General features: G+C 34.5%; 24 protein-coding genes and 3 long non-coding RNA genes across 67 annotated transcripts; 14 read left to right on the top strand and 13 right to left on the bottom strand.

The window, feature by feature from the left end:
• Positions 1–87,545: 87,545 nt before the first annotated feature.
• Positions 87,546–225,667, top strand: LOC122399983 (serine/threonine-protein kinase MARK2-like). 18 transcript variants are annotated; one of them, XM_043401120.1, is made up of 17 exons: positions 87,546–89,010; positions 172,143–172,903; positions 173,791–174,097; positions 189,253–189,468; positions 193,327–193,705; positions 193,814–194,034; positions 194,149–194,248; positions 197,607–197,719; positions 197,823–198,030; positions 198,448–198,645; positions 200,326–200,530; positions 202,347–202,514; positions 206,959–207,079; positions 208,489–208,577; positions 217,171–217,212; positions 219,982–220,093; positions 222,824–225,667. In XM_043401120.1, the coding sequence occupies exons 2-17, from the start codon at positions 172,293–172,295 to the stop codon at positions 223,040–223,042; spliced, it is 3,309 nt and encodes a 1,102-aa protein (XP_043257055.1). In that variant the 5' UTR covers positions 87,546–89,010; positions 172,143–172,292; the 3' UTR covers positions 223,043–225,667. The 18 variants fall into 18 exon arrangements, with proteins under 18 accessions (XP_043257055.1, XP_043257052.1, XP_043257051.1 ...); XM_043401117.1 differs by having other exon boundaries at positions 194,149–194,260; XM_043401116.1 differs by having other exon boundaries at positions 193,814–194,049.
• A 3,790-nt stretch (positions 225,668–229,457) lies between these two features.
• LOC122399812 (bis(5'-nucleosyl)-tetraphosphatase [asymmetrical]) lies at positions 229,458–230,493 on the top strand. 2 transcript variants are annotated; one of them, XM_043400783.1, is made up of 3 exons: positions 229,458–229,539; positions 229,678–229,959; positions 230,131–230,493. In XM_043400783.1, exons 2-3 carry the CDS (start codon positions 229,854–229,856, stop codon positions 230,445–230,447), a joined length of 423 nt encoding a protein of 140 aa, XP_043256718.1. In that variant the 5' UTR covers positions 229,458–229,539; positions 229,678–229,853; the 3' UTR covers positions 230,448–230,493. The 2 variants fall into 2 exon arrangements, with proteins under 2 accessions (XP_043256718.1, XP_043256719.1); XM_043400784.1 differs by lacking the exon at positions 229,458–229,539 and having other exon boundaries at positions 229,647–229,959.
• Positions 230,494–236,533: 6,040 nt separating this feature from the next.
• On the bottom strand, positions 236,534–239,579 carry LOC122399801. Its single transcript, XM_043400767.1, has 6 exons — positions 239,236–239,579; positions 238,428–239,060; positions 237,944–238,257; positions 237,644–237,883; positions 237,304–237,570; positions 236,534–237,233 (listed from the first exon to the last, which is right to left on the bottom strand). Exons 2-6 carry the CDS (start codon positions 238,897–238,899, stop codon positions 236,898–236,900), a joined length of 1,629 nt encoding a protein of 542 aa, XP_043256702.1. The 5' UTR covers positions 238,900–239,060; positions 239,236–239,579; the 3' UTR covers positions 236,534–236,897.
• A 161-nt stretch (positions 239,580–239,740) lies between these two features.
• LOC122399803 (pyroglutamyl-peptidase 1) lies at positions 239,741–240,860 on the top strand. 2 transcript variants are annotated; one of them, XM_043400770.1, is made up of 3 exons: positions 239,741–240,052; positions 240,124–240,317; positions 240,379–240,860. In XM_043400770.1, exons 1-3 carry the CDS (start codon positions 240,031–240,033, stop codon positions 240,766–240,768), a joined length of 606 nt encoding a protein of 201 aa, XP_043256705.1. In that variant the 5' UTR covers positions 239,741–240,030; the 3' UTR covers positions 240,769–240,860. The 2 variants fall into 2 exon arrangements, with proteins under 2 accessions (XP_043256705.1, XP_043256704.1); XM_043400769.1 differs by having other exon boundaries at positions 239,742–240,317.
• On the bottom strand, positions 240,825–243,072 carry LOC122399802 (integrator complex subunit 14). The gene is made up of 6 exons (XM_043400768.1): positions 242,679–243,072; positions 242,273–242,597; positions 241,973–242,184; positions 241,646–241,900; positions 241,244–241,573; positions 240,825–241,179 (listed from the first exon to the last, which is right to left on the bottom strand). Exons 1-6 carry the CDS (start codon positions 242,853–242,855, stop codon positions 240,952–240,954), a joined length of 1,527 nt encoding a protein of 508 aa, XP_043256703.1. The 5' UTR covers positions 242,856–243,072; the 3' UTR covers positions 240,825–240,951.
• A 2,295-nt stretch (positions 243,073–245,367) lies between these two features.
• On the bottom strand, positions 245,368–247,807 carry LOC122399716 (phospholipase A2 group XV-like). Its single transcript, XM_043400609.1, has 8 exons — positions 247,689–247,807; positions 247,206–247,512; positions 246,984–247,126; positions 246,675–246,909; positions 246,366–246,593; positions 246,123–246,294; positions 245,935–246,057; positions 245,368–245,854 (listed from the first exon to the last, which is right to left on the bottom strand). Exons 2-8 carry the CDS (start codon positions 247,306–247,308, stop codon positions 245,635–245,637), a joined length of 1,224 nt encoding a protein of 407 aa, XP_043256544.1. The 5' UTR covers positions 247,309–247,512; positions 247,689–247,807; the 3' UTR covers positions 245,368–245,634.
• A 6,046-nt stretch (positions 247,808–253,853) lies between these two features.
• LOC122399736 (AMP deaminase 2) lies at positions 253,854–295,598 on the top strand. 9 transcript variants are annotated; one of them, XM_043400645.1, is made up of 15 exons: positions 259,543–259,878; positions 263,348–263,406; positions 263,472–263,586; positions 263,835–264,012; positions 271,614–271,718; positions 280,747–280,900; positions 283,767–283,953; positions 286,265–286,614; positions 286,709–286,906; positions 287,334–287,629; positions 287,809–287,935; positions 288,002–288,165; positions 290,978–291,272; positions 293,741–293,851; positions 294,219–295,598. In XM_043400645.1, exons 1-15 carry the CDS (start codon positions 259,872–259,874, stop codon positions 294,387–294,389), a joined length of 2,517 nt encoding a protein of 838 aa, XP_043256580.1. In that variant the 5' UTR covers positions 259,543–259,871; the 3' UTR covers positions 294,390–295,598. The 9 variants fall into 9 exon arrangements, with proteins under 9 accessions (XP_043256583.1, XP_043256582.1, XP_043256581.1 ...); XM_043400647.1 differs by lacking the exons at positions 259,543–259,878; positions 263,348–263,406 and adding an exon at positions 259,314–259,513; XM_043400646.1 differs by lacking the exons at positions 259,543–259,878; positions 263,348–263,406 and adding an exon at positions 259,314–259,516.
• On the bottom strand, positions 255,579–257,238 carry LOC122399738. Its single transcript, XR_006259285.1, has 3 exons — positions 257,109–257,238; positions 255,849–256,014; positions 255,579–255,687 (listed from the first exon to the last, which is right to left on the bottom strand). It is a non-coding gene; the product is annotated as an uncharacterized LOC122399738 (long non-coding RNA).
• LOC122399739 lies at positions 274,707–279,027 on the bottom strand. The gene is made up of 4 exons (XR_006259286.1): positions 278,664–279,027; positions 278,432–278,542; positions 276,126–276,678; positions 274,707–274,851 (listed from the first exon to the last, which is right to left on the bottom strand). It is a non-coding gene; the product is annotated as an uncharacterized LOC122399739 (long non-coding RNA).
• Positions 295,599–298,078: 2,480 nt separating the features above from the next.
• Positions 298,079–299,735, bottom strand: LOC122399735 (isopentenyl-diphosphate Delta-isomerase 1). Its single transcript, XM_043400643.1, has 2 exons — positions 299,139–299,735; positions 298,079–299,058 (listed from the first exon to the last, which is right to left on the bottom strand). Exons 1-2 carry the CDS (start codon positions 299,415–299,417, stop codon positions 298,600–298,602), a joined length of 738 nt encoding a protein of 245 aa, XP_043256578.1. The 5' UTR covers positions 299,418–299,735; the 3' UTR covers positions 298,079–298,599.
• Positions 299,736–307,244: 7,509 nt separating this feature from the next.
• On the bottom strand, positions 307,245–313,275 carry LOC122399708 (ski oncogene). The gene is made up of 3 exons (XM_043400591.1): positions 310,499–313,275; positions 310,100–310,332; positions 307,245–310,006 (listed from the first exon to the last, which is right to left on the bottom strand). The coding sequence occupies exons 1-3, from the start codon at positions 311,591–311,593 to the stop codon at positions 309,202–309,204; spliced, it is 2,133 nt and encodes a 710-aa protein (XP_043256526.1). The 5' UTR covers positions 311,594–313,275; the 3' UTR covers positions 307,245–309,201.
• Positions 313,276–313,737: 462 nt separating this feature from the next.
• On the bottom strand, positions 313,738–315,588 carry LOC122399811. Of its 3 annotated transcripts, none has more exons than XR_006259292.1 (5): positions 315,455–315,588; positions 315,039–315,122; positions 314,260–314,954; positions 313,951–314,156; positions 313,738–313,870 (listed from the first exon to the last, which is right to left on the bottom strand). It is a non-coding gene; the product is annotated as an uncharacterized LOC122399811 (long non-coding RNA). The 3 variants fall into 3 exon arrangements; XR_006259293.1 differs by having other exon boundaries at positions 313,951–314,371; positions 314,454–314,954; XR_006259291.1 differs by having other exon boundaries at positions 313,951–314,954.
• A 2,425-nt stretch (positions 315,589–318,013) lies between these two features.
• Positions 318,014–318,895, top strand: LOC122399884 (trichohyalin-like). Its single transcript, XM_043400941.1, has one exon. It carries the CDS (start codon positions 318,014–318,016, stop codon positions 318,893–318,895), a length of 882 nt encoding a protein of 293 aa, XP_043256876.1.
• A 1,982-nt stretch (positions 318,896–320,877) lies between these two features.
• LOC122399711 (basic salivary proline-rich protein 2-like) lies at positions 320,878–328,753 on the top strand. Its single transcript, XM_043400597.1, has 7 exons — positions 320,878–321,101; positions 325,089–325,230; positions 325,533–325,959; positions 326,519–326,778; positions 326,838–327,057; positions 327,370–327,638; positions 327,725–328,753. Exons 2-7 carry the CDS (start codon positions 325,204–325,206, stop codon positions 327,893–327,895), a joined length of 1,374 nt encoding a protein of 457 aa, XP_043256532.1. The 5' UTR covers positions 320,878–321,101; positions 325,089–325,203; the 3' UTR covers positions 327,896–328,753.
• A 2,191-nt stretch (positions 328,754–330,944) lies between these two features.
• LOC122399746 (DDB1- and CUL4-associated factor 5) lies at positions 330,945–341,132 on the bottom strand. 5 transcript variants are annotated; one of them, XM_043400666.1, is made up of 8 exons: positions 341,085–341,132; positions 334,922–335,198; positions 334,555–334,735; positions 334,221–334,478; positions 333,918–334,144; positions 333,511–333,725; positions 333,179–333,443; positions 330,945–333,073 (listed from the first exon to the last, which is right to left on the bottom strand). In XM_043400666.1, the coding sequence occupies exons 2-8, from the start codon at positions 335,115–335,117 to the stop codon at positions 332,097–332,099; spliced, it is 2,319 nt and encodes a 772-aa protein (XP_043256601.1). In that variant the 5' UTR covers positions 335,118–335,198; positions 341,085–341,132; the 3' UTR covers positions 330,945–332,096. The 5 variants fall into 5 exon arrangements, with proteins under 5 accessions (XP_043256601.1, XP_043256599.1, XP_043256598.1 ...); XM_043400664.1 differs by having other exon boundaries at positions 340,971–341,091; XM_043400663.1 differs by lacking the exon at positions 341,085–341,132 and adding an exon at positions 340,875–341,014.
• On the top strand, positions 340,573–342,149 carry LOC122399748 (nucleoside-triphosphatase THEP1). Of its 2 annotated transcripts, XM_043400670.1 has the most exons (5): positions 340,573–340,667; positions 341,115–341,202; positions 341,444–341,615; positions 341,687–341,792; positions 341,868–342,149. In XM_043400670.1, exons 2-5 carry the CDS (start codon positions 341,121–341,123, stop codon positions 342,120–342,122), a joined length of 615 nt encoding a protein of 204 aa, XP_043256605.1. In that variant the 5' UTR covers positions 340,573–340,667; positions 341,115–341,120; the 3' UTR covers positions 342,123–342,149. The 2 variants fall into 2 exon arrangements, with proteins under 2 accessions (XP_043256605.1, XP_043256604.1); XM_043400669.1 differs by lacking the exon at positions 340,573–340,667 and having other exon boundaries at positions 341,093–341,202.
• Positions 342,150–342,597: 448 nt separating this feature from the next.
• Positions 342,598–347,416, bottom strand: LOC122399747 (serine/threonine-protein phosphatase 5). The gene is made up of 9 exons (XM_043400668.1): positions 347,160–347,416; positions 345,962–346,351; positions 345,594–345,880; positions 345,406–345,511; positions 345,194–345,336; positions 344,818–345,125; positions 343,026–343,107; positions 342,824–342,954; positions 342,598–342,739 (listed from the first exon to the last, which is right to left on the bottom strand). The coding sequence occupies exons 1-8, from the start codon at positions 347,251–347,253 to the stop codon at positions 342,895–342,897; spliced, it is 1,470 nt and encodes a 489-aa protein (XP_043256603.1). The 5' UTR covers positions 347,254–347,416; the 3' UTR covers positions 342,598–342,739; positions 342,824–342,894.
• Positions 347,417–348,565: 1,149 nt separating this feature from the next.
• LOC122400049 (ribosome biogenesis protein BOP1 homolog) lies at positions 348,566–358,009 on the top strand. Of its 2 annotated transcripts, none has more exons than XM_043401251.1 (8): positions 348,566–348,745; positions 348,989–349,894; positions 349,961–350,639; positions 350,713–350,922; positions 351,168–351,445; positions 351,517–351,616; positions 351,700–351,895; positions 357,822–358,009. In XM_043401251.1, exons 1-8 carry the CDS (start codon positions 348,635–348,637, stop codon positions 357,889–357,891), a joined length of 2,550 nt encoding a protein of 849 aa, XP_043257186.1. In that variant the 5' UTR covers positions 348,566–348,634; the 3' UTR covers positions 357,892–358,009. The 2 variants fall into 2 exon arrangements, with proteins under 2 accessions (XP_043257186.1, XP_043257185.1); XM_043401250.1 differs by lacking the exon at positions 357,822–358,009 and adding an exon at positions 351,967–352,321.
• LOC122400050 (tRNA (adenine(37)-N6)-methyltransferase) lies at positions 355,050–357,804 on the bottom strand. Its single transcript, XM_043401252.1, has 3 exons — positions 357,656–357,804; positions 356,908–357,231; positions 355,050–356,818 (listed from the first exon to the last, which is right to left on the bottom strand). The coding sequence occupies exons 1-3, from the start codon at positions 357,742–357,744 to the stop codon at positions 355,348–355,350; spliced, it is 1,884 nt and encodes a 627-aa protein (XP_043257187.1). The 5' UTR covers positions 357,745–357,804; the 3' UTR covers positions 355,050–355,347.
• A 4,490-nt stretch (positions 358,010–362,499) lies between the features above and the next one.
• LOC122400054 (RAB6A-GEF complex partner protein 2) lies at positions 362,500–364,740 on the top strand. Its single transcript, XM_043401255.1, has 7 exons — positions 362,500–362,719; positions 362,904–363,029; positions 363,095–363,216; positions 363,315–363,422; positions 363,495–363,644; positions 363,708–363,820; positions 363,893–364,740. The coding sequence occupies exons 2-7, from the start codon at positions 362,908–362,910 to the stop codon at positions 364,421–364,423; spliced, it is 1,146 nt and encodes a 381-aa protein (XP_043257190.1). The 5' UTR covers positions 362,500–362,719; positions 362,904–362,907; the 3' UTR covers positions 364,424–364,740.
• LOC122400053 (nucleolar GTP-binding protein 2) lies at positions 364,335–367,692 on the top strand. The gene is made up of 2 exons (XM_043401254.1): positions 364,335–364,404; positions 364,937–367,692. Exon 2 carries the CDS (start codon positions 365,468–365,470, stop codon positions 367,592–367,594), a length of 2,127 nt encoding a protein of 708 aa, XP_043257189.1. The 5' UTR covers positions 364,335–364,404; positions 364,937–365,467; the 3' UTR covers positions 367,595–367,692.
• An 8,142-nt stretch (positions 367,693–375,834) lies between these two features.
• Positions 375,835–400,929, top strand: LOC122399749 (atypical protein kinase C). Its single transcript, XM_043400671.1, has 8 exons — positions 375,835–376,612; positions 393,612–393,662; positions 398,213–398,298; positions 399,037–399,322; positions 399,410–399,862; positions 399,981–400,453; positions 400,517–400,632; positions 400,705–400,929. The coding sequence occupies exons 1-8, from the start codon at positions 375,835–375,837 to the stop codon at positions 400,790–400,792; spliced, it is 2,331 nt and encodes a 776-aa protein (XP_043256606.1). The 3' UTR covers positions 400,793–400,929.
• Positions 400,930–405,997: 5,068 nt separating this feature from the next.
• LOC122399724 (gastric triacylglycerol lipase-like) lies at positions 405,998–419,803 on the bottom strand. Its single transcript, XM_043400618.1, has 8 exons — positions 419,679–419,803; positions 419,383–419,590; positions 419,179–419,293; positions 418,873–419,116; positions 418,445–418,603; positions 406,491–406,578; positions 406,285–406,430; positions 405,998–406,159 (listed from the first exon to the last, which is right to left on the bottom strand). The coding sequence occupies exons 1-8, from the start codon at positions 419,781–419,783 to the stop codon at positions 406,004–406,006; spliced, it is 1,221 nt and encodes a 406-aa protein (XP_043256553.1). The 5' UTR covers positions 419,784–419,803; the 3' UTR covers positions 405,998–406,003.
• A 319-nt stretch (positions 419,804–420,122) lies between these two features.
• On the top strand, positions 420,123–427,262 carry LOC122399710. 2 transcript variants are annotated; one of them, XM_043400596.1, is made up of 6 exons: positions 420,123–420,474; positions 421,015–421,117; positions 425,017–425,187; positions 426,506–426,674; positions 426,756–426,935; positions 427,010–427,262. In XM_043400596.1, the coding sequence occupies exons 3-6, from the start codon at positions 425,138–425,140 to the stop codon at positions 427,238–427,240; spliced, it is 630 nt and encodes a 209-aa protein (XP_043256531.1). In that variant the 5' UTR covers positions 420,123–420,474; positions 421,015–421,117; positions 425,017–425,137; the 3' UTR covers positions 427,241–427,262. The 2 variants fall into 2 exon arrangements, with proteins under 2 accessions (XP_043256531.1, XP_043256530.1); XM_043400595.1 differs by lacking the exon at positions 420,123–420,474 and having other exon boundaries at positions 420,955–421,117.
• LOC122399709 (pre-mRNA-splicing factor CWC22 homolog) lies at positions 421,914–424,545 on the bottom strand. 3 transcript variants are annotated; one of them, XM_043400592.1, is made up of 2 exons: positions 424,357–424,545; positions 421,914–424,256 (listed from the first exon to the last, which is right to left on the bottom strand). In XM_043400592.1, the coding sequence occupies exon 2, from the start codon at positions 424,240–424,242 to the stop codon at positions 422,098–422,100; it is 2,145 nt and encodes a 714-aa protein (XP_043256527.1). In that variant the 5' UTR covers positions 424,243–424,256; positions 424,357–424,545; the 3' UTR covers positions 421,914–422,097. The 3 variants fall into 3 exon arrangements, with proteins under 3 accessions (XP_043256527.1, XP_043256528.1, XP_043256529.1); XM_043400593.1 differs by having other exon boundaries at positions 421,914–424,249; XM_043400594.1 differs by having other exon boundaries at positions 421,914–424,249; positions 424,361–424,545.
• Positions 427,263–429,626: 2,364 nt separating the features above from the next.
• LOC122399765 (uncharacterized protein KIAA2013 homolog) lies at positions 429,627–433,430 on the top strand. Of its 3 annotated transcripts, XM_043400704.1 has the most exons (10): positions 429,963–430,076; positions 430,490–430,714; positions 430,810–431,027; positions 431,114–431,585; positions 431,655–431,892; positions 431,954–432,192; positions 432,258–432,485; positions 432,648–432,922; positions 432,986–433,152; positions 433,321–433,430. In XM_043400704.1, the coding sequence occupies exons 4-10, from the start codon at positions 431,131–431,133 to the stop codon at positions 433,351–433,353; spliced, it is 1,635 nt and encodes a 544-aa protein (XP_043256639.1). In that variant the 5' UTR covers positions 429,963–430,076; positions 430,490–430,714; positions 430,810–431,027; positions 431,114–431,130; the 3' UTR covers positions 433,354–433,430. The 3 variants fall into 3 exon arrangements, with proteins under 3 accessions (XP_043256637.1, XP_043256638.1, XP_043256639.1); XM_043400702.1 differs by lacking the exons at positions 430,490–430,714; positions 430,810–431,027 and having other exon boundaries at positions 429,627–430,076; XM_043400703.1 differs by lacking the exons at positions 430,490–430,714; positions 430,810–431,027; positions 433,321–433,430 and having other exon boundaries at positions 429,627–430,076; positions 432,986–433,173.
• Positions 433,431–445,989: 12,559 nt separating this feature from the next.
• Positions 445,990–472,700, top strand: LOC122399753 (muscle, skeletal receptor tyrosine protein kinase-like). The gene is made up of 9 exons (XM_043400677.1): positions 445,990–446,605; positions 464,558–464,773; positions 468,092–468,180; positions 468,271–468,411; positions 468,685–468,847; positions 469,535–469,815; positions 470,034–470,207; positions 470,285–470,443; positions 470,943–472,700. Exons 1-9 carry the CDS (start codon positions 446,551–446,553, stop codon positions 471,243–471,245), a joined length of 1,581 nt encoding a protein of 526 aa, XP_043256612.1. The 5' UTR covers positions 445,990–446,550; the 3' UTR covers positions 471,246–472,700.
• The last annotated feature ends 3,877 nt before the right edge of the window (positions 472,701–476,577 follow it).

The following is a 476,577-nucleotide window of genomic DNA, read 5'->3' as shown; positions in this document are numbered from 1 at the left end:
CTTTTGGCGCCATTTTAGTACAGAAACAAGTCTGAGTTTAATAGATACTGTTAATCTCGATCATTTTTGTAGCTCTCCACGGTATTTGAGATATTACAATTATTTCAAGCGAGACGCGAGGATTTATATTTAATTTATACAGAAAATAATATTACGCAATGGTGTTTGTTAGGATTAATCTCTATCACAAATCGCTTCGAGGGAGAATGGAAATGTATTCGAATATTATTCTCTACACGTGTTAGGTCTTATGTCCATTATAATTAAATGTATAATTATTAAAAATTAAAAACTATTTATAGGATTATAATTCATCGAAAACACGCCTACGAAGTTTTCATTCCGGAAGCATAATCGCGTCTATGATAAATTTTAATAATAATGACTTCCGGGACATGGAACTTCGAAATAAATTATTAGAAAATATTAAATTGCGTCCAAGTTTTGCTGGTTGGACTCATTAGTGAAGCTCCAGCAAATCTTGTCAGAGCCTGCCAAATCGAGGCAAGGTTTCCTGGACGACATTTTATTTTTGTTATAATTTATTTCAAAATTCGAGACTCATATGTATATTCTTACAAAAATGCAATGGCGTCTCGTTTAAGTATTACTCATAAATTCGCTAGTAAGATATAGTTCTCAATATTTATAGGTGTATTTCAAATTTCAAAACTCTTGTTTACTTTTAGAAATTCAAATTTAAAAATTCTTATTCACTTTTAAAAATTCAAAATTCAAAATTCAAAATTTACTTTTAGAAACTCAAAATTCAAAATTCTCATTTACTTTTAGTAATTGAAAATTCAAAATTCTTATTTACTTTTAAAAATTCAAAATTCAAAATTCAAAATTTACTTTTAGAAACACAAAATTCAAAATTCTCATTTCCTTTTAGTAATTGAAAATTCAAAATTCTCATTTACTTTTAAAAATTCAAATTCAAAATTTTTATTTACTTTTAGAAATTCAAAATTCAAAATTGTCATTTACTTTTAGAAATTCAAAAATCAACATTCTCATTTATTTTTAGTAATTCAAAATTCAAAATTCAAAATTCCTATTTACTTTTAGAAATTCGGTTATAAAATTAAATATTTCACAATGGCAGATAAAAATTTGATTTTCAGACTGAATGAATTGATGTGTGTTGGTTTCATTGGTCATTAGTTTGGGAGCCCCAGGTGAAGGGCCTAACTTTGCACAAGGGGGGGTAGCTCAGTTTCGACTGGCAACAGTTTTGGCTTAGGAAACAGTTTCTACTCGCACCTGTAAATACCTTAACGAACGGCGTGTCCACGACGCTCTTGGCCGCAGCCACAGGTGGCTCGAACTTTGGGACACGGTGACGCGCACGCCTACTCACCCCCCACCTCCACCCACGCCAAATTCGCGAGTAAACTTTTACTAGCGCAAAACTCTGAACTCGACAGACCCACCGGTAGCGACAGGATTAGACATATTATAAAATTCTTAATCCAAATTATTAAATTATTAAATTTCATGGAAAACATATTTATTTTAATTTTCTTATAGCATCTTTTATCTGTTTATGTGATTAGAAAATAATTTAGCCTTCAAATCTCTAAGTTTTATTTATAGTTGTCCCCAAATTTTAAATTATTAAATTTCATGGAAAAAATATTTATTTCAATTTTCTTGTAGCATTTTTTATCCATTTATGTGATTAGAAAATAATTTAGGCTTCAAATCTCTAAATTTTATTTATAGTCGTCCCCAAAATCTAAATTATTAAATTTCATGGAAAAAATATTTATTTTTGTTTTCTTATAGCATCTTTTATCTATTTACGTGATTAGAAAATAATTTAGCCTTCAAATCTCTAAGTTTTATTTATAGTCTTCCACAAATTCCAAATTTTCAAATTTCATGGGAAAAATATTTATTTTATTTTTCCTACAGCATTTTTTATTTATTTATGTGATTAGAAAATAATTCATTATTGAAATCTCTAGGTCTCATCTATAGTTACTTATCTCAGTTTACCACTTTGCCGACACTGTATAGTCATTTCGTTCGCTCATGATTGGATTATGGTTATATTATCTGGTCCCAGTATTACGAGACACGTAAGACCATGATCGGGGAGAGCGCAGTAGAGATTTCTTGGGTTTGTTTCTTACCGTACCGACACACCTGTGTCTGCTTAATGCCATAATTATGATCTCATACGGTCAGGTTATTGACTCTTGGACAACCATATACGATGATCGTAGCTTACTGATTTTTTTTTTTATAAAAACATTAAAGCAATTTTGATAGAAATATTTTTGTAAAAATTGCTCTTTCAGAAATTCTGTTTCCCATTTAAAACAATATTTTTTGTTTGAACTATAAAAATATGATCACAATTTCATTTTATTTTAGAATTTATAATCATCCCCTACAGGGTTGTTCAATTCTAGATAAATCTATGTATTTAAAATATAGTAATATACTGAAGTGGCCATTACAAATTAAAACAATATTTTTTGTTTTAATAGTAAAAATATGATCACGTGAATTTTCGTGTTATTTTAGTATGTATAATCATCCCCTAAAGGGTTGTCCACCCGTAGGTAAATCTGCATATTTAAAATATATGTGTATACTGTGGTATCCAGCACAAATAAAAACAATATTTTTTGTTTGAATAGTAAAAACACGATCACGTGAATTTTCACACAATTTGACACCCTGTATGTGTCAAAACAAAATGAAGTTGCACGTGATCAAGTGTTTACTGTTGAAACAAAAAATATTGTTTTAATTCATGGTTGATACCTCAGTATACTTATACCTAAGAAAAATTTTAATGGGGGATTCTAGAGGCCAAAATAAGACGAAAATCAAGAATACAAATTTGTTGTTGGAGGCTTTGTTAAAAAGTTATTAATGTTTAAAGTTACTCCCGTGAGACGCCAGCGCACGCAGCTATGCGCAGGTTGCCTATCTACAGACGAAAATATTAATAACTTTTTAACGAAGCCTCAAATAACAAATTGCTATTCTTGATTTTCGTCTTATTTTTGCCTCTAGAATCCCCCATTAAAATTTTTCCCAGGGTTGTCGAACACCCTATATAATCATCCCCTAAAGTGTGTCCACTTGTAAGTGAAACTATTATATATATTTCAAATACATAAATATACTGAGATATCAACCATAAATTAAAACAATATTTCTAGTTTCTAAACAATTGATCACGTTCATTTTTATTTTATTTTGTCACATTTAATCATCCCCTAAAGGGTTGTGAACCCAATAAACAATCCTACATATTTAAAATAATTGAATGGTGAACGCCATAATCGTGCAAGAATTAGGATCGTCTGCCCTTCGTTTCGCATCGAGGAATTCGTCGCGCGTAAATAAATCGAATTCAAATTCAAATTTAAACAGTCTATTGTTCGCAGACACCGACGCGCACCAGCGATTCTCGAGCGATTCGCGCGCTCGCGTTCGTTGCTATAATTAGTCGACGATGTCTCGCAGGTGCCCGTCGAACGAAAGCGTATTCGAAACACCTGTTTCTCGAGCGGATGAAACCGCGTCACCGGTCGTTCTCGCTTCGATCGCTATTATCGTCGCGGAACAATCGCGATTATGATAAACATTGTTTTGGTAGTCGTTCTGGCCACGAAGTTGCGCCAGACGCGACCTTACGAACCACTTCGAGTCTTTGCTTGCCAAATTAGCTACTTTTGAAGTTACATTTGAAACTTGGATAGTTTGCATTCTACGTATCCAAGGATATTTAACCCTTTGCACTTTGAGAAGCTTCCAAGAATTTTAAAATGTTTTTAGTTTTTGGGGGAAATTGGGAAATGTTTGTGATTTACATTTTATTTTGGAAAATTACAGTTTTGGTAGCCATTTTTTTTTCCATTTATAGCCTAGAATGTGACGAATTAATTCTTTGTATTTTAAGAAGCTTTCAAGAATTTTAAAATGTTTTTAGTTTTTGGGGGAAATTGAGAAGTGTTTGTGATTTACATTTTATTTTGGAAATTACAGTTTTGATAGATTTTTTTTTTCATTTGCAGCCTAGAATGAGATGAATTAATTCTTTGTATTTTGAGAAGCTTCCAAGAATTCTAAAATATTTGTATCTTTGGGGAAAAATTGAGAAATGTTTGTGATTTACATTTTATTTTGGAAAATTACAGGTTTGGTAGCCATTTTCTTTTTCATTGGTATCCTAGAATGAGGTGAATTAATTCTTTGTATGTTGAGAAGCTTTCAAGAATCCTAAAATATTTTTTTTTTTTTATGAAAAAAATTGAGAAATGTGTGATTTAAATTTTATTTTGGAAATTACAGTTTTGGTAGCCATTTTTTTTTTTTCATTTTTACCCTAGAATGAGATGAATTGATGAGACGAATTAATCTCTTGCACTATGAGAAGCTTCCAAGAACTAAAATATTTCTATTTATTGGGAAAAATTGAGAAATGTTTGTGATCCAAATTTTATTTTGGAAATCACAGTTTTGGTAGCCATTTTTTGTTTCTTTCTACTCAAGAATGAGACGAATTAATTTTTTGTACTTTGAGAAGCTTCCAAGAATTGTAAAATATCTTTACTTTTTGAGAAAAATTGAGAAATCTTTGTGATTTTAAATTTATTTTAAATATTACAATTTTGGTAGCCATTTTTCCCCCCCTTTGGACTCTAGAATGAGACGAATTAGTCCTTTACTATTTGAGAAACTACTAAGAACTTCAAAATAATATTTTTTTTTTGTGAAAAATTGAGAAATGTTTGTGATTTAAATTTTATTTTGGAAATCACAGTTTTGGTAGTCAATTTTATTCCTATGTACTCTAGAATGAGACGAATTAGTCCTTTACTATTTGAGAAACTACTAAGAACTTCAAAATAATATTTTTTTTTATGAAAAATTGAGAAATGTTTGTGATTTAAATTTTATTTTGGAAATCACAGTTTTGGTAGCCAATTTTGATCCTATGTACTCAAGAATGAAACGAATTAATTCTTTCTGCTTTGAGAAGCTTCCAAGAATTCTAAAATATTTTTATTTTGAGAAAAAAATTGAGAAACGTTTGTGATTTAAATTTTATTTTAGAGACCACAGTTTTGGTCACATTTTGTTTACTTTGTACTCGAGAATGAGACAAATTAAAGCTGTTTGCTTTGAGAAGCTTCCAAGAATTCTAAAATATTTTTATTTTGAGGGGAAAATTGAGAAATGTGTATGATATAAATTTTATTTTGGAAAATTACAGTTTGGTATTCATTTTTTTTTTTCATTTGTAGCCTAGAATGAGACGAATTAATTTTTTGTATTTTGAGAAGCTTCCAAAAATCCTAAAATATTTTTATTTCCCCCAAAAAATTGAGGAGCATCTTTTATTCAAATTTTATTTTAGAATTTACAGTTTGGTAGCCATTTTTCCCCCTTTATACTCTAGAATGAGACGAATTTGCACTTTGGGAAGCTACAAAAATCTCTAAAATATTTTTATTTCCCCCAAAAAATTGAGAAACGTTTCGTAATTTAAATTTTATTATAGAAATCACAGTTTTGGTCATATTTTTTTTACTTTGTACTCGGGAATGAGACGAAGGACCCGTTTCCATGGGGCCAGACGACCGAGTTTCTCCTTGTGTCTTTAATATTTTCTATCGCCGACCAGTCTGTGGCTTTTGTGTTGCAAGGCGGCCGACCAAAGGCGGAAGTGTGTCGATCCTCTCACTTTATGCCTTCGTGCCCTGGCAAAGGGGTGTGCGTTTCTGTTCCACTCATAAGAAAATTACGAGGAGGCGTATTGTCGAGACTCGAGAACGTTTCGTTGAATCCACTTATCTGAACGTAAATTTTAAAACATCAATAAAACCTGAAAATTAACAAATATATAATTCTATGGATTCTTTATTGAAAAACTGGTATAATTGGCGTTCTATTATATTTAGATTTGGATATTTTATATTTTTGAATATTTTAATATTTTACAATAATTAACACATTTGTTTATCTTAATATTCCAAAAATTTATTCGTTTCAGGAATATTTATTTACACTGTTATTCTATTATTATTATTGTCATCAGGATTGTCGTTTTTAATTAATATTTATCGCGCTCTTAATACCGTATAACCGTTTCGTTACTCCACAATTGGATTACATTATCTAGTGTCCGTATTATGACACATAAAACCACGATCGTGAGAGCGCCAGCACAGATTTCCTGCCACATGTACCTGTGTCTGTTTAATGCCATAATTATGATCTCATGCACTCGTAATAAAGTTAGGCAAAAATTCTAAAAGTGTGCAATTGGATAAGCTAGAATTTTTAGGATGAATTTATAACATGATACAAAATTTTACTACCCTTATATTTATATTAAGATAATAATGAAAAATATTAGACCTGACAAATATCTAATAAAATTAATTAGACAACAATTCAAAAACTATGCAATTAGATAAGCTAGAATTTTTTAGATCAAATTTACGTGATAGTACAAAATTTTAATACCCTTATATTTATTAAGATAATAATGAAAAATGTTGGAACTGAAAAATACCTAATAAAATTAGATAAAAATTCTAAAAGTATATAGTTAGGTAATTTAGAATTTTTTAGGACGAATTTACATCATCGTACAAAATGTTACTACCCTTATATTTATTAAGATAATAATAAAAAATATTGAACCTGAAACCTACCTAATAAAATCAGATCTAATTCTAAAAGTATGCAGTTAGATAAGCTAGAATTTTGAGAACGAATTTATATCATAGTATAAAATTTTACTACCCTTATATTTACTGAAATAATAATGAAAAATATTGGGCCTGACAAATATCTAATAAAATTGAATAAAAATTCTAAAAGCATGGGATTTGATAATCTAGAATTTTTAGGATGAATTTATAACATGATACAAAATTTTACTACCCTTATATTCATTAAGATAATAATGAAAAATGTTGGATCTGAAAAATACCTAATAAAATTAGATAAAAGTTCTAAAAGTATCCAGTTAGGTAATTTAGAATTTTTTAGGACGAATTTGCAACATAGTACAACATTTGTCTACCCTTATATTTATATTAAGATAATAATGAAAAATATTAGACCTGACAAATATCTAATAAAATTAATTAGACAACAATTCAAAAACTATGCAATTAGATAAGCTAGAATTTTTTAGATCAAATTTACGTGATAGTACAAAATTTTAATACCCTTATATTTATTAAGATAATAATGAAAAATGTTGGAACTGAAAAATACCTAATAAAATTAGATAAAAATTCTAAAAGTATATAGTTAGGTAATTTAGAATTTTTTAGGACGAATTTACATCATCGTACAAAATGTTACTACCCTTATATTTATTAAGATAATAATAAAAAATATTGAACCTGAAACCTACCTAATAAAATCAGATCTAATTCTAAAAGTATGCAGTTAGATAAGCTAGAATTTTGAGAACGAATTTATATCATAGTATAAAATTTTACTACCCTTATATTTACTGAAATAATAATGAAAAATATTGGGCCTGACAAATATCTAATAAAATTGAATAAACATTCTAAAAGTATGCAATTTGATAATCTAGAATTTTTAGGATGAATTTATAACATGATACAAAATTTTACTATCCTTATATTCATTAAGATAATAATGAAAAATGTTGGATCTGAAAAATACCTAATAAAATTAGATAAAAGTTCTAAAAGTATCCAGTTAGGTAATTTAGAATTTTTTAGGACGAATTTGCAACATAGTACAACATTTGTCTACCCTTATATTCATTAAGATAATAATGAAAAATTTTGGATCTGAAAAATACCTAATAAAACTAGATAAAAATTCTAAAATTATGAAGTTAGGTAATTTAACCTTGAATTTAATAAATTTTCAAAAATCTAATGGTGGAAATTTTTTACGATTTTTATTAAAAATTACGAATCTAATGTTAAATTGCCTTATTAATTATATGTCCAAGACAATATTGTATAAAACTTTTTCTAATATAGAATTTAATAAGAATTTTCAAAATTTCAATCGAGAAAATTTTTCACGATTTTTATTCAAAATTACAAATAGATAATTTCATCCATTTCGATAGTTCTAGTATTAAATATCTTATACATTTTCAAAATTTGAATCGAGAAAATTTTTCACGATTTTTATTAAAAATTACAAATAGATAATTTCATCCATTTCGATAGTTCTAGTATTAAATATCTTATACATTTTCAAAATTTGAATCGAGAAAATTTTTCACGATTTTTATTAAAAATTACAGATAGGTAATTTTGACTACTTCGATGGTTCTAGTATTAAATATCTTATAAATTATACGTTTTAGACAATATCGTCTAAAACTTGTTCCAGTACAGAGTTTAGTGAGAATTTAATAAATTTTCAAAAATCTAATGGAGGAAATTTTTTACGATTTTTATTCAAAATTACGAATCTAATGTTAAATGTCTTAGTAATTATACATCGAACGCAATATTGTCTAAAACTTTTTCTAATACAGAATTTAATAAGAATTTTCAAAATTTCAGAATTTGAAATTATCAAAAATTCAATTGGGAAAATTTTTCACGATTTTTATTCAAAATTACAAATTGGTAAATTTGACCATTTCGCTAGTTCTAGTATTAAATATCTTATACATTTTCAAAATTTGAATCGAGAAAATTTTTCACGATTTTTATTAAAAATTACAGATAGGTAATTTTGACTACTTCGATGGTTCTAGGATTAAATATCTTATAAATTATACGTTCAAGTTAATATTGTTTAAAAGTTCCTTCAGTACAGAGTTTAATAAAAGTTTAGCAAATTTTCAAAATTTCACGCAATTTTGATTAAAAATTACAAATAGGTAATTTTGACCATTTCCCTCGCGACCAAGAAATAATTTTTTGATTCCCATCGAAGTAGCAAAGGAGAAGCCAGTTATCGACTCAGCTCCCGTAAAATAAAAAAAAAAAAAAATACAACTCCCGGAAGCAGTGGTGTTTCCGGTGTATTAATTAAACATCGTAGATTTGCGAAAGTGCGTAGGTAACTGACTTCGACCGTAATCGCGAAATCTTCTTTGCTGCGTAAATCGTTTCTAGCCGGTTCCACCGTGTTCTTTTTTCAAACGCCACGGAAACGAGTTTTTTTTCCCTCCCCCCCCTTAGATCGATCACGTGTCGACGCCGTAATATTGTGCGCAGGACTTCCGTAAAACAGTGACACGCGTATAAATCTAGTACTTTTCTACGTTTAGAAAAAGTTTTATCAGTGTAAATAGAAAAACAATCTTTTCAATATTAAATGAAATATAAATAATCACAAACTTCATCAGAGTAAATAGACGAAATAGTTTTTTCAATATTAAATAAAATATAAACAATTATAAGCATTTTTAGAGTAAATAGAAAAATAGTTTCTTTAATATTAAATAAAATATAAACAATCACAAACTTCATTAGAGTAAATAGACAAAATAGTTTTTTCAATATTAAGTAAAATATAAATAATCACAAACTTCATCAGAGTAAATAGACAAAATTGTTTTCTCAATACTAAATAAAATATAAATAATCACAAACTTTATTAGAGTAAATAGACAAAAAAGTTTTTTCAATATTAAATAAAATATAAACAATTTAAGTAAAATGTAGATAATAAAATAAATATATGCATAATGGTCTGCATTGAAAAATTTTCTTAGATAAATTGGGGCTTCAAATTATATAAAATTTAAATATTATATAATATTAAATAATTCACTTGTTTAAACCCTATAGTTTGATATAAATTAAATTACTTACCACCTGAAAAATTTTTATCAAAATCGGATAGAAATTGTACGATTTACAAGGGAATCACAAACACACAGATTTTAAATGTAAATGGGGAATTTTCAGCACAGAATATTTGAAATTATACATTCTTACGAAGGTCTGCATTAAAAAATTTTCTTAGATAAATTGGGGCTTCAAATTATATAAAATTTAAATATTATATAATAATAAATAATTCACTCGTTTAAACATTGTAACCTGATATAAATTAAATTACTTACCACCTGAAGAAAATTTTATCAAAATCGGATAGAAATTGTACGATTTATAAGGGAATCACAAACACACAGATTTTAAATGTAAACGGGGAATTTTCAGCGTAGAATATTTGAAATTATACATTCTTATTAAGGTGCTTTAATTTATAGTCCGTCATTAGTATAATACCTTCGTTCGAGTTTCATACGATGTTTCTTTTTTTTTTCGCAGTTACTCTCGCGATAAGTGGGAAAAAATAATTGCGTACGTTTCATGGTCATTGCAACGGTGTGTTTTCCACGCGTGAAAGTAAATCCTCGACCAAGCGAATTATCGCGAGAGATGAGAGCGCGAACGTTCTACGCGTTGAAATTTAAACTCGAAATAAAAAGTAGAATCTGACCTTTTTTTCGTCGGTTTTTGGTTTCGTCGTTTTGAAAATGGATTGTGGTTCAAGCACGAATTTTTGTACGTCTTAAAAAAAATTAAAGTTACAAAACTCCACAGAAATGTGGTCGACCAAATATTTCAGATTATAACAAATAAAAATTTAGATTAGGACAAATGAAACCTCAGATTAGAACAAATGAAACCTCAAATTATAACAAATAAAAATTCAGATTAGAACAAATGAAACCTCAGATTATAACAAATAAAAATTTAGATTAGAACAAATGAAACCTCTGATTAGAACAAATGAAACCTCAGATTAGAACAAATGAAACCTAAGATTAGAACAAATGAAACCTCAGATTAGAACAAATGAAACCTCAGATTAGAACAAATGAAACCTCAGATTATAACAAATAAAAATTCAGATTAGAACAAATGAAACCTCAGATTATAACAAATAAAAATTTAGATTAGAACAAATGAAACCTCAGATTAGAACAAATATAAATTCAGATTAGAACAAATGAAACCTAAGATTAGAACAAATGAAACCTCAGATTAGAACAAATGAAACCTCAGATTATAACAAATGAAACCTCAGATTATAACAAATAAAAATTCAGATTAGAACAAATGAAACCTCAGATTATAACAAATAAAAATTTAGATTAGAACAAATGAAACCTCAGATTAGAACAAATGAAACCTCAGATTAGAACAAATATAAATTCAGATTAGAACAAATGAAACCTCAGATTAGAGCAAATAAAAATGTTCAACTACTCTGACCTTCCATTTCTGTGGAATTTTTTTAAATACTATAAAAGATTTTAAGTTACGTTTTTATTTTGTTCAAAAAGAAAATTTTTGGTGTCGTAATAAAAATTTCACTGATTTTACTACCCCCATATTTACTGAGATAATAATGAAAAATATTAGACCTGACAAATACGTAATGAAATTAGACTAAAATTCTAAAAGTATGCAATTTGATAAGCTATAATTTTTAGGATGAATTTATATCAAATTATAACATTTGACTACCCCCATATTTATTAAGTCAAAAATGACAAATATTGAGTCTGGAAAATACGTAATAAAATTAAATAAAAATTCTAAAAGTGTACAATTTGCTAAACCAGAATTTTTTAGGACGAATTTATTACCTTTAAATATTCAAATTTCAAAATTCTTTTTTAATTTTTGAAAATTCAAAATTCAATACTATTATTGATTTTTCAAAAATTCAAAATTCAAAATTCAAAAATTTCATTTACTTTTAGACATTTTAAATTCAAAATCATAAATTCTTGTTTAGTTTTAGAGATTCAAAATTCTTATATTTTTTTAGAAAATGAATAAAAATTCTAAAAATGTTCAATTTGGTAAGCTAGAACTTTTTTAGGACGAATTTGTTATCTTTAGATATTCGAAATTAAAAATTCAAAACTATTGATTTCAAAACTATTATTGATTTTTTAGAAATTCAAAATTCTAGTTACCATTTAGAAATTTAAAATTCAAAATTCTTTACTTTTAGAAATTCAAAATTCAAAATTCTTATTTACTTTTAAAAATTCAAAATTCTTATTTGCTTTTAAAAATTCAAAATTCTTATTTGTTTTTAAAAAATCAAAGTTCAAAATTTTTATCTACTTTTAGAAATTCAAAATTGAAAATTCTTATTTACTTTTAGAAAATGAATAAAAACTCTAAAAGTGTTCAATTTTCTAAGCTACAATTTTTAACACGAATTTTTATCATAGTACAAAATTTTACTACCCTTACATTTACTGAAATAATAATAATAAACATTAGACCTGACAAATACCTAATAAAATTAGTTATACAACAATTTCATATGAAACAAAAATTTCAAAAGTGTGCAATTTGGTGAGTCATAATTTTTTAGATGAATTTATATGATAGTACAAAATTTTATCAGAGAACAGTTGAGATCCGATGTAGAAAATTATTGATAGCGATTTGGTTCTCGAAGGCTCCTCGTCCCGTCACGCAGCAGGGATAATACCCATCGAGATTAATAATCTCTCAATGCCGAGGGACGACTTTCGCCAACCTTGTTTCGTTCGGTCGATTCGAGGTGGAAACGCGGCGCGAGAGAGAGCGCGACGCCGACACGTAACTCGACGTAGCGTCGGTACCAGTCCGCGTATTCTCGTTTTCTTTATCGTTCCTTTCGTTCGTATCCGCGGCTTCCCGTTTCACGCGATTGGGTCGAAACCTGAGCAAAAACCGAAGCGAGAGTGTCGCAGAGCCGTCGATTGTCCGCCAAGAAGTATCATTACCTTTCCTCTCTAATTCACAGCGAATTTATATCGGGTTTATTTCCACGAAACGTTCGAAATTTTATTTCGAGATGATAGTGGCTTCTTTGCGTTCGAAAACGCCCGAAACTGTTAGGTATGCGCCAAATATTTTGGCTGTACAAGGTCATCGTGTACCAAATTCTATACAAAATTGTGGTAGGAAAAATAAAAGCAAATTACAACTTGTAGTTTGAGTAATTTTGTTCTTTATTCGAAGATAGTTGCGACTGTTAGGTATGCGCCAAATAGTTTGGCTGCACAAGGACATCGTGTATCGAATTCTATGCAAAATTGTGGTAGGAAAAATAAAAACAAATTATAATTTGTAGTTTGAGTCATTTTGTTCTTCATTCGAAGATAGTTTCGACTGTTAGGTATACGCCAAATAGTTTGGCTGCACAAGGACATCGTGTATCGAATTCTATGCAAAATTGTGGTAGGAAAAATAAAAACAAATTATAATTTGTAGTTTGAGTCATTTTGTTTTTCATTCGAAGATAGTTGAGATGTCTGGTTTGCGCCAAATAATTTAGCCGTTCAAGGTCATCGTTTAGTGTAGTGAATTCATACATCTGATGTAAAATTGTGGTAGAAAAAACAAAGTCAAATTGAAGCTTATATTTTGTGTTATCTAACTTTCCATTCAAAGTTAGTTGAGAATATCAGGTTTGCGCCAAATATTTTGGCCGTTCAAGGTCATCGTTTGGTGTAGTGACTTCATATATCTAATGTAAATTTGTGGTAGAAAAAACAAAGTCAAATTGAAGCTTATATTTTGAGCCGTCTAAGTTTCCATTCGAAGACACTCGAAAGCCTCAGGTCTATGCCAATTATTTTGGCTGCACAAGGTTATCATGTACCAAATCCAATGTAAAATTGTAGTAGGAAGAACAAAGTCAAATTGCAACTTATAGTTAGAGTCATCTTGTTCCCCATTTAAAGATAGTAGAGACCATTAGGTTTGCGCCAAATGTTTTGGTCACTCAAGGTCGTCGTTTAGTGTAGTGAATTCATATATCTGATGTAAAATTGTGGTAGAAAAAACAAAATCAAACTGAAGCTTATATTTTGAATCATTTAACTTTCCATTCCAAAACATTAGAACCGTCAGGTCTGTGCCAAATATTTTGGCTGCTCAAGGTCATTGTTTAGTATAGTGAATCCATGTATCTAATATAAAATTGTGGTTGGAAAAACAGTCAAATTGAAGCTTATATTTTGAGTCATCTAACTTTCCATCCCAAAGCATTCCGAAATCGTCAGTTCTACGCCAAATATTTTGGCCACTCAAGGTCATAATTTAGTGTAATGAATCTATATGCCTAATGTAAAATTGTGGTAGGAAAAATAAAGTAAAATTGAAGCTTATATTTTGAATCATTTAACTTTCCATTCGAAAACACTCGAAATCCTCAGACCTACGCCAAATATTTTGGCCGCTCAAGGTCATCATTCAGTGTAATGAATCCACATGTCTAATGTAAAATTGTGGTAGAAAAAAACAAAGTCAAATTATAACTTATATTTTCAATAATCAAACTTTCCATTTCCAAACACTCGAAACCATCAAGACTGCGCCAAATATTTTGGCTGCTTAAGGTCATAGTTTAGTATAGTGAATCCATGTATTTAGTGTAAAATTATGGTAGGGAAAACAAAGTAAAATTACAGCTTATATTTTGAGTCATCTAGCTCCCCATTCGAAGTCACTCAAAACCATCAGGTCTGTGCCAATTATTTTGGCCGCCCAAGGTCATAGATTAGTATAGTGAATCCATGTATCTAATGTAAAATTATGGTTCCAAAATCAAAAACAAATTGTAGCTTATATTTTGAGTCATCTAAGTTTCCATTCGAAAGCACTCGAAACCATCAAGTGCATGCCAAATATTTTGACCGCTGAAGGTCATCGTATATTGAATCCAGTTATGGTAGGAAAAGTAACGAAAGAAAATGTAGCCTATAGTTTGAGTCATCTAGCTTCCCATTCGAAGTCACTCGAAACCATCAGGTCTGCGCCAAATATTTTGGCCGTCCAAGGTCACCATTCAGTATATCTTCTCCCACATATCTAATACACAATTCTGATAGAAAAAAACAAAGACAATTTATAGTGTGTCTCATCTTGAATACTAACAAAAATTATACTATATTATAAAAACACGAAACAATTATTTCTACTCCAAAATACTAAAATTCAAAAAAATTCTAACATACCTAAATGAAAGTCACATTAAGGGGTTATCCTCATGTAAATGGCCTGTTTTTTCAAGAATTTTTTTTGAAAAATCCAATGCACAGATTCATTTAAAATTTGAAGTATCATTTATTAACGTTATAACGTAAAGAAAAATATTTTTTATAGATTTTAATTGTTAATAACAATGGTGCAATGGTGGCTTGAAAATGGCATCCTGTAAATTCGCCGTGCAGCGTACAATGCACAAAAATGATCTGAAACAAAAAAATCAAAATAGAATAGTTAGTTTATGCAAAAACGCTCAGCGTGACATTCTTCTTTTGTTAAAATTTTCAAAATTGCAAAAATGGCGAAGGTTTGAAGAAATAACCGGATTTTTTATTATGAACAATTGTTAATAACAAGGTTTTAAGTAAAAAATAAAAAAATCGGGGCTCGTCATGCCGAGGCCAATTATTTATAGAATATATATGCCAAGTTTCATAAAGATCGAGTAATTAGTTTTTGAGCTGATTACCTGAGCCGCTCCGCCCAATACAACCGTTCACTTTATTTTGAAAATAATGTACAAGGAAATCTCTGATCACTTTCTAACTTTTTTATCGTATTCCCGAGGAAATTTCCTACCAATTTAAGCAAAAAAAAAAAATGCTCAAAAATTTCATTTTACACGAGGTTCCCCCCTTAAGTCAGACTACGAATGAAAATATTTTCGACGTGACTCACCCAGCGGCCAAAATATTTGGCGGCTACTTTGCTCGCGCTTTCCCCCGTTTCTATATTCGCGAGCGTTAAAAATAGAGGCGCGATGTACAAATTACGGAGAGTTTTATCGAGGTACGGACAAACGAGAGTCGAAGTTGGCCCGGTGTTGCATTCCGACGTATGGTCGGCTGCAAGGTATGATTCACTCTCGCCTACCTGTACAAGTTCGGCGGCTGGACCGTTTTCGATGGCTGACCTAATGCAACAGGGTCCGCGTGTCCTCCTTTGTGCCCGATCGTAAACTATCCTGTCCCGAAATCGACTCGAATTCATCGTCTTTTGCACGCTCGGCGCAATTTCGAGCCTTAAATTTCTTCCTTAAATCACCTTTTTTCTTTTTTTATTCCTCTTTAACGACTCTGGTCGCCATAACGGGGGGGGGGATAAAAAAATGAAATTCAAGCACACGGGTAAACAAATAAAAATGTACAATTTGGTAAACCAGAATTTTTTAGGATGAATTTATTACTTTTAGTTATTCAGAATTCAAAATTCTTTTTTCATTTTTGAAAATTCAAAATTCAAAATTCAAAATTCTTATTCACATTTAGAGATTTAAAATTCAAAATTCTCATTTATATTTAGAAATTCAAAATTTAAAATTGTTGTTTACATTTAAAAATTTTAAATTCAGAATTCTTATTTACTTTTATAAAATGACTAAAAATTCTAAAAGTGTCCAATTTGGTAAGCTAGAATTTCTTTAGGACGAATTTATTACATTTAGAAATTCTCAATTGAAAATTCTTTTTTAATTTTTGAAAAATCAAAATTTAAAACTCTTATTTGCTTTTAAAAATTCAAAATTCAAAATTTTTATTAATTTTTAGAAATTTTAAATTAAATATTCTTATTTATATTCAAAAATTCAAAATTTTTAATTCTTGTTTACTTCTAGGGATTCAAAATCTAAAATTCTTATTTACTTTTAGAAAATGTATAAAAATTCTAAAAGTGTCCAATTTGGTAACCTAGAATTTTTTAGGACGAATTTATGACTTTTAGAAAATCAGAATTCCAAATCCTTTTTCAATTTTTGAAAATTCAAAATTCAAAACTGTTATTGATTTTTTAAAAATTAAAAATTCAAAATTCTTGCTCCCATTTAGAAATTTAAAATTCAAAATTCTCATTTACTTTTAGAAATTCAAAATTTAAAATTCTTGTTTACATTTGAAAATTTAAAATTCAGAATTCTTATTTACTTTTAGAAAATGACTAAAAATTCTAAAAGTGTCCAATTTGGTAACCTAGAATTTTTTAGGATGAATTTATTACATTTAGAAATTCAGAATTCCAAATCTTTTTTTAATTTTTGAAAATTTAAAATTCAAAACTGTTATTTATTTTTCAAAAATTCAAAATTCAAAATTCTTGTTCCCACTTAGAAATTCGTAATTCAAAATTCTTATTTACTTTTAGAGATTCAAAATTCAAAATTCTTATTTACTTTTAGAAAATGAATAAAGATTCAAATTATAGAAATATTGACTTTTCTTTACAAAATGGAATTGTTACGTTCTATGCATTAATTTCGAAGTTATAGTCATTCGAAGTTATGATTCGTCTTTCGTAGCATCGTCAACTTCGACCACATTTTTCACGACTTTTCCATCACATTTGTTATGAACAATTGTGCACAATTCGAAGTGTAGAATCCGTAGAATGATGCCTTATAGTTATTTTAGATCACGCGCACGTGACAATGGCCGACTTGTGCTGGTTTGCAAAGTCACGTATACGTGACAGCGGCCGTCAAAGTGTTAAGTACTTCATAGGCGTTCACCGCACGTGTCGATTGGTCAAACATCTACGAGCACGTATAGCATTTCAGGAGTGTTTTATCGTGTTTGATTAATGTATTTTTAAAGACAGAGTGTTCCTAGAATTTTCTATTGGGCTGTGGTTCGGTTTCAATTGATGATTTTGAGGTGTGAGAGTGTACGCAGTAAACGTCTGTTTTCCCCATTACGTCGACCGCGCCAATGTTCACAAACTGCATCGATTTTCCAACTGTGCAAATTATAAAACATCGTTACATAATTGACAAAAGGCAGGTGTAAAAATTGAGAAAAAATCAGGTTCATATTTAAAAAAAAAAAAGAATAAAAAGATTTAACAGATTTGTATAAAATCTAAAGTTGGGGGCACTGTATAAAATATTGAACTAGGTTAGAATTTAGTGCAAAAATTTTCTGAAGGCTCTGGAAAATTAATTTGACATTCTTCTATTTGAAACACACGCTACGATATATGCAAATAATTTGTATACTGTGGATTAATGTAATTTATAAAAAAAAAATATTTATTGTAATGAATAAAATTACCAAGTGATAGAGTACAAATTTTAGAGTGTCTAAAAATTAATTTGAAATTAAAATTAACATTCTTTCATTTAAAACAAATACCATGAAATACCCAAATAATTTTTATACTTCATATTAATGTGATTTATAAAAAAAAATTGTTTAATATGATGAATAAAATTACAAAGTGATAAAGTCCAAATTCTCGAGTGTCTAAAATTTAATTTGACATTCAAATTAACATTCTTTTATTTATAACAAATACCACGACAAACACAAATAATTTTTATACCCCATATTAGTGTGATTTATAAAAAAAAAATTGTTTGTATCATGAAAGAAATTATAAAATGATAAACTCAAAATTCTAGAGTGTTTAAAATTAATTTGACATTAAAATTAACATTCTTTTATTCAAAACAAATACTACAACGTATGCAAACAATTTTTATAATTTATACTGATGTAATATATACCAATAAAATATTTATTATCATGAATAAAATTATCAGCGTGTTAAAGTAAAAATTCTCTAGCCAACTAATTTTTCTGTACAAAAATAAATGTAATATTAAAGTTAGAAATTCTTTCATTCAAAATTAGTATTTATTAATTCCATAATGGGGGGATCCAATAACGTCTCAAACTGTTAAAATAAAGAAACTTGACCCGGTTTCGCGTTGCACGAGCAGTCTTAAAATCGATTAGGGATTTCCTGGCCCAGCATTCCAATTTCGAAGATTGCATAAAACAAATGAAGGATCCGCTTATTAGCCACGCTTAAACGCAAAGAGGCCGACGCCGCGCGTCGGTGTAGTTTCATGGTTTGGCGCCACCGTCGAGCACACGTACCGAGGATGCCACTCTTCTAATTGAACGCACGGTTCACTGCGCATACCAATTAATAGAGAGCACTCGGGCGATCGTCGATGGGACCAGATGCACCGTTATCGCGCGCGACATCCGATAAGTTGCTTTTTGCCTTCGACGCCGCAACGGGGAAAAAGTGAACGCTGCGTGGAACGGACGCTGGCCGATTTCTCGACTGGCGCGTCGATCGTTTCGGTACGCGCGCGGGAAAATTCGAACGCGCGTGTAACCGTTAACGGTACAGTGGAAACTTTTTGACACATTCTTATTTTTATAGCGATAGAAGTAGTCAAAAAAATACATAGTTTAGCGGAATAATTCCTTTTGCAGCTTTTGAAGACCAACGATGAGGTGTTTAAAATTTTTAAATAATTTACTACTTCTAAAAGTTTTCTAAGAGACCCTTGTATGTAATTTCATAGTACTACGACATTTTTGGGATTAAATTTTTTCGGGGAATTCCCAAGGAATGCAAAGTTTTGACAAAAGAATTCTTCGAATTGAAATTGTATATTGTTCTAATTAGTTTTATATAAAATTGTCTAGTCGACAACGGACCATTGCAGCTGTAACTTCCAAATTTATTGTTCAATAGTTATATATATATAAAATTTAATTTATTTGATGTTAACTTGTTTATTGCAAATCTAAGGGTAAACCGAAAAAATTTTGAGAAAGCATCTTATTTTAAAATTCTAGCTTTTTTTAACCCAATAAATTTAAGACAAAATAAAGAATTAAGTGAAGAGATGTGTTAAAGAATAACATAAATTTTTAAGTTATTTGTTATTTCATGAATTTATCATTATTTTTTCATTATTTTTCTGAGCTTTGAATGATCATTATTCTTACATTTTTTTACTATTATAGATTTGGGGAAATAATAAACTATGAATTACAAAAATTTAAAAAATATTAAAATTTTTATTCTCAACTGTTTTAGTACGATTTCAAATGATATATAATATCCCGTTAATTGTTAATCGAAGAGCACAGGCTTTTGCAAATTCTTTGATAAAAATAAATCTTGCAAATTAAAACACAATAACGGTTGGTCCGTTTAACGATGATTTTAATTAATCGAGAATACTGTTATTATGTATTATATTAATTGAAATCACACTTTATTAGACGACGTGTTGTGGTGATTTGAAATAAACACGCGTTGAATAATCATTTGGTATTTATTAAAATTCGAAAGTCGATATGCGTGGCTCTTGGGAATAATTTTTGCAAATATTATAGATAAACTAATAGAATTTCAAAGTAAGATGGTAAATAGGAGTAACTGTAATAAATATGAAACTGTTTAAAAAACGGTTTTAACCAATGAATAATTATTATTTCTTTACGTTTAAAAACACTGAATTTTTTTTTTTAATTTAGAGGAATTATTTTGGAAAGGGCACAAATTTTTGAATAACGAATTAATTTTGATTATTTTGAAAAGAGACCGAATTTTTTAATAAGTTTATTAATACGAGTTTTATATTCTCACCAAAATAGTTTTTGAGAAATTATTTTGAAAGTGTTCCGAATTTTTTAATAAGAGCTTTAATACGAGTTCTATGTATATTCTCGCCAAAATGGTTTTCGAGAAATTATTTTGAAAAGGGCACGAATTTTTTAATAAGAGTTTTAATACGAGTTTTATGTCACAAAAATGGTTTTCGAAAAGTTGTTTTCCAGGAATTATTTTGAGAAGAATCATTTTGAAAAGGACCCGAATTTTTTAATACGAGTTTTATATTGACGCTAAAAAGGTTTTCGAAAAGTTCTCGACAATTTATTTTGAATAGAATTATTTTGAAAAATGCCTGAATTTTCAATAAGTGTGTTAATACGAGTTCTATTTTGCAAATTAACGCAAAAATGTTTTTTGAAAAGTTATTTTCGAGGAATTATTTTGAAGAGATCCCAAATTTTAATAAGCGTTTTCAAATACGAGTTTTATTGTGTCGCCAAAACAGTTTTTGAAAAGTTGTTTTCAAGGAATTATTTTGAGAAGAATTATTTTGAAAGGAGCCCTAATTTTTTAATAAGATTTTTAATACGAATTTTATATTATCGTTAAAATGGTTTTCTTAAAATTGTTTTCGTGAAATTATTTTGAAGGAAGACCAGATTTATTTGAGAAGTTATTTTTGATGAATTATTTTGAAGAGGGACCGAATTTCTTAATAAACTTTTTAATACGAGTTTTATTTTGTCGCCAAAATATTTTTTGAAAAGTTAATTTCGAAGAATTATTTTAAACACATCCCAAATTTTAATAAGCGTTTTAATACGAGTTTTATATAGTCGCTAAAAAGGTTTTCGAAATGTTCTCGACATTTTATTTTGAATACAATTATTTTGAAAAATGCCTGAATTTTCAATAAGTGTGTTAATACGAGTTTTATTTTGTCATTTTATCGACAAAATGATTTTCGAAAAGTTGTTTTCTAGGAATTATTTTGTAGAGATCCCAAAATTTTAGGAAACGTTGTAATACCAGTTTTGTATTGTTGCTAAAAAGATTTTCGAAAAATAATTTTCGAGAAATTAATTTGAATAAAATTATTTTAAAAAATGCCTGAATTTTCTATAATCGTTTTAATACGAGTTTTATTTTATCATTTTATCGCTAAAAAGGTTTTCGAAAAGTAGTCTTCGAGAATTTAATTTGAATAGAATTATTTTGAAAAATCCCTGATTTTTGATGAAGCGTTTTAGTACGAGTTTTATTTTGTCATTTTATCGCCAAAATGTTTTTCGAAAAGCTGTTTTCGAGGAATTATTTCGAAGTGATCCCAAAATTTTAATAAACATTTTAATACCAGTTTTATATTGTTGCTAAAAAAAAGGTTTTCGAAAAGTCGTTTTCGAGAAATTAATTTGAAAAAAATTACTTCGAAAAATGCCTCAACATTCAATAAGCGTTTTAATACGAGTTTTATTTTGTCATTTTATCGCCAAAATGTTTTTCGAAAAGTAGTTTTCGAGAAATTAATTTGAAAAAAATTATTTCGAAAAATGCCTCAACTTTCAATGAGCGTTATAATACGAGTTTTATTTTACCATTTTATCGCCAAAATGTTTTTCAAAAAGTTGTTTTCCCCTAGTTTTAATCGTCCATGTGCATGTTGTTGCAGGCGTAGGGGAAGAGGGTGCATCGTCAAAGCGTCGGAGGGTTTGAGGCAGTGAAACTGGCTGGCCTACAATGTCCGCTAGTATGCGGAGCACTCTGCAAACCGTTCCAGAATCAGTGCCGGCCGACCACGTCACGAACTCCAAAGTAAGTCCCAGCAATTCGGCGAAAGCCAACGTACAGTTATGCTCGTTTACTCGTAGCTCTTACTCAACGACGAAACGGCCACGGTACGCGTCGAGCGCGATAAAAATTCTACAGAGCGTGTAAAAAAAAATATTTACAAACTTTACGGGCACTCGGTACCCGTTAAACCGAGCAATAAATAACGCTACGCGGATATTTTTATTTGGTACCTTTTCTTTTCTTTTTAGGAAATATTTCTTTCGTCATTATTGTTTGTATATTCATGGTAGCAAAGTTTCACTTTGGTTAAGTTTTTTAATGGGGGGATCTTCATGCAAATTTATGTTTCTATTAATAGAATTAATTGTATGTTAGTTTAAATGATTTTTATATTTTTGTATGTCGAGTGCATTTTATAATATTTTGGAAATTAAAAATGATTATAAATGCATAAATATTTAAGGTTTATTTATGATAGTGTTATTAGTTTGGAGAGGGGGTTGTATAGAATATCTTATGCAAGTAAAATATTTTTTATTAATATCAAATTGTGAAAAATTGATTTTGTCAGAGTTGGTTATTTTCGAGTCTGGTACATGAGTTATTTGGGTCGTAAATAGTAATAATTTCAGAAACTACAATATATATTGTGTTTAATTTACAAAATTAAATAAGTCAAAAATATTTAAAAAAATGCAGACATTTTTTGAAGATCAGGAATAATAAATTTCCTTTAACCCTCTTTTTCATTAGTAAAAAAATAACAATTATAGTATGAGTCAAAAAATTAATGTTTCTTGAGTGCTTTTTTGGTTCTAAATATATCATTTTTAAATCTAGAGTTATCTAGCCATCTTTTTCATTGGTTAAAAAATAATAATTATGGTATGAGTCGAAAAATTAATATTTCTTGAGATTTTTGTCGATTCCAAATATATCATTTTTAAATTTAGAGTTATCTAGCCATGTTTTTCAGTAGTCAAAAAATAGTAAATATAGTATAAGTCGAAAAATTAATATTTTTTGAGTTTTCCTTCGATTCCATATACAGGGTGTTCCGTCACACCTGGGAAAAATTTTAATGGGGTATTCTAGAGGCCAAAACAAGACAAAAATCAAGAATACGAATTTGTTGATGGAGGCTTCCTTAAATAGTTATTAACAATATAATTCAAAAATTTCAAATCGTTCTGGAAAAATTATTTTCGGTTGCGAGGGTCAATTACAATCATTTTTGGTCATTACACATATCCCCGAAATCCTACGCACTTTTGAGAAAAAAATTCGAGAATGTGTGAAATTATTCGACGAAAAAAAAAATTTCAAATCGTTTTGGAAAAATTATTTTCGGTTGCGGGGCTCAATTACAATCATTTTTGGTCATTACACATATCCCCGAAATCCTACGCACTTTTGAGAAAAAAATTCGAGAATGTGTGAAATTATTCGACGAAAAAAAAAATTTCAAATCGTTTTGGAAAAATTATTTTCGGTTGCGAGGGTCAATTACAATCATTTTTGGTGAATAGACAAAACCCCGAAATCCTGCGCATTTTCGAGAAAAAAATTCAATAAGAACGGAACTTTAAACGTTAATAATTTTTTAACGAAGCCTCCATCAACAAATTGGTATCCTTGATTTTCGTCTTATTATAGGCTCTAGAATCCCCCGTTAAAATTTTCCCCAGGGTTAGCCGAACACACTGTATGTTATTTTTAAATCTATAATTATCTAAACATTTTTTTTCATCAGTCAAGGAATAATAAATATAATACGAGGCGAAAAATCAATATTTTTGCATTTTTCCACTGCAAAAACGCTGTGTTTCATTTTTTTACAGTGGTCTTATCTCTTAATAAGACGCATGACGAAAGTTGTAGAGGCGTCAAGGTGTAAAAACGACGCTTTATTCCCAACCATTTCTCGACCTTTGAACATTCTTACACCGGGGGTTGAAAATGTCACGGGTGAACCAGTGCTGGATCCACGGCTGACCCTGTGATCGATCATGCGCGCTGTAACGTAATGTCACGGTTCGTCTAGTTAGCAAATCCAATCGCATCTGTCTGGTAAATCGTGGAACATAGACGCCATGTTTTTTTTTTTATTATCTAGTAACTTTTTTTTTTATGAAATTCTTATTTTGATAATTTTCAACTGACCGATGAAAATTAATCTGATTAATTTTTTTTTTAGATTAAATTACTAAAATTCTTTCAGTACAGAGTTTAATAAGAATTTGGTAAATTATAAAAAATCCAATCGATTAAATTTTTTACAATTTTCATTAGAAATTACGAATCATTTTGAATATAATCACGTATACGTGACTGCGGCCGTTAACTACTGGTTTGCAAACTGTCATAGCACAACAATATTCCCTTTCCATTACTAGAAAACACAACCAATTTACAACTCTTCGCCACAGTTAATTTCCAATTATTTATTCGAACACTTTCGCTAATTAATTTTTTGTTTACTCGCTAACCTATAATTTGTCTGTTTTCATGCACCAAATAACACGTAATTATGTACATTTGCATAATCTGACGAAATCGTGGTTATTAAATCGTCCATTTGCTCGATCAAATGTTTTCGAATACTTGAGCACCCGTTGGACCAGATACTCGCTAATTGAAATACATTTATGCTCGTGTGTTTGACTAGAAGTGAAATATAGTTTTCGACCATAGATCGAAATCACGCTCGGGGCCACCGTCGCCGTTTCGTCGTTCGATAATGTGCCTCGTCACGCAACACGTGTTAAAAGGGTATGGTTGAACGATTACACTCGGAAAAAGGGTTACGATTGCGGTAACCGGGGCAGAGCTCGATTCTGTAACGGGACGAAACGTCCGCGAAACACGGACGGGAAAAAACTGGCTGCGTAAACGAAGGCCAGATCGAACGATTTGCAAGAATTGTTCGGTTACCGCAAACGCGGTCCATCGAGCGTAAACGCAATGGCTGCTGCACGAGACTTCGAAACGTTCTTCGATCTTCATAGGGACGAAGCTTTACTCTCGTATTGGTACGCTCGTTTCGTTGCAAGCGTTACTATTTGGCGCGAAATTCAAATAGGGATACACTTGGATACAAATAAAATAGAGCATTTCGTAAATATTTTGAAAAATCGGTTTATTTTCGGTTGTATAGCTGATGTGAAATTAAATGATATTATGTGTGGGTCAATTTTATTATTATAAAAATAATAAATTTTTATATTTTTTTATAATATATTTTAAATTTATGCAACGTTGAATTTGTTTGAAATATGTGTATAATGGTATTTGTATTAGTTTTTTGGGTCAAAGAAGCATGTTTGAAAAAGTTACTATTTGGCGCGAAATTCAAATAGGGATACACTAGGATTCAAATAAAATAGAACATTTGATAAATATTATGTAAAATCGGTTTATTTTCGATAGCATAGCTTATGTAAAATTAAATAATATTTTGTGTGGGTCAATTTTATTGTTATAAATAATAAATTTTTATTGTTTTTTATTATATATTTTAAATTTATGTAACGTTGAATTTGTTTGAAATAGTATTTGTATTAGTTTTTTTGGTCAAAGAAGCATGTTTGAAAGCGTTACTATTTGGCGCGAAATTCAAATAGGGATACACTAGGATTTAAATAAAATAGAGCATTTTATAAATATTATATAAAATCGGTTTGTTTTCGGTTGCGTAACATATATAAAATTAAATAATATTTTGTGTAGACCAACTTTATTATTATAAATAATAAATTTTTATATTTAAATTTTTATTTTTTTTTATAATATATTCTAAATTGATGTAACGTTGAATTTGTTTGAAATAGTATTTGTATTAGTTTTTTTGGTCAAGGAAGCATGTTTGGAAGAGTTACTATTTGGCGCGAAATTCAAACAAGGATACACTAGGATTCGAATAAAATAGAGCATTTCATAAATATTATGTAAAATTGGTTTATTTTCGGTCCCATAACACGAAGCTTTTCTCTTATATTGGTACGCTCGTTTCATTGCAAGCGTTACTATTTGGCGCGAAATTCAAATAGGAATACACTAAAATTCAAATAAAATAGAACATTTGATAAATATTGTGTAAAATCCGTTTATTTTCGGTTGCATAGCTTATGTAAAATTAAATAATATTTTGTGTGGATCAATTTTTTAATATAATACATTTTATGTTAATGCAACGTTGAATTTATTTGAAATAGTATTTAATAAAGTTTTTTGAGGTCAAAGAAGCATTTAGTAATTGAAATTTTTTTTTACTTTTCTTAAAACTCGTAAAATGGATAGTTGCATAACTCATACAAAATTAAACAATATATTGTGCGGATGAAAAATTTTGAAAATAATTTAATTTTTACAAATAACATATTTTGAGCTAACGTAACGTTGTATTTGTTGAGATTCTTTGGGTCAAAAAAGCACGTGACATATTTCATTCTGTAATTGAAATTTTTATTTTTTATCAAATATATTTTTTTTTTGTCTCGTTTTGAAACTCATAGAATGGTATAGTTGCATAACTCATATAAAATTACATAATATTTTGTATCAGTCAAACATTTTAAAAATAAAATTTGAAAATCATTTAATTTTTAAAAATAGTATATTTTAAGTTAACGTAATGTTGAATTTATTTGAAATAGTATTTCTTAATAGTTAAGATCCTTTGGGTGAAAGAAGCATATGTGGAATATTTCACTTTGTAATAGCAACTTTTATTTTTATTTTTTTTCTGAAACTCGTAGAACGCATCGTATGCACTTTGTCCCCGCCATTTTGATCCTTTAAGAGCTTACGACGCTCTGACAATATGTATTAAACTATGACATCATACGATAGCAACTATGCACATCCTTCGTGTAAACCCGTTTATGTGCTGTGCATGACGAATATCAAAGTGCACGAGTCATTGGAAACTTTCCATGGAAAAACGAAAGAACTTTCGCCCAACAAGTAATATTTTCAAGAAAACGTTCGCGCCTATAATTCTCTCTCGTAATTGTTCTGCTATCTAAACAATTTTAACACAGACATACATACTATAATTTAGATACGTTCTAACATACAATTCACAATGAGACACATAGTTCATATTTTTCAAAATTCTCATCAATTTTAAAAATTTTTAATAAGAGTCGAAATATATACCTAATATAAGTCTAAATTATATAAAATTAATTAAATTCCAAGTCTAAATTATATAAAATTATTTCCAATGGTATTTCTGTTTTGAGTATTACTGTTTATCTAAATTCTGTCATTTCTTGATGAGTATACCTAACTAATGAGTAGACCTACAATTGCATACATACTATAATTCAGATTCGTTCTAACTTACAATTTATAATAAGACACATAGTTCATATTTTTCAAAATTCTCTGCAATTTTAAAAAACTTAATACAACCTACAATTTTGCCAAATCAAAATTGTATAAAATTATTCCTATTACCGTTTCTATTTTGAGTCTTATTATAGGTCAAAATTCTGTTATATTTTAATAAGTACACATACTTTATTATAAATAATTATTTACATCCATAAAATCAAACATGAATATATTCAAAATTACTTTTTATAAAATTTTTCTCCAATCACAAAATCACTCATTTCTGCATAAATTTTAAAAAATTCCATTTCAAAACTGACCCATCCAAAATATCAAAAAAAAAAAAAACTTTCAAAAAAATTGACTAACATCGATATTCACAATTACTATAAAATAAATTAACATAACATTTTCTCCAATCACACAGTCACTCGATCGTTCAAAAATTTAAAAAAAGTCCATTTCAAAATTGACCCACCCAAAATATTAAAAAAAAAAACTTTAAAAAAAAGTTTTGTAGCATCGATTTGTTTGTATAAAACGGGAATGTACAATTTTATACATAGTATAATTTAGATGTATTGTAATATACAATTCATAATAAGACACAGTTCATATTTTTCAAAATTCTCTGCAATTTAAAAAAACTTAACTATATCAAATAAATTAACATACTCTATTTATAAAAATTATCTTCAATCACACAATCATTCATTCGTTCAAAAATTTAAAAAAAATTCCATTTCAAAATTGACCCACCCAAAATGTTAAAAAAACAACATTCAAAAAAATTTACTAGCATTGATATTCACAATTACCATCAAATAAATTAATATAATATTTTCTCCAATCACACAATCACTCAATCGTTCAAAAATTTAAAAAAAATTCCATTTCAAAATTGAACCACCCAGAGCATTAAAAAAAAAATTTTCTAGCATCGATTCGTTTGTATAAAACGCAAATATACAGTTGCGTGCATACTATAATATTGATACGTTCTAACATACAATTTACAATAAGACACATAGTTCATATTTTTCAAAATTCTCTGCAATTTAAAAATACTTAACTATGTCAAATAAATTAACATACTCTATTTATAAAAATTATCTTCAATCACACAATCATTCATTCGTTCAAAAATTTAAAAAAAATTCCATTTCAAAATTGACCCACCCAAAATGTTAAAAAAACAACATTCAAAAAAATTTACTAGCATTGATATTCACAATTACCATCAAATAAATTAATATAATATTTTCTCCAATCACACAATCACTCAATCGTTCAAAAATTTTAAAAAAATTCCATTTCAAAATTGAACCACCCAGAGCATTAAAAAAAAAATTTTCTAGCATCGATTCGTTTGTATAAAACGCAAATATACAGTTGCGTGCATACTATAATATTGATACGTTCTAACATACAATTTACAATAAGACACATAGTTCATATTTTTCAAAATTCTCTGCAATTTAAAAATACTTAACTATGTCAAATAAATTAACATACTCTATTTATAAAAATTATCTTCAATCACACAATCATTCATTCGTTCAAAAATTTAAAAAAAATTCCATTTCAAAATTGACCCACCCAAAATGTTAAAAAAACAACATTCAAAAAAATTTACTAGCATTGATATTCACAATTACCATCAAATAAATTAATATAATATTTTCTCCAATCACACAATCACTCAATCGTTCAAAAATTTTAAAAAAATTCCATTTCAAAATTGAACCACCCAGAGCATTAAAAAAAAAATTTTCTAGCATCGATTCGTTTGTATAAAACGCAAATATACAGTTGCGTGCATACTATAATATTGATACGTTCTAACATACAATTTACAATAAGACACATAGTTCATATTTTTCAAAATTCTCTGCAATTTAAAAATACTTAACTATGTCAAATAAATTAACATACTCTATTTATAAAAATTGTCTCCAATCACACAATCATTCATTCGTTCAAAAATTGAAAAAAATTTCATTTCAAAATTGACCCATTCAAAATGTTAAAAAAACAACATTCAAAAAAATTTACTAGCATTGATATTCACAAAAAAAATTCCATTTCAAAGTCGATCCATCCAGATTATTAAAAAAAAATTGCAAAAAAAAAAAAAGGAATTTTTTAGAATCGATTCGTTCGTTTGTAGGATCGAAGGGCGTTCAAAGTCGTTCGCGCGCCAGTGTACGTATTCGAAAGTGTTGTCCTGTCGCGCCGACCGCGCGATTGGTGCTTCGTGACGTCTTTGGTTAACGGATCAGGGTTGTCGCTAGTGTACTAACGCAATGCTTGTCGGGTAGGAAACGATCCGTGATCGGAAACGGACGAGAGCGTTGTTCCGTTCGCGGCGATCGCTCGACTGTCGTCGCAAAAATCACGGAAAACGCACGAGCGTCGGGAACATAACGCAACGGAACCGCTGGTGCATTTTTTGCTCGGCGCGACCAGGCGCAGGCTCCGTTTTACGGTTCGGGAACGAGTCGTGTCCCGATGACTCGGCCGAACAGGTTTTCACGACTGGTTGCTTTCGAATTTTCTCCCGGCTGTACGACCGCGCGTTCGTACTTTATCGCGTGTAACTCGAGCTTTCACGTTTTCATACTTAAATTGTCAACTGTATACTCCGAATTGGACGCTTTTTATACTGATGTCCGATTTTCTCGAAATTTGAACCACTAGCGGTTCTTAGTGTCATCTAATTGTACATTGAAGGATTTTTAAAAATTTTAGAAATTTTTGAATTTACTTTTATTTTATATTTTATTTATTCAATAAATAGGAAGCTCCATTAGGGAACATAATAATATTAGCAAGTTAATTTTAATTTTAATGTTAAAAATGTAAAAAAAAAAATTGAAATTTAAGAATTTGAAAAATCCAAGGTGGTACAATAAGATCAACCATTAAATTGTCAACTGTTTAGTTGATTAATTGTCGACTATTTTCGATTTTCATGAAATTTAAACGCCCAGGCTTGTTCTTAGTGACATCTAATTGTACAGTGAAGGATTTTGAAAAATTTTAGAAATTTTTGAATTTACTTTTATTTTATATTTTAGTTATTCAATAAATAGGAAGCTTCATTAGGGTATAAAGTAATGGAACATGATGAATTTAGAAAGGTAATTTTAATTTAAATGTAAAACTATAAAAAATGTTTAAATCCACAATTTTTTAATTATACAATAGTATCAGTATAAAAATCCAAGATGATAGAATAAAACTTAACACACCAAATCTGTAAATAAAAAGTAATTAACAATCGAGACCACTGAATATTGTCGCTAATCGAATGGTATAAAAATTTGCACAGCTGCATTGCATAAGTTCAAATATTATTACTGACGGCTATAATATATTTAAATGTCACGGACGTAGTTGAAAATTGGTCGACGTCCAAATCGAATTAGCATCGGGGCAATCCTTTCTGAAGAGATGCTCGAAATCGGGAGAAAGAATAAATCGGGATCAAGGTGTTCCTCCTTCGTGATAAGTGAGTGAACAGGAACACCTTGATCTCCGTTTATTTTCCACCCGATCTTTAACATCTCAACTAAACGGGCATCGTAACACTTTGACTGCACACGTCATCCATATATGGACCACAGAACTTGTAACTGTAAAACTAAGATAATTTTCAAGTTGAAATGTTTTTAAAAAAAAAAAAAAAATATGAATAGGCTTCATAAATTTCATTTACGAAAGCGAGTACTGAGACAAATTTTCATTCAAGTTCAGTGTTTCTTACTTTCGAGGATAATGGAAATAAAAATTATCAATTTTCTGTTATTGGAAATAAAATGTATCAATTTTCTATTATTAGAAATAAAAATTATCAATTTTCTATTATTAGAAATACAAATGATCAATTTTCTATTATTAGAAATAAAAAAGTATCAATTTTCTATCATTAGAAACAAAAAGTATCAATTTTCTATTATTACAAATAACAATTATCAATTTTCTATTATTACAAATAACAATTATCAATTTTCTATTATTACAAATAAAAAGTATCAATTTTCTAATATTAGAAATACAAATGATCAATTTTCTATTATTATAAATGAAAAAGTATCAATTTTCTATCATTAGAAACAAAAAGTATCAGTTTTCTACTGTTAGATATAAAAATTAACAATTTTCTACTATTAGAAATAAAAAAGTATGAATTTTCTATCATAAAAAATAAAAAGTATCAATTTTCTATTATTAGATATAAAAATTATTAATTTTTTATTATTAGCTATGAAAATTATCAGTTTTCTATTATTACAAATAACAATGATCATTTTTCTATTATTAGGAATAAAAAGTATCAATTTTCTATTATTAGAAATACAAATGATCAATTTTCTATTATTAGAAATAAAAAAGTATCAATTTTCTATCATTAGAAACAAAAAGTATCAATTTTCTATTATTACAAATAACAATTATCAATTTTCTATTATTACAAATAACAATTATCAATTTTCTATTATTACAAATAAAAAGTATCAATTTTCTAATATTAGAAATACAAATGATCAATTTTCTATTATTATAAATGAAAAAGTATCAATTTTCTATCATTAGAAACAAAAAGTATCAGTTTTCTACTGTTAGATATAAAAATTAACAATTTTCTACTATTAGAAATAAAAAAGTATGAATATTCTATCATAAAAAATAAAAAGTATCAATTTTCTATTATTAGATATAAAAATTATTAATTTTTTATTATTAGCTATGAAAATTATCAGTTTTCTATTATTACAAATAACAATGATCATTTTTCTATTATTAGGAATAAAAAGTATCAATTTTCTCTTATTAGAAATAAAAAGTATCAATTTTCTATTATTAGAAATGCAGATGAATCAATTTTCTGTTATTAGAAATAAAAAAGTATCAATTTTCTATCATTAGAAACAAAAAGTATCAGTTTTCTATTATTAGAGATGCAAATGACCAATTTCAGAAAACTGATACTTTTTGTTTCTAATGATAGAAAATTGATACTTTTTGTTTCTAATGATAGAAAATTGATACCTTTTATTTCTAATAATAGAAAATTGATACTTTTTATTTCTAATGAAAGAAAATTGATACTTTTTTATTTCTAATAATAGAAAATTGGTCATTTGCATTTCTAATAATAGAAAATTGTTCATTTGCATCTCTAATGCTAGAAAATTGATACCTTTTATTTCTAGTAATAGAAAATTGATACTTTTTATTTCTAATGATAGAAAATTGATCCTTTTTTATTTCTAATAATAGAAAATTGGTCATTTGCATTTCTAATAATAGAAAATTGTTAATTTTTATTTCTAATAATAAAAAAATGTTCATTTGCATCTCTAATGATAGAAAATTGATACCTTTTATTTCTAATAGTAGAAAATTGTTAATTTTTATATCTAATAGTACAAAACTGATACTTTTTGTTTCTAATGATAGAAAATTGATACTTTTTCATTTATAATAATAGAAAATTGATCATTTGTATTTCTAATATTAGAAAATTGATACTTTTTATTTGTAATAATAGAAAATTGATAATTGTTATTTGTAATAATAGAAAATTGATCCTTTTTTATTTCTAATAATAGAAAATTGGTCATTTGCATTTCTAATAATAGAAAATTGTTAATTTTTATTTCTAATAATAGAAAAATGTTCATTTGCATCTCTAATGATAGAAAATTGATACCTTTTATTTCTAGTAATAGAAAATTGATACTTTTTTATTTCTAATGATAGAAAATTGATACTTTTTATTTTTGATGATAGAAAATTGATACTTTTTTATTTCTAATAATAGAAAATTGATCATTTGCATTTCTAGTAATAGAAAATTGATACTTTTTATTTCTATTAATAGAAAATTGATACTTTTTATTTCTAATAATAGAAAATTGATAATTTTTATTTCTATTATTCTCGAAAGTAAGAAACACTGAACTTGAATGAAAATGTATCTTACTACTCACTTTCGTAAGTAAAATTTGTGGTGCCTATTCAAATTTCTTTTAAACAAATTTCAAGTTGAGTAGTTTGTAATTTTTAAAAATCAAAGTTTTTTGGTCTCATAATCAATATTTACGAGTTCTTTAACATTTATAATCTCTAAAATAAACATAGTTTTTTCTATTTCACACACAGAACATAACAAATAAAAATTGAAATAAACATAATTTTTTCTGTCTGAAATAAAAATAATTTTCTCTATTTCAAACTCAGTGTCTTTTACATTTGAGTTTAATAAAAATAAAAATTATCAATTTTTTAGTACCTCCCTCGATAATGTTTGCTATCCAACGACCCTTAACGAGGGATCCACTGTACTAACACAAATTTTCTATAATCTACAATTCTCAAAAATCAATGTTTCAATCTCACAAACAATTCCCCACTTTTGACCTGGCAGTTGGCATATTCCAATTTAGTTATCCCTCAAATAACATTTACCTAAAAAAAATTAAACAAACCGAAGCTATTCTTACTCTCCTCGACTACAGAAAGTAGGATTGCACCGATGCAACCGATGCAACTTGGATTCCATCCAGCCCCGACTTTCGTGCGTTTTATTATTTAGAGCAAACAAGACGGTTAGGGTGTCGTAAAGTTTGATAAAATTTCAACGAAATTCGAAGCGTCAGCGAGTTTGTTGCCCACCACAAGAAGATCGAGAGAGAATAAATTTAAGATCTACCTCTTGATCAAAAAGTACCCAGAATTTGTCAATAAAAGGAAAGGTTCAATTATTCATCGATATTTATTTCATTCAAAGTAATCACCAACGCAAGCAATACACACATTTCAACGCTTCTTCCAATTTTGGAATCGCTTTCAGCTTCTTCTGTGAATTCATCATCGTCTCAAACGTCTGAAAACGCTTTCCATTACGATGATTGTTGGTTCGTTTCGATGTCATATTGATAGACCCATGTCTCATCAGCGATAAGAATCCTTTGATAACATTTTGGACCAAAGAAAACACTTCCCTAGCGACAGCAACGCGATGATCCTTCTGCAAAACGTTCAACACTCTAGGTACAAGAGCTTCAACTCGTCTTGTTGAGCTCATCGCGATGTGGGAAGGTGCAGATTGTGAGCTACCACGATTGTTAGCACCTAGACACATTTATTCTTGGCGATGCTTAGTGTACCCACCACGTCTCATGCCCAAAACATCGTCCATAACGCTCTGCACCGACCCTAACTAGGCACCAATATCAACTGCTGCCTCCCTGATGCTCACACAGACATTTTCGAGCACAATTTTCTTAACTTTTTCAATGTTTAACGTTCTACACTCTAGGTACATGAGCTTTAACTCGTCTTGTTGGGCTCATCGTGCTATGGGAAGGTGCAGATTGTGAGCTACCATGATTGTTAGCACCTAGATACACTTATTCTTGGCGATACTTAGTGTACCCACCACGTCTCATGCCCAAAACATCGTCCATAACGCTCTGCACCGACCCTAACGAGGCATCAATATTGGCTACTGTCTCCCTGACCAACACCTGTCTCCCTGACATCCACTTTCGAGCACAATTTTCTTAACTTTTTCAGTGTTCTCGTCAGTCACAGAGATTGACGACCCTAACGAGGCAAATCATCCACATTATGACCCTCTTTTTGCACCACTAGCATGCTTGTGCTTTGGACACTGTCTCCACAGGCTACCACTAACATTTTCAACGCTTCCACGCATGATATTTTGTTAGAAACACAAAATTTCTGGCAGACTCTATGCTCAACTAGCTCGACACAGTGAAAGAGTACACTGAACTGTTGGATTCCAGTAGAATTGACACTTTATTTAAGAAGAGAAACTCATACAACTATTAGGTCGACTAAGTCCTAGACTCTTTCTGCTAGTTCTTCAATATTGCAAGCTTTCATATACTATTGCTGAGGATAGGTAGAGCTAGGGACGATGGTCAAGGGACAGTGTGACTCAGAAAAAGTGTTCAGGATGACTGAGGATTAGAAATCACCACTAGGATGTTTGGATGAGCAATGTTTGTGATGTGACTGAGTTAGATATTTCGAAAGAACAACTCTACTCAGTCCCGGTTCTGGGGTGCCAAGAGATCAAGCTTAGTCCTCTCACCAGAAGGCACCCTTGCCTTCCCCACTCCGTGGCCAGATCCTCAAGGAACAGAGTTCCTATTCTTTAAAGAAAGACAATGTCGGGTCGCTTGCCTTTTTCTAACATACCTACGTTTCCTTTCAACAAGCAATCCTATGACGCCCGATAGTAGCATGACGTCGAGTCACCAGCCACCGATGGTCATTTGGATCGTGTCCTTGCAACCATCCCTCTTGGGCCCCATGCAGGCTAAGTCGAGCTAATTGCCCTCGACGTCCCTTAAAAATAAGCTGTCTCTAACAACTGAGTGGTGTTTGCATGGTCGTGTTGGTCATCCAACAAAACAATCACCTGTTTACAAGGCTATTATACACAAACTATCTGACAAATTATGCTTAAGAGTGACATCTAAACAACTGACGGGTGTACCAACTTAGGGTAACAATGATTTTGACAATATCTCAAGTTCGTTTAAATGAGAAATTCCGGGTACTTTTTGATCAGAAGGTAGATTGATGATGATCAACCACAGTACTCTTTTAACTTTTGCACCACTGGTTTGCTTGTGTATTCGACATTGTCTCCGTAGGCTACCGTTTTTCTCTTTCTAGTTGCACAAGAATATTTCTAGACTTGTGGAGAGTTGACTCGAGGTTTTAAGGCTAGATCAAACTAATCTAATCCCAGAAGCTAGTGATACATTTAACCTGAACTCGACTCTATCTACCAAGATGACGAAAACCTGTAGCACTAACCTGGACACTGGACAGCAGGGTGGAATGTTGCAAAAGGCAAGAAACACCCTACCAAGATGACGACTTGGTCAATCCAATCTTCCAAGTCGTCATCTTGGTAGGGTGTTTCCTGCCTTTTGCAACATTCCATTCATCTGTCCAGTGTCCAGGTACTACACAACCATGACTTGATGGCTAGGCACTCCGATTGGTCGTAGCTCAATAGCAACGCCTGCTCTCACACGCATTGTCATCACTGGCTGAGGTAGAACCACGCTCACAACTACAATTCCATCGCGAACGAAACGTATAGGAACAGAGTAGCATAGAACAAGACTTGAGAGACATTGGCGCAACCTAACGCTCAAAATACTAGCCATAAATAGAACAAAAGTGTATCTCTCGTGGTTGGGAAGACCCTACTACTATCAGAGCAGGCCTCTATGGTGGAAACAAGACGGCATGTAGACCTTCTCTCCTTGCCCTTGCCCCGTTTAGCTTGTTAGTGCCTAGTCAACAAGTCAGCTCTGGATAGTACATCATGCAAGGGTGAGCAAGAGCCCCTTTTTAAATTAACATTTTGGGGATAGAGCCTCCAAGACCCAGGTGCTCTGCAGCTATGAGCTACCATGAGCTTACGATACGTCAATCGCTATTGAGGCAAGGAAGATCTCCAATGATTCTGTTGGATCCCGGCGAGATTAAGAACAACACCTCTACTAAAGAGACTGGTGGGTTGTTGGAGTCCAAGGAAGAACACGAGTTAGTGCCTTGGACTTGTTTAATCTCGACGAGCTTACAGATTCGACTGAGTACAAGAAGGCCCTTTTTCGCGGTTTTGTCCCTATTTATCGGATTGTACAAGAGGGGAAGGGGAGCCGGATGACTATTCCAGTAGCACACGGCTGAGTCCTAGTGTTGATGAGTAAGACCGTGTCCTAGTGTTTACAATCTAGGGTACACTGACTTTGCACAGCCTTACTCAGCGATGTGACTCAAGGGGAAAAATACTATGATTCATGCGTGTCATCCGACAAGGTTTATTAGATCGTTACGGCAAGTTCAGAGATCTGACCTGAGTCCAAAAATGTGCGTCGTTTACATATTTGAGGGTAGCAATGGTGGCGTACGGAATGAGTAGCCGGGTACAGGGGGCTAGAAAGGCTGGAATTTGGAAGCTATGACTAGGATGATTCTGATGAGGTATCTATGTTGGCTTATGAGTTAGTCATACAATTCCAAGTCCAGTGTGGAGTTTGGAGGGCCCTTAAGGTTCCTTTAGAATCCTTGACAATATGGTAAAAACAATGATCGAAGTTGCATTAGACAGTTCTACCTACAGATTATTTCAGCTTTTTCTGACCTGGTAGAGGTGTCCAGTGTGGAGTTTGGAGGTTCCTTAGTGTCTGGTTCCTTAAGGTTCCTTTAGAATCCTTAACAATATGGAAAAAACAATGATCAAAGTTGCATCAGACGGTTCTACCTACACATTATTTCACTTTTTTCTGACCTGGTAGAGGTGTCCAGTGTGGAGTTTGGAGGTTCCTCAGTGACTGGTTCCTTAAGGTTCCTTTAGAATCCTTAACAATATGGAAAAAACAATGATCGAAGTTGCATTAGATGGTTCTGCCTACAGATTATTTCACTTTTTTCTGACCTGGTAGAGGTGTCCAGTGTGGAGTTTGGAGGTTCCTCAGTGACTGGTTCCTTAAGGTTCCTTTAGAATCCTTAACAATATGGAAAAAACAATGATCGAAGTTGCATTAGATGGTTCTGCCTACAGATTATTTCACTTTTTTCTGACCTGGTAGAGGTGTCCAATGTGGAGTTTGGAGGTTCCTTAGTGACTAGTTCCTGAAGGTTCCTTTAGAATCCTTAACAATATGGAAAAACAATGATCCAAGTTGCATTAGATGGTTCTACCTACAGATTATTTCAACTTTTTCTGACCTGGTAGAGGTGTTCAAGTACTCTTGTAGGTGGTAGTGTATGACCAATGTGGTAGTCGAAGTGTTAAATGAAAAATTCGGGATACTTTTTGATCGCAAGGTACGTCGACTGTTGGACGGTTTGACGACCGGTAGACCTTGGATAGGACCTCGCTGGCCGAATATGGTTTCGGTAGTACGGTCGATGACATCGAACGATCTTCGTGGCGGCCGCTTATCGGGCGATTAAATGGCCAAAGCCCGCGCGTCCGGTGTTGATCCGACTGGCGCGAGTCTCCGACACACGTTACCGGATGGGGAAACGATAATAATTATTGATATCGAGGCGGAATGTTTCTATTTCGTTCGGTCGTCGTCCAACGGCCGGTGGAAGATCGTCAACTCGATGGTGGAGAGTCGAGTTACGTATGATACCTCAATAACATCTGATGGGGCAATGAAATTTACTTTATTATATTATTTTTTGAATTAGGTAATCGATATTCATGAATTTACATCCAAATTTATTGTTTTTGACAAATTTTCTTTTTGAAAATTAAAATTGCTAATTTTTTTTTTTTATTTAAAAATTCTCAACATTTTTTTGTTGTTGAAATGGGAGATGTCTTAATATCCACTGAACGATAAATGTACAAAAGTTGGTTTCTTTATATATAGAAAAAAGTCATTTTGAAAATTGAAAAAAAAAATATGTTGAGTAGAAAATTGTGTCACCCTTGGGCAGGGTGAACTGTGTAATTTGATCAGATTAATTTATTCTATCACTGGTGGTCAATTTGAAATGTTTTTTATTTTATATATGGTTTTGAAATGAGTATATTAAATTTTTTGTTAATTTTTATAAAATTTTCAAAGTTTTCGTTCACCCTTACAGAGGGTGAACTGTGTAATTTGAACAACTTAATTTATTCTGTTGCTGATGGCTCGTTAAAAATGTTTTTTGTCTTATGTATGATATGAAGAGAGCTTCAAAAAGAGTATACTAAATTTTTTGGTAATTTTTGTCAAAGTTTTTTGCCACCCTTACACAGGGTGAACCTTGTAATTTTATCAGTTTAATTTATTCTATTACTAGTGGTTCGTTCGAAATATTTTTGGTCTTGTATATGCTTTAGAATCAGTTTTATGTATACTAAATTTGTTTGCTTATTGTTTTTCAAAATTCTCTGTCACCCTTACACAGGGTGAACCTTGTAAATTGACCAGATTAATTTATTCTATTAAAAGTGATTCGTTCAAAATATTTTTTGCCTTGTATATGGTTTAGGAATAACTTAAAGTATATTAAATTTTTTTGATAATTTTTTTTAAATTTTCAATATGGTGTTTTTTTTTTTATACAGGGTGTTCGATCACTCCTGGAAAAAATTTTAGTGGGGGATTCTAGAGGCCAAAATAAGACGAAAATGAAGAATACCAATTTGTTGATGGAGGCTTTGTTAAAAAGTTATTAACGTTTAAAGTTCCGGCCTTACTGAATTTTTTTCTCGAAAATGCGCAGGATTTCGGGGGTATGTCTATTCAGCAGAAATGATAGTAATTGTCCCCCGCAACTGAAAATAATTTTTCCAGAACGATTTGAAATTTTTTTTTTCCATCGAAAAATTCCATACCTTCTCGAATTTTTTTCTAAAAAGTGGGTAGGATTTCGAGGGTATGTCTATTCACCAAAAATGATTGTAATTCACCCCCGCAACCGAAAATAATTTTTCCAGAACGATTTGAAATTTTTGAATTTAATTGTTAATAACATTTTAACGAAGCCTCCATCAACAAATTGGTATTCTCATTAAAATTTTCCCAGGGGTGGCCGAACACTCTGTACAGGGAATCGAAGAAAAACAAAAAATATTACTTTTTCCTCTCATAGTATATTTACTATATTTACTTATTTTTGTACACTTATCGTTCAATGAATATTAAGACAAATCCCATAAGAAGCATAATAAATACATCTATTTCTATTTCAACAACAAATAAAAATGCTAACAATTCACAAAATAGAAAAAAAAATTCAGTTATATAACTTCCCAGAAATTAAACACATACCTCCCACGCATTCAGAGTAAAAGTATTCGAAGTACCATTGAATAACTAGATATCTATCCACTGAGTCACAGGATCATCGAATGGGTATAAACTGTGATTACTCGACTGCAAAGAGAAATAAATTTTATCAGTTCGTAACTGACTAGTTTCAACAGAATTTTATCGAAAACTGGACTTGCAACGCTTTCACAAAAACCGGATCGTTTAATACTTTTCTCCTCAAGGTTATTGTACGCTTCAGACGTTTCGAATAATTCATAAGGGAAGACTTTTCAAATTTTCCAAACTTTCGGAAATGGTTCTGTTTCGGTGATTCCAAACGGTTCAAAGTCAACGAATCCAAAATATTTAAAAAAACCACACATTTCAAAACTAATCAATATTTTGAAAATTGTATTAAAATTTGTAACAAATTTCTCAGACTCGAAACGACAGTTTATTTCGTCTTAATTCCAAGTCTAAATTATATAAAATTGTTTCCAAAACCATTTCTGTTTTGAGTGTTATTGTTTATCTAAATTCTGCTATTTCTTGATAAGTATATCTAACCCAGACTTACAATTGCATACAAACTATAATTTAGATATGTTCTAACATACAATTCGCAATAAGACACATAGTTCATATTTATCAAAATTTTTTGCAATTTTAAAAAATTTAATACAACCTGTAATTTAACCCATTCGTTACAAAATCTAAATTATATAAAATTATTCCTATTGATAAAAAATATTCAAAAAACTAATGCTACAAATTCTAAAATTAATCAATATTTTGAAAATCTACCAAATCTGAATTAAATAAAATTATTCGTATTGATCAAAAATATTCAAAAAACCTACGCCACAAATTCTAAAACTGATCAATATTTTGAAAATCTACCAAATCTAAATTAAATAAAATTATTCATATTGATCAAAAATATTCAAAAAACCAATGCTACAAATTCTAAAATTAATTAATATTTTGAAATTCTACCAAATCTAAATTAAATAAAATTATTCCTATTCATCAAAAATATTCAAAAAACCAATGCTACAAATTCTAAAATTAATCAATATTTTGAAAATCTACCAAATCTAAATTAAATAAAATTATTCGTATTAATCAAAAATATTCAAAAAACCTACACTACAAATTCTAAAACTGATCAATATTTTGAAAATCTACCAAATTTGAATTAAATAAAATTATTCCTCTTGATCAAAAATATTCAAAAAACCAATGCTACAAATTCTAAAATTAATCAATATTTTGAAAATCTACCAAATCTAAATTAAATAAAATTATTCGTATTAATCAAAAATATTCAAAAAACCTACACTACAAATTCTAAAACTGATCAATATTTTGAAAATCTACCAAATTTGAATTAAATAAAATTATTCCTCTTGATCAAAAATATTCAAAAAACCTACGCCACAAATTCTAAAACTGATCAATATTTTGATAATTGTATACTCCCGAAACAATTTATGAAAATTCACGCCAGATGTCGCTGACTCGAAGCGACAGTTTACGTAGCAAATTCGAAATATGAAATTTGTGTCACGGGAGACCCCGATTAATAAACTTCGATACGAAATTTATGTCACAGACTATTCCGCCTGTCTGGGGCCCCCCCAACTAATAAGATTCGTAATTGACGTCACGGATTCTAAGCTAATCGATCTAGTTTGGAGTCCCTGGATAACGTACGAAACTAACGTTAGGGATTTAATGGATAAGATTACTATAAAAACCTGAAATAAAGCTAATAAAATTTTCTGCAATTTTTTTTTTTGAATTCATAATGATATTCAAGAATGTTATTAACCACGTCGTTAAGTGTTAAATAAATTCAAAAACAGTGCAAAATGACAACAGTGGAATCATTCTCGTGAAGCATGTTTTGAATTTGAGGCGCTCTAATGCAAATTTGAATCTGAAAAAAAAAAAATTTCTGTTAATTTACATGAGTATAGCTATAGAAATAGATAGGGGATTTTTGAAACATTAATTTTTGTGTGATTGGCGAGTATTTGAAGTAGAAAGTTCAATTTTCAATAAAAAATGGGGCAATCAATTGTTAATAAATAATGCTAAAATTAACTTATCGAAGATTCTCTATGTATTTCTCTAGCTAATGTGGACGGTGTTTTATGCTTGTACAACGAAAAAAAGAACCATTTTTTACCACTTTTTGGCGTTTTTTTGTTTTGACTCCTGAAGGGGAGTCATTTTTAATTTTATATTATAAATTGACTATAGCAATATCTTGAAATGATATACAATAAAATTCTTAGAGGGTCAGGGGGTCGAGGGGGTAATATTTAAGGGCCCACAGGGTCACAACAGTGCTTCTTACACTCAAATAGTCTAGAATAAGTAGGTAGTCTGGAATGAGGCGTGTGGCGTTGCTTCCCATGCTCGCCACCAGAGGGCGTCGCTTTCCATGCTCGCCACCAGAGGGCGTCGCGCTCTCACCGACTCCTCGGTTGCTATATCTACATTCCTCGAACGACTTCCCAATATTCCAGAGCTAAAAAGCCTCACTGATGAGTCCACTAGCAGTCCCGGACGAAACTCCACCCCCTCCTTTCCATTTCACGCCTCCAACGACAGCAAGCAGCGCCACAGGCGCACTATTATTGACTTTTGACCCCCCACGTATCTCGAAAACTGTTCAATTTACAATCTTGGGCCCATTTGAACTTTTCATCAAGACTTCATGAACTATATCATAGCAAAATTTCAGCTAATTTATTCGGAGACCATTTTCCATAATATCTGTCTGGGGTTAGAGTGCCTCAAATTCAAAACTTTCCTCTCAAGAATGCCTCCAGCGTCGCCATTTTGCACAATTTTTGAATAAATATTTTTTTTTCAATACTTAACGACATGGTTAATAATATTCTTGAATATTATTATCTTACTTTTTCATAAAAAAAAAAAAATAATACACTTTATTTCAGGTTTTTACAGTGGTCATTTTTAAATATCACTATAGTCAATTTTTACTATACAATTAAAAACTAATTATTCTTATTATTAAATAACTTTTTTTTATACCATAACCCATTAAAACGACCAAACAAAATTCGAAACGATTCGATCCGTGGTGAGCTCGTCGTCGAATACAGGTCAGCGTCGTATCAACGACAGGACGTTCGCTGAAATCAGTCGATTGCATTTTTCATCGCGTGGCTAGACATAGCTGTCCAATAGTTCCTATCGTTGGTAAAGTCACGGGAAAACAGTCGCGACGGATTGTACTACTTCTAACTTCGATCATAATTCTCCAAAGTCTCTTCACGAGCGAATGGTTTGCACTGTTTTAGAGATCAGAATAATGAAAAATTTATTTTATTTCATTTTTTTTAATTTTTGTGTGTTTTTATTCTCGTTGCACGAACTTTAAAGCGTTCACACACCAAACCTCGAAAATTGTTCATGGAAGTGAAACTTTGTTTTTAGATAATTGGAAATCAGTTTGCACAATTTTTTATAGTATTTAGTATTATTCAAATTTATTTTGTTTAATATCACTGACCAAACCACTCAAATTGTTTATGAAAACGAAATTCTGTTTTTGGAAAATTGGAAACCAGCATATCTATTGAATTGTTATAGTATTTATTTTTTTAGCATCGTTAAAATTCGAGAGTATTATTTAAATTTATTTTATTTAACATCACAGATGATTCATAAAATTGTAAAAATTTTTATTTCAGAAATCAACTAATTTTTCATATAATAATTATTTAGTGTTTTTTTTTTTTTTTAAATCATACCATTTTATCTGACTCGTGGAATCAGTGCAAATAAATTAAAATTAATGTAAAATTGACAATTTAAAAAGAAAATTAATATTAGACACTTTTATTTCAATTAATTATTATTTAATGATGTTTTTAAAAATTGATATTTTTTTTAAAATGCGTTGATAGAATTTGCATCAGTTGCTCAATAGAACGGGAATTAATTTATTTGAACATTTTCTCCGGGTCAATGCTCGTTCGTACACTTTGGAGAATTAATATTTCTTATATGTTGCTAAATAGATTGTGTAACTAGGTTCGTAATCTCGCTAATTAATAAAATGTAATAAATTTCAAACCGGTTTTCGGCTTCGTGCTGGTTTAAAAGCAGTGCAAATAAAATTTGTAGACTCGTTAATGGTTTCAAAATGTTTAACGCGTTTATTGCCACGGCGGTCGCAGGTGACCGACACTTTGAATTTATGTGTTGCAATATTATTTACAATGAAAGAACTCTAAAATTGTAAATAACGGTACTTTGATTTGGAATATTATAAAATAACAAATTTAACATTTTAAAATACATGATTGCCACGGTGGTCACCGGTGACCATCACTTTGAATTTACAATATATTGCTATATATATTATTTACAAAAGAAAAATCCTAAAATTGGAAATAACGTTTCTTTAATTTTCAATATTATAAAATAACGAATTTAACATTTTACAATAACACGTTGATTGTCACGGTGGTCACCGGTGACCGTCACTTTAAATTTACAATATATTGCAATATTATTTGCAAAAGAAAAATCCTGATATTGAAAATAACGTTACTTTAATTTTGAATACTATTAAATAACAAATTTAACATTTTAAAATAACACATGATTGACACGGTGGTCACCGGTGGCCGTCACCTTAAATTTACAATATATTGCAATATTATTTACAAAAAGAAAAATCCTAAAACTGCAAATAACGACGCTACATTGATTTTGAATATTGTAATATTGTTTGTTGCTACGGTGGTCACCGGTGACCGTCACTTTGAATTTACAGAATATTGCAATATTATTTTGACTGAAAGAACCCTATAATTTTAAATAACGCTACTTTAAATTGGAATATTGCAAAATAACAAATTTATCATTTTGAAATAACACATGATTGCCATGGTGGTCACCGGTGACCGTCACTTTAAATTTACAATATATTGCAAATATTTTTTATATTGGAAAAATCCTAAAATTGAAAATAACGTTTCTTTAATTTTGAATATCATAAAATAACAAATTTAACATTTTACAATAACACGTTGGTTGTCGCGGTGGTCACCGGTGACCGTCACTTTAAATTTACAATATATTGCAATATTATTTGCAAAAGAAAAATCCTGATATTGAAAATAACGTTACTTTAATTTTGAATACTATTAAATAACAAATTTAACATTTTAAAATAACACATGATTGACACGGTGGTCACCGGTGGCCGTCACCTTAAATTTACAATATATTGCAATATTATTTACAAAAGAAAAATCCTAAAACTGCAAATAACGACGCTACATTGATTTCGAATATTGTAATATTGTTTGTTGCTACGGTGGTCACCGGTGACCGTCACTTTGAATTTACAGAATATTGCAATATTATTTTGACTGAAAGAACCCTATAATTTTAAATAACGCTACTTTAAATTGGAATATTGCAAAATAACAAATTTATCATTTTGAAATAACACATGATTGCCATGGTGGTCACCGGTGACCGTCACTTTAAATTTACAATATATTGCAAATATTTTTTATATTGGAAAAATCCTAAAATTGAAAATAACGTTTCTTTAATTTTGAATATCATAAAATAACAAATTTAACATTTTACAATAACACGTTGGTTGTCACGGTGGTCACCGGTGACCGTCACTTTAAATTTACAATATATTGCAATATTATTTGCAAAAGAAAAATCCTGATATTGAAAATAACGTTACTTTAATTTTGAATACTATTAAATAACAAATTTAACATTTTAAAATAACACATGATTGACACGGTGGTCACCGGTGGCCGTCACCTTAAATTTACAATATATTGCAATATTATTTACAAAAAGAAAAATCCTAAAACTGCAAATAACGACGCTACATTGATTTTGAATATTGTAATATTGTTTGTTGCTACGGTGGTCACCGGTGACCGTCACTTTGAATTTACAGAATATTGCAATATTATTTTGACTGAAAGAACCCTATAATTTTAAATAACGCTACTTTAAATTGGAATATTGCAAAATAACAAATTTATCATTTTGAAATAACACATGATTGCCATGGTGGTCACCGGTGACCGTCACTTTAAATTTACAATATATTGCAAATATTTTTTATATTGGAAAAATCCTAAAATTGAAAATAACGTTTCTTTAATTTTCAATATTATAAAATAACGAATTTAACATTTTACAATAACACGTTGATTGTCACGGTGGTCACCGGTGACCGTCACTTTAAATTTACAATATATTGCAATATTATTTGCAAAAGAAAAATCCTGATATTGAAAATAACGTTACTTTAATTTTGAATACTATTAAATAACAAATTTAACATTTTAAAATAACACATGATTGACACGGTGGTCACCGGTGGCCGTCACCTTAAATTTACAATATATTGCAATATTATTTACAAAAAGAAAAATCCTAAAACTGCAAATAACGACGCTACATTGATTTCGAATATTGTAATATTGTTTGTTGCTACGGTGGTCACCGGTGACCGTCACTTTGAATTTACAGAATATTGCAATATTATTTTGACTGAAAGAACCCTATAATTTTAAATAACGCTACTTTAAATTGGAATATTGCAAAATAACAAATTTATCATTTTGAAATAACACATGATTGCCATGGTGGTCACCGGTGACCGTCACTTTAAATTTACAATATATTGCAAATATTTTTTATATTGGAAAAATCCTAAAATTGAAAATAACGTTTCTTTAATTTTGAATATCATAAAATAACAAATTTAACATTTTACAATAACACGTTGGTTGTCGCGGTGGTCACCGGTGACCGTCACTTTAAATTTACAATATATTGCAATATTATTTGCAAAAGAAAAATCCTGATATTGAAAATAACGTTACTTTAATTTTGAATACTATTAAATAACAAATTTAACATTTTAAAATAACACATGATTGACACGGTGGTCACCGGTGGCCGTCACCTTAAATTTACAATATATTGCAATATTATTTACAAAAAGAAAAATCCTAAAACTGCAAATAACGACGCTACATTGATTTCGAATATTGTAATATTGTTTGTTGCTACGGTGGTCACCGGTGACCGTCACTTTGAATTTACAGAATATTGCAATATTATTTTGACTGAAAGAACCCTATAATTTTAAATAACGCTACTTTGATTTGGAGTGTTGCAAAATAATAAATTCACCATTTTAAAATAACACATGATTGCCATGGTGGTCACCGGTGACCGTCACTTTAAATTTACAATATATTGCAAATATTTTTTATATTGGAAAAATCCTAAAATTGAAAATAACGTTTCTTTAATTTTGAATATCATAAAATAACAAATTTAACATTTTACAATAACACGTTGATTGTCACGGTGGTCACCGGTGACCGTCACTTTAAATTTACAATATATTGCAATATTATTTGCAAAAGAAAAATCCTGATATTGAAAATAACGTTACTTTAATTTTGAATACTATTAAATATCAAATTTAACATTTTAAAATAACACATGATTGACACGGTGGTCACCGGTGACCGTCACCTTTTTACAATATATTGCAATATTATTTACAAAAAGAAAAATCTTAAAACTGTAAATAACGACGCTACATTGATTTTGAATATTGTAATATTGTTTGTTGCTACGGTGGTCACCGGTGACCGTCACTTTGAATTTACAGTATATAGCAATATTATTTTAACTGAAAGAACCCTGTAATTTTAAATAACGCTACTTTAAATTGGAATATTGCAAAATAACAAATTTATCATTTTGAAATAACACATGATTGCCATGGTGGTCACCGGTGACCGTCACTTTAAATTTACAATATATTGCAAATATTTTTTATATTGGAAAAATCCTACAATTGAAAATAACGTTTCTTTAATTTTGAATATCATAAAATAACAAATTTAACATTTTACAATAACACGTTGGTTGTCGCGGTGGTCACCGGTGACCGTCACTTTAAATTTACAATATATTGCAATATTATTTGCAAAAGAAAAATCCTGATATTGAAAATAACGTTACTTTAATTTTGAATACTATTAAATAACAAATTTAACATTTTAAAATAACACATGATTGACACGGTGGTCACCGGTGGCCGTCACCTTAAATTTACAATATATTGCAATATTATTTACAAAAAGAAAAATCCTAAAACTGCAAATAACGACGCTACATTGATTTCGAATATTGTAATATTGTTTGTTGCTACGGTGGTCACCGGTGACCGTCACTTTGAATTTACAGAATATTGCAATATTATTTTGACTGAAAGAACCCTATAATTTTAAATAACGCTACTTTAAATTGGAATATTGCAAAATAACAAATTTATCATTTTGAAATAACACATGATTGCCATGGTGGTCACCGGTGACCGTCACTTTAAATTTACAATATATTGCAAATATTTTTTATATTGGAAAAATCCTAAAATTGAAAATAACGTTTCTTTAATTTTCAATATTATAAAATAACGAATTTAACATTTTACAATAACACGTTGATTGTCACGGTGGTCACCGGTGACCGTCACTTTAAATTTACAATATATTGCAATATTATTTGCAAAAGAAAAATCCTGATATTGAAAATAACGTTACTTTAATTTTGAATACTATTAAATAACAAATTTAACATTTTAAAATAACACATGATTGACACGGTGGTCACCGGTGGCCGTCACCTTAAATTTACAATATATTGCAATATTATTTACAAAAAGAAAAATCCTAAAACTGCAAATAACGACGCTACATTGATTTTGAATATTGTAATATTGTTTGTTGCTACGGTGGTCACCGGTGACCGTCACTTTGAATTTACAGAATATTGCAATATTATTTTGACTGAAAGAACCCTATAATTTTAAATAACGCTACTTTAAATTGGAATATTGCAAAATAACAAATTTATCATTTTGAAATAACACATGATTGCCATGGTGGTCACCGGTGACCGTCACTTTAAATTTACAATATATTGCAAATATTTTTTATATTGGAAAAATCCTAAAATTGAAAATAACGTTTCTTTAATTTTGAATATCATAAAATAACAAATTTAACATTTTACAATAACACGTTGATTGTCACGGTGGTCACCGGTGACCGTCACTTTAAATTTACAATATATTGCAATATTATTTGCAAAAGAAAAATCCTGATATTGAAAATAACGTTACTTTAATTTTGAATACTATTAAATAACAAATTTAACATTTTAAAATAACACATGATTAACACGGTGGTCACCGGTGGCCGTCACCTTAAATTTACAATATATTGCAATATTATTTACAAAAAGAAAAATCCTAAAACTGCAAATAACGACGCTACATTGATTTTGAATATTGTAATATTGTTTGTTGCTACGGTGGTCACCGGTGACCGTCACTTTGAATTTACAGTATATAGCAATATTATTTTAACTGAAAGAACCCTATAATTTTAAATAACGCTAATTTAAATTGGAATATTGCAAAATAACAAATTTATCATTTTGAAATAACACATGATTGCCATGGTGGTCACCGGTGACCGTCACTTTAAATTTACAATATATTGCAAATATTTTTTATATTGGAAAAATCCTAAAATTGAAAATAACGTTACTTTAATTTTCAATATTATAAAATAACGAATTTAACATTTAAAAATAACATGTTAATTGTCACGGTGGTCACCGGTGACCGTCACTTCGAATTTACAATATATTGCAATATTATTTACAATAGAAAAATCCCAAAACTGTAAAGAAAGCTACATTAACTTTGAATATCATGAAATAACAAATTTAACATTTTAAAATAACACGTTGGTTGTCGCGGTGGTCACCGGTGACCGTCACTTCGAATTTACAATATATTGCTATATTATTTACAATGGAAAAATTCTAAAATTGTAAATAACGCTATTTTAAATTGGAATATTGTAAAATAACATATTTAACATTTTGAAATAACAAGTTCACCATTTTAAAATAACACTTGATTGCCACGGTGGTCACCGGTGACCGTCACTTCGAATTTACAATATATTCCAATATTATTTACAATAGAAAAATCCCAAAACTGTAAATAACGCGTTGATTGTCGTGTCGGGCACCGGTGACCGTCACTTCAAATTTACAATATATTCCAATATCAGTTACAACAGAAAAATTCTAAAATGGTAAAAAAACTATTTTAACCTAAAATATTATAAAATAACAAATGCCCCAAATGTATAGCAGATCTCGTATTATAAAGTGTTTCGAATCTTTCAAATACCAAGATTTAATACCAATTCGTGTAATGGTCATCGATGCCAAAGAAAACGACTCCGATACGAGCCTGCAACTCGATAACGCAACGGCGTCGTTTCTCGGATAAGCCGATTATCGAGAAGCGAACGTTGCACGTTGACCTTGAACAATGTAACGGTACCTGTGGACGATAACGTTAATTAGCATCGGCGGACTATCAATGCGTACCACGAGAAGGATTAATCACTGCGATTCCGTTCCATCGGTGGTTCTCTGATCATTCGGACGCGAGATAAATATACCTCGACGAGTTCTCAACCCTATACTGGCGGCCATTTTGAAGTTTAACAGTCAGGAAAACGTAGGAAAATAACATTTGGGAAGGTTGGACAAAATGGGGTAGGATTTGACTATCCTGAGCTATATTCACTTATTGAACTTAAATTTTTCATTTAATTACATATAATAATGTGTAAAATAGTTTTTTTATAATAGTTATTTACTGTTTTTATTTTTTTTAGAAATTACTCCATTTTGTCTGACTGATAGGATCAGTACAAATGAATTACAAATCAATGTAAAATTGACAATTTAAAAGGGACACAAATATTAGACACTTTTTTTTGAGCTAATTATTGTTTATTGTTATTATATGTTTAAAATTTTAAGATCAGTAAAAATAAACTAAAATCAATATAAATTTCACAATTTAAATAGGACACAAATATTAGACACTTTTATCTCAACTAAATAATTATTTATTTTCATTGTATTTTTAAGAACAATAATCACAAATAAATATGCCATCTTTAAAACACACTACTTACATTTAATAAAACATGAGAAAATCGACGTCCCAACCTTTTACAAACGACTTTCTACCACAAATCCGCCATATTGAATCTACTGTTCACAATCGCCCCCAATATATCTGAACTTCCCATAAAAAGCGATTATACTCCAAAAAAACAAGCCAGATACAGCGTATCTCCAACCTTCCCCTACATCTAAAAGTTACTTCACAGAATCCATAAATATCGTAGATATTGGCGATCCCATTTACGTGGTTCACCCATACAGACTCCCACAACTGGTCTCTCTATTCGCGTCTCTTGTTTGGTCATGTAGAAAAAAAGTTGTAGAAGAGAAAGTCGAATAAGAGGATCTACCTTCCTCCGCGACCTCGCTTTTTTCCCGTCTCTCTCGAGAAAGCTCAGAAAAAAAAAACACACAAATAAATTTTCTCCCAACGATAAGAACTGCCTTGGCTGGGAGTCGTATATTCGGTCGAAAACAAGCAAATTAATTCGATTTGATTTGTTTAACTGCCGGAGTCTACGCGCGTGTCGCGTTACCGGTTCGTCCTCGTGACTTGTCACGAGTCCCTAATCGCGACGAATTAATCGCCAGGCAGAACTGTATGGGCGCTGAGTCGTTTACGGAACGTCTCCGTACGACGAATCGAGTTTAACTCAACTCCCCCCCCCCAACGGTCGACACCTCTTCCGTCTTTGTTCCCACGCAGTCCTCCTGGTTTTCTCTCTTTCCGTCGTCGTGCCACGCGACACCGACGCGCTTAATCGTCGCGATCGTAATTGTTCGTTGAGCTCAATTCCAGCCGTGGACGGGACGATCTTCAGCGGCCAGTGGCGGCACACGTTCGCTTCGTCCGATTTACCTTGTTCCACGCGACGCTCGAGGAAACGCACGCCCCGTGGCTTTTAGGTCGCGTCGATGAAAAGCGCCGCGGCGCTTCCGATCGATCACGACGCTTATTTGCGGCGTACGAATCGCTGGGGAACCCATCCGTCGCTCGATGCGACATCGCGAACGTTTCGATCCGGGGAACACCCGATACCGAACAGCCCGTCCACGGTGGTTGGAAGTAGGTTTATCGACGCCCGTCGAGTGTCGATCCAGTTTTTCGTGACTTTCCATCCATGCAGAATGCTGCACCGGCCTTCTAGAGTTATTCTTAACAGTTGCTCCAGTTCCAGTAGGCACCGTTTGTGCGAAATTGTTTCTACCCGGTTATCTGAAATCGTCTTTCCCCGGTTAAGTGAAACGAGTCATTCAATGGAATAGTTCAATAGAGTTGTATTTTGTAGTATTCGTAATGGCAATGACATTATTAAAAAAATATATATATATCAGTATTAAGGTTTATTTATTCTAAGAATTTTGAAAACACATTGTAGGATTGAGTTTTTCTTGACTTTCCATTCATGCAGAATGCTGCTCCAGCCTTCTGTAGTTATTCTCAACATTAACTCCAGTTTCAGTAGCTCCCATTTGTATGAAATTGTTTCTACCCGGTTATTTGGAATCGCCCTTCCCCGGTTAAGTGAAACGAGCCTGGGCTAGGTCATGTGAAATAATTTTTTAAATTATTCCACATTCAATGTAATTGTTATTTTGTAGCATTCCTAATTTTAATGTAATTATTCAAAAATTTGCAAGTATCAAGGTTCATTTATTATCAGATTTTTAATAATGCGATGTAAGATTCAGTTTTTCGTGACGTTCTATCCGTGCAGAATGCTGCACTGGCCTTTTAGAGTTATTCTTAACAGTTGCTCCAGTTTCAATAGCCCCTATGTATGTGAAATTGTTTCTACCCGGTTATCTGAAATCGACTTTCTCCGGTTAAGTGAAAGGAGTCTTTCAATGGAGTAGTTCGATGAAGTACTTATTTTGTAGTATTCCTAATGGCAATGATATTATTAAAAAAATATATATTGTATAAGTATTAAGGTTCATTTATTGTAAGAATTTTAAAAATACGGTGTATCATTCAATTTTTTGAAACTTTCCATCCATGCAGAATGCTGCACTGGAATTCTAGAGTTATTCTTAAGAGTTGCTCCAGTTCCAGTAGCCTCCATTAGCACGAAATTGTTTCTACTCGGTTATCTGAAATCACCTTTGCCCGGTTAACTGAAATAAATCTTCTTCTGATCACGCGAATGAATTCTGTTCAGTGGTTGTTACAGACATGGAGTACATGAAAGTAATGGGGTACATGAAAAGAAAAATTATAATTTGTATAATTTTTGAAATCATGTTAACGAAGAAATTCACCATTATTATAATTTGTATATGTGTTGGTTATCATTTAAGTAAAATTATTTCTACCCAATTATTTAAAATCATCTTTCCCCGGTTATCTGAAATGAGTCTTTCTCCAATCGTTTCAAGTAATTTTGTTCATTGGTGATTCGAAAAATACTACCTCCATCTCTTGTTGGTCACCTTTTACATGAAATTATTTCTACCCGGTTATCTGAAATCATCTCCCCCCGGTTAACTGAAATAAGCCTTTTTCTGGATGTGTAAAGTAACATAGTTCTGTGGTTATTCAAGAATTGGGACCTCCACTTTTCCCAGTTGCGCTAACAGTGACAGGAGAGTTTGAATTGTATATTTTTGAATTATGTTATCGAAGAAATTCACGAGTATTATGACAATTACGTAATGTGAGTATTGCGAGAATGTGTCGGTTATCGTTTACGTAAAATTATTTCTGCCCGGTTATCTGAAATCACCTCCCCCCGGTTAACTGAAATAAGTCCTTTTCTGAACGTGCGAAATAATTTAGTTCTTTGGTTATTCAGGAATTGGGACCTCCACCTTTTCCAGTTGCGCTAAAAGAGACATCAGAGTTCGAATTATTTTTTGAATCATGTTAACGAGGAAGTTCACGTTTATTACGGTTTAAGGATGTGTCGGTCACCGGTTGTTTCCACGGTGCCCCGATCGCGTTAAAGTCGAGGTACGGAGGAAGTTTGCTCTAGGAAAAAAGAAAAGCACGCCTTTGGCGCGGCTCAATTGCGGTGGCAGTTATAGTAATCGTCCCGAGTTCACTGGTGCGCGAATGGATAAAAATAATTGACGCAACCGATCATTCGGGTTCCACGCGACGGTTCGGATATCGATTAATGATATTGCCCCGGGTAAGAGAAGGGAAAAAGGTTCTCGGGTCGACGAAGATTTACCTTCAGGGTCGTTTGCAAGAATATTTTATTTATTCGACCCAAGTCTTTGGTATAAGGACAAATTGCGATAGAGTTTATTTTTAACAAAGCCTCACCGGAACCTTCCTCTATCAATTTATTTTCTATCGTCGTTTATCGTGGAAATTACGAACCAAAAGCCGTTTTCTGTTCAAAACTCTACCCGTCGATTTTGATAGATTGAATATTTTCGAACATAGAAGGTTACTTAAAGATAGCCTGTGACCGATTTAAATGTTTGCGAAACGCTCCCACTAATAAATAAATTATACTTTCCACGCTGCACGATTCGAAACAATAGCCCAAGGCAGAAAATCAGAAATTTCAAAATTAGGGCATTTATTAAGCGCTTTCATCGAGGATAGGATTTAGGCGAACGTGTATTTATTAAGTTATTTTAGGTTCTACGAAACGAGGATAACCGCTACAATCGCGAATAAATATTTATAATTAGATTTCCCAATGATATAACAAGGCAATAGCGTCACTAGTTCTATAGATGCCATCGGTCAATATCAGTTAGAATTTTAATTTACTTTATACGAAGCCATTCGTCCCTGAAGGGGTCAAAATGATACAAGATAAATATACTTCTGCAGTTTTTTCACTCCGGGATCAATCGCTTAATTGCATTTTTTTTTCAGTTTAAAAATGCAATCAATATGAAAACTACCCTTGAAAAAAGACGTCAACCCTCCCATGCATTTTTCCACGAGGAAACATTTTTTTGTTAAATTAAAAAAATTAAAAAATTAATATAAAATCAACCCTTAAAAAAAAAGTTAACCCTCCCATGCATTTTTCTACGAGGAAACATTTTAATTAGAAAAATTAGAGAAACAGTGTGGGGGTTGCAAAGAATAAATTAAGAAATACACAATTTTCTAATTTAAATAAATTCAAAAATGCAACACATAGAGTGTGGGGGATGACAAAAAATAAATTAATAAATACACCATTTTTTAAATTCAAAAAATTCAAAATTTAACACATAGAGTGTGGGGGGATGCAAAGAATAAATACACATGGGTGTTGTGTAGATTATTTTTTACTTTTTTTTAAATTAAAGAAATTAGAAAAACAGTGTGGGGGGTGCAAAGAATAAATTAATAAATACACAATTTTCTAAATTAAATAAATTCAAAAATGCAACACATAGAGTGTGGGGGATGACAAAAAATAAATTAATAAATACACCATTTTTTAAATTCAAAAAATTCAAAATTTAACACATAGAGTGTGGGGGGATGCAAAGAATAAATACACATGGGCGTTGTGTAGATTATTTTTTACTTTTTTTTAAATTAAAGAAATTAGAAAAACAGTGTGGGGGGTGCAAAGAATAAATTAATAAATACACAATTTTCTAAATTAAATAAATTCAAAAATGCAACACATAGAGTGTGGGGGTTGTAAACAATAAATTGATAAATACACAAATTTTTCAATTGAAAAAATTCAAAAATGTAACACATACGTTTAGTGTGGGGGATGCAAAGAATAAATGAATAAATACACATAGGTGTCATGTAAATTATTTTTTATTTTTTTTAATTTAAGAAAATTCAAAATTGTAACAAATAAAGTGTAAATGATGCAAAGAATGAATTAATAAATACATCATATCAACCCTCCCATGCATTTTTCTACGGGGAAACAATTTTTTTTTAAACTAAAAAAATTGAAAAATATAACACATGGAGTATGTGGGACGCAAAGAATAAATTAATAAATACACAATTTTTTAAATTCAAAAAATTCAAAAATGTAACACATACATATAATGTAGGGGATACAAAGAGTAAATTAAAAAATACACAATTTTTAAAATTAAATAAATCCAAAAATGTAACACATAGAGTGTGGGGGTTGCAAAAAATAAATTAACAAATACACAATTTTTTAGATTCAAAAATATAATACATATAATGTGGGGTATGCAAAGAATAAATTAAAAAATAAACAATTATTTAAATTCAAAAAATTCAAAAATGTAAAACATACATATAGTGTAGGGGATACAAAGAGTAAATTAAAAAATACACAATTTTTAAAATTAAATAAATTCAAAAATGTAACACATAGAGTGGTGGAGAATGCAAAGAATAAATTAATAAATACACATCGTGAGTTATGTAAATTATTTTTTATTTTTTTTTTAAATTAAAAAAAAAAATTCAAAAATACGTATATAAAGTGTGAGGGATGCAAAGAACAAGTTAATAGACACACATCGTGTAAATTATGCTTAGGATGACAACCCCCTCGAGACACTAAGTATCACACTGAGCATTTACATAACTGGATCTTGCCATAAGTTGTTCGATGGGTTTCAACCTATACTATACACACCTATATACAATCTGTTAGTGTCAAACTAATTAACTGCAGAGTTTCGGTTACTCAATTTTGGCCGCTACACGTTCCATTATCCTCTATAATTGTAAATGGGAAACTTTATAACCCGATTGTGGATAATAGATAACGGATCACGACCATAACTTTTCTACAGAAATTAGAGCAACACCGATACTTCGAACGCGTCCACGGTTCGATGGGATTATCGACCAGCCTCGTGTCGCGCTAATCCGATTGACCGCGAACTTCGCTGGCCCTAGCTGACGCCTAAGTTTAGCCATTTTCTTAACGTCGTTTATAATTTGTGAATTTAGTCCACGGCATTCCGCCAATTCGCCGGACCCTGGCGAGTTTGTCGCTCGCCGGGCCACGGACCTTTCGAGGGAATTGACGCGGATCCACGAAATTTCACGATCCACGTTTCCCGCCAATTATGCGATCTCGGATGAAATTACGCCCGCTCCAACGAATTTTACCCAATTTTTTCCCCCATTCCAGTGACAAATTGAAATTGCATTCTTCCCTCAAATTTAATTCCCCCACGAACGTTTCGCGAATTAAATTTTTATTCAGTCAAAATTTTCAGTATTTAATTTTTTTCGCAAGGTCCGTTAGAAAAAAAAGAAATTAATTCTCAGTTCAGGAATTTTCTCTTTTTTTTTATCGTGGAATATTTTTCGAAGCATTTTGGAACCACTGATTTAGTCGAATGTAGTAAAAAATAGCATGGATCAATATTAGCTAAAATTTCGATTTATTTTATTCCCGGTTAAAAAAAATCTAATAACTAATATTCATCGCTTCAAAAAAAAAAAAAAAAACCAATTTCCAGATGCTCTCAATAAACGCTCCGTCGATAAAAAAAAGTGATAAATTCCTTCATTATCGACAGTGTTTTACCTTGGTTAGCGAAGGTAACGCCAGATGGCGGTGGCAGTCGATTCGCCGGTGATTCGAATAACTCGGTGCATTTTACGTAGACAGTTCGCAATAAAGTTAGTATCGTTTACGGTATTATAGAATTTTTATCGAACGTAAACTCGAATCAAATTCGTACGAGCGTCGGAATTTATTTCGTTTCCGCGAAGTATCTCGTTCGGTCGAGGTTTACGTCGTTCCGGATTGTTTGACAGAGGTCGCTCGTAAACGAGCGTCAGTGACTCGTTCCGCGAACGAAAACAAACAGAGAGAGCTAATGGGAACGTAAAACGGTGAAACGAAGATAAACCGAGGAGAGCGACCTCTTCGAATCGAGTCTGTCTCGAGAGTATGAAACCACTGACGATCACTGTGTATCAAATTAGATACGAAACATTCGAGGCTGAAAGTTTGAAACGCTTTGAAGTCGTTATTCGACATCTAGTAGTGAAAGTCTTGAAAGTCTCGATGGATCTCGAGAGTCTTAAAAGTTTTGTTTTTATACGTCTTGAAACTTTTAACGAGTCCCGGGAATATTTTATACAAATAAATAAATGAATTTATGGATTCATGATGCTCGTTAATAGTTTTTGACAGAGAAACTTTTTCAAGTAAATATTATTAATATAAAATACAAAGTCGTAGTTTTCTTATAATTGTTGCTGCTTTTGTTCAAGTCAGGTGAAATATTTGTTAAATAATATCAAACTATCGATCTTAACCTCTTCAGGGACGATTTTTTTTTTTTCTTCTTTTTTTGGGTTTATTTATTATCGACAGTGACTATAATTATATAAAAAAAAAACCAAAACAGCGTTTTCTCGACGCCAAACGGCCAGGTGGCGTGATAGTTCCCCATTATTGGCGCTAGAGGGCGCCACGAAATTCTATACCGGCATTGCAGATACCTATTCGCGTTAAAAAAAATCTGTGTGTTTGTGATTTCATTATAACTCCTGCTATTCTTGTCCAATCACGATAGAAATTTGTGTAGTTGTTGCAAATTTATAGTTTCTTCGTTTAATACGATTTCTCGAGTTTGCTCGTGTCGTCGGTAATTCGAGGAGAAATACTCTTCCTTTCTAAGCCGATTTTACTTACATTGAGGTTACTTTTCGTCCGTTTTTGTTGGCGGACGTTCGACAAGGTGTTTCTACCTGTCGAATCGTGGAGTTTCTGTGAACTGCAGCACAGCTGCTGAAGAGAACGGGGACGAACGACGGACGCCATAAATGGCAGCGTAAACGTGCATCGAGAATCAATTGTCTCGGTTCCCCAGCAGGTTTTCGATGCCCTGGTTCTCGGCCCGGGTCAATTGTTTTCACGTCGATTTCCACCTACGAGAATCCTTCGTCGCCATCAGCGTGGCTGGCCACGCCGCTTGATCCACTGGAAAACGAGATCCTTTCTACCACACAATCGTATTTTTCTTCCTTCGAGTTTTGCTAGCTATTCAGGGAGAAATTTTTCTAAACACTTTCGATTTTTTATTTATTAATTTATGATTTTTTAGTCAACTGGTTGCATTTTATATTTTTTGAATATAGTATCCTAGAAATATAATTGGATTAATATTTTAAGTGAGACGAAATTTTATAATTTTTTTTTTTAAACAGTGTTTGGGATAGAATTTTTTGGAAGGTTCAAATTTTATACTTTTTTGTAAATTAATATTTGGGGCAGAATCTTTTGGTAGGTTTAAATTTTATACTTTTTTCTAAAACAGTATTTTGGGACAGAATTATTTGGTAATTTTAAATTTTATGCATTTTGATAAATCAGTATTTGGAACAGGATTATTTGATGGTTTTCAATTTTTTATTATTGTTCTAAATCATTATTTGGAACAGAATTATTTATCAGTATTTAAATAAAAATTTAAATTATTTTAATTCATTTAAATAAATTATTATTATAATCAGTATTTAGAACAGAATTATTAGGAAATTTTAAATTTATATTTTGTTCTAAATCAATATTTAGGGCAGAATTTTTTAGTAGTTTCAAATTTTATACTTTTTTCTAAATCAGTATTTGGGACAGAATTTTTTGGTTATTTTAAATTTTATGCTTTTTCTAAATCAGTATTTGGAACAGAATTTTTTGATGGTATTATATTTTATATTTTTGTTCTAAATCAGTATTTGGACATTAGAATTATTTGATAGTTGTAAATTTTATACTTTTTTCTAAATCGATATTTGGAACAGAATCTTTTGATGGTTTTAAATTTTATATTTTGTTCTAAATGAATATATAGGACAGAATTTATTAGTAGTATCAAATTTTATTGTTTTTTTCTAAATCTGTATTTGAGAATTTTTTGGTAGGTTCAAATTTTAGACTTTTTTTTAAATCAGTATTTAGAACAGAATTTTTTGATGGTTTTAAATTTTATATTTTTGTTCTAAATCAGTATTTGGGACATTAGAATTATTTGATAGTTTCAAATTTTATACTTTTTTCTAAATCGATATTTGGAACAGAATTATTTGATTGTTTTAAATTTTATATTTTGTTCTAAATCAATATTTAGGGCAGAATTGTTTAGTAGTTTCAAATTCTATTCTTTTTTCTAAATCGATATTTGGAATAGAATTTTTTGATAATTTTAAAATTTGTTTTTTTCTAAATCAATGTTTGGAATAGAATTATTTAGTAGATTTAAATTCTATACTTTTTTCTAAATCGATATTTGGAACAGAATTTTTTGATAATTTTAAATTTTATGCTTTTTTCTAAATCAATGTTTGGGATAGAATTTTTTGGTTGGGTTAAATTTTGTGCTTTTCTCTAAATCAATGTTTTGAACAGAATTTATTGATAGTTTTAAATTTTGCATTTTCATCTAAATCCATATTTTGGAAATGAATTATTTGGTAGATTTAAATTTTATACTTTTTTCTAAATCTGTAATTGGGGTAAAATTATTTGGTAGTTTAAAATTCTATACTTTTTTCTAAATCAATGTTTGGAGTAGAATTTTTTGGTACATTTAAATTTTATGCTTTTCTCTAAATCAATGTTTTGAACAGAATTTGTTGGTAGTTTTAAATTTTGTATTTTCTTCTAAATCAATGTTTGGATTAGAATTATTTTAATTATTTGGTAGATTTAAATTTTATATTTTTTTCTAAATCAGTATTTGGGACAGAATTTTTTGGTAATTTAAAATTATATACTTTTTTCTAAATCAATGTTTACAACAGAATTTGTTAGTAATTTCAAATTTTATGCTTTTTTCTAAATCAATTTTTGGAACAGAATTTTGTGGCAGGTTTAAATTTTATACTTTTTTCGAAATCAATATTAAGACCATAATTTTCTGCTAATTCTAAATTTTATATTTTTTTTCTAAATCAATTTTTAGAACAGAATTTTTCATAACTTTATCTCGAACCCTTCCATACCACCTTCCATAAAATCTCGTGACCTCGATCTAAATACTCCCAAAATGATATATCTAGGTTCTTCAATACCAAAATTAATCAAAAAAATTTTCACATAAATAATACCATTATACCAATATTAATTCCTCCATTATAAGTGAAAAAATTCCCAATAAAAGAATAATTTTAACCTTCTCACTCCTTGTTTCTGAACTTCAGCAGTACATGTTTACACTATGTGCTCGCATCGAGTTCCCTAGAACCGAGCCTCCAGTGTTGTAAGCTGCTTTTATGACTGGTTTGCGGAGGAGCTCCCAGACCACAATACGAACGCGATTTATAGACCCCGCGAGTTTCTCCGATAAATATTTACCTGTCGATGGTCTTGCAACTGTCGATTAAGCGCGCGCAAGACTCTAGGGAAAAGTGGAATTCGAATTATCATATTCCCTCCTCGTTGAGCGTGTCGCAACAAACTGGTCTCGATAACTGAAACAAGCAACAGAAGTTCTACAAGAACCGCATAGAAAACTTTTTTCTGGTTAACAACAGAAAGGATAAGATAACTGGTATCACAAATAACAGACAAGAGTATCGAGAACATGGTCCATTTGTCCACCATTTTCTCCTAACTCCTTGCCTCACGATTTAATTCCCAACTGTGCGTGTCAAAAGCGACACCAAGCTTTGGCCTGGTAGACCTATCACCTCTCTGAGACATCTTAATCATCTTTGGCCTGGTAGACCTATCACCTCTCTAAGACGTCATTGTAACCTAAGGAGCTAAACACCTTAGTTCTGTTGCAAACAAATAAAATAGCAAATGCTCCATATACTGTTCTTGCTATCAACTGTTACGAGCACGAGATCCTGGATTCGGTAGAGGATGATACTCGGTGGTTTTAGGTATGGTTAGGGAAGAGAAAGGAGTTCCGGACGAACCAGGGGCTCTATACCCCGGGAGCCGTAGGAGGAGGTTACGTGGACGAACCAGGGGCTCTATACCCTGGGAGCCACGGGGTTAGATTTATGAGGAAAATGTATGGTTTCACGGATGAACCAGGGGCTCTGCACCCTGGGAACCGCTGGAAGGAGTGGACGAACCAGGGGCTTTATACCCTGGGAGCCACGTAGGTTTTTAGGATGTTTTTAGGATCTTGCTCTGTCGTGATGGTACACCTCGAGCGGTGAAGGTGTACCGGGTTCGTGAGATGCCCCTAGTCTTACTGTTAATAGGGTTCAGGGTTGTATTAAGTGAATAATGCAGGTGAGGATAGCTACTTGAATATATTCTAGTCGATGCTCAGGTACAATGGTCGATTAACAGAACTAGTGCTATTGCTGGGTTGCCTTGACGGCGAAAGTTCTGTGTCGACTTTTACGCGGCGCGTTCGCGGGAGCTACTTCTCGATTAGTCTAATGAACACTCACTGATAAAACCGCTAAGGTAGGTAGGTTGCTTGATGGGGATTGTAGCCTGATTTTGCCTCGAGTGACAAAGTAACGTTGTGTCGAGAGTTTTAGAAAAACTGAGCTCCTCGAGTGAGAAAACGCGGCCTTTATATACTAGAAATTGGGCCCTTACAGTGGCGGGGCATTACCATATAAGGTAATGAAAATTGGGCCGGGTGCTCACATATGGCATGAGTCAACCCCGTTCGAGGGGTTGTACGCTGGATGATGGGGCCAACGCACAAGCCACCCAACGTTTCGGTCCCATACATGAGTAATATGTAACACAATGTTTAGATATGTAGATAATAATTTACTATTTTGGAAAGTGTTATTTCTCTTTGGTGGAAATTGTTGAATTAATTCTCACAGGTTGGTCTTTTATTTATTTATTTACTGGCAAAACAACCTATACATTTACAGAAATTATTCATCCTGTAAATTACAAAATGATAAAATTTGTCAAAAGATACATTACAAAAAATTTAATAGGTACAGAGTATTTAGTAACAACCCTGAATTAAGAAAATGAAACGTGCAGTGAATTTTGGTAATTTTGTTCTTTTGTTTATTGTTTGGGGATATTTTCGATACTTATTTTGTAGTATTCCTAATGGCAATGACATTATTACAAAAATATATATATATAAGTATTAAAGTTCATTTATTCTAAGAATTTTGAAAACACATTGTAGAATTCAGTTTTTCGTGACTTTCTATCCATGCAGAGTTATTCTAGAGTTATTCTTAACAGTTGTTCTATTCCCATAGCCCCCATTTGTGTGAAATTACTTCAACCCGGTTATCTGAAATCGTCCTTCCCCGGTTAAGTGAAATGTGTCTTTCAATGGAGTAGGTTTGATGAAGTACTTATTTTGTAGTATTCCTAATGGCATTGACATTATTCAAAAAAATATATATAAGTATTAAAGTTCATTTATTCTAAGAATTTTGAAAACGCATTTTAGGATTGAGTTTTTCTTGACTTTCCATCCATGCAGAATGCTGCACAGGCCTTCTAGAGTTATTCTTAACATTAACTCTAGTTCCAGTATTCCCCATTTGTGTGAAATTACTTCTACCCGGTTATCTGAAATCGTCTTTCCCCGGTTAAGTGAAACGTGTCTTTCAATGGAGTAGGTTCGATGAAGTACTTATTTTGTAATATTCCTAATGGCAATGACATTATTAAAAAAAATATATATAAGTATTAAAGTTCATTTATTCTAAGAATTTTGAAAACACATTGTAGGTTTCAGTTTTTCTTGACTTTCCATCCATGCAGATTCTTAACATTAACTCTAGTTCCAGTAGCCCCCATTTGTGTGAAATTACTTCCACCCGGTTATCTGAAATCGTCTTTCCCCGGTTAAATGAAACGAGTCTTTTTCTGGTATAATTTTTTAAATTGTAGCATAACATAGTTCAATATGGTACTTGTTATTTTATAGCATTCCTAATTATAACGTAATTATTCAAAAATTTGCAAGTATCAAGGTTCATTTATTGTCAACGTTTTAAAAACACGTTGTAGGATTTAATTTTTCGTGTCGTTATTCTTAACAGTAGCTCCAGTTCAAGTAGCCTCCATTTGTATGAAATTACTTCCACCCGGTTATCTGAAATCGTCTTTCCCCGGTTAAATGAAACGAGTCTTTTTCTGGTATAATTTTTTAAATTGTAGCATAACATAGTTCAATATGGTACTTGTTATTTTGAAACATTCCTAATGTTAACGTAATTATTAAAAAATTTGCAAATATCAAGGTTCATTTACTGTCAGCGTTTTAAAAACACGTTGTAGGATTTAGTTTTTCGTGTCGTTATTCTTAACAGTAGCTCCAGTTCAAGTAGCCCCCATTTGTGTGAAATTACTTCTACCCGGTTATCTGAAATCGTCTTTCCCCGGTTAAGTGAAACGAGTTTTTCTCTGGTCGTGCAAAATAATTTTTTAAATTCTAGCATAACAAATCAATAGTTCAATGGGGTATCTGTTATTTTTTAGTAATTCTAATGACAATAAAACATTATTAAAAAATATATATAAGTATTAAGGTTCATTTATTGTCAATGTTTTAAAAACATGTTGTAGAATTGTAGTGCCGGTCAGCAGTGACCGTCATGTCAGGCAACGTGTAAAATATTCGTTCAAACGTGTTAAATATTTTTCTATATTTTGTTTAAATTATAGGATAACAAATAGAAATATTCAGTAGTTTAATGGAATACTTATTTCGTAGTATTCCTGATGGCAATGAAATTATTTATTTATTTATTTGCCTGCTAAACACCCTTTATGAAGAAATAAAAAATTAACAATTATTCCTATTTATTAATATCAACTAATCATTAAAAAATACATTTAAAAACATTTAAAAACATTTTGTAGAATTGAGGCGCCGGTCACCGGTGACCGTCGCATCAGTCAACGCGTCACTCGAACGTAATTTGGCCATCTTTGTCCGTGATCGACCCAGACGAAACTGGCTTATTCCTCGGGTCGATCGGCTCCCGAGCGAAGTCGATGCGTTTTGAAAGACTAGTCGGTCAGCTCGGTCGTAAAATTTCCTCTCGGTTTCGCAAGCAGGCAATCTCGAGCCACGACCGCAGAAACCCGGCCGGGGATGAAGTTTTGCAACGTTAAATCTATCCGGGGGAACGACACACGGATGCACGATCGAAAACACGCAAGAATTCTCCGTCGCGAAAGTACACCGCGGCGCCACTGATCGAAATGGAAAACGTTTTCCCTTGAGCGGAACAAAGCATCACGAATTTCGACTTTCATCGCGAACAAAAGTGTAACGGAGGTTATAGCATTTATTAATGAAGTACAGGAGTTGAACAGGTTACCGCGGTAACATTTTTAGAAGAAAACTGTATTCCGATACATCTTCTCTCTCACGTGTCGCAAGACGTACTGACTAAAATCAGCTTGCACTATGGTGGCGCCCTCATCGATCGACTACGTGGCGCTCTCGATCTACAATTGATATCAGTAGTTAAGCAGTGTAAAAAAATTATTTTTCTATAATTTAATGATGCCTCATTGTACAGCAAAAATAATTAATTCCAAAAGAACTGTAGTATTTATAAAAAAAAATTGTATAATGCGATGAAAGGCAACATAGAAACCACTGACCATATTATAGTCTTAATTATAGAAAAATAATATGTTAAGCAGTGTAGAATAATTATTTTTCTATATTTTAATGATGCCTCCTTGTACAGCAAAAATAATTAATTCCAAAAGAACTCTAGTATTTATAAAAAAAAATTGTATAATGCGATGAAAGGCAACATAGAAACCACTGACGATATTATAGTCTTAATTATAAAAAAAATAATATGTTAATGTTGATGAAGTACGTGGCAACTAACCCAGACCTAACCTAACCTAACATTTTTATAAGAAAACTGTATTTCAATACGTCTTCTCTCTCACGTGTCGCAAGACGAACTGACTAATCAAGATGGCGTATCCGCTTGAACTATGGTGGCGCCCTCACCGATCGACTAGGTGGCGCTGTTGATCTACAATCGACTTCAATAGGATTAGACAATAAATCGACGCATATACTTTGTAGGTTATGTTTTAACATTGCACGAATCGTTGCATACATAGTACTGTTCTTCAACTGTCATACTCGAACAATAGATGGCGTGCATGTTTGCCAATATGAGAAAAATAAATATTTCCAACACGTGCATGTCTGCCAACATGGAAATGTGAAACGTTTCTAACAAGAAGAAAACTTGGTGATTTCACTGACGGAAAGGAAACGTTATCCGGACTCTCTCGACTTATTTATTTATTGTATTCGGTTATGAACCGGATCGAACCCGCGCGACAATAAAGTTAATACGGTTGACCCTATGCGATCCCATGGCGACGTCACGGCGATTCGTGTTTTATTTATAGTTGCACACGCGCTGTAAGAATTATGTAACCGAGTGGTACATAAATTTCGAGAATTTATTCGGTTTTGTACGAGGGGAGGAAATTGTTTGATAAAATATAACTCGAAGGTCTATTTTGTTTTTATTTAAGCGAGAAAATATGTGGCTGATGTTTTTGGGATTTAAAATTCTAATATTACAATTTTAAGATTTTTAAATATTTATCAAACTGGATAAACATAAATTGGAGACGATTTTTTTAAAAAGTAGATTCATAAAACAAATTTAAAAAAATTTATTTCTTTTATTTATTAATTCATACGTTGACTATCATGCTTGTTTTTCATTTATAAAAATGTATTCGATGTTTGTTTAAATATTAATCTCAAAAGCAGAAAAATTCAATAGTTCTAGTGTGTAATTGCAATTTTATACAATTCTTAAAATATTAATATTATTTATAAATTTGTAAATATTAGGGATCATTTACTATAAGTGTCTGGAAGAACGTATTAAAATATAGAATTTATATTTCTGTAAAAATTCTGTTATTGAAACAAAATATTATATATTTTTAACGTTAAAATCGAATATTAGGAATTAACACATTGACTACTAGGGATATTTCTCTGTCCAGGGATATCTTTAATATTTTTTCAAATTATAGCACAACAAATAGAAATATTCAATAGTTCACTTAGGTACTTGTTATTTTGTAGCATTCCTAATTATAACGTAATTATTCAAAAATTTGCAAGTATCAAGATTCATTTATTATAAGAGTTTTAAAAACACGTTGTAGGATTCAGTTTTTTCAGCCTTTCTATTCATGCAGAATGCTGCACTGGCCTTCAAGAGTTATTCTTAACAGTTGCTCTAGTTCCCATAGCCCCCATTTGTGTGAAATTACTTTCACCCGGTTATCTGAAATCGTCCTTCCCCGGTTAAGTGAAACGTGTCTTATTTTGTAGTATTCCTAATGCCAAAGATATTATTAAAAAAATATATATTGTGTAAGTATTAAGGTTCATTTATGGTAAGAGTTTTAAAAACACGTTGTAAGATTCGGTTTTTCGTGACATTCTATTCATGCAGAATGCTGCACTGGTCTTCTAGAATTACTGTTAACAGTTGTTTTAATTCCCATAGCCCCTGTTTGTGTGAAATTATTTTTACCCGGTTATCTGAAATCATCTTTCCCCGGTTAAGTGAAACGTGAGATCTTTTTCTGGTCGTGCAAAGTAATTCTTTAAATTGTAGCATAACAAATCAATAGTTTACTGGAGTATTTGTTATTTTATAGTATTCCTAATAGCAATAACATTAATAAAAAATATTTATTAGTAATAAGGTTCATTTATTCTAAAAATTTTAAAAACAGCACTAGCCTTCTAGAGTTATTCTTAACAGTTGTTACACTTCCAGTAGCCCCGATTTGTGTGAAATTATTTCTACCCGGTTATCTGAAATTGTCCTTCCCCGGTTAAGTGAAACGTGAGATCTTTTTCTGGTCGTGCAAAATAATTCTTTAAATTGTAGCATATCAAATCAATAGTTTAAGGGAGCATTTGTTATTTTATAGTATTCTTAATGGCAATAACATTAATAAAAAATATATGTAAGTAATAAGGTTCATTTAGTCTAAGAATTTTAAAAACAGCACTGGCCTTCTAGAGTTATTCCTAACAGTTGCTCTAGTTCCCATAGCCCCCGTTTGTGTGAAATTATTTGTACCCGGTTATCTGAAATCGTCTTCCCCCGGTTAAGTGAAACGAGTCTTTCTCTGGTATAATTTTTTAAATTGTAGCATAACAAATAGATAGAATCAATAGTACTTGTTATTTTGTAATATTCCTAATGTCAATAACATTATTAAAAATAAGTATATTAAGAGTCAATTATTGGATTTTGAAAACACGTTGTAGGATTGAAGCGCCGGTCACCGGCGACCGCTGTGTCAGTGAACGCGATAAACAGTTTTCGATTGTGGAGAGTTCAGGGTCACGTTGGATTCGAAAAGATAAGATCGCGTCGCTTCAGCCTCCGACGAAAATTCTCGAGCTCTCTCGAGAATCGATCTCTCGAGATATCGTCGAGATATCCGGGGCGTCCTTTGGCGAATCGATCAACCACGCGTGTTGGATTTAACCCGACACGGTTCGTGTTCTTACATGGCTCGAGAGCAATCTTTGCTACGAAAGCAGCTGGCATCCACAGCCTGCAGTCGCTCCAGATATCGCCCGCCCGTCTGTCGATTGTCGTCTGCTTCCGCTATACTCTGACGCGCGTGAAATGTCGTCTTTCGATCGAAATTTTTTGACCTCCTCGAGGACTGGTTTGGACCAGACAGAAAGAAATCTATAACTAATATGGTGCTTTATGATGATTTTTATGCTCAATTTTACCGGTAGTTTCAATATTTTAAATATTAGAAAAATTAAATGTATTGTACGAAGAAGAAAAAAATCAACCCAAGATCAATTAGTTGAAAATGTATTGTTTGGTCCAAACGAAAAGAAATCTGTAATAGATGTAGTGCTTTACGATGAGATTTATTTTCAATTTTAGCAGTAGTTTAATATTTAAAATAATGGAAAAATTAAATGTATTGTTTTTCATTTGGTCCAAACAAAAATAAATCTGTGACAGATGTGGTGTTTTATGATGATTTTTATTTTCAACTTTTGTGGTAGTTTCAATATTTTGAATAATATAAAAATAAAATGTATTATACGAAGAAGAAAAAATCAGTCCAAGGCTAATCCGTTCAAAATTGAATGTATTTTTGATTTGATCCAATCGAAATGAAATCTGTAACAGATGTAGTGCTTTACGATTATATTTATTATCAATTTTACTGGTAGATTCAATATTTTAAATAATTGAATAATTAAATATGTTGTTTTTAGTTTGGTTCAAACAAGAAATTACTTGTAACAAATGTGGTGGTTTATGGCAATATTTATTCCCACTTTTAGCAGTAGTTTCAATATTTAAAATAATATAAAAATTAAATGTATTGCACGAAGAAGAAAAAATCAGTCCAAGATCAATTCGTTGAAAATTGAATGTATTTTTGGTTTGATCCAATCGAAAAAAAATCTATTACATATGTAGTGCTTTATAATGATATTTATTCTCAATTTTAGCGGTAATTTCAATATTTAAAATAATATAAAACTTAAATGTATTGTACGAAGAAGAAAAAATCAATCCAAGATTAATCCGTTCAGAAACTTTTTCTAGTTATTTTTGTTTTGAAATAATTGTTAAAATAAAAAAAATATTAGATAGATAGGATTGTGAAAATGAATAACTAATTAAAAATATATATTGCAAAAAAGAATCGAGCTTGAATGTTGATTTGAAACTAAAAATAAAATGAATATTTCAGTGTTTTCTACATATTTCCATCCGATGCAAGCTTCCAATTTCACCGATATCTTGTTTAAAGAGCTGCAATAATGCAATTGGAGACCCGCTGCAAGCAGAAACGACTTAAGTTGCCAAACGTCTATTCATATCATATCTTGAGACGTTAACGGTGTCAAATGAAATCACAGGCAAGTTTATATTCAAATTTATGGGGGCTCGACAAGAAAGGCTGACTGAATAACTATAGTCCTGTAGTATAGTATCTCCCAGTATATCTGAGGAGGCTGAAATTTTATTCCTGGCATTCTTGAAATGATCCCATACACATGACTCAATACTACGATGACTTAATAATACTAATCATTGAATACTGCACAATAGAAGGAAAATCACACATATTATTTTTGCAAGTAAACTAATCAAATATCATATTTCATCAAGAATTATTCAATTATTTCCCCTGTATCAAAATATTTTCTGTATGTACTATAAAAATATCACGACATTTGGATCCCAAAATTGTATAAATAACATAATTACTCATGCAAATTTTGCACACATAAAATAACAGATATGATTGAATAGTCATCAGAAAGTCTAAAAAATTATCCTTATAATGCATTGTGAATTATATTACTAAAGTTATATAAACGACAATATTGTCCATACAGGGTGTTCGACAACCCTGGGAAAAATTTTAATGGGGGATTCTAGAGGCCAAAATAAGACGAAAATCAAGAATACCAATTTGTCGATTGAGGCTTCGTTAAAAAGTTATTAACGTTTAAAGTTACGCCTGTGAGACGCTGGCGCACACAGGTTGAATATCTACAGGCGGAACTTTAAACGTTAATATCTTTTTAATGAAGCCTCCATCAACAAATTGGTATTCTTGATTTTCGTCTTATTTTGGCCTCTAGAATCCCTCATTAAAATTTTTAATAATTTTTCCAAAACAATTTGAAATTTTTGTTTACCGTCGAAAAATTTCACACCTTCCCGAATTTTTTTCTAGAAACTGGGTAAGATTTCGGGGGTATGTCTATCCACCAAAAATGATTGTAATTAACCCCTGCAACTGAAAATAATTTTTCCAGAACGATTCGAAATTTTTGAATTTAATTGTTAATAACTTTTTAACGAAGCCTCGATCAACAAATTGATATTCTTCATTTTCGTCTTATTTTGGCCTCTAGAATCTTTCATTAAAATTTTTCCCAAAGGGTGGGGGGGAAGACCCTGTACCATCTATATTTTGTTATTCCTTAGTTAAATAATACAATTTTGTGTTAAAAAGGATTTTTCACCTCGTTAATAAATGATTTCCGTTCGATGCAAAAAAAGGGGAAGTGGAATAAATTCTTTGAGGTTTGCAGCGACCTGAAATGTTCGTCGGTGAATGCGTTTCCTGTCCGCGAAAGACAGTCGTTGCGTCGTCATCGTTGACGTCGGCGTCCCCTTTAAAACTCGGTGAATGCGCCCTTCCTCAACCATAGCGCGCGGGACCGTTTAACGCTGATCCGTCAGAAAGCACGAACAATACCCTCGAAAGTGTCTCGCGCATGTTCCGCGTCCCTCGAAACCTGGCTCCCGGTTCCGCACCGTCGAGGGTGCGGACTTTTTTGCAGATCAATCGAATATTAACGAGATCGAGGCACACGCGCTCCACCTTCAACCTTTCCTCATTTGTATTCTCGATATACTGTTGTTAAAAAAAAATTTTTTTTTTTTTTTTATACCTCTTCACGCCCTTGGCCACATATATGGATGTTTAATTTTTTATAATAATAGTTACTGTCAATAATAAATAAACCAAAATTTTGACTATAGATTATAAAAAAAAAAATCGTCCCTGAAGAGGTTGAGACACTTTTACATTTAATATTGCAATATTTCGAGTTTCTATTTTTGGAAGTTATTTTTGGAAATCGATACCGTGACATCATATTTTCGCATGTCGTGATCTCACCGCGACGGGGGAGAACGTAGTCGAGCGCGGTTACGTAATTGCGCGGGGGACGACGTATACCGCAGGAAAAGAGAGGTTTTCTAAGGCGCGGTTTCCCCTTAACGAGCCACTCGCGCGGTACGAACGAAACGGGGAGCAGAGATCGCGACTGGTCGCTCCGGGTGACGCGACTGATCGCTCCGGGTGACGGATCTCCATTTCCAGTTGGCTCGCCGCACGCGGCGGACTTTGTTTTCAACGAGGACCATTTCCCGCCGTTTCTGACTAAAACGTTCCTCGTCGAGTTTTCTCTGGGAACTCTAACTATGGGATTTAATCGAACTGTTGGATCTGGAAAATAACTCGTCATAAGATCGTTGCATCAAGTTTCGTAACAATGAGGTCACACTCGAGATGAAGTGTATGTTAAAATTAGTATTATTTGCAAAATGAGTCTGTTCCTTTTTGTGTAGGTGTATGGACAAATTTAACATTAGAATTATCGAAGTGGTAATTTCTAATTATTATTGTTATTGAATAATAGATTTTAATGGGCAATGATTCTTTTTCACAAACTTATACAGGTAAAATAGAATGCAAAATACTAAAATAATATATAGCTTTAATGAGTTTCAAACAGTGCACTTAGATTGTTATTATTATTATTTATTTATTTATTTACGGGTAAAAGATGAGCCTTTTGGCAATTTTAGAGGTTTTCAAAAATTGTTGAAGATCCTTACCAGGGGAAAAAAATTATTATTATTATTATTATTAATGAATGATACATTTTAATGGGCAATATCCTCTTTACGAAATTGTACAACTAAAATAGAATACAAAATACTAAAATAATATATATCATTTTAAGAATTATTCTAAGAAAAAAGTCAGGTAATCTGAGATGACCTTGAGCAGCCAAACTATTTGGCGTCCACCAGAAGGGTCTTCCTCGAGACGCGAATGTCCGGGTTACGCGTCTCGAAAGAAATTCAATCGACCGTGAGGAACGGGCGGTCCTTCGAGGAATCGATAACGCTACGAAAATATTCCCCGGCGTCGAATTAATCGCCCAAACAACGAGCGGTTGTTTTCGTTTCCCGCCCCGTATCTCGCTGGGCTGTCTTCTCCACGACTGAAAGACGAGCGTCGCCCGATAATAGAGACGAAAATAACATCGCGTCTCGGACACCGGGGGAAGGTTTCGCGAAGACCCTTGTACTTCGCGGAAGATTAACCGATTTTCGTGCGATCCTCGTGCGACGCTGATATTATTATTAGTCCACGCACGCGTGGACGTCTGCACGACCTTCGATTTATCGACTATCCAAACCCGTATAATCGGCGCGAAGTGGGTGGGTGTACCGCGTCCTTGGCATTGTATTAAGAATAGAAGCGCTGCCGAAAGAATCGCCTCGCGAGAAATCGGAAAAAAAAACAGTTCCGATGTCGGGGGTTCGCGAGAACGAGAACGAGAACGAGAACGAATTGTCGGTCTGGTTGCTGTGACAATTTGAGAGACACGGTACATACGTGAACTTACATCGAAGCTTTATAACAGAGTGATCGATCATTACTGGGAAAAAATTTTAATGAGAGATTCTAGAGGCCAAAATAAGACGAAAATGAAGAATATCAATTTGTTGATGGAGGTTTCGTTAATAAGTTATTAACAATTAAATTCAAAAATTTCGAATCGTTCTGGAAAAATTATTTTCAGTTGCAGGGGTTAATGACAATCATTTTTGGTGAATAGACATACCCCCGAAATCTTACCCACTTTCTAGAAAAAAATTCGAGAAGGTGTGAAATTTTTCGACGGGGAAAAAAATTTCAAATTGTTTTGGAAAAATTCTTAAAAATTTTAATGGGGGATTCTGGAGGCCAAAATAAGACGAAAATAAAGAATACCAATTTGTTGATGGAGGCTTCGTTAAAAAGATATTAACGTTTAAAGTTCCGCCTGTAGATATTCAACCTGCGCATAGCTGCGTGCGCCAGCGTCTCACAGGCGTAACTTTAAACGTTAATAACTTTTTAACGAAGCCTCAATCAAAAAATTGCTATTCTTGATTTTCGTCTTATTTTGGCCTCTAGAATTCCCCATTAAAATTTTTCCCAGGGGTGATCGAACACCCAGTATATCTAAAATAAAAAAAAATAATTATAGAGATCAGTAACAATTTCATTCTGTATAAGTTCTGTATAACTTCATTGGATTATTCATAGGATGTCTCATAAAATTCAATATTAATTCAAATGTTTTTGTGCATATTATGCAATACATATGTAAAATACTAGATATAGACACTAAACACTTTTTAAGATATAGGGTGTTCGGCCACTGCTGGGAAAAATTGTAATGGGAGATTCTAGAGACCAAAATAAGACGAAAATCAAGAATATAAATTTCTTGACTGAAGCTTCGTTAAAAAGTTATTAAAAAGTTAAATTAAAAAATTTCGAATCGTTCTGGAAAAATTATTTTCAGTTGCAGGGGTTAATTACAATCATTTTTGGTGAATAAACATATCCCCGAAATTCTACGTACTTTCGAGAAAAAAAATTCTTTAGTGAAAATATAATGTATGACCAGAATTATCAATCCAAAATTACTTGCGTATCTTTAAAACGTCATAACTTCTGAACGGATTGGAGGATTTTAATGTTTCAATCGGCAAAAAACGCATATTTTGGTCAAGAATATGTAGAAACTCTAACAATGTTCTAAAAGTTGTTCCTTAACCCCATTAAGCGAGAAAACCCCCATAAAAGTGGTCCAATTTTCAAACGACCATAACTCTTACAATAGTGAATGGATTTGATTGAAATTTATTTGTGAAGTAGAACTCATAGGTACCCACAAAAAAGTATTAAACAATATTTCCGTAAAGCGTCAAACATATTTATTAAAAATCAAAAACGAATTTTTAAGAAAAAAAAAATTTCAAATTGTTTTGGAAAAATTATTAAATATTTTAATGGGGGATTCTAGAGGCAAAAATAAGACGAAAATCAAGAATACCAATTTGTTGATGGAGGCTTCGTTAAAAAGATATTAACGTTTAAAGTTCCGCCTGTAAATATTCAACCTGCGTACAGCTGCGCGCGCCAGCGTCTCACAGGCGTAACTTTGAACGTTAATAACTTTTTAACGAAGCCTCAATCAACAAATTGCTATTCTTCATTTTTGTCTTATTTTTGCCTCTAGAATCCCTCATTAAAATTTTTCCCAGGGGTGATCGAACACCCAGTATATCTAAAATAAAAAAAAATAATTATAGAGATCAGTAACAATTTCATTCTGTATAAGTTCTGTATAACTTCATTGGATTATTCATAGGATGTCTCATAAAATTCAATATTAATTCAAATGTTTTTGTGCATATTATGCAATACATATGTAAAATACTAGATATAGACACTAAACACTTTTTAAGATATAGGGTGTTCGGCCACTGCTGGGAAAAATTGTAATGGGAGATTCTAGAGACCAAAATAAGACGAAAATCAAGAATATAAATTTCTTGATTGAAGCTTCGTTAAAAAGTTATTAAAAAGTTAAATTAAAAAATTTCGAATCGTTTTGGAAAAATTATTTTCAGTTGCAGGGGTCAATTACAATCATTTTTGGTGAATAAACATATCCCCGAAATTCTACGTACTTTCGAGAAAAAAAATTCTTTAGTGAAAATATAATGTATGACCAGAATTATCAATCCAAAATTACTTGCGTATCTTTAAAACGTCATAACTTCTGAACGGATTGGAGGATTTTAATGTTTCAATCGGCAAAAAACGCGTATTTTGGTCAAGAATATGTAGAAACTCTAACAATGTTGAAAAAGTTGTTCCTTAACCCCATTAAGCGAGAATACCCCCATAAAAGTGGTCCAATTTTCAAACGATCATAACTCCTACAATAGTGAATGGATTTGATTGAAATTTATTTGTGAAGTAGAACTCATAGGTACCCACAAAAAAGTATTAAACAATATTTCCGTAAAGCGTCAAACATATTTATTAAAAATCAAAAACGAATTTTTAAGAAAAAAAAAATTTCAAATTGTTTTGGAAAAATTATTAAATATTTTAATGGGGGATTCTGGAGGCCAAAATAAGACGAAAATCAAGAATACCAATTTGTTGATGGAGGCTTCGTTAAAAAGATATTAACGTTTAAAGTTCCGCCTGTAAATATTCAACCTGCGTACAGCTGCGCGCGCCAGCGTCTCACAGGCGTAACTTTGAACGTTAATAACTTTTTAACGAAGCCTCAATCAACAAATTGCTATTCTTCATTTTTGTCTTATTTTTGCCTCTAGAATCCCTCATTAAAATTTTTCCCAGGTGTGTCACACACTCGTAAGAATAGATTTCTGCTTCGTCGGTGAAATCGATTCGTGGTTCAAGAAACTCGGAAAAACAAATTTACCTTTTATTCTCGTAGCCCCCAGAGTCGACGTTCCATTCAGTTGTGCTATAAACCACGCTGTCTGTATTTAGAATAAAGCGCCCCTGAAGTGCCATCCACTCAGACAGTTCGTAACGATAAAGAAAATCGATGTAATATCGCCAACGAGCGTTTACCTAGTCGCGAGCGTTTCACGAATTGGTAATATTGTTTCCGCGTGTGTGTCAATGGCACTGGAGACGAGTATTTCAGGCGGCCATTTTTATCGAAACCACTTTCATTATCGTTGGAGAATAAAATAATCGTTGGACTTTGCCAAGTAGAGTCTTTTCTATTTATGTAAACGATTTTATCACGGAAAAGGGGAAACTTTAAATAGTAAATTACTCGATCAATATTTACTGTACAAAGTCCATATATGGGTAGATTCATGTTTTAGTCTGTTGTTTTGATTTTAAACGAATCATGCGATGACGTCGTGGTTAGCGATGACGTTGTCGACAAATGCAGTCCGAACGTCACGTTTGCCCTTTGAACTTGGAGAGAAAAGTGACATCGAGACGAGTAAAATAGCCGACGGATGAATTATACAATGAATCGCGAGCTAAATCGTGAGCCATTCTTGTCTCTCTATTGTTGTTCAGAAAGTATTGTGTAGAGTATAGAAGTAACGCATTTGGCGAAATCAGACAAGATTTCTGGCATTCTCATTTTAATTTATTTTGAGATATAATGTTGCAATTATACCAGTAGTATTAAATTTGTAAAGTAGTGAACAAATGTGACTAAATTATTTTTAAACTTGACTAAATACTAAATACTTTTAAACAACACTTTTTGACATTCTTATTTTAGTCTGTTTTTAAAAAATAACATTGCAATTATTAGTATTCAACAATTGAGGAAGATATAGAATAGTCATTGTTTACAAAATTTCCAATTGTAATTTTTACTTTCAAACAGTTTTAAACAGAACTTTGGACCATTTTGTTTTCCTCTACTTTCAAAAATAGAATTACTATTATAAAAGTAGTATTTATCAAATATATGAAGTATCAAACAAACGTGACTAACACTTTACAAAACAATTTTAAACAAGACTATGGGCATACCTATTTTAGCCTATTTTTAAAAAATAACATTGCAATTATATGAGTCAGAAATTTTGTTTGAAACTGTTTGAAAATAAAAATCACAGTGAAAGATGAATATATTGATCTCTATTATTCTATGTTTTCACCAATTGTTAAATATTAATTATATAATTTGGAATGTTATTTTTTATTTTTAAAATTGATGCAAATCAGAATGTTAGTAGTCTTGTTTGAAACCGTTTGAAAATTGAAATAACAATGATCCAGTAATCTATGTCTTTATCAATTACTAAATGTTAATCATATTATTTGCAATGTTATTTTTTAAAATGATCACGACAGAGTGGAAAACGTTTGCATCAATTTCGAGCCCTTTGGACGCCAAATGTTTCGGTATGCAATGGATTTCCAAACAACCGGAGAGATAAATCCCGCGTAACCCGCTTGAAAGCGTAATTCCCCGATGGCGTGTGGATCAGGCAAGATAAAGGGAACGGAACTATCGATCCTCGAGTCAGCGTACACATCCTTGACACCTTCCCTTTGCGCGTATAAAGATCAACCTAGTTAATGGTCGGCTTACGGTTTCCCACGGCGAGCTAATAACAAGAGGCGGCGATTTGCTTCGTAAGGAAAACTATAACGCGGAAAAACCGCGCTGCAAGAAACCGGAGCGTGAACGGTGCGCTGGAAAATCGTCCTTTGGATCGTGCGTGCACGTCAGTCTCTGGGAAAATACGTTCTAAGGGCTTGGAGCCTGGAAACTGGGTCGGGCTATAATTCTGTTCTAATTGAAGATAAAAGATAAACGACAGTGGAAGACTTTACTAGTTGTTCAATGATTTATTGTTTTATGTTTTTGTTAATTTTTTTTTTTCAAATAGCTGGGTTTTGAAATTTAGGAAAATGAAGGTGTCAAAAGTCTGGTTTCAGAGTGTTTGAAAATTAAAATAACAGTGGAAGATTTTGTTTATAATGACCTCTATTGATTATGTGTCATTGTTAATTGATAAATATTAGTCATGTAACTGCAATGTTATTTTTTAAGATAGACAAGAATTAGAGTGTCAAAAGTCATGTTTGACACGGTTTGAAAATATAAATAACAATAGGAAATTTTGTATACATATTTCATAAATATTATTCATAAAATTGCAATGTTATTTTTTAAAATACACAAAAATTAGAATGTTAAGTCTGTTTGAAAATGAAAATAACAATGGAAGATTTTGTGTATAATGACCTCTATTATTCTGTGTTTATGTCGATTGATAAAAACTAATCATATAATGTCAATGTTATTTTTTAAAAATACTTTAAAATGAAAATGTCAGAAATCTTGTTTAAAACTGTTTGACCACATACATTTGTTCAAAATTGCAATGTTACTTTTTAGAATAGACGAAAATTCGAATTTCAAATCTTGTTTGAGATTGTTTGAAAATGAAAATAACAATGGAAAATTTTGAGTCTAATGACTTACATTATTCTCTGTCTTCGTCAATTGATAAATATTAGTCATGAAATTGCAATGTTATTCTTTAAAATAGACAAGAATTAGAATGTCAAAAGTCATGTTTGACACGGTTTGAAAATATAAATAACAATAGAAAATTTTGTATACACATTTCATAAATATTAATGATATAATTCCAATGTTATTATTTAGAATAGATAAGAATTAGAATGTCAAAAGTCATGTTTGACACGTTTTCAAATAATAAATATCAATAGAAGATTTTGTATGCACATTTCATTAATATTAATCATACAATGGCAATGTTATTTTTTAAAATAGATAAAAATTAGAATGTTAAAAGACATGTTTGACACGGTTTGAAAATATAAATAACAATAGAAGATTTTGTATGCACATTTTATAAATATTAATGATATAATTCCAATGTTATTATTTAGAATAGATAAGAATTAGAATGTCAAAAGTCATGTTTGACACGTTTTCAAATAATAAATATCAATAGAAGATTTTGTATGCACATTTCATTAATATTAATCATACAATGGCAATGTTATTTTTTAAAATAGATAAAAATTAGAATGTTAAAAGACATGTTTGACACGGTTTGAAAATATAAATAACAATAGAAGATTTTGTATGCACATTTTATAAATATTAATGATATAATTCCAATGTTATTATTTAGAATAGATAAATATTAGAGTGTCAAAGGACATGTTTGACACGGTTTGAAAATATAAATAACAATAGAAGATTTTGTATACACATTTCATAAATTTTAATCATATAATTTCAATGTTATTTTTTAAAATTGACAAAAATTAGAATGTTAAGTCTTGTTTGACACGGTTTGAAAATATAAATAACAATAGAAGACTTTGTATACACATTTCATAAATATTATTCATAAAATTGCAATGTTATTTTTTAAAATAGACAAAAATTAGAATGTTAAGTCTTGTTTGAGACTGATGGAAAATGAAAATAACAATGGAAAATTTTGTGTCTAATGACTTCCATTATTCTCTGTCTTTGTCAATTGATAAATATTAGTCATGTAACTGCAATGTTATTTTTTATAATAGACGAAAATGTGAATGTCAAGTCTTCTTTGAAAATTACAATAACATGGAAGATTCTGTATATAGTGATCTACTATTTTAGGTTTTCATCAATTGATAAATATTAATTATAACTTCATAGGTATAATTCATAGTATAACTTCAATGTTATTTTTTAAAATACATGAAAATAGGGATCTCAAAAGTCTTGTTAGAAAGTGTTTGTCTAGATATGTAGATCATTGTACACAAAATCTTCTATTGTTATTTTTAGTCCAAACAGTTTAAAAGAAGACTTTTGTCATTCTTTTATTCGTCAATTTTAAAAATTTACTATTTTCAAAAATAACATTGCAATTATATATATGATTAATATTTATCAAATGTGTTAAGTATCAAACAAACGTAACTGATCAAACAGTTTCAAACATGACTTTTTTCAGGACATATTCGTTTTTGCCTATTTCAAAAAATAACATTGCAATTGTATGATTAACATTTTTCAAATGTGTTCATAAAATCTTCTATTGTTATTTTTATTTTCAAATCGTGTCACACATGACATTTGATATTCAAATTTTTGTCTATATCCAAAAATAACATTGAAACTATGTAATTAATATTTATCAGTTGATGAAGACATAGAATAATACAGGAAATTAGACACATCTTTTACTGTGATTTTAATTTTCAAACAGTTTCAAACTAGACTTTTGACATTCTAATTTTCGTCAATTTTAAAAATCAACTATTTTCAAAAATAACATTGCAATTATATATATGATTAATATTTATCAAATGTGTAACGTATCAAACAAATGTAACTGATCAAACAGTTTCAAACATGACTTTTTTCAGGACATATTCGTTTTTGCCTATTTCAAAAAATAACATTGCAATTGTATGATTAACATTTTTCAAATGTGTTCACAAAATCTTCTATTGTTATTTTTATTTTCAAATCGTGTCACACATGACATTTGATATTCAAATTTTTGTCTATATCCAAAAATAACATTGAAACTATGTAATTAATATTTATCAGTTGATGAAGACATAGAATAATACAGGAAATTAGACACATCTTTTACTGTGATTTTAATTTTCAAACAGTTTCAAACTAGACTTTTGACATTCTAATTTTCGTCAATTTTAAAAATTAACTATTTTCAAAAATAACATTGCAATTCTATATATGATTAATATTTATCAAATGTGTAACGTATCAAACAAACGTAACTGATCAAACAGTTTCAAACATGACTTTTTTCAGGACATATTCGTTTTTGCCTATTTCAAAAAATAACATTGCAATTGTATGATTAACATTTTTCAAATGTGTTCACAAAATCTTCTATTGTTATTTTTATTTTCAAATCGTGTCACACATGACATTTGATATTCAAATTTTTGTCTATATCCAAAAATAACATTGAAACTATGTAATTAATATTTATCAGTTGATGAAGACATAGAATAATACAGGAAATTAGACACATCTTTTACTGTGATTTTAATTTTCAAACAGTTTCAAACTAGACTTTTGACATTCTAATTTTCGTCAATTTTAAAAATTAACTATTTTCAAAAATAACATTGCAATTATATATATGATTAATATTTATCAAATGTGTTAAGTATCAAACAAACGTAACTGATCAAACAGTTTCAAACATGACTTTTTTCAGGACATATTCGTTTTTGCCTATTTCAAAAAATAACATTGCAATTGTATGATTAACATTTTTCAAATGTGTTCACAAAATCTTCTATTGTTATTTTTATTTTCAAATCGTGTCACACATGACATTTGATATTCAAATTTTTGTCTATATCCAAAAATAACATTGAAACTATGTAATTAATATTTATCAGTTGATGAAGACATAGAATAATACAGGAAATTAGACACATCTTTTACTGTGATTTTAATTTTCAAACAGTTTCAAACTAGACTTTTGACATTCTAATTTTCGTCAATTTTAAAAATTTACTATTTTCAAAAATAACATTGCAATTATATATATGATTAATATTTATCAAATGTGTTAAGTATCAAACAAACGTAACTGATCAAACAGTTTCAAACATGACTTTTTTCAGGACATATTCGTTTTTGCCTATTTCAAAAAATAACATTGCAATTGTATGATTAACATTTTTCAAATGTGTTCACAAAATCTTCTATTGTTATTTTTATTTTCAAATCGTGTCACACATGACATTTGATATTCAAATTTTTGTCTATATCCAAAAATAACATTGAAACTATGTAATTAATATTTATCAGTTGATGAAGACATAGAATAATACAGGAAATTAGACACATCTTTTACTGTGATTTTAATTTTCAAACAGTTTCAAACTAGACTTTTGACATTCTAATTTTCGTCAATTTTAAAAATTAACTATTTTCAAAAATAACATTGCAATTATATATATGATTAATATTTATCAAATGTGTTAAGTATCAAACAAACGTAACTGATCAAACAGTTTCAAACATGACTTTTTTCAGGACATATTCGTTTTTGCCTATTTCAAAAAATAACATTGCAATTGTATGATTAACATTTTTCAAATGTGTTCACAAAATCTTCTATTGTTATTTTTATTTTCAAATCGTGTCACACATGACATTTGATATTCAAATTTTTGTCTATATCCAAAAATAACATTGAAACTATGTAATTAATATTTATCAGTTGATGAAGACATAGAATAATACAGGAAATTAGACACATCTTTTACTGTGATTTTAATTTTCAAACAGTTTCAAACTAGACTTTTGACATTCTAATTTTCGTCAATTTTAAAAATTAACTATTTTCAAAAATAACATTGCAATTCTATATATGATTAATATTTATCAAATGTGTAACGTATCAAACAAATGTAACTGGTCAAACATTTTCAAACATGACTTTTGACATTCTTATTTTCATCAATTTTAAAAAATAACATTGCAATTGTATGATTAATATTAATTAATTATTGACGACATAGAATAGTAGACATTATCTTAATTTTCAAACAGTTTCAAACACAACTTTTGACATTCTAATTTTCGTCAATTTTAAAAATTATCTATTTTAAAAAATAACATTGAAATTATATATATGATTAATATTTATCAAATGTGTTAAGTGTGAAACATTTGCAAACATGACTTTCGACATTTTCATCTTCATCAATTTTAAAAAATAACATTGCAATTGTATGATGAATATTAATTAATTATTGACGACATAGAATAATAGACATTATCTTAATTTTCAAACAGTTTCAAACACAACTTTTTACATTCTCATATTCGTCAATTTTAAAAATCAACTATTTTCAAAAATAACATTGCAATTATATATATGATTAATATTTATCAAATGTGTAAAGTGTTAAACAAACGTAACTGATCAAACAGTTTCAAACATGACTTTTTTAGGACATATTCATTTTTGCCTATTTCAAAAAATAACATTGCAATTCTATGTATGATTAATATTTATCAAATGTGTAAAGTGTTAAACAACCGTAACTGATCAAACATTTGCAAACATGACTTTCGACATTCTCATTTTCGTCAATTTCAAACACCAACTATTTTAAAAAATAACATTGCAATTATATGAGTAATATTTATCAAATGTATAAAATGTTAAACAAACGTAACTCGCTAAACAGTTTCAACCATGACTTTTGATATTTTCATTTTCATCAATTTTAAAAATTAACTATTTTACAAAATAAAAAATAACATTCCAATTATATAATTAATATTTATCAATTGATGAAAACATAGAATAATGGAGATCATTATATACATCTTTCACTATGATTTTTATTTTCAAACAGTTTCAAACAAGACGTTTGACATTCCCATTTTGGTCAATTTTAAAAAATAACATTGCAATATTATTATATGACTAACATTTATCAGATATGCAAAGTGTCGTGCAAACGTGACTTGCCAAACAGTGTCAAACTGTCGACACTCTCATTTCCATCCATTTCAAAAACCAACATTGCAATTACATAATTAGTATTTTATCAATCATCCAAAATGTTGGGAAATCCGTTTCCTATCCAAACATTCCCCAGCGTAGGGCTCGAAAATCGATTCAAAAGTGTTGCTTCTCTATCGTAAGACGCTAAGGACTTCGGCCACGGAGTTCCTAGAAAGTTTCCAATCACCGGAGACTTCGAGACCCCAAACTTTCCACTCCGGGGGAACCCCTTTCGACGATCGATCGATCCTCCCGCGTCGAGAGGACGTCGAAAAACCATATCACCCGTCACGATTCCCTCAGCTATTCTCGCAAGTCTCATTGAATAAACCATGTCGATACTCGATCGAAACGAGAACGAAAGGTGCCTGCCTGCTTAACCCTTCCTTTCTCGAGCTATTTCCAGCCTATGGAAAAACTGTTCACCGATATATTCCATTTTTTTTTTTATCTCGCGAAAATATTTCCCCGCTGACACGTGTCTGACATTTGCCACGAACTTCTTTACCGACGCAGGGTAATTTGCATCGAACAGGAAAATTTAAATGTCTTTTCAAAAACGTTGGAATTTTCTCATCGATGTCACGATAAATTAATACTTCCTGGCTTTTAATTAATATTTGTTGTATACAAAATCTTCCATTGTTATTTTAATTTTCAATGGAGACTTGATATTTTCATCTATTTCAAAAAATAACATTTGAAGTTACATAATTAATTGATAAAGGCGTAGAATAGTAGATGATTATACACAAAATCTTCAATTTCCATTTACAAACACTCTTGAAACTCAAAAACTTAAGAATTTTTTAATCAATAAAATTGCAATAAATTAATTCTTCATGGGTGGTATTAAGTTTAAAAAATAATTTTCTCGCGTCTTGAAAGCATCCAAAGGACGAGTTTACCTTGACATTAAATATTTTTAGTGGTGTAATTGGTCTCGCGAGAGACTCGTGCCCAATGTCAATTAATTTAATGGACCCTTCTCTCTCTAGCGATATTAGAGTCTTCTGCGTTGGAAAATTTCGCTGGTCTCTTTTTCTCATCAATGGTTGCACAACTGAACGTCTCTAGGCGCGGTTGGCGTCGTTTAATTTCTATTCAACCGACGACGCACGCAGAAATGCATGCACGCTGAACGGTGCTATAAGCGAGAGGAGTGAAACGGACGACGGGCACAAAGGAGAGGAGTAAAACGCACACCTAGTGACCTCATCGTATCGACTGGGACGACGAAAAGCGCGGGTAACATTCGCGCGATCTACGGACTCGTGTCCATCAACGTTCATTGAAATCGCTCGAATGCCACGGAGACGCGACCTTCCAGCGGAAGAACCGTCGCAACGTGGTTTAAAATAGTCACCCGACCGCGAGAAAAATAAATGTGCGAATCGGACGGGTCAAATATATTTTTTAAACAGCGGGCCAATTTGTATATTTGAGGTTACGTTATATTATGGCGGCTGAAAATAGCCTTTCAAATTATGTATTTCGATAGCAAAAATTTTTGAGGTTAAGATTTTAAGATTATATAATTGATAAGGATAATCGTAATTTTATTGATGGATCAAATTCACCTATTTAATAGGTGAAAATTTTTCTCGATTTTTGTTTTAAAATTGTTGACAAAACAAAAATTTAATAATGAAGGTGTTAAATAAAAAAATAATTGTGCGAATTGGACGAGTCAAATATTTTTTTTAAACAGCTGGCCAATTTGTATATTTGAGGTTACGTTATTTTATGGCGGCTGAAAATAGCCTTTCAAATTATGTATTTCGATAGCAAAAATTTTTGAGGTTAAGATTTTAAGATTATATAATTGATAAGGATAATCGTAATTTTATTGATGGATCAAATTCACCTATTTAATAGGTGAAAATTTTTCTCGATTTTTGTTTTAAAATTGTTGACAAAACAAGAATTTAATAAGGAAGGTATTAAATTATAAAATTTATCTGAATAACACCGGTTCAAGATTGCATATAAAATTTTAATAAAAATTAAATCATTCTATCCTGTGAAAAACAGAAACATTTCTAAATGACATGATGATTTAATTTATATTAAAATTTTATTTAGAATCTCAAAATCAGTGTTATTTAAATAAATTATTTAAATAAATATATCTATAAAATTCATCTAAATAGCACTGGTTCAAAATTGCATATAAAACTTAAGTATAAATTAAATCATGTCATTTAAAAAGAAAAAAATTTTCAAATGTATCGATGATTTAATTTATATTAAAATTTCATATACAGTCTTGAATCAGTGTTATTCAGTGTTTTTTTATATATTTGGAATTAGAAAAAAAAAAAATAATTATTGAAAGTAAATAAATAATATTTTCTGTAAACATTATCTGATTAGAACACGCGATATAATTATCTGAACACCAACGACCGATAATAAATCGACAGGAAAAAAACTAATCCGCTATTTTTATATTCCACGTGGGTTTAAACTGCGTCAACTAGATAGTTATTAACAATTTATTGGCGGGGAAAAAAATATTTTGAACATCTTAACAAAAATCGAATAAAAAAAAAAAAACAATGATTTATCGTAATATAGTAATAAAATAATAACAAATTTTTAAAAACATTTTATTTCTTCGCTTTAAGAGCAACAATTACGACGTTTTTAAAAACTCGAGCCAGTTGAAGTCGAAGGTACTTTAACGAGGGATGATCTGGGGATTTTCTGCGCCAATTTGCCACTCGTAGATTCTCCTATAGAAAAGCACACGCGCCTGAGAATCGCGTTTAAGGTGGTATCTCGAGCTGTTGTAGGAAACCGTGAGCGAGAAACGATTAGTGCCCGAGGGGCAAAAATCATTCCAACTCGACAGGTTTCACTGCACTACGCAGAACCCAGTATGACTCATGCCATTTGTATGAAATGGTGTGATTGTGTGTGTTTGTACCTTTCAAGAAAAACAGGCAAGAATTCTGAAATCTCTTTCTCCAACCTGGAAAACCGTGGTCCACAAATAATCTTTTATTTTTTTTCAAAAAATACCAGGGAAATAATTTCAACGAGAATTGTATGCTGTGATTTTTATTTTTCCTTTGGAAATGCATAGAAATTTTCTCGATTCAAAATAATAAAAATTGTGGGAATTATAGAATAAATAATATTTTATACTTTTTTTTTTTTCAAAAAATACCAGGGAAGTTGTATCAACGAGAATTGTATGCTCATATTTTTATTTTTCCTATGGAAATATATAGAAATTTTTTCGATACAAAATAATAAAAATTGTGGAAAATTATATAATAAATATAGGACGAAAAAATAAGACGAAAATCAAGAATACCAATTTGTTGATAGAAGCTTCGTTAAAAAGTTATTAACGTTTAAAGTTACGCCTGTGAGACGCCTGCGCACGCAGTTGTGCGCAGGTTGCCTATCTACAGGCGCAAATGTTAATAACTTTTAAACGAAGCCTCCATCAACAAATTGGTATTCTTCATTTTCGTCTTATTTTGGCCTCTAGAATTTGCCATTAAAATTTTTCTCAGATGTGGTCGAACACCCTGTATAATTAAACACAAAGAGTCATAAAAAAAATTAGCCAGAAAAGAACAAGAAAACAAAAAATCGAAATTCAATTCCATTATTTCAAGTTTCATCTAGTTCATCCTTGTCTCAAATCGTTTATTCAAACCAACTATTTATACAGTTCCAATCGACTACATTTACATTACATAACACAACACGAAGCGTCATGAAAAAAGTAAACAAAAAATCACGTGAAAATAAAACAGTTCCATTCACTTCCATTGTTTGAAGCCTCATCTGGTTCACCCTAGTATCATCTCGTTTGTTTAAACCAAGTATTCGCACAATTCCAATCGACTATATTTATATTATATAATTCAACACAAAGCGCCATAAAAAAAATTAGCTATAAAGCAACAGGAAAACAAAAGATTGAAATTCGATTCCATTATTTCTAGTCTCATCTAGTTCATCCTAGTGTTGAATTGTTTATTCAAACCAAGTATTTGTACAGTCTCAATCGACAATATTAATATTACATAACGCAACACAAAGCATCAAAGAAAAGAACAAGAAAACAAAAAATAGAAATGCAATTCATGTATTTATATTATATAACACATAACCTAACAGAAGTACAGTGTCGTGGAAGAAGTAAATAAAAACTCACTTCCATTGTCTCGACTCTCCCCTGGTCCACTCCAGTATCAGATCGTTTGTGCAAAGTGTCGGATTCACTATTTTGTCAGGTGCAGACGTTGATTCCAGATTCGTGTTTCCAAAGAATCCCCCCGCCTCCATCTCGTCGCTCTTTTCAACGCAGCGACACCTATGTTGCGTCGCGAAGTCGCGTTGTGCGTGCGTGCTCACGCGTTAGACGCTACTCGACTCCGCTCGACGCGTACGCGAGACGGAGACGGAGAGAGAGACAGAGTCGAGTCGCGTTGTGTGTGCGTGCTCACGCGTCAGACGCTACTCGACTACGCTCGCCGCGTACGCGAGACAGAGACGAAGACAGAGTCAGTCGCGGAGAGAACGAGGAAGGAGGAGTGTCGGAGAGCGTATCGGCGGTAAGATCCAGTAACGAAAGAGCTCGGCTCGGAGCTCGCGTGTCCCCGTCGCTCGTACCGCGTTCAGTTAGCACGAGACTCGCGATCGAGCAGCACACTCGCGCGAACCGTTCGAACCGATCCCAGCGAGTCTTTTTTTCCACGATCCAGCGACGATCGGCTAGACACCACGGTAAACGAAGCGGAAAACCACGTGGCAGCGCGACGCTCCTGTTAAACACTCGACGAACGATCGCGAGGCGGATATACGATCGATACCTGTGGATTTACGCGGAACGCGAGTGTGTCAGCGGTTTGTGAACGATTCTGTGCCCCCGGAGATATTTACCTCGCGGTCCTCTGTTCGGGATAAGCGTCTCGGGAGAAGGCGAACGAGAACGAGAACGTTCAAGGTACCCAACGCATTTAGGCTTCCGGGAAACGTGGAAAATCTGTCCTGAATTTTGAAATTTTTGTGTCTATGTGGCATTCTTTTTGGGAGGGACTGGAATTTTGATTTTTGGAGATTAGTGGAGATTTTAGGTAAATTGTGTGAGTTCGTGTTTGTTGTTTTAAATTGTGGGATTTTTATTTCGAGGTGGGTGTTTTTGGGAGACCCAAACTTTGATTTTAGAGGATAGCGGGAATTTTGAATGAGATTTTAGACAAAGTATTGTAACTTGAAATTTGTTCTTTTAAATTTTGAAATTTTTATCTCGAGGTAGATGTTTTTGGGATACCCAAACTTTGATTTTAGGGAATAGTGAGAATTCCTGAATGAGATTCTAGACAAAGTATGTAACTTAAAATTTGTTCTTTTAAATTCTGAAATTTTCATCTCAACATAACCATTTTTAAAAGACCAAAATTTTCAATCTAGACAATAGTGAACTATATGATATACAATTTGTCCATCTAAAAACCTTGAAATTTTCATCTCAATATAACAATTTTTAGAAGACCAAAATTTTGATTCTAGACAATAGTGAACTATATATAACTTAAAATTTGTCCATCTAAACCTTGAAATTTTCATTTCAATATAACAATTTTTAAAAGAACCAAAATTTTGATTCTGAACAATAGTGAACCATAAATATAACTTAAAAATTCCCCCTAAACTCTGTCAGTATTGAACGAAATTTTCATCTTAACAATTTAATTTTTCATAACAAACTAAAAATTTGACTCAGTATTTATTTATACAATCTTTGTAAAGATTCATAATTTTCGTAATCAAATCTATTTCCTTTGGCATTTCGATTCAGGAATGAATTATCTCAACGATAGTCTCGTTGAAGTGTTAAAATAAGCATTCTATTCGTTGTTTGTTTTTGAGAAGTTGAGATAGCACGATCGATTTACATAGAATAACTTGTTGGATTCAATGAAGGTTGAGAATCGTCTGTCAGAGTGAAATTCTTCCTCTGAAGCTGCGTGTGGAATAGCGAAGGCTTTGTTCCTCCTCAGTGGGAAAGAATGGAAAGTTTTGTTCGGGAGTTCCGATATTGGGAAGGATTATCGCGAGGATTGGACGTCTCCATTTTGTGGAATTCGATCGCGCGTATCGCGCGATATTTGAATCTTCGCCGAGGAATCGTTTAATCTGCAACACAGATTCAGTCTAAATGCAACTTGCTATTATTAAATTGATTTTTCAAAGTTAGGAACAAAGAAAATTTTCTGTGTCCCTAGACCTCCATTTTCAAAATTCAATTCTACTGTTTTTTCGAATAAAATTGTTTGATATTTTTACATAGGTCGATTCCTTGGTCCATTCTATGTATAAAAGATGTGGAATATAATCATCGATAACTCCATACTTTAAGAGATATTTTACATTTTTTTTTATGAAATTTTTTGAAAAATAAAATAAAATGTCTTCTTAATAATTGAGTTTTCGATTATGTTCTATCTTTTGCAAAATGATCCAAGGAATACAGTAAACAAAAATCATATACTTGTATTTTTTTTTTAAATGTATTATACGCACTATAATACTAAAAAACTTTTAAAAATGAAATATCTCCTTAAAAATTGAGTTTTCGATAATGTCGTATCTCTCACAAAATGATCCAAGGTATCCAAGGAATCCAGTAAACAAAAATCAAATAGTCCTTTTTTTTTTTTTAAATGTATTGATTCACTCGAAAATAAAGTCCGGCAGTAATAGAGGTTCTCAACCCACATATTAATTTTCTTCGACACTTTTCTCTCTCCCCTCGCTCAGAGCATAGTTATAGTTTGTCCCAGTTGCTAGAATCACTCATTGTAGGAGATAATTCTCGATACGATAGGAACATTTCATCCACGCGGTTACAGATCTCCCATGAAATGCATATCACGGAGGATTGGCACGCGATAGGACGCCGAATCGAGAGAATTAATTGCACCGACGGGATTACAATCCGATCTTTCCATTGGCAAACGCAGGATGCAGGCGCGATAAGGTCAATTCGACGAATTACAGTCTATCCAGACCGCATTGAAACCATTTAGTAATAAATCTCACGTGAATAACTAGCTTCATATTAAGGGGGTCATCTATAGTAAAACACCTATTTTTATGTTCTCTTTGATATTTTTTTACAAAGAAACTATACAAATTCTTGCATCGACGTTTTTCCATATATATTTAGTACTCTTCCAGTGATATTCTCAAATTTTTACAAAGAGAAATAGTCAAAATTAGTGGCAGTACAGCAATATCAATATGAGTCACAAATGACTCCGGCACAGTCTTCAAAATTTAAAACATCAAAGATTTAAGAAAATAGGATAAACCATCTATTATAGAGAAAAAATTCATTAGACTTTTCTATTTCTTTTGTTAAAATTGTAAATTTGAACTTGAAAATTCCACATTTATTTATGGTTTGATAATAGACACATTTGGCCAGGATTATTTTCCCCATAAGAAACACGCTGTATTAGTGAAGTATTGCTATGAGTCACAAATGACTCCGGCACAGTCTTCAAAATTTAAAACATCAAAGATTTAAGAAAATAGGATAAACCATCTATTATAGAGAAAAAATTCATTAGGTTTTCATATTTCTATGCCTATTCATAACAATTCTAGATATATCAATAGGTAAATCGATCGACATTCCTGTAGAAAATTTATTGTGCGATTCATACTGCAACAGGTGTGTGTGTGTTGCCCGCGAAGTGGCGTTAAATCATTCTAAAAATAAACACAATCTTGTTGACAAAATAATATATTTGTCACTAAAGATTAAAACCTGAAGCTTTAAAATGGATTTTTCATGTTAAAATGACAATTTGAAGTTGTGCAATTATTTTTTCTAACGCTTGATATCAATCAATTTCGTAATGATTCATTCAGATATTAATTGAAAATACTCTGTTTTTGAAGTTTATAAAATTCTATAAAAAAATTCTGTAAAATTTGAAAAACATTTTCATGAACATAGACACAATTATTTTATAATTCCCTGAGTCGTAAACAAAAGACAAAACGATCCCCAAGGTATTATTAAAATATTTTACACGCGCGATTATTTATTATTTTATGATGCAAGCCAACAAAAAAATTCAGGATTTTTATTTTTGATTACTGTGTTTTCGCTTCGATCTTTGAACTCTGACGACATTTGTATCGATATATATCGATCAAATCATTGAAACCATACTTAGGCAACGAGATCGAAGTCGAAGTAGCAATCGATTTGAACGATTCGCGATTTCTACGGTCGACGACATTTTATTTAGTTATTTGAAGATTTCTCGACAGGTTAAATGGTTCATACAATTTTATTTATGCGTGTTTCGAGGATATTCAAAATTTTAGAAAGAGTACAAAAATAAATTTTCTTAGATTTTTCTCTATATTCCAAATTTTTTTAAATTTTCGAAAAAAAATTTCCTATATTAAGATTGATTCAAAATTTTATATTCAAAATTTTAGAAAGAATACAAAAATAAATGTTCATTGATTTTCTGCTATTTTCAACCACTTAAACATTTTTTTAAATTTTCAAAAAAAATTTCATGTATATTAAGATCGATTCAAAATTTCATATTCAAAATTTTAGAAAGAATACAAAAATAAATGTTCATTGATTTTCTGCTATTTTCAACCACTTTTTTAAATTTTTTCATCATTTTTTTTAATTTTCAAAGAAAATTTCGTGTACATTAAAATCGATTCAAAATTTCAGAAAAAATACAAAAATAGATGTTCATACATTTTTTCACTATTTTCAACCACTTAAACATTTTTCTAAATTTAAAAAAAAAAATTTCGTATGAACTAAGATTGATTCGAAACACATAAACGAGGCAATTATTCATGAAAATGTTTGAACCCTCGAAGAAACTGTTTCAACGCAAGCATCGACTCGTATTTATTTATTTACGTCTGCAATGATCCATCAGTATACTCAGAGTGATAAATGTTACAATAATGTTAACGTTAGAAGCTTGCTCAGAATCCAATTGAATCTGTGAATAATAGATCCGAAGGAAGTGAGATATCCATCAAAGAAATCTATCTTGCAGCAATAGCTATTCGCATGATCACATACTCTGTCGATGAGATCACCCATGCTGTAGCATAGAAGTAGAAAGCAAATGTTTGAACAACGGAAAATGTTTAACTTTTTCGTCTAACACTCTCAAACATATTTTACTACGGTCAAACTAACGAAATTGTTATAAAAAAATTTTCTCAAAAAAATTGTTTTATTCAACGACGGTGTGTTAATTATTATTTATGATTTCATGGACTAATTTATGAGAATGTTATGCTTAATGGCGAAAATATCGAACAGCATGAGTGGAGAAGTACAGAGTTGGACACGTGCGACCCACGCGACAGGAAATGCGTTAATCTGCATTATTACGAAAGTCGTTCAATAAATAAAGAGACAAACAACTCGTTACTTTAATGTGATTTAATCAATTTCACGATTGACTTAATTACTTGTTACAATTACACATTTGCATCGATTTACTTTGTTAATACAAAATATTGTCAGTATTTTTAAATACAAAAGAACATGTAAATTATTTTACAAGGTATTAACCATTTGACGTATAATTTAATTGCTAACAATTTTTCAAAAAATTTTTATTCTAGATAATAGTGAACTATATAATATAAAATTTGTCCCCCCCTAAAATCCTGAAATTTTCATTTCGATATAAAAGTTTTTGAAAAACCAAAATTTTGATTCTAAACAATAGTGACGATTCTAGATAAAATTCTAGACAAACTGTATAACTTAAAATTTGTCCTCCTAAATCCTAAAATTTTTATTTCAATGTAACAGTTTTTAGGAAATCAAAATTTTGATTTTAGACAATAGTGAACTATATAACTTACCAACATTAAGCTTACACTATTTCTAGTAATAGATATAATAAATATTAATTTAGATACGTTATATATGTTATGGGGACAGATATTCAATAATTTTTGAAATAGTAATGATAGAAGTTTCATTATTACATATAAATGCACTTTTAATTTATGAAGTATCAGTTACCACCATGGGGCGTGATGGTAAAATCAGAGACCTCCTACCCAGTTGGCCCCGATTTCGATTCCCGATGACCACATAAGTTTTTTTCTCTTAATGTAAATAAGTTTTAATAATGAAATTCATACGCACAAATGTTTAACTAGCTTTTAAATAAAGTGTCTTTGTAGTTATTAAAATTTACAATCATATATAAAAATATAAAAATGGTGGTAATTGACAATATAAAATTATATTTGTAGATAATAACGAAACTTTAATAATCATTAATATCTCAAGAATAATTGAGTATCTATAATGTTCATATATGTTCTTAAACCTAATAAATAAATCTACAACGTACAACGTACAAAGTTTCAACAGAATCTTCGTTAGGTTCAGAGTTTTCATTAAAACACGTTCACTGTCCAATCTTTTAACGGCGTATCCAAAAGCATAGCGCTGTGACCCATATATGGGTCATGGGCAGTGAACCTGTTGACAGTTGAAAATCGTTTAACGCGTTCACTGTCCGGTCTCTCAGCGTCGTAACCAAAAGCATAGCGCTGTGACCCATATATGGGTCATGGGCAGTGAACCTGTTGACAGTTGAAAATCGTTTAACGCGTTCACTGTCCGGTCTCTCAGCGTCGTAACCAAAAGCATAGCGCTGTGGCCCATATATGGGTCATGGGCAGTGAACCTGTTGACAGTTGAAAATCGTTTAACGCGTTCACTGTCCGGTCTCTCAGCGTCGTATCCAAAAGCATAGCTCTGTGACCCATATATGGGTCATGGACAGTGAACGCGTTGTTGTAACTCTCACACTGAAAATTAAATTCTCCCCTTAACTTTCCGTGAAATACAGTTACAAAAAATGAGAAATATTTCAAACAAGGCTACTTCTTTTATCCAGTAGAATCCAGATAAATAGAAATAAAACTCTAATTTACAAGTGTGTGGAAAGTTTCAACAAAATCGGTGAACCTCTCCTTGTAAGTATGCTTCTCGAGGAAAAGTTAGATTCTCCTATTCGCTACACTGGCTTACCCAATGGGCAAGATTTACGCCCCTGTTCGCGACAAACTAGCAGCTTTATCAATTGCACCGGCAGCGAGTGTCGCAAACGAGGAGGCGAGTCGACGCGTGACGCGAGTAACGATATCTGACATTGCGTTGGACGTCCCTGTGTACTTACGTGTGCGCGCTTGGTCGTCGCTTTTTAATTTGCGTACCGTAGATGCAACAGGTTCCCCGACGACCATAGACCCGCGTATCGCTCGAAGCTGCATTCGTCAGTTGGAAGATATCTCACTTGCTGTTCGGTTTCATCGATTTCTCTAGAAAGTCAAACAGCATGGCACTCACGAGCGAAGGATACGAAATATACGACTTTAATGCTCTTTTGTAGAATGACAGTAAACAGATTTGGTCTATGAAAAATATTAGGTGTAAATACTCAACACCCTGTATATATGTATAATTAAAGTGGGACAATTATAAGTTACTATAACGCCATCTATTCACAGAATGTTTTATAAAATTTAATTTTAATTTGTTTTGATGTATTCTTGTATTGAAAGAAAATATGTTCTGAAAAATTCGCCTAATTACTGCAGTATTGTAACATCAATAAACTCGTATTTGGTACAGGTTTTCTTCCACTACAAAAATACACAGAAACTTATGAACTAAATTAATATTCAGTTTTACAAAATGTTCTGTAAATAGATTATGAAGCGCCATTTGCTTCTGCGCCATCTAGAGTTCTTCTGACTTACTACTATTGTACCGTGTGTCTTTTGCCTGTAACGAAGCCTCGTGCTGATTAAATTTGTGTTGCTCAGAGGAAGTCGAGTTTTGCTTATTTGAATCCCCAAATTTCCACAATATAAAACACGTAATTGTTCAACTTTAATTATTTATATTTTAGAAAGTATCGAATATTTACATTTAATATTTTATATACACCGAAAAGGATCACTTTTGTTTTCATTTCTTTCTGCGTCGTCAAGATTAGATATTTATTTTTTGAAAGAGCGTAGCATCGAGCGATAACCTCTCGCTGCCCGGATTGTTGTTATCCTCCAAACTGCACGATCGATGAAAGATAGTCATGGCGGCAGATACTAAAAATCGTGTGATCTTCTCGAGTCTAAAGAATATTTTTGGTGGCGATTTTGTTCGTTTTAGCAAAAATGTGAATTTAGTAGATTTTTTTGAGGCTATTACTGGGGGTTTTTAAAGCGATTTTTTCATTATTATTAATGCTAGATTTAGATTTAGGACAGCGATGGGACGAATTTTTGTTAAAATTTTTCACCTTGATGAGATTTTGTTTAAATATAGGATTTGTTTTAATATACATACTACGATCAATTTCAGTATAAATTGCTGATAAATATGTTTATAGGTTATGTAATTTTAAGCATAAAGCTTGAAACCTTTCAAATTGATCTATCCATTACCTGTTATGCATACTTGCACATAGTGTATACAGGGTGTTCGACCACATTTGGGAAAAATTTTAATGGGGGATTCTAGAGGCCAAAATAAGACGAAAATCAAGAATACAAATTTGTTGATTGAGGCTTCGTTAAAAAGTTATTAACATTTGCGCCTGTAGATAGGCAACCTGCGTACAGCTGCGTGCGCTAGCGTCTCACAGGCATAACTTTAAACGTTAATAACTTTTTAACGGAGCCTCCATCAACAAATTTGTATTCTTGATTTTCGTCTTATTTTGGCCTCTAGAATCCCTCATTAAAATTTTTCCCAGGGTTGGCCGAACACCCTGTATATGCATCGACGTTAAGGTTACATTAAAATGATGTTTTTCTTTAAATATGCATCGAACAAATTCAACATAAATTGCTAACAAAATTACTAAATTCCATAACTTCAAATATAGAATGTCAAACCTCTCGAATTGATCTGTCCATTATTCGTTATGTATACTTGCATGCGTTATGCATACTTGCAATATGTCCATATTCATCGACGTTAAGGTTACATTAAAATGCTGTTTTCTCTTTAAATATACATCGATCAAATTCAACGTAAATTGCTAAGAAAACTATAAAATTCTATAAGTTCTAGTATAGAATGTAAAATCCCTCGAATTGATCTGTCTATTATTCAGTATTTATACTTGCACGCAATGTCCTCTATCGACATCGATACGCTATTACTTATTCCAAGGGAGTCTAACTATTAAAAAGACAGTAAGCCTAAACGAATACTACCACGCAACAATCAATTATTAAGAACTCCCACGCAAGTAGAAATAACCACTACTGGTCTGGCATGTTCGCCAAGTTGAACAGAATCACGCACGCGCCTCGTGAATCATTCAAATCTTTTCGAAAACAAAACATTCTGTGGGAAAAATTATATTCTACATTTTCAAATTCAATGCCTCACGCAGAATAATCGAGAAAATCAAAAATTTAAATAGACGTGTAAACAATTGTAAAAGTCAAAATGTGAAGAAACGTGTAAACTTAATTAAAGAATTTTTATCTTTTTTTAAAAATTTGTTTCTTTCGTTTTAGTTTGTCAGTTCGTAATAGATTTATCGCGTTTCGCAGAATAATAGTAAAAATCAAAATTTAAATAAACTTACAAACTTTTTCGAAATTTTATCTTTTAGAAATTTGTCAAATTTCGTTGTAGTTTGTCAGCTGTTCATAAATTATGGTATCTCGTAGTATATCCATAATAAATTAAAATTAAAATAAACATGTAAACTCAATTTAGAAATTTTATTTTTTTTAGATTTCTCACTTTTTCCTCCAGTTCGTCAGTTGTTCATACTAAATTTATCGTCTCATGCAAAATAATCATAAAAATCAAAATTTCTATAAACGTGCAAATTTTTTTGAAATTTATCCTTTAAAAACGAAAATTTAAATAAACGTCTAAACCTAATTCAAAATTTTATCCTTTAAAATTTCCCATTTTTTGCTTTAGTTCGTCACTTGTTCATAATAAACACATAGTCTTCTGCAAAATACCCATAAAAATCAACATTTGAGTAAACTTGAAAATCAAAATTTGAATAAATACGTAAACTTTTTCAAAATTTCTCACTTTTCGTTTCAATTCGTCAGATATTCTTAACAGACTTATAATTTCACGCAAAATAATCGTAAAAATCAAAATTTAAATAAACGTGTGAATTTTTTCGAAATTTCGTTTTTTTTAAAATTTCTTACTTTTCTACGTCGGTTGTTCATACTAAATTTATCGTCTCACGCAAAATACTCATAAAAATCAAAATTTGAATGAACTTGAAAATCAAAATTTAAATAAATATGTAAACTTTTTCGAAATTTCATTCGATTTTCGAATTTCTTGCTTTTCGTTTCAGTATGTCAGCTGTTCGTAATAGACTTATCGTTTCATGCAGAATAATCTTAAAAATCAAAATTCAAATAAAAATTTAAACTTTTTCGAAATTGTATCCTTCAAAAATGAAAATTTGAATAAACGTATAATTTTATTTAAAAAATTTCTCACTTTTTGTTTCAATTCGTCAAGACGTTCCTAACAGACTTATCGTCTCACGCAAAATATTTTTTCAAAATTTCATTTTTTTTTCTCGAAATGTCTCACTTTTCATTTCAATTCGTCAGACGTTCATAATAGATTTATTGTTTCTCGCAAAATACCCATAAAAATAAAAATTTGAATAAACTTGAAAATCAAAGTTTGGGTAAAAATTTAAACTTTTTCGAAATTTCTCACTTTTTGTTTCAATTCGTAAGACATTCCTAACACACTTATCGTCTCACGCAAAATAATCCTAAAAATCAAAATTTAAGAAAACGTGTAAACTTTTTCGAAATTTCATTTTTTTTTTTTTTTCGAAATTTCTCACTTTTCGCTTCGGTTCGTCAGCTGTTCATAATAGATTTATTGTCTCTCTCAAAATACCCATAAAAATCAAAATTTGAGGAAACGTATACTTATTTCAAAATTTCATTTTTTTTTTCAAATTTCTCACTTTTCTACGTCAGTTGAACAACTAAATGCTAAATTTATCGTCTTACGCACAATAATCATAAAAATCAAAATTTATATAAACCTGCAAATTTTTTCAAAATTTTATCCCTTAAAAATGAAAATTTGAAAAAACGTGTAATTTTACGATATTTAAAAATTTTAAAAATTTCTCACTTTTCGTTTCGATTCCCCGGATGTTCCCGACAGACTTACCGTCTCCGTTTCAATTTTCCCTCGCAAAACACGTTTACACGAATCGGCTTTGCGGTCAGTCGTTCCGATAGAAGCAACGTGACAATCCATAAATTACGCAGCGAACGTGTCGCGACCGGCCGGTGAAATATCGAGCATACTCGCGGGCTAAACCGTCGCGCATAGTCGCGACGCAATCCCCCGTTTCGCTATATGGTCTAAGGTTACGTGCTTGTCCGCGGATCGGAGTACTGGCCTAATTCGTTTAACTTAACGACATTAGGAAGTCGCGCGCGCGGATCCACACTGTGTGGCATCGTTTCTGGCGAAGCGCGTCCGCGACGCGTTTTTGCTCGCGAAAAAAAAAAAAGTCATCGAAATAATCGCGATCTCGATCTTCGTGGATGGAAACGGTTCTCGGTTCGATGAGTACGGTGGCTGTCGACGATGTGCGCTCCAGATTCGACGCGATACGTCGATCTTGATGAAGAAATTGCACGCGAGTTGGCGAAACGTAAGGCGAACGCGCACGATTTGCAAACCCGCCGTGAATAATACGATCTTTCGCGGGTGGTGAAACGATCATGGACTCCGACGGGTAAATATGCTTATGGAAGTCGCATTTTGGAGATAAAGTATCTTCAAATCGTCGGATTAAATGCGAATGTGAGGGAAATTGGACGAGAAATTAAGTTTATGAGGGGAGTTTTTTTACCTCGAACGATATTGTTTTGTTTTTGGTTTTTGGAGTTGTGGAATTTGTAAATCTGTGTGGTGTTTCTCAAAGTTTTCACGTTTGGTGGATCATTGAGATGGTTTTGACAGTTCTGAGACGAAAATTAATTGGAATTTTTTAGTCGAAAATATTTCATTTTTATTTTCATTTTTATTTTTATTTTTATTTTACTTATTCAAGAAACAAGAATCCCCATTAGTGTTCGAAGTAGTAGAATATAATAATCGTAATGAGGTTGAGAAAGTTTGAATACACAGTTTTTGAATGATGCAATAATAGTAATCAAAATTTTTCGAATATAAAATTGTTAGACTTGATCAAAACATTTTTTTAAATAGCACTAATTTTCATGATAAATTTTCTATAATCATGGTACAGTTAAAAAATTAACTGCATCTTTTCAGTCGAAGATAATTTATTTTATTTATTTAATAATAAAAATAAGGTATCAAAGACAATTTTTAATGCAAATTAGATAACTGATATATAAACAAAATATTCAAAAAGTGTAAATACACAGTTTTTAAATGATGCAATAGTAGTAAAAAAAATATTATAAAATTGTTACACTTAATCAAAATATTTGTTTATAAATACCACTAATATTATTGATTAACTGCAACCTTTTAGTCGAAAATATTTGATTTTTATTTTATTTTATTATTATTCAATAATCGAAGCAAAGTTACAAAGGTAATTTTGTAATGTGAATTAGTTAAACAATATAAGGATAAAATATTTATGAAGTTGAAATAGACAAGGTTTGAATGATACAATACTAGTATAAAAATTTCTCGAAATGAAAATATTTTATTAAAAAATTGTTAGAATCGGTCAAAATATTTTTTTAAAATAGCACTAATATTCGTGGTGTTTTTGTAACGGTGGTACACCCTGGGGACTACGTGGAAAACTAAGTCGAAAGTGTAGAATGTAATTTCTTCGTTCGAGGAAATCGACTTAGACGTTAGAAGTAGAAATAGCGTGTAATGGACAGACGCGTCGAGCAAACTCTATTTCATCCCGTGTACGACAAATTTTCAAATTCAATCCTCTCGAAAACGAAGCATTGCTCGACTAAATTTCATTTCTGATTTTCCAGTACACCTCTATTTATTCACCATCGTCAAATCTATGAAATTTATACTTCTCAATTAAGACAAATAACAACAAAATTTTGCTTGTAAAAGAAATTATTTATTAAGTACTTGTGAAAAATTAAATTTTATTTCTGATTTTCCAATACATCAAATCTTTAATTTTTAAATTTGATTTTTGTTTATTCACGATCGTCAAGTTTATAAAATTTAAATTTCTCAATTTGGATGAATAACAACAAAATTTTGCTTCTAAAAAAACTGACTATTAAATACTTGTTAAAAATTAAATTTTAATTCCAATTTTCCAATACATCATATCTTCAATTTTTAAATTTGATTTTTGTTTATTCACCATCGACAAATCTATGATATTTATACTTCTTAATTAAGACAAATAACAACAAAATTTTGCTTGTAAAAGAAATTATTTATTAAGTACTAGTGAAAAATTAAATTTTATTTCTGATTTTTCAGTACACTTTTACTTTTTAAATTTCATTTATATTTATTCAAAATCGTCTATTCTATGAAATTTAAACTTCTCAATTAGGACGAACAACAACAACATTTTTTTTTCATCAAATGCTTGTAAAAAATAAATTTTATTTCTGATGTTCCAAGTATTATTAAATTTCCCAATCAGGCCAAATAACAACAAAATCCGTTTTCCTTCAAACTCTTTACTAAATGCTTCCAAAAAAATAAATTTTATTTACCATATTTTAACCATACAATTTTCTCCACAATTGTCTCAGTGTCGTTGCATTTGTATTTATAAACATTACCAACCTCTCTATCTTTTCTATCTTACACCTAATAAATATTAATATCGCAAAAAAAAAGTTCCGTAAACACTTGCAATTAGTGGCTTAATGGACGTCTATGAAAACGTTTCGATAATCGTTGCCTCCTTTCGAGACTCTCGAAGCGTCGTTTCTCGTCGAGATATCGACTCGTGGCTCGAGATTTCTCCAGTCACTTCTCGTCGCTGTCGATTTGGAGCAGAAACGACCAATTGTTGCGCGACTATAGACGCGATAGCAGCGACAGGGAGAAAAATTTATCGCAGTCGATCGTTTCCGTGTATCTTCTTTCTCTGTATGTAGTTTCAACCCGGATATCCTTTATGGCTGTTCGAAAAGTATGACTGCAACGTGGATAAACATCTGCAACAATGATGCAAGGAAAAAACGTTGGACAAAAGAAATATGAAATGGCCATAAAATTTATTTATATTGTGTTTTTTTTTCTTCCTTTTTTTGTTTGTCCTAAACTCGATAGAGGAAGTTTAGATTCGATCAGTGTTTAGATCATCGATGACAAGTGGTTTGCTAAGTGGTTTTGCCTTTCTTTTCTCGACGCAAAGTCCCCTGTTAATCGAAGTGATTGGCTCCGGATCAAATCCGTTACGTAATCTTTGATAAAACGATGGCTAAGTAATAAGGTAAAGCACGGATTGAAGGATTATCGGGCGCTTCGAGAATCTTGCGTCATAGATCGATCCTCTTAATCGGTTCTTCCGTGGATCTTTACTTAGAGAAAACATTGTTAATGTTTCGATGTTAAATTAGTTATTTAGTCGAACGATCTTCTGAATCCATTTAGTAATTTCCAACAATGGAGGAATAAAACATTATTAAAAAGCAAACTCGTTTATTATTGGTTATACAATTTTTTTTTTTTTTTTTTTAAATTTTTATTTAATTTTTATTGTTGCCCTTAGGTTAACCCGTCAGGTTAATTATAATTGTTGTACAATTCTATTTTTAAAATTCTATCTATAAATTTTATATTTTGCACTGACTGATCATTTGAATATTCTAAATTTTCCCGCGAAAAAGATCGCAACAAATTGGAGGTTAGAAACGTACGCCCTTAGAATTCAAAGATCGTTCTAATTAAATTTTGCAGTATAATACATATATTCACGCGTATTCAAATAATTCTAAATTTTATATTTTGCACCAGCCCCTTTCCCCTTCGATTATTCTCAACGCGTTTCATTAAAAATATTTTTGAATATTTCTTATTTCCCCGCGAAAACGATCGCAAGAAAATGGAGGTCAACGTGTTCCTTGCACAACGTCGTCCAGAGTACTTGAAATTCAAAGCTGGTACGCGTCGATGTAAGAATTATTAATGTTGGTAAACAAAGTCGTTGGTGTTAATTTTATTCGTCGATTCTCGGTTGCACGTTACGTAGGATCGACTAGGAAAGACGCGTTTCGATCGATAGCGCGCGCATAACCTTCGACTGATCGTGCCTCTCGTAGAAAGTGTTCGCGAGGCACGGCTGCGCGCGACCAAACGAACGAAAATGGCGTCTCCTGGCGGTGACGTCCGTAGGTCGACGATCCTCCTCGCGGAGCAACGTGTTTTCGACCGGATTTTTCGTTAACGTTCGGTTCGCGAGTACACAAATTCCACCTTTATCGCGCGTGTGCGTAAACGAGAATAGCTTAAAAATGTGTTCTCTATTCTCGATCGTGGGGGGGATCCCGTTTTGAGCGCCACTGCTCCCCGAGCTACGTATACAGAGACGGTCGTCACGGTCGTTAAAGCGGATTATCTAAACATAATCGTAACCGCGATGATCGTACGGTCGGGACTCGTTGAATAACATCGTTTCGTACGCAGCTGCGTTTAACAGTGGCCTCGACGACCGGGTCCTAGCGCCGTCGTAAATTCTTATCGCCAGCTCGTATTTCTTCGAATCGATCTCCTGGGGACCACCTGACCTTCGAACACGGGGGACTCGAACCGCCCGAAAACACGGTGAATCAGAGATGGGCAGAAATTTTCGTTAGGAAAGATAACGAAGATCGTACGATATAAGAATTTATTTGTAAGGTTAGGTTAGCCTCGTTTAAGGTTAGGTCGAGAGACCTTGCGATTTATTTTTATATGGAATTATATGTATATTGTATCCCCGTGAACAATAAAGACGTTCATCTTAATGATATACACGGGGTGTCCAAAAAGATTGGCAACAAATTTAAACTAAGTGTTACTGAGGTGAAGTAGGTTAAACAGGTTTGTGTAAACTTATGTTCGAAAATGTTTTATTGTGGCAAGAAATCTTCGAAAATTTCTTTTTTCGAAGATTTTTAATTCGTCGAATTGGTGATTGTGGAACTCTTTTGATGATTCTGTCTGTTTTGGAAGTAATAGTAAATGCTTTTTGATACATTTTTGTAGCAGAGGTTATAGGATTAGACGATAAAATACAACGCACGTGCTTTTTAGGTTATGTTTAACTGTTACTGTTATTAAAATATTTCCAACACGTGCATGTTTGCCAACCTGGGACTGAGAAACATTTCCAACAATTTTCTTACAACTGAATGAATCATAGATATCTTTAAAAGCTTATATCTTTTCAATGACTCATTTTCGAACATAAGTTTATGTGAACTTTTTTTGTATATTTGACCTGAGTAACGAGTATAAGTTTGGTTCCAACGTTTTTGGATATTATGTATAGTAGAGTGTTCGAGTCAACATTTTTTATTTTTATTTTTCATAACCATAGCAAATTTTCTATGTTTGCAGTGAATTTAGAGAACCAATGGTAACCTTCAATTTTTTTAATGATATGCTACACATTTTGTTATTCATTCGCAAGCGTGCGAACCCAAATTACCATTTGCGATACCGCGAAACAAGCAAAATCGCCTCCAAAACTGTAAACTAAAAGCTTCGTGCAAATACTGCTCGTTTTCTATTTTTTTTTTTTTTTAATTTTTTTTATGTTACTCTGCAACTCGATATTTTCTTATTTGGCTTCGTTTTTATTGTGCACATTTCGTCATTTATAGATCCATTTTAATTTTGCCCAAAAATATTTCTCTAAAATCGAAAAAATCATGTCCAGAATTGAAAAACTAAAAACTTCGCACAAATATTCCCCATTTTCTATTTTTCCATTCGACTCAAATTTTTTTTATATCATTCTGCTTGCTACTGGATATTTTCTTATTTGACTTAGTTTTTATTGTGCACATTTCGTCATTTATGGATCCACAAATTTAATTTTGCCCAAAAATATTTCTCTAAAATCGAAAAAATCATGTCCAGAATTGAAAAACTAAAAACTTCGCACAAATATTCCCCATTTTCTATTTTTCCATTCGACTCAAATTTTTTTTATATCATTCTGCTTGCTACTGGATATTTTCTTATTTGACTTAGTTTTTATTGTGAACATTTCGTCATTTATGGATCCACAAATTTAATTTTACCCAAAAATATTTCTCCAAAATCAACAAAAAAAAAAAAAATCCACGAGTTTTGCATTTCATGGAACAGAAACAAAAATACATTGTTGCTTTATTTTATTCGAAAAATAAATAAACTCTCTGTAACGATTTATTTGCAACGTTCATTAACGAAAGACAGAATATTGAACTTTTTAACGAGCACACGTCGAATTAAAAATTGTTTACCATTTGTTCGTTAATATTTCGCGAATTTTGCCCAGCTTTGTAAAATTGGACGACCGTTAAAATTCACGGAAACGTTCATCGAGTACGTCGACCTGAAATTATTCCGCTCGCGATGACGTGTATTGTTAGTCGTTTTCCACTGTGGAACGATAAGAATTCTGACTAGGCTCACAATTATCGTCCATGCGTTCGATCGTACGGAAAATTTTCACGTTTCTTATTTGACTATCTTCCTATACAGGATGTTCGACCACCCGTGGGAAAAATTTTAATGGAAGATTCCAGAGGTCAAAATAAGACGAAAATCAAGAATAATAATTTGTTGATGGAGGTTTCGTTAAAAAGTTATTAACGTTCAAAGTTCCGCCCTTACTGAATTTTTTTCTCGAAAATGCGCAGGATTTCGAGGTTATGTCCACTCACCAAAAATGATTGTAATTGACCCCCGCAACCGAAAATAATTTTTCCAGAACAATTTGAAATTTTTTTTTTTCGTCGAAAAATTTAGGCACATAATTAGATTTTCTTTAAGGAATTTTTTTCTCGAAAGTGCGTAGGATTTCGGGGGTATGTGTATTCACCAAAAATGATTGTAATTAACCCCCGCAAACGAAAATAATTTTTCCAGAACAATTTGAAATTTAAAATTTAATTGTTAATAACTTTTTAACAAAGCCTCCATCAACAAATTAGTATTCTTGATTTTCGTCTTATTTTGGCCTCTAGAATCCCTCATTAAAATTTTTCCCAGGTGTAGCCGATCACCCTGTAGATCCATTGTTTACTTATTTAAGTAAACACTATGATCCATGATTTCCTTATTTACATAGTTCTTCAATTTTTATTTTTATGGAAATTATATTGGTCAATATATTTTAGCTCAGTTTTTAATTTATTTGAGTAAACACAAATGTTTTATAATTACTCAATTTGCGTTTTTATGGAAATTAAATCAGTCAATACAGTAATTTTACTTGGGATATTATTGAATATTGAATTTAACGATTATGTTAAGAATTTTCATGTAAAATTACTATATTGATTAATTTAATTTCTATAAAAATAAAAATTGAAAAACTAAATTAAGAAATTGTAGAACATTCCTTGTGTTTATTCGAATAAACACTTTCAAGTAAAATCACTATATTGACTAATTTAATTTCTATAAAAATAAGAACTGAATAACTAATTTGGAAAATTATTAAACATTCCTTGTGTTTATTCAAATAACTCAAGAATTTTCAAGTAAAATTACTGTATTGACTAATTTAATTTCCATAAAAACCAAAATTGAAAAATTATTTTGGAAAATTATTGAACATTTCTTGGGTTTATTCAAATAACTCAAAAATTTTCAAGTAAAATTACTGTATCGACTAATTCAATTTTAATTTCCCAAGTAAACACAAGGAATATATGTAATTTTCCAAATGAGATTTTCAATTTTAATTATTATGGAAATTATTTAGTCGATATAGTAATTTTACATGAAAGTATCTTATTATTATTCGAGTAAGCACAAGGAATGTATATAATTTTCCAAATTGGTTTTTAAATTTTTGCTTTTATGGAAATTAAATTAGTCATCATACTTTTTTATTTGAAAATTTTTAACTTATTCGAGTAAACATTAAGACTGTTTCATAATGTCTCAAATTAGTTTTTCAATTTTTATTTTTATAGAAATGAAATTAGTCAATATAGTAATATTTACTTAAAAGTTCTTAACTTATTCGAGTAATCACAAAGAATTTCCCATAATTTCCAAATGGAGTTTTTCAATTTGTGTTTTTATGGAAATTAAATCAGTCAATACAGTAATTTTGCTTGAAAATTCTTAACTTATTTGAATAAACCCAAGAAATGTTCTATAATTTCCCAAGTTAGTTTTTCAATTTTTATTTTTATAGAAATTGAATAAATCAATATAGTAATTTTACTTGAGAGTTCTCAAATTATTTAAGTAAACACAAATGTTTCATACTTTCCCAATTTAGTTCTTTAATTTTTGTCATTATGGAAATTACTCAGTCGATATAGTAATTTCCTTTACAATTTTATTTTACTTTTTATAGATTTATTTTCATCAATAATTTCTTAATATGCAGTTATAACCAGAAAATAACTGTACTCTCTTAATTATTCTTATCATTTTGTTTCAAACAAGTAGTCCAATTTAGCCCCGAACTCCCATATAGCAGGAAATTATTACCTATAAAATGCCATGCACGAGGCATATATTATCAAAACTAAAAGTGTCAAGAAGCCCGCAAACGTCGCCATATTGTTTTTTTATTTCGGCAGTAAAATACAAAGTTCTCGTTACGACCAGCAGAATCCTCGCCTTCCACCTGCCGCAGAAACACCTGCGTCCCCGCAGATTTACCTGCTCCACCTGTCGCAACTCCATTCGAAAACAAACAAAAAGAAAAACAGCTCAAATATAAAAAACACACTCCCGGAACGTCGCGCTGCCACTCGAAAATTCATCGTCTCGTCGCTCTAGCCTCACGATTCTGTTTCACCCCCCCTCCACAGATACACAGATCGCGACACGGTTTTAACGACCACGTTTCAGTGAACGGGCGAGAAAAAGACTGCGTATACGTTCCACCCTGATAACTGCGCGCTCGAACGAACAGTTACGCGGGAAGAGCAAATGAGTGGGACGCGTCGTCTCGAAGAATCAGAACGCTTGCTGCGAGCCAGAAGATACGGTGAAAATTTCCGCTTCATCGGTGTATCGTTCGGGATACTCGACGACAAGTGAAGAAAGTTCGCTGGTATCCCCCTGGAGGGCGGAGAAGTTTAGAAAGTTGTATTATGCGCGAAGGGGCGTAGAAGTTCTCGATACGACCCTGACACGTGATAAAAGGGCAGCCCCCCTCGGGAAGATCGCCTGCAAAGGGTAGCACGACCTTTTCGGACCCCCAAAAGGTGAAGAAACAGTCGCCAGTATTGCGCCGCACGTAGAAACGGTGGCTGCCATGTACGTGACGGAGACGGGCGGCCACAGGGTGGCTCCTGTACCCGCCAAGACCAGAATGGTCGAGTACAAAACGATGAACGAGACCAGCGAGGGGCGGGGCGGCGGTGGCGGCACGCATCTGGCCGCCACCGTCAAGAACACGGTCCGTCGTCTGCTGCGACGTACCAAAAGTCACCGTGACGCGCCGCAGGTGAACGTTACCGCCGCGACGCAGACACAGAACGGGAATCACGCGAACCACACGGCGGTCACCGTGAGGGCGAAGCCAAACAACGCGAACGACACGGCGCAGAGAAGGTCGCAGCCGCCGTTGCCGCCGTCGTCCTTCGAGCAGCACTCGAGCAGAAACAGCTACGTCAGGCGAGTCTCCAGACCACGCGTGAAACTTCAGGTAAGAGAACGCGGTGAAATATCCGCGAGGAGATTGAGTTTATCAGCTGCTTTTGGCGGGGCGGGAGCAGCTGCGAGATACATGCAACGCCGGTACTTAATTAAGATGTCGATTGCCCCCGGAGGGGAAGTTTGTTCGTGGAAGTGGGAGTTGTTGTTTTTAGTTGGAGGGGCGAAGTTTGATGCGACCTTTTCAGGTGCATCTGTATGCAAAGCTTTTTATTAGGATGTGCTGGGTTTTATTGTGGGATTTCTTAATGTTATTTATCGCAAAATAGTTTGTAATAATTTTTAACATTGTCTTTGAAATTTCGAGTATTTTATTGAACAATTTTTTAAATTTATTTGTTTTTTCTTATATATTAGTTTAATACAATTTATATATAATATATAATATTTATATAAAAAATATTTTTTAGATTTTTTATTGCATAATAATGTATAATGTTTTGTAACATCAATTCTGAAACTTTTGAATATTTTATTGAACGATTTTTTTAATTTACTCATTTTGACATATATATTGAAATTCGTTAAAGTCGTTCCTTAAAATTTGTAATATTTTATTGAACGATTTCTTAAATTTGTTTATTGTTACTTAAATATTAATCTAATACAATTTGTATAAGGATTATATTAATTAAAAGTTTGAAAAATTTGTTAAAATGATACCTTAAAATTTTTAATATTTTATTCAACGATTTTTTAAATTTATTTTGTCTGGGTTAGGTATTTGTTTATAAGTTTAAAAACTCTTAACAAATTGTATTAGACTAATATATAAGTTAGGCTAAATAAATTTAAAAAATCGTTGAATAAAATATTTGAAATTTTAAGGAATCACTCCAACAAATTTTTCAAACTTTTAATTAATATAGTTTCTCTGAAAATACGAAATAACTCGAAAGCTTTAATTTCGTCTGTTTAGATTTAATTACAAATATTAAATAATTTTTGATATATTAATGGTTAATGTTTCATTTTTATCTAGAAATATAATTTTAATCTATTAAGTGCTAGTTACCACCATGGGTTGTGATGGTAGAGTAAGAGACTCCTGCCCAGTTGGTCAGGGTTCGATTCCCAATGACCACATCAGATTTTTCTCTTAATATAATTAAGTTTTAATAATGAAATTCATACATAAAAATGCTAATTAGCTTTTAAATAAAGTGTCCTTGTAATTATTAAAATTTACAACGTATATAAAAATATAAAATGTATTCATACCATGGTGGTAATTGACAATATAAAATTATATTTGTAAAAAATAATGAAACTTTAATCGTTAATATCTCAAAAATAATTGAATATCTGGCTTATAATGTTATTATATCCTGAAACCTGATAATTAAATCTACAAGTGTGCAAATTTTCAACAGAATCTCGATTAGGTTCAGAGTTTTCATTAACACGTTCACTGTCTGGTCTCTCAGCGTCGTATCCAAAAGCATGACTTTATGACCCGTATATGGGTCATGGACAGTGAACGTGTTGTAACTCTCACACTGAAAATTAAATTCTCCCCTCGAGTATCTATTACCTTAATCATGCTCTGGAAAGTCTAAATAAAATAATTATAGCTTTTCGACGTTGCTTAATCGAACAATAAGCAACACTATTATTATGCATTGCGATATATTAAATTTTATATTCAGTGGTAGTTGCGTCGTTTATGTCCGGGCTCGAAGCACGAAACGTTTCTAGAGTGTAGCTCCTTTGTCGTCAATCACAAAGACGGTCACGTTTTCCGTTCGTTTTGCTCATTGTTTATTCCCTTTTATCGATTCACGTTTACGTAACCATAATTTAGCATCTGCAGCATAAATGACCAATTTATCCCGGACAATTCCCAGAACGACACTTATGCAACGGACCGTCATTTTCGCGCGAAAAATATCGAGACGTATTCGTGAAAGCGACCGCCATATTTGGGACCAGTTTCGATGCTTCGACGCAATTAATACGGAAAATTACTCGAACGAGTGAATCATCGGTGCGGAGAACGTATATGAAACCTTAAGATGTGCTTTCTGAGGCATTTATGAATTTTACGAACTTCGAAATTTCAAAATAAATCGTAGATTTAAAAATTTTTAAATAGTAAATATAATGAGATAAGGTTTGCTAGGAAACGTGTTTCCTATCTCTACTATCTTCGATTTTTCAATTTAATTTTCACCTAACACAGATTAGGCTTCTCACCAAATCTGGTAATAGATATGACGAGAAAGATAAGACTTTTATATAACGAATACTAATATAGAAACGATTACGCTTGCAGATTTAATTATCAGGTTTAAAAATATATAAGATTATGGGGACAGATATTCAATCATTTTTAAAATATTAATGGTTTCATTTTTATCTATAAATATAATTCTAATGTATGAAGTGTCATGTACCACCATGGGATATGATGGTAAAGTAAGTGACTCCTACCCAGTTGGTCCGAGTTCGATTCCAAATGACCACACAAGTTTTTCTCTTAATATAAATAAGTTTTAATAATGAAATTCATACATACAAATGCTAATTAGCTTTTAAAGAAAATGTATTTATAGTTATTAAAATTTACAACGTATATAAAAATATACAAAATGTGGTATTGATCCATGGTGGTAATTGACAGTATAAAATTATATTTGTAGATAATAATGAAACTTTAATCATTAATATCTCAAAAATTATTGAGTATCTGCCCTATGATGTTTCATATATATTTAAATCTAATAAATAAATCTAAAAGTGTTCAAAATTTTAACAGAATTTTCGTTAAGTTCAGAGTAGTTTTCATTAAAACACGTTCACTGTCTGATCTTTTAACAGCGTATCCAAAAGCATAGTGCGGTGGCCCATATATGGGTCATGGACAGTGAACGCGTTATAACTCTCACATTGAAAATTAAATCCTCTCCTTGCTTTTGTGAAATACAGTTACAGAAAATGGGAAATATAGTAAGTTTTAATAATGAAATTCATACATCAAAATGGTAGTTAACATTGCAAATAATGTATCTTTCTATATATTAAAATTTATAACGTATACAACACTATAAAAATTTGGTATTAATATTACAGTGGTAATTGACAATATAAACATGACATACAATATTAACATAATATTAAATATATAATGTTTGTATATTTTTAAACCTGATAATTAAATCTACAAGTGTTCAAAGTTTCAACAGAGTCTTCGTTGGATTCAGAGTTTCGATTAACACGTTCACTGTCCGGTCTCTTAGCGTCGTATCCAAAAGCATGGCGCTATGACCCATATACGGGTCATAGACAGTGAACGTGTTGACGGTTGAAAAATCGTTTAACGCGTTCACTGTCCGGTCTCTTAGCGTCGTATTCAAAAACATGGCGTTATGACCCATATACGGGTCATGGGCAGCGAACGCTAGGTGTTAACTCTAATACTGAAAATTAAATTCTCCCCTTGACATGGGAAATATTTCAAACGAGGCTACTTTCAAGAGTAAAATTCTTATCCGGGAAAATCCATATAAGAAACAAAAATCCAATTAGAGAACGAAATAAAAGTTCGATCGGCCAACGTGAAATTGCTATCCGGGGTTATTGCTTATCTATTATTCCGCCCGTCTCTGGTTTTCATGGGATAAATCCTTCCCCCCGTTGGTACACGTAAGACGATCGAAACGTTTCGAGGAACTCCACTCGTGGATCCTACTCGAGTCGATCCGCGAAACGACTGGTCGTTAACAGTATAATTGACCTCGTAAAAACTCGCCGTACGAGCTTAATTGCTCGTCGAATATATCCGTGTGGCTCCGTCGTACGATGTCGGGAAGACGGATCTCGCCGTAACGACTGATTTATTCGAGTAAACACAAAGAATGTTCCAGAAGGTCCAAAATTAGTTTTCCAATTTTTATTTTTGTAGAAATTAAATTAGTATAGTTATTTTAGTTGGAAGTTGTTAACTTTTTTGAAATAAACATAATGTTCCATAATTTCTTAATTGAGTTTCGAATAAACACAATCGAATATTCTACATATAATTTCCCAAATTAGATTTTCAATTTTTATTTTTCAATTTTCCAAAATAGTTTTTCAATTTATTGTTTTTATGGAAATTAAATTAGTCAATATAGTAATATTTACTTAAAAGTCCTTAACTTATTCGAGTGGACACAAACAATGTTTCATAATGTCTAAAATTAGTTTTTCACTTTTATTTTTATAGAAATTAAATTAGTCGATACAGTAATATTTGCTTAAAAATTCTTAACTTATTCGAGTAAACACAAAGAATATTCCATAATTTTTCAAATTAATTTTTCACAATTTCTCAATGGAGTTTTTCAATTTCAGATTTATCGTCGGTCGATTCTAGATAATTCTAGACGGGTTTCGAAAATTTCCGCGAAGCTCCTCTCGCGTCCTCAGCCTCCGCGATAATTACTTCCTCCGTGTCGAAACAATGGATTCTTGTGGATACACGCCGTGCTCGTTGAAACGCTTCTTTGTTCGACGAGTAACACTTGTTCGTTCGCTGGCAGAATATACAGTCGTTTTAAAAGGACCTATCGTTGCCCGATGGAATTCGATCGATTGTTTCTCGCTAGACACACGACTATGGCGCGTGTTCGCTCGTTCCTTGTACGGAGAACACTTGGCGACGAGGTGCGTTTCCAGCTATCTAATCTATCGCCAGGAAGTTGCATTTTTCCAGTCTGCCGGCGTTCGATGTGGCGCTGCGCTAATTCGCGTCGGCATAAATCAAAGCAACGCGTGTCGAGCGGTATCGCGCTAGGGAATTTCGTCTGGGCTATTCTAGGGACTTTTAATCGATTTCTGTAGTCCCGTTTCCCGACGATATTTTTCGCTGGCTTTTGAGGAGTATTTAAATGGTTGAAAATGGGAGGGAAAATTTATATTAAACAATTGCATATAAGTAACATTGGCAATTTTAAATAGTGTACTATTTTCTGAATTTTAATGTTACTTTTATACAATTGTTTAATATAATTTGTTCTTGTCTTTTTTTTTAAATTTAATCCTCTTCATGTTGGTATGTAAATCTGAACTTTAATATTAGTTTCATGCAATTGTCTAATATAATTTTTTTCCCATTTTTCAATAAAAACTTACACTGTTCTTGTCGAAATATAAATTATGGAGAAACATTCTTATCTTTTCATGAAATTAAAAATTATAAAAGACTGACAATTTTAAATATTTTCTGAATTTTAATCTTTTATGATTATTATTATACAGAAAGTAGTTCACTGTTTACAATTGTCTCTTATAATTATTATTGGATAAAGAATGATCGTTCGTAATTTATATTTCGACAAGAAGAGTATAAATTTTTATTGAAAAATGGGAAAAGAATTATATTAGACAATTGCATAAAACTAACCTCAAAATTAAAAAAATAATACACTGTTTAAAATTTTCAATTTTTTTATTATTATTATTAAATAAAAATATAATCAATGAAGTCAACCATAAATTATTAACGAATATTCTTTTATTACGTTAAAAATATAAATTATTAACGAATATTCTTTTATTACGTTTAAAATATAAATTATTAACGAATATTCTTTTATTATGTTAAAAATATAAATTATTAACGAATATTCTTTTATTACATTTTTACGAGAACAGAATAAATTTATAAGGAGAATTTATTAATGTCCTGGGAATGAACAATTCTCCGAAGGAAACAATCGCTAGTGTCGAATCACGTTTCTTGGTTATCGATACTGTACCGGTGTGCCGTATTCCCGCGTTGGTTTCCTTTCACCGATCAAATATGCGTACACATTGTGGCTCAGGGTAATAACAGGTCGCCATTGCCACCTGCGCAGGTGCAGCGCTCTCTGTCCACGATGAATCGCGATTGTGGTCGTCGTGCGTCCACCTGGCAGGGCTGCTGCAATCAGCTATAAAGAATGCTCCGAGCATAGTTCACCGTACGACTGGAATCTGTAATTTCTTCAATAAATTGCACGATTTGTTTAACGATTTCGTTTGTCACCAATTGTTTACACAATACACTGTTTTAAAATTTTAATGGGTGATTCTAGAGGCCAAAATAAGACGAAAATCAAGAATACCAATTTGTTGATGGTGGCTTTGTTAAAAAGTTATTAACGTTTAAAGTTCCGCCCTTACTGAATTTTTTTCGCGAAAATGCGCAGGATTTCGTGGGTATGTCTATTCACCAAAAATTATTGTAATTGACCCCCGCAACCGAAAATAATTTTTGCAGAACGATTTGAAATTTTTTTTTTCGAAAAATTTAGGCACCTAATCATATTTTCAGTAATGAATTTTTTTCTCGTAAATGGGTAGGATTTCGAGGACATGTCTATTCACAAAAAATAATTGTAATTGATCCCTGCAACCAAAAATAATTTTTTCAGAATGATTTGAAACTTTTCAATTTTCAGGGTTATGGTCAGACATTATATTTTCAGTAATTAATTTTTGTCTCGAAAATACGTAGGATTAATATTGTTTGAAATATTACTCTAATATAGTTGCTTAATACAGTATTTATAGTATTTCGTTTAATAATAATTGTATTATAAAAGACTCGCTTAATATAGTCTTTCGAATCAAGATGGCGTCGTTTAACCTCTAATACGATTACAAGCAATTTCTCAAAAGTACACTATTCAATTTTGTTCAAATTTATTCATAAAAGCTCACAAAAGAACTAATTTATTTCACAGATATTTTGCAAACATTGAAACTTGTTCAAGAAAATTTGTAGTTGCAAAAAAATAGATAGAATTATTAAAGTTCCATATGGAGACATGTAGTTAATGAAAGCGTAATAAAATCTATGTTTTGATCGTATATTTCCGAAAGAAAGTGATTTCGATAAGAATCGTACGTAATCCAGATAGAGGAAGAGTGGAAACGTTGCCACGGAGATAGCTTGTGGGAGGGGGAGGGGGGGCAGTTACGAAACGCAACCTTGATAGATCGTGAACTCGACGGTCGATTTTATCGCGCCATTGGGTTAGTGGAACGAAACGAATTTATTTGTTAGGCATGTGACTAATGTTACCCGTAGATCCGGCCGCCAGTTTCGCAATGCACGCTGCAACGTGCTGCATCGCGAACAGGTGACAGAACCCTACATATGTAGATGGAGTTCCAGGTTGCACGCTACGCTTCCTGGTGCCACCGTACGGAACTAATCGACTCGTGACAGCAACGAGACATTTCTTTTTAATCGAGCCTTTGCGCTACGGCGAAACCTCCTTAACGCGTACGTTAGATCAATACTCGTAGACTTCTCCACGAGGCAGACATTTTGCTTTTGAGCAAATATTAAAATTCGAAGATACGTCGAGATTTATCAAATCCAACAAGATATTTTTTAACGTTCTATCTTGAGAATTTTTATTTTAACAGTGAAATACCCATGTATATGATAGATTATTATCAGAATTAATTTTGTTATTTTATTAATACTTTTTTTTTTATAAAAATTGTACCATTTAAAATGAATTAAACTACGTGAAATAATTGTTGGTTAAGTTTGAGTATTAACAACCAAATAATGAAGTATATTTATTTTAAACTAATTGTATATATCATCATAAATTCATTCAATTCAAATAGATTTTTTTTAACGTTCCGTCTTGAAAACTCATTTTTATTTTAACTTATGGAGAATCATCAATGTATAATATATTACTATAATATTTGAATTTAATTTTTTTATTCTATTATTCTGTAACTTTTGTTACAGAAATTAAACCACTTAATAATAATTAAACTATGTAAAATAATTATTGGTTAAATATTGACAACAAAATAATACAATTTAATTATTCAAAATTAACTGTATATCACTCCATATTACGAACATAATCTTTTTTTTTTATCTTAACAAAATATTCAATAAAAAATAATTAAATCTTCAAAAAACACTAACAATAACCGAAATACTCACTTTTCTAAGGTTAGTTGTTGCTACGACGTACTCTTTAAATCAAGTTATGAATGATTTTCGAAATTCGTATATCGCGTCGTAAACACAAGTTGCATTGCTTAATTAGGCGTGTCTCGTACGCGAGGAACTGCTGAACGATAACGTTCGATTCGATTTCCCCAATTACGGAGTACCTTGTGTAATTCCAGCCGCTCCCATACTTATCGAAGATATGCGAAAGTGTTGCCGTAGCTTTTGTCGGTAAACAGAATGACGTGAAATTATGAAAATGCTCTCAATTCGTGTTATCGTCCTTTTTACGCGTTATCGGGAGGTCAGAGGTACCCGCGAAGAACGAAATGTTATTATTGTCGTTCTCGTACAGATGTCACCGTTCTTCTTTGACGTTTCGTTCAAATTTGCTGATTTCGTTCTTTCTTGTTTTCGCATTCAAAGATTTATCGTCCATCATTGTCTCCAATTATACGCCTCTTTCTATATTAATACGTTTATCGTCTCGGATTTAACAACAGTAGAAACGTATTTTTCTTGCATTATTTGCCAAGAAAAGTTACGTAAATAAATCACTCGGATTTTCAGAGCTTTTTGTATCATGTTGACACGTTCACTGCCCGTGACCCGTATGTGGGTCATGGCGCCATGCTTTTGGATATGCCACTAAGAGACCGGACAGTGAACGCGTTAAACGATTTTTCAACCGTCAACTCAGTTCACTGTCTATGACCCGTATATGGGTCATGGCGTCATGCTTTTGGATATGTCGCTAAGAAACCGGACAGTGAACGCGTTAAACGATTTTTCAACCGTCAACTCAGTTCACTGCCTATGACCCGTATGTGGGTCATGGCGTCATGCTTTTGGATATGTCGCTAAGAAACCGGACAGTGAACGCGTTAAACGATTTTTCGACCGTCAACACAGTTCACTGCCCATGACCCGTATATGGGTCATGGCACCATGCTTTTGGATATGGCGCTAAGAAACCGGACAGTGAATGCGTTAAACGTTTTTGAACCGTCAACGCAGTTCACTGTCTATGACCCGTATATGGGCCATGGCGCCATGCTTTTGGATATGCCACTAAGAAACCGGACAGTGAACGCGTTAAACGATTTTTCGACCGTCAACACAGTTCACTGTCCATGACCCGTATACGGGTCATGGCACCATGCTTTTGGATATGCCGCTAAGAGACCGGACAGTGAACACGATAGTAAATTTAATTTGGTCCAGAGACTCTTTCAAATAATTTTTTAAACATAACCAGACATTTTTTTATTTATTTATTTATAACGTGGGAAGAAAACTTTCGATTTTACGATTATTTGCATTGGCATGCATTTTGACGAAATTATTTGTTTGCAGAGGAACGTGTAAATAAATTCCTCTTCTTCGCGAGGAATAAATTTCGTTTTGAAGCTCCGCAGAATGTCTGCGTTTAGCGCGGAATAGGCGCATAATTTCGCGTTGAAAAAACAGAGGCTCGTGTTTTTGTAAATTAACCGTCGGATCGAAGCGAGTCTATAAATATTGGTGGTTGCGATATGAAACGGTGTTTGCCTGGCGAGATAGAAGGGGGGGATTACCTTATCAAGTACGCGGTAAAAAAATAAATTTTCGACGCGTGAAAAAAATGCTGCTCATTTCGCTTTCGAGCCAGACTGGAGTGTTACGAATTTTATAATTGAACTTGGGGGATTTTTTTACGACCCACCGTGTATACTAACAAATATAAAAAAAATATCAACAACGAAATATCGTTACGAGAAAATGTTATATTAGTTGCAATTTAATTATAACGTCTCCAATTTCATCTTATAATAATATTTTTATCGTTTCTGGAGGAAAACGATTTTAATCAGTTTTCAACGTCATACTCTCGCCTAAAGGTTAAGAACTCGCGTATGGTTCTTTATTTATGCAAGCTCTATACTTGCGTTACTTCACTACCGGGTATCTTTACTATACCAAGGTTAGGTTAATAGCAGCGTAAAACTGTGCGTCGTCTTTGTGCCTCGTGTATGCCCCTGTTTACCGTTTCTTTTTTTAACTCAACTCTAATAGTGTATACAGGTTGGATTTTACAAGGGTGTATTATTATTATATTTTATTTAACTTGTTTAATTCTGTGGGGGTCACCGGTGTCCGGCACTCAATTTGACTGGTAGCGACGTGGGGCCCACCGGTGACCGGCGACCTTTTTATAATTCAATTCTAATTTCTACGTGCTTACAAAGGTCTCACAAGGAGCTATTATTAATTTATTGTAATTAACACGTTTAATTTCGTGGTGGTCACCGGTGACCGGCACTCGATTTGACTGATAGCATCGTGGGGCCCACCGGTGACCGGCGACACCAACATTATTAAAAATACATAATTAGAATAAATGTGAATACTCATAAATTTTTCAATACTACCATCGTTACTACAATAGTGTGCAAAAATTAATGCACTATAGAACATATATAAATAGTAGTATATTATTTTGAACATTGCATGCACTCCAGACAAAGAAAAGATAAACCAGTACTTCACAATATGTCACGACATTTTTAGTACACTCTTTTGCAATTAAACTATCTAATTTCTTTGAATTTTTTTTATAAAATATTTTGCAAAATCATTTTTTAAAACCCATGACGTGATTTTCTCAGCAAGCTTTCACTATCGTCAGATAAATTACTCAACGCATAATCTTCTTTTAAAGCCATATTAATTTCAAGGATTGACTATAAATTAAATAGAAAATATGAAATGCAAAAATTTGTTTAGCTTATAAAAGTGTAATAGCTTTTATAATAAACAAGTGAAACAGTTGCTTAACAATTTGAACAAACAATCTGAGACAGCTGATAATCGCAAAAAATAAAAAAAATCGAAGAAATACATTTCAACGTCACGGAGGTCACCGGTGACCCCCAGTGAGATAAATTCACGAAACATAATTATAAACCTCAATTTATCCGTTAAAAATAATATTTCACTATATATCACACAATAAAAAATTCATGTTGGCTCCATAAACAATTAAACAATAAATTCAATTATCGCTCGAGATTAAATCTTACAAATTATTAACTGTTCATCGAGTTCACGACAGGTTAATTACATGGGACGTTACCCCTCCGTGAAACGATTAGGAACCCTAATCGTGGAAAAATTCCAATCTGCCTAATTTCAACGTACAATATCGCTTTCTGATCGCTGGTCGATTAACGCGAAGCACATTCAAAGAGTTCGCTGCTCGTTGAGGGCAAATAATTCTTTGTCCACGCCGGTTAACAACGGCTCAAATGTACTTTAAACGATTCACTTCCGCGATAACTATCGGGGGGGGGCCCGACCATAAGCGCAGGCAACGTTCGAGACGAATATTGGATGGGAGTTCCACGAAGGTCGTTTCCATCTAACGACTGGGGCTCCCCTAGAGGGGACAATCGTATTGAAAATTATTTTATACCTAGCATAACGCCAGCTCTGGCACCGAAAAATTCCAGGACGTGCGCCATCTCGCGTTGCGCATTTTAACTACCGTATTTTAATCGTCAGTGAACCTACCAGGAATCAGTAAACGAAATAAAGAATTACAGCCACTCGTATTCGTGCACTATAAATGAAAAAAAAAAAAAAATTGTTTTCGAAGCTGGTATAATAACTTGTTCATTCATGCATTGAGATATGTGTGGGTTTATGTATGAATATATTAAAAATAGTAGTTGTCAACACTCGTGATAGATTGGATGTTTGGTTCTCGTCCCGATCGTCGACGTTCAGCTGCAATCCTGCACTTTGGGATGGGTGACCGCTCGAGGAAAAAAAACGGTATTTATTAGAATTTATTATTGTCGTATACTGTTTATATTATAGCTCTTTATCGGGGTTGTAAAATTGGATGTTACTTGCCCCTTTAATAGTTAAAAAAAAAAGCAGAAGAAAAGTACTTCATAAATAGAAATATAACACAATTGTAGTATAAATAATAATATTTGACAAAAATTAAATGGAAAGAAATATAAGAATCAAGTAAAATCACCATATTATGAAATACGAATACGAGTGGAATTAAGTTTGGTATGTCATTCAAGTAAAATTATATGAATTATATGAATAATTGTAGTATAAATAATATTTGGTAAAAATTATATTAATTTTGATATAAGTCATTCAAGTAACATTATATGGATTATATGAATAATTGTAGTATAAATAATATTTGGTAAAAATTATATTAATTTTGGTATAAGTCATTCAAGTAACATTATATGAATAAATTAAAAATAGTACTTGTGAACAGTTGTGGTGCATTGGAGACGCTAATCCTCGTCCGGTCGTTGACGTTCAGCTGCATTTGGACGCGCTCGAATCCTGCACTTTAGGATGGGTGACCGCTTGGGGGGAAAAATGTATTCTTGGCATTTGTTATCGTTGTATAATGTTTGTAATTATATTTCTCTATCAGTCTTTGCAATTAGGAGGCAGTATTTGCTTAGTTAATAATAATAATAATAATAATAAAGACAAAAAAGAACAGAAAAAAAACTACTTCGTAAATTTAGAAGCATATAACACAGTTTGTAACAAATAAATAATATTAGGTAAAAATTAAATGGCAGAAAATTTGAGAAATAAGCGGCGAATCCACCAAATATATAGTGTGTTCGAATACGACTAGGATTGGTATTATTTCATTCAAGTAAAATTACATGAATAAATTAAAAATAATACTTGCCAACAATATTAGATAAAAAATAAATCCACAAAAAATATAACAACCAAGTGTTATGGTGTACGGAATACATGTGAGATGAAGTGTTGTACATTCAACTAAAATTTCCCCAAAGTATCTAACACAGTGTGTTTAGAATTTTCACGTGCAACGGGATGCACATGCAAAAGTTTCCGGTGTGGTGCTTTTCTAGTCTCGACGCGGAGATGGAAAACACAGATGAATTTTGAATAACATAGAATTAAACTATAACGAGGCAGATTATAATGAGCTAGAAAGCAGAGAAATAGAAATATTTAGTTCATCGCTAGATAATTTTCTCTCTATACGATTGCCAGGTAAATAATTGTCCCGGAAACTTTCGCGCGCCACCGTGCATTAGAAAACCCGTTTTTCCGGCGAACGAACGTTTCGAAAAATGTTACGAAAATTAGTCTCGAGACGTTAAAAAAAAAAAAAAATACACGCTCTTTCTGTTCGTTTATCTGTTCGTGTAACCGGGTCCGAAATCGCCTCTCACTTCCGTCATCGACTGTTTCTATGCTTGTCTCTGGCGTTTATCCACCGTACGATCGATCTGCAACAGTTACGAACCGGCTCCAACCGGTAATTGCCAGCGAAACTAGGAAGTTGGGGAGATAAACGTTCCTACGTAAGTTCACGAAAATTCCCCCGCGAAAGTTATCGATCATGCGATGCGGAACGAACGGGAAATTCGACGATACATCGTCGATGCTCGCTGAAGCGCGAAGAGGTCTCGATGGTTTTGCTGGACGGACGCGGGTCGCAGCACCATCGTCGAGATCGCCATTGCGCGATTCGAGCTAACTCGACGCTTCTTCGAATTGACGCGTTCGAAAAATCGTAACTTCTGAAGTAGTTAATTCTCGACCCTAGACCCCTAATACTTTTTTAAAGAGAATCGAAAAATGCATCAAATGTTGCATAAAAATATATACGGTTTCCTAAAAAAAAGTGAAACGATCTTAAATTTTTGTATGAAATAAAAAATTGTTGTCAGTTGCAACTATTGTACTTTTTTTGGAAGTGATTACTGACTAACTTTTGTTTGAGACATTTTTTTATTGGATCGACGGAAATGTCTGAAAAATAATTTATAAAAATCAAGTCAGTTGGATGAGAATTTGGCAAATGGTACATTTCCTTGAAAATGTATACAAAAATTGCCATCAATTTTGAAGTAATTTTGAACAATATTTATTTATTCAATTGTTTACTAGCTAAATTTTCAAAATTAATTTTTCACATATTGGTAGATGTTTGTTAATATTAAGCAACATAATTAATTAACAATAATTAACAATAATTAATTTTTAGTGTTCGATAAAATAAATTAATTTTTATAAATCTGTTGATGCATCGTTAGAATCAAAATGGCGATGAAATAAAAATTGAAATGGTTCGTTTCACGTTTCTAACAAAATAACATAAACAATGGCATACGAACAGCTTTTCCAGTCTGTGTTGACGTTATTGTACTTTCTAATTCGCAAATGAATTTCTACAATTATTCCGGTAATTAAACTCGCAGGGTTCTGCATCGATCATTTGTTTGATACTAAACTACGACGATGAAAAATAGTTTCAACAATTACGAAAGAGTGTTTCGATAGAAGGTATAAAATGGAGTAAATAGAGTGTAAAATAGAACAGTAAATTCAAAGCAGTGGAATAATGAAGGTTTCGGTAAAAAATTTTTAATGTAAATAGAAAGTAAGGAATCGGAGAATTTTTCTCATGGGAAAAATTTTAATGGGGGATTCTGGAGTCCAAAATAAGACGAAAATAATTTTTTCAAAACGATTTGAAATTTTTTTTTTCCGTCGAAAAATTGTACACATTCTCGAATTTTTTTCTAGAAAGTGGGTAGGATTTAGGGGGTATGTCTATTCACCAAAAATGATTGTAATTGACCCCCTCAACCGAACATAATTTTTCCAGAACGATTTGAAATTTTTGAATTTAATTGTTAATATCGTTTTAATGAAGCCTCCATCAACAAATTGGTATTCTTGATTTTCGTCTTATTTTGGCCTCCAGAATCAAATAAACTGATTTCTACCATAATTTATATTTATTAAAATTTTCCTTCGAATTTATGTTATTATTTTTCTTCAGCAGCCAAGTGTTATTCAAATTATAGGGTTGGAACCCTTTCTACTCTAAGTATCAATAATTCTGATGCTTTAAAAGTTTATAAAAATTGAAATTTAATACATTCACATATCTACATCCTTATCGCACCAATATAAATTCTTAATGAGTGTAAGGCAATGTTTTCGGAGAATCTGGGAATTTGTGACGCCATTTTGGTACCGCTGAAAGTAGGAATTGAAGACCATATTGAAAAAATCGGCATTTAAAATTTTTCTTACGTAAAGAAAAATCGATCTTTGTTGTATTCTATTATTCAATGAGTCGTTGGTGGTCACTGGTGACCGACACTTAATGTTTTTTTAAATCTTAATAATTTCTGGAAAATTTGAAAAAATCTGGATTCTAAATTTTTCTTGCGTAAATAAACCACAATTTTTGTTGTGTTTTATTATTCAACAATGGTGGTCACCGGTGACCGGCACTTAACGTAACTGAATCTCAATATTTTTTAGAAAAATTTAGAAAAATCTGAGTCCTGAATTTTTGCTGTGTTCTTATATTATGTATTATTATATTATTTTTATATTATGCCGTATTATTTTAACATTTTTTTAAATAATCTCACTGAAATTGGAAATATTGTAAACTAACAAGTACATCATTGAATTATCGAGTACAAATTGTCGCTTTATAAATTTAAAAATGCTTGAACCTAGCTTGTTAAAGTGTGATAAATATTCTCGAAAAAATTTAACCAGAAAAATCAGAAAGTTTCAGTTAAAATTATAAAGGCGGTCCACATTCCATACGATCCGAGCCAACGCGATAAAATTTAATAAAATTCCACACATTTCTATTTAATTAACTACTATAAAGAACATTTTCACTCAAATTCAAATACCCTGCATTAATTTAAAATTTCCATCCAAAAAGGAAAAATACAGTCCCGGATCTAACGATATCGATGAGCCAAAGAAGGAGTCGTTTCTATTTAAATTGCAATTATTCCGTGTTAACGAGTTACGTTAAAGTCCACAACATTGCGATGTATAACAGGTCTGGAAGAATTGTAGGAGGAGAAAAAAAAATTAAAAAAAAGTGGCGTCGAATCGAGATAAAAAAAAAAAAACAGAAAAAAAAAATGAACGCTCGAGCGATTCGCGTTGGCCACGAAGATAACCCGTGGTATCTGAACGAATCAGGAAACAACTGCGCGATTAAATGTTTATTGTGCACACACGTGTCCAAAGCGATCAAGCCCCGTGCAGCTTTCATGTACTTACACGAGCTTCGCGAGTGCAATGGTGGCTGGTTTACATAATTCCGCGTCGCTGGCTGCGTACGCAGTTGCCGGAGTTAAGATCGCGATGGTGGCTCGTGACACGTGTCAGAACCGTTTCGCGCCCGGCTGTTTGTGCACGCGTCACCGTTTATGCTGCGTCTGATGATGTAAATCTTGCGGTATCCGGGTATATTTGTTGATACATCGTCGCGTACGATTCGGTGTAACGACTATTGGTCGACAATTCGTATTTTCGACACCTAAATGGCATTACAAAATGTAAACCTAACCTAACCTAACTCAGATTCGCGAAGAATATTAGTTTATGCTTTTATTAAGAATTTATATTCCTCGTTTGGTTTGAGATAGAAATGTCAATTTACTAAATTTGAATCATTACACATGTAAACTTAACCTAACCTAACCCAGATTTACGAAGAATATTATTTTACGCTATTATTGAGAATTTATATTACTCGTTTGATGTGAGAAAGAAATGACAATTTAATAAATTTTAATTCTTATGAATTTGAATCATTACAAATGTAAACCTAACCTAACCTAATCAAAATTTGCGAAGAATATTATTTTATGCTTTTACTAAGAATTTATATTACTCGTTTGGTGTGAGAAGGAAATGTCAATTTAATAAATTTAGTTTTTATAAAGGGTATAGCCGAATAAGGGGGTCAAATGTGCCCTTGAACCAAATTTGACATACGATGGATCCATCGATAGAGCATCAAAAAAAAACATTCTGTACCAAATTTGAACCCTCTATCATGTTCGGAAGGGTAGTTATTGGAAAAATTCGGATTAGCGAATTTGTGCCTATTTCCCCTATTTAATCGAGTATGAAAATTATGAAAAAAATCTGGTGCATTGCTACTATTGAGATACGTGTTTGAGAATTTTTTCCGTTTTTTCGATTTCAAATCCTAGGTGTGAAAAATTAAAAACGCAAAAAAACGCAGAAAAATACCGATTTCGTATTGAAGCTTTCGAGACACTAGATTTATATAGTTACTGTAAATGCATATTGTCATTGGTTATGTCCCTGAATTTTTTCAGATTTTTTGGCAGGGTGCGCCGTAGTAGCAAAAATGAAAAACCGATTTTTTCGGCGTTTTTCGCGTAAAAAAGCAACATATACTTTGAATTTTTGTATTCCCTTTAATAGATAACTATATTCTGTGGTTCTAAACATTTCCATGTTGAGTAAAACAGTGTATACAAGAAGAAAAGCAAAAATAAGTCAAGAAAAAAAACGTGCTATGCGCGTTGTATTCAGAAGTATCAGCATTATTTCCAAGAGCTGCGATGGTGCAGTGAGTAAGATGCTTGGCTGCGAGACTGCTGCAAACTTTTTGACGCGCGTTCGCGCCTTGCTATAGTACATTTTTTTTTATTATATTAATTTTTTTTTTTTCAATTTCTAACTAAACGACAATGAAAAACTATTAGTTTATTAATATTTAAAAAATATTTTTACCTAAAATATACGCAAAAACAATTATGGAGCAGTTTCTATTCCATCATTTCTCTAGTCGTATATTTGCTTAAATACCCTACTGTTTCATTTTTTCTACGTTAAATGAATATACGTACTTAGTTTTAAAATCGCATACCTTTAATAACTGAATAGTGGAAGAAGATTTCTTCAATAAAAAGAATATTAGCAGTCTTTGCATATAGTTACGGATATCATGATGACAAGATTTATGATGTGCAAGGTTTATGAATGTTTACGTCTATTGGCAGTCTAAATTACTTATTTTAGACGAGAAATTGTTCTCTTATTATCCATTTCCGTTACACATGTCCACATTTCAACAAAGGCGAATATATGTACCGTCAAAAATAAGTGCTAACTGGTCTGTTATATTATATAACTGTTTAGCAATAATGGACGTTTCATTTTCTATTAAATGTTGACGAGAAAAAGCCGCGACTCCGAAATGATATGGTAAAATATCTTTTTCAAACGAGTTCCTAACTGCTTTACAAAAATCGGATACCTGTTGTTCGCGCTCTAGCCCAAAAATTGAAGCTATCATACTATTCGAATTTCCAGTACGCAATTTAAATAAAAAGACAACAATAGCCTGTGTCACAGCTCGTTTTTCCGTATTTCTCATGGACTTCATCATTTCTCTAAGTTGAATTAGATTTTCCCAAGTTAATCCCGTGAATATTTTAAGACGTTCTTCTGATAATGTAAAATCACCTATTTTATCTTTAATACTAGAATCACTACTAACTGCAAGGTATTCGAGTAAGAGAAATAAGTAATTTAGACTGCCAATAGACGTAAACATTCATAAACCTTGCACATCATAAATCTTGTCATCATAAATCTTGTCATCATGATATCCGTAACTACATATATGCAAAGACTGCTAATATTCTTTTTATTGAAGAAATCTTCTTCCACTATTCAAAGTTATTAAAGGTATGCGATTTTAAAACTAAGTACGTATATTCATTTAACGTAGAAAAAATGAAACAGTAGGGTATTTAAGCAAATATACGACTAGAGAAATGATGGAATAGAAACTGCTCCATAATTGTTTTTGCGTATATTTTAGGTAAAAATATTTTTTAAATATTAATAAACTAATAGTTTTTCATTGTCGTTTAGTTAGAAATTGAAAAAAAAAAATTAATATAATAAAAAAAAATGTACCATAGCAGGGCGCGAACGCGCGTCAAAAAGTTTGCAGCAGTCTCGCAACCAAGCATCTTACTCACTGCACCATCGCAGCTCTTGGAAATAATGCTGATACTTCTGAATACAACGCGCATAGCACGTTTTTTTTCTTGACTTATTTTTGCTTTTCTTCTTGTATACACTGTTTTACTCAACATGGAAATGTTTAGAACCACAGAATATAGTTATCTATTAAAGGGAATACAAAAATTCAAAGTATAAGTTGCTTTTTCACGCGAAAAACGCCGAAAAAATCGGTTTTTCATTTTTGCTACTACGGCGCACCCTGCCAAAAAATCTGAAAAAATTCAGGGACATAACCAATGACAATATGCATTTACAGTAATTATATAAATCTAGTGTCTCGAAAGCTTCAATACGAAATCGGTATTTTTCTGCGTTTTTTTGCGTTTTTAATTTTTCACACCTAGGATTTGAAATCGAAAAATCGGAAAAAAATTCTCAAACACGTATCTCGATAACCATAATGTACCAGATTTTTTTCATAATTTTTGTACTCGATTAAATAGGGGAAATAGGCAGAAACTCGTTAATCCGAATTTTCTCAATAACTACCCTTCCAAACAAGATAGAGGGTTAGAATTTGGCACAGAACGTTTTTTCTTGATGCTCTATCGATGGATCCATCGTATGTCACATTTCGTTCAAGGGCACATTTGACCCCCTTATTCGGCTATACCCTTTGAATCATATCTGACTTTTGGGGGAAAATGATAATATAGTAGTTTACATGTTTACTTTATCTATTTTTATCAATTTCTAATTGTCAGTGATTTCTTAACCTTAATCATTATTTATTGTATGTTTTATAACCTAGAAAATTTATATCACTTGTATTAAAATTTGCATTACTTGTTTGGTGTGAGAAGGAAATATGAATTTATTAAATTTTAATTTTTATAGATGTTTACAATGAGAGAATTATTGATACTTTTAGTAGAAAGCGTTCAAGCCTTAAAAATTGAATTATATTTGGCTGGTGGTGAAATATGATAATCTAGTAAACTGTAATTTTTAAAACCTCGATTTTTTTCAAATTTTTCAAAAAAATATTAAGTGTCGGTCACCGGTGACCACCATCGTTGCATAATAAAATACAACAAAAATCAATTTTTGTTAAACATAAGAAAGATGCAGGACCTAGATTTTTTCAAATTTCTCAGAAAATATTACGATTTAAAAAAATAGTAAGTGTCGGTCACCGGTGACCACCATCGACTCATTGAATAATAAAATACAACAAAAGTCAATTTTATTTACACGGGAGAAATTTAGAACCCAGATTTTTTCCAAATTTTTCAAAAAAATATGAAGATTAATTTACGTTATTTGTCGGTCACCGGTGACCACCATCAACTCGTCCGATAATAGAATACAACAAAAGTCAAATTTATTTACAAAGGAAAAATTCAGGACCTAGATTTTTTCAAATTTTTCAAAAAATATGATTTAAACAAATATTTAGTGTCGGTCACCGGTGACCACCATCGACTCATTGGATAATAAGATACAACAAAGATCGATTTTTGTTTACGCAAGAAAAATTTGGAACCCTGATTTTTTTCAAATTTTTCAAAAAAATATTAAGTGTCGGTCACCGGTGACCACCATCGTTGCATAATAAAACACAGCAAAAATCAATTTTTGTTAACGCAAGAATGACTCAGGACCACCTAGATTTTTTCAAATTTTTTAAGAAATTGTGTCGGTCACCGGTGACCACCATATCGACTCGTTGAAAAATAGAATAATTTGGAAAAACTTGGAACCCAGATTTTTTTCAAATTTTTCAAAAAAATATTAAGCGCCGGTCGCCGGTGACCACCATCGTTGCATAATAAAACACAGCAAAAATCAATTTTTGTTAACACAAAAAAAAATTAGGCTCCAGATTTTTGAAAATTTTTCAAAAAAATATGAAGATTAATTTACTTTATTTGTCGGTCACCGGTGACCACCGTCGAACAACAATCCAAAAATCGATTTTTGTTAACGCAAAAACAATAGAAGCCCCCAAAACGTTAAAAGTAGAACTCGAAAAAGAATAATATTTACACCAAATTCGCGGAAAGCGTAAATCGCGAATTTCGTTGAACCGGTTTGCTTTTTCTCGAAACGTCCAAACTTTTCTCCCGAAGGCAGTAGAAAACAATGCGGTACGTTATCTGTGGCTTTATTGTGACTGTCGTTGCGTGAAAGGCTTGGCAAATATTAGGCGCCGTTGCTTTAAACCGAAAGGCGCCAAACTGTTCGCTCTAGCGCGGGTCTATGGTAGTCGTTTTCCACCAAATCCTTGGCCAAACTAGCTCGTGGCGGGACGGGCGGATCGCGCGACGAACGTACAGCTGTTCGCGCGGCGCCGTTAATATTTTTAGACACTCGGGAAAATTGGCGATAAACGATCCACGGGCGATAATAACGAAATGCTTGTTTACCAAAACGTCTTCGATCCGTCGCGTGGGAAGCTTGGGGGATCACAATTGACAATTGAACACGACATCTTCTGTTTGCGCTCGAGATCAAAGTGATACGTGTACTTTCCGTTTTTAGTAATTAAGAGCAACACTAATTTAGAGCTGAGATAGGGGAAATTTTATGCAAACTGCAGATAAGCAAAACCAACGTATTTGTTCTAGTAGGTTGACTTAGATTTTTAAAATATAATTTAAACAAATGCATTTTTTACTAATTTGTTAGTTTTTTATAAGCAAAACCAACCTATTTATTCTAGTAGGTTGACGTAAGCTCGATTTTTTAAATATAATTTAAACAAATTTTTTACTAATTTGTTAGTTTTTTTTTTACTAAACACCGTTTGGATGGGATTCGATATTTTTAATAGTTTGTGACGTGTTGTAAGAAATACGTTTTACTTTACTTTGAGGATGCATTTTACCCCTTCAATATGGACGATAAAAAAGAAAGAAGAGAAAAGGATTTCCTTTGGTTAGAACTAAAGCGCCATTTGTTTCTGCGCCACCTAGAGTTCTTCTGACGTACTGCTATTGTACCGAGTGTCTTTTGTCTGTAACGAAGCCTCGTGCTCATTAAATGTGTGTTACTGAGAGGAAGTCGAGTTTTGCTCATTTTCTTTTCGTATTAATGCAACAAGATGTAACACTATAACACAAAAAACGACTTGCATTTCACTGCACGTGTACTTCACACTTTTTAACGTAGTTTATAATGCCCCTGGGCACATAATCTGTGGGAATTTGGGGGTTCAAATGAGCAAAACTCGACTTCCTATCTCAGTAACACACATTTAGTGAGCACGAGGCTTCGTTACTGACAAAAAACACGGTACAATAGTAGTAACTCGGAAGAACTGTAGGTGGCGCAGGAACAAATGGCGCTTTCTTTCTAACACCTTTTTTAGGAATTTGTATATATGTATATGCAAATATATTGGAAAAGAATAAATAAATTGTTAACGTAAATTTGAATCTCCATAAATTAATTTGGAAACCAATTTTATAAAATATAGATAGTTTAGTAATATTTATTTTAGTAAAATATTCATATTTTAGTAACATTTATATTTTATACTATTATAAATATTCGTATAAAATATATAAACTATATACATATATATGTACAAAATTGGTTTCTAAATTAACTATGAAAATTTAAATATTTTTAATTTACCAGTGTGTGAAATTAATGATTGACGTTTGATATGTTGTTTTTTAAGTGTATTTTATTTCTCCATTTTGAAAATTGTAAATCTCTCTGATTTGGAGAATCGAAATAGGTTAGGAGATTTGTAATAGAAGAATATGAAAGTTTCTCTGAATTTATTATTAGGCCTGGATAATTGTTAACGAAGACTGACACAGTAATAGAATTATTAATCTTTTCCTTGCCTCGCACGTGGTACAGTTTTATTGTCAAGACTTTGTGAAACAGCGAGATAAATATGCTTCCTAGGCGCCACTTTCCCGTTATTCTCGGAAAACTGTAATTACTGAACACTTATTATAAATTTGTAAGAACTAAAAATTGTTATCAGCTTCCGAATATTTGGAATATTATTACAAGAAACTATAAATATTGATACCGTAACGAACGCGTGACGCAAGTCTGAGACCTAAACAAAATTAATAAGTTGAGCAAGTGATGACATAACGATTGGAAGTGAACGTCATAATATGTGTATGTATATGTACGTAAGCGAGCTATTTCAAGTTCGTGATTCGCTCCTTTTCAACATCGATCTTTCCATAATTGATACATCTATAGTTTTCATATTAATGGAAATTTTACATAACAAATTAATAATGATAATAAACTTATGTTTATTATGTTTATAAATTTAGTTTTATAACTTTTAAATTTAATAAATTTAATTTTATAACTTTTAAATTTAATAAATTTAATTTTAATTTTGAATTTATAAAATTAATTATAAATTTATGTCTATTATATTTATAAATTGAATAAATTTAATTTTAATTTTGAATTTATAAAATTAATTATAAATTTATGTTTATAAATTGATATTTCTATAATTCTCCTATTAATAGAAATTCTACATAACAAATTAATAATAATAAATTTATTTTTAATTTTAATTTTAAATTTAATAAATTTAATTTTAATTTTAAATTTAATAAATTTAATTTTAATTTTAAATTTAATAAATTTAATTTTAATTTTAAATTTAATAAATTTAATTTTAATTTTAAACTTTAATAAATTTACTTTTAATTTTACATTTCATACATTTACTTTCAAATTTTGACTTTATCACATTAATTATCAAATTTCTCTTTCTTCTCTTTCTCACTTGACTCACTTTCATTTTACTTTTGACTTTATCAAACTTACTTCTACATTTCATGTTTATCAAATTGATATTTCTATAATTCTCCTCTTCATAGCAAATTCTACATAACAAATTACTAATAATAAATTTATTTTTAATTTTAATTTTCAAATTTAATAAACTTTTACTTTTACTTTTCACTTTCATCACTTTCATTTTCCTCTTTACTTTCTACCCCATTCATTTTCATTTTGACTTTCCTACATTTCACTTTTACTTTTACCCCATTTCTCACATTACCTATAAATTTATGTTTATAAATTGATACTTCTATGATTCTCCTATTAATAGAAATTCTACATAACAAATTAATAATAATAATAAATTTATATTAATGTCATGTTAAACAGAGATGTGTTCAATTTGGATTAGGGCAATTAGGAATATAAAACCAAGCTATACTAATATCACACTTTGTCTGATATATATTTATATAAATAAACGTGTAAGCAAATATTACATGATGCGAAATCAGACAGTTTTGGTTATGACATAAGAAAAGAGAAAAAACTAAATGGATAAAAGTATATACAAGAATTATATTGGTTTCCAAATTAATTTATAGATTTTTAAAAATATTATAAATGTACTTACTAAAAATAGTAAAAATCTCCATGAATTAATTTGAAGACCAATTTATACACTTTTTTTTTATAAATTTGAACCAATTTTTATAAATTTATAATCTCCATAAATTAATTTGGAAAGCAATTTATAAAAATTGGTTAAATTTTATAAAGAAAATTTAATAAATTAGTTATCAAATTAATTTATGGTGACTTTTAGTATTTTTATACTATTTTTGTAATATTTGAAAAAAATCTCCGTAAATTAATTTGGAATTCAATATAATTAGTATACATCTAATTTATGTCGAATTTTAGGATTTTTTTTAGTGTTTTTATAGTATTTTCAAAAACATGGAGATTTTAAATCTTTATATATATTATATTTATATTTATATAAAGACTAAAAATATTAAGAACCTCCATAAATTAATATTAGATCAATTTATACAAATTTATTAAAATTTTTTTAAATCTTCATAAATTAATTTGGAATCCAATATAATTAGTACACATATAAAAATGCTGATTTATACAAATTGGTTTCCAAATTAATTTATGACGAATTTTAGTATTTTTGTAGTGTTTTTATAGTATTTTCAAAAATATGGACATTTTAAATCCTTATATATATTATATTTATATTTACATAAATACTAAAAATACTAAAAAACATCATAAATTAAATTGAAAACTAGTTTATTAAATTTTCTTTATAAATTTGAGCCAATTTTTATAAATTTGAAATCTCCAGAAATTAATTTGAAAAACAATTTATAAAAATTGGTGAAAATTTAATAAACTAGTTTTCAATTTAATTTACGATGATTTTTAGTACTCTTCTAGCTTTTTCCTACTATTTTAAAAAATGTGGAGATTTTTTATATTTATTTTACATTTACATTTGTATAAGGACTAAAAATACTGAAAATCTCCATAAATTAAATTAATTTGGAAACAATATTTTTCGAGATCTTCCAATTTTTTCTATCGCAACATCCGATGACAGAGGAACGCACACAATGGCGTCACGAACGAACGAAATTCGAATCCTACGAGAGTCCGAAAATAATTCCGTGACTCAGTGCCCAGCCTTTGTCGGAAATCCGAGTCCTAACGGGACAGATTGTCGTCCGATAACAACATTCTTTCCTCGATCGAGCTTGTAAACCGGTATCGATCAAAGGGATTATTTATTTTGAACGCGCGTAATCCGCACGCTCTACTTAACGCGTTCTCTCTCGATGGACGCCTCGGAAATAGGTTAGAATCCTTTACGCGTGGCCTTCGCGACGTACAAAATTATTAAACCGTCATCACTTAAATCGATTGATCCGTTTATTCTGCAACGCATGACAATTTGGGGGTTAGAATGAGCAAAACTCGACTTCCTCTCAATATATAAATAACTAGCATGCCCCGTCACGGCTTCGCCCGACCTTGTACAAAAGCAATTTATGACCAAACGATCGTCCCTGACATGTATATCCGCGATAATGCAATTCTCTCGCGAGAAAGCGCTCGAGAAGCTTCGCCACCTGGCGGTAACATCGCAGTACTGCTACGGGCGAGGTATCGCGCGGGCCGAATATGCGCATGCGCGCCCAAGTAGACCGTCGTATACAGGGGTCACGTGGTCTGCCAAACAGTCGTACACATGAAATCTTTGCATATAAATTACATGTTAATAACGCGCTTCTGAGACATGCTACATAGCCTATGTCCGTCCTAGAGTATGCAGGAATAACGTGTCAAAATTTGAGGAAGATCGGTTCAATAGGTCTTGAGTTTTGCACGAACAAAGAAAAAAAATACATTTTATATAGGGGAAACACACCATCATAAAAGTGCGCGTATAACGCATATTCGTAGAAATTTTTCGATGTTTTTTTATTTATAAACCATCAGTGAAAGTAGACCTTTCCAACGCATGTACTCGTTTGAAAATCGGTTGAGTGGTTCTCGAGTTATAAAATCACGAACATAGGACAACTTATTTTTATATATATAGATTATACCCAAACCCATAAATAATTATACAGCTTATTTTAGCCTCTAGAATCCCCCATTAAAATTTTTCCCAGGGATGGCCGAACACACTGTATATTATCAGACTCTTAATATATTTTAATATGAATTTCAAGATTAATAGATTTATATAGTTATTATTTGTCAGTAACTCACATTTAATGAGCACGAGGCTTCGTTGCAGACAAAAGACACACGGTGCAATAGTAGTAAGTCAGAAGAACTCTAGGTGGCGCAGAAGCAAATGGCGCTTTATTTCTAACGCAACGTGCAAACTGATACGTTTCGAAACCAAGCCGGATCTATGGATTTCCGATTCTAGTTTCGTTTTTTCACTGTGTTGTTGCACGACGATAAAAAGAATTCTGTCCTTCGTTCGACGCCATTTTAATATAATGTTTGGGGAGTCTTCCCGCGGAAATTTAAATCTAATTCGCTGGAGCGTGACTGGAATTTAGTTCCAAGACGCTTTGGGAGTTTATTGCCAGTAAATATTTATTAAATACGAAACTATGATAGAATATTTTGGAAAGAAATTGAAATTTAATTTGTTTGAGAGCGAATAGAATTTAAATATCGAATTTACTGGAAGATAGATATTTATTTTATTTTTGCTAAGGAGTAATCTTATAAAATAAGAAAAATAAATTATAAATTTTATAATTTTCCTCCTTAATTCTATGATAGAATATTTTGAGAAGAAATTTAAATTAAATTTGTTTGAAAGTGAGTAAAATTTATTGGGCGATAAATATTTAATATTATATAAAATTTTAAATGTTTAGAAATAATTGTTGCAAAATCGAAAACGTTTAAATTGAATATTAGAATTGTTGACATAATTCGTTTCCATTGAAATGGGAACATGTTACACGCATCTTATTTTGAATTACAATAGTGGAACTTGGTTCACGAAGCGGAAATAAATTTGCAAACAATTAAGTGCACTTTGAATATGCAGTGCTTACGAAATATGTGATTCACTATAGTTCGTGGAAAAACCTACCTTTGGTTGACCTTATTGTCGAACAATATACTGTAAAATACTTACAATTTTGTAATTTTAAATTAATCTGAAAATATTTAAATTAATCTGGAAATATTCGAGATCGAAAAAGTCAAATTTTTTTTCATCGATATGTTATTTAAAAAATATTGGAAATAAATAGTGTGTTTTTGGTTTAAATTTCGCGCCTTAAAAATAATAATAATAAATGTTAATGTTGGTAAGGAAATGTCTTCTGAATGGGGCACCAGCACTTATTGGATTAAATAAATTGTACGCCGGAAGTTACGCAAGACAAAGTGAACGAATTTCCATCAGGGACTTTCTTTCCGGCTTTGCATAACAAGAAACATCGTTGAAGATTGAAAAGAGATTGAATTTGTTTGTTTTTAGACCGTAAAAACAGTCCACGGGGTTCGTGGGAAACGATCGTTCGCAATCTCATTCGAAGAAATCGTATTTATACCTAAAATCAACATTTCGGGAAAAATGCCAATACGCATTGTTCGAATTTTTTGAGATTAAAATTTGTTTTCACAGCGTCTTATTATACATCAATATTATAAATATCAAAGATAGAAATTAATACAAAATTTGTTCAACATCCTTGAAAAATTCCTGGTGCTTACAAATTTCAAAATTAAATTTCTGTATCGTGTCAAATTTTTGAAAATTATTATTAAAAATTTGGTTTCAAAACTTAGTTTAAAACTAAAATTGGATCGAGATATTTTTCGAATAATTTAATTACTTTTGTAAATTTTTAAGAAAGATTTTGGAAATTTGAAACAAAAAATTTGTCATATTTGCAAAATCTATATAGTAATTAAGACCAAAATTATTTTCAAATTTCTTTATCATGTCAAATTTTTGAAAATTATTATTAAAAATTTAGTTTCAAAACTTAGTTTTAAAAAATTTTAATTACAATATGAAGATATATAAAAAAAGTTTCCAAGCCCTAAATTTGGATCGAGATATTTTTGGAATAATTTAATTACTTTTGTAAATTTTTAAGAAAGATTTTGGAAATTTGAAACAAAAAATTTGTCAAATTTGCAAAATCTATAAAGTAATTAAGACCAAAATTATTTTCAAATTTCTTTATCATGTCAAATTTTTGAAAATTATTATTAAAAATTTAGTTTCAAAACTTAGTTTTAAAAAATTTTAATTACAATATGAAGATATATAAAAAAAGTTTCCAAGCCCTAAATTTGGATCGAGATATTTTTGGAATAATTTAATTACTTTTGTAAATTTTTAAGAAAGATTTTGGAAATTTGAAAAGAAAAATTTGTCAAATTTGCAAAATCTATAAAGTAATTCCAAAATTATTTTCAAATTTCTTTACCATGTCAAATTTTTGAAAACTACTAAAAATTTAATTTCAAAATTTAGTTCAAGAAATTTTAATTACAGTTTGAAGATATAAAAACAGTTTCCAAATACAGAAATTGTATCGAAATACTTCTAAAAGAATTTAATTACTTTTGTAAATTTGTAAGAAAGATTTTGAAAATTTCAAATGAAAAGAAATTTCAAAATTAATTTTTTTAGCTCCTTGTAATGTCAATATTGGTCCTCAAATTGTTCACGAAAACGAAAATTATATTTTTGGAATAATTTCATTACTTTTTTAAATTTGTCAGAAAGATTTTGAAAATTTCAAAATTTGTCAAACTTGTGAAATTTACAAAAAAAATTTAATCAAGCTCCGTGAAAAATGTCTGATGATTATAAATTTCAAAATTAAATTCCTTTATCATGTCAAATTTTTGAAAACTACTAAAAATTTAATTTCAAAATTTAGTTCAAAAAATTTTAATTACAGTTCGAAGATATAATAAGAGTTTCCAAATACAGAAGTTGTATTCAAATACTTTTGGAATAATTTAATTATTTTTGTGAATTTGTAAGAAAGATTTTGAAAATTTGAAAAGAAAAATTTGTCAAACTTGCAAAATCTACAAGGTAAGTAAGATCAAAATTGTTTTCAAATTTCTTTATCGTGTCAAATTTTTGAAAACTTCTAAAAATTTAATTTCAAAATTTAGTTCAAAAAATTTTAATTACTGTTCGAAGATATAAAAAGAGTTTCCAAATCCAGAAATTGTATCCAAATACTTCTGGAATACTTTAATTACTTTTATAAATTTGCAAGAAAGATTTCGAAAATTTCAAAATAAAAATTTGGCAAACTTGCAAAATCTACAAACTAAGTAAGATCAAAATTGTTTTCAAATTTCTTTATCGTGTCAAATTTGAGAAAACTATTAAAAATTTAGTTTCAGAACTTAGTTTAAAAAATTTAAATTTCTAGTAATAATTGAATTTTATATTGTAATACTTTAATTACTTTAATAAATTTGTAATATAAATTTTGAAAATTTCAAAATTTGTCAAAGTTGTGAAATCTACGAAGTGTAGTTTAATTTAGAATTTTGGCGTCTAATGGAGTTATAACGAAATTTAGCTCGTTTATGACACAAACGTGCTTTTCTCGGAGCCACGATTTTCTTATCTTTATTTTTCTCGGGCGTAGTCGACTTCGGGGAACCGAAACGACTGTTTTCGGCCGCGCTGACGCGTGCCACGAAACTACTTGTCGACACACAGTACCACTACTAGCCCCCCACGATGAGTCACTTCAAGTCATCGTTCACCAGAAGAAAGAAAAAGGAGCAAAGCATTTGCTAACGGTAATCTATTATGGCCAACGACCATCGGAGTCCATTATTTTTCTAAGCGTTTTGTCCCTTTTACAACGCGCAAATAGAGAGTCTAGATATGGTTCCTGATAATTGCCCAGATAAAACGTGCGTGCACGAGTTTCAATTCGATTTAATAACGCGAGAAAGGCTCGTTTGAGCGACGTCGTTGAACGCTGCTGGGAAATCACGCGTTGGTTTATGTTTGAAAAAAAAACATCAATTTATATCTGTCTTGCAATGCACTACTTATATTCAAATAATAGTAAAAAGTTAAATTAGAACACTTCACTATGGAAAACAATTAATTCTCAAGTTGAAATGTTAAAGAAAATCAATTTTAGTGAGGTTATGAAACCATTATTAAGGGAAATTTTAAGTTCTATAGTTTATAATTATCTAAAAAGTAAAAATATATTCTATTTCCCACAAAAAATTTATGAATACCATTATAAAAAATAAATTAAGATTCTAAATTTATATTCTATTCATAAATGAAACTTCGAATCGAGATAGGGTAGGGTTAGGACGCCATTTTTTTTTTTTCGAAGAGAAACGATAAAAAATATTATTTACAAGTTCCTCAACATTTGGAATTTGTAAAAATTTGAATAGTGATTGATTGAAATCACACATAATCAATATTTCTTACTTTTTCGAGCCTGATAGAAATAATAATTATCGAAAAATTTTGTGTAGTTTACAATTGTCGAAAATCAAAGTTCTGGCCCAATAAAAAATTGTACAATTCTGATCTGGCAAATTAAATTAATTAAATTAATATAATTATAATATAATATATATAATATTAATTATAATATAAATTAATTAAAATATAATTATAATATAATATGTATAATACTAATTGTAATATAAATTAATTAAAATATAATTATAATATAATATGTATAATATTAATTATAATTTAAATTAAATATAATTCTTTAGTAGTAGCAGTTATATTCCAGTAATATAATTAACAATTCTAACAAATGTTTTTAAAATTCTTCTCAACCTTAAAAAAAGTATTTCTTGTATAATACTTATGGTTGTGAATTCTGTGAGCATTCCAAGGGGAATTGCAATTTTCACAAAAATTTTCTAAATATATTCTCACTGTTTGGGACTCATCCTCGAAGATGGATGTAGAAATATGGCGGAGGAAAGTTTCAGAGCATGAAGGTCGCGGTTATTTCGTGACTGGTGGCAACTACGATTGAAAAGGGAAAAAGAAAAAGCGAAAAGCCGATCGCGGCGGCCCAGTGCATCGCGCGGAGCTCGTGCAAACGTCCTCGTGCGTGATTCGACCCTAATTTAAACGCACGGGCTGTTTTCACCGACCACCATTTGTTTTCTCTCGCTGGAACGTCGACGATTATGCACCGTTTCTGTCGATTTCAAACTTAACGTTCAGAGGGTAGACAAAATTAAAATAAAACGTGAAAAAATTCGGATTTAAATGCTCTTAATTAGTGACTTTTAATGGACGCCATATTGGTTTCCCGAAAAGTCACTAAAATGAACAATCTGGGGGAAATATATGTGGGGATTTTATCATTTTTAAAATTATATAACCGACGAATCATTATATTTGTGAAGAAGGTAGACAAAATTAAAATAAAACGTTAAAAAATTCGAATTTAAATGGTGTAAATTAGTGACTTTTAATGGACGCCATATTGGTTTTCCGAAAAGTCACTAAAACGACGACGAATCATAATATTCGTGAAGAAGGTAGTCAAAATTAAAATAAAACGTTAAAAAATTCGAATTTAAGTGATCTTAATTAGTGACTTTTAATGGACGACATATTAGTTTTCCGAAAAGTCACTACAATGAACAATCTGGGGAAAATATCTGTGTGGATTTTATCATTTTTAAATTATATAACGCGACGAATCATAATATTAGTGAAGAAGGTAGTCAAAATTAAAATAAAACGGTAAAAAATTCGGATTTAAATGGTCTAAATTAGTGACTTGTAATGGACGCCATATTGGTTTTCCGAAAAGTCACTAAAACGACGACGAATCATAATATTCGTGAAGAAGGTAGTCAAAATTAAAATAAAACGTTAAAAAATTCGGATTTAAATGGTCTAAATTAGTGACTTTTAATGGACGCCATATTGGTTTTCCGAAAAGTTACTAAAATGAACAATCTGGGGAAAATATATGTGGGGATTTTATCATTTTTAAATTATATAACGCGACGAATCATAATATTTGTGAAGAAGGTAGACAAAATTGAAATAAAACGTTAAAAAATTCGGATTTAAATGCTCTTAATTAGTGACTTTTAATGGACGCCATTTTGGTTTTCCGAAGAGTCACTAAAACGAAAAGTCTGGGAAAAATATCTGTGTGGATTTTATTATTTTTAAATTATATAACGCGACGAATCATAATATTCGTGAAGAAGGTAGATAAAATTAAAATAAAACGTTAAAAAATTCGGATTTAAATGGTCTAAACTAGTGACTTTTAATGGACGCCATATTGGTTTTCTGAAAAGTCACTAAAATGAAAAATCTGGGGAAAATAACCCCTTTTTTCACCTCTTTCACTCGCACCATTCACTCAACCGTCTCTACACTTTCACACCGGAAATGGAAGTCCATCTGGGGAAAATATCTGTGTGGATTTTATCATTTTTTAAATTATATAACCGACGAATCATTATATTTGTGACGAAGGTAGACAAAATTAAAATAAAACGTTAAAAAATTCGGATTTAAATGCTCTTAATTAGTGACTTTTAATGGACGCCATATTGGTTTTCCAAAAAGTCACTAAAATGAAAGATCTGGGGAAAATATCTGTGTGGATTTTATCATTTTTAAATTGTATAACCTGACAAATAATAATATTCGTCCTTAAATTGTTCACAAAAACAAAAATTTGTTTTTAAACAATTGAAAACTAGTATACCACAATTTGTTATAGAACTTATTTTTACAAATGAATTAAAATTCAAAAATTCTGTCTAAATCTGTTTTCGTTAACATTTAATTTTGTAGATTAATTTTTTTTGGCTCCTTATAATAATAATATTCGTCCTCAAATTGTTCACAAAAACGAAAATTTGTTTTTGAATAATTGAAAACTAGCATACCCACAATTTTTTCATAAAACTTAATTTTACAGCCTAAATTAATGATTTTTAGTGGACGCCATATTGGTTTTCCAAAAAGTCACTAAAACGAAAAATCTGGGGAAAATATCTGTGTGGATTTTATCATTTTTAAATTATATAACGCGACGAATCATAATATTTGTCCTTAAATTGTTCACAAAAACAAAAATTTGTTTTTATCCAATTGAAATCTAACATATCACAATTTGTTATGCAACTTATTTTTATAATCGAATTAAAATTCAAAAATTCTATCTAAATCTATTTTCTTTAACATTTAATTTTGAAAATTAATTTTTTTTGGCTCCTTATAATAATAATATTTGTCCCCAAATTGTTCACAAAAACAAAAATTTGTTTTTATCCAATTGAAATCTAGCATATCACAATTTGTTATGCAACTTATTTTTATAATCGAATTAAAATTCAAAAATTCTATCGAAATCTATTTTCTTTAACATTTAATTTTGAAAATTAATTTTTTTAGCTCCTTATAATAATAATATTTATCCTCAAATTGTTCACAAAAACAAAAATTTGTTTTTAAACAATTGAAATCTAACATATCACAATTTGTTATGCAACTTATTTTTACAATCCAATTAAAATTCAAAAATTCTATCTATATCTATTTTCCTTAACATTTAATTTTGAAAATTAATTTTTTTAGCTCCCCAGTGAAAAATGATGTCATCCACATATGTCAAAATGTTAATTAATGCGAAAATTCTAAGCTTAGATCCAAATAGACAGTCTCAGCCACTTGAACATTTATCGAGGCCATACTCCGTTCCAATAGGGGTTTCATTATACGCAACAAACATTACAGTTACACCGAACTGCACGGTATCTTCGTTTAAGGACCGATTATACGTGCAATCGCGCATACAATTTACGTTCTCGGTCGATAAACGGTTGTTCTATTAGAAGAATATACTATAATAGTTCCTGTAACGATTTAATAATTAAATTTCGAATCTCCAGTCACGCACCAATTTTTATTCGAATAATAGATAACGAATAAAATCAATATATTAAATAATATATGTTAATTTTAACAGTGGAACTAAAACAATTAATTCTCAAGTTGAAATGTAAAAGAAAATAATTTTTAATGGGTTTCATAAATTTTAGCGAGGTTATGAAAGTAACAAGTACAAGTTATAGGTTATGTAGTTTACAATCGTCTAAAATCAAAGTTCTGGTCTCGTGAATAATTGTTCTGTTTTAGACTGGCAATAAACGTGCTAAATAATGTATTTTAATAATAAATAATATATTTTAATTATATCGCTTATTTCTTGTTCGAAGTTCGTAAGAATTTCGTTCGTTACGAAACATTTCGTATCGCCGATAAAATTCCGTAACTTTTATTCCACGGTCGATGAATAAAACGGTTGTTTATCTTTCGCTCGCTATTCGAAACTTTTATCCAGATAAGAATTTTCTCCGTTTCTCTGGTACGCGGCAGCGATTACGTTTCCGCGATGTCGTAACCTCCGTTAAACTGCGTAACGTTTTTGGCTTCGTAAATCTTCGCCCATACGATAAAGCCGGGGATCGTATTATAGTAATAATCCCGCGTTAAAAATAGGCATTGCGAACGGTGCAGTAACTGAGTCCAGTCTCGCGCGATCGTGCACGCCCGTAACAATAATTAAATCGTTTAAAATATTTTAAACGCTGTCGTTACACGATAGTCAAAATAAAATGATATTTTAAGCGGTTTCGTAGCGGAGGTTACACGATTGGGCAATAAAAAATGACGCATATACTTTCCAGGTTATGTTTAATATGGCACGAACCATTGTATACATGGTTACTACTCTTTAACTGTTATACTCGAACGAAAGATGGCGTGCACGTTTGCCAATATGGAAATGAGAAACATTTCCAACAGGTTTATTAGAAAATTTTATTAATCAATAGTATTTAATCGGGGAATTTTAAATGTTGGGTTTTTTTTACATTTGTACAGGGTATTGATATAAATATATATATTTGGCATTTGTAGGTTAAAAATTTAAGGAGTGGTTATGGGGGCCAGAATAAGATGAAAATCAAGAATAGCAATTTGTTAATTGAGGCTTCGTTTAAACGTTATTAAAATTATTATAACATAGTAACATTAAAACGAAATCTCGATTAACAAATTCTTGATTTTCGTTTTAACAATAATTATGTCGTTTAATATGAAATAGGCGTAAATCTAGTAACGTGAATATTCTCGTGTTCCTGTAACAACAACCTTCCGTCGTTGGACCTACAACGTCGACAAAATATAAGAAAAAATAATAAATAAATAAAAAATTTTAAACGCTGTTTTACACGATAGTCTAAATAAAATAATATTTTGAACGGTTTATTACAAAATTTTATTTTGGTTCTCGAAATCTGTTCCTGATTTGTTGTGATTTTTTCGATAGTATTTAATTGGAAATTTTACATGTGTTTTTTTTTAAAATATTTGTAAATATATCTATTCGGCATCTGAATGTCAAAAATTTAAGGGGTGGTTATGTTAGGCCAGAATAAGATGAAAATCAAGAATAGTAATTTGTTAATTGAGGCTTCGTTTAAATGTTATTAACATTATTTTAACATAGTAACATTAAAACGAAGTTTCTATCAACAAATTACTATTTTTGATTTACGTTTTATTTTGGCTTCTAGAATCATCCCTTAAATTTTCAAAAATGGTATTTTATGTTAACAAAGAATAGTAATGTTATTAACATTTAAACGAGGCCTCAATTAACAAATTACTATTCTTTATTTTCGTCATATTTTGGCCTTTGGAATCATCCCTTAAATTTTCAAAAATGGTATTTTATGTTAACAAAGAATAGTAATGTTATTAACATTTAAACGAGGCCTCAATTAACAAATTACTATTCTTTATTTTCGTCATATTTTGGCCTTTGGAATCATCCCTTAAATTTTCAAAAATGGTATTTTATGTTAACAAAGAATAGTAATGTTATTAACATTTAAACGAGGCCTCAATTAACAAATTACTATTTTTTATTTTCGTCTCATTTTGGCTTCTATAATCACCCCCTAAATTTTCAAAAATAGTCATTTGTGTTAGTAAAAAATTATAATGTTAATAACTTTTAAACTAAGCTTCAATTAACAAATTACTATTCTTGATTTTTGTCTTATTTTGATCTCTAAAATCCCCCCCTAAATGTTCAAGAATAGTGATTTCTGTTAGAATAGTAATGTTATTAACATTTAAACGAAGTCTCAATTAACAAATTACAATTCTTGACTTTTGACTTATTTTGGTCTCTAAAATCGTCCCTTAAATTTTTGACATACAGATACCGAACACCCTATATGTACAATTGCTCCCACTCAAATTTGTACATTTATAATATTTTAATATAAATGGAACAAAAAACTTGTTTCTCACAAAGTGAACCGTTGTATTTAAAACTAGTACAAATAGAATAAATTAAAAAGAAAATATGTCAACGGTCATGGCACTCGGATACATTGATTCCCAGTTCGATCATCGACGTTCAGCTGCATTCGCCGCGGTCAAATCCAGTACTTTGGGATGGGTGACCGCTTGGGGGAAAAAAACCCACATTATATTGATGATTTGTTTTGTTGTTAGCGTTTCCATATACTGTTTATGTTTCACTTCTCCGACAGTTTTATAATAAAACAACTTTACCCGTTTAATAATTCAAACAACAACAAAAAATTTCGTTAATAGAAATAACACATTTGTTATAAATATTTGGTGGTATATTATAAAAATATATTTCAAGCACCTCTAACAGTGAAACAAATGAAGCTTTCCTCGTCAGTTAATAATTAAAAGGAAAAATACAAAAAAAGCTTACTTCGTAAATAACTAGAAGTATAACACATTATAATAAACATTTGATATATTATAAATATACAGGGTGTTCAGTCACCTCTGGGAAAAATTTTAATGGGGGATTTTAGAGGCCAAAATAAAACGAAAATCAAGAATACCAATTTGTTGATGGAGGCTTCGTTAAAAAGTTATTAACAGTTGCGCCTGTACGCAAGTTGCCTATGTAAAGGCAATAAAAAAAAATAAAGAAACAATAAAAAAAGAACTTCGTTAAAAGAAATAACACACACAGTTGTAATAAACAAATTTACTATATTATAAACATATTTGAAGCGCCTATTAGCGGGAACGCAAATACGGTTTGAAGCTGATGTCAGAGTCTATTTTCATAAACAAAGCACGGGATCTAAATTCTAAAGATGAATGGGAGTACGCCGCAACTTTCACGGCGAACGGTTGAATTGTTTCCGCGGAAACCACGTTCCTCGGTGTAGCGATGTTAATCGTGCCTCATGATGCGCGAGAGGCTCTCTTGTTCTTGTTGCACCCCGGTTTTTGTCGCGGATAAAGAACGTTATTATTCGAAATTACACTATCCAACGCCGCCACGAACAACGAATCCGTTACGCGGCTACCGGGAGACCCGATTCGTTCGAGAAGAAAAAGGAAACGGTTCCAATAGCGATCGCCGTTAACTGTTACCTTCCGTTCCGCGTCGGTTCATCGACTTCTATCTCCGTTCACGGCTGAACGACCGTTGGCTCTCTCGTTGCTCCGCAGCATTGCTAGAAAGAAAAAAAATAGTTTACGCCAGAGTTGTGTTTCCCCTCCGTCCCTTTCGATTGCTCGCCCGTTAAGTATGACGAGCGGCCTGAGCGAAGCAGCGTCCTCGTTACGATCGCGACACGAATGGTTTCACAAGCGGACATAACCTAGCGCGCGCGACGTTCACTTTTGTAGCGTTTGGGTAAACCGGCGGCCATATTGGTTTATTGCGGAATTGGGTGGAACGCGTTCGAAACGACCGATAGGAATTATTTTTAAATTGATACTTTGATAATTTATTATATGTGCAACGAAAAATATGAATTTTTATTTAATATTAGAATTATTGATAATTATAGTGTGTTTATTTGTACCAAAGAAATTAATACGAGCGGACATAACCTAACGCGCGACGTTCACTTGTGTAGCGTTTGGGTAAACCGGCGGCCATATTGGTTTATTGCGGAATTGGGTGGAACGCGTTCGAAACGACCGATAGGAATTATTTTTAAATTGATACTTTGATAATTTATTACGTGTGCAACGAAAAATATGAATTCTTATTTAATATTAGAATTATTGATAATTATAGTGTGTTTATTTGTACCAAAGAAATTAAAACGATAGGTGACGAAATGTATAATGCAATGGAAATGAGTGTTTATTGATTCTGTTATGGAGAATTAAATTTTCAAAAATTCTGTCGAGTAAATTTTGTACAAGTTTTATTAGAAATTGATAATGGGTCATTTTGCCTACATTGGTAGTTGAAATGTGTGAAAAATAATGCAACTGTTAATTGCAAATGTAAATTTTCAAAAATTCGAGTAAACTTTTTACAAGTTTTATTAGAAATTACTAATGGGTCATTTTAGTTGCTTTGTTAGTTCTAATATTTAAAAAACGATACAATTGTTAATTGCATATGCACTGTTGCACTAAAAAAAAAAAATTGTTAAGGCCTACAGATATAATACTCTTCCATTTACTATTTTTATTTGGTATTTTTCCGTAAATGCATTAATAACGAAGGTGTGATCTGAAAGAATTGCTAGGACCACCATATATGTGAATATAATATTCCAGAATAAGGGTTGGAAACATATTCCATATCTAATGATTTATTTCCTACAATTATGTAAAGAATATAACTATTCATTGACATACATGTTATTGTACAAGTATTAAGTATCTTTCACTGTAAAAAAATTTGCATAGCGCCTGTTTGAAGTGCCGGTCACCGGTGACCACCAGCTGCCACTTCTTAGAAAATTGAAAATAAAATAAATTCTCTCATTTTTTAAGCTCCTAACATACCTAAAATCAACAAATATTGCGTTGCATCTAGTTATCTCGAGTTTTAATACACTCAATGGATGTTTGAACTGCCGGTCACCGGTGACCACCAGCTGCCACTTCTTAGAAGATTGAAAATAAAATAAACTCTCTAATTTTCAAAGCTCCTAACATACCTACAATCGACAAAAATTGCGTTGTATCTAGTTATCTCGAGTATTAATTCATTTAATGGTTGTTTGAAGTGCCGGTCACCGGTGACCACCAGCTGCCACTTCTTAGAAAATTGAAAATAAAATAAATTCTCTCATTTTTTAAGCTCCTAACATACCTAAAATCAACAAATATTGCGTTGCATCTAGTTATCTCGAGTTTTAATACACTCAATGGATGTTTGAACTGCCGGTCACCGGTGACCACCAGCTGCCACTTCTTAGAAGATTGAAAATAAAATAAACTCTCTAATTTTCAAAGCTCCTAACATACCTACTATCGACAAAAATTGCGTTGTATCTAGTTATCTCGAGTATTAATGCATTTAATGCCTGTTTGAAGTGACGGTCACCGGTGACCACCAGCTGCCACTCCTTAGAAAATTGAAAATAAAATAAATTCTCTGAATTTGAAAACTTTTAACATACCTAAAATCAACAAAAATTGTGTTGCAACTAGTTATCTCGAGTATTGATTCATTTAATGGTTGTTTGAAGTGACGGTCACCGGTGACCACCAACTGCCACTTCTTAGAAGATTGAAAATAAAATAAATTCTCTCATTTTTTAAGATCCTAACATACCTAAAATCAACAAAAATTGCGTTGTATCTAGTTATCACGAGATTTAATTCATTCAATGCCTGTTTGAAGTGACGGTCACCGGTGACCACCAACTGCCACTTCTTAGAAGATTGAAAATAAAATAAATTCTCTGATTTTTTGAGCTCCTAATATACCTAAAATCAACAAAAATTGCGCCGTATCTATTTATCCCGAATTTTAATTAATTCGGTGGCTAATTATCAATATTCATGAGCAATTACGATTAATTCGGTCGTTAATCGTCACGCGTGATTAATTTAATCGTCGGTCGTCGCAGGCAATTTGCAGTTACCGTAGTCCTAGATCGTAAATCGTTTCCAGTCGTAATCGATAATCGTTACTTTGATTTAATTTTGCCCAACGTATATTATACAACCTATACTATATTCTGCTTCTAAGCTCAACTTCGATATCATCAGCTGACGTGCTCCGAGCACTATCAGCGTGCAAATATCGATTAAAAAACGAACGTCGCGATTGGGTACGTTTTCTTGCCACGGACAGGTCGTCCACTCTTCTTGTTCGCGATTCTCTGCAGACTCAGATCTCTGCAAAAGCGACCCACGCCGATCTTGCGCCGCGCGGAGAAATAAGAAGTCGCTCCACGAGCGTAGGACGACTCGTTTACCGCCCACCTGTTCCTAGAGTCGAGACTTCCACGACGATGCAATCTCGGAGCGATCGTTCGCGAGTAAAATCTCAGTCTGGGCTTCGTCGTCGAAAGCAGAGGCGGTCGATCGTGTTTATTGAATAGTATAATTGAAATAAAATAATATTTTAATAATATTTTTTAAGCAAACAAATTTTACAAATTAATAAGTTTTTCTTTCTGTTTACGGTATATACTCTTATTTAATTTTAAACTAATAATTTGTAATATAATATAAATATAAGTATAATATCAAATATAATAATTTATGTCGTATTTAATTTAATACGCAATTCTAATATTAATTTTTAAATATTTAAGTGTATTTTTATTCGTATATTCTATTATTGAAAAAGCGACGATATATGCATATACTAATTATAAATATTTGTACATAATATATATGTATAAAAAAGATATATATAAAACAATTTAAATTAAAAAATTTAAATTTATTTAAATATATATTATGTACAAATATTTATAATTAGTATTTGATCTTGTGCAAATATAATATCATCGTTCATTTAAATATTTAAATATATACATATATATATTTAAATAATTTCAAATTTTTTAATCTAAAAATTTTTTTTAAATTATATATATTTAGATAAGTATTTTAAAATTAATATTAGAATTAGATGTTAAATATATATGTATAATAACAATATTGATATATATACAATTTTTATTTAATTTTTGAGAATATTCATCTCCCAACGAATCATAAACTTTAATCTCGATATAAATTCTAAAAAAATTTATTGATCGTATATGTGACTTTTCACAGTCAACGAATTGAAAGAAACGTCAATATACAGGGTAATCGAAAAGTACTTGATACTCGATACCTAAATAAAGAAACCCAATAAAATTCAAAACAGTTTGTTTTCTTTATTTTAAAATAACTTCCTATGGTTTATTTTGGCTAACTCGTTATGCGTGAAACAGAGTTGACTTTTAGATTTTAATACTTGATTTCAACTCCATCTTACGGGCTAATATAAATTCGACGATCCAGATCGACCAGTTTACTCGTCCAATGCCTTAAAGCTGCATTTTCAACGACGCAGTCCTTCGATAAGGAACAGGAAGTCGACCGTTAGGTTGGATAAAATATTTTTTCCGACGATTTATTCGCGAAACTTGTTTCTACGATGAGAATAGACGCAAAATGTGACTGACACGAGCACAGGCTGGCTCGCGATATACAGGGTGCTCGGCCACGAAATTTTTCCGAACACCCTGTATATTATTTTTTTTTTTTTTTTGTGTATTTGTTTTGAATTCGTCTATCTGAAACTTCATGATCAATTTTTAACGATAAATTCATAAAATAACAGTGAAAATTGTTCGAAGTGGGGGAAAATATTTCGAAGATTAATTTGCAATTCGTGTATTGTGTAAAAATAAAAAAAAATGGTAAAAAAAGTTAAAAATTTTGTATAGATTTAATACTTGCAATTTATTACTGATAATTTATTGTAAACCTGTATATTTGCATATTTCTAAGATTAATTTGCAATACGTTCACTATGTATAAATAAAAGAAAATTAAGAAAAAAACGTTTAAAAATTTTGCATGGATTTAATATTTGCAATTTATTACTGATAATTTTTTGTGAAGAAAATTATTTTTTTTCAAATTTATTGTAAACCTGTATATTTACAATTTTTTTTATTCGTCATGTATTATTTGCAATTTTGTGCAGTAATATTTCAGTCTTCTCGTATTTAAAACAGAGAATCGATGGCGTGGTATCATCGTTCGTGATCCTAGCAATTATCTAGAAGCTGTAGAACCTCCATAGTTGCACAGGAAGCACATTCCTTGGAAAGAATCGACGTTCGGTTAGACTTTAGTTGGGCACAGATCCAACTTTTAGTTGCGCGCTATAAATATTAGCTAAAAGCATTATCTGTATTGATACATTCGAAATATCGATTCACGTTTGGAGATAGACTCTTGTCGTTTCAATAATAATTATTAAATAATAATTAAAGATTATGTTCTCCGATAATCTAGGAATTTGTGACGTCATTTTGGTTCCATTTAAAATAAGAATTGTCGACCATTAGTCATAATACCAAATCATACGCGATGATGTATTAACAAATACATCAAATCTCACCACAAACATATTAAACGACGTAATAAAAGTCATCCTAACCCTACTAAATAAGAATTAAATAAATTATAATAATAATGATAAATTTCAGTGATCGTATTTCCGGGACACTCGATGATCCCTCAACCAATGTTGATTTACATTTACTAATTTGGCAAAAGTCAACATTAAATAAAATAAATCAGTCGAGATTTAGAGTCTACTTAAGTGTTAATTTGGAGTCGATGCCAAAGGAAAGATCGGACGTTCCTCAAATATTTAACTCGTGTCGCGTTAGACGAGAAAGCAAATAGCGATAGAAGGAAGGACTCGAAGGTCGCGATCATGGCAGTCTCACGAGATACGAGCGTGTCTTAACGCGAACACGAGTTTCTACCTCCGGATCGGTGTTCCCCGAGACACGGACCTTGAGGCCCGCGGGCGATCCGCGGTCGGAACGAGTTCTCTTCGTCTCCTTTGAATCGCGGTTTACACAGATCGAGTTCAAGGACGTCGTCGATCCTCAAAAATTCCTACGCGTAGATACACGCGACCGGAAGCTGGGCGCGTTGATCTCCGTCCTTTCCCACGCACGGACAGTGTAGGGTTCGCGATTGCTCGATGATCATCTTTCGAGGTTTCGGTAATATTTTAGTTGGTTCTTCGTTTGCATCAAATAGATAGATAGAAAAGAAACGTAGACAGTGTAGGGTTCGCGATTGCTCGATGAACATCTTTCGAGGTTTCGGTAATATATTAGTTGATTCTCCATTTACATCGAATAGATACATAGAGAAGAAATGGAGACAGTGCAGGGATCGCGATTGCTCGATGAACATCTTTCGAGGTTTCGGTAATATATTAGTTGATTCTCCGTTTGTATCGAATAGATACATGGAAAAGAAATGGAGACAGTGCAGAGATCGCGATTGCTCGATGAACATCTTTCGAGGTTTCGGTAATATTTTAGTTGGTTCTCCGTTTGCATCGAATAGATACATGGAAAAGAAACGGAGACAGTGCAGGGATCGCGATTGCTCGATGAACATCTTTCGAGGTTTCGGTAATATTTTAGTTGGTTCTTCGTTTACATCGAATAGATAGATAGAAAAGAAACGGAGACAATGTAGGGCCCGCGATTGCTCGATGAACATCTTTCGAGGTTTCGGTAATATTTTAGTTGGTTCTCCATTTACATCGAATAGATAGATAGAAAAGAAACGGAGACAGTGCAGGGATCGCGATTGGTCGATGAACGTCTTTCGAGGTTTCGGTAATATATTAGTTGGTTTTCCATTTGCATAGAATAGATAAATAGAAAAGAAATGTAAATACAATAATTAATGTCTATTTATTAATGAATCTATCTCATTTTATATGAAAAAAAATATTAGGGTACAATGTTGCAAAAATTAATATTTTATCAGTATACAATGTTAGAAAAATTAATATTTTACGTACGTGTTGAATTCTGTACATTATTACGTACACATTCGATAATAATTCGCGAACAAGCAAGAACCAAACCGGAAGTACAAGGTGAAATATCGCAAGTGGCACGATTTTGGCTACTTTCCTTCGCTTACGTTTACATTTCGTTATACGTAAGAATGCACGCGACTCCTCTTTCTTTCTGCCTTTGCAAATGTTGCATTTTGGCTCGTCGCCCGTAAGGTTGGCGACCCCCGATGCATTCTGTTAGCACATTATCCGCCACGGGGTCACGGAACAGTTCGTGTTTTTAATAAATTACCGTAAACAAGAACCGCGGTGTATTTCCAGCGAGAATCTAGTTTAATCCAACGACGCGTTGAGCTAATAAAAAAAATGATAAAATAAAAAAGTGACCTCATTTTTTGTCGAACGCTGATTTGCTCCCGTGTCGATAACTGGGACAAATATCGTCTCGACGAGGCGTCGATGAACCATGTTTACCAAGTTTTCTATTAATTTACATGCTAGATAATAACAAAAAAATAAAATATTCCCGCGAAAATTTAAACATTTACAAGATACAACTGTAATTAAATTTACAAATTATTTTACAACTTAGCGATAAAAAAGGTTTATATAGGGTGGGAGAGATTTATTCTTATTTTTATATTAATTATATTTTGAATATATAAAAAACCCAATTTTTGCATGTCTTATTTTTTTTCTATTACAATTAAAAATTTGTACAATGAACAATTCTAATCTACTCTGTACAAAACTCGAATTTTTCTTTATTTCAATACAGCTTTATTCTAATTAAACACAGTTCCTAAATTATTTTGCAACTTCGACAATGATAAAAAAAATTTTGGCTACTATGGAGTGGTTTATTCTTATTTTTACATTAATTATCCTTTAATGCATATAAATCCCAAGTTTTGCATCTCAGATATTTTCTCAATTACAATTAAAAATTCGTACAATGTACCAGTTCTAATCTATTTTGTACTCGAATTTTTCTTAGCTTCGAAATGCAAAATTATGAATTATAAATATACTTAATATTCGCTGGGCCATGTTGGGTGCCCTCGTCCAACGAAATATCGTTTTTCCGTGGCACCCGTAACGCGTGTCGCTGGATTATCGGCCGATTGGCCAGGATCTCGAGGTTGCTCAGCGGCTCGAGGCGTTTCAAAGCGTTCCCTGCGGTCGGCGCGCTTTACGGACTTTCATTTTTATCCGACGATTAAGCGTGGGCGGCGAAGCGTGTATCTCTCGTGCGCCGGAGATACATTATGCGCGGAAGGTTAGGCACTTTCTAAGCGCGTGGCACGCAGTACGCTCCCGACGCACCTGGCCGGAGGATCGCCGGGAACTCGCGTCCGAGTTTTCCTCGAATCGAATTACGTGCAGAAAATGCGTTAGTGGTGAGCGCCAGTGATCGTGCCTTTTACCAAATTTTTGCCTTTCTTTAGATTTGTAAATCACCACATTCTTCATTTTATTTAACGCGTTCACTGTCTGTGACCCGTATATGGGTCATATCCCTACGCTATTGGATACGCCGCCCAGGAACCCGGACAGTGAACGCGTTAAACGATTTTTCAACCGTCAACACAGTTCACTGTCTGTGACCCGTATATGGGTCATACACTACGCTATTGGATACGCCACCTAGAGACTAAACAGTGAACTCGTTAAACGATTTTTCAATCATCAACACAGTTCACTGTCTATGACCCGTATATGGGTCATATCACCACGCTATTAGATACGCCGTTGAGAGACTGGACAGTGAAATCGTTAAACGATTTTTCAACCGTCAACACAGTTCACTGTCTATGACCCGTGTATGGGTCATATCACCACGCTATTAGATACGCTGCTGAGAGACAGGACAGTGAACTCGTTAAACGATTTTTCAACCGTCAACACAGTTCACTGTCTATGAACCGTATATGGGTCATATCACCACGCTATTAGATACGCCGCTGAGAGACTGGACAGTGAACGCGTTGATACTTCTCGAAAATTCTTAAACCTTCGCAAATTAAAACATTCTTACTTTTATCATAGTCATGAACACCCGAAACCCTTAAAACTATCCATCGTACACAAAATTGCACAAATTTTATTCACAGAATTAATTTTTATAACTAGATGGGTGTCTCAGAAAAGTTTTCCTCAAACGGGCGCTGAAAATAACATTTTGATAAATTTCTTTCGAAATATTTCGGAATTTTGTTAGGAAATCTAGAGAATTCACGATCACTGGTGCACGCGCTTCGCGAGGAGGCATGTACTTCGCAAGAACGTCGAGAAAATTGGAGGAACGCGTGCATTTCGATCGTGGGACTCGTCGAAAGGTGAAAAATATTTCCCCCGACCGATATTCCGCCGAGGCACAATGGCGGCGGTGAAACGCGCGCGAGATTCGAGCGAGAATCGAAAGCCCGTGGAATCGACGGTGGGAGCTGCGACGAGATCGGGACGTCGATCGACGCTACTCTTTTCTGCTCGTCCGTCGCGTGGGATCTCGACGGAAGGTCGAGATTGTTTGCTTCAATCTGATGTTCCCTCGATTTCACCAGACAAACGCTTCCCCCCCCCGCCAAATCACCAACAAAATTAGCTTTCCTCGCGCCTTCTAATTATTAATTTCCCCGGAAAACAGGACTCTTTCCATGAAAAATAAAAAAAAAAAATAATTCAGTACTATACCGATCGTGACATATTATTATTGTTGGGGAAAAAATCAACAAAATTCCGGGCGTCGATTATTTTAAAAAATCGTTAAGTTTTAAATTCACGTAATAATCTTGTCTCGCGTGTCGATGCAGCGATTCTCGGCGGCGATGTTTTGCAATGGTCCAACGTTAATGTTCGATGTTTACATAACAGAAAGCGAAAGACCTCGTCTTGAAATACGCCATTAGCTAGGTAAATCGCGATTTTTCCGACGAGAGCACCGCTTGACATCGATTTTGAAGCGAGCTTCCAGATGACAGCGCTCGAACTTTTCTTATTTTGCGCGAAAGCGCGTAAACAACGTTCCAATTAATCAACGTCGCTCGGGTCTTCGTAAATAATTCGATAACGTCGGGGCAAGGAACGATTATTAAAAAACGGTGATTATATTTCCAAAAAGGAGCAGCGTTCGCTCTTTGTCGTCTAAAAATTACAATATTTTAAAGAACATCGATACTTCCCCTACTGTTGCAAATAATGGAGCAAGTTGAAACATGCATATTTATCGTCCCGATACAAATCGAAAAGTCCGTTGCCATTTTGCAATTCGAGGCTTTCTTTTCGAGATACAAGCGGTACAAGTTTTTACGGCGTGAGAACGCCACGGACACGAGTTTCACGCGTGTGTGTGCGCCGCGTGCGTGAGCAGGTGCGCGATCAGCTGGCCCAGGCATAAATAGCGAAGCCACGCATGCGCGTACCCACACGCACTAGGACCACGTGTCCAGTGGCGTTCTCACGCGTAAAAAAACTCGGAACTCGCGTCTCGAAGACGGACGCCTTGAACTGCAAAATGGTAAGGGACTTCTCGATTTCTGTTAGCACGGATTTGCATGTTCCGGCTCGCATTACCAGTTCGTTTGCCTCTTTCGGCACAAATTCTCAATAAAAAACGTTAATAACGCGAACGTAACCTAAAATATTTATCAGAGGTTATACATACACTTATCCATACGTGTTAAGACACGTTCCTCTCAAATTACAGTATACGTTCTCGTGGATCTAAAGGCGATAGTAGTCGGGAAATGTGAAAATTTGGGGCTCACGACGGGGGGCCCCGGTCGACGGGGGGCACGGGCCTGCTATCGGCACTTGCACTTTGAGCTCGCGCTACGATAGGCGCTTGGGGTGGGGCGGGGCGGGGCAAGGCGAAGGCGAGACGGCTAGTTGCTCGGAGACCCGTGAGTCACGGAACGCGGCTTTCGCCGGTCGCGCGCAGTTGATCACAGTCGGTGTTGTAGCGACTCCGGTGGAAGCAGATTTTTTTTGCTGTATATCGCGTCGATCGCCCAGCGTCGACCGGAACCGACGCGCCGCGCGGCGCGCTCCGTCGACCGGATGCGATCACGGCGAGATCGGGCGGCGCAGACGGCTCGACGCAGAAATCAGTTTCAGTGGCGGCGCGTCGCTTCGTCCGCGCATCGACGATCGTGCGCGTGCGTCCGCTTACACGCGAGCAGGATCCCGTTCCTCGTGCCCAGAACGCGCGAAACGCGAAACGAACTCGCACCCGTTGAGTTTTCCCGTCGTTGGCGACGCGTCACCAGAAAACAGTGCGAACGTGACAGTGAAGTGCATGCGCTAAAGGGGGAAACTGGTCTCGAGCGACGAGCGCGAACGTCGCGCCACCAGTCGCGACACGCTACGGACGGTGGTTCTTAACCTCTTTAACCACGCTCGTCGCTGCCAGCGTTGGTCTTTTTTCTCTTGGACAAAATGATTTCCGACGCAGCTACGAGACAGACGCCGACCCACGAGATAACTCGTTAGTTGTGTTGCTTCTATTTATTCGGGTGCTCCGCGAGTGCACGCTTTTCAATACCTCGTTCGAGCAGCCGTTGCGATTTGTTTGCTCGTAGGTGGCGTGCAGTGACAGATCGTCCGACTACGAGATGACTCGTAGCGTGGCAGTCGATGCGTTATGGCTTACGGTACAGTTTAGAACAGTGATAGCAAAATTGAATCGCGTATTGATTCCAGCACGCTAAATATTTGGACGATGTGAAATAATTGTTTGAACGATCAGTGTGCGTTAGATCGTCTGCGTATGGGAGTACCAGACGTTAGAACGTCGTGACAGGCGTCTTGCCTGACATTTCTAATTATAGCGTGCGCAATACGTTCCAAATTTGCCATCGTCGTTTTGAAAGGCACGGTTCTTAATGTTTGTTGGGCTCGTGGCACGGTAATTTAACTAACCTGGTACAATTGTTAATCGCGAATGGATCCAGTAAGAATTTTCGAAACTGAAGGATGTAAAAATATTTATTAACTCTCGTGCCAAATATTTGTAGCACAGTGTTGCCAGCTTCACGGTACGGTGGTTAGGAATCACTGGGCTGCGCGAATCTTTTGTCGATCCGATTGGATGCGCTCCGGATACCGTGCGAAATTGACGCGTTTAACGCGAGTGTACCGAGGTTTTTGTTAGGGCTGGGACGAAAATATTTGTTCGTTCTTTTCGCGTTCAAACATTCGAGTACACCGGTGGATCAAATATACGACGAATACAATTCGATTATCTGAATATTCTATATTGCATCTCTATTTTTGTTCAACAATAATTAATCTGATTATATTTTTCGGCCGTTGGTAGCCTCGAACGATCACACGTGATATTGTACTCTACCAATATCGGACACAAATTGCTATATTTGTATATATTTATACATTTACAAAGTTAATCATAGTCGATTACATAGTATTTTGTAATCATTAATAGAAAATCAACTTTTTCATATATTTGTTCTAAACTTATTTATGAGAAGTGTATGAAAAAGATGTACAAATGTGTGAATGATTAGTTGCAACTGACTATTCCAACTAAATTTACATAATTGTAATTTTATTACAATTTTAAACGTCGTTGGCAGCAATTGACGATTACAAAAACCGATCAAAGATTTTATTCGTGGTATCGATTGCTAATTACGGTTGTAATCGTTTTTGCTTATCGTTAATTCGATTACATTTTGCTCGACGTTGATTTATACACACGTGGATTATTAATCATCTTCCAAGAATTATCGGTTTCGCCGATTCATCGGTATGCCTAACGCGAATCAACGCGATGACCATATATAATATTTAAATGCATCGGCAGTATCCTCGTTATTTAAATAACGCAGTCGTACGAATGCCTTCTTGGAAAAAATTGCGATAAACATTGTTGTAAAAGCAATAATATTTTTGTTTGATTAGCTATTTTTAATCAACCTCGCAAAGCAAAATCGAATTCATGAGAGAGGTAATAATTACTGAGCAGATCCCTGGAATTAACACAGAAATAATTAGAGTTTTAGCTGGGGAAAAAAAATTCTGTCGAATTATTCTTATTCGTAAAATAATTCTACGTAATTTTATATAACGTTATACCAAAGGGTTCGAGACGTTTATTGTGGAACGAACTAAGCCAGTTTTACGCCACGTATTGTATCGTTTCTATTTCCTTTACGCGCGATAGTTACTAGATTCGATTAGTCCCAGCCCTAGTTTTCTGTCGGCTCGTCGGCAAAGGCGACGCGTGCGCAGCGGTGGCGCGCAGCCGTCGAAAATGGCGGTGCGCGCGTATCCTTGGACGCGTCGCTTATCCGTGGCGGTGGAGATAAAGGTGCGCGGCGATCGGGGGAATCGAAGGACGGTGACGCCGGGTGGGTTAAAGAGAATCGGTGTGTCGTCATTGGACTCGTTTTCCGACTTCGCTCGCGAACGACGATAGAAAGAGAGAGAGAGGGAGGGGAAAGAAGTTGGGCCGTGTCGCGGAATAAAACAGTCGGAATGGAAAATAAGAGTTAACGGTTTATATAAGTTGCGCGTAATTCCACGGTTACGACTCCTGCCCGGGAATGGCTCACGGCTAATTAGTACGCTCGCGGTCTCGTGGTTATATCGTGTAGGTTAATTCAATTCCGCGGAACTGTTGCTTGTTTGCTCGAACAAATCCGCCGCGACGGGAATCCGCGGAGATCTTTCCAAACGGAATATCTGGTCTGTCGGTCGACGATGAGGGGCAAAGTAATAGAGTCGACGGCCGCGATAATGTCTACAGCAAGGTAAATTAGTTATTCCCGATCGATTATCGCAAATTGATATCTGAACGAATACGTTCGGCTCGTATCCGTTCGACAGTCCACGTATTAATTAGAAATTACACGCGCCGGGACCGCCTTGGATCGAACGACGATTAGCCCCGAAACGGGCGTGTCGAAGCCATTTCAGAGTCTAGGGAATTTTAATTCTTAGGTTACGTGATATTCACAATTTTAATGTATTTTTTATTCATTTTGCGGGCGTTTTTATTTTTTAGGTTGCATGGTCTCTCCTCAATTTTGGAGTATCTTTTATTCATTGAAGGGAATTCTAATTTTTAGGTTATACGGTCTTCTCAATTTTTGAGTATTTTTTATTTATTTTGGAGAATATTAATTTTTAGGTTAACGATCTTCTCAATTTTAGAATATTTTTTATTTATTTTAGAGAATTTTAATTCTTAGGTTATGTGATATTCTCAATTTTGGAGTATTTTTTATTTATTTTGGGGGATTTTCATTTTTAGATTGGACATTCTTCTCAATTTCAAAGTATATTTCATTTATTTTAGGGAAATTTTATTTTTACTTTACACGATCGATCTTCTCAATTTTAGAGTATTTTTTATTCATTGGAGGGAATTTTAATTTTTAGGTTATACGATCTTCTCAATTTTTGAGTATTTTTTATTTATTTTAGAGAATATTAATTTTTAGGTTAACGATCTTCTTAATTATAGAATATCTTTTATTTATTTTGGAGAATTTCAATTTTTAGGTTATGTGATATTCCCAATTTTGGAGTATTTTTTATTTATTTTGGGGAGTTCTCATTTTTAGGTTAACGATCTTCTCAATTGTAGAATATTTTTCATTTATTTTAAAGAATTTTTATTTTTAGATTTCGCGGTTTCAATTTTGGATTATTTTTTATTTATTTTAGAGAAGTTTAATTCTTAGGTTACACGATCTTTTCAATTTTGGAGTATTTTTTACTTATTTTAGAGAATTTCGATTTTTAGGTTATGTGATATTTTCAATTTTGGAGTATTTTTTATTAATTTTGGAGAATTTTTATTTTTAGATTGGACAATCTTCTCAATTTCAAAGTATATTTCATTTATTTTAGGGAATTTTTATTTTTAGGTTACACGATCGATCTTTTCAATTTTTGAGTATTTTTTATTTATTTTAGAGAATATTAATTTTTAGGTTAACGATCTTCTCAATTTTAGAATATTTTTTATTTATATTAGAGAATTTTAATTCTTAAGTTATGTAATATTTCCAATTTTTAAGTATTTTTTTATTTCGTCTCTTTACATTGTCTCAATTTTAGATGCATTTTTTTATTTATTTTAGGAAATACGAATTTTTAAATTCCACAATCTTTTTTCAATTTTGGGGTATTTTTTATTTATTTTTTATTTATTTTAGGTAATTTGTATTGTTAAATTTCACAATCTTCTCAATTTTATAGTATTTTTATTATCTATCTGTATTTGGCAATTGTGTAGTGAACACTGTATTAATTACTCATAAAAGATGTAAACGAATACGCGTGCAAAGTTCGAAATCACCGTGTCCGACAGTTCGCCGCGTAAAGAAATTTCAAATACCGCTTTCTGGAACTCCCGGCTAGTCTCTCGATCGGCAAAAAAAAAAAAAAGAACGTTTTATCGAGCACGGGACGCCCGGTACACGTTTCAACGGAGGTTTTAATTACGGATTCAGCGAGGAAACTCGAATCGAACCGCCCATCCGACGGACCATTATTCCCTGGTCGGCTAAAAAAGTACGGGAAGTATGTAATTGAAACGACTCGGTTTCTACGTTACGCGCCTAGTTCCTGAAACGATCTCGAGTCACTCTGCGAAAATTGCTCTTCGGAACGATTCGAAAAATCCTACATCAAACCTTCATCGAAATTGATCTTAATTTTCCACTCGATTTTTTTTTTTTTAATAATCTATTTTTTGTTAATAAAATTAATTTGTTCTGCAATCTTCAAGGCAATAGTTGCAATTAGTTATAATTATAACAGTCATTTCTTACAATTTCGCGAACCATGGATAGACACGATTTTTTTATTAATAATAATTTTATTCTGTAATCTTCAAAGCAATAGTTACAATTAGTTATAATTATATCAGTCATTTCTTGCAATTTCTCAAACCAGGATAGACACGGTTTTTTTTTTTATTAATAATAATTTTCCCCATTCTGTAATCTTCGAAGCAATAGTTGCAATTAGTTATAATTATACCAATCATTTCTTGCAATTTCTCAAACCCGGGATAGACACGGTTGAAACTATACAAAAATAGTTTGAGGTCACCCAGTGGAAAGAAATACTGAATAAAAGATAAGCTTCTCAATGAAAATTGCAGGTTCAAGTTATGCAATGGAAGTATGTTTCGCGTTCGAACGAATAAAAACTCCTGTCGAACGACTGTTCGGTAGCGTAAACGGGGAAATAAATTTTCTCCGCGGTGCTTTTTTGCCCGGCCGTCTATTGTTTGTTTGTCGTTCTTCTGTCGCCTCGATTTAATTGTCGCGTCTCCGTTAATCGGTCGTTCGCTCCAACGACTTTCGCGCACTGTTTGTCGCGCCACCTTCGTGGAAAGATGCAAAACGTCGCTTGGTTAGTTACACGCTAGGAAAGAATTTATTAAAATGATCGTTGGGACCTCCGGAATGGAAACACTGCAACGAACAACGCGTCGTATTGTTAGTCATATCTTCTTTCATTTCTGCGTAATCTTACAAGAAAAAGACACTAACTATTTTACTTCAATTTTAATGTACTTCTTCAGAATGATAGCAGAGTTATCTATTTTGGTATATGTATGTAAAATATTAGATGCAGATACTCGATAGTTTCTAAAATATAAATAATCGAAGTGGGACAATTATTAGGTTATGTTTGTATAAATTACTATTAGGTTAAGTTTATATAAATTACTATTACGTTAGGTTTGTATAAACGACTATTAGGTTAGGTTTGTATAAACTATTATTAGGTTATGTTTGTATAGACTACTACTAGGTTAGGTTTGTATAAACGACTATTAGGTTAGGTTTGTATAAACTATTATTAGGTTATGTTTGTATAAACTACTATTAGGTTGTGTTTGTATGAATTACTATTAGGTTATGTTTATATAAACTACTATTAGGTTAGGTTTGTATAAACGACTATTAGGTTAGGTTTGTATAAACTATTATTAGGTTATGTTTGTATAAACTACTATTAGGTTGTGTTTGTATGAATTACTATTAGGTTATGTTTATATAAACTACTATTAGGTTAGGTTTGTATAAACTACTATTAGGTTAGGTTTGTATAAACGACTATTAGGTTAGGTTTGTATAAACTATTATTAGGTTATGTTTGTATAAACTACTACTAGGTTAGGTTTGTATAAACGACTATTACGTTAGGTTTGTATAAACGACTATTAGGTTAGGTTTGTATAAACTATTATTAGGTTATGTTTGTATAGACTACTACTAGGTTAGGTTTGTATAAACGACTATTAGGTTAGGTTTGTATAAACTATTATTAGGTTATGTTTGTATAAACTACTACTAGGTTAGGTTTGTATAAACGACTATTAGGTTAGGTTTGTATAAACTACTACTAGGTTATGTTTGTATAAACTACTATTAGGTTGTGTTTGTATGAATTACTATTAGGTTATGTTTATATAAACTGCTATTAGGTTAGGTTTGTATAAACGACTATTCATAAGGATGTGTTGCAAAAATTTAATTTTAATTCAGTTCATAAATTTTTGTCTATTTCTGTGGTGGAAGAAAATACGTACCAAGTAGAAGTCAATTGATATTGTAATAGTGTAGCAATTAGAAGAATGATCCCTTTTAGTCTATATAAAATATTAGGTTAGATGCCCAACACTTCTTAAAGTATAAGTAATCGAAGTGGGACAATTATAAGGTTATGTTTGTATAAACTACTATTAGGTTAGGTTTGTATAAACGACTCATAAGGATGTGTTGTAAAATTTAATATTAATCCAGTTCATAAATTTTTTTGTACTTTTCTAGTGCAAGAAAATATGTACTAAGTAGAAGTTAATTGATGTAGTAATAGTATAGCAATTAACACAATTGACATATGTATATGTATCTTACATGTCTATTGCATAATATACACAAAGACGTTTGAAGTGAATTAATGAATAGTTGATGGAGCTATACAGAAGTAACTTATGATTATAATATCTACATCTAATATTTTACAGATGTATTGTGTAATATACACAGAAACATTTGAATTGAATTGATATTAAATTTAATAAGACATTCTATGAATAATCAGTGAGATTATACAGAACTAATTTATAATTATCCCACTTTAATTATTTATATCTTAAAAAGTGTTTAGTATCTACACCTAGTATTTTACATATCTATTATATGTATACAGGGTGTTCAGCCACCCCTGGGAAAAATTTTAATGGGAGATTCTAGAGGCCAAAATAAGACGAAAATCAAGAATATCAATTTTTCATTTAAGGCTTCGTTAAAAAGTTATTAACAATTAAATTAAAAAATTTCAAATCGTTCTGGAAATATTATTTTCGGTTGCGGGGGCGAATTACAATAATTTTTGGTGAATATACATACCCCCGAAATCCTGCGCATTTTCGAGAAAAAAATTTCTTACCAAAAGTCTAATTATATGCCAAAATTTTTCGACGAAAAAAAAAATTTCAAATCGTTCTGGAAAAATTACTTTCGGTTGCGGGGGCGAATTACAATAATTTTTGGTGAATAGACATACCCCGGAAATCCTGCGCATTTTCGAGAAAAAAATTCAGTACAGGCGGAACTTTAAACGTTAATAACTTTTTAACGAAGCCTCCATCAACAAATTGGTATTCTTAATTTTCGTCTTATTTTGGCGTCTAGAATCCCCCACGGGTGGCAGAACACCTTTGAATGGAATTAATATACAGACCTAACCTATAATTATTTAATTATTCGTATCTTGAAAGCTATCGAATATCTACACTTAATATTTTACATACCCCAACAGAGGTCACTTTACTATCATTCTACAAAAGCACGTTAAAATCGATGACTAACAGTTCGAGTCTTTTGTTAGTTGCCAACTTACCAGCCGCATGCAATACATGTGATTTCAAAGAGCCACGAAGGACAGCTTTTCATCACAAAACTGTCTCCGTGCACCAACCACGACCAGCTCGAAAGAAAAAGATGTAGAAGCATTCTGCGGGCATTATTATTCTTCGTTCTTTTCTTTCCCCTACGCGATGGTACGCGAGCACTTGTAAGCGTCCCCGATAACCGCGTATCTTATCCTACCGTCGATTACAGAGCGGTCGTAAAGATTGTTTTTTCGTCGTAGCAGAAACAAAATTTCGAACAAGATACCGCTTTATTTGGAACGATCGATTTTCAGGGAACTCGAATGATTATCAGATTTTTGTATCTATTTTAGTTTGTTTTTTATCACTAGAACCAGCGACAATTATAGTGAATTTATTTCTACCAACATTAAAAATTACAAAATCAAAATTAAAACGATAGTTGAAAAAAATATATAATACAATAGACATAAATGTTTATTCATTCTCTTATAACAAAATCACAATAAATCTAGTAAATTTTTTACAAATTTGATTACAAATTACAAATGGATTATTTTGATTACTTTCGTAGTTTCAGTGTTAAATTCCAATCTCCAAGAAATAATAATATATATTTTTACATCTATTTTAATTTATTTTTTACACTAGACAAATTTTAAACATCGCCATTTGCTTTAAATTCCTGTCTCCAGTAATAGCGTGAAGATAACTTCCGGTTTCTCTAAGCTTTCGAAATTCCCCTCAAGATCCAATTAATTAATTAAAAACAGAATATACATCGTCCGTATAATAAAATAAATTTCAATCAAGAAATTCGAGCAAAAATAATACTAAAACAAAGAAAATTTCTGGACCACCCTGGTGCATCGTTTCGCCGCCATTTTGGTCCGCGTAAGAATTTTGTCCATCTCTGGACGATTCCCAGAGTCGCTGGCGTCGCTTTAAAAGTCCTGGCCGCGCTCCAACGTACCGGCGCGTTTCTAATTTTGCCCGACTCGCGCGCGAAAGAATAATCGCGGAGAACATTCGACGGTCGTCCACGATAAAAGACGCGTTCCCAGTCCGTACAAATTTCGCCGCAGCTTTGATCAACGATCGAGGGAAGCGATTACGAATGAACGTCCTTCGGAAAAATTCGCGGGTCTCGAGACGGTGCGGCCCGAAGATAATATTCTGACGTGGCAGCCACTCGAACGGAGTTGTAAAGCCAATCCGTAGATACGCGTTGATATTGCTGGTTGATAAACGATCAACAGCACCACGCGTTTCGTTTAATCCGGTTCTATTCACGACGCGTGCACGCCATTTCCTATGTTTCTCGCGTAATATTTAATTCTTTGAAACTATTAATGGTAGATTTTAGAAGCCGATTTGACGGGTTTTAGATTGCATGATTGAAGTTGTGGGAAAGTTGTAAATATTAGCGATTTGGGTTAAATTTTATTCGTGATTTATTGTTTGTGTTACATTTTATTTAGAATATTCGGAAACAAATTTAGAAGAAAAAGTACTATACGTTATATAGTAAAAGTATTATAGGTTATAAGAATTATTTTAAGAGTAGGACTACTTAACAATCTCTTGCAAAATGAGATTGGTGAGATTCTCCCGAGGGAAACGAGTACAAACACGACACCATTCGGACAATTTTTAATTATTCAAAATTGAGTATTTTTCAAAAATGAGTTCGGACAAATCAAAATTAAAAGTAGTCCGAACCAGCTCGTGTTTGGACTCATTTTTATTGGAGGAATCTCACCAACATATTGACGATACTCTCGCGAGGATACAAGTACAAAAATTCAAATTTCATTACTGGATGATATTGCATGTCACGTATGTATTTTATCATTCTTATCTGGAAAAATTCTCACACTTGACTCTTTTATCTTCACGAGACTATTACCAATGTATTAGCAGGATTCTCTCGATGAAAACGAGTCCAAACACGGCACCATTCGGACAACTTTAAATTTAACATAATTAAAAAATTTTCAAAAATAATTTGAGTAAGTCAAAATTAAAAGTAGTCCGAACGAGGTCGTGTTTGGACTCATTTTCATCGGGAGAATCTCACTAATACATTGATAATACTCTCACAAGGATATAAGTATAAAAACGTTTAATATCATTAACAGGTGACCTTCGACGTCACCGAATAAAAATAGATGGGGAAAAAACACTTAGCTCTGTTATCTTCACGACACTATTACTAATGTATTGGCGAGATTCTTCCGATAAAAACGAGTCCAAACACGACACCATTCGGACAATTTTTAATTGTACGTAATTTGGTATTTTTTAAAAATAATTTGAGTGAGTTAAAATTAAAAGTGGTCCGAACCAGGTCGTGTTTGGACTCATTTTCATCGGGAGAATCTCACTAATACATTGATAATACTCTCACAAGGATATAAGTATAAAAACGTTTAATATCATTAACAGGTGACCTTCGACGTCACCAAATAAAAATAGATGGGGAAAAAACACTTAGCTCTGTTATCTTTACGACACTATTACTAATGTATTGGCGAGATTCTCCCGATGAAAACGAGTCCAAACACGACACAATTCCGACAATTTTTAATTGTACGTAATTTGGAATTTTTCAAAAATAATTTGAGTTAAAATTAAAAGTAATCCGAACCAGGTCGTGTTTGGACTCATTTTCATCGTGACAATCTCGCCAATACAATAGTAACACTTTCACCACATTTTAATCTGACCATCAACCTTCACCAAAAGTTAGTACAAAATATGAACTACGTCTTAAAAATAAACGTTTCTATCACCCTTTGAGTACAACCCTCCACAAGTAACACAAAAATAAATTTTAGAATTCACTTTTAACATTTTCCACTTTTTCGAATATCAAATTAATTTCCGTGTCGAGTCATAACTTCCTACAGTCTAGTAGCCGTGGCCCAAAATTTATATACAAATTGATACACAAAAATTTGTACTACAACTATTCATAAAACGTGAATTAAGTCGTCGACGGATATATTTTTCTCCCGGGTTCCGAGTTAGGTGTAAAACGCTATCGCTTATCAGCATCTACCACTGATAACAGGTCGACGAAGTCGAGTTGGCCGGTCGCTTATCGTCGCCGGGGAAATGGACCCAGTTCTTCGTGGTCGTTCGCGGGCAACCTTTCGCTACTGGTTTTCCTCGTCTTCGCGTTGGATTTTTTCGCCTTTAAAATCCACCCTTCCGTCGACAACGAAATATCTCAGAAACAATACAGGAACTTTCGTCATCCACGATCGCGCGACGATAAGAAATTTAACCCGTCGATCGAGTAGCTTCTCTCGTCCTCGTTTTACGCGATAATCGTTGCACGTTGCGCGAGTTTCTTGGCCCTCCGTGGCTCGTCGCAGTTGAGAAACGTTTAACGTTACGAAAGTGTAAGCATGAAGTGTGGCCGAAACAACGGGTTCGCGATAAAACGACGGAAAAAAATGGTTGTTCGGTGGCTCGCCAGAGGGAGCGTGTCTCGCGAAGGAAATCGGTTTTCCTTGAATTTTTATCGATTTTTATTTTTTGTCCATACTCGTGCACAGGTTTTTTTTTTAGAAAGATGGTTGAAAACTTTGGAATTCGAGTATAAATTGTTTGCTTTTATCGAGCAAACAGCGTGCCAGTTTCTTTTGGATTCTCATGCTGTGATAATTTATGACTAAGTCCTGGATTTTCTTGGCGAACAAGACCGCCCTGATAACGAATCGAATCGGCTGTTTTGTTCGATGGAACGATTCGTAATTTTTTTTACCAATTAAGAAATTAATTCGATCGAGCGTCGAGGTAATAAGAGAATTAAAAGGCAGGAAGTATCTTTGTTCTTTGCGTTGCGTAGTTTTGCTCGTTTCGAGACGGGTAATCTCTCCCTGGAGAGATTGCCTTCGGACAATTTGCTCGAGTTCTTATTACGGCGATAATAACGGGAATGTAAACTAATTAAAGATTGATAAAGGTAAAAGGCTTTGGAAATATTAAATAAATAACTTTCATAATAGTTTCACTTCGCTTTTCGTTACCATGGGTAATCAATCGGGGCTCTGCTGTAATTGCTATGACGAATTGAAAGTGGTTAATCAACGTGGATGAAATAACATTCACTTTCGATGTTTATAAAATTTTTATTAGCAATAAATATTCATCGTCTCTTCTAGATAATGCTGGATTATCTTTCTGATACATCTACGGTTCGTCGGTTCGATTTTTATCGAGTTGACCCACATACGTGTCACTGGACAGTGAACGTGTTGGTGAATAGTAATTATATTTTTAAAATACAAGTTACTCGCGGAAGACAGTTATAATAGGAACTTAACTACTTTGGAAAAAGAAAGAAAAATTGTTCAGTATTTTGAAATTTGAAATTTATTTATTAGTTGTAAAGAGATTTCAAAGAAAATTAGATCGAGTTATTACTAATGAAAGACAGTTTGAAAAATATAGTTATTACATAGATTACCGCCTTGACCCACATGCGAGTCACTGGACAGTGAACGTGTTGGTGAATAATGATTATATTTTTAAAATATAAGTTACTCGTGGAACTATCGCCGATTGAAAGAAACTGATTTCCCATTTATTAAAACAGATGTAATAGGAGCTTAACTACTTTAGAAAAAGGAAGAAAAATTGTCAATTTTGGTGTTTATAAAATTTCTCTAACAATACATTTTTCATCGTCTCTTCGAGACAATACTGGATTATCTTTCTGATACATCTACGCTCCGTCGGTACGATTTTTATCGAGTCGAAACCGCCTTGACCCACATGCGGGTCACTGGACAGTGAACGTGTCGGTGAATAGTAATTATATTTTAAAAATGATTTTTCATTCAGTAAAACAGTTGTAATATGAGCTTTAACTACTTTAGAAAAAGCTAGAAAAATTGTTCAGTATTTTGAAATTTGAAAATTATTTATCAGTTCTGAAGTAATCTAAAAGAAAATTAGATTTAGTTATTACTAATGAAACACACATTGAAAAATATTGTTATTACATAGATTTATAACGTTTCATTAATTCAATTTAATACTCCAAAGCGCTATAAAACGCCTCCATATCAGAACACACTTGAAATCTTCGTATCTTGTACTTTCCTATCGTAAGCAATTAATAGACACCGATAACTATTATTGTTACAATAGGAAATTGTTGTTTGCCGTGAAAAAATCGTTAAGCGTTATTGTTTTTATTTGGTGTACTCGACGTTATAAATAAAGTTTTCAACTATTTATCGGAAACAACCGTGCACGCAGATGGAAAAGTTTAGACAATCGCTCGATCTCGCGACGATCGAGGCTCGATCACGCGCATGCGTTATCGCTTGGCGCGACGTATGCGGTCACATCGCGATATCGTTGCACGTTTTTTCTTTCGTCGGTCACTCGTATCCGTGAGAACTCATCAACCACGATGACCGTACTTTTCCAGAGTTTTATTGGAGCTGTGATAGCGTTCCCGACTGGCGTCTAGCAAAATACATTATTGCAAAATGCAATTTGTCAAATTCGAATTTTGCAAAATTTTTTAAATCTGAATTTTGTAAAATTTAATAAATTTGAATTTGTCAAATTTGACAAGTTTGAATTTGTACAATTTCTCAAATATTACTACGAGATATGTCAAATTTAAATTTGTAAAATTTGACAATTTCTGATTCGTACCATTTTTCAAATTTGAATTTGTACAATTTGTTAAATTTTAATACGAGAAATGTTCAAATTTGAATTTTGTAAAATTTAATAAATTTGAATTTGTCAAATTTTACTAATTTTAATTGTCAAAATTAGAATCGCGATCAAAATGCAATGCAACTTTTCCTAATTAAATCAAAGTTTATAGTAGATTATTTACTTGTACTCAGAAGGAAGGGGGTGGGGGGAATTTGAGCAAAATTGAGTGACTTTCCACCCTTGCATAATAGTGCACTGGCCTCCTAAAGTTATTCTTAACAGATGCTCCAGTTTTAGTAGCCTCCGTTTGTGTGAAATTATTTCTACCCGGTTATATGAAATCATTTTCCCCCGGTTAAGTGAAATAAGTCTTTCTTTAGACGTACGAAATAATTTTTTCACCGGTTGTGCGAGAAATTGGATCTCCACTTTCCTCAGTTTCAAGAAAAGAGACATTAAAGTTTAAATTACATATTTTTTAATCATGTTAACGGAAAAATTCACGAGTATTACTATTTGAGGAGCTGTCAGTCATCATTTACGTGAAATTATTTCTACCCGCTTATGTGAAATCATCTTTCCCCGGTTAAGTGAAATAAGTCTTTCTTTATACGTACGAAATAATGTTTTCACCGGTTATGCGAGAAATTGGATCTCCACTTTCCTCAGTTTCAAGAAAAGAGACATTAAAGTTTAAATTACATATTTTTGAATCATGTTAACGGAAAAATTCACGAGTATTAACGGTGTAGAGATCTGTGAAATTATTTCTACCCGCTTATTTGAAATCATCTTTCCCCGGTTAAGTGAAATAAGTCTTTCTCTGGTCGTGCAAAATAATTTTTATAAATCATAGCATAACAAATAGAAATATTCAATAGTTAAATGGCTTACTTGTTATTTTGTAATATTCTTAATGGCAATTACATTATTAAAAAATATATAAGAATTTTGAAAATACGTTGTAGGATTGAACCGCCGGTCATCGGTGACCACCATAGTAATCAACGCGTTAATAGCAAATACAAATTCCTTAAATACGAAATTTACGATTAAGTGAGAGTATGAAAACTCACCTAAATAGAAATTCGGTTAATAATCGCGACAATTTACCAAAATCTCATAAATCACATCTACCATGAGTTTCATTGATATAGAAAAAAATAAAACATGCTCGACAAGAGGATGAATTTGATTTGCAAAAATTTGAATTCCCCGGAGCGCAAAAAGCTATCTCGATACGAATAAATCTCGCGACGCGTCTAGATCAATTCGCCGCTAGATCCCCCCCCCCAAAAAAAATCGCCTGTTTGCGATCCAAGGCGGTCCCTCGAGCCAAACACGAGCTTTGATCGCAACGTGCCCGCCTCAATTCCGAGGAAAGCTTTTTTCTCGCGATATGTGCCTACGTATGCGCGTCGCTGCTTCCTGCTTGTCGATAATTCTATGTAATTGTTTTGCCAAACGCGAGATGGCCGGGTCGTGTCTCGTTCCACGGTTTAAGGGTTAAATGTGAACGCTGAAACAGTGATGGTCGTTCGAGGATCGACGGGGAGCGCGGGCATCCATAACGAAAGGACGCATGTTTTTCTGACAGAAATCGAGCCTACGGCCTGACGACGTCCGTTCCGCAGTCCCGATGAATCGATGTTGAGGGATCGTAGACGACCGTACGAACGTTTAAACGAGGTAGCGAGAGGGAGCACGTTCGTCTTTCAGCGAAAGCGCGCGCGAAAGTGTCTCGGTCATGGACGATCGCGAGAGCCCTTTCTCTCGGACGCAACCGAGCAGAAGTTCGATTCGAAGGAGCGTCGTGACGGACGGGCAGCAGCAGCAGCGCCATATCGCGCAGCGGCAGACCAAGGAAGCTGGTCCCAGATTGCCGAGAAGGTTAGGCCCTCCTGCCTTGGAGAATTTGAAACAGTGGGAACTCGTGGAGGGCGATCGTGGACTGAAAGTGGTGGAGAAGAGGAATCTCGGGAGTAATCGAGTCAGTATCGTCGAACGAACGACGCCCACGGTCCAAAGGAAGGCGAACATCACGATCGACCCGAGCTTCCAAGAGAAGCTGAAGGCGTTTAAGGATTCGAAGATCATTCAGCCGATCGCCATGTCCGCGGAGGACACCACCGCACCGATCAGCCTCGATCTGATCCTCAACAAACAGAAAGGCCCCGCGGTGGAGAGCACCGACATGCTCCAGAGATTGGAGCTGCAGGTCAAGGCCATCGAAATGGGCACGCTCGCGGCCAGAACGCGACAGCTGGAGGACAGCTCGGATTTCGAGCCGGAAAAACATCTTCGATACAGAGAGCACGAGGATCTCCTTCGAAACGTGACGGACGACGAGGCCGAGGGGTAACATTTTCTCGACTCTGATCATACGAAACTATCTGTCGCGCGTGTTCGCAAAACTCGCGAGTATAGATTTTTTTTTTTCAATTTTTCGATTTCATTCGTAAATGATCAAATTTAAAACTCGATATAAGTTCGTTTGAGACCATGAATTTTAGTTTTTATTTTTGTTGTGATTACTCGTTAATATATTCCCTAGAACGATCCATCTATTGACTTATAATTTTTATTTTTTTTTTTTCAATTTTTCGATTTCATTCGTAAATGATCAAATTTAAAACTCGATATAAGTTCGTTTGAGACCATGAATTTTAGTTTTTATTTTTGTTGTGATTACTCGTTAATATATTCCCTAGAACGATCCATCTATTGGCTTACAATTTTTATTTTATTTTATTTTTGTTTTTTTTTTTTTCAAATTTTATTCGTTAATGATCGAATTGAAAACTCGATATAAGTTCCTCTATTTGTCAAGAATTTTAGTTTTTATTTTTATTGTAATATTGCATAGTACGATCCATTTGTTGACTTACAATTTTTTTTTTTCTTCAATTTTTCAGTTTCGTTTGTTAATGTTCAAATTTGATACTCGATATAACTCCATCTATAGCCAAGAATTCTACATTTTATTTCCATTGTGATCGCTCGTTTAACATTTTGAACATCAAACTACGAATGAGGTCGAAAATTTCTTTACAAATTTTCTTTTCAATCCTACATTTTACCGTAAAACAACCCATTTTCGAGACTTCTAGTTCGTTTTGATTTCTTTTCGGGTTATTCTTTCGAAAGTTATTTGCAAACTTGAATCGCGTGACGGCGAACGCGTAAAATTTCGTACAGTAAAGAAATGGACGAAAAAGTGACCTCGGTGATATTGAAACGAAAAGGGCCTCCCCGTTGCACCGAGGAGACGCGACGAGGAACTCGACCGGAAACGCTGGGATCACGGTGAAGAAGCCCACGGCGAAATTGTCGAGGACAGCCTCGGACACGAGGCGAAGACAGGAAGCGGAAGTGCCTCTTCGAACGCACACCAGGGTGCAGCAGTTGCGCGCTTTGGGTCGACCTATCATCACCAAGAAAGATCAGCGACAACAGCAGCAGCAACAGCAACAACAACAAAACAATGCGGTCAGCAGTGGGCTCAGACCGTTGTCAGACATCATGCAGAAGGCTGGTCAGAATGAAAAGGAGGTAGATATCGTATAACGAATGGCCATTTAAATAGAGGTAAACCCTTTCGAGGGTTTTTTTAAGAAAGTTTCGACGCAGGGTGGGAAATTAAAACAAGAGTGGGGTGGTTATTTCAGATTCTTACTAATGGAATCATCCACCAATGAAAATCAAGATATTATATTTTTCGTTTTATCTTTACGACACTATTACCAATGTGTTGGCAAGGTCCTCCCGGTGAAAATGAGTCCAAACTCAACACCATTCGGACAATTTTTAATTGTACGTAATTTGGAATTTTTCAAAAATAATTTGAGCGAGTTAAAATTAAAAGTAGTTCGAACTAGGTCGTGTATGGACTCATTTTCATCGGGAGAATCTTGCTAATACATTGGTAATAGTGGCGTGAAAATAAAACGACAAATATAAAAATTTTCATTAATCTCTTGCAGAATGAGATTGGCGAGATTCTCCTGATGAAAACGAGTCCAAACACGACACCTTTCGGACAACTTTTAATTTTACATAATCTGGTTTTTTCAAAATTGGTTTTGATAAGTCAAAATTAAAAGTAGTCCAAACCAGGTCGTGTTTGGACTCATTTTCATCAGGAGAATGTCACCAGTGCATTGATAATACTCTCATAAGGATACAAGTATAAAAATTTCAAATTTCATTACTGATTGACATTCGATGTCACGCACATGTCTTATCGCTTTCCTCTGAAAAAAATCGTCGGCTAGTAACTAAACATAGGTGGGAAAGAAACACCTGACTCGTCCAGAGAGTGTTTTATAACTTAAGAATACAGCTCAGTAACAATCTCTTGCAAAACATAGAATTACAAGACTGTATTTAAGCTTGACAGTAATTGACGCTAAGTGCTCAGACTTCTAAGAACCGGATACCCAGGATGACAGACACTAAAAGATGCTTCGGACATAATTTTCCGAGGGATACGTATGTATTATCGTGTTCGGTGGGGGAGAATGACCTTAGGTCCTAATTGCTATGAGTAAGACAACGAATGAAGACTTGGAACTAGAAAGTAAAAACCAGGCGATGACTAATGCTTTAGGGAAGACAACTGTTAGATCCAAGTTTCTCTCCAGTAAATTTGGCGATGTTAAATTGTGAAATTATTCCTACCCGCTTATGTGAAATCATCTTTCCCCGGTTAAGTGAAATAAGTCTTTCTTTAGACGAACGAAATAATTTTTTCACCGGTTGTGCGAGAAATTGGATCTCCACTTTTCTCAGTTTCAAGAAAAGAGACATTAAAGTTTAAATTACATATTTTTGAATCATGTTAACGGAAAAATTCACGAGTATTACGATTTGAGGAGCTGTCAGTCATCATTTACGTGAAATTATTCGTACCCGGTTATATGAAATCATCTTTCCCCGGTTAAGTGAAATAAGTCTTTCTTTAGACGAACGAAATAATTTTTTCACCGGTTGTGCGAGGAATTGGATCTCCACTTTTCTCAGTTTCAAGAAAAGAGACATTAAAGTTTAAATTACATATTTTTGAATCATGTTAACGGAAAAATTCACGAATATTACGGTTTGGGGATGTGTCAGTCATCATTTACGTGAAATTATTCCTACCCGCTTATTTGAAATCATTTTTACCCGGTTAAGTGAAACGAACAGTGTTTACCGTCGAAACAGATATAATCGCGATTTTAGATCGTCGATTTGCGTTCGAGCGACAGGAACCCAACGATTGTTGATCGACCGGGTTCCCCAGTCGTTAGCTGAGCGCAACGAGTGCAGCGTTAACGCATATCTGCGCTCTCGGGTCACGTACAGCGCACAGTCTACGGCTCATCCGTTGGAGCTAAAATAATGCGGATGGCTTCCCTGCCTGTTCGACTGTGCGAATGCGTGCCACCTAACGATCGTGAGACCCGTCAAAGCCGATTAACCGCCTCAGAGTTGCGCGCATCGAATCTCTCCCCTCGAGTTATATGCATATCCCGGCTTCTTTTTTCGTCCGGCGAACAGATTGCACGCGTTGAGCGCCGAAATACTATTCCAGACACCTGTCGACGCCCCCAGCATCATCCTCCACTCTCTCGCCTCGGTTCTCTGCTGAAAGAACTTTTTATATTTACCATGTTTCAACACATTCAATATTTTTTTATTTTAATATTTAACACATGGGTGATGTATTTAAACAAAAAATAAGCTTTTAAATTAACTGCTGTGGTGTGTTCAGCTGTCAGAAAAACAGTAATAAATATATGTTAGAATGTGTAGGATAAATATAAAAATGCACCACTGGTCATAAATAGTACCGTTATCGGAGAACTTACTAGAAAAACACACGCTTGTCGTAGAACGAGAATACTCGTTTCCCGTCGGTAATGTAAATTTCAATGAAACGAGAATACTCGTTTCGCGTCGGTAATGTAAATTTCAGTAAAACGAGAATACTCGTTTCCCGTCGGTAATGTAAATTTCAGTAAAACGAGAATTCTCGATTCCCGTCAGGAATGTGTTAATATTAAATATTTTAATCTTTTTTCCGAAAGCTTTGTTCGATTTTTATTGCAAGTATTATTATTTATTTGGAGAATGATGTATTTATTTTTGTGCTTTGTTTGGTTAGATGCGTGTACAAAAGCTGTTCAGTAATAGTGGCCCTAACTATCCCTTTGGTGCTCTGTGCTCCGTTGCAATAATTAGCCACTACCGAGTCTCTCAACTCTTTGATCTTCAACGATGTCGCGTTTTTGCGTTTCCCAAACACACGTCACACGCTCGTGCCACGTGTCGTCCACAAATTCACGGGCATTGTTAGCATCTGTTCGCCCTTTGTCACCCTTTTCTAACGATTGGGACTTCACGCGTACGGGGGACCCCCAATTACACTGAAAAGATAATTAAAAAATTTCCTGCCCTCTCATAAACACTTAAGAAAAAAAACATTACAAAATTTTTAAAGAATGAATAAAGTAAACACACCATAATTTTTTAAACTTCATCAACTGATTTATTGATACTGCAATGACAGAAAAAAAATTTTTATAAAATTTTTTGTATAATTTAAATGAAAGTTAGAACAGAATCTTATGTAGAATATATGTGGTTATAGAAAATTGTTTCTTTGCCCTCCAAAACATTTGGAAACCACTAATCCACTTTGACTGTCCCTAGCTCTTGCATATATGGTTAGATTAGGCTTTGGTGCATTTTGGGGGCTACCGTTTCGTCGGAACCAAAGAACATCAGCTGCGGTGTGTCAGTACTTGCAAAGCTTGGCGACGGTTATGCGGTACAAAGCAGATTTCATATACGCGCTCCGATCCTTCTCAGCTAGGAGACGCGGGGACTACAGTTCGCCGTGTACTCTCGTGTTTATCGCGTCTCTCGCTGAATATGGAGTTGCATAAATCACGGTCTCGCGGAATATCTAGACCGAGTCCCACTCCGCTTGTCTCTGAATTCCCAAGAATATCGCAGTTTCTCATCCTATTTCGAGTCGATCCCATTTTTCATATTCGATTAAACTTACAAAGGAGCGTCGTGACTCGCCTCCCCAGTCCACCTATTGCGTCAAACTTTGCATATAGGGGGTCGTTGAATATGTTTAACACAGATTCAACGACTGATTGATCCGTAACTAGCCGTAGAGTGTAACAGCAACAGAAATTAATGAAACAACTTTCACAAAATTAAAAGAATATTTAAAATTCGAACGATGTTGTTACATTGAAAAAAAATATTATTTTACGAAAAATAAAATCAACATCCCTTCTGAATTTTTCGAGCAAAATGGAGCAGCAACGTTGCTTGGAAATTTTGTAAAATTTAATTTTTGTACTAGCAAATGGATATTTTTTGTTGCTGGAAATTAATCAAGTCTAATCTTCGGACAATCAACATAAAGTGTTTTGTAAATTTTTTGTTGCTGGAAATTTAATAAAATCCAATTTTTGAACAAGCAACAGAAAGTGTTTTGTGAATTTTTTGTTGCTGGAAATTTAATGGAATTTAATTTTTGAACAAGTAAAAGAATTTTTTGTTGCTGGAAATTTAATGAAATTTAATTTTTGAACAATGTAAAAGAATTTTTTGTTGCTGGAAATTTGCTGAAATCTAATTTTTAAACAAGCAACAGAATGTATTTTGTGAATTTATTGTTGCTGGAAATTTAGACAAATCTAATTTTTGCAAAAACAAAATATCGTATTTTGTGAATTTTTTTTGCTGAAAATTTAATGAAATCTATTTTTTGAATATACAAAAGGATATGATTTGCGAATTTATTGTTGCTGAAAATGTAGTGAAATCTAATTGTTGCAAGGAAAAAAGAACGGGTTTTGTGAACTTTTAATTGCTGGAAATTTAGTGAAATCTAATTTTTGAAAAAGCAACAGAATTTTTTGTTGCTGGAAATTTAATGAAATCCAATTTTTGAACAAGCAACAGAATGTATTTTGTGAATTTTTTGTTGCTGAAAATTTAGTCAATTCTCATTTTTGAACAAGCAACAGAATGTATTTTGTGAATTTATTGTTGCTGGAAATTTTGTCAAATCTCATTTTTGAACAAGCAATAGAATTTGTTCAGTGAATTTTTTGTTACTAAAAAATCAGTCAAATCTAATTTTTGGACAAGCAAAAGAATATTGTTTGTTGCTGGAAATTTAATGAAATCCAATATTTGAACAAGCAACAGAATGTATTTTGTGAATTTTTTGTTGCTGGAAATTTAGTCAAATCTCATTTTTGAACAAGCAACATAATGTATTTTCTGAATTTTTTGTTGCTGGAAATTTAGTCAAATCTCATTTTTGAACAAGCAACATAATGTATTTTGTGAATTTTTTGTTGCTGAAAATTTTGTCAAATCTCATTTTTGAACAAGCAATAGGATTTCGTAAGTGAATTTTTTGTTACTAAAAAATCAGTCAAATCTAATTTTTAGACAAGCAAAAGAATATTGTTTGTTGCTGGAAATTTAATGAAATCCAATATTTGAACAAGCAACAGAATGTATTTTGTGAATTTTTTGATGCTGAAAATTTAGTCAAATCTCATTTTTGAACAAGCAACAGAATGTATTTCGTGAATTTTATGTTGCTGGAAATTTAGTCAAATCTCATTTTTGAACAAGCAATAGAATTTGTTCAGTGAATTTTTTGTTACTAAAAAATCAGTCAAATCTAATTTTTGGACAAGCAAAAGAATATTGTTTGTTGCTGGAAATTTAATGAAATCCAATATTTGAACAAGCAAAAGAATGTATTTTATGAATGTATTGTTGCTGGAAATTCAGTGAAATTTTGTGTCACTGGATATTTATTGAAATCTAATTGTTGAACAAGCAATAAAACGAGTTTAGTAAATTTTGTCTACTAGATTCGATTACTAATATTGCTATAGATGGCGCCTCCTCCTCCAAAAAAAACACCCTCGTTAAGTTTACTGAAATTCTCTAGGCAGGTCTTGACGTTGGCTTGTTAGTTACTGTTTACGTTTTCTCGTCAAAGGGATCTTCGTTACTAAACTCAAAGGATTGCTGGCGAAGAATGCCCCCAGAGTAACGACGACAACGTTTTTGAAAGAAACAGCAGAGCACGAGAAGAGATTTAGGTATTCTAAAGTGGGGTCCTGAGCGTTATATAAATTATGCATCCGAGTTTATGGTATCCGTTGCAAGAAGCTACGAAGAATGCCCCGCAGCGATGTTCGTAATCCGAGAGAAATTCGTCTTTTTAATAAATGACGTTCCCGTAATAGTTCCACGTGAATTGCTATTAGTTTACTCGATGTAAAATAACCTTTTTTTTAAATTCTGAACTCCGTCCAGGAAGCATTATTTTTAATATCTAATTATCGACGATAAAATCCTGTTTCCGATACCAAAATATGGATTTTGAATTCGCTCTGTGAAAGTGGGCGTTGGCGGTTCTCTTTCAGCGTCGCTGGATTCTTGGTCGATCGATCAGCTGATCGGCTAGAGAATTCGATTCCTTCGGCGGCCAAGAATAGCCCATTTAAACAGTTCGAACGCGATGGCCTCGAAAGTAATAGTGCATTGGTACGATTGTATCAGGAATTTCGTTCATCGTCGAAATAGGATCTCTTGCTTTCTTCCGTCGTCCTGTGTCGTCGACAATCACGAATCTACGTTCGAGGTAGCGAGTAAAAATCATGAGAAAAAACAAATTCATTTCATTCTGTTTCAGTCGTTTTCATATCACGGCTATGCTAAAAGGCAAAAATTAATTTTCATGTAAACAGTTTAAAAAATTCGTTGAAATTTTCATTCATCGTTTATCATTTTCGGAAGGTGCAGGAACTGGGGAATTAGCACGATTGTTCGAACACAGATACATTTATTCTCTATAACCTATTGCACTGTAGTAAAATACCGCGTGGCTCGCAGTACGGCGAAACTGCCCGTCGCAGCGTCGGCGCGCGACGCGTGCGTTCGCAGCGCCACCTGGCGATGCTCACTGCACCCGAGAATTTTGTTATTCGTTGTTTTCATTCGTGGACTTTAATTGCTCCGAGCCAAGTGTCGCGATCGACTGATTTCCCTCGTAAGCATATTAAGTGGAGCAATCGAGTTTAAAAAGTTCCAAGATCTCCGTGACAGTGGTTAACATAGCTATTAAAAACCTTGAACGCGAACGCGTCGAGTCGGCTATAGATGCACGGTAGTCGAGTGTAAACAGACTGCAGAGTCTTAAAGACGTTTATTATTTTCGATCGCAATCTTTATTTTTTACGATCGAAACACCAAAAGACACACTTTGCTCGTATTAGATAACGCGAGATGATGCTTGCGTTTAGCGCTAATAAAAACTATTTACGTTTAAACGTTACGTCCTCTGCGTATTTACGAAGCGTTTTATTTGGTATTATTTAATAACACGAGTCTCGCCTTTCGTATCAAGGATGACATTTTGCTTTTCATTATTTTGTTGATTTCATTCCATACTTTGTATTTCAACGTGCAATAAAGATGTGTCGTATGTAAATGTTTATTATTCTGCTCGATGCTTACAAAATGGTTGCAATCTTGGTATATATATACTCGACGTAAGCTTTTGACATTTATTACCACGGCGTAAAGAAATAACGATCGCTATAAAAGAACGGAGAAAGCGAAAAAGCTGTTTACGTCCAAAGGGGGGACCCGTCCGTTTGACGGCCGCTGTCACGCCTGCGTGATTTTACTGTTTCGTACGTTATTGTATTTATTGAGGTGTTTTATCGTATTATGATAGCATTTTGTAGCTTCCTCTATAAAAAAAGATGGTTTCGAGAATGCAGAATCGATATCTTCTAAATTAAAATTACAGTTATTAATAATCTATGATATATTATATTGATTAGAAAAAAAAAAAATTAAATTAAATTTAGTGATAATTCTAGATTCAACCACTGAGATTTATTAATTATTATATTGATTTCAATTAAATTCAATGATGGTTTAATAATATAACCTCTCAGTAATTTATGATTTATAATAATGGGAAGAAATAAATTTAATGATAAATCTAGATTTTACCACTGAGATGGCATATAATTTATTATAAGGTTTTATTATAATTAATATAATAAAACCATACTTTATAAGTAGACTGCGGATCTTTATGCAAATTCATATTTTTATTAATAGAATTAATAAAATTTAAGTATTTCTTATATTTTCGAATATTAAGTGCATTCTCTAATTTTTTGAAAATTAAAATTCCCCATAAATTCGTAAACATCCACAGTCCATTTATTACAAACAATCGTCAGTTATCAAAGAGTGAAAATTTGAATTCCCAAGGGGATTGGATAAAATTTAATTTTCAATTTTCAATGACTCTTGTTTTGATTAAAATATTGGATATTTGGAAATTGAGAATTTGAGGATGATCGAAAAACGAGTGTCGTTTGAAAAGTTTATTCGGATAGTGGTAAGATTAAATATAAAATGTGCCACTCGGTATAAGAAATAAATACATTTTTCTGATTCTTTTGTTAAAATGTAGTTCAACGCTATTCATTAAAACGTTGACATTTTCCATTGTATTTTATATATTTGAGAAGGCTGCCAAAATCAACTCGGATTTTTTTTTCATATTCGATTAAAACGAAAGCATTTTTATGGGAACGTATTACAATTTAATTTGTCGGTTTAGTAAAAGAAATTAGAAAAATACACAAATTTAATCTGCATTTCATCCCATCGCGAACAAATCCAATTATCGAGGACAAAAGAGGAGAAATCTTTTATCTTTTATTTATTTATTTTACTTTATGTACATATACACACGCATTTAAGCAGAAGCTAAAAGAAAATATTGTAACAAGAGTCCCTAAAATGAAACACTAATATAAATTATATGTATAATGAAATAATGTAATGAAAAAGTTAATTTTATAATGGAAAAATGATTAAAATATAATAAATTCCATTATATATTTAACCCCTCAAGTAGACTCTCAATCTCAACTGAATTATTTTCTTAATGTTGAAACAATGAACTAACGAAGTATTACATAAATTTTCAAATAATTACTGTCAGATTATTTGTCCAGGATATAAATGAATTATGCTTCCACTTTAGCACACACAGTATATTAATATATTTGTATAAACCTATAAGAAAAATGGGAACATCGTGTGTACACGTACAAGAGAACCAACTTACTCCAGCAGATGTCGCTGCCTTGACCATGTCGTTATCGAAATATTTACTAACAATTACAATTATTATTCTAAACTCGCGGAGGGCCGGCGCAGCGGCCCCATTAATCCACTCGAGGGTTAAAATATTGCTTCAGAAGTTACAGATACAAAGCCCAGAAACGCGATCACAAGAAACAGCCCATAATACGAACTGAAAATTCAAAGCATAAAGCCGAGAATCGCGCCAGCGGCGTCCAAATATTGAAGTTTACAGTTATATCGGTGATTCTCGGTCGCGATCAGCTGACCGGGCGAAAACTCGGTTTCGATCGCGCGGAGCGACGGGGGACGGTTCTCCGTGGGCGAGACTCGGGGTGGGAGATGGAGGGGGCACGTCGGGAGAGTCGGGGCGGCAATGGCGGGCGGTACACTGTCGGCCCGCGCATGCGCGACGCGTCAGTCGTCGTCGGGCGGCGGACGAGGGAGGGCGCGGGGTGGCGCTCGGGTTTCAAGGGTGGTTCGTTTCCACGCTTCCAGCAGCGGCGACGGGGGGTGGTGGGACTCGCGTATTGATTCTCCTTTCGCATCCCTCGGCTGTGTATGAACTCCTCCTCCGGGTGACTCGTGGACTCGGCTCGGCTCGTCGAGGACAACGGGGAAAGGTAGTCGCGGCACACGGTCGTCGTCGGGACGACCGCGACGACGACCCAATATCAACCGCCGGGCGTGCTAGTCGTTTCACGGATTCTACCGTACGAAAGTCGGCTGCTACGAGGATGAACGCGATCAGTGACGTCAGACGCGATCGTGGCACGCCTCCGAAGACAGGATTTCAAACGTCGATCGATTTCTTCGTGCCAGTGGAACTGTCCTACGGCTAGCGTGCATACCGTTCGCTTTAACGGGATATTCGTTTGGTGTCGGTGCCGTGTGTGTCCGCTTGTGCCGCGCCTGTCGCGTCACGACGAACTCTGTGGTTAGGTTCTCTCTCGGCCACTGGCGAAGAATTCCACCGGAAGTCGCCAGCGACAACGTGTGATGCCCGACGGAACGATAGCGTCCCCGATATTTCTCGCGAGGAAACAGAAGAAGTGCTACAGCTTCGGAAACCTTAACTCCGCCACTTTCGCCTTCCGACTCGTGAGATAATTTTTTGTTAACGACACCGAGTCGCCTGGAGTGTCCTCGAAGAGAGCCTGTACCTGATTCAGCTGTCGCGAAGGGCCGACAGATTTCGTGGTTATCGATCGCGAGGGATTTGTAAATACCTGTAGCGTCGCGCGGGGTCCCAGTTCCATTCTAAGCAGACATGTTGTCGAGGCGCGGCGGAGTTTCGAGCGTGCCGCGAGAACAAAAATGGCCAGAACGGACGAGAACGAAACGGGAGATCTCCGTTCGGTCCGCACGGTCGATCGCGCGTCGTCGTCGTAGCCTCGAGACACCTGTTTCTGTCCGACGAGAGAGATACGAGAGTGCCGTTTAAGAGAAGAGAAGTAACGCGTCGGGTCTCTCGCGACAGAATCCAACGAGGGACAAACCGTCGTACGTCGTGCGTCGATTTCGTTTCGACGACGATTGTTGCCTGTCTCACGGGACATCGAAGAGATCGATCGAGTCAATCAGTCAAGCTGGCGGCCTCGAAAGTTGCTGCGACCACCTCTAGCAAGGTGGTCACTCGTATCCGCACGCGGGTAATTGAACCGTTGTACAAATTAAACGCATGTCTAACGCAATTATTTATATCGTCGAGTGTCTGCGCGCGAGCGCGATTTATTTAGGAAATTTAATTCGATTTAAAAATAATTTATTATTGAACCGAACGTTCGAGAAGACAGATTATTTAGGAAATTTAAGATAATGTGGAACCAACGTTTGGACTCTAGATTTGAGTCTTCAAACCGTGACAAATATACAACTATTTGTTTCATTAACTGTCTTTACGCGAACACAAATTATTTAAGAAATTTCACTTGACGTAGAAGAAACGTTTAGACTCTGGGTTCGAGTCATCTTCGAACTATGACAAACATAAAAATATAGCGAAACGTAAATATACAGGGTGTTCGGACACCCCTGGGAAAAATTTTAATGGAGGATACTGGAGGCCAAAATAAGACAAAAATCAAGAATACCAATTTGTTGATGGAGGTTTCGTTAAAAAGTTATTAACGTTTGAAGTTCCGCCCGAACTGAATTTTTTTCTCGAAAATGCGCAGAAATTCGGGGGTATGTCTATTCACCAAAAATGATTGTAATTGGCCCCCGCAACCGAAAATAATTTTTCCAGAACGATTTGAAATTTTTTTTTTCCGTCGAAAAGTTTCACACCTAGAATTTTTTTCTAAAAACTGGGTAGGATTTCGGGGGTGTGTCTATTCACCAAAAATGATTGTAATTGGCCCCCGCAACCGAAAATAATTTTTCCAGAACGATTTGAAATTTTTGAATTTAATTGTTATTAACTTTTTAACGAAGCCTCGATCAACAAATTGGTATTCTTGATTTTCGTTCTATTTTGGCCTCTAGAATCTCCCATTATAATTTTTCCCATGGGTGGCCGAACACCGTGTACATATTTTTTTTTTCATTAACAATCTTTACACGATCACAAATTGTTTAAGAAATTTAATTTAACATAGAATGAATATTCCGATTCTAATTCAAGTCCTCTTCAAATCCTGACAAACATAAAAATATATCAAATAATACACATTTTTTTTATATAAGTATTTGTTTCATTAACTCTCTACACGAGCAAAGATTATTTTGGAAATTTAATTTAACGTAGAACGGGTATTTAGATTTTAATTCGAATTCTCTTCAAACCGTGACAAACATAAGAATGCAGCAAATTGTGAATACATATTTTTTTTTTACACAGTTATTTGTTTCATTAACTGTCTTTACACGAACACAAATTATTTAGGAAATTTAATTTAACATAGAACGAATATTTATATTGTAGCTCCCCGTCAAACCCTGACAACCATAAAATTGTACCAATTCTGTTTTCTAAATCTATATTCCAGAATTGTTGCAACAAATTTAATACAAATTGACTAAAATTCAAAAGCGATACTTTAGTCCTGAGAAAAACATTTTTTTAATAGATTGCACATACTAAAATTTATTTATTAAAATTCTATATCCATCAGAATTTTCAAGAACAACAGACTTTAAGGGAGAAACCATCCCTCGTGTCAAAGTAACCCACTTTATTTATCCTTATAATAGGCGATTCTAGAGGCCAAAATAAGACGAAAATGAAGAGTACCAATTTGTTGATAGAGGCTTCGTTAAAAAGTTATTAACGTTTAAAGTTATGCCTGTGAGACGCCAGCGCGCGCAGCTGTGCGCAGGTTGCCTATCTACAGGCGCAAATGTTAATAACTTTTTAACGAAGCCTTAAATGAAAAATTGATATCCTTGATTTTCGTCTTATTTTGGCCTCTAGAATCTCCCATTAAAATTTTTCCCACGGATGACTGAACACCCTGTATAACCAGTTACACGAGGCGTTGAAAAATGTATCGAATCAAAGTTATATTCTTGTTTTTCTCTTCGAAAAAAATGTTCATTTAAAAAAATTAATCTTTACCCCTGCACTTTCGAAAGATGACAGTTTTTAATTGGTAGATAAATTGTTTGTGTTTTTGTTCGAAACGTTCAGTCGATAACTTGTGCAATTACTGCTCTGGAATTATGCGTCCCTCCCTTCGTTCCACTCTTCATTAGTTTAATCGCTAAACGTAGTTTCGCTTGTTTATCCAGCGACTATGATGCCCGAGTTAACTCGGGCGTGGCAGAAACGAAGAAAAAAACGAGCTCTAATCTTCTAATAATATTGTGCATTAATGGTGCTATCACTTTTTACAAAATGTCTGCAATATTTAATTAAACGTGGATATAGTTTTTATCTTAAAAAATATTATACCTCTACGCACCTACAAAAATGAACGAATAAAAAAGATGTATCTGTTACTCGTTAAACAGGAATAAAAAGTGCCAAATGTGGAATAGAATATTTCGTATCGAAAGGTGAAATTTTAATATGTTCGATATAATGAACGTCGTCAGTAAAGTGATATACGTTCGTTTGGTTATTTGTTGGTCAAATAAGTTCGTAAAATCAGAGTTTAAAAGAACGGTATAAAAAAAAAGAATAAATCGTGGATCGAGTGACTTTTGCAGGCGTCGCGAAGTCGGACATTTTATTACATAAAAATATTTCATTCGTTAGAGAAGAAAAAAAGAGTCGAAATGAAGTAAATTTTTCACGCGTTATTTTTCATCGAGAAAAGTTACAACGTTTCGAATTTCATTTTTTTTTAAATTTCGTTTAACGATGCATTGTACAAAAATTGCATTTTTATCCGAGTTTCACACTTTTTTGATCGAGCTTCGAAACTCTATCTCCGGTTTTATTCCGAATGCTAGATAACAAAAAAAAAAAAATCATTTATTTATAAATAAAAATTATCATCTACTTGGAAGTTTTTCTCTACTGTTGTATATTTTTTTAATGTCGTGACGCAAGCATCTCGTAATTATTTAATCAGTATTTGTACCATAATACAATTAGTAGAAGCGAAGGTCAGTTTAAACGGAATATACTTCAACCTTTAAATGTGAAATGTGATATCTCTAATTTTACATCCTCCGTAATAATAAACCACAATTTTTATATGTCATTCTTATTAACATTCGTGTACTCTAATAAGAATTGTTATTACATCGTTGACAATAAACAAACTTGGTTATTAACAGAACTTTATTACATAGGATACTTTTGAACAAAACCGTATTTCGCAACGAAGCACACTCAACTCGCTTCTCTTATATGTATACACATATATCTTACATTTTTATCGACAGATGGCGCATAGGTAGAGATAATAAATTTACGCGCACTCCAACAGTACAAAATTTATTCAACCGAATTTTCGAAAATTTACAGTAGTTCTCTAAAAGAGAAATAAACATTTATTTCCATTACATTATACATTTATCGATTTAATTTTGTTAATATCTAGTGTTAAATATGTTCCTATAAATTAGTGTTTTATTTCTACAATCGGGAAAATCACGAGAGTGTTAATAATATATTCAATTTATTTACAAATCCATTTCCACGTAATATATTTATATATTTGTATGTAAATTCGTTGATACAATGGATTATTTTAGTCTTGATTATTGGGTTTATTGGCCTAACCTGTGCCATTGGAAACCCGTCGACAGTTCCCGGGTGTCAACGACCGTCTGCGAATATAAATTATAACTACTCTTTCCCCGTCGATTTCCATCGAATACTCGCCGCGAGATTCCGCTGTGCCACGGAGCGCCGCGCGACGATTACGATTAAACAGCGCGGCGCGCTTCGTTCAAAACAATCTGTATCTGGTGCAGCTTTAACAAGGTTTAATTAATTCCATTGACGATCGTCCCGTTCGTCCCTGGAAATGTCAAGTGCGGTCGCGCGGTCCACGGAACAAATTAAACGACGCGTGGTCGTTGAATTTCGTAATTCTAAGCAACCGATCGCGTGTGTGGCCAGCGTCCGTAGCTTTGGCGCTGCGCACGCTGTCGCGCCTCTACCGATGAGGGGGTGAATTGTTCTTCACGCCAGCGTCCATGCAGCTTTTCTTTGTCCCAAGAAAAGGCCCTTACGCTTCGCCACGCGAACGGCTACAGGTCGTGGCCATTATTCCGAGTCTAGTAGTACTTTTTTTAAAAAGTGCACCTCACTTTGTTAATCGTTGTTTAAATAAATATAGTTATAAATTATATAACTGAATATAGCTGTGCAAATAAGCTGTTTCATTGAACATACATATTGATATAGGGTTAAGTGCTATACGTATGCAGAAACCAGCGCCATCTATAGAACTTAACCTCTCGAAAGAGATCTTACTCTTATCTAGATACGACATTCCGAACAGCGAATAAATGACAAACAAACGTGCACTCGTTGAACTCTCACTGTCAAACGAAATTTATTCACTTTGACTGAAATATTTACAATTGCAAATACACATACAATTTTTTATATTGAAACGTGAACAAATTTCTATCGAGCTACATGATTTTTATAAAATATTTTTATGTTAACATTGACCGCCAATATTGGGAAGGGATAAATACTGAAAATTTTAAATGAACTTTTATTCGTCGACCGTGGACAATTTTTATATAGATCCAACATCGTAAACAACGAATAAAAGACAGACAAATGATCACTCGTTCGAATTCGAATTTCGTTGAACGAAATTTATTTCCTTCGACCGAAATATTTATTATTGTAAATGCATACAATGTTTTTATATTAAAACGTATGCTCGTTCCAATAATAAATCTAGAATTTATTAAAGAGTGAATTTTATATTTTAAAATTAACGTGAATGGGGTGAAGGGTAAAATAATGAAAATTTTTAAATGCACTTTTATGTGATGATAAGATCGATAGCTATGGTGAAACCCCTTGTTGCTTCAATTTCGTGTAATTAACAGTTTGTTTCCACTTATTGCAGACAGGGGATGGCGTGGGAGTGTCGAGTGGCGGTGGTCGGCTCTCCTCGAGGAGTCGGACATCGGAGGAGCCTCACATCGGCAAGTACAAATTACTCAAAACAATTGGCAAGGGCAACTTCGCTAAGGTAAAACTTGCCAAGCATGTGCCCACCGGAAAAGAAGTGGCTATCAAAATTATCGACAAGACTCAACTAAATCCCAATAGCCTTCAAAAGGTAAGCATTTCACCCCAAAACAACTACTACCCGACCAGGCGTCCCGGTTTCGATCAGTCCATGCACTAAAAGCACATTTCATATCGTATTTAATTTAATACACAATTCCAAAATCAAATTTTTAAATTTTTAATCGAACTTTTTATTCGTACATTCTTTTATAGAAAGAGTGATAATTACAGGGAAATTTAAATTTTCAAAAAACTAAATCATAATTATTCTACATTTTGATTTGAATTAAAATTTACACAAAATTTAATAAAAATATTTTTATTAACAAGAATACATTAAAATCAAATTAAGTTACGCAAAACTATAAGAAATATTTCAAGTAGGATGCGAATTATTATATTTAGGGGTTCAGACAACCCTCTACAAAGCTCCCATTTAGTTAATTCCATTAATAAATGTATGAATTTGCATAAAGATCTACAAACTCATTTTATGTCATATTTAATGTAATACACAATTTCAATTATCATGTTTAAAATATTTAAATGAAATTATATTTATGCATTCTATTATTGGAAGAGATAATATATATTTCCATGTGTTCAAATATTTTATATTGTACATGTATACCGTATATTGTATACTGGTACAAATATTTAGAATTGGAAGTTAATCTTGTGAAACATATATTATCATTCTTTCAATAATAGAATCTATGAATATAAATTCATTTAAATATTTTAAAATTAATATTAGAATTGTGTCATTAAATTAAATATAATATCAAATGAGTTTATATGTATGTATATGAATTTATATTCTAAAACAAGTTTAATAGAAAAATCACATTTTAATCTGAACGTGTCTGTCAGTAAAAGTTTAATTTTCGTATTTAAAATGTGAGTACGATTCGGTAACAATCTCTTGCAAAATGAGATTGGCGAGAATTTCCCGATGAAAACGAGTACAAACACGACACCATTCGGACAACTTTTAATTTTACATCATCGAAAATTTTTCAAAAACAGTTTGAGTAAGTTAAAATTAATAGTACTCCGAACCAGGTCGTGTTTGGACTCATTTTCATCGGATGAATCTCACCAATACAATAATAACATTCTCGCCACATATTAATCTGACCATCAACCTGATTTTCACTAAAAGTTAGTACAAAATATTTTTTCTCGAAAGTGCTATATATAATGTAGAAATATTTATATTTAAATTAAATCTTGCGAAAATATACATTATAAATTCATTTAAATATTTTAAAATTAATATTAGAATTGTGTCATTAAATTAAATATAATATCAAATGAGTTTATATGTATGTATATGAATTTATATTCTAAAACAAGTTTAATAGAAAAATCACATTTTAATCTGAACGTGTCTGTCAGTAAAAGTTTAATTTTCGTATTTAAAATGTGAGTACGATTCGGTAACAATCTCTTGCAAAATGAGATTGGCGAGAATTTCCCGATGAAAACGAGTACAAACACGACACCATTCGGACAACTTTTAATTTTACATCATCGAAAATTTTTCAAAAACAGTTTGAGTAAGTTAAAATTAATAGTACTCCGAACCAGGTCGTGTTTGGACTCATTTTCATCGGATGAATCTCACCAATACAATAATAACATTCTCGCCACATATTAATCTGACCATCAACCTGATTTTCACTAAAAGTTAGTACAAAATATTTTTTCTCGAAAGTGCTATATATAATGTAGAAATATTTATATTTAAATTAAATCTTGCGAAAATATACATTATAAATTCATTTAAATGCTTTAAAATTAATATTAAAATTGTGTCATTAAATTAAATATAATATCAAATGAGTTTATATGTATGTATATGAATTTATATTCTAAAACAAGTTTAATAGAAAAATCACATTTTAATCTGAACGTGTCTGTCAGTAAAAGTTTAATTTTCGTATTTAAAATGTGAGTACGATTCGGTAACAATCTCTTGCAAAATGAGATTGGCGAGAATTTCCCGATGAAAACGAGTACAAACACGACACCATTCGGACAACTTTTAATTTTACATCATCGAAAATTTTTCAAAAACAGTTTGAGTAAGTTAAAATTAATAGTACTCCGAACCAGGTCGTGTTTGGACTCATTTTCATCGGATGAATCTCACCAATACAATAATAACATTCTCGCCACATATTAATCTGACCATCAACCTGATTTTCACTAAAAGTTAGTACAAAATATTTTTTCTCGAAAGTGCTATATATAATGTAGAAATATTTATATTTAAATTAAATCTTGCGAAAATATACATTATAAATTCATTTAAATGCTTTAAAATTAATATTAAAATTGTGTCATTAAATTAAATATAATATCAAATGAGTTTATATGTATGTATATGAATTTATATTCTAAAACAAGTTTAATAGAAAAATCACATTTTAATCTGAACGTGTCTGTCAGTAAAAGTTTAATTTTCGTATTTAAAATGTGAGTACGATTCGGTAACAATCTCTTGCAAAATGAGATTGGCGAGAATTTCCCGATGAAAACGAGTACAAACACGACACCATTCGGACAACTTTTAATTTTACATCATCGAAAATTTTTCAAAAACAGTTTGAGTAAGTTAAAATTAATAGTACTCCGAACCAGGTCGTGTTTGGACTCATTTTCATCGGATGAATCTCACCAATACAATAATAACATTCTCGCCACATATTAATCTGACCATCAACCTGATTTTCACTAAAAGTTAGTACAAAATATTTTTTCTCGAAAGTGCTATATGTAATGTAGAAATATTTATATTTAAATTAAATCTTGCGAAAATATACATTATAAATTCATTTAAATGCTTCAAAATTAATATTAAAATTGTGTCATTAAATTAAATTAATATCAAATGAGTTAATATACAAGATGTTCGGTCATCCTTGGGAAAAATTTTAATGGGTGAGTCTAGAGACCAAAATAAGACGAAAATCAAGGATACTAATTTGTTGATTAAGGCTTCATTAAAAAGTTATTAACAAATTAAATTAACAAATTTCAAATCATTCCGAAAAAATTATTTTTGATTGCGGGGGCCAATTACAATTATTTTTGGTGAATAGACATACCCTCGAATTCCTACGCAATTTTGAGAAAAAAATTCGAGTAGGTGGACAAATTTTTCGACAAAATTAAAAAATTTCAAATCGTTCTGGAAAAATTATTTTTGGTTGCGGGGGCCAATTACAATTATTTTTGGTGAATAGACATACCCTCGAATTCCTACGCAATTTTGAGAAAAAAATTCGAGTAGATGGACAAATTTTTCGACAAAATTAAAAAATTTCAAATCGTTCTGGAAAAATTATTTTTCGTTGCAGGGGTCAATTACAATCATTTTTGGTGAATAGACATACCCTCGAATTCCTACGCAATTTTGAGAAAAAAATTCGAGTAGATGGACAAATTTTTCGACAAAATTAAAAAATTTCAAATCGTTCTGGAAAAATTATTTTTCGTTGCAGGGGTCAATTACAATCATTTTTGGTGAATAGACATACCCTCGAATTCCTACGCACTTTCCAGAAAAAAATTCTTTAAAAAAAAACTTCAAACGTTAATAACTTTTTAGCGGAATCTCAATCAACAAATTAAAATTCTCGATTCTCGATTCTCTAGAATCTCCCATCTAGAACACCCTGTATATATACAGTACAAATTTCTTGGTTGGACACATAACAAATAATATAAACATTTCGAGTCTTCAAATTTCAAAATTAAAAAAAAGTAAAGTTAAGAACTCGATCAAAGAATCTTATCCCACCCATACTTTCAAAGATACTTGGATCTGTTCAAACGGGACCCCACCCCACCCACCCAAGTACCTAGAGCGCATTGTTAACAAGATTCCCTGTTTCAGTTGTTCCGGGAAGTGAGGATAATGAAGATGCTCGACCATCCGAACATAGTGAAGCTTTTCCAAGTGATCGAGACTGAAAAGACACTGTACCTGGTAATGGAGTACGCCAGCGGCGGCGAGGTGTTCGACTACCTGGTCCTGCACGGTCGTATGAAGGAGAAGGAGGCACGTGCGAAGTTCAGGCAGATCGTGTCCGCCGTGCAATACTGCCATCAGAAGAAGATCATCCACAGGGACCTGAAGGCGGAGAATCTGCTTCTCGACAGCGAGATGAACATCAAGATCGCCGACTTCGGTTTCAGCAACGAGTTCACGCCCGGGAACAAGTTGGACACATTCTGCGGATCGCCGCCATACGCAGCGCCCGAGCTCTTTCAGGGTACAGGAACAACAATTGCGTTATCGTCTTTGTATACTTTTTGTTAAATTTAGCGTAGAAATTGCGAACGACTCGATTGACGATGTTTTTCTTCCGGTCACCCTGTAGGTAAAAAGTACGACGGGCCAGAGGTGGACGTCTGGTCGTTGGGGGTGATATTGTATACTTTGGTGTCCGGCTCGTTGCCCTTTGACGGCTCGACGTTGAGGGAATTGAGGGAAAGGGTGTTGAGAGGAAAGTACCGAATACCGTTTTACATGTCCACCGATTGCGAGAACCTCTTGAAGAAGTTTTTGGTGCTCAACCCGACGAAACGGGCCTCATTAGAGGTACGTGGCGACAAGGTTCGATCGTGTTCCGAAACATGTAATGCCTTCGTTGCGTTTAAGGTTGATAGAGAATCGGCCCTTCTAACTTAATTTATTCTCTCTGATCTCCCGTAGACTATAATGAAAGACAAATGGATGAACATGGGATACGACGACGACGAACTAAAACCGTACTTAGAACCCGAGCCCGATTATAAAGACCACAAGAGGATAGGTGAGTCTGCCAGTATGTACATAACACTTACTACTTATTGTTTTTATATAATATATATGTAGTTGCATCGTTTACGACCACCTCGCGCGCCCGTGAATGTGGCGATCACAGCGTCGAGATCCACCCAGTCGCGATACAATTAAAAATTACGTCCGTTTTGGACGAGCCTATGCGCCGTTTATGAACGCGTTTATTGACCGCAATAGTAACTGCTGACTCGAAGGTGGTCGTAATCAAACCAATTCTCCAATTTGGAGAATTGGTGTGCGATGGCGTAGACACAGCATAGATGCATGGATACCTCTTCGTAGAAAGGACAATGGTAGAAGGTAGAACGTTTTGGATCTCGCTGAAGATAAAACATTTTTACGGAGCAAGTATCTACAGGGATACATGGTTACTGGGGATTGCAATTATTTAAATTGTAATTGATATATGAAAAAATTCAAATGTAGAGTATAAGTTTCCATTCGAGTCTTCTTGTTCAAGAACAACCTTCGAACCACGTTGTTGGCATTCTGGTTCCTTACGTTTTAGGCAAAAGTAGTGTAAAGCGTTGGAACAATAAAAAATGGACGACATTTTGAATCCTTCTGTCAGCATGTTCATGATCAAGGAGCAAACAAGACGATTTCGTAATTGAAAATGGTGATTTCGAATTTCACGTTGCAACAACATCTTGATATATTAATTACCGGATATACCAAATTGGAGTTGATCCTCTTAACGCCGTATTAAATCATCTGTGCCTCGCGTTCTGGATAGAGTCCATCTTCACAAAATAATCATTCGTTCAGAGAATTTTCTTCGTGGAACTTTATTTAACCCTTTGGAATACAATTTAATTAGAAGCAATTTTGTTTAAATTTGTTCGTAGAAGCTCACAATGGAACAAATTTATTTCACGAATGTCTTGCAAAATGTGTTGATTTTAAGTTTCAAGAAAACTTGTAGTCGCAAAGAGAAAATAGGCTTACTGAAATTTCATATGGAAACTTGGAGTTGGTAAAAAAGTAATAAGATTTTTGTTTGAAATGTTCTCACTTGCAATAGTATTTCGTATCAAAATGGCGTCGTTTAACCTCTTTTAATACGATTCCATTACAAGCAATTTCACAAATGTATACTATTTAATTTTGTTTAAATTTGTTAGTATATGCTCGTGAAAAAGAAGGGATTTATTTTACGAATACCTTGAGAATATGATTTTAATACATGAGACTTCTTGACAACTGTAGTGTTGTTATCATTAAACTTGATATAAAGAATTTGTTATGATTTGGACACTTTATTCTACAGTAAGGGGTTAAATAACCAAAGATTAACGAGTGGAAACCAAGTGCAGTAGATTAATGTTAAAACACTTGTTTTTAATTCGTTACGCAGAGTTTTCATAAAAACTGAATTTTATATAACTTTGTTAAACGTAAAATAATGGAACTGAAACTAGAGCCACCATTTTAACTTTCGTTTTCAGTGAAGCAATTAGATAATTCTAAAATTTACTTCTTAAACGAAAAGTGCATATTTGCTGTTGATCATTCTTGCTATTTAAACTAATGTCGAACTTAACCCAAACCTAACCTACAAATGACCACCATTTTAACTTTCGTTTTCAGTAATTAGATAATTCTAAAATTGACTTCCTAGACAAAGAGTGCACATTTGCTGTTGATCATTCTTACTATCCAATGTTGAACTTAACTCAAACCTAACCTACATATGACCACCATTTTAAATTTCATTTTCAGTAATTAGATAATTCTAAAATTGACTTCCTAGACAAAGAGTTCACATTTGCTGTTGATCATTCTTGGTATCTAATGTTGAACTTAACCCAAACCTAACCTACATATGACCACCATTTTAACTTTCGTTTTCAGTAATTAGATAATTCTAAAATTGACTTCCTAGACAAAGAGTGCACATTTGCTGTCGATCATTCTTGGTATCTAAACTAATGTTGAACTTAACCCAAACCTAACCTACAAATGACCACCATTTTAAATTTCATTTTCAGTAATTAGATAATTCTAAAATTGACTTCCTAGACAAAGAGTGCACATTTGCTGTCGATCATTCTTGGTATCTAAACTAATGTTGAACTTAACCCAAACCTAACCTACAAATGACCACCATTTTAAATTTCATTTTCAGTAATTAGATCATTCTAAAATTGACTTCCTAGACAAAGAGTGCATATTTGCTGTTGATCATTCTTGGTAGTTAAACTAATGTTGATTTTAACTCAAACCTAACCTACATATGACCACCATTTTAAATTTCATTTTCAGTAATTAGATAATTCTAAAATTGACTTCCTAGACAAAGAGTGCACATTTGCTGTTGATCATTCTTGGTATCTAATGTTGAACTTAACCCAAACCTAACCTACAAATGACCACCATTTTAACTTTCGTTTTCAGTAATTAGATAATTCTAAAATTGACTTCCTAGACAAAGAGTGCACATTTGCTGTCGATCATTCTTGGTATCTAAACTAATGTTGAACTTAACCCAAACCTAACCTACAAATGACCACCATTTTAAATTTCATTTTCAGTAATTAGATCATTCTAAAATTGACTTCCTAGACAAAGAGTGCACATTTGCTATCGATCATTCTTGGTATCTAAACTCATGTCGAACTTAACCCAAACCTAACCTACATATGACCACCATTTTAACTTTCGTTTTCAGTAATTAGATAATTCTAAAATTGACTTCCTAGACAAAGAGTGCACATTTGCTGTTGATCATTCTTACTATCCAATGTTGAACTTAACCCAAACTTAACCTACATATGACTGCCATACCATTCACATGTGGGTGACAAGACATTTCACTTTGGAATCAAAGAATTAATTCTGAAACTGAAGTGTAAAAGGAAATAAATTTGAATAGAATTCATGAAATCGACTAAGTGACCATTGTTCATTTACTAAATTGACCGTAGATACAAGTTGCGCAAAAATAGTAGTTCGACAGCGAGGTCCAAGACTGGTTCTAAATTCCAGCACTGTCCTTTGGTAAATGGTTCGATACGAAGAAGAACGACGATTTCCTCGCGGTCTCTTAGTGCCTACAATGGTAAACAGTAGTGTGTAAAATGGTGTCTACGAACGCATTCTTCCTGCACAGCGAACCACCGAGCTTCTTCTCGAAATCTTTGTTTGCCTGCCCGCGATGCATCACCGATCCGCGCGACGATAGATAGAAAATGAAACGTGTAGTTGCGTGGATTCCGTGAGTCGGAGACGGGTATTATCCGGGCGTTGCTCGTTTGTTGAATTAATAGCATCATTCTGGCTAGTATTCTTAGTGGTTGTGACTATGCCGCTACGCCTGTTTGTTTTAGAGGCCCTGGCTAGTATGGGGTACACGAGAAGTGAAATAGAAGATTCCTTAGAACAAGCGAAGTACGATGACGTGTTCGCCACGTACTTACTCCTAGGAAGAAAGACCACCGATGTAAGTAAAACGGGGGAGCGTGGTAGAAGTGGACGTGGATCTAGTTATAAATTTAAAACAAACAAACCAAGAAAAAAAAAAAAAAAAACGATTCGTTTCGTAGCCTGAATCGGACGGTTCGCGGTCAGGCAGTTCATTGTCGTTGCGCAACATTCCGCCGCAAGCTGGTTCGGGCGGAAGCGGAGGCGGAGGAACCGGAGGAGTCACGGGTGGCGCCGTGCAGAGTCCATCGCACAGAGGTGTTCACAGAAGTATTTCCGCTAGCAATCCAAAACCCAGTAGACGGGTTTCGTCCGTAATCGAATCGCTTCGTAAGTTTTAAAAACGTTATTCCACCTTCCCAAAAGCTCTCGAAACTTTTTTTTTATCACCGAAACTCTAGCCAGTCCGGATTTGAAACGTTATCGGTACCGAGTTGACGCGAACGTCGAACGAACGAGGCAGACATACGTATATAGGTAAGGGACGTAAGAGAGATACCAGGCGGCCCGAGAGAGTGTTTAAAAAAAAAAAAAAAACTGTGTCTGATCGTCGACGAAACGTGTATATATATATATATATATGCGTCGCCTCGGTGAAACGTCTACGTCTGGCAGCGACTTTTCGTCGATGCTTTTTGAAAATGGTCGATGAAATGGTCGATTAATGAAATTTACTACTCGACGAGCGAGAGGCGTGGTTTGTCTGATTGTCCGTACACCCGTTGTATAACGCATTTACCTCGCTAGGGGGAGCACCGAGTCCAGGGAACGCGACGAATCATAATCACGCGACTGCTGCGACCGGCGGGACTGTGACTGGAAGCGGTGGTAGTAATTTTAAACGACAAAATACCGTAGACGCAGCCACGATCAAGGAGAACAGTGCTCGTGTGTCCGCGAGCCGTCCTTCGGCTCCGAAAAACAGTCCAGGGCAATTAGACACTAGTGAGTTCTTCTTTTTGTTGTACCGTAACCTTCACTCGAATCTCACCATCCTTGTCCAATCGTTTGCGATGTTGTACCTTTGCGAAGCTTTAGCAAAACATATATACATATTTATATACCATATATTTATCTGCTTTGGATAAGGTTGCAGTGGTTCGTTCCCTAATTCCAACATTTTTTAATGATTTCGTAATTTACATTTTTATTTATACTTCTGTGTCACGGTTCTATGTGCTCCTAATTCGTAAGCCCCATCCACTACCCCAAAAGTTACTACACACTGGTTAACCCCAGACGCCTATCGTGGGTGCGTTTAATTACAGTTCTTCAAACTTACACCTGTTTGCGGTTAGAAGTTTGTGCACCTCTATAAACTTGCAAAGTATGCGTTGCTCGACACAATTTTGTATAAATGAGTTGCATGGTTTGGAGGGATACACCATGTAGTTCAATTGTCTTTTTTTATAGGTGAAGGCGTTTCAAAGATTTGAAGGTTAACTTTGGTTTCTTTTCAACGAAATACTATTTATACCAAAATATGAAAGAATATCAAATTCTGAGTAAATAAGTATTGACCCGCAGTAGCCCTAAACTTAATAACTAGACTAGAGAATTTGAAATTCTCAAAAAACTACAGAATGCACTTAACACTTTCATTGCCACGTCACCCAGGTACGGGTGACAGGATTTACCATTACGATACTAGAAAAATTAATTCTAAAGTTAAAACGTTGAGAAAAATAAATTTGGATAGAATTTATGAACTTTGACGATGTTACAAAAATAAATACTGAAATAAATTTTAGGTTACAATGGTCTAAAATAAAAATTTCATGTTTGCAGAATATCATACGGTTTCGATCTGGCAGTGAACGTGTTAATGTACACAATTATAAGAAATACTTAAAGTACGATACGAATTATTATATTTAGGGGTTGAGACTACAGAGTTCGCATTTCATTAGTACTGTTAATAGAATTATTTCTTGACAATTTCCACTGTTCCGCAAAACTTTGCAATAAGGTTTAGTCTTCCTTTTGATATTACGCGAAGAAACTTTTCAAAAAATAAAATGAAATTACTCATTAGTTATATTAGGTTTAGGGTTAATAAAGATCATCATTTGGGTATATAAAGTATTCCATGTAAAAAAACAATATTGCGTCTTAGCCTATAAAAAAGACAAATGCACTAGCGTACCCCTTCAGACCAACTTTTTTATGCAAAATATTTTGTGCAACGCATACTTTGGAAGTTCTAGGGGTGCACAAAGTTGCATAGACTTCCGTATTACCTTTGTACAAACTTAGTAAAACTCGTCATGGTACAAGTGATTATTAATATATCTCTATTTTATTATCTCGCCATATTTTTGATAAATTCAGATTTACCAAAGCATCAACGACATTCGTCTGGGGTTGAAGATTGTTATTTGTACTTGTAAATAATTTCAGCGTCGTATTTGCTTCCTGAATCCTTTAGTGATTCGTTTGGTGGACATTGTTAAAGAATAATAGTTGAAACTTTGAGTATTCAGAGAGAAGTAGATGCGACGTACCGCCAATACCAAATGTTTTTAGTCCTTGTTGACACTCGTTGCCATGCCTGTGTTATAATTTTTTTTTAAAACGTATCCGCTGCTTTGTTTTGTGTTGAACTATATCTAATGAGGCTTGCAGTGACAATGTTCATTCTAGGCGTGGGTACAAGTCCCGGTGGTAGGGCATGGGCAGGCAAGAGCAACACGATGAATACAGGGGTAGGTGGTAGTGGTCGACCACTCACCTCACCTAGCGTTGTTTTTGTTGGTCGACGTAGTACCATCTCCTATGATCAAGCGAAAACGTCCTCCTCGTCTACCGAAAAAACCAACGATCCACCCAGGTATAGTAACATCCAATTGTTTTTTTTTATCTACTCTCATCTTCGTATGTACCGATTCGATGAATATTCATGAATTATTGCAACGATTATTACTTAGTCTACCAACGATGCCGTAGACACTGGATCCACAAGAGCTTAAACAACGTTCGAGGAACGTATTTCAAGTTTTTCGAGGAAACATCGAGCGTCTCGAGTGTGATCCAGTGTCTGCACCGATAAACCATATACAATTTCTTAACGCGCACAGCGAAACTTCGGTTCGTAATTGGTTATTTTTTTACAGTTTCTTGTCGACTAAACAGTGGTTTCTTACGTATATTTTTTTTCCATATTTTTTTTTTCCCCTTCTTTTCTTTAATTGTACCGACTAACCATAGGCGACCGATTGCTCGTGCGTTAAGTATACTAAACCACCTACGTTTGAACGAGAAGATTGACTTAAACATCCGGACAAATAACCAAGACTCTGTCATTAAGCCCCAAGGGAGTTTATTTGTTTGTTGTGTTGCTCTAGCATGTTGGCTGCTGCCTGCCAATCGTTCATTGCAGACCACTTTCTTTATGGCTTGACAGATGTTGACAGAACAGATAGTCTAATCAAACGTGTAATACTTACAATTATACAAATTGCTTGCTATAAATTATACCGAGCCACAGTTACATTCACATGACCTTTACTCTGTTCTTTCTTCTTTTTTTTTTTACAAATGTATATCTAGATCTACAAGTCGTGTGCGTTATAGATACCAACCATTAACATTCATCATACATGTTTTCATTCTTATTATGTTTTAGCGTCGTATTCTGTTCCTCTCGACGTAGAATTTCTCGCGAGCCAAACTTATTACGTAGCACAGGACAGTATTTTCATTTTACACCCGTCCTCTCTCTTCGGTCCCACAAATTTCATCCCCACGGATCCTCCAGTTTATCAGTGAAAAATTGTGTTTCGCTACATTTTTACCCATGGACACGGTACCATCCATTCTTGGCGTTCGAGGAAAGTACAGGATTCCCCTTTTCTTATTCTATTAGTAAGAGTATTGTTATTTGTAACTAAATTTATTCTCAAAGCAATACATATTTAATTAATAATTCTGTATTCCATAGTTAGTCTTTTCTAAGTTACCGTTAACAGAATTAATTTTCCTAGAAACTTACCAAAATGGAGGAGGGAATCCATTTTGTTTGTTGCACTCCCCTCGATCGCTAAAAATCCAAGGGCCTTTCCAGTTAAAATTCAATCCTATTGTGAAAACGATTATGTACATAGTATTCAATTTCTCAGTATATCGTATTTAAACGTATTAATCATGTAAATTCGTCCAAGATTTTTCATATACGCGAAGATAGAGCAATGGCGACTAACAAAGATGGCCGCCAACTTCGCAGTCGTCACATTATTTATCAAAAAATAATTAGAGTATTGTAATCTACGATAGCTCTGCAAAAAAAAAAAACACGTCCAATGCAACATAACCTCTCATTTAGGTTAAAGAAAAATGGGGGAAGGCCCTTGGGTGGTCCCGTGTGCCCACCGTGGATGGTTGATAACGCGTCGAACGAAAATCGCGTATCCCATACGCTGGATCAGTCCTTTCTTTTTTTTTTTAATTCTCTCGACGGACGAAAAATTACCTGATTTCCAGAGAACCGTTTATCGATCGCGACAACGAGGAAAGTAACACGCGTCTTCCTCTGCGAATTACGAACCGATTCGATCTGCGAGAACAGCAGAGCTAATTATTATTAAACGGTAGAAATGGTAGAGCCGGTGTCTCGAGCAGGGCAGTTTGTTGATTAGTTTTGTGCACAGCCTGGGCGAGGGCACTAGACCAACGCGGGGTCACACCAAGTCTGCGAGCATCAGCGCAGGTCACCGTTCCTCGAGTGGCGTACCCCCCAGCGACCATTCACTACTGGACCCTCAACCACGCAACGCCCACAACTCCTTACTCGCCACTGCTGACCCTCTTAGACAGAGGTACAGGTCCCCTACGCCTTATCAGCCAACCTATATACAATTCCCCATGCTAGTTGTGCCAAAAGTCTAACGTGCAATCCGTTACTTCGACGAACTTTACGGTTGCTCCTTGGTTTAACGCTTGCAATTCACCTGGTCGCCTTCGAAGCATTAACCCTCCTAACGCATTCATGGTAATCCCCTAAGAAACGTGGGAGGACAGAGTTCTGTGGGCATCTAGCTTTCTCAGTTAAAAATATTAAAAGCAACATAAATTGGCAGGTTTACATCAGGATCCAACTTTGGATATTTAATGCTACATAGCAAAACTGTCATGGCTTGTAAAAAGTACTAAAATATTAGTCGTTACCTTATGTAACTATGTACAGAAAGCGAGGCATAAATATCAACGCAAAGAAATATCAGTCTTGAAATTGCAACTTGTATGCAAACATATTACTCGGGTATTCATTGTAGTTACTTATGGTGTACCACATGCCTCTTAACCTGAATCTAACCTCTCTTTTTCCCCCAGACTACTTTCATAAAGATGCAGATGATCTATCGTAGCAAATATTTAACATCTATTTCTTTCTGCATTCTTATCAGTACATCTGACAATAAATAACCGACTACTGATATCGTTTTTGACTAAATTTTTGTAATTTACTGTACATTAAAAGGGTTAAGCCACATAGTAAAAATGTCATACCTTGTACAAAGTACTAAAATAGTAGTCGTTAGTTTATATAAGTATGTACAGAACACAAGGCACAAATATGAATGTAAAGAAATTATTGTAGAAGAAAATATCAGTCATGGGAATCCCTTGAGGAACGTAGAAGGTCAGAGTTCTGTGGGCATCTAGCTTTCTCAGTTAAAAATATTAAAAGCAACATAAATTGGCAGGTTTACATCAGGATCCAACTTTGGATATTTAATGCTACATAGCAAAACTGTCATGGCTTGTAAAAAGTACTAAAATATTAGTCGTTACCTTATGTAACTATGTACAGAAAGCGAAGCATAAATATCAACGTAAAGAAATATCAATCTTGGAATTGCAACTTGTATGCAAACATATTACTCGGGTATTCATTGTAGTTACTTATGGTGTACCACATGCCTCTTAACCTGAATCTAACCTCTCTTTTTCCCCCAGACTACTTTCATAAAGATGCAGATGATCTATCGTAGCAAATATTTAACATCTATTTCTTTCTGCATTCTTATCAGTACATCTGACAATAAATAACCGACTACTGATATCGTTTTTGACTAAATTTTTGTAATTTACTGTACATTAAAAGGGTTAAGCCACATAGTAAAAATGTCATACCTTGTACAAAGTACTAAAATAGTAGTCGTTAGTTTATATAAGTATGTACAGAACACAAGGCACAAATATGAATGTAAAGAAATTATTGTAGAAGAAAATATCAGTCATGGGAATCCCTTGAGGAACGTAGAAGGTCAGAGTTCTGTGGGCATCTAGCTTTCTCAGTTAAAAACATTAAAAGCAACATAAATTGGCAGGTTTACATCAGGATCCAACTTTGGATATTTAATGCTACATAGCAAAACTGTCATGGCTTGTAAAAAGTACTAAAATATTAGTCGTTACCTTATGTAACTATGTACAGAAAGCGAAGCATAAATATCAACGTAAAGAAATATCAATCTTGGAATTGCAACTTGTATGCAAACATATTACTCGGGTATTCATTGTAGTTACTTATGGTGTACCACATGCCTCTTAACCTGAATCTAACCTCTCTTTTTCCCCCAGACTACTTTCATAAAGATGCAGATGATCTATCGTAGCAAATATTTAACATCTATTTCTTTCTGCATTCTTATCAGTACATCTGACAATAAATAACCGACTACTGATATCGTTTTTGACTAAATTTTTGTAATTTACTGTACATTAAAAGGGTTAAGCCACATAGTAAAAATGTCATACCTTGTACAAAGTACTAAAATAGTAGTCGTTAGTTTATATAAGTATGTACAGAACACAAGGCACAAATATGAATGTAAAGAAATTATTGTAGAAGAAAATATCAGTCATGGGAATCCCTTGAGGAACGTAGAAGGTCAGAGTTCTGTGGGCATCTAGCTTTCTCAGTTAAAAATATTAAAAGCAACATAAATTGGCAGGTTTACATCAGGATCCAACTTTGGATATTTAATGCTACATAGCAAAACTGTCATGGCTTGTAAAAAGTACTAAAATATTAGTCGTTACCTTATGTAACTATGTACAGAAAGCGAAGCATAAATATCAACGTAAAGAAATATCAATCTTGGAATTGCAACTTGTATGCAAACATATTACTCGGGTATTCATTGTAGTTACTTATGGTGTACCACATGCCTCTTAACCTGAATCTAACCTCTCTTTTTCCCCCAGACTACATTCATAAAGATGCAGATGATCTATCGTAGCAAATATTTAACATCTATTTCTTTCCGCATTCTTATCAGTACATCTGACAATAAATAACCGACTACTGATATCGTTTTTGACTAAATTTTTGTAATTTACTGTACATTAAAAGGGTTAAGCCACATAGTAAAAATGTCATACCTTGTACAAAGTACTAAAATAGTAGTCGTTAGTTTATATAAGTATGTACAGAACACAAGGCACAAATATGAATGTAAAGAAATTATTGTAGAAGAAAATATCAGTCATGGGAATCCCTTGAGGAACGTAGAAGGTCAGAGTTCTGTGGGCATCTAGCTTTCTCAGTTAAAAATATTAAAAGCAACATAAATTGGCAGGTTTACATCAGGATCCAACTTTGGATATTTAATGCTACATAGCAAAACTGTCATGGCTTGTAAAAAGTACTAAAATATTAGTCGTTGCCTTATGTAACTATGTACAGAAAGCGAAGCATAAATATCAACGTAAAGAAATATCAATCTTGAAATTGCAACTTGTATGCAAACATATTACTCGGGTATTCATTTTAGTTACTCATGGTCTACCATATGCCTCTTAACCTGAATCCAATCTCTCTTTTTCCCCCAGACTACATTCATAAAGATGCAGATGATCTATCGTAGCAAATATTTAACATTCATTTCTTTCCGCATTCTTATCAGTACATCTGACAATAAATGACCAACTACTGATATCGTTTTTAACTAAATTTTTGTAATTTGCTGCACATTAAAAGGGTTAAGTCGATCGCGCCGATGGTGGATCATCGAAGAATGAAAAGTAACTTGCAATTCCACGCTAGACTATTGGAGCACCCTACTCTTGCGAGAGATATATTCGGATACATATTTTTTTCCCCCCTCCCCACCAATTCGTTCGTTTGTTTACTTGTTTATTTCTGGGCCACTAACTCTCTTAGGGTAACTAGGACCCGCGGTCGAGGATTTGAAATTGTCTTCGTAGGTTCTCTAGGACAGTTTCTGGTCATTTAGCTCCATTTACTTTCCTTTTTGTTTCTAACTTGCACGTCTATCTATCGCAAATTTATTATTTCTATTCTGATCATCCGGCTTTGGTCGCCTCTTTCATTTCTTTATACCTCATTTCTCGTTACATCGTTCTCGATTGGTACTCCACGGACTCACGCGCTACCGCGAACACAAGCTAAATCGGCCATTAAAATACAGAAACAGTATACGTAGAACAGTTTAACTTTACCGTTTATGGAGTAATTCGCATGTACGTTGTAGCGTATCTTTTTTCGAAAGTGTGAGAGACTTACAGTAAGTATTATAACGCTTCAAATTAGTATACGAACTTCATAGAGGTATACTAATAAAGATTCTAATTCTAACATCATGTACTGTAGGCATTCGGAACATTTTTATATACGAACCACATTTAATAGTATTATTCGTAATAATTAGAGTTCTATAGAAGAGCAGTCGGTTATGTATGAACCATCCATGCACGTGCCGGTATATTTACCGTTGCAATTAACCGTTTCTGTTATTGTCTCGTCGCGTTGTCAGTAAAAACCGACTAACTTTTACTAAATGTTCTCTTCTATCGACGCATGTTGCAAACAAATGTTTCTCGGTACATTGTACCCCGATCATTCGTGTAACTCTCTTCGTTAGCGTAAATTGTTTAACAAGTTCTGCTTTCTTAGCTGAAAACTATCGAAGCTTGTCTTGCAAGACGTAGAAACATCGCTTGTGCATTATAAAACCGTCCTCTTAAAGGACATTTGTCGCGCTGAAAGCGAAGATTTTGTTTACTTTTTACATCCTACTATTCTTCTTCTAAATTTTTTTTTTTTTTTCCTGGTGTTTTCTTTGCATCTTGTCTTTTGCTTCCTCCGTAACGAAAGTCGTGATAAAGAGAAAAGACAAAAACGGTAGCAAAGAAATCGACACGGACAAAGCAATTATTTACACATAGTTACTATACACGCAGCGAACCATATCGAGCAACATTAATATAACAAAAACAACTATTTCTAATTAGCTTGGGTGTGTCTCCAAGTAATAGACTGGCAACACCTACAACACCAGCATTTCCTCGAAATGTTCCAAGTCGTAGCACGTTCCACTCTGGCCAAAATAGAGCGCAGCGAAATCATACTCAGGTTCGTACGTCTTTTATTCTTATCTGATACACGAGTTCTCGGAATAGAAACAAACAAAAATTATTTTACGTTTTTGTAACCCGGATGAATTTTGTTACGATTCAATTTTTAACGTGTTACGTGTAACAAATATAATTATAATTGTTTTGTAGTATTATTAATTATAAAAAGATTTACACGTGTGAGAAGAAGTTTATTTATTACAAATATAAATCAGTATTATTATTTTTGTAGCAATTAATCAGTTTCCAGTGTATACTATTGTTGAATAATAATTAATAAGTGATAATGATCTCTTTTTATAAATTTATACAGCTAAACCAGAATACAAAATATTAAAATGATATAAAAATATACTATATTTAATTATAGAGAATTATTATTTTTATTATTATTATTATTATTATTATTGAATAGTACATTTTAACGAGTTACGCTCTTTTTACAAATTTATGCAGCTAAACCAGTATAAAAGATATTAAAATGATGTGAAAATACAGTATATTCAAACATAGGGAATTGTTATTATTATTATTGAATAATATATTTTAACGAGTTATATTCTTTTTGCAAATTTTATATAGCTAAACCAGAATACAAAATATTCAAATGATATAGGAATATAGTATATTTAATTATAGAGAATTATTATTATTATTATTATTATTATTATTATTAAATAATATATTTTAACGAGTTCTGCTCATTTCACAAATTTATACAACTAAACCAGAATAGAAAATATTGAAATGATACAAAAAAATATAGTATATTCACATATAGAGAATTGTTATTGTTATTATTATTATTGGATAGTACGTTTTAACGGCTATGCTCTTTTTTCACACTTATACAGCTAATACAGAATACAAAATGTTGAAATAATATTATAAAAAAAAATATAGTATATTTAATTATAAAGAATTATTATTATTATTATTGAATAGTACATTTTAATGAGCTGTACTCTTTTCACAAATTTATACAGCTAAACCAGAATACAAAATGCTGAAATACTATTATACAAAAATGTAGTATATTTAATTATAGAGAATTATTATTATTATTATTATTATTATTGAATAGTACATTTTAATGAGCTGTACTCTTTTCACAAATTTATACAGCTAAACCAGAATACAAAATGCTGAAATACTATTATACAAAAATATAGTATATTTAATTATAAAGAATTATTATTATTATTATTATTATTATTATTATTATTATTATTATTATTATTGAATAATATATTTTAACTAGTTATACTTTTTTCACAAATTTGTACAGCTAAACCAGAATACAAAATGCTGAAATAATATTTTATACAAATATAGTATACTTAATTATAAGGAATGTATTATAAAGCGACGTAATAATCCTACAAATATTTTTCATGGTCTTTTCAGGGTCACACTCACACGCAGGACACGAATGCAATTAGCCCGCTAGCGAGACCGTCCTTTTTCTCAAAATTATCGTCGAGGTTCTCCAAACGGTAAGTGTTTCTATTTGTCGCTTCCTAACTAAACGTATATATCGACTAGACATCTTTTTTCCGATATTTGACAGCATGCTAGTACATGTACCACTGTAAAATACCACTGTTCGTCCGCAAAGTATATCGAACGTCGGCCAAGTAACTAATTTTTTTATAAAATCGAAAAGTCGACCCGAACGAACGAACCGATTCGAAGCATTTGAGAAATAACGGTTTTTCGGAGATCCGCGAAATTAAAAAAGAGCAAATTTTTTTTTTGAATTCACGATCGCCGGCAGATTTTCGTTCCTTTACGCTCGTCGCGCGGCGAACCAATTCGATCGGTACGATTTGATATTTTCACCGGGACGGATCGATCGAAAACTAACGCAGAACGAGGCAAAAAAAGCAATAGAAGACGCGCGAGAGCTTTTGCAGTGGGCCCTCCCCCAGATGCATGCGTATTAATGGATCCGACAAAAACGAACGAATCTTGGACTGTGTTTTCTTACATTCATGCTGAAATAGTTTAAACGAGTCGAACCTATCGTTTGCATGCGATTATGATATTTCTGTTTTAAGGATGCACAATGACTATGTAATTCTGAAAACCGTATATACATACGATATACATTTCTATATCGTATACGTCTCTTTTGTAACACGTATATACACTATGTTGTGAAAACGAAAACTATACAGTATGATCGGCTAAACAGATCCGATGAGCCAGCAGCGACCATTATCAGTGAAAGCCACGAATTACACGTAGCTTGTCCATGACGTTTCGTAGTTTTATTTATTTATTGCGCCAATTTTTTTATCCCGAAGCCGAAACGCGTTCGCTCGCTCGTACCGTTTCTTTCATTTTCTTTCTTCCTTATTTTCTCTATCTTTACTCTATTTTGTCCCGCAAACGTTTGCTCGAAAGGTTTCTATAGCCCCCTCCCCCCCTCTCTAAACCCCAACCCCTTTAGTTCGTTTCTTGGTAGACAAGAAAAAAAAAAACGTTATGGTCTCTCTGTCCTACAGGAGTACGATTCGTTTGTTAGAGACGAGTAGAAAAGAACCGCAAACGTATGTATATATATATATATATATGTATATACACATCGTGTGCAACGTACAATTTTGGTCCGTATCCACGTTCCGTTCCACGTTCCGTGTCCGTTCCGTCGTTACGATGCTCTCTTAACGTTCGAACGCTCGAGTATTGACAGAGAATGTGCCCTACGGTATCCGTCGACGAAAGTAATACTGCTTGGCTGAGTTCGGGCCACCTCGCATACTCATTGTGCATCCCTTTTTGACTTGAGTTGTAGCGAGGCATAATCCTTGATTTATTACCTAATTTTATATACGTACACGTATATATTTAACATGGGACTTTGATCTTGCCGCCATTACGGTAATCGTACAAGCGACGAGGACGCGTGATTGCGTTAGACGCGTAGAGAGAACAAGCGAAACGGTTTATAATGAAAGTGTAGTTGGAACCGAGGACGCAGAGGCCACAGAATAACGAGAGTAAACCCGGGTTCGTGCTTGTAAAAAAAAAAAAAATAAAAATAAAAAAAAATAAAAAAAATAACACGTACTTTCACGATATGGTCACTGTACTCATCGTCGATACAGGGCGGATGAATTAAAACCGAAAAGAATTTTTTTTTTTTCATTTTTTTTTCCATTTGTTGCCAATTCTCGAACACAGAGCATAGCCATTGGTGCATCGCTTAATTCTTCGACATTAATTTATACCGGTGTGTGTATTCTATGCTACAGGACGTGAACCGATTAAAGCTTGGCTTCGCTCGGGTTCCGACAAGCAAATGGCCATAGAGACGCGCGAAAACTTAACATGCGACCAAATGTGCTGCCGAGACCAGAAACACACACACCGCCTAACGCATTTGTTTGTGCGATCGGCCTCGAGGAATCGTGCGCAGAAACGTTGCGCACGTTGTGTACGACCCAACGCTCTCGACCGGATCGTTCTCGCCCGGGGGACGCGTTTGGAGAGAAAAAAGAAACGACGTTTTGGCTCCGTTATTCTGTGGCGTGTCGCCGAGGTGTAAGGTTCGAGAATCCCGTTCTCGCGATGGGAACATATAAACGAACGAACGAATATCAATTGACAGCCCGTCGGTGATCCCCGGAAACGCGCGGGAATTCTATAAGAATCGCAAACGCCGATAACAAAAGCGGGCAAAATTCTCGTTTCCGTCAAAAAGAATTGTAAATAACTAATTTTTTATTCGTTCTATGCGCGATATTTTCTCACGGGGAGCCTATAAAAAAATTGTCGAGGAAACTAAATCCAAACGAGATACACGAATTTCAACGAACATGCAAAAATATGTTGACAAATGTCATGGGTGTCAGGCGTGACGGTGCGATGGGATTCTCGCGAATATTCGGAGGATCTCGCGCGGGTCTGTCTCTCGCGGTCGTGCGAACGCAACGATTCGAGAATACGAATGTCTTCCTGACACGCGCGACGATGCAGGAAGGCGCCTTATCCACTTAGATGTAGCACTCGAATTTGTGCCTTTCCTAACTCAGCCTGCCAACTATACCGAACGTGCACTCGTATGCCGCTCATCTAAAGATATACATATACCCGATCTTCTTTCTATTTTTATACGTATTCGTACGTCGTGACATATACCCTCGGCTTCGTTTTTTTCTTTACCCTCTTTACCCCTAGAGTAAGAACGAGCGCGCGTTTACCGTTTGTCGATGATCCAGAACAGAGCTGCGCAGACCGGCGGCGCAGTAGCCGCGCGCTCGACTATCGCGTTTACTGCGCGAATCGGCGACGCAGTAGCCTGTCGTGGAAGTTCCCTCCGCTTTCGTTTAAAGTAATAGTGGGGGGGGGGGGGTCCACGACGAGCGAGACTGACATTCGATCCGTAATATCGATCGTACTTTGTTTCTATCGACACGCGAGACTGGGACAGAACACGGAATCGAATTACGATTATACTGCGTGGGCTACCGGAACATGTCTGGCGTTGTGCAGCTCTGATCCAGAACAATTTTCGACGGAAGTCGGAAATCCAGTGACGTGAAACGCGAGCATTCGGGGGTTTCGTCTTTACCGACGGTCGATAAAAAAAAACGTTTGTCGCGAATTTAAAGACAGAAAGATCAAATCTTCCGGTGCTGTGGGTGCTTAGAAGTTAGGTTAGGTTGGCGTTCAAGCTTCAGCACCGTAACGACGCATAGCAATTTCCGTGTCCGTCGAACAATCGCGATTATTCTCGACACCCGTTTCCGTTGTTTGCACTGGACGTGTTTTGTCGACGGCCAAAAACGAAAACGCGTACGCGCGCGCGCGCGCGCGAGCACTCCGAACGTTCGTCAAAGTGGTATATAATTGTACTAACAAAACGTCGCGCGATCGATTTCACAAAGATAAATGGAGTACATGTAAAACAATTCATTCATGCATTGACAGGTTTTCTAAGTGAAGGGTGAAGTCTCGCCTTGTTTCCCTCGAGCTGAAATGAGAGCGAGCCGTACGCCGAATATCGAGCAACGGCCCGATATACACGCCAGCCACTTTGCTTGGCTAAATAAAAAGAACTAGTTAAAATCTGATCGAGTGGCCAAGCGTGACTTCCTACGTAGCGTATTCTTTTAATCCTTCTCACGTTCATTTTTTTTTTTTTTTCTTATCTCTCTGTTAACAATATTACGTAGGATTACGATGAAACTGTAGAATAACGTTATCGCCCTGTAATTACCGTATTTCTGTATCGTATTCTTACGATCCCGGGAAAATATGTTGGATAACAATTAATCTCCTCTTCCCTGTTAGTGCAATACTTTTTCCTTTTTTCATTTTTGTTTTTCTCGCGTCATCCCAAGATACCAGAAACAGTTGCATTTTCCGAGTTTCGATACTCGTTTACTCTACCCCCCCTCCCTTTTTCTTCTCACAAAGTCCTTAACTTCGTTTCTTTTTATTTTTATTGTTTCTTTTTATATATATATATATGATATCCAGCATAGGTTCCTCACGAAAGTGTGAAATTTGCGTTTAGTTTTTTGACGCGCGGTCCACGTCGAACGCGAACTCGTTCAGGCGAGAACCACCATGGGGTAATCCCCGTTACTCCGTACGAATTCGCGCGGGCGGACGGAAACGGTTCGTTCGAACGACGAACGACGACTGAAAGCGATGCGCGGCGGACTCGTTCGCGACGTTTATTCGATTCTACAGTGAAATTTTTATTCGTTTACCACGCGACGTATATTTTCATTCTATAACATAAATTGTCGTTTTTATACGAGTGAACTTTCTTTTCTTTTTTTTTTTTTTTTACTCGTCGTTCGAAAACGTTCGTTCGTATGAAAAAATTTCGCCCGATAACGCGCGAATTACGCGCGCGTGTGTGTGTGTGTGTGTGTGTGTGTGTGTATATCGCGTTACACACATGCAATTTTTGTAAATACAATTACATTGGAAAAAGTCGTTATAACGAGGGGATGTTCAGTTGTTCGATCACGCGAAAATTTCGCGACCATTTATATCGGGTTTCCTTGGTTTCTCCGGCATTTAACGAGTCCGATCGTAAAAACGATTAGGATTTTTTTTTTTTCTTTTTTTTTTTTACACTGTTCGGTTGGTGCAATTCAACGAGTACTATTATACACTTTCATTTTTCGATGTTGAATCGCTACGCGTAATCGGTGAAATGTATGGCTAAAGGCATTCCGCTGTTATTATTATTTTGTTTTTCTTCCCTTTCGCGCGAAGACGATTTCAATCCGAACGAAAGAATAACAAAAAGGAACGACGCCTCGCGACCGTAAATGTGCATTTTCTTTTTTCCTTTTTTCTTTTACATTGTATATTTTACATTAAACACACGACAACAACAAAATACCAGCAGCAAGAAGCTCTTTCCTTTCTTAACCTTGTATGAGACTGATATCGAAACCGACTAACGAATTAAACAATAGCGTGCTACTCGATTGCAGTGACCGGCAATTCGCGATATTCGCATTTATTTTTATTTTGCATTCAACCTATCACGGTTCAACGTCGATTGCGTATATAACTGATTTCGAAGGGAACGCGTGAACAGGTGCAAAGATTTATCGGTACAGACAGGCCATAAACGATTATTGGTTACTCGTTTCTTTGTATATTGATTATTGTAACTCGATCCATATTGTACTAATTAATCAATAGAAATATATAACATAGAGACCTGTATATATATATATATATATATATATATAGACCTATATATATATATATATATATATACATATATAAATACTATATATATTTTTGGCAGTCATCGTATGACGACAGGAAATTACTTTGTTTATCCATTGTGTTTCTTGACGAGACAATGCCGCGCTTAGTATAAAAATTCACGACAAGAACGCGATAATTTTGCTCGCGACCAAAACATCCGGCTCGTTATCCTCTACTAAGCGCGTGTATTGGGCTTGCATGGGGGCGCAATATATCGTAAAAACGAAGATGAACTTTGCGTAGACCGGATACTACCCCGTTATCGTAAACTGCGTGCCTTCCTCTTTTTGATATTGTACATTTCACACGTATTTTGCTAAACGAAGAAACGAACAAGGAGAAGAAAACCGATTCACTAGTTTTTCAAGAATTTCATCGCGAGTTTAGCGTAGAGTAATCTGGTCAGTGTTTGTGTAGATCGTGTACGTGCCGAACGACGACAACAACAACAACAGAAATAACAATTTATCATACTATTATTTATAAGAAAGCAAGAAAAAGAAAAAAAAAATTACACGATGAGACAGAGAGAGAGAGAGAGAGAGAGAAACAAAGGAACATGTTTGTAATGTGTTACGATAGATCGTGAATGCGTGGAACGAACGAACGAGAGAAAGGGTGGTGCGCATGCGCGGGAGAAAGTTCAGTGCGCGTGCGCGAGCGAAAGGTGGAGTGCGCGTGCGCGAACGAATGACCGAACGGAGCGTGGCTTATTTCGATTACAGTTAACGACTAAGATCTTATTTAAGTCCACTTCCACGGATCAGAATATAAGTTTGTGCCTACGTTTTACTTTAATTTCAACTGCATGGTGATATCAAGTATGCTTTACATGTAAACTTTAGTGTTTCTTAACCGATATACCATCGTCCGAAATTACGAAAATATGATTATGGATCGATTTCTTTAGTGTTCGACATGGCTTGTATTTTTTATCGTCGATAAACGATGTTGTGCCTCGAATAAGTAATTTTATGAAAGGACGTTGTCTGCCGCTTAATTGAAAAGGAATCCGCGGATCAGCAACACGTGATAATGGGGCAGTTGATCGGCCAAACACAACGAAAGAAAGAATCCCACGGATCAGCTGTATGCAATATGTGCTGATCGCGACTCCCGGTTGGGAACGTTGGCCATATCAGGCTCATGACCAATCCCCAAAGAGAGGGGCAGGCGCATAAAAGGCCGTGACAATTAAAAGTCACGAATAAACCACCTATTCCTCAACGACTCCCGAATCTTCCCACACAACGCGTTGAACCCTGAGGGGCACAACATTATTTGGTGGCAGCGGTTATTATTGGTCAATTCATGAGACCAATGACTCTATCCGCAAGTGCTGTCAGTTTAGTTTCTAGATCATCAAAGATGTGGTTGAAGAGCAATGGAGGATGCACCAACGGAAGATCCCTTTTAGATACGCCGTGTGATGAGTTCTGGAGTGGAAGTGATCATAGACGCCAGACCTAGGACCACCTCTACAGATGTTAAAGGATATTTCATTTTTTATACAAATAGCTTGAAGAAAATAATGAACAGATCCTCCTCTTCTCTGATGAACAGATTTGGTATATTCTAAGTAAGCTAAGGTTTGCGCTCCAGCGCAAGAGGGTACCAAGAGGGTACGAGGGGTACAGTTTTGCTAGTGTGGGAGAAGGATCGTGATGCTTTAACTTCTTGAGGTAACTGACGTAACATCTTCCTCCATCGTATCTGGACGAAGATAGAGGAATGTCTGCAAAGGATCTGGGAATGCTTGAAAGAGGTCTTTCTGTTGATAGTCGTCCGGGATCCCCTCTTGAACTCTTGTTATCTCTCCAGAGGATCCTGATGTGCCCCTCGGGGTCCAACTTGTTGAGCTGGGGGCAAATGGAACTTCACCAATGCAGAACGATAGGTGGTTTGTTCGTAACTTTTAATGGTCAATCCTCACCCGTTGTCTCGACACTGCCTTCTATGCGCCTTCCCCTCTCTTTGGGGATTGGTCATCAGCCTGATATGGTCAACGTTCCCAACACAGCTGATCCGCGGATTCTTTCTTTCGTTGGGTGGCCGATCGACGGCCCAAATGGAAACGTCAGCACGCGTTGCTGATCCGCGGATTCCTCTTCGATCGAGTGGCAGACAATGCCCTTTCGTCAAATTACTTGTTCGAGGCGCGACAACGTCGATCGAATTTTCTTTGTAAATCGGTTCTCGCTGGTACGCGTCTGATAACGCACGCGTGTTCGCTGAAACGTAACGGTTTATCGTCTCTAATAATTCCTGTCGTGCTCAGACCGAGATCGAATGCGTGGAGAGAAAAAAAAAAAAACGGCCGCGCGACAAATTAATATTAACGCGTTGCGCACGGCAGTGAGAAAACGAGAGAAGGTAACGAGAAGCAACTCGATCGTCTTTACGCATTATAAAAAAAAAAAAAAAAAAAGAACGTATAAACGGACGAAGTATCAGCCGCAACCGTTTGTACGTCGAAGTAATAAATGAACATAGCGCATTTGTAAATGGTTTTGAACGCTCTTTGCTGCACTCCACAACTCTGTACGCCCGTCCAAAACGCCCGGATCGTTTTTAGCATTTCTGTTTTCTTCCGTCCTTTTTTTTTCTAATTTCGAATCGATGAACCTGTAGAAACGTCTGCCTTAGATCATTGCAACAAGAGAAAAGAAAAAGCGAATAAAATAAAAATGGAGGGCAGTAAATGGCTCGTAGAGACAGGATAGAAATATTATTTAAAATAATTTTAAGAAGCAATAATAGTAATAATTTCGTATTAATAAACATGTTGAAACTGTCTTGTATATGTTGTATCAATTTATTTCCGAATCCTCAATTAAAAAGGAATCATATTTTACCAGCGCGCGCGAGACAAATCTCGGTCCCATGTGTTCGTTTTGTGCATGCGTCTTCGATTAGAGGTGTTTACGTGCGAATTCGCTTGTTTCGAACAACATAGCTATACATATATTTGCGTTACGTGAATACATATTTTTTTTTTTTTTTAGGTACGACGATTGCCAAAATGTTTCTTCGTAGTTTGTAATGCCGTTTAACTATCTCGTTTTTTCCGTTTCTTTTTTTATTTTTTTTTGTTAAGAACAAATTACCAATTAATATTAACGATAGATAATTTTAACGAGTCTCAAGAACTGTTACATCTCGTCCCAAACGCTATACGACCTCTCGTTGCATCGTAAAAAAAAAGAAAAACAAAAAATATAGGTGTGCAAGTGGTGATATAGAATGGTGGTGGTTTATACATATAAACTGAAATTTGATTTGACGATTTATCATGTTTAGTGTTTGTTAGCAACTGCCTTTGTTTTGTTATTTCAGCCCCATGGACCCATCCGTACCCCCCAAGCACCCAGTAGTGAGGTACGTTGCTGCATACCATAATACCACCGCCCATACGTTCTAATTTCTTTCATTTACGCCTCCTCTGTTCTTTTTCTGTCGTTGAATTTTGTCCGTCCGTTTGTTTGTTTGTTCGTTCGTTTCTTTCACACTCGTCCAAATTTTTCGTTTTACTTTTCCTTCTTTTACTTTCATTTTACTTTTTCTCTTTGCGTGAAACTTCTCTCTTTTAACACCTTTTAACGATGGCGACTGGTACGAAGTGAGCCGCGTCCTTTCCCTGCGAATCGAAACGTTTGACACTCGACGTACGACACTATCGTAGCCATAGCAACGATACACAACACGTTTGCAATAATAATTTTTAAACGAATGAGTCGTAGGGACGCAACTGTGTTTTGCTTGCTGATGTTGAACAGTCATTTCGTGAACAGTGGACGAAACCGTTTAGTCCCGACTTCGTTTCGGTATACGAGCAATCTCCTCTTGTAAATAATACTTGCATTTTTCAGTTTTAGGAAAGCTTTGCGTTTGAATGGGCGACGTTTGTTGAGTAAAAATCGCCCGTGACCCACATGTGGGTCATTGGACAGCGAAGATCGAGGAAACATCGATGCGATAAGCGAGGGAGGAAAGCTTTGAGTTTAAATTGACGACGTTTGCCGAGTAAAAAATCGCCCGTGACCCGCATGTGGGTCATTGGACAGCGAAGATCGAGGAAACATCGATGCGATAAGCGAGGGGGGAAAGCTTTGAGTTTAAATTGACGACGTTTGTCGAGTAAAAAATCGCCCGTGACCCGCATGTGGGTCATTGGACAGCGAAGATCGAGGAAACATCGATGCGATAAGCGAGGGAGGAAAGCTTTGAGTTTAAATTGACGACGTTTGTCGAGTAAAAAATCGCCCGTGACCCGCATGTGGGTCATTGGACAGCGAAGATCGAGGAAACATCGATGCGATAAGCGAGGGAGGAAAGCTTTGAGTTTAAATTGACGACGTTTGTCGAGTAAAAAATCGCCCGTGACCCGCATGTGGGTCATTGGACAGCGAAGATCGAGGAAACATCGATGTGATAAGCGAGGGAGGAAAGCTTTGAGTTTAAACGAGCGACGTTTGTCGAGTAAAAACCGCAGTGACCCACGTGTGGGTCATTGGACAGCGATGATCGAGGAAACATCGATGCAATAAGCGAGGGAGGAAAGCTTTCAGTTTAAACGAGCGACGTTTGTCGAGTAAAAAATCGCCCGTGACCCGCATGTGGGTCATTGGACAGCGAAGATCGAGGAAACATCGATGCGATAAGCGAGGGAGGAAAGCTTTGAGTTTAAATTGACGACGTTTGTCGAGTAAAAAATCGCCCGTGACCCGCATGTGGGTCATTGGACAGCGAAGATCGAGGAAACATCGATGCAATAAGCGAGGGAGGAAAGCTTTGAATTTAAACGAGCGACGTTTGTCGAGTAAAAACCGCAGTGACCCACGTGTGGGTCATTGGACAGCGAAGATCTAGGAAACATCGATGCAATAAGCGAGGGAGGAAAGCTTTCAGTTTAAACGAGCGACGTTTGTCGAGTAAAAACCGCAGTGACCCACGTGTGGGTCATTGGACAGCGATGATCAGAGGAAACATCGACGCAATAAGCGAGGAAATATCGTACTAGGAGAGATACTTCTTGAGAGTCCTTCTTTGCTCATTTAAAATGCAAACAGTGCACAAACAGTAAATCCTTTTACCACGATATCGAGACTCATTAAAATCATAATAAAATCCAAATAATTATTGGGAGTCTAAGAAACAATTTTTAAAATAATGACTCGCTAAAAAAGTCTGGATTATTCTCAACAAGCGTGGACGCAAATTCGAATTGTGGTCAAATGCATTCACTGTCCGGTCTCTCGGCGACGTATCCAATAGCGTAGCGGATATGACCCATATGCGGGTCATGGACAGTGACCGTATTGATAATATTGCTCGTATCGGTGAACGAAGCTGGACAAAACCGTCCACCGTTTACGTAAATTACTCGTTCGTGATTTCGATTTGTTGTGCGAGGTTCGACGAAAGCACGCACGAATCTTGTTTACCGTCGACGTGCAGCAATCGACAAGTTTTGTTATTTCGGCGCCCGATCGCTACGTACCCGCTTTCGACACGCTCCAAACGCTCTCTGTTCCCCCGTTTGCAGCTTTCCAAAATCTGTTCCGGCATACGTACGCCAAGATTCGGGCAAATTTTATCCGCAAACAACGATCAAAACCTTTAGATTACCAACGAATCTAAAAATGGCGTCCGTTGATAAAATTCGCCCGACTCTGGGCGAACATGCATTTTTCAAATGCTCGACACCACCCGTCACGTACGACTAGAACCTAACCTAGAACTTATATCCTAACACTACTTCTGCCCTCGTAAATTTCTCAGTGTGTATATACGAATAAATATACATATATACGCGGCCACGAATTGCATGCATGGCACGCATGTGTGACGTTTTTTTTTTTTTACGTTTTTACTTTGCCGTCGTTCAGTTCGCGATCGACGGCCCACGGAATCAGCCTAGCGCACGTTTATTAATCTTAGACGTATCCCGTTGATCGTCAGAAAAGTCTTTGAACGACAAGGAAGGTCGCTTTTGTAACGTTGCGACCACGCGCGACTGGCGAAGAAAAAAGAAATGGCCGACACGATGCGAATCGTTCGTGTGCACGACCACTTAAAGAATAATGTCTGTCGCATGTTTTGGCGCGCGGCTTGATCGTGCAGATTTAAGACATTCTTTTGTTACAGCGGAGCAACCACTAACGATGAGCAGGTTAAACCACGCAGTCTACGTTTCACTTGGAGTATGAAAACTACCAGTAGTCGAGATCCAAACGAAATCATGTCTGAAATTCGAAAGGTATTGCACTGGAACATAAAGCTATTCTATTCGTTGCCCTTCTTGGGACAATTTTTTTTTTTTAATGAACGCTGTAGCGAGAATATAGTTTCGAGTTGAACTTATGCTTTGTTGAGTATTGGGTTCATGTAGAATGACCCAGTATGTATAACGAGAATATTATACATTAGTGAAACTCGTACACAAGTACCTAATGAATAGACTGAAAAAACTACAGAATGCACTTAATATGTAAAAATATAAGGAATACTCAAAATTAGATACAAATTATTATATTTAGGGATCGAGGAAACCCTTTATGAAGCTCACATTTCATTAATTCTATTAAATATATGAATTTGCATAAAAATTGGCAGTCTACTAACGAAGTACTACTTTTTTATTGCCTCTACAATAATATTGGCATCTATCGATTACATAGAAAATGTACTTGGTATTAATTTTCAATGCTCATTCAAGTATTTGCAAACAGGTACAATTTCGAACATTTATTTCTATCAATTACATTGTGCAATTGTTTATTCGATGTTGTATCTGTTTTCTTGTACTACTTATTTCATGCTGAACATTAAATATTCTAAGACTTGGTTGGAATAATGATAAATATCGATGCTAACCAAGTTTTATTATTTTATCCTTGGTACATCAGTGTAAAAAATTAATACCAATTTCCAGAATTGTTTGAATAATCGTCAACCCTTTACGAAGATCGACAGACAAATTTGTTTGTCCAACGTAATTAATCATTTATGTATACATATTGGGTCATGCTGCATTACTTAATGCTTCACAGTTTCGGCCAATCCTGACGTGCACTGGGTCAACAATGTTTCTCATGCCACTAGAGTTTCTTAACGAATCCATCGCAATGTTACAATGCTTTTTACAAACATATTTTCATTTCGTAGTATTGAAAAGGAAATTTATTTGTTCTTTCATTTGTTTTTTTCGCTATAAATACTTGAGTATCTAAGATGATGTATTAATTGTTTTGGTACATTATACAGCAAGCAGTATTTAACTTTTCGGCACTGCTTTTTGGGTTTGCCCTTAATATATTCAAACAAACATGTTGCTTGATTGTAGTATCAATAAATTTTAAACTTCCAACCTCCGAAGCACCCATCCAACTGAAATACATACTCTCCCTATAGAATGTACACCTATTATTTTTAAAGCTTGGTTAAGACTGAGAAATTCATTTTAAAGATCACAGCCTGCCAGACAAAAACATTTATAAACACATTGTAATAAATTCATTAAGAAATTTAAGTAGGGTGTATCGGAAACATTGTTGATCCAGTGCACGAAAGGGTACTCTAAAATAACTAGAATTATTTTTCTTTTAACGTGTTTATTAAAATTTACTATTTCATGTTCTAGTCTTCTTCAAAGTACTCTCCACGCGAGTCAATACATTTGACCTAACGTAGTTTCCACTGTTGGAAAAGTTTTCAGGAACTCTTTAATGGGGAATACCGGTGATGATCTTGGATGATTTTATTTCTACTTTCCTTTCGATAGGTCTCTTCGTTCATCTTCGTTCGTTCTCTACCACGAACTGTTTAACAAACGAACAGTGGCGGACTTAGAACTAAAAAGGATCACGTGCATTTATGCGCAATGCGTTTCCAGCAGTGGAAGAAACTTCTGAACAAGTATATTTGACTCGCACGAAGCATACTTTGAACAAAACTAGAGTATGAAATTGTAAACTTCAAACTCTTTCATTCCCAAATTATGAAACAGTCATGGGCAAAAAATATTTCTCTGTTCTTTCGTTGCAGTGGATTTTTTTAGATCAAAATAGTTAAAACTGTTTCTATCATTTCTCAAAGTTTCAGTTATAATGGATGAACTGTGATTTTTTTAATATTGATCAAGATAATACTGTAACGAGAAATAATTTCATATAACCATTTATTTAAAACGGTAATACTATTTTACAGGTAACAGATTACAGAATTTTTTTTACTGCCTGTGGTTGAAAATATAAGTGACAGTAATATTCCGTTTAATAATTCTAATTATTTTTAAAAGACCAATTTATTTAATCTCTCAAAAATGGGTTGGTAATATTGCATGTGTTTAATAATTAAGAAGAAAATAGTAATTAATCGTACAAAGAGAGGGTTACGTTAGGTCAGGTCAGGTTAGGTCTGGTCTGGGTTGGGTTACGTTAGGTTAGGTTAGGTTAAATTCAATTCAATTCAATTCAATTCAAATTATTTTTAAAGGGCAATTTATTTAATGTCTAGATCTCTCAAAATCGGGTCGGTAATATTGCATGTGTTTAATAATTAAGAAGAAAACAGTAATTGATCGTACAAAGGGAGGGTTAGGTTAGGTCTGGGTTATGTTAGGTCAGGTCAGGTTAGGTCTGGGTTGGGTTGGGTTGGGTTAGGTTAGGTTAGGTTAGGTTAGGTTAGGTCTGGGTTAGGTTAGGTTAGGTTAGGTTAGGTTAAATTCAATTCAATTCAATTCTAATTATTTTTAAAAGAGTAATATTGCATGTGTTTAATAATTAAGAAGAAAACAGTAATGTGATTATTTAATGAAAGTGGTCGGTGTGGCTGCAGTGGGAATGAAAGGGTTAATAATCATGATTAAAAAAAATAATTCCTGTTATTTTTGTGTAGTCCACGGACATCGGAACGTAGTTTTTGAAAAAAATTACGCCAGTCGCCCGAAAATCCACTTGTATACTAACCGGTTTGTCGATCGCTTCAGGTACTGGACGCCAATAAATGTCAGTACGAACAACGCGAAAGGTTTCTGCTGCTGTGCGCGCACGGCGATGCGGCGACAGACAGCCAGGTACAATGGGAGATCGAAGTGTGTAAACTGCCACGACTCTCTCTGAACGGCGTGCGTTTCAAACGCATCTCGGGCACGTCGATCGGTTTCAAAAATATTGCCAGCAAGATAGCGAACGAGCTGAAGCTGTGACTGCCGACAACAGGCTCCCTAGCCGCCCGCGCCAATCCATAACGCCCTCGTGATCGATCGCACGGATTCCTCGCGACCGCCGATGACGACAACGACGACGACGATGACAACGACGACAACGACGATGACGACGACGATGATTTTCGCTCTTTCTTCGTCTGGGACTCCGATTCCGATTCCGATCCCGATCCTGATCCCGATCCCGATCCCGATCCCGAATCGAACACCCGTGAAATCTTCGTTTGATGAGTTCTGCGGGCCCTGGTCGAGCAACGGAAAATTACGTCAACGGATGGTCGAGAAAGCTTCGAACGATCGTCGACCCATCGATCGCGACACGAGTTCCGGAATCGTTTGTTTCACGAACGCCACCTAGCCTGGGGACCCTGTGATCCGTCGGGGCTGGAACACGTATAAATTACTCAAATACTCCCGAGTGCCAAAATGTGGGACTAGGTCGGATGTTCATGAAAACGGATAAATAAAACGGAAGAAAGACAGGAACACGTTTGGGTAAAAAACGGGGGGGGGGGGTGAAGAAGAGAATACTGCTGCGTGCGTGTACCGCGTCCACCGACGGAGAGAAGAGTGGGGGAAGAACGCGAGGAGCAGAGGAATCCCGCCGATCGAGCGCGCGCATGCGCGTACCACACAAGATGGCCCCGCGAATCGCTTATTAAGCCGGTCGTTGGGTAATTCGAAATTCTTTCCCGTTCGCGACGAGACTCGATAAACGAAAGCGACAGAAACGCGTTGTTTCGCGCGTACAACCGTGTACTTCAGTTTCGATCAACATCGGGACGATCCGTGTAGCTGAGCCACGGCGCGTCTTACAGTATTATTTATTCGAAGTTCACATTGTCTCGATGATAGATGTCGCGGCTGTCCACGACGTGACCCGGACATTCGTCTCTCTTTGTCCTTTTATTTTGTCCTCTCTTCTCGCCAAGGATCTAGAGATTTCGAACTATCCGAACGGTGATAGACACGATCATTGTACTTCAACTGTGCCTAACGATGCGTTATCGATGAAGCGAGAGCAGAGTGAAGAAAGGTGGAGGAAATACGTGTGCACTCCGCAGAGGAGAGAAGTGGGGTTGTCAAAGTGAAAGACGTTCGATGAACGCGCATTATGTATACATATATATATATATATGTATGTATATGTATATGTATATGTATACGTATCGAAAACCCGCGACGTAAAGAGTCTTTCTTTTCGCAACGTTGTCTTTTAGCTGCGATTCAAGACGCGTAAGAGACACGTTCGAGGAAATCGAGAGGTCTGTTTGTAAATAACCGATCGAACCTCTCGGACGATAAAAACCTGTAAAGGAAACACGTAGAATTGTACTCGTAACAAAATTTACCTTCACACACTTATCATCCTCCATTTAGCGTCGACAGGAAATTCAACCGTTTATAAAAGCGACGCGCGCCGAACCATTACTTCTCGAATATTTTTACGCTACTTTACCTTCCTTCATTTTTTTTTTTTTTTTCTTTTTTTTTTTTTTTATATCGTAAGTTTAAAGCTATGCAGCACTATAGACGTTAGCCGATTAATCAATGCGTAACGATAATTAATTATTATTATTACTATTATTATTACTATTATTATTACGATTATTTTTATGGATAGTATACAAGTAATATTACGACACAAATGTTAAACGAGAAACGAAGGCGAAAGACGAAGAGGAGCTATTATTTAACAATTATTTAGGAACTAATCGTCGTCGAAGCGATTCCTACTCGTAGCTCGTGCGAGTAAAAAACGACGCCCAAGTATTTCGCTCCGAAAGAATTCCGGGATAATACCTAGCAAAAGAAAGAGAGAGAGAGAGAGAGAAAGAGAGAAAGAAAGAGAGAGAGAGAGAGAGAGAGAGAGAGAAAAAACACGCACGCGCGTACGACAACGTCGACAAATGAGATCTGTTATTTCTACGAAGGATATCATGTAAGATTATATTTAAGTATTGTAATTGGCTATACACTATTACGCTATTTAACCTTTTATTCGCAGATGTATTCGCGGTTGAATGAAATTAAATTAGGAATTATTGTAAATGTAGAGGCGAACTAGAGAGACTTGGTGTATATAAATAATAATAATATACGAAGGTACTAAATTAACCAAATAAATGAAGCCTCACACCAAGAACAGTTGAATAAGAAAATAACGCAAAAATGAAGAACAAAACGCGAAGAATGATGCAAACGGGAAGCCAGCGGAAGATAGCCGGAAACGGAGAAGAAGAAATAAAAAAAAAAAAATATATAAAACAATGGAACGAGGGAATACCGGACGGAGAAAATGAAACCTCGGGATATTCGAGTGTCGCAAAAAACTTTTTATATTTGCCTAAGATTAATCGAGTACGTATTACTTATAGGCAATGACTAATTTATTTAAATAAATACGAAACTCGAATGATTTTTTCACGTTTCTAACACGCGCTGTACACGCGCGCGCGCATACAATACATACGTTACACACACACACACACGCACGCGCGTGCAAAGACAACCCACACACAGGTACACGTACACGGACATGGAATATACAGGGTGTACGGACAACCCTGGGAAAAATTTTAATGGGAGATTCTAGAGGCCAAAATAAGACGAGAATCAAGAATACTAATTTGTCAATTGAGGCTTCGTTGAAAAGTTATTAACAATTGCGCCTGTAGATAGGCAACCTGCGCACAGCTGCGCGCGCTAGCGTCTCGCAGGCATAACTTTAAACGTTAATAACTTTTTAACGAAGCCTCAATCGACAAATTGGAATTCTTCATTTTCGTCTTATTTTGGCCCCTAGAATCCCCCATTAAAATTTTCCCCAAGGGTGGCCGAACACACCCTGTATATTCCAAAACGCCGAGTGAAAACATTTTCGACCCAGCTGAATGTGTTTACTCTCCATACACACACACACACACACACACGTGCTCCTCCGATGCGTGGCTCTTTTCAAATCGACAAACGACTGATAGCAACTAAGTACCGTCGACGGTCTGTGTATATCGGAATTGTTCACTTTCAAGAACAATACTAACGAAAAAGAAGTTTTCGATCCGCGACGGAAAACTGTACGCGGTAACAGGCATCGGGACTTACATAAAACTTCTCCATTCCTCCCCTCGCTAACCTCTTAACGATATCTAACGAGAAGTAACTTTCCTTCCTTCGCTGAAATCGCCAACGGGTACTTCTTCAGACGGGCGAAACTATCTTGGGGGAAAAAAAAAAAGCAAATGTGTAACGAAGGAAGCGCATGGTAACCTTTTATTCGTTATTCGTTCGATAAAAATGATAAATCGAAAGTTCACGACCGTTATTCGAACACAATGTTTCGCCCGTCTCTGGATCAACGACGGAGAATCAGCACGTCCGCGGAGTACGATCCGAAAACTCCTCTTTTGTTGACTCCATTTAATGTAAAAAGCAGCCGATAACGAAACAAAATGGGATTAAACCGAGAACACTATAGTGCGTTTAGTACCAATGTTTGCGCGCGTTACAGCGATCGTGCGTATCTCGATATTTCGAAGAAATCCATTGTATAATTCCGAAGCGCGGTCGCCGTAACTCGAAACGGGCACGCGAGACAATTGTAGAAAACGAGAAAAAAAAAAAAAATTTATCTTTACGGATAGCGGTTACGAATTAATGTTACAGAGTATAAGATCCTTCGATAACGTTTAATGGTATATGCCTGTAAGACGCAAATAGGCGAAAATGAACAAAAAAAAAAAAAAAAAAACACCATTCTATACTGTAACGATATATACATAACACAAACCCATCGTTCGCTCGTTCGCTCGCCGCTCGCTTGCTTTGTCGAATAAATGTAAAAGGAAAAAAGAAAAAAAAAAAAAAACTTATTATCGATACTTAATCGAGAAGAACGCGCGTTCAAAGGGAGGCTCTCGACGGTTTAAAAATACGAACCCCCCCCCCACCGCCAGAGGCGCTGAACGGATGACACCTGGAAAAAGAAAAAAAATAATAATCTTGAACGGCGAGCGACGCTTTGGTCGTCGAACCCGCCGCGCCGGCAGAAAGTTTTTGTGATTTTTGTATGTAAGTAATAAAGCGACAGGAAGAGAAAGAATACAAATTATACCGTGTCCGGTACCGGTCGAATCCGGTTCGTCATCCATCCAGCCGCATTCACACTTCGCCCTGCACGCACATACACACATGCAATACATACACGTGACAGTTTGTAGATAGGTACGTACATACAGCTTTGCTAAGTGTTTTCTGGTGATCGGTATTTAGCCAACAAAAAATGTAGCAGAAACATTTATAATAAAATGGTAACACACATTGTTTCCCAATTCAGATTCCTTTCGAAGGAACCGCTGACCGGTTCTATTGCCCCGAAAATCCAACATTTTGTTTAATCCACGTCTACTGACGGGCAGGGCCTCGAAAGAGGTATATGTATTTTAGGAAGAAAGAAATAAGAAGTTGGAGGAAAGTGAAGAACAGAAACAGGGAAAGATATGTCAAGATCGAAAATTTTCAATATGGCGGATTAGTGGACCAACTGAATTCGTGTTACGAAACGTCATTTTCACTCAAGACATCGACTCCAAACGACTCTTGCACGACCCAAAACTACTAAATATGATTAATAAAGCTAAATTCTTAGCTCTACCCATATCTAGGATAATTAGATTTAACGATGTCTTTGCCCCATCTATATCGACCATCATTGTAATCGTAGTCATGTTCAGCACTGTTGGAACAAAGTTGCAACCATATTTGGACCAAATAGAAATTCACGTGACTACATCTAACCACATAGATATATCTATGTATATGTTACCGTGAATGACCGAAATTGGAGAATGTCAACTTTCACCGGTGAATGCCAACAGATACCAAATACGACGGTGAAAGATCGAATATTTCATTACATTGTTGTACATTCGGACCCTCTCCGGTGTGTGTCGACAATCACAGATATGCTCTGGTGGAGGTCCAAAACAGAAGAGTCAAAAAACAAGCGACTGGCTCTCTCCTGCCAAATCCTTTGTTCTGCTCGGAGTAAATCAGCTTTGTCAGTCTTATGCAAGCTTTGATAACGCGAGCAACCTTTTCTTAATTTTTTTTCCGATACCCTAATTTATACTAAATGGATACTGCAGTAAATCGTGATCTTTTTCTAACCCAGACCTAACCCAGACCTAACCCAGACCTAACCCAGACCTAACCCAGATCTAATCCAGACCTAACCCAGACCTAACTCAAATCTAATCGAGACCTAACCCAGACCTAACCCAGACCTAACTCAGATCTAATCCAGACCTAACCCAGACCTAACCGAAATCTAATCCAGACCTAACCCAGACCTAACCCAAATCTAGGGTCTGGGTCAGGTCTGGGTTAGGTCTGGATTAGATTTCGGTTAGGTCTGGGTTAGGTCTGGATTAGATTTCGGTTAGGTCTGGGTTAGGTCTCGGTTAGGTCTGGGTTAGGTCTGGGTTAGATCTGGATTAGATCTCGGTTAGGTCTGGGTTAGGTCTGGGTTAGATCTGGATTAGATCTCGGTTAGGTCTGGGTTAGATCTGGGTTAGATCTGGGTTAGGTCTGGGTTAGGTCTGGGTTAGGTCTGGGTTAGGTCTGGGTTAGATCCTTTCTGAAAGAGAGGCGAAAAAGTTACGTCACCCTTGTGACGTTTTATAGCGACTGAATTACGGAGAAGAAAATATAAATCTCCAACATGTTCAACACTCACCATTAGTGCATGGTGAATGTTAGCATTTACCGGTGTAAGTCAGAAATGAGGGTGTTTAGCAAATATTTCGGTCATACACTAAGCGACTATGTGAATGTTGACATTCACCGGTGAAAGTCGACATTCTCCAGATTTCGGTGTTTCACTGTAACATATACATATATTTACATGGCTTGTAACAATCAACAATAGTAACGCATTATCTGTTTCGATTCGTGAAACCCCAGGACGTAATAGAATATTTCAAAAACTTTGTTCATTCTGTTTAGAATTCTGTGTGAAATTGCCTGTCATCGATGTGTTAACATCGCAAACAGTGATTTACCAACATTCAAACGCAACTAACCTAAAATTGAAATCTTCGCTAGCCTTGCGATATCCTAAGCACACGATACAGATGATTTTAAAAGAAATTTGGCTTCTACGGTGATCTCTTCGATTTATCTGCTTAGTTAATCGAGAATCATTAATCCAACGTTGACCTCCGTTGGGTCGTTTAAGTCCAGGCGAAAATTTCCTTGCTCCTTGCTCCCTCTACCTATGACTCGTCGAAATAGAAGCTCTAATATGCGCCTTGGAATTTTTGTAATGCATAAAATAATAAAAAACCAGGCCTGGACTTAAAAGACACGTTATGTCGTCCATGTTAGTGAAAATAGGTTATGTTGACGGAAGGTTAAATATTCTTAATTTTATGCCTTCTCGGCTGAAGTTTTAAAAAAAAAAGATTTACCCATTTCAAGTAAAATTAACTTCCACCTCAATTATGAAATATAATGCTCGAGCAGAACAGATTAATTTCTTCAAATTACAAAATTCGCGCAAAGGAAGTTGGAGTATCGTGTTAATATTTTGCTATTAAAAAAGGTGTATTTATTAGTTTTCACAGAAGCAATGTAAATAGACAGAGATCACGATTCTCCATGTTCTAAGCCCAAGTCCTAAATCTCGTTAAATCCAATTACGATCGTGCTGGAAGTCCCGTGACGCATCGCTGCTCTTTCGATAAGTACTTGTCTCTAATCGCGATAAACTGTCGACTTTCCTGAGGACACGATGTCACGACGCGCCTGTGGATTCGTTCTATTTCGTCGAGCGCACGAAATAATTGAATATCTTCTTATGCAAGCCACGTACGACGATCATTGGTCACCGCCAAAAGGTTCGTAACGAGATTGTCTCTTTTTCCGTTGCACGAGTTCCACGTGCGTGACCCTTGCTCGATTCGAAATGAAAATTTTCACCGAACAGGAAGCGAACGAGGATTAAAATTTCTCCGTTTGAAACGAACACGACCGTGTATCGCCGTTAATTTTCCATACTTTGCTCGAAGGTCACGTAGATCCCGGCGAAACGGACATGGAAACCGCGTTGCGCGAAACAAAAGAAGAAACTGGCTTAATGGCCGACGATATCAAGATTTTCGAAGACGCGAGACAAGAACTGAATTACAAAGTGAATGGAAACCCAAAAATTGTTATATACTGGCTAGCCGAATTAATTAAGCCCGACAAACCCATCAAAATGTCGGACGAACATCGAGCGTTCAAGTGGCTTCCGCTCGAAGAAGCTTGTTCCACTGCTGAATACACAGATATGCAAGCCACGTTGAAAACATTCAATGACTACATACTCAAGAATCTGTCTTAATATACCTGGTACTTTTTCGAAACATTTGTCAGGGATTAATAAAAATTCTGTTAGTAGAGTGAAAACTTTCATTTCTGACGCTCTAAACTATTGTATTTAAAAGAAATCGTTATATATGAAAACGTCCCGATTTCTGTCAATCAGAGGAGTGGGAGACTAATTAATTAACTTTTATGGATTTTTACAAGACCTTAATGAATATAATAGTTATAATGTTTTGTGATGTTGTAAGACGGTTTCCGTAATCTAGTTATTTATTATCTGGTAACTAACTATACATAATATAGGGCCAGAGTGGGGAGACGTACACTACGCGACGTTACAAAACTATTGTATTTAAAAGAAATCCTTAAACGTTATATATGAAAACGTCTAACATAGAATTGTAAGTGCAATGAATATAATGAAATTTACTCGATTATTTTTATTTAATGTTTAGGTGACAGTAACTAGTACTGTCCTCCGCTCACTTGAAGTCCCGCGGAAGGAATGCGGGAGAAGTAGAAGGGGCACACGTATTCCCACGCACACATTGGTCTCTAGCTCGCTATTCGTCGCGGCAGTTACACACACATGTGGACTGCCTGAGAGCAAGTGAGCAAGACAGATAAATGGGCGGTCCGACTCCCCTTGCCCCTGTGCCGTCTCGCGGGACTTCAAGTGAGCGGAGGACAGTACAAATAATTTACTTTTTATGTGGACGCGACCACAGCCGACTCTAGTAAGTACTAGCCGTGCTGAAGGTAAAATGGCAACACCGCGGGAGTCCGGCTTCGATATACCTAGCCCAACCTACCGTAACAGCCTCCCACTACCCACCGGCCTCTGGGCTACATAGGCTCCATCTACCGGCCTTCCGGTCTCCCGCCTATCATTCAAATGTTTCAAATATTAATGTACCGAAGTCCATTAAATGTGAGCAACGGAGCAATAATCCAGGTGTTTCATTTATTTATATTAACTCTACAGATCCTGATTTTGGTGTGCAGCACACTTATTTAATATAATCTATAGCATTTTTGGACATTTTGTTTTATATACATTTTTTTTATAAATTTCACATATTCGTTAATAATGCCACGGCGTTGCTGTGCTCCCAATTGCAAGGGAAATTACGATAGTACCTTAAAAGATAATAATTACAATTCTATATTTTTATTCCCCAAAGATGAGGAATTGCGGGAGAAATGGAGGGTTGCTAATCCTCGTAAGAATTGGACACCATCAAAATATTCTGCCGTCTGTAGTTTGCATTTTGCAGAAACTGATATTGAAAGGTACCACGGTATTCTATCGCCCGATGGTGTACTGGAGAATGTTTTCTTGAGATGTCCAAGGCTTATAAGGAATGTAGTACCCTACATTTTACAACCGAAAAATTAGAAAAACGATTTGGAAATTATAGACTTTTATCTGGTTGTAATTATCATGTGTCATACAACGAAATAATTCATGCAGAAAAAAAAATTAGATTAAAACATATATTTAGAAAATCGGCAAATTCGTTTTCTCTTACTGAAATCAAAAATAAATTTCGAATTTGTGATGACAATAATAACGATCTTCATGATCTTCCCACTGATGCGACTTGTTTCACAGGAATCTTCGATACCGAATACTTGTCCGATTGTGTTGTAGATGATTCCATTAAAATTTATATTTCTGGTTACGGGTCCCATTCTGTTGCTAAAAAATTAAATTGCAATATATGTCGTTTATTAGTTGTGGATGATAAAGGTAAAACTGTAGGCGATGTATATTTTGATCGCTTACAAAGAGGGGGCCTTTCTGTCCCCACTGAAGAAGCGATAGCCTCATTTATTCATATGTATGGAATAATGGAAGCCATAATAAATGATGGCAATTTAGAATCTCAATTTTTGTAATCTGAAAATCATAAACATACACGGTCTGTCCCATTTCCGATGAGACTGCTCAAAAATAAAAAAAGAAGACGCTCTACAGTGCATTTCTTCTATCGTATTTATTCGAAATAATCCCCCTCTGAGTCAATACAGCGTTGAAACCGATCATAAAATTTGTCGAAGCATGTCTGGTACTCGGGTGCCGGAATAGCGTTCAGGATGTTGGTCGAAGCCTTCTGGATGGTAGGAATCGTACTGTAAGTGTTCCCCTTCAACGCTAATTTGAGTTTAGGAAATAGCCAGAAGTCGCACGGCGCTAGATCAGGCGAATATGGCGGGTGGTCGAGCGTTATGATGCTTTTTTTGGCGAAAAACTCGCGTACAATTAGGGCTTTGTGCGACGGCGCATTATCATGCTCCGTAGCGATTTTTCGACAGACTGACAAAGTGGACGGTTAGTTATAATGTCGTAACTATTGACAGAACAATGGAAATGCTACGAAATTCGGGGTGAAGATAGATGAAAGATGTGTCTACAAAATTCAATAGATGAATCAATAGATGGCGCTGCAATCGGCTGTTAATTTTGAACAGTCTCATCGGAAACGGGACAGACCGTGTATTTTATGTAAATTAACATATATTAGCATTCAATCAGACATACATTATTTAGCATTTTCAGATACATGCGTTTGTGGTCGAGCTTACCAAAGTATTTCGTTTAAATTATTATCAATTTTTTCATATATTTTATTAAACGATTATGTGAAAACTGTAAATAATAGTCAGTTGGAAACACGTACAGACATCACTTCTAAAAATCGTAAATTATAAACTTTTAATAGGAACTAGATTTTCAATGATTTTTTTTAATTTCATCTTTCTTAAAACATTAATTTTTATATATATTTAAACTTATTCCTTTCAATATGTTTTAATACATTAATAGAGTTTTATTTACTTGCTTAGTATATTTTTATTATGAATACTATTTCGCAAGATTCAAAGTTTTATTAGTTGTATTTCAAGAGAATTTCAAACTATGTTTTGATATGTTTTGTTATTAATATTATTCAAAATTATTTATTATTATTTCAAAATGTAATACTTTATTTCTTTAAGAACACAAAAGTTATGTTTTTGTTATGTTCTATTTAAAAATATTAATTTTATTTTAGAAAATGGGATTATATGGCTATTGGCGAACCACCCATTATAATAAAAAAAAAAGGTAACGCGCCATGGTAAATACCCCTAGGGTGGTGAGGAAATTTTTCACAATTATCATACTGTCCTCTAACACGATTTTATAATTAACTCCATAATTGTTCCTTTCAATAGCTAATTATGCTAGCCTCTTTTTCCACGGGCACTTAACCTGTTTGGCTTCGTACCAATAATTTTGCCTATTTCAGGTCTCCATTAACTTATACATACCTTTATCAATTTTTAAACCCTTCAGTTTGGTTCAAAGACGGTTTTAACTTGTTTCGCACTTCTATTTTCTTGAAATCTCTGTAAATATTTCAAATATAATGCATCGCAACACCAAACTATTCCGACAGTCCACAAAATATATACCACATTTATAAATATTAATATACTTCTGTATTACTTCTACTTACTATAGCCATGATATTCATATATTCCTTATACATAATTAATAAAAAATACTGTATATCAGTATAATTTTATATCGCAAAATAACGTTAATTGTAATCCTGAACACAAAACTCCACTATTGAAAATAGTACTCCCGATCCGCACATGAGCGGTGTTGCCACGTTCCATAGCACGGCTAGTGAGTACTAGAGTCGGCTGTGACGCGACACATAGAAACGAAGTGTTTTTCCCCGCGACCTCACCTTAAATATCTCGCCAACAGATGGCGTAACAATCGCGCGCGCGCGCGCGCATTTTACTAAATCTAGGGAAAATACCCCAGTGTCACTGCAGCTCCAAACGTAACAAGGTGCAGTGCGTTTTATGAAATACCTAACCTTGTTACTCGGACTTGGACGTCAAACAAATATTTACGAACATGATTAATCCGTTGCAAAGGTTATTCTCGTTCCTCCAATATTGGTATTTTAGATATATGCTCGTCACGGAGCTGTACATGGTTGAAAAATGGGAAAGAAATTTTACCAGTATCCTTTTCAGAAGTGTATGAAATTTTTCTGCAACATCGTACCGTAAATTTACATCGTGTCTTACATTAACGATTATCACAATTTCTTTCGTATTGTCGTATGTATAATTGTCCCATGTTGTTTCCTACTTTATTTTTGTATTAAGTACTTCCGATTAAAAGATCTCTCTAACGATATAACTCGATAGAATTATTCTAATATACGTTCTCGTGTCTTAAATATATTGAAAAACTTTCGTATCAGAATCGTTATTCTCGTTTATAAACAAACACTTAACTACGTTATTTCCTATATCAAATATAGATATATTTCTTGTTACGCTCTTCTTTCTCGTCTTTTTGTTTAATTATAAAGTATTACTGCCTGTTATGCAATATACGCTGCATACTTGAAAGAAATCGTATCACAAAAAAAAAAAAGCAACATGCACAAGATTGTTACAGGCTTTACAGAAAGCAAAGCTATATTTTCTTCCGATTTTTAAGTATAATGTTACTTGTTAGATATCGAAACGTTAAGCATGTGCAATTAAAAAGTCATTACACAAACAATTAGTAACGGAATCTTATTTATTTTATATTTTGATGCATATTTTTCTAGTACGATAAGTTAATTATTAGGGCGAGAAACTGACTTGTCGTGATTCTTTCATAAACGAACGATACATTTCGCGTGGACATTACCGTACCAAGGATAATTTACATATACACAAATAATTTCTTATTTTCTTTATATTTAATAATGTTAAACACGAACACAGACAGTTTTTCAATGATATTTTGTGTTAAGTAGGCACAACAGGAGCGATATGAATAAAATTTCTTGGAAATTGATGTTTAACAAAACGTATTAAAAGACAAACGTTACCACGATACTGAACTTTGGGCATTTATAATCTCTCGCAAGCACAATTAAAGTATAAATCCAGTTGTATTTTCTATGAATATCGATTAAATTAAATTACAAATAAACGTTGAAAAATAAACATAATAATAAGAGTTTTAATTACTAAAGAAACACAATGAAACTTATAATATGTTGTGTATCTCAAGCGGCCATTGTAATGTATTTACAAGTTGCTTCCTCAAAATTAACGTATATTATCTGTGATGTGAATGTAGACGTGATAGGATTAAAAACGATAGCTACTGTTTAAATTAAGCTACTGTTCTGTTTTATGCAGAATATGTACGGTTTACTTGCTAATATTGCAATCGTTCTGTTTGAGTGAAGAGCCGAAACGAATTCCGACCCCTCGGCGCTATAATACTGTGCATATGATAATAGTGGATCCAAATCGTTCTTTTCTGCAATCCTTAAATCAGACATTTCGTTAGAAAAATTATCGATACTTATCACAGGAATGTAAAATACACAAGCTCGTAACAGTAGAAGAATCTTATTCGGAAAGATAGAAAACGAAGGGAAAAAGAAAAAAAAGAAAAGAGGACGGACAATTATTAAGAAAAGGATCATTTCTTAAATTTTTCAACGGTCGCAAAACAATACATGTAAGTATCGACACTCCTGGCAGTGATATTGGTCCCAATACTGTACATATGCCACGTATGACTGTAGTAGAGTGGTAGATGCGAATGAAAAATTAATAAAGTAACGTACAATAGTTCTATTGAATATGAATACAGAGACTCATATTAAAGATAAATACAACAGTTTCCGTTTCACCACTGTTTACGTTGATTCGGCCCGAGACGAAAGTGATAAGGTATCGAATTTCATCCTCCGATAGAAATCATCAAATTTTTTCTTACATTTCTTAATCTGTACGAAAGTATTCTTAACATATCGGTGAGATTTTTCCAGTGAAAACGAAACCAAACACCGCCTTACTCGAACAAGCTTAAATTATGTACAGGGTGTTCGGCCAGACCTGGGACAAAATTTTAATGGGGTATTCTAGGGGCCAAAATAAGACGAAAATGAAGAATACCAATTTGTTGATAGAGGCTTCGTTAAAAAGTTATTAACGTTTAAAGTTATGCCTGCGAGACGCTGGCGCGCGCAGCTGTGCGCAGGTTGCCTATATACAGGCGCAAATGTTAATAACTTTTTAACGAGGCATTAGGCAAAAAATTGATATTCTTGATTTTCGTCTTATTTTGGCCCCTAGAATCACCCACTACAATTTTTCCCAGGGATGGCCGAACACTCTGTACCAAAGGTTTTTAGAAACGATTCGTATAATTAAAGATAGTCTGAACGAGGGCTCACTTTCATCGAGAAAACCTCATCGATCTATTAACGATACTCGCGCGAAGATAAAGAAATTTTTATTTCGCATTAGCGGTCGATACATCGATATGCATCACTTTGAAATTTCGATATCTCGCTCGCTCTCGGATGTGTTCACTTCTCCTCTTCCGTACGGCTGGTTTCGTGCTACATCCAAACGCGAGATAAATTCGCGGCCTTTAACCAGCCTTCAAAATAATCTGCGGGCCCGATTTTCTTACTTGACAGGGGGAGCTACTGTATGATATGGATCTTCCGTCCGACTGCAAATCGTTTTCAGTGTCCAATCGCCTTACTCGTACCCTTTGCTTGTAATGGTATTCCTTTAGATAACTTTTAAGCGTCTTTGGCAATTGCAGCTTATTTATACCGTCGTACGTCGTTCGCGTAGTTATCACCGCTCGACACAGGTGTTGCAACGGGAAAGCGAAATTTCGATGCAACGGTATCGTGAGCATAGGTTCGAAGAACATACAACAAGACGGATCCTTATAATGCTCGATTAAACCGCACACCTGGAAAATCGCGTGTTGAGAACAGTTACTCGTTTCTCTTCTCCGGAAAGAAAATAATTTTAGCACGTACCGTTTCCGAAGCGTACACACCCGGATCGTGGGAGTCGAAACTGAATTTGTGATTCCACTGTTCGATTCGGGCATGCAGCGAGCGCCCGTATTTTCGAAAGCTAACAGAGAACAGAAACTCCTCCTGGGCCGAGTCCCGCAACAAGAACGTGCCTTCTTGCTTGTCCTCCAGTAAACGTTCTGCCTCGTATCTATCCATTTTACCCCAATAAAACGAACAAGCTGTGATCGATCTTAGGTCCGGCACAAGACAATGAACGTAATCGACCTGTAAATATACGTAATGAAACGTAACGGGGTGTGCAACAAACGTAAATAAACTGATCGCGATTACAATCTACCTGTGTATGTGCCAGCCTTTCGATGTTTGGAATTAACGTAAAATCGATTTGAGATAAGGCTGTGAGCGCGGCAGCTTGTATGCCAGCATGCGCTTGAAACAGCGCCGCTAAACTGTCCACTGTTATTCCATTTGGATGCACTTGTATACCTGAAGAATAATTAGGCTTATAACCGGGAGGAGGTTCAACGCCTTCCTCCATTTCTCGTGCCCGTTGCAATCGAGCTCTTTCGTCGCAGTCCTGTAACAAGACGATAAAATTGTGAAAGTGCTCCTATCGAAGAGAAAATGTATTGTGTACCTCCATCGGAAACTCCTCCGGATTGAACCTTGAGAGGTCAATTACAGGACTGGGAGGGAGCGGTCCAAGTACTGGACTTTGGGGAGCAGATCGACTATTAAATATGACACCAGCCCCCATAGAGTGCTCTTCTGTTCGTCTGTAACCAGTACACACGCAATCTGAATTGTTGTTACCGTGGCCAGGAATAATGTCCGTGCTTTTGGAACCTTTACTCTTGGCACAATTAAATTTTAACACCCAGTTGCTGCGTTTCTTTTTCGAAGATAGAACGTGGGTACACACTGGACTTTGATCCTTGTTACGCTGTTTACCTGAACATATTAAAACACGTATACGCATAGAGATTAATATTCATAACCTCTTGCGCCGGAAAGACTACGAACGTTGCTTCTAAAGTGGGAACGCTAATTAATTGCCAACGCAAGAGGTTAACAGGCAGAAACATCGAACGTAAAGAAGATGAAAGTAATACGTCTCTTACCTTTTCGTTTTCCAAACGATAATGTTTTAGAAGATCTCCTTAAAGGAGGGTTTACGGGACTATCTTCCGAACTACTACTAGTATTACTACCCTCTGAGCTACTGCAACACGGTTCCTGTTGTTTAAAACGTATCTCGCTACTAACATTCCCATTGCTACAGATCTGCTTCGAATCCTGAGTTTCGACCGGTTGGCTATACAAGGTCTCAAATTTGGAATTGTGATTATCTAAGTCTAAATTTAAATGATCGTTGTCCAAATTTCCGTCAAACTTGCATTCGCCGTGCAAGATCAAATTTGAATTTAACGCAGGTACATTTCCGTTATTTTTATTATCGTGTAAATTCTCTATGCCGTCTTGATTCGTCATTTCTAACTGAGACGATTGAATAACGTTAGCGCACACTTCGGAAGACTGCCGTTCGCTATCCATTCTAAAAAATTCTCTGAGACTAGCGAAATGCTGTCCCATTATTAAATGGATTGACAGGCATCTTATCGCCTCAAAGGTATATCATTTGTATCTCTTTTTTTTCGTTTTTCTTTTATAGGAATATTCTAAATACTTTCACGTTACGCTTTATCATTATATTATATCACATAAGTTGCCAATCGGTATGAATTTTTGATCATCTAGAACAAAGCAATTCGATATTATACATTATAGAAACTATTATTCCGTAACAAACGTTCTTCTAACTATACAGATCGTAATAGAAAAAGTTTGCAGGAAGAAATGAACCTTTTGCTATTTATGACGAAATCGTACACGTATAAATTTCGTATATAAACGTGAATATATATTTACCGATAGTATAAAAATTCTATTATAGTAATTGTTTCCTCGCGAACGCTGTTGAAAAACTTTTCTCAAGCGTTCATAATGAGTATTTCCTGATGGCAGCTACTTAAAACACGTCCAGACAAGTTTTGACAGGATTTTCTTGGTCGATCGGATCACGTGTACCGACAAATATTTTTACCCCTCGTTAAACTATTTGTCACGCGGTACGATTTAAATCATACTTCAAAATACGACAACACCGTTTTTTTCCCCCGACTACCGTAATCAAAGAAGTAAAATTGTCAAAACATCACCTAATGCATAGTCAGCCATTTTCCCTAACTGGTTCTTTCTCGTGCATCATTGGTAAAGTGCAAACTAGATAGTGTTTCATACGCTGGAAATAAGAAATTAAGTTTAGATCTCAACCATATAGATAGTATGTACGGACAATATTATCGTTCTTTATTTAGAACGTACCCGTTCGTACCCATAGATACGGGCGCCTATTCAATTAAAATAGAAAGAGAAAATTAGAAGAAACGCGGTTTAATTTTATATCCGTTAACGAAATAACCTAAAAACTCTTTCTCGAGAGTTTCGTATCGATTATTGTATATTTAGAAAATTTAAATAGCCCAAAACTCTTTCTCGAGAGTTTGTATCGAAAGTTTCGTATCGATTATTGTATATTTAGAAAATTTAAGTAGCGAGCAACGCGATCTATGCGGTATAACTGTTATCGCAAATGACATCACAAAGTACTTTTAAAAATCCGCCCCGGTGACATGATTATCAGGATTTCTGCAATGGTAAACAATGATAAACGAAACGGTACTAAGTACTGTATAACAAAGATCTCGTAAATGTAACAATACGAAGTAACGATGGATTCTGATTTTAAATACGTAGTTATAGTAACTGGATTCGGACCGTTCGGCGATCATGTTATTAACGCCAGCTGGGAGGCTGTGAAAGAATTAAGCAAACTGCACGCCGATTCGAAGGAGTTCATAGATGTTAAATTGATTGTCGAAGAGATACCAGTTTCATACGACGATGTAGCTAGTTACGTACCCAAACTCTGGAAAGAATACAATCCAACGGTAAATCTTTATCTCCAACGAAATTTTGTTATATTAAATATAAGAAAATTTATTTTCACAGGTAATTCTACACGTCGGTGTGTCGCACAAAGTTGATTGTTTAACTATAGAATGTTGTGCGCACAGCAACGGCTACGAAAGACCAGACATATACGATAAATGTCCAGATGAAAGTAAGATTACGCAGGAGGTATTAATAACTAACGTCGATGCTCATAAGATTTGCGACACGATAAATGAAAATTCAATGGAAACGGAGTGCAGTGCTTGCGTCTCGTACGATGCAGGTAGATTTCTTTGCGAATATGTATTTTACCAATCTCTGCATATAGAGCCTACGAAAGTATTGTTCGTTCATGTTCCTGATTTTACTACGTATTCGAGCCTTCGAACTGCCAAAGGCTTGCTTCACATTTTACGTTGTATGATTAAATGCGCGAGGGAAGGATAATATTGGTCGTTGCTAGTCGTGGGATGAGCCTCTTGGCGTAACAAATTATAAAAATAACTTACGAATTGTATTTTAGATAAAAAAAAAATGATCTCGGTGTAAAACATCAGAATCGTTTTTAATGTAAAAATTGTTACTGTTTCATGCAAATATAACATCGTATCACGAATGTTGTCGTCTCGTTCACGATCCTCCGTGTTGGAACCTGGTACGCGCCGGTGGTATATTGTACCTAAGCTCGAGAAATTCAGATTTTCTTATCATGGAAGCTACGTGGCCCAGTTGAATCGTACAGTCGGGGTTCAAATTCGGTGGCAACAATGTACACTCTCTTTCCAAGATGCACGCCAAACCTTCCAGTAGCTCCACGAATCCCATCGACGCGGCGGCTCTGCGCAGTCGATTCACTTCCTGCACGAAAATTCAAACGTCAGGGATGAAACGAATTCGTGGTTTTTAAATACGATCGTTTTACCTTGTAAAAGTTCTGCGTTTTCTCTGGCAATTTTCTTGCGTGCCTTAAAATTTTCTGAATGTCAGATTGCAATCCAACTTGGCGAATCCAAGATGGCGCATTCTGAGTGTAACTTCTCTTTTCGTTTGGTCTAACTGGAAAGCTAACGGGTGCTCCCTTGGCCGCATCTATCGGGCCTAAATTACTGAAATTACCTAACCACGGTACAACGTCCAGGCCTGGTTCCAATACCGTTAACATTAAATTTGATTTCTTTTTGGTATCCGCCCACGAGTATATAAATCCGTACCATTCGTTATTCAATAAACAAAGCGCTACCATATTTTCGACCTGTAGTACGTACATACGAATTTATCGTATCCTCGATAACGAGAAAATAAAAATTTTTTTTTAAAACGCTACCTTCAATGCTCCGTGCAATAACACGCAAAACGATGGTATTTTTCCTTCGTCTCCGTTCTCGTCCGTGTCCGAATCTTCTTCGAGAGATATGCCTTGCATACTTGGACCCTTCTCCGTAGCTAATGGTAAAACTAAATGTCTAGATATAGCGCTGGGGCTACCGACATCCGCCACTGATATAAATCCGCAAATCTCTATGGTTTTTGATATCATTAAACCGGACACTAATTCGAAATCTGTTTTCTTGGTATAAGGCTAAAATAATATACGCATATTGCAACGGTTCCAGAGTAATTCTGTTTCTTTCTTATATATTTTGTTGCTTACCATGGGTGCTGGCGATAAAAGAATACACGAACCTAAATTTCCACATTTTAAATATCCTTGAAACGAAACGTAATTACTTTCTGCTAATTTTTGGAAACAAGCAGCGATCGAATGCTTTGACAATGGCGCCTCAGGCACAAGTACAACGCTGTCGCCTCCGGCTAACTCGACTAATCGTTGATAAAGCGGTAAGCCCATTTGTAACCCAGCATCTAACAATGTATCAAAGATTAGGAACGTACTTCGTACCAATGAATCTCTTCTAAGGACTGTTAAACAGTTTTATTTCTTTAAATATACCTTGTTGCGGAGCGATGCATACAACGCTTAACTTTCCTGGGTAAGGAAAAGGTAACGGGAATGGATTTACGTCTCTGGTTACGTTTAAAGAATTCAATGAGTCGCCTAGAGACATCGGACCTACTCCAGGATTGCCATCCGTGATTAGCACTACTTGACAGGCTGTGGTATTACCCCACTCGGCCATAATAACATTGTTAACGCCATGAAGAGCAGTTTCTATACAAGTCTTATCGCATTCCTCTATATTTTGTAATTTTGAACGTATGCAGTCGTAATCGCGAGTGAATGGACAAACAACTTCGTACAACGAAGAGAAGACAACCTGAAGCGTAGAAACTAAATATAGTACGGATCATTGAAAACAATAACAAAGCGGCATAACATAACCTCAAACGATGCTTACTAAGGACACGAATTCCAACTTTGAATTCACTTGTAAATAATGTAATAACGCGTTTATCCCGTGTACAGCTAGATGATGCCTCGTCAGTTGTTCATTTTGATTATTTTCAGTGGAACCGGTTCCTAATACGGGACGTCTCATTGACAGAGATACGTCCAATGCTATAACGGTTGGCATTTTAGCACATTAAAAATAAAAAGGCTGAATTCTGATCTACATAGACGCGTCTTCTAGTACTATTTTGTACATTAAATATTATCCGATATGTCAGTAAATATATAACATTTTTAGGCTAAACACGCTGTTTATTTTTATTTCAGGCCGCACAACGATTTGTGTGCAGTCTAAAGATGGCGCGCAAAATCACTGACAGTGATTCATCACAGGATCACAAAATCACGATCACGCCCGTGATTAAACTCCGTTCACGACCGTGATCCGAAAGATGGCGTTTCAGTAGCGGTTCACGTTACAGATGGCGTGAACTGCCAATCATGGTGATTTTTCACCGTGATTCGTGATTCTTCGTGATCGCTTTTGATACTGGCGTTAAAATGCCCAAGTTTGTCGTGGAATAGTTCGTTGCCTCCAACGCTAGATGGCGCTTATTTATCGACACAGGCCCTCTGGCGCTAAAACGCCCAAGTTTGTCGTGGAATAGTTCGTATCGTCCACGCTAGATGGATTTCTCGACAAGCTTGGGCTTTTTAACACCAGAGGGCCTGAGGTCGATAAAACCGCCATCTAGCGTTGAAAATGACGAACTATTCCACGACAAACTTGGGCGTTTTAGCACCAGAGGGCCTTGTGGTTGTGGCCGCCAGTCGGAACGTTGGCGCATCTCGGTCATCACCGTGATGCACCTGGTGGACAGACAGCGAATTAATGGGGTTTTCCCAAAATCGAGTGACCACTCTAGCTACAATAAGGTAGCTTGGGCAACGCGCGCGGAAGAGCACGAGGAGACACGTTGTTGATTTACGTTTAGTTACATTTGTTAACACTTTTTGAGAAATAAAGGAATATATACCAAATATTCATCCACCTCGTCCTGAACATTATTGTGTGTATAGCCGTAGACGCTATAACCACTGGCCCTCTGGTGCTAAAACGCCCAAGTTTGTCATGGAATAGTTCGTATCGTCCACGCTAGATGGATTTCTCAACAAGCTTGGGCTTTTTAGCACCAGAGGGCCTGTGGTTGTGGGATTATGCTGACTTGATGCACGTGGTTCGTTTCCACGTATGATGCGCGTGCGTTCGTAGGCCCACCCCTACGACCACGGGTATTAATATTTGAAATGACTGAACGCGTGTATGTAACAACAACAACAATAACAAGTATTCTTTATTCACGCTAGGCGTACAAGTCTTTGTTTAGCAGGAGTTTTTACTCTGGATATTTTGGAGGTGCTTCTTCGCGCAGTTCTTACAAAGCAGTGGTTTGTTTGAGCGTCCTTGCATTTTGGGGAGGACGCGCTTTCGCCCTGCTGCGCTGCGCGCGCAGCCTTACGGCGGATTCGCACTTGACGGGAAACTGCTCCCCTATACTCTTGTGCGGACGAGACCATAAGTCTCGACCCCACAGACACAGGCCCTCTGGCGCTAAAATGCCCAAGTTTGTCGTGGAATAGTTCGTTGCCTCCAACGCTAGATGGCGCTTATTTATCGACACAGGCCCTCTGGCGCTAAAACGCCCAAGTTTGTCGTGGAATAGTTCGTATCGTCCACGCTAGATGGATTTCTCGACAAGCTTGGGCTTTTTAACACCAGAGGGCCTGAGGTCGATAAAACCGCCATCTAGCGTTGAAAATGACGAACTATTCCACGACAAACTAGGGCGTTTTAGCACCAGAGGGCCTGTGGTCGAAAATAAGCGCCATCTATCGTTGAAAATAACGAACTATTCCACGACAAACTAGGGCGTTTTAGCACCAGAGGGCCTGTGGTCGAAAATAAGCGCCATCTAACGTTGAAAATAACGAACTATTCCACGACAAACTTCGGGATTTCAATTTTAACCGAAAAAACGGTTTCTTATAACCACAGACCTCATCTGTGGTATAACTAGGGAAATTATATCATTCATTACCATAGATTTACATTATACAAAGCTTTAATACATATAATACGTATTTCGTCGCAACAAAAATTGATTTGCCCGATATATATGTAATTTATTAAATTAAAATAAAATGATACAAATTGGGCCAGATGAAAATCAAGTAATTGCGTGGAAGGCTTCGTTTTTGAGAAAATTGGCAAGAACTGGAAGACCAATATTTATTTATTATTCTTGTTCATCCCAAACGTAAACGAAGTAATAACTTTTTATTTGCAAATGATACGTAAATTGTTTGCGACGTTATTTAAATAAACATTGTTGGAATAGAGATTTGACTGTTATTTGGAATTAACATTTCATTGTCATTTATTTGGATGTTAAAGAAATTTGTACCATTCTTCCACGAGGAGAATCCACAATGTGCACCCCCACTCCTGTTGCTGTCCGTTGACTCGCAGGCATTGGTCGAAAACGGTGACGGAAGATCGGTGACAGCCAATCAGCGGACTGCAGCAAGAGTGGGGATGTAAACGCACTGTGCCTTCTCGTGGTAGGACTTTTAATAGTTTACACAATCGCCATACAAAATAAAAATAATTTTCTTAAAATTTAGTTGTGCAGGTCTATATTTACAATATCAAAGAAAACATATAAAAATGCAAAAAGAATATCAAACCTTGAAATGTACGAAACAAGTAGGAAATACATCGATTACTTTCTAACTATATATAATCCTGATAAGAATTGGATTCTATAGCATTAATTATGTACATTCGACTTTACTTAATACAAATATCTATACACTATACATAGGGACAGTACTATTTTTTGTAATCATGGTACATTAGTCTTCTATTATTTCAATTTGCGAATTTAGCCTGGATGATACAATCACACTTGTAAAACTGTTTTGATGTAATTTAAAACTTTAATATTTCGAAGAATGTCCATATGATTTATACCGGGAAACTCTTGGGAATAAATTTTTTGTTTTTGTTTCGTCGTCCAGTACTTGCATGCCTCCAGACTTCTTATGTTTACAGTGCCATCACCGTCGCCGGGAACTAATTGAGGCGTACTTTCTATCGACGTGCCAGGTTTATAGTATAATCTAAAAATCGTTTATACACGAATATTAAAATAAAACAATACATAGTCGGAAATTAATGAATTGCGATAGAATCAACGTACTTTCGCACTGTATCTATACCACTCCCATATAGACAATGTACGTCGACACCCGGAGCAGCAAAATTTAGTTGGTACTTTTCGTTATCTTTCCTGAATTCCCACGCATTTGGAACATTTATATCTCTGTAAAAATAGTTGTCATTATTTATACTGTAATAGAAATAACACGTTATAACATCGTACTGTACATTAGGTAGTCTTTTAAGGTGGACAACGTGTAGTTTTTCTGTTCGGTTTGCACCAATACTTCTGTCTCTTTCCAAAATAATTTCGATGGTAACAGCCACCCTAAGCTAGGACTAGTTATTTGTTCGTCTTTCAAAGTAGCTTCGCGTAGAACGTACGCGCCTAAATCATCCCCTAAAATTGAAAAATAATTAAGAACATACATCGTAACACGTAACACATGCGTTACATAATTTTTTTTTTACCAATAGCGAAGACTTTAACAGCCTTGACACTGCCACCCCAAACAGCTGAAAGCGTAATCAGAGAATTTATATATTTGTCCTTCCACTTTTGACTTTGACGTTGTAAGAATATGAGCGTCATAGGTCCACCCATACTATGAGCTATCAATGTCACGGGAACTTCTTTGTTCGCATTGTACGTTTCTTCAACCAATGTCTTTAGTTTATTGAAAAATTCGTCGTTTTCATCTAAAGGTAACGTTATAACAGACTGGATCGCAACTTACTGTCATTTGCAATTACATAAACGATTCTAACGAATATACATACTGGGTCCTTTTCTGAAGTCGTAAGGTGCTCCACGCAAAGATTGATTTCTAACGTATCCGAGCTGATCGACCAACATGTTACCGATATCTTTAAAATATACTCCGGGAGAAGCTTTGCTCGGGTCCAAATATTCAACGTAGAACGGATCACCCCAGCCTGGTATACGTATATCGACGCCGTCTTGATTTCTTGTTGTTCTCGTCGCGTTGTCGTAAATTAATTTCATGTTATCGATCTTAAAATAATAATGCTTTTGTAATTTGCTGCGCTTTGTCGAAGATACAGAGGGCGTAAAAAGAAAGTCCATACCCAGCAATCTATAATAACCGGTACAAGTAATTCCAGGTTCAACCAAATGTTAAAATACTCTGTGGATACCTTTTCGCACAAATAATGCACCGTGATTGTTTTATTGAGTTTCGCTTCGACTTGACTGCCTCCATCACCTGGAACTTTTGGCACAAGAATCGCTTAAATTTTAAAGAAGAAACAATTGATCAAGCGTTATCTGGTGTAATGGAAAACGGTTACCAAGTATAACGGGGGATATTTGTTTGTTTGCGTAGTGCCACGGTTTCACAGGTATGATACAAAACAACGAAATTATCACACAGATATTAAAATGCAAGCGCATCGTTTACCAAACGATTCCTCTAATTGGGCTTTTAATCACATTGAAATTTTGTCACTTTAATTTACCACTTCTGAGTTAACCTTAATATTTACGATACCCGTTCAGGTGACAAACAAATCGAAAACCTTGCGTTAAATGTTGTTATTGCGATCTCCGTAGTACGCAATCACCTGATGACACGCACATTTGACCATTAATAGATAACTGCAACAAACATTGCTACACTGATAAAAAACAAATCACCATTGCGCTGATCAAGTTTATTTAGTATGTATATGTATTTATGTTACATATGTACGCTTATCGAATGCGTGATAAAAAGTATGATATATTTCTCGATAATGATTAGTTATAAATTAAATCAAATTTAACGAACGTACGATTTTTCAATTATTCGAATAAATCTTCGTGCATGCTTAAGACGAAATAAGTGTATATATCTTATTTCGTCTATATACATACATATATCCACATAAGGGGTACATTTCACAACTTAACCATACGTACTTACGCGTATACTTGTTTTTGATCATAAAAGACATTGTCAGAGTACGTAACATCCAGAAATATATGGGAATAGGTGTAATTAATTAAATAACTATGGCAGAAAGATTATCGAAGAAAATTTATTTAAACAAATACACAGAATGACAGCTAACAATGTCAATAGATTTTTAGACGACGAATGAACGTTTTATATTCTTTTAACCTTTATGTCAACAGCTGCATACCCGGGTATGTATATGAAAACGCATGCAAATATGTTGATATAATTGAAAAGTAAACTTTATTTTTCATCAAATTCTTAAAATAGTACAGAGAATATAATGATAATATAATAAAATAAAAAATTTATGAACGAATTGGAAATTATTAAGTTTTTAACTACATCTATTGCATTGCGGCATATTAGTAGAATGTTCTGCAGACACGGGTCTCTTTTGCATAATGTGCAGGCTTTCCTTGTTGGGCGACGTTTGGCGCATATGTAACAATTACCCTTTGTTTTGATTCTGCCCGTGAAGGGATCGCCGTTTATTGCTTCAATGGCGTTGCGTGTAGAGAATATTATTGATATTCGACTATTATTGGCTCTTACTTCTATCTCAGGTTTCGTCAGTTGTTCGCTAAGTCGATGAAGGAACATCCTACGCCGGCTCGTAGAAGCCTTCAGGTCTGGGTTCTTCTCCACGTAAATTATGTACGCAGCAAAGGCAGCCACATCCAGAATATTATAAAAAAATGCCAAAGGCCATCTATTCGTTCGCCGCTTAGTTGAATATTCTGCCAGGCATTTATCCATGTTATCAACGCCACCTTTGGTTTTGTTGTAATCTAATATCATTAGTGGCTTCTTGTTTGGACCTTCTACTTCGGTCGTGTAATGCATTGTTGAAAGGACCGCAACTGATTTATTTTTCTTCGGCACGCAGGAACACATTGTAATATTGTTGCTGAAACCAAATATGGTGGATTCCACTGCACGTCCTTTTGCAATAGGAAATTTTGGTGGCACAAATGTTCGTCTTTTATTTACTGTGCCCAACATCGATAATTTGCATCATCAAACTTTTTGCCAAATTGTAGCTGGTGAAGAAATTATCGCACACAATGTTTCGCCCACTTCCACGGAAAAGATTGACGCACAAATCCTTCGCCACTCTTTCACCTACGTTTTTTCCCCGTTGACCGGACGCCGCCATTCCCGTGTAGATTTGTCCCTTCAATGGATAAGACGAAATGGAGTCGCATACCCACCACACTTTTATTCCATATTTAGCGGGTTTTGATGGTATGTATTGCGTGAAACCAGTACCACCACGGAAAGGATACAGTTGTTCATCGACAGTGACGTTGGCTCCTGCTACATAATTGCTACGTAGATTGCTGTTCAGCATCAAACAAATGTCCGTTATTGCTGCTGCTTTGTCAGTTTGTTTGCGTTGCTGGCGTGTGTTTCCTCAGGGAGGAATTACTGTATATTCATTTACTGTCCTAAACCCTCCTATCAGATCCCACATGTTTGTACCTAAACAAATCTTTTTGCATACATTCAGATACCACCACCGTAAAGTGTGATCTATGAAACTCATTATTTATACATTAAAATAACATATTTCTCAAACCTTTTTTCACATACTTAATATAAACATACTTTCCAAGAACATAACAATAAAAAGTTAGCCAGATTAAAAGAAATGTGTTAATTATTCACATTTTTGTCACAACGCCATGCCATTTCCGATACAAAATGTATGTGCATACCCGGGTATGCTGTTGTTGACGTACGTATAATTTTTCTGCTGTTGACACAAAGGTTAAAAGACACTTTCGGTATCCCTGCAAGCTTAATGTGTGGAATTAAGACTAATTAATAGAAGAATTCAATTATTTCGGAAGCAATTAAAATATAAAAACAATTACAATTACGAGTAAAAATAACTACGAGAACGGAGCAATAATAATCCAAATGCTTCGACCTCAACGGCAAAATGCCCACAAGCCATAGTTTCCATTGCGTTAGTTCGAAAACATTGCCAACTTCTGCTTTGCGTAACTGGAACTTCTACATTTCTTTGTGCGTAAACATACAATCACGCTAAGTGTAATACAAAGTAACTTGAAATTACATACGTTGACCTAGTCAAATAACTCGGTCCAAACCAATAGTAACTCTTGATAACTATTGACCTCTGTTGACCTCTGTCAGCCTCTATTGGCCTTTGCTAGCTGATGCTTGCTCCTCCTGGCCTCTAGCGGCCTCTGGTGGCCCCTGTTGACCACTGATGACCATTGATGACCAGAGATGCCAAATTGAGCACCAGGTGTACTACTCACACTATGCCAGATCACGTGTACGTGAGCTCGTAGAGTTTCGGAGAGTCGACAAAGACAAACTGACACATGCCCTCTTCCTCGATTCTCCGAAGCTGCCCGAAGTAGTTTCGGACCGCTTCGTGGGAGTCGAGAGGGAAACACATTTGCCTTCTCGCTCTCGAATAACTGAAATCCGACTTCGCGTCAACGGCATGCGACTAGGAATCTCAACTGCTCAGGCATTTTTAATTTCCGATCTACGTAGGTTCACATAAGCAAAGTACCATAATGAGAAAAAAATTTTGTGAAATTTTTTTTATGGAAATACACGTTTTAAGACCCCCTAATCATATTTTAACTATTGAAAAAAAAGAAATTTTTTTTCATTATTCCTATGTATGAGCGTACATGTGTATATTATTAATACGATTTTTCAAAAACAAAATACTTTAAGATTGAAAATTAATAAATTAAAATGAGTGTCCACTCTTTGCCAGTATCGTGCACACTGTAGTATTTTTCACTAAGAAGTGTTCTTATTTTTATAATATGAACAAAACAGAAGAATGAATTCTTACAGAAATTAATTAATAATGATTTTCCTCGATATGTTTCGAGGCACAGGTACAAAACATAGCGTTTAATTCCAGAACAGTAATTTGAATTAGCAGGTAATGTCATAAAACTGTTTTACCAAATTATACCCCCTTTTACCTGAAGCATAAGGTAAAAATACGAGGTACAAGGCACGACTACATGTAGTTTTGAATTTTCTTACAGACCTCCAGTGACCTCTTCTGACTGCTGCTGACCATTCCCGATACTTCTGACAACGTATAATGATTACAACTTGCTACTGCTTGCCCCTGCTGGTCCCTGCTTGCCGCTGCATACCTCTTCTGACCTCTGCTGGCCCCTGCTGATCACTGCTGACCTTTGTTGACAACTTTTGACATGATACATACATATTAAAGCTTTGTATAATGTAAATTTATGGCAATAAATGATATAATTTCAAAGAATTCTATGTGTTGCCATCATTTTTTACCTTTCCTTTCCTCTCCAAATCATTCCCTTAGTTATAAGATACATGCCACTTCTTCTCAAGGCCGCCAACATTTTGGAAAAATTCCAAACACTTTGGAAATCTGGATGGCCTTGGCCCAATTTCGAAAGTGGGTCAAGGCCAAGGGAAAGGCCATTCGAATTTTAGAAAAATTCCGGAGACTGGAAATCCGGATGGCTTTGACCCAATTTCGAAAATGGGTCAAGGTCAAGGTCAAGGCCATTCGAATTTCAGAAATAATCCGGAGTCTTTGGAAATCCGGGCGGCCTTGACCCAATTTCGAAAGTGAGTCAAGGTCAAGGTCAAGGCCAAGGGCAAGGCCATTCGAATTTTAGAAAAATTCCGGTGACTGGAAATCCGCATGGCTTTGACCCAATTTCGAAAATGGGTCAAGGTCAAGGTCAAGGCCATTCGAATTTCAGAAATAATCCGGAGTCTTTGGAAATCCGGGCGGCCTTGACCCTATTTCGAAAGTGGGTCAAGGTCAAGGTCAAGGCCATTCGAAATATTAGAAAAATTCCAAGCACTTTGGAACTCCGGATGGCCTTGACCCAATTTCGAAAGTGGGCCAAGGCCAAGGGCAAGGCCATTCGAATTTTAGAAAAATTCCGGAGACTGGAAATCCGGATGGCTTTGACCCAATTTCGAAAGTGGATCAAGGTCAAGGTCAAGGCCATTCGAATTTTAGAAAAATTTCAAGCACTTTGGAACCCCGGATGGCCTTGACCCAATTTCGAAAGTGGGTCAAGGCCAAGGGCAAGGCCATTAGAATTTTAGAAAAATTCCAAGCACTTTGGAACCCCGGATGGCCTTGACCCAATTTCGAAAGTGGGTCAAGGTCAAGGCCATTCGAATTTCAGAAATAATCCGGAGTCTTTGGAAATCCGGGCGGCCTTGACCCAATTTCGAAAGTGGGTCAAGGTCAAGGTCAAGGCCATTCGAATTTTAGAAAAATTTCAAGCACTTTGGAACCCCGGATGGCCTTGACCCAATTTCGAAAGTGGGTCAAGGCCAAGGGCAAGGCCATTAGAATTTTAGAAAAATTCCAAGCACTTTGGAACCCCGGATGGCCTTGACCCAATTTCGAAAGTGGGTCAAGGTCAAAGTCAAGGTCATTCGAAATATTAGAAAAATTCCAAGCACTTTGGAACTCCGGATGGCCTTGACCCAATTTCGAAAGTGGGCCAAGGCCAAGGGCAAGGCCATTCGAATTTTAGAAAAATTCCGGAGACTGGAAATCCGGATGGCTTTGACCCAATTTCGAAAGTGGATCAAGGTCAAGGTCAAGGCCATTCGAATTTTAGAAAAATTTCAAGCACTTTGGAACCCCGGATGGCCTTGACCCAATTTCGAAAGTGGGTCAAGGCCAAGGGCAAGGCCATTAGAATTTTAGAAAAATTCCAAGCACTTTGGAACCCCGGATGGCCTTGACCCAATTTCGAAAGTGGGTCAAGGTCAAGGCCATTCGAATTTCAGAAATAATCCGGAGTCTTTGGAAATCCGGGCGGCCTTGACCCAATTTCGAAAGTGGGTCAAGGTCAAGGTCAAGGCCATTCGAATTTTAGAAAAATTTCAAGCACTTTGGAACCCCGGATGGCCTTGACCCAATTTCGAAAGTGGGTCAAGGCCAAGGGCAAGGCCATTAGAATTTTAGAAAAATTCCAAGCACTTTGGAACCCCGGATGGCCTTGACCCAATTTCGAAAGTGGGTCAAGGTCAAAGTCAAGGTCAAGGCCATTCGAATTTTAGAAAAATTCCAAGCACTTTGGAACCCCGGATGGCCTTGACCCAATTTCGAAAGTGGGTCAAGGTCAAGGTCAAGGCCATTAAAATTTTAGAAAAATTCCAAGCACTTTGGAACCCCGGATGGCCTTGACCCAATTTCGAAAATCAGTCAAGGTCAAGGGCATTCGAATTTTAGAAAAATTCCAAGCACTTTGGAACCCCGGATGGCCTTGACCCAATTTCGAAAGTGGGTCAAGGTCAAGGTCAAGGCCATTGGAAATTTTAGAAAAATTCCAAGCACTTTGGAACCCCGGATGGCCTTGACCCAATTTTGAAAGTGGGTCAAGGTCAAGGCCATTCGAATTTCAGAAAAAATCCGGAGACTTTGGAAATCCGGATGGCCTTGACCCAATTTCGAAAGTGGGTCAAGGTCAAGGCCATTCGAATTTCAGAAAAAAATCCGGAGACTTTGGAAATCCGGATGGCCTTGACCCAATTTCGAAAGTGGGTCAAGGTCAAGGCCATTCGAATTTCAGAAAAAATCCGGAGACTGGAACCCCGGATGGCCTTGACCCAATTTCGAAAGTGAGTCAAGGTCAAGGTCAAGGCCATTCGAATTTTAGAAAAATTCCAGACACTTTGGAAATCCGGATGGCCTTGACCCAATTTCGAAAGTGGGCCAAGATCAAGGTCATGGTCACCGGCATTTCAGAAAACGTTCTGGGCACTATGGGAATCCAGTTTTAACTGGAAAAACGGTTTCTTATAACTAAGGGAAAGATTTGGAGAGGGAAAGGGAGGTAAAAATGATGAGAACACATAGAATTCTTCGAAATTATATCATTTATAGATTTACATTATACAAAGCTTTAATACATATAGTCAGCAAGAGCCAGCAGGGGCCAGCAGAGGCTAGTAAAGGGATGCAGAGGCATGCAGAGACCAGCAGGAGTAAGCAGTAGCAAGTAGTAATCGTTATACGTTGTCAAAAGTATCAGGAATGGTCAGCAGCGGTCAACAGAGGTCAGCGGAAGCAGGTAGAAGTCAGTAGTAATCGTTATACGTTGTCAAAAGTATCAGAAGTGGTCAGCAACAGTCAGCAGAGATCAGCTGAAGCTTGTAGTAGTCATTAGAGGGAAAATTCACTAGTATAGTAGTATGGCCGTATATCTGTCGAAATAACAAGTGGCCAGACCTAACCAAATCACTAAAACCAATTGTCGGAGTACTGATTAAATTAAGTAATTAGATTTAGTGATTGGGTTAGGTTTAGCTATATCGTCGCCTAGTGAAGGGCCACTTGTGGTCCGGAACGAGTGCGGCACTATGCACACATAAGCTAGATTAGATTAATATGTTATTGAAATTGGCCGAATTTAATCTGTTTGTCCACATTAAAATGTCGACCTTAAAATCGAAGTACATTAATTCTCATAACTAGTTGCCAAATATTCTCGAGCGTGAATCAACATTTACTGTTGCCAAAACTGTAGCGATCATCGTTGTCATGTTTAACAAGTTTCGTAGCGCATTTCGTTTCCAAGGAAGACTATGGGTCTGTTCATCTCTGTAGAAAATCTAAACAAGACCAGTATCGTTGTCTAAATGTACCAGAAAATTATCTTCGTATTTTCAGCTAGAATACTTACGTACATATCCTTGAACGTACATATTTGTGGAGTCAGTTTTCATTTTTTGCCTTATCTCTGTACCGACGAATGATAAAAAAAAAAATGGTTCAAGTAAACGTTATTCGGTTCGATAAGAGCTATTCAAATAACAAAATAATAATAACATGCCCTGTTTAAACAGTAGCCCCGACGAAATTTATTCAGAAAAATAAAGCCTGAACGTAGAACGCGATAATATTAATGTTTTGTAGATTACATGCATGTAGCATACTATTATTTATTAGATATAATACTACTGTTATACGTACGTCTATGAAGTTAGCGTATTTGATAGTAGTATCGTCAGGTAGCGTTTCTGATATTTGGCAAAGAGCCGACATCTTTCTTTCTTTCGAGGTCGCTCTCTTTCCCTCTTGCATCAAATAGTATTTTTGCCACTGTACAGAGATTCTCTGGCCGTTCGCGCGCAGTATGCTAGCTTGCTTCGAAGTTTTAGTACGCGAATAGAAATAAGACAACTTGTATTAACCTCGTTTGCCGATTAATAGAACGACGCTCATCCGCCTTTGAATAATTTTCTCCGTATCGATGCATACGTATTATAAAACCGTCCTCTATGTAATCTCGTTACGACATATTTTCGGCATATTATTTAAAAAATTCGTGCAATCGAGCGAACCGTGTCGCCCGTAACTTGTTCAAAAATTTACTAATCGAGTATCGTATCGATAATAAATGAATTTAAACGACTTGGCCATGTACCCTGCACAAATCATGAGCACCGTACGCATCGAGTAATATTTATTTGAGCAAAGCAGTTAGTACATACGTGTCATAACGTCAAACAGATAATTATACTTGGTACCGGAGTTTTACGTCTGTACATTAAATTCAGTTAACGGCAACGCTACGGCCGAGACCAGAGTTTATAGTCGTCGAAGAAAACACGGCAATCGGGTGTATACTTCAGAGTCGAAAAAAAAAGAAGAAAAAAAAAACTTATTCGTAGTTTTATTGGAAATACAATTTAAAGTGGCGTGCGGGGAGAAACTAAAAGTTGAAAAATGTCGAGCAGAGGCGTTACGTCGATGGAAGATGACCTTTATGTTTCCTTACGGCTGCCGAATTTTCTTATAGATCCTGAAGACGAAGGTAAACATTGTATTATAAATTAAGTTAAAAACGGTTTGCATCAAGAAATAGAATCCGTTATTTATAACTCGATACTGAATGCAAAACAATTCTAAAATTACTGTTATTTTGAAAATCATATATAACAGTACTTAAAATACGTTACGGACCATTTACGACGATCGAAGATCGGGCATCAATAATTTCATTTTCTTCAGATCGTTGTTATTATTACTTCCTGATCCAGACATTCGTACTTTGATATAGATCGTTCCGCGTCCAATCACATAGATCGAACATCACACGTGGAGTAGTCTCTCATCTTGATACAAATTTCTGTTTAATAAATTTTAATGGATTAGTACATCTTATCGCGACCAAGAGAAACGCGAAGATAGTTTTACAGGAAATGAAAGACTCTGTAAGATTAATTTCTTCTACCAGAATGAATCAAGAAGTCTGTTACCATTTCATAATTTGAGGCTTTACAGAGATCATGCTTTAAAGGATACAAGCCAAATACAGGGGTAAAAAATATGGTAATTTAGCTTCAAATGCTGATAGATGTACGCTGCAAAATGAATAATGAACATACGTGCAATTAGAGGGAAGAATTTGGAAATTCTAAATAGGAGTTATAGTACGTCGATCTGATGCGAGAAAAAATTGTATTTGTTGGTTGTAACAATGATAAAAGAAACGATAGTAACTGTAAATCATCACCTGACCTAGATAATTTCACGTCAACGTGTACCATCTATTTCAAATCATTCGGTGACTCGTATTAATTGACTACAAGAAGAACTTAAGATCAATTGAAATGATTATTTTTAAATTAGTACACGAGATAAACTTTGCTCGGAACTGATCGTTACCATCACGAAAAACGTATAATTACATTTTTCCATCAATTACAATTTGAGCTTTAGGGGTTAAAAGATCATCGTCGTAGTCAAGTTTGTAAAATTACAAGTTTTTCTGTAGGAATATTCATTATCTCTATAAAACGTAGGATCCAGATTTGAATCTTCAAATTTTTGAATAACTTTTTTATCTGTATCTTTCAAGATAAATTTTTAGAGTAGCACAGGCTCTGTACAACATTATTCTCAGCAAAATGAAAACTATAAAATGCAAAATCTACAATTCTTCGTTCTTCGGAAATAAAAACACATGAATCAGTAGATTGTAAACTGTTGTCATCATTTTCCTTACAATTGGAAACACAGCAACACGCATAGGTAATTAATTCTATAAAGAATAAATTTGCACTGTACTATATTTATTAAATTGTATCAGAATTTATTTAGAATTAATTAGACAATGAAACATGTACTTATCACGAGAAGCCATTCTAATAAATTTAGGTTATGTTTACGATGCACTCGGCTATTATTTAAGCGCCTACAACTTTAGTGTATGATACGCACACTGGATGGATATTCAATCTGGATGCGATGTGGGTTGAAATCGAAAATTTTTATGCCACCATGGGTACCGAAAATTGAGAAAATATCAGCAACGTCACCCCATCGGGTGTCTAAGGTATCATTCTTCCACGAGAAGAAGCACAGCGTGTTTACATCCCCACTCTTGGCTGCAGTTCGCTGATTGGCTGTCACCGATCTTCGTCACCGTATTCGACCAATGCCCGTGAGTCAGCGAATTGCAACTGGAGTGGGGATGTAAACACGCTGCGCCTTCTTCTCGTGGAAGGACGATACTATTACACAAGGTGGGGGTAACTTTTCGGTTTTTATTTTTTTGTTCGAGACGCCGTAATGTGCTCTTTTGCAGTTTTTCGCGTTGCATAGTTTTCGAGCAGGAAGTTATAAAAATTTACGCGCTAGTTGTCAACAGCAACGCTGAGAGTAGAGTAAATTCATTGCGATATAATAGTGAGTGTGATTTAAAATATCTTGTATGGTTAGGTGTGTAATTTGTAAAAGGAAATGGCCGACGCCGTAAGTATTCTTTCACAAGTGAGTATCAGTTAAACGTAAAATTATCCGTGAATTTTGTAGATCGTTATTTTGGCTCTAGGATAAGGGAGTAATATACAGGGTGGCCGAACACCCTGTATAGTATTTTAATTTAATAATGTATTGTTTAGATTTCCAAAAAACGAGAAAGTCTGAAATCTTGGCACAGAATTTATAAACGTATACTACACCTAAAGACTGATAAAAATCTTTTGTTAATCGTGAATTTATCAAATTATTCTTTTTCAGATGCAGCCACTTCAAATTTTGCAGCATCACCAAACTGTGTTTTTAACTTAATGCAATGTTATATTTCTATATTAGTATGCACATACTGTAAATTTCAAATCCACATATAATTTATAAATATGTCTAATATTTGTAAGAAATATTGATTTTATAGATCTAAAATTGTATGTTAAACCACTTATACACTTATAAACAATATACTTATATCCTATATTCTGTGTGAAATGTTTTGTTATTTCAATCGAAAAGAATGTATATATTCTTTATATTTAATTTTACAAGAATAATAATATAGATAGTATTCCACTTTTTAAGATTCTATGCTTAATAAACAATATTTGTTTATGTACATATCTCGTATATCATTATACTAGCATGCCCCGTCACGGCTACGCCCGAACTTGTGCAAAAGCAATTTGTAACCAGACGATCGTCCTGACATACATATCCGCGATAATGCAATTCTCTCGCGAGAAAGCGCTCGAGAAGCTTCGCCACCTGGCGGTAACATCGCAGTACTGCTACGGGCGGGGTATCGCGCGGGCTCGAATATGTGCATGCGCGCGCAAGTAGACCGTCGTATACAGGGGTCACGTGGTCTGCCAACAGTCGTACACATGAAATCTTTGCATATAAATTACATGTTAATAACGCGCTTCTGAGACATGCTACATAGCCTATGCCCGTCCTAGAGTATGCAGGAATAACGTGTCAAAATTTGAGGAAGATCGGTTCAATAGGTCTTGAGTTTTGCGCGAACAAAGAAAAAAAAATACATTTTATATAGGGGAAACACACCATCATAAAAGTGCGCGTATAACGCATATTCGTAGAAATTTTTCGATGTATTTTTTTTTATAAACCATCAGTGAAAGTAGACCTTTCCAACGCATGTACTCGTTTGAAAATCGGTTGAGTGGTTCTCGAGTTATAAAATCACGAACATAGGACAACTTATTTTTATATATATAGAAGAGAAGATAGATAGATAGATGAGCCCCTCGGAAGACAAATTGAACAACTTCGTTTTCAGTAAATTCAATTTCAAATGAATAATGTCAAATGTTAAATAATGTTTATAGTATCGATTTCTTTTACCTCGTATTTTTCATAGTTGATCAATTTGGCCTTTAAGAGACCCAGAATATCATATCTGCAACCTACATATGAATATCTATTTTTGAATTGACCGCCCAGAAACGTAGTACCTAAATCACCGACGGGGTGGCGTCTATGGTAATTTCTGCCCCCATGGTGGCACAGAACCTCCTCAAGTACCCGTGCTGCATTCAGTATATAGAGATACGTGAAAAATAATTCTAGGATGTCTACCTGGTAGACTCTGCCAAGCGCTAACTCCACGTTACAGATTATAGCTTATAGTTAGTGTATTCGACGCTTGCGACGAGTTAAGGTGGTCAGTGCCCTCTAAAGTACGAACTAGGCGCGCCTCGTTCCTTCTACCGTCGGTTCGGAAGAGTTTTTCTCACATATTTCGTCGAATAAAAGTGTCAATTTCCGTCGAGAAACGTGCGTGATATATTTGTGTGTTCGTGTCGCGTTGCAATTTAAAGTCACAATTGACGGTACGAAACGACAAGAGCGTGGTACTATTAATTAAATTTCTAAGAATCTTCGAAATGTTGATCGTTTATGTTCCTTAACAAGTTTTCACGTGCACGATTAAAATTCTTTAATACAATTGAAATTTTACCAAACGGTAAACGTTTGGTCGTGACTCTTTGCTCTTAATTGCGTTTATTAACGTGAACGTGCAAATGATCGAAATATTATTAACGATGCAATGTTTTTCACGGACATTATATATTTTTTTTATTTCTTTTCATCGTTGAAAATATGATGTTCGCTTTACGATGAAATAGTGCCGTTTGTTCTTTCTTTTCTTTGTGATACGCTTGACAAATTATCTTGTATGTCATATCTTATCTGGAAGTGTGAACTATGGAAAGTACGTAAACAAATCGATACGATTTATTTTTGGTAGTCGGCGGTATTGCATCCAAGGTCTTTTTTTAACGTTCTTGGAATTATACCGTCAATGATATAAGCTAGACATTTTTCTTATGAAAGTTAACGAGTTGACATTGCTAACTGGAACCGGTTCATCTAAATATATGCGCAAAAAATCTTTTTATAGATACGAAAACGGTACATGTTCGACTAATTCGATTATGGGACGACGGAGGAGCAATACTGCGCAGAAACGTTCAGTAATCCTCGCGCGTCTCGCTTTTCTTACCAAGAACAAGAACTAACAATTTCTTACGACTGCACAGTTTAGAAACACAATTGTTCATATGTACATCTGACGATTTTTCTGTAACTAACAAATACAGATAAAAGTTCATAAATGTTTATACTTTAAATTTTGTTTATTTGTTGAATCAGTTTCTATTAGTGCAAGTTAAATATTGCACAAATAGCATGCAAAGGTTTAAATATTTCGTGACTAACATTTTTGTACATCACTTAAAATTAATTGGAAATATTCCTTGTTAAGATTAGTAAAACAGTATTAATAATCTATATATATTACTTTCATTATAAAAGTCTATAATGCGTATTCACAGAAAGTTTATTAGCCAACGGAGGAAAATGGATATTTCCTTTAACGGAGCAGCACAGGTTTATCGATAATAACAGTGGGAAATTTTAATTGTAATAATGCTAAACATAATTATCCGTATAAATATTTATCAATTTGTAATTACGATCTTTTTCTTAATTAGAGTCGATTAGCTTTCATAATATATAGACATTTGTAAGAAATTGAATCGAGTTTAACCAAACAAAAGAATTGATTCGAGCGACCTACAAGCTAGTTTTTTTAAGGGAAATTAAAATAGTAATAAGATTTAGTGGATTCCAACGAACCTCTTTTTTATAACTATTCTAATTGAATGTACTTTGAATAAATTGGTCTGAAAATGAAACAAAAGTATAAAGATAAAATGTTTGTGTAAATAATCATTAACGCAAACTATTATATACTTCGCTGGAAAGAATTGAGACGATGTAAAGATCATTAGCTAAATCGATAGTTTCATATATTCAAAACTACTCTGCGTACTTGCAAGGAAAAGTAACAACCTTTTATCTGACAAATAGAGTTTACAATGAAATTTTAAAGATTGATAAGCAAAAGATACAATAAAACAAGAAAGTTTATTGTACCAAAGATTTTCAAGATAAGTAGATTCCAAGAAACGCAAACGGATGGGCTGAGGAGTTTTTCATATTTAAAAATACTTCATTTCATACCATTGGCCGCCATGTTGAAAAGAAATGACGTCAGCATGCATATTGATTTTGTTATTATTTTTTATCGACGTCTGATAACGCTGATACCTTATAAACCGATGCTCGGTGTTTACTCGAGAGCGTGAATGAAAATTATAAATGTAAAAACAAAAAATATATCCCGATAAATCCCCGCTGCTTAAAATTTTTCGTTCGTACGACCAGAGTTCTTTTTCGTTCATCAAAATCTAGCAACATTACAATGTTTATAAACTTGGAAATTACTTGCGAAGACAATAATTTGGTTAAAAAGTAAAATTAACAAATATAAACGTTATAAATTTGTTAATTATAAAAAGAATTAATTACATTCATTTAAGGATTTTACAAATACTGGAACATTCCAAATTATTTTTATTCGCTTCCGGTTGTGCTTATTTAATAACACTATTTAAAGAATGGAGGGCGTCAAATATGTCTAACTGTTATTTCGTCGCCGTTCAAAATTCTGCAACCAACAGTTACTAGATAAAATTGTTGCTTGGATTTAATATTTCGTTTGATCGTAAAGCTTGCTTATAAAAGATTCATTCGCTAATGGATATTTCGAGTTATAGGTTATAAGTGCCATTCTTCCATAACAAGAAGGCACAGCGTGATTACATCTCCACTCTTGCTGTGACTCACGGGTATTGGTCGAAAACGGTGACGAAAATCGGTGACAGCCAATCAGCGGACTGCAGCAAGAGTGGGGATGTAAACACGCTGTGCCGTATTCTTGTGGAAGGACGATAAACTGTATCACCTAAAGCAGTATTTCGTGTGGTTGACATATGGCTTTCTTATTACTTTTATTTCTTCCATTTATTGTCACTTCATTTCTGGAGTTAACTATTTTAGAACGGTTACTTTTTAATATTATCTCTAAATGAATCTCTCCTGTATTTTAAGTTTTATTAAAATAGTAAAAACGTTTTGCGATTTATACTATGTTGTACAGGGTGTTCGACCACCCCTGGGAAAAATTTTAATGGGGGATTCTAGAGGCCAAAGTAAGACGAAAATCAAGAATACCAATTTGATACAATCATATTTGGTGAATACACATACCCTCGAAATCCTAAGCACTTTTGAGAAAAAAATTCGTGTAGGTGCTGAAATTTTTGGGCGAATTTGAAAAGTTTCAAATAGTTTTGGAAAAATTATTCTCGGTTGCAGAGATCGATTGCAATCATTTTTGGTCATTACACATACCCCCGAAATCATACGCATTTTCAAGAAAAAAATTCCTGACCGAAAATCTAATGTGAAGCCAGAAATGCACCCCCGAAATTTCATATGACTATTTAAAATGTCATAACTTTTGAACGGATCGAAGGATTTTAATGTTTGAAAAGGCAAATAATGCGTATTTTAGTGAACAATATGTAGAAATTCTAACAATATTGAAAAAGTTATTCCTTGATCCCGTAAAATGAGAAAAACCCCATGAAAATTGTCCAATTTTCAAACAGCCATAACTCCTACAATAGTAAAGGTATCTCGTTGAAATTTTTTTCTGAAACAGAGCCCATGAGTACCTACAAAAAAATATTAGACAACTTTTCTGTAGAGCGTGAAACAAATTTATTAAAAATGAAAAAGGAATTTAGGTGCCTAAATTTTTCGACGAAAAAAAAAAATTTCAAATTGTTTTGGAAAAATTATTTTTGGTTGCAGGGGTCAATTACAATAATTTTTGGTGAATAGACATATCCCCGAAATCTTGCGCATTTTCGAGAAAAAAATTCAGTACGAGCGGAACTTTAAACGTTAATAACTTTTTAACAAAGCCTCCATCAACAAATTGGTATTCTTGATTTTCGTCTTATTTTGGCCTCTAGAATCCCCCATTAAAATTTTTCCCATGGATGGCTGAACACCCTGTATATTTGACTACAATTATGTCTTCGAGCTAACATTAAATCATTTGCTCTGCGTACGTATTTTGCGTAAACTGTTGTCGAAAATTAGAAACGAAATATGGTATATGTTGTGTCTCAAACATTTTCAAATTTCATTGTATAAATTTTAAAGTATTGTAACTCTTGAACTATTAGATTTAGGGTTTAAGTATCTTAATAGTTTTTTGTAAAGATTTTAAAAAACTGCATCGAACAATCTAATGAAAATTATAGAGTTCCGTTTGAAAAAGGGATGCAGTTGCATCGATGCATCAAAATACGACGATCAGCAGGTTCGAATCACGAATAGTAAAAATTAGATAAAGTCGATAATTAAAATTGAGAAAAATCTTTCTAGACGCATAAAACGAGTCACAAGATGGTACTGGGTAATGATAATGAATACTTGACGGGATGTAAACGAAATTCGGTAACGGAATGGTTGCAGAAAACTGAGCAAGCAGAGAACAATGGTAATTTTTCGGACGCAACGTAACGTTGTATATTTACGTTAGGAATTATTATAACAATGAAAGTATACGCTATGCGTTCACGATGATAAATAAATCGTAAAAATATATAATTCGAGCTAAGAAAACAATTTAACGAATCCTAATTTTCCTTTAATAATTGTAAAATTTAAAATAAAATTTAAAATAGAGTTCAACGTATATGAAGAAAAAAACACATTGGATCTGTACTATATAATTTTTCGTTACAGGAAGCGAAAGTCCAGTATTCGGTTTGGAAGGTAACGCGACAGCTACAGGTGGTGGAACCTCATTGAGACTCGTCCCGCACGAGTTACCCAATGAAATTTCAGCCCCCTACGAAGTTCCACAATTTCCGATCGAACAAATCGAAAAGAAGCTCTTGATACAAAGGCAATTGACCGTTAAGTAAGTAAAATCAATTTCAATTTTCATTTTTCACGATTAAATTGTTACTTTCTAATACGATCAATAATTGTTAAACATGTATAATTGCTAAATTGGTCAATAGTTAAAACATTAATCAATTTATTCTTTCGACGATTGTATTATTACTGTTAATCGTTAATCGCGATTGTGGCGCCGCTTTGCTGCGGGTGGGAACTCGGAGAATTTCGTAGTAGGACTCTTCAGTAAGGCTTTCTAGCAGGCTCTGCTTATTGGGAAGTCGGTCGAGGATTGTGCATACAGGGTGTTTGGCCAACCCTGGGAGAAATTTTAATGGGAGATTCTAGAGGCCAAAATAAGACGAAAATCAAGAATAATAATTTGTTGATGGAGGCTTCGTTAAAAAGTTACTAACGTTTAAAGTTTCCCCCTTATTGAATTTTTTTCTAGAAAGTGGGTAGGATTTCGGGGGTAGGTCTATTCACTAAAAATTATTGTAATTGACCCTCGCAACCGAAAATAATTTTTCCAAAACGATTTGAAATTTTTTTTTTTCGTCGAAAAATTTAGGCACCTTAATTCCTTTTTCATTTTTAATAAATTTGTTTCACGCTCTACAGAAAAGTTGTCTAATATTTTTTTGTAGGTACTCATGGGCTCTGTTACAGAAAAAAATTTCAATGAGATACCTTTACTATTGTAGGAGTTATGGCTGTTTGAAAATTGGACCATTTTCATGGGGTTTTTCTCATTTTACGGGATCAAGGAATAACTTTTTCAATATTGTTAGGATTTCTACATATTCTTCACTGAAATACGCATTATTTGCCTTTTCAAACATTAAAATCCTTCGATCCGTTCAAAAGTTATGACATTTTAAATAGTCATATGAAATTTCGGGGGTGCATATCTGGCTTCACATTAGATTTTCGGTCAGGAATTTTTTTCTTGAAAATGCGTATGATTTCGGGGGTATGTGTAATGACCAAAAATGATTGCAATCGATCTCTGCAACCGAAAATAATTTTTCCAAAACTATTTGAAACTTTTCAAATTCGCACAAAAAAGCACCTACTCGAATTTTTTTCTCAAAAGTGCTTAGGAATTCGAGGGTATGTGTATTCACCAAATATGATTGTAATTGACCCCCGCAACCGAAAATAATTTTTTCAGAACGATTTGAAATTTTTTTTCTCGTCGAAAAATTGAGGGATTTTTCTTAAAAATTCGTTTTTGATTTTTAGTAATTTTATTTGACGCCGTATAGAAAAGTTGTCTAATAGTTTTTTATAGGTATCTATTGGCTCTGCTTCGGACAAAAATTGCAATCAGATACCTTTACTATTGTAAGAGTTATGGGCGTTTGAAAATTGGACCAATTTTGGGAGGTTTTTTTCACTTTACGGTGTCAAGGAACAACTTTTGTCAATATTGTTAGAATTTCTACATATTCTCCACTAAAATATGCGTTGTTCGCATCTTGAAAAATTAAAATCCTCCAATCCGTTAAGAAGTTATGACATTTTAAAGATACGCATTTTTAGGGTAGCATTTCTGAATTTTTTTCTCGAAAGTGCGTAAGATTTCGGGGTATCACTATTCGCCAAAAATGCTTATAATTGACCTCTGTAACTAAATATAATTTTTTCAGTATAATTTGAAATTTTTTAATTTCGTCTAAAAATTTCAGTATCTACTCGAATTTTTTCTCGAAAGTGGATAGGATTTCAGGGGTATGTGTATTCACCAAAAATGATTGTAATTGAGCCCCGTAACCAAAAATAATTTTTCCAGAATGTTTCAAATTTTTTAATAACTTAGTAATGAACCAATTGACATTCTTGATTTTCGTCTTATTTTGCCCTCTAGAATGTCCCATTAAAATTTTTCCCAAGAGTAGCCGAACACCCTGTATATAGCAATCGAGGGGTCGGTGGAGCGCTTGTGAGAGCGCGATCCCTCTGGTGGCGAGCATGGGAGGCGACGCTACACGACTAATAATCAAAATAATTTTAATCGTTAATTTCGATTAATAATTAAAAATAACGTAATCGTTAATTTCAATTGAAAATTAAGAGTAGTAATTCAATCGTCGTTGATTCCAATTCTAAATCATACCAGGTGTACGTTTTATAAACAGTCCACATCTTTTAGATTAGCTTTTGGGAAAATTTTATTTAATTACCATTGTTTGGCATCGCTTGGAAATGAAAAATTCATTCAGGATTTTTCTAGGGAACAAAAAATGTCACCATTTCTTCGAATAAACTATGAGAAAGTTTAGGAAAATTAAAAATTAGTCGGGAAATTACGGACAGATGAATTTTGGCTTTGAAATCCAGGAAATTCGAAGTATCGAATAATCAATACTACGTGAGAGCAACACTCACAACGTGTTCATCGCTTTGCGAGCACTGGTGGATACGTGTATCCATTATACGTTCAATAACTTTCAATTATTATCACCAAAAATACATACATTTGTATATTTTTAAAGTAACAACAAATTGTGGCAAATCAAAGTAAAGAGATGTAGCTTTATGATAACCAAAAACAATCATAACTGTTTTCTGCCCCGGTTGTGAGGTCTGCCCATGCTCTTGTACTCGAATATTTGTTTATGTTGAGGATCCCATGTTACAGTTAATATCGAGTTTAAGATAAGAACTTGTTTACGTTCGTTTGAGGTCTCGCCACATTAATCTGAATTTGTAGCGTCAAACAGTGTTAAATCCTGTCAAAAATTCTGTGCAAATAGCAAACGGATAAGATTTGTGTATCTTGTAATCGTGGAAATTTGGGGATTCGAATGAGCAAAACTCGACTTCCTCTCAGTAACACACATTTAACGAGCACGAGGCTTCGTTACGGACAAAAGACACACGGTGTAATAGTAAGTACGTCAGAAGAACTCTAGGTGGCGCTTTAGTGCTAACAGTAATATGTCCCTAAAAAAAACTAGCACGTAAGAACTATTACTGGTCTGAATTATACACATTGCAAAGCATGCTATCAAAGTAAAGCGAAACATACTAATTTACCGACACACAGAAAATCTTAAACGAAACTTTAGCGTAGGAGAAAGTGCTATAGGGAATTTTTAAATCCAGTAACTTTAAAATTTGGAACTTCTAGTAATTTTTATGAATTTTTCATTTTCAGGCAATGCCAAAAATATGCTTTTTTAACATCCCCCTTTAGATTTATTTGTCATGTTATAGGCATTTTTAAATTGTAATTTGCAAAATTAATTCACGTACGAAACGTAAACGGAAATTAGTTTTCAAACTGTTTTATTATTTTTATTCGCTGTCATTCGAATAAAATTTGTCCAATCGACTCTATTATAAAATATAGTTAAATATTTCCGAAAATGTTCTGTTGTTACGTGTTACGCGCTTCGTAAGCCTGTATTACGAATTGATCACTGTGCAGTTTATCTTGTTTCAAATGTCGAAGCGATACTTTGAAATCCAATTTGTAGTATCCGAAAAAAGGTGAAACCCTACATAACAAGTGACATAACTTGAGGAAACCTTAATCTTATATAATAAGAAATATCCCTTGCAAAACGAAGCAAAATTATGCAATTCAATCCATTCTTACTTTTTTTTGTAAAAAATAGTCCTCAGCATAAATGTTATCATTATACTATTATTTTTCCCGTTTATGAAATATCCGACTATGTATATTGTGTCTCTTAAACGTTCATTTGAAAACTTTAAATCCATGTATCTCGAAAACAATTTTGGCAAAAATATTAAATACAAAAGTTTTTTAGTTTCAGGGGGAAAATATATATTATTTATTTTTTATTTGGTGGACGTTTGAAAAATAACTTTTTTTTTTTAAATGTAGAAACCTATATTTTTATTTACAGATTGTTATCCTACGTAAAAAAAAAAAAGAACAAACTTTTGTATGGAATATTTTTCCTGCCCTGTATAACGCATTCTGTTAGCTTTCACACTTGGAATAGAAACGAAGGAAGACTAAGCGATTGTTCTCACTGGTTTATCGCTTCCAAGTACCGCTAATGTTTACGAATCGATACGCCACGCGAATCTGTAACAAATTTTATTTGTCTTTAGACGCAAATATTGCAAGATTAAATCATCGGAACCGACGTAGCTGTTAATGTCGTTGAATTTATTTTCTATGCTCTATCAGAGAAAAAATTATGTACGTTTGTATTAAGTAGTATTTTTGTACAATGAAAATCGTTGCTTAAAAATCCTGTCGTTCCCCATCGAGTGCAACGTACAATTGTCTAACTTTCTTTTTCCTTAACTTGATTCAAACATTCTGAATGCGTTCCATTTTATTTAAATTTTATGAAAAATATTCTGAACAATCTAACGCCATCTACAGGTTGACTCATGTACCAGCTTGTTAATTGTCTAACATTCTTTTCCCTTAACTTGATTCATTCCATTTTATTTAAATTTTATGAAAAATATTCTGAACAAATCTAATGCCATCTACAGGTTGACCTATATATCACATATCTTAGAAACTGATCATGATATTGACAAATGTTTCAGGTAAAAGGTCATACATAACCTGCTGATGCAAGTAAGCTTTTCCTAAATGGACGCGTGGGGGGCATACGAAGGTCAAGTTTCTTTTCTTAAATGAAATTATATGTACATCAATTAGGGCGACCCCTTACATAAAACTACCGAATCACTTACGGGCGAGAAATCATTAATTCAGAGGATATTTTAATAATATTCTTGTTACGCCACTAATTTACAATATTACAATTAAAATATCTTCTAAACTGATGCTTTCTCGCCATGGGTGACATAATATTTTTGCATAGGAAATGTGTTTGAATTTGTGTCATACGCCTTCGCTTATTTCTTTTCCTAACTTCAGTTTATTCTATATATCATCATGCAATTGCTTATATATTGTATAGCCAACGCGTTTTACCTATATAGCTCATAATTAACACCTTGGCGTACGATTTAATTCCAAATAATTTTTCAAATGTTTTTAAATTTGCTCGTACAAGGAATGGCCATGAAAAAGAATAGATTTGTTTTAGGAACGCCTCGTCAATGTAAAAATGTGATGATTTTAATACATTAGACTTAATGACCAGCGAGTAGCCTCATGACAAACTTGACATTAAGAATTTGTAACGAGTCAAACTCGTCATTGTACGGCAAAGGGTTAAGTAAATATAGTTGTTTTGTTCTGCATCCTGTTTCAATCTTTTCATGCGTCTATCGAAACAGTTAGGAAACTATTTATATATCGTGTCATGTTTTGACTCTTTTCTCAAGCGATACAATTGTTTATGTAGAACTGCTTTCCTTACCGGGCCTTTGGACTCGTGTATATTACTTGATCGTTTCCAAGCATCATATGATGTATTACACTTTTTAATACAGTTTAATCGATTCTTGGATACAGATAAGAAAATTAGTGCTAATGCATTTTCATCCTTACTTGTCCATTGAACTTGGTTTCTTTCATCTTTAAGTGTAATTCCATTCGTATACTCCCACAAATTCATTACGGATCAATATACTCTTCATCTGGAGTTTCCGTGACTCGTAATTTGATTCGTCTAATTTTCCAACGTGTTGCGTACCTCCCACGTGGCTCATTTTGAGGTTAGGTTTAGATATTTTATATTTTCACTTACGGGCAGCACCTGGGCCCATAACCTGTTTCGATAGGTGCATGAATAGATTGAAACATGATGTAGAACAAAACAACTACATTTACTTAATTACAAACTACATAGGAAAAACGTGTATACAATGTATAAGCGATTGCATGAAGGTATATGGAATAAACTGAAGTTAGGAAAAGGAACAAGTGAAGGCGCGTTGATGATAGTGGCGCGTAGCACAAATTCTAACAAAAATCTATATGATTCCATTTGAGAAAACAAAGTTCTTTACATGTTCATTTAGGAAAGAATGAGATTAGATTATGTGGCCCTCGAAACCATTCAACATTTTTTTTAGTATTGTCAACAGTTTCCAAGATTCTATCTCATAATCGACATTCGTAATAAATAGTAAATAGTCGATGCTCGAGGTAGATAATAAGTGAAAACGGAGCAGAAGGTTACGTCAGCAAAAATGGGTTGTATACATATACGGTACACTTCGATAACGCATTATGTGTACTGTACTCCGCTGACTTGAAGTCCCGTGGCAGGAATGCGAGAAAAGTAGGAGGGATACACGTATTCCCACGTACGCATTGAACTCTGGTTCGCTATTCGTCGCGGCAGTTACACACACACACACACACACACACACGTAGACTGCCTGAGTGCAAGGGAGCGAGATAGATAAATGGGCGGTCCGACTCGTATCGTTGTGTGCCGCCTCGCGGGACACCAAGTCAACGGAGCACAGTACCGTATGTATACGGGCTGGAGAAGGGGTTGGTTGCTCCTCCGGCGGTCCACACGGTCGGTCGTCTTGCTCAGTCGTCGTGCGACCGTCAAGGGAGTGCCACATCTTTTTTTTTCCCCCCCCTCCCCTCGTGACGCAATGCATGCGACGCAGATCACACTTTCGGTCTAGGACCACAAAAATAATTTAAGCCCGTGGACGACCGTAGAAAATCATCGATCGTTTCTCGAATTACCCTTTCCGTGACCTCGCGCAAGTGTTAAACCGATGTCAGACTATGTGAGTCAATGTATCGATTTGTAGCAATTTCATTCTTGAGAATTGTGTTGATTGTGCTGTGACATCTATGATCATGTGAAAAAATGTAATCGACGGGATTTAAAGAAAAAAAACTGTTACGTCGACGATCGAATCGCAAATTTTGTTCCCCCAAGCTATTTTTTTTCTTTTTTAAATTAACGAATTTTCGTTGTCGCGTAACGAATACTTTGATCGTGATTTCTGTATAAAATTTGTTGCATTATTTAACGGCGCATAAATAGACGTTTCAGAATTTTTTTTCAAGCATCTCTCTACGACTGCAGTGGTTTCATTTCGTTGACATAATATTTTTCCGGATCGCGTACTTTTTCAGACGAACCCAGGGTCAAATTTATTTACAATTTCTAATAGATTTCGACCGAGTTGTCGTAGGATTATTGGAGTTGTAGCGAACGTATGGACGAACGCTATGAATCTGTTCCATTTTAAGTCTCATTGATTCGTGGCGTGATCGTGTATAGCTTTTTATACCAAATAGGTTTATCATTCCGAAGAAGCGTTATCGCCCGGTAACAATGTCAACTTGGCCAGTAAATAGTTAAATCATCTATACGTAATTTTCATGTGAAATTAATGATTTATGTATATATAATAATCGAAGGATTATTTTTATTTTTGAAACCCCGTAAAAAATGTTTCACGCGTACAATGATCTGTAAATTGATGGTAAAAATCGAGTTTATCAACACAATTAAAATACTCGAACGGGAATTGAATAAAATAAAATTTAAAAATAAGAAACACAATATAAACTAATAAACGAGAAACTGAAGTATCGTTCTGTTTGTTTGAATGTTTGTAATGAAAATTTTTCTTTGGAGTATTGAGATAAATAAAGAAAACAAAGAAATAAGATTAATAAACGCAGAAAGGAAGATATCCTTACGAAATGTTTTCATCTTTTTGGCGGTATAGCCGTATACATATACAAGGAAGTAAAGACCAAGAAGAATTATCTAACATGTTCGCTGGTGCGAACGAATCGAAACGATGGCTGAGGGATAATAGGATACTCTTGAGGTAAAATAAAAATGTGCTAGTAACGATTTGCTCGTATTCCCTGGAGGAAAACGCCATCCGTAATACGCCAAATATTTTGATTGTCTTAGTTAGTACATATTGAATTATTTCTATCGTTTGGTAGTAAAATTGTTACTTTGAAAAGTCAATATTTTGAGTTTTCGTAGCCTTATCCTTGGTGAATAGAAGTTTGAACATTTTTGATGGCGTATGCTTGCCAGCAACGATCTAAATATATCATACATGCAAATTTTAGATTTATTTAAGTATGCTGAATCCTTTATCGAAATTAAAATTTTTTTACGTCTAACGATACTTGGAAAACAAAATCCATCGATTACGATACACTGATACAAAATTACGATCCCATCGACGGATCAGTAGTTACATTTGTAATTTATATTTTCATGAACATGCTTACATACATTAATAAATTACAGGTTTTGCACGGCAAATTAACCATTTTGCAGATCATATTCACCTTTCTGCAAATCAATATCAACTTGTTGGCACAAAAAATAAAATAAACACAATGTCATTTTATCGTGTTTTTTTTTTTTGTCATTTTATTCGTAATTAGCGAGCTAGCTCACGAAAAGCGACTAATTGATACCTTCTTTAATTTGATTTGCGATAAGGCGAATAAATGTACAGGGTGTTAGGCCAACCCTGGGAAAAATTTTAATGGGAGATTCCAGAGGCCGAAATAAGACGAAAATCAAGAATACTAATTTGTTGATGGAGGCTTCGTTAGAAAGTTACTAACGTTTAAAGTTTCCCCCGTATTGAATTTTTTTCTAGAAAGTGGGTAGGATTTCGGGGGTAGGTCTATTCACTAAAAATTATTGTAATTGACCCCCGCAACCGAAAACAATTTTTCCAAAACGATTTGAAATTTTTTTTTTTCGTCGAAAAATTTAGGCACCTAAATTCCTTTTTCATTTTTAATAAATTTGTTTCACGCTCTACAGAAAAGTTGTCTAATATTTTTTTGTAGGTACTCATGGGCTCTGTTACAGAAAAAAATTTCATTGAGATACCTTTACTATTGTAGGAGTTATGGCTGTTTGAAAATTGGACCATTTTCATGGGGTTTTTCTCATTTTACGGGATCAAGGAATAACTTTTTCAATATTGTTAGAATTTCTACATATTCTTCACTGAAATACGCATTATTTGGCTTTTCAAACATTAAAATCCTTCGATCCGTTCAAAAGTTATGACATTTTAAATAGTCATATGAAATTTCGGGGGTGCATTTCTGGCTTCACATTAGATTTTCGGTCAGGAATTTTTTTCTTGAAAATGCGTATGATTTCGGGGGTATGTGTAATGACCAAAAATGATTGTAATCGATCTCTGCAACCGAGAATAATTTTTCCAAAACTATTTGAAACTTTTCAAATTCGCCCAAAAATTTCGGCACCTACTCGAATTTTTTTCTCAAAAGTGTTTAGGATTTCGAGGGTATGTGCAACGACCAAAAATGATTGCAATTGACCCCCGCAACCGTAAATAATTTTTCCAGAACGATTTGAAATTTTTTTTTTTCGTCGAAAAATTTCACACCTAGAATTTTTTTCTAAAAAGTGGGTAGGAATTCGGGGGTATGTGTATTCACCAAAAATGATTGTAATTGACCCCCGCAACCGAAAATAATTTTTCCAAAACGATTTGAAATTTTTGAATTTAATTGTTGATAACTGTTTAACGAAGCCTCCATCAACAAATTGGTATTCTTGATTTTCGTCTTATTTTGGCCTCTAGAATCTCCCATTAAAATTTTTCCCAGAGGTGGCCGAACATACTAATATGAAATTTGTAGTGGTATCGTAAAGAGGAGGTATCTTTTAATTACACGAAAATTTAACAGTAAATTTTTGATATTTTAGAAATTTTATTCCGAAGTGTACTACTAAGGTGACCATATTTCTCAGCATGAAATTCGGGACGGTTGATCCTCGGGGGGTGAAATTACGCGGGAGAATTTAAAATTCTTTTTTTTTTTCGAATCATAAGTGCAATAAATATCCTTACATATTTCGAAAAAATTTCCATAGCACCGATTTCAATGACGCTTAAATATGTATTTTGTTGGGAGACACGTTGTTTAAAAACTTTTCAAAATATTTCTGAAAATTTATTTATTACCATTACGTTCAATTTTGGTCGTACGTGTGTCGGTACAACCAACAATGCACAACGGATTAAACATGAAACTTAATCGATTCTAACACAATCGGTGGTTTAGGTTAACTTTGGTGAAACGAATATTCACGCAAGGCAAAGTTTGTTGTTCAAGAAAGAAGCCGCACGAGAGAATCTCCCTAACAACGTATTTAAAAACAAAAATATGACCACGAATATTTCCTTGACGAACGAGTGAACTGAATTACAAATCTTTGGCAAAGTGAAAATGATATTACGTACATTTAGTTGCGATCTCTCTCGCGTCCATGACGATTCTGTTTCGCTTATCGTTTTATACGCTCTACTGCGCACACTCTGGACGCGACGCGACTAACTTGCACTCGACCGTCGATAATACAGGAAGCAATTACTGATCCCAACGGAGCCTATCATTCAACTGTATCTAATTCAAAATTGAAGAACATTTACGAAAATAAATGAAATTTACCAACTTCAATAAAAACAACATAATTTTGTACCAAGCCTAACCTACACTCGTCTCAAATATTTAATATATGACGCACAGTATTGAGAAAAATTGTTACTTAAAATTATGTTTCCGACGACATATTTCAGTGTCGTTGAAGTCGGTGTTATTCCAAATAATTATCATATAAATATATAAGAATACATATATTTTGAGTTAATAAATATTTTTACATTTACGTTCGTTAATACTGAATGCAAAAAGTAAAATGTGTGTGTTTGTGCGCCGTGTGGTCCAAATGAAGTGTTTACAGGTGTTTACTCAAAGACCAATAAAGATATCGACTTCATTTGTATATTTATATATATGTATATATGTATATACATATATTTATTTTATTTATTCGGCGTTTTTTCGAGAGATTGCAGAAACACAATGCTATGACGTGAACTAGTGTGTGTTGAGGCATGAGGCGGACACTTCGAACATTTTCTTCAATCATCCATCACTCGGAAACTAAGGTATATAGGACATATATGTTCATATGACACTTTTTTTTACTTATTTTAGTGTGTAGATTCACTGAAGTACGACCGTATATTATTGAGACACCCTCTATACACGTATATTTATAAGTGGGAATCTTAAAAAATATAACCCGAAAATTTGCTATTAAAATCGTAGGTGATTCACACTATGAATTGTTTTGTAAAAAAAAAAATCTAATAAACAATAACTATTCGAAAAAAGTTTAAAAATTAAACTTTTTCTATCGATAAAAATGTCAAGTATTATATATACCGTTTAGTTTATTTAAAATGTTACGAGATGTTCTCTCAAAGAAACCAATGAATATATCGATTTAATATTGTTTTCCTTTTTTTATTATTATTATTAAATAGTTCAGGAGGGCTGATGTTTCCATTTACAACAAATTCTTTTAAGGAGACTGTTAGGCCAAAAAGGTAGTTCCTCAATTTTTTTCAAAACGGAAGGTGGTATTATTTTTATTGTTTGGACAGTTGTGATCAAACTGAATAATTATTTACATTATCAGAAGAAACGGGACAAAGAACTCCAACAAATTCTGGACTTATGGTCACCTTAGCACTATGACCCTGTTGAAGGCTTTAAAGCCAGGAACCATTTTGAGAATGTCAATTTTAACGAATTTTTATATTTTTTTTGTCTTATTATTTTCTCCGCCACTGTGCGACGTTATCTTAACGAAGAATTTTATTCTACAATCAATTTTTATACGTAGAAAGATATATTACGTCGTCTCATAAGTAATGCATTTTTTTATGAAACTAAAAAAATGTTACATTGGACACGATATATCTTTACACATTTAATATAAATATTAGCGTGAATAGACTTCAGTAAAATAAAAAAACAGTAAATCTCTGTAAAGATGAATCAAAATACTTGATGAACTATTATCGAGGAGAACTGAAACTTGGACGAATTAGTTCACAAATCGAACTCGACTCGTTCTACAATTTCTCGTATCGACTGTGGGTAACATCCCAATTATTAGTAATCCAATCGTCATTAAAGAATAAAAGTCGATTCAGTTCTTCTTTCTACGCTAATAATTTGGTCGTCCATTAAATTTCGTGTCATCTTTTTTCGTTATTTGCCCGATACTACTGCGCGCAATAGAGTAAAACTTGGACTTAAGAACAAGTAGGGGCAGTGACTAATGGCCAAACGCGCCAAATGAATTGCAATTATTACCAAGAAACATCATTAAATGAAGTAAAATTATTCTTTTTTTTTCAACTTACTTCTAAACGTAGATTCATCCATTTACTAGTTGTACTGTTATGTCGTGGAAGGATCATAGGGCAGGTTCCCTCGTGAAATAGCAGGATCTTCACAGCATGCACGAAGTGAGTGCTGAGGAAAAGTGTAAAGGAGTGATGTTTACGCATAACAGTACTTCTTAAGGATACACCCACTCACATTGGATTTGATTATGGCGACCTTTGTTCGAAGGTTGAAGCGGAAGAGAAAGAAAGGGAAAAGAGAGTGCGTCGGAAACGACAAGCAGGTCGGTGGAAAAAGCAGCATATACTGCGTGCTGTGTGTACGTGCGCACGGTACTTCGCGCAGCGTCGTGGTGTCGAGAACGAAGGCGAATGTGAATCTATTCTTCCCGCTCTTGACACGGCTGAAATCCAAATTATTATCGGCAAGCGACATTCGTTTTTCTACCCGTTTCTTAACTACCATTGTTCGCTTACCTTCGTGGATTCGTGTCAACTAGGGTTGCTCTGCAAAAATCGGGCGTATATCCGCTACACGCAAACTGCCGGGCCTAAGACACATGGAATCGGTCTGCAATATATGCAACGATTTTAAAGTCGATATAAACAATGTACGAAAAAGAAAAAGAGAAGAAAACGTGTCAAATATTTTGAAGTATACCGAAATATATTTATTTAAATTATAATATCGTGAAAGAAGTGAAATTGTACCTATAATTAATATAAAATAAAAATTTTAATGGGAGATTCCAGAGGCCAAAATAAGACGAAAATCAAGAATAAAAATGTGTTGATTGACGCTTCGTTAAAAAGTTATTAACGTTTAAAATTCCGCCCGTACTGAATTTTTTTCTCGAAAATGCGCAACATTTCGGGGGTATGTCTGTTCACCAAAAATGATTGTAATTGACCCTCGCAACCGAAAATAATTTTTCCAAAACGATTTGAAATTTCTTTTTTTCGTCGGAAAATTTCACACCTTCTCGAATTTTTTTCTAGAAAGTGGGTAGGATTTCGGGGGTATGTTTATTCACCAAAAATGATTGTAATTGACCCCCACAACCGAAAATAATTTTTCCGGAACGATTTGAAATTTTTTTTTTTCGTCGAAAAATTTAGGCACCTAAATTACTTTTTCATTTTTAATAAATTTGTTTCACGCTCTACAGAAAAGTTGTCTAATATTTTTTTGTAGGTACTCATGGGCTCTGTTTCAGAAAAAAATTTCAATGAGATACCTTTACTATTGTAGGAGTTATGGCTGTTTGAAAATTGGACAATTTTCATGGGGTTTTTCTCATTTTACGGGATCAAGGAATAACTTTTTCAATATTGTTAGAATTTCTACATATTCTTCACTAAAATACGCATTATTTGGCTTTTCAAACATTAAAATCCTTCGATCCGTTCAAAAGTTATGACATTTTAAATAGTCATATGAAATTTCGGGGGTGCATTTCTGGCTTCACATTAGATTTTCGGTCAGGAATTTTTTTCTTGAAAATGCGTATGATTTCGGGGGTATGTGTAATGACCAAAAATGATTGCAATTGACCCCCGCAACCGAAAATAATTTTTCCAGAACGATTTGAAATTGTTGAATTTAATTGTTAATAACTGTTTAATGAAGCCTCCATCAACAAATTGGTATTCTTGATTTTCGTCTTATTTCGGCCTCTAGAATCCCCCATTAAAATTTTTCCCAGGGGTGGCCGAACACCCTGTATAAACTTACCATTTTCACATATTCTACTTTAAACATTGTCATTTATATTCTTACGTATATTAAGGTAACTGTTTAGTGGCTTTGCCCTAAATCTCTATATTTCTTGATGGTTTTTTTTTTTACAAAAGACTGTATGTACTTCAGTATCGAAGAGAAATATAGATATGGGGAGGGGGGGTGAAAAAGTAATGAGCTTTAGCACGTATTTTTCCAAAAAGAGACTTAAAATTTTAAGAAACTACGATATCCGTGGAGAATCCGAAAAATAATTTAACTAAATTTTATTTTATTATTTGATTTATTTATTTGAAAATAACAAATTAATAAAGTTTTTTACCCGTTTAAATTAATTCCGATGGTATTAGAATTTAATTTTATGGAGTAACGACAATGTTTTGGAAATATCTCGAAAACTAAACATACATATTTAAATATCATGTAAATTCGTGACGCAACCATGATTTTAAAGAATCGTCTCATACTTTCGTTCCTTATAGGTCAAGAAGTATTAAAATTTGTTTGACAAACAAATATCACTTGCCGACAACAATTTGGGTTACAGATGTATCGAGAGCGAGAAGATGAGGCTCACACTCACCTTATTTCTCGATTCTACCGAGCTCACGTGTATAGCAAATTCATCGTCGCTCTTTCCGCTTCAACCATTGGTACGAACGTCGCCATAATCGGATCCAATGTGAGTGGACGACTGCAATAGAAATTGTGTGTTAATCATCATAAAGTTATCATTATTTGATGAGTATTTGAGTAAGACGAGGTCGAAACTTGACGGAAAATCTTTAAACACGTCCGAATGTTCCATTGTTTACCGTAGAGTGTACCAGCATGGGTATCAAATGCTTGCTCCTGCGAGCAAGAGAAACGATTGGGTGTCCCTCTAGCGGCGAAATCGGGAAGCGTCGCCACATCCTATCGATGGTTCGCTATATCGAAACAATTTTTTCTTCCTCGTGAATATCGAATGTTCATCGTTATCCAGCAGACGTAGCTTTCGATAATTTAATGGGTTCTCCCTCGGGTTGGTTGTTACGAACATCTGCGGTAGAAATTGTATATTAGTTTACTGTAGAATTGTTATCACGAGTACTTAAATAATACGAGGTTAAAACTCGGACGTAAAAGTTTCAAATACCTCTAAACATTTGAAAGTGGATCGAGACTTGTGAAAACAGAAACAGTTGAATGTCACCACATTACAATAATGATTCTTAAAATGAATTCCAGACGTGTCTCGTAAATTGAATATTTCTCCTTCGAACCAATATGTCTTTCACGACGTCGCTGGTCCTACGGGATAACCCCAATTTGAAGGAATAAAAATGTTCAACTTACGAATCGTGCCTGAGGTTTATTTTAAGAATCGTCACTATATATTTAATATTTATATAAAGTTTGTTATTTTAGGTTAGGATTTAGACAGACTGTAGACACCTTAGTTTAGTACTAAAATCAAATACTAACCAGTAGTTAAATATATCTGTAATTTAAAATAAGATTAAAATCAACATTTTTATCGTCGATCGATGCCTGTTTAAAATTCCCTCTGCTTGTCCCGGTGTTTTACATTATACACGAACCGTGATGGGATGTAGATGCGTTTCCGACAGACGGATCGATTAACTTCTCATCGTACAATGACGAATCTGACACGTCGTAAGTTCTTTGTGTCAAGCTTCACAACTATGAAACTACGTACATTATTAAGCCTTGTATATTAAAACCAACATGTCTTACATTCCTTACATATTCCGTTAGAAATAAAGCGCCATTTGTTTCCGCGCCACCTGGAGTTCTTTTGGCTTACTACTATTGTACCGTGTGTCCTTCGTCTGTAACTGAAGCCGCGTGCTCATTAAATGTGTGTTACCGAGAGGAAGTCGAGTTTTTTAAAAGAATTCCGTTTCTATTTGCAAGCATTGCATGCACGAACAGATTTAATTAAAATCAAATGATATACATTTGGGTAATTACCTGTAAATAAATCGTTCATCAAGGAACTAAAAACTATTGTGAATTATCGTTTGAAAGAATTCTATGTACATGCGAAGTTATATATACACGTTTATAGATTCAAAAAGCTATTAAATATGTTTGTCTATGAAAATTGAAATGTGTAACAGAATTTTATACAATTTTATACAAATTGCAACTTTACTATGATTTTCAGCCCGCCATTTGTTTCGCCCCTTTTGTTCTTTCTGAATAATATTAGAATAGCTTTTGTTTGACCGAGATGGAACTACTGCAATATTTAAATAACTATTCTCGATGGATAGTTCGAAAAATATCAAAAAGATTAAAGAAATATTTTCTAAATACGATACTATGGCCTCAACGAAATTCACTTTTTTGGTGATACATTTGAAAAATGTCTATCGTTCTGAGTCAACGAAATTAAACAATGATTATCACTATCGTGATTATTATTACCTCGAGCCTAAATAATTTGTCACTATAAGTAAAAAATATGAAACGTACAATATTAATGTTTTAAATAAATTATAAAACTTATTTTATTATATTAATTTTTGTAATAATATTTGAATTTATATATCAGAAATACGTTCGGCACAAAATAAGCGTGTTGTTGTACATTGCACTTTTCAAATTTGAAATTGAACTTGAACAAAATGATTTCGATGAAAGGAATTGAGATAAGGACGTAATTTAGCAATGTTATAATTAATTTCAAACACGCATAAAAAGAAATTACTTATGGGACGACTTTGTAAGAATTTATATAATGTGAATTTTACAAGCGGATGCAATGTGTTTATGTAAAATTACGTTTGTACGCGTATCTTCGCTATTTTATATTAAGTCATGGCATACCTTTATTCGAATTTCATCGTTTCTACAAATAAAAAAATCATGTCTTTGGTATTCTTTCAGAGCCGCCAAGGATTTAGAGGAACGTCGTAGCCTTTATGAACCTTCCCTTGGACCTGGCGTACCAGATGACATCGATCATCTGTACAATCTCGAAGAAAATGACTTCGTACCACATTTTCAAAGAGTCTCCATATCGGGGGAAGATACTTCCGGGGTATGCTTAACACATTACCGACCGATAGCCTATTAATCGACTTTTTTTTACCGGCCAACGCTTACCGACCGATAGCGTATTAATCAACTCTTTTACCGACCAACGCTTACCGACCGATAGCCGATTAATCAACCGCTACCGGTCGGTAAAGTGTTAATATATTATTGTACAGGGTATTCGGCTACCACTGGGAAAAAATTTTAATGGGAGATTCTAGAGGCCAAAATAAGACGAAAATCAAGAATACCAATTTGTTGACCGAGGCTTCGTTAAAAAGTTATTAACAGTTGCGCCTGTACGCAGGTTGCCTGTCTACAGGCACTTAACGAAGCATCCATCAACAAATTAGTATTCTTGATTTTTGTCTTATTTTGGTCCCTAGAATCCCCCATTAAAATTTTTCCCATGGGTGGCCGTACACCCTGTATATAATACATAATTATAATCGGTAATTAATCAGTAATGATTCTTAGAACGAACCTCAGACGTGATTCGTAAATTGAACGTTTCTATCCCTACCAACTCGGGGGGGATCCCCTACAAAGCTCAGTGAAGCGTGAATCGCAATGCTTCGTGAAAAATCGCCGGCGCGCTCGGTTTTTTCCGTCAGATCCCGCCATCTAGTATTTGAAGACTACAACTTATTAAGTTTGGAAAGATATTTTCAAAAATATGCTATTCACTACGATAAATTATTTCATAATTTAATAATATAATAGTATATGATGAAACGATCATGAAATACATTAAATTTTGGTTAAATCAAAATAAATAATTACGGTTCATAAAGTGTTCTTTCCTTCGACTGTCGTTCGTTTTTCTCATTCGCTCTCACTCCGTTCTCACTCCGCTGTTCTTTTCTTCGATTGTCGCCCACGGTTGGTCGACAAAAGATAAAGGCAACTCTGATGCTCTATCGCTGTGTATAAACATTTGCTAATGTCGAAATTCGCTGTACGAAAAGTGAACATACCAATCCTAGAGCGATGTTCATTTTAAGAATCATTAAGGTACTTGTAAAAATCACCGGGTTTCACTGCATAAGATGTCGAAAAATACGGCACATTACATCCTGTAGGAACTTATTTTCAAAAGAATACACGCAAAACGACTACTTAAGATATTTATACTTACTTTCCGGGCACGGATCTGGCGATAGACACACTATACGTATACGTATGGTTTCGTCTTGGCGGTCGTTCGGTAACTAAGAGCAAATTAATTGTCGCACGCGAGCACTTCGCGTACTAGTGGCGCTAGTAGCGCCGCGACGCTATCGTAAATCGCGATCCGCGAACTCGTCGATTTCGCGCGCGATTTGAATATAATAATTCCTACAATACCACTCTGTGAATAAATTTTGGTCCATCCATTCTGTGATTTAAAAACTTCTGGCAATACTTCCAATTGGTCCTTTAAAGCTCTTGGCTTCTTATACTTCTGAATTGGCAACGGTTCAAGTTTACGTTTCCCAGTTTCATTGGTACATAAATGCGACTGTTATTCTTTCCTTTTTTCATTTGTAACCTCTAATACTTTTTTCGTTCCCTTTTACTAGTGTTCTTCTCAATAGTACAATAATTTCATAAAAGATCACTTTCGGTCATATTGTGCATCTTCTTCTTCCATTAATTTGTTCATCATTACTGGGCTTTTTCGCCAAATACGTGCTTTTATTGCATCTGTGTTTACACTTTAAGAGCCATCTTTTGCTCGCTTTAAAATTAGAAGATGACGCCATGGTTTCCTTTAATTCGGTAACCTTCACCAAAAGCAATGCGTCAGAGATAAAATTGCGAAGCATCCTACTTTGTACGAACCACGTTAATAATTTCTAATAATTCTTCATGTAATTGTTCATACATTGATCGTCTCAATCTTCGCTTATCCTTCTTCGCATATCGAGCAATATTAGACACATTGCTCCTGATTCGACGAATTGTTATCGGATGAATTTTGTACTTTTTCGTGACAGATAAACTTTCCAAGTCCTGCGGGACAAACTGACACCCGTCATCTTTCTCAATTCTCCGAAGCTGCCCGAAGTGAGCGCGAATTCACTTCGGATATCTTCGGCGAGTCGAGAGAGAAAGGGTCACATTTACTTTCTTATTCGGTTCACCGAAAATATACGAAGCGAGAGCGTGGCATTTCGGACAACTTCGGGGAACGTATCATTTACGTAAAGCGAAATTCAAAGATTGACGAACAACAGCTGTAGTCATTTCGAACGTTCCCGAGTATCTTTTATTTTTTTCCCCTGAAACGTTCGGAAAAATGGAACCATGCATTTATTTCGAAAACAGCGAACATTTAACACGTTCGCTGTTCGGTCTCTTAGCGGCGTATCGAAAACCATGGTGTTATGACCCATATACGGGTCATAGACAGTGAACGTATTAACATGTTAGTTTTGAAAAATATAACTATATTTAATATTTGAAAGTGGTTAAACCAAAGTAGAAAACTATGGCGTTGTGACCCACATACGGGTCATAGACAGTGAACGTATTAACATGTCAGTTTTGAAAAATATAACTATATTTAATATTTGAAAGTGGTTAAACCAAAGTAGAAAACCCATGGTGTTATGACCCATATACGGGTCATAGACAGTGAACGTATTAACATGTTAGTTTTGAAAAATATAACTATTATTTAATATTTGAAAGTGGTTAAACCAAAGTAGAAAACTATGGCGTTATGACCCATATACGGGTCATAGACAGTGAACGTATTAACATGTTAGTTTTGAAAAATATAACTATATTTAATATTTGAAAGTAGTTAAACCAAAGTAGAAAAATAATTATTCATCGACTCGCGAAATATACTATATACTAATATAATGCTATGTATATTTTAGGTGCCGTTGGAAGACCTTCAACAGGCATCCCAGATGCTGGTTCAAGCATTGGCAATACGTGAAAAATACATGAACAATTCTAAACAGAGTTTCCCTTCGATAACGTCACGATTTCTGCGTAGCATCGATAAAAGGCCAGTAAACAGCGACGATGAGATTCAACACGACGATCGTAAAGCCATTGCTGGTAAACAATTTATTAATTGTTTTTGGTTCTAAATATTTATATTAACACTTTACCGACCGGTAGCCTATTAATCGACTTTTTACCGACCGATAGCCGATAAATCAGTTTTCTACCGCTCAACACTTTACCGACCGGGTAGCTTATTAATCGGTTGTCATGAAAATAAAAAATATCACTAGATTTAATTACCCTGTAATTACAGAAAGAGAACGATATAGTAACCACTGTCGCAAAGTTTCATTTAACATTCTTGTAAGAAAAAGTAGATATATAATCTAGGGTCAATCGGTACCGGTCGGTAAAGTGTTAAGTATTTTTACTAAATGTTCTTTATCTAGTACGAAATCCTTACCAAAAATAGGATTCTGTTGGCATTTCTGAAGAAGAAACATTCATCATATTTAAAAAAAATTAAAATTTATACGAAACTTATAGCTGATCTTTCAAATCATAAACTGCAACTGTCACTTCTATAAATTATTATAATTATTATATGAACCTTCGTATGTAAAAAAATTGGTAATAAGTCGAATATCAAGAATATCAATTTTTCGATTGAGGCTTCGTTAAAAAGTTATTAACACTTTACCGACCGATAGCCGATTAATCAACCGCTACCGGTCGGTAAACGCCGACCGATAAAACAGTTGATTAATAGGCTATCAGTCGGTAAGCGTTAGCCGGTAAAACAGTCGATTAATAGGCTATCGGTCGGTAAAGTGTTAAAACATTAAATAAAAAAATTTCAAATCATTCTGAAAAAATTATTTTCGGTTGCGGGGGTCAGTTACAATCATATTTGGTGAATACACATACCCTCGAAATTCTAACCATTTTCGAGAAAAAAATTCATTACTGAAAATATAATGTCTGACTATAACTGTTACCCTGAAAATTGAAAAGTTTCAAATCATTCTGGAAAAATTAATTTCGGTTGCGGGGGGCAATTACAATTACTTTTGGTCAATAGATATACCCCCGAAATCTTGCGCATTTTCGAGAAAAAAAATTCACTACGGGCGGAACTTTAAACGTTAATAACTTTTTAAGGAAGCCTCAATCAACAAATTTTTATTCTTGATTTTCGTCTTATTTTGGCCTCTGGAATCTCCCATTAAAATTTTCCCCAGGGGTGGCTGGACACCCTGTATAATCAAATTTGGAATATGTTAACGATAAATTTACATTTTGCTATCAGTATCATACCAGTTTATGGGTACTTTTATCTGTTAATGCTTATAAGTCATCTACATACTAAAAAATATTCAATTCTATGAAACATACCTACGAGAATCAATCTTATCTTCTAGTATTTAAGACCGCTGTTTAGTTCAACAAAAAACATTGCATATATTTAATAAATTGAATGTTTGCTATATTAAATTCGAGTGTAATATGGATTGAACTATACTCTACCATAAAGTAATTTAATTTCAAATTTATAAATCACATATATTTGTATTACTTTTTTTTTGATTTGAGATTTTGAGTTTGATTATTTACCATCATTGTCTATTTTATTGTCATGATTTAATGTATTCAAAAATTTAAACAATAGAAAATCAGTAAAAAGAATATCACCTTCGTGCAAAGCAATTGCTGAATGGTTACAAATTTTTAAAACAGAGTCTCGATGCAAATCATACAATTATATAAATCTAAATTTAATAGAATTGACTAGAATAGAAAAACTGACAAACGTCTTGTTAATGAAGAATTTTCTTCATTGTGTATTCTTCAATTTTCTTCATTCGTGGTATTATAGATCAATACATTTACATTTACTTGTTCCATTTACAAATAATCAAATGGCAGGAAAAGTTGATCCTACGAGCCAACAAACGATCCAAAACATAAGGTTTGCACGGTCAGACGTACAGATGTCAATTCTATCGAGATGTTGTTAAATGTGGACAAACGTATTAAAAACAAAAACCAGTAACAGAAACTTAAACGAACCGTATTCTGATTGACGCAATGTCAAAGCATTATACGACAACAAGGAAGAACAAACACGTTATTAATATTCTTGTTACACTTATACTCGATCTTGTCTGTTTCGCAGTATTAATCTTAACTCGATCTCAAGTAACTGTCCGCTGTTTTAATGACAATATACAAGAAAATGTTGAAAATAAATTTATGTACAACGGTACAATATACTTAAATGTATATTGCGTATGAGTTTAGTACACGAAATATTCGTGAATATTCAATTTATGAAATGTATACCATGTTTTTTTTTATAGAACCAACAAGCAATTTTATAGAAATCGTAATTATATTTGTTTCTGTTAAATGTTGTTGCCAGATCATCCGGTACATGCGCCTGCATCTCGAGGAGATCCTTGGGACTGTGTATTCCCTCAGACGAAAAATTACATAATTGCACCCGTTAATGGCGTGTTCAACGTGTACGCGAACCAAGACGATTATGTTAACGGAAAGCCAGTTCCATATTCGTATCCTGACTTGGCGATATTTGTCAGAGACATGAACCTCCTGTGTGCGATGATCGCAGATGGCCCATTGAAATCTTTTTGCTACAGAAGATTAAGTTACCTTTCGTCTAAATTCCAATTGCATGTATTGTTGAACGAGCTTAGAGAACTTGCGAGCCAAAAAGCGGTTCCCCACAGGGACTTCTACAACATCAGAAAGGTCAGTACGGTAGAGATAAATTAGAAATACAATTTCATAAAAATTTGAAGCTAATTTAAAAGATAACGCAGTCGTTGAACAATTTTTATTTTAGGTCGACACGCATATTCACGCAGCGTCTTGTATGAATCAGAAACACCTGCTCAGATTTATTAAAAAGACATTGAAGAACCACGCGGATGAAATTGTTACGTGTTCAAAGAATGGGGAAACGATGACTCTTCGAGAAGTATTTCAATCCATGAATCTGACCACTTACGATCTAAGCGTTGATATGTTGGACGTGCACGCGGTAAGCTTTCGTTAACACTGGAGCTACCGACAATTATGGTGTATTTATTTGTACCAAAGGAACTAAAACGGTATATATCGTCCTTTCGCGAGATGAAGACACAGAGTGTTTAACATCCCCACTCTTGCTGCAGTCCGCTGATTGGCTGTCCAATGACCAATACCTGTGAGCCCAGTGGACTGTAACAGGAGTGGGGATGTAAACAAGCTGTGACTTCTTCACGCGGATGCACGGTACTTGAAGAAATGTATAATGGAAATAAATATTCATTCATTTTCTTATAGAAAACCATGGTAAAGCAACAATTTTTATTAGAAATTAACGAATGGGTCATCTTAACCACATCGGTAGTTCTAGTGTTGATATGTGTATTTTCGGAGGGAGGAGATTTATGAACGAAAAACTTAGGTTGCAACTTTATTTTTAGGATAGAAATACGTTCCACAGGTTCGATAAATTCAACGCCAAGTACAATCCGATTGGCGAGAGTCGATTGCGCGAAGTATTTTTAAAGACGGACAATTATCTGAACGGCAGATTCTTCGCGAGCATTATTAAAGAAGTTGCCAGCGATCTGGAAGAATCGAAATACCAAAATGCGGAATTGCGTCTATCGATATATGGAAAGAGTCCGGAAGAATGGGACAAATTGGCAAAGTGGGCTATTCAGAGCGACGTCTATTCCGATAACGTGCGTTGGCTTATACAAATTCCTCGGCTATAGTAAGTTTTCACGATATAGGTAATGTAGGGTGTTCTATTTTCGACATTATCGATCGATCATGACCCTTCTTATTTTGCTTTCGAGTGTATCTCGGTCGATAAAGTCTTCAGATGCATCTTATATGTTCGTTGCATATATAATTAATAATCGTTAATCATAAATTGTTTTCCATGTGCAGCGATATTTTCAAATTGAACAAGTTGATGACAAACTTCCAAGAAATCTTGAATAATATCTTTTTACCCCTGTTTGAAGTAACGAACGACCCTACTTCTCATCCAGAATTACATAAATTCCTTCAATATGTAAGTAGTTTGATAAATACGATATTGGATAAGTTATTCGTACGGTTACTTTAATGATCATTATAGGTGATAGGATTTGATTCGGTCGACGACGAAAGTAAACCTGAAAATCCTTTGTTCGACAAGGATGTTTACCCACCGGCCGAATGGGACGACATAGAAAATCCTCCTTACGGATATTACCAGTACTACACTTACGCAAATATGACTGTTTTGAATCATTTTAGAACGTGAGTTCACGTTTTATAGTTAATATTATTTTTATAGTTAACACTAGAACTACCAAAGCAGTCAAAATGACTCGTAATTACTAATAAAACTAGTAAAACATTAACTCGACTGAATTTCTGAAAATTTACCATAATTTTCTATAAGAGAATGAATACACTGTTCAACACGAATTTTGTTTTTCCGTACCCACTATGTGATTCTTGTAGAGCTCCGTTTCCTAAACACGAATGTGAAAATGGAATTGCTGTATCACCCTCAGTTTTCGAAAAACACGAGTTTTTGTGAAAACGTCCAATTTTTGGCAAAAACGAGGTATTACGCGAAAATTAAAAACATCAGACAGTTCCACTTAATCTTAAAAGATAGAGGAGAGATTCCTGAATATGCTAACATCGATAGTTATAATATTTTGTGCTTTTGAACGGTTGTAAATGATCGCCAAAGTTTGAAAAAGCGTCGAAGTACGTACTTTATACACAACACTTTTGTATACTTACGGAAAGTCCTTTACCTGACACGAAATCTATACACAGGATCCGATTCTGCAGACATTCCTGAAGAAGAAACTGTCCAACAGAAGTGTAGAAGCCGTTCTCAGTTGTCACAGGTCGAGAAAATGTGTATTGGCAACGCGTGCACGGCGTTTGACCGCCACGCGGCCATCGCTTGCCTATCTCGGCGCGGCAGTGCCGTAGCTACCTACAAGCGAAACTGGTATAATGGTGCAATAGGGCATGCACTCTGTATACAGGGTGTTCGGCCACCCCTTGGGAAAAATTTTAGTGGGGGATTCTAGAGGTCAAAATAAGGCGAAAATTAAGAATATTAATTTGTTGATGGAGGCTTCGTTAAAAAGTTATTAACAATTAAATTCAAAAATTTCAAATCGTTCTGGAAAAAATTATTTTAGGCTGCGGGGTCAATTATAATCAGTTTTGGTGAATAGACATACCCCCGAATTCCTAACCATTTTCGAAACAAAAAATCGAGAAGGTGTGAAATTTTTTGACAAAATTAAAAAATTTCAAATCGTCGTGGAAAAATTATTTTTAGTTGCAGGAGTCAATTACTACCATTTTTTATCATTAGACATACCCTCAAAATCCTATCCACTTTCGAGAAAAAAATTTGAGAATGTGCGAAATGTTTCGACGGAGAAAAAAAAATTTCGAATCGTTCTGAAAAAATTATTTTCAGTTCCGAGGGTCGATTACAATAATTTCTGGTGAATAGACATACTCTCGAAATCCTGCGCATTTTCTAGAAAAAAATTCGAGAAAATGCTGAAATTTTTCGAGAAAATTAAAAAATTTCAAATCGTTCCGGAAAAATTATTTTAGGTTGCAGGGTCAATTACAATCAGTTTTGGTGAATAGACATACCCCCGAATTCCTAACCATTTTCGAAACAAAAATTCGAGTAGGTACTGAAATTTTTCGGCGAAATTAAAAAATTTCAAATCGTTCTAAAAAAAATATTTTCAGTTACAGGGGTCAATTACAAGCATTTTTGGTCAACAGAAATTCACCTGAATTCCTACGCACTTTCGAGAAAAAAATTCATTACCGAAAATATAGTTTCTGGCCAGAAATGCTACCCTGAAATTTCATGCGAATGTTTAAAATGTCATAACTCCTGAACGGATTGGACGATTTTAATGTTTAAAAAAGCAAACTACGCGTATTTTGCTAAGGAATACGTGGCAATTCCAAAAATATTCGAAAAGTTATTTCTTGACTCCGCAAAATGATAAAAACCCCATAAAAATGGTCTAATTTTCAAACAGCCATAACTCCTACAATAGTGAATATATTTCCATGAAACTTTTTTCTAAAGTAGAGCTCATAGGTACCTGCAAAAAAGTATTAGACAACTTTTCTGTAGGGCGTCAAACAAAATTACTAAAAATGTAAAACGAATTTTTAAGAAAAATCAACAGAGGTGCCTTAATTTTTCAGGGAAAATGAAAGGTTTCTAATCGTTCTGGAAAAATGATTTTCGATTGCGGGGGTCAATTACAATCATTTTTTGTGAATAAACATACCCCCGAAATCCTGCGCATTGTTGAGAAAAAAATGCAGTACAGGCGGAACTTTAAACGTTAATAACTTTTTAACTAAGCCTCAATCAGCAAATTGGTATTCTTGATTTTCGTTTTATTTTGGCCTCTAGAATCTCCCATTAAAATTTTTCCCAGAGGTAGCCGAACACCCTGTATAGTATGTTTGATTTTTTTGTAACCTTTATTGCTTAATATATTTGTATACTCTAGGATACTAATCACTGAATTATATTTTCAAAATCCATGTAAACTTATCAATGGAATCACTCGATCATGTACGCTTTTCTTATAAAGATCTGGAGTAAATCCTTGCTATTCACACTTCGCTCTTAGGAATATTATTCCTATTCTGTGAGGTAATCCAACAATAAAATGTTGTTTATTTTTTTACGGCTTTATATTTAAAAAACCATTCATATACATACAATGTACATCGAAATTGTTTAGAAATGGAAATGATCGAGAAATGTTTTTTACAAATCCACAAACAGATTAAAAAATCAAAAATGATAAACATATACAGGAATTGGGAGCCTAAGATATTATCGGTGTTGCATCCATTATGCGTATCTACGAAGCTCTATAAGAATCACCTAGTGGATATTGAAAAATAGAAAACAGAATTTAATTTGTAGAACAGTGATATTATACATTTCTTCACGTGTCTATCGTTTTAACTTCTTTGGTACGAATAAATACATTATAAGTGGCAGTTCTAGGGTTGAATAATTCCGATTCATTTTTTACAGAGACCAAGGGCTTAACACGTTCGTTCTCAGACCTCATTGCGGCGAGGCTGGGCCCATACAACATCTTGTCTGTGGCTATATGATGGCAGAGAACATTTCCCATGGTCTTTTGCTTCGAAAAGTACCAGTATTGCAGTATTTGTATTATTTGACGCAAATTGGGATCGCAATGTCGCCTCTCAGTAATAACTCTCTATTTTTGAACTACCATCGAAATCCCCTTCCAGAATACTTAGCGAGAGGTTTATGCATCAGTCTTTCTACAGACGATCCTCTTCAATTCCACTTTACCAAGGTCGGTACTATCTTGTTACTTAACAAGGGAAGGAAGGAACCCAATTGTCCGACTTCGATTTCAACGGGTCTTTGCAAGCTGATAATATACAGGGTGTTCAGCCACCCCTGGAAAAAATTGTAACGGGAGATTCTAGAGGTAAAAATAAGACGAAAATCAAGAATACCAATTTGTTGATTTTCGTCTTATTTTTACCTCTAGAATCTCCCGTTACAATTTTCTCCAGGGGTGGTCGAACACCCTGTATACAGTGATCGTCACATAAAATCGTACACCTAGCGGTTCAGCCGATATTTATTCGATAAACATGAAAATTGTACCAAATTATTGGAACTCGTAATGTTTCTTTATTTGACACATAACAACAATATAAAAAAACTTTTAGTAGTACTCAGTAAATTAAATAAAACTTGAGGTTGCGTATGAAACTTATCTGCCTGTAAAAATCGTACACAGGAAATAAGATGCAGTTTTAGAATAATATATAATAAAAATCGTTTATATTAATATTTAGTTGGCTAACCAAATGTATTTCGAACACGCTGCAGTTGTCGAGGAATCGATTTTACTAAATTCTCACAAAATTTTGGTGTTATTTTCGACCATTCTTCTTGCAAAGCTTTTCTAAGGCTTCCCGTGTTTGTAATATTTGTGTAATCTTACTTTTTTGTCCAATTCATTCCAAATATATTCTACGACATTGATGTCAGGTGATTATGGGAGCGTTTGAAGAACTTTAAGGCAGTTATACAATAGCCAAATCTTTGCTACATTAGAATCGTGCTACGAAGAATTGTTGTCTGCGTAAAATTTGAAATCGTTTAAAATTTCCAATTTCTGCACTTTCTTTTAAATTATTTTTTAATATACTCAAATACGACCACTTATCCGTTATATTATCAATAAATACCAGGTATCCAACGCCAGATGCTGACATACAGCCCCAGACCATTCGAGACCCACAGCCAAATTTAACCGTTGCTCTGAGATTTTTAATATCCGCAGCTGTATTTGGTTTTCTCCATACAATTTTTGTTCCATCCAAACCGAAGATATTAAATTTCGATTCATCGGTAAAAATTACACTTTTTCAAAAAGTAAACTGTTCATTTATATACTTCTTTGCAAACTCGTACCTCTTCTTGCTATTTTGCAAATTTATGAACAGCTTCTTCGGAGCAACTCTAACATGATATTTCTATTTTCTTAATACTCTTCTAATAGTTGAATCACTTACTTTCTTATTTAAATATTTTTCAACTTTCGACGCTAATTTTGGAGCTCTGATCCTCGGGTCATCCTTAATTTCTCTAACAATCCGTCGTTCACCTCTGATATTCAGTTTCTTATTAACTTTAACTTCTTTTGTTTTTGTAGTGATAAATAACTAATTCACGCTCCCCGCTACTATAGTTTGTCGCATTTTAAGTCTTTTTTATTGATTTTTTTTGGCAGTACAATCGCATATAACAATCAGAATGCTGCTAAATCAACTAGATTCAATCGTTGCTAAGCATTGTAACATAAAAAACAGTTGGGTGATTCACCGGATTTCCAATGCTGCCAACTGTGTACGATTTTTACTGACAGCTAAATTTCATACGCAACCTAAAATTTTATTTGATTAAACTGAGTACTATTAAAGGTTTTTTTGTATTGTTATTATGTATTAAATAAAAAAACATTACGCTATATACCTCTTATTGAAAAAATATCGGCTGAACCGCTAGGTGCACCATTTTATGTGACACTCGCTGTATATTACTAATGATATGTGTAAAATATTAGGCGTGGATACTCAATAATTTAAAAAATGTAAACAATTATAGTTATAAACTACACATATGCACCATGAGTATAGACAATAGACATTGAAATGATTTGGCGAGGTGACTGACTAAATCCAAGGTTATGGGTTCGAGTCCCGTTCAGTTGATATGTTTTTTTCTATTGTAAAAGACACGTATGCGATAAAAACATAAATGATAACAATAGATGTATCTCATTTAATATTTGAAGTAACTATTTATAAAAATATACAATTAATGCAGTGCTAAAACGTATCAAAATTTGCCAATATCATAAGAGAGTTTTACTTCGTTACTTTAAATGTTAAATAAGATACATTTATTGTTATCGTTTATGTGTTTTTATTGCATACGTGGCTTTCGCAATGGAAAAGAAATATATACCAACTGAACGGGAACCAAAACCGTAACCATGAATTTACCAGTCAGGCATTCTCGCCAAAGTCATTTCAATGTTTACTGTCTGCGCACATATCATCATTTAAAATTATTGAGTATCTGTGCCTAATACTTTACACGTATCATTAGGAACATATATATATCACCATGCAAAGACCCGTTAAAATCAATGTCGGACCGTTGGGGTCATCCCTTTGTAAATTTACGATTTACGATATATCCCTTTGACCTTGTTTTATATTCATTTAACATTTCTCGCAGGAACCTTTAATGGAAGAATTCAGTATCGCTGCACAAGTATGGAAACTCAGTTCATGCGATATGTGCGAATTGGCACGTAATTCGGTACTTATGAGTGGTTTTCCACACAAGGTATGTCATATTTATTATCATTAGTATCGGTACACTCAACCGAATCATTGTCAATGTTCTAACTATTGCAACTTTGCGAAAAGAAGTCGTACGACAATATTTCCGGGGAACTATCATTCACACGTCTAAATTAAATTTACTCCAAGATCCTTTTACGCTAGGAATGCGATTGAAAATGTGCAAATGTTTTAAATGCAAACAGCCTCCATGAATTTAAAACGTTATTTGCGCAACTGAAAGTTGCTAGTTCTAGGCTTCTTTGCCATTTTATTTCGCTTTGAATGAGAAACGTGTTCGTCGACATTAGTGTAAGCATGGAACATTTACTCTATAAAGAATAATAATTAAGAGCGTTGTTTTTTTACAGAGTAAACAATATTGGCTTGGACCGAATTATACTAAGGAGGGAGTAGCTGGTAATGATATTACACGAACAAATGTGCCAGATATCCGGGTGGCCTATAGATACGAAACGTTAGTCGACGAGTTATCGAATATTTTCAAGGTCACTGAAAAACCAGACGCCGTTTCATTCTAACCCCTAGCGATAGTACAAAGAATTCTATGATATGATAATTATTACTGTGACTATAAATGATATCCAATGAAATTCAATAAAATTATGACGAGGACTATTTCCAGCGTGAAACCTATAATGCAACCAGTTATGTAATTTTAATGCTAATGATTTTTAACAATTTTTGATAATTCCTTGGTAGAGCATATATTATTTTTATTAAATGTACGATATCAGAATTATTTTTTTAACATTGTTTGTAAAAATATTAAGTAAAATGTTAAAATGTCTCTATTGAACGTAAATTAGATGCAGGGATCTGTACCTAACGAAAAGTAGAGAATATTTTTTATTTTTGCATTTCACGATGTTTCGAGTACAAAAAATGAATTTATTATGAAAACTGAATGTAGACCAAATTGCAGAAAATATGTTTCGCTTTTAGATTACGGGCATTCGACGTAAAACAGAGATCAATTAATTTGACGTTTATCATGGACGTTGACCAATTTAAGAATAGTTAGGTACTAGATAGGGTTCCAATTTCCGACTGTTGCAATCTTCAAAATGTATATTAGATCGAATGTTGTTGCACGATTTCAACTATAAACCGAATATTATATTAATTTAATGTTAAATACATGCAAGCACCGTTAAATTCATTTTTAACACTCGAGCAACACTAAAATTGGCGACCCTGCTTTTTCAATTTTTAGCTTTAATTTATTACGTTTTTATACATTTATACAGCTATTGTGTATACTATTTGTATTTAACAAACGTACATTAAAAAAATACGTCTAAACCTGTATATGTATGTTTATCTCGTGATTCGTATATACATATATTTTTTGTATCATAATCAGCATGTAAACCACTACATTTCAACGTACTAAATTCTGTATATTTTAAAAACTAACCGAAGTTGCACGACAAAAAAATTGTATAACTTATTTCGAAGTTATTTAAATAATGTAATCACGAATATTTTAGCTATCATTGTCGATATTTATTTTCCAATGTATTTTTTCGATCAACGAAACTTTATTAGCAATTATATGATACTATATGAATATTCATAATATGACCTAATATTCCAAACAAATTGTTACTAAGTAGAAAAACTATATATTTATTGTATAAAATATATTCTATATAAAAAATATATTCGTACCGTTAAAATAATTGTGTAGCTATTCGATACCAAGAACCACCGTTAAAATATATTTAGAAATAGAAACAGTTTACGCACGAATAGATTTCGTTTACCCCTTTTTAATATGTAGGGTGTTCAGCTACCCTTGGGAAAAATTTTAATGGGGGATTTTGGAGGCGAAAATAAGACGAAAATCAAGAATACCAATCTGTTGATTGAGGCTTAGTTAAAAAGTTATTAAAGTTTAAAGTTCCGCCTGTACTGAATTTTGTTCTCAAAAATGCGTAGGATTTCGCGGGTATGTTTATTCATAAAAAATGATTGTAACTGACCCCCGCAATCGAAAATCATTTTTCCAGAACGATTAGAAACCTTTCATTTTCCCTGCAAAATTAAGGGCACCTCTGTTGATTTTTCTTAAAAATTCGTTTTACATTTTTAGTAATTTTGTTTGACGCCCTACAGAAAAGTTGTCTAATACTTTTTTGTAGGTACCTATGAGCTCTACTTTAGAAAAAAGTTTCATGGAAATATATTCACTATTGTAGGAGTTATGGCTGTTTGAAAATTAGACCATTTTTATGGGGTTTTTCTCATTTTGCGGAGTCAAGAAATAATTTTGCGAATATTTTTGGAATTGCCACGTATTCCTTAGCAAAATACGCGTAGTTTGCTTTTTTAAACATTAAAATCGTCCAATCCGTTCAGGAGTTATGACATTTTAAACATTCGCATGAAATTTCAGGGTAGCATTTCTGGCCAGAAACTATATTTTCGGTAATGAATTTTTTTCTCGAAAGTGCGTAGGAATTCGGGTGTATTTCTGTTGACCAAAAATGCTTGTAATTGACCCCTGTAACTGAAAATATTTTTTTTAGAACGATTTGAAATTTTTTAATTTCGCCGAAAAATTTCAGTACCTACTCGAATTTTTGTTTCGAAAATGGTTAGGAATTCGTGGGTATGTCTATTCACCAAAACTGATTATAATTGACCCCGCAACCTAAAATAATTTTTCCGGAACGATTTGAAATTTTTTAATTTTCTCGAAAAATTTCAGCATTTTCTCGAATTTTTTTCTAGAAAATGCGCAGGATTTCGAGAGTATGTCTATTCACCAAAAATTATTGTAATCGACCCACGGAACTGAAAATAATTTTTTCAGAACGATTCGAAATTTTTTTTCTCCGTCGAAACATTTCGCACATTCTCAAATTTTTTTCTCGAAAGTGGATAGGATTTTGAGGGTATGTCTAATGATGAAAAATGATAGTAATTGACTCCTGCAACTAAAAATAATTTTTCCACGACGATTTGAAATTTTTTAATTTTGTCAAAAAATTTCACACCTTCTCGAATTTTTGTTTCGAAAATGGTTAGGAATTCGTGGGTATGTCTATTCACCAAAACTGATTGTAATTGACCCCGCAACCTAAAATAATTTTTCCGGAACGATTTGAAATTTTTTAATTTTCTCGAAAAATTTCAGCATTTTCTCGAATTTTTTTCTAGAAAATGCGCAGGATTTCGAGGGTATGTCTATTCACCAAAAATTATTGTAATCGACCCCCGGAACTGAAAATAATTTTTTCAGAACGATTCGAAATTTTTTTTCTCCGTCGAAACATTTCACACATTCTCAAATTTTTTTCTCGAAAGTGGATAGGATTTTGAGGGTATGTCTAATGATAAAAAATGATAGTAATTGACTCCTGCAACTAAAAATAATTTTTCCACGACGATTTGAAATTTTTTAATTTTGTCAAAAAATTTCACACCTTCTCGAATTTTTGTTTCGAAAATGGTTAGGAATTCGTGGGTATGTCTATTCACCAAAACTGATTATAATTGACCCTGCAACCTAAAATAATTTTTCCGGAACGATTTGAAATTTTTTAATTTTCTCGAAAAATTTCAGCATTTTCTCGAATTTTTTTCTAGAAAATGCGCAGGATTTCGAGAGTATGTCTATTCACCAGAAATTATTGTAATCGACCCACGGAACTGAAAATAATTTTTTCAGAACGATTCGAAATTTTTTTTCTCCGTCGAAACATTTCGCACATTCTCAAATTTTTTTCTCGAAAGTGGATAGGATTTTGAGGGTATGTCTAATGATGAAAAATGATAGTAATTGACTCCTGCAACTAAAAATAATTTTTCCACGACGATTTGAAATTTTTTAATTTTGTCAAAAAATTTCACACCTTCTCGATTTTTTGTTTCAAAAATGGTTAGGAATTCGGGGGTATGTCTATTCACCAAAACTGATTATAATTGACCCCGCAACCTAAAATAATTTTTCCAGAACGATTTGAAATTTTTGAATTTAATTGTTAATAACTTTTTAACGAAGCCTCCATCAACAAATTAATATTCTTAACTTTCGTCTTATTTTGGCCTCTAGAATCCCTCATTAAAATTTTTCTCAGGTTTAGCCAAACACCCTGTATAGGTATTTTAGTAGCAATATGAAGTTCAATACGTAGAAACGTCTATCGTTTTGTCCAAACAACTTTAATTCCTGTTTACGTTTCTTTCCATAACTTTCGTTAATTACGTTTCCATACGTTAGTACACTAATTACATAAAGTTATACAAAAGCTTACGATGTAAGATTAATTTTATTTTATATTTACAAAACTATACTTTCTATGACAAAATTGTATTCACAAAAATTACATACATACATAAGTGTATTGTTATAAAATAATTATTCGTAGCCGTCGTTAAAATAATACCACACTACCATACACACAGATCGTAAATTTATAAGAATAATTTGTTCTCATATTGCAAACCTGAATTCGTAACAAACATCTTATTTCACAAAACTGGCAATCATTCAGAATGTTTGTATGCGAGCTCTGCTATGGTGGTCGCTTACGTTTTTATACAATAAATGAATAAAATGTTTCATGAATTGTATGGCTATGTATATTAAACTGCTATTCGAATAATTGATCTTTATTGTATTTGAAAAAAACCGTTCTAGAATTGCCTCATTTACAAACTTTACGAAACTTTGTTTAATTTTAATATTAACGAGAACTGAAAAGTTATTATTCAACAAATTTATATAAATCTTTGTATCGTATTGTGATCTTGCATTTTTTCCAGCGCATCCAGATTATCCCACCAAAGAGGCAATTTATGTTTCAGTATTAATTTAAACCACGGAGTCAACGGGGAATTAAGATTTTCCACAAACTGATTGCATTCGGATTGCGACACCCAATGAAGTTCGCTAATTTCGTCAGCATTTGGATTCAACGTTATATTATCTTTCTGTGCAAATAACACATAATCTATCTCGTGTTCGCCCCAATGACCATTCACTGCGTGATAATGAATCCTTGTCAAATATAGAAAATCCGACGGTGAAACTTGCGTCAGAGGAATCCCTAATTCGTAATTGAGTCTCCTTTGTGCCGCTCTACGAATCCCTAATGCTTCGTGTTCTACAGTTTCGCCAGGAATCTCGGCCAACGGATGACTACAACACGTGTTCGTATAATGGTTTGGAAATGTTATCTATAAAAAGAAGTAACGAACCATGTTTAATTCTGGAAACGAATATAATAACGAACGTTGTCCACTTGTATACATTTTACCTTATTAGCAGACCGTTTTTGAAGCAACAACTGCCCCGCATTGTTGAAGAGAAAAACACTAAACGCTCTGTGAAGGAGAACCTGACCCTCGGAGTTAACTGTATGACAGTCTCTTTTTGTGGCCTCGCCGAGGGGCCTGTCTGATTCATCGACAAGAATACAACGTTCCTCCAATGCAGCTTCCTGCAAAGGAGCTGTTTGCGCACTACCAAAATGTCTCACTGTGGGTGTTAGTTTCCGTGCAACGGCACATAATTCTTTGATCGTTTTAGCCATCATTGTACCAAAAGCTCCTTACATATAATGTTTAAAGTTCGTAAATGCACTACTTTATATAGAGCTATTTTACACGGCAGTGCATACGACGCGGTATATGTAAATAATAGGTTAACTAAATCAACGACCTTGCGTAAATTCGACAGATAAATGACGACAATAACGTAAAAAAGTTTAACTAGAAGTATAACGTACGTTTCGCGCAAAAAAACTTTCTTTTGTAAAAATGCGGCCACATACTTTCGACTATATGAACACCACAAAGCTTTCGACTTGACGACAACATCTCTTGAATAAACACGCCCAATATCCCCTGTGATAAAGAGCGCGCGGCGTCTTCGTTTAACCAATGGAAAACCAGAGACAGTTTCGCTGCCTCTTTCGCTCGGCAGGTAGTGTCAACAGTAGAACAATTAACAGTTCAAATATTTAAAAAATAATTCATTTTGCTGTCTCGCGATGATAACATTTTTATTGAGCTACGATAACAAGATAAGTTGTAAGAAACATAATTTTCTCTAACTGGTAAAAGTAGTCGTTTGAAAATAAATGGGCTGACCGAAAGTTAAAAAATACTTATTAATTTTTGCTTCTAAACTTCCTATATATTTTACTGCGCACACGGTTAGATGCTAACGGCAGTATAATGGAAATTGTTAGAAATTTTATTCGCAAGTCACGAATAAATTTGTATTCAAAGGAAAAAAAAAGAAGATTCAAACGACGCAGATAAGCGAACGAGCATTCATTCGTTATGAGACCGATAAAACTATTCCGTTCTAGAGTCTGAGATCTTCAATGCCGTGTACAATGCATATTGCATGATTTAGAATTCCTGACTGCGTTTGTACAAATAGACGTTGTGGATGCTAGACTGTAAACCAGTGATGCCAGAGAAGCACCGTCGGTTGCACACTCGCGCATGCCAGATACGCGTACTGTGAGCTCGTGGAGTTTCGGAAGGACGACAAAGGCAAACTGACGCATGCCCTCTTTCTCGATTCTCCGAAGCCGCCCGAAGTAATTTCGGACCGCTTCGTGGAAGTCGAGAGAGAAAGGCTCACATTTGCCTTCTCGCTCTTAACAACTGAAATCCGACCTCACGTCAACGGCATACGATTTGGATTCTCGACTGCCCAGGCATTTTTACTTTCCGACCTATGTAGGCGCACATAAGCAAAGTACCCATAATGAAAAAAAAATTTTGTAAAATTTATTTTACGGAAATACACGTTTTAAGACCTCCTGATCATATTTTAATTATTGAAAAAAAAAAGAAATTTTTTTTATTCCCATTGTATGAGCGCACATACAGTTAGGAACAAAAGTATTGGCACACCTGACTCTTCATTATAGAAACGCATATAAATCAAAGAAAAAACACAGAGTTGGGTTAATTCTTTTTAGTAATTACAACTATTAGGTTTATAGTTTGAGAATATTATAAATTTATTTATACTAATTTATTAAAAAATAAAAAAGAATAATAAAATGCACATTAATGGCAGTTTTTAATGGAAGAAAAGTATTGGCACGCTTACAAATAGATGGTATATCATTATGTATTTTATATAATTTAATATTTCGTGTGTAATCCCTTATTGTTTATAACGGCTTTCAATCTATTTGGCATGGAATGCACTAGTTTTTTTGTAATTTCGGGACTTATTTTATTCCATTCTGTCATCAATATTTCTTTCAATCGTTGTATATTTGTTATATTATGTTTTTTAATACATTTTCCTAAATGAGCCCAGAGATGTTCGATCGGGTTTAAATCTGGGGATTGCGGTGGGGTTGGTAAGGAATGTGGGGTATTAAAAACTATCCATTGCCGTACCAAATAAGCGGTATGCTTGGAGTCATTGTCCTGTTGAAAGACATATTGTCTCCCAAGATTTAATTTTTTCACGCTTTTTTTTAGATTATTTTTTAAGATATCTAAATAGACATATTTGTCCATTATATTATCAATAAAAACAAGCTCACCGACTCCACTTGAGCTCGTGCAACCCCAGACCATCACTCCATCACCCCCGTGTTTAACAGCGTTCTGAATGTTCTTTGGGTCTAGTTCGGTATTAGATTGTCTCCAAACTAAAGTGCGTCCATCATTTTGAAAAATATTAAATTTAGACTCATCAGAAAAGAGCACTGTATCCAAAAACTCGTTTTCTTTATTAATGTAATCATTTGCAAACTTTAATCTTTTTTCTTGATTAATTTTACTTATAGTAGGCTTTCGTCTAGCAACTCGCGATCGGTATCATACCTTGTTTAATATCCGTCGAATAGTTATTTTATGTACTTCTTTATTAAAACTTTCGTTTATATTTGCCGCTATTTCTGACGCAGAACTAGATGGTTTTCCTTTTACAATATTAATAATTTTTCTCTTTTCTCGTGCACTCAATTTTTCAGGTCGACCACATCGCGGAGCACTTACAAAATTTTCTGTGTTAGAAAACCGTTTAATAATACTTCTAATTGTAAAACGACTTCTATTAACTATATTTCCTATAGACGAGTATGAATGCCCCTCATTAAACAAATGTAAAATAATTTTTCGCTCGGCAACAGTCGTTTCTTTGCCTTTGCGCTCCATTTTGCACGTTTTCACGTTAGACTTTGTAAACAATTGAATAACGAGAAAACAAATAAATGCTATCGAAATCAGGGGGTTTCCCGAGAAGGAACAATGTACCAACCATATAAAAATTTCATTCTAGATCCTAGACAAAAGCATTTTATTTCAATGTGCCAACACTTTTGTTTCATTGAAAACTGCCATTAATGTGCATTTTATCATTCTTTTTTGTTTTGCAATTAATTAGTATAAATATATTTGTAATATTCTCAAACTATAAAATTAATAGTTATAATTGATAAAAAGAGTTAATCTAATCCTGTGTTTTTTCTTTGATTTATATGCGTTTCTATAATAAAGAGTCAGGTGTGCCAATACTTTTGTTCCTAACCGTATAAAATTTAATTCGTCCTAAGATTTATATGAAACATTTAGAAGATTTTTTATACATTATGCCTATACATATATCGGAACAACTATGAAACAAGAGGTATAATCATTATTATCCATGGACTGATTATAGTCAAAGTCTAACCGGACTTTGAAATGAGAACATAAAACTTAAATGTAAAGTTTCATTTAAATTCATTCAGCTATTTATACTCAATCGTATTAATAATATACATATGTGCGCTCATACAAGGGAATAAAAAAAAATTTCTTTTTTTTCAATAATTAAAATATGATCAGGAGGTCTTAAAACGTGTATTTCCGTAAAATAAATTTTACAACATTTTTTTTTCATTATGGGTACTTTGCTTATGTGCCGCTACATAGGTCGGAAAGTAAAAATGCCTGGCCAGTCGAGAATCTCGGCTCGAGAATCCAAATCGTATGCCGTTGACGGGAGGTCGGATTTCAGTTGTTTAGAGCGAGAAGGCAAATGTGAGCCTTTCTCTCTCCACTCCCACGAGGCGATCCGAAATTACTTCGGGCAGCTTCGGAGAATCGAGAAAGAGGGCATGCGTCAGTTTGCCTTTGTCGTCTTTCCGAAACTCCACGAGCTCACGTACGCGTATCTGGCATGTGTGCGTGTGCACCCGGCGGTGCTTTTCTGGCATCTCTGGCAATACGTCTGCGAGAAATTGGCCAGCGAAAGGAATGCGGGTCTGATTGGTGCCTAGATTGGCGAATAAGCGATCCCATTAAATACATGCATTATCGCTAATTGGGCGAAATGACAATGTGTCGTAGATGAAAGTGGGGATAGGTGGAGGTAGTGTGGCTAGTAGTCTCATAAGGGGTTATCTACGAATGTTCTGATGGATGTTTGTAAACAAATTAGTTTATAGGATATTTTCAAATAACCCATTGTCCCTTTCCATCTTAAACCAGAATTGCCGTGGTTGCAAAAACATTTCCAAATTAAATATTTTACATCCAACAGTTTAGAGTATTGAAAACTCTGTGAATTTATAGCATTACCTCAGTAGTAGATTTCGAACGAATATAAACAAATATCTCTTGGCTTTAGTTAAAAAAAATATAACGTATACAGAACTACATCATGTACATTAATCAATAAATCAATTCATTAAATTTATGAGACTTTTTTCAAACTACCATTTATATGTTATTATTGAATAATGCAAAACTTGATATACATGTACTAGACATGCATAGCAGAACGTAAACATAACAGAAATGTTTCGCGCTTTTGCACTATTTAAATGAATAATATTACGACATTGACATCGAAAGGAAGAGATTAATATTTAAAATACTGATAAAAAGTAGGGGAAAGAGAATTACAAATAAATTTACGTAACATGCAAAAAACGTAACGTAATTTAAATTTCATATTTATACGCAAGCTATATCGGAGTATCTTATAAAAGATAATACAATCATAATCAATAATTGTGATTACAATAAATTTACTCGAGCACGCTCAGAACGAAAGATCACGATCACGGTCGTGTCGTGATTTTATTACCAAGGCCTGACCAACCATTAGTACCAACTTTGCCCACGGCGCTAGCATCCTAGTCGGAATATTATCCCCTAATCAAATCCCTGTGATGCTTGCCCGACAATACACTCTACTGATAACTTATACAACAGTCTTCTGACACTCATCTTCACTATTCTAGGCTTTACATTTGACAATTCTTTTTCTTTTTCCCTTTCGCGGTGGGATAAGCGCTTCTATACAGATCCACATTTGTCAATTCTGGCGTACGAGGCGCGTATCCGCAAACCAGAGCCTTCTCTTTACAATGCAAAATACATTCGAATGCTTTCTAAGGCAGACGAAGCGAAGGCGTAAAAAGAGGGATTTGGAGTTGATATAGCTACTAAATAATTGGCCACTTCGTGTCCATCATACCTGCGGAGCTCTAGAAACGTCCTGAGTTCACAAGTTGAATGATCGTTATCAAATTATGTCTCTAATGTGAGCTCTTCTTCTCGCTGATGCCATACTATCCGCCATCATCCCCCCTTTTCTCGTTAAAGGAGCAGTCCGAACCTCGGTGGCTTTACCCTTCGAACAAACAGAATCCAATGACAAATTAGATAAAAATGACGTTAATTGGATAAAAGTAAATTTAGCGAGAAATACGTGACGTTGCAACGGTATTAAATGTCTAGTATACAAATAATATTGTTTTGCACACAGATATCGACACGATGAAAATTAATATAGTTTGATCTATCGAAAGCTATTGATGTAACAATAATATAGAGCAATCTTATTTAATCGAAATTTCGTTTATTATCTCAATTAATATAAATGACGATAATAGCCTTATCTATAACAGTTTCCATCATATACATTTAACAGTGAGTATTTTTTTTTTTTTTTTTTGGAAAATAATTGTATGTACATTTATTCTACAGTTATATCAAAGATCGATCAGACCGCTACTGAAACTACTTAATATCCATTATATATATATATATATATATATATATATATATCGATCCATAAGAATATGGAATTCGTCGTTCGAATATACATATTCGATCATATAAAATTCAGGATAACGTTAAAGTGATTAGAAAATTGTATATCGTTAAATCGTTTTAAATGACCCTTTTCTTTTGTCACCAGGGAATATATATTTAAAAGATCAACGCTATATAAGTACGTTATCAGGGACATGGTCTTATACATTATAAAGATTTTAATGGTAAAATATTTTCGAAATTCTTATAGCTAGAATTTAGAATATCGAAGAATCTATGTCCATATATTCATCTTTTCTTTTGTAAAATATACAAAATTCAAACGAGAGGTTAAATTTTGTACTTTCATATTGCACTTGTTTTGTATATTAATGTCACACTTAATTTCTTAAGAATATTTAGTTGTTAACGAAACACGTTTAATTCTAAATCTATTATGCCATTTATCGGGGGATATATCTGCGCTTAAGAAAATAAACTATTGACGCTGCGTACTCGATAATAATTAAAATTTCAATTTTCATACACGTTACTAGTATAATGTACGTACCACGTCCCCAGTAATACAAATAATTGTCACATTTCATCGAATTCGTTGGATCGCGAATTAATTTCTTTATTGTTTATATTTTTCTTAATTCAGTTTATGGCAGTTCGTTTCGATATAATACCTATATGCCATATTATCAGGACCAATAAAATGTACAAATTATTACTACGTTTATACACGAAGCAACATATTAAAGTCGCCCGAAATTGGTATAGTTAACGGGGGGGGGTCTTCCCCTTCATTCAATAGTTTATTTTCTTTAATTCCGATTCGTGGATGCGAGAGAGAAAAAACAATAACTCAAAATTCGTTCGATTTGTATTTCATAGCTCTACTTGCAACACAAACGAATTAAATCTATTATATAATTTACTATCTGAAATGAAAATCGAACGAGTGTTTTTTTTAAATATTAATGTATTAATACACGCATATCGAATATGCATATAAATGTTTTGAGCGTACGCGTATCGTGTATGTAATAATAATATTAGCTACTTGCTCGCACTCTTTCCTCCTTTTTTTTTTTTTTTCCTTTTCAAACTTGAAATAAATATATCATAACAATAACGATTTTTCATACATATTAAATACCCGATAACATCATTTTTTATAAATCGCCTTAAACAAGTAAAAGCCAATTGGCAAATTGTTTATTTATTCGAACGAACGAAATCCACATTAACTTTTTAATATCGTGCATAAATGTTAATAAAGTCAGACATCGCATATTATGTGTTTATTTGTAATTTCCCATTTTAACTTAATACATCACCCATTCGAAATTAAAATACATCTTTAGTAATGGCAGTTACATGATTCATTGAAACTTTATATGCAGATCTCAAATATATTCAAAACCGAGTTTTTATGTAATTCGTATTGTACTATTTACGACATATTCTATATATCTATAATAAACTGAGTGCGTATGAAAATCATAAATTATAACATTCTTAATCGTAGGTGGGATGCTTATAATATTATTACAACAATATGATGTAACATACATGTCATATGTAGCGATCAAATGTTATATGGAGTATAATGAATGCGTTTATTCTATGTAATCAATTATATCGTACACCTTAAATTTTCTTCTCTAACAGATTGCTTTGAAAATTTACTATTCGCTTTATTTTGAAAGTGAACGTTGCAAAATAATAAAATTGAAAATGGAAATTTCTCACGTCTTGTTGCTTTGATTGCGATACAAGAATTACTGGCACTCTTGTTACGTTAGAAAAATGTATATGATAAGAGATCTTCGAAGCAGTCTCGAAATATATGTATATGTATATTTCAAATACACAAATGTATAATTACTAATTGATTTTTATTATAATATGTAAATATGTGTAAGATTTATATTGTATTTCTAGTATGTATCCGATACAAAAAGCTTTCCAAGCTTGTAAAACAACCTTTTTTTCAATATATTTGTAACTTTTTAAATATTTTATACATTTCAAACATTTTAAATTACTTCTTTTTTTTTTTTTTTTTCAAAACAATATTATACTTTTCAAAGTACAAATTAATAACGATACATCGAATGTTTCAAAGTCGCACTCGAATTTAAGGAATTTGTCTTCACATTATACTAATTTCACGTGTAAGAGAAAATAATGATGAAAAAAAATTTAAGAAAATAAACGGATATACTAAATCACAAGAACCAATAAAGTTAAAAAACTGTATGTTCAAGGTATATACAAATATAAATATATATTATATGAGAATTTATATATATATTTATATCTTTATATTTATGTTCTCTTATTCTTAGATGTCTAGTGTGTATCTAGGTATATCTCTAAATCAGTGTTACTTTTGTATAAACATTTAAAAAAAATGTATTCTTTCTATTATTGCATGTACATGCCATAATAACGAGCAGAAACAAGAATAGTGTTCGATAAAAGGCATAGTTGTGCTTATAATTTTCTTCCGGAATACCCTACAAGTACTGATTACTTTATTTTCGTAAATCTTAATTCCTTTCATCGTGAAACAAATATTTCTAATAAATCACATTTCAAATTTCACGACCCGCAGGGCTGAACATCTTCCAAATTTTTAAATACAGTTAAAATGATATGTAAATATAATGTTTCAAATAAATATCAATACGAAAAGTATAATAATTCTACGTAACGATTCCCTACAGCAAATGTTTTACGCTACAGTATTTTTGCTAAAGATGCAAAACTCGCTAACAAGACATTTATTTTCATGGGACAATATACGGTATTGCGAGAAAAATAAAAAAAAATAAAAACAGGGGATATTCTAATGCGAGCCTTTGAAAAAATCGATTTCTTTTTTTTTTGGCATTTTCTCAAAGAATATAATTTGGAAAATATATTTGCAAAACCTTGTGCCTCAACTTCTAAAATTAACGAAGCTATAGCTGTTAATCTTTTTGTTACATTTCTTTAGATTTTCGAAATTTAAAAAAAAAAAAACATTGATAAACGTTGCCATTTTTTAAATTATCGATTTTTTTTTTTTATTCTAGTATCTGCTACAGTCAAACTAATGCTAATTAAGAATCTTTCACGTTTTTTTCATTTCAAACAAATAAAATGGCGGCTGCGTTTAAGAGTACTCGGTGCTAAAAATTTTTAAATGTCATTAAAACATATATAAATACACCTTGTAAATTCGACTGTAAAAGGTATTATAATTTATATGCAAAAAAAATTCCTAAAAAGAGTTTTAAGAAACGCATTTCACACTAGAATATCCCCTGAATAAAATAACGTTAATTCCAGTCTTAATGCAACTGTTCGTAACACGATCGAACCATTTTTAAAAAATTGGAATTAGTTGTCTCGTCGTAAAATAATGTAACGACTACTAGACGTATAAAAAGAATTATTAATTTTCAGTATAAATTAAATTATCGCAAATTCCCTGTAATATCACTCGTATCGTATAATAATAATTTCATTTACTTCCGTATAACCGTTCGAATTGAATTTATTAGCGTCGAATCAAGTTTCGTTTGCATTCGACACCTATAAAGATAATAAAATTAAAAAGTAATCAAGGTGTTTAATATTATGGTATAGTACGAACTGTTGAAATACACCTAGATTTATGCTTAGAACATTCCTAATGTAACGATATAGCACCTAAAGGTTGTTTGTACTTTAGCAATATTTTGCATGATGTTATTAATATAAACATACATCTATGATACTTGAATGTATTTACATTATGCAGTCATGACTATAAAAAGTAAATGGAAAGCAAATCTAATCTCTTTATTTTCCTGATCGTCGTTCAATTAGAAAAATTGAAACAGCCGACCATCGAAATCTTTGCTGCGTGTGCATATTTAATATGCACGAGAAACTTATTTAATAACCGTTACGTGTAACTACTAAATGGCATGGTAAATTCTGGTTAACTTATTTTGCTTTTCCATATATATTACAATATTTACATTCGACTTTAATCAAAAATCGAGACAATGACGTTTGATTACAATACAAATTTTCAAATAAACCGTCGTTAACGTTAAAGGCTCTCTATGTATCACATAACCTAAACAGTTTTTTAATCATTTAGAATTTTTATCGTTATCATCATCATCATTATTATTATTATTATTATTATTATAGCTAATACTAAATTTAATGCACGCCTCTCTGGCCAAAGGACAAGCGTTGCAAAAAATTGGTGAGCAGTTTTTTTGTAGTAAATAATTTAAAAAATTCTAATCACCGATTTTATTTTTTACTAACTGCCAGAACAACAGACTCCGACTCCTCGTTATTCGAAGGTAATACAGGTTCGGTTTCTTCGCTACCTTCGGTACTATCGGCCGCGCTCGCGTTTGCTGGCTCCGCCTTTTTATCACCACCATTTGATGATTGTAGTTTCTGTATTTGCAATTGATTACGTAATTGAGATATCTCACGTGCGTTTGAACGTCGATGACGCCGTAATTGTACATTCTCCGAAACTATACGACGGGCAAGATCCAGAACGTCTTGCGGTACTTCCAACGCCAACAGTCTTTCTTCTAAATCTAACGCCGTTGTCCCTTCCGAGTCGGAATCACTTTCTAGCAAAGAAGTTCGAAACTCGGCCGAGGGCGGATCTATGTTTACTGTGGAAGATGTTACCGCGGCGCTGCTCTCTTCTTCCTCGCCTACTTCGTTTTTGCTCCTCCGATGCAATTCTTTTTTATTGCTTCCACGCGTGTACGGGGGGACCGAGGAATAACCGCCGATACCGGATTCCGAATTGGGTGACGTTTTTTCAACTTTCACACTATCTAACGAAGGTTCCTTTTTCTCGCGAGGGCTCGACAAATGAACATTGTAACGTTTATGCTCGTGGTGATGTCGTCGCTGAGGATGAGCGGATGGTGGAAGTACTACAGGCACTGATGGTGCAGGTATAGGTGCTAAGGCTACATTTGGTTGAAAATGTGGTTCGAAATGTTTGCACTCGGAAAGGGGAACCACACACTCTGGATGTTGCAGTACAGGCGGACCTCGGCTAAGGTACGCAGGCACCAACGACGAACTATTCACAGAAAATTACATATTTGTATAGAAAATATGATAGATTTCTTATCGCGATCCTTAAACGACGTATCCGTTTTGATCCTGTACTTACTTATCTTTGTGCTTACAAGTACTAGTAGTATTCCAAGGTCTAAAAGCTGATGCCCCTCTAGTTGCTAATTCAAAGACTGCCCATTGCATTTGTAGATATGGATCGGTCGCATTAGCTACCTGGGATACAGGATGATACATGCCTAAACCGTTTCCATTATACATTCCTGGACAATCGTCTCTCCCAACGTCTCTTCTAATTCGCTTAGACAGTTTCTCCGAGTCGATCCGCAACTGAAAGAAAGTGTCCTTTATTTTCATCCGTCTGTTCTACTATTTATCTCTTTTAATATACATTCTTGAAAAATATTACTATTTCCAATTGCATCATATAAATTGTTTATGTATTTGAAACAGTCTATAATTTACAGATTATTGATGATAATTAAAAGTACGATACCTCCGACTTTCGTTTGGAGTTCAGAGTAAGATGTTTCTCTTTTAATTCTCGGAATACAGCAAGCGATTTATTATAATGTTCTTGTTCCCGTGAAAGTAACAGATACGACCGCCAGTTTGCAGAATCAAAGCCCCAATGACAAGTACGATTTTCAAGAGACCTGTGAGCGTGTCTAACGAATCGTCGAGGTGAGAATTGGCAGCCGCATTCGATACACTCTATACACGCCGAATCATCCGATTCGAAGAAACTTGTGTCGAAAATGCCTTTACATTTTCCAAAACACTCGTGATACACTTTAAATTTGACAATAGATTCTTCGTCATTACCATTCTTGGTAGACACTTTTTTCTCAGTGCTATCTTCATTTTGACCGACGCGAGGTGGTTCGCACGATTCTGTCCTTAATAGCAACGCACTGACAAGTCTTTCGGCATCCGTTTGAGTGATAAGGCCGCAAGAAGGTGCATTACGTGGCAAAATACCCGAATGCTTCAGTTCCTCCAACTGATCACGCGTGCATCGAGAACAATAGATTTGCAATTCGTCGCATACTTGATTGATCTGCTGAAGAGAAAATTCTTGTAATACCGTATTTAAAATTTGTGGCAAACATAACCTTCTTTCACCTCCTACGACAAAGCAGGATATTCTTTCGCCCTCTAAAACAGTTTCGCATCTTTCGGAACAACTTTGGTCAGGCGCTGTTAGAATAGGTATTTGAAATTCTAATTCTCTCTTTTCGCAAACATTTTTAGAGCGCTCTAATTGAGGATCTTCGTCTGAATCTTCGAAAGGTTGATCCGTTCCACGAACTTTGCACGGGACGATAGGCGTTACGGACAGGTTGTCCTTTTCTGTATCTTTAGCGGAGATCAACTCCGATACAGAATCAACGACGCAATTACTCGATCGACTGGAAGGGGAGTAACAAGATGTCTGTTCTTGCAGTAGGTTCTTACAGTCCATACCAAGCAGGGCCGAGCTTGGTCCCTGTAAGCTTTTCACAGCGGACAGCTGATACGTTTTTAATACAGTTTTTAGTTGCGGACTGTACGATTGGCTGTTTGCATTGCTGGGCAATAACGTCTCCATTATTCGTAATGTATGTACAATGATTCGAGGTGATCAAGAACTTGATAGCCGTACAAATTGTCTAAGACTGCTCGTGACATATCACGCTCTTCTGTATGATTTTTAACATAGGCGTATTTACACCTACGATATACGAAACCTATACACGTTCACTTTCCAACACTCGATCTCTCCTATCATTCGTTTAATTGATATATAAGAAACTAACAAAACAACAATACGAAGTGTTCGTTTCGTACGATGCACTTGTCCTATTCCGTGGCTTCACTTTTGGCAAGGGGGACGAGAACAGGCTAACCCGTTTCATGCGTTTCTCTCCGTTTGTTCCCCTTCTCGTAATATCACGTTCAACGCAACAATCCGATTATCCATTATCCGCAGTCTATCGTCCATCGTAACGTCGCTTCCATGCACATAATTCGAACTTGGCCAAACAACCGTGTACACAGATATACTAAAAATAAGCAATACCGCCACTGTAAACGAATCTCGCAGACGAGACGGTTCTTCTTCCTTTCGATTTTACATCTCTTCGGTTTTATTTGCACGCGAACGTCCGCCGAACAATGTTTAAAAACCGAGATTATTCCCAGCTAATTCTTTTTCTATAACTTGCTGGTTTTGTTTGCATATTCACCCACGTCTATTATGTCCATTTAAATAGAATTAATTTCTACGAGCGATGCATATCCATTATTTCGCGGACATTGTTATCACTGTCGTCGTTGGTATCATCGTTACATTCGATAATATCGTTACTACCGTCGCTGTCGTCGTTATCACGATCGCCACCGCGACCGCCATTCGACCGCCACCGCCATAGCTATTTCCACCACCGCTGTCGCTGCTGCCGCCGTCACAATCACCGCCTAGCGTCGTCGTCGTCACTTGTCACTACACCCAACACCACCGACCACTAGTGCCGTAGCTGACGATGACGAAGACAAATAAATATGTACTTGTACTATTTGTTATAATATTGATGAAATTGATCGATGAATATTACAATCATCATTATCGCCGGTGGTATTGTCGGACGACGGATTTACTCAGTACATCGTAACCAAGTGACGTATCGATCGCACACCCACCAACAAACGAAGAACTGCTCGTAAAGATACGCATATTTTTTTATCATATTGCACAGTGTCGCTTACGAACAATGCAAAGACGAGTAAATTATGCACGCTCGGTCGTTCATTGCCGACACGTATCGGTGTAAACGAACGCCAGTGCGTGTACTCGTGTTTTTTTTTCCTAGCAAGACATTTTGTCGATTGCATATGTCATATTCTCACTTCCACCACCGTCGCCGCCAGTAATCCTTTTTCTGCTACAAATACACCGCCTCGCTATTATTTTTACACGTTTAACCCACGCTGCAGCCGTATGCATATGTAAACACAAGAAGATAGCACAGGCCCTTAAAGAGACTGTGTATCATTGTGTATTTATCGAAACATTTAGAGCGCCGTAGTTTTAATTGTATACGAATCGTACACATGTACGCGAACCGTGAAAACTGTTTCGCGCGCTCATGCTGCACGGATGACAATTACCGTAAATTCTATCAGTCTTGGAACTCGTTCACAATAATCACGCCGTCAATCGAACTTCACTATACTCCCTTCTAAACACCGCTTAGTCTACAAAGTTAGCATAACACTTGCCCTACACCGCGCTTCTACGTCTCCTACCTTACCAGCTTTGCCTCTATCTACTGATCTCTATATATTGGATGCGGTACGGGGGTATCTAACCATAGGAAGCATTTGAAGCAATTTGAAGGCTGCCATCTTTTGGAATAAACAACTAGCGACGCCTGGCTTACGTCACATCTACTAAGTTACTAGATTTACGTTTATGCTTTGTTACGATTCTCGTCTTTACTACAGTATGTGTCATGATTCCCGACTATATGTCTTCGATCTCATTCACGTGTGACCATAGCTAGCTTGAATTGCGTAACCACGTTCATGCTGAATTCTGGAGGGAGAATCAAATCTGAGAACGCTTCATATTATTGGGATATTGTTTTATTACAAAATCAATAATATTCGAACCCATGAAATTATTTGCTCGATGCAAAACAAAAGTGTATTACTTATGTTAGCAACGAAGAAATTCTTGTTACCGAGTTTCGATTTCCCTGAATTTGTTGATTTCTGTCTTAAACTATAATTTACTGAAAATCCCCACAACAGCTTATTTCGAATATAGCTTGAAGAGAAGCAAAATTTTTATGAAACATGAAAGGCATGATCTGTAAATCAGTCACTGAAATGAACGCATATACAGAGTATGTGTAAAAAAGAATAGATTATAGTATATATATATATATATATATATTAACTTACCTATTGAAACTTATCTAAATCTATATTTCTAATAAATTTCGAAGAGGAAGCACCAGAATGGAAGTTAATTATTTGAACAACCGTTCGATCGAATAAACGTTGCAAATTAATCATTGTATTTTTTAGAAATATTGAAACTATGTACAAAATATATACGTAAATGAAATTTGAAAATTCACTGATGCTGTGATTTGAAGTAGTTGCATCTAAAAAATAATAGTTCGATAAACTTACGTTTATAAAAGGAGTTTAATTAATTTTTATGTGTAATAGACGTTCGTAAATTTCGTTGCAGTATTTCGAACCCACCTTTCGCAGCAATGAACCTGCGATGTATGGACTATTTTTTCCAGTATCAAGTTGTCTGGTTAACTTGATTCTTTCATGCATCGTCTGTTCCCAGTTGTCCTGCTGCGCGAAGCTATAATTTGAATTTGGACCGCGTCAAAAAAATAATGGCTTGAAAAAGTCGTGCTGTTACTTATATCCACGTGACCACATACTTTATCTTCACGTTTCATTTGATACCCCGTACTATTGTTTCATCAATAATGCACATACTAAATCTTTATTGATTTCTGTAGTAAACCGTGCTCTTTACGTATTGACGTGCAATAAAGCTAATTTAAATATTCTTTGAACATAATTATATGCTTTAGGGAAATATGAGTGTAACGTTAGTGCAAAGACGCACAAGTCGGATATATACAGAGCCTTACATACTACAGAAGTCTTTCCATTTTTCACCAGTTTGGAAAACCCATCAAACGGAACATTCTTTCTTTTGATAAAGAGACAGTCTTCCGGAGACGTTTCGCTGTTTGCCTTGGAACTTTGTTAGATTTACGGTCGACACGCAATCTCCTATTCATAGCATGTATCTTCCTTTCGTTATCCTGAGGCATTTTAACATAGGTACGTTCAGTCAATGATCATTCGACTATGTTTGTGAAAGATCTTTGAAGACTTGTGCCAAGATGTTTCCGAGATCTGTGTTTGAAAACCTTTGGATTTTAAGATATCAGTTATTCGACGAAGTAATGAAATTGAGAATAAAATGAAAAATGCTGTACGATTAGAATGCATACCTTTTGCGAAAGCATGGAACGTAGGAACTCCTTCGAATGTAGACGTGACTTCGTACGACTGATGTTACACGATAGCATTTCCATCTATAAGAATCAAATTGTATAGAACAGTATGCAATGTATACAAATTATTCACCTAGCCATTTTTTTCTATTTCGTGATGCAAAAACCAACACAAATCAGAAGAATTAATCTAAATCACACTCACTGTTTCGTCGCACCAAACTTTACTTAAAAATTACAAAAATAAATACACAGAAATGCTCCCTACGACGCATCGAAAAAAAAAGAAAGGACTCCACCGAGTCATAAAAAAATGCTGTATGAGAGAGGTTATACAACTTTTCAATTCCACCATTGTCGTTTGCCGACAATTCGAACGGATGGCGATACAAAAGCGAGAAAGAGATACTCACATTTGTTTTCTTTCTCGACTCCTCTAAACTGTCCAATGTGGTCAAATTTGGTATAATTAAGCGCATCGACGACGACACTATTAATAACGAACTTCCTTTAGCGCCTAACGGAGTAGTGGGGAAAGCAGCGCATCTTATCGTCGGAGGTTTACATCCCCCACTCTTGCTCCGGTCCGCTAATTGGCTGTCACCGATTTCGTCACCGTTCTCGACCAATACCTGAGAGTCAGCGGACAGCAACAGTAGTGGGGATGTAACACGCTGTGTCCTTGTGGAAGGACGATACACACAGCCGACTCTAGTACTTACTAGCCGTGCTATGGAACGTGGCAACACCGCTCATGTGCGGATCGGGAGTCCTATTTTCAATAGTGGAGTTTTGTGTTCAGGATTATAATTAACGTTATTTTGCGATATAAAATTATACTAATATACAGTATTTTTTATTAATTATGTATCTATATATATAAAAATAAGTTGTCCTATGTTCGTGATTTTATGACTCGAGAACCGCTCAACCGATTTTCAAACGAGTACATGCGTTGGAAAGGTCTACTTTCACTGATGGTTTATAAAAAAAAAACATCGAAAAATTTCTACGAATATGCGTTATACGCGCACTTTTATGATGGTGTGTTTTCCTTATATAAAATGTATTTTTTTTCTTATATTATATAAAGAGAGAGCCGATTTTTATGTTCGCGCAAAACTCAAGACCTATTGAACCGATCTTCCTCAAATTTTGACACGTTATTTCTGCATACTCTAGGACGGACATAGGCTATGTAGCATGCCTCAGAAGCGCGTTATTAACATGTAATTTATATGTAAAGATTTCATGTGTACGACGGTTTGGCGGACCACGCGACCTCTGTATACGACAGTCTATTGCGCGCGCATGCGCGTATTCGGCCCGCGCGATACCTCGCCCGTAGCAGTACTGCGATGTTACCGCCAGGTGGCGAAGCTTCTCGAACGCTTTCCCGCGAGAGAATTGCATTATCGCGGACATATATGTCAGGACGATCGTCTGGTCATAAATTGCTTTTGCACAAGGTCGGGCGAAGCCTAGACGGGGTATGCTAGTAAGGAATATATGAATATCATAACTATAGTAAGTAAAAGTAATACAGAAGTATATTAATATTTATAAATGTGGTATATATTTTGTGGACTGTCGGAATAGTTTGGTGTTGCGATGCATTATATTTGAAATATTTTACAGAGATTTCAAGAAAATAGAAGTGTGAAACAAGTTAAAACCATCTTTGAACCAAACTGAAGGATTTAAAAATTGATAAAGGTATGTATAAGTTAATAGAGACCTGAAATAGGCAAAATTATTGGTACGAAGCCAAACAGGTTAAGTGCCCGTGGAAAAGAGGTTAGCATAATTAGCTATTGAAAGGAACAATTATGGAGTTAATTATAAAATCGTGTTAGAGGACAGTATGATAATTGTGAAAACTTTCCTCACCACCCTGAGGGTATTTACCATGGCGCGTTACCTTTTTTTTTTATTATAATGGGTGGTTCGCCAATAGCCATATAATCCCATTTTCTAAAATAAAATTAATATTTTTAAATAGAACATAACAAAAACATAACTTTTGTATTCTTAAAGAAATAAAGTATTACATTTTGAAATAATAATAAATAATTTTGAATAATATTAATAACAAAACATATCAAAACATAGTTTGAAATTCTCTTGAAATACAACTAATAAAACTTTGAATCTTGTGAAATAGTATTCATAATAAAAATATACTAAGCAAGTAAATAAAACTCTATTAATGTATTAAAACATATTGAAAGGAATAAGTTTAAATATATATAAAAATTAATGTTTTAAGAAAGATGAAATTAAAAAAAATTATTGAAAATCTAGTTCCTATTAAAAGTTTTTAATTTACGATTTTTAGAAGTGATGTCTGTACGTGTTTCCAACTGACTATTATTTACAGTTTTCACATAATCGTTTAATAAAATATTTGAAAAAATTGATAATGATTTAAACGAAATACTTTGGTAAGCTCGACCACAAACGCATGTATCTGAAAATGCTAAATAATGTATGTCTGATTGAATGCTAATATATGTTAATTTACATAAAATATGTTTATGATTTCCCGATTGCAAAAATTGAGATTCTAAATTGCCATCATTTATTATGGCTTCCATTATTGCATGCATACATGGACTTCCATTTCCGGTGTGGTTGAGTAGAGACGGTTGAGTGAGTGCTGTGTGTAAGAGAAGTTAAAAAGGTGGTTATAGGTGGAGTAGGGAGCGGAAAGAGGGAGAGTAGGTAGAGGGGGTGAAGGTAGTGAAGGGTGAGTATGGGCGTTGTGCAGGGAGGTAGGGAAAGGTGGATAGGGAACGTGTAGTTTGGAGGTTAGGGCAAGGAAAGAGAGAAAAGAGAGAGAGAAGAGCAGGCAAGGCGCTGAGGTAGAGGGGCAGTGGCGACATCGGGCGGTAAGGATTGAAAGGAAAGGAGTAGCGGGAGATAAGGTAGAGAGCGGTGGTATAAGGGATAGAGAAAAGGGTGAGGAAAAAATGGTGCAGAGGTCGCCGGTGGTGGGAAGGGCGAGCGAGGAGGGGAAGCTAGAGAGGCTGATCAGAGAAATGAGGGAGGAGATGAAGGTACAGGGGAGGGAGACAAGGGAGGAGATAGGAAGAACTAGGGAGATGATGGAGGAATGGGAGGAGAGATGGAGAAGGGAAAGGGAGGAGATGGAGGATAGAATGGAGAGTTTAGAGAGAAAGATGGGGAAGGTGGAGTTGAAGGAAGGTAGGTTAAAGAGAGTAGTGGAGAGGATAGAGGCGATGGGGACAGGAAGGGCATGGGAGGGCCGCGGAGATAAGGCGGGCTGGGAGAGGGAGGGGGAAGAGTGGGAAACAAGGGTACAGAAGCTGGAGAGAAAATTAGAAATGAAAGAGAGGGAAGAGAGAAGGAGGAGCGTTATAATAAAGAGGGTAGGGAGGGAGGGAACGGCTATGCAAAGGGCTAGAGAAATATTGGCAATTGTAGGTGTACGAGGGGGAATTGTGGGGGCAAGGGAGGTAGGAGGAAGAATGCAGGAGAGGAAGGAGGTGATGCTGGAGGTGAAGTTGGAATCAACGGAGGCAAAGAGGGAGGTGATGAGGAACAAAGGGAGGTTGAGGGGAAGGAAAGAGAGAGTGGAGGACGATATGACGTGGAGGGAGAGGAGGATGCAGTGGCAACTTAGGAGGATAGGAGTGGAGGAGGAGGTGAAGGGAAGGAGAGTGAGGGTGTTCTACGGAAAGATTATGGTGGATGGGGCGATGTGGTTTTGGGACGAGCGGAGGGAAGTACTCAGAGACTGGAGGGGGAGAGAGGGGAGTAGGGAGGGAGGGAGGAGAATGGAGGGACAGGTAGAAAGAAGGAGTGAAGAAAGAGGGAGAGCAAAAAACTAGGAGGAAAGGAAGGAAGGAAGAAGGGGGAAGGGGGGAAGAGAGGGGAAGGGGAGGGAGGAAAGGGGAAGGGAGAGAGAAAGATGGAAGATAGAGAGAGAGAGAGGAGGAAAGGGGGGAGAGAGTTTAGGAAGGAGGGAGGTAGGAAAGGAGGAAGGAGTGAAAGAAGGAATGGAATGAAAGTATGGAAATGGAAGTCAAAGGCGGAGGAGGCGTGCGTGGAAATACGGAGGCGTAGATGTAAGGATAGGAAATAGAAAAAGAAGCGAGGCAAAGCGAGACGAAGCGAGAGATGCGAGCGTACAAAGCGCGTAGGTTAAGGTTAGGTTAAGAGTAGGTTAAGCGGAGGGAAGGAGAGGGGAGGAAAGCGAAAGAAGGAGGAGGGATGGAGGGTAGAAATTAAGTTAGTTTAAGGAAGAATTGTGAGGGAAAGGAGGAGAGACTATGTAACCCTAAGGGGAAACAATAAATCCATACTACTACTATTGCATGCATATGAATAAATGAGGCTATCGCTTCTTCAGTGGGGACAGAAAGGCCCCCTCTTTGTAAGTGATCAAAATATACATCGCCTACAGTTTTACCTTTATCCTCCACAACTAATAAACGACATATATTGCAATTTAATTTTTTAGCAACAGAATGGGACCCATAACCAGAAATATAAATTTTAATGGAATCATCTACAACACAATCGGACAAGTATTCGGTATCGAAGATTCCTGAGAAACAAGTCGCATCAGTGGGAAGATCATGAAGATCGTTATTATTGTCATGACAAATTCGAAATTTATTTTTGATTTCAGTAAGAGAAAACGAATTTGCCGATTTTGTAAATATATGTTTTGATCTAATTTTTTTTTTCTGCACGAATTATTTCGTTATATGACACATGATAATTACAACCAGATAAAAGTCTATAATTTCCAAATCGTTTTTCTAATTTTTCGGTTGTAAAATGGAGGGTACTACATTCCTTATAAGCCTTGGACATCTCAAGAAAACATTCTCCAGTACACCATCGGGCGATAGAATACCGTGGTACCTTTCAATATCAGTTTCTGCAAAATGCAAACTACAGACGGCAGAATATTTTGATGGTGTCCAATTCTTACGAGGAATAGCAACCCTCCATTTCTCCCGCAATTCCTCATCTTTGGGGAATAAAAATATAGAATTGTAATTATTATCTTTTAAGGTACTATCGTAATTTCCCTTGCAATTGGGAACGCAGCAACGCCGTGGCATTATTAACGAATATGTGAAATTTATAAAAAAAATGTATATAAAACAAAATGTCCAAAAATGCTATAGATTATATTAAATAAGTGTGCTACACACCAAAATCAGGATCTGTAGAGTTAATATAAATAAATGAAACACCTGGATTATTGCTCCGTTGCTCACATTTAATGGACTTCGGTACATTAATATTTGAAACATTTGAAAGAGAGGCGGGAGACCGGAAGGCCGGTAGATGGAGCCTATGTAGCCCAGAGGCCGGCGGGTAGTGGGAGGCTGTTACGGTAGGTTGGGCTAGGTATATCGAAGCTGGACTCCCGCGGTGTTGCCATTTTACCATCAGCACGGCTAGTACTTACTAGCTACCCCTTGTCGATTTTTCTTAAAAACTCGTTTTTGATTTATATTTATTTTTTTTTGACGCCGTATAGAAAAGTTGTCTAATAATTTTTTGTAAGTACCCATGAGCTCTACTTCCGAGAAAAGTTTCATTGAAATATATTTCCTATTGTACTGTGCTCTGCTGTTTTGATGTCCCGCGGGACGGTACAGGGACAAGAGGAGTCGGACCGCCCATTTATGTATTTCGCTTCCTTGCTCCAGGCAGTCCACATGTGTGTTATCTGCCGCGACGAATAGCGAGCGAGAGATCAATGTATACGTGGGAATACGTGTATCCCTTCTACTTTTCTCGAATTCCTGCCGCGGGACTTCAAGTCAGCGGAGTACAGTACTTTAAAAATAACACGAAGGCCGCTAGGTTCTTTCGTTCGCGTATAAAATAAACTCAAGTTCCTAGATTTTCTGCAATTAAGTATATTTGATTACTGACGAACGTCGTTACGGTGCAAGGTGAATCTGGACAATGCGTGTGTGTAGAATCATGCGCGTATAGTTTGTGCCGCATTGCATAGGTCAAACTGGAAACGTCAGCACTCCAAATAGAAATGTTTTACGAGAATTGGAAGCAGTGTGGCCAGATCTGGCATAATTGAGTGCATCGAAATCGACAACAGTGACGACGAACTTCCTTAGCGTCTAATGGAGTGGTGGGGATAGCAGGCATACACTACCGCACGAGCCACGTGTACGTGAGCTCGGCGCTTGCGCACAACTTCGGGAAATCGATAAAGAACGTCAGTGTGAGCCTTTCCTTCTTGCTCTTGTAAAAGACAAAACAACTGAAATACGACCTCGCGATAAGTGGCATACGATTCCAAGCCTCGACTGCTCCAGCATTTTTACTTTCCGACCTATGTAAGGTATAAGGAAATTTATAAAGTATCATAATGGAAAAAAATATTTCGAAATTTTTTTTTAGCGGAAATACACGTTTTAGGACCCCCTCATCATATTGTGACTACTACAAAAAAACATATTTTTTTTTTGTTCCTATGCTATTGACATGATTGCGTCTAAACGGCTGAATGAATTTCAATGAAACTTAACATTTAAGTTTTATGTTCTCGTTTTAAGGTCTCATTATATTTTAAGCGTGATCAGTTCCCATATAATGATGATTATACGTCTGTAGTTTTATAATTATTTCGATACATATACATCATTTGTAACAAATTTTTAAAGCGATTTATATAAATCTTAAGAAGGATTAAGATCAAATATACTTTTTTCCTATCTTTCCTAGACAGGAAAAATTAAACGAAGTCTTATGCCTTGCATACCTACCTAAACCACATAAAAAACGTATTCCACAAATATTTTAGAATAATGTTGTTCAAAGCAGTCTTACTCGTAAAGGGTTAATTAAGGGTCAATTAAAATGAAAAAACAACTCTTAGCCAGTACCGTGCACGCTACAGAAATAGATTACTACTGACTTTTCCCACTATGTTTTTTAATAACCGTATCAAATTGTTACACACAATCAAATGTTATATATTTGACTTAACTTTACATAACAAAATAATTGTAACGATAGGTAAAACAATAACGTGCACGCTACCGTTCAATGGAAACCACGGGAAGGTGGTGGTCACTTCCATCAGGAGGGAAATGTAAAAAATTGTTATTTCTTTGTAACATTATCACATGCCGTATATTAAAATGTTTTTATTAATGTAATGAAATTAGAATATAATGAAAAACTAACTCGTGAATGCATTAATTTTTATTAATATACACACGACCCATAAAAATGGAAAAATGATATAATCGTTTACATTTCCAAAGGATGGGATGTTGGGATAGTACGTTTGCGATTAAGCTGGCACGTTATATCGTGCATTGTTGCTCTTACGGTACCGTGACGTAAGTGTAACAAGGCGCGACATTCTACGTCATAGCCACACTATCTACAGCAAGCAATTTCACTAACTAAAAATATACGGCAAAATATAAGCAAATAAATGAAGAAAAAAAATGATAGTTAGAGCAAGCAGAATAGTATTTACAGCAAGCGAAATACGTAAAAAAAGTAACAATGCGAGACAAATTGAACGACTATTTACATATTAGCGAAGTCCAAAAAAAAATATTTTGGACATCACTAACAAGACTGCGGTTGCAGTGTAAGCGCTTTCGCGTGACGTTATGGCACATACATACATGCATCACACCTTGTTGCGCCTACGTCGCGGTACCGTTGACGTAACAAGATCAGTCTACCGCGACGTCGCATGAAAACGTTTATACTGTCATTGCAGCCTAATAGTACGAATTTACTAAAGAGCTTTTCTCTGGAGAGAAAAATCTCTCTAGAGAAAAGCTCTGTAGTAAATCGGTACCTTAATTTTCGTCATATGACGTAGCGGGAAAATTCTCAAAGTTATTGTCATATGTTGCGTTTAATCTTAAATTACACTTTTGCTTCTTAGCAAATCTATGATATAAGTTTTTGGAATACAATAGAGCTAGATGATCGTCATCTACCTCCATGGGTTGAGAGTTTTCCCTCTGCGCCTTTAACGAAGATTTCACAACGCAAATAGAGTTGACGCTGGCCGAAGAAAGTTTATTCCGTTTCTTTGTTTTTATGTCAGGTAACATGGAAAACAATCTTTCTGCATCGGCATTGGAATTTGGAAGTGATCTAATTGTATTTACTAATTTCATCAATTCAGGAAATTTAATTTTATAGTCCAAATTTCGCGTTAATAAAATTGTTTTCCAGAAACCATCGAATTTCATCTCGATAAGCGTCTGTCTACCTTTCGTTGTAAATTCCAAAGGCAATACTGACCATTCTGTTTGCAGTCCTTCGTCGAAACCGCCGAATTTCTTAGCGATTAAGAGAACATTTCTGAAGGAAATGTCTCTATTTGTATCATTTAATATAAAAGTGGGTTCAAAAACATACAAGTTGCTAAGAAATTCGTCATCGATTGGCAATCGATGACGAATTTCATTTGCAGCTGTAATATAAAACATTAAACAATTTTTCCTTACGGTTTCTACGATGTCGGACTTGCCTTCTGCATTCAGTTGATGCAGAAAATTAAGACACTCTGTTCCTAAATTTATACTATTAAATGGGAGTTGATTTTCGACTACAGAAAAATTCATCATTCTTACTAAATCCATGTGTTTCAAAAGCTGCGGTTTCAGAAAATTGCGTAATATATCGCATAAAAGTTCTGCCGCAGTCTTTTGAAGCAAATGAATTCTTGTCTCTTGAGTTTGAAAGAAAATGCTAAATTTATAAAAAAACTCAAGAGCGTAATTTAGAAAATAAAGATATGCTTTGGCCTCTGGATTTTGTCCTATCCCAACATCCCATCCTTTGGAAATGTAAACGATTATATCATTTTTCCATTTTTATGGCTCGTGTGTATATTAATAAAAATTAATGCATTCACGAGTTAGTTTTTCATTATATTGTAATTTCATTACATTAATAAAAACATTTTAATATACGGCATGTGATAATGTTACAAAGAAATAACAATTTTTTACATTTCCCTCCTGATGGAAGTGACCACCACCTTCCCGTGGTTTCCATTGAACGGTAGCGTGCACGTTATTGTTTTACCTATCGTTACAATTATTTTGTTATGTAAAGTTAAGTCAAATATATAACATTTGATTGTGTGTAACAATTTGATACGGTTATTAAAAAACATAGTGGGAAAAGTCAGTAGTAATCTATTTCTGTAGCGTGCACGGTACTGGCTAAGAGTTGTTTTTTCATTTTAATTAACCCTTAATTAACCCTTTACGAGTAAGACTGCTTTGAACAACATTATTCTAAAATATTTGTGGAATACGTTTTTTATGTGGTTCAGGTAGGTATGCAAGGCATAAGACTTCGTTTAATTTTTCCTGTCTAGGAAAGATAGGAAAAAAGTATATTTGATCTTAATCCTTCTTAAGATTTATATAAATCGCTTTAAAAATTTGTTACAAATGATGTATATGTATCGAAATAATTATAAAACTACAGACGTATAATCATCATTATATGGGAACTGATCACGCTTAAAATATAATGAGACCTTAAAACGAGAACATAAAACATAAATGTTAAGTTTCATTGAAATTCATTCAGCCGTTTAGACGCAATCATGTCAATAGCATAGGAACAAAAAAAAAATATGTTTTTTTGTAGTAGTCACAATATGATGAGGGGGTCCTAAAACGTGTATTTCCGCTAAAAAAAAATTTCGAAATATTTTTTTCCATTATGATACTTTATAAATTTCCTTATACCTTACATAGGTCGGAAAGTAAAAATGCTGGAACAGTCGAGGCTTGGAATCGTATGCCACTTATCGCGAGGTCGTATTTCAGCTGTTTCTCTTTTACAAGAGCAAGAAGGAAAGGCTCACACTAGCGTTCTTTATCGATTTGCCGAAGTTGTGCGAAGTGCCGAGCTCACGTACACGTGGCTCGTGCGGTAGTGTATGCCTGCTATCCCCACCATTCCGTTAGACGCTAAGGAAGTTCGTCGTCACTGTTGTCGATTTCGATGCACTCAATTATGCCAGATCTGGCCACACTGATTGGAAGGGAAGTGGCAGCTCGTTATTCGTATGCGCAGTAGCGTTTCTCCACGGTCTAATTTTGTTTCGGCGTAAAAATTTTATATACGCTTATAGAAACCAACGACAAAAATGTCATACGAACGAGATTTAAATTCCGTGAGTAGTGCCCTTTTTTTTTTTAAATTACAAAACTATGTAATGCAATGTAACTACGTAATACTGTAAAAGTGATCATCGTTGATCGATGACGAATCCAATATCCGCAATGCAGTTGCAATTGCATCAAAGTGTGGTTTATTAATCTTCTTTATTTTCAAATTTATAATTTAACGATATATGTTGCATAAAGCTTTTATGTGTAAAAATTTATATGCAATTTAAGAATAAAACTAAAAATTACTTAGAATATATTGTGTTTAACCTTAATATTATATTAATAAATTTCTTATGTTTAATAGGGAGCGCCGGTCGTGGATCTTATTAAAGGCGGCCTGGTACCTGGAAAAATGGTAAGAGTTAGAGGGAAAGTTAGTTCGAATGCCGCATGGTTTCCTGTCAGTTGTCAATGTGGACCAACGTTGAATCCAAGCGACGGCGTAGCTATCAAGGTTTACCCAACCTTTCCAGACAGACCCAGCGAACCCATGTGGATTAAAGCCGGAGAAGAATTTGAGGTTTTGCTTCTCTGCAATTTTACTTGGTACAAGATTGCCATAAACGGCAGACACTTCGCAGAGTTTGAATATCAGAAAATAACGCAGTTGGTTATCGAGTGTGACGTGGAAATAGAATCTGTAACGTACGAGGACGTGTCCATTGGTCCATATAGCTCTCCCAGAGCCGCGCCTTTGCCAGATGTACCCGCACCTAATTTTGGACCGCCACGTAATAAAATATTTTACACTTTATCTTGCTTACTTTAATAGAATAAATGTAGGGTTTGTAAATGTCCAAGAAGACGTCTCATAAATGGTTCAAGTTGCAAAACAGTTCGATGAGCGAAATTCAACATGCTGCGTAAATTTTTTTAAACGAATACACATAATTTAGAACATCTTGTTTAAAATTGCCATTACGTATCGTTTAGAAGATAAATAATAATATTTTTGAAATGAATTTTAAATGTTAAAGAGGTCAGGAATATAAACAAACAATGTTCTAGTTATCTGTATGATGGATGTCGTACAGATGTTCATATCGTCTTTCCACGAGAAAAAGGCACAGCGTGATTACATCCCCACTCCTGCTGCAGTCCCCTGATTGGCTGTCACCGATCTTCCGTCGCCGTTTTCGACCAATGTCTGTGAGTCGGCGGACTGCAACAGGAGTGGGGATGTAAACACGCTGTGACCTTCTTCTCGTGTACCAATGGTACATTGTTTTACTCCTTAACGATTAATTTTATAAATGGTATAAATATTTTATATTGATTATCTGATTTTAGCACCCAGTGGATTATATCCATCGATAGGTCCGCAAACTCCGCAAGGTGGATACGGCCCGCCTCCTCTAATCGGCTATGGTCCTCCGCCTAATACGTTCGGTAGACCTCCATATGGTCCCCCAAATATGCCTGGTTACCAACCTGGATACGAAAAACCACAAGAAGAGAATATATTTGGTGCCTGTTTGGACAAAGTGGGTTTGGCATTAGGAGGATTGGTTGCTGCGGGAGGCATAGCCACTGCTGCTCACGCATTGCAGGTATATTCGATGATAATACCGTAACTTCTGTAAACTACAAACATCGTGTTTCTTCGCAGAAAAAAAAGGAGGAAGATCCGGAAAAGGAGCAAGAGAAATCGGATGCTTCCAAGTCGAAAACAGAATCTGAGGGAGGTTTGGGGAACCTTGGATCACTCGGTGCAGCTTTAGCGAGCAGCTTGATGACTAATGCTTTACAAAGTAACACAAACGCGCAGCAAGAGTATCCTCAAGAATCGGGTGGCGGCGGTGTATTAGGCTCTATTCTCGGGGCATTAGGTATTATATTACTCGTAACTCGATAACAACTATTTTCGTTAGTTTGAGACAGCAATTTTCAACCGGTGTGCCGCAAACAGTGAAAAAGAAGTGGTTAATTCGTTGCTAATTTTCTAACAAAAATATAAAATTATTATTTTTATTTTTAATCGACCGAGAACATACTTGTAGCGGTCGATAATAAAATTTAGTATATTTATTAATGATTAACCGTGAAAAAAAAAAATGTTTGAAAATTACTGACGTAGACTAATGAATAGTAGTATTGAATTAACTTATCTATATTTTATGATTATATTCTTATGTATTAAGGTGGTAATAGTGGAGCACCTCCGCGCCCACAAAACCAGCCAGCGTCTGATCCGCTATCAGGAGCTTTGGGATCCATTATAGGTGGTGTTTTCGGAGGCGGTGGAAACCAACAACCTGGATATCAAGCTCCAGGAAATTATCAACCGTCCGGTGGTTATTCTAACCAGCAATCGAATTCGGGTCCAGATCTTTTGTCCGGAATAGGTTCCGCGATCGGTCAGTCTCTGTTAAACTCTGCTATAGAGGGTCTAAGCAAACATGGAAAAGATGTGAGTAAAAGGAGGTAGTTCCAAATTGGTGAATTTATGAATTTCACGTTTTACTTAATGTTTTCTTTTTTTTTTTTTCTGCGCAGAAGAATCACGGAGAGAATCGTACAACTCCGCCGCCAACTTATACGCCAAGTAGTCCGCCGTTTACGCAGTCCGCTCCACCTGCTCCACCTGCTGAACCTGCTGATAGTCCCGCTTCGGGACATAAATTAACTGCGGATGAAATTTCGAAGGGTTTAGGTTTGGACGATTAGCATAAATTGAAATAAAAGCCCGCGTAAAAGATAGAACAGGTTTTATGCTCTTAAATCGTCTTATAATTTACGATACACTGTGCTATGTTGAATGTGAACAGTTAATGTATTACGAATGCACAGTATTATTCATTCTAAAAACGTTGAACGTTAAAGGCAGCTTGTTTAATTTTGAGCATAGAACATTTTAACGAATAATGTAAAGAAAAGTTAGTGTAAAATGCCCGAATCTCATATTGAACAAATTACGAATACATATTAATTGATATTTTGTATATAAATTATTTATTTAAGACAATTCCGGTTCAAATATGCTTTTACAGAGTATTACATGCCTTGAAGGGGTATTCTAGCGTGAATCGTTGAAAAAATGATATTTTTTTTTTTGCATTTTCTTAAAGAATATAGGTTGAAAAATGTATTTGCTATTGTTGTCGTTATAGGGATACAAAACTTTTAAAGCGTTTCTCTCGAAACTATGTTTATCAGAACGGTGTCCATGAATTATCGACTGTTTTCTTTTGCTACCGACTATAGCCGAACTCGTACTAATTAAGAATCTTACGCATTTTTTCGTTTCATACAAATAGAACCAGGAGACTATGAAGTGCCACCAATTTTAATTTTTTACTCGTTCAAAAGATTTCCCGAGTTTAAGCAAATGCACCTCAAACTAGAAGACCCTCTTAGGCAAGAATTAGAAACGTAACAGAGTAAAATATTTGTTGTACAACCTTTCCAATCTTTACAGTTCGATGTTCAAATTAGGTTGATGTTTTGTAAGATTTATTATATGTTTATAAATGTACCGATGGCCTTACAAGAATATATAAGCTTATACATGCTTATTGAAGAGAACACTTCGTAATTTATTCTTTTTATCCCCTTCCATTTTCGGAGCCTTTAAATATCATTCACACCTTTTCTCGAGGCTCATTTCCTTCATTTTTTCTCATATAATTTTCCATATCTTAATTTGTATTTTCATTTGCCCACTTATTCACATTATTATGTAAAAATATTTAATTAATAATGTCATTAATATTGAGGATGAGTACTTTTTGTTTAGAAAATTAGCTTCTTTCCTACTATGTAGGGATCTGGACATTACGATTCGGCCCTGGTTTGATCACGTGTCGCGCGTGCTCAGTTGTTTATATTTGCTGGTGGTTCTTGTTGAATCGGGTTAAAATGCACATAAAAACACCCCAAACTAACCATTACCTAGATGACCCTAGCTAACACACACGCGTGATGCATGATAAGAGGTTTTTGACAATTTTCCCTCTAACGCAAATCATGAAATCTAACTAGAAAAGACACCGTGCAACATAAATATATACAGATACTAATTCAACATTCTAAATGCAGGTAATCTAGATGACCCCTTTTTTTTTGTACGTGGGGAAATCCTCATGGTGACCACGAGGCCCCAAGTAGGGGGGGCCTCGGGGTAGCGCCGGACTCTTGCCACCGGCTGTCGAGGATCAGGCCCAGGTACTTCATATGGGCCTTCACCTCGACGTAAACCTAAATGATCCTAGCTAACACACGTCGCGTGATGCATGGTAAGAGGTTATTGACAATTTTCCCTCTAACGCAAACCATGAAATTTAACTAGAAAAAAACTACTGGGTGCTCGACCACCCGTGAGAAAAATTTTAATGGAAGATTCTAGAGGGCAAAATAAGACGAAAATCAAGAATACCAATCTGTTGACTGAGACTTCGTTAAAAAGTTATTAACGTTTAAAGTTCCGCGCACGCAGCTGTTCGCAGGTTGCTGCCTCACAGGCGGAACTTTAAACGTTAATAATTTCTCAACGAAGCCTCCATCAACAAATTGGTATTCTTGATTTTAGTTTTATTTTTGCCTCTAGAATCCCCCATTAAAATTTTTCCCAGGTATGGCCGAACACCTTGTATGTACAAAAAAAGCTTGTTCAAAATATTGAGTTCCACAACACATTTAAAAATGATCAAAATCGGTGAGGTGCACGTTTTAACCGAAACATTTGCCGCTAAAATTATTTACGACGTAATCGAAGTGATTTCAGTTACCATTCTTCCACGAGAAGAAATCACAGCGTGTTTACATCCCCACTCCTGTTGCAGTCCGCTGATTCACAGACATTCCATTCCATATCTTAATTTGTATTTTCATTTGCCCACTTATTCACATTATTATGTAAAAATATTTAATTAATAATGTCATTAATATTGAGGATGAGTACTTTTTGTTTAGAAAATTAGCTTCTTTCCTACTATGTAGGGATCTGGACATTACGATTCGGCCCTGGTTTGATCACGTGCCGCGCGTGCTCAGTTGTTTATATTTGCTGGTGGTTCTTGTTGAATCGGGTTAAAATGCACATAAAAACACCCCAAACTAACCAGTACCTAGATGACCCTAGCTAACCACACGCGTGATGCATGATAAGAGCTTTTTGACAATTTTCCCTCTAACGCAAATCATGAAATCTAACTAGAAAAGACACCGTGCAACATAAATATATACAGATACTAATTCAACATTCTAAATGCAGGTAATCTAGATGACCCCTTTTTTTTTTTTTGTACGTGGGGAAATCCTCATGGTGACCACGAGGCCCCAAGTAGGGGGGGCCTCGGGGTAGCGCCGGACTCTTGCCACCGGCTGTCGAGGATCAGGCCCAGGTACTTCATATGGGCCTTCACCTCGACGTAAACCTAAATGATCCTAGCTAACACACGTCGCGTGATGCATGGTAAGAGGTTATTGACAATTTTCCCTCTAACGCAAACCATGAAATTTAACTAGAAAAAAACTACTGGGTGCTCGACCACCCGTGGGAAAAATTTTAATGGGAGATTCTAGAGGGCAAAATAAGACGACAATCAAGAATACCAATCTCTTGACTGAGACTTCGTTAAAAAGTTATTAACGTTTAAAGTTCCGCGCACGCAGTTGTTCGCAGGTTGCTGCCTCACAGACGGAACTTTAAACGTTAATAATTTCTCAACGAAGCCTCCATCAACAAATTGGTATTCTTGATTTTAGTTTTATTTTTGCCTCTAGAATCCCCCATTAAAATTTTTCCCAGGTGTGGCCGAACACCTTGTATGTATAAAAAAAGCTTGTTCAAAATATTGAGTTCCACAACACATTTAAAAATGATCAAAATCGGCGAGGTGCACGTTTTAACCGAAACATTTGCCGCTAAAATTATTTACGACGTAATCGAAGTGATTTCAGTTACCATTCTTCCACGAGAAGAAATCACAGCGTGTTTACATCCCCACTCCTGTTGCAGTCCGCTGACTCACAGACATTGGTCGAAAACGGCGACGAAAATCGATGTCGGCCAATCAACGGACTGCAGCAAGAGTGGGGATGTAAACACGCTGTGCCTTCTTCCCGTGGAAGGACGATACGTGTTTCACCCTGGTTATGTGACATCATGTATCTTGATATATATGCATACATACATATAGAAATACGTATATATACATGTATACATACATATATATACACATAAGCACACGTATCAATTTATTTTTTTATTATTTTCCATCACGCTTACAAATCATGTCAACAATACACATTAGCCGGGTTGCTTTATTATAGCTAATGATACGTTAATTTACCTATATATCTCTCGGCGTTGTTTTGCTGTAGTTTCGATTACATATTATTTTAATGGTCATATCCAAACACGTTTACCTCGTAATAATAAACGAGAGTTCTAAATAATTACTATGACGGCCATTAATTTCCAAAGATGCGAAACCACTAAATTCGTTTTATTTTTCGTAACGACGAAAAAGAAGAAAATACTTGATTTGTGATTAGTTCACGGATAATGATCGCTACATACGGTGAAAGTACATGTATTATTAATGGTTTAAAGTATTATTACTCTGGAACAGTCTTGTATCATTAAGAGATTGCCATAAAATATTTATAGAAGGTGTCCTGCATCCATAAGAGATTCCAATAAAAATTACTTCGTAAAGATCCTTATGAACGACAAAGACGCCGAGAAAAATGAAAATGACAGAAAAAAAGAAAGAAAAAAAATAATAAAATTCTCGAAGAAGATAGAAAAACCATATTCGCGTGTGATCGAACTCAAGTGTTATAAAAATATACTTCAAGGAATCGCATATTCATTATGTACAATGGGAAATGGATCAAAAGGTTCTGAAGGTTACATAGATGTTTAATCGGAAGAATCGGTTGTAGTCGAGATGGTTTGTGATAAAGGCGTACGATAACTTCTTCTCGCGACATCCACTTTTTTTCTAAAACACTCTAAATTTTTCAGTTTCTGCTCGTGGTCCGAACTCTCAGCGTTGTTTCGATCTTTCTGCGTTTCTTCGCCGTTCTTCTCGACCGTGGATACTTCTGATGTGATGCCACTGTCCGGTGTCGATGGAACCTTGCATGATTTGTTCGCGGGCGTCGACGGGCCGTCATCTTGAACCTTCGTCGTAGAGACGCCGTTTAAATAAATCTTCCAATCCTGTTTCTCGTCATCGGTGTCGTAATTAACTTGCGGCCCTTTGCGTTTCATTTTACTAGTATCACTTTTGGTATTACTTTTACATTTACCGTGTTTCTTTCTGTACACTACCGTCGAGGTATCAGAATCAGTTTTCGAACATTTCCGCTTTACGGAACTCTCGTTATCTTCCGAACTGCTGCTACTGTAACTCGAATGTTTCGTGTCGCTTTCGATCGCGTTCGTAACGTATCGTGATCTTCTAGAGATTACACCGGAACTGGTGCTAGGTTGGGTTGTATCGATAGGCTGTTCGTCGCTATTGGAATCGCTATTAATTTGCAACAGGGTACACTTTCTTCTAGCTTTGCTTCTTCTTCCAGAAATTTTACCGTGTTTTCTCTTTATACCTTTTAATTTTGATTTGGATCTGCATTTAATTTGCGCGTTCTCCCCGTCGCTGGCGGAACCCGAAGCGGATGGACCAGCTGCTGTGGTAGAGGCGTTGTTTAACGGCGTGCCATAATCCATATCCGCGAGCCGCATTAATTTCTCTCTGCGATTTACTATCAGTCGCGATATACGGTTCCGATATACCGAGGGCCTTCCGGGAGCCACTTCGTCTCTAAAGGATCTACGAGATGTTATCAGTCCTAAAATGCATAGCATTAATCGACGATTGGGTGCAGTCGAATCTACAAAAAGCATATTTATACAATTATACAAGCACGTATGATAATGAAATTCTTGCGTTGGCTCGACGTAATGAAATTCGAAATTTTCACATAAAACGGATGTACCATCGGAGTCCGTTGTACTAAGTCCAGTCGTGGAATTATTTTCAGAATCGCTGGTTGTCTCGGGCGCTGATGTCGTGTGTTCGTAACTCCAATCCCCTATTTCACGTTGTACCAAAGAATCGAAGAACGCCATCATTCTTGGATCTTCTCCGGTCGATTGGTGACTATAATCATGCGTTATGAATTGACCGCTACGTAACACCAATCCGATGTACTCGTTGTGTGTAAATATTTTCCGTTGCCTTTCTCTGGATCCAACGTCCTTCTGCAAACAGAAACGCAAAAAGGAAATAATACGAGTTATTATAAAATAATATTTATTTGCATACTACCTTTAATCCACCTAAGCAGCCGTGTCCAAGAGAAAATGGACTCCAAATCTTAATAATTTTTTCAACCCCGGACGAGGCAAATATGCAACTGGCTTGGTTGTATCGTACTTGGTTCACGATGGATCTGTGGCCACGCAAAACCATATGCGCAGAATCTACCCATTTTACACCCTCGGAAGGAATTTTCCACATGTATAAATTAAAATCATCCGAACCTTAAAGCAGTATATTCAATTATTTGTAGAAGCACAGACAGCGTGTTGAGTTACCTTACGCATTATACAGAATGACAGTAGTAACGTGTTAAAAAATATAAAGAAATTATTAATTTGTAGAAAACCTTGATTTGCAAATAGGTGAATCTGCGAAAAGATTAATTCAAAACCTGTATCGATATTACTGCTTACCAGATAGAACGTATTCGTCATTATCTCCAGCAAAACAACACGACTTCATTGTGCAACTATTATAATATCCGGGATGATCGAATTGGCATAAGTGCGAAGTGGAATCTACTGCGTACAGTACAGGCGGTAGTCTTCTTCTCAAAGCTAATAATCTATTACCTGCCGCATTAAATCTAACATTCATACAATTCTGTGCGGAGCTTTCGTTTCCATAACGTAACACAGGCCTACGCATTCAAAAAACAGACACAGGTTTTATTTCCCCTACGCGACGTAATAAATTGTTCTACGTTGATTACTTACTCCAAGAGTTTTCGCACGTCCCACATGCTAATGCCTTTGGCATTGCTGGTAGCGAGCATCTTAGGCTCCATAGGATTGAACATAACGGAGTGGAAAACATGCTTGTCTTGCGCCAAGCAGAATGTTTCCATAGAGCCTCGTATATCATAAATTAAAACTCTTCCGTCGCAAGCGCTTGCAAATACATTATCGTTATGGGGATGGACCGATAAGCCGTAAACAGGTTTACCGTGTAAGAAGAAATTTACAACGTCGCACCTGTATGGTACATAGAAACGTTATCGAATTGTAAACGTTCGCATAGAAAGTTTCTACGGTCGAAAATTGTTCGTACGTTTGTAAGTCATGGACAATAACTTGACCGTCGTTTCCGGCAGAAAATATTTTTGTTTTACTGTTGTTGAAAGCAACGCAAAATATGTTGCTCATGTGTTGAGCCTTCATCACTATGGGCCTACCTACGCCTTGTATCGCCTGTTCAACTTTCCACAATAAAACTCTCTTATCGTCGCCGCCTGTTAAATTAATAAATCATGTAATCTCGTGATAAATATATTTTCTTAACGACGATTGACCCAGTATTAAACAAACAAATATACCTATAAACTATTGTTTGCTTATTAAAAAAGTTAATTTTAAAAAGTCGACCGTTACATTTTCATAGAAATCAAAATAAATTCACTGTATTTTCAATTTCTTACCGGAGACGAGAAGATCTCCCTGATTCGAAAATTCAATTGCATTAACGCATCCATAATGAGATAACAGATCCTTTCTAAATAGGTTTTCGGAAGTTTCGAATCTAGCGTTAACGAGACGTTTGCAGTGATCGACATTGTTGTCAATCTGCCGTGTGATAAGGTACGAAAGCGGATTACAAACGGAAGGACGAGCCATTTCTCCTTTATGGATACCGATATGTACACGAAAACGGATAAAACCGTCGTCTTCACCTATCGTCCCTTTCTTCCATGTATCCTGTAACTAATGACTGTATTCCCCTGTTCGTTAAGTGCTAATCGAAAATTCTAAAGCTATTCTCCGCGAATTTCTAATCAGGGACTAGAGAAGCCGGAAAATTTTTGGTACGATCAATCAATCTGTACTATTAAAAGGCGCAACTGTTATAAATTTCGTCCTGGTCAATCTTATATTTATTCTATGACAGACGTGTCGCGAGTGTAATCTCACGACTCACACAAACATGGGTCGCACGAGGCACGTATCACGCACGGAACGCAGCAAAATGCGTAGGTACCGTGAACCAGTGATGGACATTCGTGGGAATTTTCCCTCGTGGGGTTCCTTTCTGCGCATGCGCAAGCTGACGTCACGGCTACCTGTCGTCCGCTACCATAGACGTATCTTAAGCGTAAGAGGAGGTGCATGTGAGGGGCCTGTTCGGAATTCCAACATTTTTAGTTTTAAGTCGATTAAAACATATGAAATTAATTTGATTTAAATGTATTCAGTTAATATTGATAAAGTATATGTTTTCCGTATACAATGTTATATATTTTATGTATTTATGTGTTTCACGTTCATTTTTACGTGCAATATTTTTGTTCGAATACTGGTAAGATTTCAGCAGTTTTCCTTACCCTGGCAACAATTGTTGGTATTCGTGTAATAAATCGGTTGCACGCGTAAATAAAACTAAATAAATAATGAATTGTTTTCCACTTTTTATTGTACATTTATGCTGTTTCCCTTCATAAAAACTTGTCTCTTTCCCTGTAACTTCCTTAAATTTTGTTCCTTACTCGGATCCAACGGTACCCGAAATTCTAGTTAAGTGTATACGGCAGTGATCGTGCGCCCCAGTGCGCATGACCAAAATTTCCACGAATGTCCATCACTGCCGTGAACAGTGTTACCAGATCGTGCACCGGGGGCATCGGGAACTCCTCACTCCACTTTCTCACACTATGCGCTAATCATGCGTACGTGAGCTCGTAGAGTTTCGGAGAGTCGAAAAAGATAGGCTGACACTCACCCTCTTTCTTGGTTCTCCGAAGTTACCCGAAGTGAGCGCGGATGCACTTCGGATATCTTCGGTGAGTCGAGAGAGAAAGGCTCACATTTACTTTCTTCTTCGGTTCACCGAAAATATCCGAAGCGAGAGCGTGGGGCATTTCGGACAATTTCGGGAAACGTATTATTCACATAAAGCAAAATTCAACGATCGACGAAAAAGAGCTGTAGTCATTTCGAACGTTCCCGAGTATCTTTAATTTTTCCCCTGAAACGTTAAAGAAAATGGAACATGCGTTTGTTTCTCACATGACGATTCAACAGGAAGAAGAAGCAACATTGTCGCTTCGACGTACGAATCGGATCGTATTACACTAATACTCGATCCTCTGTGCCTCTTCGTCTTCCACTTTCTTTTTCCACGCTCACCCAAGTGGCAAAGCATAAAAGACGTTGTCCCCTTTCGCTAAATGTGCCTCATCGTCTTCCACTTTCTTTTTCCACGCTCACCCAAGTGTCAAAGCATAAAAGACGTTGTCCCCTTTCGCTAAATGTGCCTCTTCGATCTCGAGAAACGTGTATATTTAACGGGGGTACACTGTAATACGTAGCTGAGATTAAGACTTCCCCACGTACAAAAAAAAAAAGAAAAAAAGAATAAAAGTAATTAAAGTGCAGTGATAGCTTGGAGTCAAGAGGGGGTCTCGGACTACCCCACCTCAATGATATGGCAAATCATTGAGAGGGCTTGTAGTTCCAGGTCTCGCAAACCTTCGTAGCGATTTAATGCCCTAATATCACGCCTCGGTACAGCTGAGGCATGATCCCGTACTTATATGCTCAATACAGATATTCACTGCTAACAAATCGACCAGATGCAAGAGCGAGAAAGAAAGGCTCACATTGACTTCTTTTCCACTCCTCGAAGTTGTCCGATATGCCATGCTCACTTCGGTCATTTTCGGTGAATCGAGGAAGAAAGAAAATGTGAGCCTTTCTCTCTCAATTCCTACGAAACGGTCCGAAATGCGACCGTACCCACTTCGGGCAGCTTTGGAGAATCGAGAAAGACAGGCTGACACTCACCCTCTTTCTTGATTCTCCGAAGTTACCCGAAGCGAGAGCGTGGCATTTCGGGCAATTTCGGGAAACGTATTATTCACATAAAGCAAAATTCAACGATCGACGAAAAAGAGCTGTAGTCATTTCGAACGTTCCCGAGTATCTTTAATTTTTCCCCTGAAACGTTAAAGAAAATGGAACATGCGTTTGTTTCTCACATGACGATTCAACAGGAAGAAGAAGCAACATTGTCGCTTCGACGTACGAATCGGATCGTATTACACTAATACTCGATCCTCTGTGCCTCTTCGTCTTCCACTTTCTTTTTCCACGCTCACCCAAGTGGCAAAGCATAAAAGACGTTGTCCCCTTTCGCTAAATGTGCCTCTTCGTCTTCCACTTTCTTTTTCCACGCTCACCCAAGTGTCAAAGCATAAAAGACGTTGTCCCCTTTCGCTAAATGTGCCTCTTCGATCCCGAGAAACGTGTATATTTAACGGGGGTACACTGTAATACGTAGCTGAGATTAAGACTTCCCCACGTACAAAAAAAAAAAGAAAAAAAGAATAAAAGTAATTAAAGTGCAGTGATAGCTTGGAGTCAAGAGGGGGTCTTGGACTACCCCACCTCAATGATATGGCAAATCATTGAGAGGGCTTGTAGTTCCAGGTCTCGCAAACCTTCGTAGTGATTTAATGCCCTAATATCACGCCTCGGTACAGCTGAGGCATGATCCCGTACTTATATGCTCAATACAGATATTCACTGCTAACAAATCGACCAGATGCAAGAGCGAGAAAGAAAGGCTCACATTGACTTCTTTTCCACTCCTCGAAGTTGTCCGATATGCCATGCTCACTTCGGTCATTTTCGGTGAGTCGAGGAAGAAAGAAAATGTGAGCCTTTCTCTCTCAATTCCTACGAAACGGTCCGAAATGCGACCGTACCCACTTCGGGCAGCTTTGGAGAATTGAGAAAGACAGGCTGACACTCACACTCTTTCTTGATTCTCCGAAGTTACCCGAAGCGAGAGCGTGGCATTTCGGACAATTTCGGAAAACGTATTATTCACATAAAGCAAAATTCAAAGATCGACGAAAAAGAGCTGTAATCATTTCGAACGTTCCCGAGTATCTTTCATTTTTCCCCTGAAACGTTAAAGAAAATGGAACATGCGTTTGTTTCTCACATGACGATTCAACAGGAAGAAGAAGCAACATTGTCGCTTCGACGTACGAATCGGATCGTATTACACTAATACTCGATCCTCTGTGCCTCTTCGTCTTCCACTTTCTTTTTCCACGCTCACCCAAGTGGCAAAGCATAAAAGACGTTGTCCCCTTTCGCTAAATGTGCCTCTTCGTCTTCCACTTTCTTTATCCACGCTCACCCAAGTGTCAAAGCATAAAAGACGTTGTCCCCTTTCGCTAAATGTGCCTCTTCGATCCCGAGAAACGTGTATATTTAACGGGGGTACACTGTAATACGTAGCTGAGATTAAGACTTCCCCACGTACAAAAAAAAAAAGAAAAAAAGAATAAAAGTAATTAAAGTGCAGTGATAGCTTGGAGTCAAGAGGGGGTCTCGGACTACCCCACCTCAATGATATGGCAAATCATTGAGAGGGCTTGTAGTTCCAGGTCTCGCAAACCTTCGTAGCGATTTAATGCCCTAATATCACGCCTCGGTACAGCTGAGGCATGATCCCGTACTTATATGCTCAATACAGATATTCACTGCTAACAAATCGACCAGATGCAAGAGCGAGAAAGAAAGGCTCACATTGACTTCTTTTCCACTCCTCGAAGTTGTCCGATATGCCATGCTCACTTCGGTCATTTTCGGTGAATCGAGGAAGAAAGAAAATGTGAGCCTTTCTCTCTCAATTCCTACGAAACGGTCCGAAATGCGACCGTACCCACTTCGGGCAGCTTTGGAGAATCGAGAAAGATAGGCTGACACTCACCCTCTTTCTTGATTCTCCGAAGTTACCCGAAGCGAGAGCGTGGCATTTCGGGCAATTTCGGGAAACGTATTATTCACATAAAGCAAAATTCAACGATCGACGAAAAAGAGCTGTAGTCATTTCGAACGTTCCCGAGTATCTTTAATTTTTCCCCTGAAACGTTAAAGAAAATGGAACATGCGTTTGTTTCTCACATGACGATTCAACAGGAAGAAGAAGCAACATTGTCGCTTCGACGTACGAATCGGATCGTATTACACTAATACTCGATCCTCTGTGCCTCTTCGTCTTCCACTTTCTTTTTCCACGCTCACCCAAGTGGCAAAGCATAAAAGACGTTGTCCCCTTTCGCTAAATGTGCCTCTTCGTCTTCCACTTTCTTTATCCACGCTCACCCAAGTGTCAAAGCATAAAAGACGTTGTCCCCTTTCGCTAAATGTGCCTCTTCGATCTCGAGAAACGTGTATATTTAACGGGGGTACACTGTAATACGTAGCTGAGATTAAGACTTCCCCACGTACAAAAAAAAAAAGAAAAAAAGAATAAAAGTAATTAAAGTGCAGTGATAGCTTGGAGTCAAGAGGGGGTCTCGGACTACCCCACCTCAATGATATGGCAAATCATTGAGAGGGCTTGTAGTTCCAGGTCTCGCAAACCTTCGTAGCGATTTAATGCCCTAATATCACGCCTCGGTACAGCTGAGGCATGATCCCGTACTTATATGCTCAATACAGATATTCACTGCTAACAAATCGACCAGATGCAAGAGCGAGAAAGAAAGGCTCACATTGACTTCTTTTCCACTCCTCGAAGTTGTCCGATATGCCATGCTCACTTCGGTCATTTTCGGTGAGTCGAGGAAGAAAGAAAATGTGAGCCTTTCTTTCTCGTTTCTCCGAAACTCTACGAGCTCACGTACACGTGATCTGGCGTAATGTACGAAAGTGGAGTGTAGCGTTTCCGGTGTCTCTGATATCCGATCTAGTAACACAGACCGTGAACTAAAATGATTCTTGCCGTTTTCGGTGAAATTAACTAGCTAGAGATTACACTTGCTCCTTGGTACACGTTGCGTGACATAAAGTCCGTTAACTATTGCTGATCACGACATACTAATATATATAACATATACAATAGATTAAAAAACAAATATCGTTCGACGTGTATTACACGAAAGTTAAAGTTGCTTGGTCATGCGATCGGCGGTATTCAGCGCACCGATGCCATACAAAGAAAAAAGTTTAGCCTCTAGCTGGTTAACTTTCTCGAAAATGGTAACCAAATAAAAAAAAAACATTCTTACCATTTTCGGAGAAGCGAAGTATCTAGAAATCTTCTCTTTCTCCTTGGCGAGCTGTTCGCGCATGCGCTGCGCGATACATGTGTGCAAAACACAACCGATTATACGTTCATGCGCTACAACCTTTCGATATACTTTAATATAGGTATTTGTATTGTCCGTTGCGTGCTCTTCAATATTTTATTATGTACGTCGATGATTTGTATGCTTTGATACATTGCGTAGTTTAATATATGGTAATCAGCAGTAAGTATTTTGCGCATCTATGACACGCAGGACACGCGTGACCCAGCCGGATAGTTAACAATTTCGAAAATGCTACAAATCATTACAACTCACAGTACATACTCACATTTACACGATCATCGTGTATGCTCGAGCAGAGTGTGTTTTACTTGATCATGAACGGACGATTACTATTCAGTGGCTCTACCTCGTGATTACTTACTAATTTTTTTTTTTTTTTCTAATTTGTCGGTATCTTTGTTATCCGCAGTTGCGTAAAGCCACAATTCTTGTCATGCATGTTTCAAACGTCTATCAACATTATTTTTTTCATTACATGTCGTCGACACCTACAATCATCCGTCGCAGTCGGATGGTCCGAGTCAAAAAGCAAATTAATATGGACACTAGCGCCACGTTGCGTATCTCGCGTGTACTTCTTACCGGGCGCCCTGGTAAGTCCGCGAACTTTTAAAGTTGCGCGGGTATTCGAAACATAAATATCGGCAAATGTAAAAAGCTTTAGATTTTTAACAAATTAAACGTAAAATATTAAAAATTTTCTAACAGCCTTGATCGTTCTATCATCGAACAATGGAAATTTTAACGATGCTACGCAATTATTAATCTAGAAATAATTCGTTCGATATTTTCATTTTTAAAAGTAACAAAAATTTACTTATAAAATTGTTATAGGCATTGGAAAGACTACAATATGCAAAGAGCTAATTTCGATGATGAACAAGGAAAATTATAATCTTGAAGGGTTTTATACGGAAGAAGTAAGAGATCAAGTTGGTAGCAGGATTGGATTTGATGTTGCGCTCGTCAACCGTTCTGGGGATAAATCGACATTGGCACGAATCGAGTCAGTGTTATCTTATAATTATAAAAAATTTAATTTTACTTCTTGTCTAACGCAATATTATTCGCAAACAGAGACGTGATAAACCAGTCACAACGGTCAAAATATAAAGTGGGAAAATACCATGTGTTTCTTAATAATTTTGAAGAAATGGCATTACCAATCTTCGACTCGAACGCAGTAAGCCAGATTATTCTTAATTCTTAAGCGTGTACTTATTTAATAGTAAAATACTTATGTTTTTATTTCTATCAGGATATACTAATTATTGATGAAATTGGTAAAATGGAATTGTTTAGCCAAAAGTTTCACGACCAAGTACTGAAGTTATTTTCTAAAAATTTCAGCAAACCTTTTATAATTGCAACGATACCTGAAACGCATAAAGCGCCGCATAAATATTTACCGCTGTTCCAACAGCTCTGTACGGATAAAAAATCTAAACTTATAACTGTGAATCATCATAATCGAAACACTTTACCGGAAGAAATTTTCCGTATGATTTCGTAAGGTACAATTTGTTCATTGTTGCAAGAAAAACAATATGAATATTAAATACATTATAAACACTGTTTATTCTTAACAAAAAAACAAAACGGTAGATCAAAGAAATCCTTCCAATAACGTAAGATTCGTAAAAAAGTTTTTTTATCACAAATAATGTGATGAATAGTGACTGGCTGGAAAAATTGTACTATATAATCATGCTAAATCACATACGCGTTAGATATCTTTATAATAATTGTTTTATAAAAACCACCGTTATTCGTTAAAGAATTAACTAAAAATACGATAGGTGTTCATTATATGTTCAGTACCTCCTTAGAATATAAGTTAATCCGTCAAGATTTTTGATATTTTTTTTATTTACCTTACGCGTGAATATCGATATCTTTAATGAACAAGGTGGTTCAATTGAGAGTACAAAATAGAAACGTTCTCTTTGCGTCGTTTCATTGTAATGGAATAAAAGTTACTAATAAGGTATCATTCTTATCGTAGACAAGAATATTTGATACGTCTGTTCGCCAGTAGTCGAAACTAGCAAACGTTTTTCATTTTTTACACCCATCAATAATTATGCCTTCGTTGCATTTATTATGATACAGAAAATTTTTTTCTTGTTCCTAGAAAGAATACAATATTTATTGTTTTGGAGATGCCTAAGCGTTTCTCGTTCTCTCCATCTCGGTATCAAATATATTACGTACACTTTGATTGGTCTACTCATATTCATTTATCGTTATTCATTTAATTATCAACTTGTATCTAGAGCGTTCCACTAGCACATGAATTTTAGTAGAGAATTAGCATATACCATTGGCCTAACATCCGGATGAGGCTGAAAGAAACGAACTCGTACAGTTTAATTTAAAAAGTAATACAGAATTGATTGATTAATCATAAACGTACCACTGCTTCGTACGTTGTAAAATGGGGTTTCATATCTTTGCCGTTAAGTGTAATGAAGGCACCCTGGTTGCCCATAGTATCGCTGAAAAAGTAGATAAAATCAGCACGCTATTCTAGGACTTTTGCAAAGGATTGCAATGGATTCGAGGAAAATTAACTAATACATATATATATACAGGGTGTTCGACCATCCCTGGGAAAAATTGTAATGGTGGATTCTAGAGGCCAAAATAAGACATTATTATAAGATATTATAACATATTATTTTTTCCTCTAGAATCCCCCATTACAATTTTTCCCAGGGGAACACCGCAAACATTAATGATAACAAAAACGCTAATCGCTACTTCGCCTTAAAACCACGCAACTCATGTCTCACTCGCCCACTTTCACACACGATTCAAATCAAACTGGAGATCCGTCACTCCTACACTCGGCCATCCTGCTTGGACATTCGGCCTCGAACGCCTTCGTCAACCTTGTTATTTTCTTCTTCCGTTGATTCATCGATTTCATAATAGTAACGTCGCTGTCCCACAAATTAACATCAGTCTTTTTCAGGAAACACATATTCACCATGTACTCAATCCCTTCCTCAATATCAATCTGCTTTGCCTGTGACGAAACATGGATTTGAGTTCGCTAAGTGGACGGTCGAATAGCATGGTGATATGTTCGGCCCTAGAATGCAGCCACTCGAGCGCACGTCCCTTCAGACGAATGCCAACAAGCACATGCGCAAGATTGTCCTCCAGTTGATAGGTCGTTCTGAGCAACCTAATCTGATTTTTCCACACTTGGAAATCACCTGACATGCCGTCACAGTTGCTCCACAAATCCGCCATCATGGTTATGTTCGCTCGTAAGAGTCTGGTACTATATACTGGCTCGCGGGTGCCCATGAGGATTTCTCCACGTACAAAAAAAAAAAAATAAGGGCAACGATGTCACTACCCCTGTCGCTTACTTCCGATCGGTTGTCGTCAGGCATCAAGACGCTACGTTGAATCGGTCGCTGAGGCTCGATGTTGCTGTTTACAGCCATGGCAACCGGACGCACCGTCTGCCGCCATTGCTGTTCGATTTCTGTGTTTCGCTCAGCATTGAGCATTCTCTTCATGACCACAATCTCGCGACGCGCCACCACTAGCTCGCGTTCCGCTAATTCTTTCTCTTTCTTAGACATTTCGATTTCGCGGCATCGATGGGAACCCAAACTGCATCGGAACTGACGTATCAGCTTGCTGATCGTCACCGGCGTCTCCTCTTGCTTCACTCCTTTCGTCTTCCATCCACGATCCCGTTGGATCAGCTTTCAATACACGGGCAATTAGCTCGATTTTTTAGCCTACGCTAAACAGTCCGTGCATCATCAACAACTCTTTTAATGCTGATACAGTGTATCTATGCAAGCCTCTCGTCGCAACACTCTTTCAACTGCATGCACTACGATGTTCACTGTCGCTGCGCTGTCCTATTCTTTCTGTCCTCGCTTTGCATCGTTTCACTATTTTCACTATTCCCGTTTCACTATCTTCACTATCCTCCAAAATGCTCCCTTGCTGTTTGTAATCCCGGACGAACCCCCGAATTATGTAGGATTTTTGCAAAGGATTGCATTGGATTGGAGGAAAATGAACTAATACATATCAGACAACTAGTCTCGCTAGCAACAACCCCACTCTCACACGCGATTCAAACTAAACTGGATATCGTTCACTACATCCTTCATCCGTACACTATTGTGATACAATAAAAACTATTTACTCCATCAAATATATACTTAACGTGCCAATAATTTGGAGCGGAGAACACGGTGATACATTTTCCATCGTGACCGACTTCGTATCCGTTGCTTTTCACTTCGTGGCTCCTCACAATATAATCGAGATTGTTCAGCGTAAGGAAATTCTGCGTTACATCGGGTCCAAACTGAATACCGACACCTCTCTTACTGGGTGCCCTTCCAAGTTGAGGCTGCGGATCGGACCACAATAATTCACACATTAATCCTTCCTCCGGTGGTTGTCTGTTTCTATCGATTTCCCGAATTTCTTGTAACGTGACGTCGTCTCTCGAAAACAGACCGCCATGCATCACCTAAAAAATTATTGGTTTACGCCTAGTAATTTACGTTGAGACTATCGTTAACAATAATATGAACTTACGAGAACTCTGTTGTTAAGACAGTGCGCTAGAGGAAGCCAGTTATAAACCACGGTAAACAATTCCGCCATGTGGGAAAAATACTTTGTTTTAACTTCTCCATCGAATCCGTACATTTGGTTCATCGTAGCAGATTCGTGATTACCTAAATATCATATCTTACAATGAATGTGTATTGCTTGTTAATGGTGCAAACGAACTAATACTTACATACCTCTGGCCATAAAAAAGTGATTCGGATACAATAATTTAAATCCAAATAAAGTAAATATACACTCTACGGAAAACGAGCCTCTATCTACAAAATCTCCATTGAATAACTGTGTAACTGTTAAGGAATATGTTTCGCAAACCAGAAATTTAAAAAACACAATAAACACGATTCGTTGTTACAAAGGATACGTATGGATTAGTTTCCGAAGGTAATCCATTTAATTCAAATATATTAAGTAAATCGTAGTATTGTCCGTGTATGTCTCCACAGATAACAAATTTACTATCTTCAGGAATTGTAATATCGACTAAGCTTGGTTGTGCCATAAACAATGTTTTTATGTCTAAAAGAATCTTATACGCGTATTTACGGTGTAATAACTGTTGTTTCCTGTACCATTCTAACAAATCCTGCATAAATTTTAACGTAACTTTTCCATCTTCCAATTTAGGCCCTACGTATTCATCTTCGATGGCTATAAAAATACACAAAATGAGGTTGAGAATGTTTTTAAAAATTCGTTCGAACGCATTAAACATTAAACATAACGACTTACCCATAGCTTCTAAATTAATCATACTGGCTATACTCTTTTTATTTTCGTCTACAGAAATTGCTTTTTCGAAGGCTAATTTTTTTAATATTTTACAACATTCTGTATATTTAACCATCGCATCTTTATCGTTTGGTCTTGCTTTAGTAACAGTTTTATAATCCTTAAGAGCTAGTTTGAACTTCCCAACCGACATATGAGCTGCGGCTCTACGATAATATCCTTTTATATAATTTTTATCCAGCTCTATGGCTTTCGACGCATCCGTCAGCGCGTATCCAAAACATTCCGTCTTCAAATAAGCAAAACTTCTGTTTCCATAGTATACCGCCACTGTAGGGTTTACTTCTATGGCTGTAGAATACAATTCTATGGCTTTGATATAATTTTGATCTAAAACATGACATGGAACAGCAATTATAGACGATCGACAATGTATTTACAATATTAACCCTCGGAGCCCAGATGCTTGATGAACTGGCGACACGAAGCTCGAATGCCAGATTTTGACTCGTACGGGAAAATTCAAATATACATGTACACACATTTTAAAGAACGATTTCGTAATAGATTCTGCTACGATTACTTTATTACTTTTTAACTGCTTAGCGAACAGTAATAAAAGAAATATGTACAAACAATCGCACTTGTACTTATTGCGCTTCCGCGCACATTATGAATTATATTCAAGTTTCAACTTTCTTTGCTGTAGCTCTATCGAATTCATTGTTTCCTTCTTTTAAGCAATAACGTCGCATCAGTATTTGGACCACGAGGGTTAATTAAATTTTCAGAAACTATTTATTATTTACAGGCATTACGAAATTTTAAAAAATAAATCACTATAGAGTGCAAAGCAAAATACATGACATGACATAAATAAGACGTGTCATACAAAAGTGTGAATGCCAAATTTCTATAAAAGAGTTTTAAAGATGAAAATAAATACTTAAACCGTGCCCGTACAAACAGTTACGACATATAACACGATCGTTTAAAATCTTTACTCGACTATATCAAACTATGAAGTTTCGCTCGATAATTTAATAATCATTTACGTCGCGGAAGTTGGGTTAGTTTTAAACACACACGTGACTAAATTGCATTAATCGACCGATAATTGTGACATCTTCTCGAATCCCATAAAAATGCATAAAGTTAATTGTAAAACCGGATGCAGGATGATATTTAATAAACGCACTTTTGAAGCATTCGTTCGCTTCTTCTTTAAATTTCTCCGCTCTGGTCGCATCTTCGGGCGATATTACTCCCGTGATTTCTGCGTTTTCGCTCATCTCGCGCGTTTCAACCAGCAAACTAACAAGTAAACGTGAAATTACTTAAATTATACCGAAACGTATACAATAAATAACGCATTAAAGAAAGAATAGCGTTTTTTTTATATAACGGCCTTTATTCCAGGCACACTGAATGTCGTGAACTGTTCAACTACCCCGTGAAACGATTCGATCGATCGAAAACGAACTGACGAGAACTATCGATCATTACGATTCAATTGGCGACAATAAAAAAAGTCGTGGAATATTTGAATAACTGAATAAATCTAAATAATTAATCAAATGAAATAATTTTGTTCCGATAATCGTTATTTAGTGTCGATCGTAAATAAATGATTTTTTTTTATATTAACGACGGATAAATTGTTGTTAAGAGCGAATAAAAAATGTACAAATATTTATCTGTTACCGTTCCAGTACATGATTAATCAAATCAAATTTCGTACACTAAATGGAATAATAAACTTGTACAAATTTCACCTGCATACGGTTTTAATGAAATGCGCGTTAAGGTTCATATGAACATGCTAAGTATTTAATTTTAATTTCAAATTACGGTCTGAACCGATAATGTTGGAAGCGACACGGAAATGGTAAAGAGCCGCGATCAGAAATCAGTATCACAGACGAGATATACGAATAGACCTTACATCCAATGTATTTTTTTTTTATAGAAATGAACACAAGCGGAAATGAGACAAGAAACGAAGTTACAAGAATTCATTTGTGTTTTAATCGATTAAATTTCATTGAAGAAACGATCAACGGATGCAATTAATAATTTAGTTGTGATAAGTAGGTTGCAAACAATACCAATCAATTAATAGAATTATATGTCTAGCAGATTTTCAGAAAAAATTTTCTAGCATATTCTATACATTCTATGGTTATTAAATAGTTTAAATAATATTCGTAATACACCATAGTAATTGTTATTTTGATTTTTGTAAAGTATCAAGCGTTTACGTTACAGGTTGCGTGCAAGTTATGTGTTCATATACATAATCAAATTCTTTGAACGAGTTATTACAATATTTCGAATAATCGATGAGATTTATCTTTTGTTTGTAAAAATTGTTGCAGAGCATTGTATAAAAAATTTCTAATTAATGTATGTCTCGCGATATTTTCTAAAATTTCAATTAAGGAAAGGCTCGCACTTTCCTTCCTTTTCGATTTCCCGAAGTTGCACGAAGTTGCACGAAGCGTGTACCGTTAAACTGTAGAGGAAGTTCGTCGTTACTAGCGCCGCCGTCGATGCACTCAAACATGCCAAATCTAACCACACTGCACAATGCTCGTTTCTGCTCGATCAGGTTAGATCGGTACATACGTGAAACTTGATAACCTCATTTCTGTACTTATGAAACTGTAAAAAATGAGCAATCAACGTAAAAACTTAAAAAGAAGGCAGACTAACTTGAAGGTTGGAGGTAATACCAAGGAAGTAGAAAAGGATTCAATAAAACTTCAACCCGAAGTAGAATCGGTAAAGTTTTCCTCTTCACAATGTATTCTAACCTATAAAAGTGTCACTCGGTAATGAAAATTAATGTAAATTTTCAAATGTGACCTTTCGTTACGAATTCTCATTTATCGACGAGCTTGTACTATCATGAAATTTTCTGTAGACTTATCACGCTGCGCACAGTTTATTTTATGTATAGCACTCAGTGGCGCTTAATAGTAATAATAAAAAAAACATAACTTATGGTATAATAAAATTGTTTAGGATTCAGGTACGGAAGATTTGCTGAACGCTGAAGTGAATAATAATGACGAAAGTACAGACGAAGAAGTTGAAGATAATCAAGATATATTGGAATCGGACACTGAGAAAGATCCAATTGTCTTTGAATCCGACGACGAGGAAGAGGAATTAGAGTTTGATACAGATTCTAGCGATCTGGATTCGGAGAATGACTCTTCCATCAGCACTTCCGAAGAAGAGAACAATACGAATGACAAATTTGAAAGAAAATCCAAAGCTGCTAGTTCGAAATTCAAACGCAACGAGAATAAGGCGAAAGATACGCTTGGTAAATCTCCCGCATCTACAATCGAAAGTACAAATATACCTTTCGCATCGAAATCTAATAAGGCAAATAAGTCTTTTGCGAATAAAACAGGTGCACCGGAGGAATCGAAATCTCGTAAACTTCCGCGAAATGAAAAAGTACAAAATAAAAAGACTTCGGAGCCAGATAATTTAAAAAAGAATGTAGAGATCGCATCGACGAAAGGACCATCGGAAAAATCGAATAAAACGAAGATTAGTAAAGAAGAAATTAGCAAAGGCACGGGTAGCAATGTTTCGACGGTGAATCAAAGGCTAGAGGAATACGAATATGACAGTTCGGACGAAGAGGACATTCGTAACACAACAGGAAACATACCGATGAAGTGGTACGACGATTATGACCATATTGGTTACGATTGGGACGGTAAAAAGATTATGCAACCTACGAAAGATGACCAGCTAGATAAATTCTTGAAAAGAATGGAAAATCCTGACTTTTGGAGAACGATAAAGGATCCTCAGACTGGGCAGGACGTTATATTAAGCGAAGCAGATATAGAATTAATTACAAGAATTCAGAAACAGAAAATTCCTTCTGTAACTTTCGACGAATATGCTGTAAGTTCCATCTTACTTCCTAACATTTTGTAATTTCATAATTTACCTTGTTCTTTTTTATTGTAGCCATGGGTGGAGTGGTTTACCTCGGAAATAATGAAAATGCCCTTGCGCAAATTTCCGGAACACAAGCGTTCATTTTTACCATCGAAGATAGAAGCCAAGAAAGTGTCGAAGATAGTTCACGCGCTTAAAATGGGTTGGGTAAAGTCTACCGCTGAAATCGAAAAGGAAAGAAGGGAGAAAATGAACGAACAACGGTTTTACATGTTATGGCAATCGGACGATCAAGCAGAAGAGATGCGTAGGATTCACAAGCACATACCAGCGCCAAAGAGACACCTACCCGGTCACGCGGAAAGTTATAATCCCCCGCCGGAGTATATGTTCAACAAGAACGAGCTAAAAGAGTGGAATAAATTGCAACCGACGCCGTGGAAACGAAAGTTACATTTCATTCCACAGAAATATGATTCTCTCCGGGAGGTTCCCGCGTATAGTAAATATATTAAAGAAAGATTTCAGAGGTGTCTAGATCTATACTTGTGCCCAAGAGCGTTAAAAATGAGATTAACGATAGAACCCGAAGCATTGGTGCCACAATTGCCTAGTCCAAAAGATCTACAACCGTTTCCTACGACGATGTCTATGGTGTTTAAAGGCCACACGGATATGGTTAGAAGCATCACCGTGGAACAAATGGGTCAATATATTGCTTCTGGCGGGGACGATATGAATCTAAAAAGTAAAGTTTTATCGGCGTTATGAAGAAGCAAGTAATTACTAAACATTATGCATAAATGTTAATTATGTTACAGTATGGGAAGTTGGAACAGGCAGATGCGTAAAAACAGTGCCGTGTGGCGGAATAATCAGGTCTGTGGCTTGGTGTCCGAATCAATCTATATCGCTTATAGGAGTGGCGACCGATAACAAAGTACTTTTGATAAATCCTGGAATTGGAGATCGCTTAATAACTAACAAAACGGATCAATTATTGGAAATAATACCGCAACACGATGTTATAAGTATGATAGAATATACATCTTCATTAGCAAAGATATATCGTCCTCTCGCGAGAAGAAGACGCAGCGTGTTTACATCCCCACCCTTGCTGCAGTCCGCTGATTGGCTGTCATCGATCTTCGTCACCGTTCTCGACCAATACCTGTGAGTCATCGGACTGCAACAGGCGTGGGGATGTAAACACACTGTACCTTCTTCTCGTGGAAGCATCGTACTAGAATCTGAGTAATTGTACATTTTCTGTCAGTAAGCGACAGAGTTAAAACTGCCGTTCAATGGGAACAAGTAGAAGGCGATCGTTGGTCCCAGGGCATCAGGATAATTTTGAATCACTTTAAAACGGTGAAACAAATAACGTGGCACGGTAAAGGCGATTACTTCGCCACCGTTATGCCGGATGGTCAAAACAGATCCGTTTTAATAAATCAATTATCGAAACGAAGATCACAACTTCCCTTCGCTAGGTCAAAAGGTTTGATACAATGCGTTCTGTTCCATCCGATCAGGCCATATTTATTCGTAGCGGTAAGTGTGAATCAGGGTACAACGTTTGACCGTAAAATTTCAATTTATTAATCGAGACGAAATAATTGCAGACACAACGGAATGTCCGAATATATGATTTGGTGAAACAAGAAATGATAAAGAAATTGTTATCAAACTCGCAATGGATATCGACGATGGCAATACACCCTGGTAAAGTAAAAGTTTCTAACGTTGTTCGAATAATCCTAATCGTTGCATTATTTTGTGTCTAATGTTTTCTTATTTATTTTCAGGGGGTGATAACGTTTTAGTAGGCACTTATGATCGCAAAATGCTCTGGTTTGATCTCGACTTGAGCACAAAACCTTATCAAACATTGCGGTTACACGGTACAGGTGTACGAGGTGTTGCATTTCACAAGCGATACCCACTTTTTGCATCCGGTGCTGACGACAGAGGCCTCATTGTTTCCCACGGAATGGTGTACAAGTAAGGTCAAGCATATATGCATATTAACACCATTGTTAATTACGTATTATTTATTGTGGCATACATTTTAGCGATTTACTACAAAATCCATTGATCGTGCCGCTAAAAAGATTATGTAATCACGAGTCTAACAATGATTTTGGTATTTTGGATGTGATGTTTCATCCTATTCAACCGTGGGTATTTTCAGCGGGTGCGGATTCAACGATACGAATGTATACTTGAATCGCGTAATGTCCATCTCCAACGTGTGTTTATACAATAAAATGTAAACAGATAACATTGTATAAGAACAAAATCGTGAAAAATTCCGACGAAAGTTTCCTTTTTTTTTTTTTTTTTTTTATGAAAAAATAAAAATTGAAAGTTGAATCTTTTTTTACGAATTTTATTTTTCCACGAAAATGTGGTAAATTGCAACTTGCATCAGAATTGTATACAAAGATTTAAACGTATAGGAACTTCTATGTTGTAAGAAAAAGCTATGTGATGATCTAATTACAAAAACAATATCGTAAAAAATTTGACAATAAATATTCAATAATGAAAATAATAAAAAATGCATCTATTTTTATACAACGTGATTCTTAAGATTAAAAATTGAACGAAATTTTCGAGGATATATATACGAGTCTCGACACGCGCGCAGAAAGTCTAAAACTAGTTTTTACATACTGTGTGTTAGGAAGAAAAGGGATTATTATATTCTTTAGTAAAATTATTAATAAACATATTCAAATCTCGAATAATATAACAAGAATTTAAACCAATAATAGATTCTTGCGATACTTTACGAAGTTTGGCTGTTTGGAATATATACAGGGTGTTCGACCTGGGAAAAATTTTAATGGAAGATTCTAGAGGCCAAAATAAGACGAAAATCAAGAATACTAATTTGTTGATGGTGGCTTCGTTAAAAAGTTACTAACGTTTAAAGTTCCGCCCCTACTGAATTTTTTTCTAAAAAGTGGGTAGGATTTCGGGGGTAGGTCTATTCACCAAAAATGATTGTAATTGACCCCCGCAATCAAAAATAATTTTTCCAGAACGATTTGAACTTATTAATTTCATCAAAAAATTTGTCCATCTTCCTGAATTTTTCCCTCGTAAGTGCGTAGGATTTCGGGGGTATGTCTATTCACCAAAAACGGTTCTACTTAACCCCAAGACCTAAAAATAATTTTTTCAGAACGATTTGAAATTTTTTTTTTCGACGAGAAATTTCAGCGTCGATTTTTCTTAAAAATTCGTTTTGCATTTTTAATAAATTTGTTTGACGCTGTACGGAAACTTTGTCTAATACTTTTATGTAGGTACCCACGAGCTCTACTTCAGAAAACAGTTTCATTTAAATATATTCATTATTGTAGGAGTTATGTCTGTTTGAAAATTGGACCACTTTTATGGGGTTTTTCTCATTTTACGGAGTCAAGGAACAACTTTTCGATTATTTTTGGAATTAGTACATATTCTGCGTCAACGTACGCGTCGTTTGCCGCTTGAAACTTTAAAATCGTCCAATCTTTCCAAATTTTCAGACAACATTTCTGGCCATAAATTACATTTTCGATTAAGAATTTTTTTGCTCGAAAACGCGCAGGATTTCGAAGATATGTCTCTTCACCAAAAATGATTTTAATTAACCCCCCGCAATTAAAAATAATTTTTTTAAAACGATTTGAAATTTTTAATTTTATCAAAAAATTTGTCCATCTTCCTGAATTTTTTTCTCGAAACTGCGTAGGATTTCGAGGGTATGTTTATTGACTAAAAATGACTGTAATTGATCCCCGCAACCAAATATAATTTTTTTTAGAACGAATTAAAAGTTTTCAATTTTAGGAGAATCAATTCATGGTCAGACATTGTATTTTCGGTAATGAATTTTTCCCTCGTAAGTGCATAGGATTTCGAGGGTATGTCTATTCACAAAAAATGATTGTAATTGACCCCCGGAACCGAAAATAATTTTACCAGAACAATTCGAACTTTTTTAATTTTGTCAACAAATTTGTCCATCTTCCTGAATTTTTTTCTCGTGAGTGCGTAGGATTTCGGGGGTATGTCTATTCACCAAAAACGGTTCTACTTAACCCCAAGACCTAAAAATAATTTTTTCAGAACGATTTGAAATTTTTTTTTCGACGAGAAATTTCAGCGTCGATTTTTCTTAAAAATTCGTTTTGCATTTTTAATAAATTTGTTTGACGCTGTACGGAAACTTTGTCTAATACTTTTATGTAGGTACCCACGAGCTCTACTTCAGAAAACAGTTTCATTTAAATATATTCATTATTGTAGGAGTTATGTCTGTTTGAAAATTGGACCACTTTTATGGGGTTTTTCTCATTTTACGGAGTCAAGGAACAACTTTTCGATTATTTTTGGAATTAGTACATATTCTGCGTCAACGTACGCGTCGTTTGCCGCTTGAAACTTTAAAATCGTCCAATCTTTCCAAATTTTCAGACAACATTTCTGGCCATAAATTACATTTTTGATTAAGAATTTTTTTGCTCGAAAACGCGCAGGATTTCGAAGATATGTCTCTTCACCAAAAATGATTTTAATTAACCCCCCGCAATTAAAAATAATTTTTTTAAAACGATTTGAAATTTTTAATTTTATCAAAAAATTTGTCCATCTTCCTGAATTTTTTTCTCGAAACTGCGTAGGATTTCGAGGGTATGTTTATTGACTAAAAATGACTGTAATTGATCCCCGCAACCAAATATAATTTTTTTTAGAACGAATTAAAAGTTTTCAATTTTAGGAGAATCAATTCATGGTCAGACATTGTATTTTCGGTAATGAATTTTTCCCTCGTAAGTGCGTAGGATTTCGGGGGTAGGTCTATTCACAAAAAATGATTGTAATTGACCCCCGGAACCGAAAATAATTTTACCAGAACAATTCGAACTTTTTTAATTTTGTCAACAAATTTGTCCATCTTCCTGAATTTTTTTCTCGTGAGTGCGTAGGATTTCGGGGGTATGTCTATTCACCAAAAACGGTTCTACTTAACCCCAAGACCTAAAAATAATTTTTTCAGACTGATTTGAAATTTTTCAATTTCATTTTTTAATAACTTTTTAATGAAGCCTCAGTCAAGAAATCGATATTCTTGATTTTCGCCTCTGGAATATCCCATTAAAATTTTCCCCAAGGATGCCCGAACACCCTGTATATTGCTCGTAATAATAACAATGCAAACTTCATTTTAAAATAGCAAACGAATTAAATAACTCTTTTAAGAAGTCTTTTTAATAAATCTAATAGCAATAAAAATTCTTAAATAAATATTCTTGGTTAATTGTGGAATGATAATGGATATAATATACCTCGTAACTGTATAAGTTAAGAGCTTGCATTTCTTACAATATTATTGACAAATATAGATGTACACCAAACTAAACGTGTCAATAATGCGGGTCGCGTACATGAAATACGCATTAAGACGGAGGCAACGAATGGCCTAAACATTGCCATTCGGGTTCTCCACATTCGCAGATACGTCCAGCGTGTCTAACTTGAAAAACTGTTACTACGCCTCTGTTATCGTCGAATCTACAAGTAATGTGTAAATCGTGGATCAAGAATGTATAAAATTGGCTACCCCATCTTTGTCTGAGATACACGGATCTGGGATCTTCCCGGAGTACGTTTTCAATCGCTACTTTTTGGTCGTTAATTTTTGTCCCTAATATTTTATTTAATTGTATAAGAGCTCGATCGTTGAATATCACGCACAGGGGCGTTCGAGATCTTGATATCCACTCTGGAATTCTCACTTCCGATGAGAAATTGGCCTCTGCCTCTCTGTTCTCGGCGTTTCTTGATTCGGGCGAAAATATTGAATTTATATCCGCGCTGTCCGGCAGGCTACTGTTCGACGCGGTCCTTGCTACCTCGATATTCGGTAAAACTTGCGACGGGGTAAGCGTTTGCGATTCCAGACCTTCTTCGCCGTCGGGGGCCTCGCGTATCCCCATCCTTATCGGAGAGTTATCGATCCTCGCGTTCAACGAACGTCTAATTAAATCTAAATCGGTACCACACACTGTACTTGGTCCATCTGCTCCGTCCAAAAGTCTAGAGCGAGAAGCATGAGCTTCTATGTAGTTGGATCCCATATCGGTTGAAGTATACATTGGCTCCACATTGGTATGACTACTTATATTTCTGTTTTGTAATCTGCTACTTATATCTACGAAACTTTCTGATCGTTGTTCCAAATTGGCTGAGAGGGCATTACGCGCAGTGGATATGTTCGACCTTGCATCGGACGAGGAATCGGACGATGTATAAAATGCTCTGTGTATACCAGTTACATCTACATTATGCGGTAACGTGCCATTATTGTGCAAATTAATATCACCCAACTCCGAGAAGTGTCTTACGCTGTTGTAATTTTCAAAATTCGAATTTCTCTGAAACTCCTCCGCTTGCAATCTCAATGCAATCTCTTCGTCTCTAGAAATATCTTGATTTAATTCGTTGGTATTCTTTCTGTAATAAGAATCCGAAAGCAGACTTCTCGTTTCGTCTCCAAGATTTACGTTGGCATCAAAGGTACCACACGTTTGACTTCTACTTAAACTAGTAGTCTCTTCTATGCACACGAATGTATTATCTATGGTGGATTCCTGCGACCTGTTACATTTCTCAAAGCACATTGGACTGTCGTACAATGGTATATAAGGTTTTATATCTAATACGGGCGACTTATCCACCATGTCCACGCCTTCGAAGTAAATGGTATGATTTTCTATTCTTGTAATCTTTACTAAACTCAAACCGATCGGGCATGGACGATGAGGGGATCGCGTGGAAAAGACCCCAGTCTTTGTACCATTTAATCTCGGTGGTGCAACTTTAGCGCGAACGTGCGTCGAATCGTTTCTATGAAAATAGAATAAGACCCTGTTGAAATAGAAATAGTCAGATACGAAACGAAAATTTTTAATTACGATACGATACAGTAAAAATATTTCTCTCATCCGTTGTCTTACCACATATGCGAAAAATCTTGTAATCCTTCCAGGGCATGGGCCGGATTTGTATATATCGAGTTATACAACAGTATCTTTCCCGGTACATTTCCACAAATTCCTGGCTGCCTAGGTGTGCCGCGTTTGCACGGAAACCAAGTGGATATTATTCCGATTGGTTTTAATTTAACGTTATCATCGTCCGCGCTAGTGCTAGGTTTTACATCGTCTTCGGATATAACTTTTGCTTCTGACACAGACGCTCCATTGCTGTACGATTCTAAAAGACGTTTTATAGTATTGACATCTTTTTCATGTATATAACGAAGAGTTTTTATTTGTTGTCTGTAAATATTAAAGAGTTACGATGTGGTAAATACGATAGTAGCTTCGCAAGTACATTAACTTTTACATTAATTACATTTGTCAATTTCAATAGGTATTAACAGATATCATTTTATATGTAAGATGGTTTTAAAACACATTTGTATTAATCATATGTTTCCTATATTATTCATTTTGTTCTATTTTCATACATAGACGAGTTAAAAATTTTAAATAAATTTTGTTCAGTAGTATGAATGTTCGTATACAGAATTGTACAATGTGCCAGAACTTATGTCCAGCACCATAGCCACGCATATACGAATACATTAATAGTATAAGGTGCATAGAAAACAGCACCTTCAAATGGAACTTGTTAATACCTTTTCCAATAAATTCTTCGAATCTATAAAGCCATGATATGATAAAAGGAATGTAATAATACCTCAAGTTATTAATTTCTTTTCTGGCTGTATTTAACTGACCAACCAAGTATTTGACATTAAAATCTGTGTTTTGACAAGCTGAATCCATAACTAACTAACCGAGTTCTCTCTCGAGTGAAATCGTCGGTTTAATCGAATAGAATGAAATAGAAATAATGGTTGCAGGGGTGCCAGATGCGGCGCAAGAGTCACAGAACAGTACCCTCTCCACTTTGGTTATAAGAGGACCCACTGATCTCTATATACTGGATGCGACATTGGCGGTGAAGCATGTATAGTGGCCGCCATCTTTGAGAATGAACAACGTGCGACGCCTGGTTATCGTCCCGTGTACTAATACTATTCGTCCACGAGAAGGCAGTGTATTTACATCCCCACTCCTGTTGCTGTCCGCTGACTCATAGGTATTGGTCAAAAACGGTGACGGAAGATCGGTGACAGCCAATCAGCGGACTGCAGTAAAAGTGGGGATGTAGACACTCTGTGTCTTCTTCTCGTGGACTTCAGCCGACTCTAGTATTAGCCGTGCTATGGAACGTGGCAACACCGCTCATGTGCGGATCGGGAGTCCTATTTTCAATAGTGGAGTTTTGTGTTCAGGATTATAATTAACGTTATTTTGCGATATAAAATTATACTAATATACAGTATTTTTTATTAATTATGTATAAGGAATATATGAATATCATAACTATAGTAAGTAGAAGTAATACAGAAGTATATTAATATTTATAAATGTGGTATATATTTTGTGGACTGTCGGAATAGTTTGGTGTTGTGATGCATTATATTTGAAATATTTACAGAGATTTCAAGAAAATAGAAGTGTGAAACAAGTTAAAACCGTCTTTGAACCAAACTGAAGGGTTTAAAAATTGATAAAGGTATGTATAAGTTAATAGAGACCTGAAATAGGCAAAATTATTGGTACGAAGCCAAACAGGTTAAGTGCCCGTGGAAAAAGAGGTTAGCATAATTAGCTATTGAAAGGAACAATTATGGAGTTAATTATAAAATCGTGTTAGAGGACAGTATGATAATTGTGAAAACTATCCTCACCACCCTAGGGGTATTTACCATGGCGCGTTACCTTTTTTTTTTATTATAATGGGTGGTTCGCCAATAGCCATATCATCCCATTTTCTAAAATAAAATTAATATTTTTAAATAGAACATAACAAAAACATAACTTTTGTGTTCTTAAAGAAATAAAGTATTACATTTTGAAATAATAATAAATAATTTTGAATAATATTAATAACAAAACATATCAAAACATACTTTGAAATTCTCTTGAAATACAACTAATAAAATTTTGAATCTTGTGAAATAGTATTCATAATAAAAATATACTAAGCAAGTAAATAAAACTCTATTAATGTATTAAAACATATTGAAAGGAATAAGTTTAAATATATATAAAAATTAATGTTTTAAGAAAGATGAAATTAAAAAAAATGATTGAAAATCTAGTTCCTATTAAAAGTTTTTAATTTACGATTTTTAGAAGTGATGTCTGTACGTGTTTCCAACTGACTATTATTTACAGTTTTCACATAATCGTTTAATAAAATATTTGAAAAAATTGATAATAATTTAAACCAAATACTTTGGTAAGCTCGACCACAAACGCATGTATCTGAAAATGCTAAATAATGTACGTCTGATTGAATGCTAATATATGTTAATTTACATAAAATATGTTTATGATTTCCCGATTGCAAAAATTGAGATTCTAAATTGCCATCATTTATTATGGCTTCCATTATTCCATACATATGAATAAATGAGGCTATCGCTTCTTCAGTGGGGACAGAAAGGCCCCCTCTTTGTAAGTGATCAAAATATACATCGCCTACAGTTTTACCTTTATCCTCCACAACTAATAAACGACATATATTGCAATTTAATTTTTTAGCAACAGAATGGGACCCATAACCAGAAATATAAATTTTAATGGAATCATCTACAACACAATCGGACAAGTATTCGGTATCGAAGATTCCTGAGAAACAAGTCGCATCAGTGGGAAGATCATGAAGATCGTTATTATTGTCATCACAAATTCGAAATTTATTTTTGATTTCAGTAAGAGAAAACGAATTTGCCGATTTTGTATATACAGGGTGAGGCATTTTAAACAGGTCACCTGAATAACTCGCTTGTTTTTGAAGATAGGAGAAAATGCATTAGACCAAACTTATTTGGTATCGGGGGGCTCATAATCTGGTATTACCAATTTTTTTGTAGGTGGAGGCGTCAAGGAGATATGAAGGTCAACTTTGTTTTTTTAAATGGAACAGTATATTTTATTACTTACATTCTGATAGAGTGTTTCAAGGCGAATACAATGACCTATTATTAAGGTCATTCAAGGTCACCCAAAGTCAACTGCAATAGAAAATAAATTGTGTCAGAGTACATTTCGAATACTTGTGTATCACGTGTGTGTATTGCGTGACACGGGTCACAAAAGATAAACAAACATTCAATCACATTGTACGCTTATCCGTATCCTCAAACATTATTGGTAATTTTACTACCGACTAGAGCACAGCTTCGTAACATTTATTCAGTCTAAGTGTTTAGTTTTCTAAAATGCGTTACACGATAGCAGAGAAAGTAGAAATGGTTCTTATTTATGGTGAATGTCATAGAATTATGAGGGAAGCGGTACGTGTGTATAGTGAAAGATTTCCCGATCGTAATAATAGACCTTCACTTTCTGTCTTTACAAACATTATAAAAAAGTTCCAAGAAACTGGAACTGTGGATAACAAAACACGTAATCTTGCCAAACGAGCAACTGATGATGGAAACTCGATAAATATTGTAGCAGCTGTAATACAAGATCCACATGTTAGTACAAGACAACTGGAACGCGAAAGTGGCATCAGTCAACGAAGTATTTTACGAATATTACACATTAACAAATTTCATCCGTTCCACATATCACTTCATCAACAATTAACTGAAAATGATTATACAAAACGTTTACAATTTTGTGAATGGGGCTTACAAAAACTACAAGACGATGAAATGTTCTTGAGTAAATTGTTATTTACCGATGAGGCCACATTTACAAACCATGGAGCAATTAACCGTCACAACATGCACTACTGGTCGGTAGATAATCCACGATGGTTGAGAGAAGTCGACAAACAGAGACCTTGGTCTGTAAACGTCTGGTGCGGTCTTCTTCATAATAAAATAATTGGTCCATATTTTATTGATGGCACGCTAAATAGTAGTAAGTACCTGAGAATCTTAGAAGACGTTTTGCCAGAATTGTTAGAAGACACTTCACTGGACATACGACAATCCATGTGGTTCCAGCAAGACGGATGCCCTGCTCATTCAGCACGCAATGTTACAGAATTTCTAAATAGAAAATTTGGAGATTCTTGGGTAGGTCGATCAGGAAGTAACAAATGGCCGGCACGATCCCCAGACCTGACACCTCTCGATTTTTATTTGTGGGGAAAATTAAAGGCAGAAGTGTACCGCGAAAAACCAACTACCAAACTTGACATGCAAGAACGTATAAGAAGAGCTTGCTCTGTAATAGATACAAATGAAATTTGCCAGGCAGTGTCATCAGTATTGCAACGATTTAGACTATGTATCCATGTTCAAGGTCGCCATTTTGAACACTTGTAATAGCAGTATCAAAGTATCCAAGTGTTCGAAGAGTGCTTTGACACAATTTATTTTCTATTGCAGTTGACTTTGGGTGACCTTGAATGACCTTAATAATAGGTCATTGTATTCGCCTTGAAACACTCTATCAGAATGTAAGTAATAAAATATACTGTTCCATTTAAAAAAACAAAGTTGACCTTCATATCTCCTTGACGCCTCCACCTACAAAAAAATTGGTAATACCAGATTATGAGCCCCCCGATACCAAATAAGTTTGGTCTAATGCATTTTCTCCTATCTTCAAAAACAAGCGAGTTATTCAGGTGACCTGTTTAAAATGCCTCACCCTGTATATGTTTTAATCTAATTTTTTTTTTCTGCATGAATTATTTCGTTGTATGACACATGATAATTACAACCAGATAAAAGTCTATAATTTCCAAATCGTTTTTCTAATTTTTCGGTTGTAAAATGGAGGGTACTACATTCCTTATAAGCCTTGGACATCTCAAGAAAACATTCTCCAGTACACCATCGGGCGATAGAATACCGTGGTACCTTTCAATATCAGTTTCTGCAAAATGCAAACTACAGACGGCAGAATATTTTGATGGTGTCCAATTCTTACGAGGAATAGCAACCCTCCATTTCTCCCGCAATTCCTCATCTTTGGGGAATAAAAATATAGAATTGTAATTATTATCTTTTAAGGTACTATCGTAATTTCCCTTGCAATTGGGAACACAGCAACGCCGTGGCATTATTAACGAATATGTGAAATTTATAAAAAAAGTGTATATAAAACAAAATGTCCAAAAATGCTATAGATTATATTAAATAAGTGTGCTACACACCAAAATCAGGATCTGTAGAGTTAATATAAATAAATGAAACACCTGGATTATTGCTCCGTTGCTCACATTTAATGGACTTCGGTACATTAATATTTGAAACATTTGAATGATAGGCGGGAGACCGGAAGGCCGATAGATGGAGCCTATGTAGCCCAGAGGCCGGCGGGTAGTGGGAGGCTGTTACGGTAGGTTGGGCTAGGTATATCGAAGCCGGACTCCCGCGGTGTTGCCATTTTACCTTCAGCACGGCTAGTAGTGCTAGTACATACTAGAGTCGGCTGTGACGATACATTCCGCAGAGTCTGGTTGCCCAATGAATACAAGCTAACTTTTAGAGGTTCCTTTTCAGTATCATCGCAAACTCCTCTGTTTCACATCTTTATAATAAATCGAATATTGAAAATGATGTCTTTAAGGATGTTTTTTTAAAGATGGCTTATGGTGTTGTGATTCTCGATTTATCTATAGTATGTGTTACAAGTGCCACACTGGCCCGATCTAATAAAACTACAGCTGCTAACATCAGCTGACGTTTGCACAGGAACTGAGAAACGTCATTTTAAAAATGTAATCAAATTATTGAAAGAATACTTAATAATTATACATACCATACATAACCTATGAACTACTTTACCGTTGTTGCTTATAATACCATATTTTATAATAGGTTTATAATATAGTTTTTTAATTACTTTTAGGCAGCTGTAATTCTCATATTTTGTAATTTAAAAATTACTTTTAATTATAACAGAATCATGATTGAGATAATGGCGAAGTTAGTCAGAGGGCCTGTATATTTTACTGGAGAAGTTATAGAATGTTTAGTCACGTTCAGTAATCCGCCAAATCCAATTCATCAAATATCTCAGAGCCACAGGTAATACGCAGCTAATTTATTTCAAGCAAACACATTCCTGCATATAAATTAAAATGTAATTTTAGCGATATATTTGAGAGTCTTGCATGGGCCAGCGCGCAAGTTCATTGTCAATGTTCCACGAATATGAAACTCGTGTTATCGGAAAAATTAAATACCACTGCTCGATTGGCAGCTATTAACGCAAGTAATAAGTAATTAGTAAACTTTATAGAGTATATTGTAAATATAATGTTTTCCCTTATAATTACGAACGCTATATTTTACATAACAAGTATTTCCCAGATACAACATTTGCCCCGTGGCAACAAGACAATGGTCATGTTGTAATGAATACAAAACCCAAAATTTTGTTCTGCGACTTGAGGTTATCACCCGGCGAAAGTAAAACATGTAAGTCGTTGGGCATGATATGAATGTAACGTATTACATAACATCTAGAGATTGTACATTTACATTTCACAGATATCTATCGGGAAATAATTCCAAACGACGCCCCTCCATCGTACAGAGGACACGCAATAAAGTATTCTTATAAAATTACAATCGGAACACAACGAGTAAATACGGCTATTAAGTTACTCCGAGTTCCATTCAGAGTGCTTTCTTTAAGCGGTAATATTATTTACAGATTTTCAACGAAATGTATACGTAATTAAAATACCATAATTTTAACAGAACTGCCTGAAATAACTACTTGCAACGATAGCATCGATTTAAGTCCGAACAATCCATTCATGGAAACCCAACACAGAGATACTCCATTAGACGTTGCGTTACAAACTCTCCAGGTCTGTTATCTTTCATAACGTAGACACAACGTTTTACTTTATTATTAATGATTCGATCTTAAATGTGTTTAGAATTTAACGGCCAGACGCAGTCCGAATTTTTACAATATTACCAACGGACGGGGGCGCGTCGTAAGGTTCTGCCTTTTTAAAAATTCTTATAAACTCGGCGAAGATATAGTTGGAACGTTCGATTTTTCAAACGCTACCGTATCGTGCGCTCAAGTATCGGTTGCGTTGCAATCGGAAGAACATATCTCAGAGGAGTACAGACGAGGAAAAGCCGCAAATCTGACATTAGTCAGTTATAATAAACATCACGAGATGTGTATGGGTTTAAAATACTCTCATTTAGTGTTACCCATACCCTTGCACGTAACTCCAGATTTTACCACCGATTTGATGACACTAAAGTGGAGATTGCATTTTGAATTTGTCACCACTTGTAAGCTGATAGAAATGCCCAATGCAAGTACCAACAGCTGGCAAGGACCATCAACTTTGGACGTCGAGACAATGATTTGGGATTTACCTGTGCACATTCATCCGACAACCACACCACCTAATACTGCACAACAAACGAAGTATAGTATATTGATATAGCAAATTGAGAAGTATTATTGTCATGGTGCAAGAAATTCTTAAAGACTTGCTACCTTTCGTCGATGACTGTTCAATACATAAATCTAAACGAAATATTCTATTTCACGTGTACAAATTTGTCGGGATAAATTATATTTTGACAAAAGTCTGTATGACATTTTGATACGTCAGATAATATGTAAGTAGTACTGTAATGAGAATCTCGAGAACGTAGAAAGAAGTCTCTGCTAGTTTGAATTGCTGGGTTACGCATATAACTGCGTGTTGTTTCTGCCAATATAGGGAATCTTGTTTTGTTTGTAAAAAATTAGCATTCTTTGAATAATATTTTATTTATAATTTTAAGTTACTTTGTAGTTACTTATACACTATATGTATATTTCAAGTAAATGAATTTAATTAATTCTTTGACCGGTGCGTCGTATACTCGATAAACACTGCGTTAATTTTGTAATTAGGAAATTCCGAGTCTTTTTTTACACGTAAGTCTTGTACATATATTATGTTTTAAAGTTGTTTCATGTCAACATGATCTACTTCGACCTTGTTTCATCGTACTGATTACTTTTTACTTTAAACGTAAAAATGCTCGGACCATCAGCTGTTGCAAGAGCGAGAAGGAAAAGCTCACGCTTGCCTTCTTTCCCGATTTCTCGAAGTTGCACGAAGTTACACGAAGTGTGGATCGTGCAGTAGGATGTGCTGCTTCCCCCTACTCCGTCAAGCGCTAAAGTAAATTCAACGTTACTAGTGTCGCCATCGATGTACTCAAATATGCCAAATCTGGTCACACTATGCAGCGTGGTTTCATTAAGTGCAACGAAAGTTCATTTAAGGGAATATTTATAATATAAACAAACGGTATATAATTGTTATAGAAGATAAATGTATAAAAAAAGAAAATAATATTTGGTAAAATAGTATTAGATTACTGTGTAAACGGATAGTATGAAATAACATTGAATATAAACAATAATATCAATTAAGATTACGTGTTGTATATAAGACGTATTAGAAGATAACGGTGTAAATAAATTTTACAAAATGGCTAAATCACATACTACAAATAAACCCCCGAAAAAGGAGGGGTTTAACCGTTCTAGTCATAGTATGAATCCTGAACGACCTACAGAAGGATTGAAAGGCGTAGCTAAAGTTCGATCTAAAGCAACGATCAAAAGGTTACAAATGTACCGCGATCAAAAACCAAAGCGTAATCGAGTGGGTAAAATACTTAGTCCAGCGCCGTTTCAAGGCTGGCAAAAGTCTGGTACTATGTCTCGCGTAGAACCGTCGCAAAGATGGTTCGGTAATTCGAGGGTAATTTCTCAAGATGCTTTACAAAAATTTCAAGACGAATTGGGGAAAGCTGCAAAAGATCCTTATAATATTATTATGAAACCGACCCAGTTACCGATAACTATGCTTCAACAAAAAGCTGCACACGCGAGGGTACATTTGTTGGATACAGAAAGTTTCGACAGTGTTTTCGGTCCTAAGAAACTACGGAAAAGGCCAAATATAACAACATCGACGTACGACGAGTTACAGAAATTAGTAGAAGAAAAAGAGGAAACGTATAACAAGGAGAAGGATTCTAAAGATGTGGATCTTATATGTCCCGGTACAGGTGTAAAGGATACAAGAAGAGACTGGATTATGTCGGCAGGACAGAGCAAAAGAATTTGGAACGAATTATATAAAGTTATAGATTCTTCCGACGTTGTTTTACAAGTACTGGATGCCAGAGATCCATTAGGAACCAGATCTCCTCCGATAGAAAAATACCTTAAAACAGAAAAAACTCATAAGCATTTGATCTTTATATTAAATAAAGTAGATCTTGTACCGACGTGGGTTACGCAAAGGTGGGTTGCGATTTTAAGTGCAGAGTATCCGACAGTAGCATTCCACGCTTCGATGACACATCCGTTTGGTAAAGGTTCTTTGATAAATTTGTTGCGTCAGTTTGCAAAATTACACATCGATAAGAAACAAATAAGCGTAGGCTTTATAGGGTATCCCAATACAGGAAAAAGTTCAATCATAAATACGTTGAAATCAAAAAAAGTGTGTAATGTTGCGCCGATAGCAGGCGAAACGAAAGTGTGGCAATATATTACTTTAATGCGTCGAATTTATTTAATTGATTGCCCGGGCGTAGTTTATCCGTCGGCCGAAACGGACACAGAAAAAGTTTTAAAAGGCGTAGTAAGAGTTGAACTTGTTCAAAACCCCGAAGATTATATCTCGGATGTATTGTCGCGAGTGAAACCAGAATATATGCGGAAAACTTATAAAATTATGGAATGGAGCGATCACATTGATTTTTTGGAGAAATTGGCCCGCAGGACTGGAAAATTGTTAAAGAAAGGAGAGCCGGACATTGGTGCTGTTTCGCGAATGGTTTTAAACGATTGGCAGCGTGGTAAATTACCGTTTTACGTATCCCCTCCTGGTTTCGAAGAACCATTATCAATGATTGTTAACGAACCTCCTGCTGAAAACGATGAGAATGAAACGGAACATGATAACGATATAGAAAACATGGAAAATATACAAAGCAAAGAATCGACAAAATATCAGTTAGCGGTGATACAAGACTTTCGAAAAATAAGAGTTGGTTTACCATATTCAGGCGATGACGTTAAAAGTAATTTAAGTATCAAATCTAATACATCTGTAGATGGCAAGGAAAATAAAGATGGAATAGAAAGTAGTTCAGGTACGTCAGAGTTGGATAATTCTGATGTCGAAGATACTGAAGGTAAAGTAGTGGTTACAGAAAGCGAAGGAAACAATGAAAATATTGAAAGCTCGGGGGATAAAAGTAACGAGGATGAAGAATATTCTGATGATAAAATTTGTCTTTCGTTGGAAAAAGATACTTTATTACAAAGCGTATATGACATAGCAGAAGAGGAATACGATTCCAGCGATAGCGAAATTATTAACACTAATACTGTATCAAGCAGTGGTGCGTTCAAAATTTCTTCCGTATCTTCTAAAACAGAGCATTCAATGAAAACAAGAAAAAATTTAACAAGCAAACAACGGCGAGCCATAGAAAGAGCCAATAAACGAAAGAAAATTGGTAGCAACTTTTACGAAGTTTCTAATGTTAAAAACAGAAACAGGCATAGAAAAGTTCCAAAAATTAAAAAGAAATAGCTTCTGATCGAATAAAAAACTTTAAATTTAAATCTGTACTAGCATATTTAATGTTACCGAAGAATATAAGCTTTGTTCGTATAAAGTGTTATATACAAATTCCTGTCCTGCATTTCTTTATTGCTATTATATTTCTGTAAAATGTGCGAATAATTTAATTACACAAATTTTATCAGTTAAACGTATGTATTACACTATATTACGCTATACGTGGTTAAGTACTTCTTAAAATAATAATAATACGCTTGTAAATATATTCGATTCTGTATAGTATATGGATACAAAAGTCTGAGAAAAAATAGATTGTAAATATAGAGTAACGATTTTTTGTTCGTGGCTTCGTTTCCGAGAAAATTGAATTTGAAAATTCTACGCGCGCGTGTAATAAGTATCGTCCTTCCACGAGAATAAGGCACCGCGTGTTTACATCCCCACTCCTGTTGCAGTTCGTTGACTCGCAGGCATTGGTCGAAAACGGTAACGAAATCGGTGACAGCCAATCAGCGGAACGCAGCAAGAGTGGGGATGTAAACACCCTGCGCCTTATTCTCGTAGAAGAATGGTAGGTATACGCGTATGTGGAGAATTTCCAAACTTAATATTCTCAGAAACGAAGCGACAAATAAAAAAATTGTTATCCTATATTTACGATCTACTTCCTGATAAGGGATCTGCACATACTTAGTTGCATTACGCGAGTCGACACACCCTGTAGATTAGGGATAAGTATGATTGTAGCCTAAGATATTCCGGTTACATATATTATTTCCCATAGTTCAGGGACCAACATAAACAAATTGTTACTTTATCTATTAGTAATAAATTTCTATATTTTCAATAATTATTTGAAATAAAGACAAATAGTAAAAGTTTTTCTATTTCGATTAATTAAAATACACGTCGTTTGAAATTATAGAATTTATAAACAATGTACATATTTGACAAAGTATGTATGTAACTTTAACATAGAGTAATAAACGATTAAATTATGGAATTCATATAATTTTTATTCAAGATTGTAATTTAATAATCTGTTATTGTATAATAAAATAATGTAAATGGTTGGGTTACAAATTGTATCGTGGATATCAAACTTAGCAGTGTGCTGATTGAATTCGTTTATTCGCTGCTACATTTACGAGGATCGCATACACGCACGTTATATTACAGAAAATATACGGTATGAAAGTGTGCGTTTAATAACATGGCGGCTGCCAATTGACAACGCGTTTTGTCGTGTTAAATAGTTTTCAATTTTGTATTTGTTGGACCCCTACGTATTTCTAATTAGTAATTTAAAAAGACGATATTCTATTCCATTAGAAGATAGTACTAAGAATATTTCATCGAGCGTAGCGGTTAGATCATTATTTGAAAAAATTATTCTGGTGAGTCAGAAATCATATACATGCATCGAAATTAAGTAGTCTAAATTAGGCTAGATTACGAGTGCAATGATTGTTTAAGGAGTTTCAGACATTACAAACTACCAAATTAATAAATACGTTTAATGATTTTGTACGTGTTGTTCGTGTTAACTTTGTGAATTTTGAATAGATCGTCGTTATGTTGAGTGTTCGTGCCATTTTATTTAATTATAATTACAAAGTAGTTTCAACTATTGTAGACCAGAGTGGCATTTTCTATTATCCAATACTTTAAGAAGCCATAACTAAATGATTTTGCGATTTCGTAAATAATTTACAATCATAAAGATCTATTAGATATATTGTATCTATAATGTAATTAAATTAAAATATTATTATATTAATTGATACTTTTGGTACAGTTTTTTTATCCGAATGAATATTTTATAAAACAATATTGTTAAAAATATTTGACGCTAATAATTTTATATTGTGATTATTTTTTTAAGGAAGAAGAGGAGTATACAAATCGAATAAAAATGCCTACACAGACAACAGAAAACGATGATATACGAGTGAAAATTGTTTATAATGGGTAATATATTTAATTCAATTGTTAATTTATATATACAGTATCGTAACATACGTTACTTACTTCTGTGGTAAATACCGAACAAAAACAATGAAAATGTTTGTATAAAATCATGCCCTATTCGATCTTCATTCTGACATAATAATTTCTTTTGTACACTTATGTGTAATTGCTTGCTTTTATAGAAAGCGACACAAAATTTATACTTTTATCTTAAATGCAAGCCTTCAATTGCGAGATCGTGGAGTTTTTTTAATCCATTTGTTAGGAAATTAAGTGGTTTAAGAATCGCTCGGCTACTCTGCTGAAATGCGATGGCGCGCTATCGTACCACACATAACATAAAACATTATATTAATAAAGTATACTCATAGTCGATGTATTCGGTAATACAAAACTGGTTATAATTTGAAAACTAAATCCGATAGAGCACCTGTTTATATTCATTTCATTATTTTTGTGTTTGGAATTGTTAATTAAAATGCTTAAACGAAATAAGCAAGAATTCAGTAGCGTAGATTTATAAAATTTTAGAAAGCAACAATCGATGTTATTTTATACGGTAGTAATTTACTATTATTCTTTTATACGTATACGTGTATTATTAATTAACGTAGTAAGGCCGGTTATCGTTTCTAAACGTTTCTCTTTGGAGAAAGCAAAATTTAAAACTGCCTACGTAAAGTGTTCAATAATTCTGTTCACGCTGTATGTTTCAAAATATTGGCCACTATATGCTAAAATTTTTATTACGTTAAAGTGTGCTTAATGGACTGTAATGCGTTAAAATTTTAGAATTATAATGCATTGTGAAAATTATAAATTTATTTTTGAACGAATGCATTTCACACTTTAAATATGTACAGTAGTTATAAAAATAAGCAGAAGAGCATTAATAACTATGGATTTAGAAATCGGCAGATTTCAAGTTTCGAGGATTATAAAATATTTGCTCCAATAAAATCAAATTTTTTTTTATAACATAAAAACTTAATTTCTAAATCTATGTTTGCTAATATTTTTTTTTTTATATTTTGATGAGTACTACGTTCGTCTATCACAACTATATTCGTATTGCTTTATAATACAAGTAAAAACTATAACAGGGGCAATAGATTGATTCTATAACAATTTAGCAAATTATGTTTTAGAAAGTATATACATCGTTCTAACTTATACAGCTAGCTGAATATCGTTATTTTGAGTAATACGAGTATTGGTCAGACTTCAAGCTGAGCTAATACAGTGACGATAATTTCATTTAAAGAGACAATTTTTAAAAAGAAAATTATCCAGTTTTTATGGCGGGATCCATAAAATGCTATTGTTTAAAAGAAATGACAAAGACCAACCCTGTATTGCTAAAAAATAAAGATTTTGATATTCAATATTTCGAAAAGTGCTTCAAGCAGGCAGCTGATATTTTTCAGCGTTTAGTTGTTTAACACCGCCGACAGATGGCGTAACCGTAGTATTATGACAATACCGCGGAACCGAAAGGCAAACAGTCCATGCGGGATACTTGGCGGGGAAAGGAGACTGTCATTCTGCAATTATAAGAACCTTCTCCAAGTTATCTTAAAATTTATTGTCTAAGAAAAATCTGGTCGTAAAAAACTGAATGTCCCGTTCGAAGAAATATAATTTCGCGTTTCTTTTATGTCTCGCATCTTCAATGAAATTATAGCCAGCATATTATGTTCCTCCCGAAGCCATACAACTTTTGCGATTAGTAATTTTTCTTATTATTAACACGTTCGCTACCAAGCGTAACCGACGAAGTAGAAACAATAGATCGGTATCGCATTACACGCGATCAAACGTGTAACAAGATAGGTGCAAGAGGGTGCCGATAGCCGCCTTTAAAAATTAAATCAATTCTATCACTGTACTGTTCGTATAATTTACTTAAAAAGTTAGCATACAGTGGAATAATAGAGTCCTTCCTTCGCTCGTGTATCGGGCGCCAATAAACTGTAATTATCTATTATTTTCTTTATGCTTTCCTTTCGTTCGAAGCGCCCTCTGGCAACGGACAATCCGATGCTCGAGCGAGCGTAATATTCGACCCGTTTTGTTCGGCGTCGATACCAATGGATTTGCAATAATAATATCGTGGAAATTAAACGCTAGCAACTTAGAAGTAACAAAATTAATCTGAATAAAAATTCACAATGATATTGTTTTGTTTTTCGTTTCCCATTTTCATTGAACATAACACTTTCCATACAATTTGATTTTTGTTATTACCTTTACGCCTCACAGTTTAAATAACGTTTGAAAGACACTGTTTCTATAATATGAAATATAATTAAAGAAGTATCAAAACGGTTATAATGGTTTGTTTTACATTAGGGAAGTGCAGATTACATATATTACTCCTGGAATTTCGGTAGACACGCTGCGGGAGGAAATGCGTACGATATGTGGATTTGGTGCTGCAGGACCAGATCAGTTTACAATGAAGTGGGTTGACGACGAGGGAGATCCATGTAGAATTGCTTCTCAACAGGAACTGGACGAAGCACTGCGCCTTTATGAATTGGAAAAGGATACCGAAATAACTATACATGGTAAGTATAGATGTAACATGCCTATATATACTCCTAACATAAATGTATATTTATATCACGTTCAAAGTATTACAAACATCATCCAGGTGTTGATTATACTTAATACGTAACTTATCCACGTATCGTCCTTCCACGAGAAGAAGGCACAGCGTGTTTACATCCCCACTCTTGCTGCAATCCGCTGATTGGCTGACTTCGTCACCGTTCTCGACCAATCCTGTGAGTCGACGGGCTGCAACAGGAGTGGGGATGTAAACACGCTCTGCCTTATTCTCGTTGGAAGGACGACACATCGAAAATATTATTTCCATCGTCGACATTCCGTAACTCTACGGGCGATAATTATTCTATTAGTTTTATATCATTTTTATATTACTAATTTAATACAAACATTTGAAACAAATTCTTTACGAACCTGTATTTTTACAGATAAGTAAGTTATCGGTTCGAAATTTGAATTACATAAAAATTTTGTTTAAATTATATATGTATACATATTAATTGTATAACTGACAAAGTACAAACAACAGATCAGTGTCATATTATACATATAGAATGTTCGTCATATTTACACTAATCTGATAACAAAATATTTGGAATAAACGTTAACGAGTACTTTGAGGGTGAACGAAATGCAAAAATAAAAATTTCGAAAAATTATTTTATTCCATAAGAAGCTCAGGTCACTTTGAGTTTTTTTAAATAGCACTATGTATATTTTTGTATATGTAACTCTATAAGGTTAAAAAATACATAATGCTATTTAACAAAATCAAGATGATTCGAGCTTCTATCGAGTAAAAGAATTTTTCGAAAATTCTATTATTGCACTTTGTTTTCCTGAAGGTACTCGTTAACTATTGTTGCAAACATTTTTTTGTCACATTAATGTAAATACCTCAAAAATTTCAAGATGAACACTCTGTATACAGGGTGTTCGGCTAACTCTGGGGAAAATTTTAATGGGGGATTCTAGAGGCCAAAATAAGACGAAAATCAAGAATACCAATTTGTTGATGGAGGCTTTGTTAAAAAGTTATTAACGTTTAAAGTTCCGCACGTACTGAATTTTTTTCTTGAAAATGCGCAAGATTTCGGGGGTATGTCTATTCACCAAAAATGATTGTAATTGACTCTCCCAACCGAAAATAATTTTTCCAAAACAATTTGAAATATTTTTTTCCGTCGAAAAATTTCACACCTTCTCGAATTTTTTTCTAGAAAGTGAATAGGATTTTGGGGGTATGTCTATTCACCAAAAATGATTGTAATCGACCCCCCCCAACCGAAAATAATTTTTCCAGAACGATTTGAAATTTTTTTTTTTTCGTCGAAAAATTCGGGCACCTAATTAGATTTTCGGTGAGGAATTTTTTTCTCGAAAATGAGTAGGATTTCGGGAGTATGTGTAATGACCAAAAATGATTGTAATTGACCCCCGCAACCGAAAATAATTTTTCCAAAACAATTTGAAATATTTTTTTCCGTCGAAAAATTTCACACCTTCTCGAATTTTTTTCTAGAAAGTGAATAGGATTTTGGGGGTGTGTCTATTCACCAAAAATGATTGTAATCGACCCCCCCAACCGAAAATAATTTTTCCAGAACGATTTGAAATTTTTTTTTTTTCGTCGAAAAATTCGGGCACCTAATTAGATTTTCGGTGAGGAATTTTTTTCTCGAAAATGAGTAGGATTTCGTGAGTATGTGTAATGACCAAAAATGATTGTAATTGACCCCCGCAACAAAAAATAATTTTTCCAGAACGATTTGAAATTTTTGAATTTAATTGTTAATAACTTTTTAACGAAGCCTCAGTCAACAAATTGATATTTTTGATTTTCGTCATATTTTGACCTCTAGAATCCCCCATTAAAATTTTTCTAAACTAAAATTAAAAGATATCCACAATTGCAAACCAGACGCAAACTGGAACGGTTATTGTTTATTAAAGAGCATAGTTTTGGTGAAAAATTATCTTTACGGACGAAAAAAAATTCAATTTAGACGGCCCCGATAGAGAATTATACTGTTATCATAATTTTCTAAGGAAATAATAACCATTGGAGTACAAGTAGACGATGAACTTATTTTAGCGTGAAACTAAATGTATGAATTTAACATTTTATTTAAATTAAACATTCGAAATAACTTTAAACTTATAAAGAAATAAGGTTTATATGTGTACCAAACGCATTGCTGGTACATTGTATCCAATAAGATAATGGTACTGTCCATTCAGTAAAACTTGTTTTAGAATATATAAAAAAAAAGGGAATATTAAAGTCCATAAATGGCTAGCATGCTTCACCGACCATAATACAGTAGAGAAATATTGGGGATTGTTATTGAGTGCTATGTACACCGAAGGACAATTAAAAGAGTGGAATAATTTACTACTATTGAGAATTAAAAGTATAAATAATTACCTACGAGAAAGGTAGGAATAGTAAGAAATAAAGACTCCTTTAATTTCAATACGATCAGGATTATTTTTTGGTCAACGTACAGAAATTTGTGAAGCTGATCATAGTTTTATAATCAATGAATTTAAAAAAAAGTTTATCACATTTATAAATTTTTAAAGGATATAAAAAGTTAATAATTTTTGAATTTGAAAAAAAAAATTATTAAATAGCGAAAGAAAGTGTGCTATTATTTTGCGTCTACGTATCTGGGATGTTTATATTCCTTGGCGCAGAATTTGCTGACGTCGAAAATAAGGTCAGGAGAATTTTCATATTCGCGCGATGTAGTGTTTACAATATTGATCAAGATTTGCCAGTTACCATAAGGACACGCTATCTTTTTGTTTGGGAGCGTAAGTATCTAGGGGAGAAGAACGAGAGAGGGGGTGGACCGGTGTACGAAAAGGCCTCTCGCGAGAGGGCCAGAAAAGAAGGGAAAGGAGAGTCGGTGTCGGGTGTTTTTGTTAAAGAGAAATCAGTTCTGTTTTCGGTATGCCTTTATTCTAGCGTTTGCGCATTTGGCGGAGTAAAGCGCGTCGGGTGGTGACGGTAGTTAATGAATCCCGCGGCGGTAGTCGATATTCTTGCGCGGACCGATTAGCCAGGAAGTTTTGCTCGGAGAGACAGTCGTCGGCGGGCGTTCAGAACCGGCGAACGGGCAAGAACAAGACAACCGGTAGCGAGCGTCATCTGGTCGCGAAAGAGAACGGCCGATTCGCGAAAGGGTGGCCGCGGTTGATATCGGTCGTAACGGCTCGGACCGGCGATAACACGCTGCCCGGACGAAGAGTCTTAACGGTGGTCGATTCTCGATGGTCGCGATTCATGTCGAGAGGTTGTGACAGCGTACCTTTAACAATAGCTGTTGTTGGCGGAGAGGTTGGAAAAGTGGCGATAAACCAGCATCGATCGTGCTGACTCGTCGCATTCTCAGCCGGGCTCCTGCAAGAGGTCGGGGCGACGGTAGGAAGGGACGGAGGACCGAGGACAGCGGTAGGCGAAAGAAGGAGAGGAAGGGAAAGACAACGAGGCGGGAAGAGAGAGAGGGAGACGGAGATACGTAGAGCGCGCGCAGCACGTAGCGTAGGAAGTAAAGTAGGGAAAAGGTGTCGGGGTGGGGGTCGGAGGGTGATAGCGAGCGAGAGACGGGAGCCAGTGGTGTACGGCTGTTGGCGGACGATATTAGGCAGCCGGGATAGAGGAAGGTGAGAGATAAATACGGGTGAGAATTGGTCGCGAAATGGCGTGGGGTTACTGGAGCGCAACTTCGGTCAGCGATCGGGGTCGGTCACCCCGTCGTGAAAAGGATAAACAACAGCATCAGAGTTTGCATCAGCAACAACAACAATACCACCAGAGCGACACAGGCGTTACGCAGCAGCAGGGGCTGTACGGCGTACAGCAGGTACAAGGCGAGCTGGGTGTGAGCACCTCCTCCTCCGTCTGCGGCGGTCCTAGTACCGGTCCCAGTGCCGCGCTCGAGGAACCACCCTGCAGTATGATGATACAGGGTGGTTCCTTCTATTCTTATTCAGCGGCCACGGCCGCCGCTGCTGCCGCCGCCGCCGTTGCTCGCAGAGTGCCTCCTGCCATCGAGGGACCCTCCACTTCCTCCACGGGCGTTCAAGTATTATCCAGGGATCGTACGATGAAAACGAGCACCAGCGTTTATCCGCCTTCTCCTAGCAGCGACTCCGCCGAGTACGAGCAACCGATCGCCGGGATCCGCGCCGAGTCCCCCAACAACAGCCCCCACGACGATATATTCGTCCAGGCACGATCCTCGTCCAGAATGAAGATCCTATGCGACAAGGGGATCGACGATACGTCCGACGTCGACGTTGACGAAGTCGTCGCGACGGAGATCAAGTACGCGACGAGCAATCGTGCCATAGGAACTGGTACGTGCCGTGTACACGGACCGTGTAACCCGCCGCTGGATACCGCAGCCCCCATGCCCTCTTTGATAGACGATACCACCGGAACTCCGCAATTTTGGTTCAACGACATCACCTGGGGTAGGTTTTCGGCACGATCGTGGCTTGATTCCGCTTGGTCGATTCTGCTCGCAAACCGAAACATGCTGGGTTCATCGGATATCTCCTTTTTTTTTTTTACTTTCCAGCTATTCTTTTTCGTCGATATCGGGGCCGAGATTTAAGTTCAGTGCGACGAGTACACAGGCATTCCCGGAATTAATAACTTCTAGACTACTCGATTTTCGACTCGAGGGGCAACACCACTGCAAAAACCTGAAACAAAGCATTTTTTTGCGATTTTTTTTTTCAAGTAAGAGAATAATAATATTGAAGTGTCGTTAAGTGTTAAAAAAAAATATTTATTCAAAAATAGTGGAAAATAACGACGCTGGAGCCATTCTCGCGGGGCGTGTTTTGAATTTTAGGCGCTCTGACGCTGAAAAAAAAACAAAAAATTTTCTCTTAATCTACATGAGTATAGCTAGAGAAATACGTAGGGGATCTTCGATGAGTTAATTTTAACATTATTTATTGACAAACGATTGCCCCTTTTTTTGTACAAAATTGAACCTTCTACATCAAATGCTCGCCAATCACGCAAAAATTAATGTTTCAAAAATCCCCTACGTATTACTCTAGCTATACTCGTGTAGATTAAGGGAAAATTTTTTGTTTTTTTTCCAGATACGAATTTGCGCCAGAGCGTCTCAAAATCAAAACACGCCTCATGAGAATGGCTCCAGCGTCATTATTTAGTAATATTTTTTTTTTAACACTTAACGACCTGGTTAATAACATTCTCGAATATCATTATCATCCATCCAAAAATAATCGCTTAAAAAAACGCTTTATTTTAAATTTTTACAGTGGTCTTTAATACCTTTAATACTTTCTTAAAGAGAACGAAAGGATTCATTGACCGACGCAAACAAAAATATTTTATAAACGATATTCAGGTGATTACAAGTTATTTTTTATAAGTTGTTTATTATTTTTTTATATAACTTCGGCCAAGATTTTTTAAAAATTAGAAAGAACGTTGTGGTGGGCTTAGTAGTTCGGTTCTTTTTTTTTCATTTATTGTTTTTAACAAGTAACACATGGCAGATTCAGCCATTTTTGTTGATTAACTGAAAAACGATTGTGGTCCCTGTTTCAGCCATTTCTTTAAATTAAATCCACACATGAAAGGTCGCAATATTTCTCTAAATTGTTATAAACATCTTTTTTCTTCGTTTAATTTAAATAAATGTTGGATGTGCTCCTAAAAAGAAATATAACTAAAATTAATTAGACTTTTGGGGATTTTTGGGCAAGTAAATTTTTTTATAGTACTATTGGGAAATATTTTGAAAATAATTTTCCACAGAAATCTCAAGATACGATGTTACACCATTTTCGAGATAAATTAAAGTCGAAGAAACGTACAATTTTAATTTAACTTGATATAAAATTTACAATAAATAAAAAATGAAAATTACACGATTCATTGAAGAATTACTTTGTATCTGACTTAAAAATTTTAACGATCGCAATAGATATAAGTAAATAAACTATAGTAACCTTTTTTCTCAGTGTTTGCAGACTTTTGTTGTTTACTTTTAAATTTTTTCTATGCAAAATGTTACATCGTAAAAAAAGAATACTGAATTTTTTGGATCTTTTTCCATTAAGCGAGGCAATGTGTGTCGGATGGAATTGCAAAATATTGATCGTGAAGAATACTGTGTTTTCGAGACAGCGGTATGCTAACGTATGTGCTTATCCAATCATCTTTACGTGTCCCCTATTTTATCTCGAAAGAATCTCTGTGACTTAGACAAGTATCCGTTCCCCAGTTTTTAAAACGAAAATTTTGCAGCGCTCTTGGAACTTGAACCCGATCGTTTCTATTATTAAATACCAAGTGTCGAAGTTTATTTTTAAAACGGTGGCTCTGTTTTCGAAATTCTATTTTCAAATAGCAAGGAACTAATGAAACGTATGATTCAGGATAACGGGGGAGTAACATTCAAGGACGATTCTAGAAAATGAGTAAAATATTTGGGGCGCGAGGAATATTGTTTAGAAAAGTAAACAATAGTTTACTTGCAACATTACCACGAGGAAGAAATTTTTGTAGTTGTTCTTTGCCACCCACGCTGACGTAGTCAACGTTCCTCTGCGAGCTGCAATCTTCGACCCTGCGTCCTGCATTGCTGCATTTCGTAGATGTGCCTGATTCTTGTTCCGTATGTGTGTGTGTGTGTGTGTGTGTGTGTGCTAGTGCCCGAATAGCGTCGACATTATATTTGACGATTTTGTTGTTCGAAATTTCTCAGAATTATTTTTTCGTGTACGTAATATGAACTACATATGTATTGTTCGGCAACCCCTGGGAAAAATTTTAATGGGAGATTCTAGAGGCCAAAATAAGACGAAAATTAAGAATACCAATTTGTTGATTGAGGCATCGTTAAAAAGTTATTAACGTTTAAAGTTTCCCCCGTATTGAATTTTTTTCTAGAAAGTGGGTAGGATTTCGGGGGTAGGCCTATTCACTAAAAATTATTGTAATTCGCCCCCACAACCGAAAATAATTTTTCCAGAATGATTTGAAATTTTTTTTTTCGTTGAAAAATTTAGGCACCTAAATTCCTTTTTCATTTTTAATAAATTTGTTTCACGCTCTACAGAAAAGTTGTCTAATAGTTTTTTGTAGGTACTCATGGGCTCTGTTTTAGAAAAAAATTTCAATGCGATACCTTTACTATTGTAGGAGTTATGGCTGTTTGAAAATTGGACCATTTTCATTGGGTTTTTCTCATTTTACGGGATCAATGAATAAATTTTTCAATATTGTTAGAATTTCTACGTATTCTTCACTAAAATACGCGTCGTTTGCATTTTGAAACATTAAAATCGTTGTATCCGTTCAGGAGTTATGATGTTTTAAAGATTTGCTTGAAATTTCGGGGTACCATTTCTAACCACACATTAGATTTTCGGTAAGGAATTTTTTTCTCGAAAATGCGTTGGATTTCGGGGGTATGTGTAATGACCAAAAATGATTATAATTGACACCCGCAACCAAAAATAATTTTTCCAGAACGATTTGAAATTTTTTAATTTTGTCGAAAAAATTGTCCACCTTCCTGAAATTTTTTCTCGAGAGTGTGAAGGATTTCGAAGGTGTATATATTCACCAAAAATGATTGTAATTGACCCCCGTAACCGAAAATAATTTTTTCAAAACGATACGAAACACGTGAAATTTCAGGGGAATCATTCATTCATGATCAGACATTGTATTTTCGATAACGAATTTTTTTCTTGAAACTGGGTAAGATTTCGGGGGTATGTCTATCAACCAAAAATAGTTCTATTTGATCGTAGGACCTAAAAATAATTTTTCCAAAACGATTTGAAATTTTTTTTTACGTCGAATAATTTAGGCACTGTCGATTTTTCTTAAAAATTAGTTTTTGATTTTCAGTAATTTTGTTTGTCGTCCTATAGAAAAGTTGTCTAATACTTTTTTGTAGATACCTTTGAGCTCCACTCCAGAAAAAAGTTTCATTGAAATATATTCACTATTGTAGGAGTTATGGCTGTTTGAAAATTGGACCATTTTTATGGGTTTCCTCTTATTTTGCGAGGTCAAGAATCAACGTTTCGATAATTTTTGGAATTTCTACATATTCTTCACTAAAATACGCGTCGTTTGCATTTTGAAACATTAAAATCGTTGTATCCGTTCAGGAGTTATGATGTTTTAAAGATTTGCTTGAAATTTCGGGGTACCATTTCTAACCACACATTAGATTTTTGGTAAGGAATTTTTTTCTCGAAAATGCGTTGGATTTCGGGGGTATGTGTAATGACCAAAAATGATTATAATTGACACCCGCAACCAAAAATAATTTTTCCAGAACGATTTGAAATTTTTTAATTTTGTCGAAAAAATTGTCCACCTTCCTGAAATTTTTTCTCGAGAGTGTGAAAGATTTCGAAGGTGTATATATTCACCAAAAATGATTGTAATTGACCCCCGTAACCGAAAATAATTTTTTCAAAACGATACGAAACACGTGAAATTTCAGGGGAATCATTCATTCATGATCAGACATTGTATTTTCGATAACGAATTTTTTTCTTGAAACTGGGTAAGATTTCGGGGGTATGTCTATCAACCAAAAATAGTTCTATTTGATCGTAGGACCTAAAAATAATTTTTCCAAAACGATTTGAAATTTTTTTTTACGTCGAATAATTTAGGCACTGTCGATTTTTCTTAAAAATTAGTTTTTGATTTTCAGTAATTTTGTTTGTCGTCCTATAGAAAAGTTGTCTAATACTTTTTTGTAGATACCTTTGAGCTCCACTCCAGAAAAAAGTTTCATTGAAATATATTCACTATTGTAGGAGTTATGGCTGTTTGAAAATTGGACCATTTTTATCGGGTTTCTTCTTATTTTGCGAGGTCAAGGGTCAGCGTTTCGATCATTTTTGAAATTTCAACATATTCTTCACTAAAATATGCGTCGTTTGCATTTTGAAACATTAAAATCGTCCAATCCGTTCAGGAGTTATGATGTTTTAAAGATTTGCTTGGAATTTCGGGGTACCATTTCTAACCACACATTAGATTTTTGGTACGGAATTTTTTTCTCGAAAATGCGTTGGATTTCGGGGGTATGTGTAATGACCAAAAATGATTATAATTGATACCCGCAACCAAAAATAATTTTTCCAGAACGATTTGAAATTTTTTAATTTTGTCGAAAAAATTGTCCACCTTCCTGAAATTTTTTCTCGAGAGTGTGAAGGATTTCGAAGGTGTATATATTCACCAAAAATGATTGTAATTGACCCCCGTAACCGAAAATAATTTTTTCAAAACGATACGAAACACGTGAAATTTCAGGGGAATCATTCATTCATGATCAGACATTATATTTTCGGTAATGAATTTTTTTCTCGAAAATGCGTATGATTTCGGTGGTATATGTACCGAGCAAAAATGTTTGTAATTGACTCCCGCAACTAAAAATAATTTTTCCCAGAATGATTTGAAAAATTTCTTTTCGTTGAAAAATTTAAACACCTAGCCAAATTTTTTTCTCGAAAATGGGTAGGATTTCGGGGGTGTGTCTATTCACCAATAATGATTGTAATTGACCCCCTCAACGGAAAATAATTTTTCCGTGAATTATTTGAAATTTTTTAATTTAATTTTTTAATAACTTTTTAACGAAGCCTCCATCAACAAATTGGTATTCGTGATTTTTGTCTTATTTTCGCCTCTAGAATCTCTTATTAAAATTTTTCCCAGTGTTGACCGAACCATAATAGTACCATTTCGACTAAACTTCATTGATATCTATTTCCATTACCTGTCCACTCAATTTTATCCTTTAACAATGCTTATAGACTTTATAGACTCGAATAAAAGTTACAACAAATTTCAGAAAACAAAATCTATTGAAAGTAGGTAACCGTTATAACAAATGATAAAATAAGTCATCTTTAACGCCCCCCTCGTGTACATCTATCGGGGACCATCGGTTTCTATCGATGCAAAAAAAAAAAAAAGCTAACGCTATCGTATACAGTTTTTATATACAACATTTTGTTCTGTGTTGTATAAACGAAGTGTAACCGAAGTTTTCAATCAACGATTGATTCTCAATCGATGCATCCTGCAGTACGGAATTAGACCTACAAATTATATTAACGCCTAGAATAAAATTACGCTAGAAACATTATGTTCTACCAATCGGAAGGCGCATTGTTACAGTTTCAATGCATCCGTGTGTACGACGCGACACACGTGAAATCGTAGCACTGCCATTGATCTAATTGATCTATGGAAATTTACTGTAGCATGATTCCGCTTATCTGTCACATTATCGTATTTGTTTTCTTTTTCATTGTATGCCAATACGGTGTTTGCTCGGGAATAGATAATATTGACGATCGTTGCTACTCGTTGCGCCAAGCGCATCTATTGTTTATTCACGTTTTATAGAATGTCAGCCAAATATGGAAAATCTATGGAACGCACGAAACGAGAACTGTATTTCTAGAATTCTCCAACGACAAAACAACTTTTTCTTCGGGTCTTTAAAAGCGTACGAGGCGTGTAAATTGAGCAATGAGACTGATTTTTTTTTACATTTTTTTATTCGAATAGAATTACAATTTAATATTTTCACCCTCGAAATAACTTCTTTGGGAAGCTACACAACGCTGGAGACGATTCTTCCAATCCTTTTCAAGCCCAAACCAAAGAGATAACAATTTTCACTGGATATATGAAAATTAAATATAATTGATTTTTTTCTTATTATTCAATAACTTTTTTTCTATACCATAGGACTATTTCATAAGAATTTTATTGCATTCAATTTTAAAATTTAGTTATTGAAACATTTATAAATAAAAAATTAAATTATATTTATTATTTAATTTTCACGCTCGAAAGTTACAAAATAATTAACGTAAATTTCAAATAAAACACTTAGAAGCGTTGGGGGTGCAGCTGGTAACAAGATTGAAATATAAGTTGAGTATCTTCTTCCATAAAGACATTTTTTGAAAATATCTCGAGATCTAATAATCTTTTTGCCATGTTACCCTAATCATTATTTACGTAGAACGAACAGAAGAATCGATCTGTGTAAAAAAAAATATGCATTTCTATTTAAAGAAATGATGCAATTGTTAATTGCACATGCACCGCTGCATCTAACAAAAATTTAAAGGCCTGCAGATGTAGTGCTCATCGAACCATCTATCTTTCCCCTTTGGCATTTTTTCGTAAATGCAATAATAACGGAGTTATGACTTGAAACAATTGCGTGGGCCACCCTGTACACATAATTGTTTTTCTAATTGAAGTTAAAAACCAGTCAGAATGACTTCCTTGGGCAATCTAGTGTTAAGGAAACTCCAAACTCCACACGGGACTTGGAATCCTTGGAGCTATTCCTTGCCTCGATAGCAACTGACTGATACCAACTTGGGGGCTTTGGTTTCCCCCAAATGTTTATAAAAAAGGCAACTTTCTAGCTCAGTTTTACATGGTGTACCTGGACACTGGGCAGCAGGGTGGGCGGGAATGTTGCAGAAAGCAGGAAACGCCCTGCCAAGGTGACGACTTTGAGGATTGGCTTGACCAATCATCCCACCGGTTAATGCTACGCATTATCCTCGCCTTAATAGAGGAAGCCAAGCTTAGGTTAAGGATAGCGTTAACTTTTCGGGTTAGATTCGTTTTTGATCGAGCCTTACGAACTCGACCAGACTCTTCACGAGGCGTTTCATACTCTTGCGTAACACGAAGAGCAACGGGCTTCGGTTACACTGTTCAACACGAATTTTGTTTTACCGTACCCACTAGGTGATTCTTGTAGAGCTCTGTTTCCTAAACACGAATGTGAAAATGGAATTGCTGTATCACCCTCAGTTTTCGAAAAAACACGAGTTTTTGTGAAAACGTTCAATTTTTGGCAAAAACGAGGTATTACGCGAAAATTAAATACATCAGACAGTTCCACTTAATCTTAAAAGATAGAGGAGAGATTCCTGAATATGCTAACATCGACAGTTATAATATTTTGTGCTTTTGAACGGTTGTAAATGATCGCCAAAGTTTGAAAAAGTGTCGAAGTACGTACTTTATACACGATACTTTTGCATATTTACTAAAAGTTCTTTACCTGACACGAAATTTATACACAGGATCTGATAACGCAGACATTTCTGAAGAAGAAACTGTCCAACAGAAGTGTAGAAGCCGTTCTCAGTTGTCACAGGTCGAGAAAATGTGTGTTTGGAACGCGTGCACGGCGTTTTACCGCCACGCGGCCATCGCTAGCCTACCTCGGCAGTGCCGTAGCTACGCATAATGGATGCAACACCGATAATATCTTAGGCTCCGAATTCCTGTATATGTTTATCATTTTTGATTTTTTAATCTGTTTGTGGATTTGTAAAAAACATTTCTCGATCATTTCCATTTCTAAACAATTTCGATGTTCATTGTATGTATATGAATGGTGTTTTAAATATAAAGCCGTAAAAATATAAACAACATTTTATTGTTGGGTTGCCTCACAGAATAGGAATAATATTCCTAAGAGCGAAGTGTGAATAGCAAGGATTTACTCCAGATCTTTCTAAGAAAAGCGTACATGATCGAGTGATACCATTTATAAGTTTACATGGATTTTGAAAATATAATTCAGTGATTAGTATCCTAGAGTATACAAATATATTAAGCAATAAAGGTTACAAAAAAAATCAAACATACTATACAGGGTGTTCGGCTACCTCTGGGAAAAATTTTAATGGGAGATTCTAGAGGCCAAAATAAAACGAAAATCAAGAATACCAATTTGTTGATTGAGGCTTAGTTAAAAAGTTATTTACGTTTAACGATTCGTCTGTACTGCATTTTTTTCTCAACAATGCGCAGGATTTCGGGGGTATGTTTATTCACCAAAAATGATTGTAATTGACCCACGCAATCGAAAATCATTTTTCCAGAACGATTTGAAACCTTTCATTTTCCCTGAAAAATTAAGGCACCTCTGTTGATTTTTCTTCAAAATTCGTTTTTCATTTTTAGTCATTTTGTTTGACGCCCTACAGAAAAGTTGTCTAATACTTTTTTGTAGGTACCCATGAGCTCTACTTTAGAAAAAAGTTTCATCGAAATGTATTCACTATTGTAGGAGTTATGGCTGTTTGAAAATTAGACCATTTTTATGGGGTTTTTCTCATTTTGCGGAGTCAAGAAATAACTTTTCGAATATTTTTGGAATTGCCACGTATTCCTTAGCAAAATACGCGTAGTTTGCTTTTTTAAACATTAAAATCGTCCAATCCGTTCAGGAGTTATGACATTTTAAACATTCGCATGAAATTTCGGGGTAGCATTTCTGGCCAGAAACTATATTTTCGGTAATGAATTTTTTTCTCGAAAGTGCGTAGGAATTCGAGGGTATACGTATTGACAAAAAATGATTGTAATTGACCCCTGCAACCAAAAATAATTTTTCCGGAACGATTTGAAATTTTTTAATTTCGTCGAAAAATTTCAGTACCTACTCGAATTTTTGTTTCGAAAATGGTTAGGAATTCGGGGGTATGCCTATTCACCAAAACTGATTATAATTGACCCTGCAACCTAAAATAATTTTTCCGGAACGATTTGAAATTTTTTAATTTTCTCGAAAAATTTCAGCTTCTTCTCGAATTTTTTTCTAGAAAGTGGGTAAGATTTCGGGGATATGTCTATTCACCAAAAATGATTGTAAGTGATCCCCGCAACCGAAAATAATTTTTTTTAGAACGAATTAAAAGTTTGCAATTTCGCTGAATTTCAGGGGAACCACCATTCATGGTCAGACGTTGTATTTTCGGTAAAGAATTTTTTCCTCGTAAGTGCGTAGGATTTCGGGGGTACGTCTATTCATAAAAAATGATTGTAATTAACCCCCGTAACCGAAAATAATTTTCCCGGAACTATTTGAACTTTTTAATTTTACCGAAAAATTTGTCCATCTTCTTGAATTTTTTTCTTGTGCGTGCGTAGGATTTCGGACGCATGTATATTCACCAAAAGTGGTTCTACTTGACCCCAGGACCTAAAAATAATTTTTTCAGAAAGATTTTAAATTCTTTCTTTTCGCCGAAACATTTTAACTTTGTTGATTTTTCTTAAAAATTCGTATTTCATTTTTAATAAATTTGTTTGACGCTGTACGGAAATTTTGTGTAATAGCTTTTTGTAGGTACCCATGGGCTCTACTTCCGAAAAAAGTTTCATTGAAATATATTTTTTATTGTGGGAGTTATGGCTGTTAGAAAATTGGACCATTTTTATCGGATTTTTGTTATTTTGCGGAGTCATGGATCAACGTTTCGAATATTTTTGCGACTTCTACATATTCTTCGCCTAAATACGCGTTGTTTGCCGTTTGAAACCTTAAAATCGTCCAATCCGTTCAGAAGTTATGACATTTTAAAGATTTGCATGTTTTCAGGCAACATTTCTGGCCATAAATAACATTTTCGATTAGGAATTTTTTTGCTCGAAAACGCGCAGGATTTCGAAGGTATGACTCTTCACCAGAAATGTTTCTACTTGACTCCAGGGCCTAAAAATAATTTTTTCAGAACGATTTGTAATTTTTTTTTTTCGCCGAAAAATTAGGCACCTTCTCGAATTTTTTTCTGGAAACTGCGTAGAATTTCGAGGGTATGTTTATCGACCAAATATGATTGTAATTGACCCCCGCAACCGACAATAATTTTTTTTAGAACAGATTAAAAGTTTGCAATTTCGGAGAATTTCAGGGGAATCACCATTCATGGTCAGACGTTGTATTTTCGGTAAAGAATTTTTTCCTCGTAAGTGCGTAGGATATCGGGGGTATGTCTATTCATAAAAAATGATTGTAATTAACCCCCGCAACCGAAAATAATTTTTTCAGAATAATTTGAAATTTTTTAGTTTAATTTTTTAATAACTTTTTAACGATGCCTCAATCAACAAATTGATATTCTTGACTTTCGTCTTATTTTGGTTTCTAGAATCTTCCATTAAAATTTTTCCCAGGGTTGATCGAACACCCTGTATAATAAAGAAAAGTTAAGTATAATAATAGTAGTACTATTTCGATTAAACTTTATTGATAACAATTTCCATTACCTGTCCACTAAATTTTCCCCGCAACTGTGATTTCTTTTCTAGTCAAACGACACACTGATATCGGTGTGTGCGTGTGTGTCTCGTGTGGTTCGAGTTTATTTAAGATGCGTTATGGATCATTGGTCACCAATCACCGGAACTCATGTCGTGGTCGACTGGTCACCAATCAGAGCTGTTCCAGTTGTCCGACCTAACGACTACTGGTTGCAGAGTTCCAAAGGTGTAGCCAATCTTCGTTTCCTATTTGATTTGTTATTTACTCGTCTTTGTAAGCTTTAGTACTCCATACGGAATCTTTTACTTTTCACCTCTCTTCACACCACTCTACTTGTATCCTTACAAGTTTCAATTTATAAGTTTATCATTTATTATATTTTATTATATTATATTTATATAACTCATTTTTATAAGTTATCCGGCTCAAATAAACGGTACTCGAACGTTTCAAATACGCGAGCAGCTCCGACAACCGCAGTTGAAAATAATACAGGGTGTTCGGCCACCCCTGGGAAAAATTTTAATGGGGGATTCTAGAGTCCAAAATAAGACGAAAATCAAGAATATCAATTTTTTGACCGAGGCTTTGTTAAAAAATTATTAAAACATTAAATAAAAACATTTCAAATCATTCTGAAAAAATTATTTTTGATTGCAGGGGTCAATTACAATCATTTTTTGTAAATAGACATACCCCCGAAATCCTAACCATTTTCGAGAAAAAAATTCATTACTGAAATATCTTTAAAACGTCATAACTTCTGAACAGATTGAAGGATTTTAATGTTTCAAAATGCAAATAACGCGTGTTTTAGTGAAGAATATGTAGAAATTCTAACAATATTGAAAAACTTGTTCCTCGACCCCGTAAAGTGAGAAAAACACCATAAAAATGGTCCAATTTTCAAACTGCCATAACTCCTACAGTAGTGAATATATTTCAATGAAACTTTTTTATGAAGTAGAGGTCATGAGTACCTACAAAAAAGTATTAAACAACTTTTCTATAGGGCGTCAAACAAAATTACTAAAAATAAAAAACTAATTTTTAAGAAAAATCGACATGGGGGGTAAGTCCCTAAATTTTTTGGCGAAAAAAAAATTATAAATCGTTCGGAAAAAATTATTTTTAAGTCCTGGAGTCAAGTAGAAACATTTTTGGTGAAGAGCCATACCTTCGAAATCCTGCGCGTTTTCGAGCAAAAAAATTCCTAATCGAAAATGTAATTTATGACCAAAAATGTTGCTTGAAAACATGCAAATCTTTAAAATGTCATAACATCTGAACGGATTGGACGATTTTATAGTTTCAAACGGCAAACAACGCGTATTTGGGTGAAGAAAATGTAGAAATCGCAAAAATATTTGAAACATTGATCCATGACTCCGCAAAATGACAAAAACCCGATAAAAATGGTCCAATTTTCAAACAGCCATAACTCCTACAATATTTCAATGAAACTTTTTTCCGAAGTAGAGTCCATGGGTACCTACAAAAAGCTATTACACCAAATTTCCGTACAGCGTCAAACAAATTTATTAAAAATGAAAAACGAATTTTTAAGAAAAATCAACAAAGTTGAAATGTTTCGGCGAAAAGAAAGAATTTAAAATCATTCTGAAAAAATTATTTTTAGGCCCTGGGGTCAAGTAGAACCACTTTTGGTAAATACACATGCGTCCGAAATCCTACGCACTAACGAGAAAAAAATTCAGGAAGATGGACAAATTTTTCGATAAAATTAAAAAGTTCAAATAGTTCCGGGAAAATTATTTTCGGTTGCGGGGATCATTTACAATCATTTTTTATGAATAGACATACCCCCGAAATTCTACGCACTTACGAGGAAAAAATTCTTTACCGAAAATACAACGTCTGACCACGAATGGTGGTTCCCCTGAAATTCAGCGAAATTACAAACTTTTAATTCGTTGTAAAAAAAATTATTGTCGGTTGCGGGGGTCAATTACAATCATTTTTGGTCGATAAACATACCCTCGAAATTCTACGCAGTTTCGAGAAAAAAATTCGAGAAGGTGCCTAATTTTTCGGCGAAAAAGAAAAATTACAAATCGTTCTGAAAAAATTATTTTTAGATCCTGGAGTCAAGTAGAAACGTTTCTGGTGAAGAGTCATACCTTCGAAATCCTGTGCGTTTTCGAGCAAAAAAATTCCTAATCGAAAATGTAATTTATGACCAAAAATGTTGCTTGAAAACATGCAAATCTTTAAAATGTCATAACATCTGAACGGATTGGACGATTTTATAGTTTCAAACGGCAAACAACGCGTATTTGGGTGAAGAATATGTAGAAATCGCAAAAATATTTGAAACATTCATCCATGACTCCGCAAAATGACAAAAACCCGATAAAAATGGTCCAATTTTCAAACAGCCATAACTCCTACAATATTTCAATGAAACTTTTTTCCGAAGTAGAGCCCATGGGTACCTACAAAAAGCTATTACACAAAATTTCCGTACAGCGTCAAACAAATTTATTAAAAATGAAAAACGAATTTTTAAGAAAAATCAACAAAGTTGAAATGTTTCGGCGAAAAAAAAAGAATTTAAAATCTTTCTGAAAAAATTATTTTTAGGTCCTGGGGTCAAGTGGAACCACTTTTGGTAAATACACATGAGTCCGAAATCCTACGCACTCACGAGAAAAAAATTCAGGAAGATGGACAAATTTTTCGATAAAATTAAAAAGTTCAAATAGTTCCGGGAAAATTATTTTCGGTTGCGGGGATCAATTACAATCATTTTTTATGAATAGACATACCCCCGAAATTCTACGCACTTACGAGGAAAAAATTCTTTACCGAAAATACAACGTCTGACCATGAATGGTGGTTCCCCTGAAATTCAGCGAAATTACAAACTTTTAATTCGTTGTAAAAAAAATTATTGTCGGTTGCGGGGGTCAATTACAATCATTTTTGGTCGATAAACATACCCTCGAAATTCTACGCAGTTTCGAGAAAAAAATTCGAGAAGGTGCCTAATTTTTCGGCGAAAAAGAAAAATTACAAATCGTTCTGAAAAAATTATTTTTAGATCCTGGAGTCAAGTAGAAACGTTTCTGGTGAAGAGTCATACCTTCGAAATCCTGTGCGTTTTCGAGCAAAAAAATTCCTAATCGAAAATGTAATTTATGACCAAAAATGTTGCTTGAAAACATGCAAATCTTTAAAATGTCATAACATCTGAACGGATTGGACGATTTTATAGTTTCAAACGGCAAACAACGCGTATTTGGGTGAAGAATATGTAGAAATCGCAAAAATATTTGAAACATTGATCCATGACTCCGCAAAATGACAAAAACCCGATAAAAATGGTCCAATTTTCAAACAGCCATAACTCCTACAATATTTCAATGAAACTTTTTTCCGAAGTAGAGCCCATGGGTACCTACAAAAAGCTATTACACAAAATTTCCGTACAGCGTCAAACAAATTTATTAAAAATGAAAAACGAATTTTTAAGAAAAATCAACAAAGTTGAAATGTTTCGGCGAAAAAAAAAGAATTTAAAATCTTTCTGAAAAAATTATTTTTAGGTCCTGGGGTCAAGTAGAACCACTTTTGGTAAATACACATGAGTCCGAAATCCTACGCACTCACGAGAAAAAAATTCAGGAAGATGGACAAATTTTTCGATAAAATTAAAAAGTTCAAATAGTTCCGGGAAAATTATTTTCGGTTGCGGGGATCAATTACAATCATTTTTTATGAATAGACATACCCCCGAAATTCTACGCACTTACGAGGAAAAAATTCTTTACCGAAAATACAACGTCTGACCATGAATGGTGGTTCCCCTGAAATTCAGCGAAATTACAAACTTTTAATTCGTTGTAAAAAAAATTATTGTCGGTTGCGGGGGGTCAATTACAATCATTTTTGGTCGATAAACATACCCTCGAAATTCTACGCAGTTTCGAGAAAAAAATTCGAGAAGGTGCCTAATTTTTCGGCGAAAAAGAAAAATTACAAATCGTTCTGAAAAAATTATTTTTAGATCCTGGAGTCAAGTAGAAACGTTTCTGGTGAAGAGTCATACCTTCGAAATCCTGTGCGTTTTCGAGCAAAAAAATTCCTAATCGAAAATGTAATTTATGACCAAAAATGTTGCTTGAAAACATGCAAATCTTTAAAATGTCATAACATCTGAACGGATTGGACGATTTTATAGTTTCAAACGGCAAACAACGCGTATTTGGGTGAAGAATATGTAGAAATCGCAAAAATATTTGAAACATTGATCCATGACTCCGCAAAATGACAAAAACCCGATAAAAATGGTCCAATTTTCAAACAGCCATAACTCCTACAATATTTCAATGAAACTTTTTTCCGAAGTAGAGCCCATGGGTACCTACAAAAAGCTATTACACAAAATTTCCGTACAGCGTCAAACAAATTTATTAAAAATGAAAAACGAATTTTTAAGAAAAATCAACAAAGTTGAAATGTTTCGGCGAAAAAAAAAGAATTTAAAATCTTTCTGAAAAAATTATTTTTAGGTCCTGGGGTCAAGTAGAACCACTTTTGGTAAATACACATGAGTCCGAAATCCTACGCACTCACGAGAAAAAAATTCAGGAAGATGGACAAATTTTTCGATAAAATTAAAAAGTTCAAATAGTTCCGGGAAAATTATTTTCGGTTGCGGGGATCAATTACAATCATTTTTGGTGAATAGACATATCCCCGAAATCTTACCCACTTTCTAGAAAAAAATTCGAGAAGGTGTGAAATTTTTTGACGGAAAGAAAAATTTCAAATCGTTCTGAAAAAATTATTTTCAATTGCGTGGGTTAATTACAATCAAGTTTGGTGAATAGACATACCCCCGAAATCCTAACCATTTTCGAGAAAAAAATTCATTACTGAAAATATAATGTCTGACTATAACTGCTCGTTACCCTGAAAATTGAAAAGTTTCAAATCATTCTGGAAAAATTATTTTCGGTTGTGGGGGGCAATTACAATTACTTTTGGTCAATAGACATACCCCCGAAATCCTGCGCATTTTCGAAAAAAAAATTCAGTACGGGCGGAACTTTAAACGTTAATAACTTTTTAACGAAGCCTCAATCGACAAATTGGTATTCTTGATTTTCGTCTTATTTTGGCCCCTAGAATCCCTCATTAAAATTTTTCCCAGGGGTGGCCGAACACCCTGTATTGATGTTAAATAAGGTAGTGCATAAGCGTAATTTCAAATTGCCTCGCGAAATGTAAAGACGGAGATTGAAAAGAACATTGTATCCACTCGGATTCGTCGAGAGACTTCGCCGATAAGCGATAACACGATCAATTGAATTCAATGTTATTCGTTATCGGGCCGCGTTTTATGATCAAGTTACGGAATAAAAGTTAACAGTACAGGATATACTAGTGGCAAGCAATGACTTTCAAAAATAGATTGTTATCTGTACAGATTGGTAAACGTAAGTACAGTCGGTCGGCGTTGCTTTTTTTTTTACCATCCAGTCACCCGCCATAGTCAATCATAAGTGGATGTCACAAGCTTATACCAACGCTGTATGCTGTAACGATGCATTGTTTGTGTTCGTAATCATGTTTACACTTGGATACGATATACAAATCTCGTATTAAATATTCTATGCTTAAAAAGTTATATTCAAAGCGCTACAAATGTGTTCGTAACGATTACAGCCGTATTTACTTAAACATTGTAAATGTAAATAGAAGTATAAATCAGGCATTCTAATCGCTGCTCGACTCGTACCGCGAACCGAGTTATCAACAAAATGTTATTTGTAGCCCGTAGTAACGATAAAAGGGTACCCAGATAATAGTTACAAGCGATAATCGGACATTATAATCGATTTACCAGAGTCCGTCTCCCGAGCGTTACCGAAATTGTGAAAACCTTTTTCAGGATCAATTCATCGATCGTAATGTCCTTTAATATCTTTCGATCCGAGTATTTGTTGCCCCTAGACGCAACCGCTTCAATCTCAATTCGTCGCGCCTCTGAGTTCACCTTCTCATCGACTGTAATAAAGTTACTCGGTGATATTAAAAAAATTCATCATCTTTAGATTTTTGGAACATAGAAAACCCGAAAAATCGAAATGCATCCGTTCGATAACGAATTATTATCAATCGCTCTAAATAATGTTGTGTAAAAAAAAAATAATAATAAGACGCGATCTTATGGTCGCTATAGTAATATGCATATACATTTGTTTTGAACTGTTTCGAGGAGCAGTATAAAATGTAGTTTTATTCGGTAGAATGTTTCTCAATAGAAAAAAAACACGATTTGTAAATGAAAAAGTGTTTTGTTTTTGTTACAGTTTTTCCTAACGTGCCGCCTGCACCAGGGATGCCATGTCAGGGAGAAGACAGTGAGTTTCACCTATGACCAGTAATAATATAAACTTGTAATACACACACGCACACTAGCCAGCGAGTTATGCAATTAACAATAAGTTTGTCACAAGGTCTGGCTAATATTCGTACAACGACGATTACGATTGATCTTTGGTGTATCGTTTCTTTTATGGACGCTTCTTTCTCTTCTTTTGACGTTATTGCCGCATTTGAATTGAGTAGAATTTACTTTGTTTCATTTCTCATGAAACATTGCCGTGCTTGCGCTAATTATCATCATTTACATCTAAATGCATAACGAATAATTAACGCGCGGCCTAGAAAAAGTATTCACTGTTGGACAGAATGATGGGGCACCGTTTTACACGTTAAAAGTTTCATATACAGCGACTGTCACTTAAAATCGTACACCTAGCGGTTCAGCCGAGTATTTTTCCAATAAAACATGAAAATTGTATTAAATTGTTGAAACTCGTATAGAGGTATATAGTGTAATGTTTCTTTATTTGATATATAACAACAATACAAAAAAACTTTTAGTGGTACTCAGCAAATTAAAATTTGAGGTTACGTGTGAAACTCAGGTGTCAGTAAAAATCGCACACTGTTGGTAACATTGGAAATCCGGTGAATCCCCAATTGTTTTTTATGTAACAATGCTTAGCAACGATTGAATCTACTTGATTTAGCAGCATTCTGATCGTTGTATGCATTGTTCTGCCACAAAATCAATAAAATAGACTTAAAATGCGACAAACGGCGGAGCGTGAATTAGTTATTTATCACTACAAAAACAAAAAAAGTTTTGATGGAATTAGTAAAATTATTAATCGAAGTAGAAGCACAGTTCAATGTATAATAAAACGATACAAAGAAGAGGACCGTGTAGTGAATAAATTAAAAGAGATGTCTGATAAGAAACCGAATATCAGGGATGAACGATGGATTGTTAAAAAAATTAAGGATGATCCAAGGATTAGTGCTTCAAAATCAGCGTCTAAAGTTGAGAAATATTTAAAGAAGGAAGTAAGTGACTCAACCATTAGAAGAGTATTAAAAAAACAGAAGTATTATGGTAGAGTTGCTCGAAAGAAGCTGTTCATAAGTTTGCAAAATAGAAAGAAGTGGTACGAGTTTGCTAAGAAGTATATAAAGGAACAGTTTACTTGAAATTTAATATCTTCGGTTCGGATGGAAGAAAAATTGTGTGGAGAATACCAAATACAGCTATGGATATCAAAATCTTCAAGCGACAGTTAAAGGAGGATGTTAAAAAAGTGCCAAATTTGTACCCCACCAGGCATCTAAAATAATTATAAGGCATCATTCTACAGATTCTGCACTTCGAATTGTGCACAATTGTTTATAGCAAATGTGATGGAAAAGTCGTGAAAAATGTGATTGAAGTTGACGATGCTACAAAAGACGAGTCATAACTTTCTGACTTCAAATAACTATAACTTCAAAGTGAATACATGAAACGTAACAATTCCGATACTATTTTGTAAAGAAAAGTCAATATTTCTATAATATGCAAATGTTGCCCAGATTGTTCGGTTAGTAAACGCAAGAGATTGAGATGATGTATTAGGATGCAAATATTCCTCAAAATATGTTTAAGTATATACTGTAACTCAGTTCTAAAACGGGATGGAATGCATTCAATATGAAGAACTATTTTATATTTCATCCTCTTCTTCAGATGATGACATTTCTTCGATTAAGTATCTGCTGAGGAAGTTGGCAGGTGAATGTATGGATGTTTGATGTCGTGCAAATCCGAAGTACCATAATACTGTTGCAATATGTGAACTACACTTGGCCTATTTTACACTCACAAGTATGTCCAACAATTGCAGCAAGTCCAACCTTACTTTTAACAAACTCTGTAAACTGCAACCAAAGATGCCCCTTTTTCTTGACAAATGACTTCTGTCAATGTTCAGAAACAGTTTTGAACTCTGGGTACTGCTTCACAAAGCAAATCTACTTCTGAAAAAGTGCTGTCACCCGTGCTATTGACATTTCTGCCTCGATAGCATCCCACACGACACCAATTGTCATTACACTTCCGGTATTTGTTTCGAGCTAACTTTGCAAGTGACTTGCTACAAATAGTACAGTTTCTCTCCATTTTACACTATAACGTGCGCTACAATACACTACAGGAATTATATTAGGCTACAAAGTACATTACACAAATCACACTAGACTGCAAAGTACACTACACAAAAATCGTAATACAAAATGTCTTCAAAATAAAATAAAATCTCAAATCTAAAAAAATCTAGGAATCGCTTGGTTTGCACTGGATAGCATCTCATATAAAACTGTGGTCCAACTCCAGACAAAAGAAAAAGTATCATAGAAAGCCATAGTGGTGTTATCTTCTTCAGATAAACATCTCTACAAGAATGTAACAAACCAGCAAAACCATCTGAAGTATAAACACTTCAGTTCGCACGATAGTAACCATATCGTATATGTTCTGAACGTCATCGTTAATGTTAAATTCATTAAAAAATTATGATCCAAAGGAGAAGGGGATGAAATATAATAACAGTTTTTCATATTGAATGCATTTAATTCCATTCTAGGAAAGAGTTACAGTATACCATTAAACATATTTTGAGGAATATTTGCATCCTAATGTATCATCTTAATCTCTGGAATTTTACTGTTACTAACCATCAATCTGGGCAACATTTCTTTGCATATAATATAAATATTGACTTTTCTTTACAAAATAGCGTCGGAATTGTTACGTTTCATGCATTCACTTTGAAGTTATAGTCATTTGAAGTCCGAAAGTTGATTCATCTTTCGTAGCATCGTCAACTTCAACCACATTTTTCACGACTTTCCCATCACATTTGCTATGAACAGTTGTGTACAATTCGAAGTGCAGAATCTGTAGAATGACGCCTTGTAGTTATTTTAGGTGCTTGGCGGGGTATAAATTTGGCACTTTTTTAACATCCTCCTTTGAGGTTACGTATGAAACTTAGCTGTCAGTAAAAATCGTACGCTGTTGGTAACATTGGAAATCCGGTGAATCCCCAATTGCTTTATGTCCAACAACGCGTAACAACGATTGAATCTAGCTGATTTAGCAGCATTCTGAATGTTATATGTGTTGTTCTGCCAAAAAATCAATAAAAAAGACTTAAATGCGACAAACGGCGGAGCGTGAATTAGTTATTTATCACTACAAAAACAAAAAAAGTTTTGATGGAATTAGTAAAATTATTAATCGAAGTAGAAGCACAGTTCAATGTATAATAAAACGATACAAAGAAGAAGACCATGTAGTGAATAAATTAAAAGAGATGTCTGATAAGAAACCGAATATCAGGGATGAACGATGGATTGTTAAAAAAATTAAGGATGATCCAAGGATTAGTGCTTCAAAATCAGCGTCTAAAGTTGAGAAATATTTAAAGAAGGAAGTAAGTGACTCAACCATTAGAAGAGTATTAAAAAAACAGAAGTATTATGGTAGAGTTGCTCGAAAGAAGCTGTTCATAAGTTTGCAAAATAGGAAGAAGAGGTACGAGTTTGCTAAGAAGTATATAAAGGAACAGTTTACTTTTTGGAAAAATGTAATTTCTTGAAGATTGATCCAAGTGGTGAAATATAAAGGAGAGTCCACACATTACTAGAACTTCAAGAAACTATGTAATTTTATTTAATTCCAATACAACATTTAATTAACATTAACAAATGAAATTAATATTTTGTCGTAAATTTCATTTTTTTTTTTTCCATAAATAACAAATGGACGATTTATTTTATATTTTAGTAAATTATGTCAAAGTTAGTATTTCATTTCGTTATATATTCATTTTAAACGAAAATGTATTGAGGAATGCAGTGTCGCCATCTATGAGACCGATCCGAATGGGACTCCCCCGCGTGGCGACTAGAACGTTCGCTGTACTCGATGATGTTACGTGCCTTTTTCATTTTCTAAAAATTACACCATGTAGTCTTAAAGTATTATTAAAGTAATAATAAGTCTGTGAATACATTCGTGTTAATAGTGGTCTCATCCAAACCATAACAAATGTACAAATGTACATTAACATAACAGATGTTAATTTCCAAAAATCTTGAGGCGCCCCATTATTCTGTCCACCGGTATACCATACTCGATTTCCAGTTTAAACATCGCGGGTCTCGCGATCGAGATGATCTTATCGTGTTTACAAACGATCCAAGTTACTTGTCTCGTCCTTCTAAGGATTATTCGTTAGTTTTGACGAGCCAAAGTATGGAAGGACTCAAGCCAATCGCAGTGCTTTTACTGCAGGCCTTTCAGTGCGGTATTCCAACGTAAATCAATTCATGTTTTACCTTATATTTATGAAAATACATTAAAAAAGAATATTCCCGTAATTTCTAAAAAAACTACTGTACATATAAATAAATCTGCAATTGCGACGGTTTCGCGCTTGATTATTTTAGAGTTATATTCCGGAAAGAACGAAGACATCGAAGCAGACATTCAAGACATACTCTATCCTCTTCTTTTGTGATATTTATGTTTTTTCATTTTCCAAAGGAAGCATCTACAGACGCGGCGCACGTAGATGGAGGAAGCTGTACCGGGTGAATGGTCATATATTTCAAGCAAAACGTTTCAATCGGGTAAGCATCATACTTCATTCAATTATTTGCTCGACTTGCTTTCTTTTTCCTCGTTTCGCTGTTTTTGATATACTTTCACACATTCTTTCCCTTCTCGTTCTGCTCAAATTTCATCCGCTACACATTTACATTCTCAAAACAATGTTTTCTGTTAGATAGATTAATTCCTGATAAAAGAGAACTTGCTGGCTAGTAGTCTCCAGGAATCATTCTGTGTTTGTCCGGTGTATCCGGTTTCGATACTAACCTTTCTTCGCGGTAAAATGAGAGTGGTGTCAGTCAATGTTACCGGTAAACATTTGAAAGATAGGTATGCGAACGGTACAATAGATAGTATTGCAAAGAACCGTTAAGATATTTAAAGAAGGGGGAAACAGGAGGAAGAACGATGAAAAGGATTGGCTATATTTGGATCGAGATGAAGAAGAGAAAGAGGAAAAAGTATATAAAATTGAAGGGGAAGGATGAAACTTTGTGAGAGGATGTAAAGTACAAATGTTTAGGAGGAAAAACAGATGATGACGCAGGAAAAGAAGTGACGGTAGGAATAAGTTAGTAGTTACAAATTATAAATAAAATAAATTATCGAGAATCCGTGGAGAGACAATTACATGGTATGGTTATCGGTAGCAAAACGACTATATTTCCCAATATTATTTTGACTCGCACCATTCTCGTTCGAAGAAGCCCTTTTTGAACCGCTTGTTTTGTTTATTAATGTTTTCTTAACTTTCGCAGCGAGCGTTTTGCGCCTTCTGTCAGGATCGAATTTGGGGATTAGGAAGACAGGGGTTCAAGTGCATTCAGTGCAAGTTACTCGTTCACAAGAAATGTCACAAGGTGGTACGTATGCCATGCTTGAATATACAGCAACAGCAGCAGCAACAGACCCCGAGCACAGAATCGCAGACGATCGACAGAAATGGTGATCAGCTGCAGCTCGATTCCGTTCAATGTAGCCTGTTAACTCACCCCGAAGATGAGATCTCAGAGTCGCCAATTATAGAGGAGCATTCGCGCAATCGTAAGAAATTAAACAATCCTTTTTTATAAAACCGAACTGTTACGAGGCTGTTATCGGATTAGATGCTTATGAGATGTTTGTTTGTAGGAACCGGGAGCGAAGAAAGGGAGGAACTGCCCTTGGACACGCTAAACGATGCGGATAATTCGAATGATATGCAGAGGCAGTACTCGTTAAATGATTTTGAATTGATTAGGGTAATTGGTCGTGGTTCCTACGCGAAGGTATTGATGGTGGAACTGAAGCGTACAAAAAGGATTTACGCTATGAAAGTGATCAAGAAAGCTTTGGTGACGGACGACGAGGACATCGATTGGGTTCAGACGGAAAAGCACGTGTTCGAGACTGCTTCGAATCATCCTTTCCTCGTGGGTCTCCACTCGTGTTTTCAAACGCCTTCTCGTCTATTCTTCGTGATCGAGTTCGTACGCGGCGGCGATCTTATGTTTCATATGCAGAGACAACGCCGACTACCGGAGGAGCATGCTCGATTTTATGCAGCTGAAATTAGCCTGGCGTTGAACTTTTTACACGAGAAAGGTAAAAGAGAAACTCCATCGTGGAAAGCAACCTCCGTTAGAGGAAATTAACAAGTTAACAGAAGTTTCCCACGTATCTGATAAGCGTATAAATTAATTTTTTAACATTTTGTGCGTAGGTATCATATACAGAGACTTGAAGTTAGATAATGTACTACTCGATCATGAAGGGCACGTTAAATTGACTGATTACGGAATGTGCAAAGAAGGCGTTCGAGAAGGCGACACGACCGCCACGTTTTGCGGCACTCCGAACTATATCGCGCCAGAAATATTGCGGGGTGAAGATTATAGTTTCTCTGTAGATTGGTGGGCGCTTGGAGTACTGCTGTATGAAATGCTTGCAGGTCGCAGCCCGTTTGATATCGCGGGCGCGTCCGAAAATCCAGATCAGAACACCGAGGACTATCTGTTCCAAGTTATTTTACAGAAGACGATTCGGATACCGAGGTCGTTGTCGGTCAAAGCAGCTTCTGTCCTAAAAGGTTTCCTTTGCAAAAATCCCAACGAAAGATTAGGCTGCGGCAAAAGGCCAACTGCTTTTCTAGATATCGTTGCTCATCCCTTCTTCAAAGCGATCGACTGGGAAATGGTAATTAATCATTATCCGTGAAGTGTTTGGAACAACAATTTATTTATACATCGAACGTTGCAGTTGGAGCAGAAACAAGTTACGCCACCTTATAAACCGCGTTTGAACTCTGACCGTGACCTAGCTAATTTCCCGCCAGAGTTTACAGACGAACCGGTACATTTGACGCCGGACGATCCGTAAGTTTCACAAGTACGACGCTATATTGAATCAAAGGAACGAATAAAATTAAATAACGAATGTTTTTACAGGAGAGTGATCGATAAAATCGATCAGAGTGAATTTGAGGGCTTCGAGTACGTGAACCCGTTACTTATGTCTCTGGAAGACTGCGTGTGACAAGAACCGCTTGTTATTGTGCAACATCACAATCAAAATCAGCAACAATTACAGCAGTGTTACATGTATGAGTTACAAGACAAACTTGCGAAGCTTCGAATCGATCCTCTGTTTAACATCGGCTCGAGAAGCCGCGGTTATCACAATAACGTTTTTTTAATGACGTACTCCGAAGAGAACGAGAACGACAATAATTATAACGAATATCGGTTATCGCCACCATTCCCATTCCGATACGAAAGCCCGTTATACTCGAGTTCTCTAAGTATCACAGATGTTACTTACGGCTCTAGCAATAACAATGAGATCATTAGTAACTACGACGAACAGAATTATGATGACGAGGAAGATGAAAGTCCAAAGAAAGGACTCTTAAAGCAAATGTTTTGCCTTCCATTAAATTAAGCTAAATAAGGCTTGTTTAATAATACAAGATTGCCTCTAATCGATAGTTGATATAAATTTTGTAGATTGCAAGAGATATGAAACCTGTAACGACGTTAAAGTTTACAGAATCCTCGTATTAAGTATCGGGAAAAAAAAAAAGTATTTAATTTAACGCCACATGTTACACGGTCGTGTTGTTTCTTCTTTCATATGGTGCTGCAATTAAGCGTATTAATGGGTATTATTTTCAGTTAATTTTAGATGAGAAATGGATTAAAACAAAAAATGTACCTGACTGCTTCGATTAATCTCGTAGATAATATGTCATTCCGTTATGCAGTCGTTCTATTAATAATTACAAGCATTATACGATCTAATATATCGCTTGCATGAACGTATTCACTGAAACAATAGCAACAATATATTTCTAACGAACTAATATCTATTTAAGGAGAACACTGTATATTATAGATTAATTACGTATTAAAACAATACAGCAAACGTAAGTATATTCCTAAAGAAACTAATTTTTTTTCTACATTTCATTCTTCAATTTTTTTATACAGAGTGTTTGATGCCTACGATAATAGTATTGGACAATTTTAAAAAGAAACTGTCGATGACAATGTATATTAAAGAAATCTTAATCACATCACAATGTAGCAGTATAAATTTTTTTCAAATAATTTTCTTCGCGGATTACGTGCTTCGAGGACGTAAAAGTTGAACAGTAAATAATTTTGGTGTACATTCGTCTTACGAATAAAAATTGTTTTCGCTTCTCTCGCGATATTTACAAATAACTTATTAGATAATGGCTGGCGTATTTTAAAATAACGGAAGAAAGAAATTGCACAAAATTACAAACGGATCTTGTCTCTTTCGTAGTTCGAATAATCTAATTTCAGTCAAGACTATGGCAAATAGTCCCGATGCTACATCCTACCTCCAAGTTTTGTGTTAAAAATTATATGTGCTTAATCATAGCTACGTTAGAATAAAATTTTTCCACTGCCGTATCTATTTTTTTTATCCATTATACAATTATAATTATTACAGTTACGTGTTACGGGAGAAGCTGCGACCCTCGACGAATAATATTGTTTTTGTTGCCACATTTTTTTCATAATATAAGTTAAGGAACAAGATTGAAAACTATCATTTAATTTTAGTTGATAAACGAACACCATATAAACCTTAATATTTGTAAACATTCTAAATAATGTTAATGTGATTTGGAATACCGTAGAATAACAAGTACATTTAATTGTTGAATGTATTTAGATTTTACATAAGAATTTGAACAAATGTTAAGGATAATACAAAACGCTTCCGTATGAAATACTTCATTAATAAAAGGCACTTGATTTTGTGCAATTTTTTTAATTCTTTGTTACGTTTGCGTTTCTCTGTTTATTCTTTTTCTAATCGACGCATTTTACCAAAATTATTTACTGCGAACAATTGTTCGTTCCTATGATTACGATAAATATAGGAAAATGTTACAAATCTTTATAAAGAATCTAGATAATTATAAAGGCTCGACGTGAAAATTAGGATAATTTGAACAGAATTTAGAATAAGGACACGCACGAAAATAAAATTGCCAAAATGCATTATATAAAAGATGTTTTGTGCAAAATTAATAATTTTCCTGAGATTCTTACATGCCAGATATGTATACTATATTATGCAGAGTGAGACATTTTGATTACCATGAATTCAAGCTAGCGCCGTTGAATTGAAAGAACTTAAATAGAATTTACGTTCATGTTTAAAAATTGTCGTCTGAATACGTTTTCTGTTTTACAAATTGCACAACCGATTCGTTACATTTTCTCAAACGAGTAAGATAATTCAACAAGGTGTAAAGTAACTAAAGTAACTTAATAAATGTAGTATTTTTTTAAAAAAAATGCAATAATTAAAAAGACACGTTTATAGATCATAACGAGCAAATGTTTTAATTGAAAATCTTATACATTATATTTCGTTGTTATAATTACTGCGATCGCTGTTTATGGTAACGGATATAGTTTTATTGTTTTCTATTCTTTTTTTTTTTTGTAAAAATATCGACTAAACGTCTGTACCTTTTATATAACGTCGATGTGCGTATTTATCTATATTAAATCTTCCTTGTCCGAAAGCTACGGAGTATTTTAGTATAATTTTATAACGTCGTAGAAATTAATTGATTAAGCATTCCTTATGGATTTAATTATCGAGAATTAATAATTTTCCATTATTATGGTTTGAAGTATTATATACGTATATTAATAAATAAGTTTATCCATAATGAACTATTACGTTAGCTTACGTATTTATCTTGGATAGTGGAAATAAAAAGAGCATAACTTATTATGCAGGGTGTTCGGCCACACCTGGGAAAAATATTAATTGGTGATTCTAGAGGCAAAAATAAGACGAAAATCAAGAGTACCAATTTATCGATTGAGGCTTCGTTAAAAAGTTATTAACGTTTACAGTTCCGCTGGTACCGAATTTTTTTCTAGAAAGTGGGTTGGAATTTCGAGGGTAGGTCTATTCACCAAAAATTATTGTAATTGTTCCCCGAAACCGAAAATAATTTTTCTAAAACGATTTGAAATTTTTTTATTTCGTCGACAAATTTCACACCTCGAATTTTTTTCTCGAAAGTGGGTAGGATTTCGAGGGTATGTATATTCACCAAAAATGCTTGTAATTAACCCCTGTAACTAAATATAATTTTTTCAGAACGATTTAAAATTTTTTTAATTTAATTTTTTAATAACTTTTTAACGAAGCCTCCATCGACAAATTGGTATTCTTGATTTTCGTCTTATTTTCGTCCCGAGAATCCCCCATTAAAATTTTTCCCAGGTTTGGCCGAACACCCTGTATATACATATACATATATACATATATATATATATATATAAATATAAAATATTTTTGTAGTTGTAATCGTAATGCTCTCATTAATTTTATTGAAACGACGATCTGAAAAATAATACTACCTTCTCTGAATTCATTAACGAATAAATGGAATGTATTGTTACATTATTTAACAATTGTTTATCGTTTTCAGCAACGAATTTGTATAGAAGTGAAAACATATCAATGGAGACCCGAAAAAAAGATACAAATTTTAAAATTAATAGTCGTAAAGAACACAATGCAAATAACGATACGTTAATGTAACGAAAATTTACTAATTTTAATTAACATTGGCGGTGATACGAATTACATTGTTCGTTTATTCGAAATTTAATAGTGTTAACGTTAATACTGTTTCTTCCGCAAGAGATAAGGCTTTTTAACCGATATCGTTCATAAAAAAAAACATTATTTCCGTTTCACTTTAAGTGCCTCGCCCTGTATACTAAATGTATATATATTTATGCATGTATATAGATCCAAAAGTTATTGTAATTCGTTCGAATTACGTGAATATTACTAATACATGTGTATAATTTTAATATTTCGTACGCGACAAACAAAATTGTAATCACTTTATATGGTAAAATTCGATCGGCAGCGCCTATCAATTTGCTGAAACAAAATTTAAACGCGAAAATTCGTTACTCGTACTCCTTTTCCCGTTGTGATTACTTCCACGGATAATTAATTGTCATTGGTACTTGGTAACTATCTAAAATAAATACTTTTCATGTGTCAGAAACTATGTTCCACATGGCAGTTCCATAAATATATTAATGAAAATAACAGTATAGAATGAAAAGTACGTTATTTAAATATTAAAAGAAAAGAACACTGTTAGCGCTTAAAATAAAAAAGAAGGATACTTGTTATCATTTATATATATATATGAGGAATTTTAAAGCAATTTATACGTTGTTATTTAAAAGTCAGTTTTCCATTGAAATAACTGTCGATTAAAGCAGTGTTGGCCAACGTAGAGAGGCCCTCTGCTTGCTTCCTCTTTTAATAATTATCGCGCGATATTAAAAATGCGATCATAAACTAGGTACCAACTAATTTACAAACACCACGCGCAGACGTGTTTTTGTACAGTGTTTGCCTTCCGGGGTGACGACATTTGGTCAACACTGGATTAAAAAGCAAGTTGTTTAATAATGCAATTGTTAATAATGAATCAGTAATTGAAAACGAATCGTATAATTGAGATGAAAAATAGGAGATCTATGTAGTGCGTTTTATTTATAATAAAATACGAAGACAAGAAGTAGAAATAAATGGAATCTCAGTCGTTAAACTGATGTAAAAAGTTGACTAACGAATAAATCAAGCTTTCCTTTTGTTCCCCGCTCTAAGGAATACTAACGTTCTAAATACTGCAAATGAAATTTTTAATTTATGTTTCACGTTTGATTGGCGGTCATTCAATTCTGTACGTTGATAAATATCAATATAACTCTATATTCGCAAACGAATATTTCATTAATACTGAAAATGTTAGTTCTTTTTAGAGATCTGAAGAACGTTTAGAATCCGATTTTCTGTTTACTTTGTTTTTCGGTAGAAACTTTTTAAATATTCGTTCGCGGAAGGGCGTTTTCGAAAATGTTCTTTTCGCCATGTTACTGTTTTAACACCACATGTTTATTAAATAATTTTATTGACAATCGATACATAGTTTTCCAAATAAAACAAGCGTAATCGTCAATATATTATTTTAGTTACTAGTAATAGTACTAATATTAATATACCAATATTAGTAATGTTACTAGCAATTAAAATAATATATTACTAATATTAGTAATATTACTAGTATTAGTAATATTACTAGTATTAGTAATATTACTAGTATTAGTAATTATTTTAGTTACCAATTTGTAAGGTATCGTGAAAGTATCGTTACTTATATAGTGCCAGCAATTTTAATATCGGATCGAATATCAGCGTCACGGAAGATCTTCCCCATATGAAATCATAATGAGTGAAGGGTTTCGTTGATATTATTTCATCATGGAACACAACGTTGGAAAGTTTTCTTTTCAAAAGCTCAACGTCCTGAAAATGGAAGAAGATCCGATAGAATAATCAATTTAATAGTATACGTGTTTAACATTGTAATACAACAATTTCAGTGGAACATACTATCAAACCAAATGATTTGTTCAGCATTGTATAATTACCTTTGGTACTGCTAGCAAGTCGTTGACGCTGCTGAAAAGAGCGACGGGCGCAGTTACTTTATTCAATTCGTAATCTGGCGGTTCCGAAGAATTGTACAATCGATAATTCTTCTCCTCGTTATCGTAATCGAATCTTCTGAAGCGATCTGAAACATTTGTCGTAACTTTCGTTGATTTCGATTTTTGTTAACGCAATAGGTGCTGACCTTTGTGTATGTATCCTTCGCCGTAGTGAACCAATTGTTTCCAGGAAGCACCCGCGGGAACGTGGCCAATAATCACTGTCAGATTGCCCTAAACAGATTGAAATTTCGGTAATTATTTAGAAAAGGGAAGGTCTCACCGATTTCGATGATTTTTAAATATTAGTTTGGGGAAAAAGAAATCCATTACTTTTCACCTAGATGGCTCTAGTGACGTGCAGGGAGATTCTAGATGCCAAAATGAGACGAAAATCAAGAGTACCAATTTGTTGATGAAGGCTTCGTTAAAAAGTTATTAACACTCAAATTAAAAAAATTCAAGTCGTTCTGAAAAAATTATTTTTAGTTTCAGGGGTCAATTTCAATCATTTTTGGTGAATAGACATACCCCCGAAATCCTAAGCATTTTCGAGAAAAAAATTCGAGTAGGTGCTGAAATTTTTTGGCGAAATTGAAAAATTTCAAATCGTTCTAAAAAAATTATTTATAGTTTCAGGGGTCAATTTCAATCATTTTTGGTGAATAGACATACCCCCGAAATCCTAAGCATTTTCGAGAAAAAAATTCGAGTAGGTGCTGAAATTTTTTGGCGAAATTGAAAAATTTCAAATCGTTCTAAAAAAATTATTTATAGTTTCAGGGGTCAATTTCAATCATTTTTGGTGAATAGAGATACCCCCGAAATCCTAAGCATTTTCGAGAAAAAAATTCGAGTAGGTGCTGAAATTTGTTGGCGAAATTGAAAAATTTCAAATCGTTCTAAAAAAATTATTTATAGTTTCAGGGGTAAATTTCAATCATTTTTGGTGAATAGAGATACCCCCGAAATCCTAAGCATTTTCGAGAAAAAAATTCGAGTAGGTGCTGAAATTTGTTGGCGAAATTGAAAAATTTCAAATCGTTCTAAAAAAATTATTTATAGTTTCAGGGGTCAATTTCAATCATTTTTGGTGAATAGACATACCCCCGAAATCCTAAGCATTTTCGAGAAAAAAATTCGAGTAGGTGCTGAAATTTTTTGGCGAAATTGAAAAATTTCAAATCGTTCTAAAAAAATTATTTATAGTTTCAGGGGTCAATTTCAATCATTTTTGGTGAATAGATATACCCCCGAAATCCTAAGCATTTTCGAGAAAAAAATTCGAGTAGGTGCTGAAATTTGTTGGCGAAATTGAAAAATTTCAAATCGTTCTAAAAAAATTATTTATAGTTTCAGGGGTCAATTTCAATCATTTTTGGTGAATAGATATACCCCCGAAATCCTAAGCATTTTCGAGAAAAAAATTCGAGTAGGTGCTGAAATTTGTTGGCGAAATTGAAAAATTTCAAATCGTTCTAAAAAAATTATTTATAGTTTCAGGGGTCAATTTCAATCATTTTTGGTGAATAGACATACCCCCGAAATCCTAAGCATTTTCGAGAAAAAAATTCGAGTAGGTGCTGAAATTTTTTGGCGAAATTGAAAAATTTCAAATCGTTCTAAAAAAATTATTTATAGTTTCAGGGGTCAATTTCAATCATTTTTGGTGAATAGAGATACCCCCGAAATCCTAAGCATTTTCGAGAAAAAAATTCGAGTAGGTGCTGAAATTTTTTGGCGAAATTGAAAAATTTCAAATCGTTCTAAAAAAATTATTTATAGTTTCAGGGGTCAATTTCAATCATTTTTGGTGAATAGAGATACCCCCAAAATCCTACTCACTTTCGAGAAAAAAATTCGTATAGATGGACAAATTTTATTAATAATTTTGCTAATAACTTTTTAACGAAGCCTCGATCAACAAATTGGTATTCTTGATTTTCGACTTATTAATCGAACGACAACAAATTCTAAAACAAAACGGTACATATTTGAACATGAAAATAATGGATTTCTTTTTCCCCAACCTAATATGTTGTAGAAATCAACATTTTGAACAATTTTTTTCTATACATATGACCGTCACTCGGCCTTGGTTTCCGAGATTTTTCCTCAAAAAGATTGCCCTTCCACGAGAAGAAGCGTGTTTACATCCCCACTCCTGCTGCAGTCCGCTGATTGGCTTTCACCGATCTTCGTCACCGTTTTCGACCAATCCTGTGTGTCAGCGAACAACACCAAGAGTGGGGATGTAAACACGCTGTGCCTTCTTCTCGTGGAAGGACGATACACGTCTGTGGTTTCCTATATCCTATATTATTATTTATATTTTATATTTTTATTTATTTATTTATACTGTAATTACACCATTTCTCGTTTTCTTTCTGAATTTTCTATTTTCTACTTCCACCTGTCTCATGTTCATTACTCCAGTTATTCCCCCTCCTTTCTACTCTTTTAACTCCTCCTCCTCCCCCTCGTCTTCTCCTTTTCCCTTCTTAACTCTCCCACAACCCCAACCTCGCTTCCAGCATTCGCTTACAACTAAAATTAAACTAATAAAAAAGAAAATAAAACAACTTAATCTCTAGTCTTAACACATTACCGACCGATAGCCTATTAACCCCTTAACGCTCATATTTTTCGGGTTAACCAACAATGATCAGGTTTCTTTATTGGATTTGTCTCTAAAAATACGGTTTTTGTTGATTATAATGTTGTATCTAACGTATAATTTGAAGGAAACCAAATATTTTCATCCCTTAAACCGTTGAATTAAACAAATATTGTTTTTCAAAGCAGTCAGACTCGAGCATGAACGTTAAGGGGTTAATCGACTTTTTTACCGACCAACACTTACCGACCGATAGCGTATTAATCAACTTTTTTACCGACCAACGCTTACCGACCGATAGCCGATTAATCAACCGCTACCGGTCGGTAAAGTGTTAATTACTAGTTATCTCTACCCCATTAGGAACATCCTCCTATTTCTCCTAACTTTCCCCGCATATCGCGACCCGACTCCTCCATCCTTCTTTTCTTTTTTCACAAATCCTTCCCTATCTTATCCAAAAAACCCTTCATTACCCTATATACCCTGGTCCTATTCATCGCCAACAACCCTACCACGCCTTCCCCTACCTTCGCTATTTCCTTCCTCAACCTCCCTCGCATCTCCTCTCTCTCTCCAGGTTATACAAACCACACTGGAACATTACATGCTCCACATTCTCCTCCCCCCTGCCCGTACTCACACCTTCCGTCTCTAATCATCCCTTTCCTTGCCAATGACCCTCTTAGATTATAATGATTTGCTCTTAGCCTGGAGATCAACCTAATCACTCCCCTATTCACCCCTCTTAACTTTTCAAATCACGGCTTAAACCTCACCCTCTTACTACTGACCCAAAACTTCCTAAAATACTCCCCTTCCTTTCCATCTCCCCCCCCTGAACTTCTTCCACCCATCCCTTTTCCTTTGGTCCAACACCTCCTCAGTGGGAACCTTCATCCCCGTGTCCGGAGACCCCTGTGCATCTTCGCCACCCTATCCGCCATCTCATTCCCCTCGATCCCTACACGACTGGGTATCCATACCAACACCACCCCCTTTTCCCTCATTAACCCCCATACTACATTCATTACCTTCACCGCTCACGGGTTTAACTCCCCTTTCCCGTAGTCCCCCTATTTGATCGTTCTCAGCGCCATCTGCACCGACAGCGAGTCTGTAAACACCACCCCACTCTCCTTGCCCTCCACTCTGCCAAAATTCTCTAACGCCCTCACTATGACAATCGCCTCTGTCGTAAAAATCGACATTTTCCCGCAAATTCCACCCCCCAACCCCCCAACCATCCATATACCTTACTACTCCCGCCCCGTTCGCCCCCCATCACCTTCTATCTTCTCTCCCACCCCTGTAACATATATGTATATTAAAGATAGAGTGACTGTCACTTAAAATTGTACACCTAGCGGTTCCACCCGATATTGTTCCAACAAAACACGAAAATTGTACTAAATTATTGAAACTCGTATAGAGGCATTTTTTAACAATCCATCGTTCATCCCTGATATTCGGTTTCTTATCAGACCACTCTTTTAATTTATTCACTACACAGTCTTCTTTGTATCGTTTTATTATACATTGAACTGTGCTTCTACTTCGATTAATAATTTTACTAATTCCATCAAAACTTTTTTTGTTTTTGTAGTGATAAATAACTAATTCACGCTCCGCCGTTTGTCGCACTTAAGTCTTTTTTATTGATTTTTTGGCAGAACAACGCATATAACATTCAGAATGCTGCTAAATCAGCTAGATTCAATCGTTGTTACGCGTTGTTGGACATAAAGCAATTGGGGATTCACAGGATTTCCAATGTTACCAATAGTGTACTTTTTGTACTGACAGCTAAGTTTTATACGGAACCTCAAAGGAGGATGTTAAAAAAGTGGCAAATTTATACCTACAATAAATAAAATAACTACAAGGTATCATTCTACAGATTCTGCACTTCGAATTGTACACAACTGTTTATAGCAAATGTAATTGGAAAGTCGTGAAAAATGTGGTTGAAGTTGACGATGCTACGAAAGATGAATCAACTTTCTGACTTCAAATGACTATAACTTCAAAGTGAATGCATGAAACGTAACAATTCCGACGCTATTTTGTAAAGAAAAGTCAATATTTATATAATATGCAAAGAAATGTTGCCCAGATTGTTGGTTAGTAACAGTAAAACGCAAGATTAAAATGATACATTAGGATGCAAATATTCCTCAAAATATGTTTAATGGTATACTGTAACTTTTTCCTAGAATGGAATTAAATGCATTCAATATGAAAAACTGTTATTATATCTCATCCCCTTCTCCTTTGGATCATAATTTTTTAATGAATTTAACATTAACGATGACGTTCAGAACATATACGATATGGTTGCTATCGTGCAATCTGAAGTGTTTATACTTCAGATGGTTTTGCTAGTTCGTTACATTCTTGTAGAGATGTTTATCTGAAGAAGATAACACCACTATGGCTTTCTATGATACTTTTTCTTTTGTCTGGAGTTGGACCACAGTTTTATATGAGATGCTATCCAGTGCAAACCAAGCGATTCCCAGATTTTTTTAGATTTGAGATTTTATTTTATTTTGAAGACATTTTGTATTACGATTTTTGTGTAGTGTACTTTGCAGTCTAGTGTGATTTGTGTAATGTACTTTTTAGCCTAATGTAATTCCTGTAATGTATTGTAGCGCACGTTATAGTGTAAAATGGAGAGAAACTGTACTATTTGTAGCAAGTCACTTGCAAAGTTAGCTCGAAACAAATACCGGAAGTGTAATGACAATTGGTGTCGTGTGCGATGCTATCGAGGCAGAAATGTCAATAGCACGGGTGACAGCACTTTTTCAGAAGTAGATTTGCTTTGTGAAGCAGTACCCAGAGTTCAAAACTGTTTCTGAACATTGACAGAAGTCATTTGTCAAGAAAAAGGGGCATCTTTGGTTGCAGTTTACAGAGTTTGTTAAAAGTAAGGTTGGACTTGCTGCAATTGTTGGACATACTTGTGAGTGTAAAATAGGCCAAGTGTAGTTCACATATTGCAACAGTATTATGGTACTTTGGATTTGCACGACATCAAACATCCATACATTCACCTGCCAACTTCCTCAGCAGATACTTAATCGAAGAAATGTCATCATCTGAAGAAGAGGATGAAATATTAAATAGTTCTTCATATTGAATGCATTCCATCCCGTTTTAGAACTGAGTTACAATATATACTTAAACATATTTTGAGGAATATTTGCATCCTAATACATCATCTTAATCTCTTGCGTTTACTAACCGAACAATCTGGGCAACATTTGCATATTATAGAAATATTGACTTTTCTTTACAAAATAGTATCGGAATTGTTACGTTTCATGTATTCACTTCAAAGTTATAGTTATTTGAAGTCAGAAAGTTATGATTCCTCTTTCGTAGCATCGTCAACTTCAACCACATTTTTCACGACTTTTCCATCACATTTGCTATAAACAATTGTGCACAATTCGAAGTGCAGAATCTGTAGAATGATGACTTATAATTATTTTAGGTGCCTGGTGGGGTACAAATTTGGCACTTTTTTAAAATCCTCCTTTAACTGACGCTTGAAGATTTTGATATCCATAGCTGTATTTGGTATTCTCCACACAATTTTTCTTCCATCCGAACCGAAGATATTAAAGTTCGATTTGTCAGTAAAAATTACATTTTTCCAAAAAGTAAATTGTTCCTTTATATACTTCTTTGCAAACTCATACCACTTCTTCCTATTTTGCAAACTTATGAACAGCTTCTTTCGAGCAACTCTACCGTAATACTTCTGTTTTTTTAATACTCTTCTAATGGTTGAGTCACTTACTTTCTTCTTTAAATATTTCTCAACTTTCGATACTGATTTTGAAGCACTAATCCTTGGATCATCCTTAATTTTTTTAACAATCCATCGTTCATCCCTGATATTCGGTTTCTTATCAGACCACTCTTTTAATTTATTCACTACACAGTCTTCTTTGTATCGTTTTATTATACATTGAACTGTGCTTCTACTTCGATTAATAATTTTACTAATTTCATTACAACTTTTTTTGTTTTTATAGTGATAAATAACTAATTCACTACTATAGTCTGTAGCATTTTAAGTCTGTTTTATTGTTTTTTTGGCAGAACAACGCATATAACATTCAGAATGCTGCTAAATCAGCTAGATTCAATCGTTGTTACGCGTTGTTAGACATAAAGCAATTGGGGATTCACCGGATTTCCAATGTTACCAACAGCGTATGATTTTTACTGACAGCTAACCTCAAATTTTATTTAATTTACTGAGTATTACTGAAGGCTTTTTTGTGTTATTGTTATGTATCAAATAAAGAAACGTTACACTATATGCCACTATACGAGTTTCAATAATTTAATACAATTTACATGTTTTATTTTAAATACAGTCACTGTACTTATAAACAGAAAGTTGTTAAAAATGTTGATTTCTACAACATATTCAAAAATCATCGAAATCGGTGAGACGCTCCCTCTTTTCTAAATAATTACCAAAATTTCTAAAAAGGTTTCATAAATGTTGGTACGTTTGTTAATAAACTCTGTATTATTATTAATTAACGAACGAAATGAATACTTACAGGTATTATTGCTCTGCAATAAAAAAAATTACTTGATAACGACAAATTAATGGTAATGCTGTAGAAAGCGATTAAAAATTACACATGCGTAATGAAACAGAGACTGATACACGAAATATGGCACTACAATATTATAACATTATGTCGTCTATGATATTGAAGTAAAAATATGGTAATTATTTACAATAGTGAATTTTTCGTTGATTTAATTGTGTTTTTTTTTCTATATTTTAAGGAGCATATTCCTGGAAACTCAGACACAGAACAAAAGCGTCTCCTCGTATTGGGGTTTCGAGATATTATTGGAATAAATTGATGTAGAAATGGATGACTGACTTGATGTAAAAGTATGGTAATTATTTACAATAGTGTATTTTTCGTTGATTTGATTGTTTCTTTTTCTATATTTTAAGGAGCATATTCCTGGGTATTCCGAGACAAAACAAAAGTGTTTCTCGTATTGAGGTTTCAAGATATTAGTGGAATAAATTGGCGCAGAAATGGAAGACTGTCTAATCACTCGATTAGTGAGCAATAACTTGATTTGAATAACTAATTCGAGTCGAGTCTCAGACATCTCTGAAGAATCAAACAATTTGAAAAAGTGGAGTAGTTCGAGTGTAACGATTCAAACGATTTAGAACAACCAAGGTCTCTTTAACACTAGAACTACCAAAGTGGTCAAAATTACCTATTAGTAGTTTCTAATAAAAATTGTAAAAGAGTTATTCAACTGGATTTTTGAAAATTTATCGTAGTTCTTTATAAGAAAATGAATAAACATTTATTTCCATTGCATTATACGTTTCTTCAAGTACATATCGCTTTAATTTCTTTTGGTGCAAATAAATACACTATAATTGTTGGTAGTTCTAGTGTTAATAATAAAATAGAGCCTTTTTTATAGCCTGATTTCGGACAAAATCACTAAACTAAACTTTTACCGTTTCTCACATATAAAGTAAAATAATAAAAATTAATGCTAACACATTGTATAGGGGTACGAGAAATTATTTTTTTTATACTAGTAATTTGCGGGTCACATAAAATTACGTTTTTTTTGTATATTCTTTTGCACATTTTGTGCACCCTGCACGCAACGTAATATTTCAATTTTTTCTGAAATATTTTAGTAAAACCATTTCTTAAAATATTTTAACACTTTACCGACCGATAGCCTATTAATCGACTGTTTTACCGGCCAACGCTTACCGACCGATAGCCTATTAATCAACTGTTTTATCGGTCGACGTTTACCGACCGATAGCCGATTAATCAACCGCTAACGGTCGGTAAAGTGTTAATTAAGGCTATTTTAGTGAACAGTACACTCAACTCATGTATTATTTTTCTCTTTTTTTGTTCAGATTGGCCCCGGACAGCAGACAATTCGATGCTTGGCGCGAGCGCAACTTTTTCAGTTCTAATAGATTAGTAAGGATATCTTTAGAAATAAATCTCAGCGATATTTATCAACGATAAGTCGAGTAGAGTAATTCTATGTTTTCTATTACTCTATACAGGGTGTTCGGCCACCCCTGGGGAAAATTATAATAGGAGATTCTAGGAACCAAAATAAGATGAGAATTAAGAATACTAATTTGTTGATGGAGGCTTCGTTAAAAAGTTAGTAACGTTTACAGTTCCGCTTGTACTGAATTTTTTTCCAGAAAGTGGGTGAAATTTCGAGGGTAGGTCTATCCACCAAAAATTATCGTAATTGACCCCCGAAACCGAAAATAATTTTTCTAAAACGATTTGAAATTTTTTAATCTCGTCGAAATATTTCACGCCTCGAATTTTTTTCTCGAAAGTGGGTAGGATTTCGAGGTTATGTCTATTCACCAAAAATTATCGTAATTGACCCCCGAAATCGAAAATAATTTTTCTAAAACGATTTGAAATTTTTTAATCTCGTCGAAATATTTCACGCCTCGAATTTTTTTCTCGAAAGTGGGTAGGATTTCGAGGTTATGTCTATTCACCAAAAATTATCGTAATTGTTCCCCGAAACCGAAAATAATTTTTCTAAAACGATTTGAAATTTTTTAATCTCGTCGAAAAATTTCACGCCTCGAATTTTTTTCTCGAAAGTGGGTAGGATTTCGAGGGTATGTCTATTCACCAAAAATGCTTGTAATTAACCCCTGTAACTAAATATAATTTTTTCAGAATGATTTAAAATTTTTAGTTTAATTTTTTAATAACTTTTTAACGAAGCCTCGGTTAAAAAATTGATATTCTTGATTTTCGTCTTATTTTGGCCCATGGAATCTCCCATTAAAATTTTTCCTAGGGGTAGCCAAACACCCTGTGTAGGAAAATTTCAATGGGTGACAGCGAATTAACGAGAAAAGAATTGGGCGCGGTTGGTCAAGGACCGAAAGAATCGTGACAAGGTGACGGTGCGTGCAAAGCAGGTCAAGGAAAGAGAAACGCGAAGCAAAAAATTGCGAAAAAGGGAAAAGCAGACTAGGTTACAGGATTGTTGAGTCTCCCAATTTATGGTCGTTTAGAGTCGCGGTAAACGTAGCTTCTTTCGTTCTTGAGAACGTTAGTATCAGTCTCAGGGCTATTAAGACATTTAACACTAGAACTACCGGCAATTACAGTGTATGTAATTGTACCAAATGAATTGAAACGATAGATGCGTGAAAAAATGTACAATGCAATGGAAATATGCATTTCGTTCATTCTCTTATAGAGAAATGGCAGTTTTTCAAAAACTCGGTCCAGTCAATTTTTTACAAGATTTATTGAAAATGACTAATGGGTCGTTTCGACTGCTTTGGTAGTTCTGTTGTTAAGTATTTTGGTAGTTCCATTGTTAACATTTTTTTCGTTGGAAGTCTTCGCGAAAATCGACTTCCGAAAATTCATAGAGTATGCGTGCAATGGAGTAACGTTTATACAGGGTGTTTCACGCAACTGGGACCAGGCAATAACTGTTAAAGGATGAAGTTTATAAAAATTTAGACAAACTTAAACAGTATCACAGAAGTGGAGGTGTTTCACCTCTATTTTTTTTTGGAACTTTACTGTTTTTATGCACCATCGAATGCATCTCTTTGTCCTTTTACAGAAACACCTTCGCATACAGGGTGTCTCACCCGATTTTGACATCTTGATTTTCTCGCTATTGTCACTCGTAACAAAAAATGTTTCAGCGGAGGCTCGAATGGTATCGAGTGGAGCATATTCTGATGTTATTAGTTTTTTTCGTGAGTGGACGCGTAAAGGTCATATAATGGTCAACTTTGTTTTTTTAAATGGAACGAGGTATTTTTTAATTCAGCTGGACAATCGTTATAAAAAAGTACTAACTATGTAACGTCGAAAAATCAGTAGTTCAGGAGATATTTCAATTTAAATAATTCTAAAACACCATTACTGTTGTACTAAGACGTTAGCGTTTATTTAGTAGTTACTATCCAAATAAAAACTAACTATACTTACAATTAAATAGCTTTTTTTATAGCATAAGGCTATTTCATAAGAATTTCATTGTATTTCATGTTAAGATACCACTATAGTCAATTTTTACTATCCAATTAAAAACCAACTATTCTTGTTTTTAAATAACTTTTTTTATATTGCTTAAGTAACGACAAGTGATGTAAATGGTCGTTACGTTGTACTATTCCTGTAAATAAACGCTAACGTCTTTGTACAACAGTAATGGTGTTTTAGAATTATTTAAATTGAAATATCCCCTGAACTACTAATTTCTCGACGTTACATAGTTAGCACTTTTTTATAACGATTGTCCAGCTGAATCGATCGATGTATTAAAAAATACCTCGTTCCATTTAAAAAAACAAAGTTGACCTTTATATGACCTTTACGCGTCCACTCACGAAAAAAACTAATAACATCAGAATATGCTCCACTCGATACCATTCGAGCCTCCGCTGAAACATTTTTTGTTACGAGTAACAATAGCGAGAAAATCAAGATGTCATAATCGGGTGAGACACCCTGTATATCAAAACCCGCATCGTCCATTTAAAGTTGTCTAATGAAACGTTCTATCTCTTATCGTTTAAAAGAGTTATAGCCCGACTCTGTTGTATGAAACACCTTGTGTATCAGCATAAATGGAAATAACGATTTACACTAGATTTACTAGAATTACTAGATTTAAATATTATTTGTTAACACTTTACCGACCGGTAGCGGTTGATTAATCGGCTATCGGTCGGTAAGCGTTGGTCGGTAAAAAAGTCGATTAATAGGCTATCGGTCGGTAATGTGTTAACAATTTATATTGAATTTCGTAAATGCAACGGTACGAATTTAACACTTTACCGACCGATAGCCTATTAATAGACTGTTTTACCGGCTAACGCTTACCGACTGATAGCCTATTAATCAACTGTTTTATCTTTCGGCGTTTACCGACCGATAGCCGATTAATCAACCGCTACCGGTCGGCAAAGTGTTAATATTTCGATTAAAAGAAAAATTTTGATAAAATGTCCGTAAATCTAGTGTTAATAGACAAACAAAGTCTTGAAGGGTAAATTGCGTTAGGTATACAGGGTGTTCGGCCACCTCTGGGCAAAATTTTAACGGACGATTCTAGATGCCAAAATAAGACGAAAATCAAGAATACCAAATTTTATGCAAATTCACATTTTTATTAATAGAATTAATGAAATCAGAGCTTTATAGAACTCTGTCTCAAGCCCTAAATATAATAATTCGTATCTTACATTAAGTATCTCTCATATTTTTGCATATTAAATGCATTCTGTAGTTTCTTGAGGATTAAAATTTCCCCTAAATGCATAAACATCCGCAGTCTAGTTGTTAGTTTATTTTGGCCCCTAGAATCTCCCATTAAAAAAGAAATCAACATAGTTTGTCATAAGAGTTCTCTAGTTCTTACCGCGTTTAATTCCGACTGAGTGAAACCGGACACCAGGAACAGAAAATTGTTGCAAAGGAACTGCGTCGTCGATGCTTCCTTGCACAGTATGTTTGAGACAAACTTTCCCCACGCGGAACGTGAACGCAATTCCGGGTAACCGAACGTCTCGCCGATCATCTACAAAGTGTACAATATAATTATTTCGCACGAAAGTGTCGTTGGAGAAGCGTCTCGGTGATTGAAATAGTCAGTTATATTGTTATATTGAAATTTAAACAAACGGTGATGGAGAATTGTTAACCGTTCTATCACGCTATATTGAAAAGCGCAATTGTACTTATTTTTAAGTGGAACTTATTGATTTGTTTATACTTATAAGCGAAGTAGAAATGTAATCGTAACTGTGTACGGCGTTGCGCAACGAGAACGACCCATGTGCAACTTACCACACCCATGTATGTTAATTTAGCCAGTTTCGTAATAGGGCCGCGTATGTTGCCAGTAAAAGCTACAGGTGCAAGGCCGATCATCAAGCTAATTTTTACATTGTACTCGGGCCTCTGCGACATCGTTATCCAAAACTGTGTCGTTCCTTGCGAGTGACCGACATAAAAAAGTCGTTTATGCTTGGTTCGATCGAGCACGTAATCGATCATCGCGGGCAGATCGTAAGCGCCTAGCTCGTCGTAACTGAAATATCCGTGCAAACCGTGAATAAGAAATTGTTCAAATTTCTAAACTAAATCTAGTACCTAAAGTCCCAAAAGCGGCCATCTGTCGTCGAGATCGAAGTATGATTTCTTGAGTATACGTTCCCTCTGCTATTTCCAAGCCATACGTCGTATTCTGCGTCGGCTAATATGTATCCTAAAAGTAACGGTATGAAATGGTTAATTTACATTTAAAAATTTAATTAAATTTACACGATACATGTACGTAAGGGTACGCATAAATACCTAACGCTCTTTCTGTTCCCGAGAGAACCCAGTCCGCAGAGCTACCCGATAAACCGTGTACCACTAAAACCGGATGCCTCACGCTCGTAGAATTTCCCGTGTAACTGTTCCGTCCGTGTGGAATCCGATGAATTTCCAAAATGTAACCGTCCTCCGTGACGACCTTATGGACCTCCGACGGGTACCCGTATTTTCTTATTAATTCGGACTGTTCCATAGAAACACAATACGGCTGTATAATTATTTTTGTATCTATGAACAATGTATCATGCGTATATGCGTATGTAACAACTTACTGTCGTAAGATCAACGTCTGGATTTCTAGCTTTAGTCAACGCTAGTATCGATACATTGTTCAAGCTTAAACAATGGAAGGCTATGAGGCTGTATACCAACAACATGATGTTGCATTGAAACTGAATCGGCGGTGATAAAAACGTTGGTGTTTTATAGGAGACGACCGCTGGGGAACGAACGATAAGTTGACTTATGGTTCGTGTTTCGTTTACTCCCTGTTCGCCGCCTTTAAATACACGCATTGCGTTGCTTAGTAAATGGAAAGTACGATACAGAGCCGAAATTTAACAAGCAGGATACAAAAAAGATAATTCGTATTGTTGAATACATACATTTTTGTCTTCTTGAGAACAAAATTAATTTGTTTAAATGATATATTAAGAACTCGAAATTTTTTATTTTAGATATTCTTATTTTACGTTTATTTAAATACTCGTGTATTTACTTACTTCAGTACGTGTTATATTAAGGTATTATTACACGTGTACTCGCAAATTATTTCACGTGTCTATGTTTACGTACACGTGTATTTCACGCGTATTTATTAATTTATTATGCATTCAAATCGCACGCGAAATCAACGCGTGCGCAGATCGCGATTTTTGATAACTGCGCAGTACCACTGGCGCCATAAATTTGCGAAGCGCCCGCATGCAGCAATTAATTCGCTCTCAGTTAAGCGAACGAACGCCAAGGGACACGATGCTGATGAATAACGTGTAGTTAAACAGTAATTGTGCGTGTATTCCTTTGAAAATAAGTTCCCATATTGTTAAAAAAAACGGTTAAATTGGTGTGAGTCCAAAACAATTATTCTATTTAAAACAGTGTTGGGCAAAATTCAATCTAATTAAAAAATGAATGAAAAATTGTATTTTGAATACTTACTTTTTACATTTACATTTAAAAAGTAACATTATTTCGCGTATCAGAACAACCTTATATCTAGATTAGTTTGAATAAAATAATACATAATTTGGACTTAAAAAAACGAAATTGTTTCTCTATATTAATATCGTTTGGGCCTAGCAGTTTTAAAGTAACAAATAACTACAAGCATTTGTTTTTAAGAAATTCAAGCCCAAATCTTGACACAAGAATTACAATGTAATTGACAAAAACATAATATTTTCATTAAACTTTTAGAAGAAATGTTATTTTCTATCCCATTATGCGCGAAAATAGTACACTACAATTCACTAAATTCAGTTTTCAAGAAAATAAAGTGTCATTATACTATATTTCAGTATACTCCAAAATATTTGCTACTTTTTCTTTGTTTTTTTTCCCTGCATTGTTTATATCGATTTTGAAATCGTAGCATAATAATTTCAGATCGATCCCGTTTGACTTTTAATTTGGCCCGACGTCATCGAATCTGTATGTTGCGGGTACCCGCATAACCTCAAACCACACTGATCTGATCCGCAACAAAGAGGTATAGCCTACTAAATGTTTCTCGATGTACAATGTAATAAAGCTTGTTTTTATCACACGTGAAAACTAAAAGCAAGAAAAAACAATTTTTTGAATACAAGAAAAAGTTACTAGGTTCGAAGCTGAAAACCGCAAAATTTCAACATTTTTTTATTTAAAAACGGGAACGAACCACGCTAAGATGCTTCGTGGATTTATCAAGTATCACCTCACAAATACCTCAAAAAAGTTTTTATCAAAAAATTAAAGATGCAACACGCGGCTTACTCTCATTGTTAGAATATTCAATTTTAATTTCGCGCCTTCTGTTATCACGCAATGCCGCTATGTGGCGCTATAATAGGTTTCCTTTTTACAGTTCTACCGAGTTATAAGTTTGATTTCTCTACGAAATTAAGTCCAATTACTAAACACTCATAAGTATTATTTTCCTCCGATTAAATAATTGACTCTTATAATAAATTTTCAAAGAATCTTTATAGAACAAAGCACTTCAACGTGGAGATAAAATGACACAAAATAATTTCTTCAAAGTTATGAAAGTTTTATATTTTGCTTTCTCATGATATCGTTCAAAGCGATTTTTACAATCTCACAAAACTACCAAAGGAGTTTTAATTACAACAATCATTCGTATTTATGTAATCGAAGTTGGTACATGTAATACGACGCACTAATATTAGTATTATTTTAATAATTATTTCGTAATGATGATGTTACTCTGTTAAAATAATTATTCGTAGAAATATATTTATTTAAAATGAGAAATATTTGAAAAACTTTACAGTATGACGGGGAATAGATACATATTTATATCATCGAGCATTAAAATGCTTAATTTAATTTACAGCTTGTTTCAGACGCAAGTCGAAAAGGCTTAGAAAATGACGATCAGGCTACAAGGGAAAGTTTAAATTCTTTTTTGCACAAGAAATCATTGTACTATGGATTCTATTTAGATAGATCCTGTACTTTTCAATTTCATTTCTCTTTTCTTTTCTTTTTATGTTTCTGTTTCTGCTTCTGCTTCTTCTGTTTTTCAATTTGCTTTTTCTTCTGTTCCTTTCGTAACTTTTTCTTCGATTTCGTTACCTCTTTCTCCAAGGATACATCAGAATCGTCAGAGCTGGAAGTACTAGAGGACAAAGACGATGACAATGATACGTGTGAACTAGCAGGCGTGGACTCGTTGGAATTTGAAACGCTCTCGCTGTTTTGTTCTATTACAGGTATTATCGTGGGCTTTGGGTGAGATTTTAAATGTTCCCTCAAATCGTCCGTGAGCCCGCCCAAACCGATAGACGTGAAAAAGTTTATAGCGAAACGAGTATTTTTCGGATCGTCTCTGGGAAACAATCCTTCGAACGCTTCTTGCAACGTAACATCTTTGACGCGTTGATTGAGCTTGGATAGTCCCATATACTCCGAAAGCTCTTGAAACAAGATTTTTATAAATATTCTGTTAGAACTTGTCGTGTCCTCTTCGGTCAATTTTATACAAGACAACACTTCCCACGATATAGAATCGGTGAACAGCAAATGGGCGAAAAACTTGGACACGTTACGTAGCTTATTTGTATCCAAACGATGAATCGTGTGATACGAATCACGAAAAATTTGCTCGAATGGCGTAACGTACATTTTATTGATGGCACAAAATCGACCAGCCAGAAGCCCAAAGAATTTCTCGTATGTTCTCATTTCTGCGCAACAGTCCAAAAACATGTGACAGAGTTCAGTTTCTTGGCCAGGTTTTAGCTGCATTTTCATCAATTTGTGTGCACATTCTTCAAAATCAAGCGACGAGTGTATCGTTAAATATATTGTCCTTCTAAGAGCAGTTAAGTTTGTTTCGGTGTTGTCTACGATCACATCTTCTTTTCCTTCTGCTGCAGCGGTGCTGCCATCTTCGTCCGAACTGTCATCCTCGTCGCCGTCTTCGCTTTCTGAACCACTGACATCCGAACCTAATATCTCTTTACTCAACTGCGTATATTTGTCCTCGTTGCTAACGTATTCTGCGTCGAACTTAAAAACGTTTAATATATCTTGAGAATCGGTTGCTTCGTCCAATGTAACTAAATGAGTAAACTGATTTTCTTCCTCGACGAGATCAAGTTCCTCTGGGACAGCTTCGTGATCTTTGAATCCATCCTTTCTCACTTGAAACATAACTTCTATCATATACTGTACCCTTTTATCTAATTGTCCTTCGTGTAATATATTTCTTAACATCTCGAATATGGCTTCGATACCTTTCCTAGACACTTCGGTTAATTTCATACCGCACTCTTTCAAAAATGCAATTGCTACCTCGATAGAATCGTCTGTCGGCGTTTCTACCAATAACGTTAAAATTTCTAAAGCTAAGATTTCATGCGCCACTCTTTGATTCACTAAATGTGCTATGAACGTTCCAGAAGATATACAGAGAGGTTTGTCGTTTCTTCTAAAACCACGTTTAAACTGTATTACGAGACGTTTTAGTATTAACTCACCGATATTGGGGAATTTAGAATTAATGATCGCAGCTAAGGCTGCGTAAACGGAAGTAAAGGTAGGCGATGCCGCTTGAGCTTGAATTATAGATCGAGTAAGCAAACCTCTACCCCTGACAATATTCTCTTTCAAAATCTCTCGAGTTATAAGTCCGATATTACTGACGTTCACTTTGTTAATATAACCGTGTATAGATTTCTTTAGAGCTTCCCACGCGATACGTTGATACGCAGCGCCTGATTTATCAGTAATTTCTGCTTGCATCATACGTAACTTTGCAGGTGGAATGTAAGCACCGCCAGTTTTAGAAGTTAATAACTCGACAGTTCGACTTTGTCTTTCTGCCTCGCGAGAAGCATTTTTTCCATCTTTTTTCTCCATTTCTCTGTCCATAACTTTATCTTTTTCGTATCTCCTTGTTTTTTCTTCTTCGTGTTCTCTTGTGGCTGTTACGTCTTGTCGTCTGTAAGATTGCGTCTCTCTATATGGTTCGTCGGAGTTATAATTTCTTCTATATCGATCGTTTCTTCTGCTACTTCTATCGTGGTAATGTCGATCTCGTGAACTGCGTCTATGATAGTCTCTGTCATACTCGGTTCTGTCTCTTCTAGAATGTGATCTTTTCATTTTTAATCTAGAATCCGAATGCAATAATATTTATAAGCCTTTAATCATTTGTACATTTCTTTTAATATACAGAAAAACAAAACTAAATTTTATAACATTAAAATTACGTATTACCTACAATTTATTCACAACTTTCCTACTTTTTTATGTGGAATAACCTCAAAAGATTATTCCTAACCAATTTCGACGAAAATGCATAAATTGATATTCAATTCTCGAAATATTACTTTTTCTCATTTAAGTAGTCGTTATGTTAAATTACAAATATTCTACAAATCATTTGATCGCACGAAAAGCACGACATTTACGCATAACGAGTAAGTACAATACTACAATGGGCAACAAACCACTGATCATTGATATACATAGTTACCAGATGGCGGGTTTTTCGATCATGCATACTATAGTACAGTGCGTTTAGTCAGAATAATAGCGAACTCCTGACGTTTATAAACCTTATGAGTTTCCTAATATGCAAAATTTATGTTGATAAAGTGTACATCTAAAGACACATTTTTAATATTTTTTATTTTTATTAATTCTAATAAAGTAACATTCTTCCACGAGAAGAAGGCACAGCGTGTTTACATCCCCACTCTTGGTGCTGTTCGCTGACTCACAGGTATTGGTCGAAAACGGTGACGAAGATCGATGACGGCCAATCAGCGGACTGCAGCAAGAGTGGGGATGTAAACACGCTGTGCCTTCTTCTCGTGAAGATAAATTCAAAATTTTCTCGAAATATTTTAATCAAAACGCTTTCTTCCATTTTAGAAATGATAAGATAAAATTGAGGGTACTCAATATACACGATGTCACGCACATTTCTGCTAGAATCTTATCGTATATTAAATTTGATACATTGGAAGAAATAGAATTGTCTAATGTAGATTACATGGAAATTACCATGAAAATCCAAGAGTTCTATTCGTCCGTTGAAAACAGGTTAATACATTAATATTTAACAAAAGTTAATGTAATGTAAATATTAGGTGTACAAATGAATAATCCAAATTATCTTAAGCAGTTATAAAATCAAGTTGAAAGTCAATAGATTTTCCCGCTCTTTTGCGGTCATATAGTGTTGACATATAGCTAGTTAAAACAAAAGATAGATTAGCGAAAGGCCCAACATAACCTTCAAAAGTATTCAATTCAGTAGTGTCGAAAATGGCAACAGATAGGGTGCATATCCGACACTGCATTCTTTACGAATTCCAACAAGGGAAAAATGCTGCAAGAGCATGCGAATCGATTTGTCCCTTTCTCGGTGAAGGTGTTGTATCGTACGATATGTGCGAATTTTAGTTTAAGCGGTTTAAAAGCGGTGATTTGAGTCTAATCGACAAACAACGCCCTGGAGGCCCTAGGAAATGCAACGACGACGATTTGTAACAACTGCTCGCTGAGAATGCGGCAGAAACGCAAAAAGAACTTGCAGAACAGTTAGGAGTAACCCAGTAAACGATTTCCAAACGCCTACGTCAGATGGGAAAGATCCAGAAAGAAGGAAAATGAGTTCCGCATGAACTCACTGCAACCAACAAATATCAACGAGTGGCAGCACGTCTTTCTCTTCTGAATAAGCAGCGTCAAAAGTCTTTCTTGTGGAAAATCATTACGGGTGATGAGAAGTGGATACTCTATGACAATCGAAATGCAGAAAGTCATGGGTAAATCCTGGTGAAGCATCAATATTGATTACAAAACCCAATCGCTTCGGAAAGAAGGTTCTCTGCATTTGGTGGGATACCAAGAGTGTAGTTTATTATGAGTTGTTGGAATCTGGTGAAATAGTTACTGCGGACTGCTACCAACGTCAGTTAATCTGCTTGAGCCAAGCATTGGAACAAAAATGTCCGTATACTGGCAAAGGAGAATGTCCAGTGAAATTGTTGCATGACAACGCCAGGCCACATATTGCTTCCCATACAAAAGACACCATAATGAGTCTTGGCTGGGACGTCTTGCAGCACCCGACGTATTCACCAGACATTGCTCCATCTGATTATCACCTGTTCCAGTCAATGCAACACGCCTTGTTCGATATGCACTTCCAATCAGTGGATGAGATCCGAATTCATCAGCTGCCTGAAAGATGGCTTAAAGTTATAGAAAGTAACAGCGAATACTTTGATCGAACAATTCGATTTACTTTCTTTTAAAATAAACATTGAATGTGGCTGAAAAAATTGGATTATTCATTTGTACACCTAATATATTTTTAAAGTTCTTGGTATAATTTTCTTATTTCCACGCGTAGGAGAAGATGCGAGACGATAAATGTCGGAGGTGTATATGGTTTGGAAGAACCAATAGATAGTTTTAAGAGGGTAGAAATTCTGAACGTTGAAACAGACGATAAAACAGATACGCCAAAGTTCGTGGATGTAAGATGCATAGACAATGGAGTAATTTTGACGAAGCTGAATGTTCGTGATCAAGTAGAATTATCGAAGAAAAAATTAAAAGAAATACAGTATAATTTCTTTAAAATTTAATGTTTATTTCAGGCATATAGATTGTTGCACATGCCGGAAGAATTTATGAAATATCCGGCGCAAACAGTAGAAGTATTTCTAGCTGGTGTAGTTCCACATGACGATGAATATCTTTGGAATCGTTATGCATTTGAGGCTGTCTATCAGTGGTTCAAAAGAAACGTAGATGAACGATCCTATGTCATTGCAACGGTAAATTGTTCATTTTGTATATTGTATTTTGTATAGTTAAGTCTTGCAAATAGAATATAAGATTAAATGTGTAGGTGAGCCTTCATCTGAAAAACATATTATGGGTGAACACGTTGGAAGTTGGAACAAAATTGATCGGATATAAAGATATCGTTGGTTCCTCTTTAAAAACAGACTTGTTGGAAAAGGATCATGCTATCGAAAATGACAAACATTTAAAACAGTTGTATCAACTTTGCAAAGAGGATGGTTTTTTGAAAATTAATGGGTGCGATTTAAATGTTTTACTGGACGAAGTCGAGTAAAAGACCAGAGGATCAGAAACGATGGAAGCTAATTTTAAAACTTTATTATTCTTAAAATCATTACGCGCAGTGATTTTAAGTGATTTAATTCGTTTATTAGTTTTTCTACTCTAATCGTTAGTTTTCTTTTTTTTTTGCAACTGTTGCATAGATTGACAATAAAATAAAAAGAAAGTTAATTTAATACAAAGACGTTTAAAATAATTGATACACATGATACTCGCAGATAAGTTGTATCGAATCAAAACGATATGAGATTGTTAGGATCTTGAGAAATTAAAGGCACCACGGTTTTTCGATCATGCATACTATGGTACAATGCGTTTAGTCAGAATAATAGCGAACTCTTGACGTTTATAAACCTTATGAGTTTCCTAATATGCAAAATTTATGTTGATAAAGTGTACATCTAAAGACACATTTTTAATATTTTTTATTTTTATTAATTCTAATAAGGTAACATTCTTCCACGAGAAGAAGGCACAGCGTGTTTACATCCCCACTCTTGGTGCTGTTCGCTGACTCACAGGTATTGGTCGAAAACGGTGACGAAGATCGGTGACGGCCAATCAGCGGACTGCAGCAAGAGTGGGGATGTAAACACGCTGTGCCTTCTTCTCGTGGAAGGTCGATAGCCTAACGTAGATTTTTTTTCCTTGCACATTGATAATATACGATTATTAATAACTGTTTCACGTTGCAGACTTATCCATCTATTATTCACAGGATGAAAAGAAATTGCTTATTTATATAAATTATTTATATTTTATTCTTTATTATATAAAATAATAAAGGATGAATAATTCTGAATAATTCGCTTATTTATATATATAGAAAAAAAAGTGTCAGACAAAAGTTGTTTGATTTCGAGAGATACATAAATGGATGCTAATTATAATTTTTCTGTAGGTGTATTGAAATTTAATACGATCCATTTAACGAAAAAGAAACGAATCGTTAGCAGTGTTTGCTAATTTTATTAATTCCACTATTAAACATCATCCTCGAAAAATAAATACGTGTAATTTTAGTAAATGCAATATTTAATCGTAGAAAACACGTTCTCGCTGTTATCTACAATTGCAACATTTACAATTTTGCCGACGAGCATGATTACTCCACTGACGACGCAATTCAGAAAAATTATTCAACCATCTGCAATCGGGCTTTGGCGGCTTGTTACTGTTCCACACCATTTCTTCCGCGCATTGGCAACATTCTGCGCACGCATTTATCACGCTGGTATCGGTAGAATGAAAACTGTTGCAGCCGTTACAAGTGAAACACCCTCCATCGTTTCGACATAAGTAAAAGTGAATTTGCGGATCCGATATCAAATATTTCTTCCTTTCGTTCGCTATATATCAAACATTCAATTATACGCAACATTTATGTCGTGAAAAAGAACAAGCAAAATTCTACTAAAATATGATATAAATGCAAGATTTATTTAAAGAATTTTTTATATTTACAAATCGCGAATGCGTAAAATAAAAATCTGGTCTTGAAAACAAATCATCGACATAGTCATTATTCACTATTAAACTAACCACAAACACCACTACAAGAAAGTGGTTCAGTTCCATCGGTTCTTTTGCAACAGGACATAATTTTTCACCAAATTTTAAAAGGAAATTTAATCTTTACACAGTAAATATACTGTCGTTTGAAAGTTAGTTCACATTTTTACAATTTATATTAACGTGATATTTCGATCAATTAGAAGAAATTGGAAAGGCGATAGGTACAAAGACTTTCGTCTGTCTTGTCGAAATGTTTTTTTATAGTGTTACTATGGCAGAATACCAAATTTACGAAGACTCGCTATTGGCAGCACTATCGTTTCGTAGTAACTCGTGTGATCTATTACTCCTCGGTTGTTTCGTGTCTCTCGAGTACCCAGGGACAAATCCCCTATAGAATCCCGGCCTCTCTCAACGGTTGGCATCGGCGCCAATCGCGCCATCTGCGGGAGTAACTAGGGAGTTACTTCATGCTCCCTACAAATTGTGGGATCATCGCGTGAAAAATCACCATGATCGAATGATCGTGAATGGAATGAACGTGATCGAATCACGAGTGATTCAAAAGTAGCAGTTTATAGCACTTATTACTACATTAACAATTATGTGTAATCAAACAGCGGATGTGGTTATAACTATATTTATTTCTACAACAATTAACAAAAGTAATGAACTCCTTCTACAAAACACGTGCCCGAATGGTCGCGATTTTAGCCGTTTGAAAACTGCATGGACGCTGGTGTGAAAAACAGTTCACCCCTTCGTCGGTAGTGGCGCGACAGCGTGTGCAGCGCCAAAGTTACGGACGCTGGCCACAAGTTCACCGAACTATTCACGCTATCTCTAGTAAGTTTCAACGATAAGATCGAGGGAAGGTCAATATTTATTTTTGCATCCTGACACTAAAATAGTACATACGTATCTCGATAAATAGCTTAAACAATTTACTACAAAGATAAGTCGCTCATAGAACAAATAAACTGTTGTACATTTCTACGTAATCGTTACCGCTATTGTTTACGAAGTTACGATTACGGCGTAAAGGTTATGTTATCGTGCAATTTTACAAAAACAAAAGAACGTTTAAAAAGACGCACGAAGGCTGAAGTACACAAATTGACTAGTTATTATAATGAGACCTGGAACGATGTTCGATAACCGTGAGATTGGAAAACGAATACGTCGATTGATCGATGGAAATTATTCGTATCGTAAGATTCTCGTATTGATAATCATTTGTGGGGGCTTATTGCTTTACTTCGGTCCACTTGTTGCACACTGGCTATTTTCTTCGACCGGAGAATCAGTGCAAGGTAATCGAACTCAACTTGAATACTTCAATATAAAGAAAATTTAATTGTTTCTTGTTACCTTCAGTCCGTAAAAGAATTGTGCATGTTGCTACGTATACGAAACATATTACGTGCAAACGTTTCGTCTTTCATTTGTTTTTGCAAATAAATTAATATTATATATAATATCTATATCATCTCGATACAAATGGGTAATGGCACTAATAGCAATTACGACTATCAAATTCTAATAATACTTTTTTCAAATCCAAGAACGGAAGCATTCTTCGAATTTTTTAATTCCTTGACGACCGCATTTGCGTCTTGTACAACGTACAAGGCGATAAAATTAAAGATTTGTAACTTTTTAACTGGATAGATATTCGTTGATAATAATAGGTTTGAAGAGATTTGCGATCTAAAGATTTTGTCAGTTTTAGCCACAGCTTCCGGAAAGAAATTTGGGTTATCGATAAATCGGTTACAATTTAGAAGTAGTTTTATTCTGTAAGGAAACGAAACAAAATCCCGAAACTGATTGCGTAGTATGTGCCAGAAAGGACGGAAGAATAGATATGAGATATCGCTACAAAGACTATGACATGGAACCGTGGATAGACGATCGTTTTAATCTATTTGTTAAAAATTTAATTTACGAGGTAAGTCGTTTGCCTTTGTCCATATAAAAAAGTTTCCATTTCACATTCCTGGTCGTCAAGGAGTTAAATAATAAGATATATCCTTTCCTTTACAGTGTTATGAGAGACAATAACTATTTATCTAAGAATCTGCTACAACATGGGTCATAAGCATCTATTTCGCTTGACAGTCTACATAGAAACATTACTTTTCGATAACAAATTTCTAATAAAGGAATATATATAGTGCGCAGTAATTTCAATGTATCCCTTTGATCCAACACTGTGTTTAGATTTGCATTACTCGCTAAAATTCGTGACCAATATCGTTAATGTTAGCAACTTTTATTAAGTTACAAATAATTTGAAAATTTAACAAGTGTCATGGCGGTGTGTGTAAAATCATATATTTTTTTATAGCATTCGAAGATTATTGTATGAACGAAAGACTGGCTCCATTTCGTTTAGACGCAGAAGAATATAATGTCAACATCCTTCACAATCCACAGAAGGAAAATGAACATAATTATTTACCGTATATTGGTAACGGAGTTTTCGGAATTCCAATTTTACCTGAATCTGGTATATATATAAAACGAGGACGAGCATTATCGTTGCCAGTTCCATGGCAGCCATTCATTTCTCACTCGTTGCCCAAAAGTAACTCCCATCGAGAAGCTACGGTTACAGATTTTACAAATGGGGTCGTTTACCACTATCAGTGTCTGAGAGAAAGATATTATATAGAATTTCAGTATTACGCTCATAGAGTATTCGATGCGATAGCAGTGCAAGATATAAAGATAGTTAATCCATTCTCATTTTCGCAAAATGTACCGTTGAAACATCAGATGCCTACGCACTGGAGCAATTCCCACTTGGAATCGATCAAGTAATGAATAACATTGATACGTAGCTCAGTGCCCTTTAAATTTAATATGATCTATACTTATATGTTTAGAATGCCAGTAGATGATTTTATACAAGAGTACAACTTGATCAGTGGATTTGTTCCGTTACCTGATTCGAATAAGATTGTAACTGTTTCGATGCTTTACAAGGTTCCGCCAAGGGTAGTGCAGGTTAAAGCAAGGAGTACCGTAAAATTAAAATTCATGATTAGTGTACAATACAGCGAACCTATTACCATGGAAGAGTATCACGTTCATTATGAAATAACGAAAAAAAAAGCCATCGAGGTGCGTATAAATCAGATGAAAAAAACGAAACATTATTTTGATTCGACGTGGCTCGTTACAGGCAATGAAAAAAATAACTAGAGTTACACAACGAAATTTGAAGAACGACCATGCCAATCTGTGGCAAAGTTACTGGTACACGAGCCTTAGTATAAGCGATTCCAAAGCCGATAGCGTTATTAATGGTCATAAAATAAATTCCACGATGTACTATGTGTTATCGCAAATTTCAAAGGGCGTTCCGGACGTGGAGAAAAATGTAGCCATGAACGAAGGTTGTTATCGCGGACATCATACTTTGTAAGCGACAAAATTTTTTGCACGTATCTGTTAATAGAATTTTTTTATGCCGTATTCTATTTCAGGGACGCGCCGCGTTTGTGGAAAGATACGTCCACGGTTTCCGGTATGAATAGCGTGGTCGAGGCATGGTTAATAACGCTGGAGAAACAAGGTTGCCATCATTTAATGACCGGTGACCCATCGGCGGTGCAACAGGCTATTGTTCTGAGCCTCGGTGGCCTACGTTTCAGCAATCAGCATCTCGAATTCAACATCGATCCGCAATATCTTCATCGAGACTACTTATTTAGGTATTTAGTTTCATAAAAGGTATTGCAAATATATTCGATTTGCTCCTGGTCCTCGTATAGAAGATCGTTACGGATTTCGTTGCATCAAATGTTCCTATTTGTGTTGGTAATTTATACAGAAGTTAGCCATGCGTTCCTTTTTTTTTTTTTTTTCTTTTGCAGAAGAATAAGTTACGGTAACGTGACTCATGTAAATATATCGGTAACGGTTGGGGAAGACAATCGTGCAGTTTTGGGCGTAGCTTTGGACAAAAGCGACAGTGTTTATTTCGGCTGTGATGCTGGCTGTTTGGACGCGCCTGTTTCCTTGAGTCAATCGTACACAAATTTTCCAGTGAAATTAACGAAACCGTTAACGGCCATATTATACATAACGTCTGATCATCAGCATATGCAAGACCTGCGAAATGCGTTACACGTACACGCGGTGCACGACGGTTGGTACAAACATGATGAATATTTTTTAATAAAAAACAATATACCGGATCGTTTTTTAACAGCTCCAGCGCACGATCATCTTGTAATGGCTTTACATAAACATGGACATCAGCTTGGAGGATTGCCAACACTTTTTTGGATTAGCATATGTTTTCTTATAATCGTGTTCCATTTGTTCCTTTGTAAGCTTATTATTAACGAATATTATAACCCTCAAGAGAAACAGAAAGTAAGATACAGCAAACTATGATTATTTTATGCGATCGTTATATTGTGTAGTTATATATGTATGTATACGTATACGTGTATGTGTGCATATATAACCATATTTATGTACAATAAACTCTTTATATTAGTATATCTTATGATACGAAACATTTAAAAATCTTCTGTCTAGATCGCAACTATAGAGTATGTGGCGATAGCGTAGGGGCATTTGTAAGGTTGGCAGCGCGAGTGGCGCCAGCTGGTGGTAATAGGCTGAAGACATGAGACAGAGAACCAGCGCCATCTCCGTATCCCGGACCGGGAATACACGAATTTATTTAATTAGTTTAGTTCTCGTTTTGTCGCTTGCTTGATTGTTTCCCTGTTAAATTCTATATCTATATACGTATATAATTTTTTGTTGAGCTCTCTATTCTTATTTCCTATTTCCCTATTATCATTTTATCTGTGCTAGTGATTTCTGCATTTTCTATCTTGGACATGGTTTGGTCTTTTCCGATTTTAAGACAAAAGTTTATTTGTTTGTTCACTTTGAGTTTCTGCCTTTGTACAGTATACAGTATGTATATCACTTCCACCTGAACAGTGATCTACATGATCTAAGTATATTCTGTCTCAATCTACAGTCGAAGTTTTCGTCTAGTACAATCGATTTCCTAACTAGTAATTTGTAGGGGACACTAGAGACATCTCCCTAGCGCCCAGGGGGAAATCCCTAGATGGAGTTGGGGTGGCAACCGTGTACGGCGTCACGCCACGACAGTCGGAATAAAGCTCTGAGACAAGGAACACGTGTCGTACTGGTATTCCCGTTTATCCCTACGCATCCCTATAAATTCTTTTAGGTTATGATGGTCCTTGTGGTGACAGAGTGTAAGTCCCTAGCCTGTTTTCTGTATAGTTTATGAACGCTCTATGTTCATGATGTAGTTACCATAGATTGGCGATGTGGCGGCACCGTCGCAGGCGTAGCAAGCGCCATCTAGTTAAGTCCCTAGTTTTAGTTAGTTTAAGTAAGATCTAAGTCACTAGTTGGTAGTATTGAATTTAAATTGGCGCACCCCCTTTTTCTTGACCCAGGGATTTTTAAGGATTTTTAGGGGCCAGTTCTGTTCGACGCCTACGCAAAGCTAGATGTAAGGAAGCAGAAGTGCTTAAATAGTCTTTTTTAATACAACAACAGAATTGAATTTTATACACCACACGCTGTAGTCGAACAGAACTGACCCCTAAAAATCCTTGGACCAAGAAAAAGGGGGTGCGCCAACTTCGATCTAATATTACCAACTAGTGACTCAGATCTTACTTAAAGTAACTAGAAACTAACTAAAACTAGGGACTTAACTAGATGGCGCTTGCTACGCCTATGACGTTAGCCGCCACAAGCGTGTGGTGGTTTGTATTGTCATTGTCTCCCCAGGAGGAATAAATATGCAAACTATTGCACTGAATAAAACTCGTTATTTTTCCGTGGTACACGTCTTTTACTAACGACTTTTACTTGTCCTAAAATCCCTAACCTATGAGTAGAAACTAACTAACCTAACTTAACCTAGTTGACATAAGATGGCGCGTCGAACGCCGGCAACAATGGTCGCTGGTCGCTACAAGCGTGTAGCGGTATACCCGAGGTATAAGAACAGTAATCTCCACGTGTTTCATTTTTTCTGTAGGCTTTTATTCTCCTTACATCTATTCTCTCGGGAGTACAACACCGAACAGAAAGAAATAAAGGAAAGACTGTTGTACCTAAAACTAACTTAACCTAGACGTACAACTACCTACTGCATTTATATCTAATGCCAACCTTAGGAAAATATATATCTAGTTCTTAACCTAGTTACTTATTCTATAGGAGGGTACCGCTACAAGCGATGCGAGTGTTGCGCCATCTGTAGGAGACGATATATATTAGTCGCTGAAGAGACGCTTTCTTCTGTTTGGTGACTAACAGGTGTAACGCGTCACGATAATGAGCTGAAAAAGTCTGTAGGCGCTGGCCTACGTATATGGGCACAGGGTTGTACACAATAATTACACGTGGCTTAGCGGACGAGTGCTTTATTGGACCGTCTCTCAGGCTTGCTCGGGGAAGACCTCCCGATTCTCTCTTGTCTCTCGAGGCCCAGGGAGTACCTAGGGACAAATTCCCTATAGCATCCCGGCCTCTCTCAACGGTTGGCATCGGCGCCAATCGCGCCATCTGCGGGAGTAACTAGGGAGTTACTTCACGCACCCTACAAGTCTTTTAATAAACGTTGATATTGTTACGAACATTTAGTAATTTCCCTATATCGCCTACATTCTGAACCGATTGGATTTACAAATAAATTATACACCTGATTTTCAAACATGCATTATATTTTATTTTCACGTTTTATAGCGGCAGCATTGCACCATTGGAAAAATGAAAAAAACAGGCCAAATCATTTTGAACATGCAATTGGCATTTGAAACTATAAGCACAGATTATATTGAAAACTTAATAAATAATATGTCAGGACGTTTAGAGGCAGTAATTAGTGTTGGGAACCGAGTAAGAAACTCGTAGACTGTCTCTATATTAAAGATGTAGTATATTTTGTAATGGTTTCGAATATTCCTCGGTTGCAACTAGAATTCTACGATAATTACATAATAGCGTGTTATTGCAAAACTAGAAAGTAGTTTTTAAATTTAATGTTGGCGTTACAACATCGCTAACAATTAATGCCATAAAATTGATATGCATATAGCGTTTTATTATCGTCGATCAATAATAAACATTCTAAAATTATATTTATAATTACGTGATTATGTTTATAATTACGTTTTAATAGGTAATTTAAACATAGCACTTTCTAGAAATCACCTGCATCGTCTTGTTAGAAGAAAAATGATCTTTCAGTCCTAAATTTATATAATTTCTTTTTAATAGTTATTTCCGTATATCGAATAAGATTACCGAACGTGAAATTGAACGTAAAATACATACAGGGTGTTCGGCCACCCCTGGGAAAAATTTTAATGGAAGATTCTAGAGGCCAAAATAAGACGAAAATCAAGAATACCAATTTGTTGATGGAGGCTTTGTTAAAAAGTTATTAACGTTTAAAGTTCCGTCCATACTGAATTTTTTTCTCGAAAATGCGCAGGATTTCGGGGGTATGTGTATTCACCAAAAATGATTGTAATTGATCCCCGCATCCGAAAATAATTTTTCCAAACCGATTTGAAATTTTTTTTTTCGTCGAAAAATTTAGGCATCTAATTATTAGATTTTCGGTAAGGAATTTTTTTCTCGAAAATGCGTAGGATTTCGGGAGTATGTGTAATGACCAAAAATAATTGTAATTGACCCCCGCAACCGAAAATAATTTTTTAGAACGATTTGAAAAATTTTTTTTTCGCCGAAAAATTTCAACACCTATCCGATTTTTTTTCTCGAAAGTGGTTAGGATTTCGGAGGTATGTGTATTCACAAAAAATGATTGTAATTGACCCCCGCAAATGAAAATAATTTTTCCAGAACGATTTGAAATTTTTGAATTTAATTGTTAATAACTTTTTAACGAAGCCTCCGTCAACAAATTGGTATTCTTGATTTTCGTCTTATTTTGGCCTCTAGAACCACTCATTAAAATTTTTTCCAGGGGTAGCCGAACACCTTGTATAATAGTTTTTACGATTTTAATATTGTTTTTTATACGAAAAGAAAAAATGAATTTTTGCAACAGTCAGAATTGTTGATTCATTGTTCACCGTGTCGCAATAATATTTCGCGAACGAGAAGCAAGTTGTACGTACCTAGATAACATTTTATTTTAAAGGAAAGAAAATGTTGTATTATTGTTTGTTCGTTGCAGAAGGGAAAACATTTTCCCGTAAGAAACCATCGGTAGTCTGTTCAGGTATTGTCTTCCAAATATACGTTTTTCCAGTTGCATCTTATCATTATAAGAATCGGTCATCGTATGTGGAAATACAAACACTCCTTTTCTTCGTGCCAGTTTCTTTATTATTTTAGACCGCCCCGCTTACGACCACCATCTGCACGCATACCGACGTCTCCCCAGCCATTCGATATCTAAGAAAATCGACGATCCTCGAGTCGAACGGGTGTTGGCCACGCCAAAAGATGTCTTCTTTGGATCGAATTTCGTTTAAGGGAAAAACCGGAAAAGGGGCGACATTTAAAAGTTGCTCTTAACTCGAGACGAGTGCAAAATACCGAAGTATTTAGATAGATCCTTTCTCATTCTTGTTACACGTTATTACGCTCGAAAATTGTATACAGGGTGTTCGGACAACCCTGGGAAAAATTTTAATGGGAGATTCTAGAGGCCAAAATAAGACGAAAATCAAGAATACCAATTTGTTGACGAAAGCTTCGTTAAAAAGTTATTAACAATTAAATTAAAAAATTTCAAATAGTTCTAAAAAAAATTATTTTCTGTTGCGGTGGTCAATTACAATCATTTTTGGTGAAAACACATACCTCCGAAATCCTAACCACTTTCGAGAAAAATATTGGGAAGGTGCTGAAATTTTCGGCGAAAAAATAAATTTTTCAAATCGTTCTAAAAAAATTATTTTCAGTTGCAGGAGTCAATTACAATAATTTTTGATGAATAGACATACCCTCGAAATCCTACCCAGTTTCTAGAAAAAAATTCAGTACGGGCTGCACTTTAAACGTTAATAACTTTTTAACAAAGTGTATGAAAGTTGAATTTATGAAGTAATTATTGGTTTCAGACGGACAACGATCCGAAGCATACAGTTACTAACCTAACATATGTAAGCTTAACACATCACTTGTTATTTCTATCATACAAAAGGCATCAGTTTAACATAGATATTTCATTAATTGAATATTATAAAACATTTAGTATCGTAAAACATGCATATAGAAAGAAGTCTACTGTCCATTACATTATCAACAAAATTAAATAAGCAATGTTGATAATAAGCCCCGTTCTGGGCATCCAGAGTAGCTAAAAGGAAAAAAAGAAAAGTCAATTATATGATAAATCAAACGAGATCCGAAGCATAGGGTCAAAGAAAACAAAGAATGGATAGTGTATAATGTTCCACACATCTTGTCACATCCACCAAAAAATCTCAACTCAATCCTTATGGAACATTTATGGGACGAAGTAGGCAGACGATTAAAAAATACAATGTGCCGACTTTTCATTAAAACTTTCAATTATTTAATTTAAATAACTATGAAATATTTTGTTCAAATACTTTTGTGAGCCATTTCTGATACGTATTTACAATAAATACGTGTATTGTAAAAACGGTATATATTGTTGAATTATTTTCTTCTTTTATTTAAATACTCTTAGGTCCCATTCCTTGTTACATGTATCATATTTGATCAAATGCTTCAGTTTAACATAGATATTTAATTGGTCGAATGTTATAAAAATATTAAGCGTTCGAATTAGTACTTTCGTGTACGAGTGTATATCAGAAGATTGTGCGAATTATGATTATGGCGTAACGATAATAGGAGAAATTGCGCGTAAACGTTCGTCGACAACACGAGTCGCAGCAATGAAAACAGTTCCCCGGAAGAAAAGTAAAAAGAATGGGCGATACCTTTTGTCGGGTATCGTCTGACGCGCGGCTGAGAGCATACTTCGTTCGGAAAAAAAGAAGCGGCGCTATTCTTGCGACCAGGTGTGAGCCTGTAACGCCAGTGTAAATATACAACACTTATGCTTTTCCGACGAAGCCTCTCCGAAAACTATTAACGTACCCCCTCCCATAACCTATATCTTTCGGTTTTGTCGACCCATTCTTTACTTTTGATCTCGTTTACTCTTTTACCAGAGTAAACTTTAATCCTTTGATAGCATTAAGTGGCACACATTGGAGAACTCGATCGGGTAATCGCGATTCTGCATACTCGACGTTGCAAAAATAGGTGTTTTTCGTAAATTCTTCGTTCTTCCAAGGAAGCTTTCAGTATCTACAAGAATGATAAGTAATGCATTAAAAAGCGAAATTATGACAATGTGTTTATCTTTTAGGAATACAGGTGTAGCATGGAAAGTATAAAGTTACAGAGTAAAGTATAATAGTGATTAGACAGATACAGAATTATTTTAATAAACCGTACAAAAGGACAAAAACAAATGAGAATGCAATAACAGAACATACAAGAGATAAACAGTCGAAAGTATGCTGCTTGTACCATGGACGTCACAATGTTGCGTAGAGACTCGTTTTTTAGCGCCCCCTTGATGTGGTTCACAAAGCATTCCAGTGGCGCCCTGTTTGAACAAAGTAAACTTGTTGGGCATTTAATAAGTGGGTATGTACAGTATGGAGACAAATAGTCCACACAAGTGGAATTTTAATTTAAGTATTATTTATGATATACGTAGTATTGTGTACAATATGGCTTTTGACAAAAAATATTAAATTTGTATTATTGTCATTATTTTCGGATAATCGCGATTCTGCAAACGCGACGTTGCGAACATAGTGTTTTCAGTGAATTCTTCGTTCTTCCAAGGAAGCTTTCTATATCTACAAGAATAATAAATAATGCATTGAAAAGCGAAATTATGACAATGTGTTTATATCTTCTAGGAATACAGGTTTAGCATGGAAAGTATGATGTTACAGGGTAAGGTATAATAGTGATTAGTCTGATACAGAATTATTTTAGTAAACCGTACAAAAGGATAAAAACAATCAGAATGCAATAACAGAAACACAAAGGATATAAACAGTCGAAAGTATGCTGCTTGTACCATGGACGTCACAATGTTGCATAGAGACTCGTTTTTCAGCGCCCCCTTAAAGGGTTTCGCAAAACATTCCAGTGGCGCCCTCTTTGAACAAAGTAATCTTGTTTGGACATTTAATAAGTGGGTATGTACAGTATGTAGAAAAACTGACCACACACGTGAAACTTTAATTTAAATATTATTTATGATATACGTAGTATTGTGTACAATATGGATTCTTATAAAAAATATTAAATTCGTATTATTGTCATTATTTTGTTTAATACATAGTTTCTTAGTGGAATCACTTTTGCAACGCGACTAGTAATTAACAAACTATTTTCTAGACTTAATATTTGGTCCACGCACCTTTAGCTTCTATAAGGACTAAAACAAGTCATTATCACTAAACAATTTTTAATCTAAAACAATTTTTGCAGTATTTTTAAGTAAAAATATTTTGTACTTTGTTATTTCAGGACCCTGGAGTCACAATAGCCTACCGTCAAAGAGATGAAATCCGTATAAACATCTTAGTCAGCTCTGGGACTAACATCTTAGACTGCTGACTATGCAGTTCAAAGTATAACTTCACACAAAATTCTCATTCTGTATACGTGATAGTAGTATTACCTAAAATACTGCAAAAATTGTTTTACATTAAAAATTGTTTAGTAATAATGACTTGTTTCAATCATTATAGAAGCCAAAGGTTCGTGAACCAGAAATTAAGTCTGCAAAATAGTTTATCAAACATTAGTCGTGTTGCAAAAGTGATCCCACTAAGAAATTATATATTGAACAAAATAATAACAGTAATACGACTAATATTTTTCATAAAAAGTCAAATTGTACACAATACTACGTATATCATAAATAATACTTAAATTAAAATTCCACTTGTATGGTCTATTTGTCTCCATACTGTACATACCCACTTATTAAATGTCCAAACAAGTTTACTTTGTTCAAACAGGGCGCCACTGGAATGCTTTGTGAACCCCATCAAGGGGGCGCTAAAAAACGAGTCTCTATGCAACATTGTGACGTCCATGCTACAAGCAGCATACTTTCGACTGTTTATCTCTTGTATGTTCCGTTATTGCATTCTCATTTGTTTTTGTCCTTTTGCACGGTTTATTAAAATAATTCTGTATCTGTCTAATCACTATTATACCTTACTCTGTAACATCATACTTTCCATGCTACACCTGTATTCCTAAAAGATAAACGCATTGTCATAATTTCGCCTTTGAATGCATTACTTATCATACTTGTAGATATAGAAAGCTTCCTTGGAAGAACGAAGAATTCACTGAAAACACCTATGTTCGCAACGTCGCGTTTGCGGAAACGCGATTATCCGAAAATAATGACAATAATACAATATTTTTTGTCAAAAGCCATATTGTACACAATACTACATATATCATAAATAATACTTAAATTAAAATTCCACTTGTGTGGTCTATTTGTCTCCATACTGTACATACCCACTTATTAAATGTCCAAACAAGTTTACTTTGTTCAAACAGGGCGCCACTGGAATGCTTTGTGAACCCCCATCAAGGGGGCGCTGAAAAACGAGTCTCTACGCAACATTGTGACGTCCATGGCACAAGCAGCATACTTTCGACTGTTTGTATCTTGTGTGTTCCGTTATTGCATTCTCATTTGTTTTTGTCCTTTTGCACGGTTTATTAAAATAATTCTGTATCTGTCTAATCACTATTATACTTTACTCTGTAACATCATACTTTCCATGATACACCTGTATTCCTAAAAGATAAACGCATTGTCATAATTTCGCTTTTGAATGCATTACTTATCATTCTTGTAGATACAGAAAGCTTCCTTGGAAGAACGAAGAATTTACGAAAAACACCTATTTTTGCAACGTCGAGTATGCAGAATCGCGATTACCCTATCGAGTTCTTCAATGTGTGCCACTTAATGCTATCAAAGGATTAAAGTTTACTCTGGTAAAAAAGTAAACCAGATCGAAAGTAAAGAATGGGTCGACAAATCCGAAAGATATAGGTTATGGGAGGGGGGTACGTTAATAGTTTTCGGAGAGGCTTCGTCGGAAAAGCATAAGTGTTGTATATTTACACTGGCGTTACAGGCTCACACCTGGTCGCAAGAATAGCGCCGCTTCTTTTTTTCCGAACGAAGTATGCTCTCAGCCGCGCGTCAGACGATCCCCGACAAAAGGTATCGCCCATTCTTTTTACTTTTCTTCCGGGGAACTGTTTTCATTGCAGCGACTCGTGTTGTCGACGAACGTTTACGCGCAATTTCTCCTATTATCGTTACGCCATAATCGTAATTCGCACAATCTTCTGATATACACTCGTACACGAAAGTACATATTCGAACGCTTAATATTTTTATAACATTCGACCAATTAAATATCTATGTTGAACTGAAGCATTTGATCAAATATGATACATGTAACAAGGAATGAGTCCTAAGAGTATTTAAATAAAAGAAGTAAATAATTCAACAATATATACCGTTTTTACAATATACGTATTCATTGTAAATACTTATCAGAAATGGCTCACAGAAGTATTTGAACAAAATATTTAATAGTTATTTAAATTAAATAATTGAAAGTTTTAATGAAAAGTCGGCACATTGTATTTTTTAATCGTCTGCCTACTTCGTCCCATAAATGTTCCATAAGGATTGAGTTGAGATTTTGTGGTGGATGTGACAAGATGTGTGGAACATTATACACTATCCATTCTTTGTTTTGTTTGATCCTATGCTTCGGATCTCGTTTGATTTATCATATAATTGCCATTTCTTTTTTTCCTCTTAGCTACTCTGGATGCCCAGAACGGGGCTTATTATCAACCTTGCTTATTTAATTTTGTTGATAATGTAATGGACAGCAGACTTATTTCTATATGCATGTTTTACGATACTAAATGTTTTGTAATATTCAATTAATGAAATATCTATGTTAAACTGATGCCTTTTGTATGATAGAAATAACAAGTGATGTGTTCAGTTTACATAAGTTAGGTTAGTAACTGTATGCTTCGGATCGTTGTCCGTCTGAAACCAATAATTACTTCATAAATTCAACTTTCATACACTGTCCTGTCCTATGAAACTTTAATTAGTTTGTTTTGTCCATTATCCCAGTAACGATCTCAAGATTTCTCGCTTCGTCATATCCAGTTCCAAACTAATACCGATTGTTAGAAGTATAGCGCCATTTGTTTCTGCGCCACCTAGCGTTCTTTTGACTTACTATTTTCTGTAACGTGTGTCTTATGTCTGTAAGCCTCGTATTACTGAGAGGAAGTCGAGTTTTGCTCATTTGAATCCCCAAATTCCCACAGTTTTCATTCCTACAAACATTTCCACGTCCATCGTTACCAAAAACGTTAAATTTATTCTTAAAGAAGAATAATACTGTATCAGACGAATTATTTTTAAAAATAAACTGTACGGCGAATTTTATTTCTCTGACTAATAGCTTTTTTCTTTGATCTTATTAAATTTATATTTTTATTAATAGATGTAATGAAATGGGATCTTTAAGTATTTCTCATATATTTGCATATTAAATGCATTCTGTACATTTTTGAAAATTTAAATTTCGAGTAAATGCATAAAAATTCGTTGTCTAGCTATAAATGTAAGCATTCGATTTAGAGAAAACAAGTACTGAAATTTTGAGCATGAAATATAATATATTAGTTCCTCCATCATTTTTTGGAACGTATATAAAATGGTAGTAGAATACGCTTATTACAAGCAAGGTTTTAATTGATAAATTGATAAATTTATTTCTTTTTTTATTCTAAAACGAATCGTGTAACAGAGTTTGTGTGTTATTTATCGTAAATTAATGTTTTTTTTTCATACGAAGCTTCGTTTTTAGGGTTGTATCAATTTTGAAAATTCACCGAGTACGCATTTAGTTCAGATGTAATTTTATCGAACGCCGTTTGAGACGGTTATCGTGTTTGCATACAAAGTCTATGCAATTCCACCGGTAGTGAGGTTTTAAAAGATACGAGAGACAGTTTAAGCATATTTATTTAATTAGATTGCTACTACTGTGCCCCGAACTTTTAAGATTCTTTTATCGTACAGAATTGCAAAGATCTGTGTAGAAGAGCGGTATCTGCCAAATAATCATAATATATACAAAAAAAAAATGGCTGAAAAAAAACTTGGTATAAAAGAAAAATTGTTTGGTTTTCTCTATGTTTTCTAAAACAAAAAGATCAATAACGATATTCAATAAGCATTTTTAGTTAAAGATTAGAAATCTTCAGGATCCATTCGACGGTGTATAGAGTTCGGAAAATTTTATAATAATGAATTAAAATGATAAACTCCCATTCGAAAATTAATTTCTCTTTACGTATCAATTTGTAAATTAATTTCGTTAATTGGAATCTATTTCCAAATTTTTTAAATTCATATCGAGGTAAAATTAGCAAAATCAAAGTTAAAAATTTGTATTTCTGTCGATGAATGAAACTTTACCATCTGCGACATTTAAATTTGTAAATTAAAATCGATAAAAAAAAGTTTAAAAGTCAAAATTAAAAATTTGTATTCCTATCGATAAATAAAATTTTACCATCTACGACATTGAAATTTGTAAATTAATTTGTATATTATAATCTATTGACAAATTTTTTAAATTGATATGCAGGTAAAATAAGCAAAATCAAAATTAAAAATTTGTATTTTTATTGGTGAATAAAATTTTGCCATTTTCGATGTATCAATTTATAAATTAGAATCTATCGACAAATTTTTTAAAATCTGATATCAATGTAAAAGTACCAAAATCAAAATAAAAAATTTGTATTCCTAACGATGAATAAAATTTTATGCCACATTTAAATTTGCGTATCAATTTATAAATTAGAATCCATCAACAAATTTTTAAAAATCTGATATCAATGTAAAAGTACCAAAATCAAAGTTAAAAATTTGTATTCGTATCGCGGTGAATAAAATTTTACCATCTGCGATATTTCAATTTGTTAATTAATTTGTATATTATAATCTATTGACAAATTTTTTAAATTGATATGCAGGTAATATTAGCAAAATCAAAATTAAAAATTTGTATTTTTATTGGTGAATAAAATTTTGCCATCTTCGATGTATCAATTTATAAATTAGAATCTAGCGACAAATTTTTTAAAATCTGATATCAATGTAAAAGTACCAAAATCAAAATAAAAAATTTGTATTCCTAACGATGAATACAATTTTATGCCACATTTAAATTTGCGTATCAATTTATAAATTAGAATCCATCAACAAATTTTTAAAAATCTGATATCAATGTAAAAGTACCAAAATCAAAGTTAAAAATTTGTATTCGTATCGCGGTGAATAAAATTTTACCATCTGCGATATTTCAATTTGTTAATTAATTTGTATATTATAATCTATTGACAAATTTTTTAAATTGATATGCAGGTAATATTAGCAAAATCAAAATTAAAAATTTGTATTTTTATTGGTGAATAAAATTTTGCCATCTTTGATGTATCAATTTATAAATTAGAATCTATCGACAAATTTTTTAAAATCTGATATCAATGTAATAGTACCAAAATCAAAATTAAAAATTCGTATTCCCATCAATGAATAAAATTTTACCATAAGCGACATTTAAATTTGCGTATCAGTTTATAAAGTAGGATCTATCGACAAAATTTAAAAAAAATTCGTATTCGTATCTCGGCGAATAAAATTTTCGCCACATCCGTCGTCGCGATAGTGATAATATTGAAACGAAGGTGAAGAGTAGTGAGGACTGTCGGTTGGCACGTGTCGGAGATTAAAGCGCAAGAGGAGGCTTTACCCTTAAGTCGACTAAAAAAGCAACGAGATTACGGAGAACCGTCGCTTCTTGCTTTCCGATAGCGTAGGTCGAGCCTTAGCAATGATGAACCATGCTCTCGTCTCCCGCGTAAATCCTTGGCCAACGTTCGAAAATGCGTGAGCGTTCCACGAGACACCAGTAGACGCGTGTGCGTGACCGCGTTTCCCTGTGTACGGTAATGCGAGGGAGTTCTCGAATGCAGTCTTTAGTCGGTCTTTAGTTTCGAGTAAGCGCCCGTACAAGATAGAGGACTCTCTTCGAATTATCCTAGCGGGCCGGTTTCCTCTTCCGGCTTAACTTTCCTCTCCTCTCTGTTCCTTCGATTCATCGTCTTTGGCCCCCTTAGCCCTCGGTGCTGGATTCTTCGCTCCGCCTCCGACAATCTAACCCTTTCGATCGGTATCGGTTGCTCGTAACGTTTCGTATTTAAAATGTTCGATCGCTGATCCCTCCGATTTTGCACCGTTCGATCCACGAAGAACATTCGCGATGTCAAATTGTGCAGCCGACGCGATGGTGACGCGAAGCAAAGGCTCGTTTGTGCATTTCGATTGATCGTAACATGTGACGGTCGGGGTAGAGAATTTTGTGCGAATAATCGTTTCTACAATGTGAATCGAATTGTTTCGATCTTGATCGAGATTCGAACGGGAGTGTAACACGTTCAAAGACTGACAATGGGGAATGAAGAAATGAAAACGGTAGAGCGTCGTGATTAAAGAAAAAGAGAATCGTTTTTTGAGACCGGGGAGGTGGGGGTGGATTTCCTCCATTTTGGTTCCATTGGCGAGCGATGGAACAACGCAGAATACCAAGAAGAGGCCTTCCCTCGGTAGAAACTCGAACCGGTAAGTTTTAGACGTCGATGTTTACAGATATTTATACAATATTGTTTCCTTTATATTGGCTCTGTATAATCTGATTGGTACACAGGCCAATTTTTGAAAAAATAATACATTTTCTGAGCAACTGGATCTCTCTTCTCATCTTTTTAAAACAATTCTGTATTAATCCATTACATTACATTATATGTATGTATATGTATATGTATATGTATATGTATATGTATATGTATATGTATATGTAATGTAATGGATTAATATAGAATTGTTTATAAATTATTTTTGTCAATGTTTACAACTCGCTAAGTAAAGAATTATTACTATTGCTATATATGGAAAGTGATAAACAAAATTATGTGTTTCAATTATTAAGAAATCTAGTGCACGTTTAATGTTAGATTTATTGCAAATATTTTTATTAAAACTTGCCATTTACAGGGTTACGTAATTAATACGGATCGCACGAATTACTTGCAAAATTCTAGAAGATATCGCGAATGAAATTTATTAATAATTTTAAATGGCATTCGACGCTACGAATAACGAATAGAAACTTGAACGTTATAAATATAAAAATGGCCGCCGTCGAGGTCTAATGTTCTATTATTTAAATGTAAATTGCTAACAGATAATATTTACGAGTATGAAATCTGAATTTAGCGTTAACAAATGTCTTCCAAACGTTCATTTAACTTATACATCACGTGTACAGAGTATTCCCGAATCGTTTTACGAAACGGCGTAATTAACTTTGAAAAACGACGAATTTAGTATATTCGAAAAATATTGGTTATCGATTTATAAGCAAAACTATATTTCTCAAGAACAAGATATAATTAACGTGGAAAACCTAATAATTTGGCCCGATTCAAATATGTAGCCCCTTTTTCTTGCCTCATTGGGGCACTGTTTACCTTAAGGGGACATTTCTAACCTCACACTTTGAAAAAATCAATTTTTTCCATTTTCTAATAGCTTACTTCAAAATATGCTGACAACAGCGACGCCTTTTAATCTTTGTTCAAAGTAAAACTAAACAGGATACAATTAACTAATATGTGGAGAACCTAATAATTTGGTGCAATCCAAATATGTACGTAGCCATTTTCTTATCTTATTAGGGCACTGTTTACCTTAAGGGGGCATTTCTAACCTCACACTTTGAAAAAATCAATTTTTTCCATTTTCTAATAGCTTACTTCAAAATATGCTGACAACAGCGACACCTTTTAATCTTTGTTCAAAGTAAAACTAAACAGGATACAATTAACTAATATGTGGAGAACCTAATAATTTGGTGCAATCCAAATATGTATGTAGCCATTTTCTTATCTTATTAGGGCACTGTTTACCTTAAGGGGGCATTTCTAACCTCACACTTTGAAAAAATCAATTTTTTTTATTAACGACAGCTAAGCCTCTCTTAGACTTATGTGCCCCTTTGGTTGATACATAAAATGTACATTTTAATTGCACTTACGTATATATCTTATACTACTTAACCTAATCAGTCTCGATGTGTTCGTGTTGCTGAGGTTATTAGTGCTTATTTTGATACTTATATCTAGGTTAAATTAACAAGCTTACGATCTTCGAAATATGCTGACAACAGCGACACCTTTAATCGTTGTTCGAGGTAAAACTAAACAATTTGCGGAGAATCTAATAATTTGTAACGGAAGTTTTAACATTGCTTAAGATGTTTTCGAAATCATGTGATCGTAATCATGTCTTAAATATAGTAAATTGTAATTTAAAGCTTTCCGGGACATGCTGCTAATTATTTGTCTGACCCGAATCTCACGAAGCTTGATTTAAATTAAACAGAATTTAGATTACGGCTCGCAATTACGTGAATCGCGACTATTAGCCTAATGGATCGAGAAATAAGCTCGCGTTGTGTGCGGTGGTACGTGAAAAATTCTCTCGCGACAGAAAAAAGTCATTCGATATGGAAATATAACGTCCATAATTGTTACGAACGCCATAAACTAGTTAACGAATTACAATAAATTTAAGAATATTGTACATACTCTCTATAAATCGTTATTAATCACAATTCGCGACAATATTTATTATCTCTATAATTTTCTTCTCTGCTTTTCATACTTTTTTTCGTTTCCTATAATTTCTCCCCTTTTGCATTATCTTTTAATTACAAAGACTCTAAAGCTTAATGAACACAATTTTCATTCAGGGCTACCAAAATTGACTTCCGGTCGAAAAGTTGTAATCGATAATATTAAAAACATAAAACATTTTGTAAAACGACAACAGAAATATTTACGTAATTTATTAGTAAATTCATTAAAAAATCTAATCGAAATTCAAACCCGATGTCGCTTGAAAAATTTTTTGGCGCAGAAAAACGAAGTTTTTTAACTCGGAAAGGTTGACTATTAATCCTTATGGATTATCACATTGCTTTAAAATTGCATTATTGTTTAGTTCTTGTCATATTTGAGCTATAATTTATATCACAAGACTTGTATTTGTTATGTTTGACCCGCTATATGAAAAAGGTAGCTCTTGCAACAATTTCCGTTCGTTTAAAACAAAATCGACTCAAAAATAAAATCTTGTATAAAACAAAAATTATTTTCTAACGTTTTCTTCTGACTCTTATAACTTTGTTGGAAATGTTTCTCATTCTCACGTTGGTGAACGTGCACGTGTGGAAATATTTCTCTTTTCCATGTTGGCAAACATGCACGCCATCTTTTGTTTGAGAATAACAGTTGAAGAGCAGTACCATGTATGCAACGATTCGTGCAATGTTAAAAATATAACCTGAAAAGTATACGCGTCGTTTATTGTCGAATTCTACAGGGTGTCCCGTAAATAGTGTATGAACCGGAAATGGGGGGTAGGTGAGACGATTCTAAGCAACAAAGGTTATGGGCCCAGCAAACTTGACAGACACACCATTTCTTGCAAACTCTTTGCGTCTCTTATATTTTTTATTTTCTTTTTTCTAATAATTCTTGTATTTTTTAGTTTTCTGATCTTCGTTAATTTTATCTTATGGTTATATTTCCGAGGAAACAATTTTTCTGCAGATAAATTCAGTAAAAAAACACACGAATCTTATAAAGAGCTCGACATTGGTAAAAATTTATATCGAACAGTAGTTCGAGTTGAAACGTTCGAACGATAAACTGAGTTTCACACGTATCTGTATCGGGAACAAACGCCAACTAATTCTAAAAAGAGAAACCGGCATAAAAACTAATCCTGTTTTTCTGACTTTTAACTTATCTTTAATATCGACGCGTTCGACCTATCGATAACGCTAACCCGAGAAACGATAACATCGTGCGCTGTATTCGAGTATTCAAAGCAACAACAAACAATTCCTTCTATAGTTACACATTAATGTAAACAAACACGCCATTTATATTATAAATAGTACACTTATATAATGATTTGTATAAAATATACGAACATGAGTGTGCATGTATTGCATAAATAAATTAAATAAATAAATAAATAATAAATAATTTAAATTAAAAAATTTATTACAAAATTGAAATTTAATTCATTAAAAAGTATTACAAAGATCATTTCGTAAATAGAAATTTTACTTGCAATCAGTTTAAAGAAACTGTTGGAAGCACTTTTCTTGCAAATCAACAAAAACATCAACTTTTTAAATTAAACAATCCCAGGAGGGCCAACTTAACAAATTCTTTTCAATTGTTGACAGAGAAATTTTAATTTCACAAGTATATATATAATTGTTAAATAAATAAAAGCATAATAAAATTCGATAAACTTGTTTTATCAAAACTTTCGTACGCAGTTCGATTTTTATACTATCTTCCGAAGCAAGATTTATCTCAACTAACGTGGCAACAATTTTTCTTGTTTGTTGTTGCTAAAGTAAAAATACATGCCCGATAAAACTTCCCTAAACAAGTGTGTCGATACTATTTCGCCATCGCGGTTTTTAAAAATAATTTAATATCTCGACCAACTCGATAATTAAGCTGCTCTCCCTCGTCGGTTGTGAATCGTGCGTTTCAGAGGAAGAACCATACGTACACATAATGCTTCTATTGTAGTTTCTGCCCTAAATCTTGGACTTGCAAAAGAACGCGGTTGGTTACGTTTGGCATCTTCTAAATACCCTGCAATATATATATTTACAAAATTATTAAAATTATATACAGTAAACATTTTATTAGCGTTATTAATTAAGTCTGAGTCGTTGGCTCTGTCTAAATACTGTTTAAAGTTGCATCGACTAAAATAGAAGAAGAAAAACAGTGCACAAAAACATTGTATACAACAAATTACAATTTGGGGAAAAATTTGAGGAAGATATGAAAATTCTATAAAATCAACAATTTTTCTCATCTCTGATAGTTCTTAAACTTAATGAAAGATGAAGATGACGATAGGGGAATGATTAACAATATGATTAACAATGTTATGAATCAACAAAAGGAAGAAAATAAAGAGGAGCTGTTATCTAGATGTTATCATCGATGAACTTATTGTGAATCATAGTATCATGTTATGGTGATAAAAATATACAGGGTGTCCTCGAAAGATATGTTTTAAGCGCCAGGTGATCCTCATAAAAAAAATGCAAAAATATGAAAATTATGTTGTTCTGCATTTTTTTCATATCTTTTTCGAGGAATCATCTAGTGGCCGTTTGTGTACATATCTTTCAAGGACACTCTGTATAGTCTCGTTTAAGATAAACGATGACCCTTGAAATTTCGAAAAGTCAAACTACAATGTTTGCCCCTTTAAATAATTGTTTTCTATCGCCAGGAATAAGCAAGATATTTCAGACATTCCAGTTAAGCAGAACACCCTGTAGACAGTGGCTAAAAAATATTTGATAGCGCGTTCGATGCAACGATAATTAATATTTGTTCAATTGAAAAGTTTGTGTATTTGCGTAGTAATTTTTTGGAAATAATTATTTAACAATTAGCAAAAGAGAAGTCTTGTAGAGAGAAAGAGTAAAATTTTGTATCCCTCATTAATTAACCAATTCTTTTGTACTCTGTAAAAATTCACGCATTTTTAATTACATTTTCGTGTAAAGTATATGAAATATACAGGGTGTTCGGCTACCGCTGGAAAAAATTTAATGGGAGATTCCAGAGGCCAAAATAAGACGAAAATCAAGAATACCAATTTGTTGATGGAGGCTTCGTTAAAAAGTTATTAACAATTAAATTCAAAAATTTCAAATCGTTCTGGAAAAATTATTTTCGGTTGCGGGGGTCAATTTCAATCATTTTTGGTGAATACACATATTTCCGAAATCCTATCCACTTTCGAGAAAAAAAATCGTGTAGATGCTGAAATTGTTCGGCGAAAAAAACATTTTTCGAATCGTTCTAAAAAAATTATTTTCGGTTACGGGGGTTAATTACAATCATTTTTGGTCATTACACATACCCTCGAAATCCTATGTACTTTTGAGAAAAAAATTCCTTACCGAAAATCTAATTAGATGCCTTTTCGACGAAAAAAATAATTTCAAAATATTCTGAAAAAATTATATTTAGTTACAGGGGTTAATTACAAGCATTTTTTATGAATAGACATACCCCCGAAATCCTACCCAGTTTCTAGAAAAAATTCGAGAAGGTGTGAAATTTTTCGACGGAAAAGAAAAATTTCAAATCGATTTGGAAAAAATATTTTTGGTTGCGGGGGTCAATTATAATCATTTTCGGTGAATAGAAATACCCCCGAAATCTTGCGCATCTTCGAGAAAAAAATTCAGTACGGGCGGAAGTTTAAACGTTAATAACTTTTTAACGAAGTCTCCATCAACAAGTTGGTATTCTTGATTTTCGTCTTATTTTGGTCTCTAGAATCCCCCATTAAAATTTTTCCCAGGTGTGGCCGAACACACTGTATATTATTTAATTATTTGCTACGCGCCAAACCAACAATAATTAACCTTTTATTTTTGAAACATAAAATGTACCAATATGTCTGTCGCAAATCGAATGGACAAATTTAGAAAAATCCCTTAATAGTTTCCAAAGAGGTTAGGTTTACGAACGGTTATATATTACTATTGTTTCAAACCAACAATAATTAACCTCTTATTTTTGGAACATAAAATGTAACAATATGTCTGTCGCAAAGCAGATGGACTTTAGAAAATTCCGTTAATAGTTTCCAAAGAGGTTAGGTTTACGAACGGTTGTATATTACTATTGTTTCAAACCAACAATAATTAACCTCTTATTTTTGAAACATAAAATGTACCAATATGTCTGTCGCAAAGCGAATGGACAAATTTAGAAAAATCCGTTAATAGATTCCAAAGAGGTTAGGTTACGAACGGTTGTATATTACTATTGTTTCAAACCAACAATAATTAAGCTCTTATTTTTGGAACATAAAATGTAACAATATGTCTGTCGCAAAGCAGATGGACTTTAGAAAATTCCGTTAATAGTTTCCAAAGAGGTTAGGTTACGAACGGTTGTATATTACTATTGTTTCAAACCAACAATAATTAACCTCTTATTTTTGAAACATAAAATGTACCAATATGTCTGTCGCAAAGCAGATGGAAAAATTTTGAAAAATCCCTTAATAGATTCCAAAGAGGTTAGGTTACGAACGGTTGTATATTACTATTGTTTCAAACCAACAATAATTAACCTCTTATTTTTGGAACATAAAATATACCAATATGGCTGTCGCAAAGCCAATGGACTTTAGAAAATTCCGTTAATAGATTCCAAAGAGGTTAGGTTACGAACGGTTGTATATTACTATTGTTTCAAACCAACAATAATTAACCTCTTATTTTTGGAACATAAAATGTAACAATATGTCTGTCGCAAAGCAGATGGACTTTAGAAAATTCCGTTAATAGTTTCCAAAGAGGTTAGGTTACGAACGGTTGTATATTACTATTGTTTCAAACCAACAATAATTAACCTCTTATTTTTGAAACATAAAATGTACCAATATGTCTGTCGCAAATCGAATGGACAAATTTAGAAAAATCCCTTAATAGTTTCCAAAGAGGTTAGGTTTACGAACGGTTATATATTACTATTGTTTCAAACCAACAATAATTAACCTCTTATTTTTGGAACATAAAATGTAACAATATGTCTGTCGCAAAGCAGATGGACTTTAGAAAATTCCGTTAATAGTTTCCAAAGAGGTTAGGTTTACGAACGGTTGTATATTACTATTGTTTCAAACCAACAATAATTAACCTCTTATTTTTGAAACATAAAATGTACCAATATGTCTGTCGCAAAGCGAATGGACAAATTTAGAAAAATCCGTTAATAGATTCCAAAGAGGTTAGGTTACGAACGGTTGTATATTACTATTGTTTCAAACCAACAATAATTAAGCTCTTATTTTTGGAACATAAAATGTAACAATATGTCTGTCGCAAAGCAGATGGACTTTAGAAAATTCCGTTAATAGTTTCCAAAGAGGTTAGGTTACGAACGGTTGTATATTACTATTGTTTCAAACCAACAATAATTAACCTCTTATTTTTGAAACATAAAATGTACCAATATGTCTGTCGCAAAGCGAATGGACAAATTTAGAAAAATCCGTTAATAGATTCCAAAGAGGTTAGGTTACGAACGGTTGTATATTACTATTGTTTCAAACCAACAATAATTAAGCTCTTATTTTTGGAACATAAAATGTAACAATATGTCTGTCGCAAAGCAGATGGACTTTAGAAAATTCCGTTAATAGTTTCCAAAGAGGTTAGGTTACGAACGGTTGTATATTACTATTGTTTCAAACCAACAATAATTAACCTCTTATTTTTGAAACATAAAATGTACCAATATGTCTGTCGCAAAGCAGATGGAAAAATTTTGAAAAATCCCTTAATAGATTCCAAAGAGGTTAGGTTACGAACGGTTGTATATTACTATTGTTTCAAACCAACAATAATTAACCTCTTATTTTTGGAACATAAAATATACCAATATGGCTGTCGCAAAGCCAATGGACTTTAGAAAATTCCGTTAATAGATTCCAAAGAGGTTAGGTTACGAACGGTTGTATATTACTATTGTTTCAAACCAACAATAATTAACCTCTTATTTTTGGAACATAAAATGTAACAATATGTCTGTCGCAAAGCAGATGGACTTTAGAAAATTCCGTTAATAGTTTCCAAAGAGGTTAGGTTACGAACGGTTGTATATTACTATTGTTTCAAACCAACAATAATTAACCTCTTATTTTTGAAACATAAAATGTACCAATATGTCTGTCGCAAATCGAATGGACAAATTTAGAAAAATCCCTTAATAGTTTCCAAAGAGGTTAGGTTTACGAACGGTTATATATTACTATTGTTTCAAACCAACAATAATTAACCTCTTATTTTTGGAACATAAAATGTAACAATATGTCTGTCGCAAAGCAGATGGACTTTAGAAAATTCCGTTAATAGTTTCCAAAGAGGTTAGGTTTACGAACGGTTGTATATTACTATTGTTTCAAACCAACAATAATTAACCTCTTATTTTTGAAACATAAAATGTACCAATATGTCTGTCGCAAAGCGAATGGACAAATTTAGAAAAATCCGTTAATAGATTCCAAAGAGGTTAGGTTACGAACGGTTGTATATTACTATTGTTTCAAACCAACAATAATTAAGCTCTTATTTTTGGAACATAAAATGTAACAATATGTCTGTCGCAAAGCAGATGGACTTTAGAAAATTCCGTTAATAGTTTCCAAAGAGGTTAGGTTACGAACGGTTGTATATTACTATTGTTTCAAACCAACAATAATTAACCTCTTATTTTTGAAACATAAAATGTACCAATATGTCTGTCGCAAAGCGAATGGACAAATTTAGAAAAATCCGTTAATAGATTCCAAAGAGGTTAGGTTACGAACGGTTGTATATTACTATTGTTTCAAACCAACAATAATTAAGCTCTTATTTTTGGAACATAAAATGTAACAATATGTCTGTCGCAAAGCAGATGGACTTTAGAAAATTCCGTTAATAGTTTCCAAAGAGGTTAGGTTACGAACGGTTGTATATTACTATTGTTTCAAACCAACAATAATTAACCTCTTATTTTTGAAACATAAAATGTACCAATATGTCTGTCGCAAAGCAGATGGAAAAATTTTGAAAAATCCCTTAATAGATTCCAAAGAGGTTAGGTTACGAACGGTTGTATATTACTATTGTTTCAAACCAACAATAATTAACCTCTTATTTTTGGAACATAAAATATACCAATATGGCTGTCGCAAAGCCAATGGACTTTAGAAAATTCCGTTAATAGATTCCAAAGAGGTTAGGTTACGAACGGTTGTATATTACTATTGTTTCAAACCAACAATAATTAACCTCTTATTTTTGGAACATAAAATGTAACAATATGTCTGTCGCAAAGCAGATGGACTTTAGAAAATTCCGTTAATAGTTTCCAAAGAGGTTAGGTTACGAACGGTTGTATATTACTATTGTTTCAAACCAACAATAATTAACCTCTTATTTTTGAAACATAAAATGTACCAATATGTCTGTCGCAAATCGAATGGACAAATTTAGAAAAATCCCTTAATAGTTTCCAAAGAGGTTAGGTTTACGAACGGTTATATATTACTATTGTTTCAAACCAACAATAATTAACCTCTTATTTTTGGAACATAAAATGTAACAATATGTCTGTCGCAAAGCAGATGGACTTTAGAAAATTCCGTTAATAGTTTCCAAAGAGGTTAGGTTTACGAACGGTTGTATATTACTATTGTTTCAAACCAACAATAATTAACCTCTTATTTTTGAAACATAAAATGTACCAATATGTCTGTCGCAAAGCGAATGGACAAATTTAGAAAAATCCGTTAATAGATTCCAAAGAGGTTAGGTTACGAACGGTTGTATATTACTATTGTTTCAAACCAACAATAATTAAGCTCTTATTTTTGGAACATAAAATGTAACAATATGTCTGTCGCAAAGCAGATGGACTTTAGAAAATTCCGTTAATAGTTTCCAAAGAGGTTAGGTTACGAACGGTTGTATATTACTATTGTTTCAAACCAACAATAATTAACCTCTTATTTTTGAAACATAAAATGTACCAATATGTCTGTCGCAAAGCGAATGGACAAATTTAGAAAAATCCGTTAATAGATTCCAAAGAGGTTAGGTTACGAACGGTTGTATATTACTATTGTTTCAAACCAACAATAATTAAGCTCTTATTTTTGGAACATAAAATGTAACAATATGTCTGTCGCAAAGCAGATGGACTTTAGAAAATTCCGTTAATAGTTTCCAAAGAGGTTAGGTTACGAACGGTTGTATATTACTATTGTTTCAAACCAACAATAATTAACCTCTTATTTTTGAAACATAAAATGTACCAATATGTCTGTCGCAAAGCGAATGGACAAATTTAGAAAAATCCCTTAATAGATTCCAAAGAGGTTAGGTTACGAACGGTTGTATATTACTATTGTTTCAAACCAACAATAATTAACCTCTTATTTTTGGAACATAAAATATACCAATATGGCTGTCGCAAAGCCAATGGACTTTAGAAAATTCCGTTAATAGATTCCAAAGAGGTTAGGTTACGAACGGTTGTATATTACTATTGTTTCAAACCAACAATAATTAAGCTCTTATTTTTGGAACATAAAATGTAACAATATGTCTGTCGCAAAGCAGATGGACTTTAGAAAATTCCGTTAATAGTTTCCAAAGAGGTTAGGTTACGAACGGTTGTATATTACTATTGTTTCAAACCAACAATAATTAACCTCTTATTTTTGAAACATAAAATGTACCAATATGTCTGTCGCAAAGCGAATGGACAAATTTAGAAAAATCCGTTAATAGATTCCAAAGAGGTTAGGTTACGAACGGTTGTATATTACTATTGTTTCAAACCAACAATAATTAAGCTCTTATTTTTGGAACATAAAATGTAACAATATGTCTGTCGCAAAGCAGATGGACTTTAGAAAATTCCGTTAATAGTTTCCAAAGAGGTTAGGTTACGAACGGTTGTATATTACTATTGTTTCAAACCAACAATAATTAACCTCTTATTTTTGAAACATAAAATGTACCAATATGTCTGTCGCAAAGCAGATGGAAAAATTTTGAAAAATCCCTTAATAGATTCCAAAGAGGTTAGGTTACGAACGGTTGTATATTACTATTGTTTCAAACCAACAATAATTAACCTCTTATTTTTGGAACATAAAATATACCAATATGGCTGTCGCAAAGCCAATGGACTTTAGAAAATTCCGTTAATAGATTCCAAAGAGGTTAGGTTACGAACGGTTGTATATTACTATTGTTTCAAACCAACAATAATTAACCTCTTATTTTTGGAACATAAAATGTAACAATATGTCTGTCGCAAAGCAGATGGACTTTAGAAAATTCCGTTAATAGTTTCCAAAGAGGTTAGGTTACGAACGGTTGTATATTACTATTGTTTCAAACCAACAATAATTAACCTCTTATTTTTGAAACATAAAATGTACCAATATGTCTGTCGCAAATCGAATGGACAAATTTAGAAAAATCCCTTAATAGTTTCCAAAGAGGTTAGGTTACGAACGGTTATATATTACTATTGTTTCAAACCAACAATAATTAACCTCTTATTTTTGGAACATAAAATGTAACAATATGTCTGTCGCAAAGCAGATGGACTTTAGAAAATTCCGTTAATAGTTTCCAAAGAGGTTAGGTTTACGAACGGTTGTATATTACTATTGTTTCAAACCAACAATAATTAACCTCTTATTTTGAAACATAAAATGTACCAATATGTCTGTCGCAAAGCGAATGGACAAATTTAGAAAAATCCGTTAATAGATTCCAAAGAGGTTAGGTTACGAACGGTTGTATATTACTATTGTTTCAAACCAACAATAATTAAGCTCTTATTTTTGGAACATAAAATGTAACAATATGTCTGTCGCAAAGCAGATGGACTTTAGAAAATTCCGTTAATAGTTTCCAAAGAGGTTAGGTTACGAACGGTTGTATATTACTATTGTTTCAAACCAACAATAATTAACCTCTTATTTTTGAAACATAAAATGTACCAATATGTCTGTCGCAAAGCGAATGGACAAATTTAGAAAAATCCGTTAATAGATTCCAAAGAGGTTAGGTTACGAACGGTTGTATATTACTATTGTTTCAAACCAACAATAATTAAGCTCTTATTTTTGGAACATAAAATGTAACAATATGTCTGTCGCAAAGCAGATGGACTTTAGAAAATTCCGTTAATAGTTTCCAAAGAGGTTAGGTTACGAACGGTTGTATATTACTATTGTTTCAAACCAACAATAATTAACCTCTTATTTTTGAAACATAAAATGTACCAATATGTCTGTCGCAAAGCGAATGGACAAATTTAGAAAAATCCCTTAATAGATTCCAAAGAGGTTAGGTTACGAACGGTTGTATATTACTATTGTTTCAAACCAACAATAATTAACCTCTTATTTTGGAACATAAAATATACCAATATGGCTGTCGCAAAGCCAATGGACTTTAGAAAATTCCGTTAATAGATTCCAAAGAGGTTAGGTTACGAACGGTTGTATATTACTATTGTTTCAAACCAACAATAATTAAGCTCTTATTTTTGGAACATAAAATGTAACAATATGTCTGTCGCAAAGCAGATGGACTTTAGAAAATTCCGTTAATAGTTTCCAAAGAGGTTAGGTTACGAACGGTTGTATATTACTATTGTTTCAAACCAACAATAATTAACCTCTTATTTTTGAAACATAAAATGTACCAATATGTCTGTCGCAAAGCGAATGGACAAATTTAGAAAAATCCGTTAATAGATTCCAAAGAGGTTAGGTTACGAACGGTTGTATATTACTATTGTTTCAAACCAACAATAATTAAGCTCTTATTTTTGGAACATAAAATGTAACAATATGTCTGTCGCAAAGCAGATGGACTTTAGAAAATTCCGTTAATAGTTTCCAAAGAGGTTAGGTTACGAACGGTTGTATATTACTATTGTTTCAAACCAACAATAATTAACCTCTTATTTTTGAAACATAAAATGTACCAATATGTCTGTCGCAAAGCAGATGGAAAAATTTTGAAAAATCCCTTAATAGATTCCAAAGAGGTTAGGTTACGAACGGTTGTATATTACTATTGTTTCAAACCAACAATAATTAACCTCTTATTTTTGGAACATAAAATATACCAATATGGCTGTCGCAAAGCCAATGGACTTTAGAAAATTCCGTTAATAGATTCCAAAGAGGTTAGGTTACGAACGGTTGTATATTACTATTGTTTCAAACCAACAATAATTAACCTCTTATTTTTGGAACATAAAATGTAACAATATGTCTGTCGCAAAGCAGATGGACTTTAGAAAATTCCGTTAATAGTTTCCAAAGAGGTTAGGTTACGAACGGTTGTATATTACTATTGTTTCAAACCAACAATAATTAACCTCTTATTTTTGAAACATAAAATGTACCAATATGTCTGTCGCAAATCGAATGGACAAATTTAGAAAAATCCCTTAATAGTTTCCAAAGAGGTTAGGTTTACGAACGGTTATATATTACTATTGTTTCAAACCAACAATAATTAACCTCTTATTTTTGGAACATAAAATGTAACAATATGTCTGTCGCAAAGCAGATGGACTTTAGAAAATTCCGTTAATAGTTTCCAAAGAGGTTAGGTTTACGAACGGTTGTATATTACTATTGTTTCAAACCAACAATAATTAACCTCTTATTTTTGAAACATAAAATGTACCAATATGTCTGTCGCAAAGCGAATGGACAAATTTAGAAAAATCCGTTAATAGATTCCAAAGAGGTTAGGTTACGAACGGTTGTATATTACTATTGTTTCAAACCAACAATAATTAACCTCTTATTTTTGGAACATAAAATGTAACAATATGTCTGTCGCAAAGCAGATGGACTTTAGAAAATTCCGTTAATAGTTTCCAAAGAGGTTAGGTTACGAACGGTTGTATATTACTATTGTTTCAAACCAACAATAATTAACCTCTTATTTTTGAAACATAAAATGTACCAATATGTCTGTCGCAAAGCGAATGGACAAATTTAGAAAAATCCGTTAATAGATTCCAAAGAGGTTAGGTTACGAACGGTTGTATATTACTATTGTTTCAAACCAACAATAATTAACCTCTTATTTTTGGAACATAAAATGTAACAATATGTCTGTCGCAAAGCCAATGGACTTTAGAAAATTCCGTTAATAGTTTCCAAAGAGGTTAGGTTTACGAACGGTTGTATATTACTATTGTTTCGGGCGTGAAAATACTTGAGCACGACCCTGAGCTTAATAATAAAGCGCAGTGAGAGTAATATCCTCGCAGCTTTGCATCAAAGTGGGCACGATATCAGAGGTCATTTGTTCACCCATCGTCAACTTCCACATACCATGAATAACGACAAAGTGCATAGGTCATCAATGATGTAGGTAATAATAATATACTTTATAAGAAAGAGCGTTTCAAACTTGGACAGCGCGATCGTTAGATCCTTCTTGGAATAATCGTCTCTAAGATGCTCGTAATCAGCGGCCATTGCGTTTAGCTTCGAGAAGGTTTAATACCGTTGACGAAATTCGAATAACAACGCTACTAAGGCCGAATCGTCGTTGATTGGAGGATACTTCTCCCTGTGTAACAGAAATTGTAACGTGCGTGGACCAATTAACACATTTGTTGCCATAGCGGTCACCGGTGACCGACACTTTGGATTTAAAACTTGTTGCAATATTGTTTACAATGGAACCCTGATACTAGTAAAATTGTAATTAACGCTATTTTAATTTGGAACACTGTAAAATAACTTTACCATTGAATTATCGAATATTTCTGTGTTTCTATCATTTTAATAAATGTCGAGGGCATCTTTAAACTTGAAACTCTCGTTACTTCGAGAATTTTCAAAATTACACGATTTTCTTGAACTGCCTGAAATAAAATTTTATATACATGTATTATCGAACAGACTGTTACTTGAAAAAATCACTTTACTTTTTATTATTACTTCTGACGAGGCACTGCTTTACATTCCCCTGAATTTAATATCTGACTTCAGAGAGTGACGGACCAGACAGGGACGATTTAAAATAAAAGATGCATTTTCAAACGGACAATTTAATTATAAAATTTATCCAAGGGATTAAAAGTTCGAAAGAGTCGCGAACACGTTTGGACGTGTTTGGATAACAGCTCCAAAAGCAACAATGGCTACCGTGTCCTTGAAACGATTACATTCCTGTTGTGGGATTACAGTATTTACAGTCGTATCTGCTCGGCTTGTTCCCCTAAGTGGGCCGTTTCGAGAGAACCGAAACCCAAGAACGTTCTGTAGAAAACGAGAGGTCTGATGAATACAGCAAACCTCGTAGAGATGCATAGAAAGGCAAAGAATACGAAGCGATAATAGGTACACATAGCGAGACTCGTTGTCGGAGAGCGCTGACCGCAGAGATAACGCTTTGACCCGTTACAAGCTTCAAGCACCAAATGAATGCCTTCACTGTCTCTTCCAAGCCCGGCCCAATCCAAATATGTAGCCCTTTTTCTTACCAGTTCGCCCTTTATTAACCGCCCACCACGCTCTCGCCAAATTCGACCATTATTTACCTTACGGGGGCATTTCTAACCTCACACTTTGGAAAAATCATACATTTCCATTTTCTCGCAGCTTACGGTCTTCGAAGCATGCTGACAACAGCGACACCTTTTAATCCTCGTTCAAAATAAAGCTACATTACCGGGATAAGGAAGTGATCAAAGTGAGTCCATTCGTAATTTCTTATAAAAATTCACTCGACTGGATTTTCGCTTTATCGCAGTTTTCTATAAACGGATTGATATTTAATCCATTGCATTGTCCATTTATTCAAGTTTCTTTCGAATTTAAAAAAAAAAAATTACTCAAGATTGATCTTTATTTACTCTCAATTCTAAGTGTTTACCCTCACCTTCTCAGTCTTTGCTCTTAATCTTGAGCGTACATACTCAACCTTATTGGGTAACACTGAGTATCCAAATAGTGATTGATCTCTCGTAGAGTGATACACAAACGTTTCATTAAATTGCTGATTTTAAATGGACAGAGCGGACGAAAAATCATACAGAGTCCTTTTCTTCAACTGCCGTTCGTTCTTTCTCGTTCGTTCTCACCCGCCATCCTTTTCTTCGACTGCCGTTTGTTTTTTTTTTTTCATTTGCTCTCGCTTGTTCTCACTCGCCATCCTTTTCTACGGTTGTCGAATACGACTGTCGGCAAAAGATAAAGGCGCCTTCGAGGCTCAACGATATCGCTGTGTCCAAACATCTGTTGATGTCAAAATTCGCCATTGCTCTACGAAAAATGAACGCACCATGTTCATTTTAAGAATCATTACTGTACAGGCGTGTCTCTAGAAAGATATAAAACATACTGTACAATAAATACTACAAAACAGATATACGTACAATGTATATGTTTACTTGATATTGACTAATACGACATATATGCGACATATAATGCTATTTTACTACTGTATGTCATATATATGTTACTGTGAAACACCGAAATCTGGAGAATGTCGACTTTCACCGGTGAATGTCAACATTCACATAGTCGCTTAGTGTATGACCGAAATATTTGCTAAACACCCTCATTTCTGACTTACACCGGTAAATGTTGACATTCACCATGCACTAATGGTGAGTGTTGAACATGTTGGAGATTTATATTTTCTTCTCCGTAATTCAGTCGCTATAAAACGTCACAAGGGTGACGTAACTTTTTCGCCTCTCTTTCTGAAAGGATCTAACCCAGACCTAACCCAGACCTAACCCAGACCTAACCCAGACCTAACCCAGATCTAACCCAGACCTAACCGAGATCTAATCCAGATCTAACCCAGACCTAACCCAGACCTAACCGAGACCTAACCCAGACCTAACCGAAATCTAATCCAGACCTAACCCAGACCTAACCGAAATCTAATCCAGACCTAACCCAGACCTAACCGAAATCTAATCCAGACCTAACCCAGACCTAACCGAAATCTAATCCAGACCTAACCCAGACCTGACCCAGACCCTAGATTTGGGTTAGGTCTGGGTTAGGTCTGGATTAGATTTCGGTTAGGTCTGGGTTAGGTCTGGATTAGATCTGAGTTAGGTCTGGGTTAGGTCTGGGTTAGGTCTGGATTAGATTTGAGTTAGGTCTGGGTTAGGTCTGGATTAGATCTGAGTTAGGTCTGGGTTAGGTCTGGGTTAGGTCTGGGTTAGGTCTGGATTAGATCTGAGTTAGGTCTGGGTTAGGTCTGGGTTAGGTCTGGGTTAGGTCTGGGTTAGGTCTGGAATAAGTCTGAATTAAGTCTGGGTTAGGTCTGGATTAGGTCTGGGTTAGGTCTGGGTTAGGTCTGGGTTAGGTCTGGGTTAGAAAAAGATCACGATTTACTGCAGTATCCATTTAGAGAGCCAGTCGCTTGTTTTTTGACTCTTCTGTTTTGGACCTCCATCAGAGCATATCTGTGATTGTCGACACACACCGGAGAGGGTCCAAATGTACAACAATGTAATGAAATATTCGATCTTTCACCGACGTATTTGGTATCTGTTGACATTCACCGGTGAAAGTTGACATTCTCCAATTTCGGTCATTCACGGTAACATATACACAATAAATAATATATATGCTTGCATTTCAAAGTAATAAAAGACAAAGAAAAAGTAAGTTGGCAGGGAAATTTGAACCCTAACCCAAAACGTATTCTGCAAAATAAAAAGTAGTTCTTTGATACTAGGAATATGCTATAACTTGCATCTGCTATTTTTTCAAAAGCAATTGCCACGACTGTAAGGTCCCCTAATCATAGCCATCTTTATTTTCTAGCACGATTTCAATAATACGTAAATATTGTTCCAGAACCATCAGTAAACACGTCCACTCATCAATTCGAAGAAATAGCGAGCACGCTGCTTATCAACGGAAATTCCGAGATAACAGGATGCAGAGATCGGCCACAGATTTGTGGAAAAGAGGCAGCATGTCGTACGTTCTACGACAGTACATCGATGTGCGTCTGTCCACACGACCTGTCACCGCCGACGGCCGACTTGAAATGCCCAAATCGTCTAATAGGTCAGACCCAGATCTTGTTTTTACGTTTCCTTATAACCTAAAATATGTTTATAAGCAAAGGACGTTTCTTCGACCAATTCGCTACTAAAAATTGTTGTTTACATGTGACAGACAGTAAATTTTCAACATGTATCGTTGTGGTAGTAACACACACTATGCTGTATCTGTCGGTACGATTACTTTTCAAATATTAAATACTTGAGTATAAAGTTGTACACTTGAGCAAAGTAACTTGCCCAGAAAGACGTTCGAACGTAAATTGATGACATCTCGACAGTTGTGGGAGGGGAGGGGAAGGTTACAAATTTTACTTGAAAAGTGGAGATCTTTTTTACATATAATGAGACTTTATTGTATAAAAAAAGCACAGAAAGATAAATCAATTTTTAGAAAATCGTTTTAAAGCAGTAGATTGAAGGCTTCTGAACGCTTCTGTTTTTTGGTGTAATTTGCGGGGTATTTATCAGAAGAAATAGGAGAATGGTACTCGAGGCGGCTCGTGGGTCGGATTACAGCAATAATGTAAACACAGCCGGCAGCTGGTTTGACCTATAGGTGGCGTCTGTGTATGGTTGGCTCAATGCGCAAGTAGTCGTGTATTGAGCGCGCAAGTACCGTGAAAACAAAATGGCGCGCTCACCAATAGACGACGTTTTCTGTAGGGTTCGTTTAATCGCAGGCGTAACGAGGGCGGTGCTAGTATTTCGTCCCAGCATTTCTCCTGTTGTTTATCTTTAGCTTCTTGGAACCGTATTAGGTACAAACTACTGTTAGATTCCGAATTGTGGAATTGAGTTTAACGCTTTAATGATTGTTACGATGGTCACCGGTGACCGGCACTTTGAACTTACGTGTTGCAATGTTGTTTACAATGGAAAAACCCTGACACTTGCTAAATTGTAAATGACGCCTCTAATTTGAAATATTGTAAAATAACAAATTGAATTATCGAATATTTCTATGTTTCTACAATTTGAACAAATGTTGAGGACATCTTTGTACATGGAAAACTGTTTTTAAGTTGTTTTAAGTTGTAACAAAAAGTCTCCTCCACCTTTCGAAGTAGTATAACATTCTTTTTAAGAAGATTCGTAGAAAGAATTAGAGAAGGGATAGTACAAAGTTTCTTAATGACTAAATGTAGAAGTTGAAAATGTCGATGCCTATGACTAAGGATGATGCGCTGGCTGGCGTTTACACGAGATTATCGATTACTATCTACCAGATTTATGATACTAGACTGGATGTACCAAGTATGCGCTGTTATTTACAAAAGATTGTGTCCGAAATCAATGGTTATCCAAACACATAGCTTCTGCCAAATTTGTAACATTTACCTTTTCGCAAATATGCTTCCAAGTCTTGTAAATAGACCATTGTTGAACACGCAATCTCACTTAGTAATCGTAATAACCTTATCCGTATTATCGCGTACTCCTCGCCTTTTCGTTCGAGTCACCACAACGTTCCTCTCATTTTTCGATCAAAATATACAAAGCACCTACTCTTTAAAAACCTCTAACTAGCAATACTTGAGCATAAATGATATTTCCTCGTTCACGTGAATTTTATCGCTTCTAAATAGTACTGTGGCGCGCTTTTGCTGATGGAGGAAGTGAGAAAGATCATAGAAGGGTAGAATAGGAAAGGAGAGAAGCGTATATAATATACAGGGTGTTCGGCCACTCCTGGGAAATATTTTAATGGGGGATTCTAGAAGCCAAAATAAGACGAAAATCAAGAATACCAATTTGTTGATGGAGGCTTCGTCAAAAACTTATTAACGTTTAAAGTTCCGCCCGTACTGAATTTTTTTCTCGAAAATGCGAAAGATTTCGGGGCTATGTCTATTCACCAAAAATGATTGTAATTGACCCCCGCAACCAAAAATAATTTTTTCAAAACGATATCAAATTTTTTTTTTCCGTCGAAAAATTTCACGCATTCTCGAATTTTTTTCTAGAAAGTGGGTCGGATTTCGAGGGTACGTCTATTCACCAAAAATTATTGTAATTGACCCCCGCAACCAAAAATAATTTTTCCAAAACGATTTCTAATTTTTTTTTTTCGTCGAAAAAAGGCACTTAATTAGATTTTCGGTAAGGAATTTTTTTCTCGAAAGTGCGTAGGATTTCGGGGGTATGTGCAATGACCAAAAATGATTATAATTGACCCCCGCAACCAAAAATAATTTTTTCAAAACGATTTGAAATTTTTTTTTTCCGTCGAAAAATTTCACGCATTCTCGAATTTTTTTCTCGAAAGTGGGTCGGATTTCGAGGGTACGTCTATTCACCAAAAATGATTATAATTGACCCCCGCAACCAAAAATAATTTTTCCAAAACGATTTCAAATTTTTTTTTTTTCGTCGAAAAAGGCACCTAATTAGATATTCGGTAAGGAATTTTTTTCTTGAAAGTGCGTAGGATTTCGGGGGTATGTGTAATGACCAAAAATGATTATAATTGACCCCCGCAACCAAAAATAATTTTTCCAAACACAATTTTAAACTTTTGAATTTAATTGTTAATAACTTTTTAATGAAGCCTCCATCAACAAATTGGTATTCTTGATTTTCGTCTTATTTTGGCCTCTAGAGTCTCCCATTAAAATTTTTCCCAGGGATGGCCGAACACCCTGTATAGGAACGTGGTGTCAGTCAAGCGCCTGCGAGAAAGACAAGAGCCGTAGCCCTCTGGTGGCGTGTACGAGAGTTAATGCCACGGTACTTTCCATTTTCTTTTCGTGGAAGAAATCTCGATTGTACACTCCAATATTCCGGAGATGAGCGTTACAGTGTCCCATAGTACACTCTTCTACAGCATCAATAGATGAATTATTATTGTATAAACGATCGTGTACCTGAGTAAATATAGATAAACTAGCATGCCCCGTCTCGGCTTCGCCCGACCTTGTGCAAAAGCAATTTATGACCAAACGATCGTCCTGACATGTATATCCGCGATAATGCAATCCTCTCGCGAGAATGCGCTCGAGAAGCTTCGCCACCTGGCGGTAACATCGCAGTACTGCTACGGGTGAGGTATCGCGCGGGCCAAATACATTTTATATAGGGAAAACACACCATCATAAAAGTGCGCGTATAACGCATATTCGTAGAAATTTTTCGACGTTTTTTTTTTATAAACCATCAGTGAAAGTAGACTTTTCCAACGCATGTACTCGTTTGAAAATCGGTTGAGTGGTTCTCGAGTTATAAAATCACGAACATAGGACAACTTATTTTTATATATATAGATAAAGAACGCTTCCCATTCAACTGATCTGAAACTAATAATTATTTAATATTATTCTAGTTCCTCTAACACCACGACCTATACCGAACATAATACCTCCAAATGGTAACTCTACTAATAGTTCGACTGCCCTTCCAGAAGCGGAACAGGTAACTATTTATTCTAAAAGTATGAATAAATATAGTTTTTATAGATTTCGTACCGTTTGGTGGGGCTAATATTTCCATATTATTCGACAGGTAGAGCGATCGAGACAAAGGGTACCTGAAATAATAGGAATTGCTATAGCTTTCATCGCGGTATTAGTAATTTTGCTGAGCATAGTATACTGCGTCAGGAAACGGAGTTACAACATCAAATCGCAAAGGAATTCTCTGGATGTTCGTATATATACATTATAATATTTATTTGTGAAAAATGGGAACAGTGAAAATAGTTGTTTACCAATGTTTTGAAAATAATGTAATAAATTTCATAACGTAGGTAATTTCTGAAAGATCGATGATACTTTTAACAATATAGCATTATATTTGGTGTAAATGAATGTAATTACATATGTAAATAGTAATCGTGTAAAATTTAAGTAACGGTAATCAATTGTTTGTTTATAATTAAAAATTGTCACGGGAATACCTTGTACATGTTCTATTCAGGGTACACCGATGAATCTGAAGAAAGGTTTGCTGTTAGCGAATAAGTACACGCCTAATCCACAGTATTTCAGTTGCGCTTCGCTAGAGGTGCCGATTCTGCAGCGCGAATCTCTCGTATTTGTACAAGACATCGGCGAGGGATGCTTTGGAAAAGTGTATAAAGGTATATGACCAACTTAATAATACAATAAAAACTTTTATTTTGCTATTTTACGTACGGCATAGAAATGACATTCGTTATTTTTGCCAACGGGGCAATGTCATTGATGGTATCGTCTCTTGAAACATGATTAAAGTATTGTTTTTGGTGGTTTGTTCACCTGGAAAAAGGAAGAAACGGTTCCCAGGTGACGATTAACCGGTAAGACGCTCGCCTATCATGCAACGACATTATCCATTTGCAATCATTTCCTCGACGTGACGCAGACCCTCCAAACTACCATTGTAGTAGCTATGCACGGCTGCGCGTGCGCGGAACACAGTGCTCGAAGTCGCATGCGCAGTAGCGTGCACTCGACGCGAGGGAACCAAAGAACAATTTGAGCCATACATATCACAGAACATCTTTTACAGTAATTTCTTTACAATCATTTTATATCAGAGGTTGTTCCAAAAAACTAAAAGCAATGGTTTGTACAAAAGTATACTGTTAAAATATAATTAAAATCGGAAAAAGCCAACTTGACCAAAAATGCACTCGTTTGCATGGTAGCCATATTGAATAAGCTATTTCATCTGGGAACAGTTCTTCTGTATTTACTGAACGATCAAACCACCAAAACACTGTGTATTAATGTTATTAACATTCTCCTTATTCAAAGTCGCTAAAAGTAACAATTTCTTTTTCCAGGAGAATTATCTACCGGAGATTCGAAGGAAATCGTCGCGATAAAGGTCCTGAAAGATTCCGTCTCCCACGAAGCCGAAGAGAACTTCATGCGAGAAGTCGATATTATGTCCACGTTTGGGCATAAAAATATTTTGTCGTTGAAAGGGGTAGTGCTTCGAGACGCCAACAACAGTCCTTGGATGGTTTTCGAATATATGCCTTACGGGGATCTGGCCGAGGTTTTGCGATCGAATAACCGTCAAGTTAGATCGTCGAAATCTGGACTGCAACCTTTAACGCAGGTAAATCCCCTTTGAACCACATTTTAGCTTTATCTTCTGTCTCTTTGTTTAATTTGCGTATTTCTGTTGCACTTGAAACGGAAATCTGTTGATTTTTATACGTTACCTCCGGCTATCTCTGGCTTATAATATATAATAATTAAACTATAAAGTATAAGTTGTTTCAATTCTGTTTGAAATTATTTAACGAAAAAATACTGTACGTTTACGCGTTACAGGAGTCTTTACATTGGATAACGATACAAATCGCAGCCGGCATGGCTTACTTGTCCGGCCAAAGATTCGTCCATCGGGATTTAGCCTGCAGAAATTGTCTGGTTGGTTCCGGCCTAGTTGTAAAAATTGCTGATTTCGGCATGTCGCGGGACGTGTACACTTGCGATTATTACAAAGTACGGTAAATCGATTTATAAATTATCAAATTACGAAATCAAACAATCCGACTAACGAACAAATTGTATCTATTCAGATAGGAGGATCTCGTCTCCTACCGATCCGATGGATGTCACCGGAAAGCGTGATGTACGGACGTTTTACGCTGGAAAGCGACGTCTGGAGCTTCGGAGTTGTCCTCTGGGAAATTTATTCCTTCGGCAAACAACCATACTACGGGCACAACAACAAAGAAGTATGGGGAAATCCACAAAAAAAAAAACGATCGCCAAATATTTACTTTCGTTCCACTAATTTCTTCGTGGCGCTATCTTCGAAACTATTTATCGTCCTTCCACGAGAAGAAGGCACAGCGTGTTTACATCCCCACTCTTGCTGCAATCCGCTGATTGGCTGACTTCGTCACAGTTTTCGACCAATCCTGTGAGTCAGCGGGCTGCAACAGGAGTGGGGATGTAAACACGTTTTGTCTTCTTCTCGTGGAAGAACGATGTCTGAATGGTTTTCGAATAAAAATAACATTGGCAAAAGAAATTAATACGAGTACAAAGAAAATGTCTTATAATCATAATGATCGTCCGTATACACTTGTAGTGTTCTTTCTGTTTCTCCCGATTTATTAACCACAACGACTCTGCTCTCGTCGACGCACACCTAACCTAACTTTAACCTTGCATCACCATATATTATTGAAAAGCAAAGTGCATCATTCTCTTATTTAACGTTGTTTTTAGGTAGTAAAACTGATATTCCAAGGAATAATGCTAATTCCGCCGGAAGAATGTCCACCGTTTGCATGCCAGCTGATGCGAGAATGCTGGAAAACGGACCCAAAGGATAGAATAAAATTCGCAGAGATATTAGAGAGGCTTGAAAAAGCGCAAGGTAAATCCATCCAACAAGAAACGTTACCAAGACCGCCTCAAGGACCCGTCACCATTCGAACCCTGGATGCACTGGATCCCGATGGTTATTTATTGCCTGCACCGACAATACCGCACGAATACTTGCAAACACTACCAATTTTACCCAATTAACAACGCGTTGGTCGTAAGTCTAGCGACTAATAAACGTTATTTTGCTCCGTACGAATGAAAGGACTGAATCGTGAAGAGCATCGATCTCATTGTCGGTAAAATATCGGTATTCGGAATTTGTTTATACAGTGAAAGTTGAATGTATGCCCGAAAATTGGGACCCCAAGCCTGGTGTAGTCCGGGTCACGATATAGCGAGGTTATAAACTAAACTCTTTAGAGCCGGCACTAACTGCTGCTACAGCACTTAGGGTTGTACATGACATCTTGCTTGAGGATGCCTTTCTATGTCCATAATTGCACCATCTTTTTTCATTTTCTACCAGCATATATTATAAGCAGGTAAATTAAGATATCGAAGGCTTGAGTAAGACCTTTACCTGCTACGATACCTCTAAAAATGGTGACACTTGATAAAAACATTTCTTCGTACAGCCCCGACTATGGTTTAAGACCCTCAGCTGCTCGTATTCCTGTCAATTCACCTGTTCCAGGAGCTAACCTCGCTATATCGTGGCCCGGACTATACTTATAGAGTAGATAGATAGATTCTAATTATAGAAACTCCCCTCAATAGTGGAGACGAGCAATGATCATTTACCTATATAGTATCTTTTACGGATACATTCATCACAGTTCCAGGCAAGTTCCATCTGTTGACATAATGTATAAACAAAAGATGATCTTGAAACAGTGTTATTTCTCTTCGGGATTAACGAGAACAATAATCTCATCATGTTTAATTGCGTGTACGACACATTGGTAAGCCGAACGGTTCGTCAACAATTGAAATTTCGTTCCGTTCGGCCAAAGTACCCTTTTTCGTCTCACAACCGTCCAATTTTGGTGTTCTTTAACCTTTGGTGGTTCAAATGAGCAAAACTCGACCTCCTCTCAGTAAGACACATTTAATGAGCACGAGGCTTCGTTACAGACAAAAAACACACAGTACAATAGTAGTACGTCAGAAGAACTCTAGGTGGCGCAGAAACAAATGGCGCTTTATTTCTAACATAACCCATTCTAATCTATCAACTTCCTTTTGGGTTCTTAATAACGATTCGCGATCTGCAACGCTTTGCCTCTAAAAATAATATAACAATTAAATCGTAAAGCCATAACCTTGAAACCGCAAGGACACAAAAAAGAAAATTACTTTACGGAGGTATATATGATAAGAAATAACAAATTATTTGCTTGTAAAATGATAATAAATAGCATTCTTCGTTAAGTTTCAAGAATCCGTGAAATCTTTAATATTAATTGTTCTCGTCCATTTCAAAGAGTCTTCGACGCGATCAAATTTTATAAAATTGTGTAGTCGGTTTCCGATCAGCCCGAATAAACATAATCGTCGTTGCGACAATGATTTTTATAATCAAGACACTGAAAGGAAACACTATCAGAAGGATATCAGGGGAATCGTGAGAGTTAGAGCTAATCGAACTCTCGTTGTCCAGGAAATAGTATTAATACTTAAATGTAATATTAATACTTAATAATTTTAAGAGAATGTACAATACTCTCAATAATTTATTATTAATTACGATTAAATACAGTAATTATTTGCAAGAAGCAAATTATACATAAAAATACTGCGTCTCTATGGATAATTTCTTTTCTAACCTCGTCACTTTCTTCCATCGTACTTGGTAGTTTTGCGTCGTCCCGCCATTTTCTACGTTCAATGTACGAATGTATAAATCCTTACAATTATCGATAAGAATGATTTTTCTAATATCTTTTTGTATTCTTCAAAAATAAAAAAAAAAAACTAGTGTATTAGTAAATTTCTGTAAAAAAGTTGAATAGAATTCCCTGAAAATGTGAACGATCGTTAAAAAGCAAAACATTTCTTCGCAGAGTAAATTTAACACGTTGACTGCTGCGTGACACATCGGCGTGTCACGCAACGTCTCATTTCTTATTACAATTTATTCGACAAGGAAATATTTTTTAACATTTTGACGACAATGTCACATTTGTATCCATCAGGAATTTATTTGTTTTTCTAGTGCAGCGAGTCAGCGAAAAACGAAAAAATGTGACGAATATACAGGGAGCACCAAACATTTTTTTTTCAATGGAAAGTGACACTATTTGTTGTTATTGTAATAGCTAACGAACTAAATAAGATTTACTCCAAACATTTTTTTCTCTTTTATTCTAATGTTTTCCGAAAAAATAAAATCGAATGACATAATTAACAATTCCACACCAAACGTTTAAAGACCAGCGATGACTTTATACTTGGCCAGTGTTAGAAAATATTACTTTATATGAAAAGAGAAAAGCTATGTTATGTACAAGAGCATTGCCGTCATTTATTACTCATTTTGTACTAGTGTCGCAATTTATTAACAAGTGAACCATTATTTTATTCGACTTTGGTGAATACACATATCCCTGAAATTCTACTCACTTACGAGAAAAAAATTCGATTAGGTACTGAAATTATTAGACGAAATTAAAAAATTTCAAATCATACTAAAAAAATTATATTTAGTTACAGGGGTCAATTACAAGCATTTTTAGTGAATAGACATACCCCGAAATTCTACGCACTTTCGAGAAAAAAATTCTTTACCCGACATATAATGTGAGGTTAGAAATGCTTCCCTAAAATTTCATGCGAATTTTTAAAATGTCGTAACTCCTGAACGGATTGGAGGATTTTAATTTTTCAAAATGCAAACAACGCGCATTTTAGTGGAGAATCTGTAGAAACTCTACCAATATTGAAAAAGTTGTTCCTTAACCTCGTAAAGTGAGAAAAACCACCTAAAACTGGTCCAATTTTCAAACGGCCATAAATTCTACAATAGTAAAGGTATCTCATTGAAATTGTTTTTGGAAGCAGAGCCTAATAGGTACCTACAAAAAAGTATTAGAATTCTTTTCTGTAAAGCGTCAAACAAATTTACTAAAAATGAAAAACTAATTTTCAAGAAAACTCGACAGGGGGTAAAATTTTCGACGAAAAAAAAGTTTCAAATCGTTCTGGTAAAATTATTTTCGGTTGCGGAGGTCAATTACAATCATTTTTGGTCATTAGACATACCCTCGAATTCCTACCCACTTTCAAGAAAAAAATTCGAGGTGTGAAATTTATTCGACAAACTTAAAAAATTTCCAGTCGTTCTGGAAAAATTATTTCCGGTTGCGGGGGTCAATTAGAATCATTTTTGGTCATTGCGCATACCCCCGAAATCCTACGTACTTTCGAGAAAAAAATTCCTCACCGAACATATAATGTGAGGTTAGAAATTTCATGCGAATCTTTAAAATGACATAATTCCTGAACGGATTGGAGGATTTTAATTTTTCAAAATGCAAACAACGCGAATTTTAGTGGAGAATCTGTAGAAACTCTACCAATATTGAAAAAGTTGTTCCTTAACCTCGTAAAGTGAGAAAAACCCCCTAAAACTGGTCCAATTTTCAAACGGCCATAAATCCTACAATAGTAAAGGTATCTCATTGAAATTGTTTTCGGAAGCAGAACCCATAGGTACCTACAAAAAAGTATTAGAATACTTTTCTGTAAAGCGTCAAACAAATTTACTAAAAATGAAAAACTAATTTTCAAGAAAAGTCGTCAGGGGGTAAAATTTTCGACGAAAAAAAAAGTTTCAAATCGTTCTGGTAAAATTATTTTCGGTTGCGGAGGTCAAATACAATCATTTTTAGTCATTAGACATACCCTCGAATTCCTACCCACTTTCAAGAAAAAAATTCGAGGTGTGAAATTTTTCGACAAAATTAAAAAATTTCAAATCGTTCTGGAAAAATTATTTTCGGTTGCGGGGGTCAATTGGAATCATTTTTGGTCATTACACATACCCCCAAAATCCAACGTACTTTCGAGAAAAAAATTCCTTACCGAACATATAATGTGAGGTTAGAAATTTCATACGAATCTTTAAAATGACATAATTCCTGAATGGATTGGAGGATTTTAATTTTTAAAAATGCAAACAACGCGCATTTTAGTGGAGAATATGTAGAAACTCTACCAATATTGAAAAAGTTGTTCCTTAACCTCGTAAAGTGAGGAAAACCCCCCTAAAACTGGTCCAATTTTCAAACGGCCATAAATCCTACAATAGTAAAGGCATCTCATTGAAATTGTTTTCGGAAGCAGAGCCCATAGGTACCTACAAAAAAGTATTAGAATACTTTTCTGTAAAGCGTCAAACAAATTTACTAAAAATGAAAAACTAATTTTCAAGAAAAGTCGTCAGGGGGTAAAATTTTCGACGAAAAAAAAAGTTTCAAATCGTTCTGGTAAAATTATTTTCGGTTGCGGAGGTCAATTACAATCATTTTTGGTCATTAGACATACCCTCGAATTCCTACCCACTTTCAAGAAAAAAATTCGAGGTGTGAAATTTTTCGACAAAATTAAAAAATTTCAAATCGTTCTGGAAAAATTATTTTCGGTTGCGGGGGTCAATTAGAATCATTTTTGGTCATTGCGCATACCCCCGAAATCCTACGTACTTTCGAGAAAAAAATTCCTTACCGAAAATTTAATTGGATGCCTAAATTTTTCGAAGAAAAAAAAAAATTTCAAATCGTTCTAGAAAAATTATTTTCGGTTGCGAGGGTCAATTACAATTATTTTTGGTGAATAGACATACCCCCGAAATCCTGCGCATTTATGAGAAAAAAATTCAATACGAGCGGAAATTTAAACATTAATAATTTTTTAACAAAGCCTCCATCAACAAATTGGCGTTCTTGATTTTCGTCTTATTTTGGCCTCTAGAATCTCCCATTAAAATTTTTCAATTTTACAGAAGGATTAATCAAGCGCTTGCGAGAGAGACAAGACGTAGCCCTCTAGCGGCAAGTACAGGAGGTGTCGCCACAATGTAAATAGATCGATGATAATGCAATTTAACGAAACGAATAATTAGAAGTGTACTGAAAGAAATCTGAATAAGTATGTTTATTTAAATATTTTGAAAAAGAATTTGGAAAGCAGTGTCGAAAAAGTGGATTATTTTAAACTTTATGACAACAATGAAACGTACATTGTGTATCATCAAAAGTGATTAATATAACTCCCCGTTAATATAATTTAAATATTATAAGAAATTTTGTAATTAATTCGAAATTAGAATTTAAAAACAATTATATTGCGATTCAAAAGAAGCTTTAACAGAAAAATCGAACAAAATTGAATCGTACAATGTAACCCGATAGTAAAATATCAAACCGTAAAATAAGTATTTCAAATGTTACATTATCATTTTTTATGTTGGTACGCGGAAAGGTAAACATGAAATTCAAGTACGAGCATCCAACGTTGTTAAAAATGAAAATTA

The sequence above is a fragment of the Colletes gigas genome, unplaced genomic scaffold, assembly GCF_013123115.1.
Source record: "Colletes gigas isolate AHSC1104 unplaced genomic scaffold, ASM1312311v1 Colletes_gigas_Sc00015, whole genome shotgun sequence".
Classification (NCBI taxonomy): domain Eukaryota; kingdom Metazoa; phylum Arthropoda; class Insecta; order Hymenoptera; family Colletidae; genus Colletes; species Colletes gigas.
The sequence above is the reverse complement of the archived record's forward strand: the minus strand, read 5'-3'. Positions and strand labels throughout refer to the sequence as shown.

Excerpts from the sequence above, each read along its gene's own strand:
- LOC122399708 (XM_043400591.1), bottom strand. The coding sequence starts at position 311,593 with ATGGAGACGTTATTGCCCAGCAATGCAAACAGCCAATCGTACAGTCCG. Across the intron at positions 310,333-310,498 it reads ACTCCAAACGAAAGTCGGAG|TTGCGGATCGACTCGGAGAA; the intron begins GTATCGTACTTT and ends ACTTTCTTTCAG. Across the intron at positions 310,007-310,099 it reads ACTTGTAAGCACAAAGATAA|TTCGTCGTTGGTGCCTGCGT; the intron begins GTAAGTACAGGA and ends TTCTGTGAATAG.
- LOC122399812 (XM_043400783.1), top strand. The coding sequence starts at position 229,854 with ATGTCACGACGCGCCTGTGGATTCGTTCTATTTCGTCGAGCGCACGAA. Across the intron at positions 229,960-230,130 it reads TCATTGGTCACCGCCAAAAG|GTCACGTAGATCCCGGCGAA; the intron begins GTTCGTAACGAG and ends CTTTGCTCGAAG.
- LOC122399749 (XM_043400671.1), top strand. The coding sequence starts at position 375,835 with ATGGCGTGGGGTTACTGGAGCGCAACTTCGGTCAGCGATCGGGGTCGG. Across the intron at positions 399,323-399,409 it reads AGAGGAGCATTCGCGCAATC|GAACCGGGAGCGAAGAAAGG; the intron begins GTAAGAAATTAA and ends GTTTGTTTGTAG. Across the intron at positions 400,633-400,704 it reads CATTTGACGCCGGACGATCC|GAGAGTGATCGATAAAATCG; the intron begins GTAAGTTTCACA and ends ATGTTTTTACAG.
- LOC122399716 (XM_043400609.1), bottom strand. The coding sequence starts at position 247,308 with ATGCGCTTGCATTTTAATATCTGTGTGATAATTTCGTTGTTTTGTATC. Across the intron at positions 246,594-246,674 it reads CGACTTCAGAAAAGGACCCA|ATGAAAACGACGAATTTTTC; the intron begins GTATGTATATTC and ends CGTTACCTTTAG. Across the intron at positions 245,855-245,934 it reads GGTATAGATACAGTGCGAAA|ATTATACTATAAACCTGGCA; the intron begins GTACGTTGATTC and ends AACGATTTTTAG.
- LOC122400053 (XM_043401254.1), top strand. The coding sequence starts at position 365,468 with ATGGCTAAATCACATACTACAAATAAACCCCCGAAAAAGGAGGGGTTT.
- LOC122399709 (XM_043400592.1), bottom strand. The coding sequence starts at position 424,242 with ATGAAAAGATCACATTCTAGAAGAGACAGAACCGAGTATGACAGAGAC.
- LOC122399747 (XM_043400668.1), bottom strand. The coding sequence starts at position 347,253 with ATGAGCGAAAACGCAGAAATCACGGGAGTAATATCGCCCGAAGATGCG. Across the intron at positions 345,512-345,593 it reads CTTCGGAAACTAATCCATAC|TTATTCAATGGAGATTTTGT; the intron begins GTATCCTTTGTA and ends ACAGTTACACAG. Across the intron at positions 342,955-343,025 it reads TTACAACGTACGAAGCAGTG|CCTCATCCGGATGTTAGGCC; the intron begins GTACGTTTATGA and ends CGTTTCTTTCAG.
- LOC122400050 (XM_043401252.1), bottom strand. The coding sequence starts at position 357,744 with ATGGATTCAGCTTGTCAAAACACAGATTTTAATGTCAAATACTTGGTT. Across the intron at positions 357,232-357,655 it reads AAAGAAATTAATAACTTGAG|ACAACAAATAAAAACTCTTC; the intron begins GTATTATTACAT and ends TAATATTTACAG. Across the intron at positions 356,819-356,907 it reads CAAGATTTTTCGCATATGTG|GGTCTTATTCTATTTTCATA; the intron begins GTAAGACAACGG and ends CTATTTCAACAG.
- LOC122400054 (XM_043401255.1), top strand. The coding sequence starts at position 362,908 with ATGATTGAGATAATGGCGAAGTTAGTCAGAGGGCCTGTATATTTTACT. Across the intron at positions 363,645-363,707 it reads CAGAGTGCTTTCTTTAAGCG|AACTGCCTGAAATAACTACT; the intron begins GTAATATTATTT and ends TAATTTTAACAG. Across the intron at positions 363,821-363,892 it reads TTGCGTTACAAACTCTCCAG|AATTTAACGGCCAGACGCAG; the intron begins GTCTGTTATCTT and ends AAATGTGTTTAG.
- LOC122399801 (XM_043400767.1), bottom strand. The coding sequence starts at position 238,899 with ATGGGACAGCATTTCGCTAGTCTCAGAGAATTTTTTAGAATGGATAGC. Across the intron at positions 238,258-238,427 it reads ATCGTTTGGAAAACGAAAAG|GTAAACAGCGTAACAAGGAT; the intron begins GTAAGAGACGTA and ends TAATATGTTCAG. Across the intron at positions 237,234-237,303 it reads GTGTGTACGCTTCGGAAACG|GTGTGCGGTTTAATCGAGCA; the intron begins GTACGTGCTAAA and ends GCGATTTTCCAG.
- LOC122399765 (XM_043400702.1), top strand. The coding sequence starts at position 429,896 with ATGAGACCTGGAACGATGTTCGATAACCGTGAGATTGGAAAACGAATA. Across the intron at positions 431,586-431,654 it reads TCCCACTTGGAATCGATCAA|AATGCCAGTAGATGATTTTA; the intron begins GTAATGAATAAC and ends TTATATGTTTAG. Across the intron at positions 432,193-432,257 it reads TATCGCGGACATCATACTTT|GGACGCGCCGCGTTTGTGGA; the intron begins GTAAGCGACAAA and ends ATTCTATTTCAG.
- LOC122399983 (XM_043401110.1), top strand. The coding sequence starts at position 172,293 with ATGGACGATCGCGAGAGCCCTTTCTCTCGGACGCAACCGAGCAGAAGT. Across the intron at positions 172,904-173,790 it reads ACGGACGACGAGGCCGAGGG|GGCCTCCCCGTTGCACCGAG; the intron begins GTAACATTTTCT and ends TGAAACGAAAAG. Across the intron at positions 220,094-222,823 it reads TCATGTCTGAAATTCGAAAG|GTACTGGACGCCAATAAATG; the intron begins GTATTGCACTGG and ends CGATCGCTTCAG.
- LOC122399748 (XM_043400670.1), top strand. The coding sequence starts at position 341,121 with ATGGTCCGAGTCAAAAAGCAAATTAATATGGACACTAGCGCCACGTTG. Across the intron at positions 341,616-341,686 it reads TCGACATTGGCACGAATCGA|AGACGTGATAAACCAGTCAC; the intron begins GTCAGTGTTATC and ends ATTCGCAAACAG. Across the intron at positions 341,793-341,867 it reads CAATCTTCGACTCGAACGCA|GATATACTAATTATTGATGA; the intron begins GTAAGCCAGATT and ends TATTTCTATCAG.
- LOC122399753 (XM_043400677.1), top strand. The coding sequence starts at position 446,551 with ATGGAACAACGCAGAATACCAAGAAGAGGCCTTCCCTCGGTAGAAACT. Across the intron at positions 464,774-468,091 it reads ATGCCCAAATCGTCTAATAG|TTCCTCTAACACCACGACCT; the intron begins GTCAGACCCAGA and ends ATATTATTCTAG. Across the intron at positions 470,444-470,942 it reads ACGGGCACAACAACAAAGAA|GTAGTAAAACTGATATTCCA; the intron begins GTATGGGGAAAT and ends CGTTGTTTTTAG.
- LOC122399735 (XM_043400643.1), bottom strand. The coding sequence starts at position 299,417 with ATGATGGCTAAAACGATCAAAGAATTATGTGCCGTTGCACGGAAACTA. Across the intron at positions 299,059-299,138 it reads AAAAACGGTCTGCTAATAAG|ATAACATTTCCAAACCATTA; the intron begins GTAAAATGTATA and ends TTCTTTTTATAG.
- LOC122399884 (XM_043400941.1), top strand. The coding sequence starts at position 318,014 with ATGGTGCAGAGGTCGCCGGTGGTGGGAAGGGCGAGCGAGGAGGGGAAG.
- LOC122400049 (XM_043401250.1), top strand. The coding sequence starts at position 348,635 with ATGAGCAATCAACGTAAAAACTTAAAAAGAAGGCAGACTAACTTGAAG. Across the intron at positions 348,746-348,988 it reads TTCAACCCGAAGTAGAATCG|GATTCAGGTACGGAAGATTT; the intron begins GTAAAGTTTTCC and ends AAAATTGTTTAG. Across the intron at positions 351,617-351,699 it reads GACGATGGCAATACACCCTG|GGGGTGATAACGTTTTAGTA; the intron begins GTAAAGTAAAAG and ends ATTTATTTTCAG.
- LOC122399711 (XM_043400597.1), top strand. The coding sequence starts at position 325,204 with ATGTCATACGAACGAGATTTAAATTCC. Across the intron at positions 326,779-326,837 it reads CTGCTGCTCACGCATTGCAG|AAAAAAAAGGAGGAAGATCC; the intron begins GTATATTCGATG and ends GTTTCTTCGCAG. Across the intron at positions 327,639-327,724 it reads TAAGCAAACATGGAAAAGAT|AAGAATCACGGAGAGAATCG; the intron begins GTGAGTAAAAGG and ends TTTTCTGCGCAG.
- LOC122399746 (XM_043400666.1), bottom strand. The coding sequence starts at position 335,117 with ATGGCTCGTCCTTCCGTTTGTAATCCGCTTTCGTACCTTATCACACGG. Across the intron at positions 334,145-334,220 it reads GACGTGCGAAAACTCTTGGA|GCCTGTGTTACGTTATGGAA; the intron begins GTAAGTAATCAA and ends TTGAATGCGTAG. Across the intron at positions 333,074-333,178 it reads TAGTACAACGGACTCCGATG|ATTCGACTGCACCCAATCGT; the intron begins GTACATCCGTTT and ends TGCTTTTTGTAG.
- LOC122399802 (XM_043400768.1), bottom strand. The coding sequence starts at position 242,855 with ATGCCAACCGTTATAGCATTGGACGTATCTCTGTCAATGAGACGTCCC. Across the intron at positions 241,901-241,972 it reads TTTTATCGCCAGCACCCATG|CCTTATACCAAGAAAACAGA; the intron begins GTAAGCAACAAA and ends ATATTATTTTAG. Across the intron at positions 241,180-241,243 it reads AAACGCAGAACTTTTACAAG|GAAGTGAATCGACTGCGCAG; the intron begins GTAAAACGATCG and ends ATTTTCGTGCAG.
- LOC122399736 (XM_043400644.1), top strand. The coding sequence starts at position 263,335 with ATGAAAATTATAGAGTTCCGTTTGAAAAAGGGATGCAGTTGCATCGAT. Across the intron at positions 288,166-290,977 it reads GTTTTGAATCATTTTAGAAC|AGACCAAGGGCTTAACACGT; the intron begins GTGAGTTCACGT and ends CATTTTTTACAG. Across the intron at positions 293,852-294,218 it reads TGAGTGGTTTTCCACACAAG|AGTAAACAATATTGGCTTGG; the intron begins GTATGTCATATT and ends GTTTTTTTACAG.
- LOC122399803 (XM_043400769.1), top strand. The coding sequence starts at position 240,099 with ATGGATTCTGATTTTAAATACGTAGTTATAGTAACTGGATTCGGACCG. Across the intron at positions 240,318-240,378 it reads GGAAAGAATACAATCCAACG|GTAATTCTACACGTCGGTGT; the intron begins GTAAATCTTTAT and ends TTATTTTCACAG.
- LOC122399710 (XM_043400596.1), top strand. The coding sequence starts at position 425,138 with ATGGAAATTACCATGAAAATCCAAGAGTTCTATTCGTCCGTTGAAAAC. Across the intron at positions 425,188-426,505 it reads TATTCGTCCGTTGAAAACAG|GAGAAGATGCGAGACGATAA; the intron begins GTTAATACATTA and ends TTCCACGCGTAG. Across the intron at positions 426,675-426,755 it reads TAATTTTGACGAAGCTGAAT|GCATATAGATTGTTGCACAT; the intron begins GTTCGTGATCAA and ends TGTTTATTTCAG.
- LOC122399724 (XM_043400618.1), bottom strand. The coding sequence starts at position 419,783 with ATGTTGTTGGTATACAGCCTCATAGCCTTCCATTGTTTAAGCTTGAAC. Across the intron at positions 418,604-418,872 it reads AATTAACATACATGGGTGTG|ATGATCGGCGAGACGTTCGG; the intron begins GTAAGTTGCACA and ends TACACTTTGTAG. Across the intron at positions 406,160-406,284 it reads ACTTGCTAGCAGTACCAAAG|GACGTTGAGCTTTTGAAAAG; the intron begins GTAATTATACAA and ends TTCCATTTTCAG.